Source organism: Leptodactylus fuscus, chromosome 4 (genome assembly GCF_031893055.1).
Source record: "Leptodactylus fuscus isolate aLepFus1 chromosome 4, aLepFus1.hap2, whole genome shotgun sequence".
NCBI classification, from domain to species: domain Eukaryota; kingdom Metazoa; phylum Chordata; class Amphibia; order Anura; family Leptodactylidae; genus Leptodactylus; species Leptodactylus fuscus.
The window spans coordinates 136,015,534-136,592,249 of NC_134268.1; the positions used below are offsets into that span (position 1 = coordinate 136,015,534).

General features: G+C 42.6%; 1 protein-coding gene and 1 non-coding gene across 4 annotated transcripts; one reads left to right on the plus strand and one right to left on the minus strand.

The window, feature by feature from the left end:
- Positions 1 to 38,579: 38,579 nt before the first annotated feature.
- Positions 38,580 to 452,648, minus strand: VWC2 (von Willebrand factor C domain containing 2). 3 transcript variants are annotated; one of them, XM_075271156.1, is made up of 4 exons: positions 451,969 to 452,648; positions 419,767 to 420,517; positions 249,187 to 249,316; positions 38,580 to 38,944 (listed from the first exon to the last, which is right to left on the minus strand). In XM_075271156.1, exons 2-4 carry the CDS (start codon positions 420,448 to 420,450, stop codon positions 38,793 to 38,795), a joined length of 966 nt encoding a protein of 321 aa, XP_075127257.1. In that variant the 5' UTR covers positions 420,451 to 420,517; positions 451,969 to 452,648; the 3' UTR covers positions 38,580 to 38,792. The 3 variants fall into 3 exon arrangements, with proteins under 3 accessions (XP_075127257.1, XP_075127255.1, XP_075127256.1); XM_075271154.1 differs by having other exon boundaries at positions 451,797 to 452,648; XM_075271155.1 differs by having other exon boundaries at positions 451,641 to 452,648.
- Positions 192,449 to 192,555, plus strand: LOC142201678 (U6 spliceosomal RNA). The gene has a single exon (XR_012715588.1). It is a non-coding gene; the product is annotated as a U6 spliceosomal RNA (small nuclear RNA).
- Positions 452,649 to 576,716: the final 124,068 nt, after the last annotated feature.

The following is a 576,716-nucleotide window of genomic DNA, read 5'->3' on the forward strand; positions in this document are numbered from 1 at the left end:
TACATCAGAAGGTGACAGCGTATCCCATAATTCCCAAAATAAAGGAAAATCCTGCCCCAATATCTCATACAGCAGGTTTTTAACCATGCCCACTTTATGGGTGACACTCCCACACACAGTCTCAATATGTACTTGGGCCACCGGATAGTTCTTTGTGTCCCCGTGTATGCATACAACCCCCATGACTTGCCCTGGGTCACACATAACAGGTAATAGTTCATCTCTGACCAGAGTTACCAGACTCCCTGAGTCCAGTAGTGCCATGACTTTGGTGCCATTAATAGTAAGCTGACACCTTTGGGGTCTGTCCAGGTCAATGGTTATGGCGCTGCATACTGGGTGGGCAAACATAAAGCAGTGTTGTGCCACGTTGCAGTCTATAGGCTCCTGCTCTGCAGGACAGTGTGCAGCAATATGTCCCTTGGTCTGCTGACACCACCTTTTACCAACCCTGGAGACAGTCCTGGGTGTCTGCAGGGGAGTTTTCTCCCTAGTTGGATGTAAGGCACAATTTTCAGCGGTAATGTACCTCTCCACCAACTCAGCAAGTCTTTCTGCGTTGTCTGGACTTCCCTGGATAACCCAGCGCTGTAATGGAGCAGGGAGAGCATTTACACAGTGATCCACTGCAACTCTCTCCACCATCTGTTCTGGGGTAAGCGTCTCAGGCCATAACCATTTTCGGACCAGATGGATCAGGTCATACATCTGGGACCGTGGCGGTTTTTCCAGAGAAAAGGACCACTGCTGCACCCGCTGCGCCTGGATTGCCACACTGACTCCTAAACAGGCAAGTATCTTGGCTTTCAACTTGCTGTAGTCCTTAGAGTCTTGTACAGTCAAATCAAAATATGCCTTTTGCGGCTCGCCAGTCAGGTAGGGAGCCAGTACCTACGCCCACTGCTCCTTAGGCAGCTTTTCTCTGTCTGCAGTGCGTTCAAATATAGTCAGGTATGCTTCCACATTGTCCTCAGCAGACATCTTTTGTAATGAGGCATGTACCTTTTCCCGGACATCATGGACAGGAGCGGCTACAGGTACACCTGTCTTTGCTGCGACCATTTTCAGGAGAGCTGCCATTTGCTCCATCAGCAAGTGATTCATCTCTTGCTGTTGCACAGTAGAGCGCACCAACTGCTGGACCAGCTCCTCCATAGCTCTGGTATTGTCCTTTGGCGCTGTGGTGGCCTCCACCCACGACATACAAAGCTGAAACTGCCAACTTCAATGGTTTGTTGCGCCAAACAACGACACTTGCCTGCCCGCGTCCTCCACCTTATGTAAAAGCGAGCGCTTGGGGCTGGTTGTCAGGCAAGTAAAACACACGTGAAGCTTGGTCTTCAGGTTCAACGGATGTTCGGTTTATTAGGAGCAAATTCATAAAGTTCAACATAAACAGCTTTCTTCAGCAAAAAAGGAAAAGAAAAGGCTTACTTCAGCCACAAGGCAATGCAGTTCACAACTTAGCAGGCTGGCCCTTCTGGTTCTCCCCAGCTACACAGGGTTTGGGTCCTCAGCTTTCAGTAGCAGCCGCAGTAATGAAAGACAGACACACCCTACTGTCTTCACAGGGTTAAGGCTCCAAATGGGTTCTAAGAAAACTCAGGGCCAGAGCTTGGAACCTGGGTCTATGACTACACCCAACACCCAGAACTGGATTCATCATTTACCTAGTGGCAAGGAGCCATCTCAATGGGATATACCTTCCCTCCACCACCTTTCCCTCCACTTGCCTACAGTGTATAAATATATGGTATGGTATATAAATGTATATGTGTGAGTATATATGCTATAATAATGTATATGTGTGAGTATATATGGTATATGTATAAGGCCTGGTTCACATCTGCGTTTGGTAATCCATTCGAGGAGTCCACATGGGGACCCCCGAACGCATTAGCAAGCGGTGTGCAGTGAAAGCACACGGACCCTATAGACTATAATGGGTCCGTGTGGCTTCCGCTCGGTCTCTGCACGACTTATGTGAACAGGAAAGTAGATCATTATAGTCTATGATGTCCGTGTGCTTTCACTGCACACTACCTGCTAATGCATTCCGTAGTGTGTTCGGAGGGGTCCCCATGAGGACTCCCTGAACAGATTACCGAACACAGATGTGAACCAGGCCTGAGTGTGTAGGTATATAGTGTGTGCAATCCTATCCACATATTGCAGAAAAATACACGCAGCGGACACAATGCAATTTCCAAAACTGTTGCGGTTTTGGAAATTGCAGCATGGCACTTATACCTACAGAAACACCCGTGGTTTCCCTATAGGTATAATGGAAGCAGAAAGTCCACGGAGGAAACCTCTATGGAGTTTCTGCAATAAGCGCTGTGGGAAAAACTGATGCGATGCCGCCAAGGTTTTCCCGCAGCCCTTTTTTTGTTGCAGGACGCTGTGTTAGGCCTTAGCCTTATAGTGTGATGTACAATATATTGAGATGATAAGGATGAGGCCCAACAGTGAGACACAGCTAAAAACAATGTGGAAAAAATTGCGGTGAATCAAAATGTATTTTTTCCACAGTGTTTTTCATTGAGCTTTTGATGCATTTTCCTCGCACTTTCTCCCGATTGCGCAGCTGAAAGTAACAGGCCATGTTTTTAGAAGCGGACACATCTATGAATTTGCAGCATCTTCAACGTCTTTTTTTCCTGCAATGTGTGGATGAGGTAAATTTAATTAAATTTCATTCACTTTGCTGATTCTGTAAAACTTTTTTTTTTTTTTCTGTAGTAGTCAAAGACAGTGTTTCTGCAATGTGAGGTTTCAAGTATTTATGGCCTATCCTGAGCATAGGCCATAAAAAGTTTAACCCTGGACAACCCCTTTAATATGCCTCACACAGCTTAACATCCCCCTTCCGCACAGGATGTTACCCCATCACTCCTCCCACACAATATAATGGCCCCATCACTATTCCCCATACATTATGGGGAACCAGTGAAGAGGCCACTGTTAGGGGGTTACCAGTGAAGTGGCCATAAAAAAAATTGGCCCAGACAACTCCTTAAAAGAGGTTGTCTATGAACTGGAGTGATCACTGTGGTGGCCGCCAGGGAGGTGTAGCAAAAAAAAAAAAAAAATAGCAGACTCTGTTCAGTCTCAAGGCAGCGCCTAATTTCTGGAAATCCTGTACCTAATTGGTCTAAGCGATCACATGAGGTGCAGGCAAATCAGTCAGAACAGACGTTAGCCCAAGGAAGACCCATACACAATCCACTTTCCTGGGCATATCTAAAACTGGTGCATTCCCATGCCCAGGATGTGCCCAATGTGGAAATGTCCAGAAAGGCACTTCTTTTACCCACAACTGGATGCAGAATCCCCTATTCGTGGTTCCTCCAAATATGTGATTTATCTTATCAAATGCCTCAGTTATAGAGGCAAAACTCAATGACGATGAAAGAACACATCTTGAAGCATACACAATGCCATGCCAAAGTTACCCAATTCACTGACATACTCCATAGTCTGAATCCATTAAAATTTCAGGTAGTAGATGATATTCCTCCCCCCAGAGAGGCGGGGACAGGAAAAAGATGCTGAAAGCAGGGAAATGATAAAGACATCGAGGGTCAATCACACGCTATCTGCAAGGTGTGAAGAAGGACTATGCACCTCTTTATTGAAGCTACGGCTCACGTCTGATATTGTATGTCATTAAACTGATTCATCCTTAACCCCTTCCCGACATCCGACGTAGGTGTTTAACTATTTACACAGCCGGGTGTTTAACTGTTTTACACAGTAGACACCCAGCGTTGATGCCCTCGGTCGGTGCCCATACCGATTGTAGACATTAACCCTTCCGGAGCCGCCATTTTGCTGGTGATCGCCGGCGCTTGGAGCATGCTCCAGGGCCGACGTCACGTTGGCATGACAGCCGGGAGCCTTGTAAAGGCTCCCCGGCTTGTCTGCAGTGATATTCTTTTGCAGGCTGCTCTATGCAGCCTGCAAAAGAAATGACAATTTTTTGCAATGTATTACAATGTATTAGCATGGTGATGTAATGCATTGCATTAGTGATCAGACCCCTGGGGTTCAAAAATACAATTTTGGCTGCACAGTGAATGCCGTAAAACGGAAGCCCTTAAGAAAGTAGCACAAATGCATTTTTTCTTCAAATCCACCCTATTCTGATTCTTTTCCAGTTTCCCAGTACATTATACAGAATAATTATTGTGGCATCATGAAGAACAATTTGTCCCATAAAGATTAAGATCTCATATGGCTCAGAGCGGAGAAATAAAAAAGTTATGGGGTTTAGAAGGAGGGGAGTCAAAAACTAAATATGCCGTTGGCGGGAAGGGGTTAATCTTCTGGTGCCTTTTCTTACTTCCTAGCCCTGACTGGATCTTATAGTTCACCTTGTCCTGTTCTTATTATATTTCATCTGTTTCAATCTTCCTTCATGTTATGTCTCCACTTTCCAGAATCTTCTCTCCTCCCACACTACATATAGCATCTTCCCCACCAGTCTTGCTATTCCTTTCCCCTTAGTTTATGTGAGACCCTGCCTCTCCTTCTTTCTCAGTCATGTATCAGCCATGCCAGTGTCCTGTGCTGCTCATATCCCATGGCCCCTCTCCCAGCCTGTGAGAGCTCCTGCTGTGTGGAAGACTCGCTTGTGTCTCCTTGACAACCCCCCCCCCCCTTTCCCACACACACTCTCTCCAATCCTCCGATATACTAGTGAGACATATGCTGCGTCTCCATGACAACGAGTCCCTGCCCACCTAGTTCCTCTCACAGACCAGAACTTCAGTAGCCGCCATCCATTGCTGCCTAAGTCCTGACACCCCTGCAGTATATACCTTGTGCTAGGCAGACAGCTTACCTGACTTGCAGGTGTGGATGGGACAGCATATATAGCATGGGACAGCATATATATATATATATATATATATATATATATATATATATATATATATATGCTCCCTTGTTTCTCCACCCTCCTGTGCATTTGCTAAATATACTGTGTAGACTCCCCTCCCTCTTCTTTCCTACATGTCCATTACATTTCCTGCCTATACCTCCACACTGTCTAAGCTACATTGCTTATTTCTCTTTATACCCATTATTCCCTTGCCCCCCCCCCCTTTTTTTCCTTTTAAAGGGGTTGTTCAGGCAAAAATTTAATATTTTGAATAGGCCATGGGAGGTGAAAATGCTTTTCTTTCTCTGGTGCCTCCCAGCGCGGTTTGGTCCTGCTGGTCCAGTATTGTCTTCTGGCAAAAGTCCCCACCACACATGAAAGCTGAGACCAATTCGCGAAGGACATGTGACGTTGTGGGGTCACTTCCTCATGCTGGTGTGAGCACTGAGGCCAATCAGCGAAAGGCAAATGATGTCACTACCTGTGACAATGCAAGGTCACTTCCTCATGCCGATGTGAACACTGAGGCCAATCAGCGAAGGACATGTGACGTTGTGGGGTCACTTCCTCATGCTGCTGTCAGCACTGAGGCCAATCAGCGAAGGACACGTGATGTCTTTACCTGTGATGTTGTGGGGTCACTTCCTCATGCCGGTGTGAGCACTGAGGCCAATCAGCGAAGGACACGTGATGTCTTTACCTGTGATGTTGTGTGGTAACTTTCTCATGTCACTGTGAGCACTGAGGCCAATCAATGGCTTCTGCAGAAGGGATCGGAGACGTCACAGCTGGTAACGACTTTCACTTCTAGAGGACCGCGCTAGGAGGACACTGAAGCATTGGGGACAGATGAGTCTGTTTTTTTTACATTTTTTTTCATCTCCCCTGGCCTATTTTAAAAATAATATCTTTGCCTGCAAAATCTGTACCCATGTGTATTATTGTTGGATTATTTAGGAGCAGTTAGCCATATATCATGTTAGATGCACTGATACCGGGCCCTTGTGGTGACTAGTGTCACTGCATTTATTGCCCAGACGCATCTTTTACCCAGGACATCTTTCTTTCCAGAAGTATACATATCATATAGGTATTTAAGTCCCTCTGTTAGCTCTTCCCCCCTTCATAGCCGGATGTCTCAGGAGAAAACCAAAGCCCCACTTTTTTTCCCTTCAACCTCCCTTCTTACATTTTCTTGTCATTGTTTCCATCCCCCCTCTTTTTTCCAGCCTTCATATGTTACCATTAATACACATTGTTATGTGCTTATATGCAAATCTATATACAAGAGATTGCTTTGATACTCACAATTTCCTCTTCATCGTCATGCAGTTTGAGGAAGGTCTGTCTTGCCAAAATGTTGTGCTATATTGATTATTACTTTACATCCATAGGTCATCAGAATCAGATTAGTCGGGGGTCTGACACTGGACCCTGTCCCGATCATCTCTTTTGGTAGCCGGAAGCCATATACTAGGTATACAGCAGGAAGGAGCCCTGCTCCCAATCAAGTGAACAGGAGTTAGACTACAGTTCCAGGAGCCACCACTACACAAAGCTCCATGCATTGTATGAAGCTTGCGGCCCTCTCCCATTCACTTGAATAGGTGAAGGGCTGCTTCTGTCTGTATACTTAGTATATGATATTATTGATACATAAATACACTGACTGAATATATGTTGTACTAGCTGGTACCCGCGACTTTGTCTGCGGTGATTGTAGAAGTGGGTATATACAGGCGCGGGTAAGGCTTTCGTACTGTGTATAAGGTATGGGATATGAAATGTAACTTTGTATCTTGTTTTTGCTATAATTCAGAGAACACATGAGACTTTTGTGTTGAATGTAGTTTGTATTTCAGCTGCTATACGGTGTTCTGAGAAACTGTACATAGTGTCTTTGGGACAGAGGTATTTGAAGTTAATAGACCTCGATATACGACATTGTATGCTTTGTTATTTTCTGCCAGTAGTGTGTTGAAATTTTTTTGTTTGTAAAAGTTGCCATATTCTGACAGCAGTCACTTTTTTATACGTCTGTGTCGGGGGATGTCTTTTTTTGCAGGTCCGGGTGTAGTTTTTAGTTGTAGCATTTTCGGGAAATGCTATTGGTTTGATCACTTTTGATTGATATTTGTATGATAATGAAAATAGTGGAAAAACGGCGGTTTTGGACTTATCAGTATCTTTGCTGCTACGGCGTTAAGCGTCCAGGCAAAATATTTGTATAGCTTTGTAGAGCGGGCGATTTCGGACACAGGGATACCTAACATGTATGTGTTTCGCAGTATTTAGCTACTTTTATATGTGTTCTAGGGAAAGGGGGGGTGATTTGAATTTGTAATACTTTTTATTTTATTTTTTTCCTTTTTTTTGTTTTTGCATTTATTAGACCGCCTAGGGATATTGACATAGGTGGGCGATTTCGCGGATTGTCAGAGCGGTGGGGTCGGCAAACATGGCTGCTCCAGAGCGTTAAAGAGAGCCTCCTGGAGTATCATTAAGGTGAGGGGCAAAGTGGTAAAGTATATGTATATGAGATTGTGTGGGGTTAGGGGCTAGGCTGTAGAGGGCAATGTGAATTTTGTGGCTTGCTATGGTCCAAAGTGTGTGAGATTGCAGAGATGGTGGTGTGAGTTTGGGTTTTGTGGGGGTCCTGGTACAAAAGTATGTGTGCTATTGTGACGAAAAGTAGCCTATTGTGCAATTGGGTGTATTAACTATGTTTGTGGAAACTTTCTGCCAAATCGGTCGAGCGGATTTTGCGTGATTGAGGAACAAACATCCAAACACACAAACATCCAAACTCACAAACTTTCACATTTATAATATTAATAGGATATTAAGAATTCCTTGCATGAACTAAAACAGAAATTCACCATTATTCTTTTTTCAGAGAAGTGTTAGTAGTGCACACCATGGTTCTTCTACCACTGGCGAACGGTCCACAGTCTCTTGCTGGTGACACACCGAAGCTCTTCATCGATGGAGGGAGAAACACACTGAAGACATTGGGGACTTTTCTGTAGAATTATTTACTAGTTGAACAATTTATATACAATGTTCTAGCAGCAATTGTTACTAGCAGTAATTAACAGTTCGGTTGGTCCCCAACAACAGCACTTTTGCTGATACAGGAGATGTAATGCTTACCTTCTAGAACCCATGTCACCAATAAGCATGATCTCGGACCATACAAATGTGCCTCGGTTAAGCGGGATGTGCAGTGTGAACAGTGGCTAAATCCCTCCCCTTTCTGTCTATGCAATTGTTCATGTGGATAAAGTAGAGAACAATCAGCTATTTAAAAGGGAGTTTATCTTTAGAAAAAACACCTTTTTAACTAGTGGCACGTTGGAATAGTCTTTAAAAAGGCTATTCTGCTCCTATCTAACATTCTTTTCTCCTCCTCGCCCTTTCTGATAAAATCTTCTGTTAAGCTAACTATGATCACGGAGTATCGGGGACGTTCCCCCTGTGTTCCAAGCACCCCGCTTCATAACTTTCCACTACACTTTAGCTCATTGTGTTCACTCCCTTCTTCCTCTTCTCTGTATCTTATGCCATTTGCAGGATCGGACACGGCACTGTAACAGAGCACCAGAAAATGGCAGCCCAGGAAAGACATACAAATAATTGCAACTGCCACACTGTGGGTCAGGAAGCTTTTTCAACTGTGCTATGGTTTAATATAAGAGTCTACCATTGCACATAATGAGGCAATAAATCAGTGTCCTTTTCTGTAAAGTTTAGTGTATTAGTTGAAGACAGAGATAGACTATGAATATAATCATATTTAAATTTGTAGACAATTCAAAGTTAAACTTATTTGTAATCATAAATAAACATTTTTTAGAGTTTTAAAGATTTTCTCTGTTGTCTTAATCGGTTGCCAATGGATACAACCATGAATGCAGGAATTTATTTTTATTTGCAAATACTGTATGTTTTAACTTAGGCTGGGTTCACACTAAAGTCGGCGTCCGACAGCTAGTGTCTGCGCAAGATTTTAGCTGCGGACACTAGCTGTGTCCGTTTACAATATGCATTATTTTAAATGGGATATTGTAATATCCTTTACTGTCCGTGTGTATCCTTAAAGGGATCCTATCATTCAGAAGTAATTTTTTTGTCCCTAACACGTCGGAATAACCTTAAGAAAGGCTATTTGTCTCCTACCTTTAGATGTCTTCTCCGTGCCGCCGTTCTGTAGAAATACCGGTTTTCATCGGTATGCACATGAGTTCTCTCACAGTACTGAGGGCGGGCCCCAGCGCTCAAAGACTACTGGGTGTGTCCCCAATGCTGCCAGAGAACTCTCCAGCGCCGCCTCCATCTTCTTCAGGAACGTTGTCTTCCTGTGTCTTTTTCCGGCACAGGCTTTGAAACTTGTAGGCCTCGGGCAGAGCCTACTGTGCATGCCCGCGGCCACAAAAAAAAATGGCCGCTTACACAGCGAGTGGCTATTTTCTTGTGGCCTGTGGGCATCCGCAGTCGGAGACGAATAACCTTTCTTAAGGCTATTCCTACATGCTAGGGACAAAAAATTACTTCTGAATGATAGGATCCCTTTAAGTGTCTGTTTACAAAGACTTCCGATTTTTCAAGCGGACAGCTAAATCCTACATGTAGGATTTAGCTGTCCGCTTGAAAAATCTGACATTTTGTAAATGGACACTTAAGGACACACACGGACAGTAAAGGACACTACATAATATCCCATTTAAAATAATGCAAAATGTAAACGGACACAGTTAGTGTCTGCAGCTTAAATCTTGCACGGACACTAGCTGCGGACACTAGCTGTCGGACACCGACGCTAGTGTGAACCCAGCCTTAGTCTCCAAATATAAATATATATTTGTATTATAAACCAATATATATTATAAAATAGAAAAAAACCCTGTATGGAACGCAGGTTACACTATATCCCATCTCTCCAGAATTAGCTTCCTTCCATCTTTTGCTTTAGTACTTTAATACAGTTGCAATCTTGTCTTTTCACATATTGCACTCTGTTATCTGTTAACCTCTTCCTACTGCAGACGGTTTTTGACTTCTTGACAGAGTTTGAGTTTTCAAATCTGACATGTCACTTCATGCAGTAATAACATTGGAACACATTAACTTACCAAAGTGATTGGTTTTTTTTGTGACACGTTATACTTCATCATAGTAGTAAATTTTGGTTGATATGTTTCGTGTTTAAAGAGGACCTTTCATGGTTTGGAGCACATGCAGTTCTATATACTGCTGGAAAGCCAACAGTGCACTGAATTCAGTACACTGTCGGCTTTCACGATCTGTGCCCCGAGTGAAGAACTAGCCAATTGCGCTGCACAGTGTGAGCGGGGAGGAACGCCCCCTCCCCTCCTGATAATACTCATCTATGGACGAGCACTGTGAGCAGAGGGAGGGGGCGTTCCTCCCCGCTCACACAGTACAGCTCTATTGGCGCTACTTGTACAGAAGGACGTTCCTGACAGAGTGTCAAAAACGCCCTTCTGACTGTAAAGAGCTATGGTAATGGGACTGCTAGCTCTTCACCCGGGGCACATATCGTGAAAGATGACAGTGCGCTGAATTCAGCGTACTGTCGGCTTTCCAGCAGTATATAGAACTGCCTGTGCCCCAAACCATGAAAGGTCCTCTTTAATTATGAAAAAAGAAAATTTGGTGATAATTTAGAAAACTTTGAAATGATCGGCTTTCCATGCAGATAGTCATACCATCCAAATTAGTTCATTAATCTAATTTACCATATCTCTGTTTTATGTTGCATCAAACTTTAATCAACCTCTAATTTTTTATGAACATTATAAGGCTAACAAGTCAAAGCCATTTAAAGAACATTTCGAAAACCCATTTTCAAGGAACTAATTCAGTTCTGAAGCAGATTTGAAAGGCCTCTGTATTAGAAAGTCTAAACACATAAGCATTATGTAAGCATTTAACAGGAATTGAGACAAAATGGAGGTGAAATTTAGACGTTTCTTTTTCTTTTACTAATATGTTAATTTAGCCCTAGCACTTATACATTCACAAGCGGTTAAAGGAGTAAATGCATCACACAATTTGCTATGTAAGTTCTCCCAACTACCATAACACCCCACATGTGAATGTAAACTGATATATGGACACACCACAAGATGCAGATGAAATGGAGCGCCAATGAGGGCAGATTTTACTGTGATCAGTTTCAGGCACAATGTCACATTTGCAAAGCCCCTGACGTAGCAGCATAGTGGAAAGCCTCAACAAATTACCTTATTTTGGAAATGAGACCCCTCATGGAATTTATCCAGGGGTATAGTCAGCATTTTGAACTCACAGCTGTTTCACCAACTTTACTACCAATCGGATGTGAAAATGTCTAATTTTCACAAAAGGTTAAAGGAGAAAAAGCACCCAACAGTTTTACATAATTTATCCTGAAAACAACAATACCTGATGTGTGGTCATAAATTGGCATATGGGTACATGGTGGAACTTAGAACGAAAAGAGCTCCTAAAATACCAGTGCAACAGAAAATCCCAACACGTGACCCCATTTTGGAAACTGTACACCTCAAGAAATGTATAAACGGCTATACTGAGCAATTTGATCCCACAGCTGTTTCATAGATTCTATTAACATTGGGCAATGAAAGTGAAAAAATATTTTTTGCAATAAAATTTTGCTTTAGCCATAATTCTTTCATTCTTATAAGGGGTTAAAAAGGAAATTGTATCCCACAATTTGTTAAGCAATTTCTCCTGGGTACAGAAATACCCCACATGTGACCTCACACCTTTGTTTCAGACAGAGTAGCCAAAACGTCTACTAAAAGAAAGCTAGAATTGAAATGCAATAAGCATCTAACAAAGTTACCCCTTTCTAATACACTGACTTCCTGTCTGACAATTCTGCAATATCAGTCTTTGTCCGTTTGCACATGACTGTGTGCTAGCTGCCTGCCGTGTTTGAATGGCACCAGCAGGCAGCTAGACAGAAGACGGAAACCACAGAACGGAGACCAGAACACAGGTGTGAACCTAGCGTAAGGCTAAGGCCCCACGGGCCGTAATTGCAGCACTAAAGCGGCTCTTTCCGCAGCGCTTTGAAGAGAAAGTTCACAGAGTTTTCCTCTGCGGAGTTTCTGTTCCTATTATATCTACGGGAAAGCCACCGGCGTTTCCGTAGATATAATTGACATACTGCGATTTGCAAAGCCGCAACGGCTTTGCAAATTGCAGCGTCCACACTGCATTTTTTTCCGCAAAGTGGGCATGGGATTCGCAAGCGGTTTGTGAAGTGTTTTTTTGCAAAAAACACATTAAAAAATGCTACCGGTTTTTCCACCATCCGTTGACTCCCCGGAATCCGCCTGAAGAAAGGTCATGTTGCTTTTTTTTCCATTAGTGGAAAAAATCTAGCGGAGAAAAAAAGCTAGCGGAATACATAGAACTCTATGGTAAGGCGTTTTTTGAGGCGGATTCTGACGCGGATTCAACATCAAAATCCTCACCAAAAAACTCAGTGTGTATTGACCCTAAGATTACACTTGTGTATGCAAGTCTATTAAGATGGAAGAAGAAGTGAGCAAAGGGAGATACATAGGAGCAGAAACAGGATTAAGCTAAGGCCCCACATTGCGGAAACGCAGCTTTTTTTGTTGCAGATTTTGTTGCAGTTTTTTGAGCCGAAGCCAGGAGTGAATTGAGTTAATAAAAAAAACCTCCAAAATGTTCCCTTTATAAATGTAGATGTGGCACCGACGGGTGACAATTACAGAATTTGAAGAGAAATTAGTCACACTATCAGCGAACATGGCCTGCCAGCTGAGAAATCTAGAATATTTTCTAAAATATATAGGATTATAATGACCATGAGAACAGCACCTGGGAGCCAGAAAAGATTCGGTTATGTATGAATGGAAGCAAATGTCACATCAACAATGTTTGGCCAATTTACAGAATTACTAGAATAATTTGTGGCAGACCATAAGTGTGCCTGCCATTTGAAGGTAACAAAGAACTGAGTGTAGAAAAAACTACCAAAAAAAGCTACGTTCCTTTATGGATGATGACAGATGCAGGAGGAAAAGCAGACAGAGATAATAAAGACAATGACGATGAACATGTGCTAGGTGTGGCTATGGTCTGCCTACAAAGACCATCCATGGGGAGAAGGTATAGAATGATCTTGCTCGTTTGGTGCCACTGCCAATTACATTTTGTAAGATGAGAAGGTGATGGCATTACCCACGAAAACTGAGAGGCCCAGTTACTACAATTGTGCCTGCTCGCCCATGGCTAATTATCTGCTTGCAGATCTTGCATATTGCCATCAATTTGGTAATGTACAAAATTGTTCCAATATGGAAGCTTGACCACATGGCTGCCAAAACCAGTAGCAGTGGATAGATGTCTGCCAGTGCCGCCACCACCAAAGCTGGTCTTAGATCTAACCATAGCAAGTCTTTTGGGTGTTGGGGCTGCACATTGGGTGGGATTGTTATTATTACAGCTGCCACTACCCTCTTTCCTGTTAGACAACTGCAGCAAGAACATCCCTTTTGTTTTCGGTTTCCAGCAGGTCACAAGATTAAGTCATGGTTAAGCCTTGCATTGGCTAAGCTTCAGTTTGTCTCTAGCTGAAGATAGAGCATATTAGCAGTAGATTAACACCTTTGATCTCTACAAAGTCTCTATAAGCCTATTTGCTTAAGGGCCCCTTCACACAGAGTTTATGCTCCGCTCATTCAGACACGTATACACGAGCGCTTCAAAACACATCCCATTTACTTCAATGAGAGCGCGCGTAAAGCCGGCTTGTGAAGGGACCCTAAGAAACAAGCGGAAAATGCTTTAGACTGAGAAACAGTGGGGGCAAAATCATATTTTATTTACTGGTAATGTTTACTGCTAAGCTTGTTGTTCATTTAAAAAGCTTGCCCTCATTACAGATATTAATCCAGTCTGGAAAATCACTAAAACAAAACAGTTTTCTAATTATTTAATAATTGGAATAATTAAATGTTTCCGTTTATACATATTACTATTACGGGTTTTATACCATGGTATACCACTGTGTCCTTTTGATTCCATCCTGGAAAATCCACCGTATGTGTTTAGTGCCAGTGGTCACAAATGCTTAGTAGCTGTTATCTCACCTGGATCCTCTTATACATGTCATACTGTGCATAAAATGATTAATTCATGCTATTGTACAGGCCAGTAATTAAGAATAAGCTCACTGGAAATGGTTTCTGACCAGTGCTAATCAAAACTTTGCTGTCCATTAACACAAACACATTGATCAGTCAATTTAGCATTTTTAAAATGACGCTTTCTAATTTTAGTTTACCCTACGTTCACATCTGTGTTCGGTATTCCGTTCGGGGGGTCCGCATGATCCATTTAATGGATCAGTTAAAAAAACGGACACGTTAGTATCAGTTACGCTAGGTTCACACCTGCGTTCTACTCTCCATTCTGTGCTTTCCGTCCTCTGCATGCCAGAAGATGGAAAGCACAGACCGGGTCCGGCCATGAGCGGCGGTGAGCGTTTTGCGCTCTCCGCTGCGAAACCGGGTTTTTTAATCCGGACACAGAGTCGGACATGCAGTACTGTGTGTCCGGATTAAAAAATCCGGTTTTGCGGCGGAGAGCATAAAACGCTCACCGCCGCTCATGGCCGGACCTGGTCTGTGCTTTCCATCTTCTGGCATGCAGAAGACGGAAAGCACAGAATGGAGAGTAGAACGCACGTGTGAACCTAGCGTAACTGATACTAACGTGTCCGTTTTTTAACTGATCCATTAAATGGATCAGTTAAAACAACGGACACATTAACATCAGTTAGCATCAGTTAGTGTCAGTTAATGTCCGTTATGTGTGTCCGTTTTTTTTCTTTTAAACGGACACCTTCATAACGGACACCAACGGTAGTGTGAACGCCCCCTAATACTACCATATGTTATTTGTTATTAAATATTTTACCACATTTTTTACTTAAATTTTTTTTCCCTACTTTCCCCCTCTAAAACCCAGATGCGTCTTATGAACTGGTGTGTCTTATAGTCCAAAATATATGGTATCTAAGAAGTGTGATAAACAAAATACACAACATATCACCGAATGACAGAAATATTGGAAAATAAGCAAAACTTTTTTTTTTTTTAAATGTCGATTGTGAGCCCCACATAGAGCTCACAATGTACATTTTCCCCTATCAGTATGTCTTTGGAATATGGGATGGAAATGCAGATGGTTTTTTGCCCTTGGCGGGATTTGAACACCAGGACTCCAGCGCTGCAAGGCTGCAGTGCTAACCACTGAGCCACCGTGTGGTCCCTGGAAAATAAGCAAAACTTGAGACGCTTCTCTCTCAGCCAGAGAGTTCATCAAGAGACAACATATCCGTAGACGTCCTCTGATCTGAATCATATAGGAGAGATTATGAATGTAGAAATGGTTTATAATAAACTATATGTATATTGAGTGTATATGTATATCACTGCACACAATCAATGTCCTGGAGTTAAATAATAATCCCCAGATTCATACACTGTGACTACATGGAGGTTTCTTTTAGCTCATACGATCGTCATCTCTTCATCAAGATGGTTGGCACAACAGAAAATTCCAATAAATGCTCACTCCGTGAATTCAGATCAAAACTGACCTAAGCCAGCATATTTTTCTGTTTTCACTGCAAAACAGCATGTACATCACAGTACAAAATAAATCCTCAGCCTTCTGGCTACTAACACATTCAGTGTCCCTCATTGTGGGACCCTGGCCCAAGCCCTCACACAGCCTGTCTTCCCCCAGACACAAACCGTTATGGGGAGGATCAACACATTGCTTTTGGAGCCCCTACCCGACTGCTAATTAACCTCATTAACAACCCACTTGCTAAAAGAAACTTTTCTCTTCCACCCTGCTTTCCCAGGGTGAACTACACCCTTTTCTGTACCTTCAGTGGCAGAAACAAGTCACACTGCCGCAACACCTTCAAATATTTAGTAAATCAGAAGGCCATAGATGGGTGCAGTATAATGAACATGAGGGTGCTCATGAACTGAAATAATTAATGTTGTAACCCTAATGTTTATTACATCCATCTGAATGTTTTACTGAAATATGTTGTCTCCTGATGAACTCTGAGAAAGAAAGGCGTCAACTTTTTTATTTTCCAGTATGTTATTTATGTCACTTGTTTGTTTAACCTGGTTATCACACTTTTTAGATAATTATATTAAAGGTTATATTTTAAAGGGATCTAGTTCTGTGGTGTTGTTTTCTATTCCCTACTAGGCTGGTGGTAGACTGATCAGTCTCCGTATTTATTGACTCAAAGGCTTCGTTCCCACGGAGTAGCGCTCCGCTCATTTAGACAAGTAAACTCGTGTCAGAGCGAGGCGCTTCAAAACAGTTCCCATTGATTTCAATGGGTGCCGGCTTATGAGCACTACACATTGAAATCAATGGGAGGCTTTATGGGACGGAGCTTGGCGGTGAAGCGGGATGGCCGCATAGGTTTTGAGCTCCGTGACTACAGCCTGTTTAGTGACTTTTACAGCGACTTACCCGTGCTTTTCTTCCGAATCCATCCTGGCTTGGGTACCGGGTTTCACTTCTGACATGCCTAAGAGGAGGAAAACTGGTGTTAGACCGCGAAAGCTGACAGACTTCTACTTCACCCATGGAGGGGATGCTATCCAAGATGGCGCAGGCTCTCACTCTGGCGGGAACTCCAAGGCCTCATCTCCTCAGGACTCGACTCCGGTCATACAGCATCCTTCTTCCCCATCTCGGAGGACGTCGCCGGAGACTGCTCTTCCTCAGCTGCTGCCTTCATCTGAGCCTTCTTTGGAGGAAAACCCAGCAGGTAATACTGACGATAGGAGACGGTCGGCCTCACAAAATGGCACCTCTCCTTCCTCACCGCGGGGCGCTGATCACCAGACCTCTCCCCCTGGCAGTCCCTTTAAGCTACGGCACAAACCTCACTCTCAAACTCATGTTGCTGGAGGGCAAGAGGAATCCTATGATCATGGAGACTTATTGGCTGATATCCCTGCTTCTACCAACTCACTCACTGAAGCCTCCATGAAATTAATGTTAACTGCCTTTTACAAATCTTTGCGGGCTGACATGTCTCGTATGGTAGCCCCTCTCGACCATGACTTAAGTGAGATGAAAGAGCGTACTTTACATATGGAAACAAAAATGGCGGAATTTGCCGCTTCTCATAACGACCTGATTGATGCCCATTATGATGTGGAAAAAGAGGTGACCTTTCTACGTGCTAAAGTGGCAGATCTGGAAGATAGGTCCCGCAGAAATAATTTGAAATTTAGGGGCATACCAGAATCTATTACCCAAAAGGACTTAACTCCTTTTTTGCAGAAATTGATTACTACGCTACTCCCGGATCAAGACTCCCTGGATGTGACTATTGATAGAGCCCATAGGGTTCCCAGACCGACATCTCCCTGATACTATCCCTAGGGATATACTAGCTAGGATTCATTTTTACCGCACAAAAGGAACTCATAATTCAATCTTCCCACAACCTGGACTCTTTGCCTGACCCTTTCCAGGACATATCTATTTTTTCAGACTTGTCTGCTACTACCCTACAACTTAGACGCCAACTTTTGCGGTCACTCTTGCCCTGCGACAACACCATATTCCATATAAATGGGGCTTTCCTGTCCGCCTTGTGATTGCTAAAAATGATGTTACTCATGTGATCCACTCGTTGGAAGAGGGCAAATCCCTATTGCATCAATGGAACATCCCACTGTCTGATTTTTTGAAGAAGTCCTCACTGAATCCCTTATCTGATGGATGGACCTCTGTACGTAAACCACGCAACAATATTGTCACGGACTCGCATATTTAAGGCTGGGTCTGCTTGACTGTGTGTCTTTTCGTTTCACGCCGCTGTTGGACTATTTCCCCCATTCTTGCAGCAGCTGCTGGTCCGCTGTGTTTATATTAAGATACATAGCGATGCTTTGTTCTCACTGCAACCATATAGGTCTTTACATGTTTTACCCCTGTTCTTTTGTTGTATTCCCTTATCTAGGCACTAATTCTGTAGCAACTCTGGATGGAAGGTGGGAGGACTGCTGGTTATTTTGCAGGTTGTGGCACAGGTGAGATGGCATATGTAGCGAATTCTTTTGCTTACCATGGTTCTTAAGCTACTATCCATGAATGTCAGAGGGTTGAACTCCCCTCAAAAACGCGCCTCGATGTGGCGTGAGGTACGAGACCAACACTGTGACATTATGGCCATTCAAGAAACACATTTATTGGAGCAAGATGCTCTGCGCATCCAACGTCCCGATTACCCCATATTTTTCACTCTCACTACTCTTCTAAAAGCAGGGGTGTACTATTGGGGATTAGGAATACTGTGGCATTTCAACTTTTGTATACTTATTCCGACCCCCAGGGCCGGTTTGTGGTGGTTGTTTGTCTCCTCAACTGTGTAGCGTACACCTTGGTCTCAGCGTATGCCCCCAACCAGCACCAGTTAGCCTTTTTCAATAAACTTATGAGAATAGTGATGAAGAAGAAACAAGGTTGTTTACTTCTCATGGGCAATTTTAACATCGCTCCTGACCCTCAGGTTGACACCTCTTCCCGCTGTGCATCCCGTCATCCAAATTTTACGCATTCACTATGGCGTCATAACATGTATGATGTCTGGCGTATTCACCATACATCTGAAAGGGATTACACATGTTTTTCCTCAGTGCATAATAGCTACTCCCGCATTGACCTCTTCCTTGTTGATCAAGCAACCTTGCCTTTGGCAATGAAATCTGAAATATCACAGATCACTTGGTCAGATCATGCGGCTATTCTTCTTACTCTAGCGGAAAAGCATAGCGGGAATAGGGATTACATTTGGAGATGTAGGGACTACCTCTTGTCTAACCCTCACACTAGGAAGCAGCTGGAGAGCGACTTGGGAGAATTTTTCAAATTTAATACTCCATCCGTTTCTAATCCTGCAATTTTGTGGAATACTCAAAGCATTTATTAGAGGTACCTTGATTCGCCTGGGCCACATCGAAAAGAAACGCAGACTCTGACATCAATTCTTTGTTGCAACAAATTAAAGTTCTTGACACTGCTAATAAGCGCCTTCCTTCGGCTTCCAATGCGGATGAATTGTCGACTCTCTGCAGGAAGTTGAATGAATGTCTTTTGTTTCAATATGAGAAAAATTTGCGTAAGACTAAAGCTCTGTATTACTCCCAATCTAATAAGGCTGGTAAACTTTTAGCGTCCCGTTTGAAACGAAAGCACAATAAATCTAGGATTCCCTACTTATGGGATAAAACGGGTTCTCAAACTATATGATCCAAAAGGAATAGCTAACAGATTTCGGTCCTTCTATGAAGAATTATATAATTTAGCTGATGACTAGAGATGAGCGAACAGTGTTCTATCGAACTCATGTTCGATCGGATATTAGGCTGTTCGGCATGTTCGAATCGAATCGAACACCGCGTGGTAAAGTGCGCCATTACTCGATTCCCCTCCCACCTTCCCTGGCGCCTTTTTTGCTCCAATAACAGCGCAGGGTAGGTGGGACAGGAACTACGACACCGGTGACGTTGAAAAAAGTAGGCAAAACCCATTGGCTGCCGAAAACATGTGACCTCTAATTTAAAAGAACAGCGCCGCCCAGCTTCGCGTCATTCTGAGCTTGCAATTCACCGAGGACGGAGGTTTCCGTCCAGTTAGCTAGGGGTTAGATTCTGGGTAGGCAGGGACAGGCTAGGATAGGAAGGAGAAGACAACCAACAGCTCTTATAAGAGCTAAATTCCAGGGAGAAGCTTGTCAGTGTAACGTGGCACTGACGGGCTCAATCGCCGCAACCCAGCTTTCCCAGGATCCTGAATGGAATACACTGTCAGTGTATTCCCGTATACCCGATATATACCCCCGATACCCGTTCCAACGGTGTGCCCCCCCACCTTCACCCCAGAAATACCCTGCAAGTCCCCTAGCAATAGAATTGGGGCTATATACACCCACTATTTTTGCTACTGCCATATAGTGCCATTGTCTCACTGGGAATTCAAAGAATATATTGGGCTTACATATAACTTCAATTCCAGGGAGAAGCTTGTCAGTGTAACGTGGCACTGACGGGCTCAATCGCCGCAACCCAGCTTTCCCAGGATCCTGAATGGAACACACTGACAGTGTATTCCCGTATACCCCATATATACACCCCAAATCCCCGTTCCAACGGTGTGCCCCCCCACCTTCACCTCAGAAATACCCTGCAAGTCCCCTAGCAATAGAATTGGGGCTATATACACCCACAATTTTTGCTACTGGTATACAGTGCCATTGTCTCACTGGGAATTCAAAGAATATATGGGGGTTATGTGCACCCACAATTTTTAATACTGCTATACAGTGCCATTGTCTGACTGGGAATTCAAAGAATATATGGGGGTTATGTGCACCCACAATTTTTAATACTGGTATATAGTGCCATTGTCTGACTGGGAATTCAAAGAATATATGGGGGTTACGTGCACCCACAATTTTTAATACTGGTATACAGTGCCATTGTCTGACTGGGAATTCAAAGAATATATGGGGGTTACGTGCACCCACAATTTTTAATACTGCTATACAGTGCCATTGTCTGACTGGGAATTCAAAGAATATATGGGGGTTATGTGCACCCACAATTTTTACTACTGGTATACAGTGCCATTGTCTGACTGGGAATTCAAAGAATATATTGGGGTGACGTGCACCCACAATTTTTGCTACTGCTATACAGTTCCATTGTCTGACTGGGAATTCAAAGAATATATGGGGGTTATGTGCACCCACAATTTTTAATACTGGTATACAGTGCCATTGTCTGACTGGGAATTCAAAGAATATATGGGGGTTATGTGCACCCACAATTTTTAATACTGGTATACAGTGCCATTGTCTGACTGGGAATTCAAAGAATATATGGGGGTTACGTGCACCCACAATTTTTAATACTGCTATACAGTGCCATTGTCTGACTGGGAATTCAAAGAATATATGGGGGTTACGTGCACCCACAATTTTTAATACTGGTATACAGTGCCATTGTCTGACTGGGAATTCAAAGAATATATGGGGGTTATGTGCACCCACAATTTTTAATACTGGTATACAGTGCCATTGTCTGACTGGGAATTCAAAGAATATATGGGGGTTATGTGCACCCACAATTTTTAATACTGGTATACAGTGCCATTGTCTGACTGGGAATTCAAAGAATATATGGGGGTGACGTGCACCCACAATTTTTAATACTGGTATACAGTGCCATTGTCTGACTGGGAATTCAAAGAATATATGGGGGTTATGTGCACCCACAATTTTTACTACTGGTATACAGTGCCATTGTCTAACTGGGAATTCAAAGAATATATTGGGGTGACGTGCACCCACAATTTTTGCTACTGCTATACAGTTCCATTGTCTCACTGGGAATTCAAAGAATATATGGGGGTTATGTGCACCCACAATTTTTAATACTGGTATACAGTGCCATTGTCTGACTGGGAATTCAAAGAATATATGGGGGTTATGTGCACCCACAATTTTTAATACTGGTATATAGTGCCATTGTCTGACTGGGAATTCAAAGAATATATGGGGGTTACGTGCACCCACAATTTTTAATACTGGTATACAGTGCCATTGTCTGACTGGGAATTCAAAGAATATATGGGGGTTATGTGCACCCACAATTTTTAATACTGGTATACAGTGCCATTGTCTGACTGGGAATTCAAAGAATATATGGGGGTTACGTGCACCCACAATTTTTAATACTGGTATACAGTGCCATTGTCTGACTGGGAATTCAAAGAATATATGGGGGTTATGTGCACCCACAATTTTTAATACTGGTATACAGTGCCATTGTCTGACTGGGAATTCAAAGAATATATGGGGGTTATGTGCACCCACAATTTTTACTACTGGTATACAGTGCCATTGTCTAACTGGGAATTCAAAGAATATATTGGGGTGACGTGCACCCACAATTTTTGCTACTGCTATACAGTTCCATTGTCTCACTGGGAATTCAAAGAATATATGGGGGTTATGTGCACCCACAATTTTTAATACTGGTATACAGTGCCATTGTCTGACTGGGAATTCAAAGAATATATGGGGGTTATGTGCACCCACAATTTTTAATACTGGTATACAGTGCCATTGTCTGACTGGGAATTCAAAGAATATATGGGGGTTATGTGCACCCACAATTTTTACTACTGGTATACAGTGCCATTGTCTAACTGGGAATTCAAAGAATATATTGGGGTGACGTGCACCCACAATTTTTGCTACTGCTATACAGTTCCATTGTCTGACTGGGAATTCAAAGAATATATGGGGGTTATGTGCACCCACAATTTTTACTACTGGTATACAGTGCCATTGTCTGACTGGGAATTCAAAGAATATATGGGGGTTATGTGCACCCACAATTTTTAATACTGGTATACAGTGCCATTGTCTGACTGGGAATTCAAAGAATATATGGGGGTTACGTGCACCCACAATTTTTAATACTGCTATACAGTGCCATTGTCTGACTGGGAATTCAAAGAATATATGGGGGTTACGTGCACCCACAATTTTTAATACTGGTATACAGTGCCATTGTCTGACTGGGAATTCAAAGAATATATGGGGGTTATGTGCACCCACAATTTTTAATACTGGTATACAGTGCCATTGTCTGACTGGGAATTCAAAGAATATATGGGGGTTATGTGCACCCACAATTTTTAATACTGGTATACAGTGCCATTGTCTGACTGGGAATTCAAAGAATATATGGGGGTTATGTGCACCCACAATTTTTACTACTGGTATACAGTGCCATTGTCTAACTGGGAATTCAAAGAATATATTGGGGTGACGTGCACCCACAATTTTTGCTACTGCTATACAGTTCCATTGTCTCACTGGGAATTCAAAGAATATATGGGGGTTATGTGCACCCACAATTTTTAATACTGGTATACAGTGCCATTGTCTGACTGGGAATTCAAAGAATATATGGGGGTTATGTGCACCCACAATTTTTAATACTGGTATACAGTGCCATTGTCTGACTGGGAATTCAAAGAATATATGGGGGTTATGTGCACCCACAATTTTTAATACTGGTATACAGTGCCATTGTCTGACTGGGAATTCAAAGAATATATGGGGGTTATGTGCACCCACAATTTTTACTACTGGTATACAGTGCCATTGTCTAACTGGGAATTCAAAGAATATATTGGGGTGACGTGCACCCACAATTTTTGCTACTGCTATACAGTTCCATTGTCTGACTGGGAATTCAAAGAATATATGGGGGTTATGTGCACCCACAATTTTTACTACTGGTATACAGTGCCATTGTCTAACTGGGAATTCAAAGAATATATTGGGGTGACGTGCACCCACAATTTTTGCTACTGCTATACAGTTCCATTGTCTCACTGGGAATTCAAAGAATATATGGGGGTTATGTGCACCCACAATTTTTAATACTGGTATACAGTGCCATTGTCTGACTGGGAATTCAAAGAATATATGGGGGTTATGTGCACCCACAATTTTTAATACTGGTATATAGTGCCATTGTCTGACTGGGAATTCAAAGAATATATGGGGGTTACGTGCACCCACAATTTTTAATACTGCTATACAGTGCCATTGTCTGACTGGGAATTCAAAGAATATATGGGGGTTATGTGCACCCACAATTTTTAATACTGGTATATAGTGCCATTGTCTGACTGGGAATTCAAAGAATATATGGGGGTTACGTGCACCCACAATTTTTAATACTGCTATACAGTGCCATTGTCTGAGTGGGAATTCAAAGAATATATGGGGGTTATGTGCACCCACAATTTTTAATACTGGTATATAGTGCCATTGTCTGACTGGGAATTCAAAGAATATATGGGGGTTACGTGCACCCACAATTTTTAATACTGGTATACAGTGCCATTGTCTGACTGGGAATTCAAAGAATATATGGGGGTTATGTGCACCCACAATTTTTAATACTGGTATACAGTGCCATTGTCTCACTGGGAATTCCACAAATAATTTGGGGATTCATTCACCCTACATCTCAGGCTCTTGCCATATTCACCCAGGTTGTCAGTGCTGCACCAGCTCGTTCCCAGACAGCTCGGCCCGAAAAACGCGTTACCTATATAGAGGATTTGGACAATGAAGACAACATGTTCTAAATCTAATGTCTGCACCTTCTCCAGAATTAAAATAAAGGCAGCGTTTAACTTTCAAATAGCACTGCACAAAGGAAGAGCTTATCAGCTTGTCTCATGACATGCTACTGAAAAGTTTCATTTGTGTATCTTAATGTAAATATAGTTGTATAAGCTTTTTGGGTTTTAGGCACTGCCAAGTTATTTATTACCACCCACTCCCTTATAATGATGATGACGCCAAAGTCACTGTGGGTGTTCAGAGCTCACAGCTTTGGGTGACATTTGTCTTGCTCTCTGTCGGTACCAGCTGTCTTTTTGGATACCGTAAAGTTATGTTGACTTTATTAACAGCTATAGAAGCTTTAGCCAGGTTGTGACGGTGTGTAACCCTAACAACACTAAGTGGGATACACATTAATAGTCAGTCTATGTACGCTAAACGTATCACTGAAGTAATTTTTTTTCCCTCTCCCCTAATATAAGAAAGGAACAGACATTAGACCTAGACCGGGGTTCGAGGCTTGAAAAAATCCAGTATTATTTGTTCTTCATGATGTGAAATATGTGTTGAAAAGCAACCCAAGATGAAGTCAGCCATGTGTGCCAGTGTGTTACTTGGCATGCCTTTGCTGGCCCCAACTGTAAGGGTCACTCTCCATTTCCTCCATTTTCCACTCCCCTTCACACCATTTGTGGTGAAGCAATGGGATGCACTGAAGTGCACCCTCTAGCCTCGTGTGGGATAGGGACATCAGATGCCACTCCAACCCCCTCGTCTTCCTCCGCCAGCCAACGGTGCGAAGATGAGAGGAGTGTGCTCTGAATGTTTTCTGCCTAGCAGAGGCTAGTTCTCACTTACGAAAATGGCCCCACTTTGACCTGTATATCAGGCACAATGGTGTAGGTTTCAAAGAAACATGGCACCAACAAGTTGGAAAACGTGGGCCATGCGTGGACCGTGTTTGAGTCTGGCAAGCTCCAGATCTGCTACCAGGTTCCAGCCATTATCACAGGCGCAAAAATGCCAGGCCCCAGGTGTAGCAGGGAAAAAAAAATGCCATCTCAGCCAGGATGGCATCCCTGACCTCGGAGGCACTGTGCTGTCTGTCCCCCAAGCTGATCAGTTTCAGCACGGCCTACTGACATCTCCCCATGCCAGTGTTACAGTGTTTTCCGCTAGTAGCTGGGGTGGAGGTTGCAGCTTCGTAGGGTTTCAGTCTACTCCTGCCATGAATTTTGGCCTGGGAGAGGAGATAGGCCACCCCAGTTTGCACCCGGGGAACAGACTCCACCACATTCACCCTGCCTGTCATTAAAGATAAGCACTGCAGCATCCCTGACCACAGGCGCTTGTCCATGTGTCGGTGGTCAAGTGGACCTTGCAGCAAAGCGCAGAGCTCTGGGCCCGACTGATGTTATGGGACACATGCAGGCGCAAGGCAGAGACAGCACACCAAGAGAAGTAGTAACGGCTAGGCCCAGCATAGGGAGGTGCCCCAGCTGCCATCTGCTGACGGAAGGCCTGGGTCTCCAGAAGCATAAACAAACACCAACATCTCCAGGGCCAGCAGTTTATCGATGAGGCTGTTACAGGCTTGGGCATGGGGGTGGGTTGTATTGTACTTCTGCCTGCAATGAAAAGCTTGGGAAATGTGGAGTGGCTGGGAAGAGGCGCATGATGGTGCAGGCCAAAAGGGCGCATGAGGGTGAACTCCCCAATGTGTCAGAGATAGGTGTGTAGGTGTCCTTGCATCATATACTTGCACCATATTTGGCTTTGGAAGTTAATTTTGTGCCAAAAAGTGGTTAAGACAGCGATCCCTCAGCTACTCCCGTTACACTGTCTATTGAAGTTACCATCTGTGGAAGTGGACCACCATTTCTAAGATCCCAAAGGAAGCAGGCAAGAGATGTGCAGTTCAGAAAAAAAGATGAGAAAATAAGTTTAGGCTGTAGAGCACAGAGGGATCGGAGAGGACAGAGCTGGTGTCGGCCAGGTATTCCCACAACATGCGCCTATACTTGTCCCTCCTGGTGACACTAGGCCCCTGAGTGGCAGTAATTTGTCCAGGGGGGCCATTAACGTGTTCCAGACCTAGGAATAAGTCTTCCAACAGGGTAGAGTTTTGCATGCCTTTGCTTCTACCCACTGTTTTTGCTGCTTAGCTTCCCTCCACATCTACTCTGCTTTCACCCCTAAACATCACCCCAGTTTATGCCTTTGCTTCTACCCAGGTTTTTTGTTGATTTAGCTTCCCTCTACATCTACACTGCTTTAGCCCCTAGACATCACCCCTGTCCATGTGGGGTCGGTGGCCTCGTCATCCACCAACTCCTCTTCCAATTGCGCACTGCCCCCTTACTGCAAACCGCACATGACCACAGCTTGCCTTGATGGCAACTGTGTCTCATGATCCCCACTTAGGTCCAGACAAGTCGGTGGCGGGTCCAAAACCCCAAAATTGGAAGGAAATGGCAGATGCTGCAGTATTTCTAACACCTGTTCCTGGTGCTCGGGCCTGGTCTGTGTTGTACCCTGCACCCTGCTTAACGCATCTGCCATATCCGAAGTTGTGCTGAGCGCATGCTAATGTTTCGTGTCCAGTGCAATGGATGGGATGGGATTTCACATAAGTCTGCCACCCATGGCCACTCATGGTTGAGCAACTGAGGGAGTTGACTTTGACGAACCCGAGGGTTTTGGAGTTGGAACTACATCAAAGGTCTGTGCTGCTCACACACTCTGCTCAACACATGATATGTTTAGTGCCAGCAGTGTGGAGACGTCGCACAACAGCCGTTGTTCCAGCAGGTACAGGCGTTGTAGGAGTGCATAGAGGCTAGCAGCGGCAACTATACACTTTAAAAACTATCCGCACAAGCGCCACACTTTCACCAGTAGCTCAGGAACATTGGGGTACCTTTTTCAAAAGATTAGCAGCAATGAGTTAAAAACGTGGCCCAGGCATGGAATATGTTGCAGGCTGCCAAGCTACAGAGCCAATCCCAGGTTACGGCCATTATCACACATGACAACATGCCTGGGCCCAGGTGCAGTGGCAAAAACCACATTGCCGTCTCATCGAGGATGGCATGACTCACTTTGTAGGCAGTGTGCTGTCTGGCCCCCAAGCTGATGAGCTTCAGCACGGCCCGCTGACGTCTCCCCACACCAGTGTTGCAGCGTTTCCAGCTCGTAGCTGGGGTCAATTTAACAGCGGAGGAGGGTGGTGTTTCAGCCCTCCTCCCAGGAATGTTGTGTGGGGAGACAAGTCAGGCCACCACATTTTGCGACCCGGTCCACGCCTCAACTACATTCAACCACTGTGCCCAAATTGAAAGGTAGCGTCCCTGTCCGCATGCACTTGTCCATTCGTAACTGGTCACATGGAACTTTAGGGCTAAGCGCTGAATTTAGGGACCGCCTCATGTTTGGGGGAAAGTGCTGGTGTGGACGGCACAGTGCGGTGGCGCAGTAGACACTCTGCCCAAAAAGGGCAGAGTGTCCCCCAGCCGGGATTCCAACATCTCCTGGGCCAGATTTCTTGAGATGAGGCCGTTGAAGCCTTGGGCATGTGGGTGGGTTGCGCTGTACTTTAGCATGAAATGAAAGGCTTGGGAGATGGGGAGTTGCTGGGAAGAGGCGCATGATGGCGCGGGCAAAAGGAGAAATGGCAGGAAAAGGTGAGGATAAGGGTGAACTCCCCAAAGTGTCAGAGGCAGATGTGGAGGTGTCCTGGCTCCTGGTCTGGACTGCAGCGCCAGCCCTGTCAACAGTGGAAGAGGCAGTGGCCGCCAGGCCAAACGACGATTATCCTGCGCTTGCTCTCACCCACTGAGCCCAGGGCTTGCCTTCCAAATGATGGCACCCGCAAGAGGTGGTGAGATTCCTCTCCGCAGATCTCCAAACCATCTTGGACTTGCAAATTGCACTAAATTTGTCATGTAACTGACATGTATATGATGAGTCTATCCATTGTCTGTTCATTTTGGTGAAAGTCAGCCTGTCAGCTGACAGACAGCTGTGCTTGTCAGTGATGATGTCACCGGCTGCTTGTACCCCCAGTTTTTGCTGCTTAGCTTGCCTCCACATCCACACTGCTTTTGCCCCTACACATCACCCCTATCCATGCCTGTGCCTCTAGCCATAAGTCTGCCACCCATGGAAACTCATGGTGCAGAAAGTGAGGGAGCTGACTCTGAGGAACCCTTGGGTTTTGTAGCTGGTACTCCATCAAAGGTCTCTGCTGCTCACACACCCTGCTGAACATACGGTATCTAGGGTTAGAGCGTGTGGTGACCTCGCACAACAGTAGGTGCTTCAGGCAGATGTAGGCCTTGCTGGAGTGTATTGCGGCTAGCTCCAGGTACTGTAGACTTGGGAAAGTGGGTGTCCAAGTGCCGCACTTTCACCCTTAGCTCAGCTAATTTGGGGTATGTTTTTAAAGATCATTGCACCACTACATTGAACATGTGGGCCAGGCATGGAACGTGTTGGAGGCTGGCAAGCTCCAGAGCCCTCCAACAAGCTAAAAAACCTGGCCCCAGGGGCAGCGGGGATAAACAAATTGCCATCTCATCCAGGATGGCATCCCTGACCTCAGAGGCAGTGTGCTGTCCGTCTCCCAAGCTGATGAGCTTCAGCCCAGCCTGCTGACGTCTCCCCACACCAGTGTTGCAGCGTTTTCAGCTCGTAGCTGGGGTAAATCTAACAGCGGAGGAGGAGGAGGGTGGTGTTTCAGCCCTCCTCCCAGGAATGTTTTGTGGGGAAACAAGTCAGGAAAATTCTTGAAACGGGAGAGTTTTGCATCTTTGCCCTTGCTGCCTATGGACATCCCTTTGCCTCTAGCCACCATTTTCCCTGCTTTGCTTGCCTCCAAATCCACACTGCTTTTGCCCCTAGACATCACCCCAGTCCATGCCTTAGCTTGTACCCCCAGTTTTTCCTGCTTAGCTTGCCTCCACATCCACACTGCTTTTGCCCCTAGACATCACCCCAGTCCATGCCTTAGCTTGTATCCCCAGTTTTTCCTGCTTAGCTTGCCTCCACATCCACACTGCTTTTGCCCCTAGACATCACCCCAGTCCATGCCTTAGCTTGTACCCCCAGTTTTTCCTGCTTAGCTTGCCTCCACATCCACACTGCTTTTGCCCCTAGACATCATCCCTATCCATGCCTCTTCCCCTAGCCATAACTCTGCCACCCCTGGAAACTCATGGTGCAGAAACTTTGGTTGCTGACTTTGAGGAACCCTTGGGTTTTGTAGATGGAACTCCATCAAAGGTCTGTGCAGCTCACACACCCTGCTCAAGATATGGTATTGTAGGGTTTCAGCGTGTGTGAATGACGGACAACAGCCTGTGTTTGGACAGATGTAGGCCTTGCTAGAGTGTTTTTAGGCTAGCAGCGACTCCTGTGCACTTGCAAAAGTGGGCGCACAAGCGCCGCATTTTCAACAGTAGCTTCGGTACATTTGGGTATGTTTTTAAAAAACTTTGCACCACTAGGTTAGACGTGGGCCAAACATGGAACGTGTTGGAGGCTGGCAAGCTCCAGAGCCGCTACCAGGTTCCAGCCATTATCACAGGCGTAAAAATGCCAGGCCCCAGGTGTAGCAGGGAAAAAAAAATGCCATCTCAGCCAGGATGGCATCCCTGACCTCGGAGGCACTGTGCTGTCTGTCCCCCAAGCTGATGAGCTTCAGCACCGCCTGCTGACGTCTCCCCACACCAGTGTTTTAGCGTTTGCCGCTAGTAGCTGTGGTGGAGGTTGCAGCGTCGTAGGGTTTCAGTCTACTCCTGCCATGAATTTTGGCCTGGGAGAGGAGATAGGCCACCCCAGTTTGCACCCGGGGAACAGACTCCACCACATTCACCCTGCCTGTCATTAAAGATAAGCACTGCAGCATCCCTGACCACAGGCGCTTGTCCAAGTGTCGGTGGTCAAGTGGACCTTGCAGCAAAGCGCGGAACTAAGGGCCCACCTGATGTTGAGTGACACGTGCTGGTGCAAGGCGGGGACGCCACACCGGGAGAAGTTGAGACGGCTAGGGACGGCATAGTGAGGTGCCACAGTTGCCATCAGGTCCGGGAAGGCGGGAGTTTCAACAAGCCGGAACGCCAACCTCTCCTGGGCCAGCAGTTTAGCGATGTTGGCGTTCTAGGCTTGCGTGGGTGGGTGGTTAGCGGTGTATTTCTGCCGGCGCTCCAATGTATGAGAGATGGTGGGTTGTTGTAAAGAAGCGCCTGATGGTGCCTTTGATGGTGCAGGAGAAGGAGATAAGACAGAAACAGGGGAGGATGAGGGAGAAGTCAACAAAGTGGCGGAGGCAGATGAAGTGATGTCCTGGCTCGTCCTCTGGAGTGCATCGCCAGCACTGTGAGCAGAGGCAGTGGCATGAACGGCGGGCGACGTTTGTCCTGCCGTTGCTGCCTGCCACTGATTCCATTGCTTGGATTCCAAATGACGGTGCATTGAAGTGGTGGACAGGTTGCTCTTCTCAGGGCCCCTACTCGATTTCGAGAGGCAAATTGTGTAGACGACACTATATCTGTCCTCGGCGCATTCCTTGAAAAAACTCTACACCTTCAAGAAACGTGCCCTCGATGGGGGAGTTTTTCTGGGCTGGGTACAAAAGGGAACATCTTCGGACATTCCGGGTCTGGCCTGGCTTCGGCAAAGCAGCTGACCTCTGCCTCTGGACATGTCTCTGCCTCTAGCTACCCTTTTTGGTGCTGCACCTGCCTCAACATCCACACTACTTTCCCAGCTTGACATCTGCCTTGTCCAGGTGGGGTCGGTGTCCTCGTCGTCCACCACCTCCTCTTCCAACTCCTGTCTCGCCTCCTCCTCCTGCACAATGCGCATGTCAACTGGCTGCCCTGACAGCAACTGCGTCTCATCGTCGTCGATGAGGGTGGGTTGCTGGTCATCCGCCACCAAATCGACCGGAGATGGAATGGAGGAGACTCTAGTGTTTGAGCATCTGGACACAGATACTCGTCTGTTAGGTCCGTGGAATCGCGAAATGGAGGGGCAGGTTGCGGTACAGTCAAAGGAAGGGAGAACAGCTCTGGGGAGCAGGGACAGTTGGGGTTATTGTTCTGAGAAGATTGGGAATTTTGGGTGGAAGGAGGACAAGACTGTTGGGTAAGAGGAGGTAGAGGCTGACTGGCTGGTGGACAATGTGCTTTAAGCGTTATCCGACAGCCATTGCAAGACCTGTTCCTGGTTCTCGGGCCTACTAATCTTTGTACCATTCAGCCTAGTTAATGTGGAACTTTTGTGCAAAGCGCAGAACTTAGGGCCCGCCTGATGTTAAGGGACACACGCTGGTACAAGGCTCAACTCACCCTAAGTGCCAAAAACACTGCTGGTGCAAGGCTCTACTCATGCCAAGGGCCTCAATCTCTGCTGGTAGCTCAGCTTAAGGTCATGTAACTTTGTTTGGAAGGGCTCATGTTAAGGGCTAGAAAAGTGAATTTTGGAAGGTCTTACCACATCACACACACACACACACACACACACACACACACACACACTCAAAATGACAGTTAAGGGTGAGGGCTTTTGGAATTCCCATTGCCTATTCCATTTGTGGTTGTCATGGGGAACGTGATTTAAAGGGGTGGTTGTTACTGTTTGTTGAGCTTAAATTGGGGTTTGTGTCCATCCATTTGGGGAGTAAAGAAGGTTTCCAGGTATTTTCCCACTTTGATAGAGGTTTTTTTGAATGTGGAAAGTGTGTAGTTGTTAGGCAGTGATGTTGGGGTAATAGAGGGTCTTTGGTGTGTTAGATGCCCCCAGGCATGCTTCCCCTGCTGTCCCAGTGTCATTCCAGAGGTGTTGGCATCATTTCCTGGGGTGTCATAGTGGACTTGGTGACCCTCCAGACACGGATTTGGGTTTCCCCCTTAACGAGTATCTGTTCCCCATAGACTATAATGGGGTTCGAAACCCGTTCGAACACACGAACATTGAGCGGCTGTTCGAATCGAATTTCGAACCTCGAACATTTTAGTGTTCGCTCATCTCTACTGATGACCCCTCTCAGTCTGTCACTACCCAAGATAGGATTGACTCCTTTCTTGAATCTATGGATCTACCCACCTTGACCCCCATACAACTTGATAGTCTTAACGCCCCGATTTCTCCAGAGGAATTGATCAAAATAGTTAATTCCTTACCAACTCGGAAATCTCCAGGTCCTGATGGTCTGACAAACGAATACTATAAAACGTTTTCCCCTCTTCTGTCAGCCCCTTTACTGGCCTTTCTATCCTCTGCAATGATCACCACTCAATTCCCTAGGGAAAACCAGGAAGCCCTTATAGTTACCTTGCCAAAATCGGGAAAAGAACCATCTACTCCCCAGAATTTTCGCCCAATTTCCCTTTTGAATGTGCATCTAAAGATCTATGCTAAGCTCATAGCGACTAGACTAGCAGAATGTCTCCCTACTCTGATTAATTACGACCAAGTGGGCTTTGTGAAGGGATGCCAGTCTTATGAGAATACTAGACGTATCATTAATTTAACCCACTTTCTCACTCGAAATAAATGTGAAGCACTTATGTTGGCTCTGGATGCCGAGAAGGCGTTTGACCGCATTTGCTGGTCGTATGCCTTCTCGGTACTGCGTAAAATGGGCTTCTCTGGGACTATTGATGGAGCGATCCGGGCTTTGTATTCCAATCCTTCAGCTAAAGTATTTACTAATGGCACTTTTTCAGATGCTTTCGATATAACGAAAGGAACCCGTCAAGGTTGCCAGTTGTCACCCTTAATTTTTGTTTTATCTATGGAACCCCTAGCCCAACTGATCAGAGATGACTTGATGGTGCAAGGTGTCACGGTGGGAGATCGTTCCCATCTGATATCTCTTTATGCAGATGATGTTATTCTTACGCTCACAGATCCACACTCCTCCCTTCCTCGCCTTATGCATTTGATTGATATCTTTGGATCTTTATCCTACTACAAATTGAACCTCTCGAAATCCCAAGCCCTTTCCTTCAATGTTTCACCCACTCCTCTCCAGACCCTGCGTTCGCTGTATGGCTTCGATTGGCGACAAGACTCAATTCAATATTTAGGTGTTCATATCACCCCCTCTCCCAGGTTGCTCTTTGGTAGCAACTATATCCCATTACTTAAAGCGTTGCAAGACGACTGTGATAGGATGATGCCTGCAGAAGTTTCATGGCTAGGCCGTGTCGCTGCCTTTAAGATGCTTCTCCTACCCAAGCTGCTATATTTGTTTCGTACTGTGCCAATAACTGTTCCTGTTTCTTACTTTGAATCTCTAAAGAGACTAATTTCCCGCTACATTTGGCAGGGTAAGCGACCTAGGATAAATAGAGGTCCTCTGTCTAAACATAAGCTATTTGGAGGTTTAGGCGTCCCAATGATGTATAATTATTATATAGCTACATTGGTTGCCCAGTGTGCTGGATGGTGGACTGCAGATCTCTCTGTCCCCTGGATTCACCTTGAACATTCCTGTATCCCACGTGGGACCTTAAAAGAGCTACTATTGTCCACTTTCTGGACTGGTGAGTGTCCCTCCACATTATCCCCTACAATGACTGCCTCGTTATCAGCCTGGTCCCATGCACATGCCGTATCATCTCCAAGGTTGCAATGGACTGCAGCAACTACTCCTATTTCATTGCTATCTTGGATGATGCCTGACCTTAATTTGTCCTCCTGGGAAACATCTGATATCACTTTTCTTTCCCATTTGTATTCTTCGACTGACAGTCTTTTATCCTTTGCAGAATTACAATTGAAATTTCAACTTCCGTCCTCTCATTTTTACAAATTTCTTAGGATCTCGCATTTGTTATCTAAATCCCCTGTCCCCCCATTCCATATTGCAAGAAAATATTAACATATATCTCAACTAACATGAAAGGTCTACGCTTTTTATATGAAAACTTGGGGAATACTACTACTTTCTATAAATCTCCCCCATTTAGGTGTTAGAAGGAAAATGTTTGTTTTGGTACCGTGTTAGCCAGTGGTTATAAAATATAAAAAACAAAAAAAACTTTGCAAGTCTTCAGTAGGTGATACCTTTTTTAATGGCTAACTCATAATGATGACAGAATATGACGTTTCGAAGCTTTCCTCTGAGCTTCTTCAGATATAACTAAAAAATACTTTCTAGAGGCTGCATATTTATGTACAACAGGACACATAGGGATAGGATTACAGGAGGGAGGGGGGAAGAGGCTTATTACTATATACTTATAACAAACAATCAATTGCCAGATCCCCCAGTTCTTATCTTAATGGCTGTCTTAATGATGTGTATAAAAAGACATAAACCCACGTGAGATGTTCATCCCATTGTCCAACGTCTGGAATAGGGTCATGGCCTTGTACTCATAAATCAGTCGCTGTTTCCTTGATTTAAAGTTCCCTTTTAAGATCAAGATTTTCATGTCATTGGTGATATTATGATCTTCCTGGCAAAAATGATTTGGCACGGGAAGATCAGTTCTCTGTTGTTTGATTGTATGGCGATGTGAATTAATTCTCATTCTGAGTTTCTGACCAGTCTCTCCAACATACAGATTTTCAGTGGAACATTTGGTGCAAATGATCAAATACACCACATTAGGTGTGTTACAGGTGAATGTACCTGGGATTTTATATTCCCTGTTAGAGTTTGGTATCTCTATCCTGTCAGTGGTCAGTATGTGCGGGCAGGTTTTGCACCTCTTCTGTCCACATGGAAATGTTCCCGTGTTAGTTGGAGGTGACAGTGAGCTGCTAATAATCATATTCCTGAGGTTTGGTGGCTGTCTGTAACACAGGAGAGGGGGGTCAGAAAATATGGATTTTAGACGGTTGTCTTTTTGCAGTAGTGGATGTAATTTGCGTGTGATTCCTCTCAGCGTCTCCAGGTGGGGGTTGTATGTGACAACCAGGGGTACCTGAGTGTTCTCCTGTTTGGTATTGTATTTTAATAACTCCGATCTTGGTATCCTGGTGGCTCTGGTGATTTGGTTATCAACTGTTCTTGGATGGTAACCCTTCCTCAAGAATGTGTTTTTGAGGCCCCCAAGGTGTTCGTCCCTATCTGCAGGGTTTGAACATATGCGATGGTATCTGATGGCCTAGCTGTATACAATGGAGTTCTTTATGTGTTTAGGATGAAAACTATCCCATCTTAGGTACGTAGGGCGGTCAATTGGTTTCCGATACAGCGATGTCTCAATTTTGTTGTCCTGTATCTTGATGACTGCATCCAGGAAGTTTATTTCAGAGAAAGAGTGATTGAGCGTCAGGTTGATGGTGGGATGGAACTGGTTGAACTGTTCATGGAAGGTTTTCAGCTGTTCCTCAGACCCGGTCCAAATGATTAGGATATCATCAATGAAGCGATAGTAGGCCCGAGGCCTAATGGTGCAGGTGGATAGGAAGTCACTCTCAAGCTTGGCCATGAAGAGATTAGCGTACTGTGGCGCCATTTTGCTCCCCGGTCCGTTGTAAATAGATGCAGTCACCAAAGGAGAAGTAATTGTGAGTGAGGATGAATTTTGTCAGTTTCACCACCGATTCAGCGTTCATACCTCGCTTTTCCATGAAAAACTGGCAGGCATTTATACCATCCAGGTGTGGGATGTTGGAGTACAGGGATTCTACATCCATGGTGGCCAGGATGGTTCCATCTGGAAGGGGACCTATAGTGGATAGTTTGTTTAATAGGTCTGTAGTATCCTGTAGGTAGCTGGCTGTATCCTTCACTAGGGGTTTCAGAGTGCCCTCCACCCATCCAGAGATTTGTTCAGTGAGAGTCCCAACACATGAGATGATCGGTCTCCCTGGGTTCCCAGGTTTGTGCAGTTTTGGAAGCATATAAAAAGTCCCTGTCCTAGGGCTTGCTGGTATGAGGCTGCTTAGGCTTATTGCTCCATCAGATAGGCCGGAGATAACCTTTTTTAGTTTTTTGGAGTACCATTTAGGTGTTGGGAGCGTGATCTTCATACCCAATTTTCATCAGATGAATGGTGTCAGGCTTTTCGCCTCATTCACAGATCCCTTAAATGTAGTTCACATGTGGAAACGGCCACTAAAGTAGCCTTGCGCTGGTATTATACACCCTCAACACTTAAGTTTATGTATCCATCCTCTTCGGCCATGTGTTGGAGAGGTTGTGGACAGGAGGGGTCGTTATTCCATATTGTATGGCTTTGTCCGACAATTACTAGTTATTGGTCCTCTGTATTTGCCTTAATCTCCCGCATTTGTCACAATACTGTTGCCCCCTCTCCGGCACTGGGCATCCTCATGCTGAGACTACCTGAAGTCCTCTGTCCACACAAACATCTAATATGCAAAATTTTGACCATGGCCAAACTGCTGATTTTCCAAAGATGGAAAAAATCTACCTCCATCCCATCTATCTCGAACTTGGTGGACATGATTAATACCACTTACTTGTATGAAAAGACACTGTCGTTAGATAAAACTTCTTACTTATCTTTTATGCTTACATGGGAGATATGGTCATTGTCTATTTATCACAAATAACCCTTTTATTTTTGATGATTCAATATGTTTGCTCTTTCTGTGCCAGCAGTCCTCACCACTGACTTTGAGATTGTAACACTTGATTACCATGTCTTTACTGTGAAGCTTTCACCTAATCCTGATACTATACGATATTACCGGGATAGCTCTAAGTGCCTTATGTTTATGTTTATTTTCCCTGTTTGCACCTTACAATTTTATCTTTATTATTCATGATATACCACAGTGTCATGTTATTGTACTACCTAGACAGCTTTATATATCTATATACTGTGGATGACATGTGCATGCCTTTTCCCTTTTTGTCCTGTTAAAACTCTAATAAAAACGATTGAAAAAAAAAAAATGGGAGGCTTTAACACCCATTGATTTCAATGGGTAGCGCGCGTAAGCCGGCTTTGAAGCGCCTCACTCTGACACGTGTTTACATGTTTAAATGAGCGGCGCGTTACTCCCTGGGAACGTACACAAACACCATCCTAATAAACGAAAGAACACCTTATGGCTTTTGGTAAATTTATTAGATACCATGTTGCAATTTAAGAGCCCTAGGGGTCAAGAATAACAATTTTTACAGTTCTGTAATTTTTGATATTTTTTCTTTTTTTTCCAGGTAGTAAAGAACCCCATCTTGTTCCATAATTCATCTTAGTACATAATTTCCTCACTTGTCATCATAATCTGCTGTTTAGGCACAGAGCAGGGCTCATGAGGGAAGAAGCAATACTTGTCCTTTGGAGTTGTGATATTGCTGGAATGGTTTTTAGGTACCATATTGCATATGCAGAGCTCCAGATGTACTACGGCAGTAGAAAAAAAGCCAACAAGTGACCACTGATAAAACCAGCTGTACAAAACACATAGGAGAGTTTTTATTAAGCTACTTGTGCCACTTTTGTTGGGCAGCCTAAATCGAGATCTTTTTCACCCTGTATTTATAATTTATACCTTTTTACAAAAAAAGAGCATAAAAAGACGCAAGTACACTCCAGTACATGAACAATGTAACAAAAGCTGTCAGGTCAGACTGCTGTGAGCTCCGGAATGGCCTGATCACTAGTGTATTGACAGCTGTATGTCAGTCTAGTACAGTAATGTTCAGGCCATTCAGGAGCTCACTGCATCGTATCTTACTGTGATGCAGTGAGTTCCATGCACACAGCCGTGTTAAGGCTGGGAAATATGGCCCTCATGCAGACCGTGATTGTGGAACAGTTGTGTGCAGGGGGCCTTGGGGGGAAAATATATCATATGTACTACCTTTGTAGCAGTACAAAGGCCTAGGAGGTAAGGGAACCCAATACCTACTAAAATACGAATGACTATTGTTTATTACATTGTATGTAAAGAACTTAGCTATTGAATGAATAAAAAGTAATGCTGTATAGAGTGACATGGGAGTGCTCTATGAATGGATTGTTTACTCCGCATTCTCTCTACAATTGCTGCTTTCTCTCTCTCAACTTTTCATCTGTTTCTCACCCGTGGCATATACATCATTTTCCACCAAGTAACTAATTGTATCTGGTTAAATGCAACATTGAACGTTCCAAAGAGACAACAAAGAGCCAATGTGACATGAACACCATTTAGGTTACATTGGAAAATATTGTTCCTTTAAAATTTCGGCATAGTGTAAAAAAAGCAATATTATTTAATAAATTAAATGCCCATAACCAATAAGAAGTAAACAGAACTGGAGAATCATTCTAATGAATAGTCTACCATCAGATCTAAATTTGAAAGAAGTTCATAAGGACCTTTATTTCTTATAAAATGTGGGCACCAAAGCTTAATAAATGCACAGCATTCTATTTTGTATTATCTATAGAAAACATTTATTGATCTGTAAGGATTTTTAGATACATAGAATATTTAGTGTAGTTAAGTAATTACTGTGAAAAATACACATTTATTCAGACAGAAATCTATATCTTATTTTTTTTCCAAAATTCTTATATCTTACATTTTATGAAAAAGAAATACAATGGTAGGAACAGTTTTTATCATTTTACTTTTTGTCATATGTTGCATCCAGATTGTCCATTGCCATAAGTCCATTGGTACCGCTGAGTTTTAAAAATGTCATATTTGTTTGCATTCATGTCTAGTGCATAATGCTTGCCGTTCAATTCTCCAGGTTCCTTCTTCATAAGTACAATGGCATATAGTGCAGTCATCAGTTTTTATTTCTCTTCCGGCTGGGATAACAGTAGTCTCTGCAAAACAGTTTGGTCCTAGAACAAAGACAAAATAAAAGTTTTTTAGTTATTTCTTCCAAAAAATATTTTATTTTACATTAAAGCAAACAAATAAAGTTTTATCTGGTCAGCTTAATATCAATTTTATATCTAATTTGGTACATCCCACCACGTTACATTTTTATTAGAGATGAACGAAGACTGTTCGGATCAGCCGATCCGAACAGCACGCACCCATAGAAATGAATGGAAGCACCTGTGACGCCAGCCGGCCGCCGGCAAAGTCAGCGTCACAGGTGCTTCCATTCATTTCTATGGGTGCGTGCTGTTCGGATCGGCTGATCCGAACAGTGTTTGCTCATCTCTAATTTTTATCAGAATTCCTATTTGGTTATTGATGGTTGTTCAGTAACATACAATAAAATAAAATGCAATAAAATCACCTTTAAATTTGATAATCGTAATATTTGGGATTTTTTGCACATGTTGCAGAAAGGCAGCTAGAAACAATGCAGTGTTTTACAGCCCCAGAATAAGTGAATAAAATTTCACTTAATCTCTCCCACATATTGTGGAAGAAAATAAAATCCTGGAAAATGTTTTAATTCAAGAAATGTATATCCACTTTAAAAAGACTCAACAGAAAAATTATACGTCTATATTATATACTTCCTTATGTTCTGCAGTGATTACTTATTATATATAGTGAAACAAATCTCTGTATCTAGTAATACATGAATTAAATGACAATTAGGTGTTTCCATTCAACAGAGGTTCTAAGTAAAGATGTATCCAGATTTCTCTCCTCTTCCTGACCAGGTTTTTAACAGGTTTCAAAAAGTTTTCTGTGAAACTCTCCAGCATTTGAGATTTATGCTAGGTGTGTCTCTCAGTTTCAGAGGTAGCCACGCAAAGTGCCCCTAAAATAAATTTTGAGTAATGTCACTTGGTTCTGGTTTGATGACGATAGGTAAGAGTCCCCACTGAAGCTGAATATAGTGAAATAAAGTTAAAATATGGGTAATTCACTCGGCACTTTGGGGAAATCTCTTGGATTCCCTGCAAAAGAGATAATAAAGAGGAGGAAATGGAAGCCAGAAGTTAAGAATATGGACAGACTGATGAAAAGATTGGGAATGCCCCCAGAAGGGAAGTTAGATCCTGAAGAATGGGAAAAGGCACGTAGGGAAAATAGAGGGTGGTTGAAATATAATAACTAGAGATGAGCGAACAGTGTTCTATCGAACACATGTTCGATCGGATATCAGGGTGTTCGCCATGTTCGAATCGAATCGAACACCGCGTGGTAAAGTGCGCCAAAATTCGATTCCCCTCCCACCTTCCCTGGCGCCTTTTTTGCACCAATAACAGCGCAGGGGAGGTGGGACAGGAACTACGACACTGGGGGCATTGAAAAAAATTGGAAAAAGTCATTGGCTGCCGAAATCAGGTGACCTCCATTTTAGACGAATAGTGGATTTCAAATCCGGGTCATATGAGAATGTGAACTTTGTGACTATGAGACAGGGATAGCTGTACAGGCAGGGATAGCTAGGGATAACCTTTATTTAGGGGGGAATGTTATTAAAAATAACTTTTTGGGGCTCTATCGGGTGTGTAATTGTGATTTTTGTGAGATAAACTTTTTCCCATAGGGATGCATTGGCCAGCGCTGATTGGCCGAATTCCGTACTCTGGCCAATCAGTGCTGGCCAATGCATTCTATTAGCTTGATGAAGCAGAGTGTGCACAAGGGTTCAAGCGCACCCTCGGCTCTGATGTAGCAGAGCCGAGGCTGCACAAGGGTTCAAGCGCACCCTCGGCTCTGATGTAGGAGAGCCGAGGGTGCACTTGAACCCTTGTGCACCCTCAGCTCTGCTACATCAGAGCCGAGGGTGCGCTTGAACCCTTGTGCACACTCTGCTTCATCAAGCTAATAGAATGCATTGGCCAGCGCTGATTGGCCAGAGTACGGAATTCGGCCAATCAGCGCTGGCTCTGCTGGAGGAGGCGGAGTCTAAGATCGCTCCACACCAGTCTCCATTCAGGTCCGACCTTAGACTCCGCCTCCTCCAGCAGAGCCAGCGCTGATTGGCCGAATTCCGTACTCTGGCCAATCAGCACTGGCTAATGCATTGTATTGGCGTGATGAAGCAGTGCTGAATGTGTGTGCTTAGCACACACATTCAGCTCTACTTCATCGGGCTAATAGAATGCATTGGCCAATCAGCGCTGGCCAATGCATTCTATTAGCGTGAACTGAGTTTGCACAGGGGTTCTAGTGCACCCTCGGCTCTGCTACATCAGATTGCTACATCTGATGTAGCAGTGCCGAGTGTGCATCAGATGTGTAGTTGAGCAAAACTGACTCAGCACTGCTAAGTCTCTGCATTCGCATAGGAATGCATTGGCCAGCCTTCGGCCAATCAGCGCTGGCTCTGCCGGAGGAGGCGGAGTCTAAGGTCGGACCTGAATGGAGACTGGTGTGGAGCGATCTTAGACTCCGCCTCCTCCAGCAGAGCCAGCGCTGATTGGTCGAGTTCCGTACTCTGGCCAATCAGCAGTGGCCAATGCATATCTATGGGGAAAAGTTAGCTTGCGAAAATCGCAAACTGACAGGGATTTCCATGAAATAAAGTGACTTTTATGCCCCCAGACATGCTTCCCCTGCTGTCCCAGTGTCATTCCAGGGTGTTGGTATCATTTCCTGGGGTGTCATAGTGGACTTGGTGACCCTCCAGACACGAATTTGGGTTTCCCCCTTAACGAGTTTATGTTCCCCATAGACTATAATGGGGTTCGAAACCCATTCGAACACTCGAACAGTGAGCGGCTGTTCGAATCGAATTTCGAACCTCGAACATTTTAGTGTTCGCTCATCTCTAATCATTAGTTAGAAACAAAGTTTGGAATGCAACATTCCCGACTAGGTGGTATAAAATCAAAGATTCAGCATTAGTTTTTAAGTGGTCGCTACTTATTGGATTATTATTAGAGATGAGCGAACACATGTTCGAGGTTCGAAATTCGATTCGAACAGCCGCTCAATGTTCGTGTGTTCGAACGGGTTTCGAACCCCATTATAGTCTATGGGGAACAGATACTCGTTAAGGGGGAAACCCAAATCTGTGTCTGGAGGGTCACCAAGTCCACTATGACACCCCAGGAAATGATGCCAACACCTCTGGAATGACACTGGGACAGCAGGGGAAGCATGTCTGGGGGCATCTAACACACCAAAGACCCTCTATTACCCCAACATCACTGCCTAACAACTACACACTTTACACATTCAAAAAACCTCTATCAAAGTGGGAAAATACCTGGAAACCTTCTTTACTCCCCAAATGGACACAAACCCCAATTTAAGCTCAAACAGTAACAACCACCCCTTTAAATCACGTTCCCCATGACAACCACAAATCAAATAGGCAATGGGAATTCCAAAAGCCCTCACACTTAACTGTCATTTTGAGTGTGTGAGTGTGTGTGTGTGTGTGATGTGGTAAGACCTTCCAAAATTCACTTTTCTGGCCCTTAACATGAGCCCTTCCAAACAAAGTTACAGGACCTTAAGCTGAGCTACCAGCAGAGATTGAGGCCCTTGGCATGAGTAGAGCCTTGCACCAGCAGTGTTTTTGGCACTTAGGGTGAGTTGAGCCTTGTACCAGCGTGTGTCCCTTAACATCAGGCAGGCCCTAAGTTCTGCGCTTTGCACAAAAGTTCCACATTAACTAGGCTGAATGGTACAAAGATTAGTAGGCCCGAGAACCAGGAACAGGTCTTGCAATGGCTGTCGGATAACGCTTAAAGCACATTGTCCACCAGCCAGTCAGCCTCTACCTCCTCTTACCCAACAGTCTTGTCCTCCTTCCACCCAAAATTCCCAATCTTCCCAGAACAATAACCCCAACTGTCCCTGCTCCCCAGAGCTGTTCTCCCTTCCTTTGACTGTACCGCAACCTGCCCCTCCATTTCGCGATTCCACGGACCTAACAGACGAGTATCTGTGTCCAGATGCTCAAACACTAGAGTCTCCTCCATTCCATCTCCGGTCGATTTGGTGGCGGATGACCAGCAACCCACCCTCATCGACGACGATGAGACGCAGTTGCTGTCAGGGCAGCCAGTTGACATGCGCATTGTGCAGGAGGAGGAGGCGAGACAGGAGTTGGAAGAGGAGGTGGTGGACGACGAGGACACCGACCCCACCTGGGCAAGGCGGATGTCAAGCTGGGAAAGTAGTGTGGATGTTGAGGCAGGTGCAGCACCAAAAAGGGTAGCTAGAGGCAGAGACATGTCCAGAGGCAGAGGTCAGCTGCTTTGCCGAAGCCAGGCCAGACCCGGAATGTCCGAAGATGTTCCCTTTTGTACCCAGCCCAGAAAAACTCCCCCATTGAGGGCACGTTTCTCGAAGGTGTAGAGTTTTTTCAAGGAATGCGCCGAGGACAGATATAGTGTCGTCTACACAATTTGCCTCTCGAAATCGAGTAGGGGCCCTGAGAAGAGCAACCTGTCCACCACTTCAATGCACCGTCATTTGGAATCCAAGCAATGGAATCAGTGGCAGGCAGCAACGGCAGGACAAACGTCGCCCGCCGTTCATGCCACTGCCTCTGCTCACAGTGCTGGCGATGCACTCCAGAGGACGAGCCAGGACATCACTTCATCTGCCTCCGCCACTTTGTTGACTTCTCCCTCATCCTCCCCTGTTTCTGTCTTATCTCCTTCTCCTGCACCAAAGGCACCATCAGGCGCTTCTTTACAACAACCCACCATCTCTCAGACATTGGAGCGCCGGCAGAAATACACCGCTAACCACCCACCCACGCAAGCCTAGAACGCCAACATCGCTAAACTGCTGGCCCAGGAGAGGTTGGCGTTCCGGCTTGTTGAAACTCCCGCCTTCCCGGACCTGATGGCAACTGTGGCACCTCACTATGCCGTCCCTAGCCGTCTCGACTTCTCCCGGTGTGGCGTCCCCGCCTTGCACCAGCACGTGTCACTCAACATCAGGTGGGCCCTTAGTTCTGCGCTTTGCTGCAAGGTCCACTTGACCACCGACACTTGGACAAGCGCCTGTGGTCAGGGATGCTGCAGTGCTTATCTTTAATGACAGGCAGGGTGAATGTGGTGGAGTCTGTTCCCCGGGTGCAAACTGGGGTGGCCTATCTCCTCTCCCAGGCCAAAATTCATGGCAGGAGTAGACTGAAACCCTGCGACGCTGCAACCTCCACCACAGCTACTAGCGGCAAACGCTAAAACACTGGTGTGGGGAGACGTCAGCAGGCGGTGCTGAAGCTCATCAGCTTGGGGGACAGACAGCACAGTGCCTCCGAGGTCAGGGATGCCATCCTGGCTGAGATGGCATTTTTTTTTCCCTGCTACACCTGGGGCTTGGCATTTTTACGCCTGTGATAATGGCTGGAACCTGGTAGCGGCTCTGGAGCTTGCCAGCCTCCAACACGTTCCATGTTTGGCCCACGTCTAACCTAGTGGTGCAAAGTTTTTTAAAAACATACCCAAATGTACCGAAGCTACTGTTGAAAATGCGGCGCTTGTGCGCCCACTTTTGCAAGTGCACAGGAGTCGCTGCTAGCCTAAAAACACTCTAGCAAGGCCTACATCTGTCCAAACACAGGCTGTTGTCCGTCATTCACACACGCTGAAACCCTACAATACCATATCTTGAGCAGGGTGTGTGAGCTGCACAGACCTTTGATGGAGTTCCATCTACAAAACCCAAGGGTTCCTCAAAGTCAGCTCCCAAAGTTTCTGCACCATGAGTTTCCAGGGGTGGCAGAGTTATGGCTAGGGGCAGAGGCATGGATAGGGATGATGTCTAGGGGCAAAAGCAGTGTGGATGTGGAGGCAAGCTAAGCAGGAAAAACTGGGGGTACAAGCTAAGGCATGGACTGGGGTGATGTCTAGGGGCAAAAGCAGTGTGGATGTGGAGGCAAGCTAAGCAGGAAAAACTGGGGGTACAAGCTAAGGCATGGACTGGGGTGATGTCTAGGGGCAAAAGCAGTGTGGATGTGGAGGCAAGCAAAGCAGGGAAAATGGTGGCTAGAGGCAAAGGGATGTCCATAGGCAGCAAGGGCAAAGATGCAAAACTCTCCCGTTTCAAGAATTTTCCTGACTTGTCTCCCCACAAAACATTCCTGGGAGGAGGGCTGAAACACCACCCTCCTCCTCCTCCGCTGTTAGATTGACCCCAGCTACGAGCTGAAAACGCTGCAACACTGGTGTGGGGAGACGTCAGCAGGCTGGGCTGAAGCTCATCAGCTTGGGAGACGGACAGCACACTGCCTCTGAGGTCAGGGATGCCATCCTGGATGAGATGGCAATTTGTTTATCCCCGCTGCCCCTGGGGCCAGGCTTTTTTGTCTTGTTGGAGGGCTCTGGAGCTTGCCAGCCTCCAACACGTTCCATGCCTGGCCCACGTGTTCAATGTAGTGGTGCAATGATTTTTAAAAACATACCCCAAATTAGCTGAGCTAAGGGTGAAAGTGCGGCACTTGGACACCCACTTTCCCAAGTCTACAGTACCTGGAGCTAGCCGCAATACACTCCAGCAAGGCCTACATCTGCCTGAAGCACCTACTGTTGTGCGAGGTCACCACACGCTCTAACCCTAGATACCGTATGTTCAGCAGGGTGTGTGAGCAGCAGAGACCTTTGATGGAGTACCAGCTACAAAACCCAAGGGTTCCTCAGAGTCAGCTCCCTCACTTTCTGCACCATGAGTTTCCATGGGTGGCAGATTTATGGCTAGAGGCACAGGCATGGATAGGGGTGATGTGTAGGGGCAAAAGCAGTGTGGATGTGGAGGCAAGCTAAGCAGCAAAAACTGGGGGTACAAGCAGCCGGTGGCATCATCACTGACAAGCACAGCTGTCTGTCAGCTGACAGGCTGACTTTCACCAAAATGAACAGACAATGGATAGACTCATCATATACATGTCAGTTACATGACAAATTTAGTGCAATTTGCAAGTCCAAGATGGTTTGGAGATCTGCGGAGAGGAATCTCACCACCTCTTGCGGGTGCCATCATTTGGAAGGCAAGCCCTGGGCTCAGTGGGTGAGAGCAAGCGCAGGATAATCGTCCTTTAGCCTGGCGGCCACTGCCTCTCCCACTGTTGACAGGGCTGGCGCTGCAGTCCAGACCAGCAGCCAGGACACCTCCACATCTGCCTCTGACACTTTGGGGAGTTCACCCTTATCCTCACCTTTTCCTGCCATTTCTCCTTTTGCCCGCGCCATCATGCGCCTCTTCCCAGCAACTCCCCATCTCCCAAGCCTTTCATTTCATGCTAAAGTACAGCGCAACCCACCCACATGCCCAAGGCTTCAACGGCCTCATCTCAAGAAATCTGGCCCAGGAGATGTTGGAATCCCGGCTGGGGGACACTCTGCCCTTTTTGGGCAGAGTGTCTACTGCGCCACCGCACTGTGCCGTCCACACCAGCACTTTCCCCCAAACATGAGGCGGTCCCTAAATTCAGCGCTTAGCCCTAAAGTTCCATGTGACCAGTTACGAATGGACAAGTGCATGCGGACAGGGACGCTACCTTTCAATTTGGGCACAGTGGTTGAATGTAGTTGAGGCGTGGACCGGGTCGCAAAATGTGGTGGCCTGACTTGTCTCCCCACACAACATTCCTGGGAGGAGGGCTGAAACACCACCCTCCTCCGCTGTTAAATTGACCCCAGCCACGAGCTGGAAACGCTGCAACACTGGTGTGGGGAGACGTCCGCGGGCCGTGCTGAAGCTCATCAGCTTGGGGGCCAGACAGCACACTGCCTACAAAGTGAGTCATGCCATCCTCGATGAGACGGCAATGTGGTTTTTGCCACTGCACCTGGGCCCAGGCATGTTGTCATGTGTGATAATGGCCGTAACCTGGGATTGGCTCTGTAGCTTGGCAGCCTGCAACATATTCCATGCCTGGGCCACGTTTTTAACTCATTGCTGCTAATCTTTTGAAAAAGGTACCCCAATGTTCCTGAGCTACTGGTGAAAGTGTGGCGCTTGTGCGGATAGTTTTTAAAGTCTATAGTTGCCGCTGCTAGCCTCTATGCACTCCTACAACGCCTGTACCTGCTGGAACAACGGCTGTTGTGCGACGTCTCCACACTGCTGGCACTAAACATATCATGTGTTGAGCAGAGTGTGTGAGCAGCACAGACCTTTGATGTAGTTCCAACTCCAAAACCCTCGGGTTCGTCAAAGTCAACTCCCTCAGTTGCTCAACCATGAGTGGCCATGGGTGGCAGACTTATGTGAAATCCCATCCCATCCATTGCACTGGACACAAAACATTAGCATGCGCTCAGCACAACTTCGGATATGGCAGCTGCGTTAAGCAGGGTGCAGGGTACAACACAGACCAGGCCCGAGCACCAGGAACAGGTGTTAGAAATACTGCAGCATCTGCCATTTCCTTCCAATTTTGGGGTTTTGGACCCGCCACCGACTTGTCTGGACCTAAGTGGGGATCATGAGACACAGTTGCCATCAAGGCAAGCTGTGGTCATGTGCGGTTTGCAGTAAGGGGGCAGTGCGCAATTGGAAGAGGAGTTGGTGGATGACGAGGCCACCGACCCCACATGGACAGGGGTGATGTCTAGGGGCTAAAGCAGTGTAGATGTAGAGGGAAGCTAAATCAACAAAAAAACCTGGGTAGAAGCAAAGGCATAAACTGGGGTGATGTTTAGGGGTGAAAGCAGTGTAGATGTGGAGGGAAGCTAAGCAGCAAAAACAGTGGGTAGAAGCAAAGGCATGCAAAACTCTACCCTGTTGGAAGACTTATTCCTAGGTCTGGAACACGTTAATGGCCCCCCTGGACAAATTACTGCCACTCAGGGGCCTAGTGTCACCAGGAGGGACAAGTATAGGCGCATGTTGTGGGAATACCTGGCCGACACCAGCTCTGTCCTCTCCGATCCCTCTGTGCTCTACAGCCTACACTTATTTTCTCATCTTTTTTTCTGAACTCCACATCTCTTGCCTGCTTCCTTTGGGATCTTAGAAATGGTGGTCCACTTCCACAGATGGTAACTTCAATAGACAGTGTAACGGGAGTAGCTGAGGGATCGCTGTCTTAACCACTTTTTGGCACAAAATTAACTTCCAAAGCCAAATATGGTGCAAGTATATGATGCAAGGACACCTACACACCTATCTCTGACACATTGGGGAGTTCACCCTCATGTGCCCTTTTGGCCTGCACCATCATGCGCCTCTTCCCAGCCACTCCACATCTCCCAAGCTTTTCATTGCAGGCAGAAGTACAACACAACCCACCCCCATGCCCAAGCCTTTAACAGCCTCATCGATAAACTGCTGGCCCTGGAGATGTTGGTGTTTGTTTATGCTTCTGGAGACCCAGGCCTTCCGTCAGCAGATGGCAGCTGGGGCACCTCCCTATGCTGGGCCTAGCCGTTACTACTTCTCTTGGTGTGCTGTCCCTGCCTTGCGCCTGCATGTGTCCCATAACATCAGTCGGGCCCAGAGCTCTGCGCTTTGCTGCAAGGTCCACTTGACCACCGACACATGGACAAGCGCCTGTGGTCAGGGATGCTGCAGTGCTTATCTTTAATGACAGGCAGGGTGAATGTGGTGGAGTCTGTTCCCCGGGTGCAAACTGGGGTGGCCTATCTCCTCTCCCAGGCCAAAATTCATAGCAGGAGTAGACAAACCCTACGACGCTGCAACCTCCACCCCAGCTACTAGCGGCAAACGCTAAAACACTGGTGTGGGGAGACGTCAGCAGGCGGTGCTGAAGCTCATCAGCTTGGGGGACAGACAGCACAGTGCCTCCGAGGTCAGGGATGCCATCCTGGCTGAGAGGGCATTTTTTTTTTCCCTGCTACACCTGGGGCCTGGCATTTTTGTGCCTGTGATAATGGCTGGAACCTGGTAGCAGATCTGGAGCTTGCCAGACTCAAACACGGTCCACGCATGGCCCACGTTTTCCAACTTGTTGGTGCCATGTTTCTTTGAAACCTACACCATTGTGCCTGATATACAGGTCAAAGTGGGGCCATTTTCGTAAGTGAGAACTAGCCTCTGCTAGGCAGAAAACATTCAGAGCACACTCCTCATCTTCGCACCGTTGGCTGGCGGAGGAAGACGAGGGGGTTGGAGTGGCATCTGATGTCCCTGTCCCACACGAGGCTAGAGGGTGCACTTCAGTGCATCCCATTGCTTCACCACAAATGGTGTGAAGGGGAGTGGAAAATGGAGGAAATGGAGAGTGACCCTTACAGTTGGGGCCAGCAAAGGCATGCCAAGTAACACACTGGCACACATGGCTGACTTCATCTTGGGTTGCTTTTCAACACATATTTCACATCATGAAGAACAAATAATACTGGATTTTTACAAGCCTCGAACCCCGGTCTAGGTCTAACGTCTGTTCCTTTCTTATATTAGGGGAGAGGGAAAAAAAATTACTTCAGTAATACGTTTAGCGTACATAGACTGACTATTAATGTGTATCCCACTTAGTGTTAGGGTTACACACCGTCACAACCTGGCTAAAGCTTCTATAGCTGTTAATAAAGTCAACATAACTTTACGGTATCCAAAAAGACAGCTGGTACCGACAGAGAGCAAGACAAATGTCAACCAAAGCTGTGAGCTCTGAACACCCACAGTGACTTTGGCGTCATCATCATTATAAGGGAGCGGGTGGTAATAAATAACTTGGCAGTGCCTAAAACCCAAAAAGCTTATACAACTATATTTACATTAAGATACACAAATGACACTTTTCAGTAGCATGTCATGAGACAAGCTGATGAGCTCTTCCTTTGTGCAGTGCTATTTGAAAGTTAAACGTTGCCTATATTTTAATTCTGGAGAAGGTGCAGACATTAGATTTAGAACATGTTGTCTTCATTGTCCAAATCCTCTATATAGGTAACGTGTTTTTCGGGCCGAGCTGTCTGGGAACGAGCTGGTGCAGCACTGACAACCTGGGTGAATATGGCAAGAGCCTGAGATGTAGGGTGAATGAATCCCCAAATTATTTGTGGAATTCCCAGTGAGACAATGGCACTATCTACCAGTAGCAAAAATTGTGGGTGCACGTAACCCCAATATATTCTTTGAATTACCAGTCAGAAACTGGCACTATATGGCAGTAGCAAGAAATGAGGGTATTTGTAACCCCCATATATTCTTTGAATTCCCAGTCAGACAATGGCACTGTATACCAGTAGTAAAAATTGTGGGTGCACGTAACCCCAATATATTCTTTGAATTACCAGTCAGAAACTGGCACTATATAGCAGTAGCAAAAATTGTGGGTGCACATAACCCCAATATAATCTTTGAATTCCCAGTGAGACAATGGCACTGTATAGCAGTAGCAAAAATTGTGGGTGCACGTAACCCCCATATATTCTTTGAATTCCCAGTCAGACAATGGCACTATATACCAGTAGTAAAAATTGTGGGTGCACATAACCCCAATATATTCTTTGAATTCCCAGTGAGACAATGGCACTGTATAGCAGTAGCAAAAATTGTGGGTGCACGTAACCCCCATATATTCTTTGAATTCCCAGTCAGACAATGGCACTGTATACCAGTAGTAAAAATTGTGGGTGCACATAACCCCAATATATTCTTTGAATTACCAGTCAGAAACTGGCACTATATAGCAGTAGCAAAAATTGTGGGTGCACATAACCCCCATATATTCTTTGAATTCCCAGTCAGACAATGGCACTATATACCAGTAGTAAAAATTGTGGGTGCACATAACCCCAATATATTCTTTGAATTCCCAGTGAGACAATGGCACTGTATAGCAGTAGCAAAAATTGTGGGTGCACGTAACCCCAATATATTCTTTGAATTCCCAGTCAGACAATGGCACTATATGGCAGTAGCAAAAATTGTGGGTGTATATAGCCCCAATTCTATTGCTAGGGGACTTGCAGGGTATTTCTGGGGTGAAGGTGGGGGGGCACACCGTTGGAACGGGTATCGGGGGTATATATCGGGTACACGGGAATACACTGACAGTGTATTCCATTCAGGATCCGCGGAAAGCTGGGTTGCGGCGATTGAGCCCGTCAGTGCCACGTTACACTGACAAGCTTCTCCCTGGAATTTAGCTCTTACAAGAGCTGTTGGTTGTCTTCTCCTTCCTATCCTAGCCTGTCCCTGCCTACCCAGAATCTAACCCCTAGCTAACTGGACGGAAACCTCCGTCCCCGGTGAATTGCAAGCTCAGAATGACGCGAAGCTGGGCGTCGCTGTTCTTTTAAATTAGAGGTCACATGTTTTCGGCAGCCAATGGGTTTTGCCTACTTTTTTCAACGTCACCGGTGTCGTAGTTCCTGTCCCACCTACCCTGCGCTGTTATTGGAGCAAAAAAGGCGCCAGGGAAGGTGGGAGGGGAGTCGAGTAATGGCGCACTTTACCACACGGTGTTCGATTCGATTCGAACATGCCGAACAGCCTAATATCCGATCGAACATGAGTTCGATAGAACACAGTTCGCTCATCTCTAATTATTATTAACAATTGATAATGCATGCTCCTGTCCAGGCTGGCCACCAGAGGCACCTCTAGGCGGCACTGCATATTATGTCACAAAGCTGAAGCACGCCAAGACGCTACATCCAGGCAATCTTAAGCGTTCTGTATAGTGCACCCTGGTGGTGGCAGCAGGGGCAGCCTGAATAGGAGCATCAATAGGTGAGTAAATTATATGTTTCATATGATAGTCCAACTGTAGCAGTCTAAGATATTACAGTGTGCAGACCAAATACTGCGGGGAGGTCAAAGTAAATGAGCCATATACTATGCGGAGCAACAAAAAGGGGACCAAAATTTATGGGGCCAAATTATATGTTGGTGGCTAGTAAAGGGAGGCAATATACTGTGTGGACCAGTAGAGGGGGCATTATACAGTGTGGGGGCCAGTAATAGGGATTTTAAGATCTACAAATGGCTTTCTATGCCTTTCTATAGTTCACTTCAGGCAGCAATTCTGTCTTCATTCAGAAGGTCCTTAGCACTCTGTAGCTGGAGAGTGCTGTGGTTCTTACAGCCAAAGACAGAAAAAATAGTTATAAGGTCACAGGGTTGCCCTTGTGTCCATGTCCCTAAGCCATACTCTATCATAGGCCTCCTCCTCATAATACTGTCTCCAGGTGTAGGAAATTAAATGCTTACCTCTTCTTACTGCAAAGCGCTGATGCAGCACTGGGCTGTGCACCTTTATTAATGGCCTTCCAGCCATGCTCATTCCTGCTCAATGGTACCACTTGTTAGCCTGGAACTGTATCTGATGTAATTTGGGGTGGGGAGTACTATTACCTGTTGGGACACCAATATCTATGTAGGGAGGGGGAATCTATTACCTGAGAGAGAAAGACAGGACACTATTAACCATGTGTGTGTGGGGCCACTATTACCTATGGGTGAATGCTACCTGTAGGTGGTGGATAATTAGGACACATTACCACTGTGTATGAGAAGGTGACAGGCAGAGTGTTGGAGTCCCGGTATATCAGCCCCAACTTTCTGACATGTGTGGTCCAGGGCAGGTCTTGAATAAGTTTCAGCCCCAGAGTTGGGTCCTGGGCTCGTTACTGACACATAAAAGGCTGCAGAGCCTACACTTCAGGGCCAATGCGGGGAGCGAGAGGTGGCACCTAGGTCTGTCCTGAAACACAGAGTCTGGTGAGACTTTACTGTGCTACTTTGTTTTGTTCGTGTGGTTGGCAGTAAGCCACATGTATAGTTAGTTTTTACTGTTTAGTTAGAGCTTGGACGAGCAGGTTTTTTTTTTGACGTTTTGCCTGAAGTTAAGGCTGTATATTAATTTGGTTATTCTGTGCCTGATGTGAAGGTTTATTTATTTTTGCTGTTTTTCCAAATAAACCTGTTTGCACCAGACATCGTGTCCCTGTCTGACTGGTTGGGTCCACACCATTGCTGCTACCAAGCTACCTTCCCCACAGTGTATAAACAATATCAGCATTACAGTATGGTGGTCTTCAACTAGCTGTGAAAGTAGCCATGCCTATCTGGCATAGTTACATTTATACAGTCACAGAATTGCTAATAGTCCTTTGAAGACAACCATAAGGCTGATGTGGCCCTTGGTGAAAATGAGTTGGACACCCGTCATACACTATTTTAAACAAACTTAAACTTAAACATAATTAACTTATTCCACCCCAAACAAATCTTTAGACCAAACCACCTGAACCCAAAATGAAATGAATCTTCAAAAGTATTGCCTCTTATAAATGAATAACTAATTATGATAATACTAAATACTGGAATTTAGAAAAAAACAAAAAAACAAACTACTTTTTTGTGTGTTTTTTTTTTTTTTTGAAAGAAAGCTAAAACTGGCCCAATGTTAAGTGCTGGAACAAATATCTGGTAAATAAACCCCATAATTCACATCCTCATGGTAAACAGATCCACTGTAAACGTATTATTTAAATGTTGTGCTTGTAACCAAAAGGATCTACTAAATAACATGGCTAAGTTCCCTTGGATGAAAGCTTAAAAAAAAAAGTTAGATTTTTCGCAAAAAGTAGTTTCATCTCATATAAAACTGCATTTTATAATAGTTTTCTTTAATATTCCGCAAAAGTGCATTTAATTATTGCTAATCAATTTTCTGTACTTTGCCAAGTCATTTTTCCAACCAAGCTGAATATTTTACAATGGTCTTCATAATTAGAGATGAGCGAACAGTGTTCTATCGAACACATGTTCGATCGGATATCAGGGTGTTCGCCATGTTCGAATCGAATCGAACACCACGTGGTAAAGTGCGCCAAAATTCGATTCCCCTCCCACCTTCCCTGGCGCCTTTTTTGCACCAATAACAGCGCAGGGGAGGTGGGACAGGAACTACGACACTGGGGGCATTGAAAAAAATTGGAAAAAGTCATTGGCTGCCGAAATCAGGTGACCTCCATTTTAGACGAATAGTGGATTTCAAATCCGGGTCATATGAGAATGTGAACTTTGTGACTATGAGACAGGGATAGCTGTACAGGCAGGGATAGCTAGGGATAACCTTTATTTAGGGGGGAATGTTATTAAAAATAACTTTTTGGGGCTCTATCGGGTGTGTAATTGTGATTTTTGTGAGATAAACTTTTTCCCATAGGGATGCATTGGCCAGCGCTGATTGGCCGAATTCCGTACTCTGGCCAATCAGTGCTGGCCAATGCATTCTATTAGCTTGATGAAGCAGAGTGTGCACAAGGGTTCAAGCGCACCCTCGGCTCTGATGTAGCAGAGCCGAGGCTGCACAAGGGTTCAAGCGCACCCTCGGCTCTGATGTAGGAGAGCCGAGGGTGCACTTGAACCCTTGTGCACCCTCAGCTCTGCTACATCAGAGCCGAGGGTGCGCTTGAACCCTTGTGCACACTCTGCTTCATCAAGCTAATAGAATGCATTGGCCAGCGCTGATTGGCCAATGTATTCTATTAGCCTGATGAAGTAGAGCTGAATGTGTGTGCTAAGCACACACATTCAGCTCTACTTCATCGGGCTAATAGAATGCATTGGCCAGCGCTGATTGGCCAGAGTACGGAACTCGACCAATCAGCGCTGGCTCTGCTGGAGGAGGCGGAGTCTAAGATCGCTCCACACCAGTCTCCATTCAGGTCCGACCTTAGACTCCGCCTCCTCCGGCAGAGCCAGCGCTGATTGGCCGAAGGCTGGCCAATGCATTCTTATGCGAATGCAGAGACTTAGCAGTGCTGAGTCAGTTTTGCTCAACTACACATCTGATGCACACTCGGCACTGCTACATCAGATGTAGCAATCTGATGTAGCAGAGCCGAGGGTGCACTAGAACCCCTGTGCAAACTCAGTTCACGCTAATAGAATGCATTGGCCAGCGCTGATTGGCCAATGCATTCTATTAGCCCGATGAAGTAGAGCTGAATGTGTGTGCTAAGCACACACATTCAGCACTGCTTCATCAAGCCAATACAATGCATTAGCCAGTGCTGATTGGCCAGAGTACGGAATTCGGCCAATCAGCGCTGGCTCTGCTGGAGGAGGCGGAGTCTAAGGTCGCTCCACACCAGTCTCCATTCAGGTCCGACCTTAGACTCCGCCTCCTCCGGCAGAGCCAGCGCTGATTGGCCGAAGGCTGGCCAATGCATTCCTATGCGAATGCAGACTTAGCAGTGCTGAGTCAGTTTTGCTCAACTACACATCTGATGCACACTCGGCACTGCTACATCAGATGTAGCAATCTGATGTAGCAGAGCCGAGGGTGCACTAGAACCCCTGTGCAAACTCAGTTCACGCTAATAGAATGCATTGGCCAGCGCTGATTGGCCAATGCATTCTATTAGCCCGATGAAGTAGAGCTGAATGTGTGTGCTAAGCACACACATTCAGCACTGCTTCATCAAGCCAATACAATGCATTAGCCAGTGCTGATTGGCCAGAGTACGGAATTCGGCCAATCAGCGCTGGCTCTGCTGGAGGAGGCGGAGTCTAAGGTCGGACCTGAATGGAGACTGGTGTGGAGCGATCTTAGACTCCGCCTCCTCCAGCAGAGCCAGCGCTGATTGGTCGAGTTCCGTACTCTGGCCAATCAGCGCTGGCCAATGCATTCTATTAGCCCGATGAAGTAGAGCTGAATGTGTGTGCTTAGCACACACATTCAGCTCTACTTCATCAGGCTAATAGAATACATTGGCCAATCAGCGCTGGCCAATGCATTCTATTAGCTTGATGAAGCAGAGTGTGCACAAGGGTTCAAGCGCACCCTCGGCTCTGATGTAGCAGAGCTGAGGGTGCACAAGGGTTCAAGTGCACCCTCGGCTCTCCTACATCAGAGCCGAGGGTGCGCTTGAACCCTTGTGCACACTCTGCTTCATCAAGCTAATAGAATGCATTGGCCAGCACTGATTGGCCAGAGTACGGAATTCGGCCAATCAGCGCTGGCCAATGCATTCTATTAGCCCGATGAAGTAGAGCTGAATGTGTGTGCTAAGCACACACATTCAGCACTGCTTCATCACGCCAATACAATGCATTAGCCAGTGCTGATTGGCCAGAGTACGGAATTCGGCCAATCAGCGCTGGCTCTGCTGGAGGAGGCGGAGTCTAAGATCGCTCCACACCAGTCTCCATTCAGGTCCGACCTTAGACTCCGCCTCCTCCAGCAGAGCCAGCGCTGATTGGTCGAGTTCCGTACTCTGGCCAATCAGCGCTGGCCAATGCATTCTATTAGCCCGATGAAGTAGAGCTGAATGTGTGTGCTTAGCACACACATTCAGCTCTACTTCATCGGGCTAATAGAATGCATTGGCCAGCGCTGATTGGCCGAATTCCGTACTCTGGCCAATCAGCACTGGCTAATGCATTGTATTGGCTTGATGAAGCAGTGCTGAATGTGTGTGCTTAGCACACACATTCAGCTCTACTTCATCGGGCTAATAGAATGCATTGGCCAATCAGCGCTGGCCAATGCATTCTATTAGCGTGAACTGAGTTTGCACAGGGGTTCTAGTGCACCCTCGGCTCTGCTACATCAGATTGCTACATCTGATGTAGCAGTGCCGAGTGTGCATCAGATGTGTAGTTGAGCAAAACTGACTCAGCACTGCTAAGTCTGCATTCGCATAGGAATGCATTGGCCAGCCTTCGGCCAATCAGCGCTGGCTCTGCCGGAGGAGGCGGAGTCTAAGGTCGGACCTGAATGGAGACTGGTGTGGAGCGACCTTAGACTCCGCCTCCTCCAGCAGAGCCAGCGCTGATTGGCCGAATTCCGTACTCTGGCCAATCAGCACTGGCTAATGCATTGTATTGGCTTGATGAAGCAGTGCTGAATGTGTGTGCTTAGCACACACATTCAGCTCTACTTCATCGGGCTAATAGAATGCATTGGCCAGCGCTGATTGGCCGAATTCCGTACTCTGGCCAATCAGCACTGGCTAATGCATTGTATTGGCTTGATGAAGCAGTGCTGAATGTGTGTGCTTAGCACACACATTCAGCTCTACTTCATCGGGCTAATAGAATGCATTGGCCAATCAGCGCTGGCCAATGCATTCTATTAGCGTGAACTGAGTTTGCACAGGGGTTCTAGTGCACCCTCGGCTCTGCTACATCAGATTGCTACATCTGATGTAGCAGTGCCGAGTGTGCATCAGATGTGTAGTTGAGCAAAACTGACTCAGCACTGCTAAGTCTGCATTCGCATAGGAATGCATTGGCCAGCCTTCGGCCAATCAGCGCTGGCTCTGCCGGAGGAGGCGGAGTCTAAGGTCGGACCTGAATGGAGACTGGTGTGGAGCTATCTTAGACTCCGCCTCCTCCAGCAGAGCCAGCGCTGATTGGTCGAGTTCCGTACTCTGGCCAATCAGCACTGGCCAATGCATTTCTATGGGGAAAAGTTAGCTTGCGAAAATCGCAAACTGACAGGGATTTCCATGAAATAAAGTGACTTTTATGCCCCCAGACATGCTTCCCCTGCTGTCCCAGTGTCATTCCAGGGTGTTGGTATCATTTCCTGGGGTGTCATAGTGGACTTGGTGACCCTCCAGACACGAATTTGGGTTTCCCCCTTAACGAGTTTATGTTCCCCATAGACTATAATGGGGTTCGAAACCCATTCGAACACTCGAACAGTGAGCGGCTGTTCGAATCGAATTTCGAACCTCGAACATTTTAGTGTTCGCTCATCTCTATTCATAATCCATTTTAGATATGACACTTTGCATTCGTAATGTACTTTTAAATATAAGCCTGGTACAACTCAAAGCGTATGCACTTCCTTGTGTCTATCTGTATAAATATTAACCCTTCAGTGACTGACCTACTTTAGGCCAATGTAATTGTAGTTATTGCTTTATTCAGGAACAAATTACAAATCAGAAACAAAACCACACAACAGTTTTGTCATTGCCTTTATGTCATATTTTGCGGCTACAATAACCTGATAAAGGTATTCCCTGGGTTGATATGTGTTATGGTTCTGTGTATATAAATAAAATAATTTTTAAACAGAACCTCTGGGCTGCAAGGCACTGCAGCGAGGTCCACAGGCCCTATGATGGGCGGCCGTCTGCCTGAGCACAACAATAGGGCAGTACAGCACAGTGTGCACAAGGAGCAACACACAAACACCAGTTAAGTTCACTGAGCGGATGCGACGGTGCAGCTCCCAATGTGAACAGGGTGCAGCTAAAACCTGCCAGTTAAAATCACTGGCCAGGTGCACCTGTACTGCAGAAGTAACAAGGTTGCCAAGGGTTAACGCCACCCCTGGTCAGCAACACAAATGTTCCTGCAACAGCTAGGAGTTTAACACTGAAGTGTGACAGTACAGTAAGGCTATCTCCTTAGACCAACCTGCTGCAACTCTACAGGCTGGAACAGTCTCTACTGCTCCTAGCCTTGGTGTAGAGCTGACAGAAATTCAGGATTTACCAGTCCTAACTACCTAGCACCCAGATAGCAGCAGAGGAACCCCACACCGAGGCCTAGTCTGGAATCCTGCCTGGACACTGGAGCCTTTCCCTGCAACTACTGTCATTAGGTTTTCAGTCTTTCTGATACAAAGTGTGAGCGCCGGGCGGGCGTTGGCTCACACTTTTTAAAGGGGAGTCCCCGCCCAACAGGGCGGTGGCCATGACCTCACTGCTCATGCTCAGTAGGCAAGAAGTGGCACTTAGCCTGTGAGCGACTCCAATAGGCCTGAGCATGCTCAGTGGGCCGAAATCTGGACTTACACTCCAGACACCTCACTACATGAGGCCGAGGGCGAGGGTTAGACTGACCCGCAGGTGGCGCTGTGTGCTGAGAGTGGACGCTGCGGGACCCAATCCTAACAATATGATTAAGTTAATATTAGAGATGGGCAAACCTCTCAAGATTTGTTTTAGTTCGGGTGGTTTGATACCAAGATTAATCTTGAGTCAAACAAATTTGGTATGAACCACACCTTAAATTAGCTTAAAATATGGTGTAGAACACTCTTAGGGTAAGTTCAGATGCAGTATTTTGGTCAAGATTCTAAGGCCATATTCAGTTAGTTTTTTTTCCCGGAAGCCGTTTGTTCCGGCTCCCAGAAAAAGAAGTGAGATGCTCATTCTTTCAAGCGGATTCACCTGAAGACACTCCCTTCCGATTTGGCCCATTCATTTGGGCCTAATCCGGACCAGAGTCTTCGAATGGATGCCGGAGCAATGCACAGGCATCCAGTTGCAGCTACCCATATTTTGGTCTGCAACCTGAGGCGGCCTCCGCCTTGGTTTCTTGGTTCCGGACCAAGAAAACCCTTGTGAACTTACCCTTAGCCTCTTTGCACATGACTGTATGACTGGTCAATGTGCTAACTGGGTTTTTCCTGGATAGCACACTGACTCATTCATTTCTATGAATTACACAGTCACGTGTGTGGGCCGACAGTCCTGACTGCAAAATATGGAACAGGTCCTATTCTTGTCCGATTTTGCTTCTGTGGCACCTATTCATTAAATGAAAGGGGCCGTGGAAGCGCAGCCAGTGCACAGGCGGCACAGAGGTGACATGCATGTGTCGCCCATGCACTCACTGTGCCGTTCATTAACAGTATCCGGTTAGTAGGCCCCATGTAGCTTCAGCTAAAAAATCCTGCGTAAAAACATCACATTTTTTTCTGAAGTGTTTTTCACAGAAGTTTTCTTCTGTGTACTGTCTGTTCCTTTTATACCTATACACTCCTAAAATGCCAACACTTCCATAGGTATAATTGACATACTGTGATTTTAAAAAACGCAAGTGTTTTTTAAATAAGAACTTTTCCGCTGTGTATTTTATTCTGCAATGTGTGTATAAGATAAGCCAGACTCCCATCTTCTTTGTAGGTAATGTAAAACAGGTTTTTTTTCCATGGCATTTTTGCAGCTTAGGGCCCCGGCCTGAGGGCTCCTAGGAACCAATCTATCCAGTTTCTAGCTCTCTAAGGCAAACACACCCAAAGTTAGGTAAACTGAAAGTGTCTTGTATGTCTATGTAAAAATGAATGGTAAGCGGGGGATACAAACTCTGGTTATAACCATACACTGCGATGACACTTAAATGTTAAAATGTTTAAAAGCAATACCAAAATTACCTTTTTTTTGGTGGGGAGGAGGTGATTGGCCATATATGTTTATATGGACATAAGAATAAATGGACAGGACTATAAATTGGTGAAAAAAAAATCAGTTACTGTTGGTTTATTCCATGCAACGTTTCTGTCCTAATAATAACCATAAGCAATAAGCAATGCCATAATGTTATGTGCAAACTTTTACAGTTCCTTGGACTGCTGCTTAAGTAAAATGGAGGATGTCATAACAGTAGTAGGATCATCTGCACTGCATGGGGTGGCACAGAGATGGTGAAGGACTGTGTGGCAAGACCAGTGTCCCAGGGAACCAGCTGCTTCATTTGCATAGGACTTCAGAGTTAATTTTCTCCAAATCTACAAAAATGATATATATAATGAAGGTACAGTATGTTCTTTATCATTGTAATGTGGTGGCAGCTCAATATGCTTGTGGGAGGTGGTAGATAAACTTTATAGCTATAATACTGAAAAATTATAATTAAAGGTCAGTACTGAGGAATATTGTAGACTAAATAAGAATATATGTAAACTGTTTTTAGTGGCCATTTGAATTAATTTTGTCTTATAATAAAGTATTTTAACCACATAATGACAGTATATGCCCCATAGTATGAAGTCCCTTTCCAGGTACCCCAGTTTAAACTGGGGGAAACTAGAGGAGGGCATTGAACTGGAGCAGCTGGAGGGGGGCATTAAACTGGGACAACTAGAGGCATACATGTCCCCTTTCAGCTACTCCCATGGTTTAATGTCCCCTCTTCATCTCCTTAAGTTTAATGTCCCCCCTTCATCTCCCCCAGTTTAATGTCCCCCCATCTGCCCCCATAGTTTAACATAATAGAAATTTTAGAAATTATTTTACCTAGCGATAGGTACTAAGACATTTCTAATAGTATTACAATTTCTATTGTGATTACTAAATTGTGTATACATAAAATAGTCAGTGAATGAAAATTACAATACATTGTAAATGTTTTAAATAGTCTATGCAGGTATATCTCCATTATGTTGCTATAAGAAGAAGATAATTGTAAACTTGTAGACAGGTAAAAATCAAGTCTATACCGTATTACTCAGACCCACAGATTTTAACTTATGAATTACCTCATGCTATCTGTAGCACAGCATGTGCAGATTTCAATGAAAAGTGGTTGACCTACATTTTTCCTTTGTTATTAATTATTTACATTACATTCTCCATTGTGGTGTCCTAGTCCTGATAATGAGTAATTAAAATGGTCATCTGCCGTATTATGCAAAATGTCAGTAACTCTTGAATAATGCATTTAGGACACTGTGCCCTACACCTATACGTCTTGTCACCTTCACAGCTTAAAAATGAGTTGCTCAACAAAACTACTGTACCCAGATATTCCCCACAGTAGTATTTCACTCTTACTGTGTATAAGAGGTTTCTTGCAATATTTTCTGTATAGAATTTACAGAGGACTTAAAGGGTAAAATTTATTGGCATTTGCGGAAAAGCTTGAAAATTCAATTAGATTTTATACAAGATGCCCTCTTCCCAGCTCCTCGTGGTTTCGGGCATTGTGTTTCAGTCCCTGCCTGTATGGTACATTGGATGGAAGTATAGAACAAGGTTTAGGGACAAAATTTAGCATCTGTGGGCTGTTTAAGGCAGCTTGTTGCTCAATGACCTTCCTGATCAGAGCCTCCTAGTTTCCTAGTGTTCTGCAAAGGTTTCTTCTTATATTCTGTTTACCTGTTATCTAACCTTGGATCAGTTTCTTGTACCCAATTCCATGCCTGATTCTGTGACTACTGTTAGTATTACCACATTGCGCTGCCTGCCTTGACCACTGCTTAGTTTACAGCGATGAACATATTTTACCAAATTTGATCTCTATATCAGCTGTCACCTACCTTGGGACCACTTCTACAGATAGCAACCTGGTGGTTCCCTGCAGAAAACTCCAGATTTCCATAAGGGATTAAAAGGGGAAAACCAGGGGATCACTTTAGCACAAGACTAAACCTGTTAGGTGATACAGTGGGTCCACACCAGCTGTATATTATAAAAGGCATATATATAGAGGTGCTGATCCTGTCCTGATGGAAATAAAGTGCTTTGGCTGAGAGACCATATTCAGATCAAACTAAGCATTTTTTTCTGCTTAATTTTCATCCCCGGGGGGAAGAATGAGCAGGATGGGAGGAGGATTGGTTTACATGACAGAACCGTGTAAGAAATGACTAGAGTTAGATGCAGTCATTCAACATGTGCAGTATCTCAAAAACAAATATAATTTTTTTCTGATCTCTCCTTGCAGGTACCAATTTTGTTTTCTGGACACAACTTAGACCTGGTTCACTGGTTCCACTTGGGAACCCCCAAACGGAATACTGAACGCATTAAAAAATGGTTAGCTAAGAAACCACAGAGACCTCCTACACTATAATGGAGTCCGTGTTTTTTCCTTGTGGTGTCTACATGAGTCATGCGGAGAGAAAGGTGCTGCTTACAAATACAGTGCATACCTATCTTTCACCAGAACCGTCTTTTTTTCCAGGGTGCTAGATAATGGTTGGAAATGTGCTGTACTGTTGCAGTTCCATTTTATTTTGTTAATTATTAGTAATTAGAATGCTTATGTATTTCACCGCTTTAATGTTTGTGCACCTGAAGTGCTGTTAGGGCAAGCCTTAATAGGGGACCAAACAGGATAGCTCCCATTGGGGCTATAATTAATAGCTTCTAGTATTGTACAATTACGACAAAATGTCATAAGAGGTTAAATGTAATCAGTCTATTAATTTGATTACATTTCCATCCACCAACAAGGTAATTGCAGGGTTCTAATGCAAGAGAAAGTCTGAACCATACTAGGAGTACAGTTCTATAGTGTTGTATGCTGTACATCAGCATTACAGAACACTCACAATTTCAAGCTTTGTAAAAAAACTAAATAAAACATTGTACAATGCATAAACTACTGAGATGGTTTAATACTCAAATTTACTATTTAAAATATACCGTATTGTTACATTCTAAACTAAACACAAGTCAGAATACAGATAAATGGTAGCCTTTTTGTTTCTTTGTGTATGTAAAATTATGCTTCAGCTATTCATTCATTCATTTTATGGGTACACTGAAATCCATTTACATTACTACTATTTTCACAAATTGTGACCTCCCCACAAAAAAAAAAAAGATTGGCAGTACGCACTCAGGTGCATTAGATGATAATCAGGACTAAATACATTTGTGGGAAGTTCTTGTGGTTATACCTTGCTTCATCTCTTCCCTCCACAAACTTTTTTTTTTTTATACTCCAACAGTATTATTTTATTTTTCCTTTCACAGGTCTGTATGAGGGCTTATTTTTTGCAGGACAAGTTGTACTTCATAATGGTGCTATTTAATATTCCATACAATGTACTGTCTTTTTGAATGTAACTATACCTAATGTGTCCATGTGTCACTCTATTAATCATTTCTGATATAGGAAAAGAGATGGGACTTGAAAAAATATATATTTTCGTATATATATATATATATATATATATATATATATATATATATATATATATTGCACTTTTATACTCCTAGCAGACTTGAAAATAAAGGGTCTGATCTCCAGTACAATATAATGAAGTGCTAATGCGTTGCAGAATATTGTTGGAGCTATTGAGTTCTATTACAGACTGCCTACAGCAACTTGTAATTGTACTATACTTATATCAAACCTGTGAGCCTTTAATAAGCTCCAGGCTGTCATGGAAACAGATCACTGCCCCTGGATTTCATTCTAAGGGACTGTGATCATCTTTAACAAGGTGGTCACAATTGACTGAGGTATCTTAAGGGTTAACGCATAGTATCAGAGCAGACTCCTATTGCAGGCATTGCCACTAGGTTTCTGTTATGTAATAACAATGACCTTTAATAACATGACAGAGCCTATGAGTTGGTGATCAAAAGATGCCTTGGTCACATTTGACTGAGGCATCTAAAGGATTAATGCCTGTAATCAGAGTGACCTCTGATCTCACGCCCTGGAGCTGGGTCTTTGCTGTATAATACAGCAGACACCCAATACCTTTGGTCCCCCCAGGTCCTGAGCAGTTGCCCTATTTAAAGTGCTGACACTTAAGGTAAACGTACATCATTTTTGTCGCTAGGGACTGATTGCACCTTAGAGAGTAGTAGAAAGCTAATACTAGTAAAAATTCAATGTGTACAATCTATAGAGTCTTTTTAGGGCCTGTGTCTCTGTAAAGCTTAATGATCAGTCTTACTAATTAGCTGAATACTTCTAGCACAGCAGTAAAGTACCGTATGTTAAAATGAGTTATGATAAATTACTTTGCAAAGATCAGAAAAGAAAATCACCGATTATAACTGAGCCTAAATACTTAAATTGCATTGCCAGTCATTCATACATAATTGTACACATTACCCTTCATACTACTGAGCATGTATAACATGCATCTTACCCTATAACACCTTCCTAATGTAGGTTTAATAAAGAAATCTACAATGCTAAATCAGGAATTAATTCCCAGTTGCTGAAAGTTCAGCTTTCTTTCTTCTGCTTTGTATAGTGAAAAATGATAACGTTTTAGCAAGGTCTGGGCTCAGGACACAGTTACAATTCAATTCACCTGCAATGAAAAATTTTTTCTGATTTGAAGAATATAGATTTTAAAAAGTCAGTCAAAGGTAACAGGATTTATAATTTAACAGATTTCATTGCATGATCATCAATTAAGATGGACCATATACAGATTTTGAAAAACTAACCAGCAATAGGCTAGGTTCACATCTGCGTTTGGGTTTCCGCTCATAGACTATAATGGGGTCTGCCAGGTTTCTGCTTGATTTCCGCACGAAAAGAGCAAAAAATGCTGAGAGATAAATGCTGCTTATAGTAGTTTTCTCTCTCTTTTCAAGCGGAAAGGGGAACAGAATTCCCGAATTGACTTCAAGCACTGGTGTGAACCCAGCCATACCACTAGAAGGAAGGTACCTAGCATCCTGAGAAATTTCCTTCTTCCAAACACACCAGGAAAACCCATCTATCTCCACAGCTGGGAAAAAGAACTACGGGCAGACTTAACTCAACTGGAAACTAAGTTTATTGTCTTACATTCTATGTATGTCAGTCTCCAGGAGAATTAAAACTATTAGGCCTCATTCACACATTCACACTCTGCAGGCGCTTGAGACCCATGCCATTCATAGACAACTCCCCACAATGAAAAGCATGGCTTTGGGATGAATATGGGACCTTTGTTCATGAAGTTATACTGAGCCTAAGAATGGTTCAGTGACCTAAAGATAGTTGAAGATTGTTGACATGATAATAAAGCAGTTCTTGCTGGAAGAGAAAATCCTGTTGACCTGCAAGTCTCCTACATCTGCCACTTGATGTGAGAAAAATACAAGAAAATGTACAGAATATACATCTTTATTCGCCATCTTTCTGACAATTCTGTGTCAGATATAATTGGAGAGATACCAAAAAAATACCTAATTTGCTATCCTGCTAATGAATAGATCATTGAAGAGTATTGAGCGAACCAGCCAAGATAGAAAAACAAAGTTCTGGACATGGACTTGGGTTGCCTTTACATGGAGAGTAGGAAGCTCTACTTAACAATTTATTGGAATACCAGAAGATTTAGACTCCATTCTTCCATCAAGATTTCAAGTTACATGAACCTAAATGTGGAATTTAGAATTGTAGGCGAGATTGATCATAGACCAGGACAATGACTGTTGATTCCCTGGGCAGAGCTGCTTCTAGATCTTTTGTGCTTGCTCATGTAGTGGCACAGAAAAGGCCCAAAAATATTGTCTTTGTAGACAAAGGCATAATGATTACTCACTTTTATGTTCTCCTGTAAAAGGATCAGCTAGATGATTCACAATTCACTCAGTGAGAAATAAATATAATTTCTTGTGAGGTCCAGCTTTGTTGGAACCATTAACTCGCTACATGTAATAAGAGAGAAAGGATGTTGGGAGTGAATGTGAGCTTTGGTCCAAAAGATGGCATCAATGATGGTAAGAAGACCACCAGTTTGATGAAATGAGAGGTACCATCTAAAATATTTTTATCCATGTGTTCTTTTTATAACTTGCGAGACATATGAGAATGGATTTTGCATTCCAAGAATTTTGTGCTTTGAACCAGAAATAGTTTTCAAATGTCAAAATACAGAAAAAAAAAAGAAAAGAAGTGTTTGTGTGGGCAGAGCTATATCAAAAAATCAAAAAGTTCTCCAGGCAGGGAATAATAGCGACGACCACTGCAGATGAAGTCTGATGGTGAGAACCATAGCACTCATGTTGCAGAATACAAGGCATGTAGCAAGATATGTGTCCAGTAAGAGTATAGAGGTCATGAAGCCAATGGGGTATAAAAATGTTAGAACTGATAGGATGTTTGCATTTTACCTACTTTATGAAACAGTTGTTCAGACCTGCTAAATCTTTGATGAGTTTTCACTTATTGTCTGATTTATATAAAATCTGTCTGCTGGAAATTCTGGTGAGTGTGTATCCTTTCATCTTACTGAAGACCCCTTACTGTTGGTCTTTGGAGTCTGGATTCATTGTTCCTATCATAACTTTTACTTCACCCCTGTCTGTCCTGGCTACAGACTGTTTCTTTTGTACTTTTCATATGGTCCATGTAAGTGATGGAAGGACAGGTGTGGAAACATGTGGGCAATACCCTTTGAGAGGTATATCAGAGTTTCATCTAGTTGGAAGCTGTTGGTCTGGAAAAGCAAGATGTAGAAGTGATCCATGATGGTATATTTTCCCTTCATGACTTCATATACTCTAGCACCTGATATAATAGCTAATCAGATAGGTCACAGCAGAAATCACCTGCAATATATAGGGTAATATGCATGAACATATAGATTATATGCTCTAGAGAACCTGATCAGACATAGTCAAATCTGAAATAGCAACTGAGAGCAGAGGTAACCAGATACCAGAAAACAGCAGATATCATCTGAAAAATATATGACATAATATCTAAACACAACAGATATATACTCTAATACTCGAGTTTAGATTGGATATTGGATAGCACAGCGGCTGACTCCAGCAGATATATAAGGCACAACACATAACACAGATATATGCTTTATAATACCTGACGGGATAACAGATCAGAGCAGGAATCAACTGAGAAATCCAACTGAGATGCTCAGAACCAAATCTATCATCTGCAAACTATATGGCATAATATATGAACACAGTGGTTATATGCTCAGTAATACAGATCAGAGCAGATATCACTTGAGAACACCATCTGAGATACACAGGGAAATGCAGATATTACCTATAAGATATATGACATATATATGTATTTACAGGTAATGCTCTATAACTCCTCACATCAGAGGTAACCAGAGTGGACAGCAACTGACACCAGCAGAGGAAAAGATAAACTGCTTGATAGTACAGGTTACATGCCCTATAATAGCTGAGACCAGAGGTAACTAGATAAAGCACAGATGTTATCACCTGCCAGATAAAGGACATAATATATGAACACACAAGTTATGCTCTATAATACCTGACATCAGAGAGCAGAGTAGTACACTAGCAGAGCATAGTTCTTGCTGCATGTTCACAAAGTGTACGTCCTCATTAACACTTAAGGGCAGAGGTAAAGTAAAGCAAACATAGCTTACGCTAGATTCACAGTAGCATTCGGCTTTCTATTCATCATGTCCGCTACTAGCACTGATTGGGCCTCTGGTTGCTGCACAGGACCACGCATCCATTTTACCATCCCGAGGGCCTGCAACAGACATGCTGCTTATATATTCACTGCTTGCACAGCATTAACTGACTGTCTGGGTACATGGTTCTCCAAGTACTCCTCCTTACAGATTGCATCCACAGAGTCCTAACTTAGGAACCTTCCCTCTGCATACTTTGGGACTAACCATCATCACATGTTAACCTACTCCTCTGCAGTGGAACCTTATAAACTCAACTCTGAGATAACTTCTAGCACAACACGTCCTAAACCACAGATACCCAGCTATGACTGTTTAGACTTTACACTACCACCAGGAAAAATCCTTGCAAGCTCTACCAGTACCATCCACAACACCCCCTTTCAATCTACTGTCCTAGAGGGGATAGACCCCACTCTGCTAGTTATGGTGGCATAATTCGTATGCCGTGAGCACCATAGAGTGGCCTACTGTGACTATTGTCCTTTCTGAACTTTCACCTTATTGCATTTCCTAAACAGCAACAATTCATTATGGCAAAAGGCAAGAAACCACTCAAATGGTCAGAACACAACTTGACCAGCTACTTCGAATGGAACCGTAGCAGAGATTGCACCGCTTCTAGCCCTACTGAACTCATTCCTCTGTCTCCTACCACCAACGTTATAGACCCAGAGGAATATCTTATCAGTGCCATAAATGACCAGTCTATGGATACACCTGGTTTATGCTTACCTCCTACTCCAGAGGATACCCACTGTGCAGCCCAAAAACTTTAGCTGATCTTAACTCATATTTGCAAGACTTTGCTAGATTTTTGCTTCCAGATTGCTCTTTGACAGACATCATCATTGACAGGGCTCACAGAATACCACTCCATCTCAGCGACAACATACCATGAGACGTCCTCGCCAGCTTCCATTTCTTTCACATTAAAGAACAAATTATAATCCTGGCATGAAAACAGAAATCCTGAACTGCAAGATACCACGATGTCCTGATTTATACAGACCTCTCGGCAACTACAATGCCCTCCAGCGCAAATTGGCACCTGTCAGCACTTCTTTCCTCAATCAAGCAATCCTGTACAGTTGGGGATTTTCTGTAAAACTTCTTATAACTAAAAATTGTACTGTTCATAAGAAGGTAAAGAATTATTACTTTCCTGAAAAATTCCATTGTCTCTTCCTCAAGATGCAGACAACTCCACAATGTCTCCAAAACAAACGCCATCTTCATTCTGACCGTGATTGATTTCCCTACTGGGCACTACTACTGTACTACTGTATCTGTCTACTGAACCGTAAGTTAGTTCATCTATTGTGGGCAGATATCCATCACTCAGCCCAGTCGGTCGGCGCATGAGCGTTAGATGGAGCGCAGATGCGTTCCATCTGCCGTATGTGAAAGCCGGACGTTTACAATCCTATTCCGGCGCATGCGCACTAGGTATTTCCGGTTCGGTGGAGCGCATATGCGTTCCACTGCGGTGCCGATGGTACGGGTTACAATGTATGTGGTGTTTGAGGGGCTTTTTTGTGAATACACCCTCGGAATGAAACTCCGGAAGATCATTAATTAAGGTAATATTTATTACTAAACTACCTATTTCTGGTAAAGGTTTGCACAGTTTACTAACCGGAAGTGAAATGGAGGCAAATCACTTCCGGTATCTCGATATTGCTATAAAAGGAGCCTATATTGTTAATGTTTTAAAGGACAAAAACGGACACTTGAAAAAGGGACGGGCTGCGTCCCGAAACGCGTTGTGTGTTGTCTATTATATGCTGAATAAAAATCGTTGGAAGGGTAAGCGCGGTTCCATTGATTTTACTTTGTCTTTTCCATACATTTGGATGACTGGTCTTGATTGTATTTTGTTTACCATGGGGATCCTTGCTGCTGAACAACCCTCTTGAGTGATATTGTTGTTTTGCACTTTTAATACATATCACAAGGTGATTATTTATTGCCCTAAGTAGTGATTAAGTATTCAACTATCTAGGGATAATGCGCTAGGTATTGCGCGGTGCTTTTTGTGTTTTTTTCTAGTTGTTGACCACTGTACCAATTGGACCTGATACTGTGGGGAAAGGGAAGAGCCATTGTGTCTGGTTAAAAACCCCTTGGAATTCCCTTAAGCATTCGCTGCAAGTACTATCTGTTTGTAACTATCAATAAATAGTGACTTTGGACACGATGGAATTCATTAAGAAACGTATGATGAATATGGATGACTTGATTGAACACTATACTAATACTTCGGTTGCTGATACTGTTAATATCTCTGATGAAGTAATTATGGATACAGCTATCAATATCAGTCGGGAAGAACTAATCAAATTATTCTGGGACTTAGAAGATTTTTTAGCCGACGAAACTCGTCATGCTTTAGATCATAGGTACCTAAACATCTATATAAGAGAGGATCTGATTCCAAGAGGATTAAGGGTAAAACATTTATCACCTTTTTCTGAGGATCAGGTCTTCACTAAAAAATGGGAATTAATTCTACATAAATGTGGGATGGATTTGATTAGATTATTATCTTAAAAAAGACTGGAATTGGCACTAGAATGTGGGAAAAAGGTTGATGAGGCAGTAATTGGATTAGATAAATTCAATCAGCATAAAGATTTCATCCGAGCCTGCCGACTCCTTCAAACTAGGACACTTAATTTTGAGAGAGAAATCTTAGAAAGTAAGACGGACAAACTTAACCGAGATCGAGATGACTATTCTAGGAACAACATTAAATATTGGTCAAAAAATAAGAATCAGAAGGATAATATACCAACCAAAAAATCAGAAAAGAGTAGGAATGAGAAACAAAGTAGAGATACTGGTAAAACTAGATATGGAAATACTACAATAAGAATAATAATGGGAAGATTTTTAACAATACAAGTAATAATAAGAACTATGGTAATAATACCGGTACACATAATATTGAAACTAGGGGAAACCATTGGTTTACAACTCCACAAAATGAGAGAAATAAAAACAGAAGCAAGAACCAGGTCTCCCTTAGGAAAAGAATATTCCGTCGTAGAGCGGTAAGTAATAAGAATGATAGCGTGACCCCGAAAAATATCGATAATAGGGGAAACAGAAGGGGCATCGAGGTAGATGCGGCTATTAAACGCAGCTCTGACAATTTAATAGGTGATAATAACAAAAAAAGATCTATTTATGAATGGGATTCCCCACCCACTAAACCTCAAAAACCAATCCCTAATAATGTACTACCGATGTCCTTTGGGTTTAATGCTCCCATTGATAAATCTGACTATGTTGGTAGAAAAGGGAAGACGATTACAACTGTCGCCCAAATACATCATTCGGAATCAGCTGATATCGAAAGCGTTATAAAACAAACCAGTATTGCCAAAGAAAGTAGTAATTTTGCCCTAGAAGAAAATGGTTTAGAGAGTTCTCATTCTGAATGTGAGCTAGAGGACTCCCTTTATGGTACTCCCCTCTCTACGTCACAAATAGAGAGAGTGTTAGAAAGTCCAAAAACTGACATTACCAAACCCATTAGGAGTTCTTTTTTAGCCCTGCCCTCAACCCTAACTCCGAATACCGTTTTACATACCAGGGAAGCTCCCCTCTATCAGAAAATAACAAAAATCTCGGACTATTACAGTCCGTTGAGACCAAAAAGGAACAGAGAAGAAACGGAATCGGAGTCTTCAGATCTAATTCAATTAGATACTGTTATTCCCCTAAATTTAGAGGACACAGGAGGAGAAAGAGGGGTTGTAGAGGAGGAAGTAGGAGAAATAGAGGTAATAGAAGAAGCGATATCTCCCCAAAGTCCAAATCACAAGAAAAATCGAGTGTAATAAATGATTCTAGAATGGCGGATAATATTTTCAACTTATCCAAACATTCGTTATCAACAGCAGAGAGAAGTCTATTATCCAAGGGCTTATCTTTTTGTCCTGAACAGGAAGCTAATGAATTACAATTATACATTGATTTGAATAACTATATCAGAAAGATAACATTAGTTAGACATTTTGAGTTGGAATCTAGGGGACAATTGAAAGAACGTAATAATTCTATTTCCCTCGGTGAGACAACTCAGAATAATACACCTGGTCTCATTCATACAGGGCTCAAACCAAAATCTACTTTTTATCCGATATATCATAGGGGGAGCGCTTTGGAAACATTTTTCTCTCTTGTTTCGACCGAATTTAGAGAGATAAACAATAATAAAAAAATGAAACAGTCAAGAACTAGAAAAAATCTAACTAAGGCTGAACAATTAGCATTGAGGACACTAGCGAACAATCCCCTTATTGTAGTTCGCAGCGCGGACAAGGGAGGGGGGATTGTGATACAGGATAGGGGAGACTACCTCTGTGAAGCTCACAGAATACTCTCAGATAAAATGTACTACCAGGAACTGGTAGAAGATCCTACCCGAGAACATCAAAAACAACTTCATATGTTGATAACACAGGGATTCCAGACAGGGGTATTGAATACCAAAGAAAGGGATTATCTTTTAATAAAGGATCCATCACCGGGAATATTTTACCACCTTCCCAAGATCCATAAAAATCTTGAGAATCCCCCGGGCCGCCCAATTATTTCGGGCATGAACGCCCTGACAAGAAATTTGTCAGAGTATGTTGATCTTCAACTCCAAAAATTGGTGAAAAATCTCCCGTCTTACTTGCGAGATTCATCAGCATTAATAAATGATTTACTATCTATAAAGTGGAAAGATACATACTCCTAGGCAACGTTGGATGTTGCAGCTTTATATTCAAACATCCCACATGGAGAGGGTTTAAGTGCTACTAGGAACGCACTTGATACTAAATCTACATTACCAGATATCCAAAAAAACTTTATAATAGATGGAATTAAATTTATTCTAGAACATAATGTGTTCCAATTTGAAGGAAAAACTTACATACAAACCTGTGTCACAGCTATGGGGACTAAATTTGCCCCTAGCTATGCCAACTTATATATGGGGGAGTTTGAGCAGAAATTTATATATGATAACTCCAATTGGCAGAAACACATAATGTATTATCGTCGGTATATCGATGACCTCCTATTTATCTGGGAGGGTACGGAAGACTCGTTTAGTGAATTTGTGATATATCTAAATGACAATAAATGGGGACTGGAGTTCTCAGGGAAAATAGAGAAGTCTACCATAGAATACCTCGATCTGGTTCTTATGAGTTCTGGTGAGAAAATTGAGACCAAGACATTTTTTAAAAAAGTAGATTGTAACGGTTTGTTGGAATATAATAGTCTCCATTATGCCCAATGGAAAAAGAACATTCCTTTTGGACAACTGAAAAGAATTCGCAGAAATTGCACCAAAGAAACAGATTTTTATGAACAGAGTGAAATTATGAGTAGGAGGTTCCAGGCCAAAAATTACCCACGCCGAATTATAGACTCGGCAAAACTGAGGGTAAAAGGGTTAACACAAGTAGACTGTTTAGCACCTAGGGATAAGACAACAAAGGTAGATTTGAGATGTAATTTTCTAACTACTTTCAACAGTCGACATGACACTATACGTACCATCATGACGAAACATTGGCACAAGTGACCAATATCTTAGAAAGATCATCCCAGAAAAACCTAAGATGACCTTTAGACGTGCTAGAAATGTCAGAAATATTATAGCACCCAGTAGATTAAAAGCAGTCACTGGTAATTACCCACCTGAAGAACAAAATATGGATATAAATATAAATAGGGGTAGCTTTAGATGTGCACACTCACGTTGCAAATGCTGAGATTGTATTAGTCACAATATCACTAGAATAACTAGTCGAACTACCGAAAGATCTTTTGATCTTAAATTCCACATGGACTGTTCCAGTAGGTTTGTGATTTATCTGGTGGAATGTCCATGTGGTTTACAATATGTAGGAAGGACCACTATGTGCCTGAGGACCCGTATTAACAAACACAGGTCCAATATACTGAATGGCTACCCGAAGCATAGTGTGTCCCGCCATTTTGCGTTAAAACATAATAAAGATTTCGGTGGGTTTAGAGTTATACCTATAGATCATATGTCGGCAGACGAGCCCAATAGGTTCAGAACATTAAAACGTAGAGAGATCTACTGGATATATCAACTAAATACTTTATGTCCAGAGGGTCTCAATGAGATGTTAGAGGATGTCACGTCCTAACTCTTTTCCCCCCCTAGGGGTAGCTTTATGTTCATTTAGTCTAATATAGAAATGTATGGTTTTGCATTACACATGAATTTTGTGATGCTGATTACCTTTAGATAACGTGTTATTAAAAATGATTCTATGGTTTTCAGATGGTTAGTTATATGTACTGAAAGCAAAGCTAGAATTACGGGGTCATATTACAAAGATGGCTAGCTATAATTATTGAGAACAAGTTTAGAAGAATGAGGTCACGTTTTAAAGGTATGTTTTATATTTATATTTATATTTATATTTTTGTATTTATCTTAATTTATTTTTAATAGCTATGTTTTACCTGAAATGATCGTAATGTTTGTTATGATGCGTGTATATATGTATATGTATATTTATTTGTATGTATGTGTATATGTATACATATTGCATTACGTTTTTTATGCTTTTTATGAATACTTATTATAAGTGTGTATATAGACTCGAAATACTATGCAACCATTTACTTTATTAATTATATTTATTAGTTTTATTAACTCTGTTATGTAAGGGATGGTTAGGATAAATAATCCCCTTGGCTGTTAGAGCACACTTTTGGATGCGCTCCATCTGTTCTTTGGAAGTGAGTCGGATATATGTAGTTCATTTCCGACTGATGTGCAGAAGGCATCCTTCCCTGGGCAGATATCCATCACTCAGCCCAGTCGGTCGGCGCATGAGCGTTAGATGGAGCGCAGATGCGTTCCATCTGCCGTATGTGAAAGCCGGACGTTTACAATCCTATTCCGGCGCATGCGCACTAGGTATTTCCGGTTCGGTGGAGCGCATATGCGTTCCACTGCGGTGCCGATGGTACGGGTTACAATGTATGTGGTGTTTGAGGGGCTTTTTTGTGAATACACCCTCGGAATGAAACTCCGGAAGATCATTAATTAAGGTAATATTTATTACTAAACTACCTATTTCTGGTAAAGGTTTGCACAGTTTACTAACCGGAAGTGAAATGGAGGCAAATCACTTCCGGTATCTCGATATTGCTATAAAAGGAGCCTATATTGTTAATGTTTTAAAGGACAAAAACGGACACTTGAAAAAGGGACGGGCTGCGTCCCGAAACGCGTTGTGTGTTGTCTATTATATGCTGAATAAAAATCGTTGGAAGGGTAAGCGTGGATCCATTGATTTTACTTTGTCTTTTCCATACATTTGGATGACTGGTCTTGATTGTATTTCATCTATTGTTTGTCTCTGTTGTTATTTTCCACATTCTCTGTTGTGAAGCTTTTTTAATCCATACGGCACCTAGAGTTTGACACTGATCGACTACACAGTGACTGAACTAGTAAAATGATTATTAAATTTGCCTCTCTTAATATCTGGGGTTTAAATAGCCCCAGAAAAGGTCTTTCCTCTGGAAGAAGGCCCTCTCACTTCAAGCTGACATTTTGCGCTTAGGAGACCCTCCTCCTACAGGAGGCATCCTTAGGCATCCTTCATTCTTAGTTATTTACTATGCCAATTTCATGAAAAAGAAAATAGACGTACTTAAAGCCTTCAAAAATTTGGTAGCAATCTTCATGATAACCCAGAAAGCTGACGCATAAGGCAAATACCTCATTATTGTGTTCCTCATAAAAGATGGGGTCCTCTGGAATTATTCTAAATGCTATGTTAACCCCTTAGCGACCCATGACGTACTATTACTTCATGGGTGCTAGGTACTTAACGACCCATGAAGTAATAGTACGTCATGGGTATAAACAATCCCCGCAGCGCAGTGCGGGCGTTCTTGGAGCGGGTGTTAGTTGTATCTGACACCTAACACCCTGCTCCATCCCCCTCCATCGGACATGAGTGCCCGGGTTTTGGGTTTTGGGTTTTAACCCGTTGATTGCCGTGATCAAACCTGATCATGGCAAACAACGGGTTGCCCGATCTTGTAGGGATCCCCGGTACCCCCCGCTGCGAGATCGGGGGGTGCTGGTATCCCTACCATGTAGCCAGGGGTCTGATTAGTCACCCCTGGCAGTCCTGAGTCTCCACTTACCTCTTGTATCCTGGCTGGGATCTCCTGGAGATAAGCTGTCCCGTCCGTCTGCACGAGCTGAGAGCCTCACTTCCTGTTTACAGAGTGATAACGTGCAGGCTCTTACTGCAGCCTGTGACTCACTCTGTAACAGGATTAGTGATGCAGTCATCACTAATGCAAGTGTCCCATAGGGGACACATGAAAAAGTTAAAAAAAAAAGTGGAAAAAAAAAAGTGTTTTGAAACAATTAATAAAGTTATCAAGCCCCAAAAACCCTTTTTTTCTATAGAAAATGAATTATATAAAAAAAACCTAAAAATTAATCAAAACAATACATATTTGGTATCGCCGCGTCCGTAACAATCTGTACAATAAAACTGAAACAATATTTAATGTACACGGTGAATGACGGAAAAAAAACCCGGAAAAAACCCGCCGGAAGTAGTGATTTTTCGCCATCTCACCTTACAGAATGTGCTATAAAAAGTGATCAAAAAGTCAAATGCACCTCACAACAGTACCAATAAAAAGCACACATTGTCCCGCAAAAAATAAGCCCCCAACCAACAGTGTCAACCAAAAAATAAAAATGTTACGCCTCTCAGAAGATGGCAATGCAAAAAACATTGATTTATGTCTCCAAATGTGTTTTTGTTCTGCAGAATTAGTTACGCATAAAAAAAATTATATAAATGAGGTATCGCCGTAACCGTACTGACCCGCAGAATAAAGATAATATGTTACTTATACTGTACGATGCATGGTGAAAAATTTAAAAGGTAAAACGCAATACCGGAATTGATTTTTTTAATTTAAATCCAGCAAAAAAAGAGTTAATAAAATGTATTCAGTAAGTTGTAGGCACCCAAGATGGTGTCATTACAAAATACATCGCATCCCACAAACAACAAGCCCTTATATGGCCGCGTCACCAGAAAAATAAAGAAAATATAGCATCTAGTAATGCAAGAACAAAAACCTGCAAAAATCGCCAAATTATTAGAACTCAACTGGCTGTGTCATGTAGGAAATATATAAGCTGTGCGAGCGAATATCAGGGGACACCCCAGATTTAGAGCTTACGAGGGAAAATATACCAGAAGTGACCCCAAAGTGACCCCCAGAGTGACTCCCCCAATTATAGGAGCTACTGGGACATAGTAGGGAATTTGGTGTCTGCAATGTCCTCCGCACAGCTTATATATTCCCTCTTCACCATCCGCTGTGCAGTCCCGTCTGGGATACTAATACTCACTACACCCCCTGAGAAATTCTTTGAGGGGTGCAGTTTTCAAATGGGGTCACTCCTTTGGGGAATCCACTTTTCTGGTACCTTACAGGCTCTACAAACATGACATGGCGTCCAGATACCAAACATCTGAATCTGTACTCCAAAAGCCACATCGCGCTCCTTTCCTTCTGTGCCCTGCTGTGCGCCCAAACTGCATTTTATGCCACATGTATGACACATGTATGATACTGGTGTAACCAGGATAATGTACGTAATGTCATATGTGGGTATAAATTGATATTAGGGCACAGCCAGACACAGAAGGGAAGAAGGGTTATTTGGTTTTTGTAGCACAGACTTAGACGGTTTGGGTTTTTTTTTGGGATGCCATGACACTTTTGCAGAGACCCTAAAATTGCCCTTACAAAATGGGGTCACTTCTTGGGGAATTCCAGTTCACTGGCACCTCCAGGGCTCTGCAAAAACATCATGGCACCCAGAAAGTCCCTCTAAATCTGTACCCCAAAAGCTAAAAAGCGCAGTGCTCCTTCCCTTCTGAACCCTGCTGTGTGCCCAAGCAGCAGTTTATACCCACATATATAATTTTTTTGCCCCTCGGGATGGCCCACTTAATAGTTTTAGGAGTGCAGGTCTCTGACAACACAAAGTGGGTGCAACGTATTGGGCACCGAAATGACATATTTCTTTAAAAATTAAAATTTTCATTTTGTACATTAATTTTTGGGAAGCATTTTTAGGCTCAAAATGATAATACCCCTTGATTCATTCCTTGACAGGTGTAGTTTCTAAAATGGGGTCGCTTTTGAGGGGTTTCCATTGTATTGGTACTTTAGGGGCTCTGCAAATGCGACATGGCACCAGAAAACTGCCCTCAAAAGCCAAATAGCCCTCTTTCCATTCTGAGCCCCGCCATGTTCCCATACAGCAGATTATGATCACATATGGGGTATTGCCATGTTCAGGAGAAATTGTGTAACAAACTGGGGGGCTTTTAATTCTCTAACTACTTGTAAAAATTAAAAATATGGCGCTAAATGGACAATTTATTGGAAAAAAGTAATTTTTCATTTTCACGTCTCAATGGTAAAAAAATCTGTGAAACACCTGTAGGGTCCAAGTGCTCACTAAACCCCTTGATAGATTCCTTAAGGGGTCTAGTTTTCAAAATGGGGTCATTTGGGGGGGGGGGGGTTTCCACTGTTCTAGCACTTCAGGGGCTTTGCAAATGCAACATGGTGCCTGAAATAGATTTCAGCTAAATTTGCCCTCCAAAATCCCAATAGCGCTCCTTCCGCTCTGGACCTTACAGCGTGCCCATACATCACTTTACATCCACATATGGGACATTTCTGTAGTTGGGACAAAATGCGTAACAATTTGTGGGGTGCATTTTCTCTTTTATCCCCTTGTGGAAATGCAAAATTTGGGGTTAAAGCAACATTTTATAGCAAAAAATGTCACTTTTCCTTTTGTTGGGCCAATTCTGTTACACTCCTGTAGGGTCAAAGGGCTCACTATACCCCTTGGTAAATTCCTTGAGGGGTATAGTTTCCAAAATGGGGTCACATTTTGGGGGTTTCCACTGTTTTGGCACATTGGGGGCTCTGCAAAAGGGACATGGTGCCTGAAAAGTATTCTAGTAAAATCTGGCCTACGAAATCCAATTAGCGCTCCATCCGCTCTGAGAGCGACCGTGTGCCCGTACATTAGGGTACCAGCACATATGGGGTATTATCGTGTTCGGGAGAAATTGTGTAACAAAATGTGCGGTGCAATTTCTCCTTTAACCCTTAGTAAATGTGTAAATTCTAGGGTTAAATGAATATATTAGTGGCAGAAATTGAAAAATGTAAATTTGACCTCCATTTTGTTGTAATTGTTGTGAAATGCTGAAAGGGTTAAGAAGCTTTCTTACTGCTGTTTTGGATTCTTTCAGGAGTGCAGTTTTTAGAATGGGGTGATTTTCAGGGGGTTTTATTAGAGAGGCCTTTCAAGTATCCTTCAGAACTGAACTGGTCCCTTGAAAAATGTGTTTTGGAAATTTTCTTGAAAAATTGGAAAATTACTGCTTGACTTGTAAGCCTTATAATATCTGAAAAAAATGAAAGGGTAATTAAAATTTGACTTCTACATAAATCAGAGACATGGTTAATTATATTTATAAAAAATTTGGGTAGTATGGATTTCTATTTGAAAGGCTTGCAATTTCAAAGTTTGAAAACTGCATTTTTTAAAAAAATTTCACCAAATTTCCTATTTTTTCATAATTAAAGACAAAACATATCGACTAAAATTTACTACTGACATGAAGTACAATGTGTTACGAAAAAACAATCTCAGAATCACTTGTGTAAGTTAAAGCGTCTCAAAGTTATTGCCATTTAAAGTGACACATGTCAGTTTTGAAAAAAAGAGGCCTGGTCCTCAAGTCACTTTTGAGCTGTGTCTCTATAGGGTTAAACCTCTACTCATCTCCTTCAGTTAGATTTTTCACCAATGGCATACTGTCAGATAGCTTCGACATTCAAAATGGTACAATTCAAGGATATCCAATATCACCATTGATCTTCAAACTAACCATCGAACTACTGGCACAGGATCTCAGGCAACATGATTTGATTGATGGAATAGATGAAGCAAATTCCTCCCACTTGATATCCCTCTGTACTGATAGTATCATACTCTCTCTGACATAACCAACTACTTTTCTCGTTCACTGAACAGAGTTAATCAAACAAAATTAACAAAACCCAAATCCTTTCTCTGCATATTTCCCCTCTTACCTTAACAAAACTGAAAATAGACTTTCCCTTTAACTGGAGATCAACTGAGCTAGATTACCTAGATATTAAAATCACTTTCTCATTTGCACAATACTCTAAAGCTAACTTTTTACCACATCTTGCTACTAGAGATGAGCGAACAGTGTTCTATCGAACACATGTTCGATCGGATATCAGGGTGTTCGCCATGTTCGAATCGAATCGAACACCGCGTGGTAAAGTGCGCCAAAATTCGATTGGGACAGGAACTACGACACTGGGGGCATTGAAAAAAATTGGAAAAAGTCATTGGCTGCCGAAATCAGGTGACCTCCATTTTAGACGAATAGTGGATTTCAAATCCGGGTCATATGAGAATGTGAACTTTGTGACTATGAGACAGGGATAGCTGTACAGGCAGGGATAGCTAGGGATAACCTTTATTTAGGGGGGAATGTTATTAAAAATAACTTTTTGGGGCTCTATCGGGTGTGTAATTATGATTTTTGTGAGATAAACTTTTTCCCATAGGGATGCATTGGCCAGCGCTGATTGGCCGAATTCCGTACTCTGGCCAATCAGCGCTGGCCAATGCACTCTATTAGCTTGATGAAGCAGAGTGTGCACAAGGGTTCAAGCGCACCCTCGGCTCTGATGTAGTAGAGCCGAGGCTGCACAAGGGTTCAAGCGCACCCTCGGCTCTGATGTAGGAGAGCCGAGGGTGCACTTGAACCCTTGTGCACCCTCGGCTCTGCTACATCAGAGCCGAGGGTGTGCTTGAACCCTTGTGCACACTCTGCTTCATCAAGCTAATAGAATGCATTGGCCAGCGCTGATTGGCCAATGCATTCTATTAGCCTGATGAAGTAGAGCTGAATGTGTGTGCTAAGCACACACATTCAGCTCTACTTCATCGGGCTAATAGAATGCATTGGCCAGCGCTGATTGGCCAGAGTACGGAATTCGGCCAATCAGCGCTGGCTCTGCTGGAGGAGGCGGAGTCTAAGGTCGCTCCACACCAGTCTCCATTCAGGTCCGACCTTAGACTCCGCCTCCTCCAGCAGAGCCAGCGCTGATTGGCCGAATTCCGTACTCTGGCCAATCAGCACTGGCTAATGCATTGTATTGGCATGATGAAGCAGTGCTGAATGTGTGTGCTTAGCACACACATTCAGCTCTACTTCATCGGGCTAATAGAATGCATTGGCCAATCAGCGCTGGCCAATGCATTCTATTAGCGTGAACTGAGATTGCACAGGGGTTCTAGTGCACCCTCGGCTCTGCTACATCAGATTGCTACATCTGATGTAGCAGTGCCGAGTGTGCATCAGATGTGTAGTTGAGCAAAACTGACTCAGCACTGCTAAGTCTCTGCATTCGCATAGGAATGCATAGGCCAGCCTTCGGCCAATCAGCGCTGGCTCTGCGGGAGGAGGCGGAGTCTAAGGTCGGACCTGAATGGAGACTGGTGTGGAGCGATCTTAGACTCCGCCTCCTCCAGCAGAGCCAGCGCTGATTGGTCGAGTTCCGTACTCTGGCCAATCAGCACTGGCCAATGCATTTCTATGGGGAAAAGTTAGCTTGCGAAAATCGCAAACTGACAGGGATTTCCATGAAATAAAGTGACTTTTATGCCCCCAGACATGCTTCCCCTGCTGTCCCAGTGTCATTCCAGGGTGTTGGTATCATTTCCTGGGGTGTCATAGTGGACTTGGTGACCCTCCAGACACGAATTTGGGTTTCCCCCTTAACGAGTTTATGTTCCCCATAGACTATAATGGGGTTCGAAACCCATTCGAACACTCGAACAGTGAGCGGCTGTTCGAATCGAATTTCGAACCTCGAACATTTTAGTGTTCGCTCATCTCTACTTGCTACTAAACCTAGCTTATCTTGGCTGGGCAGAACATCCACTTGCTCCTGTGGAACTCTTTACATGCACAAGCTTAGTACCACCTAACACCACCATGACTGTTTACGTACATTAGACTGAAGCATTTCTTGTCCTGTCATCACAACTCTTCCATCACTTACAACAAGGCTTTCTTTTATCTCCTCAAATGACCTAACCCATTGGTTAAAATCCTAAGATCCAATTAAAATATGATAGTTCGCAGAGTTGGGAAATTTCCCCCAGAAATTCTATTCTCCTGAGCACTGGAAGAGGGCACTAGGCTTTACAAAAAAAAAAAATCAAATGCGTAACACATCATGAAACCACTACTAAAATCCATAAAAACACTCCACCAAACGGTGTGTTTGGAAGTATGCATTTTGACAGGAACTGGTTGCTATGGGTGTCCTATAGATGTACTCCCTCACTACCCCCCTAGCTCTGATGATGTACTCTTTCTCATTACGGGTCTGGACTTAATCTCCTAGCTGAATTTCGCTATGACAATCACCATTCTCTAATAGAGTAACGTTACTATTTCTTATACCATACATACACTGATTACTATTGTTTTGTTGTCGTATTTTCTTTTGTCCACAGCTATTCAGTAGTTGACAATTTTATTCTCACTGACCATATCCACTGGTTTTGGAAATTATCTCCAACGTACCAATGCTATACTTGACTTTGACATAATAACTTGTCATTTTTGCCTTTTATTTGAATGCCATATGTATTGTATATTCATAATTTGGAAAAATAATAATAAAAAAAAAAAATATTGAAAGATAAAAGTAGCAAACTGCTGTTTTTTTTGCTGTTTTGCCTCTGATAAAAATTTTAATAAAAAGTTTTCAAACCAATAGACATCACCCAAAATGGTATAACTAAAAAGTACATCTGCTATGTCCGTTAAGGAACGACCATTTCTGTGGTACCCCACAATTACCCCTTTCTCATCTTGCTTGCGACTAATGCCAATGCTGTTTCCTATGTAATGGCAGAAGGCATGAATTACGTCACGACTAGAGATGAGCGAACAGTGTTCTATCGAACTCATGTTCGATCGGCTATTAGGCTGTTCGGCATGTTCGAATCGAATCGAACACCGCGTGGTAAAGTGCGCCATTACTCGATTCCCCTCCCACCTTCCCTGGCGCCTTTTTTGCTCCAATAACAGCGCAGGGTAGGTGGGACAGGAACTACGACACCGGTGACGTTGAAAAAAGTAGGCAAAACCCATTGGCTGCCGAAAACATGTGACCTCTAATTTAAAAGAACAGCGACGCCCAGCTTCGCGTCATTCTGAGCTTGCAATTCACCGGGGACGGAGGTTTCCGTCCAGTTAGCTAGGGGTTAGATTCTGGGTAGGCAGGGACAGGCTAGGATAGGAAGGAGAAGACAACCAACAGCTCTTATAAGAGCTAAATTCCAGGGAGAAGCTTGTCAGTGTAACGTGGCACTGACGGGCTCAATCGCCGCAACCCACCTTTCCCAGGATCCTGAATGGAATACACTGACAGTGTATTCCCGTATACCCGATATATACCCCCGATACCCGTTCCAACGGTGTGCCCCCCCACCTTCACCCCAGAAATACCCTGCAAGTCCCCTAGCAATAGAATTGGGGCTATATACACCCACTATTTTTGCTACTGCCATATAGTGCCATTGTCTGACTGGGAATTCAAAGAATATATTGGGCTTACATATAACTTCAATTCCAGGGAGAAGCTTGTCAGTGTAACGTGGCACTGACGGGCTCAATCGCCGCAACCCAGCTTTCCCAGGATCCTGAATGGAACACACTGACAGTGTATTCCCGTATACCCCATATATACACCCCAAATCCCCGTTCCAACGGTGTGCCCCCCCACTTCACCTCAGAAATACCCTGCAAGTCCCCTAGCAATAGAATTGGGGCTATATACACCCACTATTTTTGCTACTGGTATATAGTGCCATTGTCTGACTGGGAATTCAAAGAATATATTGGGGTTACGTGCACCCACAATTTTTGCTACTGGTATATAGTGCCATTGTCTGACTGGGAATTCAAAGAATATATTGGGGTTACAAATACCCTCATTTCTTGCTACTGCCATATAGTGCCAGTTTCTGACTGGTAATTCAAAGAATATATTGGGGTTATAAATACCCTCATTTCTTGCTACTGGTATATAGTGCCATTGTCTGACTGGGAATTCAAAGAATATATTGGGGTTACAAATACCCTCATTTCTTGCTACTGTTATATAGTGCCATTGTCTGACTGGGAATTCAAAGAATATATTGGGGTTACAAATACCCTCATTTCTTGCTACTGCCATATAGTGCCAGTTTCTGACTGGTAATTCAAAGAATATATTGGGGTTATAAATACCCTCATTTCTTGCTACTGGTATATAGTGCCATTGTCTGACTGGGAATTCAAAGAATATATTGGGGTTATAAATACCCTCATTTCTTGCTACTGGTATATAGTGCCATTGTCTGACTGGGAATTCAAAGAATATATTGGGGTTACAAATACCCTCATTTCTTGCTACTGTTATATAGTGCCATTGTCTGACTGGGAATTCAAAGAATATATTGGGGTTACAAATACCCTCATTTCTTGCTACTGCCATATAGTGCCAGTTTCTGACTGGTAATTCAAAGAATATATTGGGGTTATAAATACCCTCATTTCTTGCTACTGGTATATAGTGCCATTGTCTGACCGGGAATTCAAAGAATATATTGGGGTTACAAATACCCTCATTTCTTGCTACTGCCATATAGTGCCAGTTTCTGACTGGTAATTCAAAGAATATATTGGGGTTACGTGCACCCACAATTTTTGCTACTGGTATATAGTGCCATTGTCTGACTGGGAATTCAAAGAATATATTGGGGTTACAAATACCCTCATTTCTTGCTACTGGTATATAGTGCCATTGTCTGACTGGGAATTCAAAGAATATATTGGGGTTACAAATACCCTCATTTCTTGCTACTGCCATATAGTGCCAGTTTCTGACTGGTAATTCAAAGAATATATTGGGGTTATAAATACCCTCATTTCTTGCTACTGGTATATAGTGCCATTGTCTGACTGGGAATTCAAAGAATATATTGGGGTTACAAATACCCTCATTTCTTGCTACTGCCATATAGTGCCAGTTTCTGACTGGTAATTCAAAGAATATATTGGGGTTATAAATACCCTCATTTCTTGCTACTGGTATATAGTGCCATTGTCTGACTGGGAATTCAAAGAATATATTGGGGTTACGTGCACCCACAATTTTTGTTACTGGTATATAGTGCCATTGTCTGACTGGGAATTCAAAGAATATATTGGGGTTACAAATACCCTCATTTCTTGCTACTACCATATAGTGCCAGTTTCTGACTGGTAATTCAAAGAATATATTGGGGTTACGTGCACCCACAATTTTTGCTACTGGTATATAGTGCCATTGTCTCACTGGGAATTCAAAGAATATATTGGGGTTACAAATACCCTCATTTCTTGCTACTGCCATATAGTGCCAGTTTCTGACTGGTAATTCAAAGAATATATTGGGGTTATAAATACCCTCATTTCTTGCTACTGGTATATAGTGCCATTGTCTGACTGGGAATTCAAAGAATATATTGGGGTTATAAATACCCTCATTTCTTGCTACTGGTATATAGTGCCATTGTCTGACTGGGAATTCAAAGAATATATTGGGGTTACAAATACCCTCATTTCTTGCTACTGCCATATAGTGCCAGTTTCTGACTGGTAATTCAAAGAATATATTGGGGTTACGTGCACCCACAATTTTTGCTACTGGTATATAGTGCCATTGTCTGACTGGGAATTCAAAGAATATATTGGGGTTACAAATACCCTCATTTCTTGCTACTGCCATATAGTGCCAGTTTCTGACTGGTAATTCAAAGAATATATTGGGGTTATAAATACCCTCATTTCTTGCTACTGGTATATAGTGCCATTGTCTGACTGGGAATTCAAAGAATATATTGGGGTTACAAATACCCTCATTTCTTGCTACTGGTATATAGTGCCATTGTCTGACTGGGAATTCAAAGAATATATTGGGGTTACAAATACCCTCATTTCTTGCTACTGCCATATAGTGCCAGTTTCTGACTGGTAATTCAAAGAATATATTGGGGTTATAAATACCCTCATTTCTTGCTACTGGTATATAGTGCCATTGTCTGACTGGGAATTCAAAGAATATATTGGGGTTATAAATACCCTCATTTCTTGCTACTGGTATATAGTGCCATTGTCTGACTGGGAATTCAAAGAATATATTGGGGTTACAAATACCCTCATTTCTTGCTACTGCCATATAGTGCCAGTTTCTGACTGGTAATTCAAAGAATATATTGGGGTTACGTGCACCCACAATTTTTGCTACTGGTATATAGTGCCATTGTCTCACTGGGAATTCAAAGAATATATTGGGGTTACAAATACCCTCATTTCTTGCTACTGCCATATAGTGCCAGTTTCTGACTGGTAAGTCAAAGAATATATTGGGGTTATAAATACCCTCATTTCTTGCTACTGGTATATAGTGCCATTGTCTGACTGGGAATTCAAAGAATATATTGGGGTTATAAATACCCTCATTTCTTGCTACTGGTATATAGTGCCATTGTCTGACTGGGAATTCAAAGAATATATTGGGGTTACAAATACCCTCATTTCTTGCTACTGCCATATAGTGCCAGTTTCTGACTGGTAATTCAAAGAATATATTGGGGTTATAAATACCCTCATTTCTTGCTACTGGTATATAGTGCCATTGTCTGACTGGGAATTCAAAGAATATATTGGGGTTACGTGCACCCACAATTTTTGCTACTGGTATATAGTGCCATTGTCTGACTGGGAATTCAAAGAATATATTGGGGTTACAAATACCCTCATTTCTTGCTACTGCCATATAGTGCCAGTTTCTGACTGGTAATTCAAAGAATATATTGGGGTTACGTGCACCCACAATTTTTGCTACTGGTATATAGTGCCATTGTCTCACTGGGAAATCAAAGAATATATTGGGGTTACAAATACCCTCATTTCTTGCTACTGCCATATAGTGCCAGTTTCTGACTGGTAATTCAAAGAATATATTGGGGTTATAAATACCCTCATTTCTTGCTACTGGTATATAGTGCCATTGTCTGACTGGGAATTCAAAGAATATATTGGGGTTACAAATACCCTCATTTCTTGCTACTGCCATATAGTGCCAGTTTCTGACTGGTAATTCAAAGAATATATTGGGGTTATAAATACCCTCATTTCTTGCTACTGGTATATAGTGCCATTGTCTGACTGGGGAATTCAAAGAATATATTGGGGTTATAAATACCCTCATTTCTTGCTACTGGTATATAGTGCCATTGTCTGACTGGGAATTCAAAGAATATATTGGGGTTACAAATACCCTCATTTCTTGCTACTGCCATATAGTGCCAGTTTCTGACTGGTAATTCAAAGAATATATTGGGGTTATAAATACCCTCATTTCTTGCTACTGGTATATAGTGCCATTGTCTGACTGGTAATTCAAAGAATATATTGGGGTTATAAATACCCTCATTTCTTGCTACTGGTATATAGTGCCATTGTCTGACTGGGAATTCAAAGAATATATTGGGGTTACAAATACCCTCATTTCTTGCTACTGCCATATAGTGCCAGTTTCTGACTGGTAATTCAAAGAATATATTGGGGTTACGTGCACCCACAATTTTTGCTACTGGTATATAGTGCCATTGTCTGACTGGGAATTCAAAGAATATATTGGGGTTACGTGCACCCACAATTTTTGCTACTGGTATATAGTGCCAATTTCTAACTGGGAATTCAAAATGCGTAAGGCTCCCGGAAAGGGACGTGGACGAGGCCGTGGGCGAGGTCGGGGGAATGGTTCTGGGGAGCAAGGTAGCAGTGAAGCCACAGGGCATCCCGTGCCTACTCCTGTGGGGCAGCAAGCATTGCGCCACTCCACAGTGCCAGGGTTGCTTGCCACATTAACTAAACTGCAGGGTACAAAACTTAGTAGGCCCGAGAACCAGGAACAGGTCTTGCAATGGCTGTCAGAGAACGCTTACAGCACATTGTCCAGCAGCCAGTCAGACTCTGCCTCCTCTCCTCCTATTACCCAACAGTCTTGTCCTCCTTCCTCCCAAAATTCCCAAGCTTCACAGAACAATAACCCCAATTGTCCCTGCTCCTCAGAGCTGTTCTCCGCTCCTTTCATTGTCCCTCAACCTGCCTCTCCACGTCACGATTCCACGAACCTAACAGAGGAGCATCTGTGTCCAGATGCTCAAACACTAGAGTCTCCTCCATCTCCGTTCGATTTGGTGGTGGATGACCAGCAACCCACCCTCATCGACGATGATGTGACGCAGTTGCCGTCAGGGCATCCAGTTGACCGGCGCATTGTGCGGGAGGAGGAGATGAGACAGGAGTTGGAAGAGGAAGTGGTGGATGATGAGGACACTGACCCGACCTGGACAGGGGGGATGTCAAGCGGGGAAAGTAGTGTGGATGTTGAGGCAGGTGCAGCACCAAAAAGGGTAGCTAGAGGCAGAGGCAGAGGTCAGCAGCTTAGGCAAAGCCAGGCCACACCCGGAATCTCCCAAGATGTTCCAGTTCGTACCCAGCCCCGAAAAACTCCCACCTCGAGGGCACGTTTCTCGAAGGTGTGGAGTTTTTTCAAGGAATGCGCCGAGGACAGATATAGTGTTGTCTGCACAATTTGCCTCTCGAAATTGATTAGGGGCTCTGAGAAGAGCAACCTGTCCACCACTTCAATGCGCCATCATTTGGAATCCAAGCACTGGAATCAGTGGCAGGCAGCAACGGCAGGACAAAGGCCGCCTGCCGTTCACGCCACTGCCACTGCCTCTGCCTCTGCCACTGCCACTGCTGACTGTGCTGGCGATGCACTCCAGAGGACGAGCCAGGACACCACTTCATCTGCCTCCGCCACTTTGTTGACTTCTCCCTCATCCTCCCCTGTTCCTGTCTTATCTCCTTCTCCTGCACCATCAAAGGCACCATCAGGCGCTTCTTTACAACAACCCACCATCTCTCAGACATTGGAGCGGCGGCAGAAATACACTGCTAACCACCCACACGCGCAAGCCTTGAACGCCAACATCGCTAAACTGCTGGCCCAGGAGATGTTGGCGTTCCGGCTTGTTGAAACTCCCGCCTTCCTGGACCTGATGGCAACTGCGGAACCTCGCTATGCCGTCCCTAGCCGTCACTACTTCTCCCGGTGTGCCGTCCCCGCCTTGCACCAGCACGTGTCACTCAACATCAGGCGGGCCCTTAGTTCCGCGCTTTGCACAAAGGTCCACTTGACCACCGACGCGTGGACAAGTGCATGCGGACAGGGACGCTACATTTCACTGACGGCACACTGGGTGAATGTAGTTGAGGCTGGGACTGCTTCCCAAACTGGCCCGGTGTACCTCGTCTCCCCGCCTAACATTCCTGGCAGGGACACGAGAAGAACACCCCCCTCCTCCTCCTCCTCTACCACCTCCTCCTCCACCACCACCTCCTCCTCCGCCACCGCCTCCTCCTCCGCTGTTAGATTGACCCCAGCTACGAGTTGGAAACGTTGCAGCACTGGCGTTGGTAGACGTCAGCAGGCTGTGCTGAAGCTGATCAGCTTGGGGGACAGACAGCACACTGCCTCCGAGGTGAGGGACGCCCTCCTCGATGAGACGGCAATATGGTTTGAGCCGCTGCACCTGGGCCCAGGCATGGTCGTTTGTGATAACGGCCGGAACCTGGTAGCAGCTCTGGAGCTTGCCGGACTCCAACATGTTCCATGCCTGGCCCACGTCTTCAACCTAGTGGTGCAACGTTTCCTAAAGAGCTACCCCAATGTTCCAGAGCTACTGGTGAAAGTGTGGCGCATGTGCGCCCACTTTCGCAAGTCGACAGTAGCCGCTGCTAGCTTAAAATCTCTCCAGCAACACCTGCATGTGCCACAACACCGGCTTTTGTGCGACGTCCCCACACGCTGGAACTCAACGTTTCAGATGTTGAATAGAGTGGTTGAGCAGCAGAGACCTTTGATGGAATACCAGCTACAAAACCCTAGGGTGCCACAAAGTCAGCTGCCTCAGTTTCACATCCATGAGTGGCCATGGATGAGAGACCTTTGTGACATCCTACGGGTCTTTGAGGAGTCCACAAGGAGGGTGAGCTCTGAGGATGCGATGGTGAGCCTTACAATCCCGCTCTTGTGTGTTCTGAGAGAATCCCTGATTGACATCAGGGATAACTCAGATCACACAGAGGAGTTAGGGATAGCATCCGATCCATCACAGCTGGAGAGTAGGTCCACACATCTATCCGCTTCACTGCGTTTAATGGAGGAGGAGGAGGAGGAGGAGGAGGAGGAGGAGGAAGAAGAGTTGTCCGATGATGTGATGGTGATACAGGAGGCTTCCGGGCAACTTCGAATCGTCCCATTGTTGCAGCACGGATGGGTAGACATGGAGGATGAGGAGGAAATGGAGATTGAACTTTCCGGTGGGGCCAGAGGAGTCATGCCAACTAACACTGTGGCAGACATGGCTGAGTTCATGTTGGGGTGCTTTACAACCGACAAGCGTATTGTCAAAATCATGGAGGACAACCAGTACTGGATCTTTGCTATCCTTGACCCCCGGTATAAAAACAACATCTCGTCTTTTATTCCGGTAGAGGGGAGGGCCAATCAGATCAATGCTTGCCACAGGCAATTGGTGCAGAATATGATGGAGATGTTTCCAGCATGTGACGTTGGCGGCAGGGAGGGCAGTTCCTCCAGTAGGCAACCAAGTTCTCACCGGTCCACACAAACGAGGGGCACACTGTCTAAGGTCTGGGACACCTTGATGGCACCCCCTCGCCAAAGTGCCGCCACGGAGGGTCCTAGTGTCACCAGGCGTGAGAAGTATAGGTGCATGTTGCGGGAATACCTTTCCGACCACAGCCCTGTCCTCTCCGACCCCTCTGTGCCCTACACGTATTGGGTGTCAAAGTTGGACCTGTGGCTTGAACTTGCCCTATATGCCTTGGAGGTGCTGTCCTGTCCTGCTGCCAGCGTCCTATCTGAGAGGGTGTTCAGTGCAGCCGGTGGCATCATCACTGACAAGCGCACCCGTCTGTCAGCTGAGAGTGACGACCGGCTCACTTTGATAAAAATGAACCACCACTGGATAGAGCCTTCATTTTTGTGCCCACCTGTGTAAAGCACCCCAACATGAAACTCCATGTCTGTACTCAACCTCTCCAATTCCTCCACATCCTCATACTCATCCACCATAAGCGTTGCACAATTCTGCTAATACTAGGCTCCCTCCACCCTGATTTCCCCCAACTCTGCTGGTTAGAGGCTCCCTCCACCCTGATTTCCACCAACTCTGCTGGTTAGAGGCTCCCTCCACCCTGCTTTCCCACAACTCTGCTGGTTAGAGGCTCCCTCCACCCTGCTTTCCCACAACTCTGCTGGTTAGAGGCTCCCTCCACCCTGCTTTCCCACAACTCTGCTGGTTAGAGGCTCCCTCCACCCTGATTTCCCACAACTCTGCTGGTTAGAGGCTCCCTCCACCCTGATTTCCACCAACTCTGCTGGTTAGAGGTTCCCTCCACCATGAATTGGTCCAAACTGGGCTGTTTAGAGGCTCCCTCCACCATGAATTGGTCCAAACTGGGGTTTTTAGAGGCTCCCTCCACCATGAATTGGTCCAAACTGGGGTTTTTAGAGGCTCCCTCCACCATGAATTGGTCCAAACTGGGGTTTTTAGAGGCTCCCTCCACCATGAATTGGTCCAAACTGGGGTTTTTAGAGGCTCCCTCCACCATGAATTGGTCCAAACTGGGCTGTTTAGAGGCTCCCTCCACCATGAATTTGCCCAAACTGGGGTTTTTAGAGGCTCCCTCCACCATGAATTGGTCCAAACTGGGGGTTTTTAGAGGCTCCCTCCACCATGAATTTGCCCAAACTGGGCTGTTTAGAGGCTCCCTCCATCATGAATTGGTCCAAACTGGGGTTTTTAGAGGCTCCCTCCACCATGAATTGGTCCAAACTGGGGTTTTTAGAGGCTCCCTCCACCATGAATTGGTCCAAACTGGGGTTTTTAGAGGCTCCCTCCACCATGAATTGGTCCAAACTGGGGTTTTTAGAGGCTCCCTCCAACATGAATTGGTCCAAACTGGGGTTTTTAGAGGCTCCCTCCACCATGAATTTGCCCAAACTGGGCTGTTTAGAGGCTCCCTCCACCATGAATTTGCCCAAACTGGGCTGTTTAGAGGCTCCCTCCACCATGAATTGGTCCAAACTGGGGTTTTTAGAGGCTCCCTCCACCATGAATTGGTCCAAACTGGGGGTTTTTAGAGGCTCCCTCCACCATGAATTTGCCCAAACTGGGCTGTTTAGAGGCTCCCTCCATCATGAATTGGTCCAAACTGGGGGTTTTAGAGGCTCCCTCCACCATGAATTGGTCCAAACTGGGGTTTTTAGAGGCTCCCTCCACCATGAATTGGTCCAAACTGGGGTTTTTAGAGGCTCCCTCCACCATGAATTTGCCCAAACTGGGCTGTTTAGAGGCTCCCTCCACCATGAATTGGTCCAAACTGGGGTTTTTAGAGGCTCCCTCCACCATGAATTGGTCCAAACTGGGGGTTTTTAGAGGCTCCCTCCACCATGAATTTGCCCAAACTGGGCTGTTTAGAGGCTCCCTCCATCATGAATTGGTCCAAACTGGGGTTTTTAGAGGCTCCCTCCACCATGAATTGGTCCAAACTGGGGTTTTTAGAGGCTCCCTCCACCATGAATTGGTCCAAACTGGGGTTTTTAGAGGCTCCCTCCACCATGAATTTGCCCAAACTCTGCTGGTTAGAGGCTCAATCCACCCTGATTTTCAAAACAAATGTTGGTGCCAACCTCAACTTACTACAAGGGCCAAATTCACTGCTGGTGACAAGCTCTCCTCACTGCAAGTGCCAAATACATATGTTTCAAGGTGTTTTCCTACTGTCAGAGAGGTGGTATTGAGTGTGTAAAGTGTGTAGTTGTTAGGCTGTGATGTTGGGGTAATAGACGGTCTTTGGTGTGTTAGATGCCCCCAGACATGCTTCCCCTGCTGTCCCAGTGTCATTCCAGGGTGTTGGTATCATTTCCTGGGGTGTCATAGTGGACTTGGTGACCCTCCACACACGGATTTGGGTTTCCCCCTTAACGAGTATCTGTTCCCCATAGACTATAATGGGGTTCGAAACCCGTTCGAACACACGAACATTGAGCGGCTGTTCGAATCGAATTTCGAACCTCGAACATTTTAGTGTTCGCTCATCTCTAGTCACGACCACAGATATCTTCATTTGCATGGGTGTCCAAATACTTATTGATAAGCAGTGTATGTCAGGCTTCATAAAGCAGCCTGCCATACAAATGAATGGCAGAAAAGCCAGGGAGTCTTCAACAGGTTCCCGGCTGTCATGCCAATGGGATGTCGGGGAATTAATGTCTGGACCTCCAGACAGAGGCAGAAGCGCTGAGACCCGCATTGGACGGTGTCAGAGGACGGAGGCTGGGATTATAATTCTAACATTATGGGTATGTGTGGTTAATAGAGATGAGCGAGTACTGTTCGGATCAGCCGATCCGAATAGCACGCTCCATAGAAATGAATGGATGCACCTGGTACTTCCACTTTGACGGTGGCCGGCCGCTTAACCCCCCGCGTGCCGGCTACGTATATTCATTTCTATGCGAGCGTGCTGTTCGGATCGGCTGATCCGAACAGTACTCGCTCATCTCTAGTGGTTAAGTCTTTTGTATATCTCATGGAGATCAGTATTATTTATTGCTATATACTGGTATCGGCTCTCTAGCCTATTCAAGTACTCGCACCTTCCTTTAGAAGCAGCTTACTTTACTTATGTTTTACTCATGGACACTAGTCCTTTTGCTGCTAAGATGAGTATTGGCTATGTAGCTGATCAAGCATGAACATCCCTCTTTTTCTTATCTGATCATGATACCCTGTAATAATATTATAATATATAGTGTTCATCATGCTGTTACCTCATCCTCGCGTTTGTGCTATTTCCGACATCTTATTGTAATGTTTTTGTTTCCTGCTTATTATTACAAATTATGTTGATTAAAATTTTGTATTTTTATAATTATATCATTGCTTACTTTGAGTGCTATTTTATATATTAGTTATTTGTTCTGTATATATATATATATATATATATATATATATATATATATACTGGTGTAATATTTAGAAACATACAGTCTACTTTCAGTGTGAAGGAAGTAAGAGCACATTAATTTGCTGATGCTAGTGTTTTATTAATACAGAGGCTAAATTAAATAATTGCTCACCGTCTAAGAAGCGTTAATGTAAGAAGGCCATTGTTGGCCTTTAGCTACACAGCTGAGTTGTATAATAAATGTGAACAGTCCAAACTAATCTCATCTCATCTAAATGAATAGAAATGGTCATACAAGGTGAATCTTACTTTCTTCCTTATTATAGAAAATAGAATGTATAAATTTTCAACACACATACAGCGTGAAAATGGGTGCAGGCAATAAACTGACTGCTTATGTTATGCTAATAAGCTAATGACAAAAATATGTGCCATAATTAACATATTTATGACTTTCACCCAGATGGCATTAACTTCACATTTTCAAAGAGAAAGTGTTTCTTTTAAAGTCTGGGAATTCTGCCTTCCCTTACGCTACTGTAAGTTACTGAACATTTCGCTGTTTCATTTTATGGTTTTTCTGAGACATTTTTTCCTTTTAAATTCAGCAAAAATATGCTTAATAGAGATGAGCGAACACTAAAATGTTCGAGGTTCGAAATTCGATTCGAACAGCCGCTCAATGTTCGTGTGTTCGAACGGGTTTCGAACCCCATTATAGTCTATGGGGAACAGATACTCGTTAAGGGGGAAACCCAAATCCGTGTCTGGAGGGTCACCAAGTCCACTATGACACCCCAGGAAATGATGCCAACACCTCTGGAATGACACTGGGACAGCAGGGGAAGCATGCCTGGGGGCATCTAACACACCAAAGACCCTCTATTACCCCAACATCACTGCCTAACAACTACACACTTTCCACATTCAAAAAAACCTCTATCAAAGTGGGAAAATACCTGGAAACCTTCTTTACTCCCCAAATGGATGGACACAAACCCCAATTTAAGCTCAACAAACAGTAACAACCACCCCTTTATAACTCAAATTTTTATTGAAAATTTTTTTAAACAATAAGAAAAGAAAAAACAATTACAAGTTACAAGGCGAACACCCGCCCTGCGAACAGAAAAAGCACACAGTGCAACACAAAATACAATCAGAAGAATAAAATTAAAAAAAAAAAAAAAAAAAAAAAAAAAAAAAATTAAAGACAAAGAAAGCAACATAGAAAAAAAAAGAAAAAGGAAAAAAAAGGGGGGGGGAGGGAGGGGTTAGTGGGACAGATGAGTGGGGGAGAGGACTAAATGTGGGGGGTGAAAGGGTAGGTAGGGGTGAGTGTGAGCAGTCAGGAAACCAGTGAGAGCGCTCGCCAGGTCATCCATACCACAGCCAGTTGGGAAGGGCTCGGGAGCAACCACTGGTCAAATACCTGAGACGAACAACAAGAGTATCAATCAGAGGAGGGGTCAGAGCCCAGGAGCGTCCGGTACTCTGCAGACTGTTGAAACCTGAACCAGTAGAACCAGGTTTTGATGTACGCCTCAGTCGTGCCATGCAGGAAAGACGTGAGATTTTCCATGCGCATTATCTCGTTGACCTTCGAAATCCAGAGGGAGAGAGGAGGAGGATCCACTCGTTTCCAAAAAAGGGGGATACAAGCCCGGGCAGCGAGGATCAGGAATCTAAGTAGGGAACGCTTAAAGACCTTTACAGAAGACTCACAATGATTAAGGAGGAACAGGGCAGGGCCCAAATGGTGAGAAGTTTCAGTAAGCTGGAGGGTTATCCGCTTGACCCCCTCCCAGAAGGACGAAAGGGCAGGACAGGACCAAAAAATGTGTAGCAGCGTGCCTTCCTCGTCGCCACAGCGCCAACATAATGGGGAGACCTGAGGAAACATAGCATGGAGTCTCGTAGGAACCCTATACCATCGGGACAAGATTTTGTAGCTGGCCTCCTGGTGGCGAGAGCTGATGGAAGCAGTATGAGAAAGGCGAAAAATGCGCCTACGCTGTTCCTGAGAGAGGGAAAGGGATAAGTCAGATTCCCATTTCAACAAGAACGGCGGAACAAAGTCCTCCGGAGGTTCAACCAGGATCCGGTAAGTGAGCGAGAGGGAGTGGCGAAGGGGGCCAGCACCAACAAAAATCTTCTCCAAGGGGGTAGGTTCGACGCGGAACTCTGCAGGAGCAGGGAGAGAATGTAAAAAGTGACGAAGTTGCATCCCCCGCCAAGCGTCCAAAGGGGGCAGCTCAGGAGGGGCCTGGGAATTCAGAAGTGTAGTCCATCCCCCAGCGTCCTGGAAGTGACAGGCACGGAAAATCCCATGACGGCGCCAATTACGAAAAACTCGGTCAAACATTCCAGGTGGAAAGGCAGGATTGCCCAGCACTGGGAAAAGAGCGGAATCCTTAGGGAGGAGAGTGGAGCGAACAAGGCCCCTGGAGCAAATCCGAAGCGTGGGACCAAGGGTAGGGTGAGAAAAGAGAGATGACAATGAGGAGGAGTCCAACCATGGGGCAACCTGCAAAGGGATCGGAGAGAATGCCTGTTCGATGTAGACCCAAGGTTTAGAAACAGCATGCCTACACCAGTCCACGACACGAGTCAGGTGGGTAGCCAAGTAATAGGACTTCAGGTCCGGAAGCGATAAACCACCGCAACTCTTGGGACGAAAGAGAAAAGCCTTGCTCACTCGGGCGGGTCTGCCCGACCAGATGAACTTCAGTTGGACGGAAGTGAGGGATCTAAGAAAAGACAGAGGGATGTGAATGGGAAGCGCCTGCATCAAGTAGAGAAGACGAGGGAGAATGTTCATTTTAAAAATCGCGCATCTCCCGAACCAAGTAAAGGCTCCAGCGGACCATCGAGTACAATCAGCCCTGATAGACGCCAGAAGTGGGGGGAAGTTGCAACGAAAGAGATCTTTCGGGTCCGGAGTAAGATAAACCCCCAAATATTTGAGAGAAGTGGGGGCCCAATGAAAAGGGAAAGATTGACTCAAGGAGGTGGCCGCCGAGGAGGAAAGGGTCACATTAAGGGCTTCTGATTTCGAAAAGTTGATTTTAAAATTCGAAAGGGTCGAGTAAACCTGAAAGGCAGACATCAGAGCTGGAAGAGAAACATGAGGGGAGGAAAGAAAAAATAGCAAGTCGTCTGCATAAGCCGCCACTTTGTATAAACAGGAAGAATGAGCAGCGCCTGAGATGTTCGGGTCGGCTCGAACCTGGCGGAGGAAGGGTTCAAGAGTCAGGACGAAAATGAGAGGCGAGAGGGGGCATCCTTGCCTAGTGCCATTTCGGATAGGGAAGGACTGGGACAATAAACCGTTCACCCTAACCATCGCTGTAGGGAGAGAGTATAGAGCCATGATCCAACTCATCATGCGATTTCCAAGGCCAATATGTAACAGGGTCTCTTCCATGAACCGCCAGTTGACCCTGTCGAAGGCTTTCTCAGCGTCAGTTGAAAGAAGCATAAGAGGAGAGCCCGATTGTTTAGCCCCATACATGAGGTTGATAGCTTTGGTAGTATTATCTCGAGCCTCACGGCCGGGTAAAAATCCAGCTTGATCCGCGTGAACAATATTTCCTAACAAGGGCGATAAACGCGTCGCAAGGATCTTGGCTAAAATTTTTAGGTCAACATTGATTAGCGAAATGGGGCGGTAGTTAGAGCACAGAAGAGGGTCCTTTCCGGGTTTGGGGATAACCGCTATGTGAGCACACAGGGAGTCACGACAAAGGGCCGAGCCATCGGTGAGAGAATTGAAAACTTTCAACAGTCTGGGGCGGAGTTCAGGGCCAAGTTTCTTATAGTATACCAAGGTAAGGCCGTCTGGGCCTGGGGCCTTACCCGTTGCCATACTGGAGATAGCTAAAGAAATTTCCTCTTCAACAATAGGAGATTCCAAGGCCGTCAATTCCTCTAGAGACAACGACGGGAGACCAGAGGAGGAGAGATAAGAACGAATGCGATCTCGGAACTCTGCTTCAGGGAGAGGAGAAGGGCCAGAGTTTACAGAATACAAAGAGGCATAGTAGTCCCGAAAGGCAGCTGCAATATCAAGGGGCATGTGTAATCGAGTACCCTGGGTGGAATTGATGCATGGAACGTAGGTGGAGGACTGCTGAACCCGAAGGGCCCTAGCTAGTGAACGCCCGCTCTTATTTCCAAACTCATAAAAATGACGTCTGCATTTAGCTAGAGTACCCTTCACCCTATCAGTGACGAGCGTACGCAATTCCTCTCGGGCGCTGGCAAGCTGGGAATAAACATCAGGAGTGATTTGGCGTTTATGAAGAAGTTCCAATGAGCGGATCCGCTGCAGCAGAGATTCAATACAAGCCCGGCGTTCCTTGTTTAAGCGGGAACCATGTTGCAACAGGATACCCCGGATAAAACATTTGTGAGCCTCCCACACCATTGGAGGAGCAATCCCCGACAATTCCTCCCTCTCAAAGTATTCCCCCAAACGGGTCTTAATGTCATCCAGGATGGTTACGTCATCAAGAAGTGATGCGTTAAGTTTCCACTGACGCTGGAAGGGAATAGGAGAGGACAAGGAAACAGACAAAGTAACCAAAGCATGGTCGGAGAAAGTAATGTTATCGACTTCCGCAGCCAACAAAGAGTGGAGATGTTGGTGACGGATAAAGAGGTAGTCGATACGAGAATATCGGTGATGGACCGGAGAGTAATAGGAGTAATCCCTATCCAATGGGTGGAGTAACCTCCAGGAGTCCACAAGCTGGTGGGAATGAAGGTCCCTCTTAATCCTCCTGATGAGCGAGTAAGGGTGAGAAGAGACGCCAGCAGAAGAGTCCAATGAAGGGTCTAGGACCAGATTAAGATCACCCCCCGCCACCAGGAAGCCCTCCACAAAGCCGTCCAACAGCCCTAAGTAAGAACTAAGGGCACGACCCTGTCCCGAGTTAGGCAAATACAAAGAGGCAAAAGTAAAAAGCTGAGAGGAGATACGACCCTTGACCATAACAAGTCTCCCCTCAGAATCAGTGCGAGTCTCCAAATGTTCCCAAGGCAGGGAGCGAGAAATCAAGATACTAGTCCCTCTGGATTTCGGATCAGGAGAGGAGCTATGATATGCATGAGGAAACCAAGCATTAGTCAACTTGTATGGCTTGGTAGAGCAATGGTGAGTTTCCTGCAAAAACACAACATGAAGGCGCTTACCTTTGAGCAGATTGAAGAGTACGGAGCGCTTCTCTGGACTATGAAGGCCTCTCACATTGAGGGAGCCCACAGCGATGGAGGAAAGGCGATCAAGCGGAGGCATGGAGGGAGACGGGCTTTCCCAGCTCACACCCTAGGAGCAGAGGGGAAAAAAAAAAGGGGGGAGAGGGGGAAGAATTGAAGAGGGTAAAGGGGAGGGAAAGAAAAAAAAAAGAGAGAAAAGTAACAGAGTAGAGGAAGGAGAGCAGTAAAGAATGAGGGGGGGGGAGAAGGGAAAGGGAAAAAGAACCAAGAGTAGAACAAATCTAACTACCCCTAGACAAATGGGCCAGGGGCACAACAACAGACAGGAAGGAGTGAGGGAGTAAGAAAAGATGGGGGGAGAAGTGGGCCCGCAAGCACCACGAGTGTACCTGGTAAGGAAGACCCTATGCCCCCACCCCCAACAAAGTGTAAAGGGATAGGAAGCACAGGGCTACAAACTGACTCTAAGGTCCAAATAACAACATTGTATAAAAACACAGCAATACCAACAACAAGGGCCATCTATAAAGCCCAGCAGGAACAGGATCAAGAGGAACAGAGTAGTCACAGAACAAAATAAAATAAACATAGTGAAAATGTCCACCAACCGCGAAACAAGTCCAAGACCACTCAACATAAAAGGATATTAACACTGTCCTGTGGGCAGATCAAAGACCGGCGGTATGAGGGCTCATGCTTCAATGGGAAGCTGAGCTGAGAGATCTGGTTGGCGGAGTGGAGACCCAGGCGGATCCGGTATTGGAAGACGTCGTGGAGATGAGTTTCGCCGAGGTCTCTCTCTGGAAGCAGCCGAAGAAGAACGCCTGGAACCGCGGCCGCGCCTGGGTATAGTAGGGCGGGAGGAATCCAGAGCAAGCCAGTTCGGGACTGAGACAGGGCGCACATCCAGGGAGGCAAACAAATCAGGCAAGTCCGCCGGGGAACGGACAACAATCGAAGACGAGCCAACACGAACAATCAAATGGAAGGGATGACCCCACCTATAGGAACCTCCACAGTCCTTAATCAGAGTCAACACCGGCTGAAGGGCACGGCGCATAGCCAATGTGCGGGATGAGACGTCAGGATAGAGCTTGACAGAGGTATTCTCAAAAGGCACCGATCCCATATCCCAGGCACACCTCAGGATGTGTTCCTTGTCCGTGAAGTAATGTAGTCTACACAGAACGTCTCTAGGATTAGCAGGGTCAAGCGGGCCAGAACGTTGGACTCTATGCACACGGTCCATCATGAAGGTAGCATCCAGCGGGCGTTGAGTCGCCATATTGAAAATGGTATTAATACGGCTGATCAGATCATCCTGAGGGCCTTTTTCTGGCACTCCTCGTAATCGAATATTATTTCTGCGACCCCGGTTCTCCTGGTCATCCAGGAGCAAGGCAATTTGTTGAAGGCGGGCCTCAGAGTGGGTTTGATTGCTCTCCACTGCAGACAGGCGTTGTTCCAAAGAGGACAGTGTTTGATCAGTAGCGTCAGCCCTAGTAGTAAGTTGAGACACATCAGACTGGATCGCACCGAGGGCCTGTGCCTCGGATTGTTCCATTCGGGAAACTACAGCATCCAGGTCCTGTTTAGTGGGCAGAGCTTGAATAAGGTCCCGAAGTAGCTGAAAGTCCGCAGAGGCAATATGGGCTGCCGAGCAGGGCAGGGAGGCCGAATCCATGGATTGCACGTCATGTCCAGGGAGGGTGGCAGACAGTGAAGGAGGTGGCTGCGATTGGCGAAGCGGAGGAGATGGAGGAGCCATGTCATCAGTGCCAGACCCAGTAGCCGAGGTTCCAGATCGGGACAGGAAGGTAGAGATTGACGGTGAGTGAGTAAGAGAGCGACTCGGCGTGCGGGAAGGAGCAGTAGAGGTGTTAGGACGTCTTCTGGACATATCACAATGAGAAGCGACCATAGAAAGTAAGGAAGGTACACTCGCAGTATCACCAGGCCTTACATGAGGCGGTCACACAGGTCCATAATCAAACCTGGTACCCATGAGGTGCAAAAGGAGCAATGGGAGAAGTGCTAGTTCCGTGGGGATATACTGCAGAACGTGGAACACACAGCAAGTGGAGGAAGGTGAGGAGCCCCCCCTGATGGTGGAGTAGGGGCTCAGCACTCCCTTCACACCACTGCAATGCACGACAACAACAAAAAAAAAAAAAATTCCCTGCTAGAAAGGTCTCTGAAGAGGGTAAGAAAGTCCAAAAAACAGCAGGGAGTACTCACAGAGTTAGCAGAATGTCCCAGCAGAAAGTGTCAGGATGGGAGCCAAACAGCAGGGGGGGGGTGAGGTGTCTCCACTTCAGGCAATGCAGGGAGGCCAGGCAGCAGGTAGAGCAAGGGGTTCAGAGAGCAGAAGAGTTCCCTTACACACTGCATTAACCCCTTCACCAGTGGAAGTGTTGTCAGTTAGTCCCAAGGGACACTGTCTATGTGTGCCAGATGTAAAGGGAGGGGGAGGGAGGCTCACATCAATAGTGCAGACAGAGCAAGGGTTCTCAGACCTTCAGCTATGGCCCTCTAGTATAGCAAGTTTACTGTTGTCCTGAGTGGAGAAGTATCAGTCCGTACATCCAGGTTCCCCTCCCCCCTTAGGCTGTAGCTGCAGTGGCTCCTGGTGTCTGCTCACAACCACCCCTTTAAATCACGTTCCCCATGACAACCACAAATGGAATAGGCAATGGGAATTCCAAAAGCCCTCACCCTTAACTGTCATTTTGAGTGTGTGTGTGTGTGTGTGTGTGTGATGTGGTAAGACCTTCCAAAATTCACTTTTCTAGCCCTTAACATGAGCCCTTCCAAACAAAGTTACATGACCTTAAGCGGAGCTACCAGCAGAGATTGAGGCCCTTGGCATGAGTAGAGCCTTGCACCAGCAGTGTTTTTGGCACTTAGGGTGAGTTGAGCCTTGTACCAGCGTGTGTCCCTTAACATCAGGCGGGCCCTAAGTTCTGCGCTTTGCACAAAAGTTCCACATTAACTAGGCTGAATGGTACAAAGATTAGTAGGCCCGAGAACCAGGAACAGGTCTTGCAATGGCTGTCGGATAACGCTTAAAGCACATTGTCCACCAGCCAGTCAGCCTCTACCTCCTCTTACCCAACAGTCTTGTCCTCCTTCCACCCAAAATTCCCAATCTTCTCAGAACAATAACCCCAACTGTCCCTGCTCCCCAGAGCTGTTCTCCCTTCCTTTGACTGTACCGCAACCTGCCCCTCCATTTCGCGATTCCACGGACCTAACAGACGAGTATCTGTGTCCAGATGCTCAAACACTAGAGTCTCCTCCATTCCATCTCCGGTCGATTTGGTGGCGGATGACCAGCAACCCACCCTCATCGACGACGATGAGACGCAGTTGCTGTCAGGGCAGCCAGTTGACATGCGCATTGTGCAGGAGGAGGAGGCGAGACAGGAGTTGGAAGAGGAGGTGGTGGACGACGAGGACACCGACCCCACCTGGACAAGGCAGATGTCAAGCTGGGAAAGTAGTGTGGATGTTGAGGCAGGTGCAGCACCAAAAAGGGTAGCTAGAGGCAGAGACATGTCCAGAGGCAGAGGTCAGCTGCTTTGCCGAAGCCAGGCCAGACCCGGAATGTCCGAAGATGTTCCCTTTTGTACCCAGCCCAGAAAAACTCCCCCATCGAGGGCACGTTTCTTGAAGGTGTAGAGTTTTTTCAAGGAATGCGCCGAGGACAGATATAGTGTCGTCTACACAATTTGCCTCTCGAAATCGAGTAGGGGCCCTGAGAAGAGCAACCTGTCCACCACTTCAATGCACCGTCATTTGGAATCCAAGCAATGGAATCAGTGGCAGGCAGCAACGGCAGGACAAACGTCGCCCGCCGTTCATGCCACTGCCTCTGCTCACAGTGCTGGCGATGCACTCCAGAGGACGAGCCAGGACATCACTTCATCTGCCTCCGCCACTTTGTTGACTTCTCCCTCATCCTCCCCTGTTTCTGTCTTATCTCCTTCTCCTGCACCATCAAAGGCACCATCAGGTGCTTCTTTACAACAACCCACCATCTCTCAGACATTGGAGCGCCGGCAGAAATACACCGCTAACCACCCACCCACGCAAGCCTAGAACGCCAACATCGCTAAACTGCTGGCCCAGGAGAGGTTGGCGTTCCGGCTTGTTGAAACTCCCGCCTTCCCGGACCTGATGGCAACTGTGGCACCTCACTATGCCGTCCCTAGCCGTCTCAACTTCTCCCGGTGTGGCGTCCCCGCCTTGCACCAGCACGTGTCACTCAACATCAGGTGGGCCCTTAGTTCCGCGCTTTGCTGCAAGGTCCACTTGACCACCGACACTTGGACAAGCGCCTGTGGTCAGGGATGCTGCAGTGCTTATCTTTAATGACAGGCAGGGTGAATGTGGTGGAGTCTGTTCCCCGGGTGCAAACTGGGGTGGCCTATCTCCTCTCCCAGGCCAAAATTCATGGCAGGAGTAGACTGAAACCCTACGACGCTGCAACCTCCACCACAGCTACTAGCGGCAAACGCTAAAACACTGGTGTGGGGAGACGTCAGCAGGCGGTGCTGAAGCTCATCAGCTTGGGGGACAGACAGCACAGTGCCTCCGAGGTCAGGGATGCCATCCTGGCTGAGATGGCATTTTTTTTTCCCTGCTACACCTGGGGCCTGGCATTTTTACGCCTGTGATAATGGCTGGAACCTGGTAGCGGCTCTGGAGCTTGCCAGCCTCCAACATGTTCCATGTTTGGCCCACGTCTAACCTAGTGGTGCAAAGTTTTTTAAAAACATACCCAAATGTACCGAAGCTACTGTTGAAAATGCGGCGCTTGTGCGCCCACTTTTGCAAGTGCACAGGAGTCGCTGCTAGCCTAAAAACACTCTAGCAAGGCCTACATCTGTCCAAACACAGGCTGTTGTCCGTCATTCACACACGCTGAAACCCTACAATACCATATCTTGAGCAGGGTGTGTGAGCTGCACAGACCTTTGATGGAGTTCCATCTACAAAACCCAAGGGTTCCTCAAAGTCAGCAACCAAAGTTTCTGCACCATGAGTTTCCAGGGGTGGCAGAGTTATGGCTAGGGGAAGAGGCATGGATAGGGATGATGTCTAGGGGCAAAAGCAGTGTGGATGTGGAGGCAAGCTAAGCAGGAAAAACTGGGGGTACAAGCTAAGGCATGGACTGGGGTGATGTCTAGGGGCAAAAGCAGTGTGGATGTGGAGGCAAGCTAAGCAGGAAAAACTGGGGATACAAGCTAAGGCATGGACTGGGGTGATGTCTAGGGGCAAAAGCAGTGTAGATGTGGAGGCAAGCTAAGCAGGAAAAACTGGGGGTACAAGCTAAGGCATGGACTGGGGTGATGTCTAGGGGCAAAAGCAGTGTGGATGTGGAGGCAAGCTAAGCAGGAAAAACTGGGGGTACAAGCTAAGGCATGGACTGGGGTGATGTCTAGGGGCAAAAGCAGTGTGGATGTGGAGGCAAGCTAAGCAGGAAAAACTGGGGGTACAAGCTAAGGCATGGACTGGGGTGATGTCTAGGGGCAAAAGCAGTGTGGATGTGGAGGCAAGCAAAGCAGGGAAAATGGTGGCTAGAGGCAAAGGGATGTCCATAGGCAGCAAGGGCAAAGATGCAAAACTCTCCCGTTTCAAGAATTTTCCTGACTTGTTTCCCCACAAAACATTCCTGGGAGGAGGGCTGAAACACCACCCTCCTCCTCCTCCGCTGTTAGATTTACCCCAGCTACGAGCTGAAAACGCTGCAACACTGGTGTGGGGAGACGTCAGCAGGCTGGGCTGAAGCTCATCAGCTTGGGAGACGGACAGCACACTGCCTCTGAGGTCAGGGATGCCATCCTGGATGAGATGGCAATTTGTTTATCCCCGCTGCCCCTGGGGCCAGGTTTTTTAGCTTGTTGGAGGGCTCTGGAGCTTGCCAGCCTCCAACACGTTCCATGCCTGGCCCACATGTTCAATGTAGTGGTGCAATGATTTTTAAAAACATACCCCAAATTAGCTGAGCTAAGGGTGAAAGTGCGGCACTTGGACACCCACTTTCCCAAGTCTACAGTACCTGGAGCTAGCCGCAATACACTCCAGCAAGGCCTATATCTGCCTGAAGCACCTACTGTTGTGCGAGGTCACCACACGCTCTAACCCTAGATACCGTATGTTCAGCAGGGTGTGTGAGCAGCAGAGACCTTTGATGGAGTACCAGCTACAAAACCCAAGGGTTCCTCAGAGTCAGCTCCCTCACTTTCTGCACCATGAGTTTCCATGGGTGGCAGACTTATGGCTAGAGGCACAGGCATGGATAGGGGTGATGTGTAGGGGCAAAAGCAGTGTGGATGTGGAGGCAAGCTAAGCAGCAAAAACTGGGGGTACAAGCAGCCGGTGACATCATCACTGACAAGCACAGCTGTCTGTCAGCTGACAGGCTGACTTTCACCAAAATGAACAGACAATGGATAGACTCATCATATACATGTCAGTTACATGACAAATTTAGTGCAATTTGCAAGTCCAAGATGGTTTGGAGATCTGCGGAGAGGAATCTCACCACCTCTTGCGGGTGCCATCATTTGGAAGGCAAGCCCTGGGCTCAGTGGGTGAGAGCAAGCGCAGGATAATCGTCGTTTGGCCTGGCGGCCACTGCCTCTTCCACTGTTGACAGGGCTGGCGCTGCAGTCCAGACCAGGAGCCAGGACACCTCCACATCTGCCTCTGACACTTTGGGGAGTTCACCCTTATCCTCACCTTTTCCTGCCATTTCTCCTTTTGCCCGCGCCATCATGCGCCTCTTCCCAGCAACTCCCCATCTCCCAAGCCTTTCATTTCATGCTAAAGTACAGCGCAACCCACCCACATGCCCAAGGCTTCAACGGCCTCATCTCAAGAAATCTGGCCCAGGAGATGTTGGAATCCCGGCTGGGGGACACTCTGCCCTTTTTGGGCAGAGTGTCTACTGCGCCACCGCACTGTGCCGTCCACACCAGCACTTTCCCCCAAACATGAGGCGGTCCCTAAATTCAGCGCTTAGCCCTAAAGTTCCATGTGACCAGTTACGAATGGACAAGTGCATGCGGACAGGGACGCTACCTTTCAATTTGGGCACAGTGGTTGAATGTAGTTGAGGCGTGGACCGGGTCGCAAAATGTGGTGGCCTGACTTGTCTCCCCACACAACATTCCTGGGAGGAGGGCTGAAACACCACCCTCCTCCGCTGTTAAATTGACCCCAGCTACGAGCTGGAAACGCTGCAACACTGGTGTGGGGAGACGTCAGCGGGCCGTGCTGAAGCTCATCAGCTTGGGGGCCAGACAGCACACTGCCTACAAAGTGAGTCATGCCATCCTCGATGAGACGGCAATGTGGTTTTTGCCACTGCACCTGGGCCCAGGCATGTTGTCATGTGTGATAATGGCCGTAACCTGGGATTGGCTCTGTAGCTTGGCAGCCTGCAACATATTCCATGCCTGGGCCACGTTTTTAACTCATTGCTGCTAATCTTTTGAAAAAGGTACCCCAATGTTCCTGAGCTACTGGTGAAAGTGTGGCGCTTGTGCGGATAGTTTTTAAAGTGTATAGTTGCCGCTGCTAGCCTCTATGCACTCCTACAACGCCTGTACCTGCTGGAACAACGGCTGTTGTGCGACGTCTCCACACTGCTGGCACTAAACATATCATGTGTTGAGCAGAGTGTGTGAGCAGCACAGACCTTTGATGTAGTTCCAACTCCAAAACCCTCGGGTTCGTCAAAGTCAACTCCCTCAGTTGCTCAACCATGAGTGGCCATGGGTGGCAGACTTATGTGAAATCCCATCCCATCCATTGCACTGGACACGAAACATTAGCATGCGCTCAGCACAACTTCGGATATGGCAGATGCGTTAAGCAGGGTGCAGGGTACAACACAGACCAGGCCCGAGCACCAGGAACAGGTGTTAGAAATACTGCAGCATCTGCCATTTCCTTCCAATTTTGGGGTTTTGGACCCGCCACCGACTTGTCTGGACCTAAGTGGGGATCATGAGACACAGTTGCCATCAAGGCAAGCTGTGGTCATGTGCGGTTTGCAGTAAGGGGGCAGTGCGCAATTGGAAGAGGAGTTGGTGGATGACGAGGCCACCGACCCCACATGGACAGGGGTGATGTCTAGGGGCTAAAGCAGTGTAGATGTAGAGGGAAGCTAAATCAACAAAAAACCTGGGTAGAAGCAAAGGCATAAACTGGGGTGATGTTTAGGGGTGAAAGCAGAGTAGATGTGGAGGGAAGCTAAGCAGCAAAAACAGTGGGTAGAAGCAAAGGCATGCAAAACTCTACCCTGTTGGAAGACTTATTCCTAGGTCTGGAACACGTTAATGGCCCCCCTGGACAAATTACTGCCACTCAGGGGCCTAGTGTCACCAGGAGGGACAAGTATAGGCGCATGTTGTGGGAATACCTGGCCGACACCAGCTCTGTCCTCTCCGATCCCTCTGTGCTCTACAGCCTAAACTTATTTTCTCATCTTTTTTTCTGAACTGCACATCTCTTGCCTGCTTCCTTTGGGATCTTAGAAATGGTGGTCCACTTCCACAGATGGTAACTTCAATAGACAGTGTAACGGGAGTAGCTGAGGGATCGCTGTCTTAACCACTTTTTGGCACAAAATTAACTTCCAAAGCCAAATATGGTGCAAGTATATGATGCAAGGACACCTACACACCTATCTCTGACACATTGGGGAGTTCACCCTCATGCGCCCTTTTGGCCTGCACCATCATGCGCCTCTTCCCAGCCACTCCACATTTCCCAAGCTTTTCATTGCAGGCAGAAGTACAATACAACCCACCCCCATGCCCAAGCCTGTAACAGCCTCATCGATAAACTGCTGGCCCTGGAGATGTTGGTGTTTGTTTATGCTTCTGGAGACCCAGGCCTTCCGTCAGCAGATGGCAGCTGGGGCACCTCCCTATGCTGGGCCTAGCCGTTACTACTTCTCTTGGTGTGCTGTCTCTGCCTTGCGCCTGCATGTGTCCCATAACATCAGTCGGGCCCAGAGCTCTGCGCTTTGCTGCAAGGTCCACTTGACCACCGACACATGGACAAGCGCCTGTGGTCAGGGATGCTGCAGTGCTTATCTTTAATGACAGGCAGGGTGAATGTGGTGGAGTCTGTTCCCCGGGTGCAAACTGGGGTGGCCTATCTCCTCTCCCAGGCCAAAATTCATGGCAGGAGTAGACTGAAACCCTACGAAGCTGCAACCTCCACCCCAGCTACTAGCGGAAAACACTGTAACACTGGCATGGGGAGATGTCAGTAGGCCGTGCTGAAACTGATCAGCTTGGGGGACAGACAGCACAGTGCCTCCGAGGTCAGGGATGCCATCCTGGCTGAGATGGCATTTTTTTTCCCCTGCTACACCTGGGGCCTGGCATTTTTGCGCCTGTGATAATGGCTGGAACCTGGTAGCAGATCTGGAGCTTGCCAGACTCAAACACGGTCCACGCATGGCCCACGTTTTCCAACTTGTTGGTGCCATGTTTCTTTGAAACCTACACCATTGTGCCTGATATACAGGTCAAAGTGGGGCCATTTTCGTAAGTGAGAACTAGCCTCTGCTAGGCAGAAAACATTCAGAGCACACTCCTCTCATCTTCGCACCGTTGGCTGGCGGAGGAAGATGAGGGGGTTGGAGTGGCATCTGATGTCCCTATCCCACACGAGGCTAGAGGGTGCACTTCAGTGCATCCCATTGCTTCACCACAAATGGTGTGAAGGGGAGTGGAAAATGGAGGAAATGGAGAGTGACCCTTACAGTTGGGGCCAGCAAAGGCATGCCAAGTAACACACTGGCACACATGGCTGACTTCATCTTGGGTTGCTTTTCAACACATATTTCACATCATGAAGAACAAATAATACTGGATTTTTTCAAGCCTCGAACCCCGGTCTAGGTCTAATGTCTGTTCCTTTCTTATATTAGGGGAGAGGGAAAAAAAATTACTTCAGTGATACGTTTAGCGTACATAGACTGACTATTAATTTGTATCCCACTTAGTGTTGTTAGGGTTACACACCGTCACAACCTGGCTAAAGCTTCTATAGCTGTTAATAAAGTCAACATAACTTTACGGTATCCAAAAAGACAGCTGGTACCGACAGAGAGCAAGACAAATGTCACCCAAAGCTGTGAGCTCTGAACACCCACAGTGACTTTGGCGTCATCATCATTATAAGGGAGCGGGTGGTAATAAATAACTTGGCAGTGCCTAAAACCCAAAAAGCTTATACAACTATATTTACATTAAGATACACAAATGAAACTTTTCAGTAGCATGTCATGAGACAAGCTGATAAGCTCTTCCTTTGTGCAGTGCTATTTGAAAGTTAAACGCTGCCTTTATTTTAATTCTGGAGAAGGTGCAGACATTAGATTTAGAACATGTTGTCTTCATTGTCCAAATCCTCTATATAGGTAACGTGTTTTTCGGGCCGAGCTGTCTGGGAACGAGCTGGTGCAGCACTGACAACCTGGGTGAATATGGCAAGAGCCTGAGATGTAGGGTGAATGAATCCCCAAATTATTTGTGGAATTCCCAGTGAGACAATGGCACTGTATACCAGTATTAAAAATTGTGGGTGCACATAACCCCCATATATTCTTTGAATTCCCAGTGAGACAATGGCACTGTATACCAGTAGTAAAAATTGTGGGTGCACATAACCCCCATATATTCTTTGAATTCCCAGTGAGACAATGGCACTGTATACCAGTAGTAAAAATTGTGGGTGCACATAACCCCCATATATTCTTTGAATTCCCAGTGAGACAATGGCACTGTATAGCAGTAGCAAAAATTGTGGGTGCACGTCACCCCAATATATTCTTTGAATTCCCAGTCAGACAATGGTACTGTATACCAGTAGTAAAAATTGTGGGTGCACATAACCCCCATATATTCTTTGAATTCCCAGTCAGACAATGGCACTTTATACCAGTATTAAAAATTGTGGGTGCACATAACCCCCATATATTCTTTGAATTCCCAGTGAGACAATGGAACTGTATAGCAGTATTAAAAATTGTGGGTGCACGTAACCCCCATATATTCTTTGAATTCCCAGTCAGACAATGGCACTGTATACCAGTATTAAAAATTGTGGGTGCACATAACCCCCATATATTCTTTGAATTCCCAGTGAGACAATGGCACTGTATAGCAGTAGCAAAAATTGTGGGTGCACGTCACCCCAATATATTCTTTGAATTCCCAGTCAGACAATGGCACTGTATACCAGTAGTAAAAATTGTGGGTGCACATAACCCCCATATATTCTTTGAATTCCCAGTGAGACAATGGAACTGTATAGCAGTAGCAAAAATTGTGGGTGCACGTAACCCCCATATATTCTTTGAATTCCCAGTCAGACAATGGCACTATATACCAGTATTAAAAATTGTGGGTGCACATAACCCCCATATATTCTTTGAATTCCCAGTCAGACAATGGCACTGTATACCAGTATTAAAAATTGTGGGTGCACATAACCCCCATATATTCTTTGAATTCCCAGTGAGACAATGGCACTGTATAGCAGTAGCAAAAATTGTGGGTGCACGTCACCCCAATATATTCTTTGAATTCCCAGTCAGACAATGGCACTGTATACCAGTAGTAAAAATTGTGGGTGCACATAACCCCCATATATTCTTTGAATTCCCAGTCAGACAATGGCACTGTATACCAGTATTAAAAATTGTGGGTGCACATAACCCCCATATATTCTTTGAATTCCCAGTGAGACAATGGAACTGTATAGCAGTAGCAAAAATTGTGGGTGCACGTAACCCCCATATATTCTTTGAATTCCCAGTCAGACAATGGCACTATATACCAGTATTAAAAATTGTGGGTGCACATAACCCCCATATATTCTTTGAATTCCCAGTCAGACAATGGCACTGTATACCAGTATTAAAAATTGTGGGTGCACATAACCCCCATATATTCTTTGAATTCCCAGTGAGACAATGGAACTGTATAGCAGTATTAAAAATTGTGGGTGCACGTAACCCCCATATATTCTTTGAATTCCCAGTCAGACAATGGCACTGTATACCAGTATTAAAAATTGTGGGTGCACATAACCCCCATATATTCTTTGAATTCCCAGTGAGACAATGGCACTGTATAGCAGTAGCAAAAATTGTGGGTGCACGTCACCCCAATATATTCTTTGAATTCCCAGTCAGACAATGGCACTGTATACCAGTAGTAAAAATTGTGGGTGCACATAACCCCCATATATTCTTTGAATTCCCAGTCAGACAATGGCACTGTATACCAGTATTAAAAATTGTGGGTGCACATAACCCCCATATATTCTTTGAATTCCCAGTGAGACAATGGAACTGTATAGCAGTATTAAAAATTGTGGGTGCACATAACCCCCATATATTCTTTGAATTCCCAGTCAGACAATGGCACTGTATACCAGTATTAAAAATTGTGGGTGCACATAACCCCCATATATTCTTTGAATTCCCAGTGAGACAATGGCACTGTATAGCAGTAGCAAAAATTGTGGGTGCACGTCACCCCAATATATTCTTTGAATTCCCAGTCAGACAATGGCACTGTATACCAGTAGTAAAAATTGTGGGTGCACATAACCCCCATATATTCTTTGAATTCCCAGTCAGACAATGGCACTGTATACCAGTATTAAAAATTGTGGGTGCACATAACCCCCATATATTCTTTGAATTCCCAGTGAGACAATGGAACTGTATAGCAGTAGCAAAAATTGTGGGTGCACGTAACCCCCATATATTCTTTGAATTCCCAGTCAGACAATGGCACTATATACCAGTATTAAAAATTGTGGGTGCACATAACCCCCATATATTCTTTGAATTCCCAGTCAGACAATGGCACTGTATACCAGTATTAAAAATTGTGGGTGCACATAACCCCCATATATTCTTTGAATTCCCAGTGAGACAATGGCACTGTATAGCAGTAGCAAAAATTGTGGATGCACGTCACCCCAATATATTCTTTGAATTCCCAGTCAGACAATGGCACTGTATACCAGTATTAAAAATTGTGGGTGCACATAACCCCCATATATTCTTTGAATTCCCAGTCAGACAATGGCACTGTATACCAGTATTAAAAATTGTGGGTGCACATAACCCCCATATATTCTTTGAATTCCCAGTGAGACAATGGAACTGTATAGCAGTAGCAAAAATTGTGGGTGCACGTAACCCCCATATATTCTTTGAATTCCCAGTCAGACAATGGCACTATATACCAGTATTAAAAATTGTGGGTGCACATAACCCCCATATATTCTTTGAATTCCCAGTCAGACAATGGCACTGTATACCAGTATTAAAAATTGTGGGTGCACATAACCCCCATATATTCTTTGAATTCCCAGTGAGACAATGGAACTGTATAGCAGTAGCAAAAATTGTGGGTGCACGTAACCCCCATATATTCTTTGAATTCCCAGTCAGACAATGGCACTGTATACCAGTATTAAAAATTGTGGGTGCACGTAACCCCCATATATTCTTTGAATTCCCAGTCAGACAATGGCACTGTATACCAGTATTAAAAATTGTGGGTGCACATAACCCCCATATATTCTTTGAATTCCCAGTGAGACAATGGCACTGTATAGCAGTAGCAAAAATTGTGGGTGCACGTCACCCCAATATATTCTTTGAATTCCCAGTCAGACAATGGCACTGTATACCAGTAGTAAAAATTGTGGGTGCACATAACCCCCATATATTCTTTGAATTCCCAGTCAGACAATGGCACTATATACCAGTATTAAAAATTGTGGGTGCACATAACCCCCATATATTCTTTGAATTCCCAGTCAGACAATGGCACTGTATACCAGTATTAAAAATTGTGGGTGCACATAACCCCCATATATTCTTTGAATTCCCAGTGAGACAATGGAACTGTATAGCAGTAGCAAAAATTGTGGGTGCACGTAACCCCCATATATTCTTTGAATTCCCAGTCAGACAATGGCACTATATACCAGTATTAAAAATTGTGGGTGCACATAACCCCCATATATTCTTTGAATTCCCAGTCAGACAATGGCACTGTATACCAGTATTAAAAATTGTGGGTGCACATAACCCCCATATATTCTTTGAATTCCCAGTGAGACAATGGCACTGTATAGCAGTAGCAAAAATTGTGGATGCACGTCACCCCAATATATTCTTTGAATTCCCAGTCAGACAATGGCACTGTATACCAGTAGTAAAAATTGTGGGTGCACATAACCCCCATATATTCTTTGAATTCCCAGTGAGACAATGGCACTGTATAGCAGTAGCAAAAATTGTGGATGCACGTCACCCCAATATATTCTTTGAATTCCCAGTCAGACAATGGCACTGTATACCAGTATTAAAAATTGTGGGTGCACATAACCCCCATATATTCTTTGAATTCCCAGTGAGACAATGGCACTGTATAGCAGTAGCAAAAATTGTGGATGCACGTCACCCCAATATATTCTTTGAATTCCCAGTCAGACAATGGCACTGTATACCAGTATTAAAAATTGTGGGTGCACATAACCCCCATATATTCTTTGAATTCCCAGTGAGACAATGGCACTGTATAGCAGTAGCAAAAATTGTGGGTGCACGTCACCCCAATATATTCTTTGAATTCCCAGTCAGACAATGGCACTGTATACCAGTAGTAAAAATTGTGGGTGCACATAACCCCCATATATTCTTTGAATTCCCAGTCAGACAATGGCACTGTATACCAGTATTAAAAATTGTGGGTGCACATAACCCCCATATATTCTTTGAATTCCCAGTGAGACAATGGAACTGTATAGCAGTAGCAAAAATTGTGGGTGCACGTAACCCCCATATATTCTTTGAATTCCCAGTCAGACAATGGCACTATATACCAGTATTAAAAATTGTGGGTGCACATAACCCCCATATATTCTTTGAATTCCCAGTCAGACAATGGCACTGTATACCAGTATTAAAAATTGTGGGTGCACATAACCCCCATATATTCTTTGAATTCCCAGTGAGACAATGGAACTGTATAGCAGTATTAAAAATTGTGGGTGCACGTAACCCCCATATATTCTTTGAATTCCCAGTCAGACAATGGCACTGTATACCAGTATTAAAAATTGTGGGTGCACATAACCCCCATATATTCTTTGAATTCCCAGTGAGACAATGGCACTGTATAGCAGTAGCAAAAATTGTGGGTGCACGTCACCCCAATATATTCTTTGAATTCCCAGTCAGACAATGGCACTGTATACCAGTAGTAAAAATTGTGGGTGCACATAACCCCCATATATTCTTTGAATTCCCAGTCAGACAATGGCACTGTATACCAGTATTAAAAATTGTGGGTGCACATAACCCCCATATATTCTTTGAATTCCCAGTGAGACAATGGAACTGTATAGCAGTATTAAAAATTGTGGGTGCACATAACCCCCATATATTCTTTGAATTCCCAGTCAGACAATGGCACTGTATACCAGTATTAAAAATTGTGGGTGCACATAACCCCCATATATTCTTTGAATTCCCAGTGAGACAATGGCACTGTATAGCAGTAGCAAAAATTGTGGGTGCACGTCACCCCAATATATTCTTTGAATTCCCAGTCAGACAATGGCACTGTATACCAGTAGTAAAAATTGTGGGTGCACATAACCCCCATATATTCTTTGAATTCCCAGTCAGACAATGGCACTGTATACCAGTATTAAAAATTGTGGGTGCACATAACCCCCATATATTCTTTGAATTCCCAGTGAGACAATGGAACTGTATAGCAGTAGCAAAAATTGTGGGTGCACGTAACCCCCATATATTCTTTGAATTCCCAGTCAGACAATGGCACTATATACCAGTATTAAAAATTGTGGGTGCACATAACCCCCATATATTCTTTGAATTCCCAGTCAGACAATGGCACTGTATACCAGTATTAAAAATTGTGGGTGCACATAACCCCCATATATTCTTTGAATTCCCAGTGAGACAATGGCACTGTATAGCAGTAGCAAAAATTGTGGATGCACGTCACCCCAATATATTCTTTGAATTCCCAGTCAGACAATGGCACTGTATACCAGTAGTAAAAATTGTGGGTGCACATAACCCCCATATATTCTTTGAATTCCCAGTCAGACAATGGCACTGTATACCAGTATTAAAAATTGTGGGTGCACATAACCCCCATATATTCTTTGAATTCCCAGTGAGACAATGGAACTGTATAGCAGTAGCAAAAATTGTGGGTGCACGTAACCCCCATATATTCTTTGAATTCCCAGTCAGACAATGGCACTATATACCAGTATTAAAAATTGTGGGTGCACATAACCCCCATATATTCTTTGAATTCCCAGTCAGACAATGGCACTGTATACCAGTATTAAAAATTGTGGGTGCACATAACCCCCATATATTCTTTGAATTCCCAGTGAGACAATGGAACTGTATAGCAGTAGCAAAAATTGTGGGTGCACGTAACCCCCATATATTCTTTGAATTCCCAGTCAGACAATGGCACTGTATACCAGTATTAAAAATTGTGGGTGCACGTAACCCCCATATATTCTTTGAATTCCCAGTCAGACAATGGCACTGTATACCAGTATTAAAAATTGTGGGTGCACATAACCCCCATATATTCTTTGAATTCCCAGTGAGACAATGGCACTGTATAGCAGTAGCAAAAATTGTGGGTGCACGTCACCCCAATATATTCTTTGAATTCCCAGTCAGACAATGGCACTGTATACCAGTAGTAAAAATTGTGGGTGCACATAACCCCCATATATTCTTTGAATTCCCAGTCAGACAATGGCACTGTATACCAGTATTAAAAATTGTGGGTGCACATAACCCCCATATATTCTTTGAATTCCCAGTGAGACAATGGAACTGTATAGCAGTAGCAAAAATTGTGGGTGCACGTAACCCCCATATATTCTTTGAATTCCCAGTCAGACAATGGCACTATATACCAGTATTAAAAATTGTGGGTGCACATAACCCCCATATATTCTTTGAATTCCCAGTCAGACAATGGCACTGTATACCAGTATTAAAAATTGTGGGTGCACATAACCCCCATATATTCTTTGAATTCCCAGTGAGACAATGGAACTGTATAGCAGTAGCAAAAATTGTGGGTGCACGTAACCCCCATATATTCTTTGAATTCCCAGTCAGACAATGGCACTATATACCAGTATTAAAAATTGTGGGTGCACATAACCCCCATATATTCTTTGAATTCCCAGTCAGACAATGGCACTGTATACCAGTATTAAAAATTGTGGGTGCACATAACCCCCATATATTCTTTGAATTCCCAGTGAGACAATGGCACTGTATAGCAGTAGCAAAAATTGTGGATGCACGTCACCCCAATATATTCTTTGAATTCCCAGTCAGACAATGGCACTGTATACCAGTAGTAAAAATTGTGGGTGCACATAACCCCCATATATTCTTTGAATTCCCAGTCAGACAATGGCACTGTATACCAGTATTAAAAATTGTGGGTGCACATAACCCCCATATATTCTTTGAATTCCCAGTGAGACAATGGAACTGTATAGCAGTAGCAAAAATTGTGGGTGCACGTAACCCCCATATATTCTTTGAATTCCCAGTCAGACAATGGCACTATATACCAGTATTAAAAATTGTGGGTGCACATAACCCCCATATATTCTTTGAATTCCCAGTCAGACAATGGCACTGTATACCAGTATTAAAAATTGTGGGTGCACATAACCCCCATATATTCTTTGAATTCCCAGTGAGACAATGGAACTGTATAGCAGTATTAAAAATTGTGGGTGCACGTAACCCCCATATATTCTTTGAATTCCCAGTCAGACAATGGCACTGTATACCAGTATTAAAAATTGTGGGTGCACATAACCCCCATATATTCTTTGAATTCCCAGTGAGACAATGGCACTGTATAGCAGTAGCAAAAATTGTGGGTGCACGTCACCCCAATATATTCTTTGAATTCCCAGTCAGACAATGGCACTGTATACCAGTAGTAAAAATTGTGGGTGCACATAACCCCCATATATTCTTTGAATTCCCAGTCAGACAATGGCACTGTATACCAGTATTAAAAATTGTGGGTGCACATAACCCCCATATATTCTTTGAATTCCCAGTGAGACAATGGAACTGTATAGCAGTAGCAAAAATTGTGGGTGCACGTAACCCCCATATATTCTTTGAATTCCCAGTCAGACAATGGCACTATATACCAGTATTAAAAATTGTGGGTGCACATAACCCCCATATATTCTTTGAATTCCCAGTCAGACAATGGCACTGTATACCAGTATTAAAAATTGTGGGTGCACATAACCCCCATATATTCTTTGAATTCCCAGTGAGACAATGGAACTGTATAGCAGTAGCAAAAATTGTGGGTGCACGTAACCCCCATATATTCTTTGAATTCCCAGTCAGACAATGGCACTATATACCAGTATTAAAAATTGTGGGTGCACATAACCCCCATATATTCTTTGAATTCCCAGTCAGACAATGGCACTGTATACCAGTAGTAAAAATTGTGGGTGCACATAACCCCAATATATTCTTTGAATTCCCAGTCAGACAATGGCACTGTATACCAGTATTAAAAATTGTGGGTGCACATAACCCCCATATATTCTTTGAATTCCCAGTCAGACAATGGCACTGTATACCAGTATTAAAAATTGTGGGTGCACATAACCCCCATATATTCTTTGAATTCCCAGTCAGACAATGGCACTGTATACCAGTATTAAAAATTGTGGGTGCACATAACCCCCATATATTCTTTGAATTCCCAGTCAGACAATGGCACTATATACCAGTAGTAAAAATTGTGGGTGCACATAACCCCAATATATTCTTTGAATTCCCAGTGAGACAATGGCACTGTATACCAGTATTAAAAATTGTGGGTGCACATAACCCCCATATATTCTTTGAATTCCCAGTCAGACAATGGCACTGTATACCAGTATTAAAAATTGTGGGTGCACATAACCCCCATATATTCTTTGAATTCCCAGTGAGACAATGGCACTGTATAGCAGTAGCAAAAATTGTGGGTGCACGTCACCCCAATATATTCTTTGAATTCCCAGTCAGACAATGGCACTGTATACCAGTAGTAAAAATTGTGGGTGCACATAACCCCCATATATTCTTTGAATTCCCAGTGAGACAATGGAACTGTATAGCAGTAGCAAAAATTGTGGGTGCACGTAACCCCCATATATTCTTTGAATTCCCAGTCAGACAATGGCACTATATACCAGTATTAAAAATTGTGGGTGCACATAACCCCCATATATTCTTTGAATTCCCAGTCAGACAATGGCACTGTATACCAGTATTAAAAATTGTGGGTGCACATAACCCCCATATATTCTTTGAATTCCCAGTGAGACAATGGCACTGTATAGCAGTAGCAAAAATTGTGGGTGCACGTCACCCCAATATATTCTTTGAATTCCCAGTCAGACAATGGCACTGTATACCAGTAGTAAAAATTGTGGGTGCACATAACCCCCATATATTCTTTGAATTCCCAGTCAGACAATGGCACTGTATACCAGTATTAAAAATTGTGGGTGCACATAACCCCCATATATTCTTTGAATTCCCAGTGAGACAATGGAACTGTATAGCAGTATTAAAAATTGTGGGTGCACGTAACCCCCATATATTCTTTGAATTCCCAGTCAGACAATGGCACTGTATACCAGTATTAAAAATTGTGGGTGCACATAACCCCCATATATTCTTTGAATTCCCAGTGAGACAATGGCACTGTATAGCAGTAGCAAAAATTGTGGGTGCACGTCACCCCAATATATTCTTTGAATTCCCAGTCAGACAATGGCACTGTATACCAGTAGTAAAAATTGTGGGTGCACATAACCCCCATATATTCTTTGAATTCCCAGTCAGACAATGGCACTGTATACCAGTATTAAAAATTGTGGGTGCACATAACCCCCATATATTCTTTGAATTCCCAGTGAGACAATGGAACTGTATAGCAGTAGCAAAAATTGTGGGTGCACGTAACCCCCATATATTCTTTGAATTCCCAGTCAGACAATGGCACTATATACCAGTATTAAAAATTGTGGGTGCACATAACCCCCATATATTCTTTGAATTCCCAGTCAGACAATGGCACTGTATACCAGTATTAAAAATTTTGGGTGCACATAACCCCCATATATTCTTTGAATTCCCAGTGAGACAATGGAACTGTATAGCAGTAGCAAAAATTGTGGGTGCACGTAACCCCCATATATTCTTTGAATTCCCAGTCAGACAATGGCACTATATACCAGTATTAAAAATTGTGGGTGCACATAACCCCCATATATTCTTTGAATTCCCAGTCAGACAATGGCACTATATACCAGTATTAAAAATTGTGGGTGCACATAACCCCCATATATTCTTTGAATTCCCAGTCAGACAATGGCACTGTATACCAGTAGTAAAAATTGTGGGTGCACATAACCCCAATATATTCTTTGAATTCCCAGTCAGACAATGGCACTGTATACCAGTATTAAAAATTGTGGGTGCACATAACCCCCATATATTCTTTGAATTCCCAGTCAGACAATGGCACTGTATACCAGTATTAAAAATTGTGGGTGCACATAACCCCCATATATTCTTTGAATTCCCAGTCAGACATTGGCACTGTATACCAGTATTAAAAATTGTGGGTGCACATAACCCCCATATATTCTTTGAATTCCCAGTCAGACAATGGCACTATATACCAGTAGTAAAAATTGTGGGTGCACATAACCCCAATATATTCTTTGAATTCCCAGTGAGACAATGGCACTGTATACCAGTATTAAAAATTGTGGGTGCACATAACCCCCATATATTCTTTGAATTCCCAGTCAGACAATGGCACTGTATACCAGTATTAAAAATTGTGGGTGCACATAACCCCCATATATTCTTTGAATTCCCAGTGAGACAATGGAACTGTATAGCAGTATTAAAAATTGTGGGTGCACGTAACCCCCATATATTCTTTGAATTCCCAGTCAGACAATGGCACTGTATACCAGTATTAAAAATTGTGGGTGCACATAACCCCCATATATTCTTTGAATTCCCAGTCAGACAATGGCACTGTATACCAGTATTAAAAATTGTGGGTGCACATAACCCCCATATATTCTTTGAATTCCCAGTGAGACAATGGAACTGTATAGCAGTATTAAAAATTGTGGGTGCACGTAACCCCCATATATTCTTTGAATTCCCAGTCAGACAATGGCACTGTATACCAGTATTAAAAATTGTGGGTGCACGTAACCCCCATATATTCTTTGAATTCCCAGTCAGACAATGGCACTGTATACCAGTATTAAAAATTGTGGGTGCACATAACCCCCATATATTCTTTGAATTCCCAGTGAGACAATGGCACTGTATAGCAGTAGCAAAAATTGTGGGTGCACGTCACCCCAATATATTCTTTGAATTCCCAGTCAGACAATGGCACTATATACCAGTAGCAAAAATTGTGGGTGTATATAGCCCCAATTCTATTGCTAGGGGACTTGCAGGGTATTTCTGAGGTGAAGGGGGGGGGGCACACCGTTGGAACGGGGATTTGGGGTGTATATATGGGGTATACGGGAATACACTGTCAGTGTGTTCCATTCAGGATCCTGGGAAAGCTGGGTTGCGGCGATTGAGCCCGTCAGTGCCACGTTACACTGACAAGCTTCTCCCTGGAATTGAAGTTATATGTAAGCCCAATATATTCTTTGAATTCCCAGTGAGACAATGGCACTATATGGCAGTAGCAAAAATAGTGGGTGTATATAGCCCCAATCCTATTGCTAGGGGACTTGCAGGGTATTTCTGGGGTGAAGGTGGGGGGGCACACCGTTGGAACGGGTATCGGGGGTATATATCGGGTATACGGGAATACACTGACAGTGTATTCCATTCAGGATCCTGGGAAAGCTGGGTTGCGGCGATTGAGCCCGTCAGTGCCACGTTACACTGACAAGCTTCTCCCTGGAATTTAGCTCTTATAAGAGCTGTTGGTTGTCTTCTCCTTCCTATCCTAGCCTGTCCCTGCCTACCCAGAATCTAACCCCTAGCTAACTGGACGGAAACCTCCGTCCTCGGTGAATTGCAAGCTCAGAATGACGCGAAGCTGGGCGGCGCTGTTCTTTTAAATTAGAGGTCACATGTTTTCGGCAGCCAATGGGTTTTGCCTACTTTTTTCAACGTCACCGGTGTCGTAATTCCTGTCCCACCTACCCTGTGCTGTTATTGGAGCAAAAAAGGCGCCAGGGAAGGTGGGAGGGGAATCGAGTAATGGCGCACTTTACCACGCGGTGTTCGATTCGATTCGAACATGCTGAACAGCCTAATATCCGATCGAACATGAGTTCGATAGAACACTGTTCGCTCATCTCTAATGCTTAAATGAAGAAGTGTAATGTAGATTACATTAGAACCCCCTACCTTTGTGGAGAAAGGGGTGGCCAGTACAGTCCTCTGCAAAGGGTGTCTGGAAAGTAAGTACACAAAGTGCAAGGGTGGACTTTAGCCGGTATATGAAGCGTTTTTTTTTTTATTATTAATGAATATGTGACTGGAAATGCACCATTGTGACGCTGCAGGTAGACCGAGATGTCAGTTTCCTATTCCTCGCTGCACCATGTGAAAGGAGAAACAAAGAAAAGAAGCGCTTACATTTGCACTTAGATTTTTTGTGTACAGCATACTCTGTTTTTATTTTAATATGTTTTTTTGATTAAAAGTTAAGTTTTATTGGATGCGCTTGATTGTGAGACATCATCCTTTTTACGAAGTTTAAAGAAGGCCTGCTTGCCTTTTTGAAACAGAAAAATATTACAGGTTATGGATTTTAGGACAAAGGATAAGTTGCTCCAAGGTTTTTTCCCCTGACAAGGGGCAATTGGCATAAATAATCTTCATGGTATTTTTATTTGCCTTCCTCTGGATCAACATTGTAGGGTTATAGATTGAACTTAATGGTCTGGTGTCTTAATCCAAAAAGCTTTCATGTAGCTATGAAACTATGTGTATAACTCAGATAGTGGTTGTGACGTTGTAGCACCACCGGACAGCCTCTCTCTAATAGACAGTGGTAGGGGAAGCTGAAGGCGCGTTTTTGCTGCTGGCTGGCAACTACATGTGATAGTGTCCTGTATGGGAATTTTTTTGTGCATTGCCATACAATAAATCCAGTGTGATGTGTGAGATCTGCAAGCAGAGACTTATGTGTATCTGTGCAAAAGCAAATATAGAAACAACAACTCTATTTACTCAACTCTCTTCTTTAGAAAAATAGACTTGACAGTGGCAGTGACTGTGACTGTTCTTCAACTCCTCTCCGTGATCTTCCTTGTAGACAGGTCACATCTACACCTATCACATAGTTGTTATCATAATCACCATCTGTTTCTCCTACTGTTCCACACCAACATCAGTGATCCAAAAAGGAATCTGTGGCCAGGAAACAGCAATATGTGTCCAATCATCCAACATATGTGAGACTTAACTCACACCTGGGCAGGCTACTGGCAGTACCGTTCCTACTGTAAAACGTAGTGATTTCACTGTGTTTTGCCATCTGATGGCATGCACTCAATCTTGATGGAGGATACTTTATTATTTTATACCATTATTTTTCCAGGAAAGCTGCCCTTGCTTTATATCGCTATATTTCAGAGAATGTGGGTCATTCCTTGGATACGTCAGACTTGTTAAATGTGCATACCAGTGTCAATGGAGAAGCAATTATGGATAATGACAATACTTCACTTTCATGACCCACTGAGTTAATCTTTTGAGTGGCACAGCCACAGTACAGAAATCCAGCGAGGTCAAATGTTAGTTCCAGGACAACTGTGCAAACCCAGTTCTAACACCATGCATGGCCTATCTACCTATCTACCAGTGTCGGCACGGATCACAGCTGTTGGCAGCAGGTGCTCACTATGTTTTACAACTGGCATGCACTGAGTATAGAGATTGCCCGCTATTTGGGGGTCCTTAGACTCGGATCTCAGTTTCACCCTATATATTTAGACAATTATACACTCTTTTCACCTGCTCCTCATAAACATCTCCAAAATCTGTTGTTTTCTCACTATGGAGACATCAAAAACCGTAACCCTTCTCCAGCTGCCAGAATCACCTTTCTGTCAAACTGGTACATAGATGCATCTACTTGTGCCAGTCACTGCACTGGTTGTCCATCCACCATAGAATTCAATGCAAAATGATAAAATTCCCTGATACACCCATCCATAGCACTGTACTCTCCTACATCTCCTCCCTAACCGTCCTTTATATTCTGCCAATGACTTTAGAGCAGTATTTTCTGTTACCTTTCTTAAACTGCACAGGAGCTCTGAACAATCTGATTCATTCTCAGTTACACTAGGTTCAACTGTGCCCTAAAGTTTATTTATGCAGGTTTATCACATGACCTGACCACATTGTTCTACACTTCCACACATTGAGCTAAGATTTATTATATTACGCTATCCCTACTACACTATTCCTCAGAACCTGACCCTCCATTTACAGGACACCCTGCACTCCACGCACATAGTATCCATATATTCACAGGTAGCGACTGGTGCCTGACTCATACACCTTCAGTTATTTGAGCATATCTATTAATAGATCACTGGACCATTGTGAGAAGAAGCAAGCAGCTGGTATTCTATCTGTAATGGAGTGGCCAGCACAGTCACCAGATTTCAACCCCATTGAGCTGTTGTGGGAGCAGCTTGACCGTGTGGTACGCAAAAAGTGTCCATCAAGCCAATCCAACTTGTGGGAGGGGCTTCTTGAAGCATGGGGTGAAATTTCACCAGATTACCTCAGCAAATTAACAGCTAGAATGCCAAAGGTCTGCACGGCTGTAACTGCTGCAAATGGAGCATTCATTGACAAAAGCAAAGTTTGAAGGAGAAAATGATTATTTCAGATAAAAATCATTATTTCTAACCTTGTCAGTGTCTTGACTATATTTTCTATTCATTTTGCAACTCATTTGATAAATACAAATGTGAGTTTTCATGGAAAACACTAAATTGTCTGGGTGACCCCAAACTTTTGATCGGTAGTGTATATAAATGCAATGAGGGATAAAAAGGAAGCATTTAAAGTACTAAAACAAGAGAATAGCGACACAGCATTAAAAAACTATAAGGAGAAAAATAAAGTGTGCAAAAGACAAATAAAGGAGGCGAAGATTGAGGCTGAGAGAAAAATTGCCAAGGAAATTATTTTCAACTACATAAACAATAAGAGAATAAAAACTGACAATGTGGGCACTCTCAAAAATAATTTGGGTGTAATGGTGGAGGAGGATGAGGAAAAAGCACAAGTATTAAATGCCTTCTTCTCTACAGTGTTTACACAAGAAAATCCAATTTGCTAGCAACATAATTAGGGGTAATGTAAACTCTCAATTAAATGTCACCTGCTTAACCCAGGAAGAAGTATGGTGCCACCTGCAAAACACTAAAATAAAGAAATCTCCTGGTCCAGATGGAATACACCCCCGAGTTCTGAGGGAATTAAGCATGGTGATAGGTAGAGCCTTGTATCTAATATTTAAGGATTCAGTAATGACTGGGTCTGTTCCACAGGATTGACGAATAGCAAATGTGGTGCCAATTTTCAAAAAGGGGTGTAAAAGTGAACCTGGAAACTATAGGCCAGTAAGTTTGACTTCTGTGGTGGGTAAGATATTTGAGGGATTTCTAAGAGGTGCTATCCTGGACTATCTCAATGTAAATAATCTTATAACACCAAATCAGCATGGGTTTATGAGGAATCGGTCCTGTCAGACTAATCTGATCAGCTTCTATGAGAAGGTCAGTTCAAGACTGGACATGGGTAATGCAGTAGACGTGGTGTACCTGGACTTTTCAAAGGCTTTTGATACTGTTCCACATAAACAGTTGGTATGCAAAATGAGATTGTTGGGACTAGGGGAAAACGTATGCAATTGGGTTAGCAGCTGGCTCACTGATAGGAAACAGAGGGTACTAAATTTTGTAAGGTAATCAATAATGAGGATAGTAGAATAATACAAGGGGATCTAAGGAGACTGGTAGCATGTGTGGAGACTTGGCAAATGAAGTTTAATGTTGACAAATGTAAGGTAATGTATTTTGGTGGATGAGATAAAATGTACTTCTGTTATGTACTTAATAGTAAATTACTGGGTAAGGGTGCATTCACACTAAGTATATGCTGAGCTGATTCTGAACGTAAAACACGTTCAGAATCAGCGCGTACAAAGCAGATCCCATTCATTTCAATGGGAGCCGGCATACGAGCGCTCCCCATTGAAATGAATGGGCTGCTTTTTTCCCTATTGGTTTCAATGTGATACGCGCATAGCCCATTCTGCTCATGCCGAGCCGTACACGCAAGCACTTCTCATTCACTTCAATGGGAGTGCTCGTAGTGAAAAAAGCAGCCCATTCATTTCTATAGGGAGCGCTCGTATGCTGGCTCCCATAGAAATGAATGGAACTGCTTTTATACGCTCAGAATAAGCTGGCGTATACTCAGTGTGAACTCACCCTAAGACTGCCCATGAAAAAGACTTAGGGATTTTGGTGGACAGCAAGCTTACCTTTAGTGACCAGTGCCAGGCAGCTGCTGCCAAGGCAAATAAAATTATGGGATGCATCAAAAGAGGTCTAGATTCTCATGACAAGGACATAGTTATGCCTCTATACAAATCACTGGTACGGCCACACTTAGAATATTGTGTGCAATTTTGGGCCCCGATATACAAGAAAGACATAAGTGAACTTGAAAACGTGCAAAGATGGGCAACCAAAATGATTAGGGGAATGGGTGGACTGGAGTACAACGATAGATTAACAAACTTGGGGTTATTCAGTTTAGAGAAAAGACGTCTACAAATACATGAAGGGACAATACAAAGAACTTTCTAAGGATATTTTTACTCCTAGGCCAGTGACAGTGACAAGAGGACATCCTCTACGTCTCGAGGAGAGAAGGTTTCACCAGAAACATAGAAGGGGATTCTTCACAGTAAGAACGGCGAGGCTCTGGAACTCTCTGCCCAGGAAGTGGTGATGGTGGATTCATTAAACAAGTTCAAAGAGGGCCTGGATGCCTTTCTTGAAGAGAAAAATATAATGGATTATGGACTCTAGATTTTAAGCACCCTAGGCGGAGGCTAATAAAAATAGTTAATAAAAAAAAGTTTAAAAAAACAACAAAAAAAAACAACAAAGTTCTAAATCACCTCTTTTTCCTAGAATACTGTATATATAAAAGTAGAAAGTTACTATGATACACATACACATTACATATCCCCATGTCTAAAAACACCCGGTCTTCTTATAAAATATTTTTCCTATACGGTGAACGTCGAAATTAAAAGTGCCAAACCACCGTTTTTTTTCACAGTTTCAACTCTGATTTAAATAAAAGGTTCTCTTCGCAATAGACATTCCCCAAAATGGTATAACTAAATCTGTCCCCGCCAGATTGTCCATGCGAAAAAAAAACGGTTTCTAGGTGGAAAGGTCACATACGGACACTGGCGGTTTGCCTTAAAACCCATTCACATGTTCAGTTTCTTTGGGGTTTAGGACAGAAACCCCGGGGTGGACAGCGGCGGTTGTGTGAACCCTCCTTTACAGAAAAGATGTCTCAGGACTGGAAAGCAAATTAAAAAGCATTAAAGAGTATGCTAAGCGGTAAGTGTGCGTTAAGAAGAGGTGCCCCACAGAAGAGGGGGGTAGTCTTAAGCCTCGAGTATATCCCAAACTCTATATTGTAACTGAAAAAGTTGGGTGTCATCTTATACGTCCAGTCTTCTTATACGCCGGAAAATATGGTAGTGTGATAATCTAAAATGTCTGTACATTCTTTTTTAAGATGTGGATAAATGTAAATTCCCCCCCCCCTATCAGTATGTCTTTGTAGTATGGAAGGAAGCTCACGTAAACATACAAACTCCTTGCAGCTGTTGAGCTTGCAGGATTCAAACCCATGACTCCAGCGCTACAATGCTAACCATCGAGCCACCATGTTGCACCATAAAATGTCTTCATTAGAGTTCTGAACAAGCACAACTCGGGGCTTCAGCAAACTGCATTACAGCTCACCTCAAGTAGAACACATTCAGGATCACTGAAGAGAGTACTATGGACTTATGTTCATGAAATCATCCACCCATTATGAATGAGCAGCATACTTGCCATTTAACCCTTACATTTGTGGTCAATGCTAACAGCAGCACCTAAGTTTTCTTACCTAGTACACATAGAATTCCCCCCCCGGTTAATGAAAATGAAATAAAAAACACACATTTGGTATCACCACATAAGTACCAACCTCTAATATAAAATTAGTATGTTATTTATTCTAACTGGGAAATGCCATAAATCTTAAAATTCAGATGCCAGATTTAATGTTTTGCGACTATCTCACCTCTCAAAAATAAAAAGTAATAAAAACCTGATCAAAAAGGTTTTTTTTTTACCCACAAAATAAAAGGTCTTGTAAAGCTACATTAAAATAAAAAGTAAAAAGTTAAAATGCGGAAATGCAGAAAGGGATAAAATGCCACTGGTTGAATCTAACATTTTAAAATAATTGCTAAGAGTTAAAATATATGTAATGAGTTAAATGTCAGTAATATTTATTCCAGCCATAAATTCAAAAATTGCAATAAAAAAGTGACAATTTCAGGAGGGTTTCACTATGAAAAAAGTAGCTAGGGAGATTTTTAGGCCGGGTAGAGAAGGGGTTTTTTGAAATTGAAATCAATGGGAGCGATATGCCCTTTCTTCAGGTGGATTCCACGGCTGATTCAGCCATGAATGTCCTCCTGGCAACTTTCCCCTGACTAGGCACATTCATTTCAGCCTAATCTGGAACAGAATGCCGTGACTCAATGCCAGTGCCCTGTATGCACTGCATCAGCATCCAATCGCAGCTAGCCGTTTTTTGGACCTTATTCTGAGGCGGCCACTACCAGTCCAAAAAACTCCCGAGGATTTTGGAGAGGAAAAAATCCCCTTCAGGATTTAGGAAATGTTTTTTTGAAACATTTTTTACATGACGCTTTTTTTATGGCGTGTTTGGTAGCATTTTTTGAGGTGTTTTTAGTTTTTGGTTTTTTTTGTCCAGCACAGTGTATGGACCTTGAAAAAACCACTAGCGATTTTTGAAGCAGTTTTTGCAAAAACTGCGTAAAAAACCGCAACACTGTTTTTACCCCTCCCATTGACTTCTCTTGTTTATTTCAGGCGGAATCAGCCTGAAGAAAGGTCAGCTCGCTTCTTTTTTCTGTTAGCGGAAAAAAAACGCTAGCTGAAAAAAAAGCTAGTGGATCCTATAGAAGTCAATTGGGAGGCGGATTTTGAGGCGGATTTCGCTTCAAAATCTGGACCAAGAAAACTCCGTGTGAACCTAGCCTAACAATGAAAATACTGTATAAACTGAAGACAACTTATTAAAGAACAGGAGGAGATGAGCAAACTAAGATATCATTTTGTGTGAAAATATACAGTAGAACATTATTTATCCTTTTATTTCTCTGTTCTTTTTATGCATGGAAGAAGTCCTTGAGCCCCTTAGGTGGTCCTATCAGTGACTGATGGCTATCTCTGTATGAGCAGTCATAAAGGTGAGGTTGCCATTCACTGTTAGGATGACCTAGTCGCTCAATTATTTCCTAAAAGCATACAAAGAACAGAAAAATAACCAAATACATGACAAGTTCTGAAAATCATTTTCTATACAACTACATATCAATCTGCCTAGCACTTTCTGTCACATGTTGACTACACATCAGATTGTATTTTCATGGCGACAGGTTCCCCGTAAGGATGCCACCTAATGTGGGTGTTAAGGCTCTGGTGACTTTTCATTCTTCCTGTCTTAGCATTTCAAAATCCATAACTTGTTTATTTTCCATTGACATAGCCATGCACGGGTAAAGTTTTTGCATGAGGAGTTGTATTTTTAGATGGCCTATTTCTGTCAGGACCTAACAGGCATCTGTACATGACAGCCTGGAGGACATTATAGCAGACACGGCTTCTCTGCCTGGCTCTTCACAGCACAGTACTAATGCAGTGATGAGCATAGGCTTAGTGAGATGTAACAATGTGGTACTTGTCAGGAAGGGGTAAACAATAATAATAATTTGTGGAACAAATGAATGAACAATCATTCGGATAATTTCCCTTATTACAGCCTTATGTAGAAATCTGTGTTTTGGCCAGTGTCCTGCCTAAGTGATTGTAGGCCAAACCAATCGTGGAGGTTACACAGAGATAAGGTATATAGAAAGATTTGCACCTGTTCTGTATTTAGAAATGCACCTGGTTTGGAATTCCAATCACTTATGTAAAACACTGATGTGTGAACAAGGCCGAATCATGACAGCGATCGGTCTACAAATGATCAAAAGGTCATTTGTCAGCTGATCGAATCTCTTATGTTATTACAAACATAACAGTAGGCAGAACATCTCTGGATAAAAATGTACAAAGAGTATGGTGACCATTAATGGTCACTTGTCCTCTTCATCACAATTTTACCTCCACTGTAAATGTACAAAGCGAGTCCAGATCAATGTGTTTTTAACTTAACAGAACTTGTTACTGGTCAAGAAATCAAATATATGTCAAAATATGTTAATGTTAGTATAAGAAGTCTACCTGCAATTTTGCTATTAATGTTTAATATTAACACATTGAAATAAAACAAATATAATTTGTCAATTTTATGATGAACAAAAAAATAGTTTCTTCTTGTGAATGTTCGTGCATTATTTATTATGATGTGCACTAGAATTCATCTAAAATCTGAGCTTGTCTAAGCAACAAACTGCTTCAGAATATTTTCAGGTTGATTGACAGTTCAGCTCATCATGGGATCACAACAATGGCCTGAAAGTCTCCAATAATACTATGAATTTGTCTGTTCATATACATCTATATACATACGTGCACACACACACACACACATATATATATACAGTGCCTACAAGTAGTATTCAACCCCCTGCAGATTTAGCAGGTTTGATAAGATGCAAATAAGTTAGAGCCTTCAAACTTCAAACAAGAGCAGGATTTATTAACAGATGCATAAATCTTACAAACCAAAAAGTTATGTTGCTCAGTTAAATTTTAATAAATTTTAAACATAAAAGTGTGGGTCAATTATTATTCAACCCCTAGGTTTAATATTTTGTGGAATAACCCTTGTTTGCAATTACAGCTAATAATCGTCTTTTATAAGACCTGATCAGGCCGGCACAGGTCTCTGGAGTTATCTTGGCCCACTCCTCCATGCAGATCTTCTCCAAGTTATCTAGGTTCTTTGGGTGTCTCATGTGGACTTTAATCTTGAGCTCCTTCCACAAGTTTTCAATTGGGTTAAGGTCAGGAGACTGACTAGGCCACTGATTTGATTTTTTTCCCTCTTGAACCAGGCCTTGGTTTTCTTGGCTGTGTGCTTTGGGTCGTTGTCTTGTTGGAAGATGAAATGACGACCCATCTTAAGATCCTTGATGGAGGAGCGGAGGTTCTTGGCCAAAATCTCCAGGTAGGCCGTGCTATCCATCTTCCCATGGATGCGGACCAGATGGCCACGCCCCTTGGCTGAGAAGCAGCCCCACAGCATGATGCTGCCACCACCATGCTTGACTGTAGGGATGGTATTCTTGGCGTCGTATGCAGTGCCATCCAGTCTCCAAACGTCACGTGTGTGGTTGGCACCAAAGATCTCGATCTTGGTCTCATCAGACCAGAGAACCTTGAACCAGTCTGTCTCAGAGTCCTCCAAGTGATCATGAGCAAACTGTAGACGAGCCTTGACATGACGCTTTGAAAGTAAAGGTACCTTACGGGCTCGTCTGGAATGGAGACCATTGCGGTGGAGTACGTTACTTATGGTATTGACTGAAACCAATGTCCCCACTGCCATGAGATCTTCCCGGAGCTCCTTCCTTGTTGTCCTTGGGTTAGCCTTGACTCTTCGGACAAGCCTGGCCTCGGCACAGGAGGAAACTTTCAAAGGCTGTCCAGGCCGTGGAAGGCTAACAGTAGTTCCATAAGCCTTCCACTTCCGGATGATGCTCCCAACAGTGGAGACAGGTAGGCCCAACTCCTTGGAAAGGGTTTTGTACCCCTTGCCAGCCTTGTGACCCTCCACGATCTTGTCTCTGATGGCCTTGGAATGCTCCTTTGTCTTTCCCATGTTGACCATGTATGAGTGCTGTTCACAAGTTTGGGGAGGGTCTTAAATAGTCAGAAACGGCTGGAAAAAGAGATAATTAATCCAAACATGTGAAGCTCATTGTTCTTTGTGCCTGAACTACTTCTTAATACTTTAGGGGAATCAAACAGAATTCTGGTGGTTGAATAATAAATGACCCTCGGAATAAACTTTTCACAATTTAAAAAAAATTAAACAAAGAAATAACATTCTTTTTTGCTGCAGTGCATTTCACACTTCCAGGCTGATCTACAGTCCAAATGTCACAATGCCAAGTTACTTCCGAATGTGTAAACCTGCTAAATCTGCAGGGGGTTGAATACTACTTGTAGGCACTATATATATATATATATATATATATATATATATATATATGTATATATACGCACACACATACACAGAGTTCCATAAGGAACAGAATCCCAGCTGTGGACAGCGCTGTTTTGATCTGTTGGGTCTCATCAGCACAGCATAGGGAAAACTGGGTTGACAGAGATGAGAGGCTTCTAGACCAGGCTCTGGGGATATCACTATTTCAGGAAAGAGCATCTTTGCAGCCGTATGGAGACTTGCAAAGCCATTTTTGCTCCTCTGGGGGATTATAGGAAATATGCAAATCTGTTTTCCAGGATCTGCCAAACCAGTTTTCCCTACGCTGTGCTGATGAGATCCAACAGATCAAAACAGTGCTGTCCACAGCTGTGATTCTGTTCCTGATGGAATAGATTTACTGGTTTGGGTAAACCTCACGTCATAGCATAAGGCTTGTTGAAAAAGTCATGCATGATGTTTAAGTTGGCTGTCCCTAGGTTCAGCAAGCAGAGGCATTGTTTTCCTAATTACATCCTGGAAAACAGATTTGCATATTTCCTATGATAAAGTTGTGAATCTTATTCAGCCTCTTGTTTGATACAACTGGGTTACTTTTCAGAATTAAATTAAATGTTGAACTATGATACAATAAAGATTTTGTTCTAAATTAATATATCATTCATTGTAGTGTTTTTGTTCTGTTTCTCCTGTACATCTTTTCATACAATAATGTTTTCCTGTAGAGATGAGCGAACAGTGTTCTATCGAACTCATGTTCGATCGGATATTAGGCTGTTCGGCATGTTCGAATCGAATCGAACACCGCGTGGTAAAGTGCGCCATTACTCGATTCCCCTCCCACCTTCCCTGGCGCCTTTTTTGCTCCAATAACAGCGCAGGGTAGGTGGGACAGGAACTACGACACCGGTGACGTTGAAAAAAGTAGGCAAAACCCATTGGCTGCCGAAAACATGTGACCTCTAATTTAAAAGAACAGCGACGCCCAGCTTCGCGTCATTCTGAGCTTGCAATTCACCGAGGACGGAGGTTTCCGTCCAGCTAGCTAGGGCTTAGATTCTGGGTAGGCAGGGACAGGCTAGGATAGGAAGGAGAAGACAACCAACAGCTCTTGTAAGAGCTAAATTCCAGGGAGAAGCTTGTCAGTGTAACGTGGCACTGACGGGCTCAATCGCCGCAACCCAGCTTTCCCAGGATCCTGAATGGAATACACTGTCAGTGTATTCCCGTATACCCGATATATACCCCGATACCCGTTCCAACGGTGTGCCCCCCCACCTTCACCCCAGAAATACCCTGCAAGTCCCCTAGCAATAGAATTGGGGCTATATACACCCACAATTTTTACTACTGGTATACAGTGCCATTGTCTGACTGGGAATTCAAAGAATATATTGGGAATACAAATACCCTCATTTCTTGCTACTGCCATATAGTGCCAGTTTCTGACTGGTAATTCAAAGAATATATTGGGGTTACGTGCACCCACAATTTTTACTACTGGTATACAGTGCCATTGTCTGACTGGGAATTCAAAGAATATATTGGGAATACAAATACCCTCATTTCTTGCTACTGCCATATAGTGCCAGTGTCTGACTGGGAATTCAAAGAATATATTGGGGTTACGTGCACCCACAATTTTTACTACTGGTATACAGTGCCATTGTCTGACTGGGAATTCAAAGAGTATATTGGGAATACAAATACCCTCATTTCTTGCTACTGCCATATAGTGCCAGTTTCTGACTGGGAATTCAAAGAATATATTGGGGTTACGTGCACCCACAATTTTTACTACTGGTATACAGTGCCATTGTCTGACTGGGAATTCAAAGAGTATATTGGGAATACAAATACCCTCATTTCTTGCTACTGCCATATAGTGCCAGTTTCTGACTGGTAATTCAAAGAATATATTGGGGTTACGTGCACCCACAATTTTTACTACTGGTATACAGTGCCATTGTCTGACTGGGAATTCAAAGAGTATATTGGGAATACAAATACCCTCATTTCTTGCTACTGCCATATAGTGCCAGTTTCTGACTGGGAATTCAAAGAATATATTGGGGTTACGTGCACCCACAATTTTTACTACTGGTATACAGTGCCATTGTCTGACTGGGAATTCAAAGAATATATTGGGGTTATAAATACCCTCATTTCTTGCTACTGCCATATAGTGCCAGTTTCTGACTGGTAATTCAAAGAATATATTGGGGTTACGTGCACCCACAATTTTTACTACTGGTATACAGTGCCATTGTCTGACTGGGAATTCAAAGAGTATATTGGGAATACAAATACCCTCATTTCTTGCTACTGCCATATAGTGCCAGTTTCTGACTGGGAATTCAAAGAATATATTGGGGTTACGTGCACCCACAATTTTTACTACTGGTATACAGTGCCATTGTCTGACTGGGAATTCAAAGAGTATATTGGGAATACAAATACCCTCATTTCTTGCTACTGCCATATAGTGCCAGTTTCTGACTGGGAATTCAAAGAATATATTGGGGTTACGTGCACCCACAATTTTTACTACTGGTATACAGTGCCATTGTCTGACTGGGAATTCAAAGAGTATATTGGGAATACAAATACCCTCATTTCTTGCTACTGCCATATAGTGCCAGTTTCTGACTGGGAATTCAAAGAATATATTGGGGTTACGTGCACCCACAATTTTTACTACTGGTATACAGTGCCATTGTCTGACTGGGAATTCAAAGAGTATATTGGGAATACAAATACCCTCATTTCTTGCTACTGCCATATAGTGCCAGTTTCTGACTGGGAATTCAAAGAATATATTGGGGTTACGTGCACCCACAATTTTTACTACTGGTATACAGTGCCATTGTCTGACTGGGAATTCAAAGAGTATATTGGGAATACAAATACCCTCATTTCTTGCTACTGCCATATAGTGCCAGTTTCTGACTGGGAATTCAAAGAATATATTGGGGTTACGTGCACCCACAATTTTTACTACTGGTATACAGTGCCATTGTCTGACTGGGAATTCAAAGAATATATTGGGGTTATAAATACCCTCATTTCTTGCTACTGCCATATAGTGCCAGTTTCTGACTGGGAATTCAAAGAATATATTGGGGTTACGTGCACCCACAATTTTTACTACTGGTATACAGTGCCATTGTCTGACTGGGAATTCAAAGAGTATATTGGGAATACAAATACCCTCATTTCTTGCTACTGCCATATAGTGCCAGTTTCTGACTGGGAATTCAAAGAATATATTGGGGTTACGTGCACCCACAATTTTTACTACTGGTATACAGTGCCATTGTCTGACTGGGAATTCAAAGAGTATATTGGGAATACAAATACCCTCATTTCTTGCTACTGCCATATAGTGCCAGTTTCTGACTGGGAATTCAAAGAATATATTGGGGTTACATGCACCCACAATTTTTACTACTGGTATACAGTGCCATTGTCTGACTGGGAATTCAAAGAGTATATTGGGAATACAAATACCCTCATTTCTTGCTACTGCCATATAGTGCCAGTTTCTGACTGGGAATTCAAAGAATATATTGGGGTTACGTGCACCCACAATTTTTACTACTGGTATACAGTGCCATTGTCTGACTGGGAATTCAAAGAGTATATTGGGAATACAAATACCCTCATTTCTTGCTACTGCCATATAGTGCCAGTTTCTGACTGGGAATTCAAAGAATATATTGGGGTTACGTGCACCCACAATTTTTACTACTGGTATACAGTGCCATTGTCTGACTGGGAATTCAAAGAGTATATTGGGAATACAAATACCCTCATTTCTTGCTACTGCCATATAGTGCCAGTTTCTGACTGGGAATTCAAAGAATATATTGGGGTTACGTGCACCCACAATTTTTACTACTGGTATACAGTGCCATTGTCTGACTGGGAATTCAAAGAGTATATTGGGAATACAAATACCCTCATTTCTTGCTACTGCCATATAGTGCCAGTTTCTGACTGGTAATTCAAAGAATATATTGGGGTTACGTGCACCCACAATTTTTACTACTGGTATACAGTGCCATTGTCTGACTGGGAATTCAAAGAGTATATTGGGAATACAAATACCCTCATTTCTTGCTACTGCCATATAGTGCCAGTTTCTGACTGGGAATTCAAAGAATATATTGGGGTTACATGCACCCACAATTTTTACTACTGGTATACAGTGCCATTGTCTGACTGGGAATTCAAAGAGTATATTGGGAATACAAATACCCTCATTTCTTGCTACTGCCATATAGTGCCAGTTTCTGACTGGGAATTCAAAGAATATATTGGGGTTACGTGCACCCACAATTTTTACTACTGGTATACAGTGCCATTGTCTGACTGGGAATTCAAAGAGTATATTGGGAATACAAATACCCTCATTTCTTGCTACTGCCATATAGTGCCAGTTTCTGACTGGGAATTCAAAGAATATATTGGGGTTACGTGCACCCACAATTTTTACTACTGGTATACAGTGCCATTGTCTGACTGGGAATTCAAAGAGTATATTGGGAATACAAATACCCTCATTTCTTGCTACTGCCATATAGTGCCAGTTTCTGACTGGGAATTCAAAGAATATATTGGGGTTACGTGCACCCACAATTTTTACTACTGGTATACAGTGCCATTGTCTGACTGGGAATTCAAAGAGTATATTGGGAATACAAATACCCTCATTTCTTGCTACTGCCATATAGTGCCAGTTTCTGACTGGGAATTCAAAGAATATATTGGGGTTACGTGCACCCACAATTTTTACTACTGGTATACAGTGCCATTGTCTGACTGGGAATTCAAAGAGTATATTGGGAATACAAATACCCTCATTTCTTGCTACTGCCATATAGTGCCAGTTTCTGACTGGGAATTCAAAGAATATATTGGGGTTACGTGCACCCACAATTTTTACTACTGGTATACAGTGCCATTGTCTGACTGGGAATTCAAAGAGTATATTGGGAATACAAATACCCTCATTTCTTGCTACTGCCATATAGTGCCAGTTTCTGACTGGTAATTCAAAGAATATATTGGGGTTACGTGCACCCACAATTTTTACTACTGGTATACAGTGCCATTGTCTGACTGGGAATTCAAAGAGTATATTGGGAATACAAATACCCTCATTTCTTGCTACTGCCATATAGTGCCAGTTTCTGACTGGGAATTCAAAGAATATATTGGGGTTACGTGCACCCACAATTTTTACTACTGGTATACAGTGCCATTGTCTGACTGGGAATTCAAAGAGTATATTGGGAATACAAATACCCTCATTTCTTGCTACTGCCATATAGTGCCAGTTTCTGACTGGGAATTCAAAGAATATATTGGGGTTACGTGCACCCACAATTTTTACTACTGGTATACAGTGCCATTGTCTGACTGGGAATTCAAAGAATATATTGGGGTTATAAATACCCTCATTTCTTGCTACTGCCATATAGTGCCAGTTTCTGACTGGTAATTCAAAGAATATATTGAGGTTACGTGCACCCACAATTTTTACTACTGGTATACAGTGCCATTGTCTGACTGGGAATTCAAAGAGTATATTGGGAATACAAATACCCTCATTTCTTGCTACTGCCATATAGTGCCAGTTTCTGACTGGGAATTCAAAGAATATATTGGGGTTACGTGCACCCACAATTTTTACTACTGGTATACAGTGCCATTGTCTGACTGGGAATTCAAAGAGTATATTGGGAATACAAATACCCTCATTTCTTGCTACTGCCATATAGTGCCAGTTTCTGACTGGGAATTCAAAGAATATATTGGGGTTACGTGCACCCACAATTTTTACTACTGGTATACAGTGCCATTGTCTGACTGGGAATTCAAAGAGTATATTGGGAATACAAATACCCTCATTTCTTGCTACTGCCATATAGTGCCAGTTTCTGACTGGGAATTCAAAGAATATATTGGGGTTACGTGCACCCACAATTTTTACTACTGGTATACAGTGCCATTGTCTGACTGGGAATTCAAAGAGTATATTGGGAATACAAATACCCTCATTTCTTGCTACTGCCATATAGTGCCAGTTTCTGACTGGGAATTCAAAGAATATATTGGGGTTACGTGCACCCACAATTTTTACTACTGGTATACAGTGCCAATTTCTAACTAGGAATTCAAAATGCGCAAGGCTCCCGGAAAGGGACGTGGACGAGGCCGTGGGCGAGGTCGGGGGAATGGTTCTGGGGAGCAAGGTAGCAGTGAAGCCACAGGGCGTCCCGTGCCTACTCCTGTGGGGCAGCAAGCATTGCGCCACTCCACAGTGCCAGGGTTGCTTGCCACATTAACTAAACTGCAGGGTACAAACCTTAGTAGGCCCGAGAACCAGGAACAGGTCTTGCAATGGCTGTCAGAGAACGCTTACAGCACATTGTCCAGCAGCCAGTCAGACTCTGCCTCCTCTCCTCCTATTACCCAACAGTCTTGTCTTCCTTCCTCCCAAAATTCCGAAGCTTTACAGAACAATAACCCAAACTGTCCCTGCTCCCCAGAGCTGTTCTCCGCTCCTTTCATTGTCCCTCAACCTGCCTCTCCACGTCACGATTCCACGAACCTAACAGAGGAGCATCTGTGTCCAGATGCTCAAACACTAGAGTCTCCTCCATCTCCGTTCGATTTGGTGGTGGATGACCAGCAACCCACCCTCATCGACGATGATGTGACGCAGTTGCCGTCAGGGCATCCAGTTGACCGGCGCATTGTGCGGGAGGAGGAGATGAGACAGGAGTTGGAAGAGGAAGTGGTGGATGATGAGGACACTGACCCGACCTGGACAGGGGGGATGTCAAGCGGGGAAAGTAGTGTGGATGTTGAGGCAGGTGCAGCACCAAAAAGGGTAGCTAGAGGCAGAGGCAGAGGTCAGCAGCTTAGGCGAAGCCAGGCCACACCCGGAATCTCCCAAGATGTTCCAGTTCGTACCCAGCCCCGAAAAACTCCCACCTCGAGGGCACGTTTCTCGAAGGTGTGGAGTTTTTTCAAGGAATGCGCCGAGGACAGATATAGTGTTGTCTGCACAATTTGCCTCTCGAAATTGATTAGGGGCTCTGAGAAGAGCAACCTGTCCACCACTTCAATGCGCCGTCATTTGGAATCCAAGCACTGGAATCAGTGGCAGGCAGCAACGGCAGGACAAAGGCCGCCTGCCGTTCACGCCACTGCCACTGCCTCTGCCTCTGCCACTGCCACTGCTGACTGTGCTGGCGATGCACTCCAGAGGACGAGCCAGGACACCACTTCATCTGCCTCCGCCACTTTGTTGACTTCTACCTCATCCTCCCCTGGTCCTGTCTTATCTCCTTCTCCTGCACCATCAAAGGCACCATCAGGCGTTTCTTTACAACAACCCACCATCTCTCAGACATTGGAGCGGCGGCAGAAATACACTGCTAACCACCCACACGCGCAAGCCTTGAACGCCAACATCGCTAAACTGCTGGCCCAGGAGATGTTGGCGTTCCGGCTTGTTGAAACTCCCGCCTTCCTGGACCTGATGGCAACTGCGGCACCTCGCTATGCCGTCCCTAGCCGTCACTACTTCTCCCGGTGTGCCGTCCCCGCCTTGCACCAGCACGTGTCACTCAACATCAGGCGGGCCCTTAGTTCCGCGCTTTGCACAAAGGTCCACTTGACCACCGACGCGTGGACAAGTGCATGCGGACAGGGACGCTACATTTCACTGACGGCACACTGGGTGAATGTAGTTGAGGCTGGGACTGCTTCCCAAACTGGCCCGGTGTACCTCGTCTCCCCGCCTAACATTCCTGGCAGGGACACGAGAAGAACACCCCCCTCCTCCTCCTCCTCTACCGCCTCCTCCTCCGCCACCGCCTCCTCCTCCGCCACCGCCTCCTCCTCCGCTGTTAGATTGACCCCAGCTACGAGTTGGAAACGTTGCAGCACTGGCGTTGGTAGACGTCAGCAGGCTGTGCTGAAGCTGATCAGCTTGGGGGACAGACAGCACACTGCCTCCGAGGTGAGGGATGCCCTCCTCGATGAGACGGCAATATGGTTTGAGCCGCTGCACCTGGGCCCAGGCATGGTCGTTTGTGATAACGGCCGGAACCTGGTAGCAGCTCTGGAGCTTGCCGGACTCCAACATGTTCCATGCCTGGCCCACGTCTTCAACCTAGTGGTGCAACGTTTCCTAAAGAGCTACCCCAATGTTCCAGAGCTACTGGTGAAAGTGCGGCGCATGTGCGCCCACTTTCGCAAGTCGACAGTAGCCGCTGCTAGCTTAAAATCTCTCCAGCAACGCCTGCATGTGCCACAACACCGGCTTTTGTGCGACGTCCCCACACGCTGGAACTCAACGTTTCAGATGTTGAATAGAGTGGTTGAGCAGCAGAGACCTTTGATGGAATACCAGCTACAAAACCCTAGGGTGCCACAAAGTCAGCTGCCTCAGTTTCACATCCATGAGTGGCCATGGATGAGAGACCTTTGTGACATCCTACGGGTCTTTGAGGAGTCCACAAGGAGGGTGAGCTCTGAGGATGCGATGGTGAGCCTTACAATCCCGCTCTTGTGTGTTCTGAGAGAATCCCTGATTGACATCAGGGATAACTCAGATCACACAGAGGAGTTAGGGATAGCATCCGATCCGTCACAGCTGGAGAGTAGGTCCACACATCTGTCCGCTTCACTGCGTTTAATGGAGGAGGAGGAGGAGGAGGAGGAGGAAGAAGAGTTGTCCGATGATGTGATGGTGATACAGGAGGCTTCCGGGCAACTTCGAATCGTCCCATTGTTGCAGCGCGGATGGGTAGACATGGAGGATGAGGAGGAAATGGAGATTGAACTTTCCGGTGGGGCCAGAGGAGTCATGCCAACTAACACTGTGGCAGACATGGCTGAGTTCATGTTGGGGTGCTTTACAACCGACAAGCGTATTGTCAAAATCATGGAGGACAACCAGTACTGGATCTTTGCTATCCTTGACCCCCGGTATAAAAACAACATCTCGTCTTTTATTCCGGTAGAGGGGAGGGCCAATCGCATCAATGCTTGCCACAGGCAATTGGTGCAGAATATGATGGAGATGTTTCCAGCATGTGACGTTGGCGGCAGGGAGGGCAGTTCCTCCAGTAGGCAACCAAGTTCTCACCGGTCCACACAAACGAGGGGCACACTGTCTAAGGTCTGGGACACCTTGATGGCACCCCCTCGCCAAAGTGCCGCCACGGAGGGTCCTAGTGTCACCAGGCGTGAGAAGTATAGGCGCATGTTGCGGGAATACCTTTCCGACCACAGCCCTGTCCTCTCCGACCCCTCTGCGCCCTACACGTATTGGGTGTCGAAGTTGGACCTGTGGCTTGAACTTGCCCTATATGCCTTGGAGGTGCTGTCCTGTCCTGCCGCCAGCGTCCTATCTGAGAGGGTGTTCAGTGCAGCCGGTGGCATCATCACTGACAAGCGCACCCGTCTGTCAGCTGAGAGTGCCGACCGGCTCACTTTGATAAAAATGAACCACCACTGGATAGAGCCTTCATTTTTGTGCCCACCTGTGTAAAGCACCCCAACATGAAACTCCATGTCTGTACTCAACCTCTCCAATTCCTCCGCATCCTCATACTCATCCACCATAAGCGTTGCACAATTCTGCTAATACTAGGCTCCCTCCAACATGATTTCCCCCAACTCTGCTGGTTAGAGGCTCCCTCCACCCTGATTTCCACCAACTCTGCTGGTTAGAGGCTCCCTCCACCCTGCTTTCCCACAACTCTGCTGGTTAGAGGCTCCTTCCACCATGAATTTGCCCAAACTGGGCTGTTTAGAGGCTCCCTCCACCATGAATTGGTCCAAACTGGGTTTTTTAGAGGCTCCCTCCACCATGAATTGGTCCAAACTGGGCTGGTTAGAGGCTCCCTCCACCATGAATTGGTCCAAACTGGGCTGGTTAGAGGCTCCCTCCACCATGAATTTGCCCAAACTGGGCTGGTTAGAGGCTCCCTCCACAATTAATTGGTCCAAACTGGGCTAATTAGAGGCTCCCTCCACCATGAATTGGTCCAAACTGGGTTTTTTAGAGGCTCCCTCCACCATGAATTTGCCCAAACTGGGCTGTTTAGAGGCTCCCTCCACCATGAATTGGTCCAAACTGGGCTGGTTAGAGGCTCCCTCCACCATGAATTTCCCAAAACTTGGCTGTTTAGAGGCTCCCTCCACCATTAATTGGTCCAAACTGGGCTGGTTAGAGGCTCCCTCCACCATGAATTTGCCCAAACTGGGGTGGTTAGAGGCTCCCTCCACCATTAATTGGTCCAAACTGGGCTGGTTAGAGGCTCCCTCCACAATTAATTGGTCCAAACTGGGCTAATTAGAGGCTCCCTCCACCATGAATTGGTCCAAACTGGGTTTTTTAGAGGCTCCCTCCACCATGAATTTGCCCAAACTGGGCTGTTTAGAGGCTCCCTCCACCATGAATTGGTCCAAACTGGGCTGGTTAGAGGCTCCCTCCACCATGAATTGGTCCAAACTGGGCTGGTTAGAGGCTCCCTCCACCATGAATTTCCCAAAACTTGGCTGTTTAGAGGCTCCCTCCACCATTAATTGGTCCAAACTGGGCTGGTTAGAGGCTCCCTCCACCATGAATTTGCCCAAACTGGGCTGTTTAGAGGCTCCCTCCACCATGAATTTGCCCAAACTGGGCTGGTTAGAGGCTCCCTCCACCATGAATTGGTCCAAACTGGGCTGGTTAGAGGCTCCCTCCACCATGAATTTGCCCAAACTGGGCTGTTTAGAGGCTCCCTCCACCATGAATTTGCCCAAACTGGGCTGGTTAGAGGCTCCCTCCACCATGAATTGGTCCAAACGGGTTTTTAGAGGCTCCCTTCACCATGAATTGGTCCAAACTTGGCTGTTTAGAGGCTCCCTCCACCATGAATTTGCCCAAACTGGGCTGTTTAGAGGCTCCCTCCACCATGAATTGGTCCAAACTGGGCTGGTTAGAGGCTCCCTCCACCATGAATTTCCCAAAACTTGGCTGTTTAGAGGCTCCCTCCACCATTAATTGGTCCAAACTGGGCTGGTTAGAGGCTCCCTCCACCATGAATTTGCCCAAACTGGGCTGTTTAGAGGCTCCCTCCACCATGAATTTGCCCAAACTGGGCTGGTTAGAGGCTCCCTCCACCATGAATTGGTCCAAACTGGGCTGGTTAGAGGCTCCCTCCACCATGAATTTGCCCAAACTGGGCTGTTTAGAGGCTCCCTCCACCATGAATTTGCCCAAACTGGGCTGGTTAGAGGCTCCCTCCACCATTAATTGGTCCAAACTGGGCTGGTTAGAGGCTCCCTCCACCATGAATTTGCCCAAACTGGGCTGTTTAGAGGCTCCCTCCACCATGAATTTGCCCAAACTGGGCTGGTTAGAGGCTCCCTCCACCATGAATTGGTCCAAACTGGGCTGGTTAGAGGCTCCCTCCACCATGAATTTGCCCAAACTGGGCTGTTTAGAGGCTCCCTCCACCATGAATTTGCCCAAACTGGGCTGGTTAGAGGCTCCCTCCACCATGAATTGGTCCAAACGGGTTTTTAGAGGCTCCCTTCACCATGAATTGGTCCAAACTTGGCTGGTTAGAGGCTCCCTCCACCATGAATTTGCCCAAACTGGGCTGTTTAGAGGCTCCCTCCACCATGAATTGGTCCAAACTGGGCTGGTTAGAGGCTCCCTCCACCATGAATTTCCCAAAACTTGGCTGTTTAGAGGCTCCCTCCACCATTAATTGGTCCAAACTGGGCTGGTTAGAGGCTCCCTCCACCATGAATTTGCCCAAACTGGGGTGGTTAGAGGCTCCCTCCACCATTAATTGGTCCAAACTGGGCTGGTTAGAGGCTCCCTCCACAATTAATTGGTCCAAACTGGGCTAATTAGAGGCTCCCTCCACCATGAATTGGTCCAAACTGGGTTTTTTAGAGGCTCCCTCCACCATGAATTTGCCCAAACTGGGCTGTTTAGAGGCTCCCTCCACCATGAATTGGTCCAAACTGGGCTGGTTAGAGGCTCCCTCCACCATGAATTGGTCCAAACTGGGCTGGTTAGAGGCTCCCTCCACCATGAATTTCCCAAAACTTGGCTGTTTAGAGGCTCCCTCCACCATTAATTGGTCCAAACTGGGCTGGTTAGAGGCTCCCTCCACCATGAATTTGCCCAAACTGGGCTGTTTAGAGGCTCCCTCCACCATGAATTTGCCCAAACTGGGCTGGTTAGAGGCTCCCTCCACCATGAATTGGTCCAAACTGGGCTGGTTAGAGGCTCCCTCCACCATGAATTTGCCCAAACTGGGCTGTTTAGAGGCTCCCTCCACCATGAATTTGCCCAAACTGGGCTGGTTAGAGGCTCCCTCCACCATGAATTGGTCCAAACTGGGCTGGTTAGAGGCTCCCTCCACCATGAATTTGCCCAAACTGGGCTGTTTAGAGGCTCCCTCCACCATGAATTTGCCCAAACTGGGCTGGTTAGAGGCTCCCTCCACCATGAATTGGTCCAAACGGGTTTTTAGAGGCTCCCTTCACCATGAATTGGTCCAAACTTGGCTGTTTAGAGGCTCCCTCCACCATGAATTGGTCCAAACTGGGGTGGTTAGAGGCTCCCTCCACCATGAATTTGCCCAAACTGGGCTGTTTAGAGGCTCCCTCCACCATGAATTGGTCCAAACTGGGTTTTTTAGAGGCTCCCTCCACCATGAATTGGTCCAAACTGGGCTGGTTAGAGGCTCCCTCCACCATGAATTGGTCCAAACTGGGGTGGTTAGAGGCTCCCTCCACCATTAATTGGTCCAAACTGGGCTGGTTAGAGGCTCCCTCCACCATTAATTGGTCCAAACTGGGCTGGTTAGAGGCTCCCTCCACCATGAATTTGCCCAAACTGGGCTGGTTAGAGGCTCCCTCCACCATGAATTGGTCCAAACTGGGGTTTTTAGAGGCTCCCTCCACCATGAATTGGTCCAAACTGGGGTTTTTAGAGTCTCCCTCCACCATGAATTGGTCCAAACTGGGGTTTTTAGAGGCTCCCTCCACCATGAATTTGCCCAAACTCTGCTGGTTAGAGGCTCAATCCACCCTGATTTTCAAAACAAATGTTGGTGCCAACCTCAACTTACTACAAGGGCCAAATTCACTGCTGGTGACAAGCTCTCCTCACTGCAAGTGCCAAATACACATGTTTCAAGGTGTTTTCCTACTGTCAGAGAGGTGGTATTGAGTGTGTAAAGTGTGTAGTTGTTAGGCTGTGATGTTGGGGTAATAGAGGGTCTTTGGTGTGTTAGATGCCCCCAGACATGCTTCCCCTGCTGTCCCAGTGTGATTCCAGAGGTGTTGGCATCATTTCCTGGGGTGTCATAGTGGACTTGGTGACCCTCCAGACACGGATTTGGGTTTCCCCCTTAACGAGTATCTGTTCCCCATAGACTATAATGGGGTTCGAAACCCGTTCGAACACACGAACATTGAGCGGCTGTTCGAATCGAATTTCGAACCTCGAACATTTTAGTGTTCGCTCATCTCTATTTTCCTGGTTTAGCACAGCAACTGAGCATAACTACCACAAAAACTTCAAGGAAAGGAAATTGTGTTGTGAATTGTGATGGCACAGAAATAAATCTACTAATGCCGCTGCCTTGCTGCACTAAGGACATGTGTTTGTGCAGTGCTACAGGTTCTAAAATGAACTCCTCAAGTGAAAAGTCCAGACCATCCAATTATCCAAGTATCATTGCATCTTCTATATAGACTTTGGACAGGAAAAGGAAGGATGAAATCCAGGCAAGGGCACATGGGAAGTTGTCATATTAATAACAGAAGAATACAGAGTAGGGCTGAAATAAAGTGCATGGGGCAAAGAAAGCAAGCATGCCAGGTTTCCAAGTGTAAAGCCCAGACTGTCAATGGCAGGTAACAATATAATACTCCACAAAAGTGTAGTTAGGTTGTAAGGATAAAAAGGTAAGAAATATGCATATAAGACTTTGCTTCTGTAGTGGTACTTAAAGGAAGTCAGAATGGCATATCAGCCCAGCCCTGCAGATAGATAGGTTAAGGCTCACTTGAATTAGATTCACTATTACCCCAGCCAGAAAGACCACACATTGATTACCAGGAGGTGGACATTTCAGTAATGTCCCTTGTATGGAGTGATATATGTAGTGGCAAAAAACATACTTACTATAGTAGAACTGTCTGAGAGGTTTGAAGCAAAAGTGCTGCAGAATTTATGTTAGTCATCGGGTACTCTTTTTAAGTGACTTCTCTACAGAAGTAACATGGAAGTACAGAGCTTACAGAGAAATACTACAAATGAGTGAACAGGTAGGATTACTTGTGCTCTGTGATGTAGACTGGCTTCTGGCATCACCATTTGACAGCCTCTCAGACAATAATGAGTGGTAGGTGGAGAGGTTATAGTTAGAGATGAGCGAACACTATTCCAAACAGACGTTTCGAATAGCACGCTCACATAGAAATGAATAGAAATGAATGGAAGACTTTGCCGCCAGCCGGCCGCTTAACCCCCCGCGTGCCATTCATTTCTATGGGAGTGTGCTATTCAAAACGGCTGTTTCGAATAGTGTTCTCTCATCTCTAGTTATAGTAGTGATATCATATACACAATGTAACATGCTCTGAGTAGGAAAAACAGCCTTTTTGTAATATTGCAAGCTTCACTAATAAGATTCTAACAGAGCCTATTCCCTAGTTATTAAATAGCATCTGCTAGTAGTGGTATTCCTCATAGCCTAATACTTCCTCCTCTTCCTAGTGAGTTCAATGAGAACAGACAGCGAATTTTGTATGTAGAGGAGATGGAGCTGGAAGACACGGCTTGTGGTGGTGGAGGTAGTAGTGACAGGGGTTATGCTACTAGTAGAGGCACTAAGGGAAAATCTGTTGGGAATTGTGAGGATAATGAGGCATCCCATTGCCATAATGAGTCAAAAAAAGTGGGAAAGAGGATGAAATGACTGTATCTATTGATTCTATTGCAGATAAGACCTGGCCGAGTCAGGGGGGCCATCAAGATAATCCAAGTGCTTTTCTCATGGTCATATGATCCTTTCCATTTCAGAAGTCAGGCCAGGCACTCTGAGTTGCAGGGTTTCTGGAAACCGAAGCACAATGTGTGACAGATCGTAGGTAGCCGACACTGGAGAGCCAGACACAGTTGAGTATGTTTTTTTTTGTTTGTTTTAATCTTACACCTGCCCTGAGCCCTTCCTGAGTTTTTCTAAATTCCTGAACAACCACTTTAAAGGGGTATTCCCACCTCACATACTCAGCAGTCTTCACTCTTGTAAAATCTTCTTTCTTCCTGGTTTCTTGCATCATTTGGTGGGCGGGGTTTCACGGGCAACCTGCCGTTTAGCCCCGCCCCCAAATTCACGTGTAGCTCCGCCTACCCATATTGGACTATGAAGTACAGGCAGCAGCAACTCCATTCTGTGTTACATACAGAGACTGCCTGTCTCTGCCATAATGAACACAATTGAATTAGCTAGCCTGATAACTGGGAGAACAGAAGAAATGAAAGCAGCTCCTCTATCTGAGTGCAGGACCTAGGTCACATGGTGTAGACACAGGATTAGCTAGAAACACAGGCTCGCTCCCTGCACTTAGCCCCTCCTCCCTCCCCCCTGAGAGCAGCAGATACATCATTTGACTCAGGAGCAGCTAAGTCAGGGCTGTGGCCACAAAGAATTGAATAAAGTAAGATAGTGGACAAACAAAGCAGTTTTGCTGAAGCAGTGTATTTAGGAAAAAGTCTTACATCCACATTAACCAGCAGTATAGATAGGATCCTTGTGATGGGACAACCCCTTTAACTTTACTGTTTTGCTATTTTGTAGAAAAGCCTGGTAAATTCAACAAAGCAACATGTAGTACATTATTTCTTATTAGCCATTATTTCTTAGGAGCTTTCTAGTACTTAAACAGTGCATTGTAATGTATCATTCAGCAAGCTATGCCTGATTTAGCTCCAATAAATTCAGGCTCATTACTGTATTTGTATTGCAAGACAAGGCATCATGTATACATTAAATTACATATCGTCACAAGATGTTGCCCATTTTTTTACCAAAAACAAGAAAAAAATAGCTGATAACAATTATAGATCATACATCGTAATATATAAAAAGGAAAATAAGTCTGTAGAGAAATATAGCAAGCATATAAGTAATGTTTTATTTTCACTGTATATAAGAATAAAAAAAAAAAAATCGTTATTATACAGTGCAGAAAGCAATCTACATTCCCTCTCTACAGTGAGCTTCTTCGGAAGCAGGCAGCAATGACATTTTTTCCTTCCGGCACAGCTGGAAGTTAATTCAGTGCTGTAGAATAACCAAGCAGCTAAGTTGTGCTGGAGATTTTTACAACTTCAAATTTCAGCAAGAAACGAAGCACCCTGCAAAGAACTTAAGAAAATGATAACACACTAAAGTTATGTTATATTGCTTTTTCATTTTATTTTCTGACTTTGTATAATCAATATAGGGTAGTCAGACCTTAAGGGTAGGGACATTTACTTATGTATGTATGGGAGCTCCAAAAGAATGCCTAAGCAAGGAAAAAAAACAATAACAAGGTGCAAATGTTGGAGAATAGGATTAATACAGAGCCAATAACTTGCAACATCAGAGGCACTGGCTAGAGGCCAATATTTCTTGTGTGTTCCCAAATAGTTGCTTCGTCAAGTGAATCATTACAACGTGGCCACTTATGTTAGAGATATTTAGTCTATTCAACTCCAACTATGTGAAGATGTCAAAAATATTTAACATTAAAACATATAATCTTTCCCCACACCTCGGTGGTAGGTGTAGGTACTGAGTTGTAGCCTCGGGCAACAACTCAGTACCTACACCTACCACCGAGGTGTGGGGAAAGGCGGTTTTCACCGCCGTTATTAGGCAATTAGATGGCTGTTTTAACTATTGATGTCCTTTATAATAAATATGACCAGCTCTGTACTGAAAGTCTCCTGAGGAACTCTGCTAATGTAGAGGGAAATGCGTAGAGACAATAGATAAGCGCTTGTTGTGGTATTATCAGTGCAACAGCGCTTTGGTGTAGCAGTTGGAGGATCGGGCTCTGTGAACCCCCCCCCCCCCCCCGTCCATACCATTTGGTCTGCAACTTGCACTAGCTCAATAGTATAACAATGTAGCAACGCTAATTGGGGATAGAAAATACGGGGCGGCCTTGCTATATTGTACAGAGACGCTTTCTGTTTCAATATGTAAGCAGGCATGCTATATTTATTTGATCTCACAGCTGTGATGAAATTGGTAGTTACAAAGTTGTAGTAACGTCTTGCATGAATACAACAAGCCGTTCATTCTGTCAGACATTGTGGCAGTTAGTTTATGCAGCATCTAACACCTCTCCTGTACTTTATTATATTATCAGGGAATATTAGAATGATAGATTCTCTGACTGATACTATTATTATACCTAAGCATTCTCTATGAAATACATATCTATAAGAGAGGAGTAGAATTTTTATTGATACCCCCTCATTCTGTGATAGAAGAATAAATGGTATAGGGGCCACATGGTAGCTCAGTGGATTGCACTGCAGCCTTGCAGCGTTGGAGTCCTGGCGTTCAAATCCCACCAAGGGCATAAGACCATCTGCAAGGAGTTTGTATGTTCTCCCCGTGCTTGCATGGATTTACATCCCATATTCCAAAAAAAGACATACTGATAGGGAAAAATGTACATTGTGAGCTCTATGTGGGGCTCACAATCTACATTTAAAAAAAAGAAAAAAAAAAAGAAGAAGAATAAATGGTATAAATAGGAGAGATATTATCTGTCTATTTTAATAATTTATACCTGGGTTGTGTATTTTTTACGCATATCAATCAATAAAGAATATATGTTTTAATGTTAAATAGTTTTGCCATCTTCACATGGTTCGGAATTGAATTGAGAATTAGTTCACTGGGATTAAATATTTAGTCTACTCTCCTGATACACCCCTTTGAATATTATCAGAGGGTTCGCCAGTACTCTCAGGTGTTTAATGGGGCTGTGCAGAAAAATATGCACCCTCGTGTGATTTAACACGCTGCATAGACTCTGTTAGGCTAAGGCCCCGCATTGCAGAAACGCAGCTTTTTTGTTGCAGTTTTTATTGCCTTTTTGAGCTAAAACCAAGAATGGCTACAAAAGGAATGGGAAATATATAGGAAATATTTACACTTCTGCATTTTGCTCTATCCACTCCTGACTTTGGCTCAAAAAACTGCAAAGCTGTGTTTCTGCAACGTGGAGCCTTAGGCTAAGGCGTCATTTTACGTAAACAGAGCTTTTTTTGTTGCAGATTTTGCTGTGTTATTTTGAGCCAAAACCAAAAATGGCTACAAAAGGAATGGAAAATATAAGGGAAATTCTTATACTTCTCCCTCCTGCTCTATCTACTCCTGGTTTGGGCTCAAAAAACTGCATTTACGCAACATGGGGCCTTACCCGTAGGGTCTATTCACACGGAGGGAATTGGTGAGGAATTTGGTGTGGAATTTTCCACGCTGAAAAAAAAGCTACCCATTGGTTTCAGTAGGTTCCGCTAGCTTTTTTTTCCACTAGCGGAAAAATTCCACACCAAATTCCTCACTATTTTCCTCCATGTCAATGGACCCTTAGCCTTAATGTGACTCTACTGTTTTTGGGGTTGTGCAGAACACTGAGCACCCCTGATTGACAATCATTTTAATTTTACATTCATATGCACAATATAACCCTAGAAACTAATGGGTATTGGTGAATAGGAGATCTGGTTTTATACATTTAGGGTCCATTCACACAGGGGAAAATGGTGAGGAATTTGGTGTGAAATTTTCCACACTGAAAATAAAGCCTCCCTTTGATTTCAATGGGTTCTGCTAGTGGAAAATTCCGCTAGTGGAAAAAAACGCTGGCAGAATCCACTGAAATCAATGGGAGACTTTATTTTCAGTGTGGAAAATTCCTCACCATTTTCCTCCATGTGAATGGACCCTAAGTTGTAATGAGAGGAGGGTTTTTGATCAAATTAAATTTTGAAGAAAAAAAATTCTTACCCTTCGTTAACATCTGTGTTCGGTATTCCATTTGGGGAGTCTGCATGGGGATCCCCGAAGGGAATACTGAACGCAACTGCAAGCGCTGTGCAGTAAAAGCACACGGACCCCATAGACTATATTGGGGTCCATGTGCTGGTCACGCACTGCCTGCTTAAATCATGCGGACAAGAAATTAGATTAACTACTTTCCTGTCTGCATGATCCCTGCGGAGATCTGGCGTCAAGCATACGGACCCCATTATAGTCTATGGGGTCCGTGTGCTTTCACCGGCACACTGCTTGCAGTTGTGTTCGGTATTCCATTCGGGTGGGTCCTCATGCGGACTCCCCTGGACGGAATACGAACGCTGATGTGAATGAAGCCTTAGAATCACCATATTCTGACGCCTGGACCTTTTTCATATTTCAGTATAAAGAGCTACTGTATGTAAGGTGTATTTTTCTGTGGGACAATATATAATTTTTATTGATACTATGTTGGGGAATGTATGATGTTTTGATTTATATTTGATTTGATTTATGATATAAGAAAATGGAGGGATCTAAACTTTTAGGGGTTTTTTGAAAAAAAAAAATTAAATTTTAAACTTTTTTTTTTTAACTTTTTTCTTAGCCCTAAGGACTTGAACATGTCTGACTACTGTATTTGTCCTTGCCAGATTTGCTATGGAACCATTGAAGCCTTCTGCAGGCAGACTACAGAACAGTACTATGGTGTAACCTGACTCATGTATCACTGTTGCTTTGTCAGGAGACTAGGGGTGTCCATACACATCAGATTTTAGACTGCAATCGTCTGTCTGAAATAAATGCTCATCAATGAATGTGTATCTAATCCATTACTCTTGGAAAATTATCAGATGAAAGTTGGCTAATGGAATAGAAGTGCTGAAAAAGGAAATTATATAATCTTCGTGTGACAGTTAGTGGTTATGGAATATAAAAAAAACCAAAAAAACTTATTAGTGGTTAGTGCAAGTATATGAAAGAACATTTGTCTATTGAGTGTTTGAGAACACTCAAGATACAGTCCTATGAAAAAGTTTGGGCACCCCTATTAATCTTAATCATTTTTAGTTCTAAATATTTTGGTGTTTGCAGCAGCCATTTCAGTTTGATATATCTAATAACTGATGGACACAGTAATATTTCAGGATTGGAATGAGGTTTATTGTACTAACAGAAAATGTGCAACATGCATTAAACCAAAATTTGACCAGTGCAAAAGTATGGGCACCTCAACAGAAAAGTGACATTAATATTTAGTAGATCCTCCTTTTGCAAAGATAACAGCCTCTAGTCGCTTCCCGTAGCTTTTAATCAGTTCCTGGATCCTGGATGAAGGGATTTTGGACCATTCCTCTTTACAAAACAATTCAAGTTCAGTTAAGTTTGATGGTCGCCGAGCATTGACAGCCCGCTTCAAATCATCCCACAGATGTTCAATGATATTCAGGTCTGGGGACTGGGATGGTCATTCCAGAACATTGTACTTGTTCCTCTGCATGAATGCCTGAGGATTTGGAGCGGTGTTTTGGATCATTGTCTTGCTGAAATCTCCATCCCCGGCGTAACTTCAACTTCGTCACTGATTCTTGAACATTATTCTCAAGAATCTGCTGATACTGAGTGGAATCCATGCGGCCCTCAACTTTAACAAGATTCCCGGTGCCGGCATTGGCCACACAGCCCCAAAGCATGATGGAACTTCCACCAAATTTTACAATGGGTAGCAAGTGTTTTTCTTGGAATGCTGTTTTTTTTTGGACGCCATGCATAACGCCTTTTTGTATGACCAAACAACTCAATCTTTGTTTCAACAGTCCACAGGCTTGTCCAAATGTGCTTTTACATACCTAAGGGGGCTCTGTTTGTGGCGTGGTTGCAGAAACAGCTTCTTTCTCATCACTCTCCCATACAGCTTCTCCTTGTGCAAAGTGTGCTGTATTGTTGACCGATGCACAGTGACACCATCTGCAGCAAGATGATGCTGCAGCTCTTTGGAGGTGGTCTGTGGATTGTCCTTGACTGTTCTCACCATTCTTCTTCTCTGCCTTTCTGATATTTTTCTTGGCCTGCCACTTCTGGGCTTAACAAGAACTGTCCCTGTGGTCTTCCATTTCCTTACTAAGTTCCTCACAGTGGAAACTGACAGGTTAAATCTCTGAGACAACTTTTTGTATTCTGCCCATGAACAACTATGTTGAACAATCTTTGTTTTCAGATCATTTGAGAGCGGGCTGTCCATGCTCGGTGACCATCAAACTTAACTGAACTTGAATTGTTTTGTAAAGAGGAATGGTCCAAAATCCCTTCATCCAGGATCCAGGAACTGATTAAAAGCTACAGGAAGCTACTAGAGGCTGTTATCTCTGCAAAAGGAGGATCCACTAAATATTTATGTCACTTTTCTGTTGAGGTGCCCATACTTTTGCACCGGTCAAATTTTGGTTTAATGCATATTGCACATTTTCTGTTAGTACAATAAACCTCATTTCAATCCTGAAATATTACTGTGTCCATCAGTTATTAGATATATCAAACTGAAATGGCTGCTGCAAACACCAAAATATTTAGAACTAAAAATGATTAAAATTAATAGGGGTGCCCAAACTTTTTTATAGGACTGTATGTCTCAAAGAAAAAAGCAGCTGTGAAGAGAAAGGCATTATTATGTGATATGTTGTAGAGAGAAATCTGTGATTCTTCTGATGATGCCAAAAGTTATATGTACCTGACTGATGCAAGTTTTCCAAATCTCTCGCACACTAGGGAACCTTTCCTGACAAATTTTTCCTGACTAAATTTCCTTTTACCTGAAAACTTGTGTTATTTGTCAACTGGACGTTTTCTTGAAGACTTGAAAACTACTACGGGAATTAATCAACTAAAATAAATTGACTCATCTTTCTATAATAAATAGACTTAACCCTTTCCTGCCAGTGACATTTTTCCATTTTCACTTTTGACTCCCCATCTCCAAACCCCAAAACTTTTATTTTTCTGTTCTCAGAGCCATATGAGGGCTTAATGTTTGCAGGACAGAATGTTCTTCATAATGATACCATTTATTATTCTGTACAATGTGCTGGGAAGCTAGAAAAAAATTCGGAATGGGGGAAAGGGAGAAAAAATTGTGAGGCTTTTTTGCAGGTTTTGTTTTTACAGCATTTACTCTGCAGCTCCAATGACAAGTCCATGATTCCAGGGATACCAAATTTAAATAATTTTATTTAAGCCCGTAACAAAATCTAAAACTTTGCAAAAACATCATTTTCTTTAAAAGTGGCTATATTCTGACACTGGTAACTTTTTTATATTTCCGATTACGGAGATGCATAGGTCATCTTTATTTTGCGTTATTAAGTGTACTTTTTAGTTATTCCATTTTGGTGAATGTCTATTTTTTTTATCAATTTTTTTTTTTTCAAATTTTTAAGGAAAACAGCAAAAAAAAAAAAACAACCAAACAACAATACAACAGTTCAGTACTTTTGATTGTTTTTCCCACTATGGTATTTAGATTAGATTTTTTTTACTTTTTACAATTTTTTCTTGCACTTATTAGTGCACTTGAACCCCACTAATCATTGATGCAGTGCATTACAATGCTAATGTATTTCAATGCATTGCAAAATATTATTATTTCTATTGCCGGCTGCATATAGCAATCTGAAATAGAAACTACTGAATGACATGCATGAGAGCCTCCTGACTGTCATAGCAAAAAGAAGCCTCGGTCATCTTTGAATGAGGCACCAGGGAGGTTCATGCCTGCGATCAGTGTTGGCACTGATCATGGGCATTAGCAGTGGGTCTCTGCTGTAATACAGCAGAGACCCGGTGGCTATGACAGCGGCCCCCTTTATTAAATATCTGACATCCACTGTACTGTTAGGGTGCACCTCTTGGTTTTGCAGATCTAGCCTTTTTCTTTGTAATAAGTTTATAATGGTTGTGTTTCAGATAGTGACTAGAGATGAGCGAACAGTAAAATGTTCTAGGTTCGATATTCATTTCGAGTAGCCCCTCAATGTTCGACTACTCAAATCGAACATCGAACCCTATTATAGTCTATGGGGGGAAAATGCTCATTTCAGGGGTAGGCAACGTTCGATCAAATTATACTTACCAAGTTGGGGCCACACGGTGGCTCAGTGGTTAGCACTGCAGCCTTGCAGCGCTGGAGTCCTGGTGTTCAAATCCTGCCATGGGCAAAAAAACCCATCTGCAAGGAGTTTGTATGTTCTCCCCGTGTCTGCATAGATTTCCATCCCATATTCCAAAGACATACTGATAGGGAAAAATGTACATTGTGAACTCTATGTGGGGCTCACAATCTACATAAAAAAAATAAAATAAAAATTATACTTACCAAGTCCACGAGTGAGGGTCGGGCTGGATCCTCCGTGCAGTCTTCTCCTTGCAGCGTCCCCGCGACATCTTCCGGCTCTTCATTCACTCTGCCAGGCATCGGGTCGAGTCGAGTCGACTGCGCATGCCCGCACTACAAGCGGACATGTGCAGTCGGCTCTGCCCAGGCCCGATGCCTGGCAGAGTGAATGGAGAGCTGGAAGACGCCATGGGGAAGCTGCATGGAGAAGACTTCTAAAGGTAGGAGAAGAACCAGCATTGATTGGCCGACTGTATAGCATTCGGCCAATCAATGCTGACTCTGTATCGAACTTTTACATTCGAACAGCGAGTGGTACTCGATCGAGTATGAGTATTTCGAATACCGCAGTATTCGATCAAATACCTACTCGGTCGAGTACTACTCGCTCATCTCTAATAGTGGCATTTTTGACCATACAGATATGCTGACTATGTAAATTTAATTTAAAACCAGCTCCAAATCCAGCACAGTTTTTGTTGACGCTGAAGCTTTAGGTCTTTATTAAAAAATTCTGAAGCCATGTACATGGAAAAATTTTAAATAACTAAAATCTACAACCAGGGCCGGCTCCAGGTTTTTATGGGCCCTTGGCGACAGAGACTCAGTGGGCCCCCTTGTGGAGCAAAAAACCCTTGCTTGTAGGCAGCGGGAGTCGGGACACTGCGCGCCGCTGCGGCCAGACAAAGCAAGTGACGTCACACAGGAGCACGGCGTCACCTACGCAGCCGGCCGGCGAAGATGCTCCAGAGCGATGAATGAGTCCGCACCTGCGTTCTGTGCTGGGACAGGCAACATACCTCCCAACTTTCAAGGAACAGAAAGAGGGACAAAATGTGCGGTGCGCTATGCGTGCCGCGTCAAATTTAACTCTGCCCACTTCTGTGACTCCGCCCAATTTCATCCATTTTTCCACATGCTCCCACACAGTATAATGCTCCTACAGTCACCCTAACATTATAATGTTCCCCTCCAATTTCCCCACAATAATAAGTCCCTCTTCTCATGCCCCAATTTAAACTGGGGGAAAATACGAAGGCGGGGGACATTAAACTGGGGAAGCTGGAGGGGGACATTAAACAATGGGGTAGTTGGAGGGGGACAAATTAATGGTAGCTGGAGTGGGATATTAAGCTCTGAGCAACTAGAGAAGGAGATTAAATTGTCCCTTTCCAATTGCCCCAGCTTAATGTATCCTTCCACTGACCCTTATTTGTTAATGTCCTTCTCCAGCTTTCACCAGTTTAATGTCCCTCTTAATTTCCCCTAGTTAATGTCCCCACCCCCTCCATTTGCCACCAGTTTAATAACCCTCCTTCATCTGCTACCAGTTTAATGGTCCCCCCTCCATCTGCCCCCAGTTTCATGTCCCCTGTATGTCTGCCCCCAGTTTTATGTCCCCCCCTTCATCAGTCTCTAGTTTAATGTGCCCCCTTCATTTGTCCCTAGTTTCATGTCATCCCTCAATTTGCAGCCCCCCTCACACAGTACTCCCTGCACCCCCCATCTTTGCCCTCTCACAGTACACCAGGCACCTGTCCTTTCTCCATTTTCCTCCACTGATATGATTCTTCTTCATGTGAAGGATCGTGTTACAAGCATAGACACGCCCCCTCCCTGTCATGTGATGTCTGATGTCATCAGCAGGTCCTTGCAGGAGTGTAGTATAAACTTTTACCCGGGGATAACAGCCGGATGGTGAACTAATAAAGTTTATTCATGTAGACACGTATCAGTGGCATAGCGGGACAGTCCCAGTATCAGACTGCTGTCGGGACTCTTGGGAGCTATGCAGGCAAGTGCTGGGGCGGGCAAGTGCTGGGGGGCCCCAGAGGCTCTGTGGGCCCCGGCACTTGCCCGACTATGCCGTGTGCTGACGCCGGCCCTGTCTACAACTAAAGCTTTTCTCCAATATGCACGATGATGGATTTGACAAAAAGATGCTGTAAATAAGTCAATGACATTGGTTCAGTAGAGCAAGAGAACAGCATGATTTTGTGAACTTATTTATTCTCCAAGATTTGAAATCTATTTTATTTGGAATCGAAATAAAAGACAAAATATGGACTAGATAGGGGGGAACTCAGCCTTAGCAGCTGGTAATGTCAGGCTCCCACTCCTTCCAGTACACTTTCCTCCAGGAAAAAGGACCCCCTTCTCCGGCTATCAACAAGGCAGTTGGATGTTGAATCCAAAGCCAGGTCCCTTATTTGAGTGTCCATGGTGATGACGAAATAGACTTCTTTGGTCACATTATCTTAACTTTAGACCCAAAGGCCAAGGAATGTTTGTTGTGTATGTCATGGTGGAAGACTTCAGGTCCATTCCCTGCCTGACAGAAATGAGTAATTTAATCTATTATTTCCAGCAGGCTATGGGCCTCATACCCACACCCAGCCCACCATCCACCACCAATAATTCAGTATGTGAGCACCCAGACAGATCCTATTATTGATCATCACCCTTTATCTCCTTTCCCTCCTTCTCTACTGCTGGTTCCCAATTTTAGTCTTTATTTTTCCCATAGCAGCCTTATCCCACCAACCGTATACCTCCCAAAGCCAGATTCGACACTTATTAAATCTCCTTTTTACTATTCTAATATTTAATTTTATTTTTTATAATTAATTTCTAATTTTTGATAGGGTGAGAAGGGTTTATTGTTAACTATGGGACATGGTTTTGGGGGTCTACTCTAGGACATGGGTTTAGGAGGCAGTTGTTACTATGGGACTGGGGTTGGGAGGGGTTTGTAAGTGTTTGGATTCAGATGTAAGGCCACAATGACAAGATAGAAAAGTACAAATCTTCATAACAGCAGCAGTAGTAGAAAATGCTCGTTAAAGGTAAGTTCACACTGGGTTTTTTTTGTCCGGAACCTGAGGCAGACCAAAATACGGGTAGCTGCGACTAGATGCTGCTGCAGTGCACTGGCATCTAGTCGCGCACTCCGCTCCGGATTAGGACCAAATGAATGGGCCTAGTCAGTAGGGAGTGTCTTGAGGCAGATGTCGCGAGGTGAATCCACCTGGAGAATGAGGTTCTCGCTTCTTTTTCCAGGATCCAAACAAACTGATTCCCAGAAAAAAGAACTGACTGGCTCCTATTGATTTCAATGGGAGCCATCTTTTTGGTCAGGATTTTGAGGCGGATACAGTCTCAAAATCCTGACCAAAAAACCTGTGTGAACTTACCTTAAAGGTAATACACCTCTGCAAGCCAAAACCGGTCTCAGATGTTTTGACTAGAGCACCTTTCAAGAAAAAATGGACTTTTGCTGAATCTGAAGACCAGAATTGTCACCAAAACAGATGAGTGTACTACAAATTAACATCCTCCAGCTGAAAACCAAGCACCAAATCCACACACTAATCACAGGTACAGAAATCACAGAATGATTGTCTAAACACGGGTCAGCAGCTGAAGAGGGCAACGAGAAACTAAATCTTGAGATGAAGACCAGAAAACAAGACAAGGTGTAATAAAATAGGTAGACAAAGAGGAATCAAATAACATAGCCAAAGATAAGTATAAGAGTAGTCAAATCAATCAGGAGCCACCACTTACTAGCTATGATCCTGAAAATGCATTCTTTGAAGCATTGTGCCCTGCTCAGCCTCAAGTTGAAGACCCTCTTCCAGGCATCCACTCCTGGTCATGGGTATGGGCAAAGCAGGTTTGTGATCAGTGGGAAAGCATCATCTGATACCATCACAAAGGGGACTGAATGCTTGGTTCCCAGAAGAAGTCTTGGAGAAGGTGATCTACCAGGACATGCTGGCCAAAAGTCGATGTCACTAGCACCCAGGAGTTCTCAGCACCAACGCCAGTAGCAATAAATCTATATATGGCATCAGAACCACTGAAAAATATTTCTTGTAGTTGAAGTAATGTGATCCTGAATGTGGTGGCTGCTGTACATGTACATGCTTACTGTCGACGGTGCCTATGCAGTTGAGAAATTGGTCACAAACTGAAAGCCTGCTACTGGGATACATAACCCTCCTCAGCTGCCAAAAATCTTCAAGAAAAAGAGAAAAAAAAAATGTATTAATAATTAACCTTTTCCTGACATCGGGTTTTTAAATATGGTGGCCGGATTACCGAACGAACACGTGAACCAGGCCTTAGGTCTTGCATAATCTTTGAAACATTTGTACTTTTAAGCTATAGTCACATGAAATTGAATTTTCCACGGACGTCACACGGCATCAGTAAAATCCCATTCAATTGAGTGGGGGATATTCACATACCCTTTATTTTGACAACAGACCATCAAAATAGAAGTCATGACCTATTTTTCACTCAAATGCACGGGGATCTGTGAAAACGGTTGTCCCTCATGTGCAAGAGTGCTGTGAAAAATGGACGTTTTTCATAGTCATTTTGTACCTTGTTCATCTGAAAGTAGCTAAGACGTCTGTTTATTTCACTAATAAGGCTTAGTTTTAAAAAAAAATTGGAGCCAAAAATTATAAGCCAAAACAATTATAGTCAAAGGTAGTCAGCTTTCACCTTTAATGAAAAACTATAATAAAAAAAATGATGTTGCAGGTAAAAATGTTAATAAAATGTACGGGTTTTTTTTAAATAAAAAAAAAAAGGCTACATGACCAACAAAAAAAAACCAAAACGTGTATATATATATATATATATATATATATATATATATATATATATATATATACACTCACCAGCCACTTTATTAGGTACACCATGCTAGTAACGGGTTGGACCCCCTTTTGCCTTCAGAACTGCCTCAATTCTTCGTGGCATAGATTCAACAAGGTGCTGGAAGCATTCCTCAGAGATTTTGGTCCATATTGACATGATGGCATCACACAGTTGCCGCAGATTTGTCGGCTGCACATCCATGATGCGAATCTCCCGTTCCACCACATTCCAAAGATGCTCTATTGGATTGAGATCTGGTGACTGTGGAGGCCATTGGAGTACAGTGAACTCATTGTCATGTTCAAGAAACCAGTCTGAGATGATTCCAGCTTTATGACATGGCGCATTATCCTGCTGAAAGTAGCCATCAGATGTTGGGTACATTGTGGTCATAAAGGGATGGACATGGTCAGCAACAATACTCAGATAGGCTTTGGCGTTGCAACGATGCTCAATTGGTACCAAGGGTCCCAAAGAGTGCCAAGAAAATATTCCCCACACCATGACACCACCACCACCAGCCTGAACCGTTGATACAAGGCAGGATGGATCCATGCTTTCATGTTGTTGACGCCAAATTCTGACCCTACCATCCGAATGTCGCAGCAGAAATCAAGACTCATCAGACCAGGCAACGTTTTTCCAATCTTCAATTGTCCAATTTCGATGAGCTTGTGCAAATTGTAGCCTCAGTTTCCTGTTCTTAGCTGAAAGGAGTGGCACCCGGTGTGGTCTTCTGCTGCTGTAGCCCATCTGCCTCAAAGTTCGACGTACTGTGCGTTCAGAGATGCTCTTCTGGCTACCTTGGTTGTAACGGGTGGCTATTTGAGTCACTGTTGCCTTTCTATCAGCTCGAACCAGTCTGGCCATTCTCCTCTGACCTCTGGCATCAACAACGCATTTCTGCCCACAGAACTGCCGCTCACTGGATGTTTTTTCTTTTTCGGACCATTCTCTGTAAACCCTAGAGATGGTTGTGCGTGAAAATCCCAGTAGATCAGCAGTTTCTGAAATACTCAGACCAGCCCTTCTGGCACCAACAACCATGCCACGTTCAAAGGCACTCAAATCACCTTTCTTCCCCATACTGATGCTCGGTTTGAACTGCAGGAGATTGTCTTGACCATGTCTACATGCCTAAATGCACTGAGTTGCCACCATGTGATTGGCTGATTAGAAATTAAGTGTTAACGAGCAGTTGGACAGGTGTACCTAAAAAAGTGGCCAGTGAGTGTATATATATATATATATATATATATATATATATATATATATGTATGATAAGATAATCCTTTAAATAATTATCATGACGATTGGTATACCTATGTGACCATTAGTGGTCCAATCACAGGCCTCAGCTGGACTAATGACATGACAGGAGAATGTCGGACTGATATGAATAACCTCTGCTGTGTCCACTGCTGTGGAGAATAGACATTTTATACTAGATGAGGTTACAAAGTTTTTTTTTACCTCATTCTATTTCAGAATTTTTTTTAAAAAAAACATCTGAAATATGATTTGACCTTTACTGATGTTCTTTGATTGTTGTTATTTTAAGGCTCAAAATAGTTGTTTATTATCCGCAAGTTCGTGTTAATGTTATGTACAAGAGGGACAAACCGACCTCAGTAATTTTCTTATCTACCATTTACCTTCTTTCTTTGTGTATTGTGGATAATGATAACATCAGCCCTGGCTGGGAGTCAAACTCAATCCAATAGAAATGAGTTTGAAGTCAAAACTTTGTAAAAGGAAAAACATCTACTATTATTTTAGACAACATAAGGACCACAACACATATATTAACTGGATCAAGTGCATAAAACGTACTACAGAAAATATTCATTGAGTATAACCATTAAAACCAGATCGAGTAGCAGGGCTCAGATTATATTAACAGGGTATGGTTCAAATTATCTCTTATTTTGCTATTCTTGCTTTGCTTCAGAATATCCTTAGGTAAGAATGTACTGCTTGTAGTAGTATATTGTACTTTCTTATTTTAAACCCCTCTTTATATCATTTATATAGCATCCTGAAAGGTTATTGATGTTATATAATATAAAAAAATAATAACTGTATATGTTTTTTGCTATGCATGCTATCATATAATATATAGAGTATATACCTGCACCAGCACAGGATCATCTCTGTAGACCTTTTATAGAATCTCAGTCACAGTTGTGCATTTTGGTAGTCTTTATGATTCAAAAGCCTGTCAGGAAAGGGGCCTAAAAGTTCACTAATAGAAATTTCAAGCAATATGAACTGTCCTCTTGGAACCAAATCAGCTCTTCAATTCACATTAGGGGGCTGCTTTCTTCCTGTAACTGCAAAAATAGGAAAAATGGCCCCAAAGATATATTATGATCTCATGGGGAGGTAGAAATATATGATGTCAAATGACAGAACTACCATAACTATAAAATTCAAAATTTTATTACAAATTCATATATTAAGAACAATAGGTAATAGACATATTGACATATTATTTATTGATAGGGTCATGTGTCAAAAGATTCCAATATTTCCGTAGAATTTTAGATAATTCAAAACTTCAAGAAGAATAAGTAGTAATAAAGTGAATCAAATTTTGTGATTGAGAATCCTTGATACATTTTTTTAAAGTATCCCTGAGGTTGATGGATGCAGCCTTTTTGAACACCTCCACAATAGAGTGCTCATTATAACCACGTTCACGGAATCGATGCCCCAGGTCTCTTGAAGATCAAAAAAAAAAAAAGATTCATCCGTAGAGCATATTCTTCTAGTTCTTAGGAATTGTCCTTCAGGTATATTATACACTAAATTTCTCTGATGTGATGAAGTTGCGTATAATAAAGAGTTAGTTGCTATCTGTTTATGAAAAACATCAGTTATAATGCACCCATCTGCTGAAACTTCCACCTTGATGTCTAAAAAATCGATTTCAAAATGGATGTACCTGAAGGTAAGGGAGATATTTTTATTATCTGGCAAGGTAGCAGCTATGAATTTGAATCAATTATGAGTGACCTCAACCATAACAATAAACATATCATCTATAAAGGACCCACAAATTGAACCTGATCAATGCGAGGGGGGGGGGGGCTCTGTAAAAAAACGTTCCCAGAGCCCCAAAAAGGTAATCATGAGCATTTAGTACTCTTTACTCTGATACTTTGGGAGGGTTGTGTGTATCTATTATCTGCGATTAGTATTTGAGTTTGTACTCATTTATTCCATGTATACTGCATTCATACCTTATGGTTGTATTCACACTTAACCCCCCAACCTCATGCTTTTTATGGAAGTACTGACCCCCTTTTGACATGTTTTGTATGTTGTTCTTAATATATGAATTTCTAATACAATTTTGAAGTTTATAATGATGGTAGTTCTGTCGTTTGACATCATATATTTCTAGTTTTTTTTAACTTGCCTTGTTGGTGCCTTTTTGTTAGGGAAGTGCCAGACAGCAGTTCCCCAGTGCTGTTGATGAACCTTGGAGGAAGCGGCACAAGAGACAGTGAGCCCTGTTCTGAAACCCCCGACTGTCCCTTCCTACTTGCCGGTCCTATCCTAAGTAATAGGCGACAACTGGGCAACAGACCCTTCCTAAATACGTGAAACACAAAATGTGGACAAGACAAACAACAACAAGGGAGGTCAGCTAGCTAAGGGTCAGTAACAGTCAAGTAAAGAAGTGTCAAAATCAATATCCAAAAGAGTAGTCAATAGGGAAAGCCAGAGGTCAAGATTCAGAATACAAGTAAAACAGTGACAGAAAAGCCAGCATGCATGAGGCAATAGCAAGCACCAATGTGAATGTGAGCCAAGAATAAATAGGGATGATGAACCTGCCTTGGACCTGATAGGAAGGCAGACTGTCAATCACAGGGTAAGACTAAAATTAACTATTAGAGGAGCAAAGGGAAGTGAAGGTGAAGGAGATGGGTGTGGTGGAAAATCAGTTACCAAGGTGAAGGAAATAGGACAGTGTCCAGACAATACAAGACGAACTCAAAAGTTGAAATCACAGCCAGACACGTCTCCTGTGCTGCAGCATGCGGCCAGATGATGACGCCAAAGCCCGGATGGGCAAAGATGTTACACATATTTTGTGCATTTCCATGTGTTTTTCCTGTTTTTTCAGAAGTTTTATTTCTTATGGGGAGGGCACAATGTGTAATAAATAAATAAATAAAGACAGAAAAAAATTAAGTAAGATAAAAAAAATATATATCTATCATTACCATGGAATTTTCCTGGATGTGAAACCCCCCCCCCCAAAACATGCAAAAACAAAAACAACACCCTATTTATCCCAGAGAAAACTACTATAGCCCTTCAGAAATTAGAAGAAAAGTGTTATTAGTCAGGTGAATTTCCAATTACATGGGTTGACAGCTATCATCTACTTTTCTTTATATTTTTCTAGTTCTAAAAAGAACAGAATCAGAACCAAGTGAAGATATTTTTTCTTTTTCTATTGTTTTCTTTAGCAAACTAATATGGACCAAATACAAGGTTAAACTGTCTTAGTTTTGTCACTTTTCCCTTTAAATCAGACTGCTTGTACGGATAGCTGGCAGACTGCCGGCTTCTTTATGACTTTTCTAATAGAGTTATGACTTTCTTTTCTACTTTTTCTTGCTTTTCTATGTTGTCTTTTCCTTATATCTCATTTTGAATCCCTTGGCTCACCTTATCTTTATTGTTTCACACTTTCAGGTTCTATTAGAGTAACATCAATTCACCTCTTGGTTCTCTTACTGCTCCTGTGCGGTGCATGTCCACAGTACAATTAAAGCACAGTTTGTGGTTTCTGTCTGTCAACAAAGTCTTGTAAATAAATCATGATCCCAGTGAGCCTTATTCTGTAATAAAGAAGGTAGTAGAGAAAGAACTAGCTTATTTTCAGAGCCAACCACAGTAGCTTCTGAACTGTGCAAGTTTTGTCGTGCTTCCTTAGATTGAATTAGTTTGTAAACTTTGAGATGAAGGATCATGGAAGCTTGTCTCAATCAGTTTTGCTAATTGCCTTTATTAAAAAGATCAAATATATATCTGTAAATACTGTGCAAATAGCAAAACTAACTGTTAGGGTGCATTCACACTGAGTAAACGCTAGCTTATTTTGTAGAGTAAAATTACACTTGTAAATTTTGCTATCCCATTGACTTCAATGATATTTTTTTACAAGTGTAAAAATACGCCTGTAAAAAATACGCCTGTAAAAAATACGCCTGTAAAAATACGCCTGTAAAATGTCATTGAAGTCAATGGGATAGCAAAATTTACAAGTGTAATTTCACTCTACAAAATAAGCTAGCGTTTACTCAGTGTGAATGCACCCACCGGTACACCAACTGATCGTTTCTCAGTGGAGACCAATTATTGAAAATTGGACTTGTAGGATTGAATAGGCAATTCAGCCAGGCAAGTACATTATTGTATTTTTAAGTTTAGTTGCAAATACAACTTTTTATTGGTCTTTTCTAAGATACTTAATCAGCAAAGTGTGAGAAAACGCAAAGAAAAGTAATCAATACCATAATCACTGCAGAATAATATAGTATATGCCCAGACTCACAGCATAGTAATGAGATACAAAATCAGTCTTACCCCAGCTGTATACACTGCAGTAAGAGTTTTCATGGATGATAATCAGCTGAAGGAGTGGGGAACTCCAGGATACGCCCCCATCACAATGGGAGTTATTAATCCCAGGACTGACCCTATAAATGCCCTATACATCTATCTCTCTATCCCCAAACTGACTCCCGCCTTGACGAGGGCAATCCCCAAGCTATAATGTAAGCAATAATCCTATCAAGTCCTATCTTGATACAGATTGCAGACTGCAGATTTGCATATAAGGCCGTACAAAGGCAGACAGCTTTGTCACTGCAAATTCAGCAGGGTATTGTACGTGCAGAGACTTTTCTGGCCTTGAGAATCACCTTTTTAAGAAACTATAAAGATGAATAAAATGTCAAAACCACAACATTAAAGAAAATTTGCCATACAAGGACAAAATGTTATTCAACCCAACTGCAAGACAGTAACAATATTGGTGACATTGTAATTGGCAAGGAGCCATCCAGCGGGATACTTCCTGCAGGATACAGCAAAGTAGCTCCTCTGCTGTATGTCTCCTCTTCAAGACCAGTTTTATACAAAGTGCGGCCCCAAAGGATCACCTTGGCACCTACAGTAAAGAGAAGTCCATCTCTTATGTCTAATTGGGATAAAGAAGCCACCTGTAGCATAATTCGTTCCTGCAAAGTTGACCCCAAGAACAAAAAAAAAAAAAAAAAAAATTCAATCAGAAACAGAATTCTGTGCTATAGAGAGTCAGCTTCAAAATACACTTCCAGTACCACCTTAAAGAGAGGCATAGACAATATGTGAGAGATCTCCTGGACTTCAGAGATAACAAGGTGTATTCAGTGTTAACCAGATGTGCTACAGAGAAAGAAACGGAGATATAACTCTGGAGACTGAAGATGTGTTCCTTATATAGCTGTGTTAATTCTTGAAAATCTATATTAAATGAGGGGGCATTCTTTTGTGTAAAATAATTATCTGAGAATATGTCTTTAAGGTAAGCCTTATCAGCTTCTAATCCATTTGAAGGAAAACCAGCCATGCTACAATGTCAGAAGATTAAATACTAAATCAGCAAAATTGGGTATACTCAAAATCTAGTTTCCCACAAGAATGCCACAGCCCATAAAATAATCACAAGCTCAGCAAAAGGCTAAAGTATAACTTTTCATACAAATGTTTAAAAAAAAATCAAAAATGAAATCTCAATTCACCACAACTAACCGAAAATAGTCAATACCATAATAGCTGCTATCGCTCCTTGCCCCTACACACATTAGCTATTTTGGTGTTGGTCATACATCCCATTTCCCAGTATAGCACCCCCCTTAACCCCTTAGCGACCCTTGACGTAACTGTACGTCATGGGTCGCATGGGGATGTATGGAGCGAGCTCACACGCTGAGCTCGCTCCATACACGGCAGATGCCGGCTGTATAATACAGCCAGGACCTGCCAATAACAGCAGCGGTCGGTGCCCGAGCCGATCGCTGCTGTTAACCCTTTACACACTGCGGTCAAACGTGACCGCAGTGTGTAAACGGCGCCGGCGGTATGGGCGCCGCCATGTTTCGCCGATCGCCGCCCTCCTGAACGTCACATGAGGGCGGTGATCGGTTGCTATGACAGCCGGAAGCCTATTGAAGGCTTCCAGGCTTGTCTCTGCACTAGATCTATTAGACGATGCCAGAGGCATCGTCTAATAGAAGTGCTGGGATTCTGCTATTCACTGCAGTACTGTAGTATTGCAGTGAATAGTATGAGCGATCAGACTCCCTAGGTTTCAAGGTACCTAAGGGGTCTGATCATAAATGTAACAGAAGAAAAAAAAAAGTTTTTAAAAGTATTAAAAAAATAAAAAAAATATAAAAGTTCAAATCACCCCCCTTTCCCTAGATTAGCTATAAAAGTAATTAAAGAACATTAAACATAAACATATTAGGTATCCCTGCGCTCCAAAATGCCCGAACTATTAGAATATTAAAACATTTATCCCGTACTGCGAACGGCGTAGCGGCAAAAAAAATAAAAACCGCCAAAAAGCGTTTTTTTCAACACTTTGCCTCCTATAAAAAATTGAATAAAAAGTGATCAAACCATCAGATCTTTCCCCAAATGGTATCAATAGAAACGTCATCTTGTCCCGCATAAAAAGACACCACAACCAGCTCCATACATGGAAATATGAAAAAGTTACAGGTGTTAGAACATGATGACACAATTTTTTTTTTCTATTTTGCAAAGTTTATCATTTTTTTAAAAGTATCAAAACATTTCAAATACTATATAAATTTGGTATCACCGCGTTCGTACTGACATGTAGAACACAGGTAACATGTCATTTGTACCAAACAGTGAACGCTGTAAAAATTAAACCCATAAGAAAATGGCGCAAATGCATTTTTTCTCCAATTGCACCTCATTCTGAATTTTTTTCCAGCTTCCCAGTACATTGCACAGCATATTGAATGATGCCATTACAAAGTACAATTTGTCCCGCAAACAATAAGCCATCATGTGACTCTGTGAACTGAAAAATGAAAAAGTTATGGCTCTTGAAATGTGAGGAGGGAAAAACGAAAATGCGAAACCAAAAAATGGCCGGGTCCTTAAGGGGTTAAAATAATAACCTTGATGCTTGTTTCTACCATCATTTCTGTGATCTGGTCTATCTGGCCAACTATTTTTGGTTGGTCTTTAGTTCTGTTATGATGTATTGGTTGCATGGGCTCATTTTCCCTTACAATGCTTCTATTAGGTCATTGTAAGAGAATTGCAATAGGAACAATTCCCCGTAGCTGCTGGAGAACCCTGAGGGGAGGGCCACAATAGATAGTGAGCCCTAAGCTGAACCCACCACTGTCCCTACCTGCTTGCCACTCCTATCCTAAGTAATAGGTGGCAACTGGTCGACGGGCCCTTCCTATATAAGTCACAACACAAAACGAAGACAAAACAAACAACAACAAAGGAAGGCTAACTAATACACAGTGTACAGAGCTGCTGATAACAGGTGAGTGGTGGGGGTGCCAGATGTCACATCCCCACCTATTTAGTATTGATGATCCATCATGATTATCAAAAGCCTGGAGAAACCCTTTAACTATACGCTGTTCTGAAGGAACAAAATGAATATACTGAAATATACTGTACAACTATAGGGTAAGATACTCAGACCATACACAGAATTAGAAAAGACTGTAATCCTGTAAATTTATGCAATGCTACATGATATTTTTACACATTTTTATATCAATTATCAATTTTAATTGAATGGTTTGAAAGATTTTAAGAAGCGACAAGTATTGAAAAACACCAAAATAATAAACATGGATACATTTTACTTTCCTAAAATATGCAATTCCCATATGGTTCTAAGCTTTGGTAGAAAGATCATGGAAATGAGAAAACAATGGTAAATAGACAAGCAGACATCCATTCCACTGTAATTGTCCATTCCTAAGTCCCTACTAAACAAGACCACAATATTCATTTTAGCTACAATTTTATTCTGCTTCAGATAGTGGGCAAAGAGTAATCAGACAATGGAATTTACCCAACACATTTTTCTGTATTAAAATTCTCAGTGGGATATGGACTTGGAAAAAAAATGAACACATTAAATAACCATTTTATGTAAAACCAAAAATCATATCAGCCAAAATTAAAAGCTCAATTTATGTTAGTAATTACATTTTCACATAATGTGCTTTCCCAGAGGGTATTCTGTTGTCTGAGATGAAAAACAAATACATGCAAATCATTTTCTAGCCACTTTTTAGAACATTTTCTACAAATTGGAAAAAGCTATTATGGGTTGGGTTAATTTAAAATAAGAAAAAAAATACTTAAATACACTTAAGAATTCTGATATTTTAATATATCTATAGTGTTATATTCTAGTAACTCTGTTATTTTTCTAAAATGGCAAAGAAAAATTTATATTTCTCAGCAACAAGTTGTTAAAACTGCAAATTTAGTTTTCGTAGCTTTTTAAATCAGCATTTTTATGAATTTCTGTGCTGAACTACTTTTTTCTAATAACAAGAAATAATACATCAAATGTAGTATGGCAAAACTCATTGGTCAGATTGAAACACACAGCCTGATTTCATCTACAGTGTTCACAGCTCTAGCATGGAGACACTAACATCTGACAATCCCACTCCTGTACTTTCTTCAATAATTAGAACAGAATGAAAAAGGAAGATCCGTCCTTTGATAATATTGTCAAAGGATGTAAGTAAGCGGCCATTTTCTTGTGGCCACGTGCATGTGCAGTCGGCTCTGCCCGAGGCCTAGAAGTTTGACTGACTTCGCCGGAAGATGACGCGCGAAGAGGCCGTTCCTGAAGAAGATGGAGGCAGCGCTCAAGAGTTCTTTCACAGCATTGGGGATACCCCCAGTATTGTTTGAGTGCTGGGGACCGCCCCCAGTGCTGCAAGAGAACTCATTTGCATATCAACGAAAACCAGCATTTCTACTGAATGGCGGCGTGGAGAAGAAATCTAAAGGTAGGAGAAGAATAGCCTTTCTTAAGGCTATTCCTACGCGTTATTGAGAAAAAAATTGATTTTAATGGTAGAATCCCTTTAAGCAGGGAAATGACAGATTTTGCCATCACTTGTAAGCAGGTTCACACCTGCATTCGGGTTTCCATTTTGGGGGGGGAGGTCTGTTTGGGGACCCCAAATGGAAACCTAATCCACTTGACAACTTCCAGACCACCAATTTGGTATATACGTCTGAAAGGTTGCTGCCTTGTTCTGCAAGGATGTACCGATATGTCCAAGCGGAACTTAGCAGCTGCACAAAATCATGCAACTGCTGAAACTGGAAGCTGGCTGTAACTTCAGCTGGAGTTCAGGGAAGGTTTATTATCTTCCCTGCCTTCTCGATTGCTGTGTATACCGCCATACCGCCATGATACAGCTGCCTTCTGACCCAGCAGTCACGTGATCCACCAGGATCAGCATCTTCTGAGAGCTACTGGATCCTACAGGACCCAGATCAGCTCTATAAGCTGTATATACAACATGCAAGAGGCTGTATTCCTCCTGCAACTGGGGCTAAATGTACCAGCCCCACTTACAGGGAAAATCAGCCTCCCCTACAAAAAAAGTGATCAGATGTCCCCAAATATCTATTATGACCTTATGGGGACACAATGTAAAAACAAATAATAGAAAAGTAAAAAAAAAAAAAAGGAAATAAGATAAAAAAAAAATAAATAATAATACGCCAATGAAACGCCGTTATTAAAGGTTATAGCCTCACGCCCAACGACACCATACAAAATAAAAATTGCCATAATGGAGAGGAAAAACAATTTTGGAATGTTTTTTAGTAGCACTTTGTGTTATTGAATAAAAAAAAAAAAAAAAAGAAGGGAAAAATGGACACAATTTCCCTCCTATTTTGTTTATATTTTCCTGGTTATAAAAAAAATTAAAACACATGCAAAAATAAAAATAAGGCCCTATGTGTCACCAAAAAAAGACGCAGAAACTAGTTGAATAATCCAAATTTTCTCTCTGCATTTTTTAAGCGAATTCAGGAATGGAAATCACAAACGGAGTACAAGTGCTGGTTTGAACCCAGTCTTAGTCATATCTTTTAGCCTAAAGCTTGTGTTAATAATAAAAAAAATTGGAAAAGTCTAAAGGAAAGACATTAGGATCCAATTTTAGGTAAAAATTTTCTTAAAGGGGGGTATTCCCAACTTGAATGTTAACCAATTTGCATGCTGTAAGCTCTGTTCACTTCCTGTTTTTTTTCAGTAAATTGGTGGGCGGGGTTTCACTTGCTGTCTCCCAGACAAAGCCAGCTCTACTATCTCTCTTCATAGCAGTACATGTTTGCAGTCAGTAATGAGGGATGGTTGTAAATAAATTAGCACAGCATCACCGGAAGATGCACAATATGAAGCTGATGTAGTACAGCTGGATTTGATAGGTGATGAGAATCCCAAATTTACATGCTACAGGACCACGAGTCAGCTTGTAATGAACTCTGTTTTAGGATGTGTTTACATACAGAGATAACAGACTCCCTGTCTCAGCCCTTATCAGCAAAATTCAATTAGCAGACTGATAACTGGGAAATAAGCAGCTCAGAAATACAAGCTGCTCCTGAGTCCCTAGCACTCAGCTCCACCTCTCCTCCTGATAGCAGGAAGCTATGTAACTTGTCCTGGGTAGAGAGATAAGATCATCCCAGAACCATGGTTATGGATATGCCGTGTAAACAATGAAGTGAATAATCTCAGATAATGGCCAAACAAAGCAGTTTTAATGAAGCAATGTATTTAGGGAAAAGTCTTAAATCCACATAAGCTAGCAGTATAGATAAGATCCCTAATATGGAACAACCCCTTTAAGACAACCAACTTTAAAGGGATTCTACCACTAAAACAAAATTTTTTACCTGTATGCAAATCAGTTCTCTTGGAACAATGGGGGCGGGCCCCAGAGCTCAAACGGCAATGGGGGCATCCCCACTGCTGCCAGAGAACTCTCTCCAGTGACGCCTTCATCTTCAACAGCAACCGCATCTTCTTCTGGCCGGGGTCACACTCTGCTCTTGCGCGCATTCGCAGTACGCTCCTGTAATTCTCTGTAGAATTACAGGAACAACAGAAGCGTACTGCGCACGCGTGCAAGAGCGGAGTGTGACCCCAGCCGGGAGAAGACACGGTTGCTGTTAAAGATGGAGGCGTCGCTGGAGAGAGTTCTCTGGCAGCAGTGGGGGCGCACCCATTGCCGTTTGTGTGCTGGGGCCCCCATTGCTGCGAGAGAACTCATTTACATACCGTTAAAAACAGTACTTCTACGGAACGGCAGGCGGAGGCGATTGAGCAAGGTAGGAGATGAATAGCCTTTCTTAAGGCTATTCCAATGTGGTACAAAGAACAAATGTTGTTTTAGTGGTAGAATCCCTTTAATCCGTTACTGTCTAATGAACTAGCTAGTGATCTTAGATATGGTCTTATAGACCACCAATAATCACCTGTATCAGGAGTAAATATTATAACATTACTGTTAGGAGAAAGACCAAGGCAAAGGTTATGGGATTTAAGTTTTGAAGCTATTGTTAAAGAAGTTGTACAAAATTGAAAAATATGTCTGCTTTCTGCAAAAACCAGCATAAGGGTGCATTCACACTGAGTAAACGCTAGCTTATTCTGAACGTAAAACACGTTCAGAATAAGCGGCGTCTAAAGCAGCTCCATTCATTTCTATGGGAGCGGGGATACGAGCGCTCCCCATAGAAATGAATGGGCTGCTTCTTTCACTCCGTGCAGTCCCATTGAAGTGAATGGGGAGTGCCGGCGTATACGCTCCGGCATGAGCAGAGCTTGCCGTATACGCCGGCACTCCCCATTCACTTCAATGGGACTGCACGGAGTGAAAGAAGCAGCCCATTCATTTCTATGGGGAGCGCTCGTATCCCCGCTCCCATAGAAATGAATGGAGCTGCTTTAGACGCCGCTTATTCTGAACGTGTTTTACGTTCAGAATAAGCTAGCGTTTACTCAGTGTGAATGCACCCTTACACCTGTTCACAACTAGTGTCTGATATTACAGCTCCACTCAGTATTACTATTCATGTATTAATAATTCATAGTCATACCACACATAGTATATACTGACACTTCCAGTTTTGATACTTTACATTCCTTGGTAAAGCTAGTATTTTAGAATTTAGGCAATGCAGACTTTGGAACTTAGAAGACATTTCCCTTAGGCGTGATGCTTAAGGTTATTGTGCCCTGGTTTTGGTGGAAAATGGCACATTTATTTCCCTTTTTTTCTGTTACATGTAGCTAGACAGATTGTATTGTTCAGGGGAAATGGCTCGATGACAAATTGTTCAGTAATGGGCAGATAAATCTTCAAATTTGTGACAACAAACTATAGAATTCTTGGCAAGTGTATTTACAGCTAGAAGCTCCTCTCTCTACACACTTTAACACCAACAACAAACATCTCACACACTGGCAGCCAGAGAGGTAAAGCAGCTTCTTCAGCCGAAAATTAACACACTGGCTTATTATACTAAATACTTCTGACATGTTGTGTCATTTCCTTCAGACTTCAAGTCTTTACAGAGAAAATAAACCTACATTTATAATTCATTTATGCTAGCGACAGTAATTAAAATATATTAATTTAGACTAAAAAAAATACCAGCTTGACATGTGATGATTGACTGCAGGCATCAGTTGTCTGTAACACAAATATTCCTTAAATAGAATCCATTGCCCTATGCCATTAGAACCAACCTAAGCTCTGCTATAAATGCTGCCTGCGTCCTGTATTAACTTCTAGTTTAACCTTTGCTTAAGCAAGTGATATTATAATCTTCTCCAATATTTACTATAGTAAAATAACATGGAAATCAAACTTACTTAAAAGGGGTATTCCCAACAAGCCAATGTATAGCATATCCTCAGGATATATGGTATAATGATAGGATATATCAGAAATGTCTGATAACTTTGGGTTTGAACACTGGTACCCATACTATACCAATGTAGAGGGTACCTAGCTACATAACTAGCAGCAAAGTGAATGAGCCACCTCTCCACTTATTGTCCATCTGCTGCATAACTCTTCTACACACACACACGTGGACAAAATTGTTGGTACCCCTCGTTTAATGAAAGAAAAACCCACAATGGTCACAGAAATAACTTGAATCTGACAAAAGTAATAATAAAAAAAAATTCTATGAAAATGAACAAATGAAAATCAGACATTGCTTTTTGCTTTTTTTTTTTTTTTTTTTTTAAATAACATTCATGAAACAGGTCTGGACAGAAATGACGGTCCCATTAACATAAGATTTTGCACAACCTTTTGAGGCAGTCTCTGCAATCCAATGATTCTTGTAACTGTCAATTAGACTTCTGCACCTCTCAACAGGTATTTTGGCGTACTCCTCATGAGCAAACTGCTCCAGTTGTCTCGGGTTTGAAAGATGGCATGTTTCAGTTCTTTCCAAAGATGCTCAATAGGATTTAGGTCAGGGCTCATAGAAGGCCACTTCAGAATAGTCCAATGTTTTCCTCTTAGCCATTCTTGGATGTTTTTAGCTGTGTGTTTTGGGCCATTACCCTGTTGCAAGACCCATGACCTGCGACTGAGACCAAGCTTCTGACACTGGGCAGCACATTTCTCTCTAGAATCACTTGATAGTCTTGAGATTTCATGGTACCCTGCACAGATTCAAGACACCCTGTACCAGATGCAACAAAGCAGCCCAGAACATAACAGAACCTCCTCCATGTTTCACAGTAGGGACAGTGTACTTTTCAAGATATGTTTCATTTTTCCGTCTGAGCTGATGTGCCTTGCCAAAAAATTCAATTTTTGTCTCATCTGTCCATAGGACATTTGCCAAGACTCTTTGTGGCTTGTAAACATGTAGTTTGGTTATTATTACTTTTGTTAGATTCAAGTTATTTCTGTGACTATTGTGGGTTTTTCTTTCATTAAACGAGGGGTACCAACAATTTTGGCCATGTGTGTAGATGTTTATGGGATTGCTGTTCTACACATAGATGTTTATGGGATTGCAGTTTTCAACATAGATGTTAGTTCCACCACTAACCTATCAGACATTTATTGCATATCCTGTGGCTTTGTTTTGGGAATACCCCTCTAACATTTAGTACATGGAAACATGCAAATCGTTAATTTAAATTATTTTCAATCAGTTTTGCTTACTTGTATATCCAAGACTCTTGACACCTAGCACAGACATCAATAAAGGATTGTCTTGGGAGTTAAACTTACCTGACTTCTTCTGGTGGTTTCTTCATGCTGGACTTGGAGTGTTCTGGTGTGGTTTGGACCTTGCATCAAGTGATTGGAACTAGGCCCCTCACTTGGCACTCTCCCTCCTCCACCATTATCAAAGTTACTTACCAGTGCTATGAATGCTGGCCAACATAAAGAAACCACTAGAGGAGGTCAATCCCTTTAATAAGTAGACTCATATAGTCAACCTGCAATACATTGCATTCAAACTTGTTGACTGTCATATGTACCATTTTTGTAACACATAGAAGAATTCTCAAGACTGCTATTCCAGTGCATGCTATTAGTGTATATCTCTCACTGCAGCATGCAACAGATTCATCACTAGGGGGCACATCCCGTTGATGAATCAGCCAGAATATTAAAACAACACAAGATCAAACCTCTCTTAGTTTTCTGACGTGTTACAAAGTGTTGGAAATGTTTGATATCTGAGTTAGTCTCTGCCAAACTCTAAGTGTCTGCCCACTTTTTAAACACCCCTATATGATACAATGGCTTTCTTAATATAGTCATATTTTTATGTAGTTATGCCTGGTGTGAATACAGTATTTTGACAAATCTGGCTCAGTGTTTTATATGGCTCTCTGTCTTTTTAGGACTCATCTCTGGTTCTGCACATTGTGGCAAATTCCTGCTAGATGATAAGTGTCAGATCTCTGGGGTTCTGCCTGCTGAAACCCTCAATGAGAAGGAAATTGGAGCCCAAAAGTTTGCCTGAATAGAACATTCAGAGGAACTTTTGGGCCCCCATTCTTATAATCACTTGGGGTCCGTGGTAGTTGAACCTCCAGTAATCTGCCATTGGGGAAGGTGGCTGATTACTGGGAATCCAACTACCAAGGCCCCAAGTGATTATGCGAATGGGGGCCAAAAATTCTTGTGAATGTTCTATTCACATAGAGCATGGTCTAAATCCAGGCCAGAATTTAAAAGGATTGTGCCATTAACCACTTCAGTACCGGGCCAAATTGTGGTCCAGGACCAGACACATTTTAGGTTTATTTTGTATGTGCGGTTTTGAGGTCTGTAACATTTTTCCCGTATGTCTCAGTCAACTAATTTTTGCGTCTTTTTTCGGGGACACATAGGGCTTTATTTTTATGTTATCTTTATTTTCGAATGTGTTTTAATTTTTTTTATATCTGGGAAAATATAAACAAAATAGGAGGGAAATTGTGTCTGGTTTTCAATTTTTTTTTTTTTTTAATTTAATAACACAAAGTGTCAGTGAAAAACTTTATAAAATAGTTTTTCCTCTCCATTACGGTAATTTTTATTTTGTATGGTGTCGTCGGGGGTGGGGCTATAACCTTTAATAACGGCGTTTTATTAGCGTATTATTTATTTATTTTTTATTATTTTATTTACATTTTTAAAAAAACTTTTTTATTATATTTTTATTTTATTTTTTTTCCAGATTGTGTCCCCATAAAGTCATAAGAGACCTTTGGGGACATCTGATCACTTTTTTTTTTGTACTGGAGGCTGATTTCTCCTATAACTGGGGCTGGTACATTTAACCTCAGATACAGGAGAAATCCAACCTCTTGCACACTGCTACATGGTATACAGAGCTGATCTGAGTCCTGTAGGACCCAGCAGCTCTGGCAAGACTCTGCTCCCGGCAGATCACATGTCTGCCGGGTCAGAGGGCAGCTGATTTATGGCTGCGTCCATAGCTGTGTATACAGCGCTCATTGAGTGCTGTATACACAGCGATCGAGATAGCAGAGGAGGTAATAAATCTTCCCTGCTATCTCTCTAGGAGCTCCGGCTGAAGTTACAGCCGGCTCCTAGTGAAAGCAGCTACACGGTCTCCGTGCAGCTTCTGTGTTCTGGTGGACGTACAGGTACGTCCTGGCAGAACTAGGCAACCACTTCCCGGATGTATATAGTCTATGGGCAGTCCGGAAGTGGTTAAAGATACTTATTCTCGAACTATAGGATGGAGGAACATCCTATAGTTGGAGAATAAGTATCTTTAATGGCACAACCCATGGTGGGACTATTAAAGGATTATGTTATCTTATCTTATTTTATCTTATCTTAATGGTTTATCTTAATGTGGTGGAAATGAATACTTCTTGCCAGGTTTCTCCATAGATTACAGCCAAAGGATGGTGGTTGGGGCAGCAGGACAGTCTGGGGTTAGCAATCCTAAACAATAGGTTATCAATTAATGAACCTGGAAAATCCATTTAAAAGATAAATTAACATTGACATATAAAATAAAAGCAGAAAAATAAAGAACAGTTTTTCTGTATCATTATAATGAATCTTAAATACTGAAATAATTAATCTTCTCATATTGAATGATTCACCCTATAAAATGTAACACTGACAGAGACTTTTCTATTCTGTAATCCTGAGAGTGTTTGTGTGGTATTTGCTTGTAGAAAATAAGAAAATAAATATATAAAACAATATTCTTTTGTTCTTCTGTGATATTCCCTAAAGGCCTTTTCTGCCAGTCCCTTTAAAAATGAATGCAAGAGATTTTTCATGTTATCGTCTATTTCAGCTCCAAAATATAGAGAGTAGAAGAATTATCATGAAATAAGTAGGACACTATTCTTGACACATTTCTACTGCATCATATCTTGCTGGGATAAAATATATTGCTTTTGTTGGCTTGTTACTATCCATTGCTGATCTGTATTTCGTTATATGGTAAATTCTTGTTCAAAGTTTTTACATATACAACAGTTTTAGCAACAAATAAAACAAATTATGTTAAATATACATATTTTTTTAGATTGGGAATGCAGAAATGGGCTGTAAAAGTTATTTATTATATGGACCGTTTTACAGCTGCAATTCAGATGCCGTGAGGCTTTGGAGCATTTGCAGCTGTGATATTATATGTCATACAAATGTGTATATTAAAGTGTATATAAACCTCCAAACATCTTTTTTCACATCTTTCATAAATGAGATGAACTCTGCTTAACTATAAATGTCTAACTCTTCAGAAACATCCCTATAGCATGCGGAGACTTCATAAATAGCGCCATATATTTCAATATATTTACCCCAGAAAACAACACATATATGGTGTTGTCTGCATACACAACAGATTTAAGTACATTAAGCACAAAAATCTGTCTATATACTTCTTACGCTGGGTTCACACCTGCGCCTCGGTCTCCGTTCTCAGGTTTCCGTCTTCTGCAGACAGAAGACGGAAACCTGTCAGACCGCGTCTGGCCGTGATCACCGGTGAGCCTTTTATGCTCTCCACTGCAAACCATTTTTATAAAACCGGACACAAAGTCCTGTATGTCCGACTTTGTATCCGGTTAAAAAAAAAACGTTTCGCCGTGGAGAGCACAAAACTGTCGCTAACGGCCGGACACTTTTCAAACCCATTCATTTGAATGAGTTTCAAAAATATCTGCAGGTTTCCGTTTCCTGCCCAGTTTTGGGCAGGAAGCAGAAACCTGAAAGCGGAGACCCTGGGCGCAGATGTGAACGAGCCCTAAGATACATGTGATTCTGATAAGTTCCAAGCCGTGTTTATGACTAATTGACCAATAATTCTGGGTAACTGTCATCGTCCTAATTAATTAAGCTGAGTGCCAGCAGTAAGGAAAATACACCAGACACACAATGTTGGTATTACTCTCTCAACCAAGGAAGAAATACTGATGCACTTTTATTAAAACAACGTGGGGTTAAATAGTAGCAGAGAAAGGAAGAGAGATAACAACAACATAAGTTTTCATATTCATTCCTGACTGGTATGATACATCTCAATCAAACAGAAAAAGTTTAATCAGTGCCATATATAGCCAGCTACTCCCGGTCCTGCGTGGTAACCTTGGGGAGCTGTTTTCTGGCAGCAAGCCAAGCATTTGTTTTTCTTGCACCCATCCTGGATATAGGTGCCATCTTATCATATAACATTATACCAGTTTCAAGCATAAGCAACTATATCTAGCATTCAGCTTTTAAGGATAACAATATTTTTCATACATTACATGATTATAACCTTCACAATTCTTTAGCTGCTGTTAGGGTAAGGCCTCACATATCGAGCTGCGTTGCGGAAAAGACTGTGGAAGAAACGCATCACGATTTTTCAGTAGCGCTTTTCAGAGAAAATCCGCAGCATTTCTGTAGGTATAATTGACATGGTGCGATTTACAAAAATGCAAGTTTTTGAAATTGCAGCATTTTACCTGCGAATATTTTTCTTCAATGTATGGATGGGATTAGTTAGAATACCATCCATTTTGCAGGTAATGCAAAACGCTGCGATTTTTGCTATTTCCACCACAGCCAAATTACGGCATTTTCCTCACATGGTCCCAGCCTTAAACAATAACTCCCAGCATATTCTGACTGCTGTGAGCTATCAAGGCATAGTGGGAGTTGTAGTTTGGCATTGGGTAAGCATCCATTGGAAACATTAAATGAAGCCTACTACTTTTCACTAATACACTATGATACACTCCATACAATACACAATAATACAGTCCCTGATAGAAGTTTTGTCGCTTATCCATGTTGTGGAATCAAAAGCTTATAACCTGACTTAAATTAATCTATTGGTTTAAGAAATGACTCATATGAAAGCTGAAACCCTCCCAAATGTGTTTTTTTTTTTTTTATTAAGAAAATAAATTGGTTTCACTGGCAAAATATTAATCATTTAATGAACACAGAAAGGGCAGATTTTGGCAAGACAAAAGTTTTGTCACCTTGTCATGTGATGCCCCCAATCCTAGTGTACAGCCTCGCTTGTGCTCACTAATTGATTGGTTAATTAGTGGGTGTGTATAAAAAGTACTCCAGCACCCCAAACCTTCACTTGAACTGCAACTTCACCTCTAACAACATGCCAAAAATCAACCCTGCGACCAAAGCCTTCAGTATCAGGAGGCTGAAGACCAGATCCACTGCAGAGGTGGCTGGCACCTTTAATGTGTCTCAGCGTCAAGTGCAAAAAATTTGAAAAAAAGATTTGAACAGACTGGAGATGTTTTTGACAAGCCCAGGTCCGGCAGACCCCACAAGACAACTGCTCAGGAGGAACGTTTGTTGGTTAGAAAATCAAAGGCCAGCCCTTCTTCCACTGCGGTAGAGCTCCAACAGGCCTGGTCAGCTCAAGTCCCTGTGTCAAATAGAACAGTTTGTAGGATTCTGCTCGAGCATGGTCGAATCAGTGCCCAGAAGCCATCACTAAACAAAAGGCAATTAAAGGCCCACAGCCTACTAAACGGATGGACGCTGGAAAAGTAGCAGAAGGTGGATTACTCAGATGAATCTTCAGTTGAATTACACCACAGCCATCGCAAATACTGCAGGAGACCTACTGGAGCCCGTATGGATCCAAAATACAGCCAAAAAACAGTTGAGTTTGGTGGTGGAAAGATCATGGTCTGGGGTTACATTTAGTATGGGGTGTGCGAAACATTTGTAAGGTTGAAGGCAATATCAATAGCCTAAAATATCAACAAGTATTAGCTTCCTCTTACATTCCCAATCGTAAAAGGGGTCAAATTTTGCCGCAGGATGGTGCTCCATCTCATACATCCATCTCTACATTAAAGTTCCTCAAGGTAAAGAAGATGAAGATGCTCCAGCACTGGCCAGCCCAGTCACCAGACATGAACATCATTCAGCATGTTTGGGGTAGGATGAAAGAGGAAGCTTGGCAGCCAACTCTGGGAGGCATGTTAGACTGCATTCTGTGCTATTACTGATGGCTTCATCAATAAATTGTATGAATCTTTGTTGAAATGCATGGATGCCGCCCTTCAAGCTCATGGAAATCAAACAAAATATTAAATATGGCTCTAATAGCACCTCAACTTCATTCACCAATGTTAGGAAACATATCTTTGTATTTGAACTGAATTATTGGTTTGATTTTCACATTACTTTATGTGGGTGAAAAAACTTTTGTCTTTCCAAAATCTGACCTTTCTGTGTTCATTAAATGATCAATATTTCAGCAGTGAAGCCAATTTATTTTCTTAACAAAAAAACATTTGGGAGGGTTTCAGCTTTTATATGAGTCATTTCTAAAACCAATGGATGAATTTAAAGTCAGGTTATAAGTTTTTGATTCGACAACATGGATAAGCGACACAACTTCTGTCAGGGACTGTACATTAGTGTATTAGAATGGCCCAGATACAATCCCATGGCCTAGCAATTATGTATATCTCCTATTTTAATTACCTGTGAGAATATATTATACAATATATTAAACTAATGCATTACTCTGCACTCGGCAGCTCTATTATACTCTGGCATGCTACTTTATCTCAGTCAGCATACATCCAGTCACATTTATATAGTGTTTAGCTGGGAATGTAACTATTGTGGCAGGTCTGTCACAATGAAAGTTACATTGCCCATGACAGCCGTGTACAATTCATGTGTGATTGCTTAGTACAGCATATCAGAAGCTGGATGTCAAATTGTTATAATAGCTGGCAGGTCTTACAAGACAATCGTACATGTATTTATTCGACATCCCACTTTAGTGCGTTCTCCGTAAAATTATTTTATTAAGTAAAAACACATTCTGCTGGGGTGTAATATCAACTTCAGCTTAGTTATACAGGCTGTATTCTGGATTGTTAACATAGAGTACTGTACTACTATTTAGGAAATATGTTTATCTAGTTATGGAAAACTTATATAGGTCACCAGGGCAGCCAACAGAAAGTTTTGGACCCTATAATATTAAAGGGGTTATCCACATTGTAATTTTTGATGAGACAAGGAGAAGAATGCAGGAGCCAGAAGTTGCATAACATTTTTTCCAGAAGAATAAAATTACTCGTCTTATCGTTTAGAGAAGTATTTCAGCCACAGAGAAGTACAAAGCTCGTTGTAATTGAAATACATGGTATGTGAGCAAAATAATTCTACGCGGCAGCTACTTAATCAGGGAAACTAATACTATAACTTCATGTATAACTAGCGGCAGATTAAGGCCGTGGGAAATATCACTGCGTCTTACAGTAAGGGCAAAGTGGATTCTAGCGAATCCCATGCCCATTTTGTGGGGAAAAAAAACACGGTGCAGACACACCGTGATTTCCAAAACTAGCGCGTTTTTGGAAATTGCTGCATGCCGATTATACCTAAGTAAACGCCGCCAGTTTCCTCATAGGTATAATCTTAACAGAAAGTTCACAGAGGAAAACTCAGCGAACTTTCTGTCTAAAGTGCTGTGGGGAGAACCGAGATGCGTTGCTGCCATGGTTTTTCCAGCAGCTCTTTTTTGCTGCGGGACGTCCTTTGGGGGCCTTAGCCTTAGGGTTCTTTTGGGTTTTTTTTCAGCATACACTCTGAGATACAATGATATGTTACTCCTATTCTTTTAGTTGACATGATCATAGTGATACCAAATTAGTACAGTTTTATCTATGTTTCTGTACGTTTATTTTTTCCATGTACGGTGCAGCATAAGATGTTTTTTATATTTAAAATATAAAAATTTAAAATGGCGATCTTTTCCACCGGTGATCTCTGTATGGGATAAATAATTTAAAATTGATTTTGGATGTTTTGTATTTTGATTTTTTGATTTTTTCCACAAAATTTTTTTATTCCCACTGGGGGCTTAAAATTGTGTTCATTGGCTTGCTTGTACCATAGACTGCAATACAAATATACTGTAGTCTATGACAGCATAACTATTGGAAAGCTTCAATTGTTATTTTCCTAATACAGGCCTGGGAGCCTTCAGAAGGCTCTTGTCTGTCACAGACACTGGGAAGCGCCTGCCATCTCCTCACGTGAGAGCCATACTAGCATCAACATATAAGGGAAGGGAAGCCTAGCACTGATACAAATAGAAGGGTCCCATGTTTTATCAGAAAATAGGTGTAACATCTCTGCCTGTTCGGGTCTCTGCAGCACCCTCTGCTCGCGTGCTGCGGTGCAGGAGGTATGTGCAGTTTGATAATTTGCTTAAAGTTTTTAGTTGCACTGTGTGAACACAGCTCTAGTTCTGTGATTGTATTTGCACCACAACCGTCTTCTGCCCTTGTTGCCTCTGTCCATTAAGTGGTTAAATTTTGTCCTGCCCTGTGATTGACAGCCTGCCTTCCTATCAGGATCAGGGCGCGTTCTTCCTCCCTATTCAGTCTTGGCTCTCATTCACACCAGTGCTTGCTATTGCCTTGTGTGTACTTGCTTTTTGCTGTCACTACTTTTGCTTGCATTCTAATCCCTGACCTCTGGCGTTCCCTACTGACTATTTTTTGGACTCTGATTTGGCACTGCATCGCTCGACTGTTTACTGACCCTTGGCTAGCTGAACTCCCTTTGTTGTTGTTCATCTTGTCTGCGTTTTGTGTCTCACATATACAGTAAGGGACCGTCTTCGTGTTTGCTGCGTATTAATTAGGATAGGGCCTGGCAATAGGAATGGACAGTTGGGGGCTTCAGCTTAGGGCTCACTGTCTCGTGTCCCGCCCCAGGGTTTTCAACAGCTACTGGGGAATTGCTGTCCTATCAATTCCCTAACATTAGGGAAGGTTTTAGACAAAGCTTGGTCTTGAGTATAATTAAAGTGGGGCCCCAAATACAAAACTAGTGTGCCAATGTCAGAAGGCAGGATGCTAAATGCACCAATACTGATCTTTAGCATTTCCAGAGCATTGCTACAGTCTTAAAAGATCAGAGACCCACATGGTAATATGGCACACCAAAAGTGCCCTTATTTGTGCCCAGCAAAGTAATGGTGCCACCTTTTGTACCCGAAACAGTAATACTGACCACATGAAGTTGTTACACTGTGGATTTACCGTAGCATAAAATCATCTTCAAAAACAAACTAGTTGATGCAATTTTATGATGCAGAATTTACAGTGTAATTTTTGCAAGCTTGCCGACAATGTCACCCAATGTATTGCCCTGTAGTGGATTAAACACTCACCGGGTTCATCTCAAGGTGATTATAAGACTGCGGCTACACAGTGTAGAGAAGCTGCTTTTTTTGCTGTGCTTTTTTCTAAAATACAAAGCCAGGAGTGAATGTGAATGGAATAGGAAATATAAAATAATGAGTACGACTTCATCCTTCTGATTAATCCACTCCAGGCTGGCTCAAAAAAACAAAAACAAAAAACCCGCAGCAAACAGACAGTATTAGCATAGAACTATTTGGGACACTAAACCTCTGGTCCATAAGGACTTAGCTCTTAGAGCAGTGGTTCTCAACCTTTCTAATGCCGTGACCCCGCAATACAGTTCCTCATGTTGTGGTGACCCCCAAACCAAAAAATAATTTTGGTGGCTACTTCATAACTGTAAGGGCTAGTTCACACAGGGGGCGGTATAGCGGATCTATAGCGGATTTAGGCACTGAGAGTGACGCGGGGAGCTGCGTCACTCTCGGGTCAAAACACGCTTGCCACGACTGTCGCGGCTTCCCCCCCGGAGTCGGCTCAAATTAATGGGGCGACTCGGGAGGTTGCTACCGCCAGGCGAACGCCACAGGTCACCGAGCTGTGGAATCCACCTGAAGAAAGGGCAGCCCACTTTTTTTTTCCGTGAGCGGCACCATGCCGCTCACGCAAAAAACAAGCCTGGCGGTCTAAATAGACCTCCATTGTGAGAGGGCGGATTATGACGTGGATTTCGCACCATAATCTGCCCCCTCTGTGCCTGTGTGAATGGGCCTTAATTTTGCTACAGTTATGATTCGGAATGTAAATACCTGATATGCATTATGTATTCTCATTGCTACAAATCAAACATAATTTAAACATAGTGATTAATCAAAAAAGCTCTCTTCCACAAAATCTGCTGAACCCCCCCCCCCCCCTTGCACACACACAGCCTGAACCCATACGTCCCAACTTTTGAAAAGTGGAAAGAGGGATAAAATGTGCGGCGCGCAGAGCACACTGCAACAAATTTGGCTCCGCCCACTTTTATGTTGACTCCGCCCATTCTCATTCATTTTTCACGTGCTCCCACACAGTATAATCCTCCTACAGTCACCCGTAAATTATATGTCCCCCCTCTATCTCTCCCCCAGTTTCATATAACCTCTTCATCTGCCCAGTTTCATGTCCCCTCCATCTCTGCCCCCAGATTCATGTCCCCTCCATCTCTGCCCCCAGATTCATGTCCCCTCCATCTCTGCCCCCAGATTCATGTCCCCTCATCTCTGCCCCCAGATTCATGTCCCCTCCATCTCTGCCCTCAGTTTCATGTCCCCCATCTCTGCCCCCAGAATCATGTCCCCCCATCTCTGCCCCGAGTCATGTCCCCCATCTCTGTCCCTAGATTTATGTCCCCCATCTCTGCCCCCAGATTCATGTCCCCCATCTCTGTCCCCAGATTCATGTCCCCCATCTCTGCTCCCAGATTCATGTCCCCCCATCTCTGCCCCCAGAGTCATGTCCCTCCATCTCTGCCCCCAGATTCATGTCCCCCATCTCTGTCCCCAGATTCATGTCCCCCATCTCTGCCCCCAGATTCATGTCCCCTCATCTCTGCCCCCAGATTCATGTCCCTACATCTCTGCACCCAGATTCATGTCCCCTCCATCTCTGCCCCCAGATTCATGTTCCCTCATCTCTGCCCCCAGATTCATGTCCCCTCCATCTCTGCCCCCAGATTCATGTCCCCCATCTTGCTCACACACAGCCTGAACCTCCTATCACACTCACACACAGCCTGAACCCCACTATTATGCTGACACACAGCCTGAAACACCCCCATCTTGCTCACACACAGCCTGAACCCCTCTATCATACTTACACACAGCCTGAACCCCTCCTATCATACTCACACACAGCCTGCATCCCCTCCTATCATACTCACACACTGCCTTGCTGTCTCCTCCCTCCATCTTACCTTCCAGTCTCCACTCACTGCAGCCTTCCTTTCCTGTGTAACTTGGCACTGTACTGAATAGCTCCGCCCACACCAGAGTCCGATCACATGGTCATGACGTCATCACAGGTCCTTCACTCCACTAGGATCTACCCTGCTGCAAAGGCAGCGCGGCTTCTCAGCGGCTAAAGCCATCGGAAATATGTATTTTCCGATGGCTTTAGGCGACCCCTGTGTTTTGGTCGTTCGACCCCCACCGGGGTCGCGACCCACAGGTTGAGAACCGCTGTCTTAGAGGAACACTTTAAATATTCATCCATTACGTGTCTAATGTACATACCACAGGTTTTCCGCCCACAATTCTGCAACGTAAAATCTGTGTCTCCTATGTGGATATTCCCTAATTGTAATCTTCCTAATTCTCAAAAAAAATAGTGTGTCTTTTAAGCCCAACACATTAATGGTGTCCACCACTGCTCATTGGTGTCCACTGCAAATCATAAAATGGCCTCTTTTGTGTCTCCTAAAAAGTCATAATGCCCAACTTGTACCCTTAGAAAATAATACAAAGGGGTACTGTGTGTGGACAAAAAGGAGGTTGGTATATTACTATATTAGGACATAATAATTATTACTGTTTGGATTATAAATTATGTAATATTATTGCTCTTCTGTGCCACCACACAATAGAAATTCTCACATGTCCACTAATAGATAATAATATCCCTATTATTGCCCTGTTAATAATAAAACTTATCATCACTTTATCTTGATTCCATGGCAAGTGAAATACCTAATGCCTCTTCTGGATCAGTATAGCCATATATCTCTCTATATTATAAAAATGAATTCTTGTCTGTCTGTCCGTCTGTCTGTTCTCTAATGCGAACCAAACGACTGGATCGATCTTCACCAAATTTGGTACAGAGATACTTCAGATATCCGGGAAGGTTTAAGATGAGATTCTAACTCGCTTGGACGTACCGTTGCTGGGATACAGCATTCCAAACACAGTGCCCCCCCCCCTTAGCCAATACAAACTTGCAAGACTTTCACTCATATTCCAACTGCAATACACACGGTCACTCCACATGCACAATACAACACTGATATCCAAACTGAGATACACACATCAGAGGATTAGATACACAGATCAGCACACAGTATCACACGCCAGAGGATTAGATACATGGGTCTGCACACAGTCCCACACACCAGAGGATTAAATACACGCATCTTCACACAGTTGTACACGCCATAGGATTAGATACACACGTCTGCATACAGTACCACATGCTTTTTTTTTTTTTTTTTTTGTAGATTGTGAGCCCCATATAGGGATCACCATGTACATTTATTTCCTATCAGTATGTCTTTGTAGAATGGGAGGAAATCCGCGCAAACACGGGGAGAACATACAAACTCCTTGCAAATGTTGTTCCTGGTGGGATTCGAACTCAGGACTCCAGCGCTGCAAGGCTGCAGTGCTAATCACTGAGCCACCGTGTTGCCCCTCATACAGTACCACATGCTGTAGGATTAGATACGCGTGTCTACACAAAGTTCTACATGCCGTAGGATTAGATACGCGCCTCTTCACACAATACCACACAGGGGAGGATTAGATACGTGCATCTGAACACAGTATCACACTTTGGAGGATTAGATACAGGCCTCTGCACACAGTACCACATGCCAGAGAATTAGATACGTGTCTCAGCACACAGTTCCACATGGGGGAGGATTAGATACGCACATCTGCACACAGTACCACACGCCAGAGTCATTAGATACGCGCATTTGCACACAGTTTCACTTACTGGAGGATTAGATACGCGCCTCTTCACACAATATCACACGGGGAGGATTAGATATGTGCATCTGTACAAAGTACCACACCAACAAGGATTGGATACTTGCATCTGAAACACAGTACTACACGGGGAAGAATTAGATACAGCTTTACTCCAGGTATCCATAACAACAGATCACAGGTTTTTCGCTGACATCCAAAATGAGATACACATAATCACATGACGCTTATGGACATACACACAAACCACATACAAAATACACCAGTGCAAAATTGGACAATTCTTATGGGGCCACTACACAAACATAAAATGTAATATACCCGTGTGAAGCCGGGTCCTCCCTCTAGTATTACATATAGTTATAGTGTGTATCTACTGTATATATAAGATGCACTGTATTCCTAAAAAAAACAGGAGATGTTTTCTATTATTTAAGACAATAAGAACCCAACTGATTGTAATATCTAAGAAAAAAGCCATATATTAGCTGTGACAGTAATAATGAACAATCTCGCCAGAGCAGCAAAGAAAGCGACACACATACTAATAGCTCCTGTCAAGACAGCAATGTGTGTTATACATAGTATGCTTGAATAAAGACATATGTCCTTCAAGTTCAACCAAGGAATGAAAAACAGCATAACTAAAGAGAGGAATGAAGGAAATAAGAATTATATACATAAGCATTAATGTTATTTTGCTGTAAAAAGGCATCCAAGTCATTTTTGAAGCTGTCAGTTGTTGCTGTGACCAGTTTCTGGCATAGGTTAGTCCATAGATTTACAAGCCTACCAGTGAAGAAACCATGTCACCTCTGGAACAGTACTGTCTGGGAGCCACTGGTGGGGGCAATAGACTATGTGGGGCTACTGTTGGGGGGACATTAAACTGTGAAGGAACACTGCTGAAGGGGACATTACAGTATATGGAGCCACTGCTGGGGAGGACATTAACCTATGTGGGGTCACTTTTGGGGACATTAAACTGCATTGAGCCACTGCTGGTGTTATTTAACAATATATTTGTACAGAATTTGATAGAACTGTGACCCATTAACTTCAATTTTTTTCTATGTGCAGCCCATTTGCCTGCCTTAGTTTGAAAACCCTGCAATAGACCTGTCTTTAGGTTCATATTTTCTGTTAACTTTGTCAAAGTTAACAATATTAAATCAGAACTTAGAAGCCCAGTCTGAATCTTCCATGTATTTTTGAAAGAATACATTGTGTTTATCCATTATCCCTTGCATAGGTTTCCTAGGGGTACTCCAGTTTTATCCCACACACTAAAAAATAAACTTACATATAACAAATGTTATACAATATCTTGATATGCTGGCCAAACCCTTGATAGACCACAACACAACACAACCACTGGTTGGCCACAGACAGACACTTGTCTGACATAACCATCTCAAATAGAATATAACAAAATGATGTCACTTGGCCCTAAGAAGTGGAAACATCATCTTTAGGCTTAGGACCCACGGGCCAAATAAGGAGGAAATAGCCATAAGCACACTTCCTGTGTTTCACTGGTCATTCCTGTGAGCTCATTATATATATGTTAGGGAATAGCCAGATGATAATTCCCCAGAAGCTGCTGGTGAACCCTGGAGGAAGGGGCACAAGGGACAGTGAGCCCTAGGCTGAAGCCCCCCTCTTTCCCTTCCTATTGCCAGACCCTATCCTAGGTAATAGGCGACAACCACGAAGACAGTCCCTCCCTGAATATGTGAAACACAAAACAAAGACAAGACGGGGCCACACGGTGGCTCAGTGGTTAGCACTGCAGCCTTGTAGCGCTGGAGTCCTGGTGTTCAAATCCTGCCAAGGGCAAAAAACCATCTGCAATGAGTTTGTATGTTCTCCCCGTGTTTGCATGGATTTCCATCCCATATACCAAAGACATACTGATAGGGAAAAATGTACATTGTGAGCTCTATGTGGGGCTCACAATCTACATTTAAAATAAAACAAAAAAACAAAAACAAAGACAAGACGAACAACAACAAAGGGAGGTCAGCTAGCCAGGGTTCGGTAACAGTAGAGCGATGCAGTGCCAAATCAGAGTCCAAAAGAATAATCAGTAGGGAAGCCAGAGGTCAAGGATTAGAATACCAGTAATATAACAGCAAGAGAAACCAGCAAGCAAGAGGCAATAACCGGCACCAGTGTGACTGTGAGCCAAGACTAAATAGGGGAGGAAGAACCCACCCTGAACCTGATAGAAAGGAAAGCTGTCAATCACAGGCAAGACAAAATCAAACACTTAATGGACAGAGGCAACATTGGCAGAAGATGGGTGTGGTGCAAATGCAATCACAGAACTAGAGCTGAGTTCACACAGTGCGACTAAAAACTTTAAGCAGATTATCAAACTGCACACGCCTCCTACACCGCAGCACGTGAGTGAGCAGAGGGTGGCGCAGAGGCCCGAACAGGCAGAGATGTTACTATATATATATATATATATATATATATATATATATATATATATATATAAAATTTAACAGCATTTGACAATCAGAATATTGAACTTAGTTTGGGTTCCGAAAACAGTGGTACAACTGACATTCTGCAATTTCCAAAACTGCAACAGTTTTGTAAGTCACAGCGTTTCCACTGCGCATATTTTACCTCAAAGTGGGGATGGGATTTGCTAGAGTTCATTCCACTGTGCTGTGACTGTAATATGCTGTTGTTTTTCTGCTGTGTTTATGCCCCATGTGGCCATTCTAAGACATTTTACCAGGTGAGTTATATGCTTTCAACTTTGTGGGAACGGTTTGGGTAAGTTCCAGCATGACTGTGTCCCAGAGTAACAAAATGAAGGCTTGGTTAGGTGAGTTTGGTGTGAAAGATCTTGACTGAATACCCACTGAATACCTAAAGTGATGATTGTGTGTCTCAAGAGTGTCTGACCTCCCACAAAATGTGACACATTGCACTTATGCCAGTTATTTGGTGCAAATTAAATATTTAGCATTTCCACATTTAGCAAATCTCCCTCTATAGTCATATATGATTATATATGCCTTCAGAACAGCTTCAGTTCTTCTATAATCTCTTGGGAGGGAAATTAGATATATGGTGTGTTGGAAGAGAAACTTTTCTGTTCAATATCCTCTTTCCCAATGGAGTTCCACCTTCCAGCGGTACCATTCTCTCTTTTTTTTTAATCCTGATTGTTCTCTCCTCTCCTGGAGTGAATGTAGTCACATATATTATGGGACTGTGCCCTAATCCAGCCCCTGTGGTTTGCCACAGACCATTGTAAAGCATCTTTTGAATGAGCTCCCCTCCATTACTCCACAATCTGCGCTTTTATTACTAGATTTACATAACTGTTCTAAAGGTCAGAAAACTGTAGTTGCCCATTTACTGATGTCCACCAATGTCTGTCATATGTAGACATTGGAAACAAATTGCAAATAGGGCAGCACAGTGGCTCAGTGGTTAGCATTGCAGCACTGGAGTCCTGGGTTCGAATCCTTCCTAGGACGACATCTGCAAGGAGTTTGTATGTTCTCTCCATGTTTGCGTGGGTTTCCTCCAACACACCAAAGACATACTGATAGGGACCGTAGATTGTGAGCCCTATATGGGACAGTGATTGTCAATGTCTGTAAAGTGCTGCGGAATATGATGGCGCTATACAAGTAAGCATAATAAATAATAATTGTTCAGTGGTACATTCAAGAGGTTATTGCATAACGCTACTTGAACCTGTGAAAAAAACTATCTCTCACAACGGTGGTTACTATCCTCAATTCAATCGGGTCTGGGACTGGTTGAAGAGCCCCTTCTACCTAGAATAACTGTCAAAATACCTTTTTTTTGTTAAGTGCACATAGTTTTACCATTATTTTTTCTCCTCATGGACTCCTCTATGAGAATCTTCCATCCACTTTGTACATTCCTGTCTTGGGACTCCTGCCAACTACACAATTGCTATGACTTCATTGTGCTAATACTTTCTGTAAAGACTCATTTCTATGTTTTTACTGAAAACCAATAAAACATTTGGAATGAAAAAAAAATAGTAACATTAATAATTTGTTTTTGCCAATTAACAAAATGAATGAATGACTGAATGAATGAATGTGAATGGACAAAAAAGATTTGATCAGTGCTCGCTTCGGCAGCACATATACTAAAATTGGAACGATACAGAGAAAATTAGCATGGCCCCTGCGCAAGGATGACACGCAAATTTGTGAAGCGTTCCATATATTTAAAAAAAAAAAAGATTTGATCAAGCCTACACCCATAGATCTGTGCTTAGTTCTCCAAGATATTTGGAAGAACGTCCCTGCTGAGTTCCTTCAAAAATTGTGTGCAAGTGAACCTAGAAGATGATACCTTTACGCCTGCATTTGGAATGAGAGAAAAAGGTTTCTTTTATTTATCATTGAATTAAATATGTATTCTTATTGCAATTTTTTATGGAGAAAATCTGTAACTCTGATATAAGTATTCAGAGCTAGGGACTGAAAGTCACATGCACAATGGGAACCCATTAAGTCACAGACATTATTTATTAAAGATATCCAGGAGGTTAGGTCTAGGTCAGAGACATGGGTTCAATCATGTAAGAAAAATCATCTCAAGAGGAATGGCACATCCTTTTCTTCACAAGCCAAAAAGTACCTCCAAGTCCAATGTGAGATTTGAACCACTGAAAAGTTAGAATGAGGAGAGCCAAGCAGCCACAGGAGAGAAAGTAGTTGGACTTTTAAAGGAAGTTCACATCCGCATCTCTCAATATCAAACAAAACTTGTCATGTGGTTTAGTTTATCAGTAAACAAGCTGACCAAGTATACAGGCATAGTAATAATCTAACAGGCATGGGACCTAGGCCACCTGTTTTCCTATGCAAGCCCATGACTGGAAAAGCAGTCCTATGTTTTTGTTGGACCATATGAACACCCCAAAACATCTATTGGCCTTTATAAAGAAGTTAGATGGTGTTTTAGTAGGAATTGTTCTAAATAAATAAAAACATTTAGGCAGGATATGCATTTTAAATGCCTTCATCCAGTCCAACCATGAGATACTTTGTTTAGAGAATGATTGGAAATCTTTAAAGACCTGAGAATGGAGTGACAAAATAACACTCATGTAGTTTGCTAGAGTGATACGTCAATTTGACTACAAAATATTTGGCCATGGTATATTGCCAGTCTAGAGGAAAATTAGCTTTAAGGTAACTCATTTGGATGGGATGGACTTGTAGAAAGACAATGTCAGACTTGGCCACATTTATTTAATAGAGACACTGCTGACACTGTTTTAACTAAAGTATGGATTATTTTCATTAGGCGAGCTGCTACAAAATTAGAGTATATTTTCACATAAATATTCAAAAGGGAAATAGGCCTATGATTTTTAGGTCTATCCGAGCTCTCCCCAGGTTTAGGAATGGTAACTATCAGAGCTGTTAGGGTTGGGTTATTGTTCAGCCAATGCTGCTACCTTAAAGACTGACGTTAAATTATGGGCTAGAATAGAGGAAAAATGGTGGCAATAGGCATTGAGCATACTATCTGGGCCAGGTGTTTTCTATAGAATTATAGTCTTAATTATGGCAATTACTTTGGAGGGGGTGTTAGGGGTGTTTAGAGTTTTTAATTGACCAGGGGAAAGACACGGAAGATTAATTTTGTCTAGAAAACTCTTAATTAAGGAATCAGTAGGTTGCTCAGTTGAGGAGTCATCACACAGATTGTATGATTGTTATAATCTCTAAACGCATTGGCAATACTCCTAGGAGATAGGATGGTTTACTTACTGATAGGAGGAACTAGGGAAGCAATTCTAACCTTTTGAGTTCTCTTTAAATCTCTTGGCGGGCAAACTACCCACTTTGTTATCTTGAGCATACAATTTACATTTATTTTTGTGAAATGAAGCTTTGTATTTTGGCAGAGTAGATTGCATAAATGCAATCTCTCGTTATCTAACTAAATGTTAAGAGAAAAGGGGTTGGACAATTTGCTTTGTCCATCTAGAAATCTAATTCTGTCTATGAATTCAACAATCTTGGATTCTCTAATTTTCTTCATCTTACTGCCCAAACAAATGTGCGTACGCCTAATATATGTCTTGTGGGCATTCCACAGAGTGAGCGTAGACATGTCAGGTGTGTCATTCTTCTGAAAGAAATCTCCTCCTTCCACCTCTATCTTGCTACGACACTAGTTGTGGGCCAAAATATAGGTATTTGCCCCCCACAAAAAGTTGCTTGTAGTAGGGAAGCGTTCTCGAGTTACAATAATGGGGGCATGGTCTGACCAACTGGTGGTTCCAACAGAGGTGTCCTCTACTTTATCTATTAATGTCTTATCTGTCAAGAAAACATATATGTGGGAATATGTGAGATGCCTTGCAGAATAAAAGGAATAATCCCTCTCAGAAGCATACTGTAACCTCCAAATATCATAGACAGAGTGGTTCAAGATAAATGAGCCTAAAGTCAAAGCTCTAAAGGGGGCTTGAGCAGTTGGGGTTGATTATTAATAGCATTAAAATCACCACCAATGATCAAAGCCTCACGTTGCATAGCAGATATCTTTTTAAGAAGATAGGATGTTGCTTCATGTTCAGGGCATTCACAACTATATAGTCAAAGTTATTAATAGTGAAAGCCACAATAATAAATCAGCCACAATAATAAATCAGCCACAATAATAAATCAGCCACAATAATAAATCAGCGCTGATTTAAAAACAATGTAACCTGCAAAAACATTGAAGAAACATAACATTACAAAGAACATAAAACACAGTTAGAGGTACCATGTACTAGGCGTGGGAGTTGGCAATTCTGCCGCAATGTCCCAGGAACAGAACAGATCCAGTCATTATTTAATAGTTTTAACTATGAAAATAATGCCATATGGTGTAACTAAGATCTTTGAGGGGAAGCCCCACCTATAAGGGTTATTGTGTTAGCGAAGTCGCTTCTCGCTTGTTGCTGCAGATAAATCTGTGAACAACTTCACTGATGTATATGGTGCAGGGATAGGTTTGAGCTTTCATGTTTGAAATAAAAGTTGTTCTTTGACTTGAAAAACGGTCTACCAAACCAAGGCATAGTATCAGGTAGGTTCCTCAATTTATTGACCCTGTGAGCCCTATTGATGCACAGTATTCAGCTAAGTCTGAAATAGCTTTTTAGTCAGGTCCTGGATATATTTCTTGAGTTGAGGGCCTGGTACAATCTCAGAGATCCTTCTAAACTTTATGTTATTGTGTCTGCCTCTGTCTTCTGAGTATTAACTTAGTCTGCAGGTAAGAGATTTTATTGTCATTATCATTAAAGGCATCTACTAAGCTGTCATGTGCAGCAGCAAACCCAGTCATCTTGGATTCAGCATGAAACACGCTATCATCCAGCTCAGGTACTGTAGTTTGGAGGGGGATTAACGTCCTCATGCAAGAAATGTCTTAAGGTATTAAGCATGGATCTCAGAATGTTTTCCAAGACAGTTTTATACCTGGTTTGAAACACAGTAAAAACATCTGGCAGCCCATTTTGACCTCCAGAACCATAGATATCTCACACACCCTTCCATGCTCCTAGGGTTCTGTCACCTTTGCCATTGTATAACTGGGATCCCTGTTGGAGACCCGTTCATCTGGAGAGGAAGACTGCGAGGTGAAAGTAGCAGCATCTGAAATTTTAGATGGAGAAGTGTGTAGCGTCAGGGACATGGTGAGGAGTCCAGTGCCTTCTTGGCTGTAGCTGAAGAATGTGACATGTGCCACCTAGGGGCAATCTTGAAGTGTAGAGTCACTTTAATGGTCTCCTGGGACACCAGTGTGAAGAAGCCAGACTCCATTTGACGATGGCATGCAGAAGGTGAAGAGACAGGTAAGTCTGTGAAGCTAGCTGAGCAGCTGTCCACGGCAAAGGATTAGCATATAAGCTTATGGGATGCTTCTTTACCTGGCTAATTGCTGCCATTGGCTAATAAGGAGATGCCAGGCATGGGTAGAAGTCTGTTTTATAGTTGCTGGCAGAACAAAGTGCTTTTAAATGTATGCTGTTTTTCAGCACTCAATGTTAGTATAGTATTCATTCTTATATAAAAGTATCTTAGGGCATGTATGTCAAACTCAAAATCCTTCATCTGTTGATATACAGTATATCTTATTGATATCTATATCTGGTTTCCTGTTCAGCAGTTTTGCCTTTTATATTTAGGAATTTTTTTACTGGATGGTTTTTACTTGTATTCATGTCTCAATCTTTATTTAGCAATGCCATATCTACACAAATATTACAGTCTTTACAGAAAGTGCCCATTCAAGAACTGAGCAGGTGGAAAATGCATGGTGTCTCCATGTATGTAGACCTCTGTGATCAGATCACCTATGAGTATTCCCTGTGATGTCATGGGTAATAGTTATCAAATCCTTTCCTCACAAGGCTAGATTGCAGGAGCCGTTCTGGTGCCATGTTGGTCATGGGTAGGTCCGCCTGTGCTAAGAGTCTATTTCATCATACAGTAAGCAGGATTTAATAGCAACTTATCAATTGAACCACACATTGTAGTCTATGACATAAGCAATCTAATAATCACTTGTTCAAACTCCCTGAGGAGTGGGGCTAAAAGAATATTTAACATTTTCAGAAGAATAAAAAAAACTTAGAAAATAATTCAATCACTCCCCCTATGTATTTTTACAAACAAATTAAACAAACAACAACATTCTACTGCCCCCCAAAAATCCATAATATATTTTCCAAAATATCTATAAAAAAAAATACAGTTCATACTGCAAAAAACATCTGAAAAAATAGATGAAAAAACAGTATAAAAAGTTAGAGAATATGATTATCCAAAGAATTATTTTTCGATGTATTAACCTATACACAAGGCTAGTATCTTATAACTCCTCTCATAATTTTACATAGTTTATGGTAATACATAGATTAAATTACAATCTAAAATTCTGAATAAATTATACCATAATGCTAATGTTTTCTGTACAAAATATAAGTTAGTTGATGCAGGTTTGGTTCACAAGAGTTATCCTAAACTGCACCATTATTTGGAAGATATTTGACATAAAATAATTTCTTGCCTTCAAACTTATCTTGGGTGTCACCTTAGAATATTAGTTCTGTCAGTATTCCATGAGAGCGATGAGCTTAATATCTCTATAAAATTGTATTGTTTTGGAAATTGTATCATGGTATTATTCAATATTAGAGATGAGCGAACACTAAAATGTTCGAGGTTCGAAATTCGATTCGAACAGCCGCTCACTGTTCGAGTGTTCGAATGGGTTTCGAACCCCATTATAGTCTATGGGGAACATAAACTCGTTAAGGGGGAAACCCAAATTCGTGTCTGGAGGGTCACCAAGTCCACTATGACACCCCAGGAAATGATACCAACACCCTGGAATGACACTGGGACAGCAGGGGAAGCATGTCTGGGGGCATAAAAGTCACTTTATTTCATGGAAATCCCTGTCAGTTTGCGATTTTCGCAAGCTAACTTTTCCCCATAGAAATGCATTGGCCAGTGCTGATTGGCCAGAGTACGGAACTCGACCAATCAGCGCTGGCTCTGCTGGAGGAGGCGGAGTCTAAGATCGCTCCACACCAGTCTCCATTCAGGTCCGACCTTAGACTCCGCCTCCTCCGGCAGAGCCAGCGCTGATTGGCCGAAGGCTGGCCAATGCATTCCTATGCGAATGCAGAGACTTAGCAGTGCTGAGTCAGTTTTGCTCAACTACACATCTGATGCACACTCGGCACTGCTACATCAGATGTAGCAATCTGATGTAGCAGAGCCGAGGGTGCACTAGAACCCCTGTGCAAACTCAGTTCACGCTAATAGAATGCATTGGCCAGCGCTGATTGGCCAATGCATTCTATTAGCCCGATGAAGTAGAGCTGAATGTGTGTGCTAAGCACACACATTCAGCACTGCTTCATCACGCCAATACAATGCATTAGCCAGTGCTGATTGGCCAGAGTACGGAATTCGGCCAATCAGCGCTGGCCAATGCATTCTATTAGCCCGATGAAGTAGAGCTGAATGTGTGTGCTAAGCACACACATTCAGCACTGCTTCATCACGCCAATACAATGCATTAGCCAGTGCTGATTGGCCAGAGTACGGAATTCGGCCAATCAGCGCTGGCTCTGCTGGAGGAGGCGGAGTCTAAGGTCGGACCTGAATGGAGACTGGTTTGGAGCGATCTTAGACTCCGCCTCCTCCAGCAGAGCCAGCGCTGATTGGCCGAATTCCGTACTCTGGCCAATCAGCGCTGGCCAATGCATTCTATTAGCCCGATGAAGTAGAGCTGAATGTGTGTGCTAAGCACACACATTCAGCACTGCTTCATCACGCCAATACAATGCATTAGCCAGTGCTGATTGGCCAGAGTACGGAATTCGGCCAATCAGCGCTGGCTCTGCTGGAGGAGGCGGAGTCTAAGATCGCTCCACACCAGTCTCCATTCAGGTCCGACCTTAGACTCCGCCTCCTCCGGCAGAGCCAGCGCTGATTGGCCGAAGGCTGGCCAATGCATTCCTATGCGAATGCAGACTTAGCAGTGCTGAGTCAGTTTTGCTCAACTACACATCTGATGCACACTCGGCACTGCTACATCAGATGTAGCAATCTGATGTAGCAGAGCCGAGGGTGCACTAGAACCCCTGTGCAAACTCAGTTCATGCTAATAGAATGCATTGGCCAGCGCTGATTGGCCAATGCATTCTATTAGCCCGATGAAGTAGAGCTGAATGTGTGTGCTAAGCACACTCATTCAGCACTGCTTCATCACGCCAATACAATGCATTAGCCAGTGCTGATTGGCCAGAGTACGGAATTCGGCCAATCAGCGCTGGCTCTGCTGGAGGAGGCGGAGTCTAAGGTCGGACCTGAATGGAGACTGGTGTGGAGCGATCTTAGACTCCGCCTCCTCCAGCAGAGCCAGCGCTGATTGGCCGAATTCCGTACTCTGGCCAATCAGCACTGGCTAATGCATTGTATTGGCGTGATGAAGCAGTGCTGAATGTGTGTGCTTAGCACACACATTCAGCTCTACTTCATCGGGCTAATAGAATGCATTGGCCAGCGCTGATTGGCCGAATTCCGTACTCTGGCCAATCAGTGCTGGCCAATGCATTCTATTAGCTTGATGAAGCAGAGTGTGCACAAGGGTTCAAGCGCACCCTCGGCTCTGATGTAGCAGAGCCGAGGCTGCACAAGGGTTCAAGCGCACCCTCGGCTCTGATGTAGGAGAGCCGAGGGTGCACTTGAACCCTTGTGCACCCTCAGCTCTGCTACATCAGAGCCGAGGGTGCGCTTGAACCCTTGTGCACACTCTGCTTCATCAAGCTAATAGAATGCATTGGCCAGCGCTGATTGGCCAATGTATTCTATTAGCCTGATGAAGTAGAGCTGAATGTGTGTGCAAAGCACACACATTCAGCTCTACTTCATCGGGCTAATAGAATGCATTGGCCAGCGCTGATTGGCCAGAGTACGGAACTCGACCAATCAGCGCTGGCTCTGCTGGAGGAGGCGGAGTCTAAGATCGCTCCACACCAGTTTCCATTCAGGTCCGACCTTAGACTCCGCCTCCTCCAGCAGAGCCAGCGCTGATTGGCCGAATTCCGTACTCTGGCCAATCAGCACTGGCTAATGCATTGTATTGGCGTGATGAAGCAGTGCTGAATGTGTGTGCTTAGCACACACATTCAGCTCTACTTCATCGGGCTAATAGAATGCATTGGCCAATCAGCGCTGGCCAATGCATTCTATTAGCGTGAACTGAGTTTGCACAGGGGTTCTAGTGCACCCTCGGCTCTGCTACATCAGATTGCTACATCTGATGTAGCAGTGCCGAGTGTGCATCAGATGTGTAGTTGAGCAAAACTGACTCAGCACTGCTAAGTCTCTGCATTCGCATAGGAATGCATTGGCCAGCCTTCGGCCAATCAGCGCTGGCTCTGCCGGAGGAGGCGGAGTCTAAGGTCGGACCTGAATGGAGACTGGTGTGGAGCGATCTTAGACTCCGCCTCCTCCAGCAGAGCCAGCGCTGATTGGTCGAGTTCCGTACTCTGGCCAATCAGCGCTGGCCAATGCATTCTATTAGCCCGATGAAGTAGAGCTGAATGTGTGTGCTTAGCACACACATTCAGCTCTACTTCATCAGGCTAATAGAATACATTGGCCAATCAGCGCTGGCCAATGCATTCTATTAGCTTGATGAAGCAGAGTGTGCACAAGGGTTCAAGCGCACCCTCGGCTCTGATGTAGCAGAGCTGAGGGTGCACAAGGGTTCAAGTGCACCCTCGGCTCTCCTACATCAGAGCCGAGGGTGCGCTTGAACCCTTGTGCAGCCTCGGCTCTGCTACATCAGAGCCGAGGGTGCGCTTGAACCCTTGTGCACACTCTGCTTCATCAAGCTAATAGAATGCATTGGCCAGCACTGATTGGCCAGAGTACGGAATTCGGCCAATCAGCGCTGGCCAATGCATCCCTATGGGAAAAAGTTTATCTCACAAAAATCACAATTACACACCCGATAGAGCCCCAAAAAGTTATTTTTAATAACATTCCCCCCTAAATAAAGGTTATCCCTAGCTATCCCTGCCTGTACAGCTATCCCTGTCTCATAGTCACAAAGTTCACATTCTCATATGACCCGGATTTGAAATCCACTATTCGTCTAAAATGGAGGTCACCTGATTTCGGCAGCCAATGACTTTTTCCAATTTTTTTCAATGCCCCCAGTGTCGTAGTTCCTGTCCCACCTCCCCTGCGCTGTTATTGGTGCAAAAAAGGCGCCAGGGAAGGTGGGAGGGGAATCGAATTTTGGCGCACTTTACCACGTGGTGTTCGATTCGATTCGAACATGGCGAACACCCTGATATCCGATCGAACATGTGTTCGATAGAACACTGTTCGCTCATCTCTATTCAATATGGCTAGATTATTGCTATCACCGAAATGGACATTGGAATGTTTGGCTTTTCTGACCTTTGGTTGTGGCAGGTCTTAGGGTTAAAGATTCTGAAAAATAAACATCTTTCTCTTTTCTCTTAAGAAATATGAAGATAAATTGGAAAAGAAAGGTGAAAGTTTTGATGAACGGGTTAATTCTTCAATCTTTGTTTTTTGTTCTTCTTCTTTTTCTCTTTCCTTCCCCTGTGTCTAGCTTGGGCAGTGAGATGATGGATGGGTGGCGATTGAAGATTATGTAATTTCTGGTAAGCTTTGCCCCTTGTGACTTGTGATTTTTTAGCTTTGAAGCTTTTTTTTTCTTCTTTTTGTACTGCTGAAACTTCAATAATAAAAAACTACAGGAAAAATATCTAAAAAGGTTTTAACACATAAAAATCTGCAGTTTATAAATTTGGTTTAGCAGAAATCCTACTGACTGACAGAATGAAGGTAAGAAAATGTCGCTGGTACTGCACACTTTAAATTGTGATGATGGTAAGCAAAAATGGTTCTCCAACTCATATCCTAGAGCACGAGTGCCAAGAGTGGCATGGGAGGCATATTTTGCTGGCACGGCAGCCAGCCTGCAACCTTCATGCATTAAATTATGAGAAACAGACCAATAGGACCAATAGGATCCCCTTTGGATCAAAGGAGGATCCAAAAACTGCACTTGACCTTGAAGTACTATTTCTATTGAGTACTATTTATTGAAGACAGATATTTGTTGAAGACAGATATTTGAGACACATGACGTTTATTCAAGCATTTCGGGTTGCTGCCCCTTTTTCAAGTGATGCACAATATAGACCTCGACTGGACCTCTTACCAGTGCAGGGATCTTACATCTTGGAGTTAACAAGCCAGAGTCGTTGTCATGTATACATTGCAACAAGGGAGTTCAGTTGGATCTTCTGTTCCCTTCTGGTCCAATTCTGGCCTAATTCTGTTATTTACACTTTGATTGCACAGTGGATTACACAAATGACCTCCTATATAGTTCCAATTTCCCATGCGTTTTGTAGTCATTCTTGGCTTTGATGGGGAAAAAAACCCAGCAAAATCTGCAACAAAAAAAGTGTTTTTGCAATGTGGGGCATCATCCTTAGTGGGAGTCTATTGCCCTTACAGAAAACTGAAGTTACTGATGGCTGGGGACTAGATGCAGCACTCATGGAACATTGTGTTTCTCCCCTATAGGTGTTACCTCACTCTGCTCCCAGTCACATACATTATCACTAATTGCAGGTTACACATGTACTCATATTGCTTGTAATGGAAAAGCACATGTGCATCCAGGCAAATAGCGGTAAGCACATGTGGCTGCGAGCGCAGTATGACAGCACCCTTATGTTTGTGCTATATGACTTTAGTGTAGGTGTTGTCAGCCTTACAATTATTACCCGGCACTCCGAGGACATCATCCTTGATTTTTTTGTGTAAATCGGCACGCTGAACAAAAAAGGTTGCCTACCCCTGTCCTAGTGTATAAATATTGCTGCACACACTCAGGGTTTCATGTGATGAATAAAAGAAACACCTTATTTCCTTTATTCCAGTAGACAGATCTAACCGAATGAAGGTCAGTTGACCGAAACGTTGCAATTTTTGATCTACAACTCCTCTCCACCATATACTACATTGCATGGTGTTGTTAATGATTGTATTTAGAGATGAGCGAATCGATTCTGCAGAAGTGGAATTCGATGGAAATTTCAGGAAATCTTAAATTTGCCAAGAATCCATATTTCTCCACGCTTCGATGCATCAAATCGCATTTTTTATTAAAATGGCCGCTGCACAAGTTAGGACAAGGGGAAGGGAACTCTAGGAACGCTGTATCACCCACAATGCTAAGCGTGCAGCAGCCAGCCGGACCTGTAATGTCACTGCCCTATAAAAACTGAGGTGACCCACTGGTACACAGCTAAGAAGTCCCACCAGTATTGAAGTATATATTTTCATGAGAGGTAAATTGATCAATTCCAAATCCAGGTACCTACTCAGTAGAAAAGTACGAACCTCCTAAAGTCCATGCTGGTGTTCTATACACCTATGCAGGGATTCTACATCATCACTAACAAGATACACATCCTGTTCAAGTATTATGCCATCGATGCCTTGTAGTGCCTCCGTTGAGTTCCTGATGTAAGAGGGTAAAGTTAGGATCAGGGACTTAAGATAGTAATCGAAGTTAGATATTGACACCATTTTGAACCAATGGTTGATGTTTATATACTTTCAGCAGAAAGTATATAGTGGGAATTACAGGATGATCGAATATTAACCCCTTAAATACCAATTTGGAGATGACATTTCGATCCAGTCCTTTCTGCAAGATGTTCCTGTGGTCTCTCATGGATATACCTGTTGGACTAATGTCTAATTTTCAATAACATCATCCATTCTGTAACTCCTGAAAAGCTTCCTGTTTGCATAAAGATGTACGCCAAACAACTATGTTTCCATCTTTGTCTACAGGCTTAAATAGAACATCTCTCAGAGTGATGGAGTTTATATAAAACCTGCCTCTGGGGCTTAGTTAAGTTATCCAACTGTCTGTGTTCAGACATTTGCATTGTTTCTTTGCATGTTAATTTCACAAAAATCTTTATGTGTGGACTTAGTGTCAAGGGTAGGAAAGTAGATGACGGTTTCTTGGTAAATGGAGGAAATTTGCTTACATTATCCTGCTCTAGGAGGAGGTCTTCTAATACCTGGAGCGCCTCCAGTTCCTCCTGGGCTGTAAAGATGTAGAGATATTATCCTTAGACAAATGTTTCTTAAGCAGTAAGGTCCTGGTGAATAAAGTTATATCTTTGATAGAGTTAATTTATCAAAATTTGCAATGGGACAAAAGGTATAACCAAAACTCAAAACAGAACATGATCAGAAAGCTTGATGGCACTGTGCTGACACTTTATTAAGCGTCGTCACTTACTTTCTACTTGTAATGAAATTATGTCTTGAAATTTCATCAGTGTTTTATGTCAGAGATTGATTATTTGTATAATTTCATATCTGAAAATTGAACATTGGAATTAATTTATTTAGGACGTACAGTACTCACTGTGGAGACTATTAACGACCAATGATGTGCTTGTATGTCATTGGTCACAGGGGGATGTATGGAGAGAGCTCAGGAGCCGAGCTCTCTCCATATAGGGTGGATGCCGGCTGTGTAATACAGCCAGGACCCGGCAATATCAGCAGAGATCAGTGCCCGCACCAGTTGAAGCTGTTAACCCTTTAGATGCCACGTCAAATGGGATAGCAGCGTCTAAACTGCGCAGGCGGCACGGGATCCACCATTTTCCACTGATTGCCACCCTCCTGAACATCATCTGAGGGCGGTGATCAGTTGCCATGACAGCTCTTAGGCTTGTCATTGCATTAGATTTATTGCACGCTGCCAGATGCAGTTAATAGAATACAATAGAAGTGAAGACATTTTGCTATACACTGCAATATAGTAGTATACAGTACAATAGACAATTCACAGTGCAATACAGTAGTATTACAGTGAATAGTATGAGCGATCAGACCCCCTAGGTTTCAAGGTACCTAGGGATCTGATCATAAAAATAAAAGAAAAAAAAAGTTTTAAAAGTATAAAAAATAAATTAAAAAACACAAAAGTTCAAATCCATTTCCCTAGATCACTTAGTTAAACAGAAGTAAGCATAAAAACAGTAGTTATCCCTGCACTCCAAAATGCCCTAGCTATTAAAATATTTAATCCAATTTAAGCTGAATGTCGTAGCGGTGAAAAAAATCAAAATAGCCAAATGGCTTTTTTTTTCAACAATTGAATTGAATAAAAAGTGATCAAACCATCAGATCTTTCCCCAAATGGTATCAGTAAAAACATCATCTTGTCCCACATAAAAAACCGCCATACCCAGCTCCATACATGTAAATACGAAAAAGTTACAGGTGTCACAATATGGCAGTACAAAAGTTTTTCATTTTTTAAAAGGTATCAAGACATTACAAATACTATATAAATTTGGCATCGCCGTGTTCATACTGACCCACAGAATACAGCTAACATGTCATTTTTGTGACAAAATGAACTCTGTAAAAATTAAACTCATATTAAATTGACACAAATACATTTTTTTCTCCAACTGCACCTCATTCTGAATTTTTTTCCAGCTTCCCAGTACATTTCACATCATATTGAATGGGGCCATTACAAAGTACCATTTGTTTCGCAAACAATAAGCCATTATGTGAAAAATGAAAAAGTTATGGCTCTTAGAATGTGCGGAGGGAAAAACAAAAATCCAAAAATGAAAAATGGCTGGGTCCTTAAGGGGTTAAAAATCTGGTGTTAGACGAAAGATGGTGAAAAAATTCCAGCATCACAAAAAATAAATAAAATATAACCTTTAATACCTATGTATTAATCTTTTTTAAGTAGTATGGATTAAAGGTTATATTTTATTTATTTTTTGGTGATGCTGGAATTTTATTACCATCTTTTGTCTAACATTATTCATTCCTGGAAGTCCAAGGACTATCTGTACATGAGAGTACCTAGAAGATTTTTTTGGTTGAAGCGGTGAGAATCAATGTGTTTTGTTTGTGTAAAAATCTATAGTCTGAAAGACAATTACATAGATGTCCACACTAAATTTAGCTTGAATTTGACTGAAAACATGAAACCAATACAATACAATATTACGATTTGCTAGCCAAACGCTTCACGGCCTGCAGTTGAGAACATCTTGGTGGCCATAAATAAAACCTACAGCATATCAATTTGTGACATTGAGGCAGATTTATTAGGATTGACATTTCATACATCAGTCTTAATTAAATGCCCTGACATGTGCAGGGCACGGCTGATACATGAAGAGGATCCGGCCTCAATTCTGTGCGCGAGTATTGAGATCTACGTCAGCTAGGTACTGCCATAGGTTTACATTATAACTCGCACCATGAAAATCACTGACGTTTGTTTCTCAAATATATCAAATCAAAAATATTACTCAAAGTAAAATTTTGGAGCAGTGAACGGTATATAGTATGGACCATAAATTACACACAGCCTCTGCATTTATATAATTGGTGCTCTGGTAGTAGCAAAACAATAATATGGAAATATAGAAAGAAATAGATTAATATAGGTTAATGCCTAACATCCAAGCTTTTTTGAAATTGGGGTTATATATTATAATAGTAACTCTTGTATTACATAAGTGAAGATATGAAGGGACGAGGGTAAGCACAGTCTATCGCTGTATGGCTCTGTGGAATTTGTTTACCCTATATACATATCCCCTCAGTGCCACTTTAACCATAGGCCAATGGTGTACTCGCAGTGGCCCCCTTGGTACAGCGGGACAGTCGTGCTTTTAGAGTGCTGTCTCGCTGTAACAGGCCGCCCCTGTACTTCACAGCTCAAGCTCATCTGCGTTCCCCGGGCACAGATGAGTGGAGCACAATGGTGTTACAGGGTCATTTTCTTTTCAGAGATAGGCCATTTCAGTGCCCGATATGTTGCTGTGTCTTTGACACAAATAATGACACTGCGAGCACATCCTCTTTGATTTTTTTATTTAAATCGGTACTGTAAGGGAATTGCAAGTTGTGCAATTCCTTAGTGCTGCTGCTGGAACAATGGAAGACAGAGACAATGAGTCCTAAACTCGAACCAGACCATGTTCCTACCTAATTGCCACAACTTTCCTAGTGACAGGAGCAACTGGGAGACGATCCCTTCTCTGAATTAGTAACACACAGAACAAAACAAACAACACAAAAGCAGAGTAAGGGCCCCTTCACACGGAGTAAACGCGCCGCGCATTGTGGCGCGTTTACGGCGCGTGTACGCCGCGTTTTTTTACGGTGCGCGATTACGCCACGTTAACGCCGCGTAAACACGGCGTTAACGCGGCGTAATCGCGCACCGTAAAAAAACGCGGCGTACACGTGCCGTAAACGCGCCACAATGCGCGGCGCGTTTACTCCGTGTGAAGGGGCCCTAAGCAAGCTAAAGGGTCAGTAACAGTCGAGCAACACAGTACAGAATCGAAATCCAAGAATATAGACAAAGGGGTAGCAGAGGTCAGAAGTCAGAATACTATAGTAGCAGAAAGAGGATCTTAACAGGGACAAAGTCTAAGGACAGAGTCACAATAGCCAGCAGACCTGTGTGGACTGATGTCCTGTATTGAAGAAGTCCAGGACCTGCCCCAGACTTGATTGGTAGACATGATGTCCGTCACACAGACAAGGATAAGATTAACTATTTGATGAACAGAGTAACAGGTGCAGGAGAAGGGTGTGGTCAATTAATAGAGCAGTGAGTAGACAGAGCAACAAAAAACTGTAAGCAAGCAATCAAACTGAGCATGCCTCCTGTGCCACAGTGTGTGAGCGGAGAGTGATGCAGAGACACGACCAGGCAGATACCTCTGTTCTAGAGAAACATGTCTGCATGAAGGCCTTACCTTACAACTTAAAATATTTAAAACATCTAGTGCTAACACCTTGTTGCCAGATACCACAACACTTCTTCAGTGGTTATGTGGAAGTCGCTCCACAATGGATCAAGGCTGTACATGTGGCGACCGACACAATATTTTTTATGTTATAGTTGATCAGTGTATATTATTGTTGACAAAGGTCTTTGTGTTTGGTCTTTTAACCTTCATTATGACTTAGATTAGCTTTACTCACAATTGATTAAAAACCTTTATTTCCTTAGCCAAATACCTCCAGCAATTCAATTATTTTATAAAACAAGCATACAAGAGTATTATGCATGGAAGGCTATGCATTAATTAAGTCCTAGGGTGACGTGGGAGTTGTATACTGAAGAGATTGCTCCCTGTGGACGCTAAGTATAACCCTGCAGTTACAAGTGACACACATTCACTCTGATACACACTTGCTTTCAACTAAATCCTACCGTTATGTATGACTCTTGGTGGGAAAATAGAGTATCATAAAAAAACAGAAGACAAATCGTGAAAAACAACATATAAGAGTTTATCTGAATGTATAGTTTTTAAACACATAAGCTTTTCACTGTCTGAGCTTCTCAGTATATTTGGTCCAAATTTACATTAACAACAGAGAGGGAAATGCCAATGTACGTATATTCACTGAATAGGCCAAAATGTAGTTTTTGGATTTGAGACACATTTTATTGGGTCCTCTAAACTGTGCATTTCACCTGTAACTCTGCAGCGTTATAATGAGAGGAATTCTTTCTAGAGAATTATCTTTTCAGTAGTGTTACTTTCTATGGAATCCATATTAGGATTATACAGCGATTAGTGTAGGTTTGTGAAGCCATGTTATATTTCTTCCACATTACTTTTTGTGGCTTAAAAGCTGCACAAGTTGATATTAGCTTTGAATATACCAGAGGTCCCTGTGGATCAGTACTGGACCGAGGATCACTTGGTACCAGGTGGCTTAGTCATTGAGGACCTCTGTAGGCTACCAGGTGTTGACTGATGACCTTAAAGAGGTTGTCCAGGATCTAAACAGTTTTAATATTTATGACCTGTTCATGGAGCTTTATCAGCAACATTTGATCAATTTAGGATTTGGGATTTGGACCCGGATCGATCTCAAAATGTTCAGCTTGTGGACAATTATTATCATTATTATTATTATTATTATTTATTTATATAGCACCATTAATTCCATGGTGCTTTACATTTGGGGGATACACAATGGATGGACAATCCCTTTAGGGTCACAGGGCCCTGGACTGGTTGGGCCATTGTGCAACTTCACAGGTTGCTCTATTAGTATGTTTGACCCTGCCATTAATGTAGATAGTTCTAATAACAATAAGGGTTGGGGCCTTGTACATATTCAGTTATTTTATGTTGAATAATTGTAATTCACTTTTGTTTTAATTGTAAGTAAAGATTGCATTTGTTGGTTAATGTCTGTAACATATGTTTGTATCTTCTCTCAATTTCCTTATTAATCCTCTTAGGGTGCATTCACACGGAGTAATGTGCCGCGTGACCTGGCACGTATACGGCGTGTGAGATTTTGAGCGCTGTATACGCTCCCATTGATTTCAATGGGAGCCTGGATCATATACGCCGCGTTATTTTGCGGCTGCAAAATCATGGCCGCAAAATAACGCAGCGTATACGATCCAGGCTCCCATTGAAATCAATGGGAGCATATATGGCGCTCAAAGTCTCACACACCGTATATGTGCCACATCACGCGGCACTTTACTCCGTGTGAATGCACCCTTAGATAAGAACTTAAGTGAGAAAACAGTGTTCACACTTCTTAGTTTAGCCAAAATAACAGTATAGCAAAGAGCCACGCAACTCATTGTGTGAACTTTACAGATCATATCCACGATTTATCAATTCCTTGTTAAATATACTGAATTTTACATAATGGGTGCATGCACTTTCCATCTCTATATATCCAATTTCTGATGCTTCAGGTTTGCACAAAGATGCAAGGTTAAATGGAAAAGGTAAAAAAGCCAATTGATATAGCAAGACAAACCAGGAAATAGTAACTAACAGCCATTCAGAAAAGTAAAATTGTAAAATATGTTGAACACTAAAAATACTGTTAAACTCTTGAATTGAAATATCTTATGGCATTAAAGTCACCTTAAAATAAAATGGCAATGTAATATCCCCTTTGTACATCTTGGCATCCTTGTTAAAGATGATTAAAATGGCAATTAAGTGTGGGCTGACATTTCTAACAGAACAAAGTTGAAAATTCTAAGGAATAAAGGTCACTAAGATGTTTTCCTGTGAGTTTCTTCTTTTCACATTTAAATGAATGTCACTACCTTTAGTAAAACACAGATTGTGTATAAGGAGCCATAAGATAAAATGATTATATAGCGGCTTTATTTATTTCCTAATCATTGTAGATTAACGTACATCGCATAATGAAGATTTCAGATTGAAATGTAAGTATACCAAGAACATAGGAGAATGTGAAGATGTATTAAATGAATGTATTGAAAAGCAATTTCCTGTTCAAGTAGAGCAGGAAATGATCAACTATAAAGACTATTTATGTTGCATCACTGTCTACAGAAATATTAATATATTGATGCATTTCTATTTTCCCCAATTCCTTATAGAGGTTGTTTGTAAGATTTAATCCATTTTCTGCTGCAAAATGTTAATTTAGGGGAGTTGCTTCTCTGGCTATCATTTGTAGAATATACTACAACATACATTTATTCTGTAGCTCTTTGGCAAACTATTTACAGTTCTCATCACTACAATGCTTGACAATATGATGTTAGACAGTGCTGATGGAGTAGTTATGAAATTTTTATAAAAATGAATAAATACTAGTACAGTACAAAATGGCAAGTTCAGATCCAGCATCCGGCTCTTGCATCAACCTAGGCACCATACTGCAGGATAAAATGAGGACCATGTGCAACATGCAGGGACCGCAGAAGGAAAGCATCAGTAAGGTTGTGTATTGATCAGGATTAGTTTTATTGCTAAGTGGCAAATAACACCCATGATCAGTAGACAAACATGCTTGTTTTAGGCTCAATAGATATATTACAGTATATGGCCAGAAATCATTGTTATTTACAGTTCATCTCTATCTGTAAAGTAGAGATGGGATATCAAGCACTGATCAAACTGTATGAAGATGAGCAATCAATATCAAATCATGTGTCCCTACGTGGGTTTCTCCAAGTAAATGGGCACCAAACTACATGTTCTTTTGTCAATCGGTGCTCACTAATAGAGATGAGTGAATGGCTGCTCGAGATATTCGATTACAATAGAATACCACGCGGCAAACGCACTAAAAATTTGTATCCCCTCCCACCTTCCCTGGCACTTTTTTTGCACCAATAACTGGGCAGGGGAGGTGGGACAGGAACTATGACAATGTAGGCATCGAAAAAAAAATTGGAAAAAGTAATTGGCTGGCTAAATCAGGTGACCTCCAATTTATACGAATAGTGGATTTCAGACCTGGGTCATATGAGACTGTGAACTATGTGACTGTGAGACAGGGATAGATGTGCAGGCAGGGTTAGCTAGGAATTACCTTTATTTAGGTAGGAATGTTACTCAAACAGCTCTTTGGGGCTCTATCTCGTCAGGATCCCTGTCAGCTTGTGTTATGCGGGAGCTGACTTTTTCTGATAGGAATGCATTGACCAGCGTTGATTGGCCGAATGCCATACAATGTACAGCATACGGTCAATCAACGCTGGTTCTGCTGGAGGAGGCAGAGTCTAAGATCGGTCCACAACAGTCTCCATTGTGGTCCAAGATTAAATGTAGCAGAGCTAGTCATGCGCTAGGCTCTGCAACACCTGAGATGCAGCAGAGCTGACTGTGTGCTGAACCCTTTTACATCTCAGATGTAGCAGTGCTGACTGTGTGCTGAACCCTGCTCCATCTGAGATGTAGCAGAGCTGACTGTGTGCTGAACCCTGTTGCATCTCAGATGTAGCAGTGCTGATGGTGCGCTGAACCCTGCTCCATCTGAGATGCAGCAGAGCTGACTGTGTGCTGAACCCTGCTGCATCTCACATGTAGCAGGGTTCAGCACACAGTCATCTCTGCTGCATCTCAGATGTAACAGGGTTCAGCACTCAGTCAGCTCTGCTGCATCTCAGGAGCAGGATTCAGTGCACAGTCAGAACTGCTACATCTGAGATGCAACAGGGTTCAGCGCACAGTCAGCACTGCTACATCTGAGATGTAACAAAGTTCAGCACACAGACAGCTCTGCTACATCTCAGATGGAGCAGGGTTCAGCCAGGGGTGAACCTGCCCTTTCGCTGCCCGACGCGAACGACAGAAATCCCCCCCCCGGGAGGAGGGGGCGTGGCAGAGCGGAGGGGGTGGGGCTTAGCGAAGGGGGCAGGGCGCCGTTCGCAGGCAGAGAGCAGGCACGGAGATGACCTGCTCTCTGCCTGAGCGTGAGGGGAGGCTGTGGCCTCCCCAATCCACCGCTCCGTGCTAAGCCAGTCCAGGACAACTTGTCCTGGACTGGCTTAGGTAAGAAAAAATGCCACCCTCCCTGGGGCCCTGGTATAGCGCCGCCCGAAGCGGTTGCTTCAGGTCGCCTCATGGGAGGTGTGGCGCTGGGTTCAGCACACAGTCAGCACTGCTACAATTGAGATGCAACAGGGTTCAGCACACAGTCAGTTCTGCTGCATCTCAGATGCAGCAGAGCTGTGTCAACTCTGCTATACCTGAGATCGGACCACAATGGAGACTGCTGTGGACTGATCTTAGACTCCGCCTCCTCACAGACGAGCCTCCGGCAGAACCAGCATTGATTGGCCGAATGCTGTACTCTGTATGGCATTCCACCAATCAACTCTGGTCAATGCATTTCTATGGGAAAAAGTCAGCTCCCTCATATCGCAAGCTGACAGGGATTCTGACAAGATAGTGGTGTAATACAGGGACTTGGGCAAGTTAGATGCCCCCAGGCATGCTTCCCCTGCTGTCCCAGTTGCATTCCAGAGGTGTTGTCCTCATTTGCTGAGGTGTCATAGTGGACTTGGTGACTCTCCTGAGTCGAAGAGTGGCTTCCCCGAAACAAAACATTTTTCCCCATAGACTATAATGGGGTTCGATATTCGTTCGAAAAGTCAAATATTGAGGGGATATTCGAAACGAATATCGAATATTTCACTGTTTTCTCATCTCTACTCACTAATGCTTGATCAATGACCCAACTATGGGAATGTATTTTTTATCTTTTCTTCAGCACACAAAACTGTGGCCATTAAATGAAGAAATTTCAGTGTGTTACATCAGTATGATAATACGGATACAGGAAAATAACAGTAATATATTACAAAGGAGACACACATAATCTCAAAATAGCAGATAGGAGAAAAATACTAGGAGTCATAGCAGCTAAAGAAAAAAAGAAATAAGAAGACTTCAGGATCATTTAGGTCTCTGTGTGGAGTGATGTTCACTTGGTCTGATGTAGATTATGTAGCTAGACCTTGGTTGGGAGGAAGGACCTCTGATAGCGCTCCTTCTCACACTTGGGGTGAAGCAGTCGGTCACTGACAGTGCTGCCAAGTGCCATCAAGGTCTCATACGTAGGTGGTATGTATGTATATAGACTAAGGGTGTGTGTGTGTGTGTGTGTGTGTGTGTGTGTGTGTGTGTGCAAAACCTTACTAAGGTATTGCACCCTCTCTACATCTATAAAGAACTCAGTCTATCTGTCCCAGGACAGTTCTAAATTTCTTGCTGTCCTAGGACTATTCTATCTCTCAGAGGGTGTTAGTTAAATTGGTCATATTTCATAGAACCACTAGTATCTGTAATTCTGTGGATTGAAACATTATCTACAATATCTGCATACACTTGGTTTACTTATGTAGCATTAGGGGTAAACGTGCAATGATGTCCTGGAATGGATACATTGTTTCTAAGCATCCACTCTGTGAATATATAGAAAATTTGTGGTCCCTGATCCAGTGTGAACCTATAGTTTCCAAAAAATGTGGTAAAATTTGGGGGTTGCCATTGTATTGGTACTTTAGGGGCTCTGCTAATGCAACTTCACACCTGAAAAATATTTCACCAAAATCTGCTTTTCAAGCACCCACTGGCCGCTCTCCTTAACCTTCCGCGTGCAGCTGTGTCTACAAACAGCAGTTTAAATCCACATTTGAGGTTTCTCTGTGCTCAGGAGAATTTGTGTAACACACTGTACATTTTCTCTTTTAACTCCTTGTGAATGCGTAAATTTTAGGGCTAAATGAATTTATTATTGAAATGCTTAAAGAGTTAACAAACTTCTCAAATGCTGTTTTCAATTATTTGAGGGGTGCAGTTTTGGAAATGGGGTTATTTATGGGGGTTTCTAATATATAGGCCTATATAATCCCCTTCAGAACTGAAGTGGTCCCTAACAAATGGGTCTGGGAAATTTTCTTGTAATTCTGGAAAATCACTGTTACACTTGTAAGCCTTCTAATGCTCAAAATTAATTAAAGGCTAATTAATAACTGATGGCAATATAAAGCAGAGATGTGGTTGATAATACTTATTAATTAATATTAAAGCAGAGAATTTCATATTTTGAAAATTGCAAGTTTTCCCAAAATCCCAATGAATGTCCTATTTTCTTTATAAATAAATACAAAAATGTTTACCACTAACATGAAGGACAGTGTGTCTTGAAACACATTCTCAAAATCACTTGTTATTGCCATATAAATTGACACGTCAGTTTCGAAAAATGAGATCTGGACCGTAAGTATACTTTTAGGCTATGCTCCTAAAGGGTAATAAAAAAAAAAAAAAAAGTTAAATTAAAAACTATTAGAGATGAACGAACAGTAAAATGTTCGAGGTTCGATATTCGTTTCAAGTAGCCCCTCAATATTTGGCTACTCGAATCGAATATCGAACCCTATTATAGTCTATGGGGGGAAAATGCCCGTTTCAGGGGTAGGCAACGTTCAATCAAATTATACTTACCAAGTCCACGAGTGAGGGTCGGGCTGGATCCTCCAAGAAGTCTTCTCCGTGCAGCATCCCCGCGGCATCTTCCGGCTCTGAATTCACTCTGCCAGGCATCGGGCCAGGGCAGAGCCGACTGTGCATGCCCACACTACAAGCAGACATGCGCAGTCGGCTCAGCCCAGGCCCGATGCCTGGCAGAGTGAATTCAGAGCCGGAAGATGCCGCGGGGAAGCTGCACGGAGAAGACTTCTAAAGGTAGGAGAAGAACCAGCGCTGATTGGCCGACTGGTTCTGCATCGAACTTTTACATTCGAATAGCGAGTGGTACTCGATCGAGTACGAGTATTTCGAATACCGTAGTATTCGATCGAATACCTACTCAATCGAGTACTACTCGCTCATCTCTAAAAACTATGTAAAATATGTAAATAACCCAAATAAAAACAGTCATAGTTCCCACAATCGCATGTACGAAATAAACTGAAAATGTGTCCGATCCTGACCAGTTAATGCAGGTTTATTAAGTGTATTACAGCATACCAACATATGGTACTGTAACCTCCCCAGATATTCTGAAAGTTTCTCAAGTATTGTTCACCATATTTAATCTTTAAAATGAATGCCATTGTGATTTGTAGACTATAAAACATTGCAATGGAACAGAGCCCTAATACATTTTATTATAGAAAGATAAAGATAAAATGCTTTTATTGACAGAAGCGTAAAACTTTGAATGGATGCCCTGTACCTTCACCTCTAAAGGACAGAGGAGTAAGTGAACCTTGCTTTATAGGGACGCCTAATTTAATTTAAGTCGATCAATAAATATGCTGGTCTGAATAACTGCAAAGTGTAAAAAATATATTCTTTAAATCCTGACATATCCCTAGTGCTGGCCATGGAGCGAATTAGGAAAATGAATAATTAAAATAAAATGACTCATAAGCTCCTTATTGATATTTCTGTTATTGTGCTGTCTCAAACTAAACAGCTTTACACAGTCTGTCGTATGGTTGTTTTTTGTACATAGGATTTCAATGAAAATAAAATGAAGTAAATGAATGGGAATAGAATATAAATAATAATAATAATAATAATAATAATAATAATATAGTAATATATTTGTGAAGGCTTCTGCACACAGCATAGTATACACAAAATCTTTGTCTTGGCAAACTAGGGGCCCAGGACAATTGTAAGATTAAAATAAATAAATAAATAAATACAACATACATACCTGTCCCCTGCACTTCATTGTCTGCCACCATAGTCCACTCAGTCACAACATGATTCGGTCCCAAGAAGCCAACCAATCAGCAGCCTCATTGGTCCCTGGAGAGGGACCTATAACATCACTCACTTATGTCAATGGTCCCTCTGCAGCAACTGCTGATTGGTCTCAGTGGTCTAGTGGGGCACTGGGCTTCTGGGGATCAGGACAGGGTACGTGACCGGGCAGACTGTGGTGGCAGACAATGGAGTGTCAGGGACAGGTGAGTATGTTTTTTTTAATGATACATCCTATATCTCATACAATACAGTAGAATAGATGAATTATGAATTGAAGTTGTAATGATGTCTGTACTCATACAATGTATACTTCTGTAAAACCAGAAGATCAAAAGTTGTTTATCATCATAATGACTATAGCTACAAACAGGTTTGATATGGCCATGAATATTTAGAAATTACAGATTATACTGTTTTTATTCCTACACTATCGTTTGCTTTTGCAAGCAATTGGAGATCGCCCAAAAAACTCCTCATTAACATTCACACACAGGGAAGTGAATAGTAATTAGCCAGCAACTGGCAAAAGAGTATGTTGCCTGGATGGTTGGGTGAGGGAGCTTGAACATGGGAGGTTCCTGGAGACCAGGGTGAGGTGACGTGTTTAAAGGACCCCTTTTCATTTAGTTGCTGGGAATCTTTGTGATGTAATTTGTGCACATACATTATATAGGCAGGCAGGACAGAGTCAATTTAATTAGTTACTTATTAGTGCAGGTGCAAATGTATTTACAAAATTGTTGGTCGCCCTCATTTAATGAAAGAGAAACTCACAATGGTCACAGAAATAACTTGAAACTGACAAACTGGAATTTGCCAAACTACATGTTGACAAGCTACAAAGCTTGTGGTAGAATGTCCTACGGAGAGATGAGACAAAAATTTAACTTTTTGGCAAGGCACATCAGCTGTATGTTCACCGATGGAAAAATGAAGCATATCTTAAAAAAGATAATTGTTCCTACTGTGAAACATGGAAGAGGCTCTGTTATGTTCTGGGGCTGCTTTGCTGCATCTGGCACAGGGTGTCTTGAATCTGTGCAGGGTGCAATGAAATATCATGACTATCAAAGGATTCTAGAGAGAAATGTGCTGCCCAGTGTCAGAAAGCTTGGTCTCAGTTGCAGGTCATGGATCTTGCAACAGAATAATGACCCAGAACACACAGCTAAAAACAAGAGAAAAACATTGAACTATTCTGAAGTGGCCTTCTATGAGCCCTGACCTAAATCCTATTGAGCATCTTTTGAAGGAGCTCAAACATGCCATCTGGAAAAGGCCCCCTTCAAACCCGAGAAAACTGGAGCAGTTTGCTCATGAGGAGTGGCCAAAATACCCGCTGAGAGGAGCAGAAGTCTCATTGACAGTTACAGGAATTGTTGGATTGCAGTGATTGCCTCAAAAGGTTGTGCAACAAAATATTAAGTCAAGGGGACCATCATTTCTGTCCAGGCCTGTTTCATGAGTTTTATTTTATTTTTTTATTTTGTTGAAGCATGGTTATAAAGCAATGTCTGACTTTCATTTGTTCATTTTCATAGAATTTTTATTTATTACTTTTGTCAGATTCAAGTTATTTCTGGGACTATTGTGGGTTTTTCTTTCATTAAATGATGGGAACCAACAATTTTGTCCACGTGTGTATATGAACAATATGTAAATACAGTAATTGGTACAAATACAGCCAAAACATCTACTGTTCTCTACAATGTACTGGTAAGATGGAAAAAACTAGAATGGGATGGAGCTAGATAACTGAAACTTTTTATATTTCTGTGCACAGTGCTGTTTAAAGTATATTATTTCGCAGGGCAAATTGAAGTTTTTATTGATATCTTTTAGAGGAAAGTCTAAAATTTTTATCACTTTTTGTTTAATTTTTTTGGCAAGAAAACAGCCATTTGCTTGTTAAGCTTGCAAACATCATATTATCTTATTAAATGTATTGAGATCCGAAAAGCATTATGAATTTAGTCCATATAAATAAAATACTTTTTTTAGTGTATCATCTTAAATATATGAAAATATGATTGTGGTCTTCAGGAAATGTATTTAGTCATTCAAAATGAGAAATTCATCAAGGTCAGGCTTCATGTTTTAACCACCAGCATCCCAAAACGTTGTTTCTTGGCTAAGGTCTTCATGCATCAATGTGAAATTACATATATATGATGGAAGCTGACAATACAGAGTTCGGCTTATGATACTGAGATGTATATCTAAAATCAATAATAAAGCACTCAAGAAAATGTCTTTGTATTGACCAAGGCAAGTGCCATTTATCATAATAAACAAATTCTCTTATATTAAAATAGCGTGGTCAGACATCTAAATGCTCAATTCATTTACCATCCTCAAAGCTGCCTTGTGAGCACATATCACAGTGAAAGATGGAAAGTAAGATGATTAATGAATTCAGGATTATGCTATTTCTTTACACTACAAAATATCCTTACCTTTAGTTTCCAACAAAGCAACGATAGGCAAGTATTTTGTTATGACCTAAGGGTCAGTGCACACTGAGTTTTTTGGAGCTGATTTTGATGCTGAATCCGCCTCAAAATCAGCCTCCAAAAAAAGCCTCCCTATTGGGAGGCTTTTTTTGGAGGCTGATTTTGAGGCAGATTCAGCGTCAAATTCAATGCCAAAAAACTCTGTGTGCACTGATCCTTAAAGGGATCTTTCACTACTTGCCTGGTTCCAGGGATGCTTTTGATGGACCCCAGGGTTCTGGCAATGACAGGACCTCGAGTCACGTGATTGCAGGCTGTGTTCAAATGGTGAGTTTTGCCCAAAAATCTGAAAACCGCATGTATTATTGAACAATGTATGCTGTTTTTTTAAAACACACGTACAGGTGTCCAAAACCGCATACATTTTCTAAAAATACATCTGATTTCTAGGTAGAACTTGGTCATATGAGTCTTTGTTTTTGAACTTCCCTAGAAAAAGGATATAATTAAGGAGTTAAGTTAGCAGAAAAAAAGATCTCATGAAGGAACAAAGATGTGCTGGAGGATGTAAGCACAACTATGGAGTGTTACCATTCTACGCACAGTATTATGCCCCATAGTGACCCCTGCACACAGTACTATGCCCCATAGTGACCCCTGTACACAGTATTATGCCCCATAGTGACCCCTGCACACAGTATTATGCTCCATAGTGGACCACCCATGAACAATAATTATACTCTGGGGTCTTTTCAGACTCCAGAGTAAAATAATTGGAGACCCAGGGAGGATACAAACATAAAAGCACTGTTACTTACTAGAGATGAGCGAACAGTGTTCTATCGAACACATGTTCGATCGGATATCAGGGTGTTCGCCATGTTCGAATCGAATCGAACACCGCGTAGTAAAGTGCGCCAAAATTTGATTCCCCTCCCACCTTCTCTGGCGCCTTTTTTGCACCAATAACAGCGCAGGGGAGGTGGGACAGGAACTACGACACCGGGGGCATTGAAAAAAATTGGAAAAAGTCATTGGCTGCCGAAATCAGGTGACCTCCATTTTAGACGAATAGTGGATTTCAAATCCGGGTCATATGAGAATGTGAACTTTGTGACTATGAGACAGGGATAGCTGTACAGACAGGGATAGCTAGGGATAACCTTTATTTAGGGGGGAATGTTATTAAAAATAACTTTTTGGGGCTCTATCGGGTGTGTAATTGTGATTTTTGTGAGATAAACTTTTTCCCATAGGGATGCATTGGCCAGCGCTGATTGGCCAAATTCCGTACTCTGGCCAATCAGTGCTGGCCAATGCATTCTATTGGCGTGATGAAGCAGTGCTGAATGTGTGTGTTTAGCTCAACTACACCGGTGGAGTAGTTGAGCTAAGCACACAGATTCAGCTCTGCTTCAATCAGCGCTGGCCAATGCATTCTATTAGCTTGATGAAGCTACTACATCAGAGCCGAGGGTGCGCTTGAACCCTTGTGCAGCCTCGGCTCTGCTACATCAGAGCCGAGGGTGCGCTTGAACCCTTGTGCACACTCTGCTTCATCAAGCTAATAGAATGCATTGGCCAGCGCTGATTGAAGCAGAGCTGAATCTGTGTGCTTAGCTCAACTACTCCACCGGTGTAGTTGAGCTAAACACACACATTCAGCACTGCTTCATCACGCCAATACAATGCATTAGCCAGTGCTGATTGGCCAGAGTATGGAATTCGGCCAATCAGTGCTGGCTCTGCTGGAGGAGGCGGAGTCTAAGATCGCTCCACACCAGTCTCCATTCAGGTCCGACCTTAGACTCCTCCTCCTCCGGCAGAGCCAGCGCTGATTGGCCGAAGGCTGGCCAATGCATTCCTATGCGAATGCAGAGACTTAGCAGTGCTGAGCCAGTTCTGCTCAACTACACATCTGATGCACACTCGGCACTGCTACATCAGATGTAGCAATCTGATGTAGCAGAGCCGAGGGTGCACTAGAACCCCTGTGCAAACTCAATTCACGCTAATAGAATGCATTGGCCAGCGCTGATTGGCCAATGCATTCTATTAGCCCGATGAAGTAGAGCTGAATGTGTGTGCTAAGCACACACATTCAGCTCTGCTTCATCGGGCTAATAGAATGCATTGGCCAGCGCTGATTGGCCAGAGTACGGAACTCGACCAATCAGCGCTGGCTCTGCTGGAGGAGGCGGAGTCTAAGATCGCTCCACACCAGTCTCCATTCAGGTCCGACCTTAGACTCCGCCTCCTTCAGCAGAGCCAGCGCTGATTGGCCGAATTCCGTACTCTGGCCAATCAGTGCTGGCCAATGCATTCTATTAGCGTGATGAAGCAGTGCTGAATGTGTGTGTTTAGCTCAACTACACCGGTGGAGTAGTTGAGCTAAGCACACAGATTCAGCTCTGCTTCAATCAGCGCTGGCCAATGCATTCTATTAGCTTGATGAAGCAGAGTGTGCACAAGGGTTCAAGCGCACCCTCGGCTCTGATGTAGCAGAGCCGAGGCTGCACAAGGGTTCAAGTGCACCCTCGGCTCTGCTACATCAGAGCCGAGGGTGCGCTTGAACCCTTGTGCAGCCTCGGCTCTGCTACATCAGAGCCGAGGGTGCGCTTGAACCCTTGTGCACCCTCGGCTCTGCTACGTCAGAGCCGAGGGTGCGCTTGAACCCTTGTGCAGCCTCGGCTCTGCTATATCAGAGCCGAGGGTGCGCTTGAACCCTTGTGCACCCTCGGCTCTGCTACATCAGAGCCGAGGGTGCGCTTGAACCCTTGTGCAGCCTCGGCTCTGCTACATCAGAGCCGAGGGTGCACTTGAACCCTTGTGCAGCCTCGGCTCTGCTACATCAGAGCCGAGGGTGCGCTTGAACCCTTGTGCAGCCTCGGCTCTGCTACATCAGAGCCGAGGGTGCGCTTGAACCCTTGTGCACACTCTGCTTCATCAAGCTAATAGAATGCATTGGCCAGCGCTGATTGAAGCAGAGCTGAATCTGTGTGCTTAGCTCAACTACTCCACCGGTGTAGTTGAGCTAAACACACACATTCAGCACTGCTTCATCACGCCAATAGAATGCATTGGCCAGCACTGATTGGCCAGAGTACGGAATTCGGCCAATCAGCGCTGGCTCTGCTGGAGGAGGCGGAGTCTAAGGTTGGACCTGAATGGAGACTGGTGTGGAGCGATCTTAGACTCCGCCTCCTCCAGCAGAGCCAGCGCTGATTGGTCGAGTTCCGTACTCTGGCCAATCAGCGCTGGCCAATGCATTCTATTAGCCCGATGAAGCAGAGCTGAATGTGTGTGCTTAGCACACACATTCAGCTCTACTTCATCGGGCTAATAGAATGCATTGGCCAATCAGCGCTGGCCAATGCATTCTATTAGCGTGAACTGAGTTTGCACAGGGGTTCTAGTGCACCCTCGGCTCTGCTACATCAGATTGCTACATCTGATGTAGCAGTGCCGAGTGTGCATCAGATGTGTAGTTGAGCAGAAATGTCTCAGCACTGCTAAGTCTCTGCATTCGCATAGGAATGCATTGGCCAGCCTTCGGCCAATCAGCGCTGGCTCTGCCGGAGGAGGCGGAGTCTAAGGTCGGACCTGAATGGAGACTGGTGTGGAGCGATCTTAGACTCCGCCTCCTCCAGCAGAGCCAGCGCTGATTGGTCGAGTTCCGTACTCTGGCCAATCAGCACTGGCCAATGCATTTCTATGGGGAAAAGTTAGCAAACTGTCGCAAACTGACAGGGATTTCCATGAAATAAAGTGACTTTTATGCCCCCAGACATGCTTCCCCTGCTGTCCCAGTGTCATTCCAGGGTGTTGGTATCATTTCCTGGGGTGTCATAGTGGACTTGGTGACCCTCCAGACACGAATTTGGGTTTCCCCCTTAACGAGTATATGTTCCCCATAGACTATAATGGGGTTCGAAACCCATTCGAACACTCGAACAGTGAGCGGCTGTTCGAATCGAATTTCGAACCTCGAACATTTTAGTGTTCGCTCATCTCTATTACTTACCTCTCCTGGGTTCCACTGCAGTGCTCACTGATGTCAGCCATCTTCAATGATGGAAGAAACATTACTTGAGCCAGGGCTTGCATCGCGACACATAAAGACACAAGCCTGGCCCACGTGACGTCTGTGACATTGCTAGGTACGCACAAAGCCTTCCGGAACCAGGAGAGGTAAGTAACTCTGTTTTTTATCTTAACTTCACCTCCCCTGGGCCTCTGATCATAACACTTGGGGGTCTGACTGTTAGGAGCCAGGATAAGTAAGTAAATAGGGCCCATTACCTGCTGGAGTTACTCCAGCAGTTAGCGGCTTATTAAAAAAAAAAAAACTGCAGCAGTAGCGTCTGCAACCAGGCCCCGTAATGTCCTGGGCACTGTGACAGCCTCTACCGCTGCTAACCTGGTAATAATGCCCCTGCATGTGTATGTTCATGATGGAAGGCGGCCATGCCCCATGATATAGACTTTAATGTGCTTGGCAAATCCAGATTCTGGCTAGGGAAGTGCAGTCCCCAGCTATAACTGGTCATTGGGAATGTCAGAATAGTAGTAGTAGTAGTAGATGAGGTTGGATAAAGACATGAGTCCATCAAGTCCAACCTATAACCCTACAATCCCCTACAGTGTTGATCCAGTGGATGCCTGGACCGATAATACATCAGGGAGGTTTAAGTAAGGTAGCATGTGTTTTACGTGTAATTGATATATACACTGTATATTCCATACTATACATATTACTGTGGTAGTGCATTCCAACTCAGTATGGAAACAGGGGAATGGTGACAAGTAATTCAAGTTATTCTCTCTATGGCTTTAAAACTAGTTGCTGGTTTTCATTTGTCTGAATAAAAACTCATAAAATCATATCATTAAATATTCCCCAAAACATTTAATATTATTAGTAATAAATAGAGTCATCCTCCACTCCTGACCTGTCTGTTTTAGTAATAATTTAAGAGAATATATTTTTCTACATTGGTGCTGTTCTGTTACTCCTTGTGAATACTAATGCATAAAGAGTTACTGCTTACCCCCCACTTGTCAATGGGATGCTGTCTCTTTATAGTCTGGTGCTGGTAGCAGTGATTGGACAGTGAGAAAGAACGTAGGGACATATCCCAAACTTGCAGGGCCTAGATGGCAATTTATTCATAATATTCCATGTGCCACAGAAGAAAGCCAGAATGTAGAGTGGAAAGTAAAGATGTTCCATAATTGATATTCTATTAAGAATGTGCACATTTACAGAGAAGAGGTGAGAGGTGACAGATCCTCTTCAAAAGCTTTGTGGTGCTGTTTTTAACCTCTAGTCAGTGCAGGTGCCGGACGTCAGATCCGCATTGATCTGGTATTGAGGTCATCAATATTTTACTCCTGGAAAATTCATTTAACCCCTTAAGGACACAGCCCTAAAGTATGTTAAGGACTAGGCCTATTTTTTCAAAATTGACATGTGTCACTTTAAATGGCAATAACTTTGAGACGCTTTAACTTACACAAGTGATTTTGAGACTGTTTTCTCGTAACACATTATACTTCATGTTAGTGGTAAACACTAATCAATATTTTTGTATTTACTTGGAAATGGAAATGGAAATTTGGAAAAAAATTGCAATTTTCAAAATGTGAAATTCTCTGCTTTTCAGGCAGATAGTTATACCACCAAAATACAGGAATAAATATTATCTCCCATATCTCTGCTTTATATCGGCATCATCTTTTGATTGTATTTTAATTTATTTTGGACGTTACAAGGCTTACAAGTGTAACAGCGATTTTCCAGATTTACAAGAAATGTAATTATGTTTGTTTTTTTGTTTGTTTTACACACTTTATTTTTTTAAAAAAAACCTTTTTTACATTTTTTTATTTGTGCTGCAAGCACACTAGAACCAGTGATCAGAGAGGATCACTGGTTCTATACTAACTATAGACTTGCAATACACGTGTATTGCAAGTCTATAGAGGAAGCCAGCTATGCAGATGCATAGACTAGCTTCCTCTCGTCCTGGCATCCAAGGGGTTAACCCTCCCCCCATCGGAGCTCGCTCCAATGGGGGGAGGGATTAAGGAGCAGCGTGTAGCTGTAAATTACAGCACACAGACTCCTTAAGCAGCCAGCAGCATGCTTTATAGCCGGCCAAACCCCTATGGATCATGGCACCTTAAGGGTTAAACAGCGGGGGGGGGGGGGGGGGGTCGGTGCAATCACCATCCCTACTGCTACAGGGGAAGCCTGGCTGTCAGATACAGCCGGCCTCCCATGGAGATCGCACGGGCTCTGCTTCTGAACCCGTGCGATCTCTATCACGTACAGGTACGTGGGAATGCGGGAACTAACCACATTCCCTGACGTACAGGTACGTGATTTAGCGTTAAGGGGTTAAGAATTTGTCTGTGCAGAGCAGATGTTATAACTAATAATAATTAGAAATAATACTATATAGCACTAAATCTATGTTCTATGTTCTTACTGGAGCTCCATTATGTGATTAGAAATTCTTACTGTTATTATCAATATACATTTCAATTTATCATACACAATACTGTCAAGACGTGACTCATTATATTTTTTTTTTGCCATATATCCACTTAAGTCATTGAATTAATACTGTATATGGTAATGAATTTAGCTGCAGGATATGAATAATTGTAATTGATTGGAATTTCCTAGAGACATAATCATTTTCCAAAAATATTCTCTGCATGACAACTGCATGAGTTCTACTACTACACGTAAAGTCTTATATTCTAGATGTTCCCTTGACTTGGAAAAAGGGGTCTGCGTTTCAAGAAAGAATAAATTGTCTGCCCATGTCCTGTGTCTGGTATTTCAGCTCATCCCTATTCAAGTGTATGTAACTGATGTGCAATGAAGTAATAGGCCATTTTTTTCTGCTTCTAGGCACTTAAACCTTTGTGAAATATACTTAGAATTTTTCCATAGTGTTTGATTAATGTAATGCAGGTTTATTCCAAAAAGAGATTTTCCAGACAAACAGAAATGTTTGGATGCAGGAAAACCAAAAAATCCTAAAATCTTTGACTTATTTTAACCCCTTCCTGCCGCATTTCATTTTTGACTCTCTGCCTTCCAAACCCCATAACTTTTTTATTTCTCCACTCTCAGGGTTATATGAGATCTTAATGTTCGCGGGAAAGTTTTTCCTTATGATGCCACCATTAATTGTTCTGTACAATGTACTGGGAAGCTGGAAAAAAATCAGAATGGGGTGGATTTGAAAAAGTGCATTTGTGTGATTTTCTTATGGGATTTATTTTTATGGCGTTCACTGTGCAGCTAAAATGACATGTCACCTGTATTCTATGTTTTGGTACGATTCTGGAGATACCAAATTTATATGGTTTTATTACAGTTTAATCCCTTAACAAAAATCTAAATCTGTTCCAAATTTTTTTTTTTGTAAAAGTCGCCATATTCTGACACCTGTAACTTTTTTATACTTCCGTATACGGGGATGTATATGGCGTCTTTTTTTGCGGTGTCAGGTGTACTTTTCAGTTATACCATTTTGGGGAATTGTTATTGCTTTGGTCACTTTTTATTCAAATTTTTAGCAGAAGCAAAACAGTGAAAAAACAACTTTTTTTCCCATCACGGTGTTTACCGTATGTTAAAAATATTTTTATAGATTTGTAGACCAGTCATTTCGCAGCTACGCATCTCTGTTTTTCCTGCAGCACTTTGAACAGAAAGTTCACAGAGTTTTCCTCCGCAGACTTTCTGTAATCATTATATCTACGGGGAAGCCATTGGTGTTTCCGTAGACATAATTGACATGCTGCGATTTCCAAAAACGCGCCAGTTTTGGAAATCACAGTGTGCCCATTCTGTGGTTTAAAAGCAAAGTGAGCATGAGATTTGCATATTTATTTTACTATAAAATGTTGCCAATTTTCCTGTGGTGTTTCCGCCACGGGCAAATTGGGGCGTTTCCGGCCCATTGGTCCCTGGCCTATGGAATCCAAAGGGTTTCCGCCCCCAAAAAAGACTTTTCTCTCCGCAATTTTTAAGTGTATTTGGCAGACGGAAACCTCGAGTGGAGACCGGGCACAGGTGTGAACCTAGACTTATGTTTATTAGATCTCATCCAGGGAAATCTGGGTTACACCATAGGTATCTTTAGCACAGGTTAATTGTGCTGAGGATACTTGGTAAGATTTCCTGGGATTGTCCACTATTTGTATTACTACTGGTTTCCTGTGTTGGAACTTACATTATTACTGGGCTATAAGCCTGTGCAGTTTTTAATTGCCGTAATGTTTAGCATGTGACTATACACTTCACCTGTATTGTAATAACCAATAAATTGAAGACCTCTGGTTTACTGCCTAGCATGAGAGTGAGATGTACAGTGGGGCAAAAAAGTATTTAGTCAGTTACCAATAGTGCAAGTTCCACCACTTAAAAAGATGAGAGGCGTCTGTAATTTACATCATAGGTAGACCTCAACTATGAGAGACAAAATGAGAAAACAAATCCAGAAAATCACATTGTCTGATTTTGTAAGAATTTATTTGCAAATTATGGTGGAAAATAAGTATTTGGTCAGTAACAAAATTTCATCTCAATACTTTGTTATATATCCTTTGTTGGCAATGACAGAGGTCAAACGTTTTCTGTAAGTCTTCACAAGGTTGGCACACACTGTTGTTGGTATGTTGGCCCATTCCTCCATGCAGATCTCCCTAGAGCAGTGATGTTTTGGGGGTGTTGCTGTGAAGATAGACCATGTCTATTCTTATTTTTATACATGCGTTATACTGCTTAAGAAATTATATTTTTCTTTGTGCAACGTTTATACATTAAGATGGCACCTGTATCCAGTACCGCACCCAGATGCTGACGCACATGATCGTCATGTGGTTTACAAGAAAGACAGTATCATTTCCTGGGAACTCGAAAGCTAAGAGATGTTGAAATTTAACAGCCAATGACTGATCGCCAGTGTATTCGGATACAAGACGTATATGCTTACAGCCTGCCTTTTTCTTATCTTTCTTGCATTCCTGTATAAAAACTGTAACTTCCTCAATAAACCTCAGTTCTGTGTGAATAGGCATCACGCTCATTGCATGGACTGAGATTGAAACTGCATCAATGTCAGTGTTTATCTTTGTCAGCGCGCACATGCATGATTGATTTGGAGCAGGTGACTGACCACTGTAAGTGACCCGTATTCTGGCGGGGGTCCTCCCTCAACAAGTGGTGCCGAAACCCGGGAGCACGGCCATAGGACCACCGCGGATGACCGACCCGCGCCGGACCCTGGACGTCGGACGGCGTCTCACCGACCCGAGGCCTGATCACCCTCATTAGAGTCACGGTAAGTGTATGCATATTCATATGAATATGTGTCATTTGCTTGTGACTGTCGGTGTGTCGTTGTCTGGCTGACAGGTGATCCAGTTGGATCGATTGTCCAGTCCGAGTGATACGGATGGGTGGGTCCTAGAGCCGTAGTCTGAACTTGTTTTTCTTCACGGTATATATATATCACCGAGTGTTCAGTCACCTGTGGTGCTGCAGATTCCAGGAAGTGAATTTCTTGCCCTCCTTGATATAGAGTAGTATATGTGATCTTTTTGGACGGTCGCAACTAGTGGTCCCTGGCACTAAGCCTTGCTGTTGTGTGATTTGACTGTTGATCCACTGCATGAGGCCGTCAGGGAGGAGGACGGGTGCAGTGGTGTGATTTGACTGGTGATCCACTGCATGAGGCCGTCAGGGAGGAGGACGGGTGCGGTGGTGGGTGTGATTTGACTGTTGATCCACTGCATGAGGCCGTCAGGGAGGAGGACGGGTGCTGTTGGATTGTTTTAGGCTTTTGATATTGCCCAGTGACTGCAACCTGTGGTCAGGGACCTGACAACAAGAGTCAGAAACCGGTAAAGGTGACTTTGTTGGTGGTGAGGTTGTGGGGTCACATATCCGTCAGTGCACAGGCGGATAAGCAATATCGGGACTTTGACAATGTTGCGGCTGTTCAAGAAGAAACATGTCTTGCCTGATGGGGCACAGACTGCCGTTGATTTAGTTCGAATCAGGGAAGGCAAGAAATACGTGAAAGAAGCTTTGAGAATGTATAAACTGGCTGAGGTGCCTCCTACGGGCCGATTGCAACCTAGTATGTGGAGAAAAATGTTAGAAGAGTCATGGGGAGTGTTAGAAGATAAATGTTTGCTGGAAGCCGCCCAAGCTCATTACAGGGTCGCAAGGACTCTAGAACGTGAGGGATATGAAAATGCTGAACCTTTGTTTCTTCATTTGGTTATCTGAAACTTGATGATAAAAAGAATATGCCGAGTATAATTGCTTGTGCGCCACTGCCCTAAAATGGCGCCGAGAGTAGTGGAGATGGGTGGATCTGTGACGTCCGTAGGCAGCTGAATCCTGATTTGCAAGATGTCTGTGTAGCCTGTGGAGCTCCCCGCCCATCCCCTGTTGTCTCTTCTTCCGGACCAACGCCCAGGGATGGCGGAAGTGAGGTTATGGCTGTTTCCACTGGCAGCCATGTTAGTACACCCAGACCAACATCTCCGGCCCCCACCGTCCCTCAGATCACGCCCCCTTTATCCGGTGATTCCAGTGATAGCCACATCCAGTTCCTATCACAAACCCTCAAGCCCGGAAGAGGTCAAACCCCCGGTAGCCCCCTTTCCGAGTGTCTATGCCCAGTTCAGCTATAAAAGACCTCACTGTATACCACTATTATGATGTTTAGAGGATTATACGTTCAAAACTTTGGTTGGGATCTAGTAAAGAAAAGGAAAATTGGGAAGGTCTGGTAAATTTCTCTTAACTTCAAGTATAGTTTAAGAGATTCTGAACACTTGTGGTAATTACTAGAGTGAGGTTTGCTATGAAAATAAAAAATTGCGCAAAAATATTAATGTGTAACTTTGGTGTCAGTATACTAACTGCTGTTTGAGTTTTATTCCTATTTTATTTCTGTAGAGGGCAATCAAAGCATTTCAATTGACTGCCAAGAGCTTCAAGGTCGTTTTATCTCATAGACTGCCAGATGCTGGAGGACGCGCAGAGAAGACGAAACTTGGCTTTGTGCCAGCACCACAGTCCACAGTCTATGTATTATATCCAAAGAAGTGATTTAGTACAAAAAAAAAAGGGAAAAAAAAAAAAAAAAGGGTTAACCTGAGTAACGTATAATGACAATGGGTATACAGGGATATTCAAGCATATGATGTAAGGGTTATGTTTTGAATTATTGTTTGTCTGTTATTGTCTTTTAAACTGTTGTATCCACAAAAGAGCAAAAAGGTGATAGTGAGAAGTTTTGAATCTTCACAGTGTAGGTATGGGAGGTCACGGAGGGGGAGACGGCCACTCACCCTCTGTCGCCTCGCCAACCTACAAGTTGGGGTTTTACCTCAAGTTAAAATCTTTGTGCAATAGTTCAAGGCACACAGAGATTGGATTACTGGTATCATCTATGTATTACAGAGAATATTCTGATTTTTACTTGTTTGTTTATATATCTATGTGTTTATGTTTTATTTATGGGAATGGGAAATAATGAGATGAAACTTCTTCTTTGTGTCTTATCCCATAGTTATGTGTTGAAACCTATGTTGGAATTTTATATCCCGTTGTGTTCTGCTAATTATTCTAACGTGTCTTCTTCTTGTCTAAAAATTTACCATAAGAGACCAGAATCCTTTTCCTGAGCTGACTCAGATCACGGTTATGAGGGAAGGTAACTCATCTGATCTGTGCCGTATTTTCATCTTTGTATATTATTCTTTATAATTTGTATCATACAGAAGTGTGCACAATATCACACTAGCTTCCGTTCTCTTCTTATGTAGTCACTGATCTCACATAGAATTGTCTTAGTAAAGCATTTGGTGTTGCCTTCTTTAAAGCCGTACCCGACCCCTTAAGATAGTTGGAAAAACATATAGTGCTATAAGGGGTACGGTAGAAGGTTTTTCTTGTTAGGACTGTGTTGTTAGCAACATTTTGATCTTAAAAGTAAAATTTTAGGAAAATTCTGATAATCTGGAATTTTGAGACGTCCATCCAATAATCCGGAATATAGTGTGAAATTGTGTTAAACATGTATCTTAGTCAATGAGTGGTCACAATGTGTTAGATTATGTGAATCGTGAAATGAATGGTTGAAAAATGTTGATGTAATGAAGAGGTGCCAGAAAGTGGCATGAAACAGGAGGTTTAAGTATGTTGTCTAAGTTTAGGATGTCAAAGAGATGGAACTTGGAATGTTGAAACATAAAGTGATGTGATAATATGCACATAATAGGATGGGTATCGGATTTTAGGGTGAAGCAAGTGGAAAGATTGCTCCAGCAAGTGAAGAGATTGCGCAAGAAAGTGAACATAGGTTGAGATAAGCTGATTGAAACCAGGATTGTCCCCGTTGTAGGAAAACTGTTATTGAAACTTAGAAACTCAGTAAGGTGTCCGAATTTGAAAACGTGTATGTGTATGTTGATTGATAAAAAGACGTAGCACAGATTATATTTGTCATGATGTTTGATTTTAGGAAAAAGGAAAAAGAGAGAGAAAAATTCCTTTGTGTCTATACTAAGAGAGTTAGAAGTCACTCCCATACCTGTTGTGTAGTGTTCTATGTGTATGATTGTGTTGTGTGAACAGGAGATTGATTTGATCCCTCAGTTAATGTTTCTGCTTTCTTTGCTGATATATATATGTTCTGAATATGTACCTAACTTTATTGTATTGATATTATGAGATTGTACAAATGTGTTTCTGTTTCTTTAAGAGAGATTGCTGAAGTCTGTAGTCCTACACAAGACACAGCTATGAGATACAGGGGGGGGATACCCAGCCGCAGCTATGAGTGGGATGAGCAGCTATGTGAGCTGCAGCATGATAAGATAATACTGGCTCTTCTTGTATTGTCTAGCTTTGACCTTGCAGAGACTCCTGTGCCCCGTCAGACATGTATCTCTCTCACAGAACATGAAGTACTTTTGGAAAAAAAAAAAAAAGGTCCAGTCCACGTACATTAAGATTGTGTTAAAGTTCATTTCTCTGACAAGTCACATTTGCTTGCTGCATTAGAAGGTTTTTGTTTTGGTTTTGTTTTTTTGTTTTTTTGTTTTTTTTTCCAGGGGGGAAAGACAGCACAGCCATTGTTGTTTGTTTTCCAGCACGCCCCATCCTATTTGTTACCATTGGCAGCTGCACCTACTCTTTCAATAGGGGTGACCATCTTTAGTATCCCAGTCCCTAGCCTCTTTCAGCTCTCACCCCACCTGTCTGTTAGGTCTTCGTGTTTAGAGAGCCAGAAGTTGTCGGGGCCAAGTTTAGCTTGGGAACAGCAGACCAACACCCGCAGGCAGGGCCTAGTCAGCCAGTAGCGCCAGGGAGAGTTTTCCTACCCCATTCCCATAGAGGTGCATGCAGCATTCAGTATATGGTTGTTTGGGCATTGACACAACCGAACCGTGATGTTATCAATACCTTAAAGGGGGGCGGGGGTGAAGAAGCCTAAGATAACTTAAGAAAATTTTGCTGATATGAATCTATTGATAACTTTTTTGATTGAGCTCTATTATAGATGGTCTTATATTTGGGAAAGATGGTGAATCCTGCATCAGATATGCCACAGTCACCGTATATGAGGTAAACCAAGCGTAAGGAGACCTATTATGGGACTCCACGGGTCTCAGGTGAACTTGAAGCCATCGCTTGAACATGGTACAATGTCTGAGGGTAGGTGGTTGATATAGTAGAATTATGGTCCGATCTGGAGGGCAAGAACTTTTGTGTGATGGAGACCCTGCGGCTGCTCATAGGTTGGTATAGTCAGAAGTCATGGCACACACCAAGGCTGATACGAAAGAAAGTAGAGGTAGCATGTGGGCAGACACTGCCACTAGCCCAGCTGCATAGGCCTAGGGGACATGTTTTACTGATAAGACCCAAACCTTTTAGCTCTCTTTTCAGGTTTTATGACACTGATGCACCGAAGATGGTCCAGGAGGAAAGGAGACTTGGAAAGAGGATGTACAAGTCCTGGTGTCTGGTGGTAAGAGAGTATGTACTGAGAACATTGTTCCCACTTATGGCATAAGCAGCTTCTTACTAAGTGTACTGTTTAGAAGTAGCCATGTGTGACCTGGTGAGCGGAGGATGGGCAACTGCAGGATTTAGCATCACTATAGTCAGATATATATGTGAGCCCGCATGGCATGTGCTAGGCCAGTGAGCCAGGCCTGAAGCCCTTGTACCTGTTCCAGAGATTGCAGGTTGAGTATATACAGTGAGACGGTATGAGTACGTGCTTGTGTGTAGTTGTCTCCCTTCAGGATGGCTTGGGGCATATCTGGTGAGGAAAAACCATCACAAACAGTCCGTGTACAAAGTCCACTAGTTCTGGGGCAGACGTGTCTACGCGTGTCATTATTGGTTACCTGAATCTATTGTCCATAAGTATGCAGTGTGTTGCACACTAAGTTGAAAAGAGGAAAATTGATATTTAGCCCTGTCTTTGGATTGTATTCTTTTATAAATGTTCCAGATGTAATATGGTGTGCTGACTGACTATGTGACGAATCATCAAAGACATATGATTAATGTATATTCTCGAGTTTTCCCCCTTTTCCCTCCAGATTCTAAGTCAGTGGAAGAAACCTATAAACTAAAACCCAAAGATTGGATGTTGATAAAGAGATATATGAGATTCGATGGTCACTTCCGGTTCCTGTTGATCGCCAGTACAGCTGTGAGAGTACAAGGAAAACCTTAAACCTTTGCCCACTTGATGATGTTCTTAAAAATAAATGGGACAATAAACTGTTAGAGGATATGGGCCTTGAGAAGAGAAAATTTGAAGACTGTTGGATCCATCTGAACTTATATTCCTGTTATGTTTCTATAGTTATTATATTCATATTGTTTATAGGTCTGACAATAGTCAATGTATATGCTTTTTATAAGATCTGAAGGGTACTCCTTACAGTCTGGTAGTGAGAGATAGGGACAGACATCCCACCCTGCATTCCCTTTGTCTGGAGCTGTTTCAAGGGGGGACTATTAAGGTCATGTGTATATACATGCTGGTAACTATACCTGTTTTACTGCCAATGAAACATCTGGAGTCAAACTAGGCATATTTGGCTCTGACTTCTGCATGAAAAACTCTTCCACACCCTCCTCCTCTCTCCAAAACCGACTAGCTATAGATATGATCACAGCAGAAAGAGGTGGAGTCTGCTCCATGATTGGTGAAGAATGTTGTACTCACATTCCAGATAACACTGTGTAGGAATTTCAGGGAAAGAAAAATATAATTTAGGGGGGAATGTGAAGGTAGACCATGTCTATTCTTATTTTTATACATGCGTTATACTGCTTAAGAAATTATATTTTTCTTTGTGCAACGTTTATACATTAAGATGGCGCCTGTATCCAGTACCGCACCCAGATGCTGACGCACATGATCGTCATGTGGTTTACAAGAAAGACAGTATCATTTCCTGGGAACTCGAAAGCTAAGAGATGTTGAAATTTAACAGCCAATGACTGATCGCCAGTGTATTCGGATACAAGACGTATATGCTTACAGCCTGCCTTTTTCTTATCTTTCTTGCATTCCTGTATAAAAACTGTAACTTCCTCAATAAACCTCAGTTCTGTGTGAATAGGCATCACGCTCATGGACTGAGATTGAAACTGCATCAATGTCAGTGTTTATCTTTGTCAGCGCGCACATGCATGATTGATTTGGAGCAGGTGACTGACCACTGTAAGTGACCCGTATTCTGGCGGGGGTTCTCCCTCAACAATGCTTGGCAACACGGACTTTCAACTCCCTCCAAAGGTTTTCTATAGGTTTGAGATCTGGAGACTGGCTAGGCCACTCCAGGACCTTGAAATGCTTCTTACAAAGCCATTCCTTCGTTGCTCTGGCGGTGTGCTTTGGATCATTGTCATGTTGAAAGACCTAGCCACGTTTCATCTTCAATGCCCTTGCTGATGGAAGGAGGTTTACACTCAAAATCTCACGATACATGGCCCCATTCATTCTTTCATGTACCCGGATCAGTCGTCCTGGCCCCTTTGCAGAGAAACAGCCCCAAAGCATGAGGTTTCCACCCCCATGCTTTACAGTAGGTATGGTGTTTGATGGATGCAACTCAGTATTCTTTTTCCTCCAAACATGAAAAGTTGTGTTTCTACCAAACAGTTCCAGTTTGGTTTCATCAGACCATAGGACATTCTCCCAATACTCTTCTGGATCATCCAAATGCTCTCTAGCAAACTTCAGACGGGCCCGGACATGTACTGGCTTAAGCAGTGAGACACGTCTGGCACTGCAGGATCTGAGTCCCTGGCAGCGTAGTGTGTTACTGATGGTAGGCTTTGTTACAATGGTCCCAGCTCTCTGCAGTTCATTCACTAGGTCCCCCCGCGTGGTTCTGGGATTTTTGCTATCCGTTCTTGTGATCATTTTGACCCCACAGGGTGAGATTTTGCATGGAGCCCCAGATCGAGGGATATTATCAGTGGTCTTGTATGTCTTCCATTTTCTAATTATTGCTCCCACAGTTGATTTCTTCAATTCAAGCTGGTTGCCTATTGCAGATTCAGTCTTCCCAGCCTGGTGCAGGGCTACAATTTTGTTTCTGGTGTCCTTTGACAGCTCTTTGGTCTTCACCATAGTGGAGTTTGGAGTCTGACTGTTTGAGGGTGTGCACAGGTGTCTTTTTATACTGATAACAAGTTTAAACAGGTGCCATTACTACAGGTAATGAGTGGAGGAAAGAGGAGACTCTTAAAGAAGAAGTTACAGGTCTGTGAGAGTCAGAAATCTTGATTGTTTGTAGGTGACCAAATACTTATTTTCCACCATAATCAGCAAATAAATTCTTACAAAATCAGACAATGTGATTTTCTGGATTTGTTTTCTCATTTTGTCTCTCATAGTTGAGGTCTACCTATGATGTAAATTACAGATGCCTCTCATCTTTTTAAGTGGTGGAACTTGCACTATTGGTGACTGACTAAATACTTTTTTGCCCCACTGTATATTAATATGCTAATGCCACTCATTACTGCAATTAATAGCCACATAGTTCTTCAGGAAGAAAGTGCTATGTAAACCCAGCCTTTTTGGCATTTGCAATTCACCTAATGGAACTTATGACTCCAATGTTAGATTTGTCAGTTTTTACGTTACCCATGTACGCCCAGGGGCATTTCATAAATACAGCTTAAAATGTTACTGCAGACAAACCAGGCCCACTTTACCCAACAAAAAGTGACGAGTCTGATGTAAAAGCCTTCAAAATAGTTGTAAACACATGGTAAAAATTGTGCACAGAACATAAAACTTGAAAAAAGGGGCAGAATTAAAAGGAAATAGGCACAAGTGGTTTAAAAATGCCCCCATGTTACTGAGGCCTGCTAGCTGCACTTGGAATTTGTGCTTTGTAGTATATCATTTGTATAGTCAGGGAAATTGTGTGTTAACTAACGTTCAGCCAAGCAGGAGATCATTTGTGATGGTTTTATGCCTTAATGTAAAGACTGTATTTTTTATTCTACAAAGCAGACAAAAACATAAACTTTTGTGTTGCCGTCTCTCACTACATTTGGACCCATTTTGCCTACTGTTATAGAGCTAATCCTCCAAACTACCCAGTATTAACCCTTTCTCACAGCAGCTATTTTTTTGTTTTGTTTTGTACTCCCCGCTAACTTTTTCGTTTTTGATTCAGAGAGGCATTTCAGGGCTTAATTTTTACATGACAAATTGTACTTTGTAATGGTAACATTCAATATTCTGTACAATATACTGGCAAGCTGGAAAACAATTAAGAATGAGGTGGAGTTAGAGAAAAACTGTGTTTGCATACTTGTTTACAAGCTTCGCCTTTATGGCGCTCATTGTGTAGCCAAAATTACATGTTATGTGCATCCTGCAGGTCAGCACGAATACAGAGATACCAAATTTATATAGTTTTTATTATGTTTTAAAACCTTAAAAAGAATCCAAAACTTTGGACATTACTGCCATTGTTCACTCCTGGGTTACCATCCTAAACCCTGGGGAAAATGGACATGGGATGGCTTGCTTGCGGTCAGCTTTAAAACCCATTCGTTAGAATGGGTATTTAAAGGTGACCTCTGGTGTCCATATACAGCCTCTCCTCCTGGAAACAGTTTTTTTTTTTTGCAAGGACACAAAGTACTGCATATACGAATTTGTGTTTGCAAAAAAACTGGTTTCCAGGTGGAGAGGCTGCATACGGACACTGGTGGTTACCTTACTGCAGTGATATCAGTATCAAAATTCACAGCACAAATATCTCTGCAACCAGGGCACATACCTGCAAGACTGACAATGTGCTGAACTCACTTTTGCAGCAGTATATAACACGGCCAATGTTAGAGGACATGAAAGTCTCCTCATTACTAATGCTTCCTAATGCCCCCTTATATAAAAGATGCCCATATATGTTATTACTGCCTCCTGATGTCATTATTTTAAGAAAACCTTCTTAAGACAATATTCTCCCTTGTATTGAGTAGGCCCCATAACATAGTAATAATATCCTACAAAGCGTGGGGGAAAAAGATTATACTCACCTATGTCTGATCCACTGGAGCATGGAGCTGGAGCTACAGTTACCACCTGAAGTGGCCTGTGGTCTGCAAGTTAAAAATGGTAGAGGAGGCAGCCAGCAGTTTATTCCTCTATTGTGTATTTCAGCTCTATAGGCATCTTGCAGATGCCAATTAAATTGAAATAGCCACCTAGGTGGATCACCTGCTAGCTACACCTCTTACATCGACTTGTCAGGTATTTCTATTCTTGGAAGAAATTGTATAGCACATTGTGGGATGCAAGTTTCTCCTTTAACTTCTTCTGAATGTGTAAATTTTAGTGCCAAATGTACATATTATTGAAAAAAAATTGAAATGTATAAATTTTAATTTCCTGTCAAATGATTAAAGAGATAACAAACTTTCTATACTCTTCCCAAATTTAGAGGTTCAGTTTTTAAAATGGGGTTATTTGTGGAGGTTTCTATTAGAGTGACCTTTCAAAGTCCCTTAAAAACAAAATTGGTCCCTTGAAAATTAGAAAAAATTCTGCTTAACTTGAAAGCCTTAAACATCTTAAAAACATGAAAGGATGTTTCAAGTTTGATATCAGCATAGAGTGGAGTTATTGTACATAATATTGATGAATTTTTTTGGGTGGTATGGCTATCCGTCTGAAAATCAGATAATTTCACACTTTGAAAATAGCAATTTTTTTTTTAATTCCTATTTATTCCATTAATAAACACAAAACATATCTTCAAAAATTCACTATCACAAAGGGGCCTTAAACTTAACATGTTTTTAGGTTGTGTATCCAAGGAGATAACAACATTTAGCCAGAAACTCAACAAATACATTGAAAAATATTTTAGCTAACTTAGGAGGAAGAATTTAGCTATTAAGGAAAAATTTTTATGTCTTTAATTACCACCCACTGTCCTATAATTGCAGTGAAATCCTCAGTCTACAGCAATGTCTTCTGATGTTGCTACTACAGATGGGGTTAATGCTTCAATGTATTATTATCCTCTCCTGTTCTTAGGGTAGCCTTATATTCTATGACTGGGATCAGTTATATAGTTACATAGTAGATGAGGTTGGATGAAGACATCAGTATATCAAGTCTAAACTATAACACTACAGTACCCTACAGTGTTGATACAGAGGAAGGCAAAAAAAACCATGAAGATTATGCCAATTGCCCCGACTGACCCAACCCCTTCCCCCTGCACACACAATCTGCATTCGCACACACTATTATGCCCCATAGTGGCCCATGCACACAGTATTATGCCCCATAGTAGCCCCTATACGCAATATTATGCCCCACTGTGGACACCCATGAACAAATATTATACTCTGGAGTCTTTTCAGACCCCAGAGTATAATAATCGGAGACCCAGGGGAGGCTAAAAACATAAAAAACAATGTTAATTACCTCTCCTGGCCTCCGGTGCACTCCCCGCTGATGTTGTCCATCTTCAATGATGGACCAGATGTCACGTTAGCTGGCCTGTCACAACACATAAAGGCACAAGCCCGACCTCACCAAGCAAGCCTGAAGCCTTCTGGACCCCAGAAGAGGTACCGTATATACTCGAGTATAAGCCGAATTTTTCAGCCCAGGTTTTGTGCTGAAAAAGCCCCCCTCGGCTTATACTCGAGTCAGCAAAAAAAAAAAAAAAAAAAAATTATTATTATTTTTTTAGGAGGGGGGGAGGGGGTCTATGACCAGCTACAATATCAATGTATAGAATCTCCCATAAAACAGTGCAAGAAAAAAAATATATATATTTTTTTAAAAAAATAAAAGTTCTAAATCACTCTCACTTTCCCTAGAATACATACAAAAGTAGAAAATGACTGTGAAACACATACACATTAGGTATCCCTGTGTCTGAAAGTGCCCGGTCTACTGAATATAGGGTATCTGCAGTGCTCCTGTTCCGTCGGGAAGGGGTTAATAGGAGCACTGCAGATACCCTATATTCAGCCAGACTGAATTCCAAGTGGGGGAAGAAAAGAGTTCTCAAGCTCAGGGAAGGGGCAGACAGACAACCAAAACACCCCCTTCCTTTTCCCAGCACCTAGCACCTACTGCACCCAAAAATTCCGACCATTTTAATTTTTTTAATTTTCCACTAGCTGCTGCATTTCCCCCCTAGGCTTATACTCGAGTCAATAAGTTTTCCCAGTTTTTTGTGGTAAAATTAGGGGTCTCGGCTTTTATTCGGGTCGGCTTATACTCGAGTACCGTATATACTTGAGTATAAGCCGAATTTTTCAGCCCAGTTTTTGTGCTGAAAAAGCCTCCCTCGGCTTATACTCGAGTCAGCAAAAAAAAAAAAAAAAAAATAAATTTATTTATTTTTTTTTTTTTTTAGGAGGGGGGGGGTCTATGACCAGCCACAATATTAATGTATAGAATCTCCCATAAAATAGTGCAAAAGAAAAAAAAAAAAAAAGAAGATTTAAAAAAAAAAAAAAGTTCTAAATCATTCCTTTCCCTAGAGTACATACAAAAGTAGAAAATGACTGTAAAACACAAACACATTAGGTATCCCTGTGTCTGAAAGTGTCTACTGAATATAGGGGGATCTGCAGTGCTCCTGTTCCGTCGGGAAGGGGTTAATAGGAGCACTGCAGATCCCCTATATGCAGCCAGGCTGAATTCCAAGTGGGGGAAAAAACCCCTCAGTCCTCAAGCTCAGGGAAGGGGCAGACAGACAACCAAAACACCCCCTCCCCTTCCCCAGCACCTACTGCACCCAAAAACTCCAGTAGCTGCTGCATTTCCCCCCTAGGCTTATACTCGAGTCAATAAGTTTTCCCAGTTTTTTGTGGTAAAATTAGGGGGGTCGGCTTATATTCGGGTCGGCTTATACTCGAGTATATACGGTATATACGGTAGGTAACATTGTTTTTTATGTTCCCTCACCTCTACTAGCCCTCCGGAGGTAATGGCCTATTGAAAAAAAAAAACATCAGGAGCCCGCCAGGCCCCCTAATGTCCCGGGCCCTGTGTCAGCCACCAACGCTACTACTGTGGTAGTTAAGCGCCTGGTGAAGAGGGATATAACAATTTTCTGGGTTTTAGACAATAGTATCAGAACACACAAACCTAAAACTGCCACCTGTTTATCCAGATCTTCATGTCCTTTATTCCGTATTTGCCTCAATGCCAAGCAAGCATTATGCAGATATTAATAAGGTTTCTTTTCCTCCTATCCATGAAATTATGCATTTCACACAGAAAGATCCATTATCTGCTCAGTCTTTATTATGCTCTAACAAGAACAATTAGCAGGAAAGATCACACATGCTCTAATCTGAATAAACGCCTAACATTCACCTATTTATTCACCTATTCTCTAATTTCAACAGGATCCAGTGCCTACTGAGGCTTAATACTGTTCTCATAAGAGCGACCTCACAGTGCATTGAACTCTAAGCTATTAGTATTGATATTATTCCTCTAGTTCTAGCTACTTAAACACTCTCTTTTACGCATTTCATTAGTAACTAAACTGACTCATCAGGGAGAAATCAGATAACATTGTAACCAGCAGCATTTCTAAATTCAAGTGGGTTTCACAGTGACCCAATCGGAAACTGGGGGTCCATAGGGCTGCCTGTTCAATAAGCTTGCCACAACAGCAGCATGCAGCTGATGAATAGGATAATGCTATTGTGCTTGGAATACAAAAACAAATTGTATAAAATGTACAATAATATATAGTCATGTGGAATTGCAGAGAGGCTAAAATGAAAACTATCTAGCTGGTTATTGAAGAAGCGTTCTCAATATGTATGCAAGCTAGTTTCAAAGTGAAATTGAGAGAAAGAGGCACAAAACCCTATATACCTTCTATTAGTATAGACAATGTGCTCGCTATTGTACAAAACAGTGTATCCATCGTGCGATTACGCAAGGAATTCAGGGAGTGTAGTCAAATGTATTTCATGGAGTCCTGGGTCAGGGGATAATCGTACACATCAGGGAGAGTGTGTGCCTACATAGGCAGTACGGAGACTTACAAGTACACTCCATACTGCCTATGTAGGCACACACTCTCCCTGATGTGAACGATTATCCCCTGACCCTGGTCTATAGTCTCTCACTCTGCCAAATCAGTATCCCTGCACTATGCTGAGGAGGCCCAAAAGGCCAAAACAGCACTGTCCATAGCTGGGAATCTGTTCCTTTTGGAATAGAAATACTAATTTGGCAATTAAATCCACATCATGATAGTAGACTTTTTAACTGAGTCATGCATGATGTTAAGTATGCTGCCCTCTAGAGGGCGGCATACAGAGTGCACTGTTCTCCTAATTACATCCTGGAGAATAGATTTGCATATTACATGGAGTCCTGGCTAAATGATCCCTGAATCAGCACTATCGCTTGCTTCCACATCATTAGAAGTCAAGTGATATTGATCTGTTATAAATGTGAAAGAATAGGCCTATTGAAAGATGGTGTTCTGAGGCTCATATTACTATCGGAGTCAAGCACTGCTGCAAGGATATCGAGATCCTGGGAGCAGTACTGTGTCCTTACTACCTGCCAAGGGAATTCTCTGCTGTGATACTAGTACTAGTCTACATACCACCATCTGCTGCTCAGGAAAAGGCCTGCAAAAATCTCTCTAATGAGGTGTTCAAACTGTAAAACAAGTTGTCTAATACTGTATGGGGTGCTGACTAAACTGTTTAACTTGAGCTTATTTGTGCAACACATTCCTTTAACCCCTTCCCGCCGATGGCATTTTTTGATTTTCGTTTTTCGTTTTTGACTCCCCTCCTTCTAAACCCCATAACTTTTTTATTTCTCCGCTACCAGAGTCATATGAGGTCTTAATTTTTGCGGGACAATTTTTTCTTCATGATGCCACCATTAATTATTCTATATAATGTACTGGGAAGCAGGAAAAAAATTCAGAATGGGGTGGATTTGAAGAAAAAATGCATTTCTGCGACTTTCTTACGGGCTTTGGTTTTACGGCGTTCACTGTGCAGCCAAAATGACATGTCCCCTATATTCTGTGTTTCGGTACGGTTCCAGGGATACCAAATTTATATGGTTTTATTTACATTTTGACCCCTAAAAAAAATTCCAAAACGGTGTTAAAAATTTTTTTTTCTAAAAGTTGCCATATTCCGACGGCCGTAACTTTTTTATACATAGGTGTACGGGGATGCGTAGGGCGTCTTTTTTTGCGGGGCCGGGTGTACTTTTTAGTTCTACCATTTTTGGGATATGTTATTGCTTTGATCACTTTTTATTCAAATTTTTATCAGAATTAAAACAGTGAAAAAACGGCGGTTTGGCACTTTTGACTATTTTTCCCGCTACGGCGTTTACCGAACAGGAAAAATAATTTTATAGATTTGTAGAGCTGGCGATTTCGGACGCGGGGATACCTAACATGTATATGTTTCACAGTTTTTAACTACTTTTATATTTGTTCTAGGGAAAGGGGGGTGATTTGAACTTTTAATACTTTTTATATTTTTTTATATTTTTTTTTACTTTTTTTTTTTTTTTTTTGCATTTATTAGACCCCCTAGGGGTGTTGAACCCCAGGGGGTCTGATCACTAATGCAATGCATTACAATGCTAATGCATTGCAATGCATTGCAAAAAAGCATCATCTCTTTTGCAGGCTGTATACACCAGCCTGCAAAAGAGAGAATTTGCAGACCGGCTGTGAGCCTTTAACAAGGCTCCCGGCTGTCATGGCAACGGGGGGTCGGCCCTGGAGCATGCTCCAGGAGCCGGCGATCCTGGCCAAAATGGCGGCGCCCATGCGCCGCCGGGAAAATGGCGCCTCCGGCGCCTTTGACAGCAGCGCCGGAGGGGTTAATGCCTCCGATCGGTCCGGGGACCGATCGGAGGCATCAGAGCCGGTTGTCTACTGCTTAAAGCAGTAGACACCCGGCGGCTATGACGGCCGCCCGGCTCCCGGGCGGTCGCCATAGTTACAGACCCGACACGCGCCGTACTATTACGGCGCATGTCGGGAAGGGGTTAATCTGGAAGACATAATTGCTGATCCCAGTATCCAAGACGAAAGGGGAGGATGACCCAACCAACTGCTATCCCATTGTGCCGACTTCACAAATAAATAAAATGTTGGAGGGTCTATTGTTATCACCAATCCACACCTTTAGCAGCTGCAATTTGCATACTGCGCCAAGGTTGGGGTAGACAATACCCTCATCTACCTCCTACATAGAGCATACAGACACCTGGAAGGACAGGGATGCACGTTCAATACCATACAGCTGGGACTGCTGGCACTGAAACTATGGTGCTTGACAGGCCCTAATTCTTCAGACTTTGAAATTACTTCTCAGATTGCATGCCGAGAAGTACCAGGGCACTACAAGAACCAGACTTGGTGCCTTTCCTCTTCACCCATCTTAAATTAGACTACCAATAAGACTTTGGGCTGTGTTTCCTCCAAAACGTCTCTGATGACTTGGGGGTTATGAGATTATCTACCTGGAGTGCATGAAACAGGCTCATCCATAAGTAATGAAAATCGACTTCAGCAGGGACAGAATCAATACCACTCTAGTCACCATTGATGGTCTGGCTGTAAAAACATGTCCTAGAAATATCTAGGTCTTAACCTGGATAACAAACTTGATGGAAAGACAAATGCTGACAAACTACACAAGAAAGAAGCAAGCATACTTTTCTTCTTATGGCAACTATGATCTTTAGGAGTAAATGGGGAGCTGTTGAAAATATTCTACTACTAGTTGATAGCTGGGGTCCCATTCTATAAGGCTGTGGCTTGGAGGGCAAGCAGCAGGGTGAGAGATACTGGTAGGATTTATAATATAATAAATATAAGTCTGCTCTGTAGTCAGTTGGCAATCAACAATTGGATAACCAACTGGGAAAAGAGGACACCAAAGAAACTCTGCACCGTCATCTGGAACCCACTGCACCCTCTACACAAAGTCATTACTGCTTGACAGAGCTCTATCAGTGACAGGTTAATGCAGATGTGCTGTAGGAAGGAAAGGCTCAGACGGTCCCTCATTTCCTCTGTGATCTTACTCTTTAACAGAGCACAAAATTGACTGTATCAATGCTACTGTCATGTAGGCCCAAGGAACCATGAAACGGTGGATTGCACCCCCAATTGTGCAGACACCAGCATCCAAATATAATATTAGATTCTCATAAACTGTGATATTACCTGAACCCATTTTTCTGTAATACTGTACTACTAGTGCATCTTAATAAATTAGAATATCATCAAAAAGTTATCTTTTTTTTAGTAATTCCATTGAAAAAGTGAACCCCATATATTATATTGAGTCATTACAAACAGAGAGAACTTTTTCAAGTGTTTCTTTCTGTTAATGTTGATGATTATGGCTTACAGCCAAGGAAAACCCAAAAGTCATTATCTCAGAAAATTAGAATATTATATGACCAACTGTGAAAAAAAAAATATTTAACACAGAAATGTTGGCCAAATGAAAAGTCTGTCCAGTAAATGCCCTCAATACTTGGTCGGGGTTCCAATTGCATGAATGACTGCATCAATGCGGCAATGTGGCATGGAGAGATCAGCCTGTGGCACTGCAGAGCACATGTTATGGAAGTCCAGGTTGTATGATAGCAGCCTTCAGGTCCATTCATACAGATTTTTCTGGTGTGTATACTGACGCAGAATTTGCATCAGAATCTGCATGAAAAAACCCTCCCATTGAATTCAAGGGGAAGCTTTTTTTCTGCGTGGATTCTGACTCAAATTCCACATCAGAATCCGCGCCAGAAAAATCTGTGTGAATGGATCCTTCAGCTTGTGTGCATTGTTGGGTCTGGGTTCTCTCATCTTCCTCTTGACAATACCCCATAGATCCTCTATGTGGTTAAGGTCATGCGAGTTTTCTGGCCAATCAAGCTCAGTGATACTGTGGTTATTAAACCAGGTCTTGGTACTTTTGGCAGTGTGGACAGGTGCCAAGTTCTGTTGGAAAATGAAGATTTCATCTCCAAAAAGCTTGTCAGCAGAGGGAAGCATGAAGTGCTCTAGAATTTCATGGTAGATGGCTGGGCTGACTTTGGTCTTGATAAAACACAGTGGACCTACACCAGCAGATGACATCACTCCTCAAACCATCAGTGATTGTGGAACCTTCACACTAGACCCCAAGCAGCTTGGATTATGTGCAGCAGCCTCTCCACTCTTCCTCCAGACTGTGGGACCTTCCAAATGAAATGTAAAATTTACTTTCATCTGGAAACACCTTTGACCACTGAGCAACAGTCCATAACATTTTGATGATAATATTCTCATTTATTGAGATGCACTAGTATATAGAGCCAGTTATTTAAGTTATAAATTCTGTTCTGGTCCTATGCAGTACCAAGAGACCATTACTTAGACTCTGAATAAAACATGCTCCTAAATGTATACTGAAAGTAAGTTTATGAAGCTAAATGTGAATTCATAGAAGCACATTATGTAATGCTCAATACACAGGAATACATAGAGAAACTGTCTTCTTATCTAAACATAAGAACCCACAAGGCTCAGAGAGTCTGAGTGACAGCAAAGAACTGGAATGGTGCTTTTCCTGCCCTACTATTAACATGACAATCATTATTATCAGGCCAAAGTTCAAGCATTTATTTATTTATTTATTTATTTTTTTTTTTTTTTTTTTTTTTGGGGGGGGGGCAGTGTTTTAAGTGATTATTTTTTTAATTGCATTTTTGATTACCCGAAACTTGTGGAAAATTTGAGTCGAATCCAGATAGATCCAAACTGGATTGTTCATCTCTAGGTACAAATTAGTTTGCTGGATGAAAATCAGATCAGATCTAGTAGCTTTATGCAGCTTTAGTGAAATATTACTTTTATGTGATTAATCCATTAGGTACACTATAGCCTACAGTGTACTACGGCAAGACAACTAACAAGTTAATATATGTTGCTGAAGGGCAAATAACAAGAAAGCAAATACTTTTATAAAATAATGATATTTAAAAAATTTTTGTCTTTGCAAAGTCAAACAATGAAAGAAGTAGTTATGAACTTCTTCAAAGGACATGCAGTGGCTTTGAAACAAAAAATCTGAATATGTAATTTATTTCCCAAATGGGTAGAATAGTCTTTATTTTTAAGCATCTAGTAAAAATATTAGAAAATAAACTTATTTCAGGTTTGATTTTACTTTAAATAAAAAAAACTTTTTTATAGTTACCAATAACAACAGTCACTTATTTTACTGACAGTAACATTTCAAACATTTATTCATGGAAGATGTCGCTATGTTAAAAATTAAATAAATTTAAATGAATATTTGAAATATACTGAAAGTCTGACCTCTACTTTTGCAAGGTTATTCTAAGATCCAATACGCTATGAAGAGTGGTTGAACAAAACAGTGTAAATTCAATATGGGAACATTGTTAATAAGAAAATGTGGTATAGCAATAAAGTAATAAGAAAGCATTCTGTTGGCCTTCCTCAAACTACTGTATAGTACAAGCATTAATAAACTTTGAGGTGCATTTAAGCCTTTAATAGGTGTTGGCCAAAAGCTATTTATCATCACCCTTCCCCACCATATACATGAGCGTGTGTGCGTATTTTCTGAATGCGGAGAGTGAGTGAGCCGCTGACACACAACTCTGGTAGTGACTTATCCCCTCTGAGATTCAACATACTGTACTCAATGATCTCAATGTTGGTAGGTCCCCACTGACATAACATAATGCAGATGAAATGTTTGAACAACTTGTGTATCAGAGATTTTAGACATTAAGTGTTTTCTCTATTTATCCAGGGACAGGTATGAGGGACATTTACATTTGGTGTATACTGCAATAAATTCTTTAGGTCTGACAGCCCTCATGGTGGTCATAGGTCTAGCTCTCATGGTGGTCATAGTCTTCCTTAAGGACCCCAGTACATGTCACCATCCACCAATACAAGTCATAATGGTCTCATTAGCATCCACTGTGCTCCTGGCATGCGTATTTACTTGTAATACACTTTTTTTTGCAGAAAATTAATTATCTTGTTCCTGTACAGAAGAATATAAATATACTGAGCTGTATATGATGTAGTAAGTTAAACCAAAATGGATAAAGTAAGGTATGAATGCCTGATCGGCCCCTTACCTTGTGGTGTTGTGAGCGGTCACATCACCCAATCTGCATTCATTTAAATCCGATGCTGCGGTGGCAGCGACTTCGCTCATACGTCAACACTAAGCTGCGTATACCAATATGATAATCAACCATCCATGTGCGGATCCACGTAACTCATTTGTATGCGCTACTTGCCAGTTTTTTTTTACACTTGAAAAACGGCTCATACCCGAAACGCGTAGTGTACCTTGGTTAATAAAGTTCTAATTATACCACGAGATACAGATCCTGACATTTTGTGCTTGCATCATCCCATATCCTTCCTCTTTGCGTGGGCTCCGCACCCAGATGGTTGATTGTTGTATCTGTACAGAAGAATGTCTTCTGTCTTCTGCTGGAATGGTAAGCTGTCCTACTGAAAATATACTGTTATTGGACAGTTTATGAAATACTGCCATAAACAAATGCACAAAGTCTCAAAATCATATCATATATATCATTTTTCATACTTCTTAAAGCATACAATCTATGGTTGTTTTCTTTTTAGTTTCCATCCTACAATACTCATACACTATACAATACTCATGAGGGTAATTAGTAATAAAATAAATCCATTCATACAATCATGAGAGAGAAATCATTTCCATCACCTATTTGTATAGCTCTATATATAAATCCCAGACTTCCTCCATCTGTCTCCTATACCGCTAATGAAGATTCATTGTAAATTCTGGAAGGAATAGATTTTTCGTGATGACTCCATTTCAAGAGATTCTCCACTTCCACTCATAATGTGAGGTGCTGTTAAGTGCGGTCAGAGACAGCCAAGATTTATGGAACTGTTCATTTAGTCGGTTCTTTAAGAATATGTAAATTAAATAAGTATGTCATATTTCTGATGAAGACAAATGTATAAACATTATGTCAAAGATGTGATTAGTTTATGATATGATTTATTATTATTAATATCTTATGAGAAAGAACTAAGGGAATCTCTGTCTAATGTCATAGTCACATTTTTCTAGAATGGTTCTGTTATTTCACAATAACCTTAAACAGTAATTTGAGTACAGAATACTAGATGAAACAACATAAAAAAGGAGTCTTTTGCCATCGCTTTACAGACCCATATTTGCATTTGTTTCTGGCCATATTCTGTCCATGAAACATTGTCCATGTGTGGGCCATAATCCAGGACATCATAGTGAGTAATGATGTTGTGCGCTTGACGGCTGGATTGTTACCTTCTATAGAACTGGCAAAAGTTAGGGGGTTCAGTAGAGTAGTAATGCAACATAACTCAGTAAGATGCAGTGATTTCCATCTATAAGCCCATAAACATTGTGGGAAATCCAGTCTGTACATGTGTTATGTTTCATGAATGGAACACAGTTGTAAGAATAACTCCCCTGACAATTCACTCCAGAAGAATAAATCACCAGTAATATAGTAAAACAACAAAGAAAACAAAAAAAAAACCAACTTTCCAGACTCCAAATATAGCCATCACAATAAATCTCCGGCTCATTATTATTTTCCAGAATAGCCAACACTTTTATTAAAGTATCCAAGAAAAATCCTTCTGGCTGAGAATTTCATAGTATCACTGCACTACAGTAAAGAAATCTGCCTATGCTCCTTGGTATAAATTCATCACTAGATCCATCTTTGACATATTTGGACATGTATAAAGATTCAAGCCTTTAAAGTGTTGTGTATTGGCTTATAAGCGATATGTGATAGATATGATGTTAATATGCCAATTAGTTAATCTTAGTATTCCCATGAGTATAATTAAATTGTATTTTACCTAATATAAGAAATATATGTTCATGAATCTCAGTAATATGCAATAACATTCATTTCATAACAAATCCCCTGAAAGTTTTCTAATATATGAAATTATTGTACGCACTTCCGTCATCTGTCATTACCATAAATGAAATACATAATTTACCGTTTTTGCAGATGGGACAACACTGATCTGGCTCATAGACTGGATCCACGCATTCTGTCTGAGGACATGCTGACACAGTGCACATGACTTCACCATTAGGGTCACAGCGACATTTTTCACAAGGAGAAACCTAAAACAGAAATAATGACATCATTAAGTGATTAAGTGACAAATCCAATATTTACAGGTGCTTCATATATACAGTACATTTTATAAAGAATTGTGCTTTACCAGTATTATGGGAGTAAAACTGCTTGTATAGGAGAGATACTGTCCCGCTCAGGATTTTAAGTAACTAATAGCATCACATTTCTTTCAAAACATGATTTTAACTTATTTTAATTTATTCTCTTAGTTATTTTACATATCATTTAAAGGGGTTGACCAATTTCAGATTACCATTTTTTTCAGACTATAAAACGCACTGGACTATAAGATGCACCTAAGTTTTAGAAGAGGAAAATTGTGAAAAAAAATTTCAAGCAAAAAATGATAAAATATTTAATATATGGGAGTTGTAGTTTTGCAACAGCTGCAAGGCCACATTGACAGGTGACCCTGCAGCTGTACGGGGATGCATAGAGTGTTTTTTGTTGGGCCAGATGTACTTTTTAATTATACAATTTTGGGAAACCCTACCAGTCAGCCTCTACCTCAACTTCTCCTCCTACCCAATAGTATGGTCCTCCCTCCTCACAACATGCCCAATCTTCCCAGCAACTTAATCCCACCTTTCCCACCTCCCAGGAGCTGTTTTCGGGTCCATTCACTGTCCCTCTCTCTGTCCCACCACGTCCTGAATCACCAGAGGTAACAGATGAGTTGCTGTGTCCTCCTGATGCATCCTGGAGCATCCGTTATCTCCTGTTGTTATTGTTGACCAGCAGTAGGCCCTCGGTGACGACGATGACGAGACACAGTTGCTATCAGGGCAGCCTGTTGCCATGTGCGGTGTGCAAGAGGAGGAGGAGCCATCAGAGGAATTGGAAGAGGAGGTGGTGGACGACGAGGACACTGACCCGACCTGGACAGGGCGGATGTCAAGCGGGGAGAGCATTGTAGATGTGGAGGGAAGTGCTGCACCTAAGAGGGTGGCTAGAGGTAGTGGCATGTCCAGAGGCAGAGGACAGCTGTTTCACCGAAGCCAGGCCACAGCCAGCAGGGCCTAAAATGTTCCCTCTTGTAGCCAGCCTAGAAAAACTCCAACATCGAGGCCACAGTCTTCAGTGGTGTTGAACTTTTTTTAATATATGTGCGGCGGACAAATATACTGTGGTTTGCACACTCTGCAACTCAAAACTGAGTAGGGGCTCTGAAAAGAGCAACCTTACAACAACTGGCATGCGTTGTCATTTGGAAAGGCAAGCACTGGGCTCAGTGGCAGAGAGAAAACGCAGGACAATCGTCGTCCGGCGTTGCCGCCACTGCCTCTCCCACTGTTGCCAGTGCTGGCGCTGCAGTCCAGACCAGCAGCCAGGAAACCTCCACATGTGCCTCCACCACTTTGGAGACTTCTCCCTCATCCTCCGCTTTTCCTGCCTCAGCTCTTTCTCCTGCCTTAGCTTCTTCTCCTGTACCATCATGCGCCTCTTCACAGCAACCCACCATCTCCCAGACTTTTGAGCGCAGGCAAAAATACAGCGCTGCTCACCCCCATTCACAAGCCTTAAACGCGCACATCTCCAAACTTCTGGCCCAGGAGATGTTTCGGTTCCAGCTTGTGGAAATTCAGGCCTTCTGTGACCTGATGGCAAGTGCGGCCATGTGTGTGGCAAGTGTGCCATCCCCGCCTTGCACCAGCATGTGTCACGCAATATCAGGCAGGCCCTAAGTTCCGTGATTTGCACAAAGGTCCATTTGACTACCGACGCGTGGACAAGTGCTTGCGGACAGGGACGCTACATTTCACTGACGGCACACTGGGTGAATTTAGTTGAGGCTGGGACCCGGTCACAATCTGGGGCGGTGTACCTCATTTTCCTGCCCAACATTCCTGGCAGGGGCTCTTAATCACCACCCTCCTCCCCCTCCTCCTCCGCCATCACATCGACCCCAGTTACCTGCTGTAAACGCTGCTGCACTAGCATGAGGAGACGTTAGTAGGTCATGCTGAAGCTCATAAAATTGGGGGCAAGACAGCACACTGCCTCCGAGGTGAGTGATGCCCTCCTCGATGAGACGGCAACATGGTTTTTACTGCTGCACCTGGGCCCAGGCATGGTCGTGTGTGATAATGGCCGCAACCTGGTAGTGGCTCTGGAGCTTGCCAACCTCCAACACGTTCCATGCCTGGCCCACGTGTTCAATTTAGTTGTGCAACATTTTTTTAAAACATACCCAAATGTACCCAAGCTACTGGTGAAAGTGTGGCGCTTGTGCGCCCACTTTCGCAAGTCTACAGTAACCGCTGCTAGCCTCCGAAGCCTCCAGCAACGCCACCATCTGCCAGAACACCGGCTGATGTGCGGCGTCCTCACATGCTGGAACTCGACATACCACATGTTGAGCAGAGTGTGTGAGCAGCAAAGACCCTTGATGGAGTACCATCTCCAAAACCCAAGGGTTCCTCAGAGTCAGCTCCCGTACTTTATGCACCATGAGTGGCCATGGATGGCAGACTTATGCGAGATCTAGCGTGTCTTTGAGGAGTCAACCATGAGGGTCAGCTGTGACGACGCACTCGTGAGTATCACAATCCTGCTCCTGAAATATGAAAAAAAAAAAAAAAAACTTTTTAAGTCTTCAGTAGGTGATACCTTTTTTAATGGCTAACTCATAATGATGACAGAATATGACGTTTTAAACTTCCTCTGAGCTCCTTCTTCAGATATATCTAAAAACACTTTCTAGAGGCTGCATATTTATAACTGGACACAGGGGTAGGGTTACAGGATTGGAGGGGGGAAGAGGCTTATTACTATATACTTATAACAACAAACAATCAATTGCCAGATCCCAGGTTATCTTAATGGCTGTCTTAATGATTTGTATAAAAAGACATAAACCCACGTGAGACGTTAATTCCATTGTCCAGCATCTGGAATAGGGTCATGGCCTTGTACTCATAAATCAGTCGCTGTTTCCTTGATTTAAAGTTCCCTTTTAAGATCAAGATTTTCATGTCATTGATGATGTTGTGGTCTTCCTGGCAGAAGTGTTTTGGCACGGGAAGATCAGTTCTCTGTTGTTTGATTGTATGGCGATGTGAATTAATTCTCATTCTGAGTTTCTGTCCGGTCTCTCCAACATACAGATTTTCAGTGGGACATTTGGTGCAAATGATCAAATACACTACAATAGGTGTGTTAGAGGTGAACACACCTGGGATTTTATATTCCCTGTTAGAGTTTGGGATCTTTATCCTGTCAGTGGTCAGTATGTGCGGGCAGGTCTTGCACCTCTTCTGTCCACATGGGAATGTTCCTTTGTTATTTGGAGGTGACAGAGAGCTGCTAATAATCATATTCCTGAGGTTTGGTGGTTGTCTGTAGCACAGGAGAGGGGGGTCTGAAAATATGGATTTTAGATGGTTGTCTTTTTGCAGTAGTGGATGTAATTTGCGTGTGATTCCTCTCAGCGTCTCCAGGTGGGGGTTGTATGTGACGACCAGGGGCACCCGATTGTTCTCCTGTTTGGTATTGTATTTTAATAACTCCGATCTTGGTATTCTGGTGGCCCTGGTGATTTGGTTATCAACTGATCTTGGATGGTAACCCTGCCTCAAGAATGTGTTTTTGAGGCCCCCAAGGTGTTCGTCCCTATCTGCAGGGTTTGAACATATGCAATGGTATCTGATGGCCTGGCTGTATACAATGGAGTTTTTTATGTGTTTAGGAGACGCTGAGAGGAATCACACGCAAATTACATCCACTACTGCAAAAAGACAACCTTCTAAAATCCATATTTTCAGACCTCCCTCTCCTGTGCTACAGACAACCACCAAACCTCAGGAATATGATTATTAGCAGTAGAGATGAGCGAACAGTGTTCTATCGAACACATGTTCGATCGGATATCAGGGTGTTCGCCATGTTCGAATCGAATCGAACACCACGTGGTAAAGTGCGCCAAAATTCGATTCCCCTCCCACCTTCCCTGGCGCCTTTTTTGCACCAATAACAGCGCAGGGGAGGTGGGACAGGAACTACGACACTGGGGGCATTGAAAAAAATTGGAAAAAGTCATTGGCTGCCGAAATCAGGTGACCTCCATTTTAGACGAATAGTGGATTTCAAATCCGGGTCATATGAGAATGTGAACTTTGTGACTATGAGACAGGGATAGCTGTACAGGCAGGGATAGCTAGGGATAACCTTTATTTAGGGGGGAATGTTATTAAAAATAACTTTTTGGGGCTCTATCGGGTGTGTAATTGTGATTTTTGTGAGATAAACTTTTTCCCATAGGGATGCATTGGCCAGCGCTGATTGGCCGAATTCCGTACTCTGGCCAATCAGCACTGGCTAATGCATTGTATTGGCTTGATGAAGCAGTGCTGAATGTGTGTGCTTAGCACACACATTCAGCTCTACTTCATCGGGCTAATAGAATGCATTGGCCAGCGCTGATTGGCCGAATTCCGTACTCTGGCCAATCAGCACTGGCTAATGCATTGTATTGGCTTGATGAAGCAGTGCTGAATGTGTGTGCTTAGCACACACATTCAGCTCTACTTCATCGGGCTAATAGAATGCATTGGCCAATCAGCGCTGGCCAATGCATTCTATTAGCGTGAACTGAGTTTGCACAGGGGTTCTAGTGCACCCTCGGCTCTGCTACATCAGATTGCTACATCTGATGTAGCAGTGCCGAGTGTGCATCAGATGTGTAGTTGAGCAAAACTGACTCAGCACTGCTAAGTCTGCATTCGCATAGGAATGCATTGGCCAGCCTTCGGCCAATCAGCGCTGGCTCTGCCGGAGGAGGCGGAGTCTAAGGTCGGACCTGAATGGAGACTGGTGTGGAGCTATCTTAGACTCCGCCTCCTCCAGCAGAGCCAGCGCTGATTGGTCGAGTTCCGTACTCTGGCCAATCAGCACTGGCCAATGCATTTCTATGGGGAAAAGTTAGCTTGCGAAAATCGCAAACTGACAGGGATTTCCATGAAATAAAGTGACTTTTATGCCCCCAGACATGCTTCCCCTGCTGTCCCAGTGTCATTCCAGGGTGTTGGTATCATTTCCTGGGGTGTCATAGTGGACTTGGTGACCCTCCAGACACGAATTTGGGTTTCCCCCTTAACGAGTTTATGTTCCCCATAGACTATAATGGGGTTCGAAACCCATTCGAACACTCGAACAGTGAGCGGCTGTTCGAATCGAATTTCGAACCTCGAACATTTTAGTGTTCGCTCATCTCTAATTAGCAGCTCTCTGTCACCTCCAAATAACAAAGAAACATTCCCATGTGGACAGAAGAGGTGCAAGACCTGCCCGCACATACTGACCACTGACAGGATAAAGATCCCAAACTCTAACAGGGAATATAAAATCCCAGGTGTGTTCACCTGTAACACACCTATTGTAGTGTATTTGATCATTTGCACCAAATGTTCCACTGAAAATCTGTATGTTGGAGAGACCGGACAGAAACTCAGAATGAGAATTAATTCACATCGCCATACAATCAAACAACAGAGAACTGATCTTCCCGTGCCAAAACACTTCTGCCAGGAAGACCACAACATCATCAATGACATGAAAATCTTGATCTTAAAAGGGAACTTTAAATCAAGGAAACAGCGACTGATTTATGAGTACAAGGCCATGACCCTATTCCAGACGCTGGACAATGGAATTAACGTCTCACGTGGGTTTATGTCTTTTTATACAAATCATTAAGACAGCCATTAAGATAACCTGGGATCTGGCAATTGATTGTTTGTTGTTATAAGTATATAGTAATAAGCCTCTTCCCCCCTCCCTCCTGTAACCCTACCCCTGTGTCCAGTTATAAATATGCAGCCTCTAGAAAGTGTTTTTAGATATATCTGAAGAAGGAGCTCAGAGGAAGCTTCGAAACGTCATATTCTGTCATCATTATGAGTTAGCCATTAAAAAAGGTATCACCTACTGAAGACTTAAAAAGTTTTTTTGTTTTTTTTTCATATTTCATAACCACTGGCTAACACAGTACCAAAACAAACATAATCCTGCTCCTGTGTGTGATGCGAGAATCCCTCATGGCCATCAGGGATAACGCATTGGACGCTGAGGAGTCGGGCATAGGAGCACAACCATCCCAGCAGGATAGTCAGGGCACACTCCTGTCCGCTTCACAGCGTACATTGAGGGAGAGGAGGAGGAGGAGGAAGATGACGAAGTGGCAGATCTCATTGTCACATAGGAGGCTAGAGGGGAAGTTCATTGCGTCCCATTGCTGCAGCGCAGTTGGGGCAAAATGGAGGAGGAAGAGGAGGAAATGGAGAGTGACCATTCCGGTGGGGGCAGCCAAGTGATGCCAAGTAACACTCTGGCACACATGGCTGAATACATGTTGGAGTGCTTTTCAACTTACAAATGCATTGTCAAAATCCTGGAGAGCAACGACTGGATTTTTGCAATTCTCGACCCCCGGTATAAAAATAATGTTTGTAATTTTATTCCGGTAGAGGGGAGGGTCAGTCGCATCAGTGATTACCACAATCAACTGGTGCAGAATATGATGGAGATGTTTCCATCAACTCTCATTGGCGGCACAAAGGAGAGTTCCTCTAACAGGCGAACAACTGTCATCTGGTCCACAGCTGGCAGGGGCACACTCTCCAAGGTCTGGGACACGTTAATGGCACCCCGTGGACAAACTACTGCCACTGAGGGGCCTAGTGTCACCAGGAGGGACAAGTATAGGAGTAAGGTGCGGGAGTACCTGGCCAACACCAGCCCTGTACGCATTGGAGGTCCTTTCCTGCCCTGCCGCCATCGTGCTTTTGGAAAGGGTCTTCAGCGCAGCCGGTGGCATAATTACGGATAAGCGCAGCCGGCTGTCAGCTGACAGTGCTGACTGGCTGATGCTGATAAAAATGAACAGCCACTGTATAGACCCATCATTTTCATGTCCACCAGGGTCAAGCACCCAGACATGAAGTTTCATGTGTGTACTCACCCTCGACAATTCCTCCTCCTCCTCATACTCCTCCACCGTCAGCGTTGCACAATTGTGCTCCTACTAGGCTCAATCCACCCTGATTCCCCCCAACTCTGCTGGTTAGAGGCTCAATCCACCCTGATTCCCCCCAACTCTGCTGGTTAGAGTCTCAATCCACCCTGATTCACTCAAACTCTGCTGGTTAGAGACTCAATCCACCCTTATTTCCCCCAACTCTACTGGTTAGAGGCTCAATCCACCCTGATTCCCCCCAACTCTGCTGGTTAGAGTCTTAATCCACCCTGATTCCCCCAAACTCTGCTGGTTAGAGTCGCAATCCACCCTCATTCCCCCCAACTCTGCTGGTTACAGTCTCAATCTACCCTGATTCCCCCCAACTCTGCTGTTTAGAGTCTCAATCCACCCTGATTCCCCTTAACTCTGCTGGTTAGAGTCTCAATCCACATGGATTCCCCCAAACTCTGCTGGTTAGAGTCTCAATCCACCCTCATTCCCCCCAACTCTGCTGGTTAGAGGCTCAATCCACCCCGATTCCCCCCAAATCTGCTGGTTAGAGTCTCAATCCACCCCGATTCCCCCCAACTCTGCTGGTTAGAGTCTCAATCCACCCTGATTCCCCCCAACTCTGCTGGTTAGAGGCTCAACTCACTCAAGGGCCAAAAACACTGCCGGTGCAAGGCTCTACTCACTGCAAGGGCCCAAAACACTGCTTTTTAAAGGCTCTACTCACTCCAAGGGCCCAAAACTTTGATGGTGCAAGGCTCTACTCACTCTAAGGACCTAAAACTCTGCTGGTAAGAGGCTGAAGTCACCTAAAGGGCCTCAATCTCTGCTGGTAGCTCAGCTTAAGGGCCTGTAACTTAATTTTGAAGGGCTCAGGTTAAGGGCCATAAAAGTGAATTTTGGAAGGTCTTACCACATTTCACACACACACAAACACACACACACACACACAATGACAGTTCAGGGTGGGTACTGTTGGATTTCCCATTGCCTTTTCCATCTGTGGTTGTCATGGGCAATGTGATTTAAAGGGGTGCTTGTTAATGTTTCTTTAGCTTGAATTTGGGTTTCTTTCCATCCAATTGGGAAAGAAAGAAGGTTTCCAGGTATTTTCCCACTTTGATAGAGGTTTTTTTGAGTGTAGAAAGTGTGTAGTTGCTAGACTGTGATGGTGGGGTAAAACTGTGACTTGGGCTTGTTAGATGCCCCCAGGCATACTTCCCCTGCTGTCCCAGTTGCATTGCAGAGGTGTTGGCATCAATTGCTGAGGTGTCATAGTTGACTTGGTGACCCTCCTAAGTTGAATGGTGGGTTCCCCTGAAACAAAGCATTTTTCCCATAGACTATAATGGGGTTCGATATTCGATCGAATAGTCGAATATTGAGTGGCTATTCGAAACGAATAACGAATATCGAATATTTTACTGTTCGCTCATCTCTAATAAAGTGTAAAAAAAACATAGCACTCTCTTAACAGGTCCCTACAATTTATGACAAATTAGCCAACATGTTTGAAGCCAATATAGCAGCATTCATAACAATATATTTGACTGAATATATTGAATCCAGGAAAGTAGGGGTGTGGATGGCTGTCTGTGATGAACAGAGTCTATGTACAGTATGATGTTGCTTGCCTTTGATGTGTGTTCTGTAAGAACCATAGATATGCCTGTTAGGTCTGGTTCACATCTGCCTCATCAGGCCATTCCGTTCTCCTCTCCTGCAAGCAGCACTTTTATCTCCGCATTATTTGTGCGGAAATCGAGCAGAAAGTACATGGACACCATTATAGTCTACGGGGTCTGGAGTTGTCCTTAGGTAAACTCTTTTTTATGCACATTAAGTTTCCGCTCAGTGGGTCCCCAAGCAGGCTTCCCGAATGGAAACCCATGCGCAGATGTGAACCGGGCATAAGAATCATAGAATGGACGCAGTGGCACAAATAGGAAAGGCTGAGCTCCAAGGCGAACATTTTTCATGGAGCCTCTGCACACAGAATAATACCCCAAAGTGGCCCCTGCACACAGAATAATACCCCAAAGTGGCCCCTGCACACAGTATTATGCCCCAAAGTGGCCCTTACACAAACTATTATGCCCCATTGTGGACCACCCATGAACCCAGACCCTATAGTATAATAATCGGAGACCCAGGAGAGGATACAAACATAAAAAACACTGCTACTTACCTCTCCTGGGCTCCGGCACGCTCCCCACTGATTTTGGCCATCTTCAGTGATGGAAGAGACGTCACTTAAGCCGGGATTGCGTCGAGATGTATAAGGATGCAAGCCCTGCCCACGTGACATCTGGGACGTTACCAAGTGGGCCGAAGCCTGCCAGAGCCCAGAAGAAGTAAGTAATAGTGTTTTTTTATGTTCCCTCTCCTCCCCTGGGCCTCCAATCATTATACTCAGGGGGTCTGAAAAGACCCCAGAGTATAATGATAGCAGTGTTTGTGGGGTGTGCAGGTTCGTGGCCTCACTTACCGATCCTGGCTCCTGATCACATCTGCCTCTGCCAGAAGGGGAAGCACAGGCGGCAATGAGCAGGAGTCAGGATCAGTAAGTAAATGAGGCCCGTTGCCTGCTTGAATTACTCCAGCAGCTAATGGCTTATTAAAAAAATAAATAAATCTGCAGTGACAGCAGTTGCCACCAGGCCTCCTAATGTCCAGGGCCCTGTGGCAGCTGCTATCGCTCCTACCCTGTTAGTTATACCCCTGCCCTTAGCTATTATGTATATGCATATCAAAGTACTAGTATAATAGGGCACACATAGGCTTCTTTATAGTTATAATTAAAGATCATATAAGAGATACTCTTAAATTACATTCATAAAAAGCTAGAACACAGACTTTCATTATATATTTTATGCAATTACACGCAGGACTCATTATTTCAATATCCACTATCTACAACAACAGGCAGAATGCTAATGTGAGTTTATGGGAAAAGATGTGTAAATATGAATTAATAAGAATCTGAGTATTCTGCCTTTATTAACTAAGGTATGCTATTCCACGAACATGCTAATTCATGTTAGCAATGCATGTGAAGGTAGTAACAATCTACTGCTTAGCTTTATCTAGAAGGCCATTTCCATATATCTGATATATATTCAATTCTATTCACTTCTTTTCTAGTCAGTAAAATTACCTTTAAAATATCACTAGCACAATGTGTTCTATTGCTAGATGGAGTGTTCTGCTAAAGTGGCAATAAGAGAAGAAAAGACGTTTCAGCTACTTAATACTTATAGTTCGATAATAGTTATAGCAATATTTAATGTAAAAAGATTACTGCATGGAGGGGCAACACGGTGGCTCAGTGGTTAGCACTGCAGCCTTGCAGCACTGGAGTCCTGGGTTTGAATCCCACCAGGAACAACATCTGCAAGGAGTTTGTATGTTCTCCCCGTGTTTGCGTGGATATCCTCCCATTCTCCAAAGACATACCGATAGGAAAAAAAATGTACATTGTGATCCCTATATGGGGCTCACAATCTACATAAAAAAAAAAAAAAAGATTACTGCATGGCTACGGTAAATACTCTATTTTATACCTTAGGTGACATATGTTGTAATAGTATGGCGTGGCTGCATGGTTCTTGAGCGGGTTTTGAAGATGAAGTAATTTATTGGGAGGTTTCTAATATACAGTATACACCACTATAATCGCCTTCAGAATGGAAGTGGTTCCTAAAAAGTTAGTATGGGAAATTTTCTTGTAACTATTTATCAATGTACTTGCGTGGTATGACAGTCTGAAAAGCACTACTTATCTATATTTTAAACCGCATCTTACAGCTTTGCCTACCTACTAATGCTTAAAGGGGTTGTGCACTTTCAGACCAATAGTGATAAAAAAAATGTTACTGTTTGAGTTATAAAAAGTTATACAATTTCCCTATATGCTTTCTGTATCAATTCCTCATGGTTTTCTACATCTGTGCTTGCTGTCATTCATTCTGTTTACTCCTGCTGGGTAAAAATCACTATGACTATAAGGAGATGTGCATCTGTGTATCCATCACTTGACCATGGACTGATTTTTATCCTCTGTCAGTAAAGAGAATGAATGACAGCAAAGCAGAGACCTAGGAAACCATGAGGAATTGATACAAAAGGTATCAGAAAGCTTTACTGCAAACAATAACATTTTGCTCTCAATATTGGTCTGAAATTAGAGAGTCCCTTTAACTGTACAAGACGACTAGTACTAGGTAAGAAAATTGGTATTAAATGTAATAGTGTTCGAAAACTCTTTCAATCCAATATTTTTTCTGGAAAAATCCTGAATTGAGAACCATTTTCCAAGATATATTGCAAAAGATAGAATACACTATAAATATTCACACCTAAATGGTAAATTTTACAGTAAGTTTCCAAGGTTTTTAGTAACTAGCCTGTATGAACTTATATTTATGATATACAAGTTGCCCTTCCAGGGAAATAAGTGGGCAGCATTAGCATATATATTACATAGCAAAATAAATAAATAAATAAATCTACTGCAAAGAAAGTGTTATGGTAATATCTGTGGAGCAAATATCAGAAATTTCAGGACCTGGCTCACAACAGAGACCAGTAGAACGGGTTGTTTAAATCCTATACAGTGCTGAGAGATAGATCTCAGACAACCAATCGCCTTAGCCTAGCACCAGGCACAAAGCCAGGTGGACTTGTGCAACCCAACTTGTACAAGAAATGAACACGCCACTGCAGAATCAGAAGTCATACCAGAACCCTCAATAAACTTAGAAGGCAGATCTAAATCAAGAGAACAAATCAAGATAGTGAACATCCAGGCAAATAGTGAGATTCAGGGGTTAATGTCAGAGCCAAAAACAGGAGAAAAATTAATTTTCCATATTGAACCAGAATTTAGTATAAACATTGATGCACAAACAGTCAGGTCATAAAAGCCAGGCTATGTACAACCAAATAGCAGACACCTGGCAGGGGAGGAATAAAGTTTATATATGCCTCCTCAGCTGTTACTTGAATAAGCCTAGGAGAACTCTGACACTGCAGAAGCTTCCCAGGTCAGCACAGTAACCTTAAAGCAATAGTAGCTGAATTGAGATTCCTGACAAACTTAAAATTATTTTTTTTTTATACAAGGTTGGTGTCATATAAGGGGGATTACAGTTATATGTTGTTAGAATAATCATAAGTTGAAAGGGCCTCATTCCAAACAGGCGACATAGATGTTATAAGGTGCAGACCTAGCAGTTCTTAGTTAAATGGGAGCTTTAAGTGGGGTGAACTGTAACTGCCTCTCTGTCAGTCATCTGTTCATCCTCAGAAGCATGATTGAAGATACTACAGATATTAGAAAAGTAATCTTCTGGAAGATGCTGGAGACAACGAATGCATCAGTCTATTTTAGTCTTCTGTGTAGGTTTAGAAGGAAATGCATGAGGACTAGCAAGAAATGCTTGACTCTGAGTACAGATCATAAATACTAGAGATGAGCGAACAGTGTTCTATCGAACACATGTTCGATCGGATATCAGGGTGTTCGCCATGTTCGAATCGAATCGAACACCACGTGGTAAAGTGCGCCAAAATTCGATTCCCCTCCCACCTTCCCTGGCGCCTTTTTTGCACCAATAACAGCGCAGGGGAGGTGGGACAGGAACTACGACACTGGGGGCATTGAAAAAAATTGGAAAAAGTCATTGGCTGCCGAAATCAGGTGACCTCCATTTTAGACGAATAGTGGATTTCAAATCCGGGTCATATGAGAATGTGAACTTTGTGACTATGAGACAGGGATAGCTGTACAGGCAGGGATAGCTAGGGATAACCTTTATTTAGGGGGGAATGTTATTAAAAATAACTTTTTGGGGCTCTATCGGGTGTGTAATTGTGATTTTTGTGAGATAAACTTTTTCCCATAGGGATGCATTGGCCAGCACTGATTGGCCGAATTCCGTACTCTGGCCAATCAGTGCTGGCCAATGCATTCTATTAGCTTGATGAAGCAGAGTGTGCACAAGGGTTCAAGCGCACCCTCGGCTCTGATGTAGCAGAGCCGAGGCTGCACAAGGGTTCAAGCGCACCCTCGGCTCTGATGTAGGAGAGCCGAGGGTGCACTTGAACCCTTGTGCACCCTCAGCTCTGCTACATCAGAGCCGAGGGTGCGCTTGAACCCTTGTGCACACTCTGCTTCATCAAGCTAATAGAATGCATTGGCCAGCGCTGATTGGCCAATGTATTCTATTAGCCTGATGAAGTAGAGCTGAATGTGTGTGCTAAGCACACACATTCAGCTCTACTTCATCGGGCTAATAGAATGCATTGGCCAGCGCTGATTGGCCAGAGTACGGAACTCGACCAATCAGCGCTGGCTCTGCTGGAGGAGGCGGAGTCTAAGATCGCTCCACACCAGTCTCCATTCAGGTCCGACCTTAGACTCCGCCTCCTCCGGCAGAGCCAGCGCTGATTGGCCGAAGGCTGGCCAATGCATTCCTATGCGAATGCAGAGACTTAGCAGTGCTGAGTCAGTTTTGCTCAACTACACATCTGATGCACACTCGGCACTGCTACATCAGATGTAGCAATCTGATGTAGCAGAGCCGAGGGTGCACTAGAACCCCTGTGCAAACTCAGTTCACGCTAATAGAATGCATTGGCCAGCGCTGATTGGCCAATGCATTCTATTAGCCCGATGAAGTAGAGCTGAATGTGTGTGCTAAGCACACACATTCAGCACTGCTTCATCACGCCAATACAATGCATTAGCCAGTGCTGATTGGCCAGAGTACGGAATTCGGCCAATCAGCGCTGGCTCTGCTGGAGGAGGCGGAGTCTAAGGTCGGACCTGAATGGAGACTGGTGTGGAGCGATCTTAGACTCCGCCTCCTCCAGCAGAGCCAGCGCTGATTGGTCGAGTTCCGTACTCTGGCCAATCAGCGCTGGCCAATGCATTCTATTAGCCCGATGAAGTAGAGCTGAATGTGTGTGCTTAGCACACACATTCAGCTCTACTTCATCAGGCTAATAGAATACATTGGCCAATCAGCGCTGGCCAATGCATTCTATTAGCTTGATGAAGCAGAGTGTGCACAAGGGTTCAAGCGCACCCTCGGCTCTGATGTAGCAGAGCTGAGGGTGCACAAGGGTTCAAGTGCACCCTCGGCTCTCCTACATCAGAGCCGAGGGTGCGCTTGAACCCTTGTGCAGCCTCGGCTCTGCTACATCAGAGCCGAGGGTGCGCTTGAACCCTTGTGCACACTCTGCTTCATCAAGCTAATAGAATGCATTGGCCAGCACTGATTGGCCAGAGTACGGAATTCGGCCAATCAGCGCTGGCCAATGCATTCTATTAGCCCGATGAAGTAGAGCTGAATGTGTGTGCTAAGCACACACATTCAGCACTGCTTCATCACGCCAATACAATGCATTAGCCAGTGCTGATTGGCCAGAGTACGGAATTCGGCCAATCAGCGCTGGCTCTGCTGGAGGAGGCGGAGTCTAAGATCGCTCCACACCAGTCTCCATTCAGGTCCGACCTTAGACTCCGCCTCCTCCAGCAGAGCCAGCGCTGATTGGCCGAATTCCGTACTCTGGCCAATCAGCACTGGCTAATGCATTGTATTGGCTTGATGAAGCAGTGCTGAATGTGTGTGCTTAGCACACACATTCAGCTCTACTTCATCGGGCTAATAGAATGCATTGGCCAATCAGCGCTGGCCAATGCATTCTATTAGCGTGAACTGAGTTTGCACAGGGGTTCTAGTGCACCCTCGGCTCTGCTACATCAGATTGCTACATCTGATGTAGCAGTGCCGAGTGTGCATCAGATGTGTAGTTGAGCAAAACTGACTCAGCACTGCTAAGTCTGCATTCGCATAGGAATGCATTGGCCAGCCTTCGGCCAATCAGCGCTGGCTCTGCCGGAGGAGGCGGAGTCTAAGGTCGGACCTGAATGGAGACTGGTGTGGAGCGATCTTAGACTCCGCCTCCTCCAGCAGAGCCAGCGCTGATTGGCCGAATTCCGTACTCTGGCCAATCAGCACTGGCTAATGCATTGTATTGGCGTGATGAAGCAGTGCTGAATGTGTGTGCTTAGCACACACATTCAGCTCTACTTCATCGGGCTAATAGAATGCATTGGCCAGCGCTGATTGGCCAGAGTACGGAATTCGGCCAATCAGCGCTGGCTCTGCTGGAGGAGGCGGAGTCTAAGATCGCTCCACACCAGTCTCCATTCAGGTCCGACCTTAGACTCCGCCTCCTCCAGCAGAGCCAGCGCTGATTGGCCGAATTCCGTACTCTGGCCAATCAGCACTGGCTAATGCATTGTATTGGCTTGATGAAGCAGTGCTGAATGTGTGTGCTTAGCACACACATTCAGCTCTACTTCATCGGGCTAATAGAATGCATTGGCCAATCAGCGCTGGCCAATGCATTCTATTAGCGTGAACTGAGTTTGCACAGGGGTTCTAGTGCACCCTCGGCTCTGCTACATCAGATTGCTACATCTGATGTAGCAGTGCCGAGTGTGCATCAGATGTGTAGTTGAGCAAAACTGACTCAGCACTGCTAAGTCTGCATTCGCATAGGAATGCATTGGCCAGCCTTCGGCCAATCAGCGCTGGCTCTGCCGGAGGAGGCGGAGTCTAAGGTCGGACCTGAATGGAGACTGGTGTGGAGCGATCTTAGACTCCGCCTCCTCCAGCAGAGCCAGCGCTGATTGGCCGAATTCCGTACTCTGGCCAATCAGCACTGGCTAATGCATTGTATTGGCGTGATGAAGCAGTGCTGAATGTGTGTGCTTAGCACACACATTCAGCTCTACTTCATCGGGCTAATAGAATGCATTGGCCAGCGCTGATTGGCCGAATTCCGTACTCTGGCCAATCAGCACTGGCTAATGCATTGTATTGGCTTGATGAAGCAGTGCTGAATGTGTGTGCTTAGCACACACATTCAGCTCTACTTCATCGGGCTAATAGAATGCATTGGCCAGCGCTGATTGGCCGAATTCCGTACTCTGGCCAATCAGCACTGGCTAATGCATTGTATTGGCTTGATGAAGCAGTGCTGAATGTGTGTGCTTAGCACACACATTCAGCTCTACTTCATCGGGCTAATAGAATGCATTGGCCAGCGCTGATTGGCCGAATTCCGTACTCTGGCCAATCAGCACTGGCTAATGCATTGTATTGGCTTGATGAAGCAGTGCTGAATGTGTGTGCTTAGCACACACATTCAGCTCTACTTCATCGGGCTAATAGAATGCATTGGCCAATCAGCGCTGGCCAATGCATTCTATTAGCGTGAACTGAGTTTGCACAGGGGTTCTAGTGCACCCTCGGCTCTGCTACATCAGATTGCTACATCTGATGTAGCAGTGCCGAGTGTGCATCAGATGTGTAGTTGAGCAAAACTGACTCAGCACTGCTAAGTCTGCATTCGCATAGGAATGCATTGGCCAGCCTTCGGCCAATCAGCGCTGGCTCTGCCGGAGGAGGCGGAGTCTAAGGTCGGACCTGAATGGAGACTGGTGTGGAGCTATCTTAGACTCCGCCTCCTCCAGCAGAGCCAGCGCTGATTGGTCGAGTTCCGTACTCTGGCCAATCAGCACTGGCCAATGCATTTCTATGGGGAAAAGTTAGCTTGCGAAAATCGCAAACTGACAGGGATTTCCATGAAATAAAGTGACTTTTATGCCCCCAGACATGCTTCCCCTGCTGTCCCAGTGTCATTCCAGGGTGTTGGTATCATTTCCTGGGGTGTCATAGTGGACTTGGTGACCCTCCAGACACGAATTTGGGTTTCCCCCTTAACGAGTTTATGTTCCCCATAGACTATAATGGGGTTCGAAACCCATTCGAACACTCGAACAGTGAGCGGCTGTTCGAATCGAATTTCGAACCTCGAACATTTTAGTGTTCGCTCATCTCTAATAAATACATCAGGGACATGATTATCAGTTAACAATTGTTGACATTCTACACAGGCTCTATGCTGCCTTGTTTTTTTTACCATCTCTGAACATCTGCAATACAAGAGGACTCTTTTAGAATAACACCAATAAAGGAAACCCCAGGAAGGGAAATACATTACAAATCAGAGGATCTGGCGTACCAGGCACAGTATCGTAGTAGTATCATTACAAAAGTATTTTAAATAGGCAATCCTGACATAGAGGCCAAGACTCCATGATGTACATTCTACCTGCATCATCTGGGATTCTGCTGGCCGGTACCCAGCTCCGACTTGGAGCATCCAATTGCGTGCTTAAAGAGGACCTTTCACCATTTTGCCCACAGGCAGTTCTATATACTGCCGGAAAGCTGACAGTGCGCTGAGTTAAGCGCACTGTCGGCTTTCCCGATCTGGGCCCGGTGTGAAGAGCTTACGGTCCGGTACCGTAGCTCTTCTATGGTCAGAAGGGCGTTTCTGACTGTTAGCCAGAGACGTCCTTCTTCACAGCACAGCCAATCGCGCTGTGCTGTGAGAGCCGGGAGAAACGCCCCCTCCCTCCCTGATAATGCTCGTCTATGGACGAGCTGTGTTAGCGGATGGAGGGGGAGTTCCTCCCGGCTCTCACAGTACAGTGCGATTGGCTGTGCTGTGAAGAAGGACGTCTCTGGCTAACAGTCAGAAACGCCCTTCTGACCATAGAAGAGCTACGGTACCGGACCGTAAGCTCTTCACACCGGGCCCAGATCGGGAAAGCCGACAGTGCGCTTAACTCAGCGCACTGTCAGCTTTCCGGCAGTATATAGAATTGCCTGTGGGCAAAATGGTGAAAGGTCCTCTTTAATGCTTTTACTAACCAACTCCATGCTTTTACTAACCAGCATTTCAAGCTGGGATTACGGTAATCTCACTGCTTAACAGGACGATCTTCCAGGTGCTTTAACCAGTTATCTGAGAATCCCTCAGACCAAAACAACACCTAATCACCCCATGGGCCCCTCAAGGAAAAAATGAGGACAAATAAAACACAGAAAGGGGGCATTCACATGGAGTAACCCAGGGGTAGGGAACGTACGGCTCTCCAGCTGTTGCAAAACTACAACTCCCAGCATGTACACTTGCTCTGCTGTTCTTGGAACTCCCATAGAAGTGAATGGAGCATGATGGGAGTTGTAGTTTCACAGCAGCTGGAGAGCCGAAGGTTCCCTACCCCTGGAGTAACCCATTGATTTCAATGTGTAATGTGTCTTAAACGGAACCCATTAAAGTCAATAGGATTCTGTTTTGCAGTGCTGATTCTTACGCGAGTTATCGTGCCAGAGTCAGCGCCGCGTTACTCCGTGTGAATGCCCCCAAAGGGATAGAAAGGGAGGTTCTTATACTACTAATTATGCTAATTAACTGTTTGATTGCTATGTAGGTGGACCGGTCCAGGGTATATTCAAAGTTGGAGATAAAGATCCTTCTGTTCTGTATAAAGAAACACGTAACTAACAGAATGTAAGTCACAGTCAAGCCCTCATTCCCATATTCACTGACTATCCATGATACTGAGGCAGTGCAGTCTGCTGTAGTCTCTGCTAAGGTAAGCAAATCTTTAAAAATTCAATTGATTCTCCAAAGTACAAATCACTTTCAATCTTTGTAGTCTCAATACTGGTGAATCAATTCTACCTTCCCTGGACCCTGCATACTAGTAAATGCTGACAACAATGTCTGTTATTTACAGGATTATATAAAATTGTTTCTCCTGATAGATTGGCAGAGGGGTATAAGAAAGCTAACATAAAGAGGGTAGGTGGGCTTCCTGTGAGTTCCCTGAGTTCTTTTCTATAAAACTATATTCAATAAATGCCTCATATTTCATTGAAATATATAAATTTACATACACTGGCCCAGAGAACATAAGATATGAGAGCAGCGCAATCATTTGCTCATGCATTGTGTATCATCTATTATATTATACAGTAGAACACCTATAATTACAAGGCTTTGTATTCAGCTTTATCCATTCCTTTCATATAGGATATAAGATAAAAGAACTGCTCTGCTTATATAATGATAGATTTACCCCCCGAAAAAAAAATAATGAGAGGAACTAAGGCATATGTTTATTTCCATGTCCATTCCAGCAATTTTTCTTTCCCTATTTATGATGATTATTTGCTCTTTTATTGCTAGATTCTCATATAAGCCATAGAATCTGTAGTGCAGAGAAAGCTCAGCTGACATTTTATGTAGGTCATGAGATAACGCTGATTCAGTCTGAAGGGCTTGAGGTCACACAGAGGTGTAAGTCGCTCAGTTCTTTCTTCCCCACTTTCCATTATTACAGTATTCTGACAATGGAACACAGCCGCATCTAAAATGTAATGGTTAAATTATGTAACGGGGAAACATGATAACAAATCTGTTGAAAGTCTTCATAAGTGTAAAAATAAGATCTTTTATTTAGTGACACTAAAAGAACATTGTTCAGCATGTTAGTATACAAATGTATATAGCATCCTTCCATATCTTTCCTCTAGGCTTATTACATCCAGAGTTATATGGAGTGAGATAACCAGCTTTAAAAAATCATATGATTTTGCAATACTGTGTCCCAAGATATATTACTATATAGAGGGTGTGATGTGAATTACAGTCTGTAAAGGGTGTGCTAGCATGTTACGATTTTGGGTTATATTTGTTTAATAAAAATTGTGAGCCTTCAACCAAATTTGAGTGAAGTTGATGATGGACACATTTGTATTCAGTACTAAACTCTAATAATATGACTTATGCCAAAAAACTAATATGATAGCAGAAAACCTTATACTTCTGCATTGTAGACACAATTCTCATAGTTCGGTATTAGGGTTGAGCAATTGATTCCGATCGGCGATCGAGAAAATTTCACAATCGCGATCGGAATTTCGATCCCGATCTTTTTGGGTGGGATCGAGATCGGGGCTTATTTCCCACAATGCTTGGCTACTGGCCAATCATTGTGGGAAAAGCTTAGCACCTATAGGAATGAGCTGTCCGCTTAACCCCCGGCGTGCCGCTTGCGTCCATTCATTCCTATGGATTTACCGCAGCCTGCCACTCTTCTGCTTCGTCCCTGTTTTACCGTACACTCAGCTGAATATAAGGTAAAATAGGGACGAAGCAGAAGAGTGGCAGGCTGCGGTAAATCACTGTGTGCTGCGCTGCTGTGAGGATGACGAGGCAAGTTCACGAGTAGATAGATACTACTGTACATTGACTTGTCTATCTACTAATCTATCTACTCGTGAACTTTGCTCAACATACCTGATCAGAAGTGCTGCTGCTGCCGCTGCCTACTGTCTACTGGTCCATTCCTCTGTCCTTCATGTGGCTTCAGAGCGCCCTGCGCTCTGCCCCCACCTCCGCCTCCCTAGACTAGTAGTATAGAGAAGGTGAGGCTTAGGAGAGTGTTGGCGGGTACTGGGAAGGGAGGCATGAGTGATGCACTCACGTCTCCCCGCCCACACTCTCCAGCCGCACCAAGCCCCGCCTACTCCCTGCATCTATACAATACTAGTCTAGAGAGGTGCGGGGGTGCAGGGTGCTCTGAAGACATGTGAAGGACAGAGGACCGGACCGGCCCAAGAAGAACTGGGAGCTGCAGCTGTGCAGGTAAGCGGACACCGGTGGTGGGTGGGGGTTAAACAATTTTTGGACTACATGCTGTGTAGTGAATAGGATCGTTTTTAAAATCTGATCTCCGATTATTTAAAAAATCCCATTGACTTGCATTGGGATCGGAATTGGGATCGGGATCAGGTTCGAATGGAAAATGATCGGAAATCGGATTTTAAAAACGATCCTGAAAATTCAAGATCGGCTCAACCCTATTCGGTATATTGGTAACAGTCTCTTTGGAAGGTAATCTGTAAGTCAAATATTGAGGTCCTGTCCTTATGATCCTAAGGACTCCTGTCTATTAGCAAAATGAAGAGGCTCCTCCGTTTTTATAAAAGTGCAATGACTTACACATACAGATGCCAGAATATGACAGAGATGCAGTACCTGGCACTGTCTATAACTCAGTAGTAGTTGTGTTGTCAATTATTTTTTATGCTGATTGGTGGGAGTCCATAGGTTCGGACCCTCACCAATGAAATGTAGTAGACCCATCCTGAGTAAAACAATGGTGTATTCTCAGTGGTCTTCTTGTCTGATTTCTGTCTACCATTACAGCCTAAGGTTAACATTTGTTTAGGGCTCCCTGTCATTGGGGTCTGTCGGGGAGACACAATCTGCAGAGAACCTGTCCACTGAAACAGCGTTTACCTGCAGAACCCATAGACTATAATGGGGTTCGCTGGGTGTCTGTTGGGTTTCCACCGTTTTTATACTGAAACCGGCAGAGATAAAAGTCTTCGGGCAGGACTTTTCTTTCTGCTGATTTTCGTCTATTACTGCAGCGGAGGCTCTGACGCGGATGTGAGCCCAGCCTAATTCATATATTTTGGCCTTTGTTTGAAGTACAAAACATGTCAGATGCAATTTGTTGCACATTCCTGATCTATGTTACTTGTATATAGTTGTGCAGGAAAATGAAACCAAGAAAGATATGCATGAAATAAAAAATAGAACATAAAACTAGAATAACAGATTAATGCAGCTTTAGAAAATAACAGAACTGTGAGCTATACATTATACAACTCGATTTATAAACTGTAAAACTAAATAGATTTCTACAGTGTATGTATTAGGTACAAACATTTTATTGTAGGATGAAGTGAATGGATGCAGACCACTGTCACAGAATCTTAGTGACTACAGCTTTGCTGCTCTGTGTATGTGTCACATTGTATTACTTATAACTGTAGACATCATGAATAAACTTTCAATCTCCAAATGAAACCTTGACTTCACTTTTGACAGTTATGTCTGATTTACTAACCTCAATTATGTCCATTTCCATTTACTTCCTATTCATATAGGGAATGAATGTTTTGTAACCAAGTTTATTGCTTCAATTCATCAAAAATAATAAAACGTGAGTCCACTTTGAGAATGGTCTTAAATGAACATACAGCATCTAGTGTGTATACAGCATCTATACAAACTGTGCAGTCACATGTCTTTGCTCCCTTTGCTTGCTAACCTACAGGGCGCTCAGTACAGATATGTTGACTTGAAACCATTTGCAAAGTTACTTTTAATTTTTGATACATTGAAGCAATAATAAAATAGTCACAAAACTGCGGGAGAATCCGGCGACACATTATTATTCCTTCTAAAAAAAATAAGTTGGCGTGTAATAGGTAATGCATCTCATTTTATGGCCTACTTTTTGGGTGTTTGAAAGAATAGTAATGGACTGGAACAGCGCACATCTCCTTAGGCTAAGACCCTACAGGCCACGCAGTGTTTTTTGTTGCAAATTTTGCTGCCATTTTTTCAACCATAGTCAGGAGTGACTTGAAAAAGAATGGGAGACATAAAGGAAGTACCTAGATGTTTCCCTTCTGTTAAATCCACTCCTAACATTCGCTTAAAAAAACAAAACAAGGGGTATTAGCCTTAGGATATATTTAAACACCCATATTATGCAGTCTATGTTCTGTTGGCAAATTCTGACCTGACTACACATCTGATGTCTCACACTTACAACATTATACATCCCTATGATGGTTGGGAGAGGATTTATACCCATAATACAGGACAAATAATACAGAGGTAATTTGGTTATCTCAGGCCCAGTTTACAACTTTGCATGGGTTTCCACTCAGAGAGTTCACTTGGGGACCCCCAAACAGAAACCTAATCCAGAAAAACAACGGTTACCTAAGGAAACCCGCAGACCCCATAGGCTATGTGGTTTCTGCTCGGCTTCCACATGAAAAATGTGGAGAGAAAAGTGCTATTTCCCTCTCATGCGGAGAGGCAAATGGAGTGGCCCGAACACAGATGTGAACCGGACCTCAGACTGAGGCCCCAAGTAGTGAGCCACAGCCAAAAAGCAATGTGGGAAAAACCGTGGTGGAAGCACATTGCAGTTTTCCCACATTGCTTTTCACAGAAAGTCTGCTGAGCTTCCCCCCTTAGGCTTTTTAGGATGTGTGAGGTCCGAGCTTTACATGAACAGCTTTCCACCCTGCTCACTTGCTTTGTATAAAACGGATCATATACGGATGTCATCTGTGTTTTTTCAAGGGCCCATAGACTTTCATTGATTTGATGCATTTGTCATGCAAAAGTATCCGTGAAAATAAAGGATGTGCTTCTGTTTTTAGGGTTTTTTTTGCAGGAAAAAACCCCACTGACGTCTGAATAAATACATAGGGATTAATGGGTACATATGGCGTGAGAAAACAAATATGCAGATGCCATATGTATTGAATAAGTATGTGACGTATTTTAACATATTACACTTTACAGTTGCATTTAAAAAGTTGCATTTGCTACATATTTCTGGTTTATTCTTATGTTAATATCAATCACCTTGACGTTATTTCCTCTATTAACAAGTAACTGGAATATAGGAAGAAAGACATGAAAGACATTTAAAATGATTTTTATATTGCCCACACCTGTTACTTGCCACAAGTGAGTTTGAATGAGCATCGCATGCTTGAAACAAAGTTATTTACCCAAAATTTTGAAAAGATGCCAACAATTTTGACCAGCCCAGTTTTGGAGGTTTGTGTGAAATTCTGTCCAATTTGCTTCTGTTTCTCAATTTGTTTTTTTTTTTTTTGTTTTTTTTTTTTGCCTTATTCCAATATACACACACCTAGGAAAGAAACATGTCTATAACAGAACATGTGTAATTGCAATTTTCTGGGAGAAATATTTAATTTTCTGGAAAAACTGCAGGGGCTTCAACACTTATACGGTACGTGTACGTGGTGACGTCACTGCGCATACGTGGCTACAGCTGGAAATAAAGGGACATGGAGATGCTATAGAGGTGGGTAACTACAGGTGTATTGTATTATAATGTTTATTAGTAGGGTATTTATATGCTATCGCAATGTACTGTCATTCACCTCTTGATGAAGCCACGCTAAGGCGAAACGCGTTTCGGGGTGTTTTGGTTCCCTCACTGTTGATGTTCCGGGGTTAACCCCTTATGGTCTACTTACACTGCCAACATGTCTATGGGTATGTATTGATATTAGACCAGGATATGACATTTATTGTTGTACCTCCTATCTATTTCTAATTAGGATACTCTTCATTATAGGTTTATCATACCTTAGGTGTAGGGACCTTGTCACGTGATAAAATCTTTTGGAGGTCATTATTTTGCACCTTGATTAGTTTACAAGTGTGTACTTTGTTAGTGCAGTGTATATACTTATCTATTTTTATGAGGATTGAACTAATAAGGATTAGATGCCATATATGGGGATGTTTTCTCCGGTTCATCAGTAGTGAGAGTCTGTCGGACTATTTTTCTACAGTCGGACGCCTCTGTGTTGCCCTCCATTGTATGTTATATGTTTTGTATGTGTTTTATTACTATTTTTCAATAAATAAATATTTTTATATATTTTTTGTGTTCCTCAATCTCTGTTGTGGTATGGCTTCAACACTTATAGCCATGACTGTACACACACACACACACACACACACACACAATATATATATATATATATATATATATATATATATATATATATATATATATATATATATTTTTTATTGCAGACTTACTAATCGGAGGAATGAGTCTCCTGTGAGGTCTACTGTACTATGAGCACTAGTCCTGCTCCTTTACCCTCTACATTATATTATGGACATAACATGAAATTTTTTATGTTTATGGCCTAAGTAGTACCGTAATATAAGGGTTAGATTATGTCTGGTGATTTTTAGTTAATTAGTATTTTTAATATATGTTTGAAAAAGATTATTTTGGAGTTTCAGACTTCAGGGTGAATTTTATTTGAAGTAGGGGAATTGGTCAAAGTCAATGCATAAAATGTAAAAATTGAGAGAAAAATTGGCATCAGACACACCACATGTAAACATATCTTATGTTTTTTGTTTGTGCATGTGCATAATACTTTTGTAATTACACATCTTCTTGCAGCTATTGAAAAATAATGATTTTAGTTTTTTACTTGCTAATAGGATTTTTAGATTTCATTTAAGCTGCTATATTACATTTGTTGCTTTCTTTACAGTCTCTTCATTGAACCATTAACATACTGAAATCTAGCTAATTTGCTTTGCTATATTTTTTCATTTGCATTCAGCCCACTGCATTGAAGCTCTGTGATCTATTATGACAAGAAGTAACAAGCCTTTGTCATGCTGAAAGCCTATATCTCATGAGAAAGGTGATCTAAGAATACGTAATGTCCCAGCAGATTTAAGGTATTGATTATAATACTGACATGAGGGTTTAAGAATTCAATCCAATGTATTCTGCTCAGACTCGAGTACATGAAAGGCATTGAAAATATCATCCATCTAGGCATGATGAGAGCTCTAAAATTCTATTGCAAATTGTCATTTGCGTTCAGCTGCATCATGTTTTTAACAGGTTTGAGACCAGCATAAATAAAAGCATTAGTCACAATAAGGACAAAAGGTACATTGCTCTGCCAACCAATGGCCAAAACCAATATAACCTTGTGACCTTAAAGAAAAAAAAAACAACTGTCATCATTGGTGTCATTTTTTTTCTATTGTTCAGTGATAAGAGCAGTTATTCCCTTGTGCTTTCCCGTCACATTTGCTTACGATTGCATTGTGATCTTGTTGTTTCTTACAAGATACAATTTTCTGACCCAAAATTACTTTGCCTACTGGAACATAAAAGCTTAGAAAGCAGTATGATGCCTTTGATTATGGTTCATGTTGTGTTGTATCTTTCTTAGCGAAGTGATCTTTGTTAACAGAAAAATGATTCCTAGATTAAATATAATAACAAAATCACATGTAGAATTAAAATGAATCTGCAGCAAATGTGTGAAAATGTTTTATGTCATTTGAGAACAGCCTCTATGGCAAGTTTAACTACCTGCAAGTGTACAGAGTCCTGGCAAGTCATCATGAGATCCATGCCAGTTTTGTGATGTAGAAAGGTGGAATTTGTGGCACTCAGCATTTCTTTTGGTAAATTTCCAATGCTCATATAACTCATGAGGAACTCACCCAACTGCTTCCTTCTAATAGCCTACACCACAGCACCTTCACTGAAATCTTGCATATCTAAGCAGGAGATTATGAGGGCATGGACTAGCATCTTTGTGGTTTCAGGGGTAAGGAAGGAGCAGATTCGATGGATGTTCTTGAGTTCGAGGTGGCAGGAGGTATTGAGGTTTTGTTTGTTCTATTTGAAGGATAGGTCAGAGTCCAGGGTTATCCCAAGGCAGTGACCTGTGGGACAGGGGCGTGATTCCATTAACTTTGATAGATGGGTCAGGTAGAGGGGCCGTACTAGGTGGGGCAAAAATGATGAACTCTGTTTTTTCCATATTGAGATTGAGAAAGTGGGAGGAGAGAAAGAAGGCTACAGCTGCTGACATTTTGGAACTGTGTACAGCAGAGAGGTAATGTCTGGTTCAGAGAGGAATATTTGAGTTTCGTCAGAATAGCAATGGTATTGGAAACCATGAGATTCTTTGAGTTGGCCGAGGATGTAGATGGAGAATGGAGTCCTACAATGGAGCCTTGGGGGACCCTTACAAAAAAAAGGCATGGCGATGAAGTTGTGTGTGAGTGGTAGATGCTGAATGTACAGTCAGTGAGGTATGAGGAGATCCAGGAAAGGGACAAGTCTGAGATACCAAGGGATGAGAGAGTTTCTAACAAGAGGGAGTGGTCAACTGTCAAAGGCAGAGGAAAGGTCAAGGAGAGAAGGAGAAGGAGGAGGACAGATTAGTGACACTTTGGCAGTTAGAAGGTCATTAGTGACTTTGGTCACTAATATCAGTTTCAGTGGAGTGACGGGGTCTGAAGCCTAACTGAAATCTGTCAAAGAGGAGGTTGGAAGAGAGATAGGATAGGGTGTGTACACATTTGACCCAATATGGACTGTCCAGGGGCTGTCCAGTTTCAGCAAGCAAATGTTATTGCTTGTACAATGAAATGTTTGTATAATGAAATGTTATACACGTTATACAGTTATACATTTTCCGCACCCATTCTTCTTTTCTAGGTTTCTGCTTGCTGTCATTCTTTGTTGACGTTCACAGCAGTCATTCCATAGTTATGATGGACACACAGATCTATAGCTTGTGACAAGATGTCTGATTACTGAGTTATGGACCTTTGTAAACATCACCATGAACTGTCCACAACATGACCCTGGATTAATTTTTCATATACTGAAAGTAAACAAAGAGTGACAGAAAACAGAGATCTAGAAAACAAAGATAAATTTATACAGAAGGAATAATGTAAAATTATATATCTTTTGATTATATAAACGGTGTTAAAAATGGACAACCTCTTTAAGTACTACTGCAACTGTTACAACTGTTACAACTTTTTTTTTTTTAAGAAATGTTATACTATTGGAATTTATTATGCCTTGATCAAAGCCTTTTCATTTGATACACAGGGTTTTACACAACTAGGAAAACTAAAACAAAAAAGGGGGAAAAGTTTCTCATGTTTGTCATTAGAAATAGCACAAATATTTTTATAATAGTTTCTCTCTCCATTATGGTCATTTTCATGTAGGTGATAGTTTTGTGTCACCAGAGTGGGGCTAGGACCTGTGATGTAAATGTGGTGGTAACAATCTTACTTTTTGAATATAATTTATTTTACACATTTTTGTCTTTTTTATTTTTTTTCACTTTTAACTGGGGCTGATATATCTGTCACAGTTACAAGAGGAATATAGCTTCCTAACTTCAGCTGCAAAGCTGATCCAGGTACTCCAGGACCCAGTAGCATATACAGTTTGTGACATCTGGCGGGTCACAGGACCACAGAGTTGGAACAAGCCGCATCATTATGGCTCCCATAATTGTATACACGGATTCCACCTCAAAATCCTCTTGTAAAAAAAATTGTGTGAACTCATCAACTCCCCCTAAGACTGTCTGCACACAAGAAGCTTTTGATTAGGTGTTTTTATGCAGTTTTTAAAGTGAAAACAACAGGTGAATGGTAAGTGGAGAAAGTATAAAGGAAGCTATAGGCGAAAAATATCTTAAGTTTGATAATTATGTTCAGTGGCACTGTTTACAATGTACAGTAGGGGCCAGTGGCATAACGATTGTGGTCGCAGGGAGTGCAACCATGACCGGGCCTGGCAAGGTATGGGGCCCGTGGCCAGCTGGAGATGGCCAGAGCCCCGTACCACTATGACAGCGATCGGGGAAAGCCTGATTCCCCGACCGCTATGCATATTGTAGATGAAAAGGGGCCCTAGCATGTCACCTGACCCCTTTTCAATAGAAACTAGACCAGGAGAAGTGACTTAAAATAATAGTTATACTCACCTCTCCTGGGCTCAGTGTCCTCTCCAGCGTCCTGTGACTGAGACCTGTGATTAGGCCCCAACAGTCACATGGCGTGCTGCAGTGTAATGACATCAGTGCACCCCCACATGGCCGCTGAGGTCAATCATAAGCCTCAGCAAGGATGTCGGGAAAATGGTCGATGATGTTGAGACAGTTGAGACAGTGTAAAAAACGCGCCAAAAAATGTAACCCAATTTTTGACGTGTTTTTTTACACGTGTAAAAAAAATGTCATTGAAGTCAACAGGAGTCTTATTTTTACACGTGTATTCTTTACACGTGTATTGTGCCAAAATGAGCGCTCCTTTACTCCGTGTGAATGGACCCTTAATGTTTGTTATTTTTATTCTCCTTCTCTGGGCCTCTGATTATTATACTCTGGGGTCTGAGGAGAGTAAAGTTTGTACTCGGGCCCACAAGATGCCACTGGTAGGGGTGTATCTATAAGGGGTGCATAGGTAGCAATTGCCATCGGGCTCTAGAGCCTCAGAGTGTCCAAAGGCCTGTCTCCAATATAAGAAGGCATTTATATTATTGATATCGCATATTGTGCATTGGAGCTCAGGAGCTTCAAGTTAAATCTCTGTATGTCAGACTTATGTACTGTAATTGTCTAATTTCATACATATGTTATAAGATGTAATTAAAATGTATAGAGCTTGGTATTTTTTATCCAGTTGAATTGAAAAGCTCATTCAACTACATAATTGAAAATGGTTGGCTCGGCACGATCTGGATGTTTCCCCACCAAACGTATTACCTGCCAAAAGGCATATATATATATTTACAGTCCTATGAAAAAGTTTGGGCACCCCTATTAATCTTAATCATTTTTTGTTCTAAATATTTTGGTGTTTGCAACAGCCATTTCAGTTTGATATATCTAATAACTGATGGACACAGTAATATTTCAGGATTGAAATGAGGTTTATTGTACTAACAGAAAATGTGCAATATACATTAAACCAAAATTTGACCGGTGCAAAAGTATGGGCACCCTTATCATTTTATTGATTTGAATTCCCCTAACTACTTTTTACTGACTTACTGAAGCACAAAATTGGTTTTGTAACCTCAGTGAGCTTTGAACTTCATAGCCAGATGTATCCAATCATAAGAAAAGGTATTTAAGGTGGCCAATTGCAAGTTGATCTCCTATTTGAATCTCCTCTGAAGAGTGGCATCATGGGCTACTCAAAACAACTCTCAAATGATCTGAAAACAAAGATTGTTCAACATAGTTGTTCAGGGGAAGGATACAAAAAGTTGTCTCAGAGATTTAACCTGTCAGTTTCCACTGTGAGGAACATAGTAAGGAAATGGAAGACCACAGGGACAGTTCTTGTTAAGCCCAGAAGTGGCAGGCCAAGAAAAATATCAGAAAGGCAGAGAAGAAGAATGGTGAGAACAGTCAAGGACAATCCACAGACCACCTCCAAAGAGCTGCAGCATCATTATGCTGCAGATGGTGTCACTGTGCATCGGTCAACTATACAGCGCACTTTGCACAAATAGAAGCTGTATGGGAGAGTGATGAGAAAGAAGCCGTTTCTGCACGTACGCCACAAATAGAGTTGCCTGAGGTATGAAAAAGCACATTTGGACAAGGCAGCTTCATTTTGGAAACAAAAATTGAGTTGTTTGGTTATAAAAAAAAGGCGTTATGCATGGCGTCCAAAAAGAAACAGCATTCCAAGAAAAACACATGCTACCCACTGTAAAATTTGGTGGAGGTTCCATCATGCTTTGGGGCTGTGTGGCCAATGCCGGCATCGGGAATCTTGTTAAAGTTGAGGGTCGCATGGATTCCACTCAGTATCAGCAGATTCTTGAGAATAATGTTCAAGAATCAGTGACGAAGTTGAAGTTACGCCGGGGATGGATATTTCAGCAAGACAATGATCCAAAACACCGCTCCAAATCCTCAGGCATTCATGCAGAGGAACAATTACAATGTTCTGGAATGGCCATCCCAGTCCCCAGACCTGAATATCATTGAACATCTGTGGGATGATTTGAAGCGGGCTGTCCATGCTCGGCGACCATCTAACTTAACTGAACTTGAATTGTTTGTCCAAAATACCTTTATCCAGGATCCAGGAACTGATTAAAAGCTACAGGAAGCGACTAGAGGCTGTTATCTTTGCAAAAGGAGGATCTACTAAATATTAATGTCACTTTTCTGTTGAGGTGCCCATACTTTTGCACCGGTCAAATTTTGGTTTAATGCATATTGCGCATTTTCTGTTAGTACAATAAACCTCATTTCAATCCTGAAATATTACTGTGTCCATCAGTTATTAGATATATCAAACTGAAATGGCTGTTGCAAATACCAAAATATTTAGAACTAAAAATGATTAAGATTAATAGGGGTGCCCAAACTTTTTCATAGGACTGTATGTTTGGCTGTTAAAAGGGTTGTCCAGGATCTGAAGGTAATTGATACTAATGAGCTATCCATAGATGATAAGTATCAGATTGGCCCGGGACCCCTTTCTTTTCATCTGTTTCTCCTACTTGACTCCATATATTATAAAATCTGCAGACTGTAACAGCGGTGCCTGTAACTGTAGCCGCTCCCCTATTCACTTGAAAAGGAGTAGGGTCGTTTCCGGTTTTACCCGACCAATCTAATATTAATGACCTACCTTGAGGATAGGTAACCAGTATCAATTACCTTCGGACCTCTTGAAAGTACACATTAGCATATGCGATCTCCAATTAAATGTTCAGTAATATATTACTTTAGAAGTGCAGAATTATAGTTCAAAGCATTATTAAGAATATCTGTCAGATTCATAAATTATTATTTGTCAGAGATAATGAGTGACTATGAGTGACATATAATGAATGATATGGGATAAGTGACAACAGTTTGAATGATTTGTAATGATTGATGAAGAACATGAATTATTAAATTTCAGGATGTGATTTGAATGATAATGATCTTAAACCTATTGTGAATTTTAAGTGTATTTTATAGTATATTTCTGGATCAAGGTTGAAAACATGGCAGGCATTACCAGTGAGCAGAAGGCTTTGCATGCTACAGTGTTCGGGATAGCTATAGATACTTAAAATCCATTATACTGTGTATATATATACTCACCGACTATTTTATTAGGTACACCATGCTAGTAATGGGTGGGACCCCCTTTTGCCTTCAGAACTGCCTCAATTCTTCGTGGCATAGATTCAACAAGGTGCTGGAAGCATTCCTCAGAGATTTTGGTCCATATTGACATGATGGCATCACACAGTTGCCGCAGAATTGTCGGCTGCACATCCATGATGCGAATCTCCCGTTCCACCACATCCCAAAGATGCTCTATTGGATTGAGATCTGGTGACTGTGGAGGCCATTGGAGTACAGTGAACTCATTGTCATGTTCAAGAAACCAGTCTGAGATGATTCCAGCTTTATGACATGGCGCATTATCCTGCTGAAAGTAGCCATCAGATGTTGGGTACATTGTGGTCATAAAGGGATGGACATGGTCAGCAACAATACTCAGGTAGGCTTTGGCGTTGCAACGATGCTCAATTGGTACCAAGGGGCCCAAAGAGTGCCAAGAAAATATTCCCCACACCATGACACCACCACCACCAGCCTGAACAGTTGATACAAGGCAGGATGGATCCATGCTTTCATGTTGTTGACGCCAAATTCTGACCCTACCATCCGAATGTCGCAGCAGAAATCGAGACTCATCAGACCAGGCAACGTTTTTCCAATCTTCAATTGTCCAATTTCGATGAGCTTGTGCAAATTGTAGCCTCAGTTTCCTGTTCTTAGCTGAAAGGAGTGGCACCCAGTGTGGTCTTCTGCTGCTGTAGCCCATCTGCCTCAAAGTTCGACGTACTGTGCGTTCAGAGATGCTCTTCTGGCTACCTTGGTTGTAACGAGTGGCTATTTGAGTCACTGTTACCTTTCTATCAGCTCGAACCAGTCTGGCCATTCTCCTCTGACCTCTGGCATCAACAACGCATTTCCGCCCACAGAACTGCCGCTCACTGGATGTTTTTTCTTTTTCGGACCATTCTCTGTTAACCCTAGAGATGGTTGTGCGTGAAAATCCCAGTAGATCAGCAGTTTCTGAAATACTCAGACCAGCCCTTCTGGCACCAACAACCATGCCACGTTCAAAGGCACTCAAATCACCTTTCTTCCCCATACTGATGCTCGGTTTGAACTGCAGGAGATTGTCTTGACCATGTCTACATGCCTAAATGCACTGAGTTGCCGCCATGTGATTGGCTGATTAGAAATTAAGTGTTAACGAGCAGTTGGACAGGTGTACCTAATAAAGTGGCCGGTGAGTGTATATATATATATATATATATATATATATATATATATATAGTCAGGGTCTGGGGTTGCTAGGTGGGGTGGCATAGACACAAAAGACCAGTTTCTTTAGTCCAAAACAAAGGTAGAGTTTATTTTTACTCACAAAAGGTAGCGCAGCAACAAAAGGAAACAATACAACAATAAATACCTGCCCGGCTAGGCTCTAACTGAACATAGAATGGGTTACCTCACCTAGAATAATAGAAATCCAAAAGGCAGTAGAATCATTCAGGACACAGCTCCAAAAATATGACCTCTCTGTTGGCTTTCCAGCCAAGCTCTACCCAAAGTCTGCTGCTGGAGCTGGCTTCTTAAGCCTCCCTTGATAAGCACTCTCTGCAGCTGAGTCGCTGCCGGAACATCCCCAAAGTGTGGACTGGAGGGGGGGTGGAATGACAGGTCCCACTACCAACCTACCTGCCATTCCTAAATATCCAGCCCAATACTGAGCATTTACCAAAATGCTCAGCAGACGAAAGTTGTCTGCTGAAAACAAACATTCCTTCTGGAGTTTACTCATCTCACCCACCTTAGTAGTCTGGGTGAGATGTACACCCCCTCCATTACCTGACCAGCCATCGGTTTACTTGAATCCCTGCATATTGAGTTGGCTATAGGAAAATACAGGTCCGCGCTCACTGGTAGACTTAGATGAATGGCAGGTAGTCAAGTATTGGAATAAACCATAAATAATTTATTGATATAAAACAGGCACGACGCGTTTCGGACTACGGGTCCTTTTTCAAGTGCAAACAACTGTAAGAAATTTATAAAAATACAACCATATAAAATTTTTTATAAAATACTAAATTTTTTCATCAAGCCCCTTGATCTTAAAAGGAGAGAACTTAGTAACAACAATTGAATTCATTTGGATAAGTTATAAGAGATTTTACAATACCCAATGTCTAGTAAGCACAAACGGTATATTAATCTCAAAAAGAGTTGACTCCCATGGCAAACGGAAAAACACTATCCATGCATAATCTTCAACTAGCTTGTGGCCTTTGAATATTTGTTTACACATATATAAAATACATAAAAAGCAGAAAACTGAACATGAACATATTAGCTACCAAACTATAGTTATTAGCTACCAGAGGCCATCTGGTTTTTTTGCTTCTATATTATTACCTTATGTATTAAGTTCTATACAGTACTACACTTAGAGCGCTCGGTGTCTTTCTCTCCTTTTGTTTTTACACTGCATATTGAGTTGGATACTTACAGATTCCATTCATTTATGTGTTGTAATAGGCATATAATTTTTAATAGCATGAGTTATAACTATGTAGTTAAAGCAGATAGGATTGCACTCATTGATAAATCCCAGAACATCAAAACATCCCCCTAGACATCTATTATAGTTGTCTAATAGGGATACCATTTTTCTATTCTTCTGGTCCTCTAACAGTCTGGAAGAACAGACACCCGGGTGCAGATGTTAACCAAACCTTATAGAGATAAGACTTTTATCACATGAAATGGGTCACCTGATCAGTTTTTCCAATTAATAGATTATATAAATATCAACAGTATAAATATGAAATTTTAGAACAAGTTTGAGCATCAGATAATTACATTTCTTTATGTTGGTTAGGATTATGGATGGATACTTAGAAACAAGAAGCTATCATAACCCTCAAACTAAGGCTTATTAATGAGATTCAATAGCTGTCACCCTTACCATGGATGGCGATCAGTTCCACTTACTTGGGATGGAATTGATTAAGTTTCAAGATCATATTTTTCATGAACAAGCAAATGATTTGTGTCTAAATTTGCAGATGAAGGGATACCTTGCAGAAATGGTGAATGAGACATGTGCTAGAGATAATGCAAAGAATCAGGAATTACTACTCTATGCAAGAGAATGTATGCAAAAAGGATCAAATTAAAACAATGTATTTTCTAGTTTGGCCACAGCCCTATGGGTGAGATGATTAAATCTGTAATAAGAAAGCACTGTACATTTTACAGGACTATCCAAAGTTGGATTAAGTAAGATCTAGGAAATAAATCATATTTTGTAACACTTTTCATCATTGTAAATTTCCAAGGGATATGTTGGTTTTAAGATGTTTCACAAATGAAACAACAGAAAGTTATTGGTTTAACAAACTAGTGCCAGTGTGCCATCATTTAAATAATCCATCTATGCGCCTTCCATTATCAACAATATAAATCATAACAATATTTAATAGCAAATTGTGCTGAACCCTCATTAGAGATGAATAATCACTTGGTTGTACATGTTATTCCTACTTAATAGTCTGCTATATACATCCATTCATTATGAATCCTAATTCACTATATAAAACTGCTTATGAAACATACATGATTGCTTTGCTTCAGGAAGAAAGTGTAATGGAAATTTTACATTTTAGCTTTCAAGAGTTTTTAAGAGTTCCAAAAATGTAAACTGATATTGCAAAAAAAAAAAAAAAATCAAGTGGAAATGATTGGGCTTCTGATATGGATTTCTCTAGACTGCTGTGTTCTGGTCATGTCGTGATCTGTTTTATAACTGGAGCAATTGTCCATCCCATGTTAAGGACAAACAGGGGCATCACTTCCGGGGTAGCAGTGGTAGCGGCTGCCACAGGGCCCAAGACATTAGGGGGCCTAGCGACAGCCGCAACCGCTGATTTTTTTTTAATCGTCTATTACCTGCTGGAGTAACTCCAGCAGGTAACTGACTCTATTTACTTATCGATCCTTGATCTGGCTCACGCCTGCCGGCGCTTCTTCTGCGGAGGCCGTTGTGAGCAGGTCAGGTGCTGGGGGATCGGTAAGTGAGGCCGGGGGTCCCACAAACACTATTATTATGCTCGGGGGGGGGGGGGGGGTATTTTAAGACCCCCAAGTATAATGATTGGAGGGCGAGGAAAGGTAAGTGAACATAAAAAAACACTCTTACCTCTCCTTCACTCCGGAAGGCTTTGAACCTACTTGGTGATGTCACAGGAGTCATGTGGCCCAGGCCAGCTTTATTATGCGTCGCGACACCTGCCTGAGTCAGGTGACATCTGTTCTATCACTGAAGATGGCCAACATCACCAAGGATTACGGCGGAGCCCAGGGAGAGGTAAGTAAAAGTGTTTTTTATGTTTGTATCTTCCCCTGTGTCTCCGATTATTATACTTTGGAGTCTGAAAAGACACCAGAGTATAATACATGGGTGGTCCACAATAGGGCATAATACTGTGTGCAGGGGCCACTATGGGGCATAATACTGTGTGCAGGGACCACTATGGGGCATAATACTGTGTGCAGGGGCCACTATGGCATAATGGTCCTGAGTAAATCAGGGTCAGACCTGTGAAATTCCAATATGACTGATTTATTCTTCTCCTGCTTATAGTTGTTTGGGAGAAAAAAAGTAACAGTTGACAGCTTTCTAAAGTGTATGGTCAGCTTTAGGTTTTGCCATATGAGAAACTCACAAATTATTAGCATAAATGGGATCCTAAGCTTTTCCAAAACAATACTCTTTACATTTCCCAGCTTTTACAAGAAATCCACTGCATCTTAAGACTCCCCTGCTATCTGTCTACAACTGCTGGATCAGTAATAATAATAATACATTCTATTTATATAGCGCCAACATATTCCGCAGCAGTGTACAATTTGTAGAGTTCAAGTACAGGCAAAAAACCCCCCAAAACATCCTATTAATATTATAAAGGTGAAAGTTTGTGAGTTTGGATGTTTGTGGGTTTGTGTGTTTGGATGTTCGGATGTTTGGATGTTTGTTCCTCAATCACGCAAAACCCGCTCCACCGATTTGGCTGAAATTTTCCACAAACATAGTTACTACACTTGATTGCGCAATAGGCTACATTTTGTCACAATAGCGCACAGACGTTTTTCCCAGGACCCCACAAAACCTAAACTCACATCACTATCTCTGCAATCTCACACACTTTGGACCATAGCAAGCCACAAAATTCATATTACCCTCTACAGCAGAGGTCAGCAACCCCTGGCACACGCGCCAAGAGTGGCACTCCTGCCATATTTCACTGGCATACCAGCAGCACAGGACCTGCAAGAGTTAAATGAAGTCCGAGGTCCCTTCAGTGCTCTGCTAGAGCTGAGGCATAAGGACACTCCCCTTTGAGAGGGGTGCAGGAAACCCAGGGAGTGGAGCTTAATCGCTCAAGTCTGTGCCTGCTATAGGGATAGCTCCTGCCATCTGCACCCTGCAAACATTCCCCGAGGAGGACAGGAAGCTGCTAGCTGTCAGGATACGGAGTCGCCGCGGTCTCCTTGCTGCGCGGCGTCTCCCTGGGAGACGTGTTAGGAGTTCTATTGGGTGTGCTTAGGTCATTAAGGGTTAATCTTTTCCTTGCCTTCAGTCTCCATGTCATTAGCCATCAGGTGTGTTCTCTGCTGCTATTTAAACCCCACCCAGGCATGGATCCTTGCCAGCCATTCACTTTGTGGTTCCTGGTTCCTCTGCTCAGTCAGATTCCCTGTCTGTTAGTATTCGGTCTGTTCTCTTGGTTTATTTACCCGGCTTGTATTTTTGACTATCCCTTGTCTTTTGATTTGGTACCTTTATTATATCTCCTGGCTTGACCTCTTGCTCGTCTGACCTCGCCTTCTCTTCTGTATCTTGCTGGGACTTGTGGTCCTCCCTGGTTCCATGCTGTTTAGTCTTTTGTTTTGCATTGCAGTTACACTGTGCTTTCTGTTTAGGTGTGACCCCCGTGACTCCAGTCCCTAGCACTTTCAGGGCCTCCTCTCCCCTTATCCTAGCCACCGGATAGAAGCGTAAGGAGTCGTGGTAGGCGCACTTCAATTAGGAAGTGCATTGGTCTGCCTCATCTCAGATATTACAGCATAGTTATAGCTGCAGGGCCTGTGACCCCTTTTGTCATTAGTTGCACAGTGTTGCTTTCCCAGCTGTGTCACTTTGCACTGCCTGACCCTGACTCCAATCCTTACACTAGCAAAGTGAAACTGAAAAACACACAGGTACATAGGATTACTATTCTCATTAATGTCAGGCATTTGGGGTTATTAGTTTAGTCTTAGTAACTCCATGTGCCTCACATTAATAGGAATAAACCCCATCATGCCCCTCATATTAACCCCTGTGTGCCTCATATAAAGGTTACTAATATGTGAGACATATGGAGGTACTAATAAAAGACCTCAATAATGAAGATACTTAATTATTACCTCCAAGTCTCTCACATATCAGTAACTCTTACACAAGGGTTAATGTGAGGGACATGATGGGGTTAATTGCTATTAATAAGAGGCACATGGAGTTACTAAACTGTCATGCACAGGGACAGACTTTATGTTGCTTGCTCAAGAGTATCCTGTGCCCAAAATGTACATGTACTGGCGGAAAATAACAAATCATACAATGTCGTATATCGAAGTATATTCACTTGAAATACCTCTGTCCCAAAGACACTATGTACAGTTTATACCAACACCGTATAGCAGCTGAAATACAAATTACATTCAACACAAAAGTCTCATGTGCTCTCAGAATTACAGCAACAACAAGATACAAAGTTACATTTCATATCCCATACCTTATACACAGTACGAAAACCTTACCCGCGCCTACGTACCCACTTCTACAATCACCGCAGATGAAGTCGCGGGTACCAGCTAGTTACAAATAAATAGTCATTTCACACAATGGGACTGAGGGCCCTCCTCACAAGAGCTTACAATCTATGAGGTAGAGGGAGTGACACAAGAGGTAGCAGGGGCGGCATCAGAGGTAGCATTACTTATACAGAGGTCAGACAATGTTGTAATAGAGGTTAATGTCATTACACAAACATAAAACTGTATGAGCCGTCACCAGTCATGTCCTTTAATATGCAGATGGTACCTGGACATATAGTTAGCCTGGAATGGCATCATATTGTGTGGGGTAATGTGGGCGCGTGAACAGAGTAGGGTTGATTTTAGGGATTCTAATTACGGTATTACATTAGGAATTGTGAGAGGCCTGTAATAAAGTAACTGTAGGGTTGAAAAAACTATTTAGATGTGCATTGTTCCAATACAGATATAATGGAAGCCATAAAGGGGAAAAAAAGGATAAGAAGAAGGTTATTACCTAATATCACAATCTTGTGAGGTATTAAAATGAAACTTTCTCTGACTGGATTGACTGGAGTTTTTTTTTATAATATTCGTAACTGAAAAACATTAATAAAATTTATGCACATTGAAGTATGTGTAGTTTAATATACTTATATCTTAAAAGTAAGATTTTATTTTCTGGCCAGTAAACTAAGAATGTAATGAAAATAAAAAATAACAAAAATAGGCCAAACATCCCAAATAATCTTCCCTGTGGTTACCCCATAAAATTTAGGGGCCAGAGTGAATCTAAAATAATGACATCTGTACGGGATATAAAGCTTATTTACTCTGAGAACTTGTTCTTTCTGAAATCATGGTTCATATTTTTACATTATAAAGCTTAATTTATACATTAAAGCCAGATCTATCTGGCGGCAAGTTTTAGCTGAGTTTCTTTTAATAGCACACTTTACAGTATACTTGTCATTTTTATTATACATTATTTTATTTCACAATTATTTCCAATGAACCTTTTCCCGTTCCTTTCAGATGAGTGGATTTGTATGCCTAGATGGGGAATTCGGAAACATATAAAATAACAGTAGTTTGAAATGTGTCTTTATGCAAATTTGCCTCCAGCATATAACACACATGATGATTACATGAAATTGCACAGATCGGTCCAATTTCTTTTAAAACACTGCACTTTCCAGGGTTCCAAGCATTAAAAGTACATTATTTACAAGGGCCAGATACAAATTATATGGCTTTTCAGTGCTGTCTGTGCTTTGCCATGCTGTTTCAGTAGAGATTTCATATGAAAGTTATAAATTAGAGTAGTTTATATAAAACTTAAAAGAAGAACCGCAGAGAAGATACCAAATATACTATTGTAATAAGGTTGAGTATAAAATTTAAAATGAGTCAAAATCAATTGGTGTTTTAGTTCACAATATCATGAAATAATCAATATCATACCAAGGAACTTATCAATTTTATATCAAGATATCTTAAAACAAGGGGTTAATTATTTGGCCAGAAGAGGCCAATCGCTTAGAGATATCCTTTCCCCTAGGTTATTTGTGTCTGATGTTCATACTAAATTGACTTGGTTACAAAGCACAGGTTTCCTTAAATAAGGACTTCCAAGATGTTGCTCATGTAAATGTAGAGAAAACATTGGACTTCTGTACGACAATAAGTCTTAAGTTTTGTAGATGTGAATTTCTAAATTGCAATTTTTGGATCCTGAAATCAGGAACACGTTTAACAGGGGGTCTCAGTATTAATATGTTTTAGCCTATTTATAATAAAAACACACATTTGTACTATACGGCTATATTCATACTTGCGTTGTTTTTTTTTTTGGGGGGGGGGGTTTATAGTGAAATGGGAGCACGTTTTTTGAGAGGTCTCAACATTTGATTTGGCCTTTTTTATTATTAACACAAATTTGTATTATATGGTTATATTCACACGTTTTTGTTAGTTTTTCATTTCTGATATGGTGTTTTTTCTTGATCTTGCCTTTTGGATGACTCTTGATCTGTTTCCATGTACAGTCCTATGAAAAAGTTTGGGCACCCCTATTAATCTTAATCATTTTTTGTTCTAAATATTTTGGTGTTTGCAACAGCCATTTCAGTTTGATATATCTAATAACTGATGGACACAGTAATATTTCAGGATTGAAATGAGGTTTATTGTACTAACAGAAAATGTGCAATATGCATTAAACCAAAATTTGACCGGTGCAAAAGTATGGGCACCCTTATCATTTTATTGATTTGAATTCCCCTAACTACTTTTTACTGACTTACTGAAGCACAAAATTGGTTTTGTAACCTCAGTGAGCTTTGAACTTCATAGCCAGATGTATCCAATCATAAGAAAAGGTATTTAAGGTGGCCAATTGCAAGTTGATCTCCTATTTGAATCTCCTCTGAAGAGTGGCATCATGGGCTACTCAAAACAACTCTCAAATGATCTGAAAACAAAGATTGTTCAACATAGTTGTTCAGGGGAAGGATACAAAAAGTTGTCTCAGAGATTTAACCTGTCAGTTTCCACTGTGAGGAACATAGTAAGGAAATGGAAGACCACAGGGACAGTTCTTGTTAAGCCCAGAAGTGGCAGGCCAAGAAAAATATCACAAAGGCAGAGAAGAAGAATGGTGAGAACAGTCAAGGACAATCCACAGACCACCTCCAAAGAGCTGCAGCATCATCTTGCTGCAGATGGTGTCACTGTGCATCGGTCAACTATACAGCGCACTTTGCACAAATAGAAGCTGTATGGGAGAGTGATGAGAAAGAAGCCGTTTCTGCACATACGCCACAAATAGAGTTGCCTGAGGTATGAAAAAGCACATTTGGACAAGGCAGCTTCATTTTGGAAACAAAAATTGAGTTGTTTGGTTATAAAAAAAAGGCGTTATGCATGGCGTCCAAAAAGAAACAGCATTCCAAGAAAAACACATGCTACCCACTGTAAAATTTGGTGGAGGTTCCATCATGCTTTGGGGCTGTGTGGCCAATGCCGGCATCGGGAATCTTGTTAAAGTTGAGAGTCGCATGGATTCCACTCAGTATCAGCAGATTCTTGAGAATAATGTTCAAGAATCAGTGACGAAGTTGAAGTTACGCCGGGGATGGATATTTCAGCAAGACAATGATCCAAAACACCGCTCCAAATCCTCAGGCATTCATGCAGAGGAACAATTACAATGTTCTGGAATGGCCATCCCAGTCCCCAGACCTGAATATCATTGAACATCTGTGGGATGATTTGAAGCGGGCTGTCCATGCTCGGCGACCATCTAACTTAACTGAACTTGAATTGTTTGTCCAAAATACCTTTATCCAGGATCCAGGAACTGATTAAAAGCTACAGGAAGCGACTAGAGGCTGTTATCTTTGCAAAAGGAGGATCTACTAAATATTAATGTCACTTTTCTGTTGAGGTGCCCATACTTTTGCACCGGTCAAATTTTGGTTTAATACATATTGCACATTTTCTGTTAGTACAATAAACCTCATTTCAATCCTGAAATATTACTGTGTCCATCAGTTATTAGATATATCAAACTGAAATGGCTGTTATAAACACCAAAATATTTAGAACTAAAAATGATTAAGATTAATAGGGGTGCCCAAACTTTTTCATAGGACTGTATTTCCTATGTATGTTTTGGGTCCTGTTGTATGGCTTAGTTATGGCGCAGGGTTTTGTTTTGTATTTGCTACTAGAGATGAGCGAACAGTGTTCTATCGAACACATGTTCGATCGGATATCAGGGTGTTCGCCATGTTCGAATCGAATCGAACACCGCGTGGTAAAGTGCGCCAAAATTCGATTCCCCTCCCACCTTCCCTGGCGCCTTTTTTGCACCAATAACAGCGCAGGGGAGGTGGGACAGGAACTACGACACCGGGGGCATTGAAAAAAATTGGAAAAAGTCATTGGCTGCCGAAATCAGGTGACCTCCATTTTAGACGAATAGTGGATTTCAAATCCGGGTCATATGAGAATGTGAACTTTGTGACTAAGAGACAGGGATAGCTGTACAGGCAGGGATAGCTAGGGATAACCTTTATTTAGGGGGGAATGTTATTAAAAATAACTTTTTGGGGCTCTATCGGGTGTGTAATTGTGATTTTTGTGAGATAAACTTTTTCCCATAGGGATGCATAGGCCAGCGCTGATTGGCCGAATTCCGTACTCTGGCCAATCAGCGCTGGCCAATGCATTCTATTAGCTTGATGAAGCAGAGTGTGCACAAGGGTTCAAGCGCACCCTCGGCTCTGATGTAGCAGAGCCGAGGCTGCACAAGGGTTCAAGCGCACCCTCGGCTCTGATGTAGGAGAGCCGAGGGTGCACTTGAACCCTTGTGCACCCTCAGCTCTGCTACATCAGAGCCGAGGGTGCGCTTGAACCCTTGTGCACACTCTGCTTCATCAAGCTAATAGAATGCATTGGCCAGCGCTGATTGGCCAATGTATTCTATTAGCCTGATGAAGTAGAGCTGAATGTGTGTGCTAAGCACACTCATTCAGCACTGCTTCATCACGCCAATACAATGCATTAGCCAGTGCTGATTGGCCAGAGTACGGAATTCGGCCAATCAGCGCTGGCCAATGCATTCTATTAGCCCGATGAAGTAGAGCTGAATGTGTGTGCTAAGCACACACATTCAGCACTGCTTCATCACGCCAATACAATGCATTAGCCAGTGCTGATTGGCCAGAGTACGGAACTCGACCAATCAGCGCTGGCTCTGCTGGAGGAGGCGGAGTCTAAGATCGCTCCACACCAGTCTCCATTCAGGTCCGACCTTAGACTCCGCCTCCTCCGGCAGAGCCAGCGCTGATTGGCCGAAGGCTGGCCAATGCATTCCTATGCGAATGCAGAGACTTAGTAGTGCTGAGTCAGTTTTGCTCAACTACACATCTGATGCACACTCGGCACTGCTACATCAGATGTAGCAATCTGATGTAGCAGAGCCGAGGGTGCACTAGAACCCCTGTGCAAACTCAGTTCATGCTAATAGAATGCATTGGCCAGCGCTGATTGGCCAATGCATTCTATTAGCCCGATGAAGTAGAGCTGAATGTGTGTGCTAAGCACACTCATTCAGCACTGCTTCATCACGCCAATACAATGCATTAGCCAGTGCTGATTGGCCAGAGTACGGAATTCGGCCAATCAGCGCTGGCCAATGCATTCTATTAGCCCGATGAAGTAGAGCTGAATGTGTGTGCTAAGCACACACATTCAGCACTGCTTCATCGGGCTAATAGAATGCATTGGCCAGCGCTGATTGGCCGAATTCCGTACTCTGGCCAATCAGCACTGGCCAATGCATTCTATTAGCCCGATGAAGTAGAGCTGAATGTGTGTGCTAAGCACACACATTCAGCACTGCTTCATCACGCCAATACAATGCATTAGCCAGTGCTGATTGGCCAGAGTACGGAATTTGGCCAATCAGCGCTGGCTCTGCTGGAGGAGGCGGAGTCTAAGGTCGGACCTGAATGGAGACTGGTGTGGAGCGATCTTAGACTCCGCCTCTTCCAGCAGAGCCAGCGCTGATTGGCCGAATTCCGTACTCTGGCCAATCAGCGCTGGCCAATGCATTCTATTAGCCCGATGAAGTAGAGCTGAATGTGTGTGCTAAGCACACACATTCAGCACTGCTTCATCGGGCTAATAGAATGCATTGGCCAGCGCTGATTGGCCGAATTCCGTACTCTGGCCAATCAGCACTGGCCAATGCATTCTATTAGCCCGATGAAGTAGAGCTGAATGTGTGTGCTAAGCACACACATTCAGCACTGCTTCATCACGCCAATACAATGCATTAGCCAGTGCTGATTGGCCAGAGTACGGAATTCGGCCAATCAGCGCTGGCTCTGCTGGAGGAGGCGGAGTCTAAGATCGCTCCACACCAGTCTCCATTCAGGTCCGACCTTAGACTCCGCCTCCTCCAGCAGAGCCAGCGCTGATTGGCCGAATTCCGTACTCTGGCCAATCAGCACTGGCTAATGCATTGTATTGGCGTGATGAAGCAGTGCTGAATGTGTGTGCTTAGCACACACATTCAGCTCTACTTCATCGGGCTAATAGAATGCATTGGCCAGCGCTGATTGGCCGAATTCCGTACTCTGGCCAATCAGCACTGGCTAATGCATTGTATTGGCGTGATGAAGCAGTGATGAATGTGTGTGCTTAGCACACACATTCAGCTCTACTTCATCGGGCTAATAGAATGCATTGGCCAATCAGCGCTGGCCATTGCATTCTATTAGCATGAACTGAGTTTGCACAGGGGTTCTAGTGCACCCTCGGCTCTGCTACATCAGATTGCTACATCTGATGTAGCAGTGCCGAGTGTGCATCAGATGTGTAGTTGAGCAAAACTGACTCAGCACTGCTAAGTCTCTGCATTCGCATAGGAATGCATTGGCCAGCCTTCGGCCAATCAGCGCTGGCTCTGCCGGAGGAGGCGGAGTCTAAGGTCGGACCTAAATGGAGACTGGTGTGGAGCGATCTTAGACTCCACCTCCTCCAGCAGAGCCAGCGCTGATTGGTCGAGTTCCGTACTCTGGCCAATCAGCACTGGCTAATGCATTGTATTGGCGTGATGAAGCAGTGCTGAATGTGTGTGCTTAGCACACACATTCAGCTCTACTTCATCGGGCTAATAGAATGCATTGGCCAGCGCTGATTGGCCAGAGTACGGAATTCGGCCAATCAGCGCTGGCTCTGCTGGAGGAGGCGGAGTCTAAGATCGCTCCACACCAGTCTCCATTCAGGTCTGACCTTAGACTCCGCCTCCTCCAGCAGAGCCAGCGCTGATTGGCCGAATTCCGTACTCTGGCCAATCAGCACTGGCTAATGCATTGTATTGGCGTGATGAAGCAGTGCTGAATGTGTGTGCTTAGCACACACATTCAGCTCTACTTCATCGGGCTAATAGAATGCATTGGCCAGCGCTGATTGGCCAGAGTACGGAATTCGGCCAATCAGCGCTGGCTCTGCTGGAGGAGGCGGAGTCTAAGGTCGGACCTGAATGGAGACTGGTGTGGAGCGATCTTAGACTCCGCCTCCTCCAGCAGAGCCAGCGCTGATTGGTCGAGTTCCGTACTCTGGCCAATCAGCACTGGCCAATGCATTTCTATGGGGAAAAGTTAGCTTGCGAAAATCGCAAACTGACAGGGATTTCCATGAAATAAAGTGACTTTTATGCCCCCAGACATGCTTCCCCTGCTGTCCCAGTGTCATTCCAGGGTGTTGGTATCATTTCCTGGGGTGTCATAGTGGACTTGGTGACCCTCCAGACACGAATTTGGGTTTCCCCCTTAACGAGTTTATGTTCCCCATAGACTATAATGGGGTTCGAAACCCATTCGAACACTCGAACAGTGAGCGGCTGTTCGAATCGAATTTCGAACCTCGAACATTTTAGTGTTCGCTCATCTCTATTTGCTACTATACAAGGTCTTATCATGTCAACCATTTTTACTTCGTGTTTTCCAGAGGAAACAGGTGAGTTTTGCTTTTGTTTGTCAACCATGTTATTTATTTTACTAACTGCAGGACATGCGGTGGATCTATACGGAAATCAGATCTCCAGAGATTGCCACAAGTAGGTTTATATATTTTTCTATGATCTGTGATATGGAATTATGTTTTTGTTTTATATTCTTTACTAGGTTCTGCCTGCGACTTCATCTGTGGGTTGTTGTTGGCGATGATCAACTTATAAGTAGCCAAATGTGGTTGGCGGCGTCCGTATGTCGGCTCTGCTACATCTGTACATATGTGCAGCAGCCCCAGCTGTATGCACATCCGTATGGATAACAGAGCAAGCTGTGGTACCGTGTTGCCTCAGCTCGGCTACATCGGGCAATTTGGCTCACAGGGGTTTTTTTGTCTGAGTGTCCTAGTGTTAGGATGGGGTCCTGCAGGTTTCCCGTCCAGCGCACAGCGCCACCTGCGGGCCAATCCAATCCTCGCCCTTGGCATCGTGAAGTTATGCCACGCCCTTTTGGGTGGGGACTAGCCTTTATATAGTGTGAGCTGACACCCGCCCAGTGCTCACGCTTTGACTATAATATTTTGAGACAGGAGGTCAGGGCTAGGTTGCAGTGAAAAGCAGGAGCAGTCTAGGGATCTAGTTAGGATTCCTTGGCTCTGCCAGTGGGAATCTATAAAGCCTATTGAACTATCTACTTACATTGTAGCTCGTCGCATTTAGGGAGCCCTTTATCTTACTGACCAGGAGTGGCGTTTAACCCCTGGCAGCCTTTCCTGTGTAGCAGACTAAAGCTTTTACTAGTGCCTATTCCTGTGCTGTGATTTAGCAGAGGTCTGTTGCAAGGCTTCATTCAGCTTCAGCCAGCAGCCTTACACAGGTGCACTCTCCCAGTGAGGTTAACTGGTGAGAGTTTGTTTGCAGTCTGTTCACATTGTAACCGCACTAACACCACTGCCAGTGCAGTTAACTGATGGTTAGCCATTCAGGCACACGGCTGCCCCTCAGGGGGCCTGTGGACCTCACTGCAGTGTCTTGCAGTCTAGCGGTTCTGTCACATTATGCAGTAGTATATAGTGGTATATAGAGTACATACAGTGTATACAGTAGTACATAGTTACATAGTGGTATATAGTAGTATATAGAGTGTAAACAGCAGAATATAGTGGTATATAGAGTACATACAGTCCCTGACAGAAGTTCTGTCGCTTATCCATGTTGTGGAATCAAAAGCTTATAACCTGACTTTAAATTCATCTATTGGTTTAAGAAATGACTCATATGAAAACTGAAACCCTCCCAAATGTGTTTTTATTAAGAAAATAAATAGACTTCAATGGTGAAATATTGATCAATTAATGAACACAGAAAGGTCAGCTTTTGGCAAGACAAAAGTTTTGTTGCCTTGTCATGTGATGCCCCCAATCCTAGTGTACAACCGAGTCAGTGCTCATTAATTGAACAGTTAATTAGTGGGTGTGTATAAGAAGAACTCCAGCACCCCAAACCTTCACTTGAACTGCAACTTCACCTCTGACAACATGCCAAAAATCAACCCTGTGACCCAAGCCTAGATTATCAAGAAGCTGAAGAGCAGATCCACTGCAGAGGTGGCTGCACCTTTAATGTGTCTCAGCGTCAAGTACAAAGAATTAAAAAAAGATTTGAACAGACTGGAGATGTTTTTGACAAGCCCAGGTCCTGCAGACCCCTCAAGACAACTGCTCAGAAGGAACGTTTATTGGTTAGAAAATCAAAGCCAGCCCTTCTTCCACTGCAGCAAAGCTCCAACAGGCCTGGTCACCTCAAGTCCCTGTGTCAACTAGAACAGTTTGTAGGATTCTGTCCCGAAATGTCCTCCATGATCGAATTAGTGCCCAAATGCCAGCACTAAACAAAAGGCAATTAAAGGCCCACAGCCTACTAAACGGATGGACGCTGGAAAAGTGGCAGAAGGTGGATTACTCAGATGAATCTTCAGTTGAATTACACCACAGTCATCGCAAATACTGCAGGAGACCTACTGGAGCCCGTATGGATCCAAGATACACCCAGAAAACAGTTGAGTTTGGTGGTGGAAAGATCATGGTCTGGGGTTACATTCAGTATGGGGTGTGCGAAACATTTGCAAGGTGGAAGGCAATATCAATAGCCTAAAATATCAAGAAGTATTAGCTTCCTCTTACATTCCCAATCACAAAAGGGGTCAAATTTTGCCGCAGGATGGTGCTCCATCTCATACATCCATCTCTACATTAAAGTTTCTCAAGGTAAAGAAGATGAAGGTGCTCCAGGACTGGCCAGCCCAGTCACCAGACATGAACATCATTCAGCATGTTTGGGGTAGGATGAAAGAGGAAGCTTGGCAGACAACTCTGGGAGGCATGTTAGACTGCATTCTGTGCTATTACTGATGACTTCATCAATAAATTGTTTGAATCATTGTTGAAACGCATGGATGCCGCCCTTCAAGTTCATAGAAGTCACACAAAATATTAAATATGGCTCTAATAGCACCTCAACTTCATTCACAAATGTTAGGAAACATATCTTTGTATTTGAACTGAATTATTAGTTTCATTTTCACATTACTTTATGTGGGCGACAAAACTTTTGTCTTGCCAAAATCTGACCTTTCTGTGTTCATTAAGTGATCAATATTTCAGCGGTGAAGCCAATTTATTTTCTTAACAAAAAACACATTTGGGAGGTTTTCAGCTTTCAGTTGAGACATTTCTAAAACCAATGGATGAATTTAAAGTCAGGTTATAAACTTTTGATTTGACAACATGGATAAGTGACAAAACTTCTGTCAGGGACTGTACAGTGTTTACAGTAGTATATAGTGGTATATACAACATGTCCCGAAACGCGTAGGCTGATATTTTTTCTTATGTCTTGTTCCTGGAGCATGTAAGATGTTTCCTTTTTATTTTTTGAAAAAGTAAAAGTTATATTTTATTCAATGGTTGCTCGACATACTTTTTTTGTGAGTGTATACAGTAGTATATAGTGGTATATAAAGTAAATACAGTGTATATAGTGGTATATAGAGTACATACAGTGTATACAGTAGTATATAGTGGTATACAGAGTACATGCAGTGAATACAATAGTATATAGTGGTATATAGAGTACGTGTATACAGCAGTATATAGTGGTATATAGAGTACATACAGTGTATACAGTAGTATATAGTGGTATATAGAGTGCATGTATACAGCAGTATATAGTGGTATATAGAGTACATACAGTGTATGCTTTCACACTGTCCTACTACTTCCTCCACCCCCAAATTAGCCTGTAGCTCCACCCACCACATAGCATGATCCAATGGGATGGCTGAAGGGCCTGTGATGTCATCAAAGGTCTTCAAACGTAGTATGTGTGTAAATTTGTGCTTAACAGTCATGTAGCGACGTCATTTACTAGTATAAAAAGTAGCCCATATGTTAATTGGGGTTCCTATCTATCTATGTGCCAAATTTCAGGCAAATCCGTTCAGCCGTTTTTGCCTGATTGAGTAACAAACACACAAACTTTGACATTTATAATAGTAGGATTATAGTAATGATTATTACTATATATGTCTTGACTAGAGATGAGTGAGTAGTATTCGATCGAGTAGGTATTCGATCGAATACTACGGTATTCAAAATACTCGTACTCGATCGAGTACCACTCGCTATTCGAATGGAAAAGTTCGATGCAGAACCAGCATTGATTGGCCGAATGCTATACAGTCGGCCAATCAACGCTGGTTCTTCTCCTACCTTTAGAAGTCTTCTCCATGCAGCTTCCCCGCGGCGTCTTCCGGCTCTGAATTCACTCTGCCAGGCATTGGGCCTGGGCAGAGCCGACTGTGCATGCCGGCTTGTAGTGCGGACATGCGCAGTCGGCTCTGTCCTGGCCCGCTGCCTGGCAGAGTGAATTCAGAGCCGGAAGATGCCGCGGGGACGCTGCAAGGAGAAGACTTCTCGGAGGATCCAGCCCGACCCTCACTTGTGGACTTGGTAAGTGTAATTTGATCGAACGTTGCCTACCCCTGAAACGAGCATTTTCCCCCCATAGACTATAATAGGATTCGATATTCGATTCGAGTAGTCGAATATTGAGGGGCTACTCGAAACGAATATCGAATCTTGAACATTTTACTGTTTGCTCATCTCTAGTCTTGACAATGTTACAATATAAGATGAGTCATTGGTAGTAATTTCTGGACTTTTTTACTTTTTTTTATGTTTTCTGTTTGTATATTTATGTGTCATGTGATTATGGGTGTGTGGTCTATTGTGGCTATATATTCCTGGTACTAGTATGTTATAACATCCCATGACTAAGAGACATGTGTCCCCAAGCAGACCCCCCGAATGGAAACTCGTTCACACATATGAACCAAGTCTGATCTGACTGTCTCTGGGCCCAGGATGCTAGAATGAAAAATGGAGTGTTAGCAGCTCTGTTACTATTCATGTAAATGGACCAGAGTCCAGGCACAACCCACTCTATTGTGGTTGGTTGATAAAGAAAAATAATCATTATAGTCTTTAATGAATGTTTATTATATTGGAATCCCAAATATATATACACTGTTAATTCTTTTATTGCTGACATTTTCACATGTGGCATGTTCACCTATGATGTCTAGTTACTTGGATTTAGCGAGTCCGAAAACATCTGATAAGGAAGGAGATAGATCTGATGTTTAATCCACATAATGTTCCTTAGAGTTACCCTTAATTTAACAAGAAGTCACTTGTATAATTATGCTAATTCACCTCGGGGAGTGACATTGATTGTATGGAGATGTCCTGATGGCTGTTTGCCAGAGAGTTAGATTAAGAACCCCAATTTTGGGACATATGTCAGACTTTTCTGCCCTTTCAGAGGTCTCTGTTGCTATGTCTCTAAGTTCTGTTTATTACCTGGTATATTTTCTCTATCTATAATCCTCTTTTTTGTTGTAACCTCACTTTTAAATAAACTTTCAGCTGCTTTATCCACCTGAGTGATGGTTTATCTCTTGGTTTTCTGTAAACGTGGTGACAGGGTCCTATTACTTAAAACTATTATTACTTGAGCTGTATCTGATCTTATCCTTTGCTGCAGCTTCCAGTATCTGGAAGAAGCCAGCTCAGCTAATGAGTGTGGGGTCTGGATGTCACCCACCCACTGATCAGATACTGATGACCTTATCTTATGGATAGGTCATCAGTATGAAAAAAGCAAAAGGACCAAAAAAAGACACAACCATTAGACAAAATTAGACAAAATGCTTTCTTTTTCTCAGAGGGTGACATCATGTCCATTAGTCACATGGCCATTTTGCAGCTCATTAGTGTCACTGAGCAGTTGAATTGCCATATGACCAATAGACATGAGGTCACCTCCTGAGAACACAAAATCAGCCATGTTGTCTAATCCTGCACAACCCATTTAACACAGAAAGAACTCTGATGACAGATGTTCACCCCTTAGATGCTGCATTCAGTCATGACCCTGGCATCTATGAGGATTCAAAGGGTCCTGTTTATGTCACCACTATCACTTTCCGGGGAAAGGGGCATGCTGTTGATGTTCTATGGTGGCTCAGGGTCTGATCAGGGACCTGATCGAGATGGATTAGTGAGGGCTGTCAGAATATGCATGAGTAGTACACGTCTGACAGCTCTTATGTACTACATGAGTACTGCAGTGTATAATACTTCAAAACTGTGTCATTTGTTCAGAGCTCAATACAGCAATTAAAACACTGTAGCAATGATGTAGTTACAGCATGACTTATTCGTCTGTCACCAATCTTACAAAGATGAGATAGTATACACAAAGGTTTACAAGATGTATTGGGAATATTTTGTAGTTCCATCCAATCTTTCATCTCTCAATATTGAAGTTGGAATATCCACCGAAAAATGTCTTAGGCTAAGGCCTCACAGGCCGGAAATGCTGCGCTAAAGCGCTGTGGGAATAACCGTGGCGTGAACGCATTGCAGTTCTTCCCGCAGCTCTTTGAACAGAAAGTTCACAGAGTTTTCCTCTGCGGACTTTCTGTCACAATTATATCTATGGGAAAGCCGCCAGCATTTCCATAGATATAATTGACATGCTGCGGTTTTCAAAACGCTGCAAGTACTGTAAAACGCTGCGATTTTTCCCGCGTTTTCCCGTTTTCACTGCGGCCAAATTGCAGTGTTTCCAGCCTTACAAGCTGTGTTCCTATGTTTGCAAATCAGACAAAATCAAGGCATAATTTAGACTGTATATAAAACTCACAAACATTAAAGACATCTGCGTCTTATGTAAAACAATAGTTTCAGCATATCAGACTAGTTGCCTGACTCAGAAAGAATTCATCCAGTGGCTTGGTCTGCATTCTCTCACCAGAAGGTTAAAGGGACCCTATCATTTAAACCCATTTTTTTCTCTCTACCACGTCGGAATAGCCTTAAGAAAGGCTATTCGCCCCCCACCTTTATAAGTCTTCTCCAGGCCGCCTTTCGCTTGAAATACCGGTTTTCGCCGATATGCAAGTGAGTTCTCTTACAGCACTGGGGGAAGGCCCCAGCACTTAAACAGCACGGGGGCATCCCCAATGCTGCCAGAGAACCCTCCAGCGACACCTCCATCTTCGTCAGGAATGTCATCTTCCTGTGTCTTCTTCCGGCGCAGGCTTTGAAACTTGTAGGCCTCGGGCAGAGCCATTTGCGTATTCCCACAGGCTGTGTAAGCAGCCATTTCTCTTGTGGCCATGGGCATGCGCTATGCGGGTCCCGTCCTCCTCCGGCGCTCGTGAACTGACGCTGATATAAAAAAATGGCCTGGGCGCATGCGCAGTAGCATGCGGCTTCTACTACAGCTACTGCGCAGGCGCCCAGGCCATTTTTTTTTATCAGTGTCAGTTCGCGAGCGCCGGAGGAGGACGGGACCGGAGGACATCGGAGGAAGAAGAGGTGTGGATGAAGAAGAAGACACACCCTGAATAACCGCCCATCGTGCACGATGCGTAAGTAGATCATATTCTTTTTTAGGGTTTTATTTTAAAATAGGGGGGTAGTTTAATATAACATTTACGATGCCTGAATAGCCTTTTTAAAGGCTATTCACGCATATGTGGGGCTCTATCAGCATTATTTTGCTCATAGAGCCCCTTTAAAATAAACACCTCCCTTGAAGCACGGGCAAATAGACACCTATACCCTATAGCGATATCATCATACTAAAGCAGATTATATCCTGGTACGGCAGCCTCAAGAAAATGAAACCGTGATTTAGCTGCAGGAATGGAAATAACACACTGGCGATGTAAGGCCAATTAGGTGACCAACAATAAATGAGGGCGTGCCAGGGGGTATAAAGAGTAATACAGTACTAATAGTAAAAGAAGGACCAGGGCTAATGTAACCCTAAAGACCTGGCTCAGGGTCACCACTCTCGTAGCGTATGCCCTGACTGGAACCTGTCCCTAAAACTAGGACACCCTAAACGGCCCCTCCCTCAAAGCTAATCGTAAATATACAAGTATTATAGATGGTCAATAAGCCCTTAACATATGCCAAACCCTGCAAACATGAGATGGCATCCAAAAACCAAACCATCTAAATCCCCTCTCTCTCCTATCTAAATCTCCTTTTTCCCTACTTCCAAATAGCAGGCTATGACATTGATGTATCCAGGATAACTCACTTAATAATTACATCGTACAGTTTTTGTGAGCTTAAATTTCTGATTGGGCACACAATTCTTATTTCTCTTACTTATATTCTGCTTTACAGACGTTGTTATTATAGTCTAAGGGGTCCCGGGATATACGCTTTTTTAGTGGATGGGCTCTCTGTCTTTCAAGTCCCCATGCTGACCCGAGCAATGAAGAGACGAACATGAGTGTGAACCTAGCGTAAGTTATCTCAACATGCCTTGGAAGTGTTAGACAAAACCCACACAACCGTGGGCACACAAAATTCCTTGCTGAAGTTGTTCTTAGGCAGATTTAAACCTTGGACTCTACAACTTACAAAGCAGCAGTGCTAACTACTGAGCCACCATGATGCCGAGAGATGAGATGTTATTTTGGCTCTGGAGCATATATGCACGCTGGTTATTTTTTTGGAATTCATGTCTCTTTTGTAGTGCCCCTGAAATGTGAGTACAGTGGAATCCCTGGAGATGTAACCTCAAAGTGGAAACTAGAGTATAGCAAGCAATTTTACCTGCAAAGAGTTGTATTCATTTATTTTCCAGAAATTAAATGAGTGCTAATAGTGAAAAGTGAAAAATTGTATTTTTTCCACAGAAATAGGCCTTAACCGTTTTTGAAGAACCGAGCAATTATCTATAATTCATTTTAATGAATAGCAGGAGAAAAGTTATAACTTTTATTGTATTAAGTGATATACCAGTCATATTGTATACCTATTATATATCGCTTTTTGTTCATACAAATGGAAAATGTCTTCCTCTTGTCAAAATGACTTAGAGCCAAGATGTTTGGCAGCTGTAACAACATCAAGAGTTTCTTTACAATCTAATTAGTCTTAACATCATCTCTAAAAATCGCTGCGAATCACTCTGCCCCAAGTTATAAATAAGATAAGAGTAACATTTTTGATCTTGTTTTCCTTTTTTCCCATTTTGTTCCAGGTAATGTACTTCTTTGTTATATGTGACTGTTTGAGAGAAAGCCCTGAATAATACATATCTTGTGTCAGTATCCTAGGGAGATTAATTGTCATCCTTTAATTTCACTATACATAGCATACAGTCACTCAGTAATGACTTATTCTCTTTTTCTGGAAGATCTCTTTTATTTTTGACATAATTATGTATCACAGGGCAGAAATTACCAGAGAAGTGCTGTGTCTGGAGTCAATTATGAATGACCCAGTATAACACCAACTATAATAACAAAAAGACACATTAATATAATTAACGTGTATCAAATGAAAATAATCTCAAGGAAGAAGACTTCATCCACTAATCACTGGAAATGATATGTGTGTACTATGAGGATGTACCCTTACTAAAAAGAAGAGAAGCAATGATCTACCGTGTTTCCCTGAAAATAAGACAGTGTCTTATATTAAATGTTAGTCCTAAAGATATGCTATGTCTTATTTTCAGGGGATGTCTTATTTTATTTTTGTGTGCTTCTGCCACCACTGCGCTACGCTGAGATGTGCTTGCTGCGCAAAGACTGTATGAAGAAAAACATTGCAGCCGGCTGAACACTGTGTGCGATGTTCTTTGTGCACAGGAAAGCCGGCTGTTGCCTCTGCTATGATACCGTACGTTGTAGCTCATCCTGCAACAGCGGGAACAGTGGATACAACGTATCGCAGCGGCGTCAGCAGCCGGCATACCTGTGCACACGGTACATCACACATGCAATGTTTTCCTTCATACAATCTTTGCGCAGAAAGATTATTATTATTGGGGAATGTCTTACTTTTAGGGGTTGCCTTTTATTAGGCAATTCAACAAAACCTCTGCAATGTCTTACTTTCAGGGGATGACTTATTTTTGGGGAAACAGGGTATCAGGAGATCAGATGGCTGGAGCCTTTACTTAGGCTAAGGTCCCATTCTGCATTTTAGAGTACCAGGAAAATGAGTGAAATTCTGGCTAATCCCATCCACACATTGCGAGAAAAAACAGCTTTGGAAACAATGTTTCAAACACAACATGTCAATTTCAGCTAGAGAAATGCAACCATTTTCACTATAGATTTAACCATATCACTGGCAGGGGTCTCTGGTAGCCGGGGCAATTTTCACAGTTTTGAGATGGACAAATAAAACCTAAATTGCAACATTAAAAAGTCATCCAATCCCCCAATATCTATATATTTTCTTAAAGTAGACACCTGCAGCATTGTCTCAATGCCACTTGGTACTGTATGAGAAGAGGCACCTTCATGCAATTTTGATTTAAAATGATTGTTAAAAAAAAAAGAAAAAAAAAAAAGCAAATAGATGTATATTAGTTGCTAAAAGTGGAAACCAAACAAAAATGCATATGCACCAAACCTCCTAAAAATAAGAGTTCAACATGTGCAGAGTTCATTTATATCACTATGGCCTACACCCGCATGCACGTGTCTTCAGAAAATCACCAGAACTGGAAGGAACAAAAATCTACTTTGAAGCTGGAAATTTTTAAAAAGTATCATCCTATAAAATGTAGGGATTCACACTGTAGAAAGCAAGTGAACCCCTAAACCCTATATATTTTTGGAAAGTAGACAACCTGAAGATTATATGAGTCTAATGGTTTATCAATAGTCACATCCACCTTCATGTAACTTTGTGACAAACACAAATAATTTTTTGAAAAAATGCACTAAAACACATATTTGCACCTAAAACTCATGTTTAATCTCACATTTACACCCAAAATACATGTGAAATAAAAGATTAAAGTGTGCAAAATTTATATATACTACAAACAGCTACAACAAGAGCTCGGACTCTCAAAAACACTGATATAGAAGACAAGTAAGATTTTGCTGTTATTCACTAATATGTTAAAAAATCTATACTGTACCTACCAAACTTTGACTGTGATACCAAAATCTTTTTTGAGATTGCACAGCATACTGTATATAAAAACATAACTTAATATTATATATACAGTCCTATGAAAAAGTTTGGGCACCCCTATTAATCTTAATCATTTTTAGTTCTAAATATTTTGGTATTTGCAACAGCCATTTCAGTTTGATATATCTAATAACTGATGGACACAGTAATATTTCAGGATTGAAATGAGGTTTATTGTACTAACAGAAAATGCGCAATATGCATTAAACCAAAATTTGACCGGTGCAAAAGTATGGGCACCTCAACAGAAAAGTGACATTAATATTTAGTAGATCCTCCTTTTGCAAAGATAACAGCCTCTAGTCGCTTCCTGTAGCTTTTAATCAGTTCCTGGATCCTGGATAAAGGTATTTTGGACAAACAATTCAAGTTCAGTTAAGTTAGATGGTCGCCGAGCATGGACAGCCCGCTTCAAATCATCCCACAGATGTTCAATGATATTCAGGTCTGGGGACTGGGATGGCCATTCCAGAACATTGTAATTGTTCCTCTGCATGAATGCCTGAGGATTTGGAGCGGTGTTTTGGATCATTGTCTTGCTGAAATATCCATCCCCGGCGTAACTTCAACTTCGTCACTGATTCTTGAACATTATTCTCAAGAATCTGCTGATACTGAGTGGAATCCATGCGACCCTCAACTTTAACAAGATTCCCGATGCCGGCATTGGCCACACAGCCCCAAAGCATGATGGAACCTCCACCAAATTTTACAGTGGGTAGCATGTGTTTTTCTTGGAATGCTGTTTCTTTTTGGACGCCATGCATAACGCCTTTTTTTATAACCAAACAACTCAATTTTTGTTTCCAAAATGAAGCTGCCTTGTCCAAATGTGCTTTTTCATACCTCAGGCAACTCTATTTGTGGCGTACGTGCAGAAACGGCTTCTTTCTCATCACTCTCCCATACAGCTTCTATTTGTGCAAAGTGCGCTGTATAGTTGACCGATGCACAGTGACACCATCTGCAGCAAGATGATGCTGCAGCTCTTTGGAGGTGGTCTGTGGATTGTCCTTCACTGTTCTCACCATTCTTCTTCTCTGCCTTTCTGATATTTTTCTTGGCCTGCCACTTCTGGGCTTAACAAGAACTGTCCCTGTGGTCTTCCATTTCCTTACTATGTTCCTCACAGTGGAAACTGACAGGTTAAATCTCTGAGACAACTTTTTGTATCCTTCCCCTGAACAACTATGTTGAACAATCTTTGTTTTCAGATCATTTGAGAGTTGTTTTGAGTAGCCCATGATGCCACTCTTCAGAGGAGATTCAAATAGGAGATCAACTTGCAATTGGCCACCTTAAATACCTTTTCTTATGATTGGATACATCTGGCTATGAAGTTCAAAGCTCACTGAGGTTACAAAACCAATTTTGTGCTTCAGTAAGTCAGTAAAAAGTAGTTAGGGGAATTCAAATCAATAAAATGATAAGGGTGCCCATACTTTTGCACCGGTCAAATTTTGGTTTAATGCATATTGCACATTTTCTGTTAGTACAATAAACCTCATTTCAATCCTGAAATATTACTGTGTCCATCAGTTATTAGATATATCAAACTGAAATGGCTGTTGCAAACACCAAAATATTTAGAACAAAAAATGATTAAGATTAATAGGGGTGCCCAAACTTTTTCATAGGACTGTATATATATACACAATATATATATATATATATATATATATATATATATATATATATACAATAATATTATATATATATATATATATATATATATATATATATTATATATATATATATATATATATATATATATATATATATAATTAAGTTATGTTTTTATATACAGTATGCTGTGCAATCTCAAAAAAGATTTTGGTATCACAATCAAAGTTTGGTAGGTACAGTATAGATTTTTAACATATTAGTGAATAACAGCAAAATCTTGTCTTCTGTATCAGTGTTTTTGAGAGTCCGAGCTCTTGTTGTAGCTGTTTGTAGTATATATAAATTTTGCACACTTTAATCTTTTATTTCACATGTATTTTGATTACATTATACTGTATATATATATATATATATATATATATATATATATATATAACCACCTTCATGCAACTTTGCAGCAGAGATTACAAGCAAAAATAGCACAAAAATTCTATTTTGCCACTAAAGTGCTGGCTCAAGCAATCTTTCTGTAAACAAAATGTTATTTCCAAAAACTGCAAGATGTGAGGAGTTCATACATACGACACATGTATATATTTACAGGGGCGGGTGTTAAAGAGATGCTAAAATGGCAGAAATGTGCCAACCCATTTTGTGCAACCAAATTAAATAGTAGTTTACATAAAAATATTGTTGTAAATTCTATAGTCAATATTATATGAACTAAGATTGGCATATTCTCTCACATAGTATATTAATCATAATATGGTAATAGTATAGTATAGTAAGTATATTAATGTTATATTAAGGAACATTTGGAATTCAGAATACACATAATGATCTTTCTACAGACTTTCTATCTTCAATGATTCACACCTGTTAATCATATTTCTATCATTTATCTAACCGGGTCAATATAACCTGGTCAAACTATCTTAAGTACACAAAGCTCATACAATATTCCAAGGTCAGAACATCACATAGATAAGGAGAAATCACAAGATATTGTACCAACAATTTTCAGAAATAGCATGCCATGTACATGCATCTGTATTCGCCAACCAGTAATCTTTCATCCAAGTATATTATTTGATCCATTATTATTTTGTGTCTTGTATGCTATACATTAAACCACGAGGGCTGACTTAAGTAGAGCTCTCGCAGTACTGCTTATTCACTAGCTGAAATATTCTACCTGAAGAGGTCTGAGAAGGAGGCTACCCTAACAGTTTTGGAGGCCCCAGCGAGATTAACCCTTTAATGCTTCATCTGGACTGAACTGGAAAGAGGTACCTTTTAGCACTTTTGATTTTGATGTTCTCTGTACAGGAAAAATATGAATAGACCAGGCATTTTCGGACACAGGGATACCTAATGTATATATGTTTCACAGTAATGTTATACTTTTATATGTATTCTAGGGAAAGGAGGTGAACTTTTATTTATTTTATTTTTTTATTATATTTTTTTAAGTTTTTTTTTTTTTTTTTTACTATTTTATTAGCGCTCCCTAGGGGCTTGAACCTACAATCATTTGATTACAAGTCCCATAGACGCCAATACAAGTCGAAGGTCCAAGGACCAGAAGGGTTTTGTATAGAAGCATACAAGTTGTTTCAGGATCATGAGGCGCCATGTTTGACATACAATCACATAATCCAGAGTGGAGAAGCACCAATACATTTTAAAGAGTCACGGGTCATTCTACTTTTTAAACCAAACAAACCGGAGGCAGACAGTCTTATAGATCAATATCCCTATAGAATCAATTATAAAATATTCACATTAATACTAGCAACCCATCTTCAAAGGCTATTACCAGGGTTGTTGTTGGTGGAACAGATGAGATTTGTGAAAGCGCGTCAATTCGTCAATAATATCTGATCGCCATCTCTTCTTCAAGATGGTTGTTACATCAGAAATTTCCAATAACTTCACACTCCAACACAGTAGATTCAGTTTAAAAATGACCTCAGCTTTATTCTTCTGTTCACAGAGCAAGCAGAATGCACATAACAGTACGAGAGAAATCCTCAGCTGTCTGTTTACTAACACATTCAGTGTCCCTCACTGACACCCTGGGCCTCCTACCTAGTATCTCCACAAAGACCGTGATTCATTCTCCATCACATGATCCTGACTTCCACATGCTCTGGAACATAGCCTGTGTAACCTCAGGCAGGCAGCATTATGGGGAAGGTTGACACTTTACTTGTAGAACCCTTCCACATTGGCTGCTAATTAACCCTCCTTAACAAGCCATGTATTTGCAGATTAAATGAAACATCCAACTTTCCAAAGACTTGTCTCTTCCACCCTTCTTTCTTGCTTTCTCAGCGTGAAATACATGGCATAAATATTCCACTTTAGCAGTCACATTGCCACAGTCAGAAAAGCAACGGAGGTATTCCCAGACTCACCCGACAAGTGGCCAAATATTAGTAACATTTGGTAGAATCTCATGAAAGCACCTAAATAATTTGGCGTTAGGCCCATTTTCATGCCGTATCTCACAAGCCCACATTAGCATGACATTAAAATGGCGAGTTCTCAAATAAGGCTGATGGCTTTTACTCTCGGTGATATCACAGCTGAAGGAATCAATACCATTTTATTTATCACATACATAGATTTCATGAACTTTCAGGATTTGTGGTTAACTATGTAAAATCAGAGGCACTTGCATTACATCCCATCACGAACGGGAGAAGACAATCCTCCTTCCCATTTATATGGGTGGATAGTAGAGATGAGCGAGTAGTGTTTGATCGAGTAGGTGTTCGATCGAATACTACGGTATTCAAAATACTCGTACTCGATCAAACACTACTAGCTGTTTGAAGTTTAGGGTTCGATGCAGAACCAGCGTTGATTGGCAGAATGCTATACATTCTGCCAATCAACGCTGGTTCTTCTCTTACCTTTAGAAGTCTTCTCCGTGCTGCGTCCCCGCGGCGTGGAATTCACTCTGCTTAGGCATCCGGTCTAGGCAGAGCCGACTGCGCATGCGCGGGCATGCCCACGCATGTGCAGTCGGCTCTGCTCAGGTGTCGGGCCGGGCAGAGCCGACTACGCATGTCCGCGCATGACCGGGATGCCTAAGCAGAGTGAATTCCAGCCGGAAGAAGACGCGGGGACGCTGCGCCAGGAGAAGACTTCAAGGAGAATCCAGCCCGACCGTCACTCGTGGACTTGGTAAGTATAATTTTATCGAATTTTGGGTACCCCTGAAATGAGCATTTCCCCCCATAGACTAATGGGGTTCAAAATCCGTTCGAACAGTCGAACAGTGTGCGGATTTCGAACCTCGGACATTTTAGTGTTCGCTCATTTCTAGTGGATAGTGCCTTCTAGTATTTAGGTGTGATAGTCCCTAGAGACCTGACTCGGCTATATACCCTGAATTTCACCCTGTTGCTGAGGGTTAACAGATCAGAATTGGATTCTTGGAAATCCCTACCAATCACTTATTCTGACAATTTTGCCTACATTTCTATACTACATGCTGATGTTGCTACTAAGCACAAAATATCTAAACTTCACAAAATTTATGTGGTGGGGTATAAAAACTAGAATAGCATTGTTAAAACTATATAAATATAAGTCTGTTCCCAGACATTGAGGGATCTGAGATTGCAATCACGTAAGCTCAACATTAAATAGAGCATGGAGACTGCTAGAAGTCAAACCCATAGCAAATGCCTTGAGAAACGTTTTTTTGAGATAAAGGAAACTTTATCATTCAATTAGTGTGATTTATTCCATTGCAGAGAGGTTAATTCTCCCCAAAAAGACAGGCCCTGATGTGTATGACGACCCTATCCAATTGTCTGAAGGGTGGAGCCCCTGAGATAAATGTACAGTATTGCGTTGCCTGTGGAAATGCAAAAGAATAAGGAGATCCAGAAGGAAAATTCAGGACTACATTCAAAGGAAGCTTAAAATTAAGTTTCATTTAATGCCTGAATGGGCTTTATTTTGTATCTTTACTCAGACTGACACTCAACATAGTTCTAAACATCATAAGTATCTGCGTTTGATCTTAGCTGCAGGGGCTCGGAAAACCATATTGCACACTTGGATTTCTTCCAGGGCACTCTCCATTACTTTGTAATGGAATACTTAATATGGAAAGATTAGGGATAGATTACATGCAACCTTAAATAAAGATTCACAGATTAAAATATTCTTCATAATTTAACTACTTTAATGACTTGAACTACTACAGCACTCTGTAGGGTTAAAAAAGGGTTTTAGGAGCATTTACTTTGCAGTATAGGCTTCTGTTTGCATTGTAGAGTAAATGCCCCTAAAGTCTTTTTCAAAGGGTTTTGGTTTTCAAAGACCTTTTCCATATGGTTTGACATGCCCACCAACATCCTCCTCCACCGGAAGCCTTTACAGTAGCGCCTTGCTCAGAAGCCCTAGCACAGCGAAGGATAATGTCAGTGGGAATGTGCAGTACATTCAGTACTACACATCTGAGGGGATTATATTGTATGGGGCCACTAAGGAGGCATTATACAGTAGGAGTACCACTAAGGGGCATTATACCATGTTGGACCCACTGACGGGGCATTATAATTTGTGTATATCAGGGGTGGTGATGGGGTAACCATTTATGAAACTTTTGCACCCAGCCTCTTTTGTGTAAAAATGGCCCTGCCCATTGACTATAATGGAGTCCGGTGGTTATCCAACATTTTAAAACTGAAACCGGCAGATGAAAAACCTGTGCATGTAAGACTTTTTTGTCCAACAATTTCAGGTGGACATTTTAATAAAGTTTCCCACTGAGATGTGAACATTCCACAAGCCAATGGAGGGAATCAAAGGATGGGAGTAGTAGTAGTAGTAGTAGTGGTGATGTCACAGGTAGGCCCAGCACACTCAATCAAACTTTTCCAGCCCACTCCCCCAGGCCAGGCAATGATGAGGAGGGCCTGTGTGGTATCTGATGGTCGTAGTAGGTGTTTCCCCAGGGTACTTCCAGTTGGAGAAGGGTCCTCTCTTACTCTGATCTGTGTGGTGGTGGTGTTTGGAAAGTCCCTGATGGTAAGCACAGGAATGACTCGGGAGGCTGTGGTGCAGAAGGATGCCCAGAATAAGATGGTAGTACGGTGCCTTTACCCCTCTCCAAACAATATGGCTATGAGTATTGACTTAACAGAAGTCCAAAAGGTTCAGATACCTGGATGTAAATGGTTCCTGGCTGGTGAGTTCTGTGACCCACAACTTCTTCCACAATATTGACAAAATTTTGCCTCTATGGGGCTGACAGCATTTTCCTCCCTGACTCAGGGCTGTATGATGTTGCTGTAGGGCAGTGGACTACATTTTCCCTCAGGGGTTGCAGAGGACTCACAGCACATCTCACCAGGTGGTTAACACACACTCAACTGAACCCCGACTAAAGGTGTCCTGGAGACTTGCAGCTGACTTAGAACAGACTTTCAGGCTGTTCCACAACCTCTAAAACAGAGGGATAGCCAAACAAGTAGAATAAACTAAACAGGGAACACACAAGGGACGCTAATAAACATTCACTTTAAATGAGAAAACACATAAAACACAATGTATACAGCCAGTGGCAGAGAAACACAATAAAATAAAAGAAACAATATAAGCAGTGTCCACTGGGATGCAGCATATGTAGCCTTATAGAGACAGACTCTTCTTTATCCTTTGCTAGGATAAAGTTGGAATACAGTTTCTAGAATATCCAGCTCCTGTTATTCAGAACTAAAGAACTTGAAGCACTTCATCGTTTTCCACTGACCCGGGAGCTGACTAGGAGTTATGACTCCTGCAGGTCGTTGCAGAACTGTCTAATTCATGTGAAAATGAGTGTGGCAGTGCCTTCATAATACTATGTAAGGAGCAGTGCTGTCCAGAGAATAAGGCTGGCCGTGCAGGTTAGACCTTCAGCTGACAGCAGGAAGATTTCTGTGGCAGTTTTGGATGGCCGGTCCTGCCACAAAATACACAGTGTGAACTTACCCTAGGTAAAATGCTATAAAAAGCCATCACAGTACAGTGCACTAAGCTTAAAAAAAATACATGCTATAAAACTGAACAAACAGATCAAAACAGAAGGAAAAGAATTGCTTTAGATGCAAATGCTTTCTTCACTACAATTATCATTGGCTATAATAAACAAGAGATTTGTCTTAACACTGTATATTGTCATCCTTTTATATTCACTGGTAAGAACCACGCTGTGTGACAACGATCATAAGCAAAGCATATACAAAGATAACATGTCCATGGCTGAAATATGTTTCTAAAATAAAGACTGATGATGGAGATGATGATATGACTCAGCTCTCTCTCTCTCTCTCTCTCTCTCTCTCTCTCTCTCTCTCTCTCTCTCTATATATATATATTACACTACATCTTATATCACTGCTTAGCTAATAATCTCTTGTGGCTGCAATACTGGTATTAGATGGATTATTCTTACACCAAATGTATATTGCAGTTTATGTAATATTCTCAGATATGCCATTAAACAATATAACAATGCAACTTAACATGTCATGTTCAAACCTGAATAGTAGACGTTCTGAGTAAAACCTACCATATTGTATAAGTAATAATTGTAATGATGTGAACACTGATCATGATGTGCGAGTGATTGCTTATTTCCTGCATTACCTCACTATGCTTTATATAGTTCATAGCTGAGTATTGGCTTCTGGCATTGTAAATATTGTACAATCTTTAGATGACAGAAGGTGCAAGACGATGGGGAATACAGTGTGTCTGCTCAAAGCTTCCAGCAGATCAAGCTATGACTAAATAGGCCAATATCACAGTGAAAGGCATAGCCGAAAAGCCAGAAGTCATTAAATCATTTTTTCATACTAAACAAGAAAAAATTATTCAAGTCGTGTTGTTATAAATAAAAGGGATATGTGCCAAGTATATGTATGTATTACTGTCATACCTTGGCACAAAGCAGCTACAACATAATTCCATTTCCTGTTTTATTTTAATGCAGCATTGGTTATCAACAGCACATATTCACATTGTCATTGTATTATTGGGGTTCCACCAAAGTCAGTATTGCGCCCTGTTTTCAATATATTTAGAAATGACCTTTTAGAAGATTTGCACAATAAAATATCAACACATTGTTATAAATAGGCCTGCTTAACTTGGAGTTTTGGACACAGAAATGGCAATAACGTATATAGTGATAAATGTAATGGTATGAGCATTGGAACAAAACGTACATGCCAATATGTCTAAATGGTAAAACATAGAAGATTAAACTTGGATTACTTAGAAGAGTAAACTTAATTATAACACCATCAGTCATAGCGAATCCCATCTACACATTGCAGAAAAATACACACAGTGGAAATGCTACGATTTCCAAAAACTGCTGTGATTTTGGAAATGGCAGCATGTCAAAAACCCTGGAAGTTCCCCTAAAGGTATAATGGAGGCAGAATGTCTGCAAAGGAAAGTTCTGCAGACTTTCTGTGAACAGTGCTGTAGGGAAAAACTTGATGCATTCCCATAGCGGTTCATTCCACACATACATATACATAGCTTACATGGGGTCTTAGCCTTACAAATCACTTGTCAGACCACACATGCTTTGGGGTTTCCATTCTTCAGGTATGCTTGGGGACCTGGAAAATCCACTTAAAAAGCAGTTGCCTGTGTACCTTATTGACTATAATGGGGAGAGAACAGCAGAATTGGGAATGGAATCCCCAAATGGAAACCAGGAGTAGGTGTGAACCTAGCCTTAGAGAGCTAGAAATTGGATGGATAGGTTCCAGAGAGCCCTGACAGTGTCATACACTATGTTTTAAGTCAATTTAAGCTTTGGTTCATACCAAACTTGTTTGACCCGAAACAAATCTTTGGTCTGAACCCCAAAAAAAAAAAATCTTAAGAGGTTTGCCCATCTGTACGATTGACCAAAGTGTAAATGGAAGGAGAAAATACCCAGAAATATCAACAAAAGGGTTATTTAGTGCAGAAAAAATTAGGCTGAGGTGTGACCATGTATAAACATATGAAATGTCAGTACAGAGATCTTTCTTCATGAGCTAATGATACCGAAGACTTTAACAATGGTTATAGGAAAGATGGCTTCTACAATGACATAGAGAGACGTTCTTTACTGTAAGAGCAGTGAGATTATGGGACAATATCTATGGTCCTTGTTATAAAAGAATAAGTTAAGATACTTTATGCTATAATATCCATACAATTCCCAATATAATTTTAATAATGTTTGTTCTTTCCAGCCATATATAGTAATTCACTGTAAAGCACAATCGTTCTGCAACATATCACATGCGTAAAATAATAAGTATTATTACAAAGAGAGATGGATTAGCTGAATAAGTGAATATTTCAAGGTTTGATTCACATTCAGGATTGCCAGTTTGGACACATCTTTTTACATTTCAAAAGTGCAAATTGCCTTAAAAAGCTGAATATGGCTGTGTGCATGCACAGTACGCTCGCGAACTTCTTCATTCCGGAAGAAAAGTAGATGAAGGCATTGAAGAACCAGGACAGGAGGGCGTCGCTGAAAGAAGAAAGAAGAGGAGGGCGTGACAGCAAGATGGCGTCGGACAGTACAGGATCGCCCAGCGTGCACGATAAGTATAATTTGCATATTTGTTTTTAGGGTATTATTTTAAAATGGGAGGGGGTTAAAATAACATTAGCGGTGCCTGAATAGCCTTTTTAAAGGCTATTCACACATATGTGGGGCTCAAACAGCATAATTTTGCTGATAGAGCCCCTTTAAGGAAGTAAAGACTTTTTTGTTTTTTGTTATCATTATTTTTTCATTCTTTTATAATCAATAAAACATCGTTATGGAACAGGATGGACAGGACACTATGTCAGGATAGTATGGGAGAGGAATGAAAAGGCAGGAGTTTGACGTCTGGCTGTGTAGGGTTGATGTATGCATCTGTACAGCATATTGGACAGGCAGAGACAGTGGCATCAGGCGTATGATAAAAAGCCAGGCTCCCTCCCTCTGTCAGCAATGGCAGATCAATCAGCGATATCAGCCAAAGATGTGTAAAAAGCCTGCGGGATCCTTGCCTTTTCACAAAAGTATGTTTTTTCACACATTGGTGGACAAGTTTGTCTGCTTTATTGTGAGCACTGCTGAAGTGAATACCCTGTCTGACATGATACTGAAGGCTAGACAGTCACTACAGTCAGTTATTTTGTTGCAAAGCCAAGTGGGAGTTCTTAACCCACTTAACTGCTGAAATGACCAGACATATGGTCAGGAGCATGTGCAGCACCCCTTTAAGTCACTATGTTTTTACAAAATGTTGCACCACCAAATTTATAGCATGCAAAATGCAGGGATAATGTGTTATTTTACCCAACTTTAGTGCAGACACATTGTTTGCACCATTGTCACTCATTACTCTACCTATTTGGATTTGGTAGGGAGAGATCTGGCTAGAAATTTGCTGTTTGATGCAGAGGAGCAAATACTTAGTTGTCTGACTTTCCTTATCAGAGAAGGTGGAGTGGAAGCAACAGCTTACTCTTTTGCTGTTGAGGATGAGTAAAGGCATCTTATTTTCAATTTTCTTTCCGGAGTCAAAAGACTCTAAACTAGGCCTGTACAAACATGGAGCTGTCCTTACAAGCACCTGCACTTGTTCTGGTGGTTCATCGTTCCACTATTGCTCAAAACCTTAAAGGGATTCTACCATTAAACTACTTTTTTTTCTAATTACCATGTCGGAATAGCCTTAAGAAAGGCTATTCGTCTCCTATCTTTAGACGTGGTCTCTGCCGCGCCGTTCCGTAGAAATACCGGTTTTAACCGGTATGCAAATGAGCTCTCCGCAGCAATGAAGGCGGGCCCCAGCGCTGAAACACCGATGAGCGCGTCCCCATTGCTGCCCAGAGCTCTTTCCTGCGCCGCCTCCTTCTTCTGCAGCAACTCCGCCTCTTCTGGCTTCTCTTGCTCTTGTAGTTCTATACAGGAGCATAGAGAGGCCACCCCAAAATGGCCGCCGGCCAGCTGCTGTATTGAACTGCAAGAGCGGCTACCCCAAAATGGCCGCCGGCTCCTGTATTGAACTGCAAGAGCAGCTACCCACAAATGGCCGCTGGCTCCTGTATTGAACTGCAAGAGCGGCTACCCAAAAATGGCCGTTTTGGGGTAGCCGCTCTTGCAGTTCAATACAGGAGCTGGCCGGCGGCCATTTTGGGGTGGCCTCTCTATGCTCCTGTATAGAACTACAAGAGCAAGAGAAGCCAGAAGAGGCGGAGTTGCTGCAGAAGAAGGAGGCGGCGCAGGAAAGAGCTCTTGGCAGCAATGGGGATGCGCTCATCGGTGTTTCAGTGCTGGGGCCCGCCCTCATAGCTGCGGAGAGCTCATTTGCATACCGGTTAAAACCGGTATTTCTACGGAACGGCGCGGTGGAGACCACGTCTAAAGGTAGGAGACGAATAGCCTTTCTTAAGGCTATTCCGACGTGTTCATTAGAAAAAAAGGTAGTTTAATGGTAGAATCCCTTTAAACAAGTTGGCTATAAAAGACATACTGTCTATAGATTGGCAAACCAGGTGTGGGTTGAGCAGAAGGGAGAAGTATAACAGCTTCCTTTTATATTTCCCATTCTTTTTGCAGCCACTCATAGGATTGGATCAAAAAACTGCAGTAAGATGGGGCCGTAGCCCAAAGAACTGCAATATGGTTGTCTGCATGAAGCATCTGCAATCACTGTAAACCCATGAAATGTCTCTAAGTGGTTTTACAGCAGCTATCTTACAGCTTTTGCTGAATGATTATCAGCAAGAGAGCTTAGATCTAAGTCCACTGTCACAATTTTCTGGGCAAGAGATAGTATTACTTTTTCAGATTTTTTTTGTATGTGTAAAACAAGGTGGTGCCTCTTGGAACTTTATCACGCTTTTATATACATTTTTTTTTAACTGATAATCTCTTCAAACAGGAAAGTTATGAAGTGACAGATATGCAGCAACTGCTGCCAAAAAACTGGAGTTATTATATTACTTATGTGACAGATCCTGCATTTCTTTCACATAATACTTGTTCCATATAGTAGTTATGAATGTCAAAAAGATCTGAAGATGTGAATCCTGTGTTAGAACTATAAGTAACGGAAACATATACTTGTCACTGGATGATATTTACTTTATGAGGAATAAATATTGGATATGTGACATTATAATGACAAAAAATCTGGCAAAAAATCGAACATAAATAAGTCAAACATACTCTACGGTATATGGAGACTGTGACTTCGTTTATTACAAGAAAACAATCCATGATCATCACTTCCTCTATTTCTTTCCTCCAACCTCTTCTCTCTGGCTGAACGGAACACAACACTTATGCAGGTCAGATACTTGTACAGAATGGACTCAGTGTTATCTGTGTGTTTACATAGAGAGATAACAGACTCGGCTTTATCAGGAAACTGCAATTAGGTGAATGATTGTCCTGCCAGCAAGAGCAGTGAGTGAGTGATGTCACTTGTCCTATAGGTCCTAGGTTATAGCAATGCTGTGTAAACAATGGGAGGAATAAGGTCACATAGCAGGAGAACAAAGCAGAATTTCTAAAGCAATATCGTTAGGAAAAATCTTCAATTTACATAATCTACCAGTATAGATAGGATCCTCGAGATGGGACAACCCCTTTAACAATCTACTTCTGACAGATTCCCACTAACCATCCATAGTAATAGCATGGCAGAAACTCAAGCATTTTTTAGATCAAAGCATTTACATTGAGGCTTATTGGCTAATTCCATCCACTTTGCAGTTAATGTAAAATGCCGCTTTATGATGGCATCAAACATCAAAGTACTCCCAACTTAACCAGCAATTTTAAAAATGTTCAAGAACTTTCCCAAAACCCATTTTTAAGTACTATTTCAGTTCTGAAGGGACTTTGAAAGTCTTCTGTAATAGAAAATTGCATAAATCACCCCGTTCTCAAAACTTTACTCCTAAAATAATTCAAAACAGTATTTATAAGATTTCTTTACCTTTCAATCATTTCATTGAAATTAAAATAAGTGAAATTTATGCATTTCAATTTCTTTCACTAATACATTAATTTAGTATTTTCATTTACACAGTAATTCATTCACATTCACAAGCATGGAAATATCCCACATGTGAATATCAACTTAGGTATGCAGGGCTGCACCTCTAATGAGGTAAGGTGAGGCAGCCGCTTCAGGCGGCACTTTGGGAGGGGGCAGCAGCCACTGGACTTTTTTTTACCTAAACATTAGTAATGTTAAAGAACCTGTGATGATGTCAATGATGTTGTCATCACAGGTCCTTTAAAGACTTGCAATTCGGCATCTATCTAGGACCTAGATAGATGACGAATTGCAAGTCAGCTAAAGGACTTGTGATGACATCATCTCTGACATCATCACAGGTCCTTTAGTTCACTAGACTATCAGCAGACTCATTAGTGGGCGGAGCCACACTGGCATGTGTTGTTCTTGTTACACAGAGAGAGCAAGCTGCCGGGAATGGAGACTGAAAGAAGATAAGGAGGTGAGAAGAGCGAGCATGTGTGAGCAAGAGGAGGGGACTGGGGGCAGATGTAGGGGGCAGTTTAACTGAAGGCATATAGAGGGGTGACATTAAACTGGGGTTAACTGGAGGAGGATATTAAACCATGGGGGGGGGGGTAGCTGGAGGGGGACATGTCTGCCTCCAGCTGCCCCAGTTTAATACCAAAAAACAAAAAGGGTTGTTTTCAGCTCACCATATAGATTATATAAAATACTTCATTCTAGGAGACGAGAAACACTGTGTGGACTCAACCAGTTCAGAATAACAATCTTCAAGTAAAATTCTGCTCAAAACCAGGGAAGGATCCGAGGGACGTCCAATGTATAAAATTTAACTTTTATTAGTTTTCATAAAAAAGTTATAAAGTAACTATGGAGCTTAAGTTCGTACGTTTCGGTACATTTGTACCCTCCTCATGGCATTGCACTTTTTTATGAAGACCAATAAAAGTTAAATTTTATACATTGGACGTCTCTCGGATCCTTCTCTGGTTTTGAGCAGAGTTTTACTTGAAGATTGTTATTCTGCTCCAGTTTAATGCTCCCCTCCAGATGCCCCATTTTAATGCCCCCTCCAGCTGCCCCAGTTTAATGTTCCCCTTCAGCTCCTGCAGTTTAATGTCCCCCCCGCTGCCCTAGTTTAATGTCCCCCTCCTTCTGCCCTAGTTTAATGTCCCCCTCCTGCTGCCCCAGTTTAATGTCCCCATCCAGCTGCCCCACTATACTGTCCTCCTCCTGCTGCTCCAGTTTAATGTCCCCCCTCCTGCTGCCCCTGTTTAATGACCCCCTCCTGCTGCACCAGTTTAATGTAATGCAACCTCTATTATACCCCACAGTGGCCCACTGCAACCTCTATTATGCCCCACAGCGTCCCCCTGCAACTTCTATTATGCTCCACAGCTGTGGGGCATAATAGTGGTTGCAGGGGGCCACTGTGGGACATTGTATGTGTGTATGTATATATATAGTGGTGAACCTAGCCTTTGGAGGAGGATGACAGAAAGGCACCCCCCCCTGCGCCGGACTGAATCCCGGGGGGGGGGGGGGAGTCGCTAGTGGTAACATTACAGTGAGTAATATTTTGTGGTGACTTACCGGAGACATCCCTGACTAATCGCTCACATTTCCCGTCTCTTCCCTCTGGACCGCCGTGACCACTTCTTCCAGCTGTGATTTGTCTCTGTAAAGTTTGCAACACAGACATCTTTGACTCCTCACTTCTCCAGGCACCCGACCCATATTGTCCTCACCTACACAACGCCATCGAAAGAGGACCTTTCATTAGTTGGGGCACATGTGGTTTTATATACTGCTGGAAAGCCGACAGTGCGGTGAATTCAGCGCACTGTCGGCTTTCATGATCTGTGTCCCCACTGAAGAGCTATCGGTGCCAGTACCGTAGCACTTCACTGTCAGAAGGGCGTTCCTGACAGTCAGTCAGGAATGCCCTTCCCCACAGTAGCGCCTATAGCGCTGTACTGTGAGAGGGGGAAGAACGCTCCCTTAGTACTCGTCTGTGGTCGAGCACTGTGAGGTGAGGGAGGGGGTGTTCCTCCGCCCTCTCACAGTACAGCGCTAATACAATGCATCACAATGCATTGCAAAAATATGGCATTTCTATTACAGGCTACATAGAGTAGCCTACAATAGAAAGTATAGAATGACAGGCTGGAGAACCTTGCTCCGGGTACCTGCAAATGGCGCCTCAGTCAAAGCAGGGAATTAATGCTAAAATAGCAGACACCAATACTGTGTTGAAGTGCTTGGGAAGGGTTTGAGTGCTGGAGGGGGTGCTGGGGAAGGGGGAGGGTTTTTTTTGAATGTTTGTCTGGCCCTTGCTTGGGCTTGAGGACTGTTTTTTTTTTTCCAACCACTTGCAATTCTCGCATTTGGGTGCTCCTTTTAAACCTCAAGTGCAAGAATTACAAGTGGGTGAGGAAAAAACAGTCCTCAAGCCCAAGGAAGGGCCAGACAAACATTCAAAAGCCCCCCTCCCTCTTCCCCAGCACCCTCCCAGCACTCCAACCCCCCCATCATCATCATCATAAATCTAGTATTTATCTCCTATCCGTAGGATAGGGGATAAATACCTTAAAAATCACTGTATTTATTCAGCAGAAGCTTACCTGCTTCTGCTCTTCAGCCTGCACAGCGGTCTTGTGACTGGAGACCGCGTGGGAGCGCAGGCACACGTAAGTGCGGGCCTGATTACGTGGCCACGTCACCTGGTGTGTGGGGAGGAGGGGGCGGCGTTAGCATGCAGAGAGCAGGCAGGGAGACAACCTGCTCTCTGCTAAGCATGAGGGGCTGCTGGAGCAGTGCTGCTAATAGGTGAGAGGTAAAGCAGGGCCGCCCCAAACAACCGCTCGCTTCACCTGCTGGGCTTCCGTAACGGTGACGCTATGCCAGTCCTTGTCCTGGATTAGGTCAGTAAAAATGCCGCCCCCCCCCCCCCCCCCCGGGGCCCCGGCATAGCGCCGCCTTTGGTTGCCTCATTAGAGGTGCGGCGCTGTGTGTATATATATATATATATATATATATATATAAATATATAGGGTTGGGTATGTGGAGAAGAGAGTCAACAGAGTCAGAGTCAACTCACAGCTGGAAGAAGTGGTCCAAAGGGAAGACGTCTGGAAAAGAAGGAGCCTGGAAATGTGGGAAGACGTCTCCTGTAAGCAACAAAATATTACTGCACTGTATTCACTGTAATGCTACCACTAGGACACACACCTTCCCCCCGCTACTTGATGCTGACGATCAAAAGAAAAACCTAATCGCGCCGTGAAGGGGGGGGGGGGGCATCTTTTGATCGTCCGCCTTAGGCAGCAGAGGGGCTAGGTTCCCCACTGCGTATGGGCACACTGCAGGACATAGAAGGGAAGGAGCGCCATTGGGATTTTGAAAGGCAGAGGTACCAAAAGAGTACAAAGTCACCATATTTTGCAAACAAGACCCGTCAAGGAATTTATCAAGAGGTGTAGTTACTTTCACCTTATATATGTATCACAGAATTGGGCCATGAAAATGGAAAATTATTATTTTTTTTTGTATAAAAAGTTGCTTTAACCGGTTAAGGACCGCCGTACGTAAATTTACGGCCTGCGGTCCAGGTACCTAAAGACCGGACTATTGTAAAAATACGTCCTGTCTTTAGGTACCTATTTCGCGGGGGGAGGGGTGCGGGGAGGACGGGGGTTAGGTGTTACTAACACCTAACCCCTTCCTCAATAACGTCCAGTCGGAACTGAGTCCGACTGGACGTTTTAACCCTTTCGATCGCGCCGTGAAACATCACGGCGCGATCGAAAGGCATCCGCCGACATTTGAAGCTGATCGGCACCCCCCGCGGCGAGATCGGAGGGTGCCGATAGCAGTAAAAGGTAGTCTGGGGTCTGGCCAGTGACCCCAGACTGCCCGGAGCCCCCACATACCTGGTGATCCTGCCAGGACCTTCTGATGTCAGGCTGTGCGTCTACACAGCCTGACATCCTGCTACGGAATGCCATGTGGGACACCTGCAGGCTGTGTCTCACATGGCATTCTATATCAGCAAAGTATTGCTGATTGAAGTGTCCTAAATGGACACATGAAAAAGTAAAAAAAAATGTAAAAAAAATAAAATGAAGTGTATGAAAAAAATTAATAAAGTTATAAAGCCCAAAAATCCCTTTTTCTCAATAGAAAATGAATTATATAAAAAAAGAACTAAAAAGTAATAAAAACAATGCATATTTGGTATTGTCGCGTCCGTAACAATCTGTACAATAAAACTGAAATAATATTTAATGTACACGGCGAACGCCGGAAAAAAAAAACGGAAAAAACTCGCCGGAAGTAATGATTTTTCGCCATCTCACCATACAAAATATGCTATAAAAAGTGAACAAAAAGTCATATGCATCCGACAACAGTACCAATAAAAAGCGCAGGTTGTCCCGCAAAAAATAAGCCCTCAACCAACTCTGTCAACCGAAAAATAAAAATGTTACGCCTCTTAGAAGATGCGATGCAAAAAACATTGATTTATGTCCCCAAATGTGTTTTTCCTCTGCAGAACTAGTAACACATAAAAAAATACTATAAATGAGGTATCTCCGTAACCGTACCGACCCGCAGAATAAAGGGAACATGTTACTTATACTGTACGCTGCATGGCGCAAAATTAAAAAAGTAAAACTCAATGCCAGGATTGATTTTTTTTTTTAAATCCAGCAAAAAAGGGTTAATAAAATGTATTCAATAAGATGTAGACACCCAAAAATGGTGTCATTACGAAATGCATCTCATCCCGCAAAGAATAAGCCCTTATATGGCCGCGTCACCAGAAACATAAAGAAAATATAGCATCTCACAATGTGAAGACAAAAACCCTCAAAAATCGCCAAATTATTAGAACACAACTGGGTGCGTCATGTAGGGAATATATAACCTGTGTGAGCGGATATCAGGGGACACCCCAGATTTACAGCTTATGAGGGAACAGACACCAGAAGTGACCCCTAAAGTGACCCCCAGAGTGACTCCCCCAATCATAGGAGCTACGGGGACATAGTAGGGAATTTGGTGTTTGCAATGTCCTCCGCACAGCTTATACATTCCCTCTTCGCCATCCGCTGTGCAGTCACGTCCGGGATACTAATACTCACTACACCCCCTGATAAATTCTTTGAGGGGTGCAGTTTTCAAAATGGGGTCACTCCTGGTACCCCATGGAATCCACTTTTCTGGTACCTTACAGGCTCTACAAACATGACATGGCGTCCAGATACCAAACATCTGAATCTGTACTCCAAAAGCCGCATAGCGCTCCTTCCCTTCTGCACCCTGCTGTACGTCCAAACTGCAGTTTATGACACATGTATGACACATGTATGACACTGGTGTACCCCCGGATAACGGACATAATGTCATATGTGGGTATAAACTGATACTAGGGCACAGCCGGACACAGAAGGGAAGAAGGGTCATTTGGTTTTTGGAGCACAGACGGTTTGGTTTTTGGATGCCATGACACTTTTGTAGAGCTGAAACGCCAGTAATTTGGAATCCCCTGATAAATTACCTTATTTTGGAAACTACACCCCTGAAGGATTTATCCAGGGGTACAGACAGCATTTTTAACCCCCAAGTGTTGCTATAACTTTATATATATAACTATAACTGTAGTGGATTGTGAGAGGTGAAAATGACCATTTTTCCAGGAATACGTCCTTTCAGTGCGTAATATATTGTGCCCACCTTGTATCAGAGATGAACGCTCTAAAAGCTGTTGTGCCTGGGATACCCGTTTAACAGTTTTTGGAGTGTCTCTGCTGACATAAGTCGGGCACAACATGTTGCACACTGAAATGGCAAATCTGTAAAATTTTCATTTTTAACTTCTCTATCAGTTGCGATTTCATTTCTGGAAACTAAATAAATGCAACACTCAAGGGTTAAAAATTCTCGCTACACCACTTGATAAATCCCATCAGTGGGGTAGTGTCCAAAATAGGGTGACATGTCTGCGGATTCCACTTTATTGGCAATTCAGGGGCTTTGCAAAAGTGGCAAAAAAAAACAAACTGTGCTCCAAAAACTAAAATAGCGCTCCTTCCCTTCTGTCCCCGGTTGTGCCCAAACAGCCGATTCTACCCACATATGGCATTAAGTACGTTATCCGGGGTACACCAGTGTCATACATGTGGGCATACACTGCTATTTGGGTACCCAGCAGGGTGCAGATGTGAAGGAGCAATATGTGCTTTTGGAGTGCAGATTTAGATTCTTCGTTTTTGGACACCACGTCACATTTGCAGAGACCCTAAAATTGCCCCTACAAAATGGGGTCACTTCTTGGTGAATTCCAGTTTACTGGAACCTCCAGGGCTCTGCAAAAACATCATGGCGCCCAGAGGGTCCCTCTAAATCTGTATCCCAAAAGCTAAAACGCACAGTGGTCCTTCCCTTCTGAGCCCTGCTGTGTGCCCAAGCAGCAGTTTACACCCACATATATAATTTTTTGACCCCCGGGATGGCCCACTTAATAGTTTTAGGAGTGCAGGTCTCTGACAACACAAAGTGGGTGCAACGTATTGGGCACCGAAATGGCATATTTTTAAAAATTTCAATTTTCATTTTGTACATTAATTTTTGGGAAGCATTTTAGGCTCAAAATGATAATACCCCTTGATACATTCCTTGACAGGTGTAGTTTCTAAAATGGGGTCACTTTTGAGGGGTTTCCATTGTATTGATACTTTAGGGGCTCTGCAAATGCGACATGGCACCTGAAAACTATTCCAGCAACATCTGCCCTCCAAAATCCAAATAGCGCTCTTTCCATTCTGAGCCCCAGCATGTACCCATACAGCAGATTTTGGCCACATATGGGGTATTGCCGTGTTCAGAAGAAATTGTGTAACAAACTGTGGGGGGCTTTTAATTCTTAAACTATTTGCAAAATTAAAACTATGGCGCTAAATGGACGATTTATTGGGAAAAAAAGTAATTTTTCATTTTCACGTCCCAATGTTAATAAAATCTGTGAAACACCTGTGAGGCCAAAATACTCACTCTACCCCTAGACAAATTCTATGAGGGGTGTAGTTTCCAAAATGGGGTCACTTATAGGGGGTTTCCACTGTATTGGTACTTTAGGGGCTCTGCAAATGCGACATGGGACCTGAAAAATATTCCAGCAAAATCTGCCCTCCAAAAGCCAAATAGCCCTCTTTCCATTCTGAGCCCCGCCATGTTCCCATACAGCAGATTATGACCACATATGGGGCATTTCTGTGTTCAGCAGAATTTGTGTAACGAACTTTATGGAGCTTTTTCTCCTTTATCCTCTTGTGAAAATTAAAAATTTGGGGCTAAATTGACAGTTTGTTGGAAAAAAAGTAATTTTTCATTTTCATGGCCCAATGTTAATAAAATCTGTGAAACAGCTGTAGGGTCAAAATGCTCACTCTACCCTTTAATATGTTCTGTGGGGGGTATAGTTTCCCAAATGGGGTCACTTTTAGGGGGTTTCCACTGTATTGGTACTCTAGGGGCTCTGCTAATGCGACATGGCACCTAAAATTATTCCAGCAAAATCTGCCATCCAAAAGCCAAATAGCGCTCCTTCCATTCTGAGCCCCGCCATGTTCCCATACAGCAGATTATAGCCACATATGGGGTATTGCCGTGTTCAGGAGAAATTGTTTAACAAACTGTGGGGGGCTTTTACTCCTTTAACCCCTTGTGAAAATGAAAACTTTGGAGATAAAGTGACATTTTAGTAATTTTTCATTTACACATTCCAATGTTAGTAAAATCTGTGGAACAACTGTAGGGTCTAAATGCTGACTATACCCCTTGATGAATTCTGTGAGGGGTGTGGATTCTAAAATGGGGTCACTTTTGGGGGGTTTCCATTGTTTTGGTACTCTAGGGTCTCTGCAAATAAGGCATGGCGCTGAAAATTATTCCAGCAAAATCTGCTGTTCAAACACCCAGTGTCGCTCCTTCCCTTCCATGCACTGCCGTGTGCCCAAAAATCAGTTTACACCCACATGTGGGGTATTTCTGTGCACGGGAGAAATTGCACAATAAACTGTCAGATGCATTTTCTCCTTCAACCCTTTGTGAATGTGTTAATTTTGGGTCTAAATGAATGTATTAGTGAAAAAAAATGAAATGTCTAAACTTCACTGCCATATTATTTTTATTCTTATGAAATGCTTAAAGGGTTAACAAACATCCCAAATGCTGTTTTGAATAATTTGAGGGGTGCAGTTTTGAAAATGGGGTAATTTATGGGGGTTTCTATTATACAGGCCTTTATAATTACTTTCAGAACTGAAGTGGTCCCTAAAAAATTGGTTTGGAGAATTTTCTTGTAAATCTGGAAAATTGCTGTTACACTTGTAAGCCTTGTGACATCCAAAATAAATTAAAAGACAATCAAAAGATGATGCCAATATAAAGCAGAGATATGGGAGATAATATTTATTCATGTATTTGGATGGTATTACTATCCGCCTGAAAAGCAGAGAATTTCACATTTTGAAAATTGCACTTTTTTTCAAATTTCCATCAAATTTCCTAGTTTTTTAATAAATAAATGCAAAAATATTGATTAGTGTTTACCACTAACATGAAGTATAATGTGTTACGAGAAAACCATCTCAAATTCATTTGTGTAAGTTAAAGCGTCTCAAAGTTATTGCCATTTAAAGTGACACATGTCAGTTTTGAAAAAAGAGGCCTGGTCTTTAACATACTTTTGGGCCTGGTCCTTAACCGGTTAACCCCAATTTTTCATTTTAACGAGAGAGAAGATGCACAAACATACTTTGTTAAACAATTTCTTCCAACTATGAAAAATCTCCACATGTGGAGGTAAATTGAGTATGAGTAGGATACTGAATTGAAGAAGCACACATGAGGTACTTGAGTACATACTTTGCTTGAATCAATTTCTAGTACCATGTTGCAGTTGCCGAACATCTGCAAGGGTTTCACAGAATTCTTTAACATCAGCACATGAACAAGAAAAATTACTTCTTTTCCAATAAAACTTTAGCTTTAGCTTCAAAACTTTCATTTTCATTAGGGGATAAAACAAAAAAAAGCACTTATAATTTGTTGAGCAATTTCTCTTGACTTTGAAAATTCCCCCCAAATGTGGATGTAAACTGCTGTATGGACCCACAGTGGAACTCAGAAGGGACAGAATAAAATTTGCAGGGAGGAATTTGTGTAATAGTTTCCAGGTACCGTGTCACATGTCCAGAGCCCTGAAGTGGCAGAATAGTGGAAACACCAAAAAAATTCCCATTCTAGAAACTAGACCTCTCAAAGAGTTTATTAATAAGAATAGTGGTTATTTTTACCTACAGGTATTTCACAGAATTTTCTACCATTGGGATATGAAAAAGAGAATTCATTTTTTTCCAATAAATCATTGTTTTAGAAAATTCCTACCATAGTTCATTCCACAATTTCTCCTCCTGAACACAGAAATACCCATATGTGGTTGTAAACCACTGAATGGGCATGCAGCAGGGTCAAATTGAAAAGAGTGCTATGAGGCTTTTGAGGGCAGAGCCCCTGATGAGGTGCCAGAACAGTGCAAATCCCCAAAATATGACTCCATTTTTGAAAATAGACCCTCAAAATTTATTAAGGGTTATAGTGAGTTATTTGACCTTTTTATATGTTTCACAGACTTGGCTCATGAAAATTGAAAATAACATGTTTTCCATATAAAATGTTGCTTTAACGTTAAGGCATTTTTCCTAACTACGGAAATGCCTCATGTGTGGATGTAAATTGTTGCATGGGCACTCAGTAGGGTACATAAACTGAAGGAGCATCATTGAGAACTTTTGGGGGGCAGATTAAGCTTTATTCATTTTCAGGCACCATATGCTACTTGTAGAGCTCCTGAATGGTCACAGTGGGGGAAAACCTGATGCAATTTTGGAAACTAGAAACTAGAATTTATTGGAAATAGTGGGTATTTTGACTCCGCAAGTTTTTCACAGAATTCTTTAACATTGGAATGTGAAAAAGAGAAATTAGTTTTTTCTCCAATAAAACATCACTTTAACACAAAATTTTACATTTTTCAAGGGGTCAAAGAAGACAAAGCAGTCATAATTTCTAATAAGAAGCAATTTCTCCTGATTATGGAAATCTCGCATATGTCGATGTAAACTGATGTATGGCCCAAAGTGGGACTCAGAAGGGTGCAGAACTATATTTGGTGGAAAGATTTTGCTGTATTACTGTATATACTCGAGTATCAGATGAACCGAATATAAGCCGAGGACCCTAATTTTACCACAAAAAACTGTGAAAACTTATTGACTTGAGTATAAGCCAGGGGGAGGAAATCCACCATTGCAGATAAAAAGTCTGGTCATGTGCATTACAGCTTAGTAACTCCATGTGCCTCATAGTAATAGCAATTAACCCCATCATGTCCCTCACATTAACCCCCTGTGTGCCTCACATAAGAGATACTGATATGTGGGACATATGGAAGTAATAATTAGGTATCTTCATAATTAAGGTCCTTTATTAGTACCCCTACCCCCTGTCTCACATATTAGTAACCCTTATATGGGGCACACAGGGGTTACTATGAGGGACATGATGGGATTAACTGCTAATGTGAGTCACATGAAGTTACTGTAACTAAATTAATAACCCCAAATGCCTGACATTACTAGGAATACTAACTGCAGCAGGTACCTGTGTGTTTTACTTTCACTTTACTGTAGCTTCCTCTCCTGTGACATACGACAGACATCTTCTATAAGACACAATGAATCCTGCACAAAATGGCCACTGACTTATCTGCAGATGTTACATTCTAGTGGCTACAGGACCTTTGATGACATCACAGTTACGTGACCTAGATGACAGGCCAATCACAGAGCAGTAGCACTAAAGGACCTCCCCCTTTGTTTAATTTAAGCAGGTCCTTGCAGGTCTCTGTGCTCGGTGGACCCTTACTCGAGTATAAGCCAAGGGGGGGCTTTTTCAGCATAAAAACTGTGCTGAAAAAGTCAACTTATACTCAAGTATATACGGTAGTTTTTAGGTGCTGTGTCACATTTGCTGAGTCCCTAACGTGATATTATCTTTGCTAACAATTTGTTAATTTGTTAAAGGAATTATACACATGTCGATGTAAACTGTTGTATGGGCAATTAGGAGGAAACAGAATGAAAGAAGCTTTCAAAAAGTGAATTTTACTCATAATATGATGCTATAAGGTAAGAGACACATGTCTTGAAATGCATAAGTAATGCTATCCACAAACCTTTCATTTTTATTATTATTTTTGTAACACTCTTTTTTAGAGAATAATGCATTAAAAACTACATTTAATATTTAAAATTAAATTTTTCCATCAAAATGTCAATTTATCCCTGAGTGTTTCATTTCATTTCAGTTAAAGATGAAAAAGCATTTGTGGACGTGGATTTGTGGAAAGCTCATCAGAAGCCCAAATGTAAAGCACCATGGAATTAATGGTGCTATATAAATAAACAATAATAATAATAATAATAATAATAATAATAATAATAATAATAATAATAAAGTGTGGTGTGTGAGTTCCTGCTATAACTTGACTAATTACTGCTATCAATAGTTCCCACCATCTACCACTTAATTAGGAACGCCCCAGTGCTCTACCCCAGGCCCAGGAGTCCACTTCAAAGGTGCCTTTATGCCTTCAAAATGACCAAGAATAACATATTTGATTGCCAAAGCCTAAGTGAAAGATCGCGTTGCCACGAGACTGCAGCAGATTGATACTCGGCCAGTGGTGTGACGTGTCTTCAGGCGCTTCCTTCACTGAGTGTGCTTTGGCAACCTTTCTGCGTCCACCTAAACTAACGACCATATGCTGGAGGACTCAGAATGTGTGAGTAGAGATCCAGTGCAATATAGCAACCCATCTTACCTGGTGCAGATATCTGTATACAATCTGCTGCTGACTCCATTAAGCCACCTCCATTACTTCTCAACACTACTTGGTCATACCAATGCTATCTGCTATCACCTACATTTCCCTGACCTGTAGGTTCAGCCTCATGGTTCTACCTCCTGGCGGAGTGCCTAATTGAAAGTGAGATATCCGTGGTGAGTGCAGAGACTCGAAGCATTCATCAGAGAGATTCCCCACTTCTTGTTTATATTCCCAGCTACATATCACTATTCCACTTCTCGGCCCACCTCTGGATCCTTGGTTGCTCCTCCTGGAAATTACAGAATACCTTCCACCAGCTTCAGAGAAGAATATCAACATGCTTCTCACATAGCTGCAGGATGCAGTAACTCTACCTTATCGGATCTATATCTTGGTACATTATATCTCTATACTGCATAAGATATAGCTATCCATTTCACTTAGCATATGGTAAGCCCAGGCTACAGGGATCTTGAAGTGATTGTACCATGTGGAAGACTCCTCACATCAGGGCCGGCTCCTGGTTTTTATGGGCCCTTGGGCGACAGAGCCTCAGTGGGCCCCCTTGTAAAGGAGGTGGGGGAGTGGAGACACTGTGCGTTGCAGATGAAGCGAGTGACGTCATGCAGGAGTGTGGCGTCACCAACGCCATACCTCCCAATCTTTTAAAGAGTAGAAAGAGGGGCAAAATGTGCGGCGCGCTCTGCGCGCCGCTGCAAATTTAGCTCCACCCACTTTTATGTTGATTCCACCCACTCATTCATTATGTGCTCCCACACAGTATAATCCTCCTACAGTCACCTGTAAATTATATGCCCCCCTCCATCTCTCCCCCAGTTTCATATACACCCTTCCTCTGCCCCCAGTTTCATGTCCCCCCTCCATCTCTGTCCCCAGTTTCATCACGTTCTCCCCCTTCATCTGCCCACAGTTTCATGTCCCCCGTCTCTGCCCCAGTGTCATGCCGTTCCCCCCCTCCCCTTCATTTGCCCCTTCAGTTTCATTGGGCCCCCTCCATCTCTGTCCCCAGTTCCATGCCGTTCTCTCCCCACCCCCTCCATCTGCCCCAGTGTCATGCTGTTCTCCCCCCCCCTCCATCTGCCCCAGTGTCATGCTGTTCCCCCCTCCCCTTCATTTGCCCCCCAGTTTCTTTGGGCCCCCTCCATCTCTGTCCCCAGTTCCATGCCGTTCTCTCCCCACCCCCTCCATCTGCCCCAGTGTCATGCTGTTCTCCCCCCCTCCATCTGCCCCAGTGTCATGCTGTTCCCCCCTCCCCTTCATTTGCCCCCCAGTTTCTTTGGGCCCCCTCCATCTCTGTCCCCAGTTTCATGCCGTTCTCTCCCCACCCCCTTCATGTTCTCCAGTGTCATGCCGTTCCCCCCCTCCCCTTCATTTGCCCCCCAGTTTCATGGGCCCCCTTCATTATGTTTCACCTTAATATGTAATACAAAACAAACACCTTCTATCTTAACTCACCTTCTATCACTCACCTTCCCTCGTTCCCCCGACGCTCCTCTCTCTCTCCCTCCAATCACATACGCGATGCAGGAGCTGTGAGATCAGCTCCTGCTTAACTCCGGCCCGGCTTGCGTGTGTAGGCGTGATGCGATGACGTCATTGCGCCTACACACGCAAGCCGGGCCGGAGCTTTAAAGCAGGAGCTGATCTCGCAGCTCCTGCATCGCGTATGTATTCCAGCTCATCGGCGGACGGACGCCGATGAGCTGAAATTGTGACAGGCAAGTGCCGGGGGGCCCCCAGAGGCTCTGTGGGCCCCGGCACTTGCCCGACTATGCCGTGCGCTGACGCTGGCCCTGCCTCACATTCATATGTACCCATTTTAAGTCAACATACCCTACTTTTTCAGTCTAGTTGTAGCATTTGAGAGTTCAAATCCACAGCCACTTCTTCTGGCACAACCTGCCTTTAAGCCGCATAACCCACTGATAAGAGACATTGTACATACATGATATGCAGCTATAACTATGACCCTTGTGCTACCCCACCTACACAAGGTTCACATGCAATTCTCCTAACCTTGGAACTTTTTCACCAACCCAGGCATGGTTATTGACTCCACTTGGACAGTCACACTAAGCCTTACAAACTCCGACAGCATCCCCTTATGGCTAGACCTTATCCAGGGCCAGAACTTCACCTTGCTACTCCTGGTGGTTTAATCCTCAGACCTTCTACATGGTGTAGCAATCTAAAGTGACAATAGCCCTTGTATTCTGACTTTAACTTTGTCACACTTACTTAAATGTCAGCAACCCACTAAGGCGAGCGGAAGAAACCGTATACAATGTCTATATCCCTAACAAACGTCAGTTTAAATTCCTAACCACTTTGCTCCCCAAGATTAAAACCTCTGTCAAAGGTCTTTTTTTAATTGGCAGTGACTTTAATTTTGTCATAGACCCTGCTGTAGACTCTAGAACCCCTACAAAGCGCAATCCTCACTACTTGGAGCGATATTTACTGAAAACCTTTTTCATGTGTAGAACAATTCTCTTCCCCTCTTCCCTCGCAGTGGAAACATAATGATTCCATCCTGAATTCCACTGATTGTTTCAACTCTGTTCTGTCTGAACTGAAGAATTACTTTCTCACTAATGTTGGGCCAGTTTCTAACTCTACTATTCTGTGGAACTCACATAAAACATATATCAGAGGAGCTTTCATTAAGTTTGGCTCGCAACTGAAACATAAGAGGGAGCAGGAATTTCAAACCCTATTTACAGATATCAATGCTCTGGAGAAGAAAAATAAGTTGTTCCCTTCTCCCTCCCACTGAACTCAGCACGCCTAGGCTCCACCTGCAAATCCCCCTAGCCACACAGTATGATAGGACTTTGGAAAGGTTCCAACTGCAGACTTATTTTCACAAGAGTTGGCTCCCTTCTGGCTCAGAGGGTAAAACAAGTACAGGCAAAATCCCATACTGCCTACCTGGTTAATTCCAATGGCCACAAGATTATTGACCAATGCTCAGTAGCTGATCTATTCAAATATTATTATGAATCCCTGTATAACCTAAAAGATGACCCGTCCACCTTACAGCCCTCTAGTACGAACATTGATAGATTTTTACAATTGTTGTCCTTGCCTAAAATCCCTCAAGCTAAATTAGACTCTCTTTCTGCCCCTATCATTGTAGAGGACATTATCACCGCAATTTCTTTCCCTGTTACTCAATAAAGCCCCTGGACTTGACGGCTTCAAAAATAATTATTAGAAAATCTTCTCGGTCACCCTAACACCCCACCTAGTTGCCTTCTAAGGCTTTGGAGGAAGTATGCTTCTTGTCTTAGACAACCATCGTACCTTACCAAAACCACGCAAAGCACCAACTACCCCATCCAATTTCCAACCGGAAAAATCTCCAAATTTTTGTTATTGAATAGGGACATTAAGATTTATACTAAGATTTTGACTGACTGTCTATATACTGTCCTGCCAGCTCTGGTACAAGCGGACCAGGTAGGCTTTGTACGTGGTTGTCAAGCACTTGAAGGTACATGCCAGTTTATTAATATCATTCAATGGGCAGAATTCTTTTGGATGCCTTCACTGCTCATGCCATTGGACACAGAGAAGGCGTTTGACAGACTACACTGTCCAGTACATTGGATAAATTTGGAATTCAATGTCATATCAAATCTGCTATACTTGCTCCTTACCTCAAAGCCTTCAGCAAGGTTCCGGGCCTTTCTCCCCTTTAAGTTCCCATTCCAATGGCAAGATGGCCTTTACCTTACTTAAGAGTCTCCTAGACAAGCTCTAGTGCAACACTTTACTTGACAAATTTAATAACCAGACCCTCTCCTGGGCAGGCTGCATAGCTGCGGTCAAGATGTTAGTGTTGCCAGTCATGTTATATGTATTTAGAACAGTTGCAATTCCTCTCCCTGCTTCCTACTTTGTCTACCTGCAAATTTGGGTTGCCCATTAGTAACAATCCAAACTTCTAGATCTGCATGTTCCTTCCTTCTTAGGTGTGGAGGGAAGGGTGATATTACCTCCTTGCCTTAATACACGTTACATGTGTTTATTGTTACATCTGCAGTTTCTTGGCCTCTGAGAATTTGTGATTTTTTTCCGTCTCCCATTCCAAAAGATACTCTTCCCCAAGGGCATAATACCCGTCAATCAGCCACCTATATATTTTAGATATAGCTTTCAGTAATGACCATGTAGAAAACAAGTTTTGTTCATAAAGTGATAGGTTTCCCTCCTGCTTAAGCCCAGTTGGTTACAAATGATTCTTTGAGAAGGACCTTCAAATAAAAATGTGAAAATAAGATGTAAATTAAAGTGATACCAGGTACTGTATGCCTGGGTGTAAGACATTTGTGTAACAAATGGGATATATATCTTGCTAGCTGGGGTGACTGGTGAAAGGGATATGATCAAAATCGGGGATTCTACACATTATTTCCATATATACACCCAGCCCCTAGTTAGATTGTTCATAGTTTGGCAATGTAGTGAGGGGACCAATGAGGCCAAGAGCAAAGGATAAGCTTCTTTTTGCAGAATGTCCCTCTCCAGTTGTGTAGTCAATGAGATATTTGTATAAAGTTTGAAATTCAACCACCACTGCATTTGTGCAGCCAAGTAGTACATGTAGAGTTCAGGAAGACCCAGGCAGTCTCTAAGGAAGTGCCTCTAGGCTGATTCTCTGACCAGTGCTCTCCTTGCTCAATCTGTCAGTTTAAGTGAACGGCCATTTCTTGGTAGCTTTTCAGTTACAGAATACTTTTATTTTTGGATCCTGGATTGAACTGTGCCCCATGGGATGCTCAAAACTTATAATATGTTTCTATAACCTAAAACTGGTTTAAACTTCTCCTCAACTTTATCTCTGACCTGTTTGGTGAGTTCCTTGGTCTTCATGATGCTGTTTGTTCACTAGTTTTCTCTAACAAACCACTGAGGCCTTTACAGAACAGGTGTATTTATACTTAAGTATACACACAGATGGACACTATTAACTAACTAAGTGACTTGGAGGCAATTAATTGAACTGGATTTTATTTAGGGGTATTAGAGTACAGGGGGCTGAATACTTTTAGACATCAAACTTTTAAAATTTAGAAAACGATGTAACCTTTTTCATTCCACTTCACAATTATCTGCTTCGTTCTGTTGGTCTATCACTTAAAGTATCAATAAAATGCATTCAAGTTTGTGGTTGTAAGGTGACAAAATGTGAAAATGTTCAAGTAGTATGAATACTTTTGCAAGCCACTGTATATATAAATCCCAACCCATCCTAGAATCAGACAGAATGGTAAATATATCCAAAACCCCAGTTGCATTGTCCATGTTTAAATACATCTGTTTCTAATTGGGAAAAACATATATCAGAATCTGTCACATATTGGCCATGTGTGGGTTACTCAGAGAACACCCACTAGATAGTATTGGTTATCAGATAAGTGCACCAATATAGGGATATCTCTATTATTCATAACTACATTGTTATTGAAAAAATAACATAACTCAAATAGGTTATTTAGTCAATAAGCTCAGGTTGGTTGATGGATAATAGAAGCTCTCCTTGATGTTCCCAAACATGCAGGCTCAACAGGTGAACTTCTCTACAAGTAATATTCCCACATGATCTAGGATCTTACATCGAAACTCTAGAGGAAACTCTACATCCTACTGGGAGAAGAAGAGGCCACTAGGGAGATTGCTGCCCAATATGTGTTCAGCTGTCACCAACTACGAGGAAGATGAGACTCCACGGATTGTTATACCCCAAACCACCCACCCCACCCCACCTCCCCATATAGCGGTCACCAACTAAGAGGAAGATGAGACTCCACGGACTGTTATACCCCAAACCACCCCCCATACCCACCACTCACAAACCCGAACCCAACTCCCCCCCACTTTACTAGCTTTGGCAATGCCAAATATCTATTTGGACATGCCAATAAAGCTTGTTTGATTTGATTTGATTAATGTTCAATAAGTGAAATAGTCTCATTGAAGTGTTTTTGCTGCTTAGTGAGTTTTAGCATGGCAGCTTCACTAAAAGAGATAATAGCCCCCGGTGATTGTTTCAGCAAGTCCACTCTGGTTTCCATGTACCTTATTTCTGGTTTAATATCATGAAGTTCCCTCAGTACATAGGACAAGACTTGGGAAATGTTATTTTTTTTAGAAGCTCTGGAGACAGGACAAAGATCGTCAGAGTCATTTTGCCCCTATGGGTCCATAACACTGTCATCATCATTTGTATCCCCACCTCCAAGTCTGGCACCGGAATCGGCAACATCTTGGCAGTGCTAGCTGAAATCCTCCTCTTCATGTATTTACCAATGTCCGGCTGATTTTTATGCGACTGTGGGGTGCAGGGGACATCCCCACTTCTTTCTCTTGCTGATTTTCCCAATGATATTGTAGGACAGGTTGAGAAACCTCTAAGGCATAGAAGCTGAAGGAGAGCTCTGGTCTTTGCTTCCTGCTCCATGCGCAGCTACTCCATCCTGCTCACTGCAAGTTTTTTCAATTTGATTCCGACTGACCTTGAAAAAAGAATTTATCATGATCCTTTAAAAATCTAAACATGAAAGAAAGGATCAGTTTGAATGACATACCGATGAAAAAGTCATGACTTGCTTCTAACAAAAATGCATTGTAAAAAATACTCAGTTTTGAGTTGATACCCACAGTAGTAGTAGTAATAACAATAATAATAATAGTAATAGTATAAAAATAATAAAAGCTACATAGAGTTTTCAAAATATTTCCACTAATTACCTTGTAGCTGCTATTCAAGTATAATCTATTGTGCTGAACATAATGAATTTACTGAATAGATTTAAACTTTCACCTATTGTGATATTACAGAAAGACCTTGACAAACTTCTAGGCAGATGAAATTTAATGTAACTTTTGTTATAGTTGGATTCTGAAAAAAATATATTGAAACACTTCTGGAGATAACAAAACAGGAAACGGACTTACATATACTGGTTAACACTAACATGGTCAATACAAAGAACTGGTACATGAGCTATTCATTCTGAAAACTGCATAATAGGACAGATTACAGTACTTAATTTACAAGAGCAGTATCATACTGGGATGTCTAGGGCCCACTAGTGGAATTGTTTCTGGGGGCCCACTGCCCACAGCCAAGACCCCTGCAGATCAGCTGTAACAAGTGCAGCTACAGGTAATAACATATTGGGAGTAGGGTTGATTGATCAGGATCGGAAAAGATCAGATTCCGATCGGCGATCGAGTAAATTTCACGATCGCAATCGGAATTCCGATCTCGATCTTGTTAGGCAGGATCGAGGTTGGAGGTTATTTCCCACAATGCTTGGCCAGTAGCAAAGCTAAATAGAGCTAAATAAAGCTAAATAGAGATGGGTGAGTACTATTCAAAACTGCTGTTTCGAATAGCACGCTCCCATAGGAATGAATGGATGCAGCCGACACACAGCCTGTGCCGGAGTCCGGCCGCTTAACCCCATGCACACCGGCTGTGTCCATTCATTCTAATGGGAGTGTGCTATTCGAAATGACAGTTTCGAAGAGTACATGCTCATCTCTGCTAACCCCTGCTGACATCTCTAGTAGCTAACACTTACCTGCACAGATCCACTGTCGCTCCCCATTCTTCTCAGTCCGGTTCTCTCTCATACAGACCTAGGAAGAAGGCAGGGCTTGTGTCTTAGGAGAGTGTGGGTGAGTACTGGGAGGGGAGACTTCCTAGGTCTGTAACACTAACCTGGGAGGCGGGGGCAGCGAGCAAGAAGAGGAGGGAGAACAGCGTGGAGCGGCAGCAGCAGCGATCTGTGCAGGTAAGTGGACACCAGTGGGGACTAAGTAGCCAGAGGATTTTTTTCTAATCACTACACAGCGTGGAGTCTAAAAATTAAAGCGTTCAATTTTTGGATTCCATACTGTGTAGTGAATAGGATCGTTTTTAAAATCCGATCTTCGATTATTAAAAAAATCCCATTGACTTGCATTAGGATCGGAATTGGGATCGGGATCGGGTTCAAATGGAAAATGATTGGAAATCGGATTTTAAAACCGATCCTGAAATCTCAAGATCGGCTTAACCCTAAACAGGAGCCATTCTGCTCACTCGCCATACCATGTGCACTACTGCACTCCCTAAACCCACTACTACAGACTTTATGAACGTGAGAAGCATGGTTTCTGGACTTAATATTACCTGTAGCTGCACTGTCCTGGAAAAGCTGATCTGCAGAGGTCCTGGCTTTTGGAACCCTGCAGATGTAATATTAATGGTGTATCCTAAAAATAGGTCATCAGTATTAAAAAGATGGACAAACCATTTAAATAGGTTGCAAAAGTTAGAAGAATCCGGCATCCACGTCAGTAAAAAACATTTCTTTATTGAATCAGATTAAAAAACACATCTCACTAGGTCAGAGGTGCTCCCTACCCCAAACGCTGAAGACGATGATGACGTCGGCTGACGCGTTTCAGCACATGCGTGCCTTAGTCATAGCCTGATCGTCTACTACATCCCACCCCAATAAATAGTGCAACCACACATGAAAACAATAAACATGATAATGTAACCAAACTCTTAAAATATCATATTATAAAATATGGGAGGCATTAACCCGAGAAGTATATTGACGAGAGGCATAAATCACAAAACATGTATTGTAGTAACACATGTAAGTGATCTCGTGTCCAAATATCACACCAAGAATACATTGTTGCCCAAGAAAAGTAAAATAAACAATTACTGTACCCTAGATGTTCGCTACACTCTTCAATTCACACAAAGAATACATTATTGCCCAAGAAAAGTAAACAATTACTGTACCTTAGATGTTTGCTACGCTCTTCAATTCACTTACACAATTGTGATCACATAATCGTCTAATCAAAATGCCCCCGGATCAAAGGTGGATCCGTGTAACATAAGATCCCACCCAAGAAACGGGGGTCCGTCTATATGATGTTCAGGACGCCAGTGCAACAGATGCGCTCATGCGCCGTACGATCCAACTGCCCAAAACAAAGATGGCTGAGCGTGTATCAGGAAACGGGATTGCGCATGCGTCTAACTGTCCCACTAACCAACCCATCATATTGGAACATACGGCGCAGGCGCAAACGCCACAACTCGGCTCCTGGACAGAAGAATGAAAAAATGGAAAAAAAAAAAAGAAGAAGAAGAAACACAGAGACCAAAATTAAACCTCAGAGAAACCAACATACCACCCAAGGTTAACAGTAAAGCAGGTAAGTATCATGATAAATAAATAGAATCCCAATGGTCTTGCAAACAAAAATGCAAATCGGACCGAAATGCAAACCTGATAAACAAGTCGATCAACAAAAATAAATACAAATCGACTCCAATGTGACCGAGCACGAGCATTCATGCACGAACTCAAAGTCATATGAGAAGATAACATGGAATCTTTCCATTTTTGACAGATGTAAAATTACAAAAAAGGGGGGAAGAAACAACAAAATGACACTAATAAATATAGGCCAAATCGTTTCTCTTATTAAGACCAGCAGGTTGTCTCGTACCAAGCTTCAAAATCCATCTGGCCTCTGCTATTCTAAGTAAGTGTTCCCTATCTCCCCCTCTGGTAGGTCTAGGGACATGTTCAATGGTGTTAAAAATGAACGAGGTCAGTTCTCCACCATGTTCCTGTATGAAATGCTGCGATATACCCGTTGATTTAGTCGTAATTTTATTGTTGATACTATAGACGTGTTCTGCAATTCTGACCTTAACCGGTCTCGTGGTACTGCCTATGTAATCCTTATCGCATTTAGTGCACGTAATCGCATATACCACGAAATTGGTGCAACAATTCATGAAGGTCCTGATGGGAAAGGACCTCGTTCTCCCAGAATTATGAAAAACTGCACTTTTATTTACAAATTTGCATGCACCGCAGCGACTAAGCCCACACTTAAAAAAAAAACCCTTGAGGTGTATCCATGAAGTGTTACCCCCAGGCGGTTTTTGAGTGAACAAACTAGGGGATAGAACATTACCTAAACTTTTCCCCCGTTTGGCAACAAATTTACATCCAGATTTTAGTAGAGTGTTTAAGATCGGATCCTGATTCAATATAGGCAAATTCCTAGTGATGATGTTGGTTATCTCTTTGTAATTACTGTTAAACCTCGTGGAGAAATAGATGTTGGATGTATTATTAATCTCCCTTTCGTCTTTTTTGTTTTCTTGCATCAATAGACTACCTCTATCTCTAGTTGACACTATAGCCGTAGCCCTATCCAATACCCACCGGGGATAACCCCGTTCTCTAAATCTACTTCTAGTATCTTTCAGACAGTCTTGATACACATCAGTTTCTGTACATGATCTTTTTATCCGAATTAACTCCCCAACTGGGAGGGATCTAACCGTATGCTTCGGATGCTGACTTGTGGCATGTAGGAGGGAATTACCCGCCTGGGGTTTTCTAAACAACTTGGTAGAGACCCTACCCAAGTTGCCATCACCATGTAAAGTGACTTCCAAAAAATCAATAGTGTCCGGATGGTAGTGAAATGTAAATTTCAAATTAAATGTGTTGGCATTGATATATTCCACAAATTTGGGTATATCCTCCACCTGACCTCCCCAAACCACTAACAAATCATCAATATACCTCCCGTACCATGCCACAGAGCCCCTGTATGGATTATCATCACAATAAATGAAAATCTCCTCCCAGAATGCCATAACTAGGTTCACCAATGAGGGCGAAAATTTCGCCCCCATTGGCGAACCGCACACCTGGAGGAAAAATTCCCCGTTAAAAGTAAAAAAAATTGTGAGTAAGAAGGTACTCTGTGGCAGACAGGAGGTACTCGGAAAATTCAGGACTCAAAGTAAAATACTTACGGAGATGGTATGCAATTGCCTGTAACGCTATTTGGTGTGGAATCAATGAATACAGCGCAATCACATCACATGTAAGCCAAACATATCCTCCCCTCCACTGAAACCCATCAAACGATCTCAAAACCTCCTTAGTGTCCCTGATGTATCCAGGGACACGTGTAACAAGGGGCTGCAAGATTTTATCCACCCATTCACACAGGTTTTCATTTAAGGAGCCTATACCCGATATGATGGGTCTCAGTGGAGGGGGGAACTGGTCCTTGTGGACCTTCGGTAGGCCGTGAAAAACTGCCAATATTGGACAGTCAGGAATCAAAAAAGTTTTTTCTCTCTCGGTAAAGATTCCTAATCTCATGCCCTCAGACAATAATTGATTTAAGGCAGCTGAAAAATCCTTTGTAGGATCCAATTTTAGACGTCTGTAGGTTTTAGCATCGTTAAGGATCAAATAAACAGATGCTAAATAATCCTCCGTATTGAGAATCACAATTTTACCACCCTTATCCGCAGCGCGGATTATGATATCCTTGTTGTTACTTAAAGAGTGTAGACTAGCCCGTTCTTGAAAAGTGAGGTTATCTGAAAACGACAAAGATGGAAGACTAGATTGTAATAAAGTTAAATCATTCTCCACGGCCTGTTGAAAAAAGTCTAAGGCTGTGGACCTGGAGTTAACGGGATTGAAAGATGGATTGGAGGTATCAACTTTAGTGTTTATGTCTATGCTCGTTTTTACTCCTGATAAATCCTGCAGTTGTAACAGACCAATCTGTTCGTGAAACATCTTATAACTGAATTCGTTGCTAATCTGATGCCTAATCTGAGGAGGCTCATCTAATGAATCAAAAAAGTGTCTTTTGACCGTGAGAGCCCTTATGAACCGGTTTAAATCTAGTAGAACCTCAAAAAGGTCAAAGTTGGCCGTTGGGACGAACCCTAACCCCTTAGACAAAAGAGACAAATCACTCTGTGATAAGGAAATTTTTGACAAATTTAGTACATTATTAAATTTTAATTCTGCAGGATGAACTGGTGTACTCGTTTTTTTCCAAAACTCCTCCATAATCTACAACAGCAACCCCCTGAGACACACTCAAACCATTAGCAATCGAACTCTCTTCAATAGCAGAGTCTATAGTCGGATGAATCTCAGAGTTAACCTCAAGAGAGGACTCAATCAAAGTCTCTGGTTCATTCTTGTGTTTTACTGGAAACGCCTTCTTGTATTTACGTCCCGCTCTGTGTCTCCTGCATCTGTGCTTTGTGTGAAATCCCTGTTGAGAGGTTTCTGTTTTCCCTTCCCTTCTAAAAAATGAGAAGACGATGACCTGCCCCTAGCTCCTCCACTAGGTTCCTCATATTCAGAGGCATCTGTCTCCCTGTCGGGAGAACTGAAGGAGACAGATCTTTGGAATCTTCGTTTTTTGTTGTTATTATTATTCCTATTTCTTTTAAGAATTGACCTCGGTGTAGAAGAAAATGGAGAAGCCATAGTATCACTCCATCTATAGATCTGTCCTTGGTCATAGTCCTCTTTATCTCTCTTAAATTTCGACTTTTTTGTATCCACAATCTTATTCTCCATATCCTTAATGCGTTCCAAGATTTTTTTGTGATCTACTTCAAAATTTTTAGCGCAACTGTATTTTTTCAAATCATCCTTGATTTGCGAAATGTCCTTGTTAAGAGTAAACAGTTTAGTTTCTTCATATTTAATTATTAAACTTATAAGTTTGAGAGAACACTCGGACAACGCATCTTCCCATTCGGTTTTAAACTCCTCACAAAACACAAATGTCGGAATTTTTTTCAAGCGCAGTCCCCGTGGTATCATTTTTTTATTGTAATATGTTTTCAATGACTCGTGGTCCCACCACGTTCTGGTCTCCTGGGACAGCAATTTGTGATATTTAGACAACAGTGTAGAATAACCATGTTCATCATTAGTTGGAACTGCTTCCATATCAAAAACCTCCCGAAGTTTTCTACTTCTCGTATCCTCCATAGAGGCATTAGATGCATCCATATCTAAAATATCGTCAATGATAATTCAAAAAATTATGACTGCTCCAAAATGGATTCAATTATAAAAAGCATGGGGTAGGTAAAGCAAAACGCACTCTCTGAACCTAGGCGAATACAAAAACCATGACTTCCGTGAGTTCAGGACAAGTTTGATTGACAGGGCAAGTGAAGCCGATTCAAAACTAATTGGATAGGGAAGTGGGGAAGAGGAAACCACAGCCCAAACAAACGAATCCTTTAAACCATTATTTATATGACTTGGAGTTCAAGAGTCCTGTTACAATATCTTCCAGATAAATGCTTTGAGAATTATAAATGCACATGATAATTATCATAAGCCCGATCTGGCATACACATCAAAACGCATTTATATGTTGTGTTCACACTCACGGTCAGGTTGTATGGTCAGGTGCCCGGGATACAAATCCTCGTCGACTCGAGGTGTAGCATGCAAAAGTTAGAAGAATCCGGCATCCACGTCAGTAAAAAACATTTCTTTATTGAATCAGATTAAAAAACACATCTCACTAGGTCAGAGGTGCTCCCTACCCCAAACGCTGAAGACGATGATGACGTCGGCTGACGCGTTTCAGCACATGCGTGCCTTAGTCATAGCCTGATCGTCTACTACATCCCACCCCAATAAATAGTGCAACCACACATGAAAACAATAAACATGATAATGTAACCAAACTCTTAAAATATCATATTATAAAATATGGGAGGCATTAACCCGAGAAGTATATTGACGAGAGGCATAAATCACAAAACATGTATTGTAGTAACACATGTAAGTGATCTCGTGTCCAAATATCACACCAAGAATACATTGTTGCCCAAGAAAAGTAAAATAAACAATTACTGTACCCTAGATGTTCGCTACACTCTTCAATTCACACAAAGAATACATTATTGCCCAAGAAAAGTAAACAATTACTGTACCTTAGATGTTTGCTACGCTCTTCAATTCACTTACACAATTGTGATCACATAATCGTCTAATCAAAATGCCCCCGGATCAAAGGTGGATCCGTGTAACATAAGATCCTACCCAAGAAACGGGGGTCCGTCTATATGATGTTCAGGACGCCAGTGCAACAGATGCGCTCATGCGCCGTACGATCCAACTGCCCAAAACAAAGATGGCTGAGCGTGTATCAGGAAACGGGATTGCGCATGCGTCTAACTGTCCCACTAACCAACCCATCATATTGGAACATACGGCGCACGCGCAAACGCCACAACTCGGCTCCTGGACAGAAGAATGAAAAAATGGAAAAAAAAAAAAAAAAGAAGAAGAAACACAGAGACCAAAATTAAACCTCAGAGAAACCAACATACCACCCAAGGTTAACAGTAAAGCAGGTAAGTATCATGATAAATAAATAGAATCCCAATGGTCTTGCAAACAAAAATGCAAATCGGACCGAAATGCAAACCTGATAAACAAGTCGATCAACAAAAATAAATACAAATCGACTCCAATGTGACCGAGCACGAGCATTCATGCACGAACTCAAAGTCATATGAGAAGATAACATGGAATCTTTCCATTTTTGACAGATGTAAAATTACAAAAAAGGGGGGAAGAAACAACAAAATGACACTAATAAATATAGGCCAAATCGTTTCTCTTATTAAGACCAGCAGGTTGTCTCGTACCAAGCTTCAAAATCCATCTGGCCTCTGCTATCTGGCCTCACCAATTTCGTGGTATATGCGATTACGTGCACTAAATGCGATAAGGATTACATAGGCAGTACCACGAGACCGGTTAAGGTCAGAATTGCAGAACACGTCTATAGTATCAACAATAAAATTACGACTAAATCAACGGGTATATCGCAGCATTTCATACAGGAACATGGTGGAGAACTGACCTCGTTCATTTTTAACACCATTGAACATGTCCCTAGACCTACCAGAGGGGGAGATAGGGAACACTTACTTAGAATAGCAGAGGCCAGATGGATTTTGAAGCTTGGTACGAGACAACCTGCTGGTCTTAATAAGAGAAACGATTTGGCCTATATTTATTAGTGTCATTTTGTTGTTTCTTCCCCCCTTTTTTGTAATTTTACATCTGTCAAAAATGGAAAGATTCCATGTTATCTTCTCATATGACTTTGAGTTCGTGCATGAATGCTCGTGCTCGGTCACATTAGAGTCGATTTGTATTTATTTTTGTTGATCGACTTGTTTATCAGGTTTGCATTTCGGTCCGATTTGCATTTTTGTTTGCAAGACCATTGGGATTCTATTTATTTATCATGATACTTACCTGCTTTACTGTTAACCTTGGGTGGTATGTTGGTTTCTCTGAGGTTTAATTTTGGTCTCTGTGTTTCTTCTTCTTTTTTTTTTTTTTTCCATTTTTTCATTCTTCTGTCCAGGAGCCCAGTTGTGGCGTTTGCGCGTGCGCCGTATGTTCCAATATGATGGGTTGGTTAGTGGGACAGTTAGACGCATGCACAATCCCGTTTCCTGATACACGCTCAGCCATCTTTGTTTTGGGCAGTTGGATCGTACGGCGCATGAGCGCATCTGTTGCACTGGCGTCCTGAACATCATATAGACGGACCCCCGTTTCTTGGGTGGGATCTTATGTTACACGGATCCACCTTTGATCCGGGGGCATTTTGATTAGACGATTATGTGATCACAATTGTGTAAGTGAATTGAAGAGCGTAGCAAACATCTAAGGTACAGTAATTGTTTACTTTTCTTGGGCAATAATGTATTCTTTGTGTGAATTGAAGAGTGTAGCGAACATCTAGGGTACAGTAATTGTTTATTTTACTTTTCTTGGGCAACAATGTATTCTTGGTGTGATATTTGGACACGAGATCACTTACATGTGTTACTACAATACATGTTTTGTGATTTATGCCTCTCGTCAATATACTTCTCGGGTTAATGCCTCCCATATTTTATAATATGATATTTTAAGAGTTTGGTTACATTATCATGTTTATTGTTTTCATGTGTGGTTGCACTATTTATTGGGGTGGGATGTAGTAGACGATCAGGCTATGACTAAGGCACGCATGTGCTGAAACGCGTAAGCCGACGTCATCATCGTCTTCAGCGTTTGGGGTAGGGAGCACCTCTGACCTAGTGAGATGTGTTTTTTAATCTGATTCAATAAAGAAATGTTTTTTACTGACGTGGATGCCGGATTCTTCTAACTTTTGCATGCTACACCTCGAGTCGACGAGGATTTGATTCCCGGGCACCTGACCATACAACCTGACCGTGAGTGTGAACACAACATATAAATGCGTTTTGATGTGTATGCCAGATCGGGCTTATGATAATTATCATGTGCATTTATAATTCTCAAAGCATTTATCTGGAAGATATTGTAACAGGACTCTTGAACTCCAAGTCATATAAATAATGGTCTCTGCTATTCTAAGTAAGTGTTTAAAGGATTCGTTTGTTTGGGCTGTGGTTTCCTCTTCCCCACTTCCCTATCCAATTAGATTTAAATAGGTTGTCCAGGTTGTGCTGGCTTCTTCTTGCTGGGAGTTGTGCACCTCATGTGACCACTAAGACCAATTAGATACAGGTGACATCCTAGAGTATTTCCAGAAATGAGGCGCTGCCATAATACTGAAAAGACATTGACAAGACAGGTGAGTATGTCCCTATGTCCCACAGGGGGTCACGTTTTTAAAGTAGTTGTCTTGGCCTAATTGTTTTTGTGGCTACTTCACTGGAACCCCTTACAGTGGCCCCATCACTTGTTCCCCATACTACCAGTGATGGGGGCCATTATATTGCGACGCTCAAGAATGGAGACTGGCCTGGATAAGAATGTGGCCTCTACCTATTACAATAATTCTATAAGTTCCTTTATGTTCTATGTGTATTGTATATTGTTTGTAGCTTTCCTATAGTTTCCCCCCCAATGTTCATGACTTGGTTTAGGCCTGGCCAATCACAGACCACTTGGCAGGGCTGAAGGAGACCTTTTTCTCCAGGACAACTGTTGAAAGTCAGTACAGTGCCAGTCTTGTAGCAGTTGAGATCCTGCAGTCTGCAGATGAGAGCATCAGCACTGTGACTGGGCTTCAGAGGCACTCCATACAGCATCTAGGAGGATAAAGAATTGCCCAAGGCTCATCTGGAAACACTCCTGAGAGGGGAGTTTGGCTGTCGGGACTTTGGACTCTCTGCCAGCATGAGCAGTGGAGTACTCTGATAGGAGGAGTTGGTTTGGGACCTTAGCAAAAGATAACCAGATTCTTACACCACTGTCCCCAGTATGCCTAGCTGGGAATGGCACATGAAAGAAGTTGTAGTTGGAGGAGAAATCAGCCTTAGAGACTTTATCTTCCCTGGACACCCTCATAAGACCAAAGCTGGGGAGTCGGACACTGAGGTACTACTGCCCCCATTTGGAATCTGATGTTTGTACCTTCTCCAGTTGCTGAAGTAAAGAGTTATCCTGCTTCACCGCACTACTAGCTGCTTGAGTCGTTCCTGCATTACCATCAGGGCCCTTCTGAAAACCATCACACCAGCTCAGAGTATAGAGGTCCCCTTTCCAACTGGAAGTGCCCTAGACGAAACTACCACCACCACCATCAGGTAGTGCTGCAGAACACCCTTAGGCCGGACTCACACGATGTCTTTTGGCACTTAATGTGGCACGTAGATGCCGCGGGAGCTTTTGCGACCCGTATACGCTCCCATTGTTTTCAATGGGAGCCGGTACCGTATATGCGGCGCTATTTTGCGGCCGTGATTTTGCGGCAGCCACAAAATAGCGCCACGTATACGGTCCCGGCTCGCATTGAAAACAATGGGAGCATATACAGCCCGCAAAAGCTCCTGCGGCGTCTACGTGCCACATTACACGCCAAAAGACATTGTGTGAACCCGGCCTTAAGCAGTGTTCGACCCAGGAGTGGTGGTGGAGTTTGTGGTTGAGTGTGTTCAGCCTAGAATGTGGCACATCATCCGCTGCTACTACTCCCATCCTCCAGTTCCTTCCATCTAGGTTGTGGCTATCTGTACATTCAGAAGGGCAGTGAGAGTTACTGTATTAGTTAGTAGCCAGACAGCTGAGGATTTATTTTATACTGTGATGTGCATGCTGTTTGATGTGAAAACAGAAGAATAAGGCTGGCTGAGGTTAGCTTTGAACCGAATCATCTGTGTATGAAGTTTTTGGAAATTGCTGGTGTGCCAACCATTTTGACGATGAGATGAAAATCCCGTGAACTTAAATAACCCCCCCAGTTCTTCACCCTCCCTGACCATAGTCTCTTATATTATTTAGGAGAATATAGAGAAAAGGATAATTGCTTTGCCTCCCAGCAGGTAGATATAGTACAATCGGAAGTAACCCATGTGATGCTGTGCTGATGTATCAATGGAATTGATAACAGAGCAAAGAAAGAGAAATCAGAAGCCAAGAAGGTGTCTGTTAGATCAGGAGCTGGAGAGATGCTAGGCTGCAGGTATATAAGGGCCGAAAGCATGAATGAAGCCTGGAGGGTGAAAAACCTTCAGCTGAGGGGTGCAGGGATGAAAAAAGGGTTCAACAAGCAAGTTTTTAGGAAGTTATGTGCAGAAAATAGTTGCAACATATTTCATTTTAAATTTAATTTCATCATATTTCATAACTTAATTGAACTGTATTATATCGTGTCTGCTGTCAGTCTCAAAAAGCTAAAGTGCTAGGAGATAAGGCGTTTCATTTCAATGCTATTCATTTATTGTAAAGTATTAGAATATTGATATACACTGGGGAGAATTTAATAATTGTGTCTTTTTGTCCATTTTTTTTTTGCTATATGCAACTTTGTGTTGAGGTATAATTTACAAAAAAGTGCAGGATACATCTTGTGCAAATTCATCTCAAGGATATTCTGGTGTCCCTGATATTTTGCATTTTTTACGCTATCCAAGTACTGGAGTACAGTTGCCTCTTTTTTTAATAGTGCCTATCATAAATGCACCACAAAATTTTACTGCCGACAAACCATGACCACTTATCTCAACAAAAGTGACCATTTTTTGTATAAAAAACCTTCAAAGTAGGCACAAACATTATAAATATTGTGTCTACAGAGTAAAAAAGGGTCGATATTACAAGAAAATAAGAGCCAGAATAAATGCCCCACTGAGTGATACTTGGTGAGAGAAGAAACCTATTGCAGAAAAAAATGTTTCAAATCTTGCTGCACAAAATTATTCACAAGCTTCTCGAGAATAATAAAAGCGAGGAAACATTTTTATGTCACATTTAAAATTTATACTGACAGCAGTTTTGACATTCTTTGTTGGTTACTAAAAAAGAAGTGCAAACACCTACTACTAAGTGCTTGGTTATGCTACTTGCAGAATTAAGAAATTCATGTTTTAATGTTCCTGGTGCTGAGATGGTAAATGCCCAGGGGAAGTTTTTTTTTATATGCACTGCCCTGGTATTTCTACACTGAACAATTCTCAGCCTCTCCCCAATGCTCTAGGGCCCACCTCTTGATTAAATGTGACAGTGATCAAGCTATAGGCTGGGGGACATCCAGTGCAGGGAGCCAGGCCAGTGCAATGCAGTGAAATATGTAATTCTATCAGCGATTTTGAAAAATGAAACCTGCGGACAGAATCCCTTTAAGTTCTTAATGGGTTGTGCCAAGGTTACGGAGAACAGGACTCCCTTTAACCACGATCCAAATGAAACAACAATCATACAGGAGTGCTGTCTCTCTCTCTCTCTCTCTCTCTCTTTCTCTCTCTATATATATATAGTTCAGTGAGGGTCCAGTGGGTATGAAATATTTTGGCACAATGCTGCTACATGTGGCTTTAGCCTTAATGTATGGAAGTCTTAGGCACATCAAAATGGAACAATTGGGATTTATGAAGTAACATGAGCCTCTTGTTAAGGCCGACCGTACTGTAGACTAACATGCTCCATGTGTAAGAAGTTTTAGTGTGCCAAAACAAAATGTTTTATCAAACAAATCAACAGTTTTGCATAAAACACTACTATATGTATCAGTTCTGCATTTGTTGTTCTACCCACCACAGCAGTTATTATAGGAAAATTACCGGAGCAGGTACCAGGCAGGAACAGGACATTATTTTTCATAGCACCCTTCAACAACTGATTTTGCCACAACTTGTTTTATCAGACAATTCCTTCCCACTCTTCTCCATATTATTACATCACGCTAATCGTATAGCTCAGGCTCAGCGCTATAATAGTACTGTATATAGATGTAGCAGGCACCAGAAATATACCTGTTAGATCATGCCTGGTCCAGCAGTAAACTCATTATAAACCTAATCCCAGGAAGAGGTGTACAGATTCTACAGTTTCCAAATATTCTCTGTTATTTGTCTTTGGAGTCCCATTTTCATGTAAATCAATATCTTATTCATATGCAGATGAGAAAAAAGCCCTTTATGTATGCCTTAGCTTGCCTAGGCTTTCGTCTTCGCTCTACATTCCTGGGCAAAGCACTTTTCCCCTCATTTACCTATAAAGACATTCAGTAGTTAGCACTGTTGCCTTGGACAACAGTGGACAATACTTGCAAGGAGTTTGTATGTTCTCAGTAGGGTTGAGCGATCGTGTTTGGAAAAAATCGGATTCCGATCAGCGATCGAGAAAATTTCATGATCGCAATCGGAATTCCGAACACGATCTTTTTAGGTGGGATCGAGATCGGTAGTATTTCCCACAATGCCTTCACACTGAGTATATAGTGTATACTCAGTGTGAAGGCTTCGCTGCGGTTCCATAGGAATGAATGGAAGCAGCTGGCACACAGCCTTAACCCCCTGCGCGCCGGCTGCCTCCATTTATTTTAATGGGAGACTAAAGTAACATCTCTAGTAGCTACTTACCTCCAGAGATGGCTGCTCCGCTGCTCTTCACCTCGCTGCTGCTCCAGCTGCAGTCTTCTTTGCCTCGCTGCCCCCTCCCTGCCAGGTTAGGAGAGTGTGGGCGGGTTAGGAGAGTGTGGGTGGGTACAGGGAGGGGAGACGTGACGTCTCCCCTCCAAGTACCCGCCCACACTCTCCTAACCCGCCCACACTCTCCTAACCTGGCAGGGAGGGGGCAGCGAAGGGAGAAGACTGCAGCTGGAGCGGCAGCAAGGCGAAGAACAGCGGAGCAGCCATCTCTGGAGGTAAGTGGACACTAGGGGGGACTAAGTAGCCAGAGGATTAAAAAAAAATCCTCTGGCTACTTAGTGATTCACTACACAGCGTGGATTCTAACAATTCTTAGATTCCATGCTGTATAGTGATTAGGATTGCTTTTAAAATCCGATCTCCGATTAATAAAAAAATCCCATTGACTTGCATTGGGATTGGAATTGGGATCGAGATCGGAATTGAATGAAAAATGATCGGAAATCGGATTTTAAAATCGATCCTGAAAAGTCACTATCGGCTTAACCCTAATTCTCAGTGTATTTACGAAGATTTTCTTTTGGTACCTCATTGTCCTCCTATACTCCAAAGACATACTGAATGGGAATTTAGTTTATGAGCCCTATAAAGAATGGGTTCACAAAGCGATTTTTGGACCAGATCTTGATGCAGAGGCTGCCTTAGAATCTGGTCCCAAAAACAGCTAGCCGTGACTGGATGCCCGTGCACTGCACCGACATCCAGTCGTGGCATTCCACTCCGGACTAGACCCAAATAAATGGGCCTAGTCAGGAGGGTGGTGTCGTGCTGCGGACGTTGCAGCGGATTCCGCCCCAGAATCTCCGTCAAGAAAGGGAATTTCACTTCTTTTTCCCGTGAGTGGGATCAAACTGCTTGAGGAAAAAGAAACCCATTGAATTCAATGGGAGGCAGTTTTTTGAGCTGGATTTTGAGGTGGATTCCGCGTCAAGATCCGGTCCAAAAATCCCCATGTGAACCCAGCTTAAGGCTGAAGTCCCACGTTGTGGAAATGCAGCTTTTTTTTGTTGCAGATTTTGTTACGGTTTTTTGAACTAAAGTCAGTAGTGGCTACAAAAGGAATTGGAGATATACAGGAAGTTCTTATACTTACCGTATATACTCGAATATAAGCTGACCCGAATATAGGTCCCTAATTTTACCACAAAAAACTGGGAAAACTTATTGACTCAAGTATAAGCCTAGGGGGGAAATCCACCCTTGCAGATAAAAAAAAAGCCTGTTTATGTGCATTACAGCTTAGTAACTCCATGTGCCTCATAGTAATAGCAGTTAACCCCATCATGCTCCTCACATTAACCCCCTGTGTGCCTCACATAAGAGTTACTGATATGTGGGACATATGGAGGTAATAATTAGGTATCTTCATAATTAAGGTCCTTTATTAGTACCCTCATGTGTCTCACATATTAGTAACCCTTATATGGGGCACACAGGGGTTAATATGAGGGACATGGAGTTACTGAAACTAAACCCCCAAATACCTGACATTACTAGGAATAGTAACCTCAGCAGGTACCTGTGTGTTTTACTTTCACTTTACTGTAGCTTCCTCTCCTCGATATGACAGACATCTTCTATAAGACACAATGAATCCTGCACATAATGGCCACTGACTTATCTGCAGATGTTACATTCTAGTGGCTAGAGGACCTTCGATGACATCACAGTCACGTGACCTTACATGACAAGCCAATCACAGGGCAGTAGCACTAAAGGACCTCCCCATTAATTTTATTTATGCAGGTCCTTCAAGTTTCTGTGCTCCGTGGATCCTGACTTGAGTATAAGCCGAGGGGGGCTTTTTTTTAGCATAAAAACTGTGCTGGGGGCCACACGGTGGCTCAGTGATTAGCACTGCAGCCTTGCAGTGCTGGAGTCCTGGTGTTCAAATCCCGCCAAGGGCAAAAAACCATCTGCAAGGAGTTTGTATGTTCTCCCCGTGTTTGCATGGATTTCCATCCCATATTCCAAAAAAAGACATACTGATAGGGAAAAATGTACATTGTGAGCTCTTTGTGGGGCTCACAATCTACATTTAAAAAAAAAAAAAAAACTGTGCTGAAAAAGTCGTCTTATACTCGAGTGTATACAGTATACCTTCCGCTCAATCCACTCCTGGCTTTGGCTCAAAAAACCGCAACAAAATCTGCAACAAAAAAACTGCATTTCTGCAGTGTGGGTCTTCAGCCTAATAGAAACTGAATATATTGACACTATGCAAGTAAGTAAAATAAATAAATAAAACTATTTCAAATGCTGAAAAAAAAAGATATATTGCGCTTATTGTGTTTTGTTCACATTGTCTTTCCCCCAAAGAACAATACAACGTACAAAATACATAAGAAATAACAATAAACTACAACTTGTAATTTCAATAAAAGAGCATTCGCATAGCTTCATCAACAATAAAGTAAAAATCTATGGAGGTCAGAATATCGTTCCTCAGCTAATTGTTTACTTTTGAAAAATGGTATTTTATTTAGTAAAAATGGTAAAATATAATAAAACTGAGATAATTATTACATCGCTGTAATTGTAATGACATGCCCAGCTTGGCATCTTTAACATCATAAAAGCAAAAAAAAAAAAAAAAAAAAACCACACAATGACAGAATTGGAAGCTTTTTTCACAAGCACCCCACAAAATGTTAATAAAAGTTAATTATATATATATAATTATATATTCCCCAAAATGGTGCCAACTAAAAATACAACTCAATGCGCAAATAATAAGCCCTCACATTTCTATGGCTATAAGTTATGAATTTTGTAAAGTAGAAATGAAGAACATGAAAAACAACTTGCCAAGCCTGTGTCATTAACCCCTTAGTAAAGCATGATGTAACATTACATTGTGATTAGAGATGAGCGAACACTAAAATGTTCGAGGTTCGAAATTCGATTCGAACAGCCGCTCAATGTTCGTGTGTTCGAACGGGTTTCGAACCCCATTATAGTCTATGGGGAACAGATACTCGTTAAGGGGGAAACCCAAATCCGTGTCTGGAGGGTCACCAAGTCCACTATGACACCCCAGGAAATGATGCCAACACCTCTGGAATGACACTGGGACAGCAGGGGAAGCATGTCTGGGGGCATCTAACACACCAAAGACCCTCTATTACCCCAACATCACAGCCTAACAACTACACACTTTACACACTCAATACCACCTCTCTGACAGTAGGAAAACACCTTGAAACATGTGTATTTGGCACTTGCAGTGAGGAGAGCTTGTCACCAGCAGTGAATTTGGCCCTTGTAGTAAGTTGAGGTTGGCACCAACATTTGTTTTGAAAATCAGGGTGGATTGAGCCTCTAACCAGCAGAGTTTGGGCAAATTCATGGTGGAGGGAGCCTCTAAAAACCCCAGTTTGGACCAATTCATGGTGGAGGGAGCCTCTAACCAGCCCAGTTTGGGCAAATTCATGGTGGAGGGAGCCTCTAAAAAACCCAGTTTGGACCAATTCATGGTGGAGGGAGCCTCTAACCAGCCCAGTTTGGGCAAATTCATGGTGGAGGGAGCCTCTAACCAGCCCAGTTTGGACCAATTAATGGTGGAGGGAGCCTCTAACCAGCCCAGTTTGGACCAATTAATGGTGGAGGGAGCCTCTAACCACCCCAGTTTGGACCAATTCATGGTGGAGGGAGCCTCTAAACAGCCCAGTTTGGGCAAATTCATGGTGGAGGGAGCCTCTAAAAAACCCAGTTTGGACCAATTCATGGTGGAGGGAGCCTCTAACCAGCCCAGTTTGGACCAATTAATGGTGGAGGGAGCCTCTAAACAGCCAAGTTTGGACCAATTCATGGTGGAGGGAGCCTCTAAAAACCCCAGTTTGGACCAATTCATGGTGGAGGGAGCCTCTAACCAGCCCAGTTTGGGCAAATTCATGGTGGAGGGAGCCTCTAAACAGCCCAGTTTGGGCAAATTCATGGTGGAGGGAGCCTCTAACCAGCCCAGTTTGGACCAATTAATGGTGGAGGGAGCCTCTAACCAGCCCAGTTTGGACCAATTAATGGTGGAGGGAGCCTCTAACCAGCCCAGTTTGGACCAAATAATGGTGGAGGGAGCCTCTAACCACCCCAGTTTGGACCAATTCATGGTGGAGGGAGCCTCTAACCAGCCCAGTTTGGACCAATTCATGGTGGAGGGAGCCTCTAAAAAAACCAGTTTGGACCAATTCATGGTGGAGGGAGCCTCTAAACAGCCCAGTTTGGGCAAATTCATGGTGGAGGGAGCCTCTAAAAAACCCAGTTTGGACCAATTCATGGTGGAGGGAGCCTCTAACCAGCCCAGTTTGGACCAATTAATGGTGGAGGGAGCCTCTAAACAGCCAAGTTTGGACCAATTCATGGTGGAGGGAGCCTCTAAAAACCCCAGTTTGGACCAATTCATGGTGGAGGGAGCCTCTAACCAGCCCAGTTTGGACCAATTAATGGTGGAGGGAGCCTCTAAACAGCCAAGTTTTGGGAAATTCATGGTGGAGGGAGCCTCTAACCAGCCCAGTTTGGACCAATTCATGGTGGAGGGAGCCTCTAAACAGCCCAGTTTGGGCAAATTCATGGTGGAGGGAGCCTCTAACCAGCCCAGTTTGGACCAATTAATGGTGGAGGGAGCCTCTAACCAGCCCAGTTTGGACCAATTAATGGTGGAGGGAGCCTCTAAACAGCCCAGTTTGGGCAAATTCATGGTGGAGGGAGCCTCTAAAAAACCCAGTTTGGACCAATTCATGGTGGAGGGAGCCTCTAACCAGCCCAGTTTGGACCAATTAATGGTGGAGGGAGCCTCTAAACAGCCAAGTTTGGACCAATTCATGGTGGAGGGAGCCTCTAAAAACCCCAGTTTGGACCAATTCATGGTGGAGGGAGCCTCTAACCAGCCCAGTTTGGACCAATTAATGGTGGAGGGAGCCTCTAACCAGCCCAGTTTGGACCAATTAATGGTGGAGGGAGCCTCTAACCACCCCAGTTTGGACCAATTCATGGTGGAGGGAGCCTCTAAACAGCCAAGTTTGGACCAATTCATGGTGAAGGGAGCCTCTAAAAACCCGTTTGCACCAATTCATGGTGGAGGGAGCCTCTAACCAGCCCAGTTTGGGCAAATTCATGGTGGAGGGAGCCTCTAAACAGCCCAGTTTGGGCAAATTCATGGTGGAGGGAGCCTCTAACCAGCCCAGTTTGGACCAATTAATGGTGGAGGGAGCCTCTAACCAGCCCAGTTTGGACCAATTAATGGTGGAGGGAGCCTCTAACCACCCCAGTTTGGACCAATTCATGGTGGAGGGAGCCTCTAAACAGCCAAGTTTGGACCAATTCATGGTGGAGGGAGCCTCTAAAAACCCCAGTTTGGACCAATTCATGGTGGAGGGAGCCTCTAACCAGCCCAGTTTGGACCAATTAATGGTGGAGGGAGCCTCTAAACAGCCAAGTTTTGGGAAATTCATGGTGGAGGGAGCCTCTAACCAGCCCAGTTTGGACCAATTCATGGTGGAGGGAGCCTCTAAACAGCCCAGTTTGGGCAAATTCATGGTGGAGGGAGCCTCTAACCAGCCCAGTTTGGACCAATTAATGGTGGAGGGAGCCTCTAACCAGCCCAGTTTGGACCAATTAATGGTGGAGGGAGCCTCTAACCACCCCAGTTTGGACCAATTCATGGTGGAGGGAGCCTCTAAACAGCCAAGTTTGGACCAATTCATGGTGGAGGGAGCCTCTAAAAACCCCAGTTTGGACCAATTCATGGTGGAGGGAGCCTCTAACCAGCCCAGTTTGGGCAAATTCATGGTGGAGGGAGCCTCTAAACAGCCCAGTTTGGGCAAATTCATGGTGGAGGGAGCCTCTAAAAAACCCAGTTTGGACCAATTCATGGTGGAGGGAGCCTCTAAACAGCCAAGTTTGGACCAATTCATGGTGAAGGGAGCCTCTAAAAACCCGTTTGGACCAATTCATGGTGGAGGGAGCCTCTAACCAGCCCAGTTTGGGCAAATTCATGGTGGAGGGAGCCTCTAAACAGCCCAGTTTGGGCAAATTCATGGTGGAGGGAGCCTCTAACCAGCCCAGTTTGGACCAATTAATGGTGGAGGGAGCCTCTAACCAGCCCAGTTTGGACCAATTAATGGTGGAGGGAGCCTCTAAACAGCCAAGTTTGGACCAATTCATGGTGGAGGGAGCCTCTAAAAACCCCAGTTTGGACCAATTCATGGTGGAGGGAGCCTCTAACCAGCCCAGTTTGGACCAATTAATGGTGGAGGGAGCCTCTAAACAGCCAAGTTTTGGGAAATTCATGGTGGAGGGAGCCTCTAACCAGCCCAGTTTGGACCAATTCATGGTGGAGGGAGCCTCTAAACAGCCCAGTTTGGGCAAATTCATGGTGGAGGGAGCCTCTAAAAAACCCAGTTTGGACCAATTCATGGTGGAGGGAGCCTCTAACCAGCCCAGTTTGGACCAATTAATGGTGGAGGGAGCCTCTAACCAGCCCAGTTTGGACCAATTAATGGTGGAGGGAGCCTCTAACCACCCCAGTTTGGACCAATTCATGGTGGAGGGAGCCTCTAAACAGCCAAGTTTGGACCAATTCATGGTGGAGGGAGCCTCTAAAAACCCCAGTTTGGACCAATTCATGGTGGAGGGAGCCTCTAACCAGCCCAGTTTGGGCAAATTCATGGTGGAGGGAGCCTCTAAACAGCCCAGTTTGGGCAAATTCATGGTGGAGGGAGCCTCTAAAAAACCCAGTTTGGACCAATTCATGGTGGAGGGAGCCTCTAACCAGCCCAGTTTGGACCAATTAATGGTGGAGGGAGCCTCTAAACAGCCAAGTTTGGACCAATTCATGGTGGAGGGAGCCTCTAAAAACCCCAGTTTGGACCAATTCATGGTGGAGGGAGCCTCTAACCAGCCCAGTTTGGGCAAATTCATGGTGGAGGGAGCCTCTAAACAGCCCAGTTTGGGCAAATTCATGGTGGAGGGAGCCTCTAACCAGCCCAGTTTGGACCAATTAATGGTGGAGGGAGCCTCTAACCAGCCCAGTTTGGACCAATTAATGGTGGAGGGAGCCTCTAACCAGCCCAGTTTGGACCAATTAATGGTGGAGGGAGCCTCTAACCAGCCCAGTTTGGACCAATTAATGGTGGAGGGAGCCTCTAACCAGCCCAGTTTGGACCAATTAATGGTGGAGGGAGCCTCTAACCACCCCAGTTTGGACCAATTCATGGTGGAGGGAGCCTCTAAACAGCCAAGTTTGGACCAATTCATGGTGGAGGGAGCCTCTAAAAACCCCAGTTTGGACCAATTCATGGTGGAGGGAGCCTCTAACCAGCCCAGTTTGGGCAAATTCATGGTGGAGGGAGCCTCTAAACAGCCCAGTTTGGGCAAATTCATGGTGGAGGGAGCCTCTAACCAGCCCAGTTTGGACCAATTAATGGTGGAGGGAGCCTCTAACCAGCCCAGTTTGGACCAATTAATGGTGGAGGGAGCCTCTAAACAGCCAAGTTTTGGGAAATTCATGGTGGAGGGAGCCTCTAACCAGCCCAGTTTGGACCAATTAATGGTGGAGGGAGCCTCTAACCAGCCCAGTTTGGACCAATTAATGGTGGAGGGAGCCTCTAACCACCCCAGTTTGGACCAATTCATGGTGGAGGGAGCCTCTAAAAACCCCAGTTTGGACCAATTCATGGTGGAGGGAGCCTCTAACCAGCCCAGTTTGGACCAATTAATGGTGGAGGGAGCCTCTAACCACCCCAGTTTGGACCAATTCATGGTGGAGGGAGCCTCTAACCAGCCCAGTTTGGACCAATTAATGGTGGAGGGAGCCTCTAACCAGCCCAGTTTGGACCAATTAATGGTGGAGGGAGCCTCTAACCACCCCAGTTTGGACCAATTCATGGTGGAGGGAGCCTCTAAACAGCCAAGTTTGGACCAATTCATGGTGAAGGGAGCCTCTAAAAACCCGTTTGGACCAATTCATGGTGGAGGGAGCCTCTAACCAGCCCAGTTTGGGCAAATTCATGGTGGAGGGAGCCTCTAAACAGCCCAGTTTGGGCAAATTCATGGTGGAGGGAGCCTCTAACCAGCCCAGTTTGGACCAATTCATGGTGGAGGGAGCCTCTAAAAAACCCAGTTTGGACCAATTCATGGTGGAGGGAGCCTCTAAACAGCCCAGTTTGGGCAAATTCATGGTGGAGGGAGCCTCTAAACAGCCCAGTTTGGGCAAATTCATGGTGGAGGGAGCCTCTAACCAGCCCAGTTTGGACCAATTAATGGTGGAGGGAGCCTCTAACCAGCCCAGTTTGGACCAATTCATGGTGGAGGGAGCCTCTAAACAGCCCAGTTTGGGCAAATTCATGGTGGAAGGAGCCTCTAACCAGCAGAGTTGTGGGAAAGCAGGGTGGAGGGAGCCTCTAACCAGCAGAGTTGGTGGAAATCAGGGTGGAGGGAGCCTCTAACCAGCAGAGTTGGGGGAAATCATGTTGGAGGGAGCCTAGTATTAGCAGAATTGTGCAACGCTTATGGTGGATGAGTATGAGGATGCGGAGGAATTGGAGAGGTTGAGTACAGACATGGAGTTTCATGTTGGGGTGCTTTACACAGGTGGGCACAAAAATGAAGGCTCTATCCAGTGGTGGTTCATTTTTATCAAAGTGAGCCGGTCGGCACTCTCAGCTGACAGACGGGTGCGCTTGTCAGTGATGATGCCACCGGCTGCACTGAACACCCTCTCAGATAGGACGCTGGCGGCAGGACAGGACAGCACCTCCAAGGCATATAGGGCAAGTTCAAGCCACAGGTCCAACTTCGACACCCAATACGTGTAGGGCGCAGAGGGGTCGGAGAGGACAGGGCTGTGGTCGGAAAGGTATTCCCGCAACATGCGCCTATACTTCTCACGCCTGGTGACACTAGGACCCTCCGTGGCGGCACTTTGGCGAGGGGGTGCCATCAAGGTGTCCCAGACCTTAGACAGTGTGCCCCTCGTTTGTGTGGACCGGTGAGAACTTGGTTGCCTACTGGAGGAACTGCCCTCCCTGCCGCCAACGTCACATGCTGGAAACATCTCCATCATATTCTGCACCAATTGCCTGTGGCAAGCATTGATGCGATTGGCCCTCCCCTCTACCGGAATAAAAGACGAGATGTTGTTTTTATACCGGGGGTCAAGGATAGCAAAGATCCAGTACTGGTTGTCCTCCATGATTTTGACAATACGCTTGTCGGTTGTAAAGCACCCCAACATGAACTCAGCCATGTCTGCCACAGTGTTAGTTGGCATGACTCCTCTGGCCCCACCGGAAAGTTCAATCTCCATTTCCTCCTCATCCTCCATGTCTACCCATCCGCGCTGCAACAATGGGACGATTCGAAGTTGCCCGGAAGCCTCCTGTATCACCATCACATCATCGGACAACTCTTCTTCCTCCTCCTCCTCCTCCTCCTCCTCCTCCATTAAACGCAGTGAAGCGGACAGATGTGTGGACCTACTCTCCAGCTGTGACGGATCGGATGCTATCCCTAACTCCTCTGTGTGATCTGAGTTATCCCTGATGTCAATCAGGGATTCTCTCAGAACACACAAGAGCGGGATTGTAAGGCTCACCATCGCATCCTCAGAGCTCACCCTCCTTGTGGACTCCTCAAAGACCCGTAGGATGTCACAAAGGTCTCTCATCCATGGCCACTCATGGATGTGAAACTGAGGCAGCTGACTTTGTGGCACCCTAGGGTTTTGTAGCTGGTATTCCATCAAAGGTCTCTGCTGCTCAACCACTCTATTCAACATCTGAAACGTTGAGTTCCAGCGTGTGGGGACGTCGCACAAAAGCCGGTGTTGTGGCACATGCTGGCGTTGCTGGAGAGATTTTAAGCTAGCAGCGGCTACTGTCGACTTGCGAAAGTGGGCGCACATGCGCCGCACTTTCACCAGTAGCTCTGGAACATTGGGGTAGCTCTTTAGGAAACGTTGCACCACTAGGTTGAAGACGTGGGCCAGGCATGGAACATGTTGGAGTCCGGCAAGCTCCAGAGCTGCTACCAGGTTCCGGCCGTTATCACAAACGACCATGCCTGGGCCCAGGTGCAGCGGCTCAAACCATATTGCCGTCTCATCGAGGAGGGCATCCCTCACCTCGGAGGCAGTGTGCTGTCTGTCCCCCAAGCTGATCAGCTTCAGCACAGCCTGCTGACGTCTACCAACGCCAGTGCTGCAACGTTTCCAACTCGTAGCTGGGGTCAATCTAACAGCGGAGGAGGAGGCGGTGGCGGAGGAGGAGGCGGTGGCGGAGGAGGAGGCGGTAGAGGAGGAGGAGGAGGGGGGTGTTCTTCTCGTGTCCCTGCCAGGAATGTTAGGCGGGGAGACGAGGTACACCGGGCCAGTTTGGGAAGCAGTCCCAGCCTCAACTACATTCACCCAGTGTGCCGTCAGTGAAATGTAGCGTCCCTGTCCGCATGCACTTGTCCACGCGTCGGTGGTCAAGTGGACCTTTGTGCAAAACGCGGAACTAAGGGCCCGCCTGATGTTGAGTGACACGTGCTGGTGCAAGGCGGGGACGGCACACCGGGAGAAGTAGTGACGGCTAGGGACGGCATAGCGAGGTGCCGCAGTTGCCATCAGGTCCAGGAAGGCGGGAGTTTCAACAAGCCGGAACGCCAACATCTCCTGGGCCAGCAGTTTAGCGATGTTGGCGTTCAAGGCTTGCGCGTGTGGGTGGTTAGCAGTGTATTTCTGCCGCCGCTCCAATGTCTGAGAGATGGTGGGTTGTTGTAAAGAAACGCCTGATGGTGCCTTTGATGGTGCAGGAGAAGGAGATAAGACAGGACCAGGGGAGGATGAGGTAGAAGTCAACAAAGTGGCGGAGGCAGATGAAGTGGTGTCCTGGCTCGTCCTCTGGAGTGCATCGCCAGCACAGTCAGCAGTGGCAGTGGCAGAGGCAGAGGCAGTGGCAGAGGCAGTGGCAGTGGCGTGAACGGCAGGCGGCCTTTGTCCTGCCGTTGCTGCCTGCCACTGATTCCAGTGCTTGGATTCCAAATGACGGCGCATTGAAGTGGTGGACAGGTTGCTCTTCTCAGAGCCCCTAATCAATTTCGAGAGGCAAATTGTGCAGACAACACTATATCTGTCCTCGGCGCATTCCTTGAAAAAATTCCACACCTTCGAGAAACGTGCCCTCGAGGTGGGAGTTTTTCGGGGCTGGGTACGAACTGGAACATCTTGGGAGATTCCGGGTGTGGCCTGGCTTCGCCTAAGCTGCTGACCTCTGCCTCTGCCTCTAGCTACCCTTTTTGGTGCTGCACCTGCCTCAACATCCACACTACTTTCCCCGCTTGACATCCCCCCTGTCCAGGTCGGGTCAGTGTCCTCATCATCCACCACTTCCTCTTCCAACTCCTGTCTCATCTCCTCCTCCCGCACAATGCGCCGGTCAACTGGATGCCCTGACGGCAACTGCGTCACATCATCGTCGATGAGGGTGGGTTGCTGGTCATCCACCACCAAATCGAACGGAGATGGAGGAGACTCTAGTGTTTGAGCATCTGGACACAGATGCTCCTCTGTTAGGTTCGTGGAATCGTGACGTGGAGAGGCAGGTTGAGGGACAATGAAAGGAGCGGAGAACAGCTCTGGGGAGCAGGGACAGTTTGGGTTATTGTTCTGTAAAGCTTCGGAATTTTGGGAGGAAGGAAGACAAGACTGTTGGGTAATAGGAGGAGAGGAGGCAGAGTCTGACTGGCTGCTGGACAATGTGCTGTAAGCGTTCTCTGACAGCCATTGCAAGACCTGTTCCTGGTTCTCGGGCCTACTAAGGTTTGTACCCTGCAGTTTAGTTAATGTGGCAAGCAACCCTGGCACTGTGGAGTGGCGCAATGCTTGCTGCCCCACAGGAGTAGGCACGGGACGCCCTGTGGCTTCACTGCTACCTTGCTCCCCAGAACCATTCCCCCGACCTCGCCCACGGCCTCGTCCACGTCCCTTTCCGGGAGCCTTGCGCATTTTGAATTCCTAGTTAGAAATTGGCACTGTATACCAGTAGTAAAAATTGTGGGTGCACGTAACCCCAATATATTCTTTGAATTCCCAGTCAGAAACTGGCACTATATGGCAGTAGCAAGAAATGAGGGTATTTGTATTCCCAATATACTCTTTGAATTCCCAGTCAGACAATGGCACTGTATACCAGTAGTAAAAATTGTGGGTGCACGTAACCCCAATATATTCTTTGAATTACCAGTCAGAAACTGGCACTATATGGCAGTAGCAAGAAATGAGGGTATTTATAACCCCAATATATTCTTTGAATTCCCAGTCAGACAATGGCACTGTATACCAGTAGTAAAAATTGTGGGTGCACGTAACCCCAATATATTCTTTGAATTCCCAGTCAGAAACTGGCACTATATGGCAGTAGCAAGAAATGAGGGTATTTGTATTCCCAATATACTCTTTGAATTCCCAGTCAGACAATGGCACTGTATACCAGTAGTAAAAATTGTGGGTGCACGTAACCCCAATATATTCTTTGAATTACCAGTCAGAAACTGGCACTATATGGCAGTAGCAAGAAATGAGGGTATTTATAACCCCAATATATTCTTTGAATTCCCAGTCAGACAATGGCACTGTATACCAGTAGTAAAAATTGTGGGTGCACGTAACCCCAATATATTCTTTGAATTCCCAGTCAGAAACTGGCACTATATGGCAGTAGCAAGAAATGAGGGTATTTGTATTCCCAATATACTCTTTGAATTCCCAGTCAGACAATGGCACTGTATACCAGTAGTAAAAATTGTGGGTGCACGTAACCCCAATATATTCTTTGAATTACCAGTCAGAAACTGGCACTATATGGCAGTAGCAAGAAATGAGGGTATTTATAACCCCAATATATTCTTTGAATTCCCAGTCAGACAATGGCACTGTATACCAGTAGTAAAAATTGTGGGTGCACGTAACCCCAATATATTCTTTGAATTCCCAGTCAGAAACTGGCACTATATGGCAGTAGCAAGAAATGAGGGTATTTGTATTCCCAATATACTCTTTGAATTCCCAGTCAAACAATGGCACTGTATACCAGTAGTAAAAATTGTGGGTGCACGTAACCCCAATATATTCTTTGAATTACCAGTCAGAAACTGGCACTATATGGCAGTAGCAAGAAATGAGGGTATTTATAACCCCAATATATTCTTTGAATTCCCAGTCAGACAATGGCACTGTATACCAGTAGTAAAAATTGTGGGTGCACGTAACCCCAATATATTCTTTGAATTACCAGTCAGAAACTGGCACTATATGGCAGTAGCAAGAAATGAGGGTATTTGTATTCCCAATATACTCTTTGAATTCCCAGTCAGACAATGGCACTGTATACCAGTAGTAAAAATTGTGGGTGCACGTAACCCCAATATATTCTTTGAATTACCAGTCAGAAACTGGCACTATATGGCAGTAGCAAGAAATGAGGGTATTTATAACCCCAATATATTCTTTGAATTCCCAGTCAGACAATGGCACTGTATACCAGTAGTAAAAATTGTGGGTGCACGTAACCCCAATATATTCTTTGAATTCCCAGTCAGAAACTGGCACTATATGGCAGTAGCAAGAAATGAGGGTATTTGTATTCCCAATATACTCTTTGAATTCCCAGTCAAACAATGGCACTGTATACCAGTAGTAAAAATTGTGGGTGCACGTAACCCCAATATATTCTTTGAATTACCAGTCAGAAACTGGCACTATATGGCAGTAGCAAGAAATGAGGGTATTTATAACCCCAATATATTCTTTGAATTCCCAGTCAGACAATGGCACTGTATACCAGTAGTAAAAATTGTGGGTGCACGTAACCCCAATATATTCTTTGAATTACCAGTCAGAAACTGGCACTATATGGCAGTAGCAAGAAATGAGGGTATTTGTATTCCCAATATACTCTTTGAATTCCCAGTCAGACAATGGCACTGTATACCAGTAGTAAAAATTGTGGGTGCACGTAAACCCCAATATATTCTTTGAATTACCAGTCAGAAACTGGCACTATATGGCAGTAGCAAGAAATGAGGGTATTTATAACCCCAATATATTCTTTGAATTCCCAGTCAGACAATGGCACTGTATACCAGTAGTAAAAATTGTGGGTGCACGTAACCCCAATATATTCTTTGAATTCCCAGTCAGACACTGGCACTATATGGCAGTAGCAAGAAATGAGGGTATTTGTATTCCCAATATATTCTTTGAATTCCCAGTCAGACAATGGCACTGTATACCAGTAGTAAAAATTGTGGGTGCACGTAACCCCAATATATTCTTTGAATTACCAGTCAGACACTGGCACTATATGGCAGTAGCAAGAAATGAGGGTATTTGTATTCCCAATATATTCTTTGAATTCCCAGTCAGACAATGGCACTGTATACCAGTAGTAAAAATTGTGGGTGCACGTAACCCCAATATATTCTTTGAATTCCCAGTCAGACACTGGCACTATATGGCAGTAGCAAGAAATGAGGGTATTTGTATTCCCAATATACTCTTTGAATTCCCAGTCAGACAATGGCACTGTATACCAGTAGTAAAAATTGTGGGTGCACGTAACCCCAATATATTCTTTGAATTACCAGTCAGAAACTGGCACTATATGGCAGTAGCAAGAAATGAGGGTATTTATAACCCCAATATATTCTTTGAATTCCCAGTCAGACAATGGCACTGTATACCAGTAGTAAAAATTGTGGGTGCACGTAACCCCAATATATTCTTTGAATTACCAGTCAGAAACTGGCACTATATGGCAGTAGCAAGAAATGAGGGTATTTATAACCCCAATATATTCTTTGAATTCCCAGTCAGACAATGGCACTGTATACCAGTAGTAAAAATTGTGGGTGCACGTAACCCCAATATATTCTTTGAATTACCAGTCAGAAACTGGCACTATATGGCAGTAGCAAGAAATGAGGGTATTTGTATTCCCAATATACTCTTTGAATTCCCAGTCAGACAATGGCACTGTATACCAGTAGTAAAAATTGTGGGTGCACGTAACCCCAATATATTCTTTGAATTACCAGTCAGAAACTGGCACTATATGGCAGTAGCAAGAAATGAGGGTATTTATAACCCCAATATATTCTTTGAATTCCCAGTCAGACAATGGCACTGTATACCAGTAGTAAAAATTGTGGGTGCACGTAACCCCAATATATTCTTTGAATTCCCAGTCAGACACTGGCACTATATGGCAGTAGCAAGAAATGAGGGTATTTGTATTCCCAATATATTCTTTGAATTCCCAGTCAGACAATGGCACTGTATACCAGTAGTAAAAATTGTGGGTGCACGTAACCCCAATATATTCTTTGAATTCCCAGTCAGACACTGGCACTATATGGCAGTAGCAAGAAATGAGGGTATTTGTATTCCCAATATATTCTTTGAATTCCCAGTCAGACAATGGCACTGTATACCAGTAGTAAAAATTGTGGGTGCATGTAACCCCAATATATTCTTTGAATTCCCAGTCAGACACTGGCACTATATGGCAGTAGCAAGAAATGAGGGTATTTGTATTCCCAATATATTCTTTGAATTCCCAGTCAGACAATGGCACTGTATACCAGTAGTAAAAATTGTGGGTGCACGTAACCCCAATATATTCTTTGAATTACCAGTCAGAAACTGGCACTATATGGCAGTAGCAAGAAATGAGGGTATTTGTATTCCCAATATATTCTTTGAATTCCCAGTCAGACAATGGCACTGTATACCAGTAGTAAAAATTGTGGGTGCACGTAACCCCAATATATTCTTTGAATTCCCAGTCAGACACTGGCACTATATGGCAGTAGCAAGAAATGAGGGTATTTGTATTCCCAATATATTCTTTGAATTCCCAGTCAGACAATGGCACTGTATACCAGTAGTAAAAATTGTGGGTGTATATAGCCCCAATTCTATTGCTAGGGGACTTGCAGGGTATTTCTGGGGTGAAGGTGGGGGGGCACACCGTTGGAACGGGTATCGGGGTATATATCGGGTATACGGGAATACACTGACAGTGTATTCCATTCAGGATCCTGGGAAAGCTGGGTTGCGGCGATTGAGCCCGTCAGTGCCACGTTACACTGACAAGCTTCTCCCTGGAATTTAGCTCTTACAAGAGCTGTTGGTTGTCTTCTCCTTCCTATCCTAGCCTGTCCCTGCCTACCCAGAATCTAAGCCCTAGCTAGCTGGACGGAAACCTCCGTCCTCGGTGAATTGCAAGCTCAGAATGACGCGAAGCTGGGCGTCGCTGTTCTTTTAAATTAGAGGTCACATGTTTTCGGCAGCCAATGGGTTTTGCCTACTTTTTTCAACGTCACCGGTGTCGTAGTTCCTGTCCCACCTACCCTGCGCTGTTATTGGAGCAAAAAAGGCGCCAGGGAAGGTGGGAGGGGAATCGAGTAATGGCGCACTTTACCACGCGGTGTTCGATTCGATTCGAACATGCCGAACAGCCTAATATCCGATCGAACATGAGTTCGATAGAACACTGTTCGCTCATCTCTAATTGTGATGTCGCTAAGGTACTATGGACAGTGTTCATTTTAAGTCCCCTTAGGGTGTGTTCACACGGAGTAAAATGGAGTGTATTTTGGAGTGTAATTTTACACATGTAAAAAATTTACGTGTGTATTTTGGAGCACGTAAAACGCTCCGTAAACGCTACTGAAACACCACGTGTAAAGAAATGTTCAAAAATACGCGCGTAAATTTTTTTACACGTGTAAAATTACACTCCAAAATACACTCCATTTTACTCCGTGTGAACGCACCCTTAGGGGTCTAACAATAAAAGTAAAAAAAAAAAAAAAAACAGTAAAAAAGAATTAAAATAGGCATCTAGCCTCAAAAAATACCTGAACTAAAAAAAATATACAATATGGTGAATTCCGCAGTGGCAAAAAAATCGAAATGCCCAAAACTCCATTATTTTCATCCCTTTATCTCCCAAAATTTTTTATAGAACTTGATCCAAAAAATTGTATTTATAAAAACTACAGTGTACGGTACTGTAAAAATACAGTGTAAAAAATATATTGTGTGGCATAAACAAAATATATTATTTGGTGTAGTGTGTTACACTATATTTGTGTTACTTTTTTTCCAATTTTTATTCCATAATATTTTGGTTATTTTCTTTGTAAATGTGTAATAGGGTGTTTGTCATAAAATCTAGAACACAATGGGGTCTCAATTGTTTACAATGTCAATAAACTATGCCACTAATCTTCTGCTGTTGTCGAAAATGCTGAGAACTGCTGAGAACGGATGTTATCTCGACAGATTAAACTCCATTCAATAGAATATTTACAGAACAGAACGTAGATGAGTACGAGAAAAATAATAACTTATAGGAAAACAAAATAACATTTACCCTTACATGTTAATGATGTTAGAGAATGTTAAAATGGACAGACAGGCGGCTGCAAGGATCAGTTTAGGAAGAGGGAAGGGATTATTTTCTATCAATTCTACAACCATTAATAAGAACTGGTTTTGTATTTAGAGCTTGAATACACAAAAAGATCAGAATTATATTGAACAACCACATAAGGGTGCAGCCTGTTTTAGACTTCAGAACAAACAGATTTTTTTTATTGTCATATTTCCATCTCGGCATTTCAAAACCATAAGTTTGTTTATTCCTTTGTCATCATATATACGTTTTCATTTAAAGTATGACAATTTTATTTCAAGTATGACCATCTTTTATTATGTTTTTAGATGGACTGTATGTAAAAAATGTCTTTTTATATAGGTCATTAAGATAATGGAGATAACACATTTACATAGATTTTTCCCCGTTTTATTACTTTTACAAATAAAAACAACAAAACACACAACACATAAATTACTTGGGGGCTCCATATTCTAAACCAAATAAATTTTTACTTCACAGAGCTATTTTGAGCTAGTAAACTAGTGTTTATTGGTGTCACTTTGAGGTCCCTTATATAGGACTTTGTATTCCTTTCCTAGGCGTAGGTGAGCAAAAAACAATTTTTGCATTGTGTGTGCAGTAGCCCAATGGGAGAAAGGTCAGGTGGTTGGGAGGACTAGTTGCTGAGGGCATAGTGGTCAGCATTTGAACAAAACCCTCCAATGCCCTTCCTAAGCTGGTGTAGTGCTTAAGTGCATGGGTTTTGATGGTGTGATAGTGGTGTTCTGCCAGTGGTGTTCTGCCAGGGCACATCTTAGTTATATTAAGTGTCCCAATAACGGTCACGGTTTTTATTGAAGTAGAACACATGGCAACAAGTAGCTTCCAGAGGCCTTAGGAGGCTTCCATTGAAGTCTGACCTGAGACAACAGTCAGGGTCGTAACTATCAGGTTCTATTTCACGTTTCTTGGACACAATCCTCACAAAATGAACAGTGATAAATCCCATTTCCTGACTGCTAAAAAAACACCAAGATTGTCCTTCATCTTGTTTATACCAGCTCAATCAAACCATCAAACCATCAACTCGGCTCTGAGTAAAGGTGCAGTAGCATGTTTAACATACATACAACAGCAGCAATGCTCTATATACAAGCAAAGAACAGACATGCACAGTCAGCGCTTTTGGATGAAGACACAATGGGAATATGAGAGAAGTGGCGGTCCAGAGAAGAAGATGGAGGCGTCACTGGAGAGTTTTCAGACAGTATAGGGGACACAGCCAGTGCTGTCTGAAAACTCATTTACATATGGAAGAAAGAAGAAATTTCTCAGGAACGGTGGGGCGGATAAGAATAATAAAAGTAAAACAGAATAGTCTTTCTTAAGGCTATTCCTACGTGTATTCAGATAAAAAAAAAAAAGGAATTCTATTGATAGAATCCTTTTACGATAATCTAGGCTATGGAAATCTAACAATTTTCTCTCAAGACCTGAGGCATTGAACGTTTTAATACATATGAAGGAGATCAGGGATAATTACTTCACATGGTTCCTACAATCTCACATCAGAAACCCCATTGCAGAGGTGATGCACTACATCAAGAGTTCCCAAAATGAAGCCTTCATCTCTGTCAAAAGGTAACAATACGACTCCATAACCACACCTCTTTCTTTACTTCCTTTTCCTAGTTTCTTACATTGTTAACTCCTGAAATGCTTTCCATTTATACTTATACTGCTATGTCTTCTGGGCAGTAGAAAACTGAGTGGCAATATTATACCATTTTCATATTTTCTTCCAATATCATGTTGAATCATAAATATCTCAATAATTTTCAGAAATTACAAGACCAGAGGAGGACAGTCCATCTATGAAGCAGGTTCAGCCTCACATGGGCTCAATAGGTGGAGATGACTAACCTGCTGGAGTGCAAAATCCTACAATCAGGATGTCCAGCATAGCTGGGGAACAACAGAAAAGGACATTACTGGACATTAATGCGACTGGGCATTATTTAACCAATAAGAGGATGCTAGAGATGAGCGAACGGCGTTCAATCGAATATCAGGCTGTTCGAGATATTCGATTCCAATCGAATACCACGCGGCAAACGCACTAAAAATTTGTATCCCCTCCCACCTTCCCTGGTGCTTTTTTTTGCACCAATAACTGTGCAGGGGAGGTGGGACAGGAACTATGACAACGTAGGCATCGAAAAAAAATCTGAAAAAGTAATTGGCTGGCTAAATCAGGTGACCTCCACTTTGTATGAATGGTGGATTTTAGATTCGGTTCATATGAGACTGTGAACTATGTGACTGTGAGACAGGGATAGATGTACTGGCAGGGTTAGCTAGGGATTATCTTTATTGAGGTAGGAATGTTACTCAAACAGCTCTTTGGGGCTCTATCTCGTGGCAGACCATTATATGCTAGTCGGGATCCCTGTCAGCTTGCGATATGCGGGAGTTGACTTTTTCTCATAGGAATGCATTGACCAGCGTTGATTGGCTGAATGCCATACAGTGTACAGCATTTGGCCAATCAATGCTGGTTCTGCCGGAGGAGGCGGAGTCTAAGATCAGTCCACAGCAGTCTCCATTGTGGTCCGATCTCAGATGTAGCAGAGTTGACACAGCACTGCTACATCTCAGGTATAGAAGAGTTGACACGGCGCTGCTACATCTCAGATGTAGCAGCGTTGAGCGCACAGCACTGCTACATCTCAGGTAAAGCAGAGCTGAGCGGGAGATGACTTTTTCCCATAGGAATGCATTGACCAGCAGTGATTGGCCGAATGCCATACAGTGTACAGCATTCGGCCAATCAACGCTGCTTCTGCCGGAGGTTCGTCTGTGAGGAGGTGGAGTCTAAGATCGGTCCACAGCAGTCGCCATTGTGGTCCGATGTAGCAGAGCTGTGTCAACTCTGCTATACCTGAAATCGGACCTACATGACCAAATGTTAGATGCCACTCCTGCTCGCTCCCACAGACACAGTCATCCCACTTCAGCATAAAGGAGACTAGATAGAGAGGTTATGGTGTCACTGCCAAATAAAGTGTTTAGAGAGAGGGTGCCAGTAAGTTTATTCAAGACCCACTGACACTCCACCATCAATTCTGAATGTAAATTTGGGTTACTAATAGAGATTAGCGAGTAGAGAAATATTCTATATTCATTTAGAGTAGCCCCTCAATATTCAACTATTCGACGGAATATAGAATCCCATTATAGTCTATGGGGAAAAAATACTCGTTTCAGGGGAAACCACAATTCAACTAAGAAGAGTCACCAAGTTCACAATGACACCCCAGGAAATGATGCCAACACCTCTGGAATGCAACTGGGACAGCAGGGGAAGCATGCCTGGGGCCATCTAACAAGTCCCAGGATTACCCCACTATCACAGCCTACCAACTAGACACTTTACAAACGCAATAGAACCTCTATGAAAGTTGAAAAATACTTGAAAACCTTCTTTCCACTACAATAGTATGGACAGAAATACAAATTTAAAGATAAAGAAGCATTATCATGCATCCCTTTAAATCATGTTGCCCATGAAAACCACAGATGGCATAGGCAATGGGAAATCCAACAGTCTCCACCATTAACTGTCATTGTTTATGTGTGTGTGTGTGTGTGTGATTTGGTGAGACCTCAAAAAATTACTTTTCTGGCCCTTCACGTGAGCCCTTCCAAGTTAAGTTAGAGTCCCTTAAGCTGAGATACCAGCAGAGATTGAGGCCCTTGAGGTGATTTGAGCCTTTTACCAGCATAGTTTTATACCCTTTAATTTAGTTCAGCCGTGCAACAGCAGAGTTATTTGTCTTTTGGGTGAACTGAGCCTCTAACCAACATAGTTTTCGGCCCTTTGGGTGAATTGAGCCTTTAAACAGCAGGGTTTTAGTTTTTGGCCCTTTGGGTGAATTGAGCCTCTAACCAGCATATTTTTTGGCCCTTTGGGTGAACTGAGCCTCTAACCAGCATAGTTTTTGGGCCCTTTGGGTGAATTGAACCTTTAAACAGCAGTGTTTTATTTTTTGGCTCTTGGGATGAGTAGAGCCTTGCATCAGCAGTGTTTTATTTTTTGGCCCTTGGGGTGAATTGAGCCTTTAACCAGCAGTATTTTTGGCCCTTGGGGGTTACTAGAGCCTTGCACCAGCAGTGTTTTATTTTTTAGCCCTTGGGGTAAGTTGAGTCTTTAACCATCAGTGTTTTAGGCCCTTTGGGTGAATTGAGCCTTTAACCAGCAGAGTTTTAGTTTTTGGCCCTTGGAGTGACCCCTAAAAAATTAGATTTCAGGCGCTTGGGGTGAGCCCTAAAACATTAATTTTCAGTCCCTTGGGGGGGGGGGGGCTAAAACAATAATTTTCAAGCCCTTGGGGGGGAGCCCTAAAAAATTATTTTATAGGCCCTTGGGGGAGCCCTAAAACATTAATGGGGTTTTTAAACTATTTATTTACGGTGAAGGTGGTGGTGTTGGAGGAGGACGAGGAACTTGTGTGCTGGCACAGACACATGAAACTGTGTCTCGTCAGTACTATGGACAGGACATGCTGGTTTCGGGTCCACAGTATCTGCTATCCACCCTAGTATAGGTTCTTGGTGCTCGGGCCTCGTCTTCTCACACTCAGAACAATCTCTCCCTATCTCACCAAAACGCATCTGACACGAATATGGCTGACACTATTTTTATAAATCCGAGGTCACCTGACTTTTCCAGCCAATGACTTTTTCCTATTTTTTTTTAGGCCTACGTTTTCCTGCTTCTTGTGCCACCTCCCCTGCACAGTTATTGTTGCGAAAAAAAAGCGCCAGGGAAGTTGGGAGGGCATACAAATTTTTACTATGTTTACCGTGTGGTAAACACCCAAGTGGACCCGCCGACTGAAACCCCGAATGCAGCGCTGAACCTAGCGTAAATAATGGAAATAGAAAGAAAATGAAATATCTTCCGTTAGTCAGAAGTTCATCAGGTTTTTTTTCGACATACAGAATAGGTTACTCTTTATGTATTATGTAGAGAGAAACATTCAGAAATACTATTATGTAATCTTTACCAGTTGTTTAATTCCTAGTAGTAAAGTAAACCCCATTATGAGTGATTGTTAACCATAACATTTATTGCTTACATACAAATACATTATCTGCCACATCAAATGTATGTATTCATGTTTTTGTCAGCTTTCAGAATGCTTGTAAATTAGACATTATACGGCATTCCCTGCAGTAATTTGCAATACTTTATAGACAACCTTGTAGCTCAAAGAATTTTTTATGCTTGGCATTCAGAGTATTAACATATTCTACAAATGCCTAGAAATAGTTTTTACGATGCCATTGTACTCAGATCTTTAAAGAGGTATTCCCATTTCAAAGATTTTATCTATACTGCTAGCTTGAGTAAGTTTTCCATCATTGTCAAAGCAACTGGCCTGATAACTGATACCAGGTTGATGATGTGACTCACTCTCTTGCTGGTTATCTTCGACTGTGTGGCTGAACAATCAGGTTAGCTAATTGCAGTTTACTGATAAAGCTTGGACAGTGCCTTTTATCTCTCCATATAAACACAAAGATAACATTGAGTTTATTGCAAGAACAGCATGTAATTGTTCTATACAAACCTGTGTTGAGTTTTACATAGATTAGCATATTAGCCACTCCTTCGCCCCGTATTATTTTATAGAAATAGATTCATAGAAGGAGACAACTTTTCTAAAAATGAAATAAAATGTAAATATAATCTGTATACAACCAGGTACATTTTTTAAATTTCTTTTCTGATATGATGTTCATAGATATCATCAGAATTGTGGTTATTCCTTAAAGCGCACTTCCAGTTATAAACAATTTTTCATAAGTGAATAGTACCATTAAAAATAAAATAAGAAATATAACTTATTAAAGAAATATGTTTTCTTCTCCACTTTTTAGGCAGTTACTTTCTCCATTTTAGTCTATAAAGGAAGGAGAGAGGGTAGAAAGGACACTGAATTTCTACTGTTACTGTATGCTATTACTTGCTTTTTTAACACTGCTATGTTTGTAGATAAGAGGCTCCCAGCAAACAGAATGAGGCAATAGCTCAATTAATCAGTCAGCAAGTGAATCCTACTCAATCTGTCTCTAGAGTTGTATGTGCGAGACTGAATACGGAATGGATATGTATAAATGTGTCACATAACGTCCGTTGCTGTCGTCCTGTGACTGTCATCCTGTGATGAAAGACAGCAATGGACTTTAACAACAGTAGTATGAACCCACCCTCAGGCTGGTTGCAAACAATCGGGCCCATAGAAAATAATGGGTCCGTGTGCTATCCGTGCAATACATGGGTAGTACACTGACCCATACCACGGTCATCTGTAAGGAGTCTTATTTTCTGATGTGGATATTAGTGCAAAGTCACCTATATTGTACTTCAATTAACTGTAACTAAAGAGAGTTAATTTTTCCAATACATTGTCAGTAGCTTTGCTAAATCTTTAGTTCTTTTAGTTATTGTATTACTGAATAAAGTGGTGTTTAATGCTCAAGTGATACTACAATATAGTGCACTACTTAATGCTGAATTGATACTCCATGCTTTGTTCAACTAATTCTGTAATTCATTGCTCAATAATTACCATCGCTCATTGCTCAATTAATACCCTTATTTCAATATCGAATAATCTTTCTATTCATTAATTAAATTGGGGTGACTGTACATGTGCAGATTTTAATTGTAACCTGCGTAATAGACCCTGATCATAATCATTGGCACCATAATACAAACTATCAATCACTACTCAGTTAATACAAGTATTTATATTTTAGCACAATTAATAATCTTCTACAGATCTCAAATTATTATCTCATTCCGTGTTTAATACTGTCATACACTGTGCTGTTTATCTTAACTCTGTGGATTCCAATTATTGTAGCCATTGGTTGCTCAATTAACTCCACCATTCAATCTTTAATTAACCCCTTGACATTCTATTATGTAATAATATAGAATGGAACCTAGTCACTTAACGCTCCATGCCGTACTATTACTGCATGATTTTGATATGTCGCTGTGTCTTTAGGAGAGGCTAAAGGATCTAGGATCAATTACATTAGTCCTAGCCCTATGGTCACTAGGATTGGTTAGTCTAAACAGACTGACCTATCCTAATGAAATTGAAACTAGAAGGTCAGATGAGCTCAAAATACCTAATTTCAGTACAGAGACAGTAAAAGAATGGAGTTTGAGCCTCAGAACCCACATCATCAGAACCCACATCATCACCAGCACCCCCACTGTGTCCAACATCACCCTATCATCCTGACCAGCACCCCATCTTACTCCTGATTACATCTCCATCCTTCTCCTCAACACCTCCATCGTTTGCAGGATCACCTCTATCAACTGCACCATCTTCTTGATCATCGGCAGCCCCATCGCACTTATCGTCATTGCTGCACCAAAATTTTTATTTCCATTTGGTACACACACATTATACCATTGTTGAGCCAACAGTTTAATTTCTAACTGACACATAACCTAAACCAACTAATAGCTACACAAAAAGTTTTATTCCCATTTGTTGCACACACAATATCGCACTGTATTATTGCGTTAAAAGTTTTATTCTTAACTGGTGCATAGCTTATACTAGAGATGGGCGAACCTCTCAAGAATAGTCTTATGTTCAGCGGTTGGGGCCCAGTACAAAGCACACCTTAAATTGGCTTAAAACATAAGCCACATTGCCCTATAATAATCCCTTTATAATAACAACATGCTGCCCTTTGGTACAACTTTAAATGTTATATTGTGTAGTGAATTATGTATAATGCATGTGTGTGCGTTATATGTCTATTTATGATTTTTCATAGGGTTTTTTCATTCAAATTGGTTTAATACATAGTGTAGAAAACTATAGGTCTCTCGGAACCTATTCAACCAATTTCCAATTCTCAAAGGCAAACACAGCGGAAGTTACGTCAAAGTGGCATGTATGTCTATGGAAGAAATGAATGGTAGGCCGTATGTATAAACCCTGACTTTAACCATACACAGTGATGTAACGTTCAACATATAAAATGCTTAAAAAATTACCCTGTTTGGAGGTACAAGGTAGGAAAATAATCCTGTTTTGATGGCTTGTATGGGCTCGTTCACATCTGCGCCCGGTCGCCTTTCTGCAGGTTTCCATTTCCTGCACAAAACAGAGGCAGGATACAGAAACCTGCAGGAATCTTTCAAGCCCATTCATTTGAATGGGTTTGAAAGATGTTCGGCCATGAGCAGCGGTGAGCGTTTTATGCTCTCCGCCGCGAAACCGTTTTTTTTAAAACATGCAGTACTCTGTGTCCGATTTAAAAAAAAAAAAACGTTTTGCGGCGGAGAGCATAAAACGCTCACCACCGCTCATGGCCAGACCCGGTCTGACAGGTTTCCGTCTCCTGTATGCAAAAGACGGAAACCCCAAAACGGAGACCCGAACGCTAGTGTGAACCTAGCATAAGTCCTACAGGCTAAATATCATTTGGGATACAGATTTGTGGTCAAAGTTAAGTGATGAAGAAGGGGCTTTTCAGAAAAAAAAGTATCAGTGTACCTGGCCTTTCTGCAAGCTAAAAAAAAATTGAATATTTTCCAAAAGTGATCATTGTATCTGTGGATTGTTGGATGCAATAATTATATATTGCTATTCAAACTGATTCTCTAGCATTTGTAACACTCCCACCCAATATGCTCGTCACCTTCCAAACAAGTAGCATAGTAGTGAATGAGTGACACAACATAATTTGAAGAAAATTTGGGGGACACTATCAGTGTACCTACTGCCTAGCTTTCCAGTTTAAAAATCTGGACTATCTTCCAAAAGTGATCATTGTGTCTGTGATATGCTGACTGATAAGGTCAACTCCTGGTCAGTATTAGACTAGAACACTAGAAATGTGTTGGTCAACTTATATTAAATAACATTTTCTTTTCAAATCAGTGCAGTCGTTTTTCAGATTAGCACAGGCTAGACTGTATATTGGGTAAAAACACACAAAAAAGAAGAGAGAGAGAGAGAGAGAGAGAGAGAGAAGCACACTTGCACATACAGAGAAATGCTTAAGATATTTTGTTGAGCCGAACAACAACACTCCTTCGCAATGTTTATGGTCAGATACCAGAGAGGTAAAAAAGAAACATGACGTTCCATATATATATATATATATATATATATATATATATATATATATATATATAGTATATATATATATATATATATATATATATATAGTATATATATATATATATATATATATATATACAGTGTATATATATATATATATACAGTGTATATATATATATATATACAGTGTATATATATATATATATATATATATATATATATATATATATTGGTGCAGGCTAGATTGCATATTGGGTGAACAACAAAAACCACTTGTATATAACAAAGGTTTCTTTTGTAAGATTTGCACAGGCAAAATCTGTAGCATTTTGCTGTTAAAACAGCAGCATGTATTTAAGAAATCAATTTTACCCCAAAAAGTCCTTATCAAAACATTTTTCACTAAATATCTTATTTTGTCAGTTATCATTATGTTTAAAGAATGTTTATGGAGATAAAATAGCTTTGTTGTACAAGTGTCAGACAAAATTAGATTATTGGCAATAAAAAGGTTAACTGTCTGTGTAAGCGCTGCAGCAGAAGAAGCACAGATTCACCTAGTCAGTCACTACTATGCCTATGAACCTATCTGATCTGTATTGAATTCTAACACTAATTTGGTATAAGAAAAATGTTTGTTTTTGTACCGTGTTAGCCAGTGGTTATGAAATATAAAAAACAAAAAACTTGCAAGTCTTCAGTAGGTGATACCTTTTTTTAATGGCTAACTCATAATGATGACAGAATATAACGTTTTGAAGCTTCCTCTGAGCTTCTTCTTCAGATATGTCTGAAAACACTTTCTGCAGGCTGTATATACATATATATATATATATATATATATATATATATATATATATATATATATATATATATATATATATATCTGGATACAGGGATAGGATTTCAGGAGGGAGACCACCGTCTAAAATCCATATTTCCAGACCCCCCTCTCCTGTGTTATAGACGGCCACCAAACCTCAGGAATATGGTTGTCAACAGCTCATTGTCACCTGCAACCAACAAAGGAACATTCCCATGCAGACAGAAAAGGTGCAAAACCTGCCCTCACATACTGACAACTGACAGGATAAAGATACCAAACTCTAACAGGGAGTATAAAATCCCAGGTACATTCACCTGTAACACACCTAATGTAGTGTATTTGATCATGTGCACCAAATGTCCCACTGAAAATCTGTATGTTGGAGAGACCGGCCAGAAACTCAGAATGAGAATCAATTCACATCGCCATACAATTAAACAACAGATAATAGACCTTCCTGTGCCAAAACATTTCTGCCAGGAGGATCATAATATCACCAGTGACATGAAAATTTTGATTTTAAGAGGGAATTTTAAATCAAGAAAACAGCGACTGATTTATGAGTACAAGTGCATGACCTTATTCAAGTCTCTGGATAGTGGTTTGAATACATCACGTGGATTTATGTCTTTTTATACAAATCATTGAACTAAGACAGCCATAAAGATAAAGACTCTGGGAACTGGGGATTGATTATTTGTTTTTATATGTATATAGTAACAAGCCTCTTCCCCCCTCCCTCCTGAAATCCTATCCCTGTATCCAGTTATAATAAGATAAGATAAGATAATCCTTTAATAGTCCCACATTGGGGAAATTTCAGCGTGTTACAGCAGCATAGTAATACAGATACAGGATAATACAGAGTAATATATTACAGACGTAGACACAGATAAGCTGAGAAGAGAAGATATACTAGGAGTCCATGGCAGCTAAGGAAAAACAGAAGAGAAAGAGGAAGACCTCATGGTCATCCTCATAATCATTAGTTCTCTGTGCGGAGAGCTCTTCGTTTGGTCTGATGTAGATTATACAGCCTGGTCGCGGTTGGAAGGAAGGACCTGCGATAGCGCTCCTTCTCGCATTTGGGGTGAAGCAGACGGTCACTTACAGTGCTGCCAAGTCCCATCAGGGTCCCATACATGGGGTGGGATTTGTTCTCCCGCATGGAGGTCACCACAGACAGTATCCTTCTGTCACCCACCACCTGTACTGGGTCCAAGGGGCTCCCCAGGACAGAGCTGGCCCTCCTGATCAGCCTGTCAAGTCTATTTCTGTCCCTGGTTGATATACTGCTTCCCCAGCAGGCCACACCGAAAAAGATGGCTGAGGCAACCACAGAGTTGAAGAAGGCCCTAAGAAGTGTCCCCTGGACTCCGAAGGCCCTCAGCCTCCTGAGCAGGTAGAGTCTGCTGTGGCCCTTTCTGTGCAGCGCCTCCAGGTGATCAGCCCAGTCTAGTTTATTATTGAGGAGCACGCCCAGGTACTTATAGGTCCTGACTATCTCAATACATGTTCCTTGGATCTCCACCGGGGTCGGAGCACCTCTCCGTTTACTAAAGTCCACCACCATCTCCTTGGTCTTCCCAGCATTAATCCTGAGCTGGTTCTGCTGGCACCATTCAACAAATCTCTGTATTCCCTATCGTCGCCATCAGTGATAAGGCCGACTATAGCAGAGTCATCGGAGTACTTCTGTAAGTAACAGCTGGATGAGTTGTGCCTGAAGTCAGCAGTGTACAGTGTGAAGAGGAATGGGGCAAGCACTGTACCTTGTGGTGCCCCCGTACTTCAGATCACAGTGTCATACACACAGTCCTGGGCTCTCACATACTGAGGGCGGTTTGTCAGGTAGTCTAGGATCCAGTTGGACAGGTGATGGTCCACACCACCAAGGTCCAGCTTCTCCCTCAGTAGCTCTGGCTGAATGGTGTTGAACGCACTGGAGAAATCAAAGAACATTATTCTCACAGTGTTCCCGGGTTTCTCCAGGTGAGAGAGAGCTCTATGAAGAAGGTGGATGATGGCATCATCTACCCCAATGCCTGGCCGGTAGGCAAACTGGAGGGGGTCCAGAGCGGAGCTCACTAGGGGGCGTAGGTGTGTCAGGACCAGTCTCTCTAGGACCTTCATCAGGTGTGATGTCAGTGCTACAGGTCGGTAGTCATTGTAGCCCATCGGGTTGGGTTTCTTTGGGACTGGTACCACGCAAGATGTTTTCCACAGTTGAGGTACCACTCCCAGCTTCAGGCTCATATTGTACATGTGCATTATAATACCACACAGCTGGTCACTGCACATTTTAAGAACTCTTGCGCTTATACCATCAGGTCCCCCCGCTTTGTTCGCTCTAATATTCTTCATTTCCTTACACACCTGAGACTCCTGCAGGATCAGATAGTCAGATTGCAGTTGACCGCAGTTCGGTGGGGGTTGGGTCTTGGTGTGTGAGGGGAGGGCGGTTGGCTGACATGCTGGTGGAGGGAGCATTTGCTTGGAGTCAAATCTATTGAAGAATAGATTAAGCTCGTTAAGCCACTTCCTGTCCCCTACTGTTCGGTGCCCTGTCTTTTCCTTGTGTCCTGAAATTGCCTTAAGGCTGTCCCACACCTCAGAGATTCTACCCTCCCCCATCTGTAGCTCCATCTTCCGCCTGTAGTTGGCTTTCCCTTCTCTGATCAATTGTCTTAGCTGTTTCTGAACCGCCCCCAGGCCATCTTTGTCCCCAGACCTAAAAATTCTCTTTTTTTGCTTGAGGAGAGTTTTAATCTCAGAGTTAATCCATGGTTTGTTATTGGAGAAACACCTCACCTTCCTAGTTGGTACCGTGCTGTCCACACAGAAATTAATGTGGTCCGTTATGCAATGTGTGAGTCCCTCAATGTCCTCTGGAAATGAGTCTTGAAACACTTCCCATAAAGTTATATCAAAGCAGTCCCTTAGAGACTCGACACTTCCCTCTGACCAAATCTTCACGGTACGGGTAACCGCCGGTTCTCTGCGCACCAGTGGAATGTATGTGGGTCGCAGATGTACCAGGTTGTGATCTGATCTGCCTAGGGGTGGTAGGGCAGATGAGTTATATGCATCCCTTACATTGGCAAAGAGCAAGTCCAGCGTCTTGTTGTCTCTTGTATGGCAGGTTACATACTGGGTGAAGCCTGGTAGAGTGGATGCTGAGACATGGTTGAAGTCTCCAGACACTAGGAGCAGGGCATGGGGGTGCGATGATTGCAGCTCACTCACAACAGCATGGAGGACTTCACAGGCAGCGTCAGCTTTAGCAGAGGGGGGGACATATGCAGCTAGTACGATAACATGTGATAGTTCCCTTGGCAGGTAAAAAGGTCTCATGCCCACGGCTAGCAGTTCAATATCCTTTCCACACAATTGTTTCTTAACCACAATATGTCCTGGATTACACCATCTTTCATTGACATATACAGTCCTATGAAAAAGTTTGGGCACCCCTATTAATCTTAATCATTTTTAGTTCTAAATATTTTGGTATTTGCAACAGCCATTTCAGTTTGATATATCTAATAACTGATGGACACAGTAATATTTCAGGATTGAAATGAGGTTTATTGTACTAACAGAAAATGCGCAATATGCATTAAACCAACATTTGACCGGTGCAAAAGTATGGGCACCTCAACAGAAAAGTGACATTAATATTTAGTACATCCTCCTTTTGCAAAGATAACAGCCTCTAGTCGCTTCCTGTAGCTTTTAATCAGTTCCTGGATCCTGGATAAAGGTATTTTGGACAAACAATTCAAGTTCAGTTAAGTTAGATGGTCGCCGAGCATGGACAGCCCGCTTCAAATCATCCCACAGATGTTCAATGATATTCAGGTCTGGGGACTGGGATGGCCATTCCAGAACATTGTAATTGTTCCTCTGCATGAATGCCTGAGTTGATTTGGAGCGGTGTTTTGGATCATTGTCTTGCTGAAATATCCATCCCCGGCGTAACTTCAACTTCGTCACTGATTCTTGAACATTATTCTCAAGAATCTGCTGATACTGAGTGGAATCCATGCGACCCTCAACTTTAACAAGATTCCCGATGCCGGCATTGGCCACACAGCCCCAAAGCATGATGGAACCTCCACCAAATTTTACAGTGGGTAGCATGTGTTTTTCTTGGAATGTTGTTTCTTTTTGGACGCCATGCATAACGCCTTTTTTTTTATAACCAAACAACTCAATTTTTGTTTCCAAAATGAAGCTGCCTTGTCCAAATGTGCTTTTTCATACCTCAGGCAACTCTATTTGTGGCGTACGTGCAGAAACGGCTTCTTTCTCATCACTCTCCCATACAGCTTCTATTTGTGCAATGTGCGCTGTATAGTTGACCGATGCACAGTGACACCATCTGCAGCAAGATGATGCTGCAGCTCTTTGGAGGTGGTCTGTGGATTGTCCTTGACTGTTCTCACCATTCTTCTTCTCTGCCTTTCTGATATTTTTCTTGGCCTGCCACTTCTGGGCTTAACAAGAACTGTCCCTGTGGTCTTCCATTTCCTTACTATGTTCCTCACAGTGGAAACTGACAGGTTAAATCTCTGAGACAACTTTTTGTATCCTTCCCCTGAACAACTATGTTGAACAATCTTTGTTTTAAGATCATTTGAGAGTTGTTTTGAGTAGCCCATGATGCCACTCTTCAAAGGAGATTCAAATAGGAGATCAACTTGCAATTGGCCACCTTAAATACCTTTTCTTATGATTGGATACATCTGGCTATGAAGTTCAAAGCTCACTGAGGTTACAAAACCAATTTTGTGCTTCAGTAAGTCAGTAAAAAGTAGTTAGGGGAATTCAAATCAATAAAATGATAAGGGTGCCCATACTTTTGCACCAGTCAAATTTTGGTTTAATGCATATTGCGCATTTTCTGTTAGTACAATAAACCTCATTTCAATCCTGAAATATTACTGTGTCCATCAGTTATTAGATATATCAAACTGAAATGGCTGTTGCAAACACCAAAATATTTAGAACTAAAAATGATTAAGATTAATAGGGGTGCCCAAACTTTTTCATAGGACTGTATATATATATATATATATATATATATATATATATATATATATGCAGCCTGCAGAAAGTGTTTTTAGACATATCTGAAGAAGAAGCTCAGAGTAAGCTTCGAAACGTCATATTTAGAGATGAGCGAACAGTGTTCTATCGAACACATGTTCGATCGGATATCAGGGTGTTCGCCATGTTCGAATCGAATCGAACACCACGTGGTAAAGTGCGCCAAAATTCGATTCCCCTCCCACCTTCCCTGGTGCCTTTTTTGCACCAATAACAGCGCAGGGGAGGTGGGACAGGAACTACGACACTGGGGGCATTGAAAAAAATTGGAAAAAGTCATTGGCTGCCGAAATCAGGTGACCTCCATTTTAGACGAATAGTGGATTTCAAATCCGGGTCATATGAGAATGTGAACTTTGTGACTATGAGACAGGGATAGCTGTACAGGCAGGGATAGCTAGGGATAACCTTTATTTAGGGGGGAATGTTATTAAAAATAACTTTTTGGGGCTCTATCGGGTGTGTAATTGTGATTTTTGTGAGATAAACTTTTTCCCATAGGGATGCATTGGCCAGCGCTGATTGGCCGAATTCCGTACTCTGGCCAATCAGTGCTGGCCAATGCATTCTATTAGCTTGATGAAGCAGAGTGTGCACAAGGGTTCAAGCGCACCCTCGGCTCTGATGTAGCAGAGCCGAGGCTGCACAAGGGTTCAAGCGCACCCTCGGCTCTGATGTAGGAGAGCCGAGGGTGCACTTGAACCCTTGTGCACCCTCAGCTCTGCTACATCAGAGCCGAGGGTGCGCTTGAACCCTTGTGCACACTCTGCTTCATCAAGCTAATAGAATGCATTGGCCAGCGCTGATTGGCCAATGTATTCTATTAGCCTGATGAAGTAGAGCTGAATGTGTGTGCTAAGCACACACATTCAGCTCTACTTCATCGGGCTAATAGAATGCATTGGCCAGCGCTGATTGGCCAGAGTACGGAACTCGACCAATCAGCGCTGGCTCTGCTGGAGGAGGCGGAGTCTAAGATCGCTCCACACCAGTCTCCATTCAGGTCCGACCTTAGACTCCGCCTCCTCCGGCAGAGCCAGCGCTGATTGGCCGAAGGCTGGCCAATGCATTCCTATGCGAATGCAGACTTAGCAGTGCTGAGTCAGTTTTGCTCAACTACACATCTGATGCACACTCGGCACTGCTACATCAGATGTAGCAATCTGATGTAGCAGAGCCGAGGGTGCACTAGAACCCCTGTGCAAACTCAGTTCACGCTAATAGAATGCATTGGCCAGCGCTGATTGGCCAATGCATTCTATTAGCCCGATGAAGTAGAGCTGAATGTGTGTGCTAAGCACACACATTCAGCACTGCTTCATCACGCCAATACAATGCATTAGCCAGTGCTGATTGGCCAGAGTACGGAATTCGGCCAATCAGCGCTGGCTCTGCTGGAGGAGGCGGAGTCTAAGATCGCTCCACACCAGTCTCCATTCAGGTCCGACCTTAGACTCCGCCTCCTCCAGCAGAGCCAGCGCTGATTGGCCGAATTCCGTACTCTGGCCAATCAGCACTGGCTAATGCATTGTATTGGCTTGATGAAGCAGTGCTGAATGTGTGTGCTTAGCACACACATTCAGCTCTACTTCATCGGGCTAATAGAATGCATTGGCCAGCGCTGATTGGCCGAATTCCGTACTCTGGCCAATCAGCACTGGCTAATGCATTGTATTGGCTTGATGAAGCAGTGCTGAATGTGTGTGCTTAGCACACACATTCAGCTCTACTTCATCGGGCTAATAGAATGCATTGGCCAATCAGCGCTGGCCAATGCATTCTATTAGCGTGAACTGAGTTTGCACAGGGGTTCTAGTGCACCCTCGGCTCTGCTACATCAGATTGCTACATCTGATGTAGCAGTGCCGAGTGTGCATCAGATGTGTAGTTGAGCAAAACTGACTCAGCACTGCTAAGTCTGCATTCGCATAGGAATGCATTGGCCAGCCTTCGGCCAATCAGCGCTGGCTCTGCCAGAGGAGGCGGAGTCTAAGGTCGGACCTGAATGGAGACTGGTGTGGAGCGATCTTAGACTCCGCCTCCTCCAGCAGAGCCAGCGCTGATTGGCCGAATTCCGTACTCTGGCCAATCAGCACTGGCTAATGCATTGTATTGGCTTGATGAAGCAGTGCTGAATGTGTGTGCTTAGCACACACATTCAGCTCTACTTCATCGGGCTAATAGAATGCATTGGCCAGCGCTGATTGGCCGAATTCCGTACTCTGGCCAATCAGCACTGGCTAATGCATTGTATTGGCTTGATGAAGCAGTGCTGAATGTGTGTGCTTAGCACACACATTCAGCTCTACTTCATCGGGCTAATAGAATGCATTGGCCAGCGCTGATTGGCCGAATTCCGTACTCTGGCCAATCAGCACTGGCTAATGCATTGTATTGGCTTGATGAAGCAGTGCTGAATGTGTGTGCTTAGCACACACATTCAGCTCTACTTCATCGGGCTAATAGAATGCATTGGCCAATCAGCGCTGGCCAATGCATTCTATTAGCGTGAACTGAGTTTGCACAGGGGTTCTAGTGCACCCTCGGCTCTGCTACATCAGATTGCTACATCTGATGTAGCAGTGCCGAGTGTGCATCAGATGTGTAGTTGAGCAAAACTGACTCAGCACTGCTAAGTCTGCATTCGCATAGGAATGCATTGGCCAGCCTTCGGCCAATCAGCGCTGGCTCTGCCGGAGGAGGCGGAGTCTAAGGTCGGACCTGAATGGAGACTGGTGTGGAGCTATCTTAGACTCCGCCTCCTCCAGCAGAGCCAGCGCTGATTGGTCGAGTTCCGTACTCTGGCCAATCAGCACTGGCCAATGCATTTCTATGGGGAAAAGTTAGCTTGCGAAAATCACAAACTGACAGGGATTTCCATGAAATAAAGTGACTTTTATGCCCCCAGACATGCTTCCCCTGCTGTCCCAGTGTCATTCCAGGGTGTTGGTATCATTTCCTGGGGTGTCATAGTGGACTTGGTGACCCTCCAGACACGAATTTGGGTTTCCCCCTTAACGAGTTTATGTTCCCCATAGACTATAATGGGGTTCGAAACCCATTCGAACACTCGAACAGTGAGCGGCTGTTCGAATCGAATTTCGAACCTCGAACATTTTAGTGTTCGCTCATCTCTAGTCATATTCTGTCATCATTATGAGTTAGCCTTTAAAAAAAAAAATGAGTTATGAGTTAGCCTTTAAAAAAGGTATCACCTACTGAAGACTTGCAAGTTTTTTGTTTTTTATAGTTCAACACTAATTTGCTCCATGTAAGTGCTTGAATCTCTAAGTTCTCCTAGTCTTCTAACTATTGTTGGAATTCCTATTGCTTTTTCTAAACTGTACTAACTAAACTTATAGCCCATGATGCAATGAGATAGATCACATTTACAGCAACCAAAGACTGTGAAACTCTTTTAACGGTTTTGTTAAAAAAGGAGCATTTCGAATATTCAGGTTAAATCCAGTTTGTTATGAACCATTTCACCCATCTATCAGTGGTTAGCGGAATTTTGCTATATGATATGTTTTTTTTCCTTTTTTACTATTTGATAAAGTTTTAAATCTTTACATTTATACATGTGTGGAAGCAGAACACACATCCCACACTTTCAATAAAATAATAAAGTTTCAACACACTTGTAAAAAACTTGTGGACCGCACCTCTTGAAAACTATGCGCCTCAGTTTCCTGTGTCAGGAATCCAATTTGAGAATGAAGACCTTACAGAAATTGACTTTTTCAAAGTTTTTCTGAGGATTTCATAATGGAATCCCCCCCCCAAAAAAAAAATATTCTGGGGATGTTAGTCATCAAGCTATGTTGAACAATCTTTGTTTTCAGATCATTTGAGAGCGGGCTGTCCATGTTCGGCGACCATCAAACTTAACTGAACTTGAATTGTTTTGTAGAAAGAAATGGTCCAAAATACCTTCATCCAGGATCCAGGAACTGATTAAAAGCTACGGGAAGCGACTAGAGGCTGTTATCTCTGCAAAAGGAGGATCTACTAAATATTAATGTCACTTTTCTGTTGAGGTGCCCATATTTTTGCACTGGTCAAATTTTGGTTTAATGCATATTGCGCATTTTCTGTTAGTACAATAAACCTCATTTCAATCCTGAAATATTACTGTGTCCATCAGTTATTAGATATATCAAACTGAAATGGCTGTTGCAAACACCAAAATATTTAGAACTAAAAATGATTAAGATTAATAGGGGTGCCCAAACTTTTTCATAGGACTGTATGTACTGGGAAGCATATGATAAAATGTGGGGGGCATACTGAGGAACATATAATACAGTGGGGGGTGTATTGAGGAGCATATAATACAGTGGGAGCGTACTGAGAAGCATATCATAAAGTGGGGGGGCATACTGTGGAGCATATAATACAGTGAGGTGGGGGCTTACTGAGGAGCATATAATACAGTGGGGGACGTATTGAGGAGCATATAATACAGTGGGGTGGGGGGTGTACTGAGGAGCATATAATACAGTGGGGGTGTACTGAAAAGTATATAGTAGTGTGTGGGGGGGCATACTGAGGAGCATATAATAGTGTGTGTGGGGCGTACTGAGGAGCATATAACAGTGTGGGTGGGTGTACTGAAGAGCAGATTATACTATGGGGGGTGTACTAAGGAGTAGATAATACTGTGTGTGTGGGGGCATACTGAGGGGCATATAATACTGTGTGTGTGGGGCGTACTGAGCAGCATATAATACTATATATGTGTGGGGGCGTACTGTGGAGCATATAATACAGTTGGGTGGGGGCGTACTGAGGAGCATATAATACAGTGAGGGGCGTACTGAGGAACATATAATACAGTGGGATGGGGGGTGTACTGAGGAGCATATAATACAGTGGGGGGGCATACTGAGGAGCAAATAATACAGTGGGAGGTGTACTGAGGAGCCTATAATACTGTGTGTGTGGGGGGGTGTACTGAGCAGCATATAAGGGCCCCTTAACATGGCTGATACGCTGGCTGCTTTAGAACATGTAAACGTTCCGTAGCAGCGGCATCTAAAGCAGCTCCCATTGTTTTCTATGGGAGCCGGCATACGTGCGCTCCCCATAGAAATGAATGGAAAAAGCAGCCCATTCATTTCTATGGCGAGCGCGCGTCTGCCGGCTCCCATAGAAAACAATGCGATCTGCTTTAGACGCCGCTGCTACGGAACGTTTACACGTTCTAAAGCAGCCAGCGTATCAGCCATGTGAAGGGGCCCTAATACTGTGTGTGGGGGGCGCTACTGTGGAGCATATAATCTTAAATTTTTTTAAACTATATTTCAGCCCTCCAGTGGTTTGAGGGACAGTGAACTGGCCCCCTGTTTGAAAAGTTTGAGGACCCCTGAGTTAGATGTTAAATAGTGTAGGATTTGCTGCACCCACTGCTGGACCAGGTTTATCAACCAATTTATGGATACCTTCTACACTAGCATCCCGCTCTTTGGTATCTAAGTAAAGTAAAACACATACATATTAAGTATCCCTATGTGTGAAAATACTCGGTCTACAAACTTATAAAAATATTTTTCCCATATCGTGAATGCTATAGCAGGGTAAAAAAAATCAAAAGAACCGAACCGCCATTTTTTCACCTCCTGTAGAAAACTGAATGTAAAATAATCAAAACAATATACCGTACCCAAAATAGTCTAAATAAAAATTTCATCTGGCCCTGCAAAAAAAGGTGCCTAATGTATCCCTGTACATGAAAATATAAAAAAAGTTATGGCGACTACAAGAATTTTATTTTATTTTTGCAAAGTTTTGGATTTTTTCAGGGGTTAAAATGTAAAAACACCTATATAACTTTGTTATCACTGTAATCATACTAACCCACATAACACAGGTGACATGTAAACTTGGCTGCAAAACAAATGCTGTTAAAAATGAAGCCTGTAAGAAAGTCACGCAAATGCAATTTTTCTCAAATCCCCAATTTTTTTTTTTTTTCAAGATTCCCAGTACATTTTATGAAATATTAATTATGTAATTATTAATTATTAATTATGTAATATAATTTGTCATCTAAAAAGTAAGCCTTCATAGAGCTCTGTGAATAGAGAAATGAAAAAAAAAAAGATGGCTTTAGGAAGGCGGGGAATAAAAAATAAAAATCAATAAATGGCTACAGTGGGAAGAGGAAAATTAAATATTAAATAAGCTGCAGCTCATCTCTTGTTGTATACAGTGCACCGCCCATAATTACAATTACTGTATCTCCTGTAAAGCCACCTATGAGTTTTTATATAATACCAGTCAGTATTATAGTTATTTCTCCTTTTCTGGCTACGATGACATTGACTTAATCCTGCAATTTCTGATTAAATTCGTATCAATGTCCTTTTCAGAAACTATACAGTTCCTACTTGCTAGAGTTAAAGGGAACAATCCCAGTGAATTGTAGGAGTCATTATGTGGAATACTGTCAAACCTTTATGCCCTATTTCCATAAAAAAAGACATTTTTTAAAAATATGCATATTAGGCTGGAGAGAATTACATACAAATAATGGTTTCATTCTGGTATGTAGTACATTTTTTAATACTATGCTGACCCTTTCATGGGGTGTACAAGCCCACAACATACTGTTTTGCCTATGGTAGTCCTCTCCTGAAATTTGACCCCATAGTGCCCCGACACTTGACAAGGAGTACTTCATAGGGTTGACATCCAGAACGTGACCACCCCAGCACTTTCACCTTCTTAAAAAAGCAACATTTCCCTCACAAGAAATTTTTGGTATTACTTTTATGAGTTCACTGTGGGGACCATGGGACACCTGATATCACCAGGTTCAAAATTATTGACTTTGGTCTTGTCCGACTAGAATATTTATTCATAAAAGTCTAGACCCTTGATCAGGTGTATTTAGGCCGCAAGCATTTTTTGTGTGTGTTTTGATTGTTGCATTTTAAGAGCGATAAGGTTTTTACATTTTCATTGATATAGCTGTAGGAGGCTTTTTTTTTTGCCGGATGAATTGTATGTTTTTTTGGGGGTAAATACAAATTTTTATTAACAGTTCGAATGGAATAGTAAATTTTACCATTTTTTAAATAACTTTTGTGCCACACATACAACATAAAAAATATTTTGGCGTAGGATTACGGCTATAACCAAGGATTTAATTTTATTACAGTGTATTTTTGTACAAAATAATAGTAATTTGTTCATGTGTCCCCATATTCTGGGAATCATACATAAACTTTTTTTTTTTTTTGTCAAAGAAGATGTATGATAGCTTGCTTTTTTTTTTCAAATCTTTCTAGTGTACAGTGGGTGTCTTGATCAACAGTATGAAAGATTTTCCCTTTCCGCCCTTCACTATCGTAGCGATCCAATACCCCACCCTCTGCGACTGCATGATTTCATCAAGGGGGAAGGATGAACGGCAATTGCAGTTACATTGATAGTAATAAAATCCTTATATGTCACTATTTATCTTGGAATCTAAAAGGTTAAATATCTGCAATTTGGTCACTGCTGCAGAAGGCGGCTGTCAGATACAGTGGTGCCTGTGCAATTTGTATGCTGTACATGTACATTCTCAGCAAACTAACCCTCTCAAATTTCATATACGCCCAGCATTCTGCATTAAAGAATTAACAATATAAGTCTTGACTTATAAAAGGGTTTTCTTGTGCTTTGACACAGCTTCCAGTGTAGCTGATAACCATGGAGGATGTGTTTTATTGGCTCGGCTCAGCTTGCCACAGCCTTTTCTAGCTCTGAAGCATTTCACAGGAATAATTTACTTATATCACACAGTATAATCTTAAAGGGATGACCTAAGAGATTCAGAAGGCTCGCCATAAGACAAACTTTTTAAAATTTCTGTTTTATTTTTGTATGTTAAAAACTCATTTTCTTTCTCAAGCCTCCAGACAATTCACTCGTGTGGTGCCGCTGTTGTAAGCATGAAGTCTAAAAGTTCCATATTTTCTCTGTTATTTGTGTGTGATAGCTTAACTTGCTTATGGGTTGATCTTTAAATCTGCTAGCAAAATAAAGTATTTTATTATTATTTATTTTGCAATTTTCATGACGGTCTATTTACTTTGCTACTTGCACTTTAACCATTTTGCTAAATCTTACTTTCTTATGTAGTATCGCCATGTTTCATTAGTAACTGATAAACCCCAGTTCCCTAAAACACTGTCTATTTGCCATTTTTACTCCCAGAAAATAAATCAAAAGCAATATGGATGGGGCAATATGCTGATACATTGTAGGGTGAATAGGAGACTATACCGCAATATACAAATACCCATGGACTATGTATTAGAACATTTTCTGACTAGCAGTTCCTAAACCATATATGTGAAATGGACATCCTTGGTTTGTTTTATCAAATATAATTCAAAGTTATCTTTTATCTATCTTTTTTTTCTGCCAGTATTCATTGTTGTGCTTGGTTGTTGTATTGGAAATGGTTTACAACTCTCTGTGAAAGCAATAGATCAAGAGAACATTTTTTGAACGTTTTGGATTTTTTTAAGGGATAAAAACACATAAAAGAATCTATATAATTTGGTATCCCCATAGAATACAGATGTCATGCCATTTTGGCTGCATAGTGAATGGGGTTACGGAAGGCGGAGAGGCGGAGGCCATCTGCAACTGAAAGCTGGTGCACTGCACCAGCTTCCAGCCGCTCACTCCACTCTGGATTAGGCCCAATGAATGGGCCTAGTCCAGAGGAGGGTGTGTCTTAAGGCTGAATAGCGAAGTGACTCGGCCTGAAGAATGAGTATCTCGGGGTTTTTTTTCCGGGAGCCAGAAGAAACGGCTCCCAGAAAAAAAGACGTGAGCAGCTCCCATTGATTTCAGTGGGGCCATCTTTTGGGTCAGGATTTTGAGGCAAATACGGCCTCAAAACCCTGGCCAAAAACTCTGTGTGAACTTACCCTTATCCCTGCTGTGGGATCAAACAGCAGTTTCCACCCACATATACAACCTTTTTGTATCCAGAATAACCCACTTAAAAGTTTTAGACAGAAAGAGGGCACACCATATTGAGCACTAAATTGGCATATTTCTGTAAAAATTAACATTTTCATTTTGAAATTGATTTTTGGAAAGCACCCTTGGGTTTAATATCATAGTAGTACCCCTTAAGATATACTACACCTTGATGAGTGTAGTTTCTAAACTGGGGGTCATATTTTGTAGGTGAATTATTTATTTTGTCTCATCTGGAAATGTGACTTGACATTTAAAAACTATTCCAGCCACATCTGCCCTTCAAAAGCCAAATACTGTAGCTCTCTTCCCATTCTGAGCCCCGGTATGTACCCCTACAGCAGTTTACAACCACATTTAGGATATTGCCGTGTTCAGGACAAATTGTTTAACAGACTGAGGAGTGCTTTTCCTCCTTTAACCCATTATGAAAATGAAAAATTTGTGTATAAAGTGACATTTCAGTCATTTTTTATTTTCATGTCACAATGTTGATGAAATTTGTGGGTTTGTGAGTTTGTGTGTTTGGATGTTCGGATGTTTGTTCCTCAATTACGCAAAACCCGCTCCACCGATTTGGCTGAAATTTTCCACAAACATAGTCACTACACTCGATTGCGCAATAGGCTACTTTTCGTCACAATAGCGCACATACGTTTGTGCCAGAACCCCCACAAAACCCAAACTCACACCACCATCTCTGCAATCTCACACAGTTTGGACCATAGCAAGCCACAAAATTCATATTGCCCTCTACAGCTTAGCCCCTAACCCCATACAATCACATATACATATACTTTACCACTTTGCCCCTAACCTTAAAGATACTCCAGGAGGCTCTCTTTAACGCTCCGGAGCAGCCATGTTTGCCGACCCCCACCGCTCTGACAATCCGCGACACCGCCCACCCATGTCACTACCCCTAGGCGGTCTAATAAATGCAAAAACCAAAACAAAAAAAAAAAAGAAAAAAAAAATACAAAATAAAAAGTATTACAACAAATTCAAATCCCCCCCCTTTCCCTAGAACACATATAAAAGTAGTTAAATACTGTGAAACACATACATGTTAGGTATCCCTGTGTCTGAAATCGCCCGCTCTACAAAGCTATACAAATATTTTGCCTGGACGCTTAACGCTGTAGCCGCAAACATACTGAAAAGTCCAAAACCACTGTTTTTTCACTATTTTCATTATCATACAAATATCAATCAAAAATGATCAAACCAATAGCAATTCCCGAAAATGCAACAACTACAAACTAAACCTGGCCCCGCAAAAAAACACATCCCCCGACACAGACAAATAAAAAAGTGACTGCTGTCAGAATATGGCAACTTTTAAAAACAAAAAAAGGTCAACACACTACTGGCAGAAAATAACAAAGCATACAATGTCGTATATAGAGGTATATTAACTTGAAATACCTCTGTCCCAAAGTCACTATGTACAGTTTCTCACAACACCGTATAGCAGCTCAAATACAAATTACATCCAACACAAAAGTCTCACGTATTCTCTGAATTACAGAAAAAACAAGATACAAAGTTACATTTCATATCCCATCCCTTATACACAGTACGAAAACCTTACCCGCGCCTGTATATACCCACTTCTACAATCACCGCAGACGAAGTCGCGGATACCAGCTAGTCATGTAATAAATTCTATGATGCAATTTTTCCTTTAGCCCCTTGTGAATGTGTAAATTTTAAAGTGAATTGAAAGTGTTATTGAAAAAAATTCTTATTTCAAATACTTAAAGGGTTAAGATTAGAGATGAGCGAGTAGTGTTCGATCGAGTAGGTGTTCGATTGAATACTACGGTATTCGAAATACTCGTACTCGATCGAACACTCGAACTCGATCGAAGTTTAAGGTTCGATGCAGAACCAGCATTGATTGGCAGAATGCTATACATTCTGCCAATCAACGCTGGTTCTTCTCTTACCTTCAGAAGTCTTCTCCCTGCGCAGCGTCCCCGCGGCATCTTCCATCTGGAATTCACTCTGCCTAGGCATCAGGCCTAGGCAGAGCCGACTGCGCATGCGCAGGCATGCCCTCGCATGTGCAGTCGGCTCTGCTCAGGCGACGGGCCGGGCAGAGCCGACCGCGCATGCGCAGTCAGCTCTGCCTAGGCCCCGATGCCTAGGCGGAGTGAATTCCAGCTGGAAGATGCCGCAGGGGCGCTGCACCGGGAGAAGACTTCAAGGAGAATCCAGCCCGACCATCACTCGTGGATTTGGTAAGTATAATTTTATCGAATTTTGCGTACCCCTGAAACGAGCATTTCCCCCCATAGACTATAATGGGGTTCGAAATCCGTTCGAACAGTCAAACAGTGTGCGGCTGTTCGAATCGGATTTCGAACATCGGACATTTTAGTGTTCGCTCATCTCTAGTTAAGATACTTCGCACATGTTGTTTTAAAAATGGGTGATTTATGAAGGATTCTAATATATAGGTTTTTAAAAAAACACTTCAGAACTGAAGTGATTCCCAACAAATGGGTTAGGGAAATTTTCTTGTAAATGTGTAAAATCGCTTGTAGACTTGTAAGTCCTCTAACGTGCAATATAAATTAAAACGCAATTAAAAAATGATGCCAAAATAAAGCAGAGATATGGTAGACAATATTTATTAATGTATTTGCGTGGTATGACTAACTGTATAAAAAACAGAGCATTTCACATTTTGAAAATTGTGAATTTTTCCAGATATCCAGCAAATTTCTTATTTTTTTTTTTTTTTTTTATTAAAGGTTTTTATTGATGGTTTACAGAATAAAAACACTGGAAACAGAACAAATGGAAAAAAAAAACTTCCATAACAAAAAGAGGGTTGGGGTGCAAGAACAGGGAAAGTGAGGGAGACAATTCATGAAGTGTGGGTAGAGTACATGGCGGAAGAGAGGTCAGACAAGGCTGTAGCCTGAGCCCAACGCTCTTCAACATCTACATCAATGAACTGGCTACATCCCTAGAGGCCTCACCAACACCAGGCTTCACCCTGAATGACCGTAAGTTGAAGTTCCTGCAATACATCGATGATTTCCTACTCCTGTCCCCCACCGAGAAAGACCTCGAAGAAAGCATGGCAACGCTGGAAAAATTCAGCACCAAATGGGCCATACCCATCAACCACAAGAAAACCAAAGTCATGGTATTTCAGAAGAAGGGCCACAAGAAAGCCCCCACCCCAAAATTTGCACTGAACGGCTCCACACTGGAGAAAACCAACAGCTACACCTACCTGGGGCTGGAGCTCAACCAATCAGGGAGCTTCAAAACAGCAATAGAAACCATAAAAGTAAAGCCTGCAGAACCTTCTACGCCATCAGAAGACAACTGTACCACCTCAAACCACCGCTGAGGGTCTGGATAAAGATATTTGATGCTGTCATCACTCCAAACCTTCTCTACGGCAGTGAGGTTTGGGCCCCAGCCACCTACCCAGACCATCCAAAATGGGACTCCAGCCCAACAGAGATCTTCCACCTGGAGTTCTGTAAATACCTGCTCCATGTCCACCGCAGCACCTCCAACATAGCTTGCAGGGCAGAGCTAGGCAGACTCCCCCTATGGCTCACCATAGAGAAGAGAGCACTAGCTTTCCAGGCACACATTCAGGGGAGCAACCTCGACTCTTACCACCACCAAGCATGGCTAAGCCACATAACTCGAAAAAAAACAGACACCCTCCAACCAAACAGCCAACCAACAAACCAAAAACACCAACAGATGATGACCAAGGCCCAAGTAAAAGCGACCACAGAGACAAACAGAGAGCAGTACATCGAAGAATGGAGAAACGAAATAAATAACTCCAAGAAACTCACCATGTACCAATCCCTACAAAGGGACTACACCGTGCATGGCCACCTACTTGGAGAAAATACAGACAAGCCCTGAACTGGTACAGACTAAGTGCCCACAACCTAGAGATCGAAACAGGGCTGCACAGGCAGACGTACAAGCCACGGGAGAACAAACTGTGCCAGCACTGCGACCAAGGGGCCCTAGAAGACGAGACCCACTTCCTGCTATACTGTACCAAAAACTCAGCTGTGAGGGCTGTCTACTACCAAAGACTCTCTGCCCACATCCCAGACTTCACATCTGCAGACGAGAAGAGGAAACTCTACATCCTACTGGGAGAAGAACAGGCCACTGTGGAGATTGTTGCCCAATACGTGTCCAGCTGTCACCAAACAAGAGGAAGATGAGACGCATGGACTATCTAACTACCCATCCCCCATGGACTATTAAACCCCCACCCACCCACCACCCAAACACCTGTCTACCCCATACCCACCAATACCCACACTCCCCAAACAAGAACGATGAGACCCTAAGGACACTCAAACCCCCAACCCATGGACCCTGTACACACCCCCCTCCACCACTCCCAACCTCCTTTTTGCTTTGGCAACACCAAATGTCTTATTCTTTGGGAATGCTAATAAAGCTAATTTGTATCTTGTATCTTTGTATCTTGTTGCTGAAAGGTGGATAGCCTTACATCTGGAAGGAAATATAGAGAGGGTTATCTCCTACATGTGAGCCTACATGGCTATGTCTAATTTTCTGCTTTCAGGTCTTCATGACCACACATAGCTGCTACTACTAAAACCTGCAGCAGTGGAAACATCTGCTAAGTGACACCATCACCACCACAGGCACCGAAGTGCATGCGCCACCAGCAACTGGTCAAGACATGGACATTTATATATATCTGCTAGCAATCCAACATATTTATAGGCATATCCTACCGGACAACTGTGGATCTATCAATACTACACACAGCCAGTATATGTACATTACATTGTATATGTGAACAGAAATATTACCATGTGCATATCTGATACTAATAGATTAGATACCCCTAATAAAATTTATATTATGAAATAAACTTTAAAAAAAATCATATAAATATAATTTTAAAAAAATTCCACTGCCAAGATACCTACAGTAGATGATCCTATTGTGGTCTCATGATGTTCACAAGATGCCTCCACGGGAGTGTAATTAACAAAAAGAAAACATTCACAAAGCAAAAATGACAAAAACCACAACTCATTCCCCAAAACTAAAATTTGTGCTATTAATCCAAAAAGTACATAAAGCTCAAACTTTATTTAATGTGTTGCAATGATGTTCTGGAGGATAATCCACTAGATTTCTTTCCTAAGTAAGGCTTTTTTAACATCACCTCCTCGGCAGCCTAAATAAAGTCTATCTGTTCCATGTACTTTCAAACAATTTGGATTACAAGAATGAAAAAATGGGGGATACAGCCAGATGCAGGGACTGACCAGTGCAATTTACGGTTATACTTATGGGTGTGTGGGTACTATAAATGGACCCATTCCTAGCTAGTATTTTGCACTTCCTAATGAAGCCACTACTGGCAAAAAATGTGTTGAGAGTAGCATTCAGGGTGTCCCGTGGGTACATTTATTTGGCTGTATCTACAGGTATTAGATTATTGTCTATTTTTTTACCCACATCTTACCCTGTGTTGTTTCTTATTCACTGTATCATTTCTTGTCTTTATTGCTGTGTAATAATGTACTAATAAAATATACATTTTTGATATTTTTGAACTATTGGCATCTGTATTTTTGTTGCAGTTTCCCTATTTGCGTTGGTGATATGAATGGTGTATGCAGAGTTTTCCTTTGCGAACTTTCTGCAATTCTTATACCTATACTGAAAATCCCAGCATTTCTTCAGGTATAATTGACATACTGTGAATTTCAAAAACTTGTCATTTCCAGTCATTTTACTTCACTGCATATACAATAGTGACTGGTGACAATTCTGACACTGTCTGTATTTGCTTTTTTTTTTCTACAAGTGTGTAAGTTGCCATTTTTCTTGTGGTCACTGGCATGCGCGGTCGGCTCTGCCCGAGGCCTACAAGTTTGACTGCCTGAGCCGGAAGAAGACACGTGAAGAGGACGTTCCAGATGAAGATGGAGGCGTCGCTGGAGAGTTCTCTCGCTGCATTGGGGACACCCCCAGTGCTGTTTGAGTCCTTGGGCCCGCCCCCAGTGCTGCGAGCGAACTAATTTACATACTGATGAAAAACAGGATTTCTACAAAACGGCGGCGCGGAGAAGACATCTAAAAGTAGGAGACAAAATAGCCTTTCCTAAGACTATTCTGACGTGTCAACTAGAAAAAAAGTGTTTTAATGGTAGAATCCCTTTAAGCATTTCACAGAAATTAAAATAATAAATTTGGACATTTCATGTTTTTCCAATAATATGTTCATTTAGCCTCAAAATTTACACATTCACAAGAGGTTAAAGGAGAAAATGCATACCACAATTTGTTATGCAATTTCTCCCAAGCACAGAATTCCATTTTACTGGCATTTGAGGGATGGCATCCAAAAACCAAACTGTCTAACTTTGGCTCCAAAAGCCAAATAGTGCTTCTTTCCTTCGCGCCCCGATTTTGAAAACTGCACCTCTTAAAGAATTTATCCTGTAACATAGTAACCATTCGTTTTGCACAGAGGAAAGTATATATACACTCACCGGCCACTTTATTAGGTACACCATGCTAGTAACGGGTTGGACCCCCTTTTGCCTTCAGAACTGCCTCAATTCTTCATGGCATAGATTCAACAAGGTGCTGGAAGCATTCCTCAGAGATTTTGGTCCATATTGACATGATGGCATCACACAGTTGCCGCAGATTTGTCGGCTGCACATCCATGATGCGAATCTCCCGTTCCACCACATCCCAAAGATGCTCTATTGGATTGAGATCTGGTGACTGTGGAGGCCATTGGAGTACAGTGAACTCATTGTCATGTTCAAGAAACCAGTCTGAGATGATTCCAGCTTTATGACATGGCTCATTATCCTGCTGAAAGTAGCCATCAGATGTTGGGTACATTGTGGTCATAAAGGGATGGACATGGTCAGCAACAATACTCAGGTAGGCTTTGGCGTTGCAACGATGCTCAATTGGTACCAAGGGGCCCAAAGAGTGCCAAGAAAATATTCCCCACACCATGACGCCACCACCACCAGCCTGAACCGTTGATACAAGGCAGGATGGATCCATGCTTTCATGTTGTTGACGCCAAATTCTGACCCTACCATCCGAATGTCGCAGCAGAAATCGAGACTCATCAGACCAGGCAACGTTTTTCCAATCTTCAATTGTCCAATTTCGATGAGCTTGTGCAAATTGTAGCCTCAGTTTCCTGTTCTTAGCTGAAAGGAGTGGCACCCGGTGTGGTCTTCTGCTGCTGTAGCCCATCTGCCTCAAAGTTCGACGTACTGTGCGTTCAGAGATGCTCTTCTGGCTACCTTGGTTGTAACGGGTGGCTATTTGAGTCACTGTTGCCTTTCTATCAGCTCGAACCAGTCTGGCCATTCTCCTCTGACCTCTGGCATCAACAACGCATTTCCGCCCACAGAACTGCCACTCACTGGATGTTTTTTCTTTTTCGGACCATTCTCTGTAAACCCTAGAGATGGTTGTGCGTGAAAATCCCAGTAGATCAGCAGTTTCTGAAATACTCAGACCAGCCCTTCTGGCACCAACAACCATGCCACGTTCAAAGGCACTCAAATCACCTTTCTTCCCCATACTGATGCTCGGTTTGAACTGCAGGAGATTGTCTTGACCATGTCTACATGCCTAAATGCACTGAGTTGCCGCCATGTGATTGGCTGATTAGAAATTAAGTGTTAACGAGCAGTTGGACAGGTGTACCTAATAAAGTGGCCGGTGAGTGTATATAAGCTATGGGGAGTACATTGAGTACACCGAATTCCCTCTTATTTCCCAAGCAACTTCTATGAATTGGGGGGGGGGGGTTCAGTCTTGAGATCACTTCTAATATTGTTTTTCTCATAAGCTCTAAATCTGGGGTGAACCCTAATATACACCCGCACAGCTTATACATTTCTTTTCTGCTGCAGCAATTATTTTCCTAAAGATTTGGTGAATTCTGGTTTTTTTTTGTTGTCATATTTTACAAGGTATATCTTTTTTTTATTATTATTCTGGTGATGTAGCCATATTAGGACTTTTTTTATGGAATGATATGCATTTTTTAATGATGTCATTTTGGAGTGTCTATAACTTGACAATTTATTAGGTCTTTGTAGGAGGATTGAAAAAAAACAAAACATTCATTTCAGCATTGTTTTTAAACACTTTTTTGATTACGGCAATGCCTAATTTATATAGTTTTATGCAGATTATAAGTTTGCAGAATAAAAATCCATTTAGGGAAAAAGAAATTAATCGTTTTTGCATCGCCATCTTTTTTTTTTTTCTCCTTGTTAGTATGCCTTGGGAGTGTGGGAGGAATTCCACACAAACACAGGGAGAACATACAAACTCCTCACAGATTTTGTCCTTATCAGGATTCAAACCCAGGACTCCAGCGCTGTAAAACTGCAGGGCTAACGACTGAGCCACCATACTGCGTACTGCATTGCTGTCTTCTGAGAAGTGTAACATTTTTATTTTTTCGTTGACAAAGCTGGTTGAGGGTTTGTTTCATTTTCGGCTATATCTGACTTTTGATCACTTTTTATTCCATGGAGAAATGGCAAAAAATCATTGCTTTTTCCTTTTCTTTCTTTATTTTATTTTTTTACAATGACATCATCATCAGCTTAAACAATAATTAATTTTATTATACAGTTTCCTAAATGTGTAGTGTTTTATAGTCTATTGTGTTTTTACTTTGTTTTACACTCTATATGCAAAATGAGTCTTTTAGAGGGGAGGTATTTTTTTTGTCCTAATAGGAGACATTGACCAGTGATCTTCTGGTGGTTCAGTGTCATACACTACAATGTATTGGAGTGTACAACGGCCGTCAGCTTATGCATATGCATAGAATGAGAGGCCTGGGTAATCAATCCTGTCAGAGATGTGAGTAGAAAAGTTCAGACCCAGAGCCACGGAACAGGCCCCGGGCTGCCAAATGAACATCATGGCTCCTCAGATGTGTCACAGGGGGTCATACAGGTAGCCAGTTGCTAGAGCAACCCTTTAGATGTTGCATTCTTGATTGATCGTGGCATCTAAGGGTTTAACACCTATGATCGGAGGTCAACTCTGAACATTGGTGTTACAGGTGGTTGTAAGCGATTTGTTTATACCATCTCAATATCTAAACTTCTCTATATCACACTTGTTAACAAAGGAATCCAATATTTTTTGCTCTTCTAATTGTAAATTGGTAATTACATCAGTGTTACATTCTATCCTGTATATATCATTAGTTACCATTTGAGAATTGTGAAAAGAATATTGTTTGCTTTGAAACTGGTTTTACGGTTTTGTAAGGGTCCATTCACACACAGGAAAATGGTGCTGAATTTGGTGCTGAATTTCAGCACTGAAAAAGAAAGCTTCCCATTGACTTCAATGGGTTCCTTTTTCTGTTAGCAGATTTTCAGTTCTGCTAGCAGAAAAAGGAGCCTATTGAAGTCAATGAGAGGCTTTTTTTCAGCATGCTAAATAACGCGTCATTTTCTTCCATGTGAATGGACCCTAAAGGTGCATATAGTTGACTATTCGTACCCGTTTCATCCTACTCAAATACATGCGGTGCAAAACATTTATGTGAAAAGAAGAAGCAGGATGGCACTGCAGGGTCTGTAAACGTAATGGCTGGTAGGCTGGAGATGGATTAGAGGAATTAAACCTTTTTCATATAGAGCCGTGGGGGTGCTCAGCAACCAGAAAAAAGCATTGAATAACAAATTGCAAAGAAGAAAATAGGAAGGGCACTCACCCACTCAGAGGCTCATCTTCATAAAAGAATTTCCTTTATTAGGGTATCACATCTTAAAAGCAGTCCTTGTAGGGAGGGAAGTACAGCATCAATGGCAAGAAAGGCAACAGCCGTTTTGCGCTACTACATACGCTTTTTCAAGCCTCAGAATGCAATCACAAACAGACACAGAGACAGGCTTAAATACTTTAGGAACAATTGTGCATATAGAAAACTCCTGTGATGACTTCACAATCAACCAATAAGGATAATGGAGTAATGTCACTGTAAATTCTTTCCCTTGTTTAGCGGACCAGAAAGCCAATACCTTTTAGGCCGATGCGCCCGGCTTCGGATCCATATGCAGCCGATGTAGGCACTGCGCGTGCGCATCGGCCTAAAAGGTATTGGCTGATTACGCTGTTTAATGGCTTGATTGGAGAATGTGGCCGAGGCACGTAGTGTGCATATGTATCGGCCGTTCAGCAGCTGTCTAAATGTATACATAGCGGTTTCCATTCTGGTCCGCTAAACAAGGGAAAGAATTTAAAGTGACATTACGCCATTATCCTTATTGGTTGATTGTGAAGTCATCACAGGAGTTTTCTATATGCATAATTGTTTCTAAAGTATTTAAGCCTGTCTCTGTGTCTGTTTGTGATTGCATTCTGAGGCTTGAAAAAGCGCATGTAGTAGCGCGAAACGGCTGTTGCCTTTCTTGTCATTGATGCTGTACTTCCCTCCCTACAAGGACTGCTTTTAAGATGCGATACCCTAATAAAGGAAATTCTTTTATGAAGATGAGCCTCTGAGTGGGTGAGTGCCCTTCCTATTTTCTTCTTTGCAATTTGCAAAACATTTATGCTACTATTTGGATAAAAATTTTCACCAGAATTCTGTCCAATTTTCACTTCAGAAAATGTATATAGAGTAGTCTGGTGGCCATTTTATGCAAATGTTAAGGAGACTGGACATAAAATGAACAATGCTAAAAAAGAGAGACTCCATTTTAAGTATGTACTGTGCATTAATTGTGAAATTATTATTGTATATTGGAAGGTGTTTTATGCATTGTACAGTGAACCTACGACAGGTTTGGCTTGTGACCGATACAAACTATCCAAGACTCTCCAAGCTATCTCTATCTATATAATCTTCTTTATCCCCAAATGCTTCTCATTGTGTCTAATTTTATCTTGCTAAATTCACTGACCTATTTAATTGCACATCTGTTCCTCATATGAAAAATGTATATAACATCGGAGTATCATGGGGTCACTTTGATTATGACAGCATGCTGGCATTAAAGATAGGAAATCAGAGCCCAGTTTATTCAATCAAGATTGCATTGTTTGCTGTAAGTGAGGCATTGCATTATTACTCTGGAGGGTCTGAACATGAAATGATAGTATTGCTACAAGCTCTATGATATGATGCATACAGCCAACTATAAACCAGCCTTGATGCCCTTGTTCTCTTAGCACACATTTATTCTGAAACGTCTGGTAGACTCTTTAGTGAATTTGTGTCAGCACATTCTGGAGCTCCATGCCAACATTTTTAAGTAACTTTTATACAGCTGCAATACTAAGAACAAGAGTGTTGATGAATTTCAGTCGAGCTGACTTTGCATCTGAATTATTTAAAGAGCATGTGTTAGTCGTGATGTTTCCAAAGAAAATTCTATGTATAAATAACAATATTCACAAAAGGAATTGAAATGATGTGTTTAACAAACCCGGAATTATGACTTATATCAAGCCTATGAAAACCTGTTCTACTACTGGATCAGTACTACTTAGAAAGATTTTTATTTAACATAAATCCTCTTTTACTCTGAATAATATAATAGAACAGAAGGTCACATTCCTTGACCTGATACAACCATTAGTCTGAACAACAATACATTATGTAACAATTGAATTATATTTTATCGTCTCTATTCTTCATTTTTTATTGCAGTAAAAGTGCCCTGAATCTGCCATTCCTTAAAGAATAAGAAAGATTAATGTGTTGTGAAAGGAGGGAAAAGGATGATAGACATGACATTCTCTGGTTTGATCAATTATTCTCAGTTTTAAATACAAGAAATAAATTTCACATGATTTATGTCGATGTTTAAAAATAACAATATATATACTTAAGATACAAAGAAAATCTCTATGCTCTGTATTCTTCTATCCCCATTACAGCTCAGCAAGGTAACATATAGTTAATCTCTTTTAGGCTAAGGCCCCACAGGACGATACGCAGCGCTAAAGCACAGCGGGAAAAACTGCGGTGGGAACGCATTGTGGTTCTTCCTGTAGCGCTTTGAACAGAAAGTACACAGTTTTCTTCCACGGACTTTCTGTTTCAGTTATATGTACGGGAAAGCCGCCAGTGTTTCCGTAGATATAATTGACATGCTGCGATTTCCAAAACTGCGCTGATTTTGGAAATCGTAGTGTATATACGTTGCGGTTTCAAATACAAAGTGGGCATGGGATTCGCATGAATCCCATCCACTTTGCAGTTATTATAAAACGCCATGATTTTTATTGTGGCATTTCCACCGTGGTTGAATAACGCGTTTCCGGCCCATGAGGCCCCAGCCTTAAAGGGTTTTTCTAAATATTGTTGCAAGCCAAATAAAAAAATAAAAATCGGAAATGTTGCAATTTTCTTACTGACCATTAGATCATGTACAATATACTAAAACTGTTAAGGATTGGGGGCATTTTTGGTTTCCCCATCCTTGATGTCAGTATTTACCTGCAGGCTGGCACTAGATCATATCCTATGTTGCATGCCCCATTGCAGAGCAAGCATTGATAGTTGTTACACTAGTCATATAACTCAACCTGTACTGAGCATGTACCTGTACTGTCTACATCTTAATGTGCTTCAGGGCACAGTTATAAACCTATGATCTCCTCTGTATGTCTTTCTTCTTTACCCATGTCTTACTACATTGTGACTGGTGGCAGTCTGACCCTTGAGACCTCTATTGTTCCCCAAAAGGAAAAGGAGCAGACAGGGCTGTATTGCAGTTTCCACGAGTCAATGTGAATCAGTAGGAGTCACAATAGTCGCACCTTGCTGATCATTAAGTGAGTAAGGCAAATCTTACCATCACTTCATTAGTTCTAATGGTCGGAAAACTACTTGAAGCGACCACTGAATTGTCTTGTTAGAAAGCAATGTTACAATTAGGACATATATTTTATCAAAGAATGTTTAAGAACATTAATATACATATAAGTAATGCATCATTTTTATGACAAATTGAAAATATGTTAGATGTTAAAAGAAGGAAAAGCAGCCAAAATACGAATGCAAAGTAAAAAATCAAATATTCAATGCAGTTTTATCTGCAAGTGTGGGCTTATTTTAAACTGGCACTTTGTAAACCTCTTCTTCCTATTGAAAAATACATAAATGAATGTATTAAAATGATTTAAGATGATTTACAAATAAAAGAAAATGCTAGATTCCCTTTAAGTATCATAACGTTCCAATATGTTTTGTGGTGCAATAGGATTTATCCCGCTTAACTGAAAATGACTATAATTGCAACGATACAATTACAGACAATTATATTTTCTTGTAAGAATAACATAAATTTTCTGAGCGGATTCTCAAAGGAAAGTAAAATGCATAATTCTGTTGTTGTTTTGTTAGTTTCCCATCAGCTCATGAGAACAGCTATGTCTTATGTTTGCTTGTTATTCCTTTCATGGAAATTAAACTAATAAAAGAAAGCTTTAATAAAATCAGTTACACATTGTAACTTGTAATAGTATAGTACATGTAGTATGGAAATAATTCCATCCCTAATGTTATTACAACTGACAATCAAGGTTCTAATTATGATATTACATTAAAATTGTTGCGTTTTGGTTTCTGTTTATAATGAAAATAATGGCGCTGTGGTGATTCCATCTTACAACGGATTCCAATGACTTAGAGAGGCTTCATTATGGTGTCTCTATTACAGATATGAAAAGGGTCACGGAGCGCTTACTTCTTTAACTTGGTGGAAGTTAAAGTCTTATGAGAATTACTTTATTTTACCATAAAGCACAGTTGAGCTGCCAGCAAGCAGGCATTCAATAGATGTTTAGCCCCTGACCGCTTACTTGACTTCATCTACTAATGACAGTGACTACTTTTAGTAGTTAAGGGATATGAGAAGTACGCAATATCTGACCTTCATAATGGAAGATATTCATCATTCCTTTTATACCAGCTTTTTGGGGTTCAGGGATTTTTTTGAGGCCCAAGGCCATTTCTATGCCTCACCTCACTCCTCATTCCTCAAACCTGATTGTGCAATTGTGGGCAATACAAAGTTTGGGGGAACAGACATGGCAGACAATTTATGAAGAAGAGCGAACCTTTTATAAATCTCCAGTTCCCATTCCCTAGTTCAGTGATTTTCAACCTTTTTTGAGCCGCGGCACACTTTTTACACTTAAAAAATCCCGGGGCACACCACCAACCAAAATGGCACAAAATGACACTAAAACAGTACATATTATACATATAGTTAATAATATAGATTCTAAATGGTTGATTCTTTGGTTGAAATAAACTGCCGCAAAATCTGCAACAAAAACGCTGCGTTTATGAAACGTGGGGCCTCAGCCTTACGCCTTCTGCATACAAGTGGCACGCATGTGGTTTTCACTGATATAAACATTAAAAATTTATTGACAGGGCCACAAATGCAGACAGATATAGGGTATGTATGGGACAGATATAGGGTAGGTATAGGACAGATATAGGGTATATATAGGACAGATATAGGGTAGGTATAGGACAGATATAGGACCTGCTCTATAATTTTCAGCTCTTCAATTTGGCCCAGATACACAGCCACAAAAAGAATGGCTGTATATATGGGTCCTTAGAAATGTATAGGTCTGTACTCTTATCCACAGTTGTGTATAAAAAGTCTGGTCATGTATATTACAGGTTACAACTCAATATGCCTCATATTAATAGCAGTGAACCCCATCATGTCCCTCACATTAACCCCCTGTGTGCTTTACATAAGGGATACTGATATGTGAGACATATGGAGGTGATAATTAAGTAAATATCTTCATTATATAGTACCCCCATATGTCACACATGTTATTAACTCTTATGTGAGCCACACAGGAGTTAATATGAGGGACATGATGGGGTTAATTGCTATTAATGTGAGGCACATGGAGTTACTAAAACTAAAGTAATAACCCCAAATGCCTGACATTCATAAGCATAGTTACTAACCTGGTGTTTTCTTTTACTTTCACTTTGTTCAGCTTCCTCTCCTCCTCTCCTATTCAGGGCTGCAGACGGCAGGAGCTCCTCCTCACATGTAGCAGCAGGTTCAAGGAGCCCTTATCCTGTGCAGTGAGAGGCTCACCTCTGATTGGTGGGCAGGGAGAGAAGGGGGCGTGTACTACACCTCAGCTCTAGCTAGCAGAGCAGTGAAGGGACGCTCCGTCTACATTTACAAGGGCACTGGCTGCTGTGCCAGCAAAATAGGTCTCCCGTGCCAATCTTAGCACGCGTCTGGGGAACTTTCCCCGCGGCACACCCGACCATGTGTCACGGCACACTAGTGTGCCGCGGCACACTGGTTGAAAATCACTGCCCTAGTTGAACCATTTATTGAGACTGGCGTGCAATATACTAATCTTAATAAATCTGCCCCGCTGAGTTTACCATCAAGAAAGTGCAAAGAAACTATATACATAGATGTTGAAGCAAAACTACAGAGGACTGAAAAGTCTGCTTTTAAAGGCGAAGGAACAGTTACCGTATATACTCGAGTATAAGCCGACCCGAATATAAGCTGAGACCCCTAATTTTACCACAAAAAAAACTAGGAAAACTTATTGACTCGAGTATAAGCCGAAGGGGATGGGGGGGGGGGGGGGGAAGCAGCAGCTACTGGAAAATTTCAAAAATTAAATTGGTCGGAGTTTTTGGGTGCAGTAGTTGCTGGGTGCTGGGAAAGGGGAAGGGGTGTTTTGTTTTATTTAGTTTATTTTTTTATTATATTTTTTTAAAGCCTCTTTTTTCACTATTTTATGGGAGATTCTATACATTACTATTGTGGCTGGTCAAAGAATTCCCCCCCCCTACAAAAAAATAAATAAATATATATATATTTTTTTTGCTTGACTCGAGTATAAGCCGAGGGTTTTTTTTTTCAGCACAAGAACTGTGCTGAAAAACTAGGCTTATACTCGAGTATATATGGTAGTTTTTCTAATAACAGTAACATTCATAGTTATCCTATAAAGGTTTGAGTGTAGAGTTTTACCAACAATTCCATCATCAGTTTCCCCATAACAATACTTACACAGGAGGCAAAACACAACCCTTCACTGTATTTCACTGCCTCCTTTATCCATAGACTTTGAATGAAGCAGCATTGCCGGCCAATATAATGTTCTAGAACTAAGGGCCCATTGCTGTTTGTGCCCATTATTAGGTCCTGTGGGGACTTTAAAATTCATCTGTCATTTTCTACAGTATAAAGTCTGTAAATGGAATACAGGTACAGTACTTTAATATCTTTCTGACAAAACAAGGGAGTGCTTACATGGCAAAATTTAGTATAATGCACGTTGTTCTGCCAGAGAACTCATTAGACAGTGGAGCAGGACTATAGCACATAGCTCTATTTTATATTTTATAGTTGGTAACAAGGCTTTATGAAATATTACTGCAATTACTTTTAGAGACCCCAAATTTATATAATAATTTTTAAGTAAGTCTGTTTTTTACAAAGTATTAAAACCAGAATAATATAAAATAATAAGGACACTAGTGAAAGTCAATTTCACATGAATATCTAATGTGTTGGCCTTAAAGTGATTCCTATAATTCTGAAAGGAAGCCTAGCACAAGATCAAAAAATAAAAATCTATACAGAAGTAATAAAATCGCAACAAGGAATGTACAAAAAAGGATTCTTCAAAGCTTTGTATAAAAAAACCCCTGCAAAGTCAAAATCTATGTTAGAAGATACATTGATAGCAGATTCCTTGCCCTGCATGACTTTCACATCATTTTCATGGTTTACCAGTTCTGTTTTATCCTTATAAACAAGTTTACAGTCAAAAAAATGTTTCAAGTGAATGCCCTCATTTTATTTTCATGTCATTTGTAGATGCTAAATAGCCATAATGTTAATGATGAAATTCTAACTACCCCTGCCTTTTATTAGCAGTAGTTCAACATAGAAAAAGTAACCAATAAACAGTGGTGGTGGCTGCAATAAGATAGACATTTATCAATGTACTGTGGTTCATGTTCTATCAAAGAACAAACACGTTCTCAAGTCTAGTAAGGGAAGCAACATACAGCATGGAGGTCAACATGGAGGCAATGTACCAGTAAAGGGGGTGCAATACCATGTAGGGGGCCAGGAAGGAAGTGTTATACCATTTTATGTCAATTTGGGGTCAGACAATGATGCTCTATACTGTGGACAAACACTGAACAGTCCACAGCCATAGGCTCCAATGTAATGTCTGTATATAAGACACCACCATGCAAGGATATAGCCTTCTGGGCACAGGCAATGTTAATAGATTCACGAAAAGAGGATATCCAGCACGGCAGTTAATCCAAATTAAAACTTAGCTTTTAATAGATAGAAACATACAGTCCAATAAAAATCATTAACAAGACATCGAGCCAAAAACAGATTTAAAATGCATTTTAAAATGAGGATTCACATGGACATACCAGACTGACGATAACGCCGTAACATGCTGGCCCGCTGACGCGTTTCAGAGATAGCTCCTTAGTCATAGCTATCACTACCAGTGTGAACATGATAGTATATACCTAAAACGTCCCTAATGAGATGTAATTGTTACACCTGGCACATACAACGAGTATACGTCATAAGATAAATACATTATAAAAAAAAATACACAAACATATGAATAAATATATGGAACAAACATTATAAGTGACCATGAATATGAATCCTGCAAAAAAATTGGAAAAAATTGGACAAAATATCAAAGCACAAACAGTGTGCAGATGCGTACTACAACAATGGAACTAACCTTGATAACATGGAAATGAGTAGGCCGAGGAGCAGGTAAGTGGAAACATAAAAACAATAATTGTATCATAATATATTACCATATTCCGGGGCTGTTGTGAAAAGATTTACTTACTATGGAGATGTGGTCACAATGCGGTCACATGATCAGTCACATGAATGTACACTGAAACAAACTTGCTATACGTTACTATGGACGCATAATTGTATTAAAGTGATCCAACGGCATATTAAACGATTTGTCTTGTAGTGTACTTCATAACAGACACTACAAGACAAATCGTTAAATATACTGTTGGATTACTTTAATACAATTATGTGTCCATAGTGACGTATAGAAAGTTTGTATGACAATGTATGATATATACATTGTTTATAGAAAAAAGATAAATTGGACTGAAAACTTATGCAATTATGTGAAAAACTTGAGTTGTTCAAACGATAAAAATAGCAAGTTATTTTCCAAAGTGACTTGTTCTGTAACATGTATTTAGATACATCAATCTTTATATGAGGGAAGAACATGCTAAGGGACACAGTACACGATAACTGTTATAATCCCAATCCCGACCAATAAGATAGCCAATAATGTCAGTATTTAGAAGAATTGTAACATAACCAAGAGTGTATTCATAAGGAACAGTTTACGTATCAGAAATTCTTGAAAAGAATGCAACATTATGTCCATAAGACCACAGTAATATGAATATAAAACAGCTTTAGGTGGATGGAAGTACAAAACAGCAAAAACACAACACATGAAAACTAGATGAAGGAGTTGTTAAATGTAGTGAAATCTCTTCAAGAGACCACTTCATTGACACTCTTTTTTTCCATCAAGATCCATGGAAGATACCTACCTAAAGGAGGACTACTCTCTTACCCAACCAAAGACCACTTTTTGAGCAAATATTTCAGTGATAACCCTTTTGAAAAGAAACAAGTTTGGCTAACATACACTATGAGACCAATATGGATGCAACTTTATGTAACACTGCATCACTGGACAGCAGCAAGCAAGAAACCTGTAAGGGATATATGTGGAGAAAAGTTGGCAAATCCCATTGGAGTATCCAATCTGGATGAGCTTAAGCTTTTGCAAAGAAGAATGGGCAATCTCAGTCTCTAGAGGTACAAAGCTCTTAGAGACATACCCCAAAAGACTTGCAGCTGTAATTGCAGAGAAAGGTGGATCTACAAAGTATTGATATAGGGGGACTGAAGATTTTTACACATCACACTTTTGAGATTTTTATTTGAATAAAATTTTGAAAACCATGTATAATTTTCGCTCCACTTTACTATTAAGTGCTACTTTGTGTTGGTCTATCACTTAAAATCTCAATAAAATACCTTTAACTTTGTGGTTATAAGGTGACAAAACGTGAAAAAGTTTAAAGGGTATGAATACTTTTGCAAGGCAGTGCAGGTATGTTATAACTGGTATTACTTTACATTATTGTTGTAATTTCTATGGCCAGGGATATTGTGTCCCCCATTTGCATGTTACATATTAACAGTGATTATAGTATTTTACTCTCCCTTTTCTGTTTGCTCATTCACTTTATTGTTGTAAATTTGATTTATTATTTTTTAATAAAATATTTAGTAATTTTTATTATATTTAAGATGGTCTTGTTCTGTTTGGCTAATATATATGTACATACCAAGGGTATGTAGACTTCCTATATTATACTGTTATTATATATTATCAAAGTATTTGTAGGTGGAAAGGTATGATTAACCTGGAATATAACACGCATGAGTGCAAGATAGCATAACAAAAGTTCACAGAGGTAGAGTTACCTGCAATTAAATGTCTATTAGGAGGTCAAGCACCCCAGAGGATTTCTTTGTCTGAATCGGGTGTGTTGCTGTTAGGGAATTGCTAGGACAGCAATTCCACAGTAGCTGTTGAAGCTTGGGACGGGACACAAGAGACAGTGAGCCATAAGTTGAAGCCCCCAACTGTCCCTTCCTATTGCCAGGCCCTATCCTACGTAATAGGCAGCAACCACGAAGACGGTTCCTTCCTGTATATGTGAGACACAAAACGCAGACAAGACGGACAACAACAAAGAGAGGTCAGCTAGCCAAGGGTCAGTTAACAGTCGAGCGATGCGGTCCAAATTGGAGTCCAAAGAATAGTCAGTAGGGAAAGACAAAGGTCAAGGATTATAATGCTAGCAAAAATAGTGACAGCAAAAAGCAAGTACGCACAAGGCTATAGCAAGCACTGGTGTGAATAAGAGCCAAGACTAAATAGGGGAGGAAGAAACCGACCTGAACCTGACAGGAAGGCAGGCTGTCAACCACAGGGCAAGACAAAATTTAACCACTTAAAGGACAGAGGCAATAAGGGCAGAAAATGGGAGTGGTGCAAATACAATCACAGAACTAGAGCCGTGTTCACACAGTGCAACTAAAAACTAAGCAAATTATCAACCTGCACATGCCTCCTGTGCCGCAGCACGCGAGCAGAGGGTGGCGCAGAGACCCGAACAGGCAGAGATGTTACAGTTACTATAGTTACTTTAATAGCTGTGATAAGCACTGTCATCAGTTTCTCCCAGCAGGGTTCGATTGTCAGGAGCAACCAGTTCTCTGAGGATTGATTCCTTTCCTGGGAGTTGAAGCAAGGGTAAATCCAGGGCCTGTAGAAAAGTTGGGAGGTCTTCTGCCATGGACAGATTGACAAATCTATCCCTAAGTTTCACTGGGATAGAAAAAGGAAAGACACAGCAGTTAGATATTCCATGGCCTTGAAGTATTGAAGTACATTGGTCTCAAGACAGCCCTCTGTCTCAATTTATGACGTGAGAGATTTGGAAACAGGGCAAGTATGGCGGGATCAGAGTTTATCTCTCTCTGCTCCCTAGCTTGTATCATTATCTCTTCCTTGAGAGCATTGTAGTCGTTTGCTGCATATGACATTGCAGAGCTTTGATGGGACTGAACTTCAGGGAGGGAGCGAGAGATTTGCCCTATCGAATTCGATTTGGGTATCTGCTGGGCATTCAAATAGTGAACTAAAAATGGGAATGAGATCTGGTTGTGGGTGGTTTATGGGGCACCTCTGATTCTGATGTTATACCTTCTATTTGTATTTTCAATGTCATCAACATGAGGCATCAACCTGCAGCATTGTGATGCCTGTGAGACAATGGTACATTTACGGTTTTGTGTAGATGTGACTGTGTTTTGAAAAGACTCTAATTCTTCCACCAGATTTTGGAGAGTGGATATGTCAAGCTTAACTCATCTCAAATCTTGGCACCAAGGCTTTTTTAAAAATCTTTGCCATGTCTCTCCATGTCCATCTTGCTCAGCAACAGGGCTAGCAGAGCTTGTTGTTCAGGAGGGTCATTAGGAGTGTCCATCAGGAGGCCATAGGCAGGGTGTGAGGAAACATATCCCAGATGTTTTCTGTTTGGTTTGTAAGTTGGGGAGCAGCTTTTTAGATGAAAAGGAGTTATCACTTAGGTGAGTATTAGAAAGGCACCCAGTGTGCGTCTTGAAGGATGCTGGAAACTGAAAGATGGCCTTTTCCATGGGCAGACCATTGTAAAGCAAGTAGTGTTTGTAGAGAGGTGAGGGAATCGCTGGTGTAGATGAACTCAGTGGTTGTGGTGATATGGGTGATGATGGTTTAGACCTCTACAGATCGTGGAGAGATTGAGGTGCTGGAACACGAGCACATGGAACGGAAGATGGCTGCTGTGTCTTATTCAGCATCATATAAGGAGGGCACAATGAGGTTTACAAGTCATGGAATGCTTTAACTGGTGTATTGGGAATTTTTGGACAGGTATGTATGGACAGGCTAGAATCCTCAGATCTTCATTCGCTGTCTGCAGACTGTTGCATCTCTGTCAGTTTGCTATTTCAGCAGGTTGAGATGCCGAGACACCTCTGGGGCTTTTTACATGTGTTTTTTCCCGATGTTTGATAGTTATTTCCCCCTGCTTAATAAGGCCAGAGAAGGAGCTCGCTCTAGAGATGTCTGTTCTCCAGGATACCAGGATATGCCCCCATTATTATCTACTTTTAACCTACCATCTTTCTGCCTATAAAATTTCAATTTTTACTCTGATCACTTTAAAGTGGATATCACTTACAGTTTGTGATGTTTACAATATTGGTAGATTTACTAGTCAGTACATACCCATAAGAGGGAAGAATTAACATGAAACACATGGAAGCAGCTACTCCCTAGAACTGTATGCCTGAAATAAGAGCACACATCGACTTCATTGGAACATCTTTCGGGAAACTTATAGAAAACTCTGGTGTGCTTTATCTCTTAGGGGTCTTGCTGTGTCTCCAGCATAAACAGTACATACACGACCTATAGCATTTATGCTCCAATTGTGCGATATCTTATAGAGCAAGGTTAAAGCAAGTAATTTTACATACATTTGCTGGGCCCTGCAGCATTAGCTTCCCAGTCATTGAAGCATGCCAAGTGAAGTGCAGTGTGATTGGGAAGTAACTAGAACCCCACTTTGTTCTTATGTTGAGAATCCGACAGAGATCAAAAAGGCAATTTATAATGACATTTTTCTGAAACAGAAAAGTACATGGCATAATCCAGCTAAACACGCAGATGAAGTATAATACAGGCTTGCAGTTTATCAGTAATGTTTTCAATTATAACTAGTAAAATACAGCAGCAATAGGCTATGCCATGAAAGTAATGTGTCACGTCATTTTGTAGCAAGTATATGCACTGTACTGTAAAGTGTAATTCACATCTTCCTATTAGGAGGAATTTTCTTAGACAAAATATTTCACATTCTGGACATCAGTTACATATTGTTGTGCTGCAGATGAAACCGGTGTTATAGTCAATCTTCCCCTATTGCTGATGATGTGCACTATCAAAGAATGCCCTGCAATTCCAGCTTTCTTGCATTTGCTGGTCAAATAAATAACCTTTATTGGCCTTCACACAATATAATGCCCCCATTGCTGGGCTCCACAATATATTACCCCCTTTACTGTCCCCCAAACAGTATTTTGCACCCTTTACTGGTGTCCATATGGTTTATTGCACTTTTCATTGGCTCCTTCAGTATGTTACCACCTTTACTGGTCTCCATAGAGTATATTTCCCCCTTTACTGACTCCCACACAGTATATTGTCCTTTTTCTGTCCCCCATACAGAATATTGTTCCATTTTTCGCCTCCGCACAGAGTATTTTCTCACTTTTTTGACCCACACACATTATATTGCCCCGTTTTATTTATCCTCACAAATACTTTCCACTTGTTTTGCCCTACAGAGTATTTGCACTTTTTTGCCCCATTTTGTTTGGCCCACAGAGTGACACTTTGGATTATTCCAACAGGGAGCTGCTAATGTTTTATTTACTCATCCCCACACGTCTCATGATCCACCTGCCCTTCAGCCTCTAGTCAGGTTTTTCAGCATTGGGAACTATTGTGCAGCACCCTTTGAAGGATGAAGTGGAGAATGAGTAAAATAAAGTAAAATTCTGGCTTCTACCTGTTGAAATAATCCAATAGGTGGCAGATTAAAAACTAAATAAACAAAAAAATGCCATAATGCAAAATTGATTTTTGATTCTCATTTGCCGTCTGTGGGGGACTGAACCTCGGACCCTGCAGAGATCAGCTGTTCTTTGTCATTGTTGGCAAAATTGTTGCTCATTCGCAATTACTGATCTAACCTTTTAATCAACTTTTCCCTAACCCCTCCCTTATCTTAAACAACCACCCCCCTTTGAATTCACTTTTGGTGTATTCTAGCACTACTATGTTTTTTGCAGTTTATATAGTTCTCTGCTTTAACCTGCTCTTTGTTCACAGGTTATGTTTTATGGTTTGTGGTTCATGTATGCATGTGTTCATTTTGGATATTTACATTGTCTGACCTCCCCACCTACTATGCTGGCATGGCTTCTATATGGTTAACAACACCGCACATCCTTTCCCTTTATCATGAAACTTTGTATATCCTCCCTGAATGTTAGGAGCTTAAATAGTCCATTTAAGTGAAGTTCAGTATGGATAGAGGAGAGAAGGCTGAAATGCGATATATATTAATGGTTCAAGAGATGCATTTCCATTCAGAAAATGACTAATCTTTCCTTCTCTCATATTTGTAAGTCTTATTGCATGGCTAAAGAAAAGGTGTACTTATTGCAATTAGAGACTTTGTTGCATTTATTTACAATTCTGTTTTGACAGACATCCAGGGCCATTATTTGGGCCTTAACTGTACCATAAACACCTTTGTTACAGTATACTTTACCAACAAACCTCAAAAGCCATACTGGAACTCCATCTTACCTAAAATTCAGTCCTTTGCCTATTAATGATTGGTGGCGATTTTAATTGCCTATCCTGATCTCTTCCTTGTCGGATCTTGGCCTATGGGATGCATGGAGATGCCAACATGGTAGCGAAAGGGATTCTAGATTTTTTTCTCCTCCCTTTTTTCCTCCTACTCCAGAATTGATTTTTTTCTGCCAAATAAATTGCGTCTCCTACAAACAATTTCCTCTTATATACGGCTGATAACTTGGATGGATTGTGCTCCGATTTCTCTGGTCTTCCGGGAAATATTTAATACATTACCTTAATACTGGCATGTGAATGACTTCATTCTAGATTATACTTCTTAATGTAGAAAATCTCCAAAAAGAACTACTAGAATTTTTTAACATTAATGCTTCTTCAACATCTGACCCCTGCACCTTGTGGAACACTCATAAAGTGTTCATGCGAGGGCTTAGAAACAGAGATCTAAATATATTGATGCTCTGTTGGCTCCTATTTCATCCCTCACTGATAAAAATAAACTCCATCCTACCTGGCAATGTCTACAGAGATACAGAAATACCAGATCCAATTGCACAGCCTACTGGCTCAGCAGCAGGATCCTAACTTCCAAAAATTCCAATGTCAAGCCTATGCACACAATAATAACTACTTTTAGTACTTCACATACTGTATATCTGTTATTTACTGTATGTATTATATGTTTTATTATATTTTCTGTATAGTTGGCCTGATGAAGACCCCAGTTGAGCATTGAAAAGCGTTGCCAGTGTATATGAACCATTAAAGAATTATTTACATATAATCGTTCCTTTTCCTGTGCTTTTAATCTACCACCTTAGCAGCGCACAATATTATATTCCAGTTTTTTTCCCCACATTTGTCTGTGTCCATTTCATTACCCTCAACTTGTTGGTTGGTCCATGGTATGTGCAGCAGCTGACTCTACGACTGGTACTGGGTTGCTCCAGCACTGGTTGCTCACAACCATTTTCTGAGGTGCTTTGAATTATTTTTCTTTTATGGAAATTCAATAATAGAACAAGTGGATTCCTTGACAAGAAAGTTAAACAAGCTAAACCTAAGTCCCAACTCTTAGATGCTCAGGGCTGGAAAATTGTTAACCCTCGACTGATTGCTGATCATTTCTGAACTTACTATCAATGTCTATATAATTTCAGGGTGACGCGGAGGTGTATAAACCATGTGTATAGCAGAAAGATGGGTTCCTGATAAATATCCCTCTCTTTAAACTCTCATCTGAACAACAACATACACTGGCTGCTCCCTTATCATTTCAAGAACTCTATAGTGAGCGGCGTAATAAACAGATCCCATTGACTTGAATGGGTGCTGGCATACACGCGCTCCCCATTGAAATAAATGGGAGGCTTTTTTAACTATTGCTTTCAATGTGATACGTGCGTATGCCAGCACCCATTCAAGACAATGGGATCTGTTTTTTACGCCGCTCACTCTGAACGAGTTTACGTTCAGAATGAGCGGAGTTTAAACTCCGTGTGAAGGCTCCCTAAGTCTGCCAAATGGCTGCAAAGAAAACCAATAATAACCACAAATTGCTGCAACAACACAATGTGCTCATCTGTTAGCTGTCACAACTATATAAAGGCAAATGGGTCAGGCTGAGACACAGCTGTAAGGGTTCAACAACTTGCATGCATTTCATTTTTGAGAACAGTCATCTCATGCAACTGATAAAGTTACCCAAACAGATTACACAAGAGCTATCATACTAGGCAAAATAGGAAGTGAAAGCATCAACTTGCTATACACAGCTGACAATAGTGTAATACCATGTATGTTAGTTACACAATTATAATATTACATTTCTTTCAGTAGTATTACTTACCATAAACTCTTCTAAGGACTGATAGGTTTTTCCCCGAAATTCACAGTAATTCTTTTTTTCTTTACACTGGGGACAGCACTGGCTGTTGTCAACTTGAATACAACGTGGGTGTAACTTTGGGCACTCTGGTTGAATGCAAAGGGGCCCCTCCTCCGTACAACGACAAGGGCAAGCTGAAGGTCCAGGTGTAAACTTTTCCCCAATAGCATACACAAAACCACTTTCATCCACACAACCTTTCCCCCGATAATCTGGGTAAGCATATTCCTCTGGAGCCTCCTGCGTTGTCACTATATCCTCCTGGGGCTGGTCTTGCACCACATCTGATTGCATTTGTGTAACAGTCCCTGATTTAGTGCTCATAGTTTGAGTTGTTAAAGTCTGTTTCTGTCTAGTCAAAAAATCCTTGTTTAAAATAATTTTGTTAGTTGAATTTTTCCAGTCTTTTATAGATTCTTCTTTTTCTGTTCTGTTTATATTTAGTAATCCCAAGTTTGTTTGGCTTTGATTATCATGAGTCATATGATCCCTCTTTTCTTGACTGTTTTTTAACTGTCCGTGGCCTTGTCCCTGTGTAAGATTCTGGACACGTATAGTAGGGTTGCATAGGGCAACCATCAGGCAACATGTCACAAGCAGAGAGCTTGAAAGAGCTCCAATTGCCATTACAGTGGGGCTGGGCATTTCCTAGCACATCACCGGGTCTGAGCTCCTTCATTCAATGTTGATTGGTGGCTTCACATTCAAGTCTCTGCATGATATAAAAGTCTGTTTAGTGCATTATTTTAACATCGACATATTATCATTGGGGATCTCTGTACAAAACAGTCATATCTATAGTGCCAGTTATCTTGGTGCAAAATGTAAATTAGTGAACTTATAACTAATTCTCTGTGTGTCTAGAAGCTAAGGGATACATGCAATGGTAATTGTTAGCCTTGCTATTGCTTCAAATAGTGTGTAGGGAGGAAACCTAAGGCTAAGGCCCCACGTTATGAAAACACAGCTTTTTTTGTTGCAGATTTTGTTGCGTTTATTTAAGCCAAAGCAAAGAATGGCTACAAAAGGAATGGGAAATATAGAGGAAGTTCTTATACTTCTCCATTCTGCTCAATCCACTCCTGGGCATGGCTTAAAAAACCCCAACAAAATCTGCAACAAAAAAAGCTGCATTTCCACAACATGGGGCTTTAGCCTAAGTGTCCATTCACATGAAGCAAAATGGTGAGGAATTTGGTGTGGAATTTCAGTGCTGAAAAAAAAGCATCCCATTAACTTCAATGGGTTCCTTTTTCTGCTAGCAGAAAATCAATGGGAGGCTTTTTTTCAGGGGTATAATTCCACACTAAATTCCTCACCATTTTCATGCGTGTGAATGGAACCTAAGACTGGGTTCACACGGAGTATTTTGGCTCGTAATTTGGTACATAGACACCGCGGGAGCTTTTGCGCGCCGTATACGCTCCCATTGTTTTCAATGGGAGCCGGTACCGTATACACAGCGCTATTTTGCGGCCGCCGCAAAATCACGGCCGCAAAATAGCGCTGCATATATGGTACCGGCTCCCATTGAAAACAATGGGAGCGTATAAGGCCCACAAAAGCTACCGAGGCGTCTACGTACCAAATTACGAGCCAAAATACTCCGTGTGAACCCGGCCTAAGGCTAAAACCGCATGTTGAGAAAACATGACATTTTACACTACCTGCAGTATTCTGGTAATCCCATCCACACATAGCACAAAACAATCCGCTTTGGAAAAGCTACGTTTTCAAAAATCGCAGCATGTCAAGTATGCCTGTGGAAACTCTTGCGGTTCCGTATAGGTTTAATAAGGGAAGAAAATCCACAGATAAAAACAGCAAAAATGCAGTGATAAAAGCAGAGGGTTTTTTTTTGTTTTTTTTGCTGCATTTCACTATGTTTTAAGGTATTTTCACATAGTGAAATTTGTACTAATGAAAAATACAACTGCGATTTGAAGCTGAATTGTTCTGATTTAATAAATTCTGCCTTGGAATCCGCTCCGAAATTTACAAATCTGGCACCACACAATTCACTTCAATGGGATTGATAAGGCAGAATCCACTTCAGACATGACATGACACTTTTTACGCTAAGTGACAAAAATCAGGATAGAGGATAAAAATCATCACCTGCCTCACACTAACATGAATTTAATCCACTTCAAGTTCATCCATGTGAAAATTTCTGTTCCAGAAAAACTTCAAATCTGACATCCATCCCATGCACTTACAGTAAATGGCGTTTGCAAAAATAACATATTTAACTTTATGAGCCAGATTTCTGGTGCATATATTTTTGGCAGTTAAACTGCCATAAATTAATATACCCCTTCCAGAAAATAGAGAGACTCCAAGTTATTTTACTAGGATTCAGCGACAAATAGAAATTGCAAATAGAATGTGCCCTTCCTGGGAGTTTTATGTTCAGACATTTCCAACAAAGACACGTAATAACTGTACATAAAAAATGTTCACTTTCATTTTACAGAATTTTTATATTTTGTATACTCTTTCTTAAATGGTATGAGGACAAGGAAAACAGAGAAGGTCGCCACAAAACTAACATTTGCCTCTTAACATCAGTGGGGCCAATTTATTACTACCGGCGCCTTTCATTTTAATCTTTTAGTACAATGGCGCATCTGATTTATTAAGAGTCTCTGGTCTCTAATATTAAATAATAAACAGACACAAACTTTTCACTGGTGTTATACATGAAAAATAAAGCATGTTTGAAAACTTAACAAAATTCACTGCACCTAAAACGCATGCATTTTTTTCTGACGTGGATTTTGATGTAGCCTTGTTTTGGGAGTGTTTGAACAGTTTTGTAATATACTTAACCTATCTAACTGCCTTTTAATAGAAAACAGGCTCTACAATTCTCCCTAGTAATTCTGAAAATGATTTTATATCACAAGAGAAAAATCTTTCTTGTATTATATGTGTTACCAAGACTGTAGTAGTATTCATAAAACAACCTGAAATATCAATAGTTACATACAAAGTTGGGAACTTGAGCTTTATATGTAGCAGTTCATGCTACATATAAAAATCACATTCCCGAATGTATTTTAACTAGTGATATCTCCAGTTCACTTTCAGCTAGTACTGCAATCTTGGCAGAACCAAAAGTTAACCACTTTCTGACTGCAGATGTGGGGTCTTTAAGGATGGCGGATGGTCTGGTAATGTAGAACAGAGACCCAGCACTAATGCTCATGATCAGAGTACACTCTGATTGTGGGCATTGTGTGGCTACCCCCCCCCCCCCCTCAAAGTAAAATAAATGGCCCCGGGCTCCCACATTGGCCCAGTACCTTCCATGATGTAGGACAACTCCACCATGAGAGATCACATCATGGCAGCTGGGAGCCTTATAAAGGCGTCAAATAAATACCCCCCAATTATAGGATTGGAGCCTAGAGTTATGATGCCCAGCTTTCTAATCCAAAGTAGCTTATGAAAGAGATACAATGCCAAAACAATCTTACTGAATTGCATGGAGAATTCTGGAGAAGAGCAGAGATTTAAGGCACAGTAGGCTATTTAGCAGACGCTATGATGTTATGTGTGATACAGAAACAACCTTATTGGAGGTCAATAAAAAAAAAAATGGTGCCAAATGGGTCCTAGGATGCCACGACCGGTATTGGAAATGAATCAATGTCTCTTCCAGTATATACAAATGGGCCAGAGTACAATAAAGAAGATGGAACAATAGAAAAGGTAAGGAACAAAGTAAGTATAATCCGCAGGACAAAGAGGGAAGGGTAATATGTGTTAGGGCCCGTTCCCACGAAGTAATGATATGCTCATTCTGACACGTAAACACGTGTCAGAGTCAGCGCTTCAAAACAGAATCCCATTGACTCTGACACGTAGTTGCAAAGCCTCTCAAGTGGTGTGAGAGATCCATAAAGGTTATGTGATCTCCTCAGAGAGACATAGAGGTGATGTAGTTGAGCATATTAACAACATGAACAAAGATTTATGGGAGGTTTTTGAAGAACCAGAGTGCCATTAACTCGAATTTGAGCGAGGTGGAATTAATATAAGGCTCAGATACTAGATAGCGTCTAGTGGTTCCTAGGCCCACATGAGTCAGGGTGGCCTTAAGGAAGGTACAAATTTTCACTATGACGATTTCATTCTTGGTTTTGGTTTTCAAATACTGATACAAAATACTGACCGAATTCCCAAGGCTGGGGACACACAGAACTGACATGCTGCTGAATTTCCAACAGAGAAACTCATGAACATGTTTCCCTGAAAGCCTGAAGGATTGTTCAGGTTTTGAAGAATTTGCAATGTAAAGGTTAAAAGCCATAGGTAAAAACTGCAGTAAAGGTCACTGCACAAAATCCTTATTCACATGGTGAGTGATTTTTATCAGTAATTGTGAGCCAAAACGAGGAGGCTACATGATATACATAATAGTATACAAAGGTATAGAAGAAAGATTGGCACTAGAGATGAGCGAGTACTGTGCACCTGGTACTTCCGCTTTGACGGCGGACGGCCGCTTAACCCGGCTACGTCCATTCATTTCTATGTGAGCGTGCTGTTCAGATTGGCTGATCCGAACAGTACTCGCTCATCTCTAATTTGCACCTGTTTTTAACCAGCACCTGGATTTGACACACAGTCACTGGTGCAAATTACTGACCAAACATTGACCGTGTCATTGAGGCTGGGGCACCATGTGGCTAAAACCAAAAACTGCAAAGTGGATGGGATAATAGTAAATTTCATCCACAAATTAAAGAAACATATGCTCAGCGGAAATGCTGCGATTTTCAAAAATCGCTGCATGTAAACTATACCTACAGAAACGTCAGCGGATTCTCTATAGATATAAATGAAGCAGAAATCCCACAGAGGAAAAGCACTGTGGGAAAAACCGTGATGTGTTTATTACTGTCACAGTTATTACTGCAGCGCTTTTTCACTGAAGGTTCTTAGCCTTAGGGTCTGTAAGGATTAGCAATGCTTCTGCTTTCCTTTTTTTTTGTAAACAAGTACTGTCCATTATCGTACTGAACAACCGAAAAAAAAAGTTAGGTTAGGTTTATTTGTTACATTTTATACATCTTAATAAAAATTAGATATAGATATTAAAATTAAATATATCTTATCTACATTTGTGTATCTTAGAAATCATCAAGTACCTAGAACATGAAAAGGCAACATCTAGATCTAACTGGATTTTACAACATGTCAATGAAAACCTGACAGGCACTTGTCAAAAAGTGAACAATGAGTGATGAATAGAGATGAGCGAACAGTGTTCTATCGAACACATGTTCGATCGGATATCAGGCTGTTTGATGTGTTCGATTCGAATCGAACATCACGTGGCAAACTCCCAAAAAATTTGATTCCCCTCCCACCTTCCCTGGCGCTTTTTTTGCACCAATAACAGTGCAGGGGAGGTGGGACAGGAACTACGACACAGGAGGCATTGAAAAAAATCGGAAAAAAGTCATTGGCTGCCGAAATCAGGTGACCCCCATTTTAGACGAATAGTGGATTTCAGATCCGGGTCATATGAGAATGTGAACTTTGTGACTAAGAGACAGGGATAGCTGTACAGGCAGGGATAGCTAGGATAACCTTTATTTAGGGGGGAATGTTATTAAAAATAACTTTTTGGGGCTCTATCGGGTGTGTAATTGTGATTTTTGTGAGATAAACTTTTTCCCATAGGAATGCATTGGCCAGCGCTGATAGGCCAGAGTTCATAATTCGGCCAATCAGCGCTGGCTCTGCTAGAGGAGGCGGAGTCTAAGATCGCTCCACACCAGTCTCCATTCTGGTCCGACCTTAGACTCCGCCTCCTCCAGCAGAGCCAGCGCTGATTGGCCGAATTATGTACTCTGGCCAATCAGCGCTGGCCAATGCATTCTATTGGCGTGATGAAGCAGAGCTGAATGTGTGTGCTGAGCTCAACTACGCTAGTGGCGTAGCCGAGAGTTCAGTGCACAGCCAGCTCTGCTATGCCGGAGATTGAACTCTCAACTACGCCGGTGGCGTAGCCGAGAGTTCAGTGCACGGCCAGCTCTGCTATGCCAGAGATTGAGCAGAGTTGGCCGTGCGCTCCGGTGGTGTAGCAGAGCCGAGGGTGCAGAAGGATTCAAGCGCACACTCAGCTCTGATGTAGCAGAGCCGAGGGTGCAGAAGGATTCAAGTGCACCCTCAGCTCTGATGTAGCAGCGCCGAGGGTGCAGAAGGATTCAAGTGCACCCTCGGCTCTGATGTAGCAGAGCCGAGGGTGCAGAAGGATTCAAGTGCACCCTCAGCTCTGATGTAGCAGAGCCGAGGGTGCAGAAGGGTTCAAGCGCACACTCGGCTCTGATATAGCAGAGCCGAGTGTGCAGAACGGTTCAAGTGCACACTCCATCTGGAGATGTAGCCGTGCTGATGCTGTCAACACTGCTACATCTCCGATCGGACCACAATGGAGACTGCTGTGGAGTCCACAGCAGTCTCCATTGTGTTTCAATATCAGATGTAGCAGTGTTGACAGCATCAGCACGGCTACATCTCCGGACGGAGTGTGCGCTCTAACCCTTGTGCACACTCAGCTCTGCTACATCAGAGCCAAGGGTTCACTTGAACCCTTCTGCACTCTCGGCTCTGCTACACCACCGGAGCGCACGGCCAACTCTGCTCAATCTCCGGCATAGCAGAGCTGGCCGTGCACTGAACTCTTGGCTACACCACGGGTGTAGTTGAGAGTTCAATCTCCGGCATAGCAGAGCTGGCCGTGCACTGAACTCCCGGCTACACCACCGGCGTAGTTGAGCTCAGCACACACATTGAGCTCTGCTTCATCACGCCAATAGAATGCATTGGCCAACGCTGATTGGCCAGTTTACAGAATTCGGCCAATCAACGCTGGCTCTGTCGGAGGAGGCGGAGTCTAAAGTTGGACCTGAATGGAGACTGGTGTGGAGAGATCTTAGACTCCGCCTCCTCCTGCAGAGCCAGAGCTGATTGGCCGAATTCTGTAAACTGGCCTATCAGCGCTGGCCAATGCATTCCTATTGGAAAAAGTTAGCTTGCGAAAATCGCAAGCTGACAGGGATTTCCATGTAATAAAGTGACTTATATGCCCCCAGACATGCTTCCCCTGCTGTCCCAGTGTCATTCCAGGGTGTTGGCATCATTTCCTGGGGTGTCATAGTGGACTTGGTGACCCTCCAGAGACGGATTTGGGTTTCCCCCTTAACGAGTATATGTTCCCCATAGACTATAATGGGAGCGACTGTTCGAATCGGATTTCGAACTTCGAACATTTTGGTGTTCGCTCATCTCTAGTGATGAACTATGGTTGTCAGGCAGCTTACACAGTCACTCTTTCAAGAAGGTCTTTATGCAGTTGGTTATAAAAGGAATCGCTGCCTTGTCACTTCCAACTATTGTAGAACTGTATCTCAAAAATATTTGTTGTTGCCTAGTATTGTAACCTTGTAAGAACATAATATGTTAAATAATCTTCAACATAATGTCCTAAATAACCCCTTCAGGTAATAGCCACCCTCCCCCTTCCCCGCCCCGCACATAGATATTGATGACCCCAACAGGGTCGCCATTACAAGCTTAATTTCATACTTACCTCTGCTTCCTGCAAAGTGAGGATGTGGCACCTGTAACAAGTGCAACCAGTTTGACCCCTATAGCTGTTTGCTCTGTCTTTGGCTGGAAAGAAACGTTTTGATCAAAGACCATACATAGCTAAGGTTGACCATGATAACAGGTCCATTTTTAGGTTTACATGCCCCCCACTGACATCAGCAATGATGTCCCAATTGTGCTACATTACCGCCGCATCCAATCACAGGCCTCAGCACAAATGGCATGTGACTACTTACTTCTAGTTGTCGAAATGGCTCCTGCTCAATCGTAGGAGCCATACGGTTCCTATGATATCCCAGAGTCTTGTGAAGGCTCCCAAATGACTGTGTGTCAAATCCAGGTGCTGGTTAAAAACAGGTGCAAATTTTTCCCCTATACCTTTGTATACTATTATGTATCTTATGTAGTCTTTTTTTTTTTGGCTCACAATTACTGATGCAAATCAATGACCATGTGAATAAGGACTTTGTGCAGTAACCTTCACTGCAGTTTTTACACATGGCTTTTAACTAGAGATGAGCGAACACTAAAATGTTCGGGGTTAGAAATCCGATTCAAACAGCCGCTCACTGTTCGACTGTTCGAACGGGTTTCGAACCCCATTATAGTCTATGGGGGGAAATGCTCGTTTCAGGGGTACGCAAAATTCGATCAAATTCTACTTACCAAGTCCGTGAGTGAGGGTCGGGCTGGATTCTTCTCCCTGCGCAGCGTCCCCACATCCTCTTCTGGCCTTGAATTCACTCTGCTAGGCATTGGGCCGCACTACAAGCGGACATGCACAGTCAGCTCTACCAAGGCCCGATGCCTGGCAGAGTGAATTCAGAGCTGGAAGAGGATGTGGGGACGCTGCGCAGGGAGAAGACTTCTAAAGGTAAGAGAAGAACCAGCGTTGATTGGCAATGTATAGCATTCTGCCAATCAACGCTGGTTCTGCATTGAATCTTAACTTCGAACAGCTAGTAGTACTCGATCGAGTACGAGTATTTCGAATACCGTAGTATTCCATCGAATACCTACTCGATCGAATACTACTCACTCGTCTCTAATTTTAACCTTTACATTGCAAGTTCTTCAAAAGCTGAAAGAGATTCCGGCAGGTATGCCTAGGCAAAAATTTCAGGTGGTTTATTTTGTAGCTTTCAGTGAAACATGTTTATGAGTTTATCTATTGGAAATTCAGCAGCAACTCAGTTCTGTGTCCCCAGCCTTGCAAATTTGGTTAGTATTTTGTATGGGTCCATTCACATGGAGGAAAATGGTGAGGAATTTGGTGTGGAATTTTCCACGCTGAAAAAAAAGCCTCCCATTGGGTTCTGCTAGCTTTTTTTTTTTTTTTTTTTTTTTTTACAACTAGCGGAAAATTCCACTAGTGGAAAAAAACTAGCATTGAAATCAATGGGAGGCTTTTTTTTTTCAGCGTGGAAAATTCCACACCAGATTTATCACCATTTTCATCCATGTGAATGAACCCTATCAGTATTTGTAAACCAAAAACAAGAATGAAATCTTCATAGTGATAATAGAAAAATTTGTACCTTCATGATCTGGAAACACTACTGGTTTTGGCTTACAAATACTAATGATAACTCTTAACCATTTAGAAATCTCCTTGGGCCACACATGGTGTATTAGCAGCAGGTTAGCAGCTGTCAGTATGGCCATCAGCTAATCTGCTGTGATATACAGTACCTGTATTATGGATGGAAATAAACACATCCGTGCTGTTGAATAGACACATTGTACTGTGGGTTTCTATGAAGGTGCCTGTTTGCATACAATACCAAGTGGATTTCTGACAATGCTGCAGGTGTCTACTTTAAGAAAATATATAGGTACGGGGGGGGGGGGGGGGGTTAGAATTATTTTTTAATGTTACAATTTAGGTTTTATTTGTCCATCTCAAAACTGTGAAAATTGCTCTGGCTACTGGAGGTGCAAAATTTCCGGAGACCCCTGGCAGTGAAAGGGATAAAGACCTTTTCTGTATCTAAACTGAGCACCAATAATCAAATCCGGAGGTGACATCTATCAGATCAATTGTCCTCTTAGTATTATCACCACCTTGATGGAAGGTACAAACACAACCTGACCTTAATGTATCAGAGAAGAGAAACAAAGATTGAGTTGTGAGGCCAAAATCTTGGTGAACAATTTAAAATTAGTATTTAAAAGTGCTATGGCTCTAACATTTTTGCAATCTAAGTGAGCTCTCCCAAGCTTCGGGATGAAAGTGATGAAGAAGAGAGGCAGAGATGGAAGCCCACCCATGAAAGTACTGAACAGGGATTGTATGGCGGAGAAGAAGTTTTGATCTCGAAACTTTGTTGTACAAGCATGTAAAGCTGTCTGTGCCCAGTGATTTCTCATTGGGAATGTCTTTGATCATATTTTCATTTGCATAAATGGAATGAGCATTTTCAACCTCAATTGGGTTGGAGGGGAGAGCAGTCAGTAAAGGAATACAGCTTGGCATTGTACTCATAATACATGCATGCAACCTCAATGGATCATAAATTACCGCACCATCAGAGCACCGGAGGTCATACCTGTATGCTGAACCCTTTTCCACCTGGTCGCTATAGTTTCCTAGCCAAGAGTGTGTGGGTTTGTTAGCCCGATTGTAATATTGAGGGTTTTTTTGTGTATAAAAGTAACTTATCCACCTTTTGGAGTAGAATATCTCCGGGCTCTAAGATCAATTAACGATTTTAAAAGTCATTGTGGGCTGCTTCGGCATATGTTATTCAGTGCGTTGCAGTTAGGAGTGGAGGTCAATTAAGCGGGTATCATTGTTTTAGTTTGGTTCCTATAGCTATGCAGTGACCTCTTATCATGCCTTATAGGCCTCCCACAGTATCACTTTGGAAGCAACAGTCTCCTCATTGAGCTAAAAAAATAATTGAGATGGGACTGGAGTTGCTCACGGGTCTTTGCCCTCTGAAAAAGGTTCTCATTAAGCCACCAGTGACAAACTCTGGTGGACGCATTGTGGGTAACCAGATCAATCATTACAGGGGTGTGATTCAAGCAGGTAATAGAACCTATGGAGACCCCATAGGGAAGATGCAGAGCAGTAGCATTCTATATGGGAGAAATCTATTGGGGGGTTAATAAGTGTAAGATTTATCTGAAGGCTGGTTGATCCACCACAAATCGTACATATTATCAATATAATAATGACAATAATGACAATTCTCATCAGACTGAGAAAATGGGCTGATAGGTGTCTTTGCACAGAATTTGGTGGAATACTCATGAAGGTCTGGCGATCCATCCTGTTTAAAGGACATATTGAAATCGCCATCAATAATAACAGCTGCGGACGGGAGTTTGGATACCTTGTTGAGGACTGGAGTGATGAAATCAGGCTGGGAGGTATCAGAGGCATAGATGTTACATAGTGTGATGGTTTAGCTCCAGTTTATAATGGAGTATAACAAATCTATCACATGGATGAAAGATAGAGGTAGCAACTTACAGGGTACAAGAGAAGGAAATGAATATAGCTGTCCCCACTCTTGCTATCAGTAAGTTGCTAAGAAAATGATAGGCAAGTGGCGAAGGGCAAAATTAAAGGAGCAAGAGGCATCAAAATGGATCTCTTGACAACAATGTCAGCCTTTATGGTACTTAGGGGCAGGGACCATCTTTTGCTTCACATTAGAGCTTAGATCTTTTGCATTCAAAGAAACTATCTTAGCCATGAGGAAGGAGGGTAGGAGAGACACAATAGTTGAATAATTCACTCCAGAAGCAGCAATGGTGAGAAAACCTGAAGGATCTTAAAGGTAGTCATGTAATCTTTAGGGATGGGACAAGGATAGAGGTAGCATCCTGGATCAGCGGGGTGTGGGAAAAAACAGAAGGAAAGGGGGGAAGACAACAGAACGCAGAATGAAACATTAAGAAAATAATCATTAGATCCAGGGAGTACCCCTTCTGGCAGGGGCTACAAAGAAAATAGTAGTGATGAGTTAACTACACTGGTGAGCCGTACAAAATTAGATATAGCATGACTATAAAAAGTGAACAGAACTATCTGGCTCCAGCAAAGATGCAACGGCATTCCCTACTTAAAGCATATGCTAAAGGTACAAAAATAACGAAGCAATGAATATAAAAAAACACAGGGGAAGACCTGGCATAGAGACTATAAATCAGAATGATAGTATGGCAATAAACAATAGAACAATGGAATAGAGAATGGAAATCCTCAAAGGCACCAGGAATACTCGCAGTGCGGTGGATGAGAGAATCTAGATGAGAGGAAATTAGAGGGAATGAGAGGGAATTATGTACTGTGATAGACAGACCCTTAATATTAACCCCTTAAAGACGCAGGGTGGAAGGAAGGTAACCCTTCTTCAAGGTGACTGTTTTCTACACAGGAAGTGGAAATGGGGAGGGGGGATGTTTTTTCTTCGGTTATACTAATAAAGCCCCTTTGTATCGTGTATCTTGCCTCTTGGTCTAATAGTAGCCAATTGTTCATTGTTACAGACCGTAAAAACAAAGGAGAAACCCCAGTGGTATGGTAGTTATTGTTCACACAGGAAGGACAGCAGGGGTCACAGGTTCCTTCTTTTTTGAAGTTTGAATGGGGGCTCCATCAAAGTCAAAGTCCCTCTTAGTGCCTGCTTGTGACATGATGGCATTCTTAAGCTTACAGTCCTGCACTCAGTAAATTACATCCCTTGGGGTAGAGGTGAACCCCTGTAGGCCCTAGAGTTTTCTCTCTAGGTCCACAGACCTCAGAGATTATGTCTAAGTTATAACGCATTGTGCTCCTCATCCTAAATAAGGTCAAGGACTACAATCTGGTCGTGATAAATCAACCTGATAGGCCCGGTTCATATCTGTGTTCTCGCCATTCCGTTCCCCGCTCCGCATGAAAAATGTGGACAGAAAAGTCCTGCAAGTAGCACTTTTCTCTCCAAATTTTTCATGCGGAAACCGAGCAGAAACCACATGGTCCCCGGTATAACCTATGGGGTCTGCTGGTTTCCTGAGGTAACTGCTCTTTTATGCAGATTATGTTTCCATTCAGAGATTCCTGAAGCGGATTCACTGGACGGAAACCCATGTGCAGATGTGAACTGGGCTTAAGTATATAAACCATAAATAAAGGAAGCAAAAATTGATGCAGAGAGAATAATTACCAATGAGTATAATAATTATGCGTAATCATTCTTCAACTACATAAATGAGAAACTAACAATGTGGGCCCCACCTTCAAAGAGGTAACATAAACAAATAACTGTACCTCGATGGCATACATCTCTGATTTCTGAGGGAATTATGTACCATGATAGACAGAACATTAATATTAACCCCTTAAAGACCACGGGGTTCATTACTACTCCATGACTTTTTTCACACGTTCTTTCCCCGCATTGCAAAAATTCAGAACTTTTTTTATTTTAATCTAGTTATGTGAGGACTTTGTGTGACAAGTTGTACCTTCATTTAGCATCATTCTGGGGTACATATAATGTTTTGATTAGCTGGTATTAACTATTTGGGGGGTCCATTTGAAAAAACCCACAATTCTATCATAATTTTTTGCATTTTGTGTTTAAAGCATTCACTCTGCATTAAAAATGACACCTTTGTCCGGTGGGTCATTATGATTACAGTGATACCACGTTTAGGCTAAGGCCCCATGTAGCATCCAGCAGCAAAAAAGCACTGCAGCAAAAAATGTGGTTTTCCCAGAGCGCTTTTCACAGAAAGTTTGCAGAGGTTACCTCTGCGGACTTTCTGCTTCAGTTATAAAAGTAGGGAAACTGCCAGCATTTTCATAGGTATAATTGATATTTCTACCATTTCCAAAAAACGTAACGGTTTTGGAAATTGCAGCATATCTGCCGCGCAGATTTTTCCACAAAGTGGGCATGGGATTTGCAAGACCCCCATCCACTTTGCTGTGACTGTAAAACGGTGCATTTTTTTTCCCACAGCATTTATGTTATGTGGGGCCCCGACCTTATCTTGCTTTTATTGTGTTTTAACAGTTTTTACAGTTTTTTTTTTTTTTTTTTACTGTTTTGTTGATGGAAATATGTAAGGGCTCTATTTGCAGGGAGAATTCTACTTTTTATTGGCACCAATTTTTGGCATGTCTTTTTGATAACTTTTTATTGCTATTTTTTTAAGGAAAGGAGGGAGACCAAGATACATTATTTTGCGCACTGCGGTATATCTTTTTACAGTGTACACCATATAAGATAATGATATTCTTGGATAGTAGGGGCATACATGCACATAGGAATACCTAACATGTTTATTTATGTTTTGGTTTATGTTGTGTTTTTTTATGTAAAGCTGTGTTTTTAGCCTTTTTTATGTTTATTTTTATTCATTACTTTTAAACTTTTTTCCTATCCCTCAAGGGGACTTGAACCCTAAATCTCTGATTCCCAGCGCATAGGACTGAAATATATATTGTACTAGCAAGAGGACCCGGCTTCGCATGGGTATATTTCATTTTTGTTTGTGTACTGGCCCTATAAGAATTGCCCAGTTTTGAAGTCGTGTATTTTGTATGTCGTTTGTGTGTGTCTCTGCCCGCGACTTCGTCTGCGTGTTGTTGGCGTCGATGATCCGTCTATAGTCAGCAAATTACTGCCGTTGATGGTTTGCCTGCTGTGGCGTTTCGGCAGCTTTTAAGCTGTCCTGCTGCTGAACTTCTTCCTCACACCATGCCTGTGATTGTTCCGGAATCTCAGCAGCTTGCTGGGACACCATATAATGAGTGTGTTATTGGCGTTGATGATCAGCCTGTTCCGGCGTTTGGGAAGCCGTCAAGCTGGCCTGCCGCTGAACTCATTCCTCACGCTGTGCCCCTGATTGTTCCGGCATCGCAGCAGCTCGCTGGGAAGCCATATAATGAGCGTGTTGTTGGCTTTGATAATCCGCCTGCTCTAGCATTTTGGCAGCTGTCAAGCTGGCCTGCCACTAAACTCGTTCATTGTGCTGTGCCCATGATTGTTCCGGCATCTCAGCAGCTCGCTGGAACGCCATATAATGAGTGTGTTGTTGGCGCCTATGATGCCCATCAGCTCCACTTGAGGAGAACTCCCTGACTTCTGGTTCCTTCATAATTTTGCAACAAATTAGTTTTTCTTTTTCCCGGCATGTTTAAAAGTAACAAACTGCCAGTTTGGATAAAAGGGGTTTTCCCATCCAGTGTGTGAGCACTGCCAGGAGCAGATCAGATAATATGCAAATGTGGGTACAGAATTCACTGAGGGTTAGTATGTGTTTACACAGAGAGATAACAGACCTGGGACCTGAGATAAGGCTGCTGCAAGTGCAGTGTAATATAGTATGTGACCATAAATCCATAACAGTTGTGAAGCCATGTCATTTACTGGCAAAAAAAAAGTAGCCTATGTGTTAATCGAGGTTACAAACTATCTATGTGCCAAGTTTCATTCAAATCCATTCAGCTGTTTTTGCATGATTGAATAACAAACACACAAACACACAAACTTTCACATTTATAATATTAGTAGTATTTCAGTACATCTTACAAAGGACACCATGTGATCTGTGCATAGGCTATCAGGAGGCCATTGCTGACTGCCATGGTGATCCTGTGATCTTATCGGGGGAATCCAAGGGGTGACAGGGGGCCGTGATCCCTGTTGATCATCCAGGAGGTTAATCTGTCAGTCAGAGTATCTTCTAAGTCTTGTGGTTAGTCCCAGGCCTCGGTTTTATAACATGATCGATTGCTGGAAGTAATGCCCTGCGCACGGGAGCATTACTGCGGTGTATTATTACAGCACTATGCATTAACTACACGCATAGTGCATTGTAATTGTAAGGCGCTGAGCAGGAAGGGGTTAAAGTATTTAGTAAGAACCAGGTTTGCTCCACAGGATTACTGTAGATATTACACACTGGGCCTAACTATAACTATACTTTAATCCATCATCTGTCCTTTCTTGTAGTAATGAAATATTGTATATTCGGTACTGCTGTCATCTACCTCAGAACGGAGGACGTCAGTGAAGAGTAAAGTGTCCATGTCCTTCATTGCTGGTGGGTGACCTCATGTGAGAAGCAGGGGTTAATGTCTGAGAGGAGACATTGCCACCACTGTCTCCGGGGTCTTATAATAACCATCACCAGTGGGATATTCTTATTTATACAGTCCTATGAAAAAGTTTGGGCACCCCTATTAATCTTAATCATTTTTTGTTCTAAATATTTTGGTGTTTGCAACAGCCATTTCAGTTTGATATATCTAATAACTGATGGACACAGTAATATTTCAGGATTGAAATGAGGTTTATTGTACTAACAGAAAATGTGCAATATGCATTAAACCAAAATTTGACCGGTGCAAAAGTATGGGCACCCTTATCATTTTATTGATTTGAATACTCCTAACTACTTTTTACTGACTTACTGAAGCACAAAATTGGTTTTGTAACCTCAGTGAGCTTTGAACTTCATAGCCAGGTGTATCCAATCATAAGAAAAGGTATTTAAGGTGGCCAATTGCAAGTTGATCTCCTATTTGAATCTCCTCTGAAGAGTGGCATCATGGGCTACTCAAAACAACTCTCAAATGATCTGAAAACAAAGATTGTTCAACATAGTTGTTCAGGGGAAGGATACAAAAAGTTGTCTCAGAGATTTAACCTGTCAGTTTCCACTGTGAGGAACATAGTAAGGAAATGGAAGACCACAGGGACAGTTCTTGTTAAGCCCAGAAGTGGCAGGCCAAGAAAAATATCAGAAAGGCAGAGAAGAAGAATGGTGAGAACAGTCAAGGACAATCCACAGACCACCTCCAAAGAGCTGCAGCATCATCTTGCTGCAGATGGTGTCACTGTGCATCGGTCAACTATACAGCGCACTTTGCACAAATAGAAGCTGTATGGGAGAGTGATGAGAAAGAAGCCGTTTCTGCACGTACGCCACAAATAGAGTTGCCTGAGGTATGAAAAAGCACATTTGGACAAGGCAGCTTCATTTTGGAAACAAAAATTGAGTTGTTTGGTTATAAAAAAAAGGCGTTATGCATGGCGTCCAAAAAGAAACAGCATTCCAAGAAAAACACATGCTACCCACTGTAAAATTTGGTGGAGGTTCCATCATGCTTTGGGGCTGTGTGGCCAATGCCGGCATCGGGAATCTTGTTAAAGTTGAGGGTCGCATGGATTCCACTCAGTATCAGCAGATTCTTGAGAATAATGTTCAAGAATCAGTGACGAAGTTGAAGTTACGCCGGGGATGGATATTTCAGCAAGACAATGATCCAAAACACCGCTCCAAATCCTCAGGCATTCATGCAGAGGAACAATTACAATGTTCTGGAATGGCCATCCCAGTCCCCAGATCTGAATATCATTGAACATCTGTGGGATGATTTGAAGCGGGCTGTCCATGCTCGGCGACCATCTAACTTAACTGAACTTGAATTGTTTGTCCAAAATACCTTTATCCAGGATCCAGGAACTGATTAAAAGCTACAGGAAGCGACTAGAGGCTGTTATCTTTGCAAAAGGAGGATCTACTAAATATTAATGTCACTTTTCTGTTGAGGTGCCCATACTTTTGCACCGGTCAAATTTTGGTTTAATGCGTATTGCACATTTTCTGTTAGTACAATAAACCTCATTTCAATCCTGAAATATTACTGTGTCCATCAGTTATTAGATATATCAAACTGAAATGGCTGTTATAAACACCAAAATATTTAGAACTAAAAATGATTAAGATTAATAGGGGTGCCCAAACTTTTTCATAGGACTGTATTTATAGTTTTATAAATGACTTGATATAGGCTTACAGAGTTAAATCTCCATATTTGTAGATGATACTAGGTTCTGTAAAATAGTCAACACAAAGGAGGATAATTCACAGAAGAAGGGATTTGGGGAAGCTGGCAGCTTGAAGCTCGGAAAAAGGAAATTACAAATTCATTTTAATGTGGATCAATGCAAAGTTATGTACCTGGGCCTTGAAAACAACTTCCAAAATTATGAATTCAATTGTAAAACACTGGGTAAAACTAGCACTGAAAAATACTTGGGGATGGCGGACAGTAAACTTTTTTACGGTTTAACAACCATTGCCAGACAGCAGCTGCCAAGGCAAATAAAATCATGGGATGCGCCAAGCTACTCCTAATAAAGCCATAGTATAGTAATTAGGAGGAGAGACGGATTATAAAACAAAGACGGGTGATCAAACCTGGGGAATATAATTACAATGTAGAACTATGTGAAAGAACAATACAGACATTGTCTAATAATATTTATATACCCAGGCTTGTAACTGTGACAAGGGAACATACTCGACATCTGGAAGAAACGTTTCATCATAGACATAGACATAGACAGGGCTTCTTTACAGTAAGTAGGTGTGATGGCCAATAACTGAACGCCTTTCTTGAAAGAGTAACAATTTGGGGGTTAATTTGCTTGTGAGATCATCACTACTAGAGTAAAGCAACTTGCATATTACAGTCCTTGCAGGGTGGATGGGATTCTCTCAGCATGTCAATTATACCTATGGAAATGTGAAAAGTTCCCCTATAGGTATAATGGAAGCAAAAAGTCCACAGAGGAAACCTTCGTTGGACTTTCTGTGAAAAGCGTGGCAGGAAAAATTGCAATGCTTTGTCAAGGTGTTTTTTTCACGCTATTTTACTGCAGCCTGCTACATGGGACCTTAGCCTTAATGTTTAAAGCTGACCTCAACCAGATTTATTTCTCAGTTCAGATTATGAAAAACAGCTCCAACATTAAAATAAGACCTGGTTATCTGACCACAAAGTACACACTGGAAGGTTTGACTTAGGGCCCCTTCACACAGAGTATACGCTGGCTGATTCTGAACGTGTAAACGTTCCGAATCAGCGGCGTTTAAAACAGATCCCATTGCTTTCTATGGGAGCCGGCATACGTGCGCTCCCCATAGAAATGAATCGGCTGCTTTTTCCCATTCATTTCTATGGGGAGTGCACATATGCCGGCTGCCATAGCATTGGCAGTACCATCATGTTAATAATTTCAGGATGGTATTTAACAGATTCTTATTGCAGAAGATCCAAACTTTAGAATATTATAAGTCAAACAATATGGAATCAAAGTCCTATTTTAAATTTAGCAACATAGGTAACCTGTGAAAGATAACACTTAGGCCTCATGTCTATTCTTTCTTGACCTATATCCACCAGAGAAGAGTAGACATGAGGTCTACATCTGTGTTCAAATTATGTAAATTTGAGAAGTTTTGGAACAAAGGATGATAAAGAAATCCCTCAGCTAGAGATATCAAGAGATCTCAAAATGAGGCAGGCTTTAAAGTACCTTTAAAGAACAGAAAGTTGAATTACTTCCATCATTAGAATGTGGTGAACCTAAGTTAGGCCTGCCGCAGTCCAGGCCAGAAAAGCAGATTCTCCAGGACAGTGTGGGAAAGTGAACTGTAACATTGAGAACTTTGTGGGAGATACGTCCACTATTGTTATTCACTCCATCCCACACTTAAGTGGAAAATTATGGGGTTGATCATGTGAACCCTATGAGGGTCTGACCAAATGTCCAGTCTGAGAGAAATACACTCACACAAGGGGATTACTTGAAGTGCAATTTGCAATGTTAACATTTGGCCAGTCCTTGTGATTTGTGTTTGAAGAGAGTAGTTCCATTAGCCCTACAAATGGAGCCTTGCCATGCAGATATTAATGGGTATAATATTTTATGGTTCCATGTTTCAGTAGAGTAGAAGTGAACTTTTTGTATTTTTTTCTGTATAAATAAATTAGATGTGTAACATGCATTTTTTCTTATTCCTACTCAAGTTTATGATTTATATTCGTATATTCTCTTATTATCACATCTAGTTTAGTCTAAACTGAGAATATCAGTGATAATGTCCAGATCAGTAAACATTGTTTCACTGAGGTCTCCAAGATGCCTATGGGTCTTTTCAGTTAAGCATGTGAAGTATGTTCCATTCCTTTGCATTCTGGAATATTCCCCTGAATCCATTCTCTGTAGACTAGCTTTTAGATAAAAATCAGTTACTTGGTAAGGATTCAGCATATTCCTCAAATTTCAGGCCATTCTTAAAATTCTCAACATGTAAAGGTTATATAAAATATAAAAATAGAAACGCAATATAAAAATTGGTTCAGATTACTGCAATAACATATATCACACCAGCAATTGGATGCCATAGTGCACCCATATGGAAAGGAAGTCCAGGCTATACAACTGAAAATAATTGTGTAATAGGTGCTCAGTTGATTTGGTTTATACAGTATAACATAATAAAAAGCACTAATCAGTGAGCTGCCATTTTAACCCCTTAAAGACATGGCTAATTTTGACCATCAGGATATAGAATATCCCATCATGTTATGCCTGAGATTAAAATTTTAGCTTGTTTTGCATTATTATACATATGCCTCCCATGAGGGCCCGTGCACACGATGTGACGCGGCGATGATTCTGTCACGTAAACTCGTCTCAGAGTCAGCGCTTCAAAACAGAATCCCATTGACTTTAATGGGTGCTGTTTTACGCGCGTAACACTTTGAAATCAATGGGTTAAAAAGCCTCTCATTGATTTCAATGTGTAGTGCACATAAGACAGAACCCATTGAAGTCAATGGGATTCTGTTTTGAAGCGCTGACTGTGACACGAGTTTATGTGTCAGAATCAGCGCCGTGTTACATTGTGTGCATGGGCCCTTAGTTAAGTGAAGTATTGTATTGAATTTACAGTCACTGAGTTTTCATCAAAAGTTTAAAGAGCTGCTTGGTCTTTCTAGGTGACCTGTTCTATGGCTGTCTTATTCTTTATTTGAGGTGCTGTATTTATATTTCTACTGCTAATAGCCCCATTATTTTTACATCATATTTTACATTTCTCTCTGAGGCAGGAGGTAAGTACAATATCTGCCAGTAGTTTAAAATTGTACACTTCCCATTGTTTTATTTCCCATGAGGCTTTGCAGCTCTCTCAATAAACAATAAGATCACAGAATCCTGCACATTTTCTGTTTTTGTATGTTTACAATATGCCTAGCAGAAGCAACTTTAAAATAGAAGACATTAATCAGCTAAGGTTAGGTTCACATTTGCGTTGACTCTCAATGAATCACGATGTCCACCTGAAATCGCAGGTGAACAAGTCAACGGGGCCTGCTGGTCTGTATGTAACCACAATTGTAATAGACCATTGTTCTGGTCCTCCAACCCACCCGAATAATGTACAGGAGAAGTATAAACTTAGTGTAAGAAAAGCCCAATTGAACAAACCCTAGGAGATCCAGGGATGTCTCTTTTAAATACAACTTATGGTGCAGCTACAAATAACCCATAACACAGAAAACTATAGCGCAGATACTACACCTTGACCCTAAAATGCCACCATCACAAAGAACCTTCATACTTAAAGGTATTGAATATATATTGAAGCATAATGTCTTCAAATTCGAAGAGAAATTTTTTTATACAAATAATGGGAACTGCTATGGGTACAAGGTTTGCACCGAGCTACGCCAACCTGTACATGGGGGGGTTTGAGGACGTTTACATCTATGAAAACAGAAAATGGTCAGAACGAATAGTCTTCTACAAACGTTTTATAGACGACCTCATTATAATCTGGGATGGTACGGAATTGGAATTCATGAGCTTTGTAGAGGACCTCAACGTTAACTCTTGGGGTCTTAAGTTCACTGGTACATCCAGTCCTACAAGCGTAGATTACCTGGATCTTACACTGTCTAATGAGGGAAACCAGATTATCACACGCACGTTTTTTAAATTGGTCGATTGTAATAGCCTCCTGAACTAACACAGCCTACACCATCGTAGATGGAAAGATAATGTTCCCTATGGATAGTTCAGGAGGATACGAACGAATTGCACTAGGGACGCTGATTTTCGGACACAGGGTGACATCATCAGCAAGAGATTCACAGATAAAAATTATCCAAATTATACAGGATGCGAAATCCAAGGTTGCCACTCTGTCACAGAAAGACTGTTTGCAACCCAAGTCTAAAATCAACAATACCAACTACAATCTGAAGTTCCTTACCACGTACAATAGTAAACATACAGTAATACGGAAAATTCTCCATAAATACTGGCCAGTACTAAGCAATGATCAGTTTTTGAAAAAGGTTTTACCTACTAGTCCGGCCCTAACATTCAGAAGAGCTTGCACTCTTAAAACTATTTTGGCCCCAGGTAGACTCAAGAATAAGCTGATTATTAGATCCCCTTCCCAGAATGCCACTAATCCAGGGAGTTGGAAATGCAAAAGTAAGAAATGTAAATGTTGCAATACCATTTTAGATGGCTTAGGTGAAATCAGAAGCACTAGTACGGGGGAGACACATAACATTAAATACCACTTCTCATATGACTCCAGCTACATCATCTACGTTTTGCAGTGCCCGTGCGGCCTGCAATACGTGGGCCACACTATACGTACCTTACGTATACGTGGCCCGCTCAAACATTTTGAACAAGTTCCAGAAACACTGTGTTTCAAGGCATGTTGCGAATTACCACAATCAAGACTTTGGGGGTTTCACAGTAGTTCTAGTTGACCACATTCCCACTTCCCTTCCCAATAGATTCCAAATGCTACACCGTAAAGAGATGTTTTGGATTACTGACTTAACTGACTGGTCCCCACAGGTTTAAATGAGGCACTGGAGGACATTACAGGATAAATGGTCCCGAGGTATGCATGGGATGTGGAGGTATCTGCCAGTGGGACTACCTGCGATCTTTCCCCCCCATCCCATTATCTTTATTCCTCCCCTTTCCCCCTCCCCTATTTTTGTTCATATGTCTAACCATGTAATATTAACAGTTATATATTGAATATTTTTTATATTCTTGTATTATATTTATTTATTATAAATGACCAGTCATATTCACATTATATATATATATATATATATATATATTTTTTTTTTTCTCATTGTATATTATTTGCATTTATATAATATTTATTCACTTATTAATTATTTATTTTCAATATTTTAATTTTTGTATCCATGGTATACTCATTTTATGTATTTATGGTCACTTCTAGGACATGTTGACTTATGGACTGTTTTTTTAGTTTTTTTTTACAGTGTTGCCCCGGTAGAGAGCTAGCATAGCTAGAACGAATATGTTCTCCATCACTGTGGAGGAGGGCATGCGCTTCAGCTTGGCACTCCAGTCAGCCGGTGCACATGCACAGCCCTATCAAGGCCTCTGCAGTGTAACAGGTATATGCTGACACTCGCCCTCTCACTTAGTGGGCAGGTTAGCCATTGCGCACGCACCGACAGATGATGTCCGACGCGTGCGCCGTGAGTATTGAAGGACGCCGATCTTTCCATGCGTTTCCTACACGTGCACCTTGGAGCGCATGCGCGACATTTGAAACGTCCCGGATAGCAGAATTAGCATGTCCCATGTCCACTAACAGTATTTGAGACTGTGCCTTCCACCGGGCAAGCATGTATTCAGCCCGACGGCGAGGGTAAGTACATGATTTGATCTCTTCCCTAATGACATGCATGGAATTTAATGAAGGCATCTGATATTGCTGTTGTTTTAACTGTAATTTTGAACACTCCCAGCATTACTAAAACATCTGGAGGTTCGTCCCCTTACATAAGAAGAATAGAGGCATTTAGTTCTCTGTTCATGAAAGCCCATGCTATTTAAATTAGGTTTACATTTGACCAGATTTCCATGACTTTGTAGACTGGCCAGGTTGATGTGAATCGTGTATTTATGATTTATGTTTTATCTTTTTTGCACTTTGATGTTTATATGAAATTGTTGTGACTATTGAATAGATTTAGTAGGATTTTATGTATGGTTATAAGATATTTGTATCCCCAAAATTTATTAGACATGGGATGCACACACATGTGTTTTAATTGTTACTGTTTTAGAACATTTGCACTTGAGGAAGGGCGAGGTTTATGCCCGCAACGCGAAGTGCGAGTTACCCAATAAAAGTTGTGTTGTTTCACCTATATGGCAAGCGCGGGTCCTTCTTAACCAGTCTTCAATTACAATTCTGTACCTCTTGTCCTCTACCTACATAACACAGAAAAAGATATTTCAACACAAAAGTTGCTTGCTGTTAAGCCAGTTGCACACGACCATGTATTAAAAAGCTGCTCTGAATGAACGGCACGGGCTGTGCATGGGGGATATATGGATCTCACCCCTGTGCCACCTGTCCACTGTCTATGCTTCCGTGGCCCCTTTCATTAAATGAATAGGAGCTGCAGAAGAAGGGCTGCAAAATCAGACAGGAATAGGATTTGCTTTGTAGGTTAACACTGTGGCTCAGTGGTTAGCACTGCAGCCTTGCAGCGCTGGAGTCCTGGTTTCAAATCCCAGGAATAACATCTGCAAGGAGTTTGCATGGATTTCCTCCCATTCTACAAAAACATACTGATAGGGAAAAAATGTACATTACGATCCCAATATGGGGCTCACAATCTACATTAAAAAAAAGGAAAAGGATCTGTTTCATATTATGAAGCCTGGACTGTCGGCCAGTACAAAGGACTGTGTCATTAACGGTCATATATATAGGCCCATAGAAATGAAAGGGAAAAACCCAGATAGCACACTGACCAGTCATACGGTCATCTAAAGGGGACTTGATGATACTATCATCTTTAACAACAATCAGCTACTCAGCATTTGCCAATCATTTTTTTTTATTTGATCATGAGGCCATTTTTACATTGTCAGAATTTGATCAGTATTTTTCATCAACATTCGTAAGCCAAAACACAGAAAAAAAAACTATCACAAGGGGGCGTGGCCTAGATATGGCATCTTGTATCAGCTCCCGAACCCCTGAGCACAGATTGTCTCCCACCGGGTTTTCCTACCTTCCTCCTGTCCACCGTTGGTCATGGTAAAGCGCCTTGGCTGCAGACCTCCGTCCTCCTCCAGGGTGGAAACGCAGTTGGCCTGGTTTTTGGCATCGGCGGCCTGCTCTGTCCCAGGCCCTGATGGCTCCAAGATGGCGCCAGCACGCCGATGACAAACGTCGGGACCAGACCGCAGCGGCAGCTTCTCCTGGCCCTCCTGCCTCCTCTCATGAGACTCGGCCGGCGCCGGTCCCCTAGGACAGCTTGGTACCGCTCGCCCTGCAGACTGCACAGATGCTGGCAAGATGGCGGAGGTACGGGTGTTACGGCACCCCCCCCCCATCCCTCCGCACTGGATCCAGCTCCTCCGACGTCCCTGGACCAGGTAGAGATCTTGCAGGGACTGTCTCCCTCCCCCTCCGGTCACAGATCCCAAGCTGCTGCCGTTGGCCAATCCTGCCCTCCTCATGTTCCCCTGCAGCAACCCTCTACCACTGGTTTGCAGCCCCCTCAGCAGAACCAGTCTGCTCCACAGCTTCTTCCAGAGACCCAGGAGATTGTTACCGGGCCCTCACTGTCTCCTATGCCTCTCACTGCTGCCTCCCCCCTAGTGTCTCCTGTCTGCATGCCTGTTGCTCCTCTAGGGGAGCCTTCCCCTGCACTTTAATGTCAAAGTCAAAGTACCACCTGGGGGGCCCCTGCCACTTCTGCTGCTCTCAAGGCTTCCCACTGTCCGGATCTGGATTATGCCTCTACCCCTGATGTGCTGTGTGCCCAGTTATCTGACTTCTCTGATTCTTCTCTGCTAGGTACCCATTCGCAGCTGCACCGTTCTAAGCGTCCTAAACTGTCGGACATTTGGCAACTTCTCCACGCTTTGCCTACTAAACGGGATTTGTAGGCCTTGGTCCGCAGGTTTGAGGAGTGGCAGGAGCAGATTGTTACGGAATTTAAGACCGAGCTTCATTCCCTGTCTACGCAGGTCGCAGCGCAACAACAGGTGTCGGCTGACTTGGACCATCGTTTGGCTAACTGTGGAGCAGACTCTGGCCTCCCAACCGCAGTCAACCGTCATGTTTTGTTACAAGTTGATGACTAGGAGAACAGGGGGCGCAGGAACAACATCAAATTGAGGGGCATTCCGGACTCTATCCAGGCTGGTGAGCTCCGTGAGGTTGCCACCACTGTTTTTAGTACGGTAATGGACCGTCCGATCAACACGGAGATTAATTTATCGCATTCATCGTGTACTGGGTGTATGCAAGACACCCGCCTTTGGGCCACGAGACGTTCTCTGTAGATGTTCATTTTTTTAAGGAAAAGGAGGACATTTTATGGGCTGCCTGGCGTCATGGTCCGGTTTCCTTCCAGGAGTTCCCGATTCACCTTCTCCCTGAAATCTCCTCAAACCTGTCCTTCAGCTGATTCTAGATGCTGGAGCCACCTACAGATAGGGTAACCCCTTTCACCTCCAAGTCCACCGTAATGGAACAGTGTTCGCTCTTCACTCTCCTGACCAGGCCTCTGCTTTGGCCCACTTCCTGGACCTACCCGATCTTCGTCTTCCAGACTGGCTGGACTACCCTCTCCCATCTGCTGCGAGTGTTGACCACTGCCCCTCCTCTTCTTTGCCGTGGCGGCAGAATCGGGCTGCTAACCCTCTACAGGCCCCTCCTCAGAGTCTCTCTGTAACCGTTACCTTCCTTGCCATCTTCCCATGGCTTTATCCTCGTCCAAGACTCGTTTCCATTGCTGGTCTTTATTAGTGCCTTTGAATGTTTTGATCATGTTTCATGTTTTGTATCATTTGGTTTAATTGTCCTGCCCTGCCTGCGGTGACACTGGGTGCGAGCACACTGTGGCTGGTTGTGTTTGATTCCTATGGTTTATTCTCCACCCTTTGGCTCTGCCTGCCGCAGTCTGCCCCTCCTGAAGTGTTTGGAGGGCTTTGCCTGTTTTGGTGGTCGCTTGGTGTGGTCTGTTTTTTTCAGGCCTGAGCCCCGGTTCTTTGTTTGCCTTTTGCCTTGTCGGCATTTCATGTTGTTGCTTGAGGGTGTAGGTAGCGTTTCATTGTACTCTGCTTCTCCCCCACCTAACTAGGTTTGCAGTTCTTTGGGGGCATCCTGCGGAGTGCCCCCGAGACCTGCGTAAGTGGGTACTTTCCCACTGTTTTTTGTTGTCCAATCCGGACTAGCTCAGATCGGAAGGGCTTTTCCCTTTTGTCTTTCCCTTTGTTGTTCATCTAGTTTCCTGGTGTTTGTCCTTTTCCTCTCCTGGCCCTCTCCCTGCTTTCTTTCACCCCCCCCCCCCCAGCTCCTCCTGCCATCCATGGCCTCCATAGCCTTTGCTCTCATCCACACCTACAGTCGTAATACGCCGGGGTAGCGCCCTCTTTGTCTCAACACCTATGGGGAATATGTGTCGCCTTTATCTTTACCCGCTCAGTCGCCAAGTAGCTTAATGCAGTTATCATGAATACTTCTGGTAGGTTCCTCGTTGTTGCTCTCGCACTCCTTCATCTCTTTCCCGAGGTTCCCGAGTATTGATTGCCAACTGCGCGTGAGGCTTGTGTGGTGGTTTGACCCCATGGATTCTCTCTCCAGGTACCCATAGATACAGAGCCCTGGTTGGTTGTTATGCCCTACGCGATGGTTAGTTGCCTGGCTGGCGCTTGGAGCTGTACCCCAATCCCTCTTCCCTCTCTCTTTTTCTTTCTTCCCTTCTTCCCCCTCCCCCGCTGGTTTTGTATTTCTCCCTGTCTTTGTCCACCTCTGTGGGCTCTTTTTCTGTTTTACGTGTCTGTTCCGTCCATTTGGACGTTCGCATTTTGTGTACATTGCTGTTGTAGGACTGTGTTCCTCGGCCTTGCTGTTTATCTGATATGTTTGACTTACTATAAATAAAGAATTTATTAAAAAAAAAACTATCACAAAACAGCTTTTATTTCTTGTAAGGGAGGGTTCACAAAATCACGGCCACAAACTAGCGCGGCACATACGATCCCCGCTCCCATTGAAATCAATGGGAGCGGGTACGACCCGCAAAGGCTCCCGCGGCGTAGACTTGCCACATTACGCGGCACGTTACACGATGTGAACCCTCCCTAATGCTAAAAATGTACATCCTTCATGAAACTGTTGATTGGCAAAAAACACAATTTTTGTTTTATGTTTCAGAATCCTGTTAAAAACTTCCCATAAATTAAATGATACAATTTTCATGGCCATTTTATACCCATGGAGCATCCACTTTCACAGATCCCACATGGACTTTTCACTGTCATGCAAATAAGGCAGTGTTTTTTGCTATTCTTGCGCAGATTTTGACGCAATTTGCCAAAGCCAGGAGTGAAATCAATTAATAATTTTATTTGAGGCAGTTTAATCAATCTCTACCAATGTACATCTTAAGCCTAAGGGCCCCTTCACATGGCGTAAGCGCTCGGCTCATTCTGAGCTGTACATGCGAGCGCTTCTAAACACTTCACATTCACTTCAATGGGAGCACTCGTAAAGCCGGCTTTACGCGCACTCCCATTGAAGTGAATGGGAAGTGTTTAGAAGCGCTCGCGTGTACGGCTCGGAATGATCCGAGCGCTTAAGCCGTGTGAAGGGGCCCTAAGACCTTATTCACACAGAGCTTTAACATTTGTGCCATCTTCTTGTTTTTGGGGTTTTTTTGTGGGTCATTTTCACAGCTGTATCCAGACACTACTTTGAAGTCTATAGGAAAAATATTGAATGTTAAAGTTTGTATACAAAGTGTTTTTTTTTTTTTTTTTATTAATGTCAAAACATTAAAGAAAGCTACCAAAATGTCCGTAATAAAATACCATTAAAATGCTTGTTATACATAGAACTCTTTTTACAAGCATTTTAAAACAGTTTGTGGGTGAAGAGTCTGAAAATACTGTAAGTTCCAAAATGAAGAAATAGAAGCAATTAAAGGAGTTGTTCAGCTACCAGAAAAATATCTGCAAATACATCCACAGCAATACTAAATCCTCACTGTTTCCTTGTGCAGCCTTTGCTTGGCTTTATTTTACTCACTGCTCCTTGTATCACTGTTATTTACATGCATGCAGTGAATCTGTTGAGAAACTACATTTCCCATGATTCATCTGCCGGATCTCACTCTGTGTTCACTTTTGGCATGGGGGGTTGAACTTGCTGTGATCACTCCTATTGTGTGAACTGATTTATTTGTAAATGGCTGTGGGATATGCTGCCGATAAATAAATAAAATACATTATTATTCTAGTAAAAAATCCTTGTCTTTTAAATTTATGAGTATATTGCAAAACAAATCACAACACATATGAACTGCTGTAAAAAAATCACATAAAAACGATATACTCTATCTACACCTAAAAGCGGAGAGCAGATGGGTTTAGCATAGTATTATATATATGTACTATGTACCATAGTATATATATATATATGTACCTTCAAATTCCGAAATAATGAAGTGGCGCTGATCATTAATTATTCTATACAATTTACTAAGCTGTGATGATCTGTTTCTTTTATGGAGGGTTCCTTGGTTTTGATTTCAGTCTCATTTGATATGTCCTATACTGCCTCCCATAGTTTATCACATTCAGCTTCAGAACACACACTGGGACATAAGCCTTTGTGTTATTTTTTTACTTTTTTATCTTGATACCTGAGGTACATTTGCAGACACCTGGATCGCATCTATTAGCTTTCCTGGATTTTGAAGTATTTTGATACAAGATGAAATATTCAGCATGTAATGTTTATGAAACATTTAGTTTCTGTAATATAAATGGACTTTCCAGGAAGGAGCCCACTAACAAATTCGAAATATCTTATTTTTTTTTCTTAAGGTCAGTTAGACATTCATTAGAGGTTTTCTCCAGTGCATGTTAATGGCATATCAGATATGCTCCTATTTTCTGATCAATGGAAGGCTGCCCACTGAGATGCCCAACAATGTTTACTAAATGACTGAAACAAATTGGCGGTGAAACATATCACAGGAGTCTCTTCGCTTTTTCTGAAAGAGCTTCACTTCTGACCTAGCACTGCATTAGATTTGCTACAATGTCCCTGAGTTTTAGGTATTGTTATGGTCCACCATTTAGATCCCCACCAGTCACACAATGGTGACATATTATTGATATATCAACAACTTGTATTGTAAAAGAAAACTAAGCTATAGTATCAGCTGAGGATATCGTGCATTAGGATTCTTTTTTTTTTTTTTAAATGTAGATTGTGAGCCCCACATAGAGTTCACAATGTACATTTTTCCCTATGTCTTTGGAATATGGGATGGAAATCCATGCAAACACGGGGAGAACATACAAACTCCTTGCAGATGTTTTTTTGCCCTTGGTGGGATTTGAACACCAGGACTCCAGCGCTGCAAGGCTACAGTGCTAACCACTGAGCCACCATGTGGCCCCTTTGCAGATGGTTTTATGCCCTTGGTGGGATTTGAACACCAGGACTCCAGTGCTGCAAGGCTGCAGTGCTAACCACTGAGCCACTGTGTGGCCCCCGTGCATTAGGATTCTTCCCACATTTCATGTTCTATCCTTTTCCACTTCCCCTCTCCTAGTCTTCATTTAGTGTTGTCATCTATTTGGTATAGCTTTTTTAATTCCTTACCTACATATAAAGTTGGTTACATAGCTTTATCCCAGTTATATGAATGTATATGTATTGATCCATTATATAATGATATTATGATCCTGTTCCATTAATGTGTTTTATTACACTAAAAGTAATTGAAGCTGGAAGTCTACATGAAGAATCTGATAAGAAATGAAAGACAGTTGCTTGGTTTCCTTTCCTTCCCCTATGTTTGTATGCCAGTAGATAAAATAAAACCTAGAACCAGTGAGATTACTATGCCTGGCCAAACAAAGTGGGTTACTTTAAGTTACTACACATTATTTTTACTTTTTGCTTACGCTGTACACAGCCATAGATGTATTGTATCTCAATGCTGCTTCAGTTTTTACAGTTTCTCTAAAAGTATCCTTTGGATTGTTAGATATTTAAGCTATTTCTACAAAAAAAAAAAAAAAAGACTCCAGTCAACTCATAATGATTACTATGTATGACGTCTTCTAATCTTAGAGCATGCATGGCCTTATAATATATCATCATTATGAAAGCAAACACAAGCAAAATAGCATAAACTGATATATACACTATTAGAGGCATGTTCACACTATGTTGCCAAATCTGTTCTGTTCTGTTGCAGGAAATAAAGATGTACCTGTCTAATGACGGACAACAATGGAACCCACGGGACCCCATTGATTGGGGTTGATTGGGTTTCCATTTTTTTCTCCATGAAGTTGCCAGTTGACCATAACATCTAACTACTGGGTTGTTCTGGACCATGGACAGTGCATGATCACATGGTAAAATCTAGTCATATTTTTATCCCATAAACCATTATTATAATGCCAATAGATATCATATTAAAAAATATAACACTTTTACACAATTTAAACAAATGTAAAAACCTGCTCCACGCATTTCCAGAGCTCTGTACAGAAGCAATTTCTATTTGTCTACAGCAGCCAGCCACATGAAAGAGATTATTTGATTAGAAGCTTCTTTGGTTCTTTACCTTTCTTTCTCAACAGAGCAAGAGGCTATCAATTACCTTTTCCAGAATAGAGAGAACAAAAACAATGCAATGTAATGTCTGGGATTTGTAGGCTGTTAATGTATTGGACTCAAACTCAATGGTAACATCTGATGAATACTTCACAGTTCAGTCAACAAGTGTCACAGTTCTGTCTGAGATCATTTCTACTAAAAGGAAGCTATGTTTACGTCACAGAAAAATGAAAACCTTCCACCTGAAAATATGATATTATAGTAGATTAGTCATTTCTGCTCTACTATTCATCTAACGCTTCATCTGTACTGGTAATAATGTTCTCCGGCACAATTATACCTGTATATATTCTATTGCAGCTAAGGCAGGCAAAGATAATTATTACATTATTAATCCTGGTTACGTGCTACATAAATTGCTTCTTTGTCTGGAACAAACATATCTATGCATGGTAGATAAGGTGAGACAATATTGTCACATGCTGTCTGTGTTCTCCTTATCGTTCTCGCCTCTCTTGTTACATTCTGCATTCTATCACATTCGGTAACCTGGCATAAAGCACAAGCCTGGCAATGATCAACCTGTTGTATCTACTTGTCTATCACTCATTCCAATAATGCATAAGACATTGACGCCATGTCTCTGTAAAGATGAAAATGACAGAAATAAAGCCTGGGATCCCCACACACCCTCTTTAATTACCAACCAGTATTGATAATGAAGCTTCCAGCTCTGCTAATACACGTGGGTCTTGCAGTGGGTGTGATCAATGGGAATATAGAAATTAAACTTCTATTTTCTCCTGGTTGTATCAATGAGGGCTTAGTAGAAAGGGAAAGTTTCTGAGGTCATCCTTCCTCACCATCACAAGATGAGATCCTTATCACAGTGAAGAGATAAGAAGACTGTAATATCCTCTCAAGCCGCAGCTGGAAATGCCACCTTATCAATGAGTGTGGGCAACCCCCAGAACCCTTGTGCCATTATCTTGTCTTGTAGAATGGTCAGCAGAGTCATATCACTGTCACCATCACCATCATCTCCAGGTCAGTCAGGGAAGCTGCTCTGATCACTGCATCCCTGGCTCTGCTTGCAGTAGCCCATGATTTATGGTGTCTTTCCTGGGATGAGGCTAGAGCTCTGTGTTCCTTAGATTCAGATGTTGGCTTTCTGGATGACTGGAAGAATCAGTGACCCGAGATGTAAAGTCCAGTAAGTGACTAAAAGAGCAGGAGGTTGTGGCTGGCACTGCCAGACAAGCTGTTAACAGCTCTGCTGCCAACTCATTTCATCCTGCAGGAGAAAAAATTGTGTAGCTGGGATCTTCCTTGTAGAATAAAGCTACCTCCTGTATCTGCTGGAACATGCACTAGGAAGAATACAAGTGTCTTCAGTATAGTCCTTTAAGACATCTGACAGAATGAATTACAACTGAGAAATGCAGGCAAGGAAAGTGTTTTGCATGTCATTGAAATGCATGAGCACAAGTGAATGTATGCAGGGTGCAGCACATAAGATCTATCTGTCTCTATTGAACTCTTGTGAATGTGGAGCCCCGGCTGGGGAAGAATCAGGAGGAGGGAGGTGGGAGGTGCTGCCAGGGGATTCTCTCTGCCTGTGCATACAATAAGTCAGGAGACATCTTCTCTTAATAGGGATTTCAAAGCCTTTTCCAATCTCAAATTGTCTGATTTCACCGGCTGGAAGCTTAGAGGCCAGGAGGGGAGGCTGCTGTTAATCTGCTGCTGCTGTTGCTGCTGCTGCTGCTGCTGTATACACTGAGCCAGGTCACTACTCCACCTGCATGCAGGCTTTTCTGATTATTTCTCTATTCAGGCAGTGTTACCGCCTTGTCACCGAGTGCACGTCACACTCCATTCACAAATGCATCCATATCAACTAGGAGTTGTACACTTTCATCAACCTGTCGTGTCCTAGTGCTTCGGCATTATTATTTATATGTAATATTGTGTTTTTATCATATTTTCAAAGATCTAGTAAATGAGAGAAAGTATAAAAATATTGTATCTAAATATTTCACCATGTAACCTAAATATAAGAAGAGATTCTTAGAATGTCTTTGTATAATAAGCAGGTGTGTAAAACCCATTATATACAAAGTAAAAACAAAACATATATTACGCTCACTGGTAGGTAAAGAACAGACGTAGCAACATACAGAAAAATTCAGTAGAGAAAGGTCTCCAGGACTGGCAGACAAAGGACAAATATCCAAACAAGGATCCAAGATAAAACTTAATTATAAATCCACTATTAAAACAAAGGATGGTGGTCTCTAAACTACTGACAGGTTTCGAGCTGCGTTAGCTCTTATTCATAGTGTGATTGGAGAAAACACACAATACAAATATATAGGGCTCACCAACCAATCAATAAAACCATAACACACAAAACTGATGTCATTAATTAGGACACAATTATGCACTCATTATGCGTCTACATCCAGCTCCCACACAGCTGTACGGAGCCACTTAAGGCATGTGTACTATATAGTAATACAGACACAGGCATAGCTAGCAAAGACAGGGCCCCATAGCAAACTTTTAACTTGGGTCCCACACAATTTAGTACCCCTTTCCTGGCCCCCACATGGTATCACGCTCCATTTACACATGCTATAATGTTGCAACGTGGCCTTCACACAGTACAACCTCTAATTGTGACCCCTCCACACAGTATAATGTCTCAGAGTGGCCCCTTTACACAGTATGATGTCCCATAATGGCCCTTCTACAAAGTATTACGTCCCACAGTGGCCCTTCACACAGTATGATGTCTCATAGTGGCCCCTCCACACAATATAATGTCCCATAATAGCCATTCTACATAGTATAATATCACATATGGGCCCTCCACACAATATAATGTCACATAGTGGTCACTTCACACAGTATAATATTCCATAGTGGCCCCTCCACACAGAGTAATGCCCCATATTAGCCCCTTCACATATGGCTTATCACATATGGCTCCTCCACACATTATAATGTCACATAACTAATCGCTCACATTTCCCATCTCTTCCTTGGACCCCGCCATGACCACTTCTTCCAGCTGTGACTTGTCTCTGTAAAGTTTGCAACACAGACATCTTTGACTCCTCACTTCTCCAGGCACCTGACCCACATTTTCCTCACCTACGCAAAGCCCTTTAAATAATGTCCCTTATTAATAATATCTCCCATGTATTAATAATGCCCCTAATAGCCCATATATAAATACTCCCTTGTATTAATAATGCCCCTAATAGCCCTTATATAAATACCCCCTTGTATTAATAATGCCCCTAATAGCCCTTATATAAATAACTCCTCGTATTAAAAATGCGCCTAATAGCCTTTATATAAATAATGCCCCCTTATATTAATAATGACCCTAATAGCCCTTATATAAATCCCCCTTGTATTAATAATGCCCCTAATAGCCCCATGTATAAATAACACCTGTTAATTTATAAAGTGCTCCCTCCTAACAACCCCTTAAAATACCCACAACTCACTTAAAAAAATAAATAAAAGTTATACTCACCTACCTGGTAACCCTCGATGCAGCCAGTGTTTCCTCTTTGTCACCTAGCGCACAGGACGTCTGCGGCTCAGTGTAGGAGACGCGTGACATCATAGCATCGCTCTGACACAGAGAAGCAGACATATTGTGTCTCTGTTCTCGGTGTCTTGTAAACCGTAGTTGCTTGCGGTTTACAAGACAGTCACAGATTTCGTATTAATGATCTAGTTAATGGTGAAGCTTAAATTAATGGCCTGGGGCAGCCTAGGAGTAGGAGGTAAGCCTAGGCTGCGTACGTCCCATCAAGTAAAGTTATATGCAGAGCGATGTACCTGATAGGACGCACACAGACCAGCGCCCCTCCATGCCGCCTCTCGTGAGTGATAGTGCCGCTTGAGGCGATTGCCTCACTTCGCCTCATTAGAGGTGCGCCCTTCCCTGCACACAGTAAAATGTTCCACAGTGGCCCCTCCACACAGTTTAATGTCCCATAGTGGTGCCTACAGTATTTGACACTAGACATCACTAAAGAGGTCGTGAAGACAGTAGGGAATCCTGCTGGAGCCCAAGAGAGATAAGTAACACTGTTTTTTTTTTTTGTTTTTCACCTCCCCTGGGCCTTGGAGCATTATAATAGCAGTTTCCATTCAGACGTATTTGGTTCAAATGGAACAGCCAGATGAATTGTGTGTGGTTCTTGCTGCGGGCCCGTGGTCTTACTTATCTATTCCCCCCCCCCCCCCCTGTCCACTTCCCCTTCTGACTCCAGCAGGTAATGGCCTATTAAAATAAAAAAAAAGCAGCAATGGCCCATCATCCCCAATATGGCTGCTACTGCGGTAGTTACACCACTGAGCACAGGGCCAGAAGCAGATAGCACTGGTCCTTCTATAGTGATGAAATGTTGAAAAACAGTGATTTGCCCACTATATCATTTATTATTATTATTATTGTTATTATTATTATTATTATTATTATTATTATTATTTTTCCTACAACGGCCAATAGTTTTAGAAATTGAGCATTTTGATTATTTTCATTTGTTTATTCTTATATATGATCTAGAGCAGGGGTCAGCATCCTCCAGCACTTCAAGCACAGGGCTTTCTCAGCCAGGAGATGAGATACTAAGTGGGAAAGGGGGGACTTTATTTTGGGCCATGAGCTTATTTATTTCTCTTACATGTTCCAGCCCTTTAAAGTCCTTGTCAGTTGTGAGCGCACATAGAGCTCATAATCAGTATATCATTGCAGTATGGGCGGAAACCCACACAAACACGGGGAGGACATACAAACTCCTCGCAAATGTTGTTGTTGATTGGATTCAAAACTAGGACTCCAGCACAGCACTAAGTGAGCCCCCATGCTGCCCACACAGTGCTAACTAGCCTGCTCAGAGGGCAGTAATTGGTTCTATACCTTGAAATAAGTGTAAAAGTATAATATGGCAGCAGAACATGCTGAAGTGAGCATTCGTTCATTTCAACAAGGCTGGAAAGGTTTGTATGAATATATTCAACATAAAGATCAGGTTACTCTCTTCTGTTCATACAAAAGCCAATCATATCACCAGCGAAGGATCACACTGAAATAGAAGTTTAATCAGCTAATGAATTGCTTCCTGAATGGATTGTGTTGTATGACTTTCATGTAGAGGTCGACATCCTTACAATTATTGCATGGCATGTGGAGTTCTTTGTCTTTTATTTTTTTCTAAATCAGCAAACCATACACAAAAGGTTGCTGACCCCTGATCTAGGGAAAGACGAAATAATCTGAATTTTTTAATTTATTTTTATTTTGGAGTTTTATTTTATTTTAGACCCCTAGGGTGATTGAACCCCAGGGGATCTGATTGGCCATAAACTGTACTGTCTCTTGTAGAACTGTGAAGATGACAGGCTTGCGAGCCTTCAGTAGGGTTCCTGCTGTCATAGTAACTGATCAATGCCTCTGAATCATTCAGAAGAGGACGTTGATATTGGCATTAAAATGGCGCCCATGTACTGACACTGTTTAGATGCCTTGGTTCCAATTAAGCAGGAATCTAAAAAGTTACATGCCCTCAATCAGATTTAGTGGATTGCTGCCATGTCTCTGCTGTGTTAAACAAGCAATTGTGGTTCTTGCTCAGCTAATGTTTGGGCACCGAGTTTAAAGTCCCAATATCTATGAGTGTTGAGTGGATGTCAGGAAGATTTGGCTTATTATCATGACAAGATGACCCATAAACGAGACATCAAAACTGTCCTGAAGCGACTAACAGACTTTTGCTTCACGCTCTATTCCTCATACTGAGGAGATGCCATCTTAGTCCTGCTTGGCATCTTCATCTCCACATGGACCTGACTAAAGATCCCTATGTGATGGGCCCGAGCCCCCAGCCAGGGTCCTCAATTAACAACTCCCTTGGACAACAAAGGCATTCATCACCTCCAGAACCTGGGTTCTCAATTCTAATCCTGGTAAGGCCTACACCAGCTTCCACTTCTCCCAACATGCAACATGGCATAAGCAGACAATACTCTGCAGGGACACTCTCCATCCTCGAAAAAGAGAAGGCCATGCATGGACTCTCAAAACTCAGCAGATAATGGCACTGACTCTATTACAGTCACTGAAGCAGATCCCTTTACAGACTACTCCTCTTCCGAACAGGAAGACTCAGAAACTTTCATAAAAGGTATGATGGCAGTGTTACAAAACTCTTATGCCTTTGACCTAAGTGTTACAGTTATCTAGGTTGGGGTGTCAAGTTAACCACATTGAGCACAAAATGTGTGAACTTACCAGTTTACACAATGCCCTCATAGACACTCATTATAAACTGGAGGAGGAGGAGGAGATGGACATATTTAAGGCAAAAATGGCAGACTTGGAAGATAGAAGCAGGGGGAACAGGGTTTAAATACAAGGCTGTCAGGATACGGAGTCGCCGCAGTCTCCTTGCTGCGTGGCGTCTCCCTGGGAGACGTGTTAGGAGTTCTTTTGGGTGTGCTTAGGTCATTAAGGGTTAATCTTTTCCTTGCCTTCAGTCTCCATGCCGTTAGCCATCAGATGTGTTTCTCTGCTGCTATTTAAACCCCACCCAGGCATGGATCCTTGCCAGCCATTCACTTTGTGTTTCCTGGTTCCCCTGCTCAGTCTGATTCCCTCTCTGTTTGTATTCGGTCTGTTCCTTGGTTTGTATCCCGGCTTGTATTTTTGACTATCCCTTGTCTTTTGATTCGGTACCTTTATTATTATCTCCTGGCTCGACCTCTTGCTCGTCTGACCTCGCCTTCTCTTCTGTGTTTTCTCTTCTGCTGGGACTTGTGGTCCTCTCTGGTTCCATGCTGTTTAGTCTTTTGTTTTGCATTGCAGTTACACTGTGCTTTCTGTTTAGGTGTGACCCCCGTGACTCCAGTCCCTAGCACTTTCAGGGCCTCCTCTTCCCTTATCCTAGCCGCCGGGATAGAAGCGTAAGGAGTCGTGGTAGGCACACTTCAATTAGGAAGTGCATTGGTCTGCCTCATCTCAGATACTACAGCATAGTCATAGCCGCAGGGCCTACGACCCCTTTTGTCATTAGTTGCACAGTGTTGCTTTCCCAGCTGTGTCACTTTGCACTGCCTGACCCTGACTCCAATCCTTACAAAGGCATTCCAGAATCCATAACCTTTGGAGACTTAGCTTCCTACTTAGAGAATATTATAAGATTGGTGGTGCCTACTGATTCAGATCATGATATAGTCATCGACAGAATCCATAGGCTGCCAAAACCTAATATGGTGCCTAACGACATTATAGCTTTGATACATTTTTTTTCATGTGAAGGAGGACCTGATGCAATCTGCCTGGAAGCTGGGTATGCTACCTAACCACTATGAGGAGATTAACCTGTTCGCCGATATTTCTCTATCCAGAAACACAGACAATTTGTCACAATTACAACAGGGCTACAATCCTCCAACGTGGTGTATACATCTATAAATCGGTCTTCCACACCAGGTTGCTTATGTGAGGGGACAAATATCTGTGTAAAGAGATCTTGTCTTTTTGGCCTACTTCTTGTTTGCGTATATTACATATTGTTCTCACAGATGTCTCACGCAGATACAATGAGAGACTTACAATTGTGCTTTCTTATAATATTTAGGAAAAAGGTTGGAATGTTTCTGAGTTTCTCATAACTATTACTCAGCTTCTCATGTCCCGTAACGAGACACAGAATGTCCATTAGATATGAGAATAGTCTAAATTACTGTAGTTCTAAGTATCAAGGACATGCCGTCCATATTGGAGCACTATGCTAGCATGATTAGAGCTAAAATGGATGATAACCATGTGTTAACTCATGAATGATTTATGCACGTATTTATCATTTGTAAATGCCCATTTTGTACTCTGACCAATGATAATTCATATTTCTTTGTGCTGTAGTTTGGTATGCCTAAATTAGCATACAGCCATTATTCCTCTATAAGAGCTAAGTAACATGTAATAAACTTTAGAGTACTTAGATATACATCTGGCTATGTGTCACTTTGTGTTCTCCCCGTACGGGCAATCATTTTGTTTTTAATTTGGAACCAACAACATGTGCCCCCAGGGGTGTTCCCCCAACAGTTATGCAAATAAATGGTCTGTTTCACATACTCCAAGACACCGCTGATGCCCATAAGCTACTACTTGAATGGGGTACCCCCTTACTGGATAGGGGATCTCCGAAAGGCAAGACTCAACAACCCCTATTAGACCTAGGATGGCATATTGCCTAGAGACACTGTTGAGCCTGTAGAGATCCCAATACTATAGAGGCTTGTGGTAAAGGTAGAATGATTCATCCTATTGCTTTGCAGGCAATTGCACTACCCACTAGGACTACTTACACTCTGAGTTGTGAGTTACTGTTGGTCTCTTGAGACTGACACAGTTGTTCATGGTTGATGTATTTGCTTTACTCCCCCTCTTTATTATGTACAATGTATACATCTATACCCATGCCCATCAGGTCTATAACACTACAATGCCTCGACCTACTTGCCAGCTCTCCTACATCGGGCCGTGCGCTCAGCTCAACTCTCGAGTAGTTGAGTTGAGTGTGCAGTATCAGATACTATTCCTCCTGTAACACACATCTCATGTGTAGCAGAGCTCATCACACACTCAGCTCTACTACATCTCTACAACAGAGTGTAGAGATGTAGCAGAGCTGAGTGTGTGCTGAGCTCTGTTACATCAGAGATGTGTGTGACAGGAGGAGTAGCTGGAGGGATGGTTGGCAGTAGTGCAGAGCTGTGTGTGTGACAGGAGGAGTAGTTGAAGGGATGGTTGGGTGTAGCAGAGCTGAGCTCTGCTTCATCTCCAGTGTCCGGAGTAGCCAAGCTAACTGCACGGCTAGCTCTGCTTCATCTCGCCATAGGAATGCATTGACCAGCGTTGATTGGCCAGTGTACAGCATTCGGCCAATCAACGCTGGTTCTGCCGGAGGAGGCGGAGTTTAAAATCGGACCAGAATGGAAACTGCTGTGGACCGATTTTAGACTCTGCCTCCTCAGGCAAAACCAGCGTTGATTGGCCGAATGCAGTACACTGGCCAATCAATGCCGGTCAATGTATTCCTATGGGAAAAAGTCAGCTCCGGCATATCGCAAGCTGACAGGGATCCTGACATAATAAAGGTACTTGATACCCCCAGACATGCTTTCCCTGCTGTCCCAGTTGCATTCCAGGGTGTTGGCATCATTTCCTGGGGTGTGATAGTGGACTTGGTGACTCTCCTGAGACGAATGGTAGGATCCCCTGTAGCGAAGCATTTTCTCACATATACTATAATGGGGTTCGATACTTGTTCGACTAGTCGAATATTGAGCGGCTATTCAAAACGAATATCGAATATTGAACTTTTTACTGTTCGCTCATCTCTAGAGCTGATACAACGTCTGTATAATTTTGAGTTTGGGGCTTGGGAACTAATCTTCCACTATCTCTTCCCAATCGCATAATAGTCTGGACATCACCTTCAAGACACCTTCTACAAGTATGCCCCTCAGATCCACATATATCACACTTTGGTGGATGAGGGCAGGAACCTTCTCCTTGACCAGGTTATGCCACTTCACAAATCTTGCAGGATGCCCCCTGTGTACATCCAGCATGCACATGTCTTTATTATTACATTTTCATCAGTAAAGCAACGTTCACACTGCCACTGCTATCCACCCTGTGGTGTCCGTGGTAAACCCTAGGGAAACCAGACAGCAAACGGCTTGCGAGCAGTTGGCTTTAAAACCCATTCATTTGATTGCTTTGATTAGGCATTTGTTAATGTAAGGATTGTGCGCAGTAACACATTTTTCTACTGATGCAAATATAATTTGAAGAACAATATGTCTTAGAAATGTATGATTGTCTTTAGACTTCAGTAGCTGATAGATATTTAAGCAGTAACTTCTATAAAAAAAAAAATCATCATAGGTTCATAAATTTGAAAATTCATGTCTACAAAATACCTTTCCTTGTACCGTGTTAGCCAGTGGATATGAAATGAAAGAAATTTTTTGAGAGAAGTCCTCAGTAGTTGATACCTTTTTTAATGGCTAACTCAAAAAGTTTTTTGATGACATATCGAGCTTTCGGGACTACTATAAAGGTCCCTTCATCAGGATGTATAACACAATGTCTGAAGGTAGGCATATATATATACAGAGAAATGGAGTGTTAGATGCAAAATAGATGGAAAACAGAACATAAACACTTTTAAAAAAACACATATATATCAGTTCGCAGGAAAGTTCTCTGGGTTTATGGCTTCTTTGATCAGTGACGTGGTGTCTAGTGGTTATAAAAGGCCATAAAACCCTGGGCCCTGTTTAAACCTTGTTGGAGAGTGCAAAAGGTCGTCATAAGTTTAAATTCCCATATGAGGCGATCTTTTCTGTCTCTGAAATTCCCCCTTAGTACCAGGATCTTCATATCCTGGGTCATATTATGATTTTGATTACAGAAGTGTTTTGGCACCGGGAGGTCCATTCTTTGCTCTCTAATCGTATGTCTGTGTGAGTTCATCCTCATCCTAAGTGACTGTCCTGTCTCACCTACATACAGGCCCTCAGGACACTTAGTACACAATATCAAATACACTACATTAGGTGTGCTGCTGGTGAAGTTACCTGGCATCTTGTAGTGTCGATCAGAGTTCGGGATCTTTATTTTGTCCGTAGTCAGTATGTGCGGGCAGGTTTTGCACCTGTTGTTTCCACATGGAAATGTTCCTTTGTTAGTTGGAGGTGACAGTGAGCTGCTAATAATCATATTCCTGAGGTTTGGTGGCTGTCTGTAACACAGGAGAGGGGGTTCTGGAAATATGGATTTTAGATGGTTGTCTTTTTGCAGTAGTGGATGTAATTTGCGTGTGATTCCTCTCAGCGTCTCCAGGTGGGGGTTATATGTGACAACCAGGGGCACCCGAGTGTTCTCCTGTTTGGTATTGTATTTTAATAACTCCGATCTTGGTATTCTGGTGGCCCTGGTGATTTGGTTATCAATTGTTCTTGGATGGTAACCCTGCCTCAAGAATGTGTTTTTGAGGCCCCCAATGTGCTTGTCTCTGTCCACCGGGTCTGAACATATGCGATGGTATCTGATGGCTTTGCTGTAGACAATGGATTTCTTTATGTGTTTCGGATGAAAGCTATCCCATCTTAGGTAGGTAGGGCGGTCAATTGGCTTCCGATACAGTGATGTCTCAATTTTGTTGTCCTGTATCTTGATGACTGTGTCTAGGAAGTTTATTTCTGAGAAGGAGTGATTGAGCGTCAGGTTGATGGTGGGATGGAACTGGTTGAATTGTTCATGGAAGGTTTTCAGCTGTTGTTCAGACCCAGTCCATAATGATTAGGATATCGTCAATGAAACGGTAGTAGGCCAGAGGCCTGGTGGTGCAGTTGGATAGGAAGTCACTCTCAAGCTTGGCCATGAAGAGATTAGCGTACTGTGGCGCCATTCTGCTCCCCATTGCGGTGCCAGTCTGCTGTAGGTAGATGCAGTCACCAAAAGAGAAGTAATTGTGGGTGAGGATGAATTTTGTGAGTTTCACCACACCTTGTCAAGGTCGATCACAGTTCTATAAAAATACTCACAATAATAAATCCAAGGCCAATATCATCCTGTTATGGTTGTATACCTAAAGAGTGAATTGAATGGCATCCAGCTTCCATCCTATTCCGATGCCCATGGCATGAAGATCACTAGCCAGAAAGTCAAAGGTGATCCTCTAATTGATTGCAGCCAAAAAGCAGAGAAGCGATCCCATCCACAGACAGCTGTTTTGAGGTTTTTGCCCCTGAGTAGGATACTGGCTGGTTCTATGTTTTGTCTAGAGGTAGGTCAGAATTGGTAATGTTTGTCATTGGGTTGAGACTTGTACACATGCATATTAGATAATGCATACCCTGCTAAGGATTATAGGTAAGGAATACAAATATGACCTCTTTGATGAAAAAGAGGAATTTGCTCCTAGTGCCACCTATTGGAAGATCTGGTTTTCAAAAAAACTTAGAGGCATGATCTGGGAATAATAGCCTGAGGCCGCCTCAGGTTCCAGACCAAAAACGAGTCGCGCACTCCGCTCCGGATTAGGCCTAAAAATGAATGGGCCTAGTCGGGAGGGAGTGTCTTCAGGCGGATGTCGTGAGGCGAATCCGCCTGAAAGAATGAACTGACCGGCTCCCATTGATTTCAAAGGGGAGCCGTCTTTTTGGTCTGGATTTTGAGGCCGTATTTGCCTCAAAATCCTGACCAAAAAAACCCGTGTGAACTTACCCTTAATGATATCCTCACATACTTATCACATTTCCTCAATGCAGAAATTCCTAAATGTTGGTGTGCGAACATAGTAGAAGTGTTAGGAAATTACTCACTTTACTAAGCTCTGTGGAAAATATTGTAGGTAAAACCAACATTTTTACCTAATATTACTACGTATTTTTCGGCGTATAAGACAACTGGAGGTATAAGATGATCCCCAACTTTTCCAGTTAAAGTATAGAGGTTGGGGTATACTCACCATATAAAACTAGTCCTCTTCCAATGTACATACGGTAAACATTTTAAAAAAAACATCAGATTTGATTTCAATATAGTAATTTTAAATGAAATGCTTATGACATGCAGGTACTTAGCAGAAAACTGTCACTTATAAACATAAGGCTGTTTGTCATCAAACATGTAAACATAAAACAGTGCAAAAGGATTAAACTTTTCCCAATTCACTTTAAAGCTGAAATGAAGGATAAAACAGTAAACCCATGGGAGCCGCCATGGTGTTTGTTTTCTGAGCTGTCAACTAAATTGGAGTTGATGATGATAGGAAGAAGATAGCAAACAATAGAGAGAGAGCAAGTGCTGGGCAAGTCCTTGGTGAGTTAGCAATGCCCATCATAACTGCAAGTTAAGGTATTTTTACAGGTTTTGCTGGTGTGAGAGTTTCCCTTCAACCCCTTCCCGCTAATGACATTTTTCGATTTTCATTTTTCGTTTTTGACTCCTCTCCCCCCCCCCATCCAAATCCCATAATTTTTTTTATTTCTCCACTCTCAGAGCCATATAATGTTTGCAGGTCAAATTTTTCTTCATTATTTATTCTCTACAATGTACTGGGAAGCTGGAAAAAAATTCAGAATGAGGTGGATTTGAAGAAAAAGTCCAATTGTGCGATTTTCTTATGGGATTCGTTTTTATGGTGTTCACTGTGCAGCCAACATGACGTCACCTGTATTCTATGTTTGGTATGATTCCAAAAATACCAAATTTACATGGTTTTATTTACATTTTAACCCCTTAACAAAAATCCAAAACTGTGCCAAATTTTTTTTCTAAAAGTCACCATATTCTGACATCCGTAACTTTTTTTTAGACTTCCATATATGGGGATATAAAGGGCGTCTTTTTTTGCAGGGCCAGGTGTACTTTTTAGTTATAACATTTTAGGGAATTGCTTTTGCTTTGATAATTTTTTATTCAAATTTTTATCAGAGGCAAAACAGTGATAAAATGGCGTTTTGGCACTTTTGACTTCTTTTCCTGCTACGCCGTTTACTGTATAGGAAAAATACATTTATAAATTTGTAGAGCGGGCGTTTACGGACACAGGGATATCCATCATGTATGTGTTTCTCAGTATTTAACTACTTTTATATGTGTTCTAGGGGAAAAGGAGGTGATTTGAATTTTTAATACTTTGTAATTTTTTGAATATTTTTTTTATTCATTTTTTTTTTTTTGCATTTATTAAATACCCTAGGGGTATTGAACCCCAGGGCGTCTGATCACTAATGCAATGCATTACAATGCTAATTCATTGCAATGCATTGCAAAAAAATTATCATTTCTTTTGCGGGCTACATAGAGCAGCCTGCAAAAGAAAGTGACTGCAGACAGGCTGGGGAGCTTCAGGTGCTGGCGATCACCGGCAAATTGGTGGTGCCCATGCGCCTCCAGGAAAATGGCGCCTCAGTCAGCTTTGACTGAAGCATCAGAAGGGTTAATGCCCACAATCGGTGGACATTAGCGCATGGTGTCTGCTGTATGAAACAGCAGACAACAGCGCCCGGCTGATGTCGGGAAGGGGTTAAAAGCCTTCAAAAACCTCCTGTTTGTCATCTAATATCATAAGTTCATCAAAAAAATCTTGAGATACATTTGTAAGGAAATTATCATATGGATCGAATTCCGTATCAGATGGTGTGCGGCTTCCTCTTCATCTTGCCACAAGTAGTCATCTTCCATACCATCTAATGAATTTGATACAAACACAATTAGCCTAGAAAAAGGACAACTACCACACAAAGAACGCAAAATTCTGAAAATATATAAATTTATTGAAAAATATATGAATAAATAATGAAAAAGTTCAAAGATAAGTGGTGCAACCACACATAAGTGTAATGAAATACATGCACCTAGGCTTTAATGAGGAGTCTATACTATATACTGAGTCAATGCAATATAAAATAAAAAATAAAAAATAGAAAATCTATGGTTTCTCCATGATTTGAAAAAGGAATATGCAATTGCTGTTTTTAACTTTATACATGGAGAGACCTAAATAATCTAACAAATTATTGTAGATAACAACATCTTCGTATAATATTGCAGACACAGAAAATCATGGACATTTTAAATAGATGACTTTACCTTGCATGTATATCAAACACTGATAAGCGTATATCTGTAAACTGTGGCACACGCATGTTTCCTCTTTTTGTGAATGATTTTTTGCCACTAACCATCCATTCATTCCCTGAACATATCCCATTTCAACTGACATTCCCAACAGGCTATAGACCGGAGAGGTCTGTTAATTTTATTTTCTTTACATAGTGCAGCAGGTTGCTTTGAACTCTCAAGCCATGACTAAGGATTAGATTTGGCCTACTGAAGTGCCAACAAACGTATTTTATTTCGTGTCACTACATAACCGTTTTGGCGATGCTTATTCGCCATATTTGCTACATGGTTTTTCGAGTTCTGGCCAATGTGGGATACCTCTTCTTAATGCACACTTACCCCTTAGCATACTCTTTACTGCTATTTTATTTGCTTTCCAGTCTCGAACCATACTCCATATTGTCTTGCAGCAGCGCAATTATTATGTTCCATAGAAAAGTTTACAACTTTAAGTTTGAAACTGGCTTCATATTTCTTTCTTCTTGCTGGTGGAGACATGATGGGGTTTTGGCTGTTAGACATTTGTATACTGTACTGGATGTATGTACTGGTGCTATACTGCATGAATATTTAGAAAGGGATACAGTAGATTCTAAGTAGTGAAGTAAGGGTCCCAACCTGTCTTGTAGTATAAAATGGAACTTCATGTTTGTCAGTGTCAAATTTTTTATTAGTAAAGTCAAGTGAACGTTTTCGGTCCCATGGACCTTCATCAGACTCTACATTTGGGATAACAGAAAAGAAACATAAGAAATAGAAATTACAAAAAATTACAAAAAAAAAAAAAAATAATCAAAAAAGTAAAAAAAATCATAATACAGCCATATCTTGCTTTAACATTGACACAAAACATACATATACATACATAAACATGAATAGAACCATGCCATGAAATTGCAGGGTATAGCAGGAGTCTTGTGCTTTCAATCATAGAAAAAAGGCAGCTTGCTTTAAGAATAGGAGGAAAAGAACAATATGTAGGTGCAGTAGTTAAGGGCAAATATTTGTGAGTACATAATAGCAAAGATAATATAGAGAATTTCACCTGTTCTTTTAGATGTAAATGTACTCCGCTAATACGGTAAATGAAAAAAGAGGAAAGGCACTCCAGACCAGTCTAGGAATAACAAAGTTTGGAACATAATAAATATATAAATATTTGTGGAAAATGATACAAACCGCTCGTTGTATAGGGGAACTTACCTCCTGGAGACCGGACCAAGCCCGCAGTATGTTAGAAGAAATTGCAACAAAGTATCTACGCAGTGTACTCGCGCTGGTGTAAAGCCTACGGCAGAAGTACGCAGCGTCTGTGACCGGATATAAAACGGCGATGGACCAATGTGATTGGTCCATCGCACGCAGGTGTAATTATGACCACTTTGTTCCGTACAGGCATAATTATTAGAGATGAGCGAACAGTGTTCTATCGAACTCATGTTCGATCGGATATTAGGCTGTTCGGCATGTTCGAATCGAATCGAACACCGCGTGGTAAAGTGCGCCATTACTCGATTCCCCTCCCACCTTCCCTGGCGCCTTTTTTGCTCCAATAACAGCGCAGGGTAGGTGGGACAGGAACTACGACACCGGTGACGTTGAGAAAAGTAGGCAAAACCCATTGGCTGCCGAAAACATGTGACCTCTAATTTAAAAGAACAGCGCCGCCCAGGTTCGCGTCATTCTGAGCTTGCAATTCACCGGGGACGGAGGTTTCCGTCCAGCTAGCTAGGGCTTAGATTCTGGGTAGGCAGGGACAGGCTAGGATAGGAAGGAGAAGACAACCACAACAGCTCTTGTAAGAGCTAAATTCCAGGGAGAAGCTTGTCAGTGTAACGTGGCACTGACGGGCTCAATCGCCGCAACCCAGCTTTCCCAGGATCCTGAATGGAATACACTGTCAGTGTATTCCCGTATACCCGATATATACCCCCGATACCCGTTCCAACGGTGTGCCCCCCCACCTTCACCCCAGAAATACCCTGCAAGTCCCCTAGCAATAGAATTGGGGCTATATACACCCACTATTTTTGCTACTGCCATATAGTGCCATTGTCTGACTGGGAATTCAAAGAATATATTGGGGTTACGTGCACCCACAATTTTTACTACTGGTATACAGTGCCAGTTTCTGACCGGGAATTCAAAGAATATATTGGGGTTATAAATACCCTCATTTCTTGCTACTGCCATATAGTGCCAGTTTCTGACTGGTAATTCAAAGAATATATTGGGGTTATAAATACCCTCATTTCTTGCTACTGGTATATAGTGCCATTGTCTGACTGGGAAATCAAAGAATATATTGGGGTTACGTGCACCCACAATTTTTACTACTGGTATACAGTGCCAGTTTCTGACTGGGAATTCAAAGAATATATTGGGGTTACAAATACCCTCATTTCTTGCTACTGCCATATAGTGCCAGTTTCTGACTGGTAATTCAAAGAATATATTTGGGTTACGTGCACCCACAATTTTTACTACTGGTATACAGTGCCATTGTCTGACTGGGAATTCAAAGAATATATTGGGGTTATAAATACCCTCATTTCTTGCTACTGGTATATAGTGCCATTGTCTGACTGGGAATTCAAAGAATATATTGGGGTTACGTGCACCCACAATTTTTACTACTGGTATACAGTGCCAGTTTCTGACTGGGAATTCAAAGAATATATTGGGGTTACAAATACCCTCATTTCTTGCTACTGCCATATAGTGCCAGTTTCTGACTGGTAATTCAAAGAATATATTGGGGTTACGTGCACCCACAATTTTTACTACTGGTATACAGTGCCAGTTTCTGACTGGGAATTCAAAGAATATATTGGGGTTACAAATACCCTCATTTCTTGCTACTGCCATATAGTGCCAGTTTCTGACTGGTAATTCAAAGAATATATTGGGGTTACGTGCACCCACAATTTTTACTACTGGTATACAGTGCCATTGTCTGACTGGGAATTCAAAGAATATATTGGGGTTATAAATACCCTCATTTCTTGCTACTGCCATATAGTGCCAGTTTCTGACTGGGAATTCAAAGAATATATTGGGGTTACGTGCACCCACAATTTTTACTACTGGTATACAGTGCCATTGTCTGACTGGGAATTCAAAGAATATATTGGGGTTATAAATACCCTCATTTCTTGCTACTGGTATATAGTGCCATTGTCTGACTGGGAATTCAAAGAATATATTGGGGTTACGTGCACCCACAATTTTTACTACTGGTATACAGTGCCAGTTTCTGACTGGGAATTCAAAGAATATATTGGGGTTACAAATACCCTCATTTCTTGCTACTGCCATATAGTGCCAGTTTCTGACTGGTAATTCAAAGAATATATTGGGGTTACGTGCACCCACAATTTTTACTACTGGTATACAGTGCCAGTTTCTGACTGGGAATTCAAAGAATATATTGGGGTTACAAATACCCTCATTTCTTGCTACTGCCATATAGTGCCAGTTTCTGACTGGTAATTCAAAGAATATATTGGGGTTATAAATACCCTCATTTCTTGCTACTGGTATATAGTGCCATTGTCTGACTGGGAATTCAAAGAATATATTGGGGTTACGTGCACCCACAATTTTTACTACTGGTATACAGTGCCAGTTTCTGACTGGGAATTCAAAGAATATATTGGGGTTACAAATACCCTCATTTCTTGCTACTGCCATATAGTGCCAGTTTCTGACTGGTAATTCAAAGAATATATTGGGGTTACGTGCACCCACAATTTTTACTACTGGTATACAGTGCCATTGTCTGACTGGGAATTCAAAGAATATATTGGGGTTACGTGCACCCACAATTTTTACTACTGGTATACAGTGCCAGTTTCTGACTGGGAATTCAAAGAATATATTGGAGTTATAAATACCCTCATTTCTTGCTACTGCCATATAGTGCCAGTTTCTGACTGGGAATTCAAAGAATATATTGGGGTTACGTGCACCCACAATTTTTACTACTGGTATACAGTGCCATTGTCTGACTGGGAATTCAAAGAATATATTGGGGTTATAAATACCCTCATTTCTTGCTACTGGTATATTGTGCCATTGTCTGACTGGGAATTCAAAGAATATATTGGGGTTACGTGCACCCACAATTTTTACTACTGGTATACAGTGCCAGTTTCTGACTGGGAATTCAAAGAATATATTGGGGTTACAAATACCCTCATTTCTTGCTACTGCCATATAGTGCCAGTTTCTGACTGGTAATTCAAAGAATATATTGGGGTTATAAATACCCTCATTTCTTGCTACTGGTATATAGTGCCATTGTCTGACTGGGAATTCAAAGAATATATTGGGGTTACGTGCACCCACAATTTTTACTACTGGTATACAGTGCCAGTTTCTGACTGGGAAATCAAAGAATATATTGGGGTTACAAATACCCTCATTTCTTGCTACTGCCATATAGTGCCAGTTTCTGACTGGTAATTCAAAGAATATATTGGGGTTACGTGCACCCACAATTTTTACTACTGGTATACAGTGCCAGTTTGTGACTGGGAATTCAAAGAATATATTGGGGTTACAAATACCCTCATTTCTTGCTACTGCCATATAGTGCCAGTTTCTGACTGGTAATTCAAAGAATATATTGGGGTTATAAATACCCTCATTTCTTGCTACTGGTATATAGTGCCATTGTCTGACTGGGAATTCAAAGAATATATTGGGGTTACGTGCACCCACAATTTTTACTACTGGTATACAGTGCCAGTTTCTGACTGGGAATTCAAAGAATATATTGGGGTTACAAATACCCTCATTTCTTGCTACTGCCATATAGTGCCAGTTTCTGACTGGTAATTCAAAGAATATATTGGGGTTATGTGCACCCACAATTTTTACTACTGGTATACAGTGCCAGTTTCTGACTGGGAATTCAAAGAATATATTGGGGTTACAAATACCCTCATTTCTTGCTACTGCCATATAGTGCCAGTTTCTGACTGGTAATTCAAAGAATATATTGGGGTTATAAATACCCTCATTTCTTGCTACTGGTATATAGTGCCATTGTCTGACTGGGAATTCAAAGAATATATTGGGGTTACGTGCACCCACAATTTTTACTACTGGTATACAGTGCCAGTTTCTGACTGGGAATTCAAAGAATATATTGGGGTTACAAATACCCTCATTTCTTGCTACTGCCATATAGTGCCAGTTTCTGACTGGTAATTCAAAGAATATATTGGGGTTACGTGCACCCACAATTTTTACTACTGGTATACAGTGCCATTGTCTGACTGGGAATTCAAAGAATATATTGGGGTTATAAATACCCTCATTTCTTGCTACTGCCATATAGTGCCAGTTTCTGACTGGTAATTCAAAGAATATATTGGGGTTATAAATACCCTCATTTCTTGCTACTGGTATATAGTGCCATTGTCTGACTGGGAATTCAAAGAATATATTGGGGTTACGTGCACCCACAATTTTTACTACTGGTATACAGTGCCAGTTTCTGACTGGGAATTCAAAGAATATATTGGGGTTACAAATACCCTCATTTCTTGCTACTGCCATATAGTGCCAGTTTCTGACTGGTAATTCAAAGAATATATTGGGGTTACGTGCACCCACAATTTTTACTACTGGTATACAGTGCCATTGTCTGACTGGGAATTCAAAGAATATATTGGGGTTATAAATACCCTCATTTCTTGCTACTGCCATATAGTGCCAGTTTCTGACTGGGAAATCAAAGAATATATTGGGGTTACGTGCACCCACAATTTTTACTACTGGTATACAGTGCCATTGTCTGACTGGGAATTCAAAGAATATATTGGGGTTATAAATACCCTCATTTCTTGCTACTGCCATATAGTGCCAGTTTCTGACTGGTAATTCAAAGAATATATTGGGGTTACGTGCACCCACAATTTTACTACTGGTATACAGTGCCAGTTTCTGACTGGGAATTCAAAGAATATATTGGGGTTACAAATACCCTCATTTCTTGCTACTGCCATATAGTGCCAGTTTCTGACTGGTAATTCAAAGAATATATTGGGGTTACGTGCACCCACAATTTTTACTACTGGTATACAGTGCCAGTTTCTGACTGGGAATTCAAAGAATATATTGGGGTTACAAATACCCTCATTTCTTGCTACTGCCATATAGTGCCAGTTTCTGACTGATAATTCAAAGAATATATTGGGGTTATAAATACCCTCATTTCTTGCTACTGGTATATAGTGCCATTGTCTGACTGGGAATTCAAAGAATATATTGGGGTTACGTGCACCCACAATTTTTACTACTGGTATACAGTGCCAGTTTCTGACTGGGAATTCAAAGAATATATTGGGGTTACAAATACCCTCATTTCTTGCTACTGCCATATAGTGCCAGTTTCTGACTGGTAATTCAAAGAATATATTGGGGTTACGTGCACCCACAATTTTTACTACTGGTATACAGTGCCAGTTTCGGACTGGGAATTCAAAGAATATATTGGGGTTACAAATACCCTCATTTCTTGCTACTGCCATATAGTGCCAGTTTCTGACTGGTAATTCAAAGAATATATTGGGGTTATAAATACCCTCATTTCTTGCTACTGGTATATAGTGCTATTGTCTGACTGGGAATTCAAAGAATATATTGGGGTTACGTGCACCCACAATTTTTACTACTGGTATACAGTGCCAGTTTCTGACTGGGAATTCAAAGAATATATTGGGGTTACAAATACCCTCATTTCTTGCTACTGCCATATAGTGCCAGTTTCTGACTGGTAATTCAAAGAATATATTGGGGTTACGTGCACCCACAATTTTTACTACTGGTATACAGTGCCAGTTTCTGACTGGGAATTCAAAGAATATATTGGGGTTACAAATACCCTCATTTCTTGCTACTGCCATATAGTGCCAGTTTCTGACTGGTAATTCAAAGAATATATTGGGGTTATAAATACCCTCATTTCTTGCTACTGGTATATAGTGCCATTGTCTGACTGGGAATTCAAAGAATATATTGGGGTTACGTGCACCCACAATTTTTACTACTGGTATACAGTGCCAGTTTCTCACTGGGAATTCAAAGAATATATTGGGGTTACAAATACCCTCATTTCTTGCTACTGCCATATAGTGCCAGTTTCTGACTGGTAATTCAAAGAATATATTGGGGTTACGTGCACCCACAATTTTTACTACTGGTATACAGTGCCAGTTTCTGACTGGGAATTCAAAGAATATATTGGGGTTACAAATACCCTCATTTCTTGCTACTGCCATATAGTGCCAGTTTCTGACTGGTAATTCAAAGAATATATTGGGGTTATAAATACCCTCATTTCTTGCTACTGGTATATAGTGCCATTGTCTGACTGGGAATTCAAAGAATATATTGGGGTTACGTGCACCCACAATTTTTACTACTGGTATACAGTGCCAGTTTCTGACTGGGAATTCAAAGAATATATTGGGGTTACAAATACCCTCATTTCTTGCTACTGCCATATAGTGCCAGTTTCTGACTGGTAATTCAAAGAATATATTGGGGTTACGTGCACCCACAATTTTTACTACTGGTATACAGTGCCAGTTTCTGACTGGGAATTCAAAGAATATATTGGGGTTACAAATACCCTCATTTCTTGCTACTGCCATATAGTGCCAGTTTCTGACTGGTAATTCAAAGAATATATTGGGGTTATAAATACCCTCATTTCTTGCTACTGGTATATAGTGCCATTGTCTGACTGGGAAATCAAAGAATATATTGGGGTTACGTGCACCCACAATTTTTACTACTGGTATACAGTGCCAGTTTCTGACTGGGAATTCAAAGAATATATTGGGGTTACAAATACCCTCATTTCTTGCTACTGCCATATAGTGCCAGTTTCTGACTGGTAATTCAAAGAATATATTGGGGTTACGTGCACCCACAATTTTTACTACTGGTATACAGTGCCAGTTTCTGACTGGGAATTCAAAGAATATATTGGGGTTACAAATACCCTCATTTCTTGCTACTGCCATATAGTGCCAGTTTCTGACTGGTAATTCAAAGAATATATTGGGGTTATAAATACCCTCATTTCTTGCTACTGGTATATAGTGCCATTGTCTGACTGGGAATTCAAAGAATATATTGGGGTTACGTGCACCCACAATTTTTACTACTGGTATACAGTGCCAGTTTCTGACTGGGAATTCAAAGAATATATTGGGGTTACAAATACCCTCATTTCTTGCTACTGCCATATAGTGCCAGTTTCTGACTGGTAATTCAAAGAATATATTGGGGTTACGTGCACCCACAATTTTTACTACTGGTATACAGTGCCAGTTTCTGACTGGGAATTCAAAGAATATATTGGGGTTACAAATACCCTCATTTCTTGCTACTGCCATATAGTGCCAGTTTCTGACTGGTAATTCAAAGAATATATTGGGGTTACGTGCACCCACAATTTTTACTACTGGTATACAGTGCCAGTTTCTGACTGGGAATTCAAAGAATATATTGGGGTTACAAATACCCTCATTTCTTGCTACTGCCATATAGTGCCAGTTTCTGACTGGTAATTCAAAGAATATATTGGGGTTATAAATACCCTCATTTCTTGCTACTGGTATATAGTGCCATTGTCTGACTGGGAATTCAAAGAATATATTGGGGTTACGTGCACCCACAATTTTTGCTACTGGTATATAGTGCCAATTTCTAACTGGGAATTCAAAATGCGCAAGGCTCCCGGAAAGGGACGTGGACGAGGCCGTGGGCGAGGTCGGGGGAATGGTTCTGGGGAGCAAGGTAGCAGTGAAGCCACAGGGCGTCCCGTGCCTACTCCTGTGGGGCAGCAAGCATTGCGCCACTCCACAGTGCCAGGGTTGCTTGCCACATTAACTAAACTGCAGGGTACAAACCTTAGTAGGCCCGAGAACCAGGAACAGGTCTTGCAATGGCTGTCAGAGAACGCTTACAGCACATTGTCCAGCAGCCAGTCAGACTCTGCCTCCTCTCCTCCTATTACCCAACAGTCTTGTCCTCCTTCCTCCCAAAATTCCCAAGCTTCACAGAACAATAACCCCAACTGTCCCTGCTCCCCAGAGCTGTTCTCCGCTCCTTTCATTGTCCCTCAACCTGCCTCTCCACGTCACGATTCCACGAACCTAACAGAGGAGCATCTGTGTCCAGATGCTCAAACACTAGAGTCTCCTCCATCTCCGTTCGATTTGGTGGTGGATGACCAGCAACCCACCCTCATCGACGATGATGTGACGCAGTTGCCGTCAGGGCATCCAGTTGACCGGCGCATTGTGCGGGAGGAGGAGATGAGACAGGAGTTGGAAAGGGTAGCTAGAGGCAGAGGTCAGCAGCTTAGGCGAAGCCAGGCCACACCCGGAATCTCCCAAGATGTTCCAGTTCGTACCCAGCCCCGAAAAACTCCCACCTCGAGGGCACGTTTCTCGAAGGTGTGGAGTTTTTTCAAGGAATGCGCCGAGGACAGATATAGTGTTGTCTGCACAATTTGCCTCTCGAAATTGATTAGGGGCTCTGAGAAGAGCAACCTGTCCACCACTTCAATGCGCCATCATTTGGAATCCAAGCACTGGAATCAGTGGCAGGCAGCAACGGCAGGACAAAGGCCGCCTGCCGTTCACGCCACTGCCACTGCCTCTGCCACTGCCTCTGCCTCTGCCACTGCCACTGCTGACTGTGCTGGCGATGCACTCCAGAGGACGAGCCAGGACACCACTTCATCTGCCTCCGCCACTTTGTTGACTTCTCCCTCATCCTCCCCTGTTCCTGTCTTATCTCCTTCTCCTGCACCATCAAAGGCACCATCAGGCGCTTCTTTACAACAACCCACCATCTCTCAGACATTGGAGCGGCGGCAGAAATACACTGCTAACCACCCACACGCGCAAGCCTTGAACGCCAACATCGCTAAACTGCTGGCCCAGGAGATGTTGGCGTTCCGGCTTGTTGAAACTCCCGCCTTCCTGGACCTGATGGCAACTGCGGCACCTCGCTATGCCGTCCCTAGCCGTCACTACTTCTCCCGGTGTGCCGTCCCCGCCTTGCACCAGCACGTGTCACTCAACATCAGGCGGGCCCTTAGTTCCGCGCTTTGCACAAAGGTCCACTTGACCACCGACGCGTGGACAAGTGCATGCGGACAGGGACGCTACATTTCACTGACGGCACACTGGGTGAATGTAGTTGAGGCTGGGACTGCTTCCCAAACTGGCCCGGTGTACCTCGTCTCCCCGCCTAACATTCCTGGCAGGGACACGAGAAGAACACCCCCCTCCTCCTCCTCCTCTACCGCCTCCTCCTCCGCCACCGCCTCCTCCTCCGCCACCGCCTCCTCCTCCGCTGTTAGATTGACCCCAGCTACGAGTTGGAAACGTTGCAGCACTGGCGTTGGTAGACGTCAGCAGGCTGTGCTGAAGCTGATCAGCTTGGGGGACAGACAGCACACTGCCTCCGAGGTGAGGGATGCCCTCCTCGATGAGACGGCAATATGGTTTGAGCCGCTGCACCTGGGCCCAGGCATGGTCGTTTGTGATAACGGCCGGAACCTGGTAGCAGCTCTGGAGCTTGCCGGACTCCAACATGTTCCATGCCTGGCCCACGTCTTCAACCTAGTGGTGCAACGTTTCCTAAAGAGCTACCCCAATGTTCCAGAGCTACTGGTGAAAGTGCGGCGCATGTGCGCCCACTTTCGCAAGTCGACAGTAGCCGCTGCTAGCTTAAAATCTCTCCAGCAACGCCTGCATGTGCCACAACACCGGCTTTTGTGCGACGTCCCCACATGCTGGAACTCAACGTTTCAGATGTTGAATAGAGTGGTTGAGCAGCAGAGACCTTTAATGGAATACCAGCTACAAAACCCTAGGGTGCCACAAAGTCAGCTGCCTCAGTTTCTCATCCATGAGTGGCCATGGATGAGAGACCTTTGTGACATCCTACGGGTGTTTGAGGAGTCCACAAGGAGGGTGAGCTCTGAGGATGCGATGGTGAGCCTTACAATCCCGCTCTTGTGTGTTCTGAGAGAATCCCTGATTGACATCAGGGATAACTCAGATCACACAGAGGAGTCAGGGATAGCATCCGATCCGTCACAGCTGGAGAGTAGGTCCACACATCTGTCCGCTTCATCGCGTTTAATGGAGGAGGAGGAGGAGGAGGAGGAGGAGGAAGAAGAGTTGTCCGATGATGTGATGGTGATACAGGAGGCTTCCGGGCAACTTCGAATCGTCCCATTGTTGCTGCGCGGATGGGTAGACATGGAGGATGAGGAGGAAATGGAGATTGAACTTTCCGGTGGGGCCAGAGGAGTCATGCCAACTAACACTGTGGCAGACATGGCTGAGTTCATGTTGGGGTGCTTTACAACCGACAAGCGTATTGTCAAAATCATGGAGGACAACCAGTACTGGATCTTTGCTATCCTTGACCCCCGGTATAAAAACAACATCTCGTCTTTTATTCCGGTAGAGGGGAGGGCCAATCGCATCAATGCTTGCCACAGGCAATTGGTGCAGAATATGATGGAGATGTTTACAGCATGTGACGTTGGCGGCAGGGAGGACAGTTCCTCCAGTAGGCGACCAAGTTCTCACCGGTCCACACAAACGAGGGGCACACTGTCTAAGGTCTGGGACACCTTGATGGCACCCCCTCGCCAAAGTGCCGCCACAGAGGGTCCTAGTGTCACCAGGCGTGAGAAGTATAGGCGCATGTTGCGGGAATACCTTTCCGACCACAGCCCTGTCCTCTCCGACCCCTCTGCGCCCTACACGTATTGGGTGTCGAAGTTGGACCTGTGGCTTGAACTTGCCCTATATGCCTTGGAGGTGCTGTCCTGTCCTGCCGCCAGCGTCCTATCTGAGAGGGTGTTCAGTGCAGCCGGTGGCATCATCACTGACAAGCGCACCCATCTGTCAGCTGAGAGTGCCGACCGGCTCACTTTGATAAAAATGAACCACCACTGGATAGAGCCTTCATTTTTGTGCCCACCTGTGTAAAGCACCCCAACATGAAACTCCATGTCTGTACTCAACCTCTCCAATTCCTCCGCATCCTCATACTCATCCACCATAAGCGTTGCACAATTCTGCTAATACTAGGCTCCCTCCAACATGATTTCCCCCAACTCTGCTGGTTAGAGGCTCCCTCCACCCTGATTTCCACCAACTCTGCTGGTTAGAGGCTCCCTCCACCCTGCTTTCCCACAACTCTGCTGGTTAGAGGCTCCCTCCACCATGAATTGGTCCAAACTGGGGTTTTTAGAGGCTCCCTCCACCATGAATTGGTCCAAACTGGGGTTTTTAGAGGCTCCCTCCACCATGAATTTGCCCAAACTGGGCTGTTTAGAGGCTCCCTCCACCATGAATTGGTCCAAATTGGGGTTTTTAGAGGCTCCCTCCACCATGAATTTGCCCAAACTGGGCTGGTTAGAGGCTCCCTCCACCATGAATTGGTCCAAACTGGGCTGGTTAGAGGCTCCCTCCACCATGAATTGGTCCAAATTGGGGTTTTTAGAGGCTCCCTCCACCATGAATTGGTCCAAACTGGGCTGTTTAGAGGCTCCCTCCACCATGAATTGGTCCAAACTGGGGTTTTTAGAGGCTCCCTCCACCATGAATTGGTCCAAACTGGGCTGGTTAGAGGCTCCCTCCACCATGAATTGGTCCAAACTGGGTTTTTTAGAGGCTCCCTCCACCATGAATTGGTCCAAATTGGGGTTTTTAGAGGCTCCCTCCACCATGAATTTGCCCAAACTGGGCTGTTTAGAGGCTCCCTCCACCATGAATTGGTCCAAACTGGGTTTTTTAGAGGCTCCCTCCACCATGAATTGGTCCAAACTGGGATTTTTAGAGGCTCCCTCCACCATGAATTGGTCCAAACTGGGGTTTTTAGAGGCTCCCTCCACCATGAATTTGCCCAAACTGGGCTGTTTAGAGGCTCCCTCCACCATGAATTGGTCCAAATTGGGGTTTTTAGAGGCTCCCTCCACCATGAATTGGTCCAAACTGGGGTTTTTAGAGGCTCCCTCCACCATGAATTTGCCCAAACTGGGCTGTTTAGAGGCTCCCTCCAGCATGAATTGGTCCAAACTGGGGTTTTTAGAGGCTCCCTCCACCATGAATTGGTCCAAACTGGGGTTTTTGGAGGCTCCCTCCACCATGAATTGGTCCAAACTGGGGTTTTTAGAGGCTCCCTCCACCATGAATTGGTCCAAACTGGGGTTTTTAGAGGCTCCCTCCACCATGAATTTGCCCAAACTGGGCTGTTTAGAGGCTCCCTCCACCATGAATTGGTCCAAACTGGGTTTTTTAGAGGCTCCCTCCACCATGAATTGGTCCAAACTGGGGTTTTTAGAGGCTCCCTCCACCATGAATTGGTCCAAACTGGGGTTTTTAGAGGCTCCCTCCACCATGAATTTGCCCAAACTGGGCTGTTTAGAGGCTCCCTCCACCATGAATTGGTCCCAATTGGGGTTTTTAGAGGCTCCCTCCACCATGAATTTGCCCAAACTGGGCTGGTTAGAGGCTCCCTCCACCATGATTGGTCCAAACTGGGCTGGTTAGAGGCTCCCTCCAGCATGAATTGGTCCAAACTGGGGTTTTTAGAGGCTCCCTCCACCATGAATTGGTCCAAACTGGGGTTTTTAGAGGCTCCCTCCACCATGAATTGGTCCAAACTGGGGTTTTTAGAGGCTCCCTCCACCATGAATTGGTCCAAACTGGGCTGGTTAGAGGCTCCCTCCACCATGAATTTGCCCAAACTGGGCTGTTTAGAGGCTCCCTCCACCATGAATTGGTCCAAACTGGGGTTTTTAGAGGCTCCCTCCACCATGAATTTGCCCAATCTGGGCTGTTTAGAGGCTCCCTCCACCATGAATTGGTCCAAATTGGGGTTTTTAGAGGCTCCCTCCACCATGAATTGGTCCAAACTGGGGTTTTTAGAGGCTCCCTCCACCATGAATTTGCCCAAACTGGGCTGTTTAGAGGCTCCCTCCACCATGAATTGGTCCAAATTGGGGTTTTTAGAGGCACCCTCCACCATGAATTTGCCCAAACTGGGCTGGTTAGAGGCTCCCTCCACCATGAATTGGTCCAAACTGGGCTGTTTAGAGGCTCCCTCCACCATGAATTGGTCCAAACTGGGTTTTTTAGAGGCTCCCTCCACCATGAATTGGTCCAAACTGGGGTTTTTAGAGGCTCCCTCCACCATGAATTGGTCCAAACTGGGGTTTTTAGAGGCTCCCTCCACCATGAATTTGTCCAAACTGGGCTGTTTAGAGGCTCCCTCCACCATGAATTGGTCCAAATTGGGGTTTTTAGAGGCTCCCTCCACCATGAATTTGCCCAAACTGGGCTGGTTAGAGGCTCCCTCCACCATGAATTGGTCCAAACTGGGCTGGTTAGAGGCTCCCTCCACCATGAATTGGTCCAAATTGGGGTTTTTAGAGGCTCCCTCCACCATGAATTGGTCCAAACTGGGCTGTTTAGAGGCTCCCTCCACCATGAATTGGTCCAAACTGGGGTTTTTAGAGGCTCCCTCCACCATGAATTGGTCCAAACTGGGCTGGTTAGAGGCTCCCTCCACCATGAATTGGTCCAAACTGGGTTTTTTAGAGGCTCCCTCCACCATGAATTGGTCCAAACTGGGGTTTTTAGAGGCTCCCTCCACCATGAATTGGTCCAAACTGGGGTTTTTAGAGGCTCCCTCCACCATGAATTTGCCCAATCTGGGCTGTTTAGAGGCTCCCTCCACCATGAATTGGTCCAAATTGGGGTTTTTAGAGGCTCCCTCCACCATGAATTGGTCCAAACTGGGGTTTTTAGAGGCTCCCTCCACCATGAATTTGCCCAAACTGGGCTGTTTAGAGGCTCCCTCCACCATGAATTGGTCCAAATTGGGGTTTTTAGAGGCACCCTCCACCATGAATTTGCCCAAACTGGGCTGGTTAGAGGCTCCCTCCACCATGAATTGGTCCAAACTGGGCTGTTTAGAGGCTCCCTCCACCATGAATTGGTCCAAACTGGGTTTTTTAGAGGCTCCCTCCACCATGAATTGGTCCAAACTGGGGTTTTTAGAGGCTCCCTCCACCATGAATTGGTCCAAACTGGGGTTTTTAGAGGCTCCCTCCACCATGAATTTGTCCAAACTGGGCTGTTTAGAGGCTCCCTCCACCATGAATTGGTCCAAATTGGGGTTTTTAGAGGCTCCCTCCACCATGAATTTGCCCAAACTGGGCTGGTTAGAGGCTCCCTCCACCATGAATTGGTCCAAACTGGGCTGGTTAGAGGCTCCCTCCACCATGAATTGGTCCAAATTGGGGTTTTTAGAGGCTCCCTCCACCATGAATTGGTCCAAACTGGGCTGTTTAGAGGCTCCCTCCACCATGAATTGGTCCAAACTGGGGTTTTTAGAGGCTCCCTCCACCATGAATTGGTCCAAACTGGGCTGGTTAGAGGCTCCCTCCACCATGAATTGGTCCAAACTGGGTTTTTTAGAGGCTCCCTCCACCATGAATTGGTCCAAACTGGGGTTTTTAGAGGCTCCCTCCACCATGAATTTGCCCAAACTGGGCTGTTTAGAGGCTCCCTCCACCATGAATTGGTCCAAACTGGGTTTTTTAGAGGCTCCCTCCACCATGAATTGGTCCAAACTGGGGTTTTTAGAGGCTCCCTCCACCATGAATTGGTCCAAACTGGGGTTTTTAGAGGCTCCCTCCACCATGAATTTGCCCAATCTGGGCTGTTTAGAGGCTCCCTCCACCATGAATTGGTCCAAATTGGGGTTTTTAGAGGCTCCCTCCACCATGAATTGGTCCAAACTGGGGTTTTTAGAGGCTCCCTCCACCATGAATTTGCCCAAACTGGGCTGTTTAGAGGCTCCCTCCACCATGAATTGGTCCAAATTGGGGTTTTTAGAGGCACCCTCCACCATGAATTTGCCCAAACTGGGCTGGTTAGAGGCTCCCTCCACCATGAATTGGTCCAAACTGGGCTGTTTAGAGGCTCCCTCCACCATGAATTGGTCCAAACTGGGTTTTTTAGAGGCTCCCTCCACCATGAATTGGTCCAAACTGGGGTTTTTAGAGGCTCCCTCCACCATGAATTGGTCCAAACTGGGGTTTTTAGAGGCTCCCTCCACCATGAATTTGCCCAAACTCTGCTGGTTAGAGGCTCAATCCACCCTGATTTTCAAAACAAATGTTGGTGCCAACCTCAACTTACTACAAGGGCCAAATTCACTGCTGGTGACAAGCTCTCCTCACTGCAAGTGCCAAATACACATGTTTCAAGGTGTTTTCCTACTGTCAGAGAGGTGGTATTGAGTGTGTAAAGTGTGTAGTTGTTAGGCTGTGATGTTGGGGTAATAGAGGGTCTTTGGTGTGTTAGATGCCCCCAGACATGCTTCCCCTGCTGTCCCAGTGTCATTCCAGAGGTGTTGGCATCATTTCCTGGGGTGTCATAGTGGACTTGGTGACCCTCCAGACACGGATTTGGGTTTCCCCCTTAACGAGTATATGTTCCCCATAGACTATAATGGGGTTCGAAACCCGTTCGAACACACGAACAGTGAGCGGCTGTTCGATTCGAATTTCGAACCTCGAACATTTTAGTGTTCGCTCATCTCTAATAATTATGCCTTCGTGTAAACAATGAGGTGAATAAATTCACATACCAGGAAAACAAAGCAGAATTTCTAAAGCAATATATTTAGGAAAAGGCTGTAATTTACATAAGCTACCAGTAAAGATAGGATCCTTGAGATGGGAATACCCCTTTAAACAAGTAACATTTTATCTCTCACCTCATTCCAGCTTTCATAACTTACATTTCAATGTAGCTTTACGATACGTTAGATTTTGCGGGTACATATTACTTTTTGATTTTATTACTTTTTGTTTTTGAGAGGTGAGATGAACAGAAAACATTAATTCTACCATCTGAATTTTATGGATTTGGTTGTTTAGCATGTACAATAAATAATGTACTAATTTTGTGTTAGAGACTGTTATGGATGTCTTAATACCTGCAATGACAAACATTAGTAATAAGCTTTTTTCACACAAGGGACTCAAAGCACAAGAAGCATTGTGGTGAAGGGGGTTAGTGGATGCCATACATGCGCTCATCCCCAACAACCACAAGGGTCAGTTGTTTTATGGAAAGCCAATTTACCTATCAGCATATTTTTGAGAGGAAACCCAAGCAAACAGAGGGAGAATATGCAAACTCCATGTACGGTAGATATTGTCATTGCTGCAAGACAACAGTGCTAACCACTGAACCATTATTCTGCCCTGCCCTGCATGGGTTGAAATGAAATCTCTGAGTATATGCAGCACCACTACAGCCATTGATGTCTCAGGATCTACTGAGGATACAGGCATGCCCTTGGTCTTATTTGAAAGGGGCTCTATCAGCAAAATCATGCTGATAGAGCCCCACATATGCGTGAATAGCCTTTAAAAAGGCTATTCAGGCACCGCTAAAGTTATATTAAACTACCCTCCAGTTTTAAAATAATACCCTAAAACAGAATGTGATCAACTTACCCATCGTGCACGGTGAGCGGGCATTCAGGGTCCGCCATCTTCTTCATCCACGCCTCCTCTTCCTGCGATGTCCTTGGGTCCCGTCTTCCTCCGGCACTCGTGAACTGACATTGCTAAAAAAAAATGGCCTGGGCGCATGCGCAGTAGCCGTAGTAGAAGCAGCATGCTACTGCGCATGTGCTCAGGCCATTTTTTTTTTAGCAATGTCATTTTGCGAGCGCCGGAGGAAGACGAGACCCGAGGACATCGCAGGAAGAGGAGGCGTGGATGAAGAAGACGGCGGACCCTGAATGCCCTGAATGCCCGCCCATCGTTCACGATGTGATCTACGTACCACGTTTTTTTTTAGGGTATTATTTTAAAACTGGGGGGTAGTTTAATATAACTTTAGTGGTGCCTGAATAGCCCTTTTAAAGGCTATTCATGCATATGTGGGGCTCTATCAGCATGATTTTGCGGATAGAGCCCCTTTAAAGCCAAGACCAAGATCACAACTTTAGCCCCTTGTGGCTCCAAGGTTAGAGCCATTTAAGTGACTTTCTGTTTTGCAGCTTCAGTCAACGTCACTTGTGATGTACTTTGACTAAACCCCGAGCAGGGTACGCTCAAAGCTGTCAAGGGCTTAAAGGGAGTCTGATCTTCTTATCCAGATTTAGAAGTTGTTTGTATCTAGAAAGCCAATGGAGACTGCTTACAGAAAAAAATTATACAGGCTGTGATTTCCAAACCGTGACGCTGATAAAACAAGATTGAGCACTGGTACAAGTCACCAGATCTTTGTCACAGCAGTTTCAGCTTGTTCAGCAAGACAAACAAGGCCCCTGTTTAACCTCTGGTACATGACTCTATGCTAACAATGCTTTATATTATGCATGCTTCATACATTCTGTACGCTCTTATTAATATAATATTGTCTTTGAGAAATCAGTCATGGGCCTTATATTTGCAGAAAGTAAGGAAATAATTTTAAAGATGTAAATGTTCTACATTTATAATAATTCTAGTGCCCATAATATACACATGGTATAAAATAATGTCAGTGCTCAAAGAAATGAAATTTGCAGTAAGAACATGCACTTTGAAATTGCTTTCTAAAATCTTCATGGCAGCTGTATTAAAGAGTAATACAATAATGTAGAAATGAAGGGAAAAAGAAAAGAAATCTGATATGAAATTAACACATTTAATGCCTTCTGGAATTTGATACATTCTAATTATTAACTTTCACTGTGCCATATAGGAGGTCCGATAGATTCCTGGTTTAATGTGTTTTAGCAGACACATCACATTAGGATGTAATTTTCTACTGTACATATTTGTTAATATAGCCTATATCTACCCCACTGTCTGAAATACACATTTAAGGAGGGGGTGCTAATATCTATCCAAAGTCCTTGTAGTCTGAAAAGAAGCAGCTGGAATTGATGGAAACATTAAGAACCTATAGTGGGCCAAAATTCCAGCTAATATTTTCACTTTAAATAGCTGCAATAAAGAACTACGGTAGCTAAAATTCTATTTGTGGTTACTGCTCGTACCATTGAAATTTAATTTGATGCTTTGTCCTTCTCTAATCCAATTCTATAAAGCACAATGTTATATAGTGGGGTCCAGAACCATCATTATCAGGGATATTGCCCAGATGAAAGAAAAGCAAAACCACTGGAACAGGTTGTACAATGAGATAATAGTTAATGTTTTGTTCATATGCATTTAGGGGTGTGGAAAAATTCAGACATTCATATTTTTTAATATTTTATATTTTAACCCCTTAAGGACCAGGCCATTTTTTGGTTTCGCATTTTCGTTTTTCCCTCCTCACATTTCAAGAGCCATAACTTTTTCATTTTTCAGTTCACAGAGTCACATGATGGCTTATTGTTTGCAGGACAAATTGTACTTTGTAATGGCACCATTCAATATGCTGTGCAATGTACTGGGAAGTTGGAAAAAAATTCAGAATGAGGTGCAATTGGAGAAAAAATGCATTTGGGCCATTTTCTTATGGGTTTAATTTTTACAGCGTTCACTGTTTGGTACAAATGACATGTTACCTGTGTTCTACGTGTCAGTACGAACGCGGTGATACCAAATTTATATAGTATTTGAAATGTTTTGATACTTTTAAAAAAATGATAAACTTTGCAAAATAGAAAAAAAAAAATTGTGTCATCATGTTCTAACACCTGTAACTTTTTCATATTTCCATGTATGGAGCTGGTTGTGGTGTCTTTTTATGCGGGACAAGATGACGTTTCTATTGATACCATTTGGGGAAAGATATGATGGTTTGATCACTTTTTATTCAATTTTTTATAGGAGGCAAAGTGTTGAAAAAAACGCTTTTTGGCTGTTTTTATTTTTTTTGCCGCTACACCGTTCGCAGTACGGGATAAATGTTTTAATATTCTAATAGTTATGGCATTTTGGAGCGCGGGGATACCTAATATGTTTATGTTTAATGTTCTTTAATTACTTTTATAGCTAATCTAGGGAAAGGGGGGTGATTTGAACTTTTATATATTTTTTATTTTTTTAATACTTTTAAAAACTTTTTTTTTTTCTTCTGTTACATTTATGATCAGACCCCTTAGGTACCTTGAAACCTAGGGGATCTGATCGCTCATACTATTCACTGCAATACTACAGTATTGCAGTGAATAGCAAAATCGCAGCACTTCTATTAGACGATGCCTCTGGCATCGTCTAATAGATCTAGTGCAGAGACAAGCCTGGAAGCCTTCAATAGGCTTCCGGCTGTCATAGCAACCGATCACCGCCCTCATGTGACATTCAGGAGGGCGGCGATCGGCAAAACATGGCGGCGCCCATGCCGCCGGCGCCGTTTACACACTGCGGTCACGTTTGACCACAGTGTGTAAAGGGTTAACAGCAGCGATCGGCTCGGGCACCGACCGCTGCTGTTATTGGAAGGTCCTGGCTGTATGATACAGCCGGCATCTGCCCTGTATGGAGCGAGCTCAGCGTGTGAGCTCGCTCCATACATCCCCATGCGACCCATGACGTACAGTTACGTCAAGGGTCGCTAAGGGGTTAATGAATAATTTTCTCTTATGGCAGTGCTTTTCATATTTGTAAATGGAAAGATGCTGAGCAGTATAAGGTTATTTCCTACATATGATGTTGAGACTTGTAACTTTTGCTTTTCTATAATATAATGTGTCAGACAGGCAGTAACAAACACCAGAGCCACTGGAAATCAAGATCTGTCAGTGCTGTAGATATATAGACATCCACAGTAACACTAGATACATGATTGTAACACACAGTGTTAAAGTAAACCTGTCAAATCTTCCTTACCTACTAGGTGTAATAGTCTGCCTTCTTAGTTGTCTTTTTGGCCTCCACACAATACTTTGAGTATCTTGAAGGAACCTGATAAATCTTCAGATATATCTAATCACTATTCAGTACATACAGAAAATAGTGCATTGATTTTTAAAAATAACATCATTTTTCACCCAATTATATAACCTAAAAGTATGTTCTTTTATACAGAAGAAGAATTCTGGAACTCAAATCGTATTTGGGTGAATAAATTAGATTCAATATTTGCAAACCAAAATTCAACCACTGTGTAACGTTCTGGTCAATGTGGCCTTTGACAGACATCAAATTGGAGAGTAGTAGGAGTAAGAGGAAGTCATCCACTAAGTACAAGCTTTGTAATGCCCTGTTCACATCTGCGTATGTATTCCATTCGGTTAGAGTCTGCATGGAGACCCCCCCCCCCCCGAACGGAATACAAACACAATTGCAAGCGCTGTGCTGCAAAAGCACACGGACCCCATAGACTGTAATGGTGCCTGCACAAATCATTCATCTACTAGCAGCTTTCGGCACCCAGAGACTGCTAGATCATTCAGACCCCAACAGATCACATACTGAGGTCCTATCCTGTGGACAGATTATCAGTATCAAAAATCAGTTTGCAGCTGGAAAACCCCTTTAAAATAGTGATTTAGTAATACTCTTTCCTGCCCTCAGTAATAACAATCCCCTTTCTTTGCCCATACACAATACAGATGACCATCATTGTTTTGCCTTATGGGTTATTATTAGAGATGAGCGAGTAGTATTCGATCGAGTAGGTATTCGATCGAATACTATGTTATTCGAAATACTTGTACTCGATCGAATACTACTTGCTATTCGCAGTAAAGATTTGATTCAGAACCAGCGTTGATTTGCCGAACTATGTCCACTAGGTGTCCAGTATGACACCTCAGCAAATGATGCCAACAACTCTGGAATGCAAATGGGACAGCAGGGGAAGCATGCCTGCGGGAATCTAACAAGCCCAAGTCACAGTTTTACCCCAACATCACAGCCTATCAACTACACACTTTCCACACTCAAAAAACTCACTATGAAAGTGGAAAAATACCTGAAAACCTTTTTTCCTCCCCAATTGGATGGACAGAAACCCAAATTTTACTCTAATGAAACCTTAACAAGCACCCCTTCAAAACACGTTGCCCATGACAACCACAGTTGGAATAGGCAATGGGAAATCCAAAAGTACCCACCCTGAACTGTCATTGTGGATGTGTGTGTGTGTGTGTGTGATGTGGTAAGACCTTCCAAAATTCACTTTCCTGGCCCTTAACATGAGCCCTTCCAAATTAAGTTATAGGTCCATAAGCTGAGTTACCAGCAGAGATTCAGGCCCTTTAGGTGACTTCAGGGTCTTACCAGCAGAGATTGAGGCCCTTTAACTTAGTTGAGCCTTGCACCAGCAGTGTTTTTGGCCCTTGGAGTGAGTTGAGCCTCTAACCAGCAGAGTTTGGTGAAATCAGGGTGGATTCAGCCTCTAAGCAGCAGAGTTTGGTGAAATCAGGGTGGATTCAGCCTCTAACCAGCAGAGTTTGGGGAAATCAGGGTGGATTCAGCCTTTAACTAGCAGAGTTTGGGGAAATCAGGGTGGATTCAGCCTCTAACTAGCAGAGTTTGGGGAAATCAGGGTGGATTCAGCCTCTAACCAGCAGAGTTGGGTGAAATCAGGGTGGATTCAGCCTCTAATCAGCAGAGTTTGGGGAAATCAGGGTGGATTCAGCCTCTAACCAGCAGAGTTGGGTGAAATCAGGGTGGATTCAGCCTCTAATCAGCAGAGTTTGGGGAAATCAGGGTGGATTCAGCCTCTAACCAGCAGAGTTTGGGGAAATCAGGGTGGATTCAGCCTCTAACCAGCAGAGTTGGGTGAAATCAGGGTGGATTCAGCCTCTAATCAGCAGAGTTTGGGGAAATCAGGGTGGATTCAGCCTCTAACCAGCAGAGTTGGGTGAAATCAGGGTGGATTCAGCCTCTAATCAGCAGAGTTTGGGGAAATCAGGGTGGATTCAGCCTCTAACCAGCAGAGTTTATGGAAATCAGGGTGGATTGAGCCTAGAATGATCAGAATTGTGCAACGCAGATTGTGGAGGAATATGAGGAGGAATTGTAGAGGTTGAGCGCAGACATGACAATTCATGTTGGGGTGCTTGATACTGGTGGGCACGAAAATGATAGATCTATCCAGTTCCTGTTCATTTTGATGAAAGTCAGCCGGTTGGCACTCTCAGCTGACAGCCGGCTGCACTTATCCATGATGATACCACCGACTGCGCTGAAAACCCTTTCAGATAAGACGCTGGCGGCAGGACAGGACAGCACCTCCAAGGCATATAGGGCAAGTTAAAGCCACAGGTCCAACTTCGACACCCAATACGTGTAGGGCGCAGAGGGATCGGAGAGGACAGGGCTGTGGTTGGACAGGTATTCCCACAACATGCGTCTATACTTTTCCCACCTGGTGACACTAGACCCCTCAGTGGCGGGAGTTTGGAGAGGGGGTGCCATTAACTTGTCCCAGAGCTTAGACAGTGTACCCCTTGTGGGTGTGGACCGGACGGCACTTGTTCGCCTCATGGAGGAACTGTCCTCTCTGCCGCCAACGACACTTGATGGAAACAACTCCATTATGTTCTGCACCAATTGCTTGTGGTAGTCATTAATGCAATTGGCCCTCCGCTCTACCGGAATAAAAGATGAGATGTTATTTTTATACTGGGGGTCAAGGATTGCAAATATCCAGTATTGGTTGTTCTCCATTATTTTGACTACGCGCTTGTCACTTGAAAAGCACCCCAACATGAAGTCAGCCATGTGTGCCAGAGTGTTACTTGGCATGACTTTGCTGCCCCCACCGGAAAGGTCACTCTCCATTTCCTCTTCTTCCTCCTCCTCCCTTTCGCCCCATCCGCGCTGCAAGAATGGGACACATTGAACTTCCCCGGTAGCCTCCTCTGTCACAATCATATCATCTGTCACATCTTCATCCTCCTCCTCCTCCTCCGTCATTAAACAATGTGAAGCGGACAGGTGTGTGGAACTACTCTCCTGCTGTGACAGTTCTGCTGCTATCCCTGACTCCTCAGTGTGATCTGCATTATCCCTGATGGCAATGAAGGATTCTCGCATCACACACAAGAGCGGGATTGTTACGCTCACTAGTGCGTCATCACAGCTGACCCTCTTGGTGGACTCCTCAAACACCCGGAGGATTTTACATAGGCCTCCTATCCATGGCCACTCATGGTTGAGAAACTGAGGGAACTGACTTTGTGGCACCCTAGGGTTTTGGAGATGGTACTCCATCAAAGGTCTATGCTACTCAACCACTCTGCTCAACATATGATATGTTGAGTTCCAGCGTGTGGGGACGTCACACAACAGCCGGTGTTTGGGCAGATGTAGGCGTTGCTGGAGTTTTTTGAGGCTAGCAGCGGCTACTGTAGACTTGCGACAGTGGGCGCACAAGCGCCGCACTTTCACCAGTAGCTCATGCACATTTGGGTTTGTCTTCAAAAAACATTGCACCACTAGGTTAAACATTTGGGCCAGGCATGGAACATGTTGGAGGCTGGCAAGCTCCAGAGCTGCTACCACGTTCCTGCCGTTATCAGACACGACCATGCCTCGGCCCAGGTGCAGCGGCTCAAACCATATTGCTATCTCATTTAGGAGGGCATCCCTTACCTCGGAGGCAGTGTGTTGTCTGTCCCCCAAGCTGATGAGCTTCAGCACGGCCTGCTGACATCTACCCACGCCAGTGCTGCAACGTTTCCAGCTCATAGCTGGAGTCAATTTAACGGCGGCAGAGGAGGAGGGTGTTGTTTCAGAGCCCCTGCCAGGAATGATAGGCGGGGAGATGAGGTACACCGGCCCAGTTTGTGACCTAGTCCCAGCCTCAACTACATTCACCCAGTGTGCCATCAGTGAAATGTAGCGTCCCTCTCCGCATGCACTTGTCCACTTGTCGGTGGTCAAGTGGACCTTTGTGCAAAGTGCAGAACTTAGGGCCTGCCTGATGTTGAGTGACACGTGCTGGTGCAAGACGGGGACGGCACACCGGGAGAAGTAGTGATGGCTAGGGACGGCATAGCGAGGTGCTGCACTTGCCATCAGGTCCCGGAAGGCCGAAGTTTCCACAAGCCGGAACGGCAACATCTCCTGGGCCATGAGTTTGGAGATGTGCGCATTTAAGGCTTGCGCATGTGGGTGGTTAGCGCTGTATTTTTGCCTGAGAGGTGGTGGGTTGCTGGTAGGAGGTGCATGATGGTGCAGGAGAAGAAGCTGAGACTGGAACAGGGGAGGATGAGGGAGAAGTCCCCAAAGTGGCGGAGCCAGATGTTGCCGTGTCCTGGCTGGTGCTCTGGACTGCAGCGACAGCACTGGCAACAGTGGAAGAGGCAGTGGTGACAACAGCGGATGACGATTGTCCTGTGTTTGCTCTCTCCAACTGAGCCCAGTGCTTGGATTCCAAATTACAGCGCAAGGAAGTGGTCGAAATGTTGCTCTTTTCAGAGCCCCTACTCAGTTTCGAGTGGCAAATTGTGCAAACTGCACTATATTTGTCCTCCGCGCATTCCTTGAAAAATCTCCACACCATCGAGGAACATGCCTTCAATGGGGGAATTTTTCAGGGATGGCTATAATATGGAACATCTTGGGCCATTCTGGGTGTGGCCTGGCTTCGGCGAAGCAGTTGACCTCTGCCTCTGGACATGCCTCTGCCTCCTGCCTCTGCTGCACCTCCCTCAACATCGACACTGCTTTCCCCGCTTGACATACCCCCTGTCCAGGTCGGGTCAGTGTCCTCCTCATCCACCACCTCCTCTGCCAATTCCTTTCTCGCTTCCTCCTCCTGCACACCGCACATGGCAACAGGCTGCCCTGATGGCAACTGTGTCTCGTCATTGTCACTGAGGGTGGGTTTCTGGTCAACCACCACAAAATCAACAGGAGATGGAGGAGACTCCAGTGATTGGGCATCTGGACACAGAAAGTCGTCTGGTAGCTCCATGGAATCAGGAAATGGTGGGACAGGGAGAGGGACAGTTAAAGGACCAGAGAACAGCTCCTGGGAGCAGGGAAAGTTGGGAATACTCTGCTGGGAAGATTGGGCATTTTGGGAGGAAGGCTGACCAGAATGTTGTGTAGGAGGAGGAGTTGAGGTAGAGGCTGACTGGCTGGTGGATAATGTGGTGGAAGCATTATCCACCAGCCATTGTAACACATGTTCCTGGTGCTCGGGCCTACTAAAGTTTGTGCCCTGCACCCTACTTTATGTGGCCAGCAAGTTGGGGACTGTGGAGAAACGCAATGCTTGCTGCCCCTGAGGAGTAGGCTCGGAATGGGCTGTCACTTCACCGCGACCTTGCTCCCCAGCAGCATTCCCACGCCCCCGGCCTTGCCCACGGCCTCGACCATGTCCCTTACCGGTAACCTTGAGCATTTTTAAATGGTTTTGATGGTTTGGTGGGTACACACTGTGACAACCTAGATAAAGCGTATATAGCCTGAGAATTAGAATGTATATCCCACTGCTTTTTGGGGTGTACACACCGTGACAACCTGGATGAAGTGTATATAGCCTGAGAATTAGAATGAATGTCCCACTGCTTTTTTGGGGGTACACACTGTGACAACCTGGATGAAGCACAATTTCGGTGTGTACCCCTTAGTTTCGGGGGGGGGGGGGAACACACTGTTGAACCCTGGATTAAGCGTATATAGGGTATATGGGCATACAATTTCAGTGTATCCCACTTAGCTTAATCCCCACTGCGGAAAGCTGGGTTGAGCGGATACAGCCTGGCTTAATTGCTGTGAGTCCCACTTTAGCGTTTGTGGGTAGACACTGTGCCAAGCTTGTTTCAGCTTCTCCCTTTAGTGTATCTCTTAAAAGAGCTATTGTGGTTCTTCTTCTTTGCTATTCCTGCCTAGCAGAATCTAAAAACCTAACTAGCCCTCAGCAGATGTCTGTCTCTAACTAAGTGCAAGCACAGAATGAATTAGAGATGATGCCGCCTGTTTGTTTGAATCTGAGGTCACATGTCCTCGGCAACCAATGGCTTTTTCCTAGTTTTTTCACGGCCTCCGTTGTCGTAGTTCCTGTCCCACCTCCCCTACGCTGTTATTGGTGCAGAAAAAGCGCCAGGGAAGGTCTGAGGGGAATCGAACTGGAAGTGCATTTTCAACGTGGTGTTTGTATGGAATCGAACAGTGTGAACAGCGTGATGTCTGATCGAACATGTACTCGATCGAACGCTGTTTGCTCATCTCTAGTCATGAAAAAACAATCTCAAAATCACTTACGTAAGTTAAAGTGTCTTAAAGTTATTTTATTTTTTTTTTTAATGTAGATTGTGAGCCCCACATAGAGCTCACAATGTACATTTTTCCCTATCAGTATGTCTTTGGAATATGGGATGGAAATCCATGCAAACACCGGGAGAACATACAAACTCCTTGCAGATGGTTTTTTGCCCTTGGCGGGATTTGAACACCAGGACTCCAGCACTGCAAGGCTGCAGTGCTAACCACTGAGCCACTGTGTGGCCCCACAAAGTTATTGTCATATATAGTGACACATGTAAATTTTGAAAAGTGAGGCCTGGTCATTAAGGTACTTTTAGGCCTAGAACTTAAGGGGTTAAAGATTTTCTCTAACCCTCTTAGTGGTGACAGTCTATTTTCTTGTTCTGTTACCATTGGATACGACCACAAATGCAGAAGCTTTCTACTGTATGTTCTGGGACTTGTCAGGAACCCAGCTATAATATTCATATTGTGGACAGGTTGTCAGGTAGGAACACTACATGTATCAGAAGATATCCTGGCCACAATAAGGAAATCCTGACTGATTTTCTGACCTTAGAAAGGTCCTGCATTCATGGTTGTGTCCAATATCAACCAATCAAGACAATCATTTGTGACCCCCAAGATATTTAGAGAAAATCTTTAAACCTCTGCAAAATGTTATCTACAAATGCTAAAATGGTTATGTTCATGGGAGAAGTTCTTTAGGCTAAGGCCCCACGTTGCGGAAATGCAGAATTTTCTGTTGCAGATTTTGTTGTGGTTTTTTGAGCTAAAGCCAAGAATGATTACTAGAGGAATGGGCGATATATATATATATATATATATATATATATATATATATGTATATAGCATATATAAGTATTTATACTTTTCCATACTGCTCAATCCTCTCTTGGCTTTGGCTCAAAAAAACGCAACATGGGGCCTGAGGCTGAAGCCCCACATTCCAGAAACACAGCTTTTTTTTGTTGCAGATTTTGTTGCAGTTTTTTGAGCCAAAGCCAGGAGTGGATTGAGCAGAAGGTAGAAGTATAAGAACTTCCTACATATTTCGCGTTCCTTTTGTAGCCATTCTTGTCTTTGGTTCAAAAAAATGCAGCAAAATCTACAACAAAAAAGTTGCGTTTCTGCAATGTGGGACCTTAGCTTTAGCCTTTAGCGTGGTTCAACATATTGGGCACTGAAATGGTATATCACTGGAGAAATTTAAATTTTAACTTTTCTGTAAACTATAGTAACCCCTCATTGGCAAAAGTAAGTTTAACTAAGCACATCCTTGCATAGCCTTTAGAAAGGCTATTTCACACGTACGCATGTAAATTGCCTCAGTAGTGTTTGAATAAGCCTGTTTTTATTCATATGCTAATATATGCTTCTCAGTGCACAGGAAGTTGTCAGCCAGCTCTCCTCTCCCTGCTGTGTGCTGTGTATGAGAGCAGGGAAGAGTAGTCAGCAGCAGCAGCCAATGCTGTATACACAGAAGACAGTGCACGAAGAGACTTCCGAGGGTGCACAGAGAAGCTAGTTAGCATATGAATAAAAACGGACTTATTTAAAATCTACTGAGGCAATTTACATACAAAAGGTACATGTGGAATAGCCTTTCTAAATGCTATGCAAGACTGTGATTAGTTAAAAATGACTTTTTCCAATGATAGAGCCTCTTTAAGGCCAGGGCCTAAAAGTGCCTTAATGACTAGGCCTTATTTATCAAAATGGACAAGTGTCACTTTGTATTGCAAAAACTTTGTGCTTTAACTTCACCATATGATTTTGAGACTGTTTGATACATTGTGCTTCATTCTAGTGGTAAAAATTGATCAATATGTTATTTATTTATTTTTTTTTAAAAAAGGAAATTTGATGGAAATTTGGAAAAATTAGCAATTTTCAAAATACGAAATAGTCATTCCACACAAATACATTAATAATGATTATCTACCATATCTCTGCTTTATATTGGCATCATTTTTTAATAGTCCTTTAATTTATTTTGGACATTATAAAGCTTAAAATTGTGATAGCAATTTTTTTCAGATTTTCAAGAAAATTTCCCAAACCCATTTGTTTGAGACCACTTCAGTTCTGTAGGGGATTTTAAAGGCCTATATAATATAAACCTCCTAATTTACCCCATTTTCAAAACTGCACCCCTCAAATAATTCAAAACAGCATTTGGAAATCACGAGAATTAAAACAATATCGAGGTAAAATTTAGATATTTAATTTTTTTCAATAATGCGTTCATTTAGTCCAAACCTTAAAACATTTTCTCCTTTAACTTGTCAATGTATCTTACAGTTTCTTATTCAATTTTTCCTGAGCACAAAAATACCCCAAATGGAGGTGCAAACTGATGTTTGGGCACATGGCAGGGTAGGGAATAGTAATAGTGATACTAGGCATCTGAAAAGCAGATTTTGTCGGAATAGTTTTCAGGTGCCATGTCTCATTTGCAGAGCCCCTAGAGTAGCAATACAATGGAAACCCTCCAAAACTGATCCCATTTTGGAAACTACACACACCCCTGACAGAATTTATCAAGTGATATAGTGAGCATTTTGACACAGCCCACAGCCGTTTCACAGATTTTATTAACACTGGGATGTGTACATGAAAAATTACTAAAATGCCACTTTATGCCTAGTTTTCATTTTCCCAAGTGGGTAAAGGAGAAAAATCACCCCACATTTAGGTAGTTACACATTTTCTCCTAAACACAGAAATATTCCATATGTAGTCATAAAATGCTGTATGGGTTCATGGCAAAGCTCAGAATAGAAAGAGCGTTATTTAGATTTTGGAGGGAAGATTTTGTTGGAATAATATTCGGGTGCCATATCCCATTTGTAGTGCCCCTAAAGTACCAGTACAATGGAAACCCTTAAAAGTAACCCCATTTTAGAAACTACTCCTCTCAAGGAATTTCACTAGTATTATTATTTTGAGCCCAAAAGTGCTTCTGAAAAATGAATGTACAAAGTGAAAATTTAAATTATTAAAGAAATATGCCATTTCAGTGCTCAGCATGTTGTGCCCACTTTGCATCATAGGCAACATGAACCCCTAAAACTATTAAGTGTATTATATAACAAACAAATTGAGACTCCCAAAATATAATAACATATAAATAATTTTATTAATGAATCTATATAATCCAAATCAACACAACACATAAGATAGGGAAGACAAACAAGGGGAACAAGACCCCCCACAAAGTGGCAGTATAATACCTTACCCTCCCACAAACGAAGACTGAGAGAAACCCCCAAATAACTATAGAATATGACATATGGAAAAATGCCTGAAGTGATTATACAGTATGGTCAGAAAAATAATGCCATAGTAGCTAATATATATCAGTCTGACCAAAGAATATACATGCAGTCATAATAATACTATCACCATGGAATAAAGAGTGTCCCTACAGGGAATACTCGTACATACCCAGAGGTGCAGACATGATTCCAAATCAAATAGTAGAAAGGCAAGAGAAACTCTCAGTACATTGTCAGCACAAAAGCACATAGCACTCATTCACCTGTCCTCCCCGCTGTGTACCCAAAGTGCAGTTTATGCCCACCTGTATAACATTGTTGTACCTCGGATAACATACTTCACAATGTGATATATGGGTATAAAGTGCTGTTTTGGCACTGCCAGGCACAGAAGAGAAGGAACACTAATTTGGTTTTTGGAACACAGTTTGGTTTTTGAACGTCATGTCACTTTGGTAGACCCTCTGAATTACCAGTAAAGTAATAATTTTGGAAATGACAACCTTTAAGTGGCGTAGAAAGCATTTTTAACTCTTGATTGTTGTACTAAATTAATTAATGTGCAAATGACAATGAAAAGAAAAAATTGCAATTTTTACAGCGATATGACATTTCAGTGCCCCATATTTTGTGCCCAGTTTGTGTCAGCAGAGACACACGTCAAAAACTGGTAAGTGGGTATCCTGGGCAGAATTTGGAGCGTTCATCAAGCTGGACACAACATACTATGCACCAAAATGACGTATTCCTGGAAAAATTGCCATTTTCTCCTTTCACCATCAGCTGCACATTTATGTCTTTAAGATAAATTAATGCAACATTTAGGAGTTAAAATGATCACTTTACCTCTGGATAAATTCCTTCAGGGGTGTAGTTTGCAAAATGGGGTCACATGTCAGGGAATTCCATTTTACTGGCATTTCAGGGGCTCTGCAACAGTCCCATGCCATCCAAAAACCAAACTGTCTAAATCTGTGCTCCAAAAAACAAAATAAACACTCCTTCCCTTTGGTGACTGGCTGTGCCCAGACAGCAGTTTATACCCACATATTAAGTATTTTATCTTGGGTACAACAGTCTTAGATGTGGGCATAAGCCACAGTTTAGACACATGGAAGATTGCAGAAGGGAAGGAGTGATATGTGACTTTTGGAACACAGATTTAGATGTTTGGTATCTGGACACCATATGATTTTTGCAGAGCCTCTAATGTACCAGTAAAGTGAAATCCAATTGGAAGTGACCTCAGTTTTAAAACTGCATCCCTCAAACAATTAAGGAGTGTAGTGAGCATTAGTATCCCAGATGTAAATGCCCAATGGATCATGAAAAGTGAATATATGAACTGTGTGGAGTACATAGGGAACATCAAATTTCCTACAATTTCCCCAGTAGCTCCTAAGATGAGGGGGGGGGGGGGGGTCACTTTTGGTGTCTTTTACCTCGTAGCGTCTAAATCTGGTATGTACCCTAATATACGTTCACATAGCTTATACATTCCCTTCCTGCCGCACCCAGTTTTATCCTAAAGATATGGTGATTTTTGTTTTTTTGAATAGTAACATTGTAAAAACTATATTTTTTCTTTTTCTTGTGATGTAGCCATAAAAAGGCTTGTTTTTTGTGAGATGAGATGCATTTTCTATTGACACTATCTTGGGGTGTCTGTAACTTATGAACAAAATCTATTTTGGCATTGCTTTTTAATATTTAAATTTGTTTGTCCATCACCATACAACATAAATACTAATAATATTTTACCTATGGTCCGTATGAATACGGTAATTCCAAAATCATGTAGTTGTTTTATGCGTTGCTAATTTTTGCAGAATAAAAATCCATTTGGGGGTATTCTGGAGATTTTTGCCATCTTTCTAAATTTTTATTTTTCTATTGACAGAACTAGTTGAGTGGGAAAAACTCTACATTTTATTGGTACCATTTTTGGCTATATATGACTTTCCCTGATGTTAACCATTTGGTGATTATACAGTATTGTGTATTTTTATAATGTATAAGGGAAAATGGGGCATTTTATTAGGTAATTTTTACTTAGTTTTTATTCTTGTAAATATTTTTTTTACTTTAACATATTTTAGTTCTCCAAATACTGGACATTAACCAGTGATCTTTTGATCGCTGGTTCAGTGTTATGCACTCCAATACCGAAGTATTGGAGTGTATACTGACTGTCAGCTTATACTTGTGCATAGGCTGACAGACATGATGAATTAATCCTGAAGCAGGATCAGAAGACCCAAGGAGATGATTGCAGACTCGGGGCCATGGAACAGACTCCGGGATGCCTAATAAGGATCCCAGGTGACACTAAAATGACCTACCGGTACTTCATTTTGTGGTTAGGTACATCTTCCCATGATATAACGGTGAAAAATTTTGCGTTAACGAGTTAATGCAACACTTAAGGATTAGAAATGCTTACTATGCCCCTTGCTAAATTTGGTAAGGGGTATAGTTTACAAAATGGAGTCATTTCTTGTGAAATTCCACTTTACTGACAGCACCTCCTCATAACATTGCTGCTCATGCAGGCACTGATTGTGGACATAATGCCTGGTATTTACTGTATAATACAGCTGAGACCTGGCGGCAATTTAAATACTTAACATCCTTCGTATTATTATGGCCAATGTCAGGAAGGGTTAAAGCATCCCAAAGCTTTTGCCACATAAATTAACACATCAGTTTTCAACAACTGGGCCTGGTCTTAAAGATGTTTTTAGGTAATGTCCTAAAAAAAAGGGTTAATAATACTAATAGAGGAAGTATATACAGACTTTATGTTATAAAGAGACTGTATGGTACACATGTTTGAGAAGGCTCAAATGCATGTTTTATTGTTCTAAAAAAATGTAACCCAATAAAATATCTTGAAATATATGTTACTGCTTCTTGATAATACTGATCGAGACCCATCATTGCATACACCACTGACAATAAATGATCTCCCTTCCCTTGTGGAGCATGCCTAAAAAGTCCCCCATAGACCTCAATGATGTAACTATACTTTGTATAATTCACAATGTGTGTAAGGTTTTTGCATAGATTGTACGCTTATCAATTATCATTACTTTAAATGCGAAGAACAGAACATACAAACTGCAATGCTTAACCTTTCCCTATTGTTGTCATACAATCATAACATTTACACCACACTTGTCTATGCATCCATTATTCATACAGTAGCTGTGCTGTACATCTTTGGAAACAATAAGTTACATTATTCCTCAAGGCAAAGAATTGTACAATTTTCATTGAAATGGTTTTGACAGTTTTTGTTATACCTCCAACAATTTTCACTACCTGCCGATTGTAAAAAAAAAAAAAAGAAAAAAAAGAAAAAAAAGAGAATATGGAGTGCTAACCATTAAATGTATATAAAGCATTTTTTTTCTTGTTATAAAAATTCCTTTATTCTTTAAGTTTAACAGTTGGAATATTTGGGGTAGATGATGTATATTTTATGTTCATTTTTAAAAATTTCCTTTAGTATAACTTAGTTGAGCATTACTATCCTTTAGCTGTTCAGAACAAATCAGCAGTCTTTCATCATCTAGTAGATCATAGCTAACCTCTGGCCATTACTTGGAGAACTGATGGCAGCAGAGCAGTGGTCTACAATATCTCTTCTACCTATCATTTCTGGTAGAAAAGATCAAGGCAGGGTTCCCTGTGACCACTGCACCCTCACCTAATTAATAGAAACATAGAAGAAAAAGGCCACATAGTCCATCTAATCTAACATATTATTTTCTGGACATTGCTTTTGATCTTCCTCCTAACTCATTTCAAATAGTTTTTTTTATTGTTTTTTTTTTTTTTTTTTTAATTAAATAGAATTCCTTCCTGAACCTTATTTTGTTGTGTTCACCCAATGTACAATATGCACTAATCTTAAAAAAAATATATAAAAAACTGTACTTTCATGTTTTTTTTTCCTGCTCTGGTGGTGGATATTTTTTGTAAAAAATATCCATTGTTTAAAGAAGTTGTCCAGGGTAAAAGATACTTTAAAAAGCACCCAGAAATGGCTGGAATGGAGACTTATGAAGTGGCCAGCAATGAGTCTACATCTAAAACTCATTGAAAACCTGTGTAGAGATCTTGAAATTGCTGATTGAAGATGGCACCCTCCAAATATGAGAGACCTGGAGAAGTTTGAAAAATAATTCCATTTGAAAGGTGTAATGAGTTTGTTGACGGTTATAGGAAACAATTGATCTCAGTTCATTTTGTCAAAGGGTGTACAACTAAATCTTAAGTTAAGGATGCCAGTAATTTTGACTAGCCCATTTTTGGATTTTTTTTTCTCTGTTTTTGTTTTGTTGTGGTTGTGCCAGTATCTGTAATCTGCATCAGTGAACCCAGGCTGCTTGGAGACCCCTGTTACCTGGTTGATTCTGCCAGGACCAGTGGAAGTAAGCCTAGGCTGACTTCCTGTATAGACTTCAAGACACACACTCAAGTGTCCTAAAGAGATATGTAAAAAAAAAAAAAAAAAAAGTGTTTGAAAAAAATAGTTACAGTTATAAAAACCCCAAATTCCCTATCAATTCTGTATCAATATAATAAACTTATTTTCCAGACTGATGAATATTATTAGCATAATGAAAAGATATATGGAAATGACTTTAATGCCATATTTAGCAGTATTTTGAAAGGGGTTCTATTCAGCTTTATAAAGCTTAGTTAGATGTCTATATATGTAAATTCTGTTTATATTTCGCATGGGGCAGAATTAGCCTAGAGCTTTTCCTTAGGCATTTCGACGTGTAATCAAAGTGTTATCATCGCAGCGCCTAAGACAAATGATCCACCCATAGAAGCTATAAATGATGTAAAACTATAACATATGTGGCACAGGATTCTGGTTAGCAGCAATGTTTCATTTGGTCATTTTCTTATGTATATATCATTGTTTATCATAATTAATATTTCCCTATACAGGTTCAATCTCCACATAAATATATTACAATGTCCAACTGAGAAAAGAATACTGCTAATGCAACAATAGGATTTCATGTTAAAGTAACCAATTTTTCTTAAGTAGGCAGAGAGAGTAGCTATAAATCACCTGAAAGTCCAAGTAGTAAATTTAGACTATTTTTTCTCACCCCATGTAATGTCAGGTCTTTTTCTCCATTGCCAGCAGAATGGCTTATGAAAGAGGTTGTTTTCATTAGACTTTCTGCCAACACTATCTGCCGAACTAATGCTAATATGAGTAATTTCACAACATGTATTATATTCATTCTGCCCTTTCAGCTTCTCATGGGTATAATATGTTCCATTGTTTTACTTTGTGAATTAATATATTTACTGCTGACAAAACACTATGGGAGATGTGTCACATTTTTGGCACAAGAGAGGGCCTTGCACCAAGGATGCAATACATTTTCACAATACACCAGAAAACTGTCGTACACGTGGTAATGAATTTCTCACAATATATCCAGATTATATACAGCATATTAAAAAATATTAAATGTGAGGGAAATTTTTTGGGGAAAAAAAATCACAATTTTCAAAATGTGACATGCTGTGCTTTTCAGACAGTCAGACCACCCAAATATATTAATAAATATTATCTACCATATCTCTGCTATATATTGGCATCATCTTTTAATCTTTCTCTAATTTATTTTTGGATGTTAGAAGGCTTACAAGTGTAAAAGCGATTTTCCAGATTTACAAAATTTCCACTTCAGTTCTGAAGGGGATTATAAAGGCCTATATATACTCAATGACCAAAAGTCATGGGAAGGTGTGTCCCAGTGCTGGTTGTGTCGAATATGACGCTCAAACAATGTGACGCGATGTGGCAGCATGGTGTCTCGTGAACATGGCAGCATGTCACGAGTTAAGTGACTTTGAACTTGGGATGCTAATCGGTGCAAGACACATGGGGCATAGCATTTTGTGAGATTACCCGGGAATTTGGGTTTCTGAGGTCAACATTGTCTCGGGTGACCTGAAATATCGCAGAGAAAATGTTGGCAGCCACGTAAATTAGCACACTGGTCGACCACGAGTATTTGATGAACAGATGTCACGTCACCTCCGCAGAGTTGTACAAGGCTCTGGATGGTCTACTGTGGTCAAATCTCTGCCGATTTGAATGTATGGCTCCAGGACCCCATTGCCACCAGGACTGTACGCTGAGAACTGCACTTCATAGGCTTCAACAGTTGACACCCGACTCATGTCCCTATGCTGACACTGCAACACATTGCTCGAAGACTGGCATGGGCCCACGACCATCGTCATTGGACCATGGAACAATGGCGGCATTTAGCATGGTCTGATGAATCACGGTTCCAATTGTACAGAGCCAATGGGAATGTGAGAGTGTGGCTTATTCCCCATGAAGCCATGGATCCTGCATGCCATCAGGGATGTGTTCAGGCGGGAGGTGGCTCTGTCATGGTCTGGGCCGTGTTCACATGGTCGCAAATGGGCCCCATTGTCCAGGTGCAGGGATCAATAACTGGTGCTCAATACGTGCAATTTATGGCAGATAAAGGGGTTAAAGGAGAAAATGCATGACACAGTTCATTATGCAATTTGTCTCAAGCACAGAAATACCCCATATGTGGGTGTAAATTGATTTTTGGGCACACGCCAGCACATAGTGAGGGAGTTGTATAAAAAACTTGATGCTCCCCTCCCGAAACATGACTGCAGGAGGATGCAGATTGTAAACAGCAGCCTAATATGCTGGTAAATATTGGAGAATCAGAGTCGCAAAAATGGGCAAGTTGGAGCTAACTATGAAAGAATAAAGCAGATACCTGACCAGGATGTCTGAAAGATTGTACAGTGTCAGCGAAAATTAAGGGGTCGCTGACATAACATTGCATAAATCTATCCTCAAAAATTGAGGTAATCTAGTAGCAATCAGCCTAAAAGGGGACAGACGATGATACAGTCCTATGAAAAAGTTTGGGCACCCCTATTAATCTTAATCATTTTCAGTTCTAAATATTTTGGTGTTTGCAACAGCCATTTCAGTTTGATATATCTAATAACTGATGGACACAGTAATATTTCTGGATTGAAATGAGGTTTATTGTACTAACAGAAAATGTGCAATATGCATTAAACCTAAATTTGACCAGTGCAAAAGTATGGGCACCTCAACAGAAAAGTGACATTAATATTTAGTAGATCCTCCTTTTGCAAAGATAACAGCCTCTAGTCACTTCCTGTAGCTTTTAATCAGTTCCTGGATCCTGGATGAAGGTATTTTGGACCATTCCTCTTTACAAAACAATTCAAGCTCAGTTAAGTTTGATGGTCGCCGAGCAAGTACAGTCAACTCTCAAATGATCTGAAAACAAAGATTGTTCAACATAGTTGTTCAGGGGAAGGATACAAAAAGTTGTCTCAGAGATTTAACCTGTCAGTTTCCATTGTGAGGAACAGAGTAAGGAAATGGAAGACCACAGGGACACTTCTTGTTAAGCCCAGAAGTGGCAGGCCAAGAAAAATATCAGAAAGGCAAAGAAGAAGAATGGTGAGAACAGTCAAGGACAATCCACAGACCACCTCCAAAGAGCTGCAGCATCATCTTGCTGCAGATGGTGTCATTGTGCATCAGTCAACAATACAGCGCACTTTGCACAAGGAGAAGCTGTATGGGAGAGTGATGAGAAAGAAGCCATTTCTGCAAGCACGCCACAAACAGAGTCGCCTGAGATATGCAAAAGCACATTTGGACAAGCCAGCTTCATTTTGGAAGAAGGTCTTGTGGACTGATGAAACAAAGATTGATTTGTTTGGTCATACAAAAAGGCGTTATGCATGGCGTCCAAAAAAAACAGCATTCCAAGAAAAACACTTGCTACCCACTGTAAAATTTGGTGGAGGTTCCATCATGCTTTGGGGCTGTGTGGCCAATGCCAGCACTGGGAATCTTGTTAAAGTTGAAGGTCGCATGGATTCCACTCAGTATCAGCAGATTCTTGAGAATAATGTTCAAGAATCAGTGACGAAGTTGAAGTTACGCCGGGGATGGATATTTCAGCAAGACAATGATCCAAAACACCGCTCCAAATCGACTCAGACATTCATGCAGAGGAACAATTACAATGTTCTGGAATGGCCATCCCAGTCCCCAGACCTGAATATCATTGAATATCTGTGGGATCATTTGAGAGCGGGCTGTCCATGCTCGGCAACCATCAAACTTAACTGAACTTGAATTGTTTTGTAAAGAGGAATGGTCCAAAATACCTTCATCCAGGATCCAGGAACTGATTAAAAATTACAGGAAGCGACTAGAGGCTGTTATCTTTGCAAAAGGAGGATCTACTAAATATTAATGTCACTTTTCTGTTGAGGTGCCCATACTTTTGCACCGGTCAAATTTTGGTTTAATGCATATTGCACATTTTCTGTTAGTACAATAAACCTCATTTCAATCCTGAAATATTACTGCGTCCATCAGTTATTAGATATATCAAACTGAAATGGCTGTTGCAAACACCAAAATATTTAGAACTAAAAATGATTAAGATTAATAGGGGTGCCCAAACTTTTTCATAGGACTGTATATACCGTAAAGGATCCCCTATTATAGTCTATGATGTACAGTATGTTCTACAACCCTCTTAGGGCAAATTCACACCTGCACCTGTGCGCACTTTAGGCAATCCAGCTGGGTTTCTGTCTTCTGCCCCAAGAAACTGGACAGGGGACGGAAACCCGGCAGTGAGTTTTCAAACCCATTCAAGTGAATGGATTTGAAAAGTGAGCACCTGTGAGTGTTTTGTACCTGTCTGTGGCGAAACCGTTTTTTTTAACCATACATAAAGTTTGACATGCAGGACTTTGTATCTAGTAAAAAAAAAAAAAAGTTTTCACCCAGGACAGGTACAAAACGCTCACGGGTGCTCACTTTTCAAGCCCATTCACTTGAATGAGTTTGAAAACTCACTGCTGGGTTTCTGTCCCCTGTCTAGTTTTTCGGGGCAGAAGATGAAAACTCAGCAGGATTGCCTAAAGCGCAAATGGCGCAGGTGTGAACCCACAGCCGAAGATCCACCTCTACTCTAGGAGCTGCTCAGTAGATGTGGATTACTGGCTACAGAGCAGAGCTGGGACTATAGCATGTGACAACAGTCAGAAAAGAGGGAGGAGCCGTTCCACAGGAAGAAGCCTGGAAGGAAGAAGATAGGTACAGTCCTATGAAAAAGTTTGGGCACCCCTATTAATCTTAATCATTTTTAGTTCTAAATATTTTGGTGTTTGCAGCAGCCATTTCAGTTTGATATATCTAATAACTGATGGACACAGTAATATTTCAGGATTGAAATGAGGTTTATTGTACTAACAGAAAATGTGCAATATGCATTAAACCAAAATTTGACCGGTGCAAAAGTATGGGCACCTCAACAGAAAAGTGACATTAATATTTAGTAGATCCTCCTTTTGCAAAGATAACAGCCTCTAGTCGCTTCCTGTACCTTTTAATCAGTTCCTGGATCCTGGATAAAGGTATTTTGGACAAACAATTCAAGTTCAGTTAAGTTAGATGGTCGCCGAGCATGGAAAGCCCGCTTCAAATCATCCCACAGATGTTCACTGATATTCAGGTCTGGGGACTGGGATGGCCATTCCAGAACATTGTAATTGTTCCTCTGCATGAATGCCTGAGGATTTGGAGCGGTGTTTTGGATCATTGTCTTGCTGAAATATCCATCCCCGGCGTAACTTCAACTTCGTCACTGATTCTTGAACATTATTCTCAAGAATCTGCTGATACTGAGTGGAATCCATGCGACTCTCAACTTTAACAAGATTCCCGATGCCGGCATTGGCCACACAGCCCCAAAGCATGATGGAACCTCCACCAAATTTTACAGTGGGTAGCATGTGTTTTTCTTGGAATGCTGTTTCTTTTTGGACGCCATGCATAACGCCTTTTTTTATAACCAAACAACTCAATTTTTGTTTCCAAAATGAAGCTGCCTTGTCCAAATGTGCTTTTTCATACCTCAGGCAACTCTATTTGTGGCGTACGTGCAGAAACGGCTTCTTTCTCATCACTCTCCCATACAGCTTCTATTTGTGCAAAGTGCGCTGTATAGTTGACCGATGCACAGTGACACCATCTGCAGCAAGATGATGCTGCAGCTCTTTGGAGGTGGTCTGTGGATTGTCCTTGACTGTTCTCACCATTCTTCTTCTCTGCCTTTATGATATTTTTCTTGGCCTGCCACTTCTGGGCTTAACAAGAACTGTCCCTGTGGTCTTCCATTTCCTTACTATGTTCCTCACAGTGGAAACTGACAGGTTAAATCTCTGAGACAACGTTTTGTATCCTTCCCCTGAACAACTATGTTGAACAATCTTTGTTTTCAGATCATTTGAGAGTTGTTTTGAGTAGCCCATGATGCCACTCTTCAGAGGAGATTCAAATAGGAGATCAACTTGCAATTGGCCACCTTAAATACCTTTTCTTATGATTGGATACATCTGGCTATGAAGTTCAAAGCTCACTGAGGTTACAAAACCAATTTTGTGCTTCAGTAAGTCAGTAAAAAGTAGTTAGGGGAATTCAAATCAATAAAATGATAAGGGTGCCCATACTTTTGCACCGGTCAAATTTTGGTTTAATGCATATTGCACATTTTCTGTTAGTACAATAAACCTCATTTCAATCCTGAAATATTACTGTGTCCATCAGTTATTAGATATATCAAACTGAAATGGCTGTTGCAAACATCAAAATATTTAGAACAAAAAATGATTAAGATTAATAGGGGTGCCCAAACTTTTTCATAGGACTGTAAGTATGATGGAGTGGATGGGGGAAAGACCAGGAGTGACGTTCTGTTTCAAGAAGCAGAGAAATGGATCGTCACCAGATAACCAGAAAATGACCTTCACAGCGATATGGGTAAATATACATTTTTGTTAAATTATGTTATTTAGAAAGTAGGTAGGGGGAGGTTGTTTAGATTAGTGTAGGGATTAGCTGTTATCATGGACAACCCATTTAAGTTGTCTTAAAATTTAGTAATTTAGTTTAAATTTTTAATTAAGAAAATGCAAAGTGGATCAATAAAAGAGAAATTTAAATCAAATAATATTTGCTGTGACCTCTCTTTGCCTTAGCAAAATAGTATTAATTCATTTAGGTAAACTTACACAGCGTTTTTGAAGTTACTTGAAAGTAAGATTGTTGCAAACATCTTGGAGAACGCTCCACACATCTGTGGATGTAGGCTTGCTCAAATATTTCTGCCTCTTTATGTTTAGCATATGTGTTTTCTTATGATGCTACATCATCGGCTAACATATTAGTCTAAGTATTGCTACAAAAAATTGCAATTGTGCTAGAATCAGTGGAGCAGCAACTATTAACACATGTTAAGAACTGGAGGTGGTGAAAGGTCCTCTTTACTTTACTCTCACCTTATTTTTCTGTTAGGTATCATTGATTTCTATTTATCTACTTGTATATTTGGATTTCACTGCTAATCTGTGCTTTTTTTCTCTCCAAATGAGACAATAGTCATCTCCTTTTGCATTTACATACTGGATTGCACTATTATTTGTATTCAAACTTTCCTCCAAACTATTACCCCTTTAAATGACCTTTTCCGGTTCTAATTAAATTGCTGTCTACTCCCACTTTCTTTAATTTTTTTTCACCTGGTTCCCTTAATCTTGCCCTTTCTCTGCTCCATGTGGCCACTTTTGGCCTTAATGATATAATGGGGATGGGGGGGGGGGGTGTTCCAGAGCAGGACACACTAGAGGGCTTAGATCAGTGTCAGGATCAGTCTCTCTAGGACCTTCATCAGGTGGGATGTCATTGCTACAGGTTGGTAGCCGTTGAAGTTCATCTGGTTGGGTTTCTTTGGGACTGGTACCACACAAAATGAGAGAGTAGGGAAGTGCCGTGCATTAAGTTCTCTTAAAATCTTCAGGATCAGCCTGGCTTAGTTCCATTTAAAATGGGACTTTATTGAGTTACAAAGATTAACTCCTAAGCATGACAGGAATTTATCTTTAAACTAGAAGTAGAAGTTTAGGGCAATTAATTTTGTGATGGCTATGCGTGCGTTAGATGTTGAGCTTAAGCCCTGACAATTGTGTAAAATGAGAGCAGGTAGTAATCAAATTCGGGAGGGAAACTAAAGGGTTAGTAATAATTAGTATTAATTAACAGCATATTATCTGCAAAAAAAAGTTAGCTTTGTATTCATGATCATCAATTTTCACGCCCTTAATATCAGGGTAGGAGCTGATGGCCATTGCCAATTGCTCTATCGCTAGGGCAAATAGGGCACTGGCTAGAGGACAACCGTATAGAGTGCCGTGCTGTATACAAATAGGTGTAGGGGACCTGTAGGGAGTTTCAGGTACGCAATGGAGTCACAATAAAGAATGCGAAGGGCTGTCTGAAAGTGGCTAGTGATGCCTGTAAATTTCAAAACATGAGTAAGGTGTGTCCAGGAGAGACTATCAAAGGCCTTTTCTATTTTCAGAGCCAATAAGGAAATGGTCTTATGATGTCAGTTGGCCCAGTGAATAATATAGTTTTCTGAAATTATCAAATGCCTGTCAACTAGGGATAAGCCCCACCTGATTGGGATGTATGAGTGACAGGAAAAAGCTATACAAGTGGTGAGGACTGCAGTGGCGTCCTTTCCAGGTTTGGGGATAATGGTTCAACATTAGAAGAATATGTGGGGATAGGATAGCTTTAAAATTTTTTTATAACAAACAGAGGAGAAGCTGTCAGGATCTGGTGTCTTCCCTTTTTTTTTTCAGTACACTGAGTAAGGGCAGAATCAAGCTGCAATTTAACATCTCTAATTCATTTAGTTAGGCATCGCGAAGGTTGGAGCTTGTTAGCAGTTTCAAGAGTTTGTGTTCTACTTGAACCTTAGTCCTTTCTCTTTTTAGGCGAGGGGCTTCCCCTATAAGGGTACCGTGGATCATGGCCTTATGGGCCACCCAGATGATAGCTGGGTCAGTATCTGTTAAGAGTAAAAAAATTATGAAATGCTCTGCGGTATGCTTCTGGATACCAGCGTCAGTTAGGAGGGACTCATTTTAGTGCCAGCTGGAGAGAGACAGCAATCAGGACGATGCAAGCGGCATCTCAGAGTCCCACTCAGGCAGTAAGATGGCGGTACTCCACGTAGGCAGGCCACAGCAGGAGTCTGGGACACCAGGATAATATGGCTCTAGAGCTGGCACAGCTCTGCAAATGCCTCTAATGCAGTGAAAATGTCGAAATTACGCCTCAAATGTGCATTGGTGCGCTTTCATTTTTCAGCCTTGTCGTATTTCCAGACAAAAGATGAGGGCTGCATTCAGGGCATTTCTAAAATAAGGATACAGAACATATTAAATGGAAGGCAGCCTTCCACGAGCTGGATATGACAGGATCTGAAATAGCAGATATCTTGGAGCATTTCAGTTTTCATTTTGCATCTGGCACTGCACATTTCTTTTTTGGGAACCATTTCTTGGTACAAAATGCTCACCATACTCAAAAAATCCTGTGAGGGACACTTTTTGGGGATTTCCACTGTACTGGTACTTTATGGGCTCTGCAAATGCTACACGGCATCTGAAAACTATTCTAGCAAAATCTACTCTCTAAAAGCCAAATAGCGCTCTTTTCATTCTGAGTCATGCACCCATACAACGGTTTATGAGCAGATATAGGGTATTGCCGTGTTCATGAGAAATTGTGTAAGGAACTGTTTGAATTACTTGAGGGGTGCAGTTTTGAAATATAGGCTTTTAAAATCCCCTTCAGAATTGTAGTGGTCCCTAACAAATGGGTTTGGGGAATTTTTTGCAAATTTGAAAAATAATTGTTAGATTTGTAAGCCTTCTAACATCCAAAATAAATTAAAGGCCATTAAAAGATGATGGCAACATGAAGCAGACGTATAATAGATCATATTTATTAACTTACTAGCAGTACCAGTGACTTAGTCCGCGGAACCCTTACTCCCCGCGCGACCCACCTGGAGCGCCGCGCAGGCTTGTTCCTTTGCCTTACGTCCAATAATTAGGATTAGACTTGCATTCACCCATATAACAATTCTCCTGCCACCGGTGAGTTGTCTGCTGAAACGTTAATTTACATATAACTACAGTAAACAGCATATCTATATGTATATTATGATTTTTTTTACATGTATTAGGTAATCAAGTGTTGTGGGGGTGAGCGAAGGACAAGTACAGACAAACATTTTCAAACCATACATATTTACAAGTACAGCATGGCCACTAATGTTATTTTTAAATATAGTTTCATATTTTATATTTTAGGTAAAATTGCAAAAAGTGACTTTTCCCTCTATATACTTATCAGGGCTGTGCTTTTTGAGAATTGGCTAAAAAGAAATATGTAAGGTCACGGTCAAGGTCTAAAATTCTGTAATAGTTATCAATATTGTGGCTAATATATTTTTGTACCTTTTCACTTGGAATATACTAAATAATCTCATGATAAATCTCATCTTTATAACTTCAGCCAAAAGAATTAGGATTATTTCGCTATAGACTGAAATACTACATTTCTTCTTTTTCTCTTCTTTATTAATATAGTATTTTTCCATGCTTGATAAAAGTAGGCCAGAGGATGTGAAATGGATTTTTGCTTTTTCTGCATCAACTTATTGGAGGGGAAAAAAGGAGATTAAACAAACATCTGCTCATGTCTTCTATTCAAAATGAGAGCAAAGGCTGAATCAATAGTTGTGTTATGCTTTGGAAAGCTAAACTAAAAAGGGATATGCTGATGTTTTGGCTTGTTTTGTCCAGCCAATGAATAATTCAAGCTGCATTCTGGTGGGTTGGGACATCTGCTATACATTTGGTGAGGTTTTATCACTTATTAATGCATTTTAGTTTTGACAATAGTAATGTTTGATCCCATCTAGCTTTATTCCTTAATAATACAACAGCTTTCCCTCATTGTCCTCCTTTTTTTACATATAAAGTACCACATGTTCTGCAGGTTTACAATATGTCTCCGATGCCTACTTTCCATTTCAAATAATCTGTTTTCGAGAATATAACTTATCATATAGAGTTCAGAGCCACTTAAATATCCGGTAACTTTGACCAAAAACAAATTTCTCAATTTATATCATAATCACCACTTTATTATTACTATTGTAAATTATTTCTTAGGTGTCGTGGTCTGGCTGCTTAGCTGAATGAGCGAAGACTGACTTAGCTCTCTGTCACCCGCCGCAACTTCATCGTACCTGCACCTGTCCTAAGAACTGTTCCCCACGATGGTTAGGAAACGGAAGATCACTACAGGTCCGTCTAAACTTCTGATAACCTTGAACCCTTATCTAATACAATTTTAAAAAATCTCGACTTGAGGGTTTCGAAGTGGAGGCAGGGAAGAAGAAGATTATAAAACATCATCCATATATATAACCCTATTTTATGGGTAGTGTCACCTATCTGAATACCATGAATTTTAGGGTTATCCCTAATCAGAGCAGCTAGAGGCTTCATTACCAGTGCAAATATTATTAAGGGAGAGGGGGCACCCATGGCAATTCCCATTAAGTCATATAGAAATAGAGTTGCTAAAATTTTGCAGATGGGGTAGAATACAAGGCTATAATGACGGATCTTGTAGGTCTGGTAAAACCAAACTTGGACAACACTCCAGCCAGATGACTCCAATGGGCACCTTCTCCACATCCAACGTGTGAATCAGAGAAGGCTGCTGAGGACGCTATACCTACTGAATTATGTCAATTAAACATCTTGTGCCATCAGGGGCATGCCCCCCCACCACAAAGCCCAACTGATCTGATAGAGATTTGATATACCCTGCTATAGCAAGACCAGAGGTCACTTCTGAAATTCTGTTTTTGATGTTATTGTGGCGGGATTGATCCTCAGTCTTCCTCATCTTTACTTTAAGCCATTGAATATCATCCCCTAGCTTATTTTGGGCTGAAGAAAACTCTGCCATTTATTGTTCAAGATGATCAGTCCGAAATCACAGAGTGTCATTATGGGATTGAAGCTGAGAATTAACTTTGAGGGCCTATGCCTATGCTAGAAGGTGATACAGATGGAGTGAAAGAGAATGAGTGCTTGTCATTGTTCCTTAGGTCAGGTGAGACAGAATATACCTCAAGAGATGTAGAATAAGGGAACTTTGCATCTTCGGAAGAAGGGGATCCTGAGGTTGACTTAATGGCAAGGGATGTCAGAGGAGCACAGGCTTATTGTCAGTTGGGATAGGATAGTAGAGGGGAAATATGCCATCAGCTCTTTGGGCCTGTGGTTTTAGTCTTACTGTGAGCCATCACAAACGTAGTGAGGAAGTAGGAATAGGCTCCAACCATATCACCCAGCAGTGCAGAATGGAGATTGGGGATTGACTCCTACAGCACACAGACCACAACAGATCCCTCTATGTAGCTATTATATGCTGGGTAGGCAGAGGGCTATATGCAGATATCTATAAGCAGATTGTGAGGACCCACTATATTCAGTAATAGTAATGGAGAGGAGGGAAAGGACACTACTAGCCTCCTGAAGTTGGTGACTGAGTACTGTTTATCTGTAACCACGCAGATTGATGAGTACTGTTTATCTGTAACCTCAGGCTGATGAAAACGTTGTAGGAACACACTTGTAGTCCATGACCCAAGGGAGATAGAAGAGCCCCAGAGCTTCCCACCTGAAATAGGTAACCAGCCAAGGGGGTAGAAGGGAGCACTCACTGGACCTCTGTGTGCACCGAGCAGTTGGGTCAGGCAACTGGTGGTTGAATGGAGCATGACACACTCCTCTTTGGCACAGTTGCGGCACCATGCAGCATATAAAAAATGAATATGGCACCCAAACGTCTTCCTCATAGATAGATATGGCTGCTAATGCTAAAAGAAAACATAACAGATATATGGTGTGTTAGGGAAATGGCAAAGTGTATAGAATTTCAGGCTAAATCAAACTGGTAAAAAATAGAAAGTTTGGAGAAGTCGTTTTGAGATGATATTTTAATAGAAGTGCTAAATATTTAATAGCAGCTTCACATAAGGATTCACATTTAATAATGGTGCATAGATTATACTATTCATCAAGTAACCTTTATAAATTGGGCAGAAGAGATTCCTCTAGATTCATTAGATATGATATGTAATATGAGTGGTGGTTATGTAGTGGAGAGAAGGAGTATTGGTATAAAATATATGATATTATGTTTTGTATAAAGTGTTTCTGTATAGCCTGGAACATCTGCAATCATTTATAAAGTAGGTTTTTTTCTTGTCTGGTTGACAATAGCAAGAATGTGGTTGACTTATAATAATCCAGGAGTGCCAGGGCAGAAAAACATAGATGATTTATATGGCAATATCTGTTATTTCAAAGTGAGAATAAGATCTGCATTACATCTAAAACACAGTGAATATTATAGAAAGTGTGAGTAACACTTTAATGACGCAGGGTAGTTGGATGTTAATGGTCAGTGACATTTTACATATTTTCATGTGAATACACATGAGAGGGCTTATTCTTTGTACAAAGAGGTGTATTTTCAGTTAGCACCATTTTGAGGTGCGTAGTGTTTGTATTTAATAAAAGCTGTTGAACAAATCCTGAAATTATACTGTTGAATCTGTGCGTGCTTCACCCGAAGTCCTCCTCACCCAATTTGTGTAATACCCTGAGGATCTTAGGGGTTAAGCCATCAACGTCAGAGTATCTTCCTACTCTGGCAGCTAGTCTCGGGTCCCAATTGTTTAATACATTCGCAACCAATAAGTAATACTGCAGTCACTGCTTCTGTGCCTGTGGCATAACAGCGTTGTACTATTAGGGCACTGAGCATTATATGTTCAGCATGAGTACAGTAACAGTTACAAGTATGCATAGTTAATTATTTTAGGATGAGGTAAGAGTAGCTGAGCAATCTATGAAACAGTATGTTTTTATTTATTTATTTATTTTAGGCACTTCTGGACAGCCCATAGGCTACTTCCGGAAATCGCTCTCTTGTTCTGCAAGAACATACCAATATGTCCTTGCAGCATTCAGCAGCTGCACAAAATTGTGCAGCTGCAGAAACAGGAAGCTGTCTGTAACTTCAACTAGAGCTCCCCTACAGAAGACAGGGAAGGTTTATTACTGTCCCTGCCTTCCCAATCACTGTGTACACTGTGGTCAATGAGTGCTGTGTGTACAGCTATGGGAGCTGCCATGATGTGGCTCCCGCCTGGCCCAGCGGTCATGTGATCTGCCAGGATCAGGGTCTGTTAGAGCTGCTGCATCATACAGGACCCAGATCAACTCTGTAGTTCTTGGCAGGAGGCTGTATTTTTTTTGTTTATATTTTTCCAGATATAAAAAAAAATTAGAAACATGCAAAAATAAAAACCACATAAAAATAAAGCCACAGATATTAATTGAATAAAGTAAATACACTTAAAAAATGTGTCTGGTCCTGAACCAGAAATTAGCCCAATACTGAAGTGGTTAGTATCCACTTTCTATGATTAATCCTTATAACAGACCATCAATATTAGATCTGTGGAAGTCTGACAGCCGAGACCTTCTTAAAAATAATCAAAAAATAGTAGTGAAGGGAGTAGCTTTGACTTTAATGAAATGGTATTGTCTTCTTCATACATAAAATGGAATCCAGTCATAATGGTTCCAACTGAAAACCACTCATATTCCTTCAAAATCAAAGAGGAAGCACAAAGTAACCACAATCATATGGAGAAGAATGGTAGAGCTGCAACACTTGTCTGTACTTTAAAAATTAACTTTTAATTCATTTTGTTAAAAAATACATAGAAAATGCTAAAAGTTGGAGAAAAAATAAAAAACAAAAAAGTGTTATAAAAACGTAAGTGGGCATATGCGGAGTTACCGCCACTATAGAATTAACTCCTTACCACCCAGATGTCACTTTCATCTATTACATAGCATATGAGGAGAAATGCACCATGTTCGTCCTGTATACCAAGGAGTGTGGTCGCACCGTGGTAGCATCTCCGTAACCAGCCCTTCTTTCAGTTATTCCTGGCAGAATCTCTGTGGTGAAGAAGCATCTCCTGTGACACTTTCTTACGGCCGCTAAACCGCTACACCGTCATTCCCAGGCATTGGTGGAGTACTACTGCGCCCTCCCTGGTTGAATTTTTACAGGAGAGGGGCCACACGGTGGCTCAGTGGTTAGCACTGTAGCCTTGCAGCGCTGGAGTCCTGGCGTTCAAATCCCGCCAAGGGCAAAAAAACATCTGCAAGGAGTTTGTATGTTCTCCCCGTGGTTGCATGGATTTCTAACCCATATTCCAAAAAAGACATACCGATAGGGAAAAATGTACATTGTGAGCTCTCTGTGGGGCTCACAATCTACATTAAAAAAAAAAAAAAGAATTTTTACAGGAGCTTCTCCTCATAAGGAGAATGGAGGCCCTGGGTGCGGAGGATTCCCCAGATCCCTACAAATTCTACGCTCTCTGCCGGCGTGAGTGGTGTTTCAGGAATTGGCCAAGTTTTCCTCTTTCTTCTCCTGATTGGAGGTACTTCCTGTGTTTCTTTTCCTTTACTCTCTGAAGGTTGCTAGTCACCTTCCCCTCTTCCTGAAGTTTTCCCTTCCCCTTCTCCTCTCCCTTATGCATCCTTCTTGCTCTTTGTCTCGCCTGTGTGTTTTCTTGTCTGTTTCTATCTGAAGTTTTATGATCTTATATACCTAGGCCCTCGCTCTCTTGTCAGTGTATCATGTCCTAATCTGCTGGGTGGGTCCTTCCCTGGCCTTTTGTCCATTGGTGAGGCCTGCATCCCTTGTGCCTTTGTTTCTTTATACTGTGTTCCTTCTTTTTTCCCATTTCTTACTGTTATTGAAAAACCCTTTATAAACTTTAATTAGACATAATAACAAATTAGCAGTCAGAGGACGGATATCCAAGGCATATTTAGCTATTATAACTTTAAAAATAGCAAAAATTGTCAGCACTCCAGAGACAAAGTGATCTAGTGTTTCTTTATTCCACTGCCTTCATGTAGGTAATAAATAGAGATGAGCGAACACTAAAATGTTCGAGGTTCGAAATTCGATTCGAACAGCCGCTCACTGTTCGTGTGTTCGAACGGGTTTCGAACCCCATTATAGTCTATGGGGAACATATACTCGTTAAGGGGGAAACCCAAATCCGTGTATGGAGGGTCACCAAGTCCACTATGACACCACAGGAAATGATACCAACACCCTGGAATGACACTGAGACAGCAGGGGAAGCATGTCTGGGGGCATAAAAGTCACTTTATTTCATGGAAATCCCTGTCAGCTTGCGATTTTCGCAAGCTAACTTTTCCCCATAGGAATGCATTGGCCAGCGCTGATTGGCCAGAGTACGGAATTCGACCAATCAGCGCTGGCTCTGCTGGAGGAGGCGGAGTCTAAGATCGCTCCACACCAGTCTCCATTCAGGTCCAACCTTAGACTCCGCCTCCTCCGGCACAGGCAGCGCTGATTGGCCGAAGGCTGGCCAATGCATTCCTATGGGAATGCAGAGACTTAGCAGTGCTGAGCCAGTTCTGCTCAACTACACCGTGTGCCGTTCAGCCCATCTGATATAGCAGAGCCGAGTGTGCACACTCGGCTCTGCTATATCAGATGGGCTGACCGGCACACTCGGCTCTGCTATATCAGATGGGCTGACCGGCACATCAGATGTAGCAGAGCCGAGTGTGCACACTCGGCTCTGCTACATCAGATGTGCACACTCGGCTCTGCTATATCAGATGGGCTGACTGGCACATCAGATGTAGCAGAGCCGAGTGTGCACACTCGGCTCTGCTACATCAGATGTAGCAGAGCCGAGTGTGCACACTCGGCTCTGCTACATCTGATGTAGCAGAGCCGAGTGTGCACACTCGGCTCTCCTACATCTGATGTAGCAGAGCCGAGTGTGGATATAGGAATCCATAGGAATGCATTGGCCAGCGCTGATTGGCCAGAGTACGGAATTCGACCAATCAGCGCTGGCTCTGCTGGAGGAGGCGGAGTCTAAGATCGCTCCACACCAGTCTCCATTCAGGCCCGACCTTAGACTCCGCCTCCACCGGCAGAGCCAGCGCTGATTGGCTGAAGGCTGGCCAAGGCAGAGCCATCTGATGTATCAGAGCCGAGTGTGCATAAGGGTTCTAGTGCACCCTCGGCTCTGCTACATCAGATGTGCACACTCGGCTCTGCTATATCAGATGGGCTGACCGGCACATCAGATGTAGCAGAGCCGAGTGTGCACACTCGGCTCTGCTACATCAGAAGTAGCAGAGCCGAGTGTGCACACTCGGCTCTGCTACATCTGATGTAGCAGAGCTGAGTGTGGATATAGGAATCCATAGGAATGCATTGGCCAGCGCTGATTGGCCAGAGTACGGAATTCGATCCATCAGCGCTGGCTCTGCTGGAGGAGGTGGAGTCTAAGATCGCTCCACACCAGTCTCCATTCAGGTCCGACCTTAGACTCCGCCTCCACCGGCAGAGCCAGCGCTGATTGGCCGAAGGCTGGCCAAGGCAGAGCCATCTGATGTAGCAGAGCCGAGTGTGCATAAGGGTTCTAGTGCACCCTCGGCTCTGCTACATCTGATGTAGCAGAGCCGAGTGTGCACACTCGGCTCTGCTATATCAGATGAGCTGACCGGCACATCAGATGTAGCAGAGCCGAGTGTGCACACTCGGCTCTGCTACATCAGATGTGCACACTCGGCTCTTCTATATCAGATGGGCTGACCAGCACATCAGATGTAGCAGAGCCGAGTGTGCACACTTGGCTCTGCTACATCAGATGTGCACACTCGGCTCTGCTATATCAGATGGGCTGACCGGCACATCAGATGTAGCAGAGCCGAGCAGAGCCGAGATGTAGCAGAGCCGAGTGTGCACACTCGGCTCTGCTATATCAGATGGGCTGAACGGCACACGGTGTAGTTGAGCAGAACTGGTTCAGCACTGCTAAGTCTCTGCATTCCCATAGGAATGCATTGGCCAGCCTTCGGCCAATCAGCGCTGGCTCTGCCGGAGGAGGCGGAGTCTAAGGTCGGACCTGAATGGAGACTGGTGTGGAGCGATATTAGACTCCGCCTCCTCCAGCAGAGCCAGCGCTGATTGGTCGAATTCCGTACTCTGGCCAATCAGCGCTGGCCAATGCATTCCTATGGGGAAAAGTTTATGTCACAAAAATCACAATTACACACCCGATAGAGCCCCAAAAAGTCATTTTTAATAACATTCCTACCTAAATAAAGGTTATCCCTAGCTATCCCTGCCTGTACATCTATCCCTGTCTCTTAGTCACAAAGTTCACATTCTCATATGACCCGGATTTGAAATCCACTATTCGTCTAAAATGGAGGTCACCTGATTTCGGCAGCCAATGACTTTTTCCGATTTTTTTCGATGCCTCCGGTGTCGTAGTTCCTGTCCGGGAATCGAATTTTTTTGGAGTTTGCCACGTGATGTTCGATTCGAATCGAACACATCGAACAACCTGATATCCGATCGAACATGTGTTCGATAGAACACTGTTCGCTCATCTCTAGTAATAAACAAGTGTTTCTCCAAATTTAGACAACAGCTTTCAGAGATTTATTCTCCACCACTGACAGATAACTTGAATGTACAGAATCAGATTAACATCATGTTTGTAGAAATTTAACTCATACTTGCCGCATAAAGCTCAAGGCTTGAGCTTTCCTGCAGATGAAAATCACAAAGCTTTTGTAATGTCCTGCATAATTTCCAGCTCTCAATCTTTAATCTCTCAAGTGTTAGGTGAAGAAAAGAGATGGCACATGGTTGATATAGAACAGTCTTCTGCGATACGCTTTACAAGCATTGTTATAAATAGCATTAAACATCCTTTATGTAGTATTCATTATTCAGTCTTAAAATTAAGATATGGAAGCATGCATTTCCATTAATGAACTGTGAAATGCAAAGTCTCTCTTTTACATAACTAAAGGGGGGAAGTGCTAGTAGGTTGTCTCATTATTCTGCACACACATAGACTCTGTTTATAGTAGGTGACCATCTGAAAGGTGCCTTGTAGCATTGAAAAGGTTGTCTTTTTGAAACGTGTAACTATTCTTCACTGTCACAGACTTCCCACAGTAGGTCCAGTGTGTAGCTTCTCGAAAGCATCGGTCTAAAAAAAATATGTTAGCATTTTCTAAATAACTAAGATCCATTTTTAACCTTAAAGGGATCCTATCATTAACCCTTTCACTGCCAAGGGTCTCTGGAAATTTTGCACCTCCAGTAGCCAGAGCAATTTTCACAGTTTTGAGATGAATAAATCAAAGCTAAATTGCAACATTAAAAAAGCATCCATTCCCCCCATACCTATATATTTTCTTAAAGTAGACACCTGCAGATTTGTCTCAATGCCACTTGGTACTGTATACGAACAGGCACCTTCATGCAATTTTGATTTAAAGTGAATGTTTTATGAAAAAATGCAAATAAATGTATATTAGTTGTTAAAAGTGGAAACCAAACAATAAATTATATGCACAAAACCTCCTAAAAATAAGAGTTCAGCGTGTGCAGAGTTCATTCATATCACTATGGCCTACACTCGCATGCACGTGTCTTCAGAAAATCACCAGAACCGGAAGGAACAAAAATCTGCTTTGAAGCTGGAAATGTTAAAAAAGTATTATCCTATAAAATGTAGGGATTACATACCGTGAAAAGTAAGTGAACCCCTAAACCCTATATATTTTTTGAAAGTAGACAACCTGAAGATTACATATATCTCAATGAGTCATCAATAGCAACATCCACCTTCATGAAACTTTGTGATAAACACAAAACATTTTTTGAAAATTGAACTAAAACATATATTTGCACCTTGGCAAAAACAAATTTCTCCGGCAACTTTCCGATGATAAAATATAACTTTTAATCAGAAAACATCATAAAATGACAAAAAATTTGATGTCGATCACAAAATAAAGAAAAAAAAAATCATCAGAGAGTTGCCGGAGAAATTTGTTTTTGCCGTGGAGATATTACACTCAAGGAATAGAGTGTGTTGCCGTGCACCCCGAAGAATTTAACCATTGAAAAGCCGATGTCTGAAATCAACCTGTGGGTGAGCTGAACCTTTTTGTACCTTTTTTTTTATATATATATATTTGCACCTCTCATGAACTCATGTTCAATCTCAGATTCATAAACAAAATGCATTTCAAATAATAGCTTATGTTGTATACAATGTGTATATATACTATATGTACCGCAAACATCAACTACAACAAGAGCTCGGACTCCCAAAAACACGAATACAGACGACAAGCAGGATTTTGCGGTTATTCACTAATAAGTTAAAAATCTATACTGCACCTACCAAACTGTGACTGTGATACCAAAATCTAACTTTTTGGGGATTGCACAGCATACCATATATAAAAACACAACTTAATGTTTCATATATACAACCACCTTCAATGTTGCGGCAAACAGATATTGCTAGCAAAAATTGCACAAAAATTAAAATTTGCCACTAAAGTACGACTCAATCCCTTTCCGCAAACAAAACGTACTTTCTAAAAACTGCAATATGTGAGGAGTTCATACATACCACACATGTATATATTTAAAGGGGTGGGTGTCAAAGAAACGCCAAAATCGCAGAAAAGCGCCAACCCATTTTGTGCATGCAAATTAAATAGGACTTCACATAAAAATATTATTTTCCATCCCCCTATAAAAATTTTAGTAATTTATACGTTCATCTCTAGTGATAACCGTTATTACTATTATTTTAGCGTGTAACGGACATCACTAGAGACGTATTTTACTCTAGAAAGCTCAGGTATAGACAGGACAGGGATTGGGTGAAATGTAAACTTTATTTGCGACTTTGTGTATATGTTGTGTAAGTGTTTGGTGTGACTCTTTTTTTGGAGCTGCGACCTGGACAATGGTAAATGTCTGGGTCACAGCACCAATAAACTTCCTGGTTATGTTCAGGGGGTATAACATAAGAATACCACTCTAGTAATGCTCAGGGGGGAATTATATTATACCTGTATGTGACAGGCTTCGGGCCTAGGGCAAAGCCGACTGCACATGCCCGCCAGCCACAAGAAAATGGCCACTTACAATACTGTGTAAGTATTGCATAGTAGGGAATTTGGTGTTATCAATGTACTCCGCACAGTTTATATATTCACTCTTCATCATCTGCTGTGCATTCCCGCCTGGGATACTAATGCTCACTACTAGAGATGAGCGAACACTAAAATGTTCGAGGTTCGAAATTCGATTCGAACAGCCGCTCAATGTTCGTGTGTTCGAACGGGTTTCGAACCCCATTATAGTCTATGGGGAACAGATACTCGTTAAGGGGGAAACCCAAATCCGTGTCTGGAGGGTCACCAAGTCCACTATGACACCCCAGGAAATGATGCCAACACCTCTGGAATGACACTGGGACAGCAGGGGAAGCATGTCTGGGGGCATCTAACACACCAAAGACCCTCTATTACCCCAACATCACAGCCTAACAACTACACACTTTACACACTCAATACCACATCTCTGACAGTAGGAAAACACCTTGAAACATGTGTATTTGGCACTTGCAGTGAGGAGAGCTTGTCACCAGCAGTGAATTTGGCCCTTGTAGTAAGTTGAGGTTGGCACCAACATTTGTTTTGAAAATCAGGGTGGATTGAGCCTCTAACCAGCAGAGTTTGGGCAAATTCATGGTGGAGGGAGCCTCTAAACACCCCAGTTTGGGCAAATTCATGGTGGAGGGAGCCTCTAAAAACCCCAGTTTGGACCAATTCATGGTGGAGGGAGCCTCTAACCAGCCCAGTGTGGGCAAATTCATGGTGGAGGGAGCCTCTAAAAAACCCAGTTTGGACCAATTCATGGTGGAGGGAGCCTCTAACCAGCCCAGTTTGGGCAAATTCATGGTGGAGGGAGCCTCTAAAAAACCCAGTTTGGACCAATTCATGGTGGAGGGAGCCTCTAACCAGCCCAGTTTGGGCAAATTCATGGTGGAGGGAGCCTCTAAAAACCCAGTTTGGACCAATTCATGGTGGAGGGAGCCTCTAACCAGCCCAGTTTGGGCAAATTCATGGTGGAGGGAGCCTCTAAACAGCCCAGTTTGGGCAAATTCATGGTGGAGGGAGCCTCTAAACAGCCCAGTTTGGGCAAATTCATGGTGGAGGGAGCCTCTAACCAGCCCAGTTTGGACCAATTAATGGTGGAGGGAGCCTCTAACCAGCCCAGTTTGGGCAAATTCATGGTGGAGGGAGCCTCTAAACAGCCCAGTTTGGACCAATTCATGATGGAGGGAGCCTCTAAAAAACCCAGTTTGGACCAATTCATGGTGGAGGGAGCCTCTAAACAGCCCAGTTTGGGCAAATTCATGGTGGAGGGAGCCTCTAACCAGCCCAGTTTGGACCAATTCATGGTGGAGGGAGACTCTAACCAGCCCAGTTTGGGCAAATTCATGGTGGAGGGAGCCTCTAAACAGCCCAGTTTGGACCAATTCATGGTGGAGGGAGCCTCTAAAAAACCCAGTTTGGACCAATTCATGGTGGAGGGAGTCTCTAAACAGCCCAGTTTGGGCAAATTCATGGTGGAGGGAGCCTCTAACCAGCCCAGTTTGGACCAATTCATGGTGGAGGGAGCCTCTAAACAGCCAAGTTTTGGGAAATTCATGGTGGAGGGAGCCTCTAACCAGCCCAGTTTGGACCAATTCATGGTGGAGGGAGCCTCTAAACAGCCCAGTTTGGGCAAATTCATGGTGGAGGGAGCCTCTAAAAAACCCAGTTTGGACCAATTCATGGTGGAGGGAGCCTCTAACCAGCCCAGTTTGGACCAATTAATGGTGGAGGGAGCCTCTAAACAGCCAAGTTTGGACCAATTCATGGTGGAGGGAGCCTCTAAAAACCCCAGTTTGGACCAATTCATGGTGGAGGGAGCCTCTAACCAGCCCAGTTTGGGCAAATTCATGGTGGAGGGAGCCTCTAACCAGCCCAGTTTGGACCAATTAATGGTGGAGGGAGCCTCTAAACAGCCAAGTTTGGACCAATTCATGGTGGAGGGAGCCTCTAAAAACCCCAGTTTGGACCAATTCATGGTGGAGGGAGCCTCTAACCAGCCCAGTTTGGGCAAATTCATGGTGGAGGGAGCCTCTAAACAGCCCAGTTTGGGCACATTCATGGTGGAGGGAGCCTCTAACCAGCCCAGTTTGGACCAATTAATGGTGGAGGGAGCCGCTAAACAGCCCAGTTTGGACCAATTCATGGTGGAGGGAGCCTCTAAAAACCCCAGTTTGGACCAATTCATGGTGGAGGGAGCCTCTAAAAAACCCAGTTTGGACCGATTCATGGTGGAGGGAGCCTCTAACCAGCCCAGTTTGGACCAATTAATGGTGGAGGGAGCCTCTAAACAGCCAAGTTTGGACCAATTCATGGTGGAGGGAGCCTCTAAAAACCCCAGTTTGGACCAATTCATGGTGGAGGGAGCCTCTAACCAGCCCAGTTTGGACCAATTCATGGTGGAGGGAGCCTCTAAAAAACCCAGTTTGGACCAATTCATGGTGGAGGGAGCCTCTAAACAGCCCAGTTTGGGCAAATTCATGGTGGAGGGAGCCTCTAAAAAACCCAGTTTGGACCAATTCATGGTGGAGGGAGCCTCTAACCAGCCCAGTTTGGACCAATTCATGGTGGAGGGAGCCTCTAAACAGCCAAGTTTGGACCAATTCATGGTGGAGGGAGCCTCTAAAAACCCCAGTTTGGACCAATTCATGGTGGAGGGAGCCTCTAAAAACCCCAGTTTGGACCAATTCATGGTGGAGGGAGCCTCTAACCAGCCCAGTTTGGGCAAATTCATGGTGGAGGGAGCCTCTAAATAGCCCAGTTTGGGCAAATTCATGGTGGAGGGAGCCTCTAACCAGCCCAGTTTGGACCAATTAATGGTGGAGGGAGCCGCTAACCAGCCCAGTTTGGACCAATTCATGGTGGAGGGAGCCTCTAAACAGCCAAGTTTGGACCAATTAATGGTGGAGGGAGCCGCTAAACAGCCCAGTTTGGACCAATTCATGGTGGAGGGAGCCTCTAAAAACCCCAGTTTGGACCAATTCATGGTGGAGGGAGCCTCTAAAAAACCCAGTTTGGACCAATTCATGGTGGAGGGAGCCTCTAACCAGCCCAGTTTGGACCAATTAATGGTGGAGGGAGCCTCTAAACAGCCAAGTTTGGACCAATTAATGGTGGAGGGAGCCGCTAAACAGCCCAGTTTGGACCAATTCATGGTGGAGGGAGCCTCTAACCAGCCCAGTTTGGACCAATTAATGGTGGAGGGAGCCTCTAAACAGCCAAGTTTGGACCAATTAATGGTGGAGGGAGCCGCTAAACAGCCCAGTTTGGACCAATTCATGGTGGAGGGAGCCTCTAAAAACCCCAGTTTGGACCAATTCATGGTGGAGGGAGCCTCTAAACAGCCCAGTTTGGGCAAATTCATGGTGGAGGGAGCCTCTAACCAGCAGAGTTGGTGGAAATCAGGGTGGAGGGAGCCTCTAACCAGCAGAGTTGGGGGAAATCAGGGTGGAGGGAGCCTAGTATTAGCAGAATTGTGCAACGCTTATGGTGGATGAGTATGAGGATGCGGAGGAATTGGAGAGGTTGAGTACAGACATGGAGTTTCATGTTGGGGTGCTTTACACAGGTGGGCACAAAAATGACGGCTCTACCCAGTGGTGGTTCATTTTTATCAAAGTGAGCCGGTCGGCACTCTCAGCTGACAGACGGGTGCGCTTGTCAGTGATGATGCCACCGGCTGCACTGAACACCCTCTCAGATAGGACGCTGGCGGCAGGACAGGACAGCACCTCCAAGGCATATAGGGCAAGTTCAAGCCACAGGTCCAACTTCGACACCCAATACGTGTAGGGCGCAGAGGGGTCGGAGAGGACAGGGCTGTGGTCGGAAAGGTATTCCCGCAACATGCGCCTATACTTCTCACGCCTGGTGACACTAGGACCCTCCGTGGCGGCACTTTGGCGAGGGGGTGCCATCAAGGTGTCCCAGACCTTAGACAGTGTGCCCCTCGTTTGTGTGGACCGGTGAGAACTTGGTTGCCTACTGGAGGAACTGCCCTCCCTGCCGCCAACGTCACATGCTGGAAACATCTCCATCATATTCTGCACCAATTGCCTGTGGCAAGCATTGATGCGATTGGCCCTCCCCTCTACCGGAATAAAAGACGAGATGTTGTTTTTATACCGGGGGTCAAGGATAGCAAAGATCCAGTACTGGTTGTCCTCCATGATTTTGACAATACGCTTGTCGGTTGTAAAGCACCCCAACATGAACTCAGCCATGTCTGCCACAGTGTTAGTTGGCATGACTCCTCTGGCCCCACCGGAAAGTTCAATCTCCATTTCCTCCTCATCCTCCATGTCTACCCATCCGCGCTGCAACAATGGGACGATTTGAAGTTGCCCGGAAGCCTCCTGTATCACCATCACATCATCGGACAACTCTTCTTCCTCCTCCTCCTCCTCCTCCTCCTCCATTAAACGCAGTGAAGCGGACAGATGTGTGGACCTACTCTCCAGCTGTGACGGATCGGATGCTATCCCTAACTCCTCTGTGTGATCTGAGTTATCCCTGATGTCAATCAGGGATTCTCTCAGAACACACAAGAGCGGGATTGTAAGGCTCACCATCGCATCCTCAGAGCTCACCCTCCTTGTGGACTCCTCAAAGACCCGTAGGATGTCACAAAGGTCTCTCATCCATGGCCACTCATGGATGTGAAACTGAGGCAGCTGACTTTGTGGCACCCTAGGGTTTTGTAGCTGGTATTCCATCAAAGGTCTCTGCTGCTCAACCACTCTATTCAACATCTGAAACGTTGAGTTCCAGCGTGTGGGGACGTCGCACAAAAGCCGGTGTTGTGGCACATGCAGGCGTTGCTGGAGAGATTTTAAGCTAGCAGCGGCTACTGTCGACTTGCGAAAGTGGGCGCACATGCGCCGCACTTTCACCAGTAGCTCTGGAACATTGGGGTAGCTCTTTAGGAAACGTTGCACCACTAGGTTGAAGACGTGGGCCAGGCATGGAACATGTTGGAGTCCGGCAAGCTCCAGAGCTGCTACCAGGTTCCGGCCGTTATCACAAACGACCATGCCTGGGCCCAGGTGCAGCGGCTCAAACCATATTGCCGTCTCATCGAGGAGGGCATCCCTCACCTCGGAGGCAGTGTGCTGTCTGTCCCCCAAGCTGATCAGCTTCAGCACAGCCTGCTGACGTCTACCAACGCCAGTGCTGCAACGTTTCCAACTCGTAGCTGGGGTCAATCTAACAGCGGAGGAGGAGGCGGTGGCGGAGGAGGAGGCGGTGGCGGAGGAGGAGGCGGTAGAGGAGGAGGAGGAGGGGGGTGTTCTTCTCGTGTCCCTGCCAGGAATGTTAGGCGGGGAGACGAGGTACACCGGGCCAGTTTGGGAAGCAGTCCCAGCCTCAACTACATTCACCCAGTGTGCCGTCAGTGAAATGTAGCGTCCCTGTCCGCATGCACTTGTCCACGCGTCGGTGGTCAAGTGGACCTTTGTGCAAAGCGCGGAACTAAGGGCCCGCCTGATGTTGAGTGACACGTGCTGGTGCAAGGCGGGGACGGCACACCGGGAGAAGTAGTGACGGCTAGGGACGGCATAGCGAGGTGCCGCAGTTGCCATCAGGTCCAGGAAGGCGGGAGTTTCAACAAGCCGGAACGCCAACATCTCCTGGGCCAGCAGTTTAGCGATGTTGGCGTTCAAGGCTTGCGCGTGTGGGTGGTTAGCAGTGTATTTCCGCCGCCGCTCCAATGTCTGAGAGATGGTGGGTTGTTGTAAAGAAACGCCTGATGGTGCCTTTGATGGTGCAGGAGAAGGAGATAAGACAGGACCAGGGGAGGATGAGGTAGAAGTCAACAAAGTGGCGGAGGCAGATGAAGTGGTGTCCTGGCTCGTCCTCTGGAGTGCATCGCCAGCACAGTCAGCAGTGACAGTGGCAGAGGCAGAGGCAGTGGCAGAGGCAGTGGCAGTGGCGTGAACGGCAGGCGGCCTTTGTCCTGCCGTTGCTGCCTGCCACTGATTCCAGTGCTTGGATTCCAAATGACGGCGCATTGAAGTGGTGGACAGGTTGCTCTTCTCAGAGCCCCTAATCAATTTCGAGAGGCAAATTGTGCAGACAACACTATATCTGTCCTCGGCGCATTCCTTGAAAAAACTCCACACCTTCGAGAAACGTGCCCTCGAGGTGGGAGTTTTTCGGGGCTGGGTACGAACTGGAACATCTTGGGAGATTCCGGGTGTGGCCTGGCTTCGCCTAAGCTGCTGACCTCTGCCTCTGCCTCTAGCTACCCTTTTTGGTGCTGCACCTGCCTCAACATCCACACTACTTTCCCCGCTTGACATCCCCCCTGTCCAGGTCGGGTCAGTGTCCTCATCATCCACCACTTCCTCTTCCAACTCCTGTCTCATCTCCTCCTCCCGCACAATGCGCCGGTCAACTGGATGCCCTGACGGCAACTGCGTCACATCATCGTCGATGAGGGTGGGTTGCTGGTCATCCACCACCAAATCGAACGGAGATGGAGGAGACTCTAGTGTTTGAGCATCTGGACACAGATGCTCCTCTGTTAGGTTCGTGGAATCGTGACGTGGAGAGGCAGGTTGAGGGACAATGAAAGGAGCGGAGAACAGCTCTGGGGAGCAGGGACAGTTTGGGTTATTGTTCTGTAAAGCTTCGGAATTTTGGGAGGAAGGAAGACAAGACTGTTGGGTAATAGGAGGAGAGGAGGCAGAGTCTGACTGGCTGCTGGACAATGTGCTGTAAGCGTTCTCTGACAGCCATTGCAAGACCTGTTCCTGGTTCTCGGGCCTACTAAGGTTTGTACCCTGCAGTTTAGTTAATGTGGCAAGCAACCCTGGCACTGTGGAGTGGCGCAATGCTTGCTGCCCCACAGGAGTAGGCACGGGACGCCCTGTGGCTTCACTGCTACCTTGCTCCCCAGAACCATTCCCCCGACCTCGCCCACGGCCTCGTCCACGTCCCTTTCCGGGAGCCTTGCGCATTTTGAATTCCTAGTTAGAAATTGGCACTGTATACCAGTAGTAAAAATTGTGGGTGCACGTAACCCCAATATATTCTTTGAATTCCCAGTCAGACACTGGCACTATATGGCAGTAGCAAGAAATGAGGGTATTTGTATTCCCAATATATTCTTTGAATTCCCAGTCAGACAATGGCACTGTATACCAGTAGTAAAAATTGTGGGTGCACGTAACCCCAATATATTCTTTGAATTACCAGTCAGAAACTGGCACTATATGGCAGTAGCAAGAAATGAGGGTATTTGTATTCCCAATATATTCTTTGAATTCCCAGTCAGACAATGGCACTGTATACCAGTAGTAAAAATTGTGGGTGCACGTAACCCCAATATATTCTTTGAATTACCAGTCAGAAACTGGCACTATATGGCAGTAGCAAGAAATGAGGGTATTTGTATTCCCAATATATTCTTTGAATTCCCAGTCAGACAATGGCACTGTATACCAGTAGTAAAAATTGTGGGTGCACGTAACCCCAATATATTCTTTGAATTACCAGTCAGAAACTGGCACTATATGGCAGTAGCAAGAAATGACGGTATTTATAACCCCAATATATTCTTTGAATTCCCAGTCAGACAATGGCACTGTATACCAGTAGTAAAAATAGTGGGTGTATATAGCCCCAATTCTATTGCTAGGGGACTTGCAGGGTATTTCTGGGGTGAAGGTGGGGGGGCACACCATTGGAACGGGTATCGGGGTATATATCGGGTATACGGGAATACACTGACAGTGTATTCCATTCAGGATCCTGGGAAAGCTGGGTTGCGGCGATTGAGCCTGTCAGTGCCACGTTACACTGACAAGCTTCTCCCTGGAATTTAGCTCTTATAAGAGCTGTTGGTTGTCTTCTCCTTCCTATCCTAGCCTGTCCCTGCCTACCCAGAATCTAAGCCCTAGCTAGCTGGACGGAAACCTCCGTCCTCGGTGAATTGCAAGCTCAGAATGACGCGAACCTGGGCGGCGCTGTTCTTTTAAATTAGAGGTCACATGTTTTCGGCAGCCAATGGGTTTTGCCTACTTTTCTCAACGTCACCGGTGTCGTAGTTCCTGTCCCACCTACCCTGCGCTGTTATTGGAGCAAAAAAGGCGCCAGGGAAGGTGGGAGGGGAATCGAGTAATGGCGCACTTTACCACGCGGTGTTCGATTCGATTCGAACATGCCGAACAGCCTAATATCCGATCGAACATGAGTTCGATAGAACACTGTTCGCTCATCTCTACTCACTACACATCTTGATAAATTCTTTAAGGGGTGCAGTTTTTAACATGGGTTCACTACCTGGGGTATTCCACTTTTCTGGCAAACGTGACTTGTCATCCAGATGCCAAACATCTAAATCTGCATTCCAAAAGCTGCATAACGCTCCTTCCAGTCTGCACCCTACTGTATACCCAAACTGCAGTTTATGCCACATGTATGACACCGGTGTATGCAGGATAATGTACGTAATGTCATATGTGGGTATAAACTGCTGTTTGGACACAGAACCAGGTGCAGAAGGTTTGGTTTTGCAGCACAGATTTAAATGGATTGGATTTTGGACGTCATGCCAGTTTTGCAGAGTTCCTGAAATGCCAGTAAAGCGGAAATCCCTTAAATGTTAGCCCATTTTGGAAACTACATCTCTTTATTTGAGGGGTGCAGTTTTCAAAATGGGGTAATTTATGGGGGGTCTCTAATATATAGGCCATTATAATCCCTTTCAGAAATGGTCCCTAAGAATTTAGTTTGGGAAATTTTCTTTTAAGTCTGAAAAATCGCTGTTAGGGTCAATGCACACAGAGTTTTTTGGCAAGAATTTTGGATTCAGGAATTAGGAAGTGTTTTTTTCCTCCAGCATAGTGTATGGACATTGAAAATACCGCTAGCGGTTTTTGAAGTGGTTTGTGCAAAAACAGCATCAAAAACCACGTCAAAAACCGCTAGTGGTTTTTCTGCCTCCCATTGACTCCTGTTCGTTTTTTCAGGCGGAATCCACCTGAAGAAAGGTCATGTCGCTTTTTTTCCACTAGCGATTAATAAAAGCTAGTGGAATACATAGAACTCTGTGGTGAGGCTTTTTTGGAGGCTGATTCAGCGTCAAAATCCACACCAAAAAACTTTGTGTGCATTATCCCTTACAGTTCTAATGTCTAAAGAAAATTACAGGTCGATAAAAGATTATGCCAGTATAAAGCAGAGATATGGTATATAATATTTATTATACAGTCTATTGAGTAGGACTATCAGCTGTGTATCCACCTGACTTCTGCACAACACAACTGATGGTCCCAACCCCATTTATAATGCAAGAAATTCCACTTATTAAACCTGACAGGGCACACCTGGGAAGTTAAAACCATTTCCGGTGACTACCTCTTGAAGCTCATCAAGAGAATGCCAAGAGTGTCCAAAGCAGGAATCAAAGCAAAAGGTGGCTACTATGAAGAACCTAGAATATAAGATATATTTTCAGTTGTTTCACACATTTTTGTTAAGTATTAGAGATGAGCGAACACTAAAATGTTCGAGGTTCGAAATTCGATTCGAACAGCCGCTCACTGTTCGAGTGTTCGAATGGGTTTCGAACCCCATTATAGTCTATGGGGAACATAAACTCGTTAAGGGGGAAACCCAAATTCGTGTCTGGAGGGTCACCAAGTCCACTATGACACCCCAGGAAATGATACCAACACCCTGGAATGACACTGGGACAGCAGGGGAAGCATGTCTGGGGGCATAAAAGTCACTTTATTTCATGGAAATCCCTGTCAGTTTGCGATTTTCGCAAGCTAACTTTTCCCCATAGAAATGCATTGGCCAGTGCTGATTGGCCAGAGTACGGAACTCGACCAATCAGCGCTGGCTCTGCTGGAGGAGGCGGAGTCTAAGATAGCTCCACACCAGTCTCCATTCAGGTCCGACCTTAGACTCCGCCTCCTCCGGCAGAGCCAGCGCTGATTGGCCGAAGGCTGGCCAATGCATTCCTATGCGAATGCAGACTTAGCAGTGCTGAGTCAGTTTTGCTCAACTACACATCTGATGCACACTCGGCACTGCTACATCAGATGTAGCAATCTGATGTAGCAGAGCCGAGGGTGCACTAGAACCCCTGTGCAAACTCAGTTCACGCTAATAGAATGCATTGGCCAGCGCTGATTGGCCAATGCATTCTATTAGCCCGATGAAGTAGAGCTGAATGTGTGTGCTAAGCACACACATTCAGCACTGCTTCATCAAGCCAATACAATGCATTAGCCAGTGCTGATTGGCCAGAGTACGGAATTCGGCCAATCAGCGCTGGCCAATGCATTCTATTAGCCCGATGAAGTAGAGCTGAATGTGTGTGCTAAGCACACACATTCAGCACTGCTTCATCAAGCCAATACAATGCATTAGCCAGTGCTGATTGGCCAGAGTACGGAATTCGGCCAATCAGCGCTGGCTCTGCTGGAGGAGGCGGAGTCTAAGATCGCTCCACACCAGTCTCCATTCAGGTCCGACCTTAGACTCCGCCTCCTCCGGCAGAGCCAGCGCTGATTGGCCGAAGGCTGGCCAATGCATTCCTATGCGAATGCAGACTTAGCAGTGCTGAGTCAGTTTTGCTCAACTACACATCTGATGCACACTCGGCACTGCTACATCAGATGTAGCAATCTGATGTAGCAGAGCCGAGGGTGCACTAGAACCCCTGTGCAAACTCAGTTCACGCTAATAGAATGCATTGGCCAGCGCTGATTGGCCAATGCATTCTATTAGCCCGATGAAGTAGAGCTGAATGTGTGTGCTAAGCACACACATTCAGCACTGCTTCATCAAGCCAATACAATGCATTAGCCAGTGCTGATTGGCCAGAGTACGGAATTCGGCCAATCAGCGCTGGCCAATGCATTCTATTAGCCCGATGAAGTAGAGCTGAATGTGTGTGCTAAGCACACACATTCAGCACTGCTTCATCAAGCCAATACAATGCATTAGCCAGTGCTGATTGGCCAGAGTACGGAATTCGGCCAATCAGCGCTGGCTCTGCTGGAGGAGGCGGAGTCTAAGGTCGGACCTGAATGGAGACTGGTGTGGAGCGATCTTAGACTCCGCCTCCTCCAGCAGAGCCAGCGCTGATTGGCCGAATTCCGTACTCTGGCCAATCAGCACTGGCTAATGCATTGTATTGGCGTGATGAAGCAGTGCTGAATGTGTGTGCTTAGCACACACATTCAGCTCTACTTCATCGGGCTAATAGAATGCATTGGCCAGCGCTGATTGGCCGAATTCCGTACTCTGGCCAATCAGTGCTGGCCAATGCATTCTATTAGCTTGATGAAGCAGAGTGTGCACAAGGGTTCAAGCGCACCCTCGGCTCTGATGTAGCAGAGCCGAGGCTGCACAAGGGTTCAAGCGCACCCTCGGCTCTGATGTAGGAGAGCCGAGGGTGCACTTGAACCCTTGTGCAGCCTCGGCTCTGCTACATCAGAGCCGAGGGTGCGCTTGAACCCTTGTGCACACTCTGCTTCATCAAGCTAATAGAATGCATTGGCCAGCGCTGATTGGCCAATGTATTCTATTAGCCTGATGAAGTAGAGCTGAATGTGTGTGCTAAGCACACACATTCAGCTCTACTTCATCGGGCTAATAGAATGCATTGGCCAGCGCTGATTGGCCGAATTCCGTACTCTGGCCAATCAGTGCTGGCCAATGCATTCTATTAGCTTGATGAAGCAGAGTGTGCACAAGGGTTCAAGCGCACCCTCGGCTCTGATGTAGCAGAGCCGAGGCTGCACAAGGGTTCAAGCGCACCCTCGGCTCTGATGTAGGAGAGCCGAGGGTGCACTTGAACCCTTGTGCAGCCTCGGCTCTGCTACATCAGAGCCGAGGGTGCGCTTGAACCCTTGTGCACACTCTGCTTCATCAAGCTAATAGAATGCATTGGCCAGCGCTGATTGGCCAATGTATTCTATTAGCCTGATGAAGTAGAGCTGAATGTGTGTGCTAAGCACACACATTCAGCTCTACTTCATCGGGCTAATAGAATGCATTGGCCAGCGCTGATTGGCCAGAGTACGGAACTCGACCAATCAGCGCTGGCTCTGCTGGAGGAGGCGGAGTCTAAGATCGCTCCACACCAGTCTCCATTCAGGTCCGACCTTAGACTCCGCCTCCTCCAGCAGAGCCAGCGCTGATTGGCCGAATTCCGTACTCTGGCCAATCAGCACTGGCTAATGCATTGTATTGGCGTGATGAAGCAGTGCTGAATGTGTGTGCTTAGCACACACATTCAGCTCTACTTCATCGGGCTAATAGAATGCATTGGCCAATCAGCGCTGGCCAATGCATTCTATTAGCGTGAACTGAGTTTGCACAGGGGTTCTAGTGCACCCTCGGCTCTGCTACATCAGATTGCTACATCTGATGTAGCAGTGCCGAGTGTGCATCAGATGTGTAGTTGAGCAAAACTGACTCAGCACTGCTAAGTCTCTGCATTCGCATAGGAATGCATTGGCCAGCCTTCGGCCAATCAGCGCTGGCTCTGCCGGAGGAGGCGGAGTCTAAGGTCGGACCTGAATGGAGACTGGTGTGGAGCGATCTTAGACTCCGCCTCCTCCAGCAGAGCCAGCGCTGATTGGTCGAGTTCCGTACTCTGGCCAATCAGCGCTGGCCAATGCATTCTATTAGCCCGATGAAGTAGAGCTGAATGTGTGTGCTTAGCACACACATTCAGCTCTACTTCATCAGGCTAATAGAATACATTGGCCAATCAGCGCTGGCCAATGCATTCTATTAGCTTGATGAAGCAGAGTGTGCACAAGGGTTCAAGCGCACCCTCGGCTCTGATGTAGCAGAGCTGAGGGTGCACAAGGGTTCAAGTGCACCCTCGGCTCTCCTACATCAGAGCCGAGGGTGCGCTTGAACCCTTGTGCAGCCTCGGCTCTGCTACATCAGAGCCGAGGGTGCGCTTGAACCCTTGTGCACACTCTGCTTCATCAAGCTAATAGAATGCATTGGCCAGCACTGATTGGCCAGAGTACGGAATTCGGCCAATCAGCGCTGGCCAATGCATCCCTATGGGAAAAAGTTTATCTCACAAAAATCACAATTACACACCCGATAGAGCCCCAAAAAGTTATTTTTAATAACATTCCCCCCTAAATAAAGGTTATCCCTAGCTATCCCTGCCTGTACAGCTATCCCTGTCTCATAGTCACAAAGTTCACATTCTCATATGACCCGGATTTGAAATCCACTATTCGTCTAAAATGGAGGTCACCTGATTTCGGCAGCCAATGACTTTTTCCAATTTTTTTCAATGCCCCCAGTGTCGTAGTTCCTGTCCCACCTCCCCTGCGCTGTTATTGGTGCAAAAAAGGCGCCAGGGAAGGTGGGAGGGGAATCGAATTTTGGCGCACTTTACCACGTGGTGTTCGATTCGATTCGAACATGGCGAACACCCTGATATCCGATCGAACATGTGTTCGATAGAACACTGTTCGCTCATCTCTATTAAGTATATAATTCCACATTCATAGTTTTGATGCCTTCAGTGTGAATCTACAATTTTCATAGTCATGAAAATACAGAAAACTCTTTGAATGAGAAGGTGTGTCCAAACTTTTGGTCTGTACTGTGTATCTACACATGCACATGTTCTATCTTATATGTGTGTGTGTGTGTGTATATATACAGAATATATAACATGTAAACACACATGAAGAAGACATGTGTACACACACAGACACACACAAACACACAGAAGACAAAACATGTGTACACACACAGAAGACAGAACATGTGTACACACAGACATAAGACAGAACATATGTACACACACAGACACACAAGACACAGCACATAGCTGCAGCTGAGTCGGGGATTGATTACACTGGGCTGTAATCGATCATCCCCTGCAGTGCAAGACTCCGGGAGGAGGGAGATGTCAGCCTGCCCAGACATAGATCAAGATCAAAGGTAAGTAAGTGGGGAGAGGGGAGATAAAGCGAGGCAGTCATCATCTGGGAGCTGAGTGGGCCCCTCAGGAGCTTGGGGCAATGGCCTACTTTAACACAATGTAACTGTACAGCAAGTGTCAAATATTCCTGCCTTTCTAAAGACCATTTATAAAGAGATAGGGGTCCTTCGTTTATAGATAATTAGGAAACAAACTCAGAATATTGTTACCATAGCAATATGAACAACTGTGTGAATAGTGTCATTATAAACAATGAATAGCCATGATAATGAAGGAAGATTCAATGGAAGATAAGGGCATCACTTTCTATATAATATATATGCAGTATATTAAGTTTTATACTATTGTAGATAGTTATGGAAAAAGCACACAATACTAGCAAAATAAGCAAGATATTATCTAAATGATGTCTGTGAACTTTCATAATTAACATGAGACTATCAGATCCAAAGTGGCTCCCAAACTAATAACTATGCCACATAGGCACTTGTAGTATCAGCAGAAACATCCTTTGTGGCTACAAAGTTATGAAGTAATGAAGAGATTATAATTATTATTCGAAATACTCGTACTCAATCGAGTACCACTCGCTATTCGAATGTAAAAGTTCGATGCAGAACCAGCATTGATTGGCCAAATGCTATACAGTCGGCCAATCAACGCTGGTTCTTCTCCTACCTTTAGAAGTCTTCTCCATGCAGCGTCCCCGCGGCGTCTTCCGGCTCTGAATTCACTCTGCCAGGCATCGGGCCTGGGCAGAGCCAACTGCGCATGTCCGCTTGTAGTGTGGGCATGCGCAGTTGGCTCTGCCCAGGCCCGATGCCTGGCAGAGTGAATGAAGAGCCGGAAGACGCCGCGGGGACTCTGCAAGGAGAAGACTGCACGGAGGATCCAGCTCGACCCTCACTCGTGGACTTGGTAAGTATAATTTGATCGAACGTTGCCTACCCCTGAAACGAGCATTTTCCCCCCATAGACTATAATAGAGTTCAATATTCGATTTGAGTAGTCAAATATTGAGGGGCTACTCGAAACGAATATCGACCCTCGAACATTTTACTGTTCGCTCATCTCTAATTATAATTAGAGATGAGCGAGTAGTATTGGATCAAGTAGGTATTCGATCGAATACTACGGTATTCGAAATATTCATACTCGATCGAATACTACTAGCTATTCACAGTTAATATTCTATTCAGAACCAGTGTTGATTGGCCGAATGCTATATAGCATTCTGTAAATCAACGCTGGTTCTGCAGCAGGCTCATCCTTGCTAGTCAGGAGAGCTGGCAGCTTGTTGTTACGAGGGAGCTGACTTTCTCTTATAGGAATGCATTGACCAGCGTTAATTGGCCAGTGTACAGCATTCGGACCACTGCAGTCTCCATTGTAGTCCGATCTTAGACTCCGCCTCCTCACAGACGAGCCTCCGGCAGAACCAGCGTTAATTGGCCGAATGCTGTACACTGGCCAATCAACGCTGAGTCAATGCATTCCTATGAGAAAAAGTCAGCTCCCTCGTAACAGCAAGCTGCCAGCTCTACCGACTAGCAAGGATGAGCCTGCTGCAGAACCAGCGTTGATTTGCTGCAGGCTCGTCTTTACTAGTCGGGAGAGCTTGCAGCTTGCGGTTACGAGGGAGCTGACTTTATATCAGCGCAACTGCAAGCGCTGTGCAGTAAAAGTGCATGGACCCCGTAGACTATAATGAGGTCCATGCGCTTTAACTGCAAAGCTCTCCTCCTAAACACTCTCCTCCTGCTACTCGTGGACTTGGTGACTCTCCTTTAGTCGAATAGTGGTTTCCCCTGAAACAAGCATTTTTTCCCATAGACTATAATGGGATTCGATATTCAATCGCGTAGTCGAATATTGAGGCTCTACTCGAAACGAATATCGAATCTCAAATATTTCACTGTTCGCTCATCTCTAATTATAATCTTTTTTAATATATAAGTAATTGGGCCGATAAGTGCACCAGAGGGGGTACCTGATATGTCAGAGGTGCCCACAAATAACCTTAGAATAATAACCACTTTAAATGTGAATGTCATTGTCATTCTGTACCTGCTTCATGGCTGTCTATAGGCAAATTAGACCCACACATGATGCACATTGGCAGCTGGTTTGCTGTATTATACAGCAGAGACCCATCACTAATATGGCAATTGCAAGCATTAAGACCCGCAAAGAACGAAGCGCAATTTTCCAAGGCTTCATTTTCCTGACGGTTCATGCTCTACCATTTTGGCAAGGATCACCTGGAACAAGATTTATCCTATTGAACTATCCCAGGATTGCCTTAGTTTTCATTTTTTTGTTAAAGGGATAACATCTAAATAAAACTATATACATTTGGTATCCCCAGAATCATACCAAAATATAGAATACAGGTGACTTTTCATTTTGGCTACAGAGTGAATGGCGTAAAAACAAACCCCCTATGAAAGGTGCACAAATACACTTTTTTTCCAATTCCACTTAATTCTGAATTTTTTCCAGCTTCCTAGTATATTGTACAGAATAATAAATGGTACCATTACGAATAACAATTTGTCCTGCAAACATTAAGCCCTCATATGGCTCTGAGAACAGAAAATTAAAAAAGTTATGGGGTTTGGAATGTAGAGAGTCAAAAACAAAAATCAAAAAATGTCACCGGCGGGAAAGGGTTTAAGGTGGTGTCAAACGAGAGATCCTCAGTGGAAAAAGCGTGTGTCAATATTTTATCCACTGAGCCGGCCTCGCCTGAAACTATCTTAAATAAACCTTAAGGCTAAGGCCCCACGGGATATTCTTCAGCAATAAAGTGCTGTGGAATAAACCACGGCGGCAACACATCACGGGTTCTTCCTGCAGCGCTTTAAACAGAAAGTTTGTGGAGTTTTTCTCCGCAGACTTGCCATTATAATTATATCTATGGGGAAACTGCCAGTGTTTTCATAGATATAATTGACATGCTGTGATTTCCAAAGCCGTGCTAGTTTTGGAAATTGCAGCGTGTCTGCACTTCGGCTTTATCACAAAGTGGGCATGGAATTTTTCCCATGGCGTATCTGCCCGATGGGGCCTAAGGCTAAGGATCCACATTGCAGCATCGCAGCTTTATTTGTTGCAGAGATTGCTGCGTTTTTTTGAGCCAAAGCCAGGAATGGATTGAACAGAAGGTAGACGTATAAGAACTTCCTATATATTTCCCATTCTTTTTGTAGTTATTCTTGGCTTGGAAAAAATGGTGTCTGGGTATCCACATCATGGCATCTCATTATGCCATCAGTTCGTGAAATTCAGAGGCATCTACACCAGCAACTTGGTCAGGTGTGGGTTAAATTGACAAACCACTAAATGACTGGGTACATTGCTGTATATGTGCAAGAGCTAAACATGTTCAGCTACTGTGTATAAGTGAAGGCAATCAAGGAAGTGATCACATTGATAAATCAAATGATTGCTACCAATTTTATGGTATGGACATAAAAATACTTATACTTGTCACAGCACAATAGGACAATTTATTGTAGTTTATAATTTTTCTCAGTGGCCAACCCCTTTAAGGCCAATGATGGTTAGTTTCTTACCTTCTTCCCTGCTAAATTTTAATTTAATACCAGATCTATTCACTGAAGACTCACAAACAGATCAGGCAAAGAATATGCTAATAAGTTTTCCTACATGGAAAAGCAAAACTGTGCCTCCAGGTCAAAAATATTTATTTGCCAAAATATACAATAGATATAGAGTACATATAAAATAATTGATATATCATCTGGACGCACTAATTCATATGTCATCTTCATATCAGTAGCATATATTTCCATTTCATGTGAGCAAACTATAATGGGAGATGTAACGGAAGGACAATCAATTACAGGCACTTAATACCAATGTTTACAGTAATTGTATATTAGTTAAATAATCAAACTGTCCAGAAAGAAATCTCAGACTGAGTTTAACAGAGATGACCTCCAACTTTCAGTCCCAATGCACATTTTCCCCTGAAGCTGCCTCTGGGAGATGTTTTTGGTTGATTTAATACCTTTTATTTTGCAATCATCAAATCACAAACATACATTAGATAGGGACCAATACAAACTAGATTATGGCTCAATAAATATCACATATATACAAAGTAATACAAAGCCATGACATATAGCAGTGATGGCTAACCTTTTAAGCTCAGTGTGTCAAAATCTGTGAAAAAAACCTAGCTTAACTCAGGTGGCATGTCATATCTAGAAATATCAATAATTTTGTGATATTTGTAGCTCTAGTAAAAAAAAAAATAAGAATTATATTTTTGATATATTTATTTATTTATCTTATATGTATTTCTGGCCCATCACACAGTATATGACCTCCTTTTTCTGTACCATCAAAGCAGTATATTACCCCCTTTTTCTGGCCAATCATACAGTATATCCACCCTTTTTTTTACTACCTCACACAGCATATGATCCCCATATTTATGGCCCTCACACAGTTTATTTTTTACTTTTTATACCCTCAAACAGTATATAACCCCTTTTTTAAACCCCACTGTAAGGGAATTGCAATAGGAGCAATTCCCCAGTAGCTGCTAGAAAACCAGGGAAAGGGGCACAAGAGACAGTGAGCCCTAAGCTGAAGCCCCCCCCACTGTCCCTTCCTGCTTGCCTGGTCCTATCATACATAATAGGCAGCAACTTGGAGATGGTTAATAGTTGTAGAATCCTTGGATAAATATCCACAGCAAACACACATCTGGCATACAGAGGTATTAGAAAGGTCATGGCAATAAATAGGGGAATATGAAGTAGCGGGCACTGCAATTTGTGTGCAATTACCTAGTCCAGAGAAAAGAAAGATGGGTGACTGTCTCTATGTGGAACCCACACGTTACAGGCGTTTTTCGAGGAGTTTCCTCTTGAAATGTGGTCATGAATTATATTTTAAAAAACTGCCTGGCGTTTCCTGATTAGGTTTTTACCAAAAACACTTCAGGTTCCACTTCAGACCAAAAAACGTGAGCAGGAGAAACCGTCTCACATTGACTAGCATTGAAGCCGTGAGCTGGAAAACGCTCAGGCTTAAAAAAAGAATGAACATCTCGCTTATTTTTTGCCGCTAGTGGAAGAAAAACGCTAGCGGAAAAGACTCAGGATTTTGTATACATTGAATGGTGAGGCATTTTTGGTTCAGGGTTTGGAGGCGGATTTCTGCCAAAACCCTGTCCAAAAAACTCTGTGTGAACTTACCCTAATGGTGAACTGTCTCAGACTCCACAGTACAAACCTGTGCTTGGCAATAGCCAAACAGTCTTACCAGGACTTGTTCCTGTTCCATATTCCAACAATCTTGATAAAATATGACTACACTAAGATGGGGAAAGTGACAGAGGAAGTTTATGACCTCCCCAAAAGAACATACTCTCATTTGGGAGACCATCACTGCTCGGATTCCTGCTGACCCTGAAGGATTTAGTGAGAGAGTCCACTAATCATTCCTGCATACAATGTTAGCATTGCTGAGTTGTGCCAACAATTGTCTTTACAGCAGGAAGCAGTTAGAGTATATTCACACAGAGTTTTTTGCAGGCGGATTTTGAAGCGGAATCTGAGGCGAACTTTTGATGAGCAGTTTAAAGGAAGAGTCTGAGATAATCCTGAGTGATGTCAGCAGAAATGCAAATAAATGTAATATATGTAGGTCACATGACCTACATATATTACAGTAAAACAAAGAAAAATTGTAAATAAATGTTATATAGGAAGTTGGAGGGGGCTATTAGAGGCTTATGATTAAAATATTAATTTATCCTGGAAAACCCCTTTAACCCTCAGCGCAATAATAGTATGGTGCTCTAATGCTGCAGGCACAGGAGCTATACCTGTGGCATTACTTACGGGTCTTGGCTGTAATATACAGACAAAAAGCCTGGACTAGTCATTGAAGTTGGAAAATATACCTCCTGACTGCCTTTCTCTATTACACATAGAGGGCAATAATTTGCACTGGGGATCAGCAGATCCTAGATTTAAATCCCCTTGTGGAACAGGAAAAAAGAGAGAAAAAAAAAAAGAAAGATTAAAATAAAGTTAAATAAATAAAATAATAAAAAGTTTAAAAAATCCACATTTATTTTTTTAAATGTAAATTGTGAGCTCCATATAGGGCTCACAATGTACATTTTTCATTATCAGTATGTCTTTGGAGTATGGGAGGAAATCCACACAAGCATGGGTTGAACATGCAGATATTTTGTCCTTGGCAGGATTCGAACCCAGGACTCTAGTGCTGCAAGGCAGCAGTGCTAGCCACTGAGCCACAGTGCTGTCCTCTCAGTTTGCATTTTTGTAATTGAAAATTGAAACTAAAAAATAATCACTAAATTTTATGACAACTTAAATGGGATGTCCAAGATAAAAACTAATCCCTACACTAATCTAATCTAATCTGCAGTGCTAACTACTGAGCCACTGTATTGCCCCACATAATCCATCTTTAAATTTTAAACACACATAATGTAACAAAATAAGGTAAACAAAGACGTTAGGTTTCCCCATTTGCGTATGTCCAATAAAAACATTGGATGTCATACAGAAAAAAATATATATAATTATACCACAATGTGCAAATTAGTGTGTTATGGTCACCTCGCTCCTGTACAAAAATAACAAAATAACTATAAAAAGCAATAAAAAAAATTAAGTATTTTCCGTATTTTTCGGACTATAAGACGCACTGGACTATAAGACGCACCCAGGTTTTAGAGGAGGAAAATAGGGAAAAAAATTTTTGAAGCAAAAACTGGTAAAATATTTAATATATGGGAGTTGTAGTTTTGCAACAGCTGCAAGGCCACATTGACAGGTGACCCTGCAGCTGTAAGGGGATGCATAGAGTGTTTTTTTTTTGCGGGTCCAGAAGTACTTTTTAGTTATACCATTTTGGGGAATATCTATTGCTTAGATCACCTTTTATTGAAAAAAAACCCCGGTGGTTTATTATATATGATTTTCTACTTTTATATATATATTCTAGGGACAGGAGGTGATTTATAACTTTTATTTATTTCATATTTTTATTATATATTTTTAAAGCTTTTTTTTTTTTTTTTTAAACTATTTTATTCCTCCCCCGGGGCTTGAACCTGCGGTCACTTGATTGCAAGTCCCATAGACGGCAATACAACTGTATTGCCATCTATGGGACATTCTGTGTATTAGTATTACGGCTGGTCATAGACCCAGCCGCAATACTAATATATAGCAGTGACAGGCCTGGGAGCCTCATTAGGCTCCCGGCTGTCACCCGAACAGGTCGGCTCCTGCGATACCGCCGCGCAGGAGCCGGCCTGCAACTTTACAGGTACGGGGCCGGTGGGGACAGGTACGGGGCCGGTGGGGACCGGCCCTGGGGGAGAAGAGGCCGCTGATACAGACTGCAGACCCGGCATCCGCTGTACTAGAGAGGCGGATGCCGGGGCCTGAGACATTGCTGCCCTGCCCTGCATGAAGCCAGGAGGAGGAGGAGCTGCTGCTGGCTTCATGCAGGGCAGAGGAGCGCAGCGATGTCGCAGGCCCCGGCACCTGTAATGGCATCTATCACTTGCCGGCTTCCACCTCTCTATTACAGCGGATGCCAGGCGCCACATTCGGCCTATAAGACGCACCCTTCTTTTCCTCCCAAAAATACGGTAATTAAAATAATAAAAACTAAAACTTGCTTTGTAAACAAAACAGTACCGTATATACTCGAGTATAAGCCGACCCGAATAAGCCGAGGCCCCTAATTTTACCACAAAAAACATATACATCCATCGATTGGTTATGTTGTAAACTGCTACCAATTAGCATGTTCCAAAACTGCATTGAAATTGTTTCATGTAAAATTAGAGTTCCTAACCATATTTGAGCTAAGTTGAGCATGGTCACATCTGTACGTGTTTATTATTTCATAGCACTCCATGGTTTTGTTACACTTTTTGTTTCTAACTCAGCTAAATCCTTAGGGATTCAGTAAGTCTAGCAGGACATAAGAATGTGTGCAAGTGTGAGAAAAGAAGTTTGAGAATGCAGATGTGTCAACCCTAAAATGAGGGAAAAGTGTGTGTTGCATTGCCAAAACATTGCATTCTTTATATGCTGCTCAGGCACTAGACATAAGCTCCATGGCTGTTATGCTGGAACTTGGATTTATGATAAAGCTGATCTCTGCATTAATATGGACTTCTAATGTATGGATGCTTGAAGACAAAATGGCAAAGGTTTTTTATTCTTATCCATGTTGGCAACACTTCTGCTGAAAAACAGAGGGAAGAGAATTATTGATGTGTTTGCTGTAAGTTTATTTGCCCGGATACTCAAAATCCTTATAAGCAGCTGAAACTCTTGGAGTTTACAGAACAGTGCAATGTATCAGACTCTCTAATTGAGTATCTAATGCAAAGTTTTTAAATAAATTATTCATTCACTTTTGGAAAAGTGCTAAACAGAAGGTACATTTTAATATTTCACATTTAATACCACATTCACTTAACAAACAAAAAAGTTCTACGGTTTAGGTTTATTTTTAAAATAATGTTTGCTAAAAGAATGTTAAAAAGATTTTTTTTTTTCCCTGCTCTGGGTTATAACAAAGAGAACAATGTTTCTGTTTAATGAGACTGCAGAGAACTTTTTTAGGAGCCACAAAGGAGATTCTTTCAGCAATATCATTTGAATTATTTTAAGCATTAAAGATTTGAAGATTATTCAAGCATATTGGGCGCTAAGATTCTTGGCAGAAAGCAGCACAAGAAACATATGCCCAACTTTCATTGTGGAGTTTTTCAAAGGTGATATTATGCAAATCATAGGATTTAAAGTTTATATTCCGCACCACCTATATTGACAATTTCTCTCTTTATATGTATGTATATGCTTATTCCTTAAGTTAACGCTGACATGCAATGAAATGAAACAGCAATTACAGTAAGTGTAGAGGATCAAAAGATACAACAGAAACACAATATTTTCACTACGTGACTTTAGATCTTACAATGAAAGTGGATAACAAGGAATAATAAGATACAAATTTGAAAACACTTCAAGGCTTGATATGCAAAATAAAAATAGATGGGATTAACCAGTAGGCCAAACTGTGAAATATAGAAATCTCAAAACTTTCAAAATTGACTCAATAAAACAACTCAAAAAAATGCAGTTGATTTGTAAATGGTAAAAGCTCCAGCGTCTCTCAGCTATTATGCGTATTTAGGAAATGGAACTAGAGATGAGCGAACAGTGAAATATTAAAGATTCGATATTCGAATCTCAATATTCGACTACTCGATCGAATATCGAATCCCATTATAGTCTATGGGAAAAAATGCTCATTTCAGGGGAAACCACTATTCGACTAAAGGAGAGTCACCAAGTCCATGAGTAGCAGGAGGAGAATGTTTAGGAGGAGCGCTGTGCAGTTAAAGCGCACGGACCCCATTATAGTCTATGGGATCCATGCGCTTTAACTGCACAGCGCTTGCAGTTTCACTGATAAAAAGTAAGCTCCCTCGTAACCGCAAGCTGCCAGCTCTCCCGACCAGCAAAGACGAGCCTGCGGCAAATCAACGCTGGTTCTGCAGTAGGCTCATCCTTGCTATTCAGGAGAGCTGGCAGCTTGCTGTTACAAGGGAGCTGACTTTTTTGTCATAGGAATGCATTGACCAGCGTTGATTGGCCAGTGTACAGCATTTGGCCAATCAACACTGGTTCTGCTGGAGGCTCTTCTGTGAGGAGGTGGAGTCTAAGATCGGACCACAATGGAGACTGCTGTGAACCGATCTTAGACTCCGCCTCCTCTGAATCAAATATTTACTGTGAATAGTTAGTAGTATTCAATCCAGTAAGAATATTTCAAATACCGTAGTATTCGATCGAATACCTACTCGATCGAATACTACTCGCTCATCTCTAAATGTAACCTTTATTCACATGTTAAAAGAAGGACAAAGATGGCATAACAAGTACAGACACGACTACTTACATGTGTCAGAGGGCACTGCTCCTTAGTCATAGCCTGTTGAGCTGTACCAGTACCAAAACAAAAGACCATACATCATTGTGATTAACTCCAAATTATCCAGTTGCCAGTAGGCTAAAACCCAAGAAGTTGTACGTGCTTCCAACAATATACAATCTTTGTAGAAATAGCACATGCCCGAGCAATAAATATAGTACTCACTTAAATAGTGTGGCAATTGGGGGTAATTTAGCGTCAAAGGTAAGCACGAACATCCATTAACCATCTTTTTTGCACGGTGAAGAGACCATTTAGTATAACCTCTATTTCTTAATCATTCTAAAGTTAGTTCACTTTGTAATAATAGTCTTGCTCAGTGAAGGATGCCCGTTTAATTCTGATCAACTCCCCAACTGGAATGGATTTCAGAGTATGTTTTCCATGTTTATTTGAGGCTAAAATAATAGTATTTCCTGCTGAGGGTTAATAATACATGCAGGCATTGGCAAACCTTTGTCATCATCCACTTTCCAATAAACAAGAAAGCTTATTTTTGATTGGTTAATACGCTGCGTAAATTGTAAATTAAGGTCATTGCTATTGATGTACTGAAGAAACCCTGGTATGGACGCCACATTGCCAGATCAGACAATCAATATGTTGTCAATGTAGCGCTTATACCAGTGTGAATGGACAGAAAAAGAATTTGTATATGAAAAAAACATATGATTCCTCTCATGCCATGAAAAGATTGGCAGAGGATGGGAAAAAGGGAAAATTTTATCAAATTTAAAAGAATTCTGTTTATGAATAAATTCTGTCACAGAACCAATTTATTCACAAAGCTCCTTTGTATAATGGCTATATTTGTACAGATGGAAAGACAAAGCCAATATTGCGCTATAATGTGGAATACTAAAATATAAGTAAGTGACATCACATGATAGCCATGAGAAGGTATCATGCCATTCAAAATTGCGAAACACTTAGTATTTCTTTACTATCCTTCATGAATCCGGGAATCCTATAAACTAGGGGCTGAAGTAAAGAATCCAACCAAACACCAAGTTTTTCTTTTACAGAACCTATTCCCGAAATTATTGGTGTCAGTGGAGGTGGAGAAACTTTTTTGTGGCCCTTGGGGAGGCCATTAAAAATAGGAATCATGGAAAATTCTGCAAACTTTAGATTGAGCAGAGGAAAGAATACCCAAATTAACTCCCGGTAAAATGGCATCTTGGTCAGCTTTGACCGAGGTGCCAGAGGGGTTAATGCCTGTGATCAAACAGTAGACACTGGCGGCTGCCATCTTTAGATACTTGGCATCCCATCCCCCGTACTAGTACAGTGGATGTCGGGAAGTGGTTAATAGATGATAAAAATATGTTAAAGAAATGACTTAAGTTATACATATTGCCCTGTTGATATCAATTTATTTTACATTGGCAGAAATAGGTTTGTTTTTCAGCAAGTCTTATTTCACTGTCATTTTCAATCCTCACTGTCATTTTTACGTGATGTACAATTCTCCTTATGTTTTCTTCTTGTGTTGCAAAACTTTTCCATTCTTTGAACAACATATGGACAAATGTAATAAGAATACGTGGCTTTGTGCAAGGCACTGAACAACGCCTTTTACAAACTGAGGATAAAAGGATATGTATTTCATGATACATTTGTTACAGTGATCAGATGCACACTTGAGGCTGCGATGTGTAATCTATTTACTTGTTATGATATAAGTAAATAATCTTTATAATTTGGACCAGCTGCTTTGCATTGAATTTTTTCCTTATCAAACATAAACTAGAAAGATTCACTAGATTTATCATCCAGCCTGAGCCACTGTGATAAATCTTGCATGATAACATAGTGTAGACTTCTCTATTCTTTTTATTTCAGTTACATTAGTCATAGGCCAATGATAACCCTTTAGGTACTGTAAAGTAGGTACAGATTCCCATCTGGACATGTATGTCTATATCTGCAGGATATGCCACTTGATTAAGGTTAAGTCAGGGCACTTTTGGCGGTAGCGGAAAAGCAGTGTTTTACATTAAAGCAAAGTGGATGAGATTCTGGCCAATCTCATCCACAAAAGTGTTTGAAAATCAAAGCATATCAATTATATCTACAGAGACGCTGGCATTTTTGAGGGGAAACTTGCTATATTGGGCATTAGTCTAAAGGGGTTTTCCTGCTTCCTCCTGTGTGTTGCATATACCGTGCAGTCTTGTGGCTTTTCACAAATGGTGGTCCTCTAACTTCCATCTCAGGCAACCTAGATTTCCCTTCAGCCTTTCACCGTTTTTCTCTGATGCTATATAGAGCAGATACCCCTTACTTTCTCTCAGGTACTATCTTCTTCAGCTGCCCATACTCTGGCCTCGTACCTTAAGAATCCAGGAGCATGATCTCCCATTGGTAATATATAGAGATGAGCAAACACTATTCAAAACAGCCATTTTGAATAGCACGCTCCCATAGAAAAGAATGGCCGTAGCCAGCACACGGGGGGTTAAGTGGCCAGCCGCCGGCAAAGTCTGCATGTCGCCCGCTTCCATTCATTTCTATGGGAGCATGCTATTCGAAACGGCTGTTTCGAATAGTGTTCGCTCATCTCTAGTAATATCTTAAACTAACTTCTACACCACTGTTAAGAAAAAGCATCCAACCTCCAAAGACCACTGCAGCCCTTTTAACGCCTCTGTAAGGTGTCCACTATTCCACCTCACCCCATCTCACTCATTTATAGCCTGTTCTCAGACAACAAGGATGTCCCACTTCCAATATTCACTATGGGATGGGAGAGGGAGCTTAGGTCTTTCCCACCAGACGTGTGGCTGTCAGCTTTTCAATCATACCACTGATTCTCTATTTCATGCAAAGAACAGGAGACAATTATAAAATTCTTTCTCATTGGTACAGAGTCTCATCAGTTCTCCACAAGATCTTTCCAATTGTCCCAGATCGCTGCTGACATTGTATCACTGAGCGCGGCACAATGCTACATAACTGGTATAGCTGCTCCATGCTTCACCCTTTTTGTCACAAAGGCCAGAGTTATTAAGATTGTAACTAGTGTGGCACTAGAGGATGACCCTGTGGACCTCCTGTTATTATATCGCTACCTTCAAGACTTTTTTCTCCACCCCCTCGCTCTGACCTTCTGTCATATATCCCACCTGTTCCCCTCCCCTAACCCCTCTCTTTGCCTCTTCTACTCCCCCCTTCAGTCCTCTGAATTTATGCGTCTTGCTGCTTCCCCCCAGACAATTGCTTACAGTTCTCAGTTTGTTGAGACATTAACTCCTCATCTTGTTACTCATTGTATTGCACTTTTTTTTTATAATTCTAAGTATTTATTGTGTTTTTCTTACATTTTAAAAAAGTATATATACAGTGCACACAGAAAACAATGTTTACAGAATCACAATTTCTATAAATTATATATAGTCCTGGAGTAGCATAGAAACTAGACAAAACTGGGTGTTCAGTCAATAAATGACAGTATAATACTGTGGTCGGAATAAAACAGTATGGGGAGAGAGAGATCCAGAGTAACAGATATCTTGGGTTCAAAAGAAGGCAATAAGTACTCGGGCTATCAGTATTCATCAAAAGTTAAGATTCTGTTTGAGTTTTAATTATAAGATGAGAGAAGAGTGGAAGAGGTATGTGTTAGTAGCGTGATGTTACGGGGGTGAGGAGGGGAGAAGCAAGTCAAGTTGGGAGAGAGGAGAGAAAATAAATGGTAATTGGAGAGGAGAAGTGGGGTAACTGGTTCACTGTGGGGAATCAATCCAAGGTGACCAAGATTTCTTGAATTTGTTGTGTGTTCTGTTCTTCGAGAAAGCTCCTCAAAGCAGATGGTCTGATTAACTTTGTAGATCCATAGTTGTTTTGTGGAAATCTCACTCTGGAGCTTTTGCCGCAACAAGTAGATGAGTGATCAGATTTGATTTTGAAGTTTTGTACTGGGATGGGATAATTATAGGAAAACCATTTCCATTGAAGAGGTGTTTGGACTTCCATCCAGAATGGCTGAAGTATGGGACAGTACCACTAGAGCAATCCCTCATGGGAGTGGCCTCACCAACAGAGGTCTGGAGATGAAAGAGCTTATCGAATTTGTAGTGTTTTTTTTCTGGATGCATACATAGTGAAAATTTCCATGTGCTGAAGAAAGTATGTTGTTCATGTTATCCTCTGAGAGGACAATGCAAGTGCAAGGTCTTCATGCCGACTTAGAAGCCTTTTGACTCAGGATGTAGGTGGGTCACTTGGAGTTTCCAGAACAAGTATAAACAGGGATGGAGACCTGGTTCCATTATGGATTTCAGAGCTAGGTGAAAGAGTCCCATTTATTTTCAATCTGGAATGAGGGCACATGTATAGAAAGAACATGGCATCAATAAAGGCTGATATGATGTTGAATGCAGACAATATTGCCCACATGTATTGGCATTCAACTTTGTCCAGTGCTTTTTCAGCATTAACACCCAGAAGAACTAATTGTGACTTAGTTTTGTGGGCATGCACTGAAAACCTAACAAAGATTAGTAACAGCCCCACTCATATAGGCAAATAATGTTACCAAATACTGATTACAAATTTCTTACTAAACAAATCAACCATGCTCAAACCTTTCTTCCAGACATCATGCACTCCTCACAAAGGGTCTTTGTTAAAATCCAACAGGTAATTTAAAATGTTAGGGTACCCATATCAGTCACCATCAAGACCTGGAACAGGCTACTATGATGTTATTAAAGGTAATCTATCATTAAAAAGGCTGTTCATTTCTTACCTTTATCTGCAAGGTCTGTGCCACCATTTTTTAATTTTTCTTCATTCTTCATTGTGTTCAGAAAGAATCGGGGATGTTTCCCCGTGCTCTGAGCACAGCGTTGTCATCCATTGCACTGCTGCCTTTCTTCTGCTATGTCGGTCCTTCTCCTCCTTTTCACTTCTCTTCTTACAGGAGACCACCGCAAAATGGCCGATGGAACAGCCAACTGCGCATGTCTGTTTGCCATTTTGTGGTGGTCTCTTACACTTATCTCTTGAGTCCCTTCTTTATCATTTATAGCCTTTTCAGATAGGCTTTAACCTCACCATCATTCATCATGATCTCTCGTTGACAGCCTTTGCAGATGATGTTATGTTTATAATCAGAAATCCTTCAAGGAATCTGACCCTAACAGTTAAAGATCTCTAGGAGATCAGACTCCTCTTAGGCTACCAAATTAATCCCAATAAATCAGTAGTTCTGGTCCTGCAAGGACCCTTCAAACCTCCTTGACCTATTCCCTTTCCATTCTGATAGTTCACAGTGTCCCTTACGTTGTCAAAATGAAACCATACGTCTCTGCCTTGAAAATGATATTGGGGGCCTGCAGACACCCCCCATTGTGGGTAAGCTTATCTTGTCAAAATGGTAGGATTTTCTTATTTTAAGACCTTTTCTACTCTTTACAAATGTACCTTTGTTTAAAAGATGAAAAACAAATTAATTATCTATATTGCTCATTTATCTGGGAGAGAGGGTCTTCCAGCGATACCTTCTTAAATTTTGCAACCACTCAGGTTAAATGGGGGCTTAAACTTCTATAATATTTGACTGGATACATAATATTACATATTTTACAGATCCCATCAGTGACCAGAGATTTAGCCCCCAATTACCCATAGTTAACCTTTTACACATTCCTGATTCGTGTTCTGATATTTGATAACCTACTCTTAATAACTTATATAGGTGAAGCATGGCAGAAAATTAGACATATTAAGGATCCTCATACTAAATACTCCTTACTTTTGACCTTGAAGGACAATTGTGGTTCTGACCTCTAGGAGTGTTCTCTCATTTGATGATCTTAGAACTAAATACCCTCAAACATTCATCTCCTTTTTTTACATATTTACAGATACAAAGTTATGTCTCCAGACTCCTCTCCAACTTGGCCCTCCAAACTATACTGAATCAGCCCTTTGATGTCCCTTAGTTCAGGTTTTTTTTAAAACAAGTACACACTATTACCTTTGCCCCTTACAACCTCATCTGAGCAATTTATGACTATAGATACGGAAGAGATTTATTGTACTCCAGGCAGTCAGAAATTAATTTATATGGTCTCAGCAGCAGTACTTAAAACCATTCTCCACACTTGGTCTCACCATTAACCCTCATCCGCAAGCTATGACTGGAAAAACTGTCTTTTCTGATGAAGGTAGATTGGGTAGAGGCATCAGCCAGAAAGGAAACACATGTGAGACTGGGTTCACATCTGCACCCCGACCTCCACTTTCAGGTTTCCATCTTCTGCCGACAGAAGACGGAAATCTGGCAGACAGTGTCCGGCCGTGAGCACCTGTGAGCGTTTTATACTCTCTGTGGCAAAACCATTTTTTTCAAACCGGACACAAAGTCTTGCATGTCCGACTTTCTGTTCAGTTTAAAAAAAAAACAGTTTTGCCGCGGAGAGCACAAAACACTCACAGGCGCTCACGGCCGGACACTTTCCAAATCCATTCAAATGAATGGGTTTGAAAATTGACTGCAGGTTTCCGTCTCCTCTCCAGTTTCTCGGACAGGAAATGTAAACCTGCAAAACGGAGAACAGGCACTGGTGTGAACCTGCCCTTGAGGCAGTTTTTATTTTTTTTTTTAAGGCTGGGGCAACTTTATGGAATTATTAACTAAACATAAAATATCTATGAAAGAGTGCTTTGAGTAAACTACATGTTTCAAGCGCAGATATCAATAGGGACCCACCAATAGCTCTGATGTAACCGTCTATTCTGCCCGAATGATGCTGAGGGGTCCATGTGTCATGATAGCCAATCAGTCAATGTGAATGGGAGTATAATGGGTGAGTCTTCTAGAATAATACAAGAAAGATTTTGTTGTTGACTTAGCTTCTTACTGTATTTGAGGTTTTGGCATTTTGAGGTATTTGCATCTTTTCTTTTTTAAAGATCATCATTATTGATCGGACCACTGAATTAAGCTTCTGCTGCCATCAATGTGAACTTTTTTTTTTTTAATGTAGATTGTGAGCCCCCCATAGAGCTCACAATGTACATTTTTTCCTATCAGTATGTCTTTTTTGAAATATGGGATGGAAATCCATGCAAACACGGGGAGAACATACAAACTCCTTGCAGATGGTTTTTGCCCTTGGCGGGATTTGAACACCAGGACCCAGCGCTGCAAGGCTGCAGTGCTAACCACTGAGCCACCGTGTGGCCCCCATCAATGTGAACTTTGACTGTCATGTATGGCCTTGCACAATACCACAATCATATTGTTGTGTCTACTATTTATTATATTTATGACTGTCTGTATATGTTCATAATTATTCTTAATCTTATTCTGCATGCATTTAAAATGAATCCCTAAACTAAACCCTCTCCCCCCACCTAAATTTTAATTGACTTTAAATGATAAATTAAATTATATTTACCTATATACCTGGAGCATAATCAATACTCCCCCTCCCATCCCCCTCATACTTAGCTATCTTCAGTCTTCTGGCATGAAGCGGCACTTCCTCCGCCTCTGCCAGCACCTGCGCAATAGAGCTTTATTATACAGTCACCGGCATAAGCAAAGAGTGCGTACCACGCATGCACAAGAAGACCACATAAGAAGATGCTGGCAGAATTGAAGAAAATGATCACCAGGACACAGAAGGCAAGTAAGTATGATTTGGGAGGGAAGGGATTGGGGCTGAATTACGTAGATAGGAAGATAGATAGGGTTAGTAGCCCGCGGGCTAGCTAGGAAAACAGGGAGGGGGTGTGAGAGAGGGAGTAACAGGGGGATTATGGGGGGCTGTACGTTAGAGAAGCATGTAAACAAATTCAGAAGATGCCAGGAGCTCCAGAGAAAACCAGACATCACTCAAACCATTGCTAAAGGTATTTTGGTGCAATTATTCACCCATTAATAGCACTAAAATATCTTATATTTAAAATAAAGGGTTTTTTTGTCTGGAAAACCTCTTTAAATAATAAAAACATTAAATTCTAAAAACAATTTATGCTGTATATTAACATGTTTGTTAATAGTTACTATATAGAAAAGCAGTTACATATGCATTTATGTCAGTACAATTTTATATCATATCATAATGGAAACTCAGCACACCACATAAAGAAGGATAATTAAATGGAATATATATGAAATTATGATTTAGAACTATCTGACAATTTTCTAGCCGAAGCTGTGTGCTTTGTGCTATGATAAACTCTGTTCTCATTTTAATGATTTGGTAAGGCTTTGTATCTGCTTTTACGAGATGATTTTTACATTTGTTCTTTTGTTATTTACAATAATGATTCTCACTTTCAGACAAAATAATTTGTAAGGAATGACACCCGTGAGCTTTCAATCTCCTGTACTTAGTCAGATACTACTGCTATTAATTGATTTTACATGTTTCGCTCCTTTATCTTGGTAACTGACACTCATATACTGACATTCTAGGGTGATATTGATCTGCACTTCTTTCTTTCATAGAAGCTTAGATATTTGTAAAGAAAAGTCATTATATATATATATATATATATATATATATATATATATATATACAGTACATATATAATGTGTTATACACTCACCGGCCACTTTATTAGGTACACCTGTCCAACTGCTCGTTAACACTTAATTTCTAATCAGCCAATCACATGGCGGCAACTCAGTGCATTTAGGCATGTAGACATGGTCAAGACAATCTCCTGCAGTTCAAACCGAGCATCAGTATGGGGAAGAAAGGTGATTTGAGTGCCTTTGAACGTGGCATGGTTGTTGGTGCCAGAAGGGCTGGTCTGAGTATTTCAGAAACTGCTGATCTACTGGGATTTTCACGCACAACCATCTCTAGGGTTTACAGAGAATGGTCCGAAAAAGAAAAAACATCCAGTGAGCGGCAGTTCTGTGGGCGGAAATGCGTTGTTGATGCCAGAGGTCAGAGGAGAATGACCAGACTGGTTCGAGCTGATAGAAAGGCAACAGTGACTCAAATAGCCACCTGTTACAACCAAGGTAGCCAGAAGAGCATCTCTGAACGCACAGTACATCGAACTTTGAGGCAGATGGGCTACAGCAGCAGAAGACCACACCGGGTGCCACTCCTTTCAGCTAAGAACAGGAAACTGAGGCTACAATTTGCACAAGCTCATCGAAATTGGACAATTGAAGATTGGAAAAACGTTGCCTGGTCTGATGAGTCTCGATTTCTGCTGCGACATTCGGATGGTAGGGTCAGAATTTGGCGTCAACAACATGAAAGCATGGATCCATCCTGCCTTGTATCAACGGTTCAGGCTGGTGGTGGTGGTGTCATGGTGTGGGGAATATTTTCTTGGCACTCTTTGGGCCCCTTGGTACCAATTGAGCATCGTTGCAACGCCAAAGCCTACCTGAGTATTGTTGCTGACCATGTCCATCCCTTTATGACCACAATGTACCCAACATCTGATGGCTACTTTCAGCAGGATAATGCGCCATGTCATAAAGCTGGAATCATCTCAGACTGGTTTCTTGAACATGACAATGAGTTCACTGTACTCCAATGGCCTCCACAGTCACCAGATCTCAATCCAATAGAGCATCTTTGGGATGTGGTGGAACGGGAGATTCGCATCATGGATGCGGCAACTGTGTGATGCCATCATGTCAATATGGACCAAAATCTCTGAGGAATGCTTCCAGCACCTTGTTGAATCTATGCCACAAAGAATTGAGGCAGTTCTGAAGGCAAAAGGGGGTCCAACCCGTTACTAGCATGGTGTACCTAATAAAGTGGCCGGTGAGTGTATATCTATACTATGGACAATAACCATGTGGCACACTTTCTTAATCACTGAATTCAGGTGTTTTATTCAGTTCCATTGTCACAGATGTATAAGATGCCGCACCTAGCCATGCAGTCTGTCTTCGCTAACATTTGTGAAAGAATGGGTCATTCACAATAAGTCAGTTCAGGACATTTCTTCCATCCTTGATATTCCATAATAATCTGTGGGTGATATTATTAAAAGAATGAAGTGTTTAGGGACCACAGCCACTCTACCAGACCACATTAGCTTATAGAGCAGGGTGGCCAAGTAGGGAGGTGCATAGAAATCATCAATGAGTTACTGATTTAATAACTACAAAGTTCCAAACGTCTTCTACCTTAAACATTAGCACAAAAACTGTGTACTTGGAAGGCTTACGTCACCAAATATAATGCCAAGCATCAGATATTGTGATGTAAACAAGCCACCAGTGGACTCTACAGTCATGGCCAAAAGTTTTGAGAATGATACAAATATTAATTTTTACAAAGTCTACTGCTTCAATTGTTCTAATGGCAATTTGCATATACTCCAGAATGTTATAAAGAGTGATCAGCTTAACAGCAATTACTTGCAAAGTCAATATTTGCCTAGAAAATGAACTTTATCCCCCAAAACACATTTCAACATCATTGCAGCCCTGCCTTAAAAGGACCAGCTAACATCGTTTCAGTGATTGCTCCATTAACAAAGGTGTGGGTGTTGATGAGGACAGGGCTGGAGTCTGTCATGATTAAGTAAGAATGACACCACTGGACACTTTAAAAGGAGGCTGGTGCTTGGCATCATTGTTTCTCTTCTGTTAACCATGGTTATCTCTAAAGAAACACGTGCAGTCATCATTGCACTGCACAAAAATGGCCTAATAGCGAAGAGTATCGCAGCTAGAAAGATTGCACCTCAGTCAACAATCTATCGCATCATCAAGAACTTCAAGGAGAGAGGTTCCATTGTTGGCAAAAAGGCTCCAGGGTGCCCAAGAAAGACCAGCAAGTGCCAGGACCGTCTCTTAAAATTGTTTCAGCTGTGGGATCAGGCTACCAGCAGTGCAGAGGAATGGCAGCAGGCAGGTGTGAGTGCATCTGCACGCACTGTGAGGAGGAGACTCTTGGAGCAAGGCCTGGTCTCAAGGAGGGCAGCAAAGAAGCCACTTATCTCCAGAAAAAACATCAGGGACAGACTGATATTCTGCAAAAGGTACAAGGAGTGGACTGCTGAGGACTGGAGTAAAGTCATTTTCTCTGATGAATCCCCTTTTCGATTGTTTGGGACATCTGGAAAACAGCTTATTCGGAGAAGACGAGGTGAGCGCTACCACCAGTCTTGTCTCATGCCAACTGTAAAGCATCCTGAAACCCTTCATGTGTGGGGTTGCTTCTCAGCCAAGGGAATCGGCTCTCTCACAATCTTGCCTAAAAACACAGCCATGAATAAAGAATGGTACCAGAATGTCCTCCAAGATCAACTTCTCCCAACCGTCCAAGAGCAGTTTGGCGATCAACAATGCCTTTTCCAGCATGATACTATACAGAAAAGGACCTATCCAACCAACTTCTACAGAAGTATCAAATGGATAAAAGGATCCGCGCTTACCAACCGTAGTTCTTGTTGCATTCGTTTATTAAAGCCTCACACACAACGCGTTTCGAAACCGGAAGCTGGTTTCTTCTTCAGGTGCACAAAGGACATGATGGAGCACCTTGCCATAAAGCAAAGGTGATAACTAAATGGCTCAGGGAACAAAACATAGAGATTTTGGGTCCATGGCCTGGAAACTTCCCAGATCTTAATCCCATTGAGAACTTGTGGTCAATCATCAAGAGACGGGTGGACAAACAAAAACCTACAAATTCTGACAAAATGCAAGCATTGATTGTGCAAGAATGGACTGCTATCAGTCAGGATTTGGTCCAGAAGTTGATTGAGAGCATGCCAGGGAGAATTGCAGAGGTCCTGAAGAAGAAGGGTCAACACTGCAAATATTGACTTGCTGCATTAACTCATTCTAACTGTCAATATAAGCTTTTGTTACTCATAATATGATTGTAATTCTATTTCTGTACGTGATAAAAACATCTGACAAACACACATAAAAACCAGAGGCCAGCAGAACATGTGAAAATATAATATTTGTGTCATTCTCAAAACTTTTGGCATGACTGTAGAGCAGTGTAAACATGTTCTGTGAAGAGACCAATCATTATTCTCTATCTGGCAGTCTAATGGATGAATCTGGATTTAGAAGAATACAAGAAGAGTATGACCTGCCTATTGACTGACTTCAGTTGGAGATGTCAGGAGGTGATGAGGTCTTGAATGTGTGGCTTGAAGGATAAGTTAGAGTCAAGGGTTATCCCATGGCAACATAGAACTTACATAAGTTTAATATCATTAACTTAACTGGGTGTGGTAGGGGAATGCGTGCAAGTTGGGATAATGTTTTCTAATTTTCTCCATATTGAGGAGATGGCTGCTAGAAATGTGGACAACGGAGTGGTAATGTCTGGTCCAGATAGATTTATTTGTTGGTGTAGCAATGGTATTGAAAATAATGGGATTCTATGAGTTGGCCAAACCAAAGGTGTAGTCAGGAGGCTTCTTAGGACAGAGCCTTGCAGGAAACCTACAGAAAGAGGATGTGGTGAAGAGGTGGTGTGTGAGTGGGAGATGATCAATATGCAGTTGGTGAGGTATCAGGAGATCCAGGAGAGGACCAAGTCAGTGGTGACAAGGTGTGAGAGAGTTTGTAACAAGAGGAAGTTGTTGACTGTGTCAAAGGCGGAGAAAAGGTCAAGTAGGAGGAGAACAGAGTAGTGCCACTTGGCTCTAGTGGGTCATTTGTGACCTTGGTTAAGGTAGTTTCTGTGGAGTGATGGGGTCAGAAGCCTGACTGCAGTCTGTGAAAAAGTAAGTTGGAGATAGGAAGATATTTCAACGTCAACGTGTTGTTCAAAGTGTTTTGAGGCATACAAGAGCAGTGAGATAGGGCTGGAGAGGATGGGTAAAAGGATGTTTTTTTTAGGAATGAATGTGACAATAGCATGGTTAAAGGCAAAAGGGAAGGTTACCTTGGTTAGGGATAGGTTGAAGAGATGAGTTAGACTAAGAGTAAAGGGTGGGAGTTTGAAATTAGAATGGAGGATTTTTCATTGGTGACAGAGGAGAAGCAGATTAAAGATGAAGAGCACTGAACATTTGGGTAGAGGGCTTGTGGGGGTTGTAGGTTGAGGCTCTCTCTGAATGTCCACAAAAATAAAGAAAAAAAGATCAGGGCACTCACCCAAGAAGACCTGTATAAAACTAAAGCTCCTTTATTGAAAATCTTCTTAAAGATCAGTAGGAGAGGGGAGAGGATGGTAACATTTACAACAGCAACGATCATTTCATGCTAATCGCATTTCATCATGAAATGCAATTAGCATGAAACAATCAAATTTTTTCTTTATTTTTGTAGACTTTATGCTGTTTTTGCAGTGAGCACCACCTTTATTAAAATGAGCTACATGGTTGCCTGACATATATCCGTTGTTGGTTGTCTCACCGGTTTAAGAAGAAGCCTGTCCAGAATTTAAGTTGATTTTTCTTTTTTTCTTGATTACTATTATTTTTTCTCTCTGAATGTGTCAACTTTGTTTTTGAAAAAAAGGCAACGTCTGTGGCTGTGATAAGACATCAACAGGAGTATTACCAACAATTAAGCTAGAATTGAAACTCGCAGAATGAAGCTTCTAGTGAGCAAACGACTCTGTGTGTATGGGTTCCTTCATGTGTACTAGACAGTTGGCCCTAGTTAGTCTACTTTCCCCAGTGTAGAATCGCATCGTCTAATATGTGTGTGTGTGGATTCATTACATGTTTGCAGGAACGGTGTTAGGGGGGGCAAACTGGGCAACTGCCCAGGGCCCCAGCCCTTGCAGGGGCCCCCTGTCAGTGGAATACTTTCCCTATTAATATAGGGAAAGTATATGTCGCATGAACACTGTGTAGCTGCAGCATCAGCTAATAGCAGCCAGCGCAGGAGCTGCAGCTATGATAGACGATGCTCCACTCAGCGCTCTCAGGATGCTTCATACCCCTTCTCTGGCTGCCCTCTGCCCACCAATGAGAGGGTGAGGAGAGCCCAGGAGGCACAGAAGATGGATCCTGCCGAGCTCCAGCCATTACATCCTGCACAGAAGAGAAGTTGGAGAGGACAGCTCAGCAAAGTGAAAGTAAAAAAAGAAAGCACAGGTACATACTGGGGTTACTGTCTATTAATGTCAGGCGTTATTAATTTAGTTTTAATAACTCCATGTGCCTCACATTAATAGCAATTAACCCCCTCATGCCCTCACATTAACCCTTGTATGCTACACATAAGGGTTATTGATATGTGAGATATATGGAGGTAATAATAATAAAGATACTTAATTATTACCTCCATGACTCTCACATATCAGTAACTCTTATGTGAAGCACACTGGGGGTTAATGTGAGGGACATGATGGGGTTAACTGCTATTAATATGAGGCACATGGAGTTACTATACTCTAATGCACATGACTGTACTTTTTATCCTCAATCGTGGATAAAATTATGGAGCATTATATTTCAATGGTCCCGTACATACAGCCGTTGTTTTTGCGGCCATGTGTCCAGGCCAAATTAAAGAACTGCAAGTTATGGAGCAGATCCCATAGCTGTCCTATACCTAGACTTTTCATGTCCTCAGAGATGGGTGGTATTATATACCACTAGAAAGATACAGTGCACTGAATTCACTGCACTGCCAGCTTTCACTGTATATGCCTCTATGCTAGAGATATTGGTGCTATTAATTTCAGCAGCAATATCTCTCGACTGTCAGAAGAGCGGGTCTTATAGCTCAGCGTCATTCCTGGGCTGTGAGGAACGCCCTCCTGACTGTACTCTTCCATAGCCTTGTACTGTCAGAGGGGGGTTTTCTACTGCCCAGTGATGCCGCCAGGCTAGAAGGCTCACCTTTCCAACAGTGGAGAGATATTGGTGCCAAAACTAACTGAACCAATATCTCCATCATGGCGAATACTGGCAAAGGTGACTGCACTGAATAAGCCGGCTTTCTAGGAGTATATAATACAGCACATCTCTGAGGACATAAAAGATTCTCTTTAAATACACGTCATCTGCATCAGTTCTCTGGTTGTCCGGGGCCATTGTCCAACCTGCAGAGGTGAAGTGTATGCCATTGTAAGTCATGAGCACTCACAAGTGAGGAGTACAAGGCTCCTAGGAAAAACCTACTTACTGCAGTGTACTATTACAGTGCAGGGCAGGAAGAGGTTAATTGCTGGCTGGCATTGAGGGGGCACCTGCAAATAAAAGGGGCCTGGTTATGTACTTCATATGGGGAATGGAGGCAACTGATAGTCGTGAAGTGTTTGGTGCTGTGAGGGGAACATTATTGTATACAGTAAAAACAGCGCTTTGTGGATTGTATTATGCGAGCAGAGGGGAATCTGGCAGGAAGTGGCTAATGTGACAGTATATAGTCCTGGTATAGTGTGTGACGTGACAGTATTTAGTCCTTATATAGCGGTCAGTGTGTGACGTGACAGTATTTAGTTCTGGTATAGCGGTCAGTGTGTGACGTGACAGTATTTAGTCCTGGTATAGCGGTCAGTGTGTGATGTGACAGTATTTAGTCCTTATATAGTGGTCAGTGTGTGACATGACAGTATTTAGTCCTGGTATAGTGGTCAGTGGATGACATGACAGTATTTAGTCCTAGTATAGCAGTCAGTGGGTGACGTGACAGTATTTAGTCCTGGTATAGCGGTCAGTGAGTGATGTGACAATATTTAGTCCTGGTATAGCAGTCAGCAGCTGATGTACCAGCATTTAGTCCTGGTATAGTGGTTAGTGGATGACATGACAGTATTTAGTCCTGGTATAGCTGTCAGTGAGTGATGTGACAGTATTTAGTCCTGGTATAGCGGTCAGCGGGTGACGTGACAGTATTTAGTCCTTGTATAGTGGTCAGTGGATGACATGACAGTATTTAGTCTTGGCATAGCTGTCAGTGGGCGACGTGACAGTATTTAGTCTTGGTATAGCGGTCAGTGGGCGACGTGACAGTATTTAGTCTTGGTATAGCAGTCAGTGGGTGACGTGACAGTATTTAGTCTTGGTATAGCGGTCAGTGGGCGACGTGACAGTATTTAGTCTTGGTATAGCAGTCAGTGGGTGACGTGACAGTATTTAGTCTTGGTATAGCAGTCAGTGGGTGACGTGACAGTATTTAGTCTTGGTATAGCGGTCAGTGGGTGACGTGACAGTATTTAGTCCTGGTGTAGTGGTCAGTGGGTGACATGACAGTATTTAGTCCTGGTATAGTGGTCAGCAGCTGATGTGCCAGTATTTAGTCCTGGTATAGTGGTCAGTGGATGATGTGACAGTATTTAGTCCTGGTATAGCGGTCCTATTTGATAACTCTGTATATATAAATATTTTTTAGTCTGGGGAAGGGCATGTGCCTTGTTGCTTCTGCACCTGATCTTTAAAGATAAGACACAGAAGCAACTAGTTTGCCTAGGCAAAAAAACCTTACAAATTTACAAACAACCACTTAAAAGACATTAACCCCTGTAAATACCAGGCACTGCAGCACATCGAATTAACAGAATGTGACTATGTTGTATGCACAAGTGGGGCCCTACTTTTAATTTTGCCCAGGGCCCCATTTTGTCTAAAACCAGCCCTGCATGTTTGTTTGCTCACTAGAAGCTTCAGTCTGCGAGTTTCAACTCTAGCTTAATTGTTGGTAATACTCCTGTTGATGGCAGGTTCTAGTTGAATACTCTATACAGGGAACTAAGTGAAACAACAACACAAATGATGCATAATCTATACCTCATTAGTGTTCAGCCAGCAAACTATGGTGCACCAGCTGGTTTGACCACAGCTTACCAATAGGCTGAGGTAGTTTTTCTGGGGAAAGAAGCTACTGATGTGGCCCATTGTTAATTTGTTGGATTTGGCTGGGCGAATCTTCTAGTCATCCAACAGTATACCCATGCCACATTTGGTACTATATGTGGTTTTATATATCTGTTTCAAGGGTACTTTTAGAATTACTATTAAAAAATCCCATTTATTTGGCCTTGCACTAAATAAGGTGTTCCCTGTATTCTACAAAAGAAGAGTTCTGAAACCAGGACAAACAATTTTCACCAATAACATGTTAGTTGAGGATTTGTCCATAGAATATATATATTAGAGAACCTTTGTCTCTACTACCTTTCCAAAAGTCATCAGTATACAAATGGAGTGTAACACCATTGGAGAAGAACTGTAAGCGCTACCCCTACATGTAGGGTGCAGTTCAGGGATCTATGAATCTAAACAGTAACCTTAAGCCAATTTTCAAATCCCTTTTTTTAAGGGACCAATTGAGTTTGAGTGTTTTTGAAAGGCGTCTCCATTAAAAAATACCCATAAGTCACCCTATTTTCAAAATTTGCCCCCCTAAAATAATTCAAAACAGCATTTATGAAATTTGTTAACACTTAAGCTTTTCAAAGAAAGTTTAACCATAATATTTATACAAGTGGTTCAAGAAGAAAATGTACCCCAAACTTTTTGTTATGCAATTTCTCCCGATCACAGAAATTTCCCACATGTAGACATAAACTGCTGTTTAAGAAAATAACAGGTCACAGTGGGAAAAGAATGTCTTGGGTTTTTGAGGGGTAGATTATTGGAATCATTTTCAGGGGTTATGTTGCATTTGTAGAGCCCCTTGAGGTGGCAAAACAGTGGAACCCCCCGGAATTTACCCCAATTAGGAAACTAGACCGCACAAGTAATTTATTAAGTGGTATACTGAGCATTGAGCCCACAGCTGTTTCATAGAATTGGGCATTAGGAATGGAAAACTTACATTTTTTTTCAATAAAATATGACTTTAACCCCAAATTTTTCATTTCAATTTGTAAAGCATTTGTAAATTTCTCCTTGGAAGGAAATTTCTCATAAGTGAATGTAAACTGTTGTATGGGTACATGGACACTATTTGGATATAATATTTTGCTATAATAGGCAGTTAACTGAACTGAGAAACTTAATCACCTAAGGACACAGCCAAAAGCCACCTTATAGACACAATCCCATTTTCCAAAACTGACATGTATCACGTTATATGGTATTAATTCTGTAATGCTTTAATTTACCCAAATGATCTTGAGAATGTTTTTAACATAACAATAATAATAATAATAATAATAAATAGAGATGAGCGAACAGTGTTCTATCGAACTCATGTTCGATCGGATATTAGGCTGTTCGGCATGTTCGAATCGAATCGAACACCGCGTGGTAAAGTGCGCCATTACTCGATTCCCCTCCCACCTTCCCTGGCGCCTTTTTTGCTCCAATAACAGCGCAGGGTAGGTGGGACAGGAACTACGACACCGGTGACGTTGAAAAAAGTAGGCAAAACCCATTGGCTGCCGAAAACATGTGACCTCTAATTTAAAAGAACAGCGACGCCCAGCTTCGCGTCATTCTGAGCTTGCAATTCACCGAGGACGGAGGTTTCCGTCCAGCTAGCTAGGGCTTAGATTCTGGGTAGGCAGGGACAGGCTAGGATAGGAAGGAGAAGACAACCAACAGCTCTTGTAAGAGCTAAATTCCAGGGAGAAGCTTGTCAGTGTAACGTGGCACTGACGGGCTCAATCGCCGCAACCCAGCTTTCCCAGGATCCTGAATGGAATACACTGTCAGTGTATTCCCGTATACCCGATATATACCCCGATACCCGTTCCAACGGTGTGCCCCCCCACCTTCACCCCAGAAATACCCTGCAAGTCCCCTAGCAATAGAATTGGGGCTATATACACCCACAATTTTTACTACTGGTATACAGTGCCATTGTCTGACTGGGAATTCAAAGAATATATTGGGAATACAAATACCCTCATTTCTTGCTACTGCCATATAGTGCCAGTTTCTGACTGGTAATTCAAAGAATATATTGGGGTTACGTGCACCCACAATTTTTACTACTGGTATACAGTGCCATTGTCTGACTGGGAATTCAAAGAGTATATTGGGAATACAAATACCCTCATTTCTTGCTACTGCCATATAGTGCCAGTTTCTGACTGGTAATTCAAAGAATATATTGGGGTTACGTGCACCCACAATTTTTACTACTGGTATACAGTGCCATTGTCTGACTGGGAATTCAAAGAATATATTGGGAATACAAATACCCTCATTTCTTGCTACTGCCATATAGTGCCAGTGTCTGACTGGGAATTCAAAGAATATATTGGGGTTACGTGCACCCACAATTTTTACTACTGGTATACAGTGCCATTGTCTGACTGGGAATTCAAAGAATATATTGGGAATACAAATACCCTCATTTCTTGCTACTGCCATATAGTGCCAGTGTCTGACTGGGAATTCAAAGAATATATTGGGGTTACGTGCACCCACAATTTTTACTACTGGTATACAGTGCCATTGTCTGACTGGGAATTCAAAGAATATATTGGGAATACAAATACCCTCATTTCTTGCTACTGCCATATAGTGCCAGTGTCTGACTGGGAATTCAAAGAATATATTGGGGTTACGTGCACCCACAATTTTTACTACTGGTATACAGTGCCATTGTCTGACTGGGAATTCAAAGAATATATTGGGAATACAAATACCCTCATTTCTTGCTACTGCCATATAGTGCCAGTGTCTGACTGGGAATTCAAAGAATATATTGGGGTTACGTGCACCCACAATTTTTACTACTGGTATACAGTGCCATTGTCTGACTGGGAATTCAAAGAATATATTGGGAATACAAATACCCTCATTTCTTGCTACTGCCATATAGTGCCAGTGTCTGACTGGGAATTCAAAGAATATATTGGGAATACAAATACCCTCATTTCTTGCTACTGCCATATAGTGCCAGTGTCTGACTGGGAATTCAAAGAATATATTGGGGTTACGTGCACCCACAATTTTTACTACTGGTATACAGTGCCATTGTCTGACTGGGAATTCAAAGAATATATTGGGGTTATAAATACCCTCATTTCTTGCTACTGCCATATAGTGCCAGTTTCTGACTGGTAATTCAAAGAATATATTGGGGTTACGTGCACCCACAATTTTTACTACTGGTATACAGTGCCATTGTCTGACTGGGAATTCAAAGAGTATATTGGGAATACAAATACCCTCATTTCTTGCTACTGCCATATAGTGCCAGTTTCTGACTGGTAATTCAAAGAATATATTGGGGTTACGTGCACCCACAATTTTTACTACTGGTATACAGTGCCATTGTCTGACTGGGAATTCAAAGAGTATATTGGGAATACAAATACCCTCATTTCTTGCTACTGCCATATAGTGCCAGTTTCTGACTGGTAATTCAAAGAATATATTGGGGTTACGTGCACCCACAATTTTTACTACTGGTATACAGTGCCATTGTCTGACTGGGAATTCAAAGAATATATTGGGAATACAAATACCCTCATTTCTTGCTACTGCCATATAGTGCCAGTGTCTGACTGGGAATTCAAAGAATATATTGGGGTTACGTGCACCCACAATTTTTACTACTGGTATACAGTGCCATTGTCTGACTGGGAATTCAAAGAATATATTGGGAATACAAATACCCTCATTTCTTGCTACTGCCATATAGTGCCAGTGTCTGACTGGGAATTCAAAGAATATATTGGGGTTACGTGCACCCACAATTTTTACTACTGGTATACAGTGCCATTGTCTGACTGGGAATTCAAAGAATATATTGGGAATACAAATACCCTCATTTCTTGCTACTGCCATATAGTGCCAGTGTCTGACTGGGAATTCAAAGAATATATTGGGGTTACGTGCACCCACAATTTTTACTACTGGTATACAGTGCCATTGTCTGACTGGGAATTCAAAGAATATATTGGGGTTATAAATACCCTCATTTCTTGCTACTGCCATATAGTGCCAGTTTCTGACTGGTAATTCAAAGAATATATTGGGGTTACGTGCACCCACAATTTTTACTACTGGTATACAGTGCCATTGTCTGACTGGGAATTCAAAGAATATATTGGGAATACAAATACCCTCATTTCTTGCTACTGCCATATAGTGCCAGTGTCTGACTGGGAATTCAAAGAATATATTGGGGTTACGTGCACCCACAATTTTTACTACTGGTATACAGTGCCAATTTCTAACTAGGAATTCAAAATGCGCAAGGCTCCCGGAAAGGGACGTGGACGAGGCCGTGGGCGAGGTCGGGGGAATGGTTCTGGGGAGCAAGGTAGCAGTGAAGCCACAGGGCGTCCCGTGCCTACTCCTGTGGGGCAGCAAGCATTGCGCCACTCCACAGTGCCAGGGTTGCTTGCCACATTAACTAAACTGCAGGGTACAAACCTTAGTAGGCCCGAGAACCAGGAACAGGTCTTGCAATGGCTGTCAGAGAACGCTTACAGCACATTGTCCAGCAGCCAGTCAGACTCTGCCTCCTCTCCTCCTATTACCCAACAGTCTTGTCTTCCTTCCTCCCAAAATTCCGAAGCTTTACAGAACAATAACCCAAACTGTCCCTGCTCCCCAGAGCTGTTCTCCGCTCCTTTCATTGTCCCTCAACCTGCCTCTCCACGTCACGATTCCACGAACCTAACAGAGGAGCATCTGTGTCCAGATGCTCAAACACTAGAGTCTCCTCCATCTCCGTTCGATTTGGTGGTGGATGACCAGCAACCCACCCTCATCGACGATGATGTGACGCAGTTGCCGTCAGGGCATCCAGTTGACTGGCGCATTGTGCGGGAGGAGGAGATGAGACAGGAGTTGGAAGAGGAAGTGGTGGATGATGAGGACACTGACCCGACCTGGACAGGGGGGATGTCAAGCGGGGAAAGTAGTGTGGATGTTGAGGCAGGTGCAGCACCAAAAAGGGTAGCTAGAGGCAGAGGCAGAGGTCAGCAGCTTAGGCGAAGCCAGGCCACACCCGGAATCTCCCAAGATGTTCCAGTTCGTACCCAGCCCCGAAAAACTCCCACCTCGAGGGCACGTTTCTCGAAGGTGTGGAGTTTTTTCAAGGAATGCGCCGAGGACAGATATAGTGTTGTCTGCACAATTTGCCTCTCGAAATTGATTAGGGGCTCTGAGAAGAGCAACCTGTCCACCACTTCAATGCGCCGTCATTTGGAATCCAAGCACTGGAATCAGTGGCAGGCAGCAACGGCAGGACAAAGGCCGCCTGCCGTTCACGCCACTGCCACTGCCTCTGCCTCTGCCTCTGCCACTGCCACTGCTGACTGTGCTGGCGATGCACTCCAGAGGACGAGCCAGGACACCACTTCATCTGCCTCCGCCACTTTGTTGACTTCTACCTCATCCTCCCCTGGTCCTGTCTTATCTCCTTCTCCTGCACCATCAAAGGCACCATCAGGCGTTTCTTTACAACAACCCACCATCTCTCAGACATTGGAGCGGCGGCAGAAATACACTGCTAACCACCCACACGCGCAAGCCTTGAACGCCAACATCGCTAAACTGCTGGCCCAGGAGATGTTGGCGTTCCGGCTTGTTGAAACTCCCGCCTTCCTGGACCTGATGGCAACTGCGGCACCTCGCTATGCCGTCCCTAGCCGTCACTACTTCTCCCGGTGTGCCGTCCCCGCCTTGCACCAGCACGTGTCACTCAACATCAGGCGGGCCCTTAGTTCCGCGCTTTGCACAAAGGTCCACTTGACCACCGACGCGTGGACAAGTGCATGCGGACAGGGACGCTACATTTCACTGACGGCACACTGGGTGAATGTAGTTGAGGCTGGGACTGCTTCCCAAACTGGCCCGGTGTACCTCGTCTCCCCGCCTAACATTCCTGGCAGGGACACGAGAAGAACACCCCCCTCCTCCTCCTCCTCTACCGCCTCCTCCTCCGCCACCGCCTCCTCCTCCGCCACCGCCTCCTCCTCCGCTGTTAGATTGACCCCAGCTACGAGTTGGAAACGTTGCAGCACTGGCGTTGGTAGACGTCAGCAGGCTGTGCTGAAGCTGATCAGCTTGGGGGACAGACAGCACACTGCCTCCGAGGTGAGGGATGCCCTCCTCGATGAGACGGCAATATGGTTTGAGCCGCTGCACCTGGGCCCAGGCATGGTCGTTTGTGATAACGGCCGGAACCTGGTAGCAGCTCTGGAGCTTGCCGGACTCCAACATGTTCCATGCCTGGCCCACGTCTTCAACCTAGTGGTGCAACGTTTCCTAAAGAGCTACCCCAATGTTCCAGAGCTACTGGTGAAAGTGCGGCGCATGTGCGCCCACTTTCGCAAGTCGACAGTAGCCGCTGCTAGCTTAAAATCTCTCCAGCAACGCCTGCATGTGCCACAACACCGGCTTTTGTGCGACGTCCCCACACGCTGGAACTCAACGTTTCAGATGTTGAATAGAGTGGTTGAGCAGCAGAGACCTTTGATGGAATACCAGCTACAAAACCCTAGGGTGCCACAAAGTCAGCTGCCTCAGTTTCACATCCATGAGTGGCCATGGATGAGAGACCTTTGTGACATCCTACGGGTCTTTGAGGAGTCCACAAGGAGGGTGAGCTCTGAGGATGCGATGGTGAGCCTTACAATCCCGCTCTTGTGTGTTCTGAGAGAATCCCTGATTGACATCAGGGATAACTCAGATCACACAGAGGAGTTAGGGATAGCATCCGATCCGTCACAGCTGGAGAGTAGGTCCACACATCTGTCCGCTTCACTGCGTTTAATGGAGGAGGAGGAGGAGGAGGAGGAGGAGGAAGAAGAGTTGTCCGATGATGTGATGGTGATACAGGAGGCTTCCGGGCAACTTCGAATCGTCCCATTGTTGCAGCGCGGATGGGTAGACATGGAGGATGAGGAGGAAATGGAGATTGAACTTTCCGGTGGGGCCAGAGGAGTCATGCCAACTAACACTGTGGCAGACATGGCTGAGTTCATGTTGGGGTGCTTTACAACCGACAAGCGTATTGTCAAAATCATGGAGGACAACCAGTACTGGATCTTTGCTATCCTTGACCCCCGGTATAAAAACAACATCTCGTCTTTTATTCCGGTAGAGGGGAGGGCCAATCGCATCAATGCTTGCCACAGGCAATTGGTGCAGAATATGATGGAGATGTTTCCAGCATGTGACAGTGGCGGCAGGGAGGGCAGTTCCTCCAGTAGGCAACCAAGTTCTCACCGGTCCACACAAACGAGGGGCACACTGTCTAAGGTCTGGGACACCTTGATGGCACCCCCTCGCCAAAGTGCCGCCACGGAGGGTCCTAGTGTCACCAGGCGTGAGAAGTATAGGCGCATGTTGCGGGAATACCTTTCCGACCACAGCCCTGTCCTCTCCGACCCCTCTGCGCCCTACACGTATTGGGTGTCGAAGTTGGACCTGTGGCTTGAACTTGCCCTATATGCCTTGGAGGTGCTGTCCTGTCCTGCCGCCAGCGTCCTATCTGAGAGGGTGTTCAGTGCAGCCGGTGGCATCATCACTGACAAGCGCACCCGTCTGTCAGCTGAGAGTGCCGACCGGCTCACTTTGATAAAAATGAACCACCACTGGGTAGAGCCGTCATTTTTGTGCCCACCTGTGTAAAGCACCCCAACATGAAACTCCATGTCTGTACTCAACCTCTCCAATTCCTCCGCATCCTCATACTCATCCACCATAAGCGTTGCACAATTCTGCTAATACTAGGCTCCCTCCAACATGATTTCCCCCAACTCTGCTGGTTAGAGGCTCCCTCCACCCTGATTTCCACCAACTCTGCTGGTTAGAGGCTCCCTCCACCCTGCTTTCCCACAACTCTGCTGGTTAGAGGCTCCTTCCACCATGAATTTGCCCAAACTGGGCTGTTTAGAGGCTCCCTCCACCATGAATTGGTCCAAACTGGGCTGGTTAGAGGCTCCCTCCACCATTAATTGGTCCAAACTGGGCTGGTTAGAGGCTCCCTCCACAATTAATTGGTCCAAACTGGGCTAATTAGAGGCTCCCTCCACCATGAATTGGTCCAAACTGGGTTTTTTAGAGGCTCCCTCCACCATGAATTGGTCCAAACTGGGCTGGTTAGAGGCTCCCTCCACCATTAATTGGTCCAAACTGGGCTGGTTAGAGGCTCCCTCCACAATTAATTGGTCCAAACTGGGCTAATTAGAGGCTCCCTCCACCATGAATTGGTCCAAACTGGGTTTTTTAGAGGCTCCCTCCACCATGAATTTGCCCAAACTGGGCTGTTTAGAGGCTCCCTCCACCATGAATTGGTCCAAACTGGGCTGGTTAGAGGCTCCCTCCACCATGAATTTCCCAAAACTTGGCTGTTTAGAGGCTCCCTCCACCATTAATTGGTCCAAACTGGGCTGGTTAGAGGCTCCCTCCACCATGAATTGGTCCAAACTGGGCTGGTTAGAGGCTCCCTCCACCATTAATTGGTCCAAACTGGGCTGGTTAGAGGCTCCCTCCACCATGAATTTGCCCAAACTGGGCTGTTTAGAGGCTCCCTCCACCATGAATTGGTCCAAACTGGGCTGGTTAGAGGCTCCCTCCACCATGAATTTCCCAAAACTTGGCTGTTTAGAGGCTCCCTCCACCATTAATTGGTCCAAACTGGGCTGGTTAGAGGCTCCCTCCACCATGAATTGGTCCAAACTGGGCTGGTTAGAGGCTCCCTCCACCATGAATTGGTCCAAACTGGGCTGGTTAGAGGCTCCCTCCACCATGAATTTGCCCAAACTGGGCTGGTTAGAGGCTCCCTCCACCATGAATTGGTCCAAACTGGGCTGGTTAGAGGCTCCCTCCACCATGAATTTGCCCAAACTGGGCTGTTTAGAGGCTCCCTCCACCATTAATTGGTCCAAACTGGGCTGGTTAGAGGCTCCCTCCACCATGAATTTGCCCAAACTGGGCTGTTTAGAGGCTCCCTCCACCATGAATTGGTCCAAACTGGGTTTTTTAGAGGCTCCCTCCACCATGAATTGGTCCAAACTGGGCTGGTTAGAGGCTCCCTCCACCATGAATTTCCCAAAACTTGGCTGTTTAGAGGCTCCCTCCACCATGAATTGGTCCAAACTGGGCTGGTTAGAGGCTCCCTCCACCATTAATTGGTCCAAACTGGGCTGGTTAGAGGCTCCCTCCACCATGAATTTCCCAAAACTTGGCTGTTTAGAGGCTCCCTCCACCATGAATTGGTCCAAACTGGGCTGGTTAGAGGCTCCCTCCACCATTAATTGGTCCAAACTGGGCTGGTTAGAGGCTCCCTCCACCATGAATTTGCCCAAACTGGGCTGGTTAGAGGCTCCCTCCACCATGAATTTGCCCAAACTGGGCTGTTTAGAGGCTCCCTCCACCATTAATTGGTCCAAACTGGGCTGGTTAGAGGCTCCCTCCACCATGAATTTGCCCAAACTGGGCTGTTTAGAGGCTCCCTCCACCATGAATTTGCCCAAACTGGGCTGTTTAGAGGCTCCCTCCACCATTAATTGGTCCAAACTGGGCTGGTTAGAGGCTCCCTCCACCATGAATTTGCCCAAACTGGGCTGTTTAGAGGCTCCCTCCACCATGAATTGGTCCAAACTGGGTTTTTTAGAGGCTCCCTCCACCATGAATTGGTCCAAACTGGGCTGGTTAGAGGCTCCCTCCACCATGAATTTCCCAAAACTTGGCTGTTTAGAGGCTCCCTCCACCATGAATTGGTCCAAACTGGGCTGGTTAGAGGCTCCCTCCACCATTAATTGGTCCAAACTGGGCTGGTTAGAGGCTCCCTCCACCATGAATTTGCCCAAACTGGGCTGTTTAGAGGCTCCCTCCACCATGAATTTGCCCAAACTGGGCTGTTTAGAGGCTCCCTCCACCATGAATTGGTCCAAACTGGGTTTTTTAGAGGCTCCCTCCACCATGAATTGGTCCAAACTGGGCTGGTTAGAGGCTCCCTCCACCATGAATTTCCCAAAACTTGGCTGTTTAGAGGCTCCCTCCACCATGAATTGGTCCAAACTGGGCTGGTTAGAGGCTCCCTCCACCATTAATTGGTCCAAACTGGGCTGGTTAGAGGCTCCCTCCACCATGAATTTGCCCAAACTGGGCTGGTTAGAGGCTCCCTCCACCATGAATTTGCCCAAACTGGGCTGTTTAGAGGCTCCCTCCACCATTAATTGGTCCAAACTGGGCTGGTTAGAGGCTCCCTCCACCATGAATTTGCCCAAACTGGGCTGTTTAGAGGCTCCCTCCACCATGAATTTGCCCAAACTGGGCTGTTTAGAGGCTCCCTCCACCATTAATTGGTCCAAACTGGGCTGGTTAGAGGCTCCCTCCACCATGAATTTGCCCAAACTGGGCTGTTTAGAGGCTCCCTCCACCATGAATTGGTCCAAACTGGGTTTTTTAGAGGCTCCCTCCACCATGAATTGGTCCAAACTGGGCTGGTTAGAGGCTCCCTCCACCATGAATTTCCCAAAACTTGGCTGTTTAGAGGCTCCCTCCACCATGAATTGGTCCAAACTGGGCTGGTTAGAGGCTCCCTCCACCATTAATTGGTCCAAACTGGGCTGGTTAGAGGCTCCCTCCACCATGAATTTGCCCAAACTGGGCTGTTTAGAGGCTCCCTCCACCATGAATTTGCCCAAACTGGGCTGGTTAGAGGCTCCCTCCACCATGAATTGGTCCAAACGGGTTTTTAGAGGCTCCCTTCACCATGAATTGGTCCAAACTTGGCTGTTTAGAGGCTCCCTCCACCATGAATTGGTCCAAACTGGGGTGGTTAGAGGCTCCCTCCACCATTAATTGGTCCAAACTGGGCTGGTTAGAGGCTCCCTCCACCATGAATTTGCCCAAACTGGGCTGTTTAGAGGCTCCCTCCACCATGAATTTGCCCAAACTGGGCTGGTTAGAGGCTCCCTCCACCATGAATTGGTCCAAACGGGTTTTTAGAGGCTCCCTTCACCATGAATTGGTCCAAACTTGGCTGTTTAGAGGCTCCCTCCACCATGAATTGGTCCAAACTGGGGTGGTTAGAGGCTCCCTCCACCATTAATTGGTCCAAACTGGGCTGGTTAGAGGCTCCCTCCACCATGAATTTGCCCAAACTGGGCTGGTTAGAGGCTCCCTCCACCATGAATTGGTCCAAACTGGGGTGGTTAGAGGCTCCCTCCACCATTAATTGGTCCAAACTGGGCTGGTTAGAGGCTCCCTCCACCATTAATTGGTCCAAACTGGGCTGGTTAGAGGCTCCCTCCACCATGAATTTGCCCAAACTGGGCTGGTTAGAGGCTCCCTCCACCATGAATTGGTCCAAACTGGGTTTTTTAGAGGCTCCCTCCACCATGAATTTGCCCAAACTGGGCTGGTTAGAGGCTCCCTCCACCATGAATTGGTCCAAACTGGGGTTTTTAGAGGCTCCCTCCACCATGAATTTGCCCAAACTCTGCTGGTTAGAGGCTCAATCCACCCTGATTTTCAAAACAAATGTTGGTGCCAACCTCAACTTACTACAAGGGCCAAATTCACTGCTGGTGACAAGCTCTCCTCACTGCAAGTGCCAAATACACATGTTTCAAGGTGTTTTCCTACTGTCAGAGAGGTGGTATTGAGTGTGTAAAGTGTGTAGTTGTTAGGCTGTGATGTTGGGGTAATAGAGGGTCTTTGGTGTGTTAGATGCCCCCAGACATGCTTCCCCTGCTGTCCCAGTGTCATTCCAGAGGTGTTGGCATCATTTCCTGGGGTGTCATAGTGGACTTGGTGACCCTCCAGACACGGATTTGGGTTTCCCCCTTAACGAGTATCTGTTCCCCATAGACTATAATGGGGTTCGAAACCCGTTCGAACACACGAACATTGAGCGGCTGTTCGAATCGAATTTCGAACCTCGAACATTTTAGTGTTCGCTCATCTCTAATAATAATACATTTTATTTATATAGCGCCAACATATTCCGCAGCGCTGTACAATTTATAGGGTTCAGATACAGACATACATAACAAAGAACGTCATTTCACACAATGGGACTGAGGGCCCTGCTCAAAAGAGCTTACAATCTATGAGGTAGAGGGGGTGACACAAGAGGTAGCAGGGGCGGCATTGCTTATACAGTGTTCAGACAATTTTGTGCATTAGGAATTGTGATAGGCTTGTCTGAAAAGATGCGTCTTTAGTTTGCGTTTGAAACTGTAGAAGTTGGGAGTTAATCTTATTGTCCAGGGTAGAGCATTCCAGAGAAGTGGTGCAGCTCGGGAGAAGTCTTGTATACGAGCGTGGGAGGTTCTGATAATAGAGGATGTAAGTGTTAGGTCATTGAGTGAGCGGAGAGCACGGGTTGGGCGGTAGACAGAGATGAGGGAAGAAATGTAGGGAGGTGCGGCATTATGGAGAGCCTTGTGGATGAGAGTAATAACTTTATATTTTATTCTATAATGAATAGGCAGCCAATGTAGTGACTGGCACAGACCGGAGGCCTCGCTGTAGCGTCTAGCCTGATAGATGAGCCTGGCCGCTGCATTCAGAATAGATTGTAGAGGAGAGAGTTTAGTGAGGGGAAGACCGATTAGTAAGGAATTACAGTAGTCAAGGCGAGAATGAATCAGAGAGACAATAAGTGTCTTTAGTGTATCTCTGGTAAGGAAAGGGCGTATTCTGGAGATGTTTTTGAGGTGATAACACATCGTAATCATGTTGATGATCTACACTTAGTGTTATTAAATTTTGGTCAATATTTTTTTTTGTTTCTTTATGAAAAAATAAGAAATCTGGTAGAAATTAGAAAAAAAATTTACAATTTTAAAAATGCAAAATACTCTGATTTTCAAGCAGTCATACCACTCAAATTAGTTAATAAATATTATGAACCAGATCTCTGCTCTATATTGGCATCATCTTTTAAGCATCCATTAATTTATTTTGGTTGTTAGAAGGGTTATAAGTAGAGATGAACAAACACCGTTCGATCGAATATATATTCGATCGAATATCAGGCCGTTCGAGGTATTCGATTCCGATCAAATACCACGAGGCAAACTCAGTAAAAATTTGTGTCCCCTCCCACCTTCCCTGGCGCGTTTTTTGCACCAATAACTGTGCAGGAGAGGTGGGACAGGAACTACGACAATGGAGGCATCGGTAAAAATCGGAAAAAGGAATTGGCGGCCGAAATCAGGTGACCTCCACTTTAGACAAATGGTGGATTTAACATTCGATTAATTTGAGACTGTGAACTATGTGACTGTGAGACAGGGACAGATCTACAGGCAGGGTTAGCTAGGGATTACCTTTATTTAGGGGGAATGTTACTCACCTAGCTCTTTGGGGCTCTATCTGGTCGGGATCCCTGTCAGCTTGCGATATGCACGAGCTGACTTTTTCCCAAAGGAATGCATTGACCAGTGTTGATTGGCCAAATGCCATACAGACTACAGCATTCGCCCAATCAACACTGGCTCTGCCGGAGGAGGCGGAGTCTAAGATCAGTCCACAGCAGTTTCCATTGTGGTCCGATCTCAGATGTAGCAGTGCTGACACAGGTCTGCTACATGGAGAAGCAGCAGAGCTCAGCACACACAGAGATGCAGCAGAGCTGAGTGTGCAGCAGGGTTCAGCGCACACTCAGCACTGCTACATCTGAGATGCAGAAGAGCTGAATGTGCAGCAGGGTTCAACGCACACTCAGCTTTGCTGCATCTGAGATGTAGCAGTGCTGAGTGTGCTTAGAACCCTGCTGCACACTCAGCTCTGCTGCGTCTGAGATGTAGCAGTGCTGAGTGTGCATTTAACCCATTTCCGATGTAGCAGTGCTGGCCGTGTGTGGGTCAGTATGATCATGGCAATACCAATTTTATACAATATTTGTAATGTTTTGATACTTTTTTAAAAAAATTAAAAACTTTACAAAATTGAAAAAAAATGTGTTGCCATATTGTGATATCTGTACCTTTTTTTTATATTTATGTGTATGGAACTGGATAAGGCGTATTTTTTTCTGGACAAGATTGCGTTTTTATTGATACCATTTTGGGTAAGGTCTGATAGTTTGTTAACTTATTATTAAATTTTTTTATATAAGGCAAAAAAGTTGAAAAATAGCCATTTGACCATTTTTAGTTGACCATTTGAAATGCTACACAGTTCACCGTATGGGATATATACTGTATTTTAATAGTTCGGACATTTTGGAGCGTGGGGACACAAAGTATTTATGTTTACTTTTGTTTATTTATTTTTATATATGACCTAGGGAGAGGGGGTGATTTAAAATTTTATGTTTTTTTATGTTTTTTTAAATACTTTACAATACTTGCAGTAGTAATAGTATTGCAGTGAAAAGTAATATCCCATTAACTTTAATTACACACTGCCTCTGAAGAGTCATACTAATGACAAGCCTTCAGTGGGCTTCTGGCTGTCACGACAATTAATAACCACCTTCTGATGATGTTCTGGGGGATAGTGTTCAAGTAAAGATGGCAGTGGCCATGGTGCCTGTGCACTTTAGAAGCTGCGGTCTTATTTGACTGCAGCATCTAAAGTGTCTGAACT

What these genes read in the sequence shown, in the direction of transcription:
- VWC2 (XM_075271156.1), bottom strand. Translation starts at nt 420,450, where the DNA reads ATGCCCAGCCCCACTGTAATGGCAATTGGAGCTCTTTCAAGCTCTCTG. An exon ending in AGTCCTTAGAAGAGTTTATG is followed by an intron (nt 249,317 to 419,766) that starts GTAAGTAATACT and finishes TTTCTGTTTTAG; the next exon opens with GTTTCTCCTTGTGAAAAATG. An exon ending in TTGTCCCATCTGCAAAAACG is followed by an intron (nt 38,945 to 249,186) that starts GTAAATTATGTA and finishes TCTTTGTTCTAG; the next exon opens with GACCAAACTGTTTTGCAGAG.